The sequence below is a fragment of the Mus musculus genome, chromosome 10, assembly GCF_000001635.26.
Source record: "Mus musculus strain C57BL/6J chromosome 10, GRCm38.p6 C57BL/6J".
Classification (NCBI taxonomy): domain Eukaryota; kingdom Metazoa; phylum Chordata; class Mammalia; order Rodentia; family Muridae; genus Mus; species Mus musculus.
Window position 1 is genome coordinate 107270998 of NC_000076.6, and position 488567 is coordinate 107759564.

The following is a 488567-nucleotide window of genomic DNA, read 5'->3' on the forward strand; positions in this document are numbered from 1 at the left end:
AGAAAGAAAACAAAAGTGAATCCCCAGGTTAAGATGTAGCAAATGGCACCAAACATCCGTGGCTCAACTCTTGTCATGCATGCTAATTAATAAATAGCACCTCTGAATACAAGTTTCTTCCAGATTAACAGGAGAGGGTCCCTGATAAATACTGTTCACTGACAGCAACTCGTTTTTTATTTCAGAACCTTTTAAGGAAGTTTGCTTGTAAAGGCAAGTCATTTTCCTAGGCAATGTACCCAGGTCCTAAACGAACACTGACTTAACAGAACCCTGCCTGGCCCTCAGTCGGTTACCTTGTGCTGTTGAGAGTGGACGTTCTAAACAAAAAGCTTCAACAGAAATTAACAGCAACTACAATGATATAGCAACATCTCCCACGGCTAGTGGCGTTTCCTCTGGAAAGGGATGTGGAAAGGGAGGTTGAAATTTTTTCTTAATCTGAAAAGAATTCTGTCCCCCCACCTCTCTACCCCTGTCTGTCTCTCTCCCGTTTCTGAGTCCTCTTCTTCTGGGTTCGAGTGCATTCTGACCATTATGCTTAGGTGGAAAGTTGAAAGACAGCAAACCTGCTACAGCCACCCAGAGCTACTGACGGGTGGGCGAGCAAAGTTCTAGGGCTGAGCGTTCCTTTCTCAGCTCCTTGGCCAGGCAGGCGCTCGCGGCTACCTGCCCTGCTTGGCGCCGCACTGAAGATTCGCCGCGGCGGAACAGTTGAGTCTCCATCTGGCTACCAACCCACCCGAGCTTTCTTCTCCTCCATCACCACCTTCCTGCCTCCCCCTCCTCCCCCTCCTTTCCGTCTTCCCTCTCCACCCCCGCCCCCAATCTCCTCCTCTTTTTCTCACTACAAGCGGTTGCTGATGCTGAAGCCGAGCGTCACTTCGGCTCCCACGGCAGACATGGCGACATTGACAGTGGTCCAGCCGCTTACTCTGGACAGAGGTAAGGGAGCGGCTGGTCCGTCAGGCCACACAGTCCGCACCGCTTCGCCCTCCGCCCTGCCCAGTCCCACAGGGAAGGCAGGATGCGCTCGGGCAGGGGCAGCTGGGGGAGGAGGATCAGCCCAGGAGGGTTTCGCGCCCGGAGCAGGACACTTTCTTCCCCTCTCTCCTCTCCTGGTCCCCGCTGCCCCTTCTTGCTGCGCTCTCCGGGGCGTAGGTGCTTGCCAGGGCTCGAATGTTTCAGCTGACAGTCTCGGTCCCTCGCCGGGTCGCCTCCGGGCCCCGGCTTTGTTGGAGAGGATGCGCCGGGACCGCTGAGCGCTGGTGACTGGAGGTTGAAGAGGGGCAGAGAAAGCTCTCCCAGCCAGAGCTTGCTAAGGGACCAGTGGGGAAGCTAGCTGCCAACTGCCGGCGCGGGGACCCGAAGGGAGGAAGTTTGTCCCCGCGCTGGAGATGAGGGGTCTGTGCAGCTGTTGTGACTGGGAGATCGCCCCAGGGCGGCAGGGCGCTTGGCTGGGAAGCTGGGTGCAAAGCCGCGGGACTGCCTGGCTAGGGCGCTGCCCTCGGGCGAAAGGGCAGAGCAGAGCTCGGGCAACCTTCGCTGGCTCAGGGACACCGCATCCGGAGCCGAGCCGGCTTGGCTCCAGCTTCCCGCTCGGAGCTGCGGCTCTGGTCTTGGTACTCCCTCAGCCTGCAGTTCCAGGGAGGTAGCAACTCCTGTCTCCTGCTCCAGCAAACCTTGTTCTTCACCAGTCAAGTGTACCTCAGTGCCTGGGCTGCAGAAGGCGCGGAGACAAAGCGCAGGCTGGGTAACTGTTTAACTTCTAGCCTGTGACCTGTGCGTCCTACTCTTTGGCTGAAACGGAAAGAGCTTTTGCTCAAACCTTTCCAAACCTTTCCAAACCTTTCTCTAGGATCGGGCCCTGCTGAGTGCACCCGAGTAGTACCTGGCGGTGGATGGGAGTTTCCTTTCTGCCTCACCAGGTCCAGTTAGTTATTAGGGCTCCAGAGTCCCCAGCTCTGCAGAGAGAGGGCACCTCTAGCTCTGGGTCCGCAGCGGCGGGGCTTAGGACCCGGTGCAGTCATTTGAAAATGCTGTGCTCAGAAGAAAATGATTTAGTCCTTGTCCCTCTAAAATTTCTCTTTCTGGAGGATTAAACTAGCGGCCCAGCAAAGCAAAAAGAGCATCGTACAGCGAGCACAGTGGCAAAGCTGGTAAACTGTATTTGAGGTTCTTAATGTGGAGAGATCTCTGGTGACTTTAACTCAATCTGTTGGTGCCAGAACGGATATTATGCGGTGCCCATAGCAACCTTACTTAGGGTAAGAGTTGAAAAATAATTGATTTTTATGTTGGGAAATGTTCGTTTACAGATTAATAAGAGTAAAGAGCTCAGAAGTCCGTCGTATAATCTATGATTTTAGTCCCAATATCATCTGTACTAAGCAGGATAAATCCATTGCTGGTAAGAGCCAAACAGATGGCAGGCTATTAAAAACGATGGGTTTCCCAAGTTATTTCTGTTTTAATGTGATGAGCTCTTCTATTGTCCCATTACTGAATTACAGTCATTAAACACCCCAAGTTTAACTATATTAAACAACCCAAGTTCTAACTATGTTAGATGCAAACACTCCAAGAAGACAACATACTCAAGCAAATTTACATCCCACCACTACTATTAGCAATGCAACTAGTCCACTTTGGGGAAGTTTATCTTAGCCCTTGGACACCCCAGTCAGCTATCTAGAGAAGACCAAGATTTAAAGTGTGTTCTTGTTTATATTCAGAGGGTACCTGTCCTTCTGTGATTAGATCTGTAGAGTAAGTAACAAAGGAAGCCCAGTCAGGTTATCTATGGGAACATCTGAATTATTGAACCACTGGCTTTAAGTGCTCTGTGTGTAAGAAGTCCGTGAAGTTATCTTCCCTCTAATTCACTATGATAGTACACCAAGTTAAGTAATTTTATTAGGTTGATGGAATATGTGATTCTAAGCTTTGTCCTGGTTTGGTTGGGCATTAGGACATGAAGGTCTGATAATTGTGAAGATGTGCAGTGTTAGCAGCCTGTAATTCGGTTAACCCAACTTAGGGCTCAGCGTTTGGCCACCTACTGGCGATTTTGGGTCACTCCAAGTTTCCAGAGTGCCATTTGATACGTTGGTGGCCCATGTTATACACTCTAAATTTGCTCACTCAAAAGCTTTTGGCTCCATCAAAGCCTTTATAATTTACAATCCTTCTTTCCTTTAGTCTCCCCCAATGTGTAAAGCTCCTTGAGGGACGAAGCCATTTCTTAACCCATCTTTGAATTTCTCATCATCCCTGACTTGTGATGGAGTATAAAGTCAATGTAGACTAGTGATAGTGAACTGAAGCTGGAGTAAATGGAGAACTGTTTGTTATACAGATTTCATACGGAACTGGGGTACAGTTATGAGGTTATGGCCCTGCAGAGCTAGCAAGGATGCTAGAAAGGAGCACGTAAGGCGGTGGCTATGAACCGTTCCCAGATTCACTTGGTGGATCTCTACCAGCCACACCTGTTTAGCAAGACTGGGTTTCTTTATGTAGTCCTTGCTGTCCTGGGACTTGCTTTGTAGACCAGGCTGGCCTTGAACTCAGAGATCTGCCTGCCTTTGCCTCCTGAGTGCTGGGATTAAAGGGAATGTGGCATCTCGGGCCTAAGGAGGATTGTAACTAGTGGGCAACAGGAAAGAAGGAAATGGGATTTGTGTCAGGAACTACCAAGTGCATCTTCTGCAATCAGAGGAGGTATGGTTAGGACTCCTGGTTCTTTTCTAGGATTTTCATTTACAGAAAAGAAACATTAATATTCTTAAGGCTATGCTACCTCTAAGTAGGCGATTTGGTTCTCAATTGGTGTCCTTTGGAATCAAGGATGTAGAGTCCATTTGGACAGTATCACAGCTGGGGGGGGGTGTCAATATGAACATCATAGTATCCATAGGAGTAGAAAAAAAAATCCATATATATGCCATAGAGTGTGTCAAATGGAACTCCAGAAGCTTGCAGTGACCTAAAGTCTCCAGTAGGTGGCCGAACGATGAGACCCAAGTCAGAACACCTGAATTTCAGACTGTTAAAGCTGCACAGCTTCACAATTATCAGACCCAAATTCCTTTTTTTAAAAAAAAATATTTTTATTAGGTATTTTCCTCATTTACATTTCCAATGCTATCCCAAAAGTCCCCCATACCCTCCCCCCCACTCCCCTACCTACCCACTCCCACTTTTTGGTCCTGGCGTTCCCCTCTACTGGGGCATATAAAGTTTGCATGACCAATGGGCCTCTCTTTCCAGTGATGGCCGACTAGGTCATCTTTTGATACATATGCAGCTAGAGACAAGAGCTCCTGGGTACTGGTTAGTTCATATTGTTGTTCCACCTATAGGGTTGCAGTTCCCTTTAGCTCCTTGGGTACTTTCTCTAGCTCCTCCATTGGGGGCCCTGTGATCCATCCAATAGCTGACTGTGAGCATCCACTTCTGTGTTTGCTAGGCCCCGCCATAGTCTCACAAAAGACAGCTATATCAGAGACCCAAATTCCTAATGCCCAAGTTTTTAAGGAAACAAGTCAAAGCTACAGGGTTGAAATTAAGACTTACTTGCCTCAAATTCCTATAGGATAACTTAAAATAAGACTCTTAGAAGTCACACCCATCTTGATTTTCTGTCTGGGAAACAAGACTTGAAGATCCAGGATAGCCCTAAGGAATAAAAAGAGTGCCTGGAGTGTTTTCACATATCTGTCTCTATACCAAAACTGTTAAACTGCCATCATGACATTGGACCAGCCAGCATTGCAGACCACAGGGTAGCTGTGGACAGAGTAGACTCCTTTTTTTTTTTAACTGTTTCTTGATATTATTCATTTACTTATTGAGACCGTAATATAAGTCACACTTTATTTTGGGACCAGTGTCTATTGAGAAGCTAGACAAATGAAAATTCTAATTTCTGTCACAAGAGCTGCTAGGAAAGTTTGTTTGTTTGTTTACTTGCTTGTTTGGGGCATACAAACAAGTCACTCATCTGTTCATTTAAAATACATTTCTTGCCTGTTACATACTACAGATTATGTTAAAATACATTTCTTGCCTGTTACATACTACAGATTATGTTAAAATACATTTTTTACCTCTTACATACTACAGATTATGGCAGCAATTTTCAACCTGTGGGCCACAACCCAAACAACCCTTTCACAAGGGTTGCATGTCAGATATTTTCATTATGAGTCATAACAGTAGCAAAACTACAGTCATAAAGTAACAACAAAAATAGTTTTATGGCTGGCACGGGGTGGGGTTGGAGGTCACCACACATGAGGAATTATACTGAAGGGCCATAGTGTTGGGAAAGTTAAGAACCTCTGTGCTACAGGACCACAAGAAGAAAGGTTTCCCATTTCTATGAATCCTAAGCATCTATTAGGGAAGACAAATGGTAAGGGACTGATTGACTAAAAAATATTGAGTGTCGGCCTCATTCCAAACACTTCTTTAAGCACTGTGATGGTACCATAGGTAAAATCTAATGGCATTGGCATGCTTATGAGAGAGATACAATGTACAGAAATGAGGCTGCTGGAGAAAAACTAAAACTGAACAAAAGAAAAAAAAACAAAACACCGTCATAGATATATTAGTCAAGGAAAGACCCCTTGAGCTTGTGACATTTGAGAGGAGCACCAGATAAAGGGAGGAAACAAATTATTGATATTTGGGGGTGAATAGGCTCAGGATGAAGAACTGCCAGCCTCCAGGCACATCACAGTAGCTACTTTGAAAGGCAAGCAAAAGAGGAGCCTTAGAAGAGGGATATCTGAAGATGGTGGCCAGGGGCCAGATGCTGTGACTCATGATAATGATGTTAGATTATATGAGGCTTTGCAATGCTTGGTTGCAAACAATCAGAGAAGAGACTAGGCGGGGAGAGAGCTACTTGGATACTGTAGCTCAAGGAAGGCTCACTGAGAAAGGAAAACTTACAGTTGTCGTCATCTAATAAAACAACCCTGAGGAAAATCCATCCTAGTGAAGGAAGCATGCATAACTGTGGTTCCAGATTTCCTACCTGCTTTTCATCTGGTTAATGCACTGACAGGAAAACAGTAAAAAAAAAAAAAAAAAAGATTGAGACAACTGAAGAACTAATTATGACATAAAGGTACAGCTTAGGTTTAAAAACTTGGTTGCATTATCCTAGGAAGTCTACAGATGAGCTTTGCATCAGGTTTGATTGCCAGGCTAATATAGCATAGATGACTATTTTCAAAGATACACTGTCATTCTCATAGAGCTGCACATGAATCTCCGTCTTGAACCCAGGTGATCTTTCCTATTACGGGATGGCTAGTGATCAGGATAGACAGCAGTGTAGACAGAAGGACCTGGAATTTACCCTTGAGCCTAAGGAAGATTCTGATGAGAGGAGCGTGAAATTTGTCTCTTCTCAGCTTTAAAATGTTCTCAGACCCTCTTCCAATTCCCAGGGACTGGCTTGGCCAGATTTTAATCTCTTAAACTAGGTGTGACCTTCAGCTAAATTCAGGGCAACCAAGCAGAGTGCGGCCTCTGATACTGCATCCCGTCATCTTTATAGAAAACAGAAATGTTTCACTGCATTAAGCATTGAGTCCTTCTGGGGACTTTCCTTGGGTACAGTAGCTTCAACTCTCCTTCAAGTTCCATTCCAAGGTCAGAAAGGAAAATATGAAAAAACCCTTTAGATGCTCACCTTTGCTTATGAACTTTCCCCCCTTAAATTGAAACCAAATTGCTTAAAAACAAAACTATGACTTATAATGTGATAATATAAAACCTACTGTGGATTAAACATGAATCATTAATATTTTCCTAAGGAGCCAGACAGATAACTCTGCAGTTAAGAGTAACTACTGATCCCAGGAACCAAATGTGTTTCCCTGTACCCATTTCCATTGACTCATAATACCTGTTACACCAGCTCCAGATGACCCAATGCCTCTGGTTTTATCTGGACCTTGCTCATGTGAACATATCTCCACATGTTAAGACAAACACATCTGTGCACAATTAAAAAAAAACAAATATTTTAAATACATTTCTAGGAGTTAATTAAAATTACACAATTTAAAGTTCTTTGGTGTTTGGTGACGCGATCAATAGCTGACCATCTATTTTAGTTCATACACAAGGTAAATGTTGTAGCCCCCATTATCTACTTTCTCTGTGACTCGACTTCAATTTGGATAAGTTGCAAAGATACAAATGGAAATCGTTAATTCTTGGCTTCTCTCAGTCATAATTTAAATTATTGATTAAACTAGTCTTAAGTGTATTTCCTCATTTTAACAGATCAAACTTTTTGTCCTTTAAAGTTTCCACTGGGAAACCAAGAACTTTTATATTATGGATCTCAATATTAAGGGGGGGGGTGTCATGTGGACAAAAATTGGATGTCAGTGAGAATCCCATCTTCTTCATAGCAGTTGTGATGCGTCAACACGTTTTCTTTCCTTCTCACTTTTCAAGGCACACACAGCCTGTTACTTTATATATCTTCCGATTAGAGCTCTGGGCAGCCTACAGATTTTCTAATCAAACGACATTCTCTAGTTTATATGAAATCTGTATTTATCTGAAAATTGTTTTTGCTCACAGTCCAAAGAAGTCCAGTCTCATGCACTTCAGTTTTCAGTTTTTGTTTTTATTCTGAAGGATTTTTATGACAGAAAACTAAGGACTATGATTTTGACTACTGTTTCAAAGGTGCATGCCTGATTACCTTGACAGAGATAAGCTATATCCCATCCCAAGGCTTCGCCAACAGCTGCAGCCTGATACAGTTTAGCTCATCAACATTATGTGGTTGATCACTGTGAGAAATTATTTTCTGCAGCGCCCAAAAACATTTTACACACTATTTTTGTTGAATGTCTACTTTGGCGTGGTCCTGCCATTCATGATACTAATGTTTTTGTTTTGCTGGTACATTTTTAAATCACTGTAAGGTACTAGCTATGCAATAGGGCCTGAGGAATATTTATTAATACCAACCTAAAATAATTCACAAGCAATGGCTTCCTTAAGTTGTCACTTTGCTAGTGTGTGTGTGTATATGTGTGTGTGTGTGTGTGTGTGTGTGTGTGTGTGTGTGTGTGTGTGTGTCTGTCTGTCTGTCTGTTTTTTGCTGGTGTCTCTCTCTGTCTATCTGTGTCTGTGCATTTTCCACCATGTGACTGGAAATAATGAGAGTCACTGCAGTTGATAGTCATAGTCCCATCTACACTTCCTGCATGGATCCTACTGTTTTAGTTGGTGACTGAACCAAATATTTAGTCCCATAATCAGACCATGAGTTGTTAATAATTTTTTAAAGACTAATTTGCATGTGCGTGTGCTTTGGTTGGTGGTGTGCCTTGCAAGAGTGCTAGATGCTCTGAAACTGGAGTTACTGAGAGTTGTGAGCTAATAATCTGTTGGTGCTAGGACCTGAACTTGGGTCCTCTGGGAGAGCAGTTAGTGCTCTTAACTACTGAGCATCTCTCCAGCCTCATGAAGACATTTTTAGTGTCAAGTGGGGCTGCAGAACAACCTGCCCCAGCTCAGTATACATACATAAGCTACTCAGTGGTTTTGCTTTTCATAACCAACAATTAACAAATAGTAGAGCATGGCAAAGAAGTCAAGATAGACTTATTCTGTAAGCACTCTCCGTTGACAAAAAAAAATAATAAGTCTTAAAAAGTCATAATGATCCCACCAATTCATTATCTCTAGTCAATTAGATGGCGAGAAGTTTTTGAGATTGAGTTTTGCTGAGTCATGTGCTCGCTGTACTTGAAGACTTACAGAAGCAAATACGTCCAAAACCACTTAAAAGCCACGTGGGACTGACATTTCTTTTGAAGTTGTACTCAGACATCTGTAGGTGTTACCCAGAAAGCACAGAGCTCCTGGTTTAAACGAATCACCATGTCTAGAAACACTGGAGCTATTTCAAGTCCACCTGGTTTTTGCTCTTTTTGTTTACTTGCTCACTGTTGCCATAGTAACAATAATCCTGCACAAGGTCTTCTAGCAAAGAATTGCCATTATGAGAAAAGGGTAGATTAATGGAAGTCACAGAATGTTCATGGGATTTTAAACCTCCATGGTAAGTGTGGGGTCGTGGGGGAGTAAAGAAGTGAGCATCACGTAGTAGCTGGGTCTGTTGAACAGCCATGGGATACTGGACAATGAGGCCATGAGACTACTGAAAGTGATTATTTAGGAAAATTAGACAGCATGAGGTTCAACAGAGAGCCTGGTTTTGAGAAAATCTACATGTTTTAAGGAATAACAGACCAAACTATCTGATGCTGCCTCCCAGCAGAGCATAAACCATCTTATTAAAATAATAAAACATTGACCATTAGAAAAAGAAAGCAAGAGTTTGAGTCGAGGAGAATGGGTAGGTTGAATTTCCTAAGCACAGCACAGCTGTGTTCCACACTCAGGATGCTATTAGCTGTGCAAGAGGTCTTGTTGAAAACACAGAGTGACGTGAAGTGGGCTTCTAGCGGTTGAATGCTGCTCTGTGAATGAATGCATCTCAGTCCTCTGCATCATTCCTGAGACTCCAGCTGAGTACCATGAATTATATTTTAATCAAATTTATCGGTGACGTATGGTTTGGGAAAATAAGAAATAATCGCACCAACAATATCAGTATTCTAAGATTGTATCTAGCTAAAATGGCAGGTTACAATGAAACAGATAGAATCCAATGGAGGGGAACCTGACATATAGCTCTCATTCATTAGCTGGAATCAAGTTAGTATGTGATTAAATTCATATCGATGGCATTGGTATATGACAGGGACAATCTTATTTAAGAGTGGTAGATTTGGAAAATATTGATTCCTTTATTTAATAAAGTCAAAACAAGCTGTGATTAAATCATCAAAAATATTAAAAATCAATCTCTTCAAAATTAAAGGTAAAACATGTACCAATACTGCAATAAAACACTACTACTCCATAATCTATGGGGAATTGTTCTCAAACTCTGGAATCCCTCTATGTTGGTGATTTCTGATGTTAGTGATGTTTTCAAGCACAATGAAAATTATCCCAGCTCAGAAAAGTTACTCAACTGAGATACGGTGCTCAACAGCAGACCTAACATCATATCATGTAGATAGTATAGTATCTAGAATTCTCAAGGCCTGCATAAAAGTCGCCATCACCCATCATTGTGTTAACTAAAAGAAACAGAGGTAAATATCTAGATTCCCCCTGGGGAGGAACTATTACCCCACTTAGCTGTGAACCACAGAATTTCTAGAAAGTGGGGTGGTTCAATGTTAGAAACTATTTTACTCCAATGCCTTACACATATAATAGAATTTAAGCTTAATATGTGATTTCAACACACACAGCCTTTAGTGACCTGTAGAAGGATTTTCTTCAATATGATATGGATTAGCTATCAGATGCAATGTTGAATGCTGTATTTAAATACTCAGGATGAAACTATATTTAAGCTCTAGAAAAATACAGGGAAAAAAGATTTAACCAATGCTATAAAATAAATAAATGTAAGCAAAAAAAACCCCAAACAAACATATGAATACTGAGCTGTCAAAATGGCCTCTTTTCAGAGTGTTTGATTGTCAATTGAAAAGCTATTAGAAGGCATAATTGAATTTCCCAGAGATAATCATTAATGCCACAAATCAGTGCTCACATATCCAAATAGTGCTTAAAATAGTAATCTCGCATTTAAATAACAAGTTTTAAAAAGTCAATGAAAAGATAAAGTGCAATTACAAAATACAATAAACAAGGCAGGACTAAAAGATGATACAGTTTGACTGCCCACTGTGTCACATACCTGCTATGTACTTGAGAATAGGGAATACAGAGGAAAAAAGGCTGACAAGGTCACTCTCAGTGATGTGCTTGCTTTGCAGTTAGGGTAGAAAAGACAAAAGATTTAAATCGGTGAGAAAACAGTGGGACTCCATAGAACAATACCTACAGAGAATAGGACATAGGGAAACAGGAGCAAAAGCCACTTACACAGTGAGTTCTGGAAGGCCACATGAGGGCATGACATCAGAGCAGAAGGAGGCATTGTGCTAAGAGGGATATGTGAGTGCAAAGATTATCATTTCAATGAGTAAAAGCAAAGGAAAGGAGAATTCAGGGCACAGTAAAAAAGGAGAGGAATAGATCAGAAAGGATGTGGAGTGGTCGGTAGCAATACCTGTCTTAAGGATGCAAGGAATGACAGATAGCCAACACCATGTAGACTGTAAATGGGCACCGCAATACTATTTTCCTTCCATTCCTTTGTCTTCTCCATCATTTCAAAAGTACTATGTTGCTCTAGGAAGCAACAGGATGCTGGTCAGAGATGTACTGCCTACATTTAATTGCTAGCTTTTCTGCTTTCTGTAACATTCACAGAAGTTTCTTAACTGTTTTGAGTTCCAGTTTTCCAATCTGTAAAGTACAAGTTATAAAACCAGCATAATATCAAAGATGTAGATTTGTTGATTTTCATATCCTAACATGTATAAAGTGCTCAGACTAGGTCTGACATATAGTAATCATTCAATGGCTGTCATTGTTTCTTTCCTGAGCCCTGCATGTAGTATGATCCCAATGCACAGGGCAAGAATAGAGAATACTTCCTTTATTGTGTTACATGAAGAGGCTGGAACCACACTTAGATTTCGGATTCAAAAGATGAGGAAGTTGTTGAAAATGCTTAGTAACTCAAAGTGTTTTCTGTGTATGTAACTTGTTGTGTACATACATGCTCCCTAAGTTGTCCACTTGGTGATAAGTCAAGCACACATATGCCATGGTGCTGATATGAAGGACAGAAGACAAGCTTGGGTGTCAGTCTTTGCCTTCGGCCTAGTTTGAGACAGTCTCCTTCTGTTCTGGCTGCTGACTTTCACTCATGTGCATTCGCAGCTACTTGGCCCACACGTTTCTGAGGGAGTCTTCTGTTTCTGCCCTCCATTTCACCACAGGAGTACTGAATTCATACGTTTCTAATACGTACCATTGTATGCTTTGTGGTATCATAGTAATACAAATATAAGTTCCCTGATATTTGCTGAATGAATTATTATTTTGGCCTGCATAGTTTCATGGTAGTACAAACAAGCAAAAAAAAAAATGAAGAGAGTGGTAGATTTTTATTAAAGAGAAATATTCCCATATTTGTGTCCTTCAAAATTAGAATTGGTCTCTCCTAAAATTATTGAGTATTTTGTTTGTGCACATTGTCCAGAGAAAAGATGATTAACAAACCTCAATTATTTTTCAAGACAGACTTAAATATTCAATAATTGCTTTGAGTGTTTGCCCAGTGGTGTTTTCCTATATACAAGTTAACCATACACAGATATAAAACAACAACAAAAGGAATGTACTAGGTAGTTGAGAAGTAAAGTGAAAGAGTGATTTTGGCTTTCCTTTTCTTAGAGCTATTTAATTTTAAATCATAGTATGATTCTCAGAAGCAGAAGGTTGGGGAAGGAGGTATGGATCTAGATTGCTGAATGCCAGTTCGGTATCTTCCTTTCCAGTAGCAGCCACATACCTTCCCCTTGTTTTTTTCCATCCATGAACGCTAGTTAGATTTTTTCAACTTGACACAAGCCAGAGTTGCCTAGAAAGAGGATATGTCAGTTGAGGAATTGTCTTCTAGATTGGCTGTGGACCTGTCTTGGGGCATTTTCTTTATTGACAATTGGTATAGAAAGGTCTAGACCACTTACAGACAGTGAGGCCTCTAGGTGCGAAATCCTGGATTGTATCATTAGAAATAAAAGTGAGCAAACCATGAAGAGCAAGTCAGAAACAGTGCTTCTCTATAGTCTCTGCTTCAGGTCCTGCCTCCAGGTTTCTTTAATGAATTAACTGTAAGCTGTAGGTTGAAGTTTGGTCAGTTGCTATGTATTGTAATGCCAAATGAGAGCCCCCAGAATCCAAATTGGCAGTTAGAAAGACCCAAGGGACAGACACTATGTGACTTTGCCCCAGGTTATTTCTGATTGGTGAATAAAAATACCTACAGCCTATAGCTGGGCAGAATTGAGGTAAGCAGGGCTTGGTGTTCCTGGGAGACCAAGAGGAGGGAAAGAATTTGGTGAGTGGAGAAAGATGCCATGAGTTAGGAGTCAAGAAAGCATGTCCCTAATGGATGGCCAATTAGAGTTAAGATCAGCCCAGATAAAACATAGTAGGTAATAACTTAGGATTATCTATAGGAAATGGGTTTTAATAGCATAGAGGGTAGATATCTGCCTTCAGGGCTCTGCTTTCTTGACTACTAACCCATGGAATCTTTTTCCTCTCTCCCCCTTCTTTCTTCCTCCTCTTAGTCTCTTCTCACTCTGAAGCCTGGGAACACCCAGCTCTGCCTTCCTCAATTCTGCCCAGCTATAGAGTGTTGACATTTTTACTCACCAATCAGAAATAACTTGGGGGAAAAATCACATAGCTTCATTCGGGTCTACCTGCAAACTCTCTAGTCTCTGGGATAATCAGGCTTTACCTCCCCAAACCACCACCCCGAACCCCCACACTTAGCACAACAATACATAGCAACAGACAAACTTCAACAGCTATAAAATGAAATAAATCCTTACCTTTTGAGTCATGGTGTTTATTACAACAGTAGAAAGAAAACTGTAGCACTACATATCTTTGGTCTGTTTTGTTGGGATCCTTTTTCTTTTCCTCTGTAAAACTGATAATAATGAGTTTCCATCTCATTAAGTTGGGGAAAAGGTTAGCTGAGAAGACACACACAAACAGACGTACACATAGACGTGCTCAAACATCATCCTGATAGGCTAGGAAATGCTCATTATCGAGGGCTAATCCCCACCTCTGCCTTTTCAGGTCATGCTTACCTTCCCAGTGCAGGAAGGGAAAAGCACAATGACTTCAGCCTTAGATAGGTATGCATTCGGCTGATACCTCTGCCACATGCTGTGCACTGGAGCTTGGAACAGTGTTTACATTCTGCTTGTTTTAGGTCCTTCTATCAAAAGCAATAACACCTACTTTGCATGGTCGTACATTTCTTTGGTTCTTTTTTCGTTCACATAATCATTCAGGAAAAATGGAAGCCTCCAATCTGCCAGTTGCCAAGGCAAGAGTTCTGTATAGCCGTCTAGGGAGAAGAGTCTCTTGACAGATAACATTTGAGGACATTCTTTGAGTCATAACGGCCATAGCTAGAACACATGATCACTGATTGCATGCCAGGCATTGTTCTTAACTCTTTACATAATTAATGAAATATTTCATTTCACTTAACAGTCAAAAAAAGAATCCTGTGAGGTAAGTGTAATTGTTATTTTGAAGAGCTCGTAATTGAGGCACAAAAAGAATTTTTGCACAGGTGGATTGATTCTTAACCCCTGGGCTTAATGGCTTTGCTACATTGTCAAGAACAAGTTCAGAGGTCCCTAACATGCACTGAGGAACATGAACTTGTAAGGAAAAATAGAAGCAACAGTGCTTGCAAGAGCTTCAAAGGGAAGCCAGGTCAGAGAATCCAAGGCGAGCAAAGAGCAGCCAAGAGATTTCATCTGTGCTTATGAAAATATATTTACTACACTGAGATTGATTTAAATTGTGTATTTTAAAATTGTAACGTATGCCCTTGAAAGTAGCTGGTGGTTATACGTGGCTGTGCCCATTGTTTGTAATGGTTATTCTTAGGGTGAAAAAGGATTTACCAAGGGGATTATAGGAATATACCAGCAATATCATGTGTCTTTTTGGGGGGCTATAGCAAGGAAGCAAGAGATAGTGACTGTGGCCTTTTAGATGACCTTTCAGTCATCTTTATTGCACAGACAAAACTTTATGCTTTGGAATTTTGACAGGTTCTCAAAAGGGTAATAGGGCCCCAGGTTCTCTTTTTTTGCAGCCATTACCTCCAAACAGGAAAAGCCAAGGGGATTGAGGGCCTGAATAGCATGCATACGAAGAAAATCCAAGTATCTATTTTCCCCCATCTTCAAGAGTAGTTCTGGATATCCTGAGTGTATAAACAAACTCAGCTTACCCATCCTTAAACTCTGGGGTTCAGTACAAACTCCATTGGCTCAAGTACGACACTAGGACAAGCATTAGGTGTAGAAGAGGCATTTTAAGTAATGTTTAAAAGAAACTTAAAAGTCTTCTCTCTTGTTTCATTTCTATTGGTTGCTTGCTTTTTCTTGGGTCTCCTGAGACAGGGTCTTACTCTGTCGTCCCAGCTTCCCCTGACTCTCACTGTATACACCAGTCTGGTTTCAAACGTGTAACAATCAGTTCCCCGGAACTGAGGTCACCTGTTGTATGAGCTGCCATGCCCAGGTTTTCTTTGAGCTAAATGTTTCTATTCATCATTTTTATACAACACTTGTTGATTGGCATAGTTTTCTTCTGCACTGTGGCATTTCACTTTCTAACAAATTGACTAAGTGAATACAGGAACAGCCAAGCTGAATGTACAACTCAGAAGGAACTGAGTTATCTTGGAAGTTCTGCATTTCTCCAGCTTCATCTTATTTTAGTGAGTTAAGGTTGACAGACATGCTATGGACGAACGTTGTATTCTGTGTCCACTCAGATATCAATTTCTTCTATCGATAGACATCCAACTCTTGCCACATAGACATACCTATGATTGTCACCCACTGGGGTGTGTGTGTGTTACAATCATAGACTCTTACTGACTGAATGGCTTTTGTTCCTGAAGATGTACATATTAATGTTATACTCTCCCATGTGAAAGCCATTGTGGTGGAGCTTGAGGGAGATTATTTGGTTTAGATTATGTCAGGAAGGTGGGGCTCCCATTACTAGAAAACTGTGTCTGTAACAAGATGGCGAAGATGGAGAGTCCTCCTAGCTCTGCCCCCCCCCTCTCTCCTACATACACACACACACTCTCTCTCTCTCCCTCTCTCTCTTGCCTCCTTTCCTCTTTTTTTTTCTTCACCTTCTCTTTATCTCTCCCTCCTTCTACTTCCCCAACCTCTTTATCTCCTCCATAGGGACTCAACCATGTGAAAACAGACCCAGAGCCCCGCTGTGTAAATTGACAGGGCTAATCCTGGGTCAAACCTGTCCACAAAAGGGATCCAGGTTCTACGGAGAATTTTTAAGGACTGCCTGTGCTGGCCGATTATGATAGCCTGCTTTGCCTCATTCAAGGGGCTGTGACACAATGCCACAAACTAGTTACTTTACAAACTGTATAAACAACCAATATGAAGTTTGGAGACATAGAAGTACTAGTTCATATCCTGGCATGGCTAGATCTAAGATAATGCTCTTATCTTTCTGTGACAATGAACCCAGTAATAATCTTTGCCATGGAGCCAATTTTAGCTATGACAAGACAACTTTACAGGTATACACATTAAAATATAAACCTTGCCTTCACAGCCCCCTTCTGGGTTTAGAAATACCCCCATGCCCACTCCAGAACGTTTAGAAAGTTGCTTCTCTTGAGCCACTCTCTGTTATTTTCAGAGCATTAAAGGAAAATACACTTAAAAACTCTTCTTAGACATTGTCCTGGGGAGTGGGGGTATAGCTCAGTTGGCAGAGCATTTGCCTAGTGGGTGCTTGGCTCTGCATTCAAGCCCCTGAGTACCATTGAGATAGAAGAGGAAAGAAAGGCTTTATATGACTGTGTTTTGAGATGAATTCTTTTTGTTTGTTTGTTTGATTATTTGTTTGTTTTGTAAGTGGGCAAATTGTTCAGATGTAAAGTTGTTTTCATGATGGATTTTCATACATGAATGGCATTTTACTGATTTAATACAGTCTCCTTGTGGTTTACTTTTTACCCTCTCTATTGCTATGCCTGGGGTCTAGAGTTTATAGTATAAATTTATCTAACTTTTTCCTTAAAATAATATTATTTGTGTATATTGTACTTCCAATAGCCCCTTCCCACAAATGACCGCTCTAGATCACAGATATTTGTGACTTATAAATGCTGTCTACATTTTTAATGGTCACCAAACTCGAGACTATTTCACAACAAATGACCATGGATGAAGTTCCCAGTTCATTGTCTATCTTTAAAGCCTTATTGGAAACCCCTGCTGTGCTTCTCCATTCATGTCTGTCTGTGGCTGACTTCACACTAGAGCTGCCCTGTTGACTCGTTGATACAGAGAGGTTAGACTCTGTAAACCTAAACTGTCCACTGCATGGTAGTATGCATCGTGTTCTCCGGCCCTTGCTGTTAAGGCTATAAGAGAACAGTGATGATGTATTTTATATTTACATTCAATTTAGGTGTTTGTGGAGCTTTATCCTCAGCCTTCGTATTCCGCATGCACCTTTCACGAAGGCCCCTGTCTTCCCGCCCTCTAGCTGTGTGCAGGAGCAGACCACTGTTGCTAGTCGATTGACCCTTACTAGCCTTACCTAGTCTTGGCAAGGCTCTATACTTTGGGTGTCACTCTTGGAACTTCCTTATCTCTGCCTCTGTGGCTGCTCAGATTCAATTCACCTTTGAGCTGCAGAGGGTTTGGAACTGCAGAGGGCAAACACGATGCCTACCATACAGTGAACAGTTTAGGTTTACAGAGTCTATCATCTCTGTACCAACTAGTCAACAGAGCAGCTCTAGCATGCAATCCTTCCTCCTGGCAGGAGACTTTTTAGCATTGGCATGGGATCTGTGCAGTAGGGCAGTATTCTGCTCCCTTCCTCCCATCTCCCCATCTCCCCACACTCCACCCCTGGGACCAAGCGTTTATCTCTCTCCTGGTTGCAGGGCACACTCATTGCTCATTGGTAGCTTTCTACTGATGCACCTTTCTCCCTCTGGATGGAGTTCATGGTAAAGAGTCTTTGAGGCCTTGCACTTTCAGAGGTGAGATGCTATGCTATCAGCTGGCTCTCATTATGATCTCTTTCATTTTGTTTGTTACTTTGTTTTTGTTTTGTTTAAGATGCTGAGGTTTGGTTTTGTTGTTGTTGTTGTTTTGTTTTTGTTTTTGTTTGTTTGTTTGTTTGTTGCCTAATTTGTATGGCCCTTATTCTCCCATATTCTGCCGTGGTCTCACACTCAGTTCCCACATCCACAAGGAAGGGGTTGTTGTAGTCTGTAGTACTACCATTTTGAAAACTTAGCCCACCCTCTGTAAGCCATGATTTATCCACAAGCTGCAGTGTTAAAACATGTGCTCCTAGCTGAGAAGACAGACTCATAGCATTTTTGATCGTGGGTCTTTGTTTCCTCATCTGAGCCACTCTTTTGATATGCAGTCTGTGTCATTTCTCATTGTTTCTCATTCCCATGCTAGGGAAGAAAGGAAGGGCTAGCTACCCTTAAGGTCTACTTAGGTACTGTGGTTTCTGGCACATATGCCCTACAACTTGGCTTCATTAAAAATGGTCTCCCAGCTAAAGTATCTATACACACAAGGTGGACAGAGAACACTTAAGGAGAGGCAGTGCCTGGGAAAACAACATACGGATGAGCCTGTGTCACAGACAGAAGCAACAGAAGTTCACAGCAAAGACTGCTGAAAAATGCAAAGTCAGAGACATAAATATACGTATGACTAAAAATACGCACTATCAAAAATAGAAGGTATAAAGTAAGTTCACCAAATTGAAGCAGTAACAGATGAACACACATGTTGACACACATGTGCTCTCAAGCACGCCAACATGTGTACACTACACACATACACGTGCACACACAGTAAAAGAAAGCTAGGGGACTTTTTAGATATGAAATTAAATTTTCTGTTGAACCTTTAGAAACTTCAAACGGTCTACGGATGACCCTGTTTCTCAGTCCCCTCCCCTAGCTAGCAAGGCCTTCTTTACCAGAGCCAAGCACACCTAAGTAAGGCTATACTTTAGCCAAATTTTTGTAATGACTTGATGTTAAACAGAAGCTAATGTGACTTGAGTTTCGAAACTGTGAGTTGAGGTCAGCTTTCGTTTTTCTGGGACAGAGGCCTGTTCATGACATCAGAACCTTCAGTGTCCTCCCAAAATCCACCATTCTTGACATAGCCATCCTGTGTCTTTTCCCTACAGCTGGGTTGGTAGCTTCTTCCACAGCATCCCTTGTTCTCAGTTGTCTCCACCAGCATTTTCAGTTACTTTCACTTCCATATTCTTCTCTCTACGAATTTGCTATTGTCTTGCTTAGAACATCTTTTCTTCTGCAGAAGCCTCGTCCTGATGTTCATTCTGTCTATCCTGAGACATCATCTCTCCAAAAGTTGATTCTATCTATCATGTGTAAAGCTGTCTCCTCTGCATCATCCTTACTGCCTATTACAGATTAATTTGTTTCTTAAAATATTTACTAATTAATTATAGGAGTTTTTCTCCCAACTTTGTGACAGTATACCTGTCAAAAGCAACTTTAGGGAGGAAAAGTTTATTTTGACTCCATCTTTGTGGTGAATTTGTATTAATTGGTAGGAGCATGAGACAGCTGAGGATGGTGGGTCTGCAATCAGCCAGCAAAAAGTAAGGAATGTTTCAGGTCAGCTCATTTTATCTTTTCCACTTAGGCCCACAGTTTGAACAACTCTTCACACCTCATGTAACATATTCAAGATAATCCCTCAGCAATGCCTAGAGGCTCACCTAATTTAGAAGAGCCCTTTGAGGTATGCCCATAAGCTCATTTTCTAGTTGATTCTAGATCTTGTCAAGTTGACAATCATTAATGATTACATTTTATTCACATCTAGTCTTTGTTCTCTATTACTGTTATCACAAATGACAAGACAACCATTTGGTATACTGAGGATGGTTAATAAATATTTATTGAACTAATAAACATGATCTGAGCATTGTAGTGTTTGTTTAAGGGAAGGGTCCCTCTCTATTCCCCCTTCTCATCTTCTTTGCTATTTGTAGAAAATTCCAACCTGTCTCCTTAGCATTTAGGTCTCAGACTTATCAAAAATCAAAACATTCTGATCCATGCCTCTCCTGCTACTGTATGTACCGTCTAATACACTCTTGTGAATACATTCAATCACCATTCAAGAAATAATGAGATTCCATCTTACAGAACTGCTTGTTCTGGACTATAGCACTGTAGCAGTAAACGCAGTAAGGGCAGTCTTGACTCCTGAACCTGTTTCTTAGTGGGGTGTAGTGAGAGACTGACAGCAATGAATCACATATCCATACACCATACTGAAGTTTATGACTGGCCTAAGAGAGAGATTAGAGATGAAGAAAAGGAGAGAGAGAGAGAGAGAGAGAGAGAGAGAGAGAGAGAGAGTAAAGTAGTAGCTGCTTGGAAGGCTTTGCCTTCTCCTCTTAGATACGGAACCATGAAATGGATTTTGGGGATGACGTACATGATGCAACTGATACTTGTATAAGCTCACTCTTGTGTTGGGGACATTAGGTCAAGCCTAGGAAAGAAGAAAGTTTGGAGAATTGTGCAGTGTTAGTTGGTTAGTTAGTTAGTAACTTGATTAGCAAGTTAACTAGTTAGTTAGTAAGTGTTAGTTACTTCGTAATGGGACCAAGGTAGTAGTAGAAAATTAGTTAAATTCAGATTCAATTCAGAAGACTAACCTAGCATGATTTAAAGGAAGAAAACATGTAGAATGTAGAAAACAAGATAGTCCCTGGTGCCTTAGGTATCTGGCCCGAGAAACTAAAAGAATGAAAACAAAACTTACAGACTGGAAATAATGTGGGTGGGGAGTGGTTACAGCATTGACCAACATAACGTTTTGGACATGCTGAGACATCTATACAATATCAAATGAAGAGTTTATCTTAGCTTATCTACCCAGAATTCTGGAACCTGGAGAGACTGTCCAGAATGAAGATGTAAATATGGGAATTATCATCATGTAGATGACATTTAAAACCATCTGGAGAATGAGAAGATATAAAATTTGAGAGTTTGTTTCTGAGCAGTTTGAATGTGTTTAAGTTGAGAAGACTGGCCTGTGGGAAAACCAAAAGAAATGAAACACTTGTGTGTTTCAAAGAGGTGGGAAAAATCATGTGTATACAATACTAATGGGTAAGGAATGATGTCAACCGAGAATTGCCCATTGATCTAGCAAGGTTATTGATGGGCCTGACATTTAGTTATGTAGTTGAAACAGCATATAGGGACGTCACTGGTGTGAGCTACCAAGAGTTGGAAACACACACACACACACACACACACACACACACAAACGGAAGGAATAAGCAACTTATTAGAACATGCCCTTTACGAAGATCAGAAAACAAAGCCAGCAGCTAGATGAGAAATAATGCTCAACTAGTTTGATATTCCTAACTATAGTACTGGTAAGAACTATGTCATGGGTTAACAGCTATGACTGCCTTCTTGACTGTTTTGTAACTAGTACAACACTTGCCCCAAAGTGGAAACTCAATTACATAAGCATGGAGAAATGAATGTCACTTCAATTAAAATTATGACAGAATGATTACCCATGAGATAGTTTCCTTTACATTTTTCTTTACAGATAAAAATGGATATACATACATATATATGCATATATAGTTTTAATAGACCATAATATTTTTTTCTGTAGTTATCAGTTTTCCATCTGATCCAGTTATATAAATCCTATACACCATCATTATTTTAGAAAAACACACAATATGAAAAATTAATTCAGTAAAGATATTCAAAAAACTAGCTATTGAATTCTTAAAAATCATAGATAAGGAAAAAGAACATGTTTCCCTTTGGCAGAGTAGGATTTGATGCAAATCTTCACAGCATCTCAACCTGTTCATTAAAACAGCTTGCCCAGAGTTCATAGCTATGTGGACAAAGGTTCCCCATTACTGGGTGGGGTGTACATTGACCTAAGGTACATATACCCATTTATATGGTATGATCCTGGGAAGTTGTAGTGTAATGCTAAGCATGAGCTCTGGGGAGCTATAGACATGACTGAAATAAGGACAGACATGGTGAAACATGGTTTGACAGTACATGTGTGTGATTCATTTTCTTTGACGGAAATTAGGTGCTGCCACATATTGAGCAGGGAGTGACATAATCAGAGGTACATACTTACTAGCTAATTTGAACATTACTTGCAGATTAAATTGTACGCAGACGATTGATGTTTTACAAAAATTACTCTGGGAGATGTTGTTGAAGCAACGTCATCGAGCAAAATACCTTTAATAAGAATAATTATAAAATAGTTGTTTTCCTTAAGTCAATAGACATATCTTTACCTGATGATATACTTTTTAGATTTACAGATCGTATTAAATATGCAGACAGTGCAATAGTTTGTCTAATAAATTCAATTTTTTTGAATTATCAGTGATTTAGTCCATATTTCTGTGCTATCTGGATGATTTGGTCAGACTCTGAGAAGTTACAAGAATCAGACAGAAAGATGACCTGTTAATGGGATGAGAGACTGACTAATGGTGAAAATCAGGACAGGGAAATGTCAAAAGAAACATGTTGGTCCATGAAGTTAAGGAGATTAGCGTGGTACTCAGTGAGAAAGCTGGCCATCAATTGTTGGACTTTTTGCGTAGCAAAAGTTATTAAAGACTGAAATAAAAGGTTAGAAGCATACCTAGAACATAGTATGTGTCAATGGAGAAAAATACCAATATAAAGCTTACCTTGGGGATCTTGGGAAGCAATAGCTCTATATTCTTTAAATACCTATGTAAGTACTTTGGGTCTTCTGAGCATCATTTTCAGTACTCAGGTCAATCTATATCTATATCTATATCTATATCTATATCTATATCTATATCTATATCTATATATCTATATCTATATCTATATATCTATCTATACCTGTACCTGTACCTATACCTATACCTATACCTATACCTATACCTATACCTATACCTATACCTATCTATCTATCTATCTATCTATCTATTAAATGCTAAGTAAAGAATGTTTTTCTGTGGAGAAAATCATTGTGCCTCTGCAGCCAACTGGAATACCTCCCCCTAAACTTGTGGCATACTGAGAGTACATGCATAGTCAGTGTACAGGACATCTCCCCGTTTTACCTTCCTCTCCCATCCTGTGCTAATTACAAGGCAATCCTCTGTGTAAACACCTGAATTACAATTCTAACTCCCCATCTCTCCCCCTCTTCTACATTCTCAGGGCTCACTCTCTGCCCCGCCCATCTCAAAGCAGTGTGGGTTTCTCAGAGCAGTACTTGTCAGCAACTGCAGGTGTGGGCAAGTGAAGGGTTTGTAGAGTGGCTGAAAGGCTGACATGCAATCATCAGAAATTAAATTCTTTTAAAATTCAAAAAAAAAACCCACCTGAGATTAAATAAAACGCTCCACACAATGTCCTTTGTTGTGTTTAAATCCACTGCATAATTATGCCTACCTGCATCTACATTCAGAAAACACATGTAGCAAACCATGCAGACGCATTTTCAAGGTCAGAGTGTGGAGTTTGGAAGAGAAATATGGAGCCAGACGGTAAGCTCATAGGAAAATTAAGTCAGCCAGCTTTCCCCAGATGGTCACCTTTATACTGGGTTTTGTAGCTTATGAATTAGGCACCTGTGTTTTCTTCAATGCACTCGCTGCCAGGTGAATCCTTGCATTTGTCATTATAATTGCAAATAAAAACAATAAATCCTGGTGCTTCTTTTTCTCCAAGACACCTCCCCCCCCTACAAAACACTCCGGTGTTTTGTTGTTTTTGCTTGGGATGAAATTAATATTTTAGAGTTCCTTAAATGGTTGTTTACATTTTCCAGTTTATTAGCTGATTGAATCAAGGCACAGACAGAGTGAGTCAATCTACATCAATTGTTTCATTTTGCCCTTTTTAAGGACTGGCTTGAGTAACCTCAGACATTCATAATTTTAAGTGTGCTGTTTATTTTATTTAGAACAGATCTTTTTAAAGGGTCTATTAACAATAATACGAATAGCTAGGTGGACTTCAGATCTAACAGGTTTAAAGTTTCTTTGAATGCAGTCATCCAAACATTGCACTGGGTGGTTCTCCCTTCCTCCATCTTTATACATGAGAACACACTGCCTTTTATATAAACAATGTGGTAAGCAGTGTGCATTTCTTAGTCTGTGCTTTCAAGATCTTCTGGCATTTGAGTTGGCATTCCATTATTGAAATGTCAGGTAAAGACAGGAAGCCACCCCTCCCATGAGGGTTTAATAAACCAGCACAATGACTTCCTCTTTCTTTTGCATTATGTGAATTAATAAGTACTGACACATGACGCATGTAGGAAAGAAGATATTCCTAAGGGAGGCATAGCCCATTCTTCCTTATCTATTAGAGTTACGCTTAATAAACATAGCAGGATGATCAATGCACTCATGACGTGTGATGGAGCATGTGTACCCAAGTGTAGATATTCACTATGTGTTCCATTAAAGATAAGAAGAGTAAATTACAACAGGAATTATTTATGTTAATGTCACTTAAAAACAAATGTCTTCCAAATGAAATTTATTTATATATGAGTAATTTGTCTTGTATTTTTAAAATGAGCTAAGTACTGGGATCTTCATTATCTTGTTCAAAAGATTGAAAAAAGCCAAGCCAGTTTTAATCTTCTCCCAGATGCAATAAAACCAAGCTATTTATTATAAGTTCAAAACTTCATTGAATGAACCACTGTTAGTCCATTGCACTGGCCTCTTTCTTTTGAGTGAATTAGAACCAAATGGCTCATAAATTTGAAAAGGTGCAAATGTAATTTTAATGGCAACTAGTGGTTCATAAGTTGAGCTTTTCATCATCAGCTAAAAAAAAAAAACATGAAATTATTTTACAGTAGAATAGGAGGCACCTGTTTTTACATCTAAATACTTTGCTTATAACATGTAAAATCAACTCCTCAATCTTGTTGTCTTCCTAACTTCCAACAGTGAATCTCCTGACACTTAAAATTCTATTTATAAATTCTTCCACTCCATTTTCATGGATACCTAGATTGAATTATTATTACAGAGTCACAGAAGAAAAATATTGAACTGCACATGGTGATTAGTACCAGATGAGAAAAACACTCAAAATATTGCTTTCATTCTCTGAACAGGTCTTTTCTTTTTTTAAATCAGTTTTTATAATGTCTTGAAGCTAAGTCATAAAGAAAATTAAAGTACTCTCCGAGTTATTGTTCTCTCGGAGTTTAATATCTAAAAGATGGTTATTCATCAAATAATCACGACTGCAAATGTTAAATTACAACAATGATAGTATGTGAAAGCAAAGATAAAATGTATTAGAAGAGAACCATGCACTCAATGCATTGAACGCATTACACATTCACTGGTAGATTGCTAATATTAATTGGCTGGATTTATAAAAGTACAACCTAATCATAGAGATAACATGGGGAATTAGCCCAACGAAAGACCTGGGAAATGTGATATCTTTCTCAAGATCTGAAGTATAAGCGATTATTCCATGGTTATAAAAAAAAGCATCGGAAAGAATGTTTAAGACAAAATTAAAAATAAAATTATGATCAGATAGTAAAGACAAAGACCATGTTGTAAGCTCTTAAAGAAGCTCATGATGCCAGAAGTTGAAGCGGCAGAGAATGTCTAAAAAGGATTTACTTTAAACTTTAAAAATAGTTTAGCCTCATTCCAAAATGGAAATAATAATGGGGGAAATAATGTTCATAAGAAGAGTATTTTTGTATTGAAGAAAGATTCTCATATGAGCAAAATGAAAAAAAATGTCAGAAAACTCAATAATACAGGCAAGTGAGAAGGAGTAAGAAAGAAACAATGAGGAAGATAAATAGGGATTGGTGGGTTGACAAACATCCCATACAATGGTAAAATTTATAAGGATGTGATCTGGGTAGGAGCAGTCCATGAAGATACACCTTGCTTTTCTGGTTTCCATATATAGCTCCTTAGACAGGTTATGCTTCAAGAGATAAATCTGAAGGTTAAACCAACCAACCAACCAAACAAACAAACAAAAACAAAACAAAACAAAACCCACCACTGCCAACAACAAAAACCTAGAGAAAGAGTGTGTTCAAGTCTTAAAAATTAAATTTTGTTGTAGGTGAAAATATATATATAAACTGAGTTTAGACATGCAGTGATCAATAGTTCTCTATATTTTGAACATTTTGTGAATTTCTATAATGAGCTCCATCTTCAGCAAAAAGGAAGTAGCTTTGATGAGAGTTCAAAGCTATGCTTATCAGTGGAAATAAAGACAATAATGTAGTTGAGAATTATACTGGTTTAGGGAAGTGGGAAAATGTGGCCAATAGACCCCACCCCCAGCTAACACAGATGGTGAGATGTGCAGTACCAGGCATGGGTCCCACCCTAGTGATCTGACCAGGAGTCAATTAGATGAATATTGGTTGCCCCAACATACAACTGCCACTATTACATATTTGGGGATATATTGTCATGCTGATCATTGCTGTGGTTCATAGGACAGAAACCCCAAATATAAGGCTCAGGGATGATCATGGATGAGGAATAGGAAAGATTAAGAGCCAGAGGACCAAGATACCTGCTACCACATACCATCGTTTGTATATTACATGAAGCTGCATGCTTGATAACTCAATAGTATGGTGACCTAAACAAAAGCAGCACAATAATGCCACAAGTTGACATGCGAATGTTGGTAGGGAAAACTCACAAGGCTTCACTCTTAAATGAAGAGGTGCAGGTAACTAATAGCTACTAAGAGGTAGAATTAGCCCCCTGATAAATTATCCACTCCCAAGTGATCAGCCCATGTACATATGAGCAAGACTAAATTGACTCAGCATTTTGTATTTGATACAGACAGAAAAACAGACACACAGACAGACACACAAACAGACAGATACACACAGTCATATGTGCATGTGTGCGCGCGCGTGCGCGCGCACACACACACACACACACACACACACAGAATATTGAGAGGGAAAGGAGAGGTCATAATTGGGAATGGGAGAAGTTGAGGAGGGAAATAGATGGTTGAAGTAATAAAAATTCAATATGTATAAAATTCTCAAAAAGTATAACTTAAAAGTTGAATTTTAAGTGCAGTTAATGGTTGAAGAACTCTTCCATAGTTTGCTATAGTGTTTACAATCCAGTAGTTATGATATACACAACTTAAAAACATTAGCTATAAAACAAACCTTCTATAAAACTTAACCTCAGATGACAGGTAATGGTCTTTGTACAAAGCAGAGTGCATCCCAGAGAACAGCTTTTGAGGCAATAGAGAAAACCTGGGCAGAGTAGTAACAATTAAATGTGATTGAGGATAATTAGATAGACAGGTATGAGAAGGTAGAACGATCTACCATCACTGGAGATTCTGAAGACAGGTTTATACTGACTTATCTTATACATTTACCTATATTGTTCTTATGTGAGTCAGCTCTCTGTTCCTTTAGAAAAATAATTGAGCTGATAAATCTATAAGCAAAGTTTATTTGGCTCACAGTTTAGAAAGTTTCAGTCATGAATAGTTTTTCCACAATATTTTGAAGTTATGTCAGGGAAACATCAGAACAGAGGAGCAGCGCTAGGGGCAGTCCATCCACAGAGAAAAAAAAAGGGACAGAGGAAGAGACTGAATTCAACCATCTCTTTGAAGATATTTTTCTGTAAGTGATCTGTCACCTGTTACTAAGACCCATGTCTTAAAGATTCTACCTCCTCTTAACACTATTAACTAGGGACAGAGTAGTTAACACATGGCCTTCGGGGGGTATTTAACAATGATATTGCTTTCGTGAAACAAATATTCATTAAATTATTAAAAGTATGATCCTAAAATAACAATATGTATTGCTAAACTCTACAGCAGAAACTTAAGAGATAGGAAAAATTAAGTTACCCACAAAGGAATGAAGGAGGAAGCATAAAATTATAACAGGGGTCATTTGAACAAACTTTTGAAAATAATGTTATTTATAGCTGATTTGATGGACACAGAAATGAGGTTATTCAAAGAATAGAATATTTTTTTTTACTTTCAAAAACTGATTGATCTTTATTTTAAACCATTCACCTCTATACACACAAATGTGTTACTGATTGATGGAGAATTAGCAAATTCTATTAAATATGTAAATAGAAAATATTATCAAGTCAACAAAAAAGTCTACCTAGAATACCTCAAGATTCTTCCAACACTTTAATAGTAGAGAATTACCCTGAGTCTGAAACCAGACAAAAATAATATAAAAAAGAAATCAAACTAAATACTTCCTGTGGATATAAATATACAAATGCTTAACAAACTGTTATCACAGAAAATTCAGCAAAAGAGACATATACATCTGTGAATAGAAGGTAATATATATTATATGAGCCAATCCTAGAAAATCAGACATGGCTTATCATTTGTCCGTCCATTCAAATAACTCACTAACAAAAATATGTGTCAAAAAAAAAAAGATTTACCAGTGCTGGAAAGAATGTATGATAGGACCCATGGATATTCTTCTAGGAGACTGGGGTTAAAGTCCCAGCACCCACATGGCAACTCATCGCCATCTATAATTCAAGTTCCAGGGTATATAACACCATCTTCTGGCCTCGATTAGGGTCATATGTGTGTGATGCACAGACATTCATGTAGACAAACCATGCATACACATAAATGAATAATATATTTTTTAAAGATTAGTAGAAAGCATTTGCCGAAATCCCTCAACCATTCATGGTACAGACACTTAGCAAATTAAGAATGAGTCTCCGTCAAATTAATAAGAGACCTTTATATAAAACTATACCAGATGCTTTACTTAATAGGAAAGGGCTGAATTCCTCCCTCTTGTGCACAAGTAAAACATATGTGCTCTCATTACATTGATTCAGCATTTCCCAAGAAGTCCTCATCAATGTGGCAAGATATAAACATATCTATCTATCTATCTATCTATCTATCTATCTATCTATCTATCTATCTATCTATCTATCTGTGTTCAGCCCAATTGTCATCGGAGAAGCTTCATCCAGCAACTGCTAGAAACACATACAGAGAGCCACAGCCAAACATTAGGCAGAGTCCAGAATATCCTGTGGAAGACAGGAAGGAAAAAAGAAACCAGAGGGATCAAGTACACAACAAGACAAACCACAGCATCAGCTAACCTGGGCTCACAGGGGCTCAAAGAGACTGAACTGAACTTGTCTCTCATAGGGAGCTGCATTTACGTGTCACACCAACATGACTGCCTAAACGTGAACTGAACCAGGAAACACCAACAGGCATGCTAATGAGGACTAGGGGACACTCCTGAGTACTCTCTTCTACACAAAGAACTAAATACTAAAGGCTGTAGAAATAGTCTTTCCCAGGGAAGAGTATACCAATTGATTATTTAATACCAATACTAGAAGAAAAATAAACATACAAATAGCATTATGCAGAGTAGGCCAATTTATGCATTTAGGAATATCTTTTTACACCCACATACACTGAAAATTAATGAAAAAGGAGCCCATGAATTTGAAAAAGAGTAAGAAGGGATATATGAAAACATTGGGACGGAAGGAAAGGGGAGAGGGGAAATGATTTACTTATGATACAATCTCAAAAAGTAAGAGAAATAATTTGAAAAAAATTAACCCACTTAAAAAAAATAATAGAGCTATGGAGATGAGTCAGTGGGCAAAGTGCTTGCCATGAATCCTGGATAGTTTTATGTCAATTTGACACAAACTATAGTCATCAAAGAAGAGGGAGCCTCAATGGAGAAAACTGTTTCCATAAGCTTGGGCAGAAGGCAAACCTGTAGGATATTTTCTTAGTTAATGATTGACAGCAGAGGGGCCAGCCCACTGTGAATGGGCTGATTTTATAAGAGGGCCTTATTGTAAAAGCAGGTTGAGCAAGCCATGAGGAAAAAGTCAGTAAACAGCACTCCTCCATGGCTACCAGGTTTCCCCTGCCTCAGCTCCAGTTTTGACTTTATCTAAAGATGAACAGCAACACAGAAGCGTAAACCAAGTGAACCCTTTCCTCTCCAATTTGCATTTCATACCAAAGAGGTATGCATGTGTGAGAACCTGAGTTTACATGTCCCAGAGTCTATGTAATGGTGAACAGGCTAGTGTAGTCTGTTGTTTCCAGAGTACTTTGACAAGCAAGGAGTTAGAGACAGGAGAAGCCCTGTAAGCTAGCCTGGTGTGCCAGAGCCAATCACCATGAGGCACTATTGCAAAGTGAACACCAACGTTCTCAGATTCTTCTGTCTCCTACACTCATATGGTGGCTTGCACATGTCCAAAATCAAGCCCATGCACACACATGCATGCATGAACACACACACACACAAACACACATGTGGGGGTCGGGGGGGAGGGTGGAGAGTGGAAAGAAAAGACTATGAAAAATGTTTCCAAAACACATCTGATAAGAGATTTCTAATATGAACATAGAAATAATTCTTAAAGTTCAGTAATAGAAGAAACTAATCCAGTCTTGAAGCTGAACCAAGATTTGAGTAGGCACTCTGATTTAAAAAAAAAATGCACATGGATTAAGCATATGAGATGTTCAACCATTAGTGTTCAGGGAGAAAGCAAATTAAAATGGCACCTAGATGTTCCTATTCAAATTTTAAAGGCCTCATTTATATGTATGAGCTAAGGAGGTAAACTTCACATTATTACTCTCATGAGTGTAATATAAAAATGACTCATCTCTCATGATTGAGCATTATTTCTCATCCCAATGCCTGAAGTCTTCTCTCTTGAGTAATTGTTTTTCATTCATAATCAATGTTGATGTTCCCCTAAATATCTCTGAGTTCAGAACCTCAGGTAAATTACATTTCATCCTTTGACATTAGATTTTTAGATGTAAAATGTGAGGCTGGAATGGGTAAGAAATATCAGAGCTTTCTCACACTAGCTCATTCCTTGAAAAATTGATTGATTCTTTGTTATTGGTTATTTTTTTATTTACATTTCAAATGTTATCCCCCTTCCCAGTTTCCTCTCCACAAATCCCCTATCCCATACCCCTCCCCCCTGCTTCTATAAGGGTGCTCCCCATCCACCCACCCACCCCCACCTCAGCACCCTAGCATTCACCTATGCCAGGTCATCGAGCCTCCACAGAACCAAGGGGCTCCCCTCCCACTGATGCTATATAAGGCCATCCTCTGCTACATATGCAGCTGGAGCCATGGGTCCCTCCATGAGTTGGGGGTTTAGTCCCTGGGGGTTTTGGGAGTCTGGTTGGTTGTCAATATTGTTGTTCCTATGGAGTTTCAAACCCCTTCATCTCCTTCAGTCCTTCCCCTAATTCCTCCATTGGGGTCCCCATGCTCATTCCAATGGTTGGCTGTGAGAATCCACATCTGTATTGTCAGGCTCTGGCACAGCCTCTCAGGGGACAGCTATACCAGACTCCTATCAGCAAGCACTTCTTGGCATCAGCAATGGTGTCTGGGTTTGGTGTCTACAGATGGGATGGATCCATAGGCAGGGCAGTCTCTGGATGGCCTTTCCTTCAGACTCTGCTCCACTTTTTATCTCTGCATTTCCTTTTGACAGGAGCAATTCTGGATTAATATTTTTGAGATGGGTGGGTGGCCCCATCCATCAATCTGGGGCCATGTCTATCCACCGGATATGGTATCTACAGGTTCTCTCTCCCGTTTGTTGGGTATTTTGGATAATGTCATCCCTGTTGGGTCGTGGGAACCTTCTGGGTCCCTGATAGTTTTTAATAAAAGTAACATCTTTCATTTACATTTGATCCATGAATTAATAAAACCAGATAGATGTGTAAATATCTCATAGGATGCATTCCTTATTAAGTTTTGTACTCTAAAAATAGAATTCTGTGGGACAAGATGGCTTAGTGTTTCAGTGGTCGGTAATCTGCATCCATGAGAAGAAAGCACTCAGAATAGACCCTGTTCTCACACACAGAAATATTCACAGCTCAAGGGCTCATGAGTTGCTTGGTTGGTAGCAAATTCACACAGCCTGTTCAGTATCCTGAGGTTTAAAACTGACCATTAGTTGGGCAATGTCTGTTTCAAATACAGCCCTAAAGCACAGGCAGCAGAAGCAACTGCAAACAAATGTGAACACTTCAAAGGGAAAAGCCTCTGCATAGCAAAGGAAACAAACAACAGAGTGAAGAAAAAAACACACTGTGTGGAAAGAACATATTCACATGCTCTGTGTCTGATGAGTTAGTAACCAAAATAACTCAGAACTCACTTGGTGAAAGTCAATTCAGTTTAAAAACAAAGTACTGGGATAGGGGACATATCCAAAGAAGTTGAATGGATGGATATTCCTTCAGAGAAAATAAATATGACCAATTCAAATGTGGATGTTTGGAGCCGACCATCAGACTCAGATCAGGGATCCTGGATGGGAAGCTGGTGGAAGGGCTGGAGGAGCTGAGGGAAATTGCAAATGCATAGGAAAAAGAACATCTGATGGCTGGACCACCCAGTGCTCCCAGGGACTAGACCACCAACCAAGGAGTGTACAAGGAGTGTATGGATCCAGATACATATGTAGCAGAGGATGGCCTTGTCTGATAGCAATGGGAGGGAGGCCTTTAGTCCTGTGGAGGTTTCATGCCCCAGTGTAGGGGGATGCTGGAGGGCTGGGGTGGGAGAGAGTGGGTGGGTGAGTGGGGGAGTACCATCATAGAGGCAAAGGGGAGAAAGGAGAGGGAGGTTGTGGGATGGGAGGGCTTGTGGAGGGATAACTGAGATGTAAACAAATGGAATGATTAATAAAAATATTTTAAAAATAAACTTATAATGACTTGGAAAAAAAGACAAAGAAATGGCCAAAGAGGATATGAAAAAAATGCCCCTATTTCTCCAGTAATCTGGAAAGTGCGTACTGAATCCAGATGATGCATCCACAGGTACAACTAAACTCAGATGATGTACCAACTAGTACAACTGAACCCAGGTGATATATCATCTAGAATGGCTGTTATGTGAAATATGAATGATAGTGGGTATTGGGAAAATATGGAGGTTAGGGAAACACTTGTAGACTATTAGGGGGAAATGTCAATTAATATATCAATTGCAGGAAATGATATGCAGAGTTCCCAGAAGGTTAAAAACAGAGCTACAATATGTTCCAGCAATCCCTCCACTGTGCTTACCACTGGAAATCCACTGGAAATGGCATTGGTGTGTTGAAGACAGATCTACACACTTGTGCTCACTCTAGCACTAATCACTGTTACTAAAATGTGGACTCAATCTAACTGCCCATAAGATTAATGAATAAAGGAAATAGACTCTCTGTATAGTGTAACACTGCTCAGCCTTTAAGAAAGAAGGAACACCTTTCATCTCTCTAACATGGATAAACATTATATTATACAAAATGAAACAGGCACAGAAAGACAGTACTGTATAAAATCACCGACTTGTCAAAACCAGAAGAAATTGAGCATACATATAGAAAGAGAGAATAGAATGATTGTTTCCAGAGGGGTTGAGGATGTGTATGTATTTCACACATAGTGGTCAGAGGGTGCAAAATATCAGAAGAGAAGTGTAACAAACTCGAGACCGATTGTGCAAAAAAAAATTAAGATTTCATTTAAACGTTCTAATCACAAAATTAGCATTTTACTAGGCCTATGCTGACAGGCTTTGTGAACAGGCCCATACTAAGCAGAGGTATCAAATCTTGTGTTGATTATGAAAAATGTGAGCAAATATTTTGTATATAAAAAGTGAATAGGGACTGGGGTAATGGGTTAGTGTTTGAATCTACACACACCAAAAAAACTGGGCATGGCCATATATGTCTATAACAGAGCACAGCAGGGCAGAGCATTGGGGGCAGGGGGTGGGGAACAAGCAGATTTTCGAGGTTCTCTAGTATCTATCCTACCTAAAGTGATGAGCTTCCAGTTTAGTGAACAATATTGTCTCAAAGTAACAAGGCACAAAGCATCAGAGGAAGATATCTAATTCCTTCTGCCCTCTCCATGCATACACATGAGACATGAGTGTGTGGGTGTACACATACATACACTGTGCATGTAGAATACACACATACGTGAAGAATATGGATAAAGGGGCTGTAGAGAAGGCTCAGTGACTAAGACCAGTTGCTCATTTTATAGAAAGCTTGGTTCAGTGCCCAGCAACCACATAGCTAACAAACATCTGTAGTTCCAATTCCAGGAGATCTTTTTGACATTCCTGGGCTCCACAACAACTAGGCACTGTGGCATCTGTGAACACACACACACACACACACACACACACACACAGACACACACACACATATACATATGTACGTGTGTGTGTGTATAGTCAAAACACTCATTCATATACAATGAAAACAGATCTTTAAAACATTAGTAGGAATAAACGGACTAAGAATATAGCTCAGAGAAATAGTACTTGCCTAGCATATGAAAGGTTCTTTAACATGAAGCTAAAATTATTCAATTAAATTATTATGAACTATGCCAGAAGCTTTCAATTTGTTAAAGGGGGGGTGATTGATAGTGATAGCAACATAGACAAAAGAAACTGAAAGATGTTTTTAAGTCTAGAGAAATATCTCAAGCATAAAACCAGGCTTTGTGTTTATAAAAATCCCAGATGTTAGTCTCTATTATAATTAGAAAATAAAGTATTTAAAATACTCCAGTGAATTTTATACTGTTTACAATTTATCTAATATTTTGTATAACTAAGCTTATGGTTAAATACCATTTCATTAGCTATTCGTTATCCAAATGTGGAAGATTCCAAGGCAATTGCTTTTCTTCCTTCTTTATTCCTAATGTTTGACTTACATGAGATTACACCAACCATTAGTCTGAGGAAGCAGCTTCAGGGAATCTAGAATAATGGGGTGGGGGGAATCTCATTATTTTGTGATATTTTTACTCAGAAGTTTAAAATCTTTCTTAAGCTGCCTGATAATACCCAAGTACTCAACAAAATACCTACGCCCTTTGCAATAACTACAGCAACCACCCAGCTTTCCTTTGCCCTCAAATCATCATTTAAAGATGTAGATTGCACCACACTAACCTCACTACACAGTTCCCAAAGCAGCTAAGAGGTGGGGAGACATTATGATAGAGTAGTGATAAGGTAAAAAAGGAAGAATATTATTAAGTAGCTTGATAGCAGAATAATATATCAAACTGTCAGTTTGGATAAAAATATTCATCCGTTTTCTGGTATCGGATGTACTCGAGGACAAGAAACATTGACCTTTTTTTTAATTTTTTTTTTATAACAACCTTTCAGAAAATAGCCAACTTGATTGCTCATTTCTCCAGCAACTTCATGATTGTATTTCTCTTCCAATTTCTGCAGCTCAATGAAAGGGGAATTGGAATTTACTGATAATCACACAGATATACACATGTGCATGCGTGCGTGCAAGCAACACACAAACACACACACACACACACACACACACACACACACACACACACACATACACACACTCACTCCATGAACATGCTCAGGTGGAATCACTGGGCCACAGAAAGCATCCAGTTGAGTATTTACTAAACTTTGGAAATAACACAACTGATTCACTGTAGTACCCAGTATCTTAAGGTGCCAGCTAATAATCTAATTGTTACCAAGAGATACTTGAATACATAAGTCACAGAAGAAAAGGTAAAGATGCAGATATCACTTACACCTAAGTTTAAAGTTAAGATTCAGAGATTTCACTTAAGGCCCATGGAGAGTGTTCTGTTCTTTCACAGAGATGCATAAAATCAGCTGACGTCATTATGTAGGTACTGAAAATAATAAGGAGAATGGACAGCCAACCAAGGAAGCTGGTTGTGCATTGCTGATATCTCATATTATCAATGGACACATGTTGGTTTGATACTTTCTCATGTACAACACATGCCACTTAATTAGTGGATAGATTCACACTGTGTTCATTTATTTATTTTTAATTTAATTTTATTTATTTCACGTATTCTCTTTACAATCCACTCACTGACCCATGCACAACATAGTTCAATTAATTAGTGAATAAATCCATAGTATATTCATTTACTTATTGTTTTAATTTAATTTTATTTATTTATTCACTTAGCATTCCACTTACTGTCCCCTTGGTCACTCCCTCCCACAATTATTTTCCCATGCACCCTCCCCTTCTCTTATTAGTGGGTACCCTCCCCCAGGTATCTCCTCTACCTTGGCACTTCAAGTCTCTTGGAGGCTAGGTATTTCCTGTCCCACTGAGGCCAGACAAGGCAGCCCAGCTAGCACATATCCCAGGTACTGGCAATAGATTTGGGGATAGACCACATTCCAGTTTTTCAGGACCTACATGAAGGTAAAACTTTACATCTGCTACAAATGTGGAGAGAGGGTTATGGGGAAAAGCCTAGGCCAATCCTGTGTATGTTCTTTGGTTGATGGGTCAGACTCTGAGCGTCCCAAAGGCCCAGGTTAGTTGACTTTTGGCCTTCTGTGGAGTTCCTATCTCCTTTGGGGTCCACAATCCTTCCTCCTATTCTTTCATAAGAGTTCCCAAGCTCCATCTACTGTTTAGTTGTGGATGTCTGTGTCTGTCTGAGTCAGCTTGTGGGTAGAGCCTCTCAGAGGACATGTTCCCGCCTGCAAGCATAACTGAACATCATGAATAGTGTTAGGGATGGGTGTTTTCCCTTGGGATGAGTCTCAAGTTGGGCTGGTTATTGGTTGGCCAGTCCCTCAGTCTCTGTTCCATCCCCCATGCCTACCTTTCTTGTAGACAGGATAAATTTTGGGTTTGAAAGTTTAGTGGGTGGATTGGTGTCTCTATTGCTCCATTGGGTTTCCTATCTGGCTAAAGAAGGTGACCTCTTCAGGTTCCATGTCTACAGTGTAGTGAATCACAGCTAAGGCTACCCATACCGATTCTTGGGTGCCCCCCTTATTCCAGGTCTCTGTCTTGTCCTTGAGATGCTCCCCACCTCCTCACCCCTTCAGTTGCAAATTTCCATGAATTTTCATGGCCATCTATCCATCTCTCCTCTTCTTCCCATCATTTGATCCTGAAACTATCCATGGCCCTATCCATTCTCCCTTCTCTCTTAGTTCCCTCCTTATCTCTATCTACCTCTTGTGACTATTTTATTCCTCCTTCTAAGTGAGATTCAAACTTCTTCACTTCTACCATCCTTCTTGTTTGACTTCTTTGGGTCTGTGGATTGTAACAAGGATATCCTATATTTTATGACTAATATACACTTATCAGTGAGTACATATAGTGCATGCCCTGTTGGGACTGAGTTACCTCAGGATGGATTTTCTCATTCCATCCATTTGCTTGCACAATTCATGATGACCTGGTTTTTAAATAACTGAATAGTAACCCATTTGTAGATGTATCATACTACATTTATCCATTCTTCAGTTAAGATACATCTAGGTGGTTTCCAGTTTCTGGCTATTACAAATGAAGCTGCTATGAACATAATTGGGCAAGTGTCTTTGTGGGATGGTGGAACATCTTTTGGGTATATGCCCAGTAGTGGTATAGCTAGGTCTTGAGATAGAACTATTCCTAGTTTCCTGAGAAAATGCCAAATTGGTTTCCAAAGAGTTTGTATGAGTTTACACTCCCACCAGTAATGAAGTATTCTCCTTGCTCCACATCTTCACCAGCATATGACATCTCTTGAGTTTTTGTTCTTAGACAGTCTGAAGGGTGTAAGATGGAACCTCAGAGTTGTTTTGATTTGCATTTCCCTAATGATTAAGGACTTTGAACATTTCTTTAAGTGTTTCTTGGCCATTTGAGATTCCTCTGTTGAGCATTTCTCTTTACTTCCTCTACCCCATTTTTAATTGGGTTATTTGGGTTGTTGGTATCCAACTTTTTTTTTTTTTTTTGGATATTAGTCCTCTGTCAGATTTAGGGTTTTTTTTTTTTAAAGTTTTTGAGATTATAATCTGAATTTCCAAGCAAAATATCTACTTACAAAATGTTTTATTTTAGACTGTGCAGTCTTCATTCACTATTCAACAGAGCTTAAACAAAAGGATGGACCATCTAGAGACTACCATATCCAGGGATCCATCCCATAATCAGCCGCCAAACGCAGACACCATTGCATACACTAGCAAGATTTTGCTGAAAGGACCCTGATATAGCTGTCTCTTGTGAGACTATGCCGGGGCCTAGCAAACACAGAAGTGGATGATCACAGTCAGCTATTGGATGGATCACCGGGCCTCTGATGGAGGAGCTAGAGAAAGTACCCAAGGAGCTGAAGGGGTCTGCAACCCTATAGGTGGAACAACAATATGAACAAACAGTACCCCCTGGAGCTCATGTCTCTAGCTGCATATGTATCAGAAGATGGCCTAGCTGGCCATCAGTGGAAAGAGAGGCCCATTGGTTGTGTAAACTTTATATGCCTCAGTACAGGGGAATGCCAGGGCCAAAAAGTGGAAGTGGGGTGGGAGGTGGGGGGGGGGGGCATGTAGGGGACTTTTGGGATAGCATTGGAAATGTAAATGAGGAAAATACCTAATAAAAAATAAAATTAAAAAAAAAAGAAAAGAAAACTGAATTCCCTAAGTATTTCCATGAGTGCTAAAAGGAACTGTGGTCTAAACTCATCGATGCTTTAATTTGTAGATTAAATTGGATCACTAATGATTCCAGACCCTTAAATCTTATTTTATTTACAATTTATATTCTGTAATCTAAATCTTGTCAAATATAACTTGACACAATGACATTGCTAATAATAAGTGAGCAAAAGTTTTTATATGATATAAAAATATATATTTGGGCTGGAGAGATGGTTCAGTGGTTAAGAGCACTGACTGCTATTCTAGACATCCTGAGTTCAACGCTCAGCAACCAAATGGTGGCTCCCAACTATCTGTAATGGGATCCGATGCCCTCTTCTGCTATGTCTGAAGACAGTTTCACTGTACTCATATAAATAAAATAAATAGATCTTTCATATATACACATATATTATCTTTTCAATTTAACAGTGTTAAGTGTCTTCAACTGCCATGGTACAGCATTATATTCAAATGCAAATACAAACGTTAAGTTTAAAAAAACATGTTCTACTGCTTTGAGGATAGGAAAATGACTCATTGGTTACGTGCTTTCTGTCAAGCGTCAGGAAACAAATTTGAATTCTCAGAATCCAATAAATGTCAGGTGAGTATAGCAACCTTCCTATGATTACTGCTTTGGAAGGTAAAGACAGAAGACTGATTCCCCAGAGCAACAGGACTAGAATCTAATCAAATTTGGTAGCTCTAAGTTTGATTAGCGACATTTCTATAAAATGCAAAAGCTATGACGGATGCTAGCCAACACCAACCTTAGAATCTACATGCATGCATGTGTGCTCATGTGCATGTGCACCCACCCACACACATACAAATATGCATACACATTAATACCATTTCCCTACACTCATGAAAACAGAAAAGGAAAAGAAGAAAGAAAGAAGCAGGTATTCTAGTGCTTAGCATTAAAGGAAAACAGTAATTTGTACGACTTCTTTTTGACAAATTAAGACAAATTACCTTTTGGCCAAATCAGTGCTCAGAGCTCTGAGAATACAATCAAGATAGGTATGCCTTTCTGTGGATTCTCTCAAGGTCAGGAAGCAGAAGCCTGAGATGAACTGATTTCACTCTGATTAAGAATAAGACTGCACAGTGAAGGGCTGTAATCATGTGAAGACATGGGTGCAGGATAACTAGGTAAGTGAGGGGGGGAAATAGAGAAGTAAAGGAAAGATGAAATGAAATGAGAAAGAAAAATGTATGCAGAAGACTTTCAGCATCCTGGATCCCCAGGGGATGGTGAGCAAACCAAGCTACAACTTTATCTTATTGAAAAAGAAAACTGGGTGATTTTTGTTAAGTAAAGAAAAAGACAAAATGCTGAATATAGCAACCCAGAGAAAATGGGAACACATTACTCATTCCGACTACATAACAGCAATTGTTTAACAAAGAGCGCTTTATCTTAAGCTTTGTGTACCTAAAGATTTGTTTATTGGGAAAATAATCACTTTCAAATGAAATAGATACCTTCCATGGCAGAGAATCTCTTAGCAACTACAGCTTTTCATTTTGTAGCAAAAATTGTTCTCTTGGATGCGGTGGGCTTGGCAAACAGTTTTGAGCAGCTCCAGCCAAGACTGTCATTATATAAATTCATGATTTAAATGCTCATTGTTGTCAGACTTCTCTGTGTGTGATGCAGCCCAGTGTTGATTCAAATCCCATGTAGAAGAGATCACCCAGTGTTCGACAGTAACTACGAAGTGGAATAGTTTCAACAGCTCAATGAGGAAATATTTTTGTTTAATTTAAGCCAGTTCTTCCAGAGGTGAACCAATTAGTCTGCATTTAACAAACATAGCAAGTTGTTGGCAAATCAGAGTAGCGACAGTGTCAAATGAGGAGGACACACTAATTGTCATTTCTCATTAGTAACTTGCAAGTTGGCAGGATTTCCTTTCATATCACAGCGGAGGTACAAAGCACTGTGGACCACTGATTTTTATCATGTTGGTACACTTGCTCTGCTTCAATAAGTACCTGGTAGGAAATGCTGGCTTAGGGCTACGTATAGCTATGCATGGTGGTTGCACTCAAACGTTGGTTGGTCAAGCATAGGAATATGTCTTTTAAAACAAGACACCTAGTCACTTCATTGGAAGGACTTCTAATTCCAAGAACTTCATTCTCTAATTTTACATTTCTTCATTTGTTGCCAATAACAAAACAGAAAGTGAAGACTCATAGTAATCAAAGCAAATGAGGAAAATAAGAAGCATTTTTTAAATGTAGGTGATATTTCAGATACTTATATTAAATATAAAAACTTAAATATATTTAATTCTCATTTAGACCTGACAAAAACCATATGAAGTGGGCACTACCAAGTTATAACTTTGGTTTTACATTTTTAATGGTATCCTTCAGCTGATTCATACAGTGATGAAATATTTGAGAGGATCCCTTACTGATTTGACTTGAAGCATCTTCAAAGAGGATAACAAGAGCATGTCATCTTGGTATTACTTACTTTAAAAACAATTTAGTTTGCATGCTTCTGTCTTTCCCTTCTTGATTCTTGTAAAATTTGTTGATTACCATTTGCCTATCCAGAATAATTAATATATATCCAGATATTAAAAAATCCAGAATAACTCAAGTAGCACTGATAACACAGTTTACTGGCACCAATACACCCATTTCTGCCTGACAGGCATTCTGTGGAGACTTTGTCAGACAGCAGTGGCAAACATCAGAACACTGATTCTTTTCATACCTACCTGTATCTTATCTCCATGTCTTGCTGTTCTCACTGCCACCTGCTCAGATATGCCTCTTCTTTTTCTCACAGGGCTGCTAGAATACCAGTCTTCCTGACTAACATCCTGTATACACTCTTGGTCCATTAAAACGAATCCTGCTGCAGATAGCATCCATAAGAATGGTTATGGAGTGTGAACCAGATTGCCTTGTTCTTAGGCCAAATGATCTCTAATAATTTTATCTAGCAATGATACAACAACAACAAAAATAACAAAAGCCACTTATAAAATCTTTGAACAAAATCTGACTGCTTGCTTATTTCTCAGACACTGACCCTTATCCAGTAGGGTGCCAGATCTATTGCTTCTTGGTTTGTGAGACACCATCATTAAATATTTATGAATTTGCAAGACAGTGATACCATATCAGGAGCTTCAAGTAGGACATGATGGGAAAATTTATACAACAGAACTCAATGAGTGCTGTAAGTCAAGGCTGTTTTGGATTTTGCGTGTTTGTTCTGGAGAGTCGGTTGTTAATCATCAACCATCACACAGCTGTTGCTGCATGATGACAGCGGTGCTCTCTGACTCAACTGCCAATTTCTACTGAAGCTGGGTTTGCCTGGCTGTGCTGGTTAGTTTTCATCAGCTTGACACATATCAAGACATACCTAGGATTAAGGGCTCTCAATTATGGAGTTGCCTCAATAAGATTATCCTGTGCACGTGTCTTCATTACTGATAGATGTGGAAGGGCCCAGTTCACTGTGGGTGGTACCATCTCTAGTCAGGTGGTCACAGGTAGTTTAAGAATCCAGGCTGAAGAAACCTTTGGGAGCTAGCCAGTAAGTAGGATTCCTCTATGGTCTCTGCTTTAGTTCCTGCCTTCAGGTTCCTGCCTTGGCACTGCCTTAGTCAGAGTTTGTAATACTGCACAATATATCATGACCAAGAAGCAAGTTGGGAAGGAAAGGGTTTATTCAGCTTACACTTCCACATTGCTGTCCATCACCAAAGGAAGTCAGGACAGGAACTCACAGGGGCAGAAACTTGGAGGCAGGAGCTGATGCAGAGGCCATGGAGGGATGTCACTTACTGCATTACTTCCCCTGCCTTGCTCACCTTGATTTCTTATAGAACCCAGGACTACCAGCCAAGGGATGGCACCACAATGGGACCTCCCACCCTTGATCACTAATTGAGAAGATACCTTACAGCTGGATCTCATGGAGGCCTTTCCTCAAGGGAGGCTCCTTTCTCCGTGGTAACTCCGGCTTGTGTCAACTTGACACACAAAACAAGCCAGTATGGCTTCTGTCAATAAAGAAGTGTAATCTGAAACCGTAGTAAAGCCTTTGCTCCCCTGTGTTAGCTTAGGTCACTATTCTATCCCAGCCACCAAGAGCAAGTAGGATGCTGACCTTTTAGTATGTATGCTTTGCTCCTGCCACTTCAGGACCTTTACTCATGTTTTTTGTTTGTTTGCTTGTTTGTTTTGTTTTTGGGGTTTGTTTGTTTGTTTGTTTTTGGCATTCTCCTTTAACTGCTGTCACTGTCTCCTCCTCACCCTAAACAAGATTTTCCTAAAGAAACGTTCCATGCCTACTGGGTTCAAAGGGACTACTATGTAACATGCAACTGTTTTCTGTATGACTTCAACTCTGCATATTAGAACCATGCCACCAAGTTCACATTCTTCTTCTCTATGCAGCTTGCATTTGAAGGTAAACCTCAGATAAACAAACCGTAAAGCATACTCTTGTCTCATTATCAAGAATCACAAGGTCAGACAGCTAGAAGTACAACATCTGGGTAAAGACATCAAGAGCTAGAGCCTGTCCTGCTTCTAAATCCCTGGGACCCCAGAAGCCATATTTAATATGACGTAATGCTTGTTTCCATTCTCTGCACATTAACGAATTTAGCTGTGTGAAGGAAGAAAAGAACATAGATCAAACTTCTGAAAGTGTACATATGCTGTATGTCCATCTTGAAGGCCTCTTTGGACGTTGTACTTATAACAACTTGCTCAAAATTAAGATAGATGTTGGAGGCCGAGAGATCTTCTCATGGTCTGCATTCTGGAGTGGACAGTAGCAAGGATAAGAAACTTTGGAGTAAATACTTCATATTATCTGCCATAGTACTTAATATATTTTTGCTGCCTGCCCTAGTACAAAATACCTTTACATGGTCAAGTTCCGACTTCAGATGAATTGTGGACCAAATTCTACATGCCAATCACGTTAGTCAAAAGTCATCATTGAAGACTGAAAAGATGACTCCATGATTATTTCAGATCACTGGAAGCTTGTTCCACTTGAGGTCCACCATTTCTTAAACTAGCTATTTTTTGAAACTGCAATTTTATTTACAGCACTCCTTTATTTTTTAATGAAGTGTTATCAATTTTTCCTATTACTATTTTCAGTACTCTCTAGGTAGAGTCTTGACCATTTCTCTACAATCCAGCATGATTATGAACAAATGCATCCTGAGACAATCTTATGCATGTCTGATCCAGCTCAGGATGCTGTGTGTTGTTATATTTAAATGATAATTTGTATGAAACTTGCTTTTTTTTTCTTTCATCAATCTATTTTAAGTATCAGGTTAGAGGGATAAATAAATAAGTACATAGGCAACTAACTACTACTGTCTTTTGTTTTTAAGACTGCCTTTCCCATCTATTGGTTGTGTAGCTTGGGGCCAGACAGTTCATATATCTAAGCCTTATTTTGTTTTTGCAATGCCTGTATGATAGAAATAACAGTAATCTCTCTGTATGCATGTGAAGGTTTTTCTAAGCACTGTTGGCTCTCAATGAATGATAGCCATTAACTCACACTGATTCAGAAAAATATCTCCACCCATCATAGCTCACAAGTCTGTAAATGCTCAAATCTTTTATAGAAAAAGAGCATAAGTATATCTTCATACGTATGTTCTATCATCTCAAAATTATTCATTATACCTAAATTATTGCATAAATAAAATGTCATGTAAATCACTGTTATATTCTACCCTATCATGGAATAATGACAAAAAGATCTGCACATATTTGGAACAGACTCATTCATCAATCCTAATTCTATTTTGGACCTAATTTTAGTTACAGATGTGGAGTAGAACCTCAAGATACAAACATCTGTCTGTGTATGCTTTGTTAAGCAACATTTCAAATGTTGCCTGGATTCTAGAACACTATTGCTTCATTCAAATTTCAACTCTTCCTTATCAGCTCTTTTCCTAGAGAACAAACTTTTTTATCTGGATCTGAGTTTCCTCTTTTATACAATGAATATAATTGTAATTAAAATGGCAAGGACACACTGAAAATCCATGCCAATGAGTCTCAACATAACTTTACATTATTATTGCTGGAATACTTTCAGGATTCTGATGCTTATGATGTCCAGGTCAAACACAAGCTCAATTTAATCAGAAATATATGTGAGTAGGATCTAGGCATCTTTGACTTTTTTTTTCTTCAGTACTCTCAGGTAATTTCAGTGGGCTGCCTAGGCTAATAACCATTCTATTCTGTCATTTGAAAGCTCCCCAGATGATCCTGTTGATCAATAACTCCCTCCTGAGAGAGGTACACTGGTAAATGCATAAGGGTTAATCTTTATTGAAAGAGGAAAAATTAAGAGCTCGGCGTCTGACCAAGAAAGCCTGCAGGACACAAAGCTGTTGTGAAAGTACAGATCGTAGAAGAAGAAAAGCTGATGAAAGTAAAGTCGTAGTGGAAAGGGGAATTAAAGGCTCCGGGTTCAACATCACTCAGTCCCAGATCCCACTAAATCCTCCATTTGTGAGTGAGTTATTTAAACCCTGCATAATCATAATGAGAACATTTGTAACACAAGAGATATTTACCCCATGTACAATCGTGTGTGAAGATAAAGTAAGTTCAAACTTAGTAAGACATTCACATGCAATGGCCTTAAATTGTAGTTTTAGTGTCTCCTCACCATCTTTGTGCTGAGTGAGTTGCAATCAGTTAAATGTTAATCAGTAAAAGCCTTGGCAGGTGATTAGGTAAGCAGTGACCTATGCCCAGTATGGATCCATGCTATTAATGAGAGAGTAGGCTAAGTATTTTTTAAGCATGAGTTCTGACTGGTGTGTGCCTGCTTGCCTTTCTCCCATGTTACTATGCACAAGTTGTTCCTTGCTGTCAGTACAATGCCCATGGATCCACCATCCGTTTGATCTGAAATAGATGTATTTACTTTATAAGTGACCCAGTCTGTGAGTTTGTGTTATAGACACAGAGAACAGACTGACACAAACTGGTATCCAGATGATGAGCGATAGCAAAAACCAGAAAGGCTCAGAAACAACCAGAAAGCAGAGAGGCTCAGAGAGATTGGCAGAGGTTAGCAACAGGCTGTCGCTGTGAATAGAGTAGAGTACTAAGGATGATTCTAATTAGAGATAAGAAGTAGAAAAGAATAGAAAAAGTTTATAATGTCTTAGAATTATTTACTGAAGCCATGGTAAGAATGTTGACAGAAATATAGTCAGTAAAGTACATGAGGTTTCTGACCAAAATGAGTAATAAGACACTGGAGATTCAAGGAAAGGGTCACTCTTGCTATATAGTAGCAAAGAAGTTGGTAGAATTATGCCCATGTCTTAAGGCTTTATGAAATAGAGAACATCCCTGTGATGGACTGAAATATCAAGCCCCGGAAAGATATCTAAGCAGCAAGCACTTGGGCAGCTACATGGCAACATTTAACTGTATACACTGTGAGATAGCAGATGAGTTACTTAAAGATAGAAAATAGAATTAAAGGAAATTGAAAATCAGATAAAGATTTGAACCATTTGAATTTTGTATGGGTAAAAGAAAAAAATCTCATTTGGAAAAGAATACAAATGGAATAACCATGCAACTATTTGCTGAAATGATTAATATGCAGAGAAAGTGACCAAGACAATGAGAGAGAGTCAGGGAGATCATGAATCTGCAGACATCAGATTCTTATTTGTATACACCTATGTCCATCTTGGAAGATCCAAAATTAAATTAATTTTCCAGTTTTAAGACTTGCTGTGATTTTTGTTATCGCATTTCAGCCTTATTTGTACTTTGTCCTAATTATAAAACTTGTTTCCAAATTATCTGTTTCGCCTATTTCTATTTATGTTTTTAGAGTGCTAGAGTCTGTCTCATGTTGGTCTTATCGCTGTATTTTGAGAGTAGATTAAATTTTGATTTCATAGTCTCCCAGATAAGGGAAATTGTTTCAGCTTGAGTTGTGAATTGCATGTGACTTACATCTGATTTAGATGAAAGTTTGAACTTTAAACGTCAGGGTTGTTGCTGGAATAAATGCAGGCATTTGGAAATCCTGGAGATGGGAGGGATGCATTGTGTATATCAGAAGAATCTAAGTGGGAGGGAGGCACAGGAGCATGCTGTGGTTTGAATAGCTCTGTCAAATCAATGGTGACATTTAATTGCCATTGTAGCAATACCAACCAGGACATTTTGAGAGGGATGAGTCACCGGAGCTATACCTTTGTGGATGGGTTAATTATCAGTGTATTCCATTATTGTAGATGCCGTTTGGTTCCCTTGAGAGTGGCTCTGTTCTAGGAGATAGCTCTGTTTTCTGTACTTCCCACATGATAGCTTCTGTGGTATCGTGACTCAGTAAGAAATCCCTCACCAGGTTGCAAACCTTCAATCTTGACCTCCTCAGCCTCAAAACCCTCTATGAGAAATAAACTGTTCTTTCTAAATTAGCCAGTCTGTAGCATTCTCTAGAGCATCTGAAAATGGACTAAGATTCCCAAATCACAGATGAACAATCAGAGGTTGCCATTGGTTTTAAGAGGAGGGTAACTACAACTGAAGTTATAAAGGTGGGTGGGTATACACATATGGTTCCCAAGGGTTCTCTTTTTCATGGTGGGGTGGCAGTGGTCAGAGTCAGTAACTAAGATGAACTTTCAGAAAGAAAAGCCATTTGGGGATCTTGTTTCCCTGTGGCTGCTTAGCAGGCTTCCATCCCTATCTAGTGTCCATCCTAAACTAAGACACCCATAGAATGGAGCTTTTATGTTAGCAACCAGTTTGGGTTTCATAAAATAAATGCAGGGAAATTCTGAACAAGAACCACAAGATTGTTCTAGTAAGTAAGCCGCAAGCTTCACTGTAGTACTTGTAACTATTGAGCTGTCTCAAAAGTTTGTCTACCTTCCAGGATCCTGGTCTTGGGCTTTTTGTTTTGTGTGTGTTTGTGTGTTTGTGTGTGTGTGTGTGTGTGTGTGTGTGTGTGTGTGTGTGTGTTGTACAGAAGCAGAGTTCTGTGTACAGGTCCAGGTCTCACGTCCAGTTCTCAGTCACTTCCCTTTTGTTTCCAGCACTGGCCAGGATTGTGGTGGAGGGCCCATTGTTTTCCTCCTGTTGGCTTTCAGGGTCCATTTATCTTTCATCACCTTCTGGGTTTCCCTGGCTTCATGTTAATGGACTTAAATGGACCAATATCAGCAAGAAGGCTCAGGACCCAAGTGCCATTTCTGCCTAAACCCTCTTGGCCTGCCCAGATAGATATAGAAGGCAGGCTGATGACAATCCCCACCCCCTATGAAGCAAAGGAAGGCATGTTAATCCTCTCAGAGCTTCCACTCTCTAAAGTTGCTCCTCTGAGACCTTCCTCCCTTAGCTAATGGAGCAGACGCAAATGTTATGTGATTCTGTCCAAAATTAGTAAAAAAAAAAAAAAAATGTCCTTAGAAATATTCTATCTTTACCCAGCTACCCCATATAAGGAATGTGAATGACGTAATGGTGCAATATAATTAAGTTGCTTTAACTTTCAGTAAGTCATACTGAAACAGTATCTGGTTTTTGTTCTGTTTTTCTTGGACAGTGTTTTTCTCATCCCTTCATGGTCATAGAAATCGCCTGGAAACAAAAGCCCCAGAAGAGTGGATATTACTCAGAGATTTGGGGTTCATCAGTCAGGGTTCAAATGTCATTTTTTTAAAAAGGAAGCATTAAAATGCAATGGTACTCAACCATAGTCACTTTTATCAGTAATTCTCAGATGCCTTGAAGAATCCAACTTAGCATCCTTTCGATTCACTATCTCAACAAATAATAGAATGCAAGGTTTCACATTCATTACTTATGAATCAGTACCTCTATTTACACTCTCACTTTGAGCAGTTCTTTTAAACAAGATATTCAGGCCTTATTTTCATGCCTTCTCAACCAGCATCTCTCAAACAGGGGTGAGGGCTGAGAGCCTGTATATCAGTCAGCAATCCTTAGTGAGCTGAAAAACAATTATGTTTGGAGCCATTAATCTGCGACAGATTTTTAAAGGCCTTAGATGCAGAATATAATCCCACAGGAACTTTAAACCATTCATGCCCTCTAGAGCACTGGTATCAACCCTGGATGTCTTTCAGCCTCATGTCCAGCTACATGTGCCAGTCACATTGGAATCCCATGCATGTGCCTGATTCTGCATTTGTGTTTTTAAAGCTCCCTGAGTGGTTATAATATTCAGCTGTGATGGTTAATCTTCACTACCAACCTGACAAGATATAGAGTCATCACAGGAATGTGCGTGAGTGTGTGTGAGGGTACTATTTCCAGATGGTTGCAAAGGAAGAAAGGAAATGCCTTCTGCATGTGATTGGAACCATCAGTGGAGGCTTCCTGGAGTGAATAAAAAGAAGAAGGCGAGCTAAATACCCACAGTGCCCTCTCTACTTCCTGACTGCCAGTGAGTGTGGCCAGCCATCTTGTACTCCTCCATGCCAGCACACACATAGATACACATATGAACACACACATATACCATGAATCATGAGAACACATATATAAAAAATGCATAAAAGTCCCATGGATAGAGGAAGAAGATGGGTGTGCAAACTGAGACAGCACAAGAGTAATAGCTGTTGTAACCGATGAGGGAACAAAGATCCATGGGAACATGATGTCAGTGAAGACATTGCTGAAGATAGCTTATTTGGTACAGGGACTAAAGCATCCTGCATGATATTCCTTCTCTCTGCCTCAACCCCTTGTACATTCTCTCTTGTTTCTTTTACCCTATTGAGCTCCTTTCTGTATTTTTAAAATTTATTTACATTTCAAATGTTATCACCCTTCCCAGTTTCCCCTCCACAACCCCTCTATTCCATTCTCCCCCCTGCTTCTATGAGGGTGCTCTCCAACCCACCCACCCACTTCTACCTCACAACAAAGCCATCCTCTACTACATATGCAGTTGGAGCCATGAATCCCTCCCCGTGTACTCTTCAGTTGGTGGTTTAGCCCCTGGGAGCTCTTGGGAGTCTGGTTGGTTGATAATGTTGTTCTTCCTATGGCTTTGCAAACCCCATCAGCTCCTACAGTCCTTCCCCTAACTCCTCTATTGGGGTCTCTGTGCTCAGTCTGATGGTTGGCTTTGAGCATCACTATCTGTATTGGTCAAACTCTGGCAGAGCCTCGCAGGAGACTGTAAATGACCCACACTTCCTTAATCAAGCCTTCCATCTTCGCTGACTATGTCTCCATGAAACATTCTTCATTCGCCCTTTTCCTGGTCTCATCGCCTACCTAGGAGCCTGCCTAGAGTCCATCCTCTCTGGCCTCCCACAGGATGAAATATGGCTTTATTAGACATGCCTAGACCTCCTGTAGCTCATTGCTTTAAGCATATGCATCTTTGTGGCGTATCTGTGACCCAAGTCAGTGCATCCCATAAAAGCAAGAGAAGGGATTATCTCCTCTGCCAACATGTCTCTATTCAAAAATCAAAGGTAGCTTTACTAAAAGAATGTATAGGTTCCACACCAATGGAAATCTGCTATAAAGGTGTGGCACTTTGTGGCTTGCTTGAGAAAGGGGAAAAGAGAAACAAACAAACAACTTCAAAACAACAAAAACAAACAGGTTTCCAAACTACAGCAGGAGCAGGAGGTAAAATTCAGTAATTCAGGAAGCAAGTTCAATTGCTAAAGCCTTCAATAAACTCCCAAATGACCTGAATTTTATTTACTAGGTAGTGGGGTATCCGTGAAGTTTTATGTACAAGGGTGTAAGAATGAGATCTCTCATTCTGGATAGTTACTCTAGAAGCAATACGATGGCTGGTCTGAAAAAGGAAAAGACTCGTTTAAAAAAGGAGATTAATTAGGGAGGTTGTGTTCCAGTAGCACAGGTGAGAGACAATGAAGGCATCCCTGAAATAATGAAATAGAGAATTCCATTCAGAGGGCGCTGTTCAGATGGGATCTATAGAGCTTGCTGAGTAAGGGCAGGAGGGAGTGGGCGTGAGACATGATGCCACAGTCAAGCTTAGGAGTCAGGCTGCTTGGGGTCCTATTAATGGAAATACAGAATGTAGGAAGAGAAGAGCTAGTTTTCAAGAAAAAAAATAATGAGCTCGGTTTTAAACATACTGAGTTCTTTGTACCCATGGGGTATCTGGGTAGAGTATTTTATGCGCTGGAAAGGCATAACATCTCAGCTGGTGCATCAGTAATTGTAGGATGTGCCTGGTATTGTCGAATTGACTGTGTCGTCTTCCAGTTTATGTACTAGAAGTCAGACTTCAGAAACTGACGGGGTAGCATTGATTTCATGATTTGTTTTACTTTGGGCTACAATTGGCAATAAAAATAACTGCCCCGGGGGGGAGATTCTAAAGTCCCTCCCTGGTAATTTGCTTCAGTTAGATACACATACCCATGCTAAGCTTGCCCAAATTCAGAAGTGTAACAATTTTTCCCCATAGGCAACTGTGCTGTTATATCTTTTATCAGTAGATTGGGAATTCCATGATTTCAGAAAAAAATATTATTTCTGATAAGCTTTGTACTACATATAACAGAACCTGAAATTGATAGATGTATGCATGGATGGATGAATTTATAATCTTACTGCAGTGACATGTAATATTTCCAATGGCTGGTTGCCTAGGAATTGAAAGCTTAATATCCTACTGTTTAATGCCTAAGTGGCTTTTTTGGTTGGGGTGCTGACTACAGCAAATGTGTGGGAAGGAATCACTATAAATATTTTTAAATAGGCTTTCATTACGTGATTTTCTTTTGGCAATGTGAAATAATCCAAAGATTTCAGCTTTCTTTGCTGGCTATAAAAGATAACATAATTCCTGCTACATTAACCTCTGACTTTAATATTTAAAAAAACTCTCTCAATATTATTAATTCTAAAGGCTGGTCAATGGGGATATGACCAGATCTCTGTTTTGGAAAGGTAGCATTGTAGAGTATACAAAGACATTAGAATGGATCCCCAGGTGGTGCAGTCTCTGGATGGTCCTTCCTTCAGTCTCTGCTCCAAACTTTGTCTCTGTAACTCTTTCCATGGGTATTTTGTCCCCCCTTCTAAGAAGGAACAAAGTATTCACACAGTGGTCTTTCTTCTTCTTTAGTTTCATGTGTTTTACAAATTGTACCTTGGGTATTCTGAGATTCTGGGCTAATATCCACTTATCAGCGAGTGCATGACATGTGTGTTCTTTTGTGATGGGGTTACCTCACTCAGGATGATATCCTCCAGATCCATCCATTTGTCTAAGAATTTCATAAATTCATTCGAGGATGGCCTAGTCAGTTATTAATGGGAGGACAGGCCCTTGGTCTTGTGAAGGTTCTATGCCCCTGTATAGGGGAATTCCAGGGCCAGGAAGCAGGAGTGGATGAGTTGGGGAGCAAGGAAAGGGGATACGGGATTTTTGGAGAGGAAACTAGGAAAGGAGATAACATTTGAAATGTAAATAAAGAAAATATCTAATAAAAAATAAATAAAATAGCAAAATTTTATTTTATTACCAAAAAAAAAAAAAAAGACATTGGAGAATACGTTATTTCCACTGTGCAGAGGCAGAAGATGAGGAGATTGTGGAACAAGGTCCTCCCCCACACACACACACCCCACAGTGACACACTTCCTTTGACAAGGCCACACCTTCTAATAGTACCACTCCCTAGGCCAAGTGTGTTCAAACCACCATACTACTTATTGGACCTGGAACAAGTGGTGAGATGGAAAGAGTTAGTCAAATCATTTTCTCCATAAAACACTTACTCTTCATATCATATCAGACTATGGGAGCATAGGCAAACAAACTAGTAAAAGTTCTTCCTGTAGAGTTTATAGACAAAGGAAGGAACTTCATAACAACCAAATCATAGTAGCAATCATTGTAACATTGCATCTACGATGTTAAAATATATAAATATGTTATATTTATAAAATATAAATATACAATACATTGCATCTATGATAAATATTAAAAGAAAAAGAAAGACAAACTCAAAAAAAAAAAAAACCCAAAAAACAGTCCTGGCAGTTGTGGTGGGCACACTTCAGTATTTTAAGAGGCTGAAGTAGAAAGATCTTGAGTCTGGAATACTTAGTGCACTTAGTGCTAAGAAACACCATCAAAGATAGAAGTAGAAAAGTAAAAGCTTACTTTTGATAAGTTAAATGGCCTTTGACCAGAAGATGAAATCCATAAGCTCCAAGTTATAAATTCCGATTTTACAATGAATCCCACATGATCAAGTGAAATGACTTCACCGCTCACTCGAAGCTATGGCGCTCTGCCGACGCGATAGTCTATTCTCTGTCTTCATGTTCATGTTTTTCCCCCCCACTCAGATGTTGCAAGAGCAATCGAACTACTGGAAAAGCTACAAGAATCTGGAGAAGTACCAGTGCACAAGCTCCAGTCTCTCAAAAAGGTGCTTCAGAGTGAGTTTTGTACAGCAATCCGAGAGGTAGGACGCCGAGAATGTAACAACTGCCTTTGGCCATATGTCTTCTGAGTAGAAAACACATTTTGCCATATAAACAGTTGAAATTGTTAAGCTTGGAACCACATCTTTGCTTTCTGCTTTTAGTTCCTTGGACAGATGATAAAATATAATTTAGTCAGCTAAACTCTTAAATTAGACCCAGGCAGAAATTATACATTTATATAAAACCGAACATTGATTTTATGATACCGGCGAAGGACCTGCTTCAGCAAGTGACTGTAGTGTGCATTCTAATATACTGGGCAGTCACACGAAGCCACATGGAAATTCAAATAGAAATAATCATAATTAATGAGGTGGTTTCTTAGGGGTACACTTGAGTACATTTTTCATAGTTAAGTCTTAGAGAGTAATTTCCTACCAATTGAAGTTATGCTTACTCAAATATTAATGCCTAGTGTGATAATGGAAATATTTCCAAATAGACTGCCATGCCTTTGTAGCAAATCCGCAAAATTCTTCTTGGCTAATCATTGTTTTTGCTAAGTGAGGTAAAACACATTGTGTTAATATGACAATTTAAATTTCATAAATTGGATCTTGGTGGAATTAACTTACTCAACTGATTAATTTAATTGGTCACAAGAAAATCTCCTTGAGAAACATAAGCTATCTCATTTATTTATTAACCTATTATTCCTCATCCATCACTCACTAGAAACCCATTAATCAGAAACTGTAGCCTATAAATCCAGCTTAGGAGTCACAGCTGATGGATCTTCTGCTGGTCTCCTCCTGAAGGCCACATAAAGCCACTCAAGACCAGAAAGAGTTTGTTTTAGCACAGAGCACATGTCTCTGAAGGACATATGCATCAGGCTTCTATCATCCTTTGGAACTCTGAGTGGAGGCTGGGTAGGGGTTTGGCTTATACTATGTTTGTGTTCAGTTTTTTTTTTTTTCCTCCCATGAAGCTGATCACTATTTGCTCTTTGTTGGTACTGAGCATAGTCTAAATAAATAACTATAATGACATTACTGAGTTTTCAACCTGTAAGTTAATCAAAGGCTGGAAGGAAATTTCTCAAGATCTGCTAGTTTTATGGCAAGTCACCTTAATACCAAATGTACACAGTGCCCAGAAACTGGTGGATTCCTCTCAGATAACCTCCTGTGAACTCTGTAGAAGTTACACCTGACTTCTCCAGAATCTATTTCTCCGTCTTTGAATTTGCAATCCCTTGAGGTTTTGTAGCAAAAGACTTCCTTTTTCAGAGATTCTATCATCTCTTCTGTGTCACAACATTCTGGTTTCTGTGACTGAAGGACAGGGAACATAAAATATCTCTCCTCACTAACTGTATGGCTCATGATCAATTTAAAGGCTCCACATCCACAAAACTTGCACTCTTTGTGAAAGAAAATGGTGTCAAGGAACTGGACAATAGCAAATGAGAGACCAGTGATACCATAAACAGGAGAAAATCAGAATCAGAGATGATGGAGTTCGATTTGATCAATTTAAGGTCAGAAAAATAGAATAATTGAAATATTGAGAAAAGTCACATGCATCCCAAGGAGGATAGTGTCTCGCGCACAGCAAATCACAAATGCAAAACCTCAAAGACAATAGTGGTCTCAATGCATGAGTAGACGAGTCCAAAAGGCAGCATAACTTCATGCAATGAGCAAAGTACATTCCCTAGAAGCAGCCTGAGAACAGGTTACATAAAGCTTCATAGGTCATATAAAAACACTGGACTTTATTTCCTGCGAGGCATTCTGGGAGAGCTTTGACCTGATTTGACTTGTTCTGGGAAAGGCAATGAACGATAATGAAAAAACACAAATACTGGTACAAAAGTAAAAACAAGAGATCAGAAACAAAGGACTAAGGACATCAAGTAAGAGATGGGATGGTGGCAGACAGGCAAAAGCAGAAAGCTATCAATTTTTTCCTATATTTCTGAGATGAAAATGAACTGTGATTAATGGGGAATTAAGTATCTAACATCTAAGAGACAGAATTATCAGCAGGTTCTTAGTTTGTGGTTTGAAAACTGGATAGACATGCAAAAAATGTTACAATGAAGCACATTATTTAATATAATCAGTACATGCTAACAGGTAAGAATCTAAAAAAATTCACTGAAAAAAAAGAGAGTATAAACAACATAATTACCTAACACTGTGCACAATTGAACTGGTACAAGTGATTTTAGGTCCACACTAATGTTGACAGTCATAAGTTTGTTCTTAGAGTCAATACTTATGGAATCATTTTGCCTGGAATCTGTACTACTGGTGTAGAACTAGCTATGAAGGTACAGTCTGCAGTTATCTTCATTATTATTTCTGCCTTGCATTCATATTTGCTGTGGGAAGCAATAGAAACATTGTAACACAACAACTTTAAATGGTATTTTTAATGAAAACACCTTCATGATGATACGTCAAAGAATATGAGTATATGTTGCAAGATAGGTGAATCAAAAGCCAATAAAGGAAGTGACTCAAGGAAGTCTGGCAACAGATACCTAAATGTTAAATAAGCTTGGGCCAAGAAAATTTCATTCCTGGTCTCTATATGGCAGGCATGAAATCTCTGAAAATTTTGATGTTCACTTAAGTAATCTTTGGATTTTTTTTTCCATTTTTTATTAGGTATTTAACTCATTTACATTTCCAATGCTATACCAAAAGTCCCCCATCTCCACCCACCCCTACTCCCCTGCCCACCCACTCCCCCTTTTTGGCCCTGGTATTCCCCTGTACTGGGGCATATAAAGTTTGCAAGTCCAATGGGCCTCTCTTTCCAGTGATGGCCGACTAGGCCATCTTTTGATATATATGCAGCTAGAGTCAAGAGCTCCGGGGTACTGGTTAGCTCATAATGTTGTTCCACCTATAGGGTTGCAGATCCCTTTAGCTCCTTGGCTACTTTCTCTAGCTCCTCCATTGGGAGCCCTATGATCCATCCATTAGCTGACTGTGAGCATCCACTTCTGTGTTTGCTGGGCCCCGGCATAGTCTCACAAGAGACAGCTACATCTGCGTCCTTTCAATAAAATCTTGCTAGTGTATGCAATGGTGTCAGCGTTTGGATGCTGATTATGGGGTGGATCCCTGGCTATGGCAGTCTCTACATGGTCCATCCTTTCATCTCAGCTCCAAACTCCGTCTCTGTAACTCCTTCCATGGGTGTTTTGTTCCCAAATCTAAGGAGGGGCATAGTGTCCACACTTCAGTCTTCATTCTCCTTGAGTTTCATGTGTTTAGCAAATTATATCTTATATCTTGGGTATCCTAGGTTTGGGGCTAATATCCACTTATCAGTGAATACATATTGTGTGAGTTTCTTTGTGAATGTGTTACCTCACTCAGGATGATGCCCTCCAGGTCCATCCATTTGGCTAGGAATTTCATAAATTCATTCTTTTTAATAGCTGAGTAGTACTCCATTGTGTAGATGTACCACATTTTCTGTATCCATTCCTCTGTTGAGGGGCATCTAGGTTCTTTCCAGCTTCTGGCTATTATAAATAAGGCTGCTATGAACATAGTGGAGCATGTGTCCTTCTTACCTGTTGGGGCATCTTCTGGATATATGCCCAGGAGAGGTATTGCTGGATCCTCCGGTAGTACTATGTCCAGTTTTCTGAGGAACCGCCAGACTGATTTCCAGAGTGGTTGTACAAGCCTGCACTCCCACCAACAATGGAGGAGTGTTCCTCTTTCTCCACATCCTCGCCAGCATCTGCTGTCACCTGAATTTTTGATCTTAGCCATTCTGACTGGTGTGAGGTGGAATCTCAGGGTTGTTTTGATTTGCATTTCCCTGATGATTAAGGATGTTGAACATTTTTTCAAGTGCTTCTCTGCCATTCGGTATTCCTCAGGTGAGAATTCTTTGTTCAGTTCTGAGCCCCATTTTTTAATGGGGTTATTTGATTTTCTGAAGTCCACCTTCTAGAGTTCTTTATATATGTTGGATATTAGTCCCCTATCTGATTTAGGATAGGTAAAGATCCTTTCCCAATCTGTTGGTGGTCTTTTTGTCTTATTGACGGTGTCTTTTGCCTTGCAGAAACTTTGGAGTTTCATTAGGTCCCATTTGTCGATTCTCGATCTTACAGCACAAGCCATTGCTGTTCTGTTCAGGAATTTTTCCCCTGTGCCCATATCTTCAAGGCTTTTCCCCACTTTCTCCTCTATAAGTTTCAGTGTCTCTGGTTTTATGTGAAGTTCCTTGATCCACTTAGATTTGACCTTAGTACAAGGAGATAAGTATGGATCGATTCGCATTCTTCTACACGATAACAACCAGTTGTGCCAGCACCAATTGTTGAAAATGCTGTTTTTCTTCCACTGGATGGTTTTAGCTCCCTTGTCGAAGATCAAGTGACCATAGGTGTGTGGGTTCATTTCTGGATCTTCAATTCTATTCCATTGGTCTACTTGTCTGTCTCTATACCAGTACCATGCAGTTTTTATCACAATTGCTCTGTAGTAAAGCTTTAGGTCTGGCATGGTGATTCCGCCAGAAGTTCTTTTATCCTTGAGAAGACTTTTTGCTATCCTAGGTTTTTTGTTATTCCAGACAAATTTGCAAATTGCTCCTTCCAATTCGTTGAAGAATTGAGTTGGAATTTTGATGGGGATTGCATTGAATCTGTAGATTGCTTTTGGCAAGATAGCCATTTTTACAATGTTGATCCTGCCAATCCATGAGCATGGGAGATCTTTCCATCTTCTGAGATCTTCTTTAATTTCTTTCTTCAGAGATTTGAAGTTTTTATCATACAGATCTTTCACCTCCTTAGTTAGAGTCACGCCAAGATATTTTATATTATTTGTGACTATTGAGAAGGGTGTTGTTTCCCTAATTTCTTTCTCAGCCTGTTTATTCTTTGTATAGAGAAAGGCCATTGACTTGTTTGAGTTTATTTTATATCCAGCTACTTCACCGAAGCTGTTTATCAGGTTTAGGAGTTCTCTGGTAGAATTTTTAGGGTCACTTATATATACTATCATATCATCTGCAAAAAGTGATATTTTGACTTCCTCTTTTCCAATTTGTATCCCCTTGATCTCCTTTTGTTGTCGAATTGCTCTGGCTAATACTTCAAGTACTATGTTGAAAAGGTAGGGAGAAAGTGGGCAGCCTTGTCTAGTCCCTGATTTTAGTGGGATTGCTTCCAGCTTCTCTCCATTTACTTTGATGTTGGCTACTGGTTTGCTGTAGATTGCTTTTATCATGTTTAGGTATGGGCCTTGAATTCCTGATCTTTCCAAAACTTTTATCATGAATGGGTGTTGGATCTTGTCAAATGCTTTTTCTGCATCTAACGAGATGATCATGTGGTTTTTGTCTTTGAGTTTGTTTATATAATGGATTACATTGATGGATTTTCGTATATTAAACCATCCCTGCATCCCTGGAATAAAACCTACTTGGTCAGGATGGATGATTGCTTTAATGTGTTCTTGGATTCGGTTAGCGAGAATTTTATTGAGGATTTTTGCATCGATATTCATAAGAGAAATTGGTCTTAAGTTCTCTATCTTTGTTGGATCTTTCTGTGGTTTAGGTATCAGAGTAATAGTGGCTTCATAAAATGAGTTGGGTAGAGTACCTTCTACTTCTATTTTGTGAAATAGTTTGTGCAGAATTGGAATTAGATCTTCTTTGAAGGTCTGATAGAACTCTGCACTAAACCCATCTGGTCCTGGGCTTTTTTTGGTTGGGAGACTATTAATAACTGCTTCTATTTCTTTAGGTGATATGGGACTGTTTAGATGGTCAACTTGATCCTGATTCAACTTTGGTACCTGGTATCTGTCCAGAAATTTGTCCATTTCGTCCAGGTTTTCCAGTTTTGTTGAGTATAGCCTTTTGTAGAAGGATCTGATGGTGTTTTGGATTTCTTCAGGATCTGTTGTTATGTCTCCCTTTTCATTTCTGATTTTGTTAATTAGGATTTTGTCCCTGTGCCCTTTAGTGAGTCTAGCTAAGGGTTTATCTATCTTGTTGATTTTCTCAAAGAACCAACTCCTCGTTTGGTTAATTCTTTGAATAGTTCTTCTTGTTTCCACTTGGTTGATTTCACCCCTGAGTTTGATTATTTCCTGCCGTCTACTCCTCTTGGGTGAATTTGCTTCCTTTTTTTCTAGGGCTTTTAGATGTGTTGTCAAGCTGCTAGTATGTGCTGTCTCCCGTTTCTTCTTGGAGGCACTCAGCGCTATGAGTTTCCCTCTTAGAAATGCTTTCATTGTGTCCCATAGGTTTGGGTACGTTGTGGCTTCATTTTCATTAAACTCTAAAAAGTCTTTAATTTCTTTCTTTATTCCTTCCTTGACCAAGGTATCATTGAGAAGAGTGTTATTCAGTTTCCACGTGAATGTTGGCTTTCCATTATTTATGTTGTTATTGAAGATCAGTCTTAGGCCATGGTGGTCTGATAGGATACATGGGACAATTTCAATATTTTTGTATCTATTGAGGCCTGTTTTGTGACCAATTATATGGTCAATTTTGGAGAAGGTCCCGTGAGGTGCTGAGAAGAAGGTATATCCTTTTGTTTTAGGATAAAATGTTCTGTAGATATCTGTCAGGTCCATTTGTTTCATAACTTCTGTTAGTTTCACTGTGTCCCTGTTTAGTTTCTGTTTCCACGATCTGTCCTTTGAAGAAAGTGGTGTGTTGAAGTCTCCCACTATTATTGTGTGAGGTGCAATGTATGCTTTGAGCTTTACTAAAGTGTCTCTAATGAATGTGGCTGCCCTTGCATTTGGTGCGTAGATATTCAGAATTGAGAGTTCCTCTTGGAGGATTTTACCTTTGATGAGTATGAAGTGTCCCTCCTTGTCTTTTTTGATAACTTTGGGTTGGAAGTCGATTTTATCCGATATTAAAATGGCTACTCCAGCTTGTTTCTTCAGTCCATTTGCTTGGAAAATTGTTTTCCAGCCTTTCACTCTGAGGTAGTGTCTGTCTTTTTCCCTGAGATGGGTTTCCTGTAAGCAGCAGAATGTTGGGTCCTGTTTGTGTAGCCAGTCTGTTAGTCTATGTCTTTTTATTGGGGAATTGAGTCCATTGATATTAAGAGATATTAAGGAAAAGTAATTGTTGTTCCCTTTTACTTTTGTTGTTAGAGTTGGCATTCTGTTCTTGTGGCTGTCTTCTTTTTGGTTTGTTGAATGATTACTTTCTTGGTTGTTCTAGGGCGTGATTTCCGTCCTTGTATTGCTTCTTTTCTGTTATTATCCTTTGAAGGGCTGGATTCGTGGAAAGATATTGTGTGAACTTGGTTTTGTCGTGGAATACTTTGGTTTCTCCATCTATGGTAATTGAGAGTTTGGCCGGGTATAGTAGCCTGGGCTGGCATTTGTGTTCTCTTAGTGTCTGTATAACATCTATCCAGGCTCTTCTGGCTTTCATAGTCTCTGGTGAAAAGTCTGGTGTAATTCTGATAGGCCTTCCTTTATATGTTACTTGACCTTTCTCCCTTACTGCTTTTAATATTCTATCTTTATTTAGTGCATTTGTTGTTCTGATTATTATGTGTCGGGAGGAATTTCTTTTCTGGTCCAGTCTATTTGGAGTTCTGTATGCTTCTTGTATGATCATGGGCATCTCTTTTTTTATGTTTGGGAAGTTTTCTTCTATTATTTTGTTGAAGATATTAGCTGGCCCTTTAAGTTGAAAATCTTCATTCTCATCAATTCCTATTATCCGTAGGTTTGGTCTTCTCATTGTGTCCTGGATTACCTGGATGTTTTGAGTTAGGATCCTTTTGCATTTTGTATTTTCTTTGACTGTTGTGTCGATGTTCTCTATGGAATCTTCTGCACCTGAGATTCTCTCTTCCATTTCTTGTATTCTGTTGCTGATGCTCGCATCTATGGTTCCAGATCTCTTTCCTAGGGTTTCTATCTCCAGCGTTGCCTCGCTTTGGGTTTTCTTTATTGTGTCTACTTCCCCTTTTAGTTCTAGTATGGTTTTGTTCATTTCCATCACCTGTTTGGCTGTGTTTTCCTGCTTTTCTTTAAGAGCCTGTAACTCTTTAGCAGTGCTCTCCTGTAAATCTTTAAGTGACTTATGAAAGTCCTTCTTGATGTCCTCTATCATCATCATGAGAAATGTTTTTAAATCTGGGTCTAGATTTTCGGTTGTGTTGGGGTGCCCAGGACTAGGTGGGGTGGGAGTGCTGCGTTCTGATGATGGTGAGCGGTCTTGATTTCTGTTAGTAGGATTCTTACATTTGCCTTTCGCCATCTGGTAATCTCTGAAGCTAGCTGTTTTAGTTGTCACTGTTAAGAGCTTGTTCTTCAGGTGACTCTGTTAGCCTCTATGAGCAGACCTGGAGGGTAGCACTCTCCTTAGTTTCAGTGGGCAGAGTATTCTCTGCAGGCAAGCTCTCTTCTTGCAAGGCAGGTACCCAGATATCTGGTGTTCGAACCAGACTCCTGGCAGAAGTTGTGTTCCACTCACTAGAGGTCTTAGGATCACGTGTGGAATCCTGTGTGGGCCCTTGCGGGTGTCAGGCGACTCAGCTGGCAAGGTAGCCGGGGCTCGAGTGGAGTGGAAGGGGTTTGTGCCCCAGATCAAGCCCGGGTAGCCTGCTTCCCTATGTACCGCAGTCTCAAGTTCCACGCGATTGGATTGGGGCAGGCACTGTGTTCCACTCACCAGAGGTCTTAGGGTCCCGTGGGGAGTCCCGTGTGGGCCCTTGCGGGTGTTGGGCAAGACTCTGCTGTCAAGGTAGCCCGGGGCTCGAGTCTCGAGTCGAGCAGAAGGGACTTGTGCCCCAGATCAGGCCCGGGTAGCCTGCTTCCCTATGTACCGCAGTCTCAAGTTCCGCGCGATTGGATTGGGGCAGGCACTGTGATCCACTCACCAGAGGTCTTAGGGTCCCGTGGGGAGTCCCGTGTGGACCCTTGCGGGTGTTGGGCAAGACTCTGCTGGCAAGGTAGCCCGGGGCTCGAGTCACGAGTCGAGCGGAAGGGACTTGTGCCCCAGATCAGGCCCGGGTAGCCTGCTTCCCTATGTACCGCAGTCTCAAGTTCCGCGCGATTGGATTGGGGCAGGCACTGTGATCCACTCACCAGAGGTCTTAGGGTCCCGTGGGGAGTCCCGTGTGGACCCTTGCGGGTGTTGGGCAAGACTCTGCTGGCAAGGTGGATTTTTTTAATTGTTAACTTACCTGGGTTTTTTGTTTGTTTGTCTTTTACAAAAATATCTGCTACCTAAAATTTAAACTGCATTATTGGCTATAAGTAAGAAAGCAAAACTAGGTACAGGTCATACAATTGCCAATAACATCTGTTAAAAACAAGAAGGTAGAGTTAGCCCTTGTCAAGACTGCCTAATATAAATGTAACAATTGTTGTTAACACAGCAAAACAAGATACAGATCATACAACTGCCAAAAACACGCTCAGAATTAGAAGGCAAGGTTAGCTTTTATAAAGAATGCCTTATATAAATGCAACAATGATTATCCTTGTATTATGAGGTAATTTTCTACTTTGCTATACCAGTAGGGTGAGCCTACTGAGTCAACTCTTGGCATATGCACAATGATTTTTAAGAGAAGAGTTGAATGAGATTTTATGCTTTATGCAAAAAATGAATGCTCAGGAAGTATTAAAAGTCTTCTTATTTTTTTTAGTAGCATGTGCTACTAAAGTCTGAAAACATGCATATTGAGATCAGTATTGAGAGGAGGATCATCAACATACACACATGACAGAGGTCTTGCTCTATTAGTAGAGAGGTGCTACACAGTAATATGCCAAGTTACACGCAGCATCAAACTCAGCACACAGACAGAGGTTGACAGATTTTTATTTCTTTGGTTGTGCTTGATTGTTGACAGATCTTCAAAGAACTCAATCAGTGATCAAACTGCTCCCATTCTGTGAATAACCTCAGAGTGCATGACCAAGAAATAGAGTAGTATGCGATACTACAATTCTATACAGAGATATATCTATACAATCAGATGAGAGAATATTCACACAAGAGTTGGATGACGGACAAAATAAGGATTGTACCACACTGGCCATTTTTTTTTTGTAATTTTTTTTAAAGTAAATTCAACACACTTTAGCTCTACACTGAATAGATAGCTATAACAGTCTAAATTTTAAAGTTGAGGTACAAATTTAATGATTTCAAAATGGCGATATTTGATTTCATAAGAGCAATTTAGCAGCAGGGTAGTTGCCAAGACAGGATTTCCCCCATAGTATTTCATGCTCTGTGTGTCAGATAAAGAAAGATGTGTATAAATGACAATATTTAAGAGACTAAACATTCCTAGTTCTGGGAGGTGCTATACATGCTAGTGTAGAAGACAAGTAATGAGTCTCACACGGCTACAACTCTGCAAGTTGCACTAATGATTTATCTGCAAGATATGCAGGCTGGAACAATGGTGATATGGATGCTAGGAGAGCAGGGGACCACTTTTCTACTGAATTAAATACCTGCCATGAGCTGGAACTCATCATACCTTATACAGTTAATGAGGTCAAACCCTGAGTTAAGACAGATCACAGGACCTAGGAGGAAATACACTACTATTATTCTGCTAAATGGACACAGCGATAAAATGACTCTTAATGAACATATTTGGATGAAGTGCCCTTGCAGAATGATAGGGTAGCTTTTGGGTATATACCCAGGATATAGTGGTATAGCTGGGCCTTGGGGTAGAGCTATTCCCAATTCTCTGAGAAACAACCAAATTGATTTCCAAAGTGACTGTACAAGTTTGCACTCCCATCAGCAATGGATGAGTGTTCCCTTTGCTCCACATCCTCACCAGCACCTGCTGTCACTTAGGGTTTTGACATCAGGCATTCTAGTGGGTGTAAGAAGGAACCTCAGCATCGTTTTGATTTGCATCACCCTGATGACTAAGGATGTTGAACATTTCTTTATGTGTAGCAGATGTGCCAACTGGTCTCTATGGGGCCCCTAATGAGTAAAGCAGGGGTTGATCCTGACTCTGTTGCCTGCTTTTGAAGCCCTTCTCTCTAGCTGGGCTGCCTTGTCTGGCCTCAGTGGGAGAGGGTGCACCTGGTCTTGCTGTGAGTTGTTGGGCCTGGGCAGGGTGGGTGGGTACCCATGGGGAGGGGGCTTCCCTTCTCAGAGGAGAAGAGGGAGGATGGGGAGGGACTTAAAGGGGAACTGGGAGGAGAGAGGGGCTGCAATCTGGATGTAAAGTGGATAAATAAATAAAGGGGAGGGGGAAAGAGACAAAATAATCTCCTAATGTCTTATGGCTGTTCTCATAGCTCAATGTATCCCACAACCCTGAGCAAATAAACTTGTTCTTGCAGTAGATGGAACTTATTGCAGAGACCCATAACCCTTTAAGAGCAAGAGACTTTGGAGTGCTCAGCCATAAATGTGTTTTTCATACCCTCCCCCTCCAAGGCTCAGGGATCCATGCAGACAAAAAAAAAAGCAGAAAGATTGTAAGAGCCAAGGAGAGTAGACAACGTTAAGGAAACAACATTTTTGATACTCATAGCTGATGCACATAGTAACTCATAGAAGCCCTGAAGGCACTCAGGAGACTGATACAAGTCAAGCCAGGCAGAATCCCAGTAGGGAGGAGGGGAGGCGAACACAAGGGCCACCCCTAGTCAAGAAGCTATTCACATATGGTAGCTGCTGGGACTTGAAAAGGATCAGTTTTCTTCAATGGAGTAACACTGGGTGTACTAATCACCCTTGGGGTGGCCCAATGCCCAGGAGTAGATGGCTTACATAAATTGAACTCCATGAATATTCAGGGATTTTTCTTTTGGTTTTTTGTTTGTTTGTTTGTTTTAAGAGAAAGCACATGAAATTGGGTGAAGGTAATCTTGGAGGAACTGGGGGACAGGAAGGAAGATGATAAAATATACTGTATTAAATTCTCAAATAAAAAATAAAAATAACAAAAACTAAACCATTACCAGAGAGAGAGAGATTTCATTTGATTTTAGCAACTGAATATAAATTATTTTCATAGCCAATGCAATCAAAACAATTTATTAGTAATTTGGTTACTCTGACCATCTTCCAGACTGTAAAGCATTTGAGCTTCCAACTCTCCAGGATCCTGTGCTCCAGTCTTAAGTGAGATAAACTGCCAAGAATGCTTCCTGGAGAGGAAGACCTCCAGCCTTTATTATTGTACTATGCATGCTTGAACCAAAAGTATAGAACAAAGTTATATAGTCACCCAAATTACTTTCCTTGGCCAATGGGGGTTGGGGGATGGGGATATCCTCATGGGATGGAGGGGGGGAGGCTGGAGGAGGTATGGGATGTGAAACAGTCAGAGGGTGGATCCAGAGGGGATAAAATATGGGGTAAAAAATGAATACATACATACATACACATATAAATACATACATAAATAAAAGATTTTAAAATTTTTCTAATGTAGTAAAATGTGAGAAAATATACCACCTACACATGCGTATTATGTTGTCATAGTCTGTGAGGTTGTACCAAAATATACTAATTCTCATCTATTACTTACCACACTCTAGAATTGGATTTTTCCATCATCATTAAAGGTACACATGGTTATCCCAACTGATTATCCAGTGGTTTGTGAATAGAAACCTTACTGTGCTCCGAATTCCTCTGGAAGCCATTGAGTTAGTGCACGGCTTTCTTTTGCTTCCCTAGGTAGTTTGTAGTATGACGTTATCAGACTGCTAGGACTTCAGAGAGAGAAATAGATGGCCTAGTCAACCTTAATGAACATATACACAAAGCAAGAAGTTAATGCTTCTTACCCCCAGTCCTCAAGGCTTTAAGAATATTGTTCCATAACAGAATCAAGGGTATCTTGACTGAACAAATCTCACAACCAAACACAATTTATTTTGACAAAAGGCTGAAATCAGTACCTTTAATTGATGCCTTACACATACTCCCTGTCTCCCTCCCCCATTTTTAAAATTAAAAATGACCTGGGATGGTTGCTTAATTATATTTTCCTAACATCCACAAGGCCTTATTTGGACCCCGGTATCAAAAACAATAAACTAAAGTAAAAGTAAAGTAAAATAAATGAATGAATAAATGCATGTGAAAATTAATAGTCAATACAAGTCCCGATATGTACTTTATAACTCTTTGAGGAATGTGAGTCATAATGTTTCTCTATTTCTTCCTTTTGTTCATGGGGATAGAATTCATTAGTCCTCCATTGGTAAACTATTCCCCATGTAAATCTTATACTATTTCTCTATATAAAGTTTCCATACCACAGACTTAAAGGTATAAACAAATATAAAGGTATAAAAGAAAAGAATACGATGTCATCAGACTAATGTTTAGTAAGACATGTTTTTCCCCAGGGAACATGTTTCCCAACATGTGTTGGGGTGAGCACATGTAACAAAAGTCGTAGGATGCATAAGCTGATGGTGTTCTATACTGCTCAGTCTACCATGTGAACCAAAATGTAGGTATTAGCTTCATGAGAGATTATTCTGAAGCTATGGTTATTTAGAAGATAGAGCATAGAAGCTGAATTTCCCAGAGAAAAATGTACTAGGATCAGAGGTAAGAAGAGATTACACAAAGACAACAGAGGAAAAAGAACTGGAAAGAAGAGACAGAAGAGAATCGGGAAGAATAGGAGTGAGGGCTGAGTGTCGGTGGAGAGAATGAAAGGACACAGGCAAGTAAGCAGTATTGTGGACTGATACAGTAAATAGACAAATGTGCAAAAATTATAGACAATGCTTGCAGACAAACCTAGGTCCACTCCCTTGCTAGTTACTTAATTATATCATCTTTGTATTTCTTAAATTCTGCAATCTTGATTGTGTCTTCTATTTGAAAAATAACATAAGACAAGAAGTCCATGGGAAGACTAAATAAAATGAAATAAAATATTAAATATCTTCACAAACAGAATGCCAAGCTAAGAGTAATTGCTCAGTAAATGGCAAAAAAAAATTGTAGGAAAGATTTCCTGAGTCTTGTGATAATAATTAAAATGTTTGATATGTTTTAGTAGAAACATTAGTTGGGACAAAATAAAAAGTATCCTTGCAGTTTCTTTTTTAAATCATGGGAGCAAATGATGAAGTCTTTAATAAGAGGCATACTATATTATATATTTTACAAATAATATATATTTTATATAATAAAAGGCATGTTAAGAGAGATGTTGACACATGGTTTTGCTTTTTGAATATCTCACCCAACATAGAAAGAGACACGGATACCCGGCCATATGATGACCAGGCAAGGATAGTGATGATGTCATAGGAGAGAAATCGTGTGCAACATGTTATTTGTTAGCCAATTTGATTGGATAAGGGTAATGACATTTACCCTTTTATCATTTGATTGTATAAGGTTAATGACATATTACCATTCCACAGCACCACATAAAAAATATTAAGAACATAGATAACCCAAGCATATATGAGACTATCCATTGGTGGCTTTGCTAGAAACGTGTCTCCTGATAGCAGTAACAAAGGTTATAGCCTATATTTCACAGAGAGATTTTCATTTTTTTCTTTGAATGGTGTGATTTGATGTCTGATACACATTTTGATTGTATATCAGCTAAATCACTGTCGTAAGCATCACCTACTGTTGTGATGATCCCAACGCTTCTATCTAGCTATTTTGAAATGTAAAATACCTTGTGGTTAACAGTGATCTCCCTTCTGTGTACAGCAGAACACCAGAACTTATTTCTGCTGATTGTGATAACCCTCTCCCACCACTCCCCTTTCGTCTTCCAGATGTTGCTTTTCTTCACTCCCTCTAATGAGCTGCTTTTAGAGTTCACATCTGAGTGAGATTATGCAGTGTTTGTTGTACCACTTGGCTTTTTACTTTCTCTAACAAAATACCTGAAAGAAGCAACTTAAGAGAAGAAAGAAATTTTGGCTCACAATTTAACAAGGCATGGGGTCCAAACAAGGTGGCTAAGAAGGGAGCGGATTGCTTTGCATTCTCTCCCAGGACACAGATGAGTGCTGGAGCAACCCCGGTTGTCTTGTTCTGTTGTGCATGTGTGTGAATGTGCATGCATGCATGTGTTTTCCTGTGTGTGTGTTTAAATTTTTATTCAATCTGGCATCTAAATTAACAGTATAGTACCTCCCACTTTCAAGATGGTCACCGTTTTCTTAGATAACTGTGGATGGATGGAACCTCCCTCACATATTCCCTGAGGAGTGTCTGCTAATTAAATTCAAATCCAATTGAAGTGACCACTTTAATTAACCATTGTATTTGATCTTCTGTACATAGCTTCTTTCCCACAATGCCCTGAAAGTTCATCCATTTCTGCCTCAAATAATAGGATTTTGTCCCTTTTTAAATGGTTGGATACTCTTCCTCTTTGTATGTGTACCACATCTTCGCTATGTATTCATCCTGTGTTAGAGATTTAGGTTTGTTTCAATACTTTAAAAACAGCTACATTTATTTATTTGTTTGCAAGGAGGGCCATACCATGGCACTAGTGTGGAGGCCAGAAGACAAACATCAGGAGTGGGTTCCCTCCTTCCAACATGTAGGTTCCAGGAATTGAATTCAGGCTTCGAGGCGAGCATCTTTACCCACTGAGCTTGCTTACGAACTTTGTTTTAATTCTTAGTTCTTGTAAGGAGTCCTTCAACAAACATAGAAGCACAGATCTCTCTTTCACTCTCCAATTTAATTTCCTTTGGGTATATTCCCAGACTGGGAATGCTGATTCATACATTGGTTCTATTTTTAATTTTCTGAGGAACTTCTTGTGACATTTTTCAAAGTAGTTTTAGAAATGAGCATTTAGGTATCAAGAGTGTTCAGTGTCCCCTTCTCTCTTCACTCTGAACAAATTCTGGTTATCTTTTTCTCTGCTTGACAATAGTCAGCCAACTAGAATGAGGTGGTATCTAGTCGTGGTTTTATTTGTATTTCCCCAGTGATAATGGACTTTTGTATGCTTTAAGAAATGCATAGTAAAATATTTCATCCATTGTTTCTACATTAAATAACACTCCCCCCCCAATTTAATCTTAAGTCCCTTCAAGACTCTAGACATTAGCTCCTCATTAGAGGAAGAGTTTGCTAATGCATTGTGCCCTACGGGGGCTTCTACAACAGGAAATCCTAAACTGAAGATTATTTATAAACACAGTAAAGTAAGAGGCAACATATAGAAGTATATGTATATATAGGACACTTTTGGGTTTTTTCTGAGACAGGGTTTCTCTGTGTAGCTCTGGCTGTCCTGGAACTCACTCTGTAGACTAGGCTGGCCTCGAACTCAGAAATCAGCCTGCCTCTACCTCCCAAGTGCTGGGATTAAAGGCATGTGCCACCTCACCTGGATACATGACACTTTTAATTTAAGTTTTGTTATGTTAAGTTCCTTCCTTTATCCTGCCAAAGCTACAGTTATTTATGGCAAAATGTGCGGGGTTGGTTATGCAGATTTTGTTTTGCTTTGCTTTTACTGTTTTAATAAGTTTTTTTTAATGCTTTTTCTTTGTGTAGGGTAGAGTCACATAGGCTCTTCATGTACAACTATCATCCTTGTGGGAACATATCCAGGGTACTACCACATTCAACAGTATTAAAGAAAATGTATCTGCTTTAAGGTTATGCATATCTCTTTCTCTTCACATTAAACTAAACTGGAAAATGTCAAAGAAAAGGAAGTTGATGGCCTTTACATTTCCTTTGATTTTATTTGCATTGCCAAACAGTGTGGACACAAAAGCCAGACTGTTCTGTGCTAAGTTTCCTACCAATAAGCATACACAATCAGGAAAGTTAATTTCTACATTTCTAGAAACTGCATGATTTTTTTTTTCATTTATATTTTCACTATAGAAATACCACAAACTTTAAAAGGAAGCATATTACTAAACTTATATTTGCCCCATCATGAAAGTCTTGACACTTTTCAATGAAATAAAAAAAAAAAAGAAAAGAAAAAAAAAACCCTAAGTAATCAGAGAGAGCTTCATCAACTTAAGCGAGCTAGAAATGCTCAGCCTGGTGGGCAGATCAAAAACGAAGAAAACTCAAGTAGGCCCTCTGTTCACTTGGTATAACCTCCTCCTGAACTCTGACATTTTGCTAATATTTTGAAGCCAATTGTGGTAAAAATAACAGCTGTGTCATTCCCATTTTGTGTGCAACTGGGCGAAAACTGTCATTGTTTCTGGGTTTTATGTAGCATGTGAAGGCTAATGAGCCATGGTGCATATGAGTGATGCTTCCTGGATCACTTTAAAGGCCAAGTGCTTCCAATAGTGAACTGTTTTTTGTTTTTGGTTTTGGTTTTTTGGTTTTTTTAATGAGGCAAAAGTCCTAATGGAAGAAAAGTCTTGGCAGAGCCTCTACATGCGGAGTACATGTGCGTCCTCTCCGTCCAAAATCTAGTCCATGCAGTGTGGTAAAGCCAGAGGCACTTAGTGCTTTTGCCATCAGTATGCATTAGTGTCAAAAGCCTTGCTTTTCCCTAAACAGATGCCTTTCCTAGGCCCTTGAAAGTGTCCTAGTAATTTCAGAGCCGTATCTTTGGAAGTATTGTCTCTAAAGGTTTTATTTAGAATTTGAACTAAGTTCATTGTTTTAGCTACCAGAGGAAAACTGTTCATGTATATAGCTGAACTAGAGTCAGAAGTTTCAGTGTGTGTGTGTGTGTGCGTGTGTGTGTGTGTGTGTGTGTGTGTGTGTTTGTGTGTGTGTGTGTGTGTGCTTGTGTGCTTGTGTCTGTGTCTGTGTGTGTGTCTGTGTCTGTGTCTGTGTCTGTGGTTATGTGTACAGGAGAAAAAAAATCCTAGAACAATTTGACAAGAGAATTTTATCTCGGTGACAAGACTTTGTTGTAAATGTGCGGCTTAAAGTTGTGGTCTAGCAATTCCATATTCTTGCAATTACAGTTTTTCTGTTGGTAGGAAACTCTGAATGCCTGCTGTTTTAGAGCAAAAAGGTAGAGCTGAAAAGATGAGAGCCTTCCCTGCTACAAAGGAGAGGTCAAAGAAGTTAAAAGTAAGATACCGACTGCCAGGGATGCCCAAGAAGCTCTACAAACACCGACTCTTGTAAAGGTCACTTCTGCTTAGAACATTCTCATTTGAAAGACGGCTTTAAAATGCTTTTCCTTGCTAACAAAAGTTGTTGATGACAACTTTTCAGGACGATTTTATTTCCCTTGAATACAAAGACTGTGGAAAGCTTGAATTCAACTGAAGCATCTTACAGAAATCTCAAGTGTTCCAATGAGAGCCATTCTGCCGTGCTGGGTATTTGATCCTCTTTTTGATTAAAAGTCATAGAAGCTGCAACTTGGAGTGCTCTCTGCTATTCAAATGGGCACAAAGGTGATTGAATACTAAGAATAACATTAAAAAAAAAATCCTCCAAATTTTAATGTCTGACTAAGCCAATGAAGGGTACTACTCATTGAAATTTATTACAAACAAAAATAAATCATTTTAATTAAGCCATTTGGCTTCATTGATCTCCAGGAAGTAGCCTTCTACTTTTATCAAAAAAATTAATCCTTTGAAGTATATTACATAAACCAAGGATAAATGCAAGGGGTGGGAATGAAGAGCAGTTAAATATATTTTAGTCCATGTTTTTGTTGTTACGAAAAAGAAGGAAAGGAGGGAAGGAAGGAAGGAAGGAAGGAAGGAAGGAAGGAAGGAAGGAAGGAAGGAAAAAGGGAAAGGAAGGGAAGGGAAGGGAAGGGAAGGGAAGGGAAGGGAAGGGAAGGGAAGGGAAGGGAAGGGAGAAGGGAAGGGAAGGGAGAAGGGAAGGGAGAAGGGAAGGGAAGGGGGAAGGGAAGGGAAGGGAGAAGGGAAGGGAGAAGGGAAGGGAAGGGAGAAGGGAAGGGAAGGGAGAAGGGAAGGGAAGGGAGAAGGGAAGGGAAGGGAGAAGGGAAGGGAAGGGAGAAGGGAAGGGAAGGGAAGGGAAGGGAAGGGAAGGGAAGGGAAGGGAAGGGAAGGGAAGGGAAGGGAAGGGAAGGGAAGGGAAGGGAGAAGGGAAGGGAAGGGAGAAGGGAAGGGAAGGGAGAAGGGAGGAAGGGAGGAAGGAAGGAAGGGAGGAAGGAAGGAAGGAAGGGAAGGAAGGGAGGAAGGAGGGAGGGAAGGAAGGGAGGAAGGAAGGAAGGAGGGAGGGAGGGAGGGAGGGAGGGAGGGAGGGAGGAAGGAAGGAAGGAAGGAAGGAAGGAAGAAGAGAGGGAGGGAGGGAGGGAGGGAGGAAGGAAGGAAGGGAATAAGGAAGGAAAGAAATGAGAGAAAAGTCTGAGACTGTGCATAGATTATAAAGAACAGATACTAGAAAGCCTGAGATCAAGGTGGTATCATCTAGGCCTGTCACGTCTTCTTGCTTCATACCCATATGGCAAAAGGTAGGAGGACAAACTCAGAATCTAGCTTAGCCACTGAATGAAGCCTCCTCTGTAAAGACTTACCCTCATGAACAAATAAACAGCTTTTATGGCTTACATGTATAAAGTCCTTATTCCATGACACTATCACAATGACAGCACTTGATTTCTGACAAGGACACATTCAAGCCATTGCAACCCACAGCGGTGGATTTCATTACATCAGATTCTGAAAAACATCCATCACATACTTTCCCATTATTCACCCTCAAAAAAAGACTATTCCCCAATAAGAGATTAGGAGACCAACATGAAACGCTGTACTAGTCTGTTCTCTATAATCTTACCAATTCTGTCTATCTGTAGTTACACAGCCGATATTGTCTTCAGGTGGGCTGTATATCGTCTGCATGGAAATATGGCATCATATATGGATAATATTATTGTAGAAGCATGTGAAGATTATGTATGTGAGGGTGGAATAGGAAGAGGAGGTGCGATGGGGTATTTAAATGTATGCGAGACATTTAAATAGTACACACCAAATGAAAGTGGAGGCATTTGAATATCTACCAGTGAAGTGGTAGCTCACTGTAGTCAGAATTTGTATTTATTTGATCATTAAATTACTGAACATCCTTTCTTATAATTACTGGCCATATGTGCTTCCTTTTCCCTTTTTGCATAAATGCTACACATATTAAAATAATAACTTTAATAACAACAAAGAATAGATGTACTCACTGCAATTGCTTTTGAGGATATGGTTCATAATTTCATCTGGGAAATTGCAGCAGTAGAATGATTACAGCATTCATTAGGAAAAGAATTTTTAAAATGCAATTGTAGTTTCTCTTTCTGCAGTATTATCTAAGTAGATACTTTTTTTTTTTATGATGAATGAAGTGTTTCCAACATGTCACTTTCTGGTAGCAAGAAGAGGGTCTGTGTGGCAGGAACCTTCTTAGACTGTAATTGCTCTAATGGGTCATTGATCTTAAAGTAATCTAAACAGACCCTCACAGTGGTGTGCAATGCCACAGGAGGCCGTTAACGTCACTGTTGGGTAAATACTCGGCTCAAGCATTCATTTGCTATTACAAATGATAAAATAAACAGTACATATTTCAAGAACCTTGTAATTACATGTACTTACACAGTAGTTCAAAATAATACACTCCTGGGAGAAGCTGTGCTTTATATCAGTCAAACGAAGTGAACATGATGTCTTGGGTTGCAATCATGGGAGTGGAAATCAGAACGTCTATTTTGGGCACCATAGATGACAACTGAATTCCCCCCTGCTGAAGAAGTCACTTAACCTTTTCTTGCTTTAGTACTCCTAGCGTAGATAAAGACAAGTCTATTTATAAAATCCTGTTGAAGTTGTTAGCTTACAGATTGGTATTTCTTCATCCAGCTGTCTGTTATTTCAAACAATGATTCATATGTATCAAGAGAAATAAAATTGCTATCAAATATAATCGCAATATATGTAAGACACCTAATAGCCTTTATGTTTTTTTTTCCTCTACTCTACCTTCCTATACTTTTCTATCAAAAGGACTATTCCAGATTTAAAGACTTAAAGACATACATGTCAAACATACTAATGTATTAAATATGCTTGTTCCAAATATATTTATTGAAAATGTAATGAAAAGTTAATGGTAATGAAGTCATCCATTTTTCTTAATAACAGTTTTAAGATTTAGTCACATTTTTGTGTTGTGATTCATTTGTTTTGACTGCTGCATAAAATTACATTGTGAACAATAATACACATCATTAATATACTCTTCCTTTGTTGGTCATTTAATTCATTTCTATGTCTTTACTATGAGGAATGATATACATATGTCTCATCATAGAGGACCACAGACTCTCATGGATACATACAGAGAAATGGACTAAAAGGTCCAAGAGGAATTAATATTAAAGATAACGAGGCCATAGAGATGTCACAGTCAGCATGACTCTTGGCATATAGGCATAAGGATCTGAGTTAGAATTCCTAGAGCCCACAACAAGCCAATGCTCCTCCAGCAAGACCTTACCTGGAGACAGAATTCCTGGGCACTCATTGCCCTGCTAGCCTGGAATATTAAAAGATAAAACAAGAGACTCTGTCTTAAACAAGGTTAAAGGGAATGACCAACGATCTGCTTCCAGTTACATATAAGGTATTCACACACACACACACACACACACACACACACACACACAGACAATGGCAGGTGTTTTTGTTGTTGTTGACTTGTTTTACATGTGCTATTTATGTAAATAAATAGAATTCTTAGTTTTACATATTCACTTCTTAAAATAATCTATACTCTTTGGAAGCCTTATATTATTTCCGCACTATGTAGACCAGGTTGGCCTCGAACTCACAGAGAGAACTTGCTACCTCTGCCTCCCTTCTTGAAACTGTCATTAAAATGCAGTGCAACAGTGCCCAGATCAACTGGTCTCTTTACATAAAATCACGAGGTCTCTCTAACCTGTTTATGTCAACAGGTTATGATGACATAGGGACAACAGTGCCACACATGTTTTTACAGAATCTCAAGCTAACTTCTGAGGAATGTCAATCAAAAACTTGGCAAAGAGAGCAAGTTTCCCATCGATCATTGATTTCTTATTTGAGAAAATATTTATTTTCTATTGAAATTTCTCTAATGGTATTCAGTTCCCTTACTTATGAGAAAGGACTTATTCCTGGTACAAGATAGTGCTTAACCAACAACCATAACTCACCAAGAGAACTTGAATGCTGGAGATTAAGAAATGAACTTACTTAAACAAGCTAGAAAATCTTTCCTACCTACAATATAATAAAGATATTCAAATTATTTACCAGTTCAAATGTCGAGAAAAAGCAAGACTGGAAGAAATCCAAAAGATGTAGAAAATTATGGACAGTTGAACTTGTCGATAATAAATATTTAAAATATTTTAGGATAGTCCAAGGAGTAGACTATAATTTATTAATTATTGTGGTTGAAATATTGTAATTATGAGTGCAATTTAAATCACTATGCTGACATTTCAGACAAAATACCTTGTCAAGCAAAGGCAATTATTTAAACAGTAGTGAAGAGGAAGAGAGCTATTTACATCGTTCATTTACCTTAATTAATTTGGGTATATTATGACAGGCAAGAAAAGTATTTTTCAAGATCTTTATGGCACTACGACTTCAAGTAATACAATAACTGAATCATACTTAGAATTTAAATTTAATGCAAATAAAGATAAACTTTGATAATAAAGAATCTCCTTAATATATCAACTTAATCACAATGACATAATAATAAAAACATGATTTATTTGAGTTATGGCTTTATAGTTTTCCAAGTGCTGTCAAAATTCAGTGGCAAAAACTGAAGTTTTCACTATTTGATCCTGTAACTATGCAGTTGTCCCTAACTTAAATTTCCATAGAGTAAATGTTGGCCTCTGTTAAATTATAGCTTTAACGAAAATTTTAGAGCATTTATCCCACCTTTAGGTTCATTACATAAATAATCATAGTGAGCAGTCAAAAGATTTTTTGCTATCAATTATTATGCTTATGTTTTAGAAGACATCATTTAATAAAAGAATTTGAACTCATTTTCCCTTTACTCTGTATTCAATGATGAAAAGTTTACATTGTATTATAAAATGCTAAAACCAGTTGAAATTAGTTTTAAATGTTATTTTACAATGCGTACTTCCTCAAACATGAGTCTACAAGCAAAAATGTGAATAATTCAGCCATTTATATATCAGAATATTTTGATTATTCAATGAAAAATTTCTACACATATAGAATTATTGATTTCCTTCTATAGTGATTAGAAAAGTATTTATTAAATTCTATGACAATGTACTATTAACAAATAGTATGAATAATACTATTATTATTGTTATATATCATTGAATATATCAATGTTCCTATTAACAAAAAAAACCAAAGTTTCTGATTACAATGACTAATTTAAATATACAAAACTATGTCATTGCACTTGATAGCAGCTGCATAATAGCCATTCTTATTTTGCTTTGAAACTAGAGAAATAACCTCTTAAAGATACTATTTCAGATATTGATTTTTAATACAATATTTTCAGTTTAATGCCACAGGTCATTTAGGAAATAGAGACACCAAAAGGTTTGATACTAGTTCCAGGGGACAATTTCTGTTCCTTTCTTTTCTCCATTGATACCCCCTTTGCCATGGCCTCTAAAAACTAAGAAATCAAGGGAAGACCTGGCTGGCTACCTTAACTTTGTCTTCTGCTTCATACTGTAGCTTTTACTGATAATTTTAACATGGTTTAGATTCAGTATCAGATTTGTATCCTCCTTACATGTCAAGTGCAGGGCATTTTGAGATGTAGTATGCCTGCATTCTGACACTATATACTAGTCTCTGTGCTATGTTTTCTCCAAAGATGGAACTGAGTTTAACAATGTCTCACAGGAGCTTTTCTGAGAAATGTACGCCAAGGAAAATTCTGCTCTCTAATAACCATATTGAAAGGTTATATATTTCCAATTTGTTAATTAACGCTAAGCAATGATCTCTGATGTACAGCTGGGCAGGTGGCATCTCTGGTCTCTTGGGCAGAGACTGTTAGATAGAAAACAGGAGTCACTCTCAGATTAGTGTACTAATTAATTCCAGAGAACTCCTACTTAGACTATATCAAAAGACAAGTGACGCATATACCAGAAATGTGGAAACCCCTGTGGTTTCTTTCATCTCTTACCAGCAGGAAAAAAAAATCTCTCTTCATCCTTGCATATGCAAATACTGACATGTTGGAAGACCTTTATAAATGATTACCTTGGTGCTAGGTAGGTGGTCTCTGATAATTACTGTTACACTCTTGTGGGTGGTGACTGATGCTTTATCAAAGAAAAGAAATGTTGCCAAAATCAAATCAAGTTATCTTTTAATGCAAGGAGTTGAAGACATCTGTTTCTCGTTTGCAATTTGTTTAGCTCTAAGTATACACTTAAGGGGTAGATAGTATATGTATAGTAATCCTAAAATATTCTTCAATGAAATCTGAAGTGCTATCCTGTTAAACTGGCAGCATGAAACACATGCCGTGGATTTTTTTTTTCTTACATGTTTGTAGGTAGGGAGGAGATGGCTGGCAAATTACACCAAGTGTGAATGAAAAGGAGTTGATATTTTGTGACACTGAGTTCTTACACGACATAAGGAAGGGAGAAAAGGAATGAAGTTTAGTGCAAAAACCTGCCCCCCCCACCAAGAAAATTGTGGTTTTCAATAAATAGTTGTGGTTTTCAACTGCTATTGCTCCAAGCCTAGGTATCTTCATGCTTTCTCCTTCATACAGAGCACAAGTCTATATAAAAAGAGTAGAAGAAAACTCAACAGAATTCTTGCATGAGGGGAAATCTATCCAAGTATGTATCAGGTTGTGTAATTGAATGTGGACCACACACACATAACACTTATAGTACCAGCTTCACAGTGAGTCCAGCCCTAACTCTTCTCCACAGTCAGGTACTTGCACTGAACCCTTAATCAGCATGTCTCAGAAAGCAAGGAGGCTCACCCTTCCTAAGGGAACCTGAGACTGGAATCTTGGTCTTATTCTCCTTGTTAAGCATTGGGCTGCAAGTACTGACTCAATGTGCTGCGTACAGAAGTTCAAGGGTGAGTGTCAGTGGTACTTAGTCGGGTTTTTGAGACAATGGCAGTTTTAGGACAATTGTTAAAACAAGTCTCTAAGCAAAGGCAGCCTTCTAGAACCTCTTGGAGTAAAAACCTGGGACTTTGCTGGAAAGATGAAAATCCTTAAATGATAACACAGATTCACTTTATCCTGAACTGTCTTGTTATTATTAGCATTTCTTAGTGCTTTATCCACAGGTTCTTGCCTGCTCACAACGAGAATCACCTAGAAAGCATTCAGATATCCTTGATCTAGCTCTTACCTCAATTCAGTTGGGTCAGTATTTGGTGGTGGGAGCCAGATGGACTCCAAGATGTTTTAAGGGTCTCCAGGTGTTTTGATTATGCAGCAACATTAGGGAAAACATCTGCCTTGAGCCATTCCACATTAAAACGTTCATTTCTGAGTTCTCCTGAACCCAAACAAGAAACTTTAAACTAAATTAAAACACATGGAAAGAAAAGACTGTTATATGTATGAGTAGCTAAAATGGGTAAAATAAAGAAGCTGTGTTTTAAAAAGCCATATTGAAGAAGGAAAAAACTACTGAGAGTATTTTAAAGGGATTCTTAGCTACTCAGCAGTCAAACTGAATAATATTCAAATGTAATCAAGGACCTGTTATCTTGATAGACTAGTCTCACTGATTATTTCCTTTCATAAAACCTTATGTCTATCAAATAACCTTTAATTTATGTAAAAATTATTAAAAGTGAGAGACTTCCTTTCTTTATTAATGTTGGTCTTTGAAGAATATGTTCATTGAATGGAGATAAATACTTGTTGCTATTATTTACAGTTTCAAAATGGAAGAGGAGTTATACTTCTCATTTGTAACAAACTCCCCCAAGACAGATCACATGCACAAACACACACACAAACACTCACATACACATACCCTCTCATACACACACATATACTCACACACATACACACATAAATACACACACATTCACACACTCACACACATACACACACTCAAATACATACACATACATTCTCTCACACACACCTAAAAACACATTCACACATATACACACACATATAAACACACACTCATACACATATAAACACACACACACACTCACACACTTACACACACATAAATACATACATACACACAAATACACACACATACACACACACACACACACACACACACACACATACACTCTTTAATCACTGATACACTTTATGTTGGGTTGCTCTAACATTTTTCTCCTTGCCTAGTCCACAAATTCCCATTTAAGAACCCATCTCTGAAAGGGCCCATAGTGGCTTACACGCCAACTGGAATGATACAGTAAAAACTACTCCCACGAGTCAGTATGAATCCTGCCAGCACTTCTGAGACCCAGCCAACTTGAAGAAGAAACCCTTTGAACTCCTTGGAAGGGCGTGCTTCCTCTGATCTTGAGGAAAGAGATTTCTTACCATTCTCCCCAGTAAATATCACATGCTTTTAATTCTCAACTCTTCTTTATTCCGTATCCAGTTGCCTGTTCATCCTCACATTCGTAAGACATTAGAGCCAAGACCTAGGTGAGAGTTTCTGTATTAATAAAGATTAGATACTTGTGGTACTTTCATAACCCTATTGCATGACTTTCAGTGATGAGACATGAACAAATACCTGCTCACTCCAGATAGGGCACTGATCAAGGGGATGATGGTACTAATCTAGTTGAGTGAGCTTGTTGGAATTACTTACAGGATCATCATTGAGAAGACTTACTTATAGGAACATGTACTACTTAAAAGAATTTGCATCAGTGGTAGGTCTATTTGAGGATAGACAATAACTCACGATACCTGCATACCTAGAGCTTCCTACCAAACTCGCAGGCAGCTATGACAGATATTTTCCACTCCCCACAAAAAGAAAAAAGAAAAGAAGAGAAAAGAAAGGAAAGGGAGGGGGAAAGGAGGGGAGAGGGGAGGGGAGGGGAGGGCAGAGGGGAGGGGAGGGCAGAGGGGAGGGGAGGGGAGGGGAGGGGAGGGCAGAGGGGAGGGGAGAAGAGAAAAGAAATCAGAGCAGGCTTTATCAATCCTACAGCTTTCCAAGATTTCTGAACCTTGTAACTTTCTTAAGCTTTCTGGATTTCTTTGAGAAGAAATCTCGAAGAGAATGTTTCAATTTGTAGGAGGCAGCTATACAACTCACATTCTGTCCATGTTTGTGATCACATATCTAATTAGCCATCCTATGTAAATTTGACAGCTGCCAGAGAAAAATCTCTAATTTTATAGCTTCCTTGAATATTTTCTTGTGTTGTTGATGTCATTACTTTTCTCCATTGATCAATCATGGGACCCAGTCTTTCCCTTCCTTTGTCTACAAATAATAATACAAGTTATAAAACCTACAGGTTATAAAGCCTACAGGTTATAAAAGCTACAGATTATAAGTGAGTGTGCATTTTCGGTTTTATCACAAAGCAAGACAGACCAGTCAGTTTGAAAATACAGACCTTGAATTTCATATCTCTCAGCTACATCAACACAGAATTTCTTTAATTTTATAATAGGTGATTTGCCTCATAGATAATAAAACAATAAAATGGATTAAATGAACTTATCCATCTAAATACCAGGCTTTAAAATGTACATTCAGGTGGGCAGTGAGAACATAAAAAGGGAACCGTAGACTGTGAAATAGCTGTATAATCCAAGGATTGTTTCCACTTAACACTGAATTATGCTAACAATTATCTCAGATAAAAATGAATGGGCAACGTGACAGGAATCACCAGTGCCTGAAAGAGACTGTGTGTCCATCCCGAATTGGTAACACCCATGGGAAAAGATGACAATGAAACACTTTGACCCAGTTAGAGCTTCCTGAGCTTATGTGCCCCCCGCCTTTTCCAAAATACCTCTTTTTTAAAAAAATATGATTTAATCCAAGAGATATGAAAATACAAAGGCAGATCCTTGTCATCCCCAAAGGCAGGTTAATAATGCATTCAGCATCAAATCATCACTCACATTGATAAAACTGACCCAGTTTTCATCTCTCAGAGAGAAAATGTCCTATGAGTTTCTTTTTTTTTTTTTCTTATAGAAATGTTGCCTTTTTGTGCCTTTCTTCTTTCATACTATAATTAAAGCTGGCATATCACTTCAAAATGTTAAATGAAATTTGGTTCATTTTCAGGCCTGGGCTTTGTTAATGAGTTAGCATCTCTGCTGACTGAGGCGAGCCTGTTCACTGCTTTGCATGCCAGGGAATCTTTCTGACAGTTGTGATCATGATGCAGATGTTTAGCTTCATGGGGATTTTCCAACAATATCCCTAATGAAAATGCGTGCCTACTTCCTGGCAAATACATTTTTTTTCTTTCTAAACAAAATTTTCCAATGCCTTCACCCTATCATAACAAATGTAAACAATGATTGCTGTCCCCCACATCATTTTTTGCTGAGTTCTGTTGCATCAATAAAGTGATTTACTTTTTTTCTTTTATTCTTCCCTCCCCCCTTTTCTTTTGATACAAAAAAAATTTTTTAACAAACATAAAAGAGGTTTTATTAGTTTCTTTTTTAAATTTCTCTTCTTTTCTTTTTTTTTTTAACTTATTCACTTTACATCCCACTCACTGCCCCCTTCTCAGGTGCCCCCTCCCACAATCCTTTCCCCCAACCATGCCCTTCTCCTCTGACCAGGGTTCCCCCGGGTATCCCCCCTATCCTGGTATATCAAGTCTCTGCTAGGCTGGGTACATCCTCTTTCACTGAGGCCAGACAAGGCAGCCCAGCTAGAAGAACATATCCCATGATAGGCAGTGAAAGGCAAAGGACATTGTCAATAAGACAAAATGGCAGCCTATAAATTGGAAAAGGATATTTTCCAATCTTACCTCTGATAGAGGACTGATATCCAAAATTTATAAAGAACTCAAGAAGTTAGACACCAACAACACAAACTACCCAATTTAAAAATGGGGTACAGGGCTACACAAAGAATTCTCAACAGAGGAATCTCGAATGGCTGAGAAGCTGTTTACAAAATCTTAAGCAGGTAGAGAATGGAGTGGGAAGTAATCATAGTTACAAGTGTTTGGGTCCAAGTTGTCTCCTTGAAGTGATCTGCCATATCATCTTAATCCTTATGCCTTGGACAACTGTTCCACTTTCAACACCAACACAGACATAAACAGAGGTGCTCCAAGGTACACTACTCTTGGAGTTATGGATAGGAATATCTTTTATAATTTAGTAGAATACATGGAAATAATGAAAGGAGATCTGAGTAAACTGTTTTAACAAATGTTTTTTAAAAATAAAAATCTATAAAATCCAACTGAAATTTGGAAAAAGAAAATTCAAGATAAGATTTAAGGTATAAGTGGTACAATCTCATAGCGCATCTTGTTCCACATCCTCCTAAATGAGTAAGCATAATGCTATTGTGCATCGTGTAAAGATTATCCTTGTATTAGCCAAATGCTGATTTCTGTGCCCCCATCTCTGATTACAACCCTTATTCTGAGAATCTCCTATCTCAATGTTGTGTAAACATTGCTTCCCAGTTATTACTTTATGGGTCAATAAAACTAGCTGAGCAGGGGAGGGAATAGGGCTGAACTTCCTCCCAGCCAGGAGAGGGGGAGAGAGCCAAAGCAGGGATTAGCCACTGGGAGAGAGTCCAGTGGACACCATGAGAAAACATCTGGAGCCCAGAGAGCCAGATCAGTAGTAAAATGCAAATGTCACGGGGATTTCGAATAGGAGATAGCCAGATTAATTTAGAAGATTAAAATAAAGTAACATTGCTCAGTTGTTGTACCCTTAAAGATTGATGAATAAATAAATAAATAAATAAATAGTCTCTATTAGTTTGGAGCTAGCTGGGTTAAGAAAAAATATGTCCAACACTTCTTTAAAATAACACTAACAACTTAGGTACAAGAGTTGTATTGTAGATGTATCTATTGGAAGTGGATTCTATAACTGCATTTTGATCGGTTATGGATAGTACTACTGTAAAAGATGTTACCCAGATGAGGACTAAAGTGATCTGAATATAATGACAAATAATTACAATGTGGTTAGAGATTAAGCTGATTCAGTAAACTAGTTGTTGTAGGCTTTTGTCCAAGATTCATGACTTCACTAGCCCTGGGTAGTTGGCCTGGTTTCCAGTACAATGCATGATTTCCTTCTTTAGTTGAGTTCATGAGCTCATCTAAAATCCAATTAGAGAGCTGTTGGTTACTGCTGAGGTATGTGTGCCACTACTGCACCCTTAGGGTTATGGTGCCATGCTGGTGTTATTGGTTCATAGTAATTAAAACTGGATAGCACTTTGGGTTGCTTCCCTTCTTTGGAGGCGTGCATGGAGTCTTCTGGTACCATGAACCAGTTCTCAGGGAGGATGTTTTCAAATCTATTCCAGATCAGAGGCCTCTGGGACCTCTGTGCGAAGTACGTGGAGTCTTCCTCAGTAAGAACTTACCTTCCATGTCAAAAGGTCATCTAGGTGCAGTGGCAATAACCTGTATGCTTGGGGAGCCTCTTGGACAACCCTGACCAACAACTCAAAAGGGCAACATCTCATGCCTGATGTTGGGATTGTGTTAAATGATCTTTGACTCTTGGAGGAAGAAACATGAGCCAATATTGGAAATTTCTATTTAAACTGCATGTGTGTATTTGGTATGTTATAGGTTTTTTTAGGGAAATTCTTAAGAGTACAATTACTAATGACCTTTGTAGATGCCCTTCCTCCTCCTCCTCCTCCTCCTTTTTCTTCTTCTCCTCTGCCTCCTCCTCCTCTTCCATGTCTATCTCTTCTCTACTTCTTAGCTAGAACTACTTCCACTTCATATTTTGCATCAGACCACGTATGCCCTACTACTCTGTTGCTTCCCTACCCTCCACCCCAGCAATGGAGTCATTTTACTTTTCTGGTTTCTGCTATTACTCCTCAACACATAGTCACATCTGAAGAATTGGAATTAGGAGCCTCAAACGAGAGAAAACATTCATGAAATGGCTAGAGGGAGATATAGACAATACTGTACATGATATAGGTGTAGGAAAGGACTTTCTGAATATTATTCCACTTGTCCAAGAAATAAGGCCAACAATTGACAAGTAGGGCTTCATAAAATTAAATTTTCTGCACAGCTAAAGAAACAATGAAATGTTTGAAGAGGAATCACACAGTTATATATTTATATATTTGCCAGTTATATATTTGACATATTTGTGTATACATATACATACATATATGACAGATACAAGAAATGATGGATGGACAGGAAATGGAACCCTCCTTCACTGTTGGTGGTTTTTCAAACTCACATAGCCACTCTGAAAATCAGCATAGAGCAGTAGTTCTTGACCTGTTGGTCATAACCCCTTTGGGAGTTGCAAACCAGGCACTCTGCATATCAGATATTTACTTTACAATTTATAACCATTACAAAATTAGAGTTGTGAAGAGAAAACAAAATAATTTTATGTTTGGGGGGTCACTATAAAATGAGGAACTGTATTAAAGGAACTCAAGTATTTAGGAAGGTTGATAATTATTGACACTGAGATTTTTCAAAAAGCTAAAAATAAGTCTACCATCTGATCAGGCTATACCACTCCTTAGCATATGCCCTGAATGTAAACATCATACTCTATAGGTACTTCTCAGCCACCTTCATTGCTGTTCTATTCAGAATAGTTAGGAAATAGAAACAACCTTTACCTGATGAATGTGCAATGAAAATTTGGTGCAAATATACTATGGAATTCTACGCAACTAGAAAGAAAAATGAAATCCTAAACTTTGCAGGTAAAGGATAGAACTGGCAAAGATCATATTGAATGAAGTGCAAGTATTGTTTGCTATGTTTATGTTTAATTGTTAGAGGATTTATCATGAGTACCCTCTTAGGTGACTGAACCATCATCATTAGGGCATATGATTAAAGAACTCAACAGAACAGCAGGAGGGAGCACGGGCAGTCTGCACAGGTCAAGCCAAATCAAATCTACACCAATAGCATCTTGGGGAGGTTTCTGTGTCCACTTGGAAGCTGATTACAGCCCTTTATTGAGGGAATGCAACAACCACTTTGCTGTAAAACAAACCTTGAACTTACAGATTTTAAAAAACAAAAGAAAAATGTTGGGTTGCACTCATATCCTTGATTTACTTCAGTTTCCCATTTTAATCTGCAACAAAATGGAAAACAGAGTCATTTTTAGGGAGTGTATATTTTTCCCGATAAATGAATGAGCTGGAAGTAGAGAACCTTAATGATGTCGGCTGCAAATTCTCATCCATTTTTCTTTCCTCATCCATTTTTAAACTAGCCGATTTTCTTCCTTTATTTTTTTCAAGGCTGCATATATTTGAGCCCGAGCTCCTTTTTAGTAACAGCTTAGGACCTGGTGATTGTTTTATAAGACTGTTATTCACCTTCTGAGACTAATAACAGATAACAAGCACATGCTTAGAATGTGTGCAGTAGAAAATGGGAGGATGGTTAGAATTTTTTTGGCAGAAAGCTTCTTTCTGTAAAGAGTGTAGTCTGGTATTGCAGTAGTGATAAATCAGGGTGGTACGAACAAAGACAAGAGCCCAATCCAGAATTCTTCATTCTGTCGTTTCCTTTCCTTTAAAAAGAAAAAAAATCTGATTAACCCACTGCTCAGACTGCAGTTCCCAGCCCAGGGTGAACAAGGAGAAGTATTCACCCTCCTTTCAGCTCTCGTGCTCATAAGAAGCGTGAGTCTTGCCCTCTTTGTTGCATCCTTGTGATTTTGAGGGAGATTTTGCTGTTTAAAGTGATCCAAGCTGAAGGTCTATCAGTGTGCTGGAGCACTAGGAGTCTGCTACGTGTCCTGAAGAGAAGAGGCTTATTTCAAAATACATTTTGCTCAGGCATGCTGTGTTACTGGCCTTGAACTCGCTGATGATGATTCACTACTATGTTTGAAAAAAATTTAAAAAGTTTAAACATTAACAGAGACATGAAAATGTAATGAGAAACTCACAGGATCCTATTGGTGTAACTGTCTCTGCAAGCAGTACTTCAATGTTGGCTAGTCCATGCTTGCAGAAGTTTCCTGGACCATCATGGTTTGCAACAGGAATCAATGGTAGTTAGTCCTTATGTTCAAATGATCGATTTAAGAAGTGAGATCAGGTCTAGGTGATATGTTCACATCATATAAAGGAACACAGTTTATAAACATGCAGAATGAACTATTTTACAAGGTTTAGAGATTGATAAATTGTGCTTCATCCACGGTAGCATTCGTAAAAGTTGACTTGGTCATAGTTAGCACAATTATAACCTCAGTTGTTGGATGATTTCATTGGAAAAGGATGGAACTTGGAGATGGCTCAGTCAGTAAAGTGTTTGCCTTCCAAGGTTGAACATTGATTCCTGTATTCCACAGAGTAAGACTATGTGTGTTGGAACACATTTGTAATCCCAGAACTGGAGAAGTAGAAACAGATGGAGACTGGTGGTTTGCAAGCCAAGGAGAGGCCATGTCTCAAAAAACAAGAGGAGTAGTTCCTAAGGAATAGCATCAAAGGATGTCTGCTGGCCTCTGTATGCACATACATACCTTGCTGTAAAACAAACCTTGAATGTATAGGTTTTGCTTTTATTTTAAAAGCAAAAGAACAACTGAACTTGTCCAAAACCAGCGTGTACATACAAAGAAAAGAGGAAGAATTAGAAAGGAAGGAGGGGAGGAAGGGAGGGAGGGAGGGAGGTAGGGAGGGAGGGAGGGAGGGAGGGAGGGGAGGGAGGGAGGGAGGGAGGGAGGGAAGGAAGGAAGGAAGGAAGGAAGGAAGGAAGGAAGGAAGGAAGGAAGGAAGGAAGGAAGGAGAAAAAGAACCAAATCCTCCATTTCCCTATGTTGAGATCTATTTTGAAAGTTACTGTTATCCAATCAGCCTTTAGTGAACCTAAAGCGATTTCAACATATGAATTTTCTAAAAGAGTACTAACAGCTCAGACCATGGCAGTTACTAAAACAAACAGTGGCTTTTCATTTTTCAGTTATCTTTTCATATATACATTATGATACATTTATAACATTAAATATGGCATTACCTTGAAAATAATTTAGACAACATTAAATTTATGGGAAACATTTTCCAAAACATTTAAAACATAAAATAAGACTATATACATCATCTAGACAAATTCATAAACAATTCTTGTGCATACACTTATAGACCTATCACATAACTATCTCCTCTGGGCACCTTTGGATTACCACTGCTTTCTGACCGAAAGAACTGCTTCCTTGGATCGATTTCCTTGTTTTTCAGAAGTAACTTGTTGCCTAGTGGACAAATAACTCCAGGTTGTACGTGGAGCTCCTTCGGGCAACATCCTCTCAAACTGAGGAACCAGGGCCACAAGAAATTCAGCTGTTCGATTTAAAAAGGCAATAATAACACAGCAGTAGAGTGAGATCCAAGGATGGGTTTACTTCTTACCGCAGAGCAGCCTGAGCTTACCCTCCTGGAAGGAAACCTACCTTAGACCAGACCTTCACTTACAGCCCAGTGGCCAGCTGGCAGTTCTGGTCGGACTCCAGGCAAAAGCAATCTATCCCATCTGCCTAGGTTTCCTGAGTGAATGCATCATCATCAACTAGGAGCACAACTTCTGTCATTCTTTGAACCGACATTTATAGATACATAGAACAGCTTATCTTCCTTGTTTGGTATCATGAGTGCCAGGAAGGGCACTTCAATCAGAGCATCACACTGAACAGGATGACAGAATGGTCAAAGTTCACCACATTATCAAGAGCAAAAAATAAGGAATAGTATAACTAATGGGATTATGCAAGAGCACAATCAGATCTTCATCTCTTCTACGAAGTGGACCACAGCCACTACAAATCATTCTCTGGAGCATACAGAACACAGTGTAAGGAGCACAAACTTTAGAAGTCAGAAGTACTGTGGAGAACCAGATACAGAAATTATCCGAAGACTTTGAGTTCTGGAATTTGTTTCCAGGCATGAGAAGACTCAGTTCTTTCAAGGTTAGCTGATGAAGACTAGAAAGATTGAAAGCAAATCAGTGGAGACACAGCAGCCTTTTCTATCTGTACTGCCATACTCAAAGGTCTACTGAGGAAGAAGGAAGAAGAGAGTTTAAAGTTTTCTGTCTGTTTTGCAATCTCTGATGGGTGTCAAGAAGACCCAAGATAGGTATCAGTTTTGTATTAATCCCAATTAAGGAAGGGTGTTAGCTTCCTCCACAACATCTGCTCTGCCACAATCATTTCCAAATTTCAAGATGTGGTTCTGGACCTCCAAACAGCACATCCTAATCTACCTCTTTCAAAGGATAAAATATGCATGCTATTTGTGAAGAATAAGCCAATTAGTTCATCCAAATACAAAGATATTTATAGCTTATTCAGCTGTTCTGGTTTCTGAAGGAATCAGTCCCTGCCAACATTTCTGGGAATGGACCATTCACAAACTTAAATGTACCCAGAGGATTTGTAAAAACTCTTTGAGGACTGGAAAGCAAATCCCATCAGGACAAAACAGCCACCAGACAATTCAACTGCAGAATGGTGATTGTGTTGTTTAAGATGTTGTTCCAGCAATTATTTTACTAAAGAAAAAGCCCAGAGATTAGTATGAACCTGGAGTATGAATTGGACAGATTTTGTTTTACAATTTGAAGAACATTACTTGCATTCATGCTTTGAATGATAAGTTTTCTGAAAGAGCCTCATTTCTATATTGAATATTATTCTAAACCTCTTACAATCTGAAAAGTAATAATTTTTAATGGTGAACTGTGACATTGCTTAATTTTCCTCATTTAAAGTAAGGACAGCCTGTGAATCTAGCACTAAATTCTGATAAATGATTTTTTTAACAAATTAATCATAAATAAATTATATAATGTTTGTTCTTTCTCTCTCCAATTTCTTTCACTCAGAATAAAGACAATAAGTACTGTTGCATGAATCGAGGATTCATCCTTACATTATGTTAAGTAGTAATTAATTTTAGAGTTATACATCTCTTATTGATTCACCCATTGATAGACATATAGATCATCTCATCAGAAGTCGGGTTGCTTTTAGGGCCATCTGGAGATGAAGCAGACTAGATTCTTCTAATGCTGTTTGCAGTTTGCAAATCTTTACAGAAGAGGCAATATATCAGTATCAATCAGTGTTGGGAATGCATGTAACTTAGACTCAGACATCCACCCAAATAACTTTTCATAAATACATAGTTTGATATTTGTAAAATGCAAGCTTCTCTGTCTTAGGTAAGATGGGAACATCAAATATTCTTCATTTGGATTGACCCAATGGATTGTGGCACATCTCTATTAGAGTGACATGGAGCCTTAAGTAGAAAAGGCATTAATATGTACCAAGATGCCATAATTTCTATGATCATGCTAAAAGATAAAACCATCTATAAAAGAAAATAATGACAGGTGATGTTTGTAATTGTTAAGTGAGAGAGATAAGGAATCAATACAAAAACTCTTTTGGCAGTTGTTCTTTCAAAGAAAATTACAGACGACTTCAATTCCTTACTTGTATAGTTTTATATTTTGCTGAGTAAACTACTTTTACTCTCAATGTCTCTTCTTAAAGCTTTGCTTCTTTGTACCTTCTCCTGGGATATAATCGACTTGAAAATGAGCGTGTATAAGTTATTCCAATTTTAAAAAAAAAAGCACTAACTTGCTTGCTTTGATAGTACCAACACAGAATGACAACTAGGATTATAAATTTAAAAGAAGGAAGATGCTTAATTTGACTCAGTCTCCTGCTGTATTTTTCTCTGATAGGATCACACAGACACAGAGGTTTGTAAGACATTTAATACAAGGCTGGCAAATTGTATTTTAGAACCTACAGTTTTTTCCTCTGGGTACCACACCTACATATTTAGCTATCACCTAAAACATCTCTTAAAGATTAGACATCAGAGGCCAGGTGTCAAATATAATCTCCTTCTCCCACGTTCTCCATCCTTACTCCACTGATTCTCTCTCCACCTTCTCTTTCCTAGAGCCAAACATAAGCTAAGTCTACTGTTTGCTCCTTAATGGCATGACTAACACCATCCTGATAGTGTGTGTGTGTGTGGTGTGTGTGTGTGTGTGTATTACATAACATGAACTAGAATTTTTATCATTTATCTAACATTCCAATTTAACTGAGTATCCAGAATTTACGGCATTATTGGCTATAATTTTAATCTAGTCAACTGAGTTACCAAGTTGATTCTGAGTAACTGAGTTGGTTTTCCTCCCTCCGTCCTCATTTATCAGCTGGTGTGGCTCCTGTAACAATGGCATTACACACCTAAAGGTTCCAAAATACTTGATAGGTTCTGCTGACAATGCTGTATTTTAAGTGGAATTGAATTTACAACTCTTACAAACTTTTTCTGGCAAAAGGTAAAACTGTTGAGCCAAGAAGATCTTAGTACCTTCGAGTCTTTTCAATGAAAACAGACAAACAATGTTCTTAAGCTAAAGCATTTTTTAGCTTCGCTCAAAATAAGTGAGTGGAAATAATCCGCAGGCTTTGAACACTGTTACACTAATTGGAGATGACATGTTCCCAAAATTTTGCTCAGGCATTTCCTGTCACTGGAGAGTCTGGCTGTGTGACAGGGACAGGACAGGAATATCTGCCTCAAGGGAATGATGTTTGAACTACAAGGGAAGATATTTCTCCCTGGTGGCTTGGCCACCTGCCATATGGACCCTGAGGAAATTGGCTGTTATTTGTGTTCTCCATTTCCTCCTCAACGTTACTAACTTACCCATACCAGTTAATGTGTGCTACCTTATGAAGGTTATATGTCTTAAGTATCCATTGGAATTGTAAACCAATTAGAAAATATCAGCACTAAAATAAAGGTTAATGTTACAGTTTCTGAAAATTAGCGTCATTCTTCAGTTTTATAGTTGCACAACTAATTATTTTGCTTCTCTATAACAGAATAATTAGTTGTGAAGCCATAAAACTGAACAAAGTAGTTTCTGTTCCTTTGGGAAAATTAAGTGTATTGCCTAGTCATTTTAATTCACTTAAAACAAGTGCTATAAATAACTTCCAGCAATTTCCAAATTGGTAGAGATTTTAAGGGATGGGTTATGTAACGCACCTGCAGCTCTCCTACCTACTTCTGTGTTTTCACACTAAAACCAAGGGAAAAACCATTTGCTGTCTGCATAGATGGAACATTTAATCTTTTTTTTTCACTTGTAAATACCATTGCAAAGAAGCCTCGTATCTCTTCCATATGATTTAGGTGGTATGACACAAGAGAAGTGTGTTAATGTGTCCTTCTTGATAATCTTTATCTGTAAATAATAATCCAGAAAAGAGCCTTCATTTCTTTTTAACCTGAGTAGACAAATGATCATATATTTAAAAAGTGTCATTTTGCCCCCAAATTTTCCTAATCTACATCCAAATCCTGGCATTGGGGATCACTTGAAATTTAATACTACATTTTCCTTCAGTCTGGTGACACCATTTCACATAAATTCACTTCAAAACCTAAGATTGGTCACAAATTATGGACAATTTCCATTCGGCTGCAGTCCCGTTAATGTCCTTGAAAGTAAATCGTAAGTGGAATGGATCTCTTTGCGGCGAAGTACAGGAGTTGCATAGCTGAGCTTGGAAATACGCACGTGGTCTGTGAGAACCAGGCTTGAGGTTTCCATATTTTTTCAGAGGAGAGTGTAGCCCAGGAATCGGGGAGAGATTGCAAGTTCCTCTGTGTTTTCGTTCTTCTTTCTGACCCTGCCAGCCCAAGGAGGTGAGTGGGGAGCGCCACAGGAAATGAAAGCTAGGGTACCACTTTGTCAGATCTTCTCTAATACACCTCTTTCTGGAAAAATGCAGATAAGAGAATGCCACTTGGGCCCAGACACCTGAGTCAAACTACTCTTCTCTTCCGTTCTGAATCAAACCTGCCAGGTTTGGCCTGACCTGATGGTAGAATATAAAACAAAAGGACTCCCTACACCAGCTCCAGAGCAGGAAGCTTATCTCTGACTCGTGTTGCTGTTTGTTACCTTTTAGGGACAATATCACTAGCACCAGTTAAACCATTGACTAATACAGTTACTGACTGCAGAACACTCACATGAGCGACGGTCCTTCCGGTCCTTCCGGTCCTTCCGGTCCTTCTGGTCCTTCCATAGCAGGTGCCACAGCAGCAATTAAAGAGCCCACTAAAGCTAAAATGCGTGAATTGGATCAGAAGGTTTCTGTCCCAGTGCATGGTGCTTTTCTTCAGTCTTTAAGTACAGAGTATCTGATTTTGTCTTTAATTGTAAGTGATAGTATTCTACTGGTGAGTTGTCTGTCTCAAGAGGTGACATGTGTCTAACAACATTAACGACCTTATAGAAATACTTAAAAGTATACTCTGGAATTTTATTGCCGTTACAAACTCCTGACACGCCTAATTAAAAGCTGTACATCTACCAAGTGATAATGCACACTACGGTGTGCCGAACTTTGGACCACATCACTGTGCATGTGACCCTTCACTTCTTCCCCTTTTGTTCCTATTATCCTGAATGCACGTCGCTTTCTACACCTGTTCATGACTTAACTGAGTCTACTGTCATTTTCAGGTCTCGCAAAGTTGCTGAAAGCTATTCTGATGGTTTCCAGTTTAAGTCGATTACAAACAAAGATGCTATTTGGCACCCATATCTCATTTCTCCATGAACACAACTTTTATTTGTCTTGAACAAATAGGTAGGAGTAGATAAATAGATTTCTAGAGTACACGTGGGTTTAGCTTTGTAGAAAGCTGTTATCTTGTTTCCTCAAGTGGCTGCACCATTTTATATTCCCACTAGCAACAGCTGAAAGTTTCCATTGTTCGATGTTCTTGCCTACATTTTATGCTGTTTCTTTTTTAATTTCACATTCTAGTAGGTTTTTGCATTAACCTAGTTATTATCATAATTTGATTTCCCTCATGACTGTCTTTTCACATTTTCCACACATGCATATGTATCTTCCTTGATGACATACCTCTCCAAGTATTTTAGTGATTTTTTTTAATGTTTCTTCTTTGTACTATCCACCTCAAGAGGTCTTTACACATTCTTGATAGGAGGGCTTTGTCTGATAAGCTAGTGTCGTGCAAGCAGTTTCTTCCGGTCACATTTTTTCCCTTCTTTCACCGCATATTTAATGAGTTCACTTCTCCTTCTTTAACATTGTTTTAGTTTGTCCTCCATTTCCTGTCCCTTATGTTAGCAAATTCTAATTTTTAATGAAACAAAAAAACATAACTTCCAGCACTGGAGGAAATATAAGAAAAGCAACTAAAGATAGAATGAGTCTATAAAAAAAAAATTACTGGAAGAATATAGCAAGTGTAAGAAAAAAAATCTTACTTTGCTGGCTTGACTTAAAAATACTATTTTTAAATTGTAGTTTTATATATGGGTGTTTTGCCTACACATATATCTATGTACCAACTGTGTGCCTGGTGCCTGTGGAGGCCAGGAGGGGATGTCAGATCCCCTGGAACTGGGGTCTTGAATAGTCATGAGCTGACATGCAGATAATGAGTAGCAAACCTTGGTCCTTTTAAAGAGCAACCGGTGCTCTTGACAACTGAGCTATTACCTGGTCCTCTAGAAATACCATTTTTCATTATCACAACAAGCAGAGAAGTTAGTAGCTATCTATCCCGTAGACTTGGGCCCCTCATTAATAACATCAGATATGTATACACTTCTATGCCTTTTCTCTGGACGATGAAGGCTGCAACCACACACACACTGGTAAAGAAAGAGAGGAAAGAAAAGTCCTTTCCTAGACACATCTCGCTTAATTCTGATTAATTTGTCCCTGAATACAACTGTGTCCAGATAAAACTGTGATGGGGAGATGAAATGCTGATTATATCCGGAGAGCATAGAAATATTTAAATAACATCAAAATTAAAAAGACAATGAAACTATTTTATTATAATAGACAGAAAAAAATCAAAGTCTACCTTTAAATGCAAAGAATAAAAAAATACACCAGCTAAACATCTACATGTTAAAGACTTCAATTTTAAAGATCTTATTTATGTAGAGAATAGTAATACTAGAAATAAAAGCTGCTTTAACTACTATAATTAGAGCATAATAAGGATAATAGGCTATGCCTACAAAATCATGAGCCTTACCTTCCTTTGATTGCCTGCTTGACATGCAGTAGAAAATAAAGTTCACGGATGGTAAACTGCTAAAGTCTCCTAGAAAAGGAATTCAGGGTGAGAAATTTATAGCCAAATCCTCACAATTCTTTCCTACCACTATATGTTGTTGAGGATTTTCAAGATTGAAAAGTGTACATTAAAAACTTCTATTGTGGTGTTTAGCTTCTGAAAGTTCGAAGCAAAAAGTCTTCTATAGAACCTCAGCTGTTTAGTTTCACTCTAAAGGACAATGCTCTTGAGACCTTAGTTCATAAACTGGAGTCAAAGTGAAGGTTCCGTTTCATGTGTTCTAGCTAGTCTCCCATTGATAAAATTCTATTAAAAAATAAAAAAGTCGATTTGCTTTTCAGTATAAAGAAAAAGAAAATGTAAAGTATTTATTAATATTTTAAACAACTGACAGTACCACCAGCCTTCCAGGAGGCCCATACTAACCCTTCTAACCTGGAACACAAAGGTGAGACCTCCTACCCCAGTCTCCCACCTGCTGAGATCCCAGCAATCCCAGCAGTCATGGGCTCTTCCCCGTCCTATCAGAGCTCCATCTTCCTTCTCATCCACACCTTCACCTGCAGTCTTTGATTGCACACCACGCCCCTCCCCACAGTTCTGCCTTCCTCCCCTGAGGCCTGGTCTAATATGGGACACAGCCTCACCTGCTTCCCTGAATAGCTGTTCCAACTCGAGACACCCAGGCTAGCTAACACCAGAGACAACCCAGAGGGCAAAAGGCAAGTGCAAGAACACAGACAGCAGAAGCCAATGCAACAGAGCACTAGCAGAAACCAGCTCTGCTACTGTAGCATGCCTTGGATATGCTAGCACACCTAAAGAGCAAGTCAGTGACCTTACATCCCTTCTCATGAAGATGTTAGAGGCCTTTAAAGAGGATATAAATAATTCCCTTAAAGAAATACAGGAAGACACAATCAAGTAGGTAGAAGCACTTAAAGAAGAAACAAATAAATCCCTTAAAGAAATACAGGAAAATACAATCAAACAAGTGAAGGTAATGAATAAAACAGTCCACGACCTAAAAATGGAAATAGATGCAATAAAGAAAACACAAATGGAGACAACCCTGAAATGTAAAACCTAGGAAAGAGAACAGGAACTTCAGGCACAAGCATCCCCAACAGAATACAAAAAATGGGGGCGAGAGTCGCAGAGCTTCTGGGCGGCGCCATCTTCAGCTCCAGACAGCCGGCCACCTTCCTGGTGAGAGCACGGGGGTCTGCCCGGCCTGAGAGGTTTGTGGCACAGGTGCCGGCGGGAGCCTTCTTGGCTCCGGGACTCTGCGGAGGGCAGGCTGCACGGGTGACCGTGTGGAATACAGAGTGCCAGCCGTTTCTGGGACGGGCGAGAGTCGCAGAGCTTCTGGGCGGCGCCATCTTCAGCTCCAGATAGCCGGCCACCTTCCTGGTGAGAGCACGGGGGTCTGCCCGGCCTGAGAGGTTTGTGGCACAGGCGCCGGCGGGAGCCTTCTTGGCTCCGGGACTCCGCGGAGGGCAGGCTGCACGGGTGACCGTGTGGAATACAGAGTGCCAGCCGTTTCTGGGACAGGCGAGAGTCGCAGAGCTTCTGGGTGGCGCCATCTTCAGCTCCAGACAACCAGCCACCTTCCCGGCAAGAGCCACAGAGCTTCTGAGGCAGCGCCATCCTCAGCTCCAGACGGCCGGCCTCCTTCCAGACAAGAGCCACAGAGCTTCTCAGGCGGCGACATCTTCGACTCCAGACAACTGGCCACCTTCCTGGCCAAAGCAAAACAGCTTCTGGGAAAGGTCCTGTTTTGGGCCTTCACCTTCAGCCAGGAGGAGGTCCAAACACCAGATAACTGTACACCTTCCCTGAAAGAGGAGAGCTTGCCTACAGAGACTGCTCTGACCACTGAAACTCAGAGAAGAGAGCTTGTCTCCCACGCCTGCTGAAAGAGGGTAACAAAATCAACAGAGGAACAATCTCTTAACAAAGACAACTATAACAACTAACTCCAGAGATTGCCAGATGGCGAAAGGTAAACGTAAGAATCCTACTAACAGAAGCCAGGACCACTCACCATCATCAGAACCCAGAACGCCCACTTCGCCCAATCCAGGACACCCTAACACACCTGAAAAGGTAGACCTGGATTTAAAAGCATATCTCATGATGATGGTAGAGGACATAAAGAAGGAATTCAATAACTCACTTAAAGAAATACAGGAGAACACTGCTAAAGAGTTACAAGTCCTTAAAGAAAAACAGGAAAACACTGCTAAAGAGTTACAAGTCCTTAAAGAAAAACAGGAAAACACATCCAAACAGGTGATGGAAATGAACAAAACCATACTAGACCTAAAAAGGGAAGTAGACACAATAAAGAAAACCCAAAGTGAGGCGACGCTGGAGATAGAAACCCTAGGAAAGAAATCTGGAACCATAGATGCCAGCATCAGCAACAGAATACAAGAGATGGAAGAGAGAATCTCAGGTGCAGAAGACTCCATAGAGAACATCGGCACAACAATCAAAGAAAATGGAAAATGCAAAAAGATCCTAACTCAAAACATCCAGGAAATCCAGGACACAATGAGAAGACCAAACCTACGGATAATAGGAGTGGATGAGAATGAAGATTTTCAACTCAAAGGACCAGCAAACATCTTCAACAAAATTATTGAAGAAAACTTCCCAAATCTAAAGAAAGAGATGCCCATGAACATACAAGAAGCCTACAGAACTCCAAATAGACTGGACCAGAAAAGAAATTCCTCCCGACACATAATAATCAGAACACCAAATGCACTAAATAAAGATAGAATACTAAAAGCAGTAAGGGAAAAAGGTCAAGTAACATATAAAGGCAAGCCTATCAGAATTACACCAGATTTTTCACCAGAGACTATGAAAGCCAGAAGAGCCTGGACAGATGTTATACAGACACTAAGAGAACACAAATGCCAGCCCAGGCTACTATACCCAGCCAAACTCTCAATTACCATAGATGGAGAAACCAAAGTATTCCACGACAAAACTAAATTCACCCATTATCTCTCCACGAATCCAGCCCTTCAAAGGATAATAACAGAAAAAAACCAATACAAGGACGGGAACCACGCCCTAGAAAAAACAAGAAGATAATCCCTCAACAAACCTAAAAGAAGACAGCCACAAGAACAGAATGCCAACTTTAACAACAAAAATAACAGGAAGCAACAATTACCTTTCCTTAATATCTCTTAATATCAATGGACTCAATTCCCCAATAAAAAGACATAGACTAACAGACTGGCTATACAAACAGGACCCAACATTCTGCTGCTTACAGGAAACCCATCTCAGGGAAAAAGACAGACACTACCTCAGAGTGAAAGGCTGGAAAACAATTTTCCAAGCAAATGGTCTGAAGAAACAGGCTGGAGTAGCCATTCTAATATCGGATAAAATCGACTTCCAACCCAAAGTTATCAAAAAAGACAAGGAGGGACACTTCATACTCATCAAAGGTAAAATCCTCCAAGAGAAACTCTCAATTCTGAATATCTACGCTCCAAATGCAAGGGCAGCCACATTCATTAAAGACACTTTAGTAAAGCTCAAAGCACACATTGCACCTCACACAATAATAGTGGGAGACCTCAACACACCACTTTCATCAATGGACAGATCGTGGAAACAGAAACTAAACAGGGACACAGTGAAACTAACAGAAGTTATGAAACAAATGGACCTGACAGATATCTACAGAATATTTAATCCTAAAACAAAAGGATATACCTTCTTCTCAGCACCTCACGGGACCTTCTCCAAAATTGACCATATAATTGGTGACAAAATAGGCCTCAACAGATACAAAAATATTGAAATTGTTCCATGTATCCTATCAGACCACCATGGCCTAAGACTGATCTTCAATAACAACATTAAGAATGGAAAGCCAACATTCACGTGGAAACTGAACAACACTCTTCTCAATGATACCTTGGTCAAGGAAGGAATAAAGAAAGAAATTAAAGACTTTTTAGAGTTTAATGAAAATGAAGCCACAACGTACCCAAACCTTTGGGACACAATGAAAGCATTTCTAAGAGGGAAACTCATAGCTCTGAGTACCTCCAAGAAGAAACGGGAGAGAGCACATACTAGCAGCTTGACAACACATCTAAAAGCTCTAGAAAAAAAGGAAGCAAATTCACCCAAGAGGAGTAGACGGCAGGAAATAATCAAACTCAGGGGTGAAATTAACCAAGTGGAAACAAGAAGAACTATTCAAAGAATTAACCAAACGAGGAGTTGGTTCTTTGAGAAAATCAACAAGATAGATAAGCCCTTAGCTAGACTCACTAGAGGGCAAAGGGACAAAATCCTAATCAACAAAATCAGAAATGAAAAGGGAGACATAACAACAGATCCTGAAGAAATCCAAAACACCATCAGATCCTTCTACAAAAGTTTATACTCAACAAAACTGGAAAACCTGGACGAAATGGACAAATTTCTGGACAGATACCAGGTACCAAAGTTGAATCAGGATCAAGTTGACCTTCTAAACAGTCCCATATCCCCTAAAGAAATAGAAGCAGTTATTAATAGTCTCCCAGCCAAAAAAAGCCCAGGACCAGATGGGTTTAGTGCAGAGTTCTATCAGACCTTCAAAGAAGATCTAATTCCAGTTCTGCACAAACTATTTCACAAGATAGAAGTAGAAAGTACTCTACCCAACTCATTTTATGAAGCCACTATTACTCTGATACCTAAACCACAGAAAGATCCAACAAAGATAGAGAACTTCAGACCAATTTCTCTTATGAATATCGATGCAAAAATCCTTAATAAAATTCTCGCTAACCGAATCCAAGAACACATTAAAGAAATCATCCATCCTGACCAAGTAGGTTTTATTCCAGGGATGCAGGGATGGTTTAATATACGAAAATCCATCAATGTAATCCATTATATAAACAAACTCAAAGACAAAAACCACATGATCATCTCGTTAGATGCAGAAAAAGCATTTGACAAGATCCAACACCCATTCATGATAAAAGTTTTGGAAAGATCAGGAATTCAAGGCCCATACCTAAACATAATAAAAGCAATCTACAGCAAACCAGTAGCCAACATCAAAGTAAATGGAGAGAAGCTGGAAGCAATCCCACTAAAATCAGGGACTAGACAAGGTTGCCCACTTTCTCCCTACCTTTTCAACATAGTACTTGAAGTATTAGCCAGAGCAATTCGACAACAAAAGGAGATCAAGGGGATACAAATTGGAAAAGAGGAAGTCAAAATATCACTTTTTGCAGATGATATGATAGTATATATAAGTGACCCTAAAAATTCCACCAGAGAACTCCTAAACCTGATAAACAGCTTTGGTGAATTAGCTGGATATAAAATTAACTCAAACAAGTCAATGGCCTTTCTCTACACAAAGAATAAACAGGCTGAGAAAGAAATTAGGGAAACAACACCCTTCTCAATAGTCACAAATAATATAAAATATCTCGGCGTGACTCTAACTAAGGAAGTAAAAGATCTGTATGATAAAAACTTCAAGTCTCTGAAGAAAGAAATTAAAGAAGATCTCAGAAGATGGAAAGATCTCCCATGCTCATGGATTGGCAGGATCAACATTGTAAAAATGGCTATCTTGCCAAAAGCAATCTACAGATTCAATGCAATCCCCATCAAAATTCCAACTCAATTCTTCAACGAATTAGAAGGAGCAATTTGCAAATTCATCTGGAATAACAAAAAACCTAGGATAGCAAAAACTCTTCTCAAGGATAAAAGAACCTCTGGTGGAATCACCATGCCTGACCTAAAGCTTTACTACAGGGCAATTGTGATAAAAACTGCATGGTACTGGTATAGAGACAGACAAGTAGACCAATGGAATAGAATTGAAGACCCAGAAATGAACCCACACACCTATGGTCACTTGATCTTCGACAAGGGAGCTAAAACCATCCAGTGGAAGAAAGACAGCATTTTCAACAATTGGTGCTGGCACAACTGGTTGTTATCATGTAGAAGAATGCGAATCGATCCATACTTATCTCCTTGTACTAAGGTCAAATCTAAGTGGATCAAGGAACTTCACATAAAACCAGAGACACTGAAACTTATAGAGGAGAAAGTGGGGAAAACCCTTGAAGATATGGGTACAGGGGAAAAATTCCTGAACAGAACAGCAATGGCTTGCTCTGTAAGATCGAGAATTGACAAATGGGACCTAATGAAACTCCAAAGTTTCTGCAAGGCAAAAGACACCGTCAATAAGACAAAAAGACCACCAACAGATTGGGAAAGGATCTTTACCTATCCTAAATCAGATAGGGGACTAATATCCAACATATATAAAGAACTCAAGAAGGTGGACTTCAGAAAATCAAATAACCCCATTAAAAAATGGGGCTCAGAACTGAACAAAGAATTCTCACCTGAGGAATACCGAATGGCAGAGAAGCACCTGAAAAAATGCTCAACATCCTTAATCATCAGGGAAATGCAAATCAAAACAACCCTGAGATTCCACCTCACACCAGTCAGAATGGCTAAGATCAAAAATTCAGGTGACAGCAGATGCTGGCGTGGATGTGGAGAAAGAGGAACACTCCTCCATTGTTGGTGGGATTGCAGGCTTGTACAACCACTATGGAAATCAGTCTGGCGGTTCCTCAGAAAACTGGATATAGTACTACCGGAGGATCCAGCAATACCTCTCCTGGGCATATATCCAGAAGATGCCCCAACTGGTAAGAAGGACACATGCTCCACTATGTTCATAGCAGCCTTATTTATAATAGCCAGAAGCTGGAAGGAACCCAGATGCCCCTCAACAGAGGAATGGATACAGAAAATGTGGTACATCTACACAATGGAGTACTACTCAGCTATTAAAAAGAATGAATTTATGAAATTCCTAGCCAAATGGATGGACCTGGAGGGCATCATCCTGAGTGAGGTAACACATTCACAAAGGAACTCACACAATATGTACTCACTGATAAGTGGATATTAGCCCAAAACCTAAGATACCCAAGATATAAGATACAATTTCCTAAACACATGAAACTCAAGAGAAATGAAGACTGAAGTGTGAACACTATGCACCTCCTTAGAAGTGGGAACAAAACACCCTTGGAAGGAGTTATAGAGACAAAGTTTGGAGCTGAGATAAAAGGATGGACCATGTAGACACTAGCATATCCGGGGATCCATCCCATAATCAGCTTCCAAATGCTGACACCATTGCATACACTAGCAAGATTATGCTGAAAGGACCCTGATATAGCTGTCTCTTGTCAGAGTATGCCTGGGCCTAGCAAACATAGAAGTGGATGCTCACAGTCGGCTATTGGATGGATCACATGGCCCCCAATGAAGGAGCTAGAGAAAGTACCAAAGAAGCTAAAGGGATCTGCAACCCTATAGGTGGAACAACATTATGAACTAACCAGTATCCCGGAGCTCTTGACTCTAGCTGCATATGCATCAAAAGATGGCCTAGTCGGCCATCACTGGAAAGAGAGGCCCATTGGACACGCAAACTTTATATGCCCCAGTACAGGGGAACGCCAGGGCCATAAAAGGGGAGTGGGTGGGTAGGGGAGAGGGGGTGGGTGGCTATGGGGGACTTTTGGTATAGCATTGCAAATGTAAATGAGCGAAATACCTAATAAAAAATGGAAAAAAAAAAAAAGAATACAAAAAATGGAAGAGAGACTCTTCTCCAGGCATAGAAGATAGCAGAGAAGAAATTGATACATTAGTTAAAGAAAATGCCAAATATAAAAAGTTCCTAACTTAAACCATCCAGGAAATTTGGAACACAAATAAAATACCAAACCAAAAAATAATAGTAATAGAAGAGGGTGAACATTCCCAGTTCAAAGGGCCAGAAAACATCTTCAACAAAATCTTGGAAGAAAACCTTCCTAACCTAAAGAAAGAGATGGCTATAAACATGCAGGAAGCCTACAGAACACCAAATAGATTGGACCAGAAAAGAAAATCCTCTCACCACATAATAATCAAAGCACTAAATATACAGAACAAAGAATATTAAAAGCTGGAAGGGAAAAGGCCACATAATATATAAAGACAAACCTATCAGAATTATATATGCCTTCTGAACAGAGACTCTAAAATCCAAAAGATCCTGCACAAATGTCTTTAAAACCCAAAGAAATCACAGACACCAGCTCAGACAACTATACCCAGCAAAACTGTCATTCACCATACACAAAGAAACCAAGGTATTCCATGATCAAACCAAGTTTAAAAAATATCTTTCCACTAATCCAGCCCTATAGAGGATACTACAAAGAAAACTCCAACACAAGGAAGGTAACTACATCCAAGAAAACACAAGAAATTAATAACCTCACAGCAAAACCAAAGGGACAGAATCACACATACAGAGAGAGAGAGAGAGAGAGAGAGAGAGAGAGAGAGAGAGAAGGAAAGAAAGAGAGAACCACCTCCAGCAACAAAATAACAGGAACTAACAACCTAACAACCATTGGTCATTAATATCTTTCAACATCTATGGATTCAATTCACCAACAAAATGGCAAAGCCTAGCTGACTGGATATATAAACCGGACCCATCATTCTGCTACAAATAACAAATACACTTCAGCAACAAAGATAGACACAACCTCAGAGTAAAGGGCTGGAAAATTTTTTTCCAAGCAAATGAACCCAAGAAACAAGCTGCAGTAGCCATTCTAAAATCTAATAAAATAGATTTTTAACAAAAAGTTATCAAAAGAGATGTGGAAGGACACTTCATTCTCATCAAAGGAAAAAAATCTACCAAGATGATGCCTCAATTCTGAACATCTATTCCTCAAGTGGAAGGGCACCCACATTCATAAAAGATTTTTTACTAAACACGAATCACATATGTAACTCCACAAAATAATAGTGGGAGACTTCAAGATCCCACTCTTGCCAATATACAAGTAGGTCATCAAAACAGAAACTAAACAGAGAAACAAACTAACAGATGTTGTGAAACAAATGGATTTAACAGATATCTACAGAACCTTTCACCTAAAAACAAAAGAATATACCTTCTTCTCAGCACCTCATGGAACCTTCTCTAAAGTCAACCATGTAGTGTGTCACCAAGCAAGCCAGATACAAGAAGATTGAAATAACCCCTTGCATTCTTTCTCAAAATGGCTGAGAAGCCCTTCAAGAAATATTCAACATCCTTAGTCACCAGGGAAAAGCAAATCAAAACAAGCCTGAGATCCCATCTTACACTGCTCAGAATGGGTAAGAAAAGAAACTCAAGCAACATCACACGTTTGTGGGGATGTGGAGCAGGCAGACCACTCCTCCATTGCTGCTGGCATTTCAAATTTGTACTACCAGTCTGAAAATAAATCTGGTAGTTCTTCAGAAAATTAGAAATAGTTCTGACTGAAGACCCAGCTATACTGCTCTTGAGCAAACATTCAAAAGATGCTCCATCATACCACCAGGACATGTGCTTCAATGTGTTCCTAGCAAGCAACAATCCCTCATACAATTAATGATACTCTGTTATGTTTGCAGACAGAAGTCTATCATGGCTGTCTTCTGAGAGGCTCTACCCAGAAGCTGACTCAGAGTGATGCACATACCACAGCTAAACAGTGGAGGGAGCTTGGAGACTCTTGTGTAAAAGTAGGGGAAAGGATTGTATTCCCAAAGGGGAAAGGAACTCTACAGGAAGAACAACAGAGCCAACTAATCTGGACCCTTGGGGCTCTCAGAGACTGAACCACCAACCAAAGAAAAAGCATGAACTGAACCTCGGCCTACCCCCTCCCCTACACACATATGTAGCAGATGTGGATCCCAAACAACTGGAATGGAAGCTATTCCTAAAGGTGTTGCACATCTGTGGAATACATTCTTCTAGCTAGGTACCCTTGTTTGGCCTCAGCAGTAGAGGAAGCACCTAACCCCACAGAGACTTGATGTGCCAGAGTGGGTGGATATCAAAGGGCCTCCACCCTCTCAAAGAAGAAGAGGAGTGGGATGGAGGGAGGAACTGTGGAAGGGGACATCGATCAGGACATAAAATGAATAAGTAAGTAAAAATAGGAAAGGAAAATTATCAAATAGCCAATTTGTGATGAAAATCATGTTTTTGGTTTTGTTTTCAGTTTTGGAAGAGGACTGTAATCTTTTTTAAATATTTTTTATTACATATTTTCCTCAATTACATTTCCAATGCTATCCGCAAAGTCCCCCATACCCTCCCCCCCACTTCCCTACCCACCCATTCCCATTTTTTTCGCCCTGGCTTTCCCCTGTACTGGGGCATATACAGTTTGCATGTCCAATGGGCCTCTCTTTCCAGTGATGGCCGACTAGGCCATCTTTTGATACATATGCAGCTAGAATCAAGAGCTCCGGGGTACTGGTTAGTTCATAATGTTGTTACACCTATAGGGTTGCAGATCCCTTTAGCTCCTTGGGTACTTTCTCTAGCTCTTCCATTGGGAGCCCTGTGATCCATCCAATAGCTGACTGTGAGCATCCACTTATGTGTTTGCTAGGCCCCGGCATAGTCTCACAAGAGACAGCTATGTCTGGGTCCTGTCAACAAAATCTTGCTAGTGTATGCAATGATGTCAGCTTTTGGAAGCTGATTATGGGGTGGATCCCTGGATATGGCAGTCTCTAGATGGTCCATCTTTTGTCTCAGCTCCAAACTTTGTCTCTGTAACTCCTAGGACCTCATGAAACTCCAAAGCTTCTGCAAGGCAAAAGACACCGTCAATAAGACAAAAAGACCACCAACAGATTGGGAAAGGATCTTTACCTATCCTAAATCAGATAGGGGACTAATATCCAACATATATAAAGAACTCAAGAAGGTGGACTTCAGAAAATCAAATAACCCCATTAAAAAATGGGGCTCAGAACTGAACAAAGAATTCTCACCTGAGGAATACCGAATGGCAGAGAAGCACCTGAAAAAATGTTCAACATCCTTAATCATCAGGGAGGACTGTTATCTTTAATGATTTAACACAGTTGGCTAACACTAAATAACTTTGAAAGGAGTGTTAGATGAACATGTTTCAATGCACTTTTTGAACCAACATACCGCTATTGTTTTGTCTGTATTGAATCAACTAACCTCTCTAAATGTTTAGCATCTTAGAAAAAGTTCTAAATGTTCAAAATTTCCTGGGATCTCGGAGTATTTCAAAGTTAAGAAATCACTAATGTTGAAATAGAAGGTAAAAGGGCACTAGACCTTCTAACAATCTCACTGGCCTAGTCATGAGGCCTACACCGCCCAATGGAATTTGCCTACAAATGACATAGCTCAAAGTTATCAAACATCTGAGACATGGGATTCAGAGGATAATACCCCACTTTTCTTTGTTGAAGCACAAACAACTATCATGAAGAACCCTTTCTGGGTATCCGGCAAAATAAGTGTCTTTCCCTAACAACTTTCTTCAAAATAGACAAAGGTATTTATAGTTGTCCTTGACAGGAAAGGCATGCAAGGATGCTTTTTTTTCCCTTAGGGAATGAGAATCACAGGAGGTTTGTTAGATGATCAAACTGACTGAATATCTCAAAGATTTGATCTGACTGGATCGTCAGACTCTGTTCCTTATTTCACTTTTGAAGACCAAGCGTTCCTAATCTACTGTGCTTTTTAGAAATAAAAAGTTAGACAATAATACTGTATTGAGTTCACTTAGTATGCTAGCATTATAGAAAATTTAAAATGCTATCTTCCTCACTTTTGGTTTGAGTTGTGGATTTTTTGGGGGGAGGGCTGGGGATACAGAACCCCCCCAAAATTGGTGCCTTGTACATTTGCAGCTACCACTTGCTTAAAGGCAGCAGACTTTGTCAAGTATCTCCAGAGAACACATTGGTCCCCTGTTGAGAGCTACAGCTGTTCATATACTGTTTATCCTGGGAGACTTTTCCCTGAAGATCCCAGGGTCAAACAAGATGAGCAACGTCATGACAGCAGTGCTATTAGCAAACGTTCAGTTATCTAACTACATATGGCAAACAGTTATGTTTCTTATCCAGTCCTCATAAAAGACTTACCATTTTAAGCCCCATTTTCCAATAGAGAACATTGTGCCCCAGGGAAATCAAGCACTTAGCTGACCAGCATCATGCAATTGGAAAGCTGGACAGTCAGGGATTGTTTCCAAGCAATCTTCAGAGCCTGTGCAATTATCTAGGCAGTTCTGCCCTTTTGGAATCCCAGTTTTTAATTGAAAATTCAAATTTGAATATTGAGGATAATTATTTTTAATTTGCAATAGTTATTAAGTATTTACATTTTCTACCAAACAAAAAATGACCTTTTGTTGTAATCAGTTGATGACAATCTTTTAATTATTTGCCAAGTGATGGTCTCTATAAACATCCATGAATGCAAACAAAGACGTCACTAATCAGCATGACCCCCAACAAGTTCAGAAGGTCAGGGACTCTATGAGGGATATGGGAAACATCTGACAAGGGAGATAAATCTTGAATTAAGTCTTTGAACATCCTCATAAACTCTGGTAAACAAACGCCTGCCAGGTAGAGAGATAATTTTGTCAAAGTTATAGAGCTGTACAAAGACCTAGAGGGTTCACTATGGAACTTGCAAGAGCTAGGAGCACAGGAGAGGTTAAAAATGAAGACGAGGTTTGGTTCTTCACAGTGATTCCTGGACTAGTTTGTTAATTGAAGGCAGAAGATAGTCAAAATCACAAGAGACCTATGGTCAGGTAGGTACTTGACCAGGCTGCTGGAATGAAGGGTGTCTCATAATTATGAGACTATGTGCATGATCAGGGAACATTAAGCAAGATGTATTGAGTTGGGGATGGACAAACTTGTGACATGAGAGAGTTTATTAACAAGAGAAGCTAGGCAGGGGAGAAGTGGTTCCTCCTCTTAATCAGCTATGAAAATAAATAACTAGAATATATTTGCAGAAGAACTATCATGGAAGCAAAATAATGTACTTCCAGGGATGATGGTTTGGCAGCCATTTTAGGAACCTGCAGAATTATGGAATAATACACTTCTGATTCTTCCTACCATATGTAGATTTCCCATAGAAACTGAACATCCGAATGATTTGGTCAGGGTTCAAAGCTACAAGATAGGTTCTTACTTGCCTGTCTACCTCTCTGAGCTAGGGCGTTGCATTAGTTTACCTCTGGGAACATCCGCTGGTTATTTTGAGTTAGTAGAGGTGGAGGCTCGATCCAATGTCTTTGAGAAAAGGTGGGCCAGGTAAATGCGTCGAGAGACACTGGTCCCAAATCTTAGTAATTGGTTGTTGAATGGTGAATTAATCAAAGTTTGTGTCCTTTTAAAGAAGCTTTGACACATGTATGTAAAATATGAATAATGAAAAGAAAGTAATACTCTTTTAGACCTTTAGTGGCAGTTTTTCTACTTGATTCTTTCAGAAAATAATTAATAGTTCACCCCTCTCCCCCCCAAAAAAAATTCTCCAGCATGATTACAGATGGGCTTTTTAATCTCTATGCAGTACATGATCTTATAACTTCATTACATAATTTCAAAATAAGCATACAGTCCAGCATTTTGAACCGTTTTTTTTCCTTTTGGTCAAGCATCTTCCTCAAAGTATAACACTAAAAACCACTCCCCATATATTAGTTTTTGTAAGATGAAGCAATTTTTTGTTTTTAATCATCAAAATAAAGATTTTTATGATCTTCTCGCTAGACTTTTGTGAAGAAATATTTTATTGACTATGTTTTAACAATGGCTTCTATTGTTGTGTCTAAAACACTAATTGGTTGTGTTATGTGCTGTTTAAGGAGTGCCGTTAATAGGCCAGATCCCTTGAAAGTTTTATTTCAAAAACAGAAGGGAGGGAGGGAGGGAGGGAGGGAGGGAGGGAGGGAGGGAGGGAGGGAGGGAAGAAAAAAAACATACTTTGTTAACATTTCTTACCCATTTTCTAGATTGGTAGAAAGATGGAAAATGTTGTCAGACAGCCTTTTGGTTCCTCAGGGTGCCAGCTTCAGTCCATTAGACAGAAAAATTAACGGGTCTCCAAGATCACAGCATCCTTTCTGTTTCACCTTAAATTTATTAATGTCACATGGAAACTGATACATTAATTTTTATAAACCTCTTACCTGACTTGTTTCTCTAGAATACAATTTTTTTGCCTCTGTGCTTACAGGACTATTTGAGTATCTTGTTTGCTCACAAAAACGTTTAGCTCTGAACGTTCAAAATTATAAATGTGTATCATTAATAACACACCTCCCAGCATGTTAAAGTTCAAGCCAATGTAAAAATACTATTATCTTAGTTTTGTGGGATATCAATTTTGAAAATTATATGTAAAATTTTACCAAATTCAAGCAGTAACTATTCATGTAACTTAATAGCATATTTTATATATAGAAATAAATATATATACACATATACAAAAGTATTAAAATTATTGATAGAGTCTTATAGAATCAGAAATAAAAGGGCTGTTGTAGTCCATAAATATGGACAGATTAAAAATTTCTAAATAACTTCAATTGCCTTCCCTGTCCCCATATATACACACAAAATAGGAGTTATATTTGGTCCAAATCATCAGGATGAATGATCATCCTTGATCAACCTGTTGTGATAGAAAGCATCCATCCTAAAATGAAAATTTGTCCTCCTATCTGTACTGGAAGAATTGATGTTCTTATGATATTCTTACATATTCTTTCTTTTTCACATGACTATTTTAGGTGTATCAATACATGCATGAAACGATTACTGTTAATGGCTGCCCTGAATTCCGTGCGAGGGCCACAGCAAAGGTAAGACTTGAGTCACTTTAAAAGAACTCTCGACCCCAGTGATGTAGTAATTGACTGTGCGCGTGTGTGTTTCAGGTATTCTCGTGTGTACACTGTAAGAGAATTTAGACCTCAGTGGCAGCCCAGAGTCTAGAACCAGTACTACTCACCAGGTAAAAATCCTAATGGAAAAACTGATCTTTTCTGCTGCTTCTGTAGCTTAAGGAAGGAGAATGATTTCATTAAAATCACTAAATGTCCATTTGGCACAAGCAAATCTGCTGCTCCACTGTATCGAGTTCTACATGGTTTCTGGTACATCCTGTGGATGCAAAGGAACCCATAGCCTATGTAGCGCATGGAAACTCATTTGCATAGGCCGAACGGAAGCCCTGATGTAAGTCAAACATGGCAAGGCTTTCACCCGACATCCCTGAGCCAGTGACCTTCTTTTTCCTCAGCTGGGCCATGGGTAAACTTGCTGACAGTGGCAGTGACCCAACGGAAGGCCTGGCACCTTTGTGGCAGTCACCCCTTTAGTTCCTTAAAGGCTCAAACCCAGAAACTACAAAGGTCCCATTGGAACGGATACAGAAAGAGGATCGTAAGAGCATCTTTCCGGAAGATGGACCACTAGGAAACAATAGTGGTAATCTAAAGTCACACACACAGCTTGTATTTTACAAATACAGAAATGTTTTAACAGAACCCTACTTTCCTCATAAAGGGCTTGTAACTTTGTAATAACGCCAAGAAGTGAGAACCACTGAGAATAACCAGAAATGTTCACTCAACTCCTTTATCACCTATTGTTTGATTTCTCCCCTGATATACTCAGTTTTCACTCTGTAACTAAACACTGTTGACTTGCAAGTTTCTTCCTTCTTCTCTCTCTTCTTCCTCTTCCCCTACCCCTCCTCCTGCTCTTCTTCTCTCCCCCCTTCTTCCTCCCCCTTCTTCCTCCTCCTTCTTCTGCCTTCTTCCTCTTCCTCTCTTTCTTTTTCTTAATTCCTTTCTGACCCCAGCAAATAGAGGGTATGATTACCATTACATCATGCTTTGCTTGTTCTGAAGTGGAACACACAGAGAAAAAAAATGATCCCTACACGGTTTAATTAAGGGGAAAGTGAATTATGTAGTGTTTTGCCATTCTCATTTCTTATTCATGTAGAACAGCAGGATAGCAGCATAATGTTGCAATAGCACAATAATTTTTTTCTGGTTGTTTCTGGGCTGTCTGCATTGCATCCATGTCAGCCATTAAAACCCCTGCATGACAACAGGGTTTGCATGAGCAAATGCATGTAGCTAAAACCAAGCCATTATTTCCATGTCATCCACTATCTCTCATTAAACGCAGGCAGTAGCATAATGCTAAATTGATGTGATAATGCGGTGTGTGGATAAGGAACGGACAGTAGTTGGAAATCAATATTTTCACAGTGTTGAGAGTAAATCACTTTATACTAGACATCTAATCAACTGTGGTTAAGGCAAGCTAATGGAAGTGGAATACAAGAAGCAGGCAGAGAATCTTTGCTTGATTGAAACTACTATTTTATTCCTGTTGGGTGGGAACTGATGATGGTAAGTTGATTTCCTGAAGCTAATGTGTTAATTTTAAAATGAAACTAGGACAATATTAAATAAAATTTTGTATGTCTAGGTATAATTCCCCAAGCCATTCATTTCGTTCATATCAATGTACTAGCTGACATGTTAGTGTAGAATTAAGAGAGAAAATGACCCAATAAGATACCACTCATAGTAATATAAAATATGGGTATCAGATAACAATAACATCTTTTAATCTATCACTTCATTTTAATTTTTATTTTCATCTAGGCATCCTGGATTTAAAAAATAAAAATATTTATATTTACTAAACAAGTGGCTCAGCAATAGCAAGATGTTCCCATGACCATATGGATACAAACTTGCTCATTAGTCTATTGAATAAGTATTGATGAATATGTATGTTCAAGTAAGAATTTAGACTGTATACCATAGCAAAAGTATGAAAAAGTATGCCCCTGCTTCAGGATCAATATGCATTCAATAATTGTACTAGGTGGTATTATACAAATATTTGGAGTCATTGATCAGGATTTACATGTAACTGATGGAACTCTGAAAGTAGTTATTGTTTTTGGTTTTATTTTTCGTAGGAGATAAGCCTTACAAAGGTAGAAATATCTAGGTGAGGCTTTACTGAAGAAAAGAGTCATATACCACATCTAAAAGAAGACATTCTGTGTCCTTCCTTCAACAGGACAATGCTAGAGAGATGTCTAAGACACTGTTTTCTGAAGATCATATACTTAGCCTTATTTCCCATGTTTTATTACCAAAAGAACATCTTTTTTTTTTCAGGCAACAGTTGCAGCTTTTGCAGCCAGCGAAGGCCACTCCCACCCTCGGGTAGTTGAACTGCCAAAGACTGATGAAGGCCTGGGTTTTAATGTGATGGGAGGGAAGGAACAGAATTCCCCGATTTACATCTCCCGCATCATCCCTGGAGGGGTGGCTGAAAGACATGGAGGCCTCAAAAGAGGGGACCAGCTGCTATCAGTGAACGGAGTGGTATGTTGATAAAATACCCAGAGATTTTTCTCCCTAAGTACATTCCCACTCCCCCACCCCCAACCCATTACTAAAGCCAGTGTTGAGATTACAGTACAGACAGCAATTTTATATCCATCTCCACAGGGCTTCCAGGACTTGGATGGATAGAAACCTATAAAGGCAGTAATTTCATATCTTTATATCTCATTTCATCGTGCACAAGTATGATAAATATCAACAGTTATGAAATAAGGAAGTCATGCCAAGAAATTATCACATAGAACTTCCTTCTCAGAATACTGCTATTAAGTGGGTGTTTGGAAGAATATGATTTTGATGCCATGTTCACCCAAGTTCCTATAACTGGTTGAGTTTGAGGTTTTGTTTCGTTTTAGTTAGTTAACTATTTAATCAGTTAGCTCACTTGTTCATTTGTCTCAGTGCTAGGAATTGAACCCAGAGCCATGTGTATGCTAGGTAAATACTATACCACCAACACAGATACCACCCCAAGAAATAAGCAAATTAAGTATTTCCCTTGGTTCTTACTTGTGTCAAACATAACAAATCTAAGGTCACAAATTTCAGAAATATAAACAGGAATTTGTCAAAATATACTTACCCCTTGGTCTAAAAATAGGAACAAGATTTAGTATGTAAGCTAGATTTGAGTTCTTTGTAGCAGCATTGATTCATGTTCAAGACAAAATATCTAACATATCATATCTGAAAAACTATACCTGATTGATAACCATGGTATGAATTTTCGGTTGAATTCTTTGATCTTATTTGCATTTGCTCATATTTAAAAAGAAGCAGTTTTATATTCACAAAAGCTATCCACTGCACTCTGCTGTTCTCTAATGAACATCAAAACAAGCAGTCCATGAATATTTTATATCATCACTCCGATCCCCAAATCACCATTATCTCTACTTTTTCTAGAAGATAATGCTTTGAGATAAGCATTTTATTGACCTTTCAATAACTATTACTTTTCAAGGCTTGTACCAAATGAAAATTGTAGAGCCCAGCTTTCTGCTAGAGGATCCCAAGCAGGGTCAAACATTATGATTCACAGTGAGCTATGCCTTGGGTTATTAATTTATGATTTCTCTGAGTACACTTTGCATATCTAAAGAGTAATGGGTTTAAAAATAGGAAGAAGAGTAGCAAAAAAAATTCACTCAAATGTGTGCATAGTCATTATAGTTGCACAAAGCAACCATAGCCATGTATGACATCATCAATCTAATAGGTAAATTGGCTTTGAACTATCTATCAAGGGAGCAAACAGCCTCTGCTTAACCCACACATCTGCAGGCAGCAGAGCTCTAAGCATTTCACAATCAGGCATCCATTCCTGCAGTGACCTTGTGATGAACCTGGGAAGCAGCAGGGAGCAATGTAACAATGAAATCAAACAGACCTGGTTTTACTGCTCAGTATCTATATTGTCACAGACTAATTGTGCCTAACTGCAGCTCCACTTTCTAAAAGGTAGGCAGGCTGGCAGAAAAGTTACTACTTATAAGGGCATTGGTGAAAATTAGTGAAGCAACCTGCCTACCAAGATCGACCCAATCACTTGGTCATATGTACCTTTGATAGGTAATTGTGATTACTAAAGAAGAGTGAAGTATATACTAGCAAGATTTTATCGAAAGGACCCAGATGTAGCTGTCTCTTGTGAGACTATGCCGGGGCCTAGCAAACACAGAAGTGGATGCTCACAGTCAGCTAATGGATGGATCACAGGGCTCCCAATGGAGGAGCTAGAGAAAGTACCCAAGGAGCTAAAGGGATCTTCAACCCTATAGGTGGAACAACATTATGAACTAACCAGTACCCCTGAGCTCTTGACTCTAGCTGCATATGTATCAAAAGATGGCCTAGTCGGCCATCACTGGAAAGAGAGGCCCATTGGACACGCAGACTTTGTGTGCCCCGGTACAGGGGAACGCCAGGGCCAAAGGGGGGGAGTGGGTGGGTAGGGGAGTGGGGGTGGGTGGGTAAGGGGGACTTTTGGTATAGCATTGGAAATGTAAATGAGCTAAATACCTAATAAAAAATGGAAAAAAAAATAAAATAAAATAAAACTATCCAGCAAATCTGAAAAAAAAAAAAAAAAAAAAGAAGAGTGAAGTAAGATTTCTAAACTGCCAGGGATATTGCTTTTATTAAACCTTAAAGAAAACTCTGCTGTACACATACTTTATGCAAACTAGCAAATACTTATTAATAAGAAAGTAGCAATCCCCACCCTTCTGTGAAGCTGGTAGGCTCCATCTCTGTCCATCCAGTGTTCCAAACAAACAAACAAAACAAAACAAAACAAAACAAACAAGACAAAACAAAACAAAACAAAACAAAACAAAACAAAAACGTAGAAAATCCACTTAAGTCAGGTGAGAATATTCCTGGGTCAAAATTCTATGGAGCATCCATTTATCCTATGGCCACATTCTTACTAACCCCTTGTATAGGATTTTTATACTGTTTATGTTTCCAAAGACTCTAGAGTTCATATCTACTTAAAAGCTACCATTTACCAGTTGTTTCCGTTTAAAAACCATATCATGTTAATTAACAAGGCACTAATTTCAACCAGGTCAATTTCCAACGTAGTTTGGTAAAGAGAAAAACATCATTTGTTCATTAGGTCAGTCTAACAAATGCCCACCCTTAGCTAGGGTGTTACTTCAGACATAGTTCTTGATTACTGCCTGCACCCTAACCTGGTTTATTAAACTACAAGAGTAACAATTATCTATTTTAAAGTGTTTAAGAGTAAATCATATATGCACATGTATCTGTGGAGCAACAATTAGTGAAAGGGGGAGGGGTGTGCATTTGAAAAAGAGGTAGAGGGAGGATTTCAGGGAGAGAAAATGGGAGGAGAAAGAGTGGTCAGGTGGGGGAGCACCCTCATAGAAGCATGGAGAGATAGGATAGGATAGGATAGGATAGGATAGGGGGGTTCTGGAGGGGAAACCACGAAAGGGGATGACATTTAAAATATAAATAAATAAAATATCCAAGAAAAAAGAAAAAAGATTAATCTAAGAAATTAAAAATATGTACTTTTAAGTAAATCAAAAGGAAAGTTGTCTCTGTTTTATCAGGTGCTCATCTCAAGGCATTTTGATATGAGAAACTACATGGCTCACTGCCCTGCCCATAGCCACAGAAATCATAGTTAATGCAATCTGAGAATCCTGGGCTTTAACTCCTAGGTAGAGAGGTCCTTTCACTAGAAACAATCTCACACAAACTGTGGTATTTACTACAAATAAATATTTTATAATAAAATGGGGTTGAAGGCCCTGTAGTTGAATGAACAGAAACAAACCAAAGAAAAGGTTAGCAAATGATTGTGTGACTGCTATGTAGGCTTCGAAACAAGGTGCCATTTGCAAAGATTCATGTGGAAGGTGTCCAGAACATACTTTTTCTAAACTGAAAGTCTTAGAAAGAAGTAGTCCAAAGGGCGTGGCTACCTTATGTTACCAGGCATTCTGAGAACAATGAGCTACTGACATAGTTAAAGATTAAATTATCTTATGAACACAAGAATCTTCAATATCTAATATATATTAGATATACATATTATATACATTGGTTATATTTATATATATGTATATATATTGGTTATATTTAGAAAGGAAATGTCATGATAGCTGCCAAAATTTATCATTTTAACACATAACTAGTAAGTTGAAATACAAGACAATAAAGGGAGAGAGGAGGGGGGATCAATACCTAGAAATAAAGAAAAGATACAGCAATTGAGCAATTGATTTTTTCTTCTTGTTCTTCTTATAAGTCAAAACAGAAGGAAACTCATAACAGCTTAGCTCTCATGGAAGGATTTTTTTTTTTTTATCATTTATGGCTTGAAAAGAAATTTCCCATGGGGTTCTTACGAATGAGACATTGAATCACCTTATATAGCCTCATTGAAAAACAGAGTCCTTTTGTGTGTGGCTACTTCTTATGTCAAGCCTTGGCGAAATACCTAATAGCTGAATTAAAATTTAACATTAATAGGAGGTCAAAGTGTTGCAGTATGATTCTATAGCTGTCTAATGGTCTCCTTTTCACCTCTTTTATGTGCAAGGGTGCTCTCAAGGACCATTTCTAAGGATTGCAGCCAGTGTGGATCCAACAGGGACAGTAAATATACTTAGTGATAGAGTCAAGATGTTTAAAAAACCCAATCGTTGTCACAATAGGCTTCACTTAATAAGGTTCTTCATGAAGTCCCGCTGAGATGCCAGGGGCTATATCTATACAGAATAAAGGAGGCATGACTAAATATCAAAGCTGCAATGAAACAGAGTGTTTGTTCCACCTGTTGACTGTGGTATGTAGTGGTCATGGCTGAAGTCTGATCTAGTGAATGTAGCCATAGCTCAGCATGCTTCCCTAGGGTGCTCTCTATTAAAGGATTTAAGTCATTTGATGCAGAGAAGAGAAAGTTCAGGAGAATAATAAGATCTCCAGGCAACTTCCCGTTGTGCCAGGTCCCAAATAACAGAGCCAGGCCCAGTGCATGGAGGTTTCAGGAGAGGCAGAGTCCAGTTTTCATAATAAAGGCCCTGTATACACATAAAGCTGTCTAAATAGAAGGAGAGTCACCCATAAAGGATATATACCTATTGTCTGGTGCTTTCATCAAAGATTAGAAGACCATCTGCCATTCAGTATTTCAAAATGCAGGTGCTGTGTGCATAGTGCATCAGGCTCGAAGGTCCCTGCCACATCTGTGCCGCCCCCTGGGAGTCTATCAATTGGGATGATATTTTTGCTGAGTCTCACAGTGAACACTAGTGGTCCAACACAGACCACCCTATATCCTGGAGCTGAATATTAGTACAACCTATAGTCTCTGGGTTCTATTCTTTCCTTAAATGAGACAATTAAAAGTTGGCGACTCTGTACTTCATTGTATTTAGTCCCTTATAGTTTTTAAGCATATTTTCATATTATTTTCCCATCTGTTGCTCAATACAGTCTCAGAAAATGGGGAAGACATTTATGGGCGCATGCACACACACACGCACACACAAGTGATTGCACTCAGATAAACTCTGAGACCTACAATAAACACATGAAGTAAACTTCAATCTTTACTGTGATGTTATTTGATTATCAAGTGTAAAATGTGATGGTTTGAAAAATCAGTCCCACTTAAATCTGAATGAGCTCGTTGGCTACATCAGCATGAATTTCCTGGGGTTTATGTTATTTTATAGTCTTATAAGATGTCAGCGTGCTGCAAAGCTGGGTAAAAGGTACAAGAGAGGTCCCTATATATTTCCTTGCCCTTTTTTTATAAAGCTACAATTATTTTGTAATTTTTTAAAGGAGAAACTCCCAAACATTCATCCTCGATAGCCGACTAGTACTGTGGGGACAAGAGAAAGGTAGGAGCAAGGAAGCAAAGGACAGAAAGAAAGACCAAACAGAAGCATGAGAACCTCAGTCGTATGCCCTATTGAGAAGAGGTGTGTCTAGTTTCTGAAATCCAATCATCCTTCCAGAGCCCCCTGGCAGGACAACTGTAATAACATTTGCCTCTCTCCATAGTCAAACCTCAATCAAGTTGTTGGTGCACTGTATGCACATCGCTAATTACTTTTTGAGCATAACAGATGAATGAATAACGATGTGGGAAAGGAAGGGAAATAGTCATCTTGGTACCTGGCCTTTTTCCCATTTTATAAATGCCTATGCCAAGTTAAGGGTGAGAGTCGTAGCTCAAAGTAGCTAGGCAGAGCGCTGTCAGGTGTACTGTGAAGACTAATGAAGAATTAGACCTGTGGTTAAAGTTGTAGCTCAGTGCTGAAGTATTTGCCCAGTATGTTCAAGGCCCCCCGAGTTTGGTACCCAGCACACACACAAAAAAAAGTTATAGCTTCCCAACAAAGAAACTTAAAGTCAAATCGTATTCATTTGCTCTTTGCATAAACTTTCTAAAATAATCAAAGGGGGTTTTAATTCCTGTGAAATATATCACAAGATATTTCTGCAAGTTTAAGTCCTACAAAAAAAAAGCCTTTCACCATGGACAGCAATAATTTTTCTCTATTGCTTCATGTCCAGTCAAAGAACAGGCCCCCTACATAGTTCAGTGATGCTCCATAAATATTTTTTGGATGCCAGGCACCACGGTAAGGACGTTACATAATGAGTGGATTATTTTCCTCATAATGATGTTTTGTGGCCAGTGCTGTTAATATCATTTCCATTTTACAAATGAGGAAAATGGAGAACCCTAGCACCCTTTCCAAGCTCCTAACAACTATCGAATGGCAGAGCTGGAGGCTCTGACTCGGGCCACCTTTACCATTTAAAAGCAAATAAATATTCTAGTCATAAATAACGCGTGCATGTGATAGAAAAGGACGAAGACTTCTTAACCTTTACGGGCTTACACTTGCCGTGAGGAGAAGGTGAAGTGTTCTCATTGCTACTCTTGACCTTTCGAAAGTTTAGAGCCACAAGAAAGGTCGTAATATTTTGAAAGAGAAGTGCCCTTTCATTTAAATGTCTCGGAGTACTGAGGAGTGAGGAACAAACATTCAGCCTGATTGTGTCTAAAATTGTATCATACCTTCCTGGTCCATCACTGCACCTTTTTTTTTTAACTGGGTACCTCAGTGAAGCTTGAACAGCCTTCCCTCAGGAAGGTGAGCAACCACTGCAAACCCATCTGAGTCTTAGAAGGGTTGGCCATTGGCTTGGGGCACTTGGACCCTCTGTTCCCCTATGGGCTCAGTGTGAGCATCCCCAACTTAGTTCTTGGATTTCAGGTCTGGAATAAAGCTATTCTCACATCCTCTCTCTGCATGTGAGCCATTTGCAGGTTGCTAACCACTCTTGACAGCCAAGCGTGGGAGATTGCTTGGGCTAGAATTAAACAGGAGAGCAAACTGGAATCTCAGTTATGTGTGGAATATTTCTGTTCTCGGGGATGACATCATGGGATCGCTCCCATTGGTGAAGGAGCCAAGAGATGTGCAGTTCTGCCTTATGGCAGTCACCTTCTGAATGACACAGCCATAGCTAGGCTTGCGACCTGGAGCTGGCCTTACACTGCCCCCATCTGTCCAAGTCACCTCATGACAGAGATCTTCAGTTTATAAAAACAGAAGGAAATACTGTACCATCATGCTACAAATGGCTGTATGGGTCACAGGCTAGACGTGGGTTTGATTATTCGATTTAGTGCCTGGTGTAGTCCTTTCCATAGTTGTTTCTACCATTTACTGTTTGGGTTTGTCCTCACTAATGTTCCCTAAACAGTGCTTTTCACCCATTCAGTTATTTGTAGAGCAAATATTATGTACCAGCTGCCAAACTAAATCCTGCATACAGATCAGTGAGCAAACCAAACGTCTTGCAGCTCCCTGTAACTTTGTCTAACAGATTGTAAGAAGGCAGTGTTGATGATAGCAAATATAGTGCATACAAACGTATATGTAAGTAACCATGATGAGCTACGTCAGTATTTTCTCAACCTAAGGAAAGTTGCCCCAAAGATTCTGTCCAGCTCCACATTGGTTAGAATGATCTGATTTTCCCTTTAGGAGGGTATTACAATTATATATGTATTCCTTAGAGCACCTGTAACAAATGGCCACATACTTGGTGGTTTAAATGACAGGAATTGACTCTATTGTCACAGTTCTGAGAGCCAGAAGTCCCAAATAATTTTTGCTGACCCCAAGCCAACCAGCCAACAGATCTGTGCCCCACCTGATCTCAAGGAAATAATCTGATTCTTGGCTTTTCCAGTCTTTGTGGGCTGTCTGTGTTCTTCCAATTGTAGCTTACCCATTCCGGTCTTCTTCTCTGTGGTAACATTGCCTCCTTTCCTATACCAAATCCCCCTCTACTTCCACAGTAATGGGACACTTAATGACTGCAGTTGGCAACCACTGAGATAATATGGCACAATCTCAAGATTAATTTTCTCAAGATCTTGAACATTTGTAGTTTTCTAAGATGGTATGTTTTCTGTTCTTATCTATTCTTCTCTGTTTCATGTAAACATCACAAACCCAGAAATGCCTTCCCCGGCTAAGAATTGAGACCAGTTTTCTACGATCCATGGCAACATTGGTTTTCCCATTCTCAGGCAGCATGTATGCCTTCTTTTCCACTATTCCCTGGGCAAGTTCTCACTTTCCTTCCCAGTTCGAGTCCTCTGCTATTTTTTCTTCTTGCAGTAGGCACCATCCAATGATAACCATAAGTCTCTCTTCCACTTTATGGTTGCAATGTGATATGGAATATGTATTTGAAAAGATGAAGCTCTTATTTGACTGTGTAGTTGAATGCTTTAGGTATTTGGGGTCCTTTGTCCTTCCTAGGCACCGGGTGATAGCATGTGAAGAACCCAAGGTGATACTTAAGGGTGTAGCACGGCATCATCATCAAACCCTGACTGATGTAGAGGAAAGGAAAACAAAAGAAAACAACCAAAGCGCTCTGAGACATAACAATGAAAGCTGCTTTCAACACTTTAGGAATGACCTGTTTAATAACATGTAGGCTATGATTAGGGACTTAATGAACACATAATTTATTACTGGAGTATGGGGAGAGATTAAATGACATTACCAAGGTAAGAAAGCACATGCTCCCCAGATTTTTTTCCCATGTAACTCAAAGGAGATCAGGATGACGTAGACACAGTCTGTGAACTAAAATAAGGCAGAAAGACTGATCAAGATCCAACCACCAGACCCTTACCAGCTGTACGCCAAAGCTTTCGTTTTGTTTTTGACAGAACAAGAATCTCAACTCGGTATATCGACTCTGAAGTTCTGTGATGTGCTAAGAGTTTCTGGTAGTTCCTGAAGCTGTTCACTACGAAATTAGTTCCATTAGTTTTTATCTCTATTCAATTTTTTCTTAATAAAAATTCTTCCTATGCATCATTAAATCACTTGACAAGAAGCTAATATCTGATAGTTGCAGTGTAACACTAATTTTTGTTGTTACAAATAATGGAAATTACATGGCTTTTTTTATACTTAACTCGTATCTTCAATGTTTTTGAAAGGACTGGTTGACTTTTTAAAGATATTTATTATTTATTTATTTATTTATTTATTTAACACTCCAGGTTTTATTCCTGTCCCCCAGTATACCCTCTGACTGTTCCACATCCCATACCTCCTCCCCACCCCCTGTCTCCACGAGGATGTCCCCAATACCCACCACCCACCCAACCAGACCTCCCCACTCCCTGGGGCCTCCAGTCCCTTGAGGGTTAGGTTGATCTTCTCTGACTGAACCCAGACCCAGCAGTCCTCTGCTGTATGTGTGTTAACCTTTTATTAAAGGTCCTTAAAGTCTCTTGGAAGTTTTAGAATATTCCAGCCGCAGTAAAATCATTTATATTCTGACTCTGATTTATTGCCCATAAAGCGAAAGTAGCAACACCTTTTAGGTAAAAGTAATCTTCAGGTTAAGTGAGAGACAATATATTAGTCTGGCATTATGCTGGATACCTTTGATATACCCAGTGACTGCTCCTGTCTTAGAATTTTGTCTTTATAAGGAGTTAATTTCTAGCCCAGTTTAAATCCTTCATTATTCATTTTGTCTGACAGGAAACAATAAAAATAGCTCATCAAAAGCAATTGGATAGTAGTTACTGGTCAGGTTATCAGAAAGTCACTAGAATGTCCTGTGACTGTATACCTTCAGGACCAATGTAACAATAGTGCCCTATGTTTCTCTGCTGATGACAATCAAGATAAAAAAAAGCATTGAAAGTATATGCCATAATGCCTCTCCAAAGACAGCATCCCTGCTGTTATTAAATTATACAGGAACCTTCTCACCAAGATCCCAGATAAGTTCGTCCATGTTTCCTATCATAACGAAGTCTTGATTTGTAGATGTAAGCATTGTAAACACAATAATGATCTTTCTGCTATAGACAAGAAACATATAGTTCACCTCAAAGGAATATAGTCTTGCTCTTCATATTCTGCCTGGAGAAGTTTGTCATCATCCATTTGTTAACTCACATTTCTTTAACCATTCGTAAGCTTTAAGATTTAAGCATTCACGGAGTATCAGAGTGATAAGGTTAATAGTGTGTCATACATTGGAAAGTATCATAGCACGAAGTCTATAGCTCAAGTAGGATTGGAAGGATTTACAATAAAGCCCTATAAATCCTGTTTGGGAGCTTGCATTTATCAATTAAAGTAGAAAATTTGACCCAAAATGACTTTATTTATACTTAGGTTACTCTGGCAAGAATTTTATGAAGAAAGCATGGAATTTGGACTAGGAAACTCTTAAGATTTTAAAGAGATTGAAATCTTAAGTAATGGGAGAATACAGATTAAAATCCGCAGTGGGAGAATACTGACTAGGATGAAAAGAAAAGATTTGAAAATTTTTTTGGACAGCATGATACCAAGAATAGGACCGGCAGTTGATTGAATATGATAAACAAAGGACAAGAACTGGGCAATGACGGGTTTCCCCAAACCTGTATTTTGCCTTGTTGTTGTTGTTGGTGGTGGTGGTAGGGATAATGGTGGTGATGGTGTTGCAAGAAAAGGTGGTGGTAAAGGGAAGGAGACAAGTAACTGGCTACTCAGCTGTGTGTAGTGTCTGTAGGCTAATCTATGTGAAATGGTATGGGGATAGAGTAGTAATTTAATATTAGCATTTGTATGAGCAAAAAAAAATATTGATTGAGTTCCACCAAACTAACAGCAATTGAATGTAAAAATCTTTGTTATTATGCCGGGCGTGGTGGCACACGCCTTTAATCCCAGCACTCGGGAGGCAGAGGCAAGTGGACTTCTGAGTTTGAGGTCAGCCTGGTCTACAGAGTGAGTTCCAGGACAGCCAGGGCTACACAGAGAAACCCTGTCTCGAAAAGCAAAAGAAAAAAATCTTTATTATTACTATTATTATTGCATATTATTATTATTATGTTTTTTACAATTTTGACTATAAAAGCCTGCAGTGAATTGCATGTATAATAATAAGAATGTCTTACCCTTCAAATATTTTGTATTTTGAACTGGATAAATATTTGTTGGTGATGCTATTCTACATATTGGAGGATGTTCACCTCAGTGACATAGCTCCCCAGCTCTCTAGACCTGCTAATTAGAAAGTTGCCTCAGTATTTACAGTAGATGCTGTGCAACCAGGATCTGGGTTCAAAGCCCCATATAAAAGCTTGGTGCAACCCTGGGAATTTATGTGCCTAACACTGAGAGGATGGAAATAGGAGAATCCTGTGTCCCATCAGGCAGCCAATCTAGCCAGTTGATAAATTCTTACATACACACGCACACACACACACGCACACGCGTGTACACACGCACACATACACACAGAGATACACACTACACACTGACATTCTATCCCATTTGCACACGCAAATAAGAAGTGCCTTCAGAGTTGCCCACTCTGAGATGCAAAAAGTATGCCTGTTTGAGAGCCATGATCTTCAACTAAATCAGCAAATTTCAGAAAAACTGATACAAACCAAAGAGCAAACTGGCTTACTAAGATCTAATTGCACAGATTATATATCACATGGTATATGAGAATAGAAAGGCTAAAGGCACAGTAGCTCACAGCTCACGATGATTGGACTGGCCATAGGCTTCATCTCTAGGGGAAAACAATTTTGTGAGACTATCACTTTAAAGCTCCCAATAAGACTTCCAAAACGAATTATCAGCCTTGCCCCACATGCCTGATGCTGGGGAAAAGAACATTTCAAAGAAAACACAGCCCAAAGGAGCTTGTCTTAACTGAGAGTCCTAGGAGCATCGAGTTTCTTTGTTTTGGTTTAGTTTGGGTTTTTTAGCCTTGTTTTTCATGAGTAGAACTGGCTGCACTACTTCTAACTGGATTTACCTTCAACTTCAGATGATTTGTAGAAATGTTGTGCCAACACATCACAGAAAGAAATACAACAAACGTTTTGCCGCTTTGCTCTTCTGCTCAAGTCTAGAAAATTCAATAGAAGTCTATAACTAAACTCCACAGGGAACCTCTCGGCTCTCCAGGTGTAAGATGGGTCTAAAAAGAGATCAGCATTTGGCTACAGGGCCAGCCGCTGTACCTGCTGATCCTGAAGTTCCCCTTGTTTTTGTTTCCAGGTTCTTTAAAGATTTTTTTTTTGGGGGGGGGGGGGGGGTGAAGGTGGGCAGGGTGTCCATATTTAATCTAAATCCTCCCACACCTTAAGTAGTCTTCAAATTTCACTTCCTAACACAGAGTCATAAAGCTATGCAAACACGTGTGGTTTTAGAAGCTCTATGAAAATCGCAGTTTCAAAAGGAAACCCAGAGCCATCGAGGCACCTGACTCTGAAAAGAGCTCAGGCTTCTCATGGGGGATAGGGGGGTGCGGGGGATTTGGAAGGCCAGAGCCAGAGGACCCGGTTCCAGGCTACACTACCCCATGCAGAGTGACCTAGAGCTCATTTCCAACCTCAGCCTGCTTATCCCTTCTACTCTGACCTGTCTTCTGAGTTCTGGCTCAGTGGGAAGGATCGGTGGGGCAAATTATAAATGTTGCTTGCTGGCTTTGTTCTTGCTCCTGCAGAATGGAGACAGATTCCAGAGAAAAGCAGAGTGGCTCAGCTCAATCAGGTTCTACTAACTATGGCCCCTGTGAGAAGCAGGCTCCTTTTAGGCTTCCAAAGTCCAAGTCGAATGATAATTGTTCTCTTTGCTGGTTGCTCTTAAACAATGTGATGATGCCTTCCCAAAATGCTGCCCATGGTAAGGTGATGGAGTTGTAGCTGGTTACCCGAGACTAATTTTTTTATTGGATATTTTCTTCATTTACATTTCAAATGTTTTCCCTTTTCCAGGTCTCCCTTTCAGAAACCACCTACCCGTTACCCCCTCCTGCTGCCTCTATGAGGGTGATTCCCCCCACCCACTCACACACTCCCATTATCCCGCCCTGGCATTCCCCTACACTGGGATATCGAACACCCTCAGGCCCAAGGGTCACACCTCCCACTGATGACCAACAAGGCCATTCTTTGCCACATATGTGGCCAGCGCCATGGGTTGCTCCATGTGTATTCTTTAGTTGGTGGTCCAGTCCCCGGGAGCTCCGGGGGGGGGGTGTCTGGCCTATGGACAGTGTTGTTCTCTCGATGGGGCTGCAAATACCCTCAGCTCCTTCAGTCCCTTCTCCAACTCCTCCATCAGAGACCCCCTAGCTCAGTCCAATGGTTGGCTGCGAGCATCTTCTAGATATATGTCCAGGAGTGGTATAGCTGGGTCCTCAGATAGTACTATGTCCAATTTTCTGAGGAACCACCAAACTGATTTCCAGAGTGGTTGTACCAGCTTGCAATGCCCCTTCTGTATTTGTCAGGCTCTGGCAGAAACTCTCAGGAGACAGCCATATCAGGCTTCTGTCAGCAAGCACTTCCTGGCATCCACAATAGCGTCTGGGTTTGGTAACTGTCTAAGGGATGGATCCCCAGGTGGGGCAGTCTCTGGATGGACTTTTCTTCAGTCTCTGCTCCACACTTTGTCTCCACTTTTCCTCCTGTGAGTATTTTATTCACCCTTCTAAAAAGCATTGAAGTATCCACATTTTGGTCTTCCTTCTTCTTAGGCTTCATGTAGTCTGTGAATTGAATCTTGCGTATTCCAAACTTTTGGGCTAATATCCACTAATCAGTAAGCGCATGCCGTGTTTGTTCCTTTGTGACTGAGTCACCTCACTCAGGATGATATTCTCAAGTTCCATCCATTTGCCTGTGAATTTCATGAAGTCATTGCTTTTAATAGCTGAGTAATAATCCATTGTGTAAATGTACCACATTTTCTGTATCCATTCCTCTGTTGAGGGACATCTGAGTTTTTTCTAGCTTCTGACTGTTATAAATAAGGCTGCTATGAACATAAAGGAGAATGTGTCCTTATTACATATTGGAGCATCTTCTGGGTATATGCCCAAGCGTAGAATAGCTGGGTCCTCAGATAATACTATGTCCAGTTTTCTGAGGAACCGCCAAACTGATTTCCAGAGTGGTTGTATCAGCTTGCAATGCCACCAGCAATGAGGGAGTGTTTTTCTTTCTCCACATCCTCACTAGCATCTGCTGTCCCCTGAATTTTTGATCGTAGCCATTCTGACTGGTGTGAGATGAAATCTCAGGGTTATTTTGATTTGCATTTCCCTGATGACTATGGATGTTGAACATTTCTTTAGGTGTTTCTCAGCCCTTCAAGTTTCCTCAGTTGAGAATTCTCTGTTTAGCTCTGTTCTCCATTTTTTAATAGGGTTATTTGGTTCTCTGGAGTCTAACTTTTTGAGTTCTTTGTATATATTGGATATTAGCCCTCTATCAGATGTAGGGTTGGTGAAGATCTTTTCCCAATCTGCTGGTTTCCATTTTGCTCTATTGACAGTGTCCTTTGTCTTATAGAAGCTATGCAATTTTATGACTTCTCATTTGTCAATTCTTGATCTTAGAGCATAAGCCATTGGTGTTCTGTTAGAAACTTTTCCCCTGTGCTTGAGACTTTTCCCCACTTTCTCTTCTATTAGATTCACACCACCCTGAACGTACCTGATCTCATCTGAGACTATTTATACACATTCCATTTTTACATGGCTTCTGTCACATTAGGCAACAGTGATGCGTGAGATGCTGCACTCTGAATGATGTTGACTGTCAATCACATATCGTCTTATGTCATCAATGTTGAAAATATATTTTCTTTCAGGTTTTTTGGATATATTTTTGCACATAGTTTGTGTATTCCACAAACAAGTCAATTTCATTCTTATTTCCTTCGTTTATGTTTTTAATATGTATGTATTGTGTGGACATGTTATGTGTACTGGGTATGCATCCATGCATATGTGCATGTGAGTGGTTGTGCATATGGAGGACAGAGAAACAAATGGATATCTTCCTTTATCACTTTCTACCGTAGTCTCTGAAAGGGTCTCTCACTGAACCTAGAGTTCAATGCTTTGCAGATCCACTGTCTGGCCAACAAGCCACAGTAGTCTGTCCCTGTATGTCCCTACCCATAACATTGTGGTTCCAGGTATGCACAAGTGAGCCAGCTTTTGCCATGGGGGCTAGAGATCTGAGCTAAGGTATTCCTGCTTATGCTGCAAGCACTCTTACCCACTGAGCCATTTATCCAACTCTTTAATTCTCTTTTTTAACATAATAATACAAGAATTTGGGTATGTGAAAATTTTACTTTGTGTGTTCAATTATTCTAAGACTAGAATGGCTCAGAAGGAGTCATACAATTTCTTTTTTATGACTTTTCAGTTATTTATAGGAATGTCATACCTTCAGCAAAATATTTATCATTATCTATGATTTGCCACTCTCCCTAGAAGCGAGTGCATTCATCTGCCTAAGAGATTCTCTGCTCCGTTATTCCACCATCTCTTTAGTTTGGGAAATGTTAGATAGAACCAGCAGTGAATAAAATGAATATGTACTGACTCTCAGAGTTCCTATCATTGCTAATGTGTCCCATCTTCTATTCTGCCTTTTGTCCTAGGCTATAGGATCTTTATTTTTAACAAGCAGAGGTGCCTTAGGCAGGCAAGGAAGGACAGAGACACATCTTCACACATTGCATATAAACATTATACCTATAGTTGGGGTCACCACAACATGAGGAAGGGTTGCATCCTAGGGAAGGTTGAGAAACACTGGTGTAGAGACTCAAGGATTAGCATCCAGTGTACAAAATACAAGTACAGGCACATCAAGAAAGGTAAGTTACTAGGCTGAAGATTTGGGGTTTAGCAATACTAGAACACTGAGCAATTTAAACCAAGAATAACATATAATCATATTTGAATTTTTGAGTCATTTCTGAGATTGCAGGGTTTAGGCAGTAGCCTTGAAGGATACAGAATTGGAGGAAAGGCAACCTGGTTGAGATTTAATTTGATGTGAAGAGAACTATATCTCAGTATGAGTCTGTCATGGAGAAAATAAATAATAGTGTTTCTTTGTTACAAAGGAATGCTATCTGGGGGTGGGGAAGAAGAAAGGCTCAATATTAGTTGTACCAAAAGAGAAATACAAAGCTGACTCATTTCACTCTCAGAAAAAAATCCCTAGGTCGATTGATTTGTAACTCCCTCTGCAGTCTCTCATCTGTCAAGATTGAAAAAGTGCTACAGTTTTTCATCTCAGGAGCCATTAAGTGAAAAGCAAAAATTAAACATGAAGTATTTTGCAATCCTTCCCCACCATTTCCCAGTCAAACAGTATTCTGTAAAAATGTGGATTGATAGCCAATAGACACAACTATGAATTATTTGCCAGCCATGTAACTGACACACAGGCAACAAAAATAAATAAACCAGGGAGAGGAAGTAGGGGAAAGAAAAACACTCACATTCCAGCTCAGGACAGATACAAGGAGGAAACAGACCTGGTTGTGACTGATCAATGGGTCCATGCTTCAGAGGTTCAGGCCATGGAAATACCCCCCAGACCACACTTCTGTACTCATGACTACTGATGGGACTCAGCTGAAATCTTTTCCTTCTCAGCTGAAATCTTTTCCTTTCCCCTAAATTGCTGAGGCAATCACAGTAGTAATTTTTTTTCTTTGTACGCAAATTAGGTAAAAACAATGCCTCAAAGCACCCCTTAAGGAGCATTATCATTTCTTCTACCTTCTTTGGCTTATTATGGGATGCTATAGAATGTCCTACTACACACACACACACACACACACACACACACACACATGCATGCAAAGACCAAAATCAGACAAAAATAAAACTCTTTACTATTTTCTTATTCTATTCCCTCTTCTCCCAAGGAAATATCTTCACGATGGATTTTTTTTTCTTCTTGAAGTAGAAACCCAGGCATGCTTGCACATGCACACACACTTTCTCTCTTTCTTTCTTTCTTTCTTTCTTTCTTTCTTTTTCTTTTTTTAGTCTCCCATTTTAAAGAGTAGACCATGAGAAGTTACTGAAACGTCAGGCTCTAGCAGTAGACATGTTATTCATTAAAGGTGTGGCCCTAGAAAGTTTTATAACCCCTACACAATCCCAATTTTATTTATAAAATGGAGTTGCTAAGATTCTTTGAAAAGTTCCTGATCATAAAAATTTAACAAATGTTGAGTCATAGTATTAAGTGGTTTTTAAATGGATAGCTTCATGCACATCTGTATTATTCTTTAATTGGATTACTTGATCAGAAATATGTCTTAGAGAGCTTTTCTTGTCAGCACATAGACTTTTGTCCTAATCTCGCATATATTATTCTGTGATACATGGGTTCCATGATTAATACAGCCTTCCTCTATTGCTGGATATTTATTACTCAGTTGCATTTTGTTTGCTTGTTTGTTTCCATTAAAAAAAAAAAAACGGGGCTTTAGCAGGGCAGTGGTGAGCACTGGTTTTAGGATAGGGACACCATATTTATTGCTATATTCATTAGGCTTAAACTTCAAAACTAGCACACTCGACATTAGGCAGGCAAATGCTAGGGCAGTACTATATGCTATGATTGGTCTAGGGGGAGGTTAGCAATGTGTCTATACTCCTCTAATTGGGGACAGAGTCTGCCAGAGCCCTGTATGTTACTACTTACCAATAGATTTTAAACAGAAGCATGCAAAAACAAGATGACTCAGTTCTGAGTCTGGAAGACATAAGAAATAAAGAGCAGACTCTTTCTCCCTCCCTCTCTCACCATTACTTAGTTACTTGTAGTTCTTTGTGTAGGTTTTTGTGACCTCCTAGGTCTTTCCCCATTCTCACCGATTAGCATGTCTGTTGCTCTTGTCCTTGTTCAGCTAAAGTTTAATCAGCTCAAGTCTTGGTATGACTTCATGGGTGTGCTCCTGCATCCCTAGGAGACACAATCTCACAGCAAATCCCTGAATCTTCTGTCTCTTTCAACCTTTCCACCCTCTTTTCCCAAATGATCCCGGAGCCTGAGGTGCAGGAGGTACGATGTAGATGTATCCTGGTCAGTCCTGAAAATGTACATACAAGTATAATGATATAGACTAAGTAGATTCAGTCTATATATCTAGGAAGTATACATATATACATATATACCTACATCTATGTATGTAACAAAAATTAATGAAAAAATTGTACATATTGGTAGATATTTGGACATGGATTGAGGAAGTAGTTAAGGATGCCTCTATAGTCTATAGTCCTGGCTAGCCACATGATCAGTTTAGTAGGAGGCATTCCAAAGTGAGCTAGAAAGTTAGAAAGTCTGACCAAGTTTTGAAACACCTGAAAATTCTTTGTATTAATCAGTGATAACAAATGCAAGAGATCATCTGCAACTGTGCAACTAATCGGAAAAGCCTTTGTATGTAGAGCCAAGAGATATTGGTCAGTGCTCTTGATATGTCCTCTAAATTTTTATTTCTGCAAGAAGGCAGCTGCAACATTGAAGCCCTGCAATTAGACTAGATGTTATAACATTTGATTATTCATGCAATACAGAAGCAACAATGCCCATCCATTATATACACTTGACCAGGAATACATTTGACAGCCCCAGGCTAAGAGAACAGGTGCAGAGACACACTTCCCCTTAATTGTCTGGACATCTTGAATTCCAAATCAGTTAGATATTAAAACGGATCTTTTGAAGAGCATGGTTAGAATAGTGCAGCCATGTATTGTTTCTAAGATACCCTTTAGAAAACTGTAAGCTCAATGAGATTGCTAAAGTAGGAGGCTAATAGAAAAGGAAATCCTTCTTGAATGAATACTAGAGGTCGTTGCTACATAATGGTTGCTGTCATCTGGGAGAGGGGACAGTATGACCTACGTACTGTTTAGGATAGCAGGATTTCCCCCAAAATGGCTTAAAGGCTTAACCCTCTTTTCTAACTTGTGGAATATCCCACGGAACCTTACAGCTTTAGACCTGTACCCATTATAGTGGCAAACCACTCCCCATTGAAATTATCAGTGAAGATGAAACCCTAAATCTTTTAACTTAGCCTTGAGGTTGTCAGATAGTATATGGTACACAGAACTACTTCATAGAATTCCAAAGCCCCCACTTGCCTGGATCAAGGTGCAGACAAAGGAGAAAATGCCTCTTAATACTCCAGCTGCCTTTGTTGCCTTGGCAGAATCCCGGAGAGAGCAAAAAGGACTTAAGTGTGCTTGGAGCTACTCTTTCCAATCCCACCACACACACACACACACACACACACACACACACACATACACCTTAGGTCTAGCCTTCTCTTTTCTTCATGCAGCCCTATTGTGTCCAATGGTGATTCTGACCTACCCAATTGCTTGCCTTCTTCTCTGGAAATTCCAGCTCCTTAAGGGTTGGTAATTATGTTATTCAAATTGGTGAATGAATGCTAGGTATATGTGCATTGCTCCAATTCTGGGACATCTTCCCAGTTCTTAACGAGTGATCAATTATTTCTGCTTCCCTGGAATGAGAGTCTTCTTTGGATCCTTCAGTAATAAAAGCAGGACAGCAGGAACCTGGGAATCAAGGTGGAGGGAAGATCAGGTTCTAAAGGTCACAGTTAATCCGCCATTTCTTCACAACTTGAAGCCCATCCTGGTGCCAATTTCTAGTCTTTCTGTCCCCTCACACAGGTGCTGTTCCATCCTTGCGATCTCATTGAGGAATGACACTAAAGTTTGTCTCTAAATGTATTTGGTTTTTTATCTAGGGCTATAGTAATGTTGAGTATTAGGAAATAGTTTTTGGATGAATGTGGAAAGAGGTCCCACATTGCTGCAACTATTCCCTCTTAAATATGATGGAGGAGAAGGGTTTTTTTTATAGATATGTGAGAGAACATAGCCAGAGGCAGACACGTCTGGAAGAGCCCATAGTGGTCATGACCCTGAGCTATATGAAGAGACAAGACAGGGGAAGGGGAAAGGAGCAAGGAGGGGGATCAGGTGCAACAGTCAAAAAATAAAGGTCCAAAATGGTTGGATTTTATAGGGAAGAGCAACTCAGGGCTCTGGACTGGAACGTTCAGGGTAGAGTTCTGGGTTGCTGTATGCAAGCCAGGAGGGCCCTGAAACATGTAGAGACTGAGATTATACTGGGAGAACTTGGTGGCCAGTGATATTTGACATAGGCATCCCAGTACGGAGAAAATGAACACTCCTCAATGCTCCTCCAGACTTACAATTCAAAGTAGAGAATCAGGACACTGTAGGGTCTTTGGTGGGGACAAGGGCTATTGGTTGCTTTTGTTTTGTTTGTTTTCATTTTTTGGAGAGAGACATAGACAGAGGAAGTTGGGTGGGTAAGGAGATGGTGTCTGAGTGGCACACACCTAGAGAGCATAGATGGCTGTAAACTGTATCTCAGAAGCACAGATCCACTGTGCAACCCCATTGCAAATTTGTCCCTAGAATCTCAAGATTAATAGAGTGGCAAAAAATCACTTGGAGCAGGGAAGGTTTTTCTAATTCAAGAAACCTGGTAAATCTAGAAAAGGGGGGCTGGGAGGTGGTCAAAAAGTTTCCTATTCTGGAATGATATTAGCCATTACTGGGAATACTCAGGGTTCAATGAGTAAAAGAGCATCAGGTGATTGATAAGCATCTCTCAGGGCCAGCCTTTCGTGAGTGTTGATAGAACATAGAGGCCAAAACTATAGACAAAGGGGAGATCTAGTTCTATGGCGAGATCTAGTTCTAGAAATCAAATTACTGTAGTTTCGGGAATTTTCACAGTTCAACCAAAATAAAGGAATGTTAGGAAATGGTGGGGTGCTGACTTCTCACTCCTACAATTCAGTGTCAGGGTCTCTCTCTGTCTCTGTCTCTCTCTCTCTGTCTCTCTGTCTCTGTGTGTGTGTGTGTCTGTGTCTGTGTGTGTGTGTGTGTGTGTGTGTGTCTGTCTGTGTCTGTGTCTGTGTGTGTGTCTGTGTCTGTGTGTGTGTCTGTGTCTGTGTGTGTGTCTGTGTGTGTGTCTGTGTCTGTGTCTGTGTCTGTGTCTGTGTCTGTGTCTGTGTCTGTGTCTGTGTCTGTGTCTGTGTCTGTGTCTGTGTCAGTACAGATACATGAATGTGTGAGGGAGAGGGTTGGGTTCTGTCTTCAACCCAACTACTACTGAGGATTTTCCCCTCCTCTGTGAATGCTAGCACAAGGGTTAAGTAAAGTTAGTTCAGAGCATCACAATGGAGATGCCCTGGAGTTGCTATGATATAGTACTACATGGAGGATGTAGGGTCATTATGAAGTATTACCACTGTGACACAGTAGCAGCACTACTGGAGTGCAGCAGAGTTACTATGAAGTGTGACTGCTGAGACACCATAAAGTCACTACGACGCATCACTACTGAGGTGCACTGACAATGAAGCATTGCTACTGAGATGTCATAGAATTACTATGTAGTATCACTACTGAGGTGAAGTTACAAAGCATTGCTGCTGAGATGCCGTAGAGTTACTGTGTAGCATCACTACCGAGGTGCAGTTACTACAAAGCAGTACTACTAAGAAGCACCTGAATACATTTCCAATTTTAGTCCCCAGATCTGAAAGACAGTCTGAGATGAAATAAATGTTAGATTTATGAATCTCTTATTTCTGGCAGGATTTTTTTTTTCTGAATCACTTATTCAATTTAGGTTCCCCCCACCCCGTGACTTAGTGCTACTATACTGCATTTCCCCTTTCATGATTCAAAACTTCCTCTATTTGTAACTACTCTCCTAAGATGAAAATATGTACAATTACACACACTTTTCTCCATTAACCTCCAAGGTTTTTTCTAGTATTCAATTACTTGATGATCTTCCTCTCAAGATTCCTCACAATATAAATGCCCCTACCCAGTAAATGTCTCACATAATAGTCTTGTCCTTGGCTAAGAATGATACTGAGGAGGAACAATGAGAGATGGGTTTTTTGTTTTGGTTTAGTTTTTGGGTTTTTTGTTTGTTTGTTTTGTTTTGTTTTTTTGTAGTTGTTGCAGTTGTCGTTTTAGAATAATTATCACCTGTAATTAGCATATCAGTGTATGTATGTATGTATGTATGTATGTATGTATGAATGGATGGATGGATGGATGGATGGAAATGATGTAGCTAAATTGTGTGAGGGTAAGTAAAGCTGTACACTCATATAGTTCCAAGCACATTTCCCACAGTCTATAAATTTATGCAGTAAACCTTTACTTTCCAGAATATATAAAGCAGACTTCTATTTTATTGTGCAACTACATTTTTTTTCAGTTATTCTTAAGCATCCATCCAGGAAGACTGACAAATAAATAACAAGAAATCATGGAGTTAATATTAGCTGGACCCTTGTAAATGCCAGGCATTCTTTCAAATGTTAGTGATGATTTTACATAGTAGGTATTCTATACTCAGTTTTCAAATAAGGAAAATGGAGTCCAGAGATATAAAGCAGCTCCTCTCAGTTCACAGATCTGATAACTGAAAAAACTCAAACTCAGACTAAAGAAGGCTGGTTCTTTAGTTTAGTAGAATATAGACAGGGATAGAGATGATAGATAGATAGATAGATAGATAGATAGATAGATAGATAGATAGATAGATATGGATGATCGATAGATACATGAATATAGATACATGGATAATAGATAGCTAAATTAAATATATGGTAGATTAAAGAAAAAGAGACTGAATGAGTAAATAGATTTATTTACTGCTTACTTATTGGGCCAATAACAGAAGCTGGCTCAGAGATTGCTAAACAAGGCTCATCTCTCCGTGTAGACTCTAGTAGCAGAGAATGATTGTGAACTGACAAATTATAGTACTCGGAGATGGATATTAGCGTGTAGGCAGGAACAAAAGTACTCAGAGGGAACATTAGCATATTGTTTCCAAGGAATAAATGTGACACTTTTCATACACTTGCCACGTTTCTTAAGCAGAAGATAATACTGTTAGAAAGGGGAAATTAGCATATTTGAGAAAAGAGAAGGATCAAAGAATCATAGAGTTCTTTCCTGAACATATCTTCAAATGTTCAAAAATATTCCTAATTAAATACCAACTCAGCAGAGCTCCACACCAAGCTAAAGATGATTAGATTTCCCACATCTGGCCACGCTGAAATAACATCATAAAAAGCACCCTTCAGACAGCATTGGCTTTTCTGGGTTTGCCACAGTTTAGAACATGACATACAAATGTAAGCTGTATATCAATACTGGCTAGCTGGGTCCGAGTTTTATACATAGTCAAATGCTTAGGTCAAGGTGCTGTGCCTCTTGACATAACACACCATGGAATCACCAAGCCATCTGTCTTAGGGTTTTACTAAGCTGTGAACAGATACCATGATCAAGGCAAATCTTATAAAAAACAACATTTACTTTGGGCTGGCTTACATGTTCAGAGGTTCAGTCCATTATCATCAAGGCAGGAGCATGGCAGTATCCAGGCAGCCATGACACAGGCAGAGCTGAGAGTTCTATGTCTTCATCCAAAGGCTGCTAGTGGAAGACTGACTTCCAGGCAACTAGGGTGAGGGTCTTAAACCCACACCCACAGTGACACACTTACTCCAACCAGATCACACCTATCCCAACAAGGCCACACCTCCAAATGGTGCCATTTCCTGGTCCAAGATTATACAAACCATCACACCATCTCTATTCACAAAGTTCTTCAGCCATGACTTAGAAACCACTCGTCAAAAATATGGCACTCTACACAAAAGAAAACCCCATTCCCATATTTGCTTTTTATTATTTTGTTTTAGACTCTATTCACAGGGAAGCACTCCATTTCTCAGAAGAGCTAGATGTCGGTTTGTGACGGCATTTTTCTTACTACCAGAAATATGATGAACTTTTTAAAACTTTTCCAAGATCTGTGAGACGTATATCTAATGCACACAATAAAGAAAGAAAATAACCCTTGCACTAAGTAGGTATACTATAATATACATATTTATGCATATATATATTCATATACATAGATGTCGACATTCAAATGTAATAAGATTAAGGCAACAGAAGTGCATAAAGCCATCATAAGAATAAAGGGATCCATTCTCATCGCAACAATACAGTTTCATGCTCTTAAAAAGAACTTAGTTTTCCATTATTGTGGTGAAATTGTCCAAGGGTTTGAATTATGATGATGCTTGCAAATATCTCATCTTATGTTTCCTTTATTCTCAGGATTATACAGCCATGTTTAGTATGTGCAAATAAACAGCATGTCACTCTGCCACACTCAAGGGCTTTCCTGTCTCCGGCAAGTGTGCAGCTTACACTTTGAAAGACAGCTGGGTGCACACTACTTAGAGTCAGCACTTTATCAATTTTAATATATTCCTGTAAAGTGATGAGCAGAAAAATAGAAAAATAGTCGCAATCATCTCTGTGCAGGAAAAGACTTGGTTTCTGTGTGACTACATGGGGCCTTTTCAAAGCTAAGAACCGTAACTCAAGACAGGGAACCCGTCAGTCATTTCCCACTGCTCCAGCATTAGCCAGCTCACAGTTAGCTGGGGGTTGACAGATCTTTTTGCTACCATTAGTTCCTGTCCTTTCACCCAGAGAAAAACAGACCATCCATGTGTCTCATTTCTGGATTAGTTAGAAAAGTAGGGTGGGATCATTTTAAAAGCACTCATCAGTAATGAGGCCTGAAACAAATAGCTTTTTTGTGGTGAGCTAGGTCCTAGTTGATTGAATCCCAATTTCTTTATTTTGGAAAAAAAAATGGATAAATGGGAATTTTCCTAACGGTCTTTTCTGAGACAACACTCCGAGCTATTTAATTTTACTAAAGTATCGTAACTTCATAGCTTCCCTAGCCTTTACTCCTTGATAAGATCCCCTGGCTCCCAACGCAAATGAGTGTGTCACTTAGAAACCTGGGCGTGCCATGGACAACCCATGAAGCATGCTACCTCTTGGTTGGCTTCAAGATGCTACTCAGCAGCAAACTCAGTCAAGTTAAGGCCAATATGATCTCCATAAGAAATGCCTAGTTGGTGGAACAAAGGGAAGGAGAAAGCAATGAAATTTTAATTAATTTCATAGAAGAAAAGCCTGGAAAAACATTAGTTCACGCTAATAGTGCATACATACAGTGTGTAAAATTCTTTCCTAGACCAGGTGGCTCTTCTAGCTGATGGTCTGGCAAGAGAAAAATGCAACTATGTCACAAAGGGAGGCACACATTGTGAGCCAATTCATGTAGGCAGTACAATCCAAATTCCTTTTTTAGAGGGATTCTCAATCACCCCGAAAATAGATCGTACTAGAAATAGCATTTTGATATCTCTCTGTGTGACATAGCTAAGGTATTCAAATCTCAGAAGGTACCAGAGTTTAAAGGTTGGTTCACTAAGCAGCCACGATTTTGCTATGTTTCCAATAAATCAGCCAACTTAAAGTGTCCTAGTACTTACTACTGCACGAGACTGCTAACACAACAAACAAACGTACAGTGAATTAGTTGTTGAGCTCATTTCTTTTCCAGGTTCCTGAATGGAAACATGCACGTATGCATGTATCTTTTTTAAAAATATTTTTATTACGTATTTTCCTCATTTACATTTCCAATGCTATCCCAAAAGTCCCCCATACCCTCCCACCAACCCCCCTACCCACCCACTCCCACTTTTTGGCCCTGGCGTTCCCCTGTACTGGGGCATATAAAGTATGCAAGTCCAATGGGCCTCTCTTTCCATTGATGGCCGACTAGGCCATCTTACAGGAAACACAGCTCTTATAGTGTTTCATAAGAATTGCAAAAGAAATAATAAATTGTTTGATTTTTATATTGATTTCAATAAGTATTAAATATCTTAAGTCAGACAGATGTAAATGTTTGCATAACTGGGGCGTCCATTCTTCTCATAGACTTAATGCACTCCCATGCACGTTCACAGTACCCTCTGAATGACCGCCACAATGCTTAAAGGTGAATAATGAGCCACTCCAAGTCTGTCCTAAAGTCTTTCACCTCATTAAATAAAACCAAATTCTATGAAATATAAAACCAAGTTCTTGAGACTGACCAGCTGGCCTCAGAGGTTGGTGAACCAACTACTAAACAGGAAAATTTGGTGGGATGGCACACACCTTTGATCCTGCCACTTGGAAGTAGAAACTGCAGGACCAAAGGCAGCAGTTATCCTCTGTCTTTCTATAGTATAGGGCGTTCTAGACCAGCCCGTGATCCATAAGACCTCTACAAAACCAAACAACAACAAGAGCCCATAGAAGTTTTAATGTGGAAAAATAAAGAAGTGTTTGGATAAACAAATCACACTTTCATTTGAAAGCAACAGTCCACGTTGTAATACATCATTTTGGGAGGCATTGCAAAGTAATTACCAACAAATAAAAAGGAGGTTTCTGTGGTCAGTATGTTCGCTTGTCTTTTATTTACTTGAAAATTGTGTTAGCTATACACACTAAGATATATGCTTAATACCATTCAGATTAGTGACTCTCAGTGATTGGGTGAATAACAAAAAGAATGTACTAATCAGGGAAACACGTTTGTTTTCTTGGGCTTTAGCCAGAGATTAAAATTTCTCTCTGCACAAAGGCTGTGTAAACTCTTTCCCTTTAATCCTCTTTTTCTTTTTAATCCAGACTTAGGGATATAGCTATATAAATTGTCTTTCTGGCTCACTCTGGCCATTTTGTAAACCTGTCTTATCTGTTTGGGACTCACACAAACTGTGTCCTCACAGGCAGGCAGCAAATGACAACTGACCAAATTGATAAATTGAAACTTTTTTCCCTCAGCCCATACCCGCCTACTGAAGGCAAGGGATTGACTTAAACACACCGTCTAAAGTGTCCGAAGCTGTGTATCAGTAATCATGAATCTCAAGCTTAACCGATGTCCTCCTGAGGTCTGATAGATGTGCCCCCTTTTATAGATCATATTGGTGCATCTTGAGTTCTTATTACCCTTGTGCTGTGAAAAGAAATCTTACCCCAGGAGGAAGGAGGCTTTTCTTCACCACTCTAGATGTTCTGATAATATTTGAGCTTCACCTAGGTACTATTTATATCTTCTGTCATTTTCCCCTCCCCTCAGCACTTAATACAAATAACTAGGCAAAAAGCCACTGCACTTAAATCTTGGAAAATGGGGTCGTACGGTCTGTGCCTCAGTGTCACCTTAAAGGGCAGTGTCCTTTAAAAGGTTCTATGACATCTAACTGCAACATTCTTCGAGTTAACAGCTCCCTTCTTCCAGCCTAGAGAATCCCTACAGGGCTTGTCTTCAGCAGCTCTTGGTTCATTTGAAACAATGATAGTGTTCCCAGTCACTTGTCCATGTTGTGATGTTCAAAAGACCAATTTGAATCTCAAAAGCTCAAACTCTAATTGATTTCTGTGTATTCTATTTACATACTTGCAGGTACATATCTTATATGTCACATTTGCAGGTATATATCTAGTGTTATGGTTAGTAAAAAACACTCATTATAGCTGGGCAGTGGAGATGCATGCCTTTAATCCCAGCACTTTGGGAGGCAGAGGCAGGCAGATCTCTGAGTTCAAGGCCAGCCTGGTCTACAGAGTGAGTTATAGGATAGCCAGGGCTACATAGAGAAACCCTGTCTGGACAAAAACAAACAAACAAACAAACAAACAAACAAAAAACCCATTCATTATAATAGACTATTTTTTTTTCAGTTAGTCATAAGAGCACCCTCCAGAAAACATGTGCTAGGTCAAAGATCATTTCCCCACATCCTTGTCCATACAACATATGCAAATTACCATTCTTAATTTTAAAATAAAGCATGTTGATCTATACTTCTTTGATTATACGAAGGAGAGATCATTTCTCTTCCTGTGCATGGAGATAGGGGACATTTGTGTTTTGTAATTTACGGACATTTATCACTGGTTCACTCTGCTGATGGACTTTTAAAGAGAGCCTGTGAAAGACTAGACAAATCCACGGATGCACTGTGGACATTCTCCAGATTGCTTCCTTTTCTTGTGCAGTGTTTGAAATACAGAAACTTAAACTCTGGACATCTGCTCTGAGATCCCACTCCTCTCTGACTTTCATTGATGAATCCCCTTGCCACCTCAAGATGGCAAACATCCCTCTAAGCCTTTGAAAGTCAAAGCCTTAAGCTTTTTTTGTTTAGTTTTGTTTGTTTTTAATTTTTCAAGACAGGGTTTCTCTGTATAGCCCTGGCTGTCCTGGAACTCACTTTGTAAACCAGGCTGACCTCGAACTCAGAAATTCGCCTGCCTCTGCCTCCCGAGTGCTGGGATTAAAGGCGTGCGCCACCATGCCCAGCAAGCCTTAAGCTTTTGAATGAAAACACTGAATGTAGTTTAGAGAGTTCAGAGTTATCAATTAGCTTTGATTATTTATTTGTTTCAGCATCATTTCCCTAATGATCTATTCCTTGTGTCTAAATTTCAGGATTTGAATCACTGTTGACTTAGTAGGGGTTATTCTCAGGGAGAGAAAGCTTCTCTTTATTGTGATTTTTAACTTTCTTGTTTTCATTTTTTTTTAAGTAATATATTTACTCTTTCAGGTGAAATTTAGAAATTCCATTTTTATTATTTAATTTAATATTAGGTCTTTGCCATCTTTAAACCCCCCTAACTCAAGCCATCTAATCCCCCCTGTGTCCTAATATGGCCTAACCACCCTGAAGTTCAGTTATGAACATAAATAATAATGATGATGATATTGTCTTATTTACCATGTCTTCTAGAAGTTGCAGACTTTGGATTCTTCATCTGTAGTTTATAGAGTTTAGTTGTTGGAAGGGATTTCTGGTTATTTCTATGATGATGATGATGATGATGATGTTTGAGACACAATCTCCCGTATCCTAGGTTGACCTTGAACTTGCTATATAGCCATATATATGACTTAAGCACCTTATGTTCCTGCCTCATGATTAGCATCTGCCACCAAGGTTGCATGTGGTATTGAACACAGAACCTAGGGCAGCTTTCATGTTAGGCAAGCACCCTACAAACTGGCATACAACACCAGACCCTTGATTTTGACTTTTTTTTTTAAATACAGTTTTCACATCGTATGTTAGGCTGACCTGAAGCCTACAGTGCACCCCAGGCTGACTTCGAACTCTCAGCCACTCTCCTATTTCAGTCTTATAAGTATTGGAATTTATGGACAAAAGCGTCAGAGGTTTGGGTTTTTACTAGGATAACAATCCTAGATTAGTCCCTGGAGGAAACAAATGAGTGAACTCTCTCCATGTCTTCTCAGAGTGTGGAAGGGGAGCACCATGAGAAAGCTGTGGAACTTCTCAAGGCTGCTAAGGACAGTGTGAAGCTGGTGGTCAGATACACCCCAAAAGTCCTGGAAGAGATGGAGGCTCGTTTCGAGAAGCTGCGGACAGCTCGGCGTCGACAGCAGCAGCAGTTGCTCATTCAGCAGCAGCAACAGCAGCAGCAACAACAACCACAACAAAACCACATGTCATAGGTGAGACTCACCCTCCTCCTCCCCGTGTACACGCTCCTGACATCCTAACGGTCGCCCTAGTCAGCCAACATAAAATTGCCAAGCATAGTAAACACCCAAGGACAATTAACCGAAAGAAAGATGATGATATTCGAAAAAGTAAACAGGTTGTCCTGTTTCCATGAGTCATTCAGCTACAGTCTCCGCATATGGAAGATAATTTTGGAAAATATAATGCTATGGGAGAGGTACCTGCTAACTCCAGGATGCCTGTTTATAAACTATGATAATGCTATTTTTTTTTTGCCAGATCTATACATGAATGGCAAGGTGATTCTAGTCCCCACTCATCCCCTTAGCTAGTCGTCACTTTCACGGAGTATACAAACTGCGCTACTCTATGGTGCTATTCCTGGCTACTTTAGATTAGAAAGATGCAGTGGATTAAGAAGTTGTTGCACATGAAGAGTGCGATGGCAAAGCAAACAGTTAACACAGCGTGAGACACTGAAGGGTTGGAATTCTATCTGACTCTCCTACCTTCTCCCAAATCCCACTGCACAACACAGTGACATACATATCCAGTTTTGTGGATATTTTCAAGAAAACTGAAGAAAAATGTGTTAATATCAAAAGTCCCCCCCCCCCCGAAGTGCCTACTATGTGTCAGTGACACCCTCATCACATAACGCTTCATCCTCTGAAGAACGTTTCAAGAAATTTACCATTAAAGACACATCTCTGGGATGAGCAGTCTAAAGCTTCCTTCAGCCACCATTGACATGTGGCTTGGAATCAGGGTTCTCCTCCTGCCACTCTCAGATCCTCTGAAGTCATTTTTATATGTTTGCCAAACTATTCATTGGAAAAGATCAATTCGATCAGAATGCATTTGTGTACCAGGATGTCTTTAAGTGTGTCTTGGGAAGGACATTCACACGTTCTTGGGAAAGTGGCAACAGATGTTGGGTGGTTTTCAGTTTTCCTTACTGAAAACTTACTGTTTGCTTAGCAGAAATAGTGATCATGACATGAGACATGCTTCTTTTTTAATGACACTTGTGGAAAAAGAAAAGCTATATAGTGCGTGTTTTTGGTTGTTGGTCTTTCTTTTGTTTTTATGTATATTTGGGGACTGGAGAGATGGCTCAGTAGGTAAGAGCACTTAATGCTTTTCCAGTGGACCTGGGTTTGGTTCCCAAAACTCACACCAGAGAGCTCACAACCACCTGTAATTCTAACTCCAGGAGTTATGATGCCCTCTTCTGGCTTTTGTTGGTACATCACACACATAGTACACATGAGCATTAGACACATGTAGATGTACACACACTCACACAACACACACAATACATAGGAAGATAGATAGGTAAGAGAGAGAGAGAGAGAGAGAGAGAGAGAGAGAGAGAGAGAGAGAATGAGAAAATACATATACATACATATATTTTTTTTAATTATATTCCGTCCCCAAAAGTATATTAACCCAACATCAGATGTCTTTGTCCTTTGGCAGAGCTGCATCCAGGTACTGTCCAGGAGCTCCAGGGGTAACCTTCTCTTCATGAGGCTACATTCTGCTAGGAGGGGATAATTAATAAATAAGCAAGAAAATAAGCCAACGGCCTTTTGAGAGCAGGACTTTAAAAAATTAAAACAAGGCTGTTTGAATGGAGACTACCTTAGACACAGTTGTCGGTGAACACCCCTCTCAAAGGACATAGCATCTGAGAGGAAGCCGAGTAGGAGAAGCACCCAAAGAAATAATAAGAGAAAATAGCCAGTATGGTAGCATATGAGCTCTTTGATATTTGAACAACTAACAGATAGCCTAGAGAGCTGAGAATAATGAGTAATAATGATAGTGGTGGATTATGAAGTCAAAAGGACAAGTAGGGACTGGGTACAGAAAGCCTAGCAACACTAAGAGAAATTAATGTTTTTGTAATGGAGGACAAGATTTTTAAGCCAAAGGGTGGCATGATTTGATTTATGTGCCATTAAGATAATTTGGCTTCCTGTTTTTGTGACCCTTGTCTTCCTACTGGATTCCATGTCCAGTTTCAACACAAGTGGTAGTTTGGGGGAGGGGGATCATTGCCTAATCTTACTGCAGCTTAATTTGCCATGTTTAGTTGATATCCCTGGGAGGCCTGTCATTTTCTGAGGGGGAAAAGGAGAAAGAACAGATTGGGAAAAGAGATGGGGGTGATAGAGGAGGTGGGAGGACAGATGAAGGGAGGGGGACTGTGGTCAGGACATAATATATGAGAGAATAAATTAAATTAAAAGAATAATTTGGCTTCTGTGACAATGGAGAATTACAGGGTCATAAATGAAATAGAGAGAGATGGAATGGCTTAGAATAGAATGATGAGGTTGGGACAGACACCATTAATAGATACCATTAATAGGCAAGTCATTTAGCCTAAAGCCTTCTCCTTAGTTACCTATTCTGTACCACAAGCATCCTAACAAAAGTCCTCTGGATAATAGGGGAAATCTCTGATGTATCCCTAATATTCTTTCTGCTAGTACTATTGTTTATTCCATCCCTGGTAATGCAAGCTATTCATCCCTCTTCTCCAGAATTATTTATGACATTAGCCCTGAGTAAATGTGCTCAGGGGTAGTTTGAAAGCAACAGGTTGATCTCTTAGACCTCACTGAAAACTGCCATGTTTTACTCCTCCCATTATCTTTGGAAATACACAATTTGGTCATATGTAGCCTTTTGTATTTCTATTCCCTGTTCAGTCTTCATTAAGTCACCTCAGGATTTCCTATGGCCCATTACCAAGACTTACATATTTAATCAGAAAAAAAACCTGTCCTATCTTGTTGTGTACGTAGGATGTGGTAGAGTTATGTTCGCTTGAACATGACCTTTGTATCTATGCCCATCAAGAGAGCTACTGTACAGCACAGTGCCTACCCCCTTGAGATTAAATGGTAATGATCATGTGAAGAACAATCAAGACTTACCAAAGGCATGTCACCCATGGATTTTATGGTGAATTCAGTCAAAAGGACCTACATTAGCTCTTGCTTAATTTTTTATTAACTTGATCTTTAGAGGGTCAAAAAAGACTTACAACACTTAATAATTTATACTAGTTGGTTTTTTATATTTTTTTCAGGCTTACCAAATCTATTCAACTGGAAACAAATCTTGAATTTTTTTTGGTCTACATTCAAAGACCACATAATCAAAATACTTGTCAGAAGACCATCTCACTATGTATCAAATGAAATAGAACATGTAATGCTTTCAAAATAAGAAGTAGTATGTGCTGAGAATATAGATATTATGAAGTCACTACAAGCGGGAAGCAGATAAAAAAGAAAACCATATTGAATGTAAGCCATACAGGAGAGAATTGTCTTTTTATACCTTCTTGAGTTTTAAATTCTGCTGAACTAAAATCTGTTTTTCATTCTCACTTCTGTGTTTGTTAAGTGAGAAGACTAGATTGCATTTCCAAAAATGCAAAAACAGGAATATTCTGCCATTACATTAAAGAAATCCAAACAGAAAATATGATTATAGGGCTGGCCATCACATAGCATGCTTTTTGAGAAAGTGCTATGTTTATTTGGTTTATATGGATTTGTTTAGTTTTAAGACATGACTTCATGTATGCATTTGGATTTTCACTCTGATTTTCAAGGATTAAAAAAAAAAAGAGGAACACTAACACTTTTCAGACATTAATTTTCCAAAAAAACATCCTGAGACCAACGCCTGATCCTGCCCTCCACTGTGGGGCAAGGAGAGGATGAAGAACTCATCAGCTATGAAGCCACCACAAAAGAACACGGTGTCCGGCATTTGTCAGCTGCCTCACTGACCCTTCCCCTGCCCTGTAGACCTCTGTTTCTTTTACTTTGTCACTTCTGAAATCTTTCTCTACCTCCTGTTAGTAGCAAGGAATTGTTGCCAAAAACACTGACCTAGACACTGAGAACAGTAGATCCCAAAACACTGACCTAGACACTGAGAACAGTAGATCACATAGGTCAACCTAAGAAAAGTTACCATAAGTAATCAAGAGCCCCTCAAGCAGAAAACCGGAGCAGATGCAAGGAGAATGCTAAAGATTATGACACAACTAATACCAGTGAGAACTCTCCTGAATGATTCACAAGTTAAACAACTTTCCCAATAACCCCATGATGGCTGGATCCATTTTCATTGTATTCTAAGTTACAAGAGAGAGACATAATATATATATATATATTTATATATATATATATATATATACACACACACACACACACACACACACAAATATATATATGTAGCATCCCACAACTGGCAGATGATAGGGCAATATGCAGACAAAAATTATGGACTTCAACACCCGTTCATCCTCACTACATTGAAACATGATGTCACTGCTCATTGTACCAAATGTTTGCTGATTCTACCTTGTATTCGGGAACTTCCTGGAGACTCGATTTCACACTGCTTAGAGTTAGCTATGTCCAATCCACCCTCACCAATCACCTCCAAAGCAGGACACCATCCTCGCTCATTACAAGAATAATTGCTAGTTTTTCATTTTCTGTCACAAAAATTTACTCTAAAGTTAGTTCTTGTAAGTAACACAATCTTAAGAGCATATGATCCTGTAGGATTCAATGCAATTGCTGTAAAATGCCAATGACATTTTTGACATTATAAACAATAATCTTAAACTTTTCAAGCCATCACACCCTGAAGTTGCTCAAACAAACTCTAGAGTAAAAACAAACAAACAAACAAACAAACTAAAATCACCATACTTCGCACCTTCAAAATGTATAGCCAGCGTAAACCAAACAGCATGGCTGGCGTAGGAGGAGCCACTATAGTGCTGTCACACAATGACAGTCCTAAACCATAAATAATGTACCCACCAACATTGGTCTCCCTTTTCTCGGCACTGTTTAGCCTTTCTAACCTTTTAAATAGCCATTTGAGGAGCCAAGAGATCTCTTTTTGGTTTACAACTTCACTTTCCCAATAGTTCATGATAATGAGCTTATTTAGTTATCTATCTATCTATCTATCTATCTATCTATCTACTATCTGTCTGTCTGCCTGTCTGTCTGTCTGTCTATCATCACTCTCTCTTGGCTACTTATCTTAGTTTAAGAAATAATCATCTACGTGCTTTGGCTGCCTTTTGATTAACTGTTGATAGCTTGCTATAGAATAGCTTGATTTCTTCAACACATTTTTGATCTTAGCCCTTCATCAGATGCGTGATTTCGAGTATTTTCTCCCAGTTTCTGGTTGCCTCCTTACTTCATGGTTTCCTTTGCAGTGAAGAAGCTTTTGTGTTTCAAACAAGTCCATTTGCCTATTTTTTCCTGCTCATGTTGTATATGTCATGTATGCATAACCCAGGTTCCTCACATGAGAGAAAACCTGTCGTGTGTCTCTCTATGCCTGGTTCACTTGCCTTTCACTGACTATCAAACCCTCACTTCACTTACAATCCAAGTTACCCACCAATATGTGTTCCAGCATATCCACTGATCCTACAAGATAGAAGATACCAATATCAAAGCACGGATCAGGAGACTGATTCTAAGGAGCACAATTGCCCCTCTGAGAGCTGACAAAGGAATCTGCTCGACAAAATCCATGCTAAAATAAAAATGAAGTTTGTACATGGAAAAGTAAGATAGAGGCACGAGTCACAATACCCTGCTGGTTTTCAGTCTCACACTTTTAACCACTGAATTATTTTCACCATGTGTAAGCCTGCAGGCATGAGTTTGACTTCTAGAACCCACAAGGAGATGGAGGAAGAAAGCCAAGCCCAAAATGTTGACCTCTAAAACATAATGTGCTCTCTCTCTCTCTCTCTCTCTCTCTCTCTCTCTCTCTCTCTCTCCCTAAGTAAATCCACTTAAAATGAATCATGTATCCTCTGAGTAAATGATGCGATCATGCCTCCCAGGAGTTACCCTGACCCTTATATTATTTGTCTGCTACCCTCTAGCTACTGGTATATTTCTTAGCCCCATTCACCTTCAGGGTATATGAGAACCTCTAAGACTCTGAAGATGAAAACTGCTTTTGGATCCCCATTCCTTTATGACCTGCGACTATGTGATAATTTGGCTACTTAAAAAAAAATCAGTCTCTAGCTCTGTCACTATAGGAAGCCATCAATCTAAAATTCCGTAAAAGGTCCTCGTGAGGAGATTAAGAAAGAGAGAGAAAATAAATTCCAACTCACTAACACATGTCCGTTTGCGACCGTCTCATAATACATTTCCGTCACGACACCGCTGCTACTGTTGCAGTGGTTAGAACGTTAGATGCAACCGGGCTTCCCACCAGTGTAGGTAGGCGCCTTGATATGAGCCACAGCAGCGTCTCACGTGTCTGCTGTCTACTCTCTACCCCTGAGCTGCTGGCACATCACTAGAAGATGTACAGCCAGAGAGTGGGTGCAAAGTAGGCAGAACAATTTTTCTAAAACCTGCTTTGCATATTTTGGGGGGCATTAATTGAAATAAAAATAGCATGTTTAAAAAAACCAAAGATCGGGAGAAGTGACTCTGCACTAGTGGATGAGTGACAGTTCTGAGGGAGGTGTCTGGGCGAGCAGCATCCCCAGATGGGATCCGAAGAAGGACACTGCCTGTTGTATCAGGCTGGCTTGGGAGGGGGGGGGAGGGCCTTGATTTCTTCTTCACAGAAGTGACATTGGTGCTCCCACCTGGTGAGTGACAGGCTTTGCAGGTTCCTATCTCAGCAAAGGCATCACTAAATGCACTTATAATAATTATAGCTACACTATAAATGGCATTTGTTTTTTTTTGTTTGTTTGTTTTGTTTGTTTGTTTGTTTGTTTGTTTTGCCTTCCTGGAGTGAATTAGAATAATCTAGAACTGATAGGAGAAATGTTAAATATTCCTTATTTCATTTTGTGGAAATGCTGTGGTTTCACCTAACTTCTTCATCTATTACTTCCTCCATAACATCCCCCCCCCCATGGGTGGAAGCTGAGTATGAATGATGACATTGCAAATAACCCCAGCCATCCTCACTGTGGGTGTGAATGAGAATGGCTCCCTCTCTGCCTTAAGGGTTACTTACCACTGTTGTGATGAAAATTCATAACCGAAAGCATCTTGGGCAGGAAAGGGATTATTTGACTTACATATCCTGAATCATAATCCACTGAGGGAAGCCAAGGCAAGAAATCAGACCGGGAAGGAGCCTAGAGGCAGGAGCGCATTCAGAGGCTGTGGAGGAATGCTGTTTGGTGGCCTGCTTTTCATGGCTTCCTCAGTCTTGCTTTCTTATAGCACCCAGGGCCACTAGCCCAGGGATGGTAACACCCACAGCAGTCTGGGCCCTCCCCCACCAGCCTTACAGCCTACTCTACAACCTGATCTTTTAGAAGCATTTTCTCTGTTGAGGTTCTCTCCTCTCAAATGACTCTAGCCTGTGTGAAACTGGTGTAAAACTAGACAGCACACCCACCCCATTATACGTTTGAATGCTTGGTTCCCATTTGTCTCCCCACTACCACCCTCCTGTGACCTGTTTGTGGATAAAATGAAAACTCTGAGCTAACTGCTCCAGCTTCGTACTTGCCTGCCTGCTGCAATACTCTCTTCAAAGTTGGTCAATGCTCCCCAGTTACTCTCCTCTATAAGGTGCTCTGGTCATGGTGTCTCTTCACTGCAATGGAACAGTAGTAACTAAGACACTCACACAGTGCGTGCTCTTGATAGTTGTGATTGACAATTTAAAAATGAATACTAATCACTGAATTCTCTCCACTCTCTTCCCACCCCACCCTACCCTACCCGACTCCATCCCATTTCAGGCGCTCGAAGGAAAGCTAGCAGGTCAATCATCCGCCAGTCACAAATTTGGAACCCGTGCTCCGGAATCCCAGCACACAGAAAAAGGGAAAGAAAACACCAGTAATGACACCCGTCACAAAGCTGTGAACACATGGTGTATCCATTCGTTACCAAGGCAATTCAGTATCTTCCTCCTCTGGGCACCAGCCCCCCATTCATTGCTTTTTTACCTACTCAGACCTTTTCCATCCATGTCAGTGGAAACTCGCAGTGTATTGAGGGAGTGAAGTATTCCAGTCTGCAGACTGAAACAGTGTAAGAATAAAGTCCGTGACTTTTGAACAAATCACCTGGGCTAGGATTAAGTGAATCTTTGGTCTAAGGCTCCTCCGGAGATTAGCAAACCCTTCATTAGGCTATCGTTCAAACTGCATCAGTTCAAGGTTGTGGCCACGTGAAAGGAACCTACACATTGACCTCTGCCCTCACCCCTTCCACAGTCTATGTTGCAGAGCTGTCTGAATTGGAATTTGATTTAGCTACAACCTCCATTCTTCTGAAAATGCCGAGTTCTTATCCTACTTAATCTGTTCTGAACTTGGAAACAGTTGGCTTTTTAATTTTTTTCATTTCTACCAATGTCCAAACACATCAGCTGAAGGTTTTTTGTTTTTTGTTTTTTTTATTTTAGGATGTTTTAGGCAAACTTTTAATTTATTAGCAGTGAAGGTTGGAACTTGATGCTATCCTTTTTTAAAAGTCAGGTATTGCCTGTATTGAATATTAGTTCAGACAGAATATAATGTGTATTTGTTCCACAAAATATATAAGACCGGAGTACACGTGTTATAACTTGGCTCTTTGTTTATCAAGGGTCACTACTCTGGTAAGCGACTCTCTTGGTTTTATGAATTCCTCCTCACTTGATATATGTAACCTGCCCTCAATACTTTCTTGTTAAATTTTATTTACTCATTTCCATTGATGAACTTTGGAGAAGTCTAAGCCCATTCTGCACACACTAATGTGCTTTCATAGAAATCAAGTTGATATTTTAAATCTTGGAGATTTATAAAACTGAATTATAATATGTGCACATAGATATTCTCCAAAGGGATATATCACACAAAGTTTAGATGGGCAACCGTAAATACCAATTTTATATTTTTGACAGTCTAAGATCAAAGGTACTGGCCCTCTTCCGTTGAGGTATGTAGTACCCACTGATACCAGTATTGTAAATGACAGACACTGCTTTCTCTGAGGGGAAGTCTGTTTCATTTTTGCACATTCCCATTTGTAAATAAACAGTCAGACTTTTTTAGCTATCACAAAGATCTATTAGAACCTCCTGTACACACAATATTTTTTTTTATTTAGGGTACATCTAGACATCTAATTTGGTTTTCCATAATGCAATGAATAGACATTTAAACACCATAAGCACAAAAATGTACACACACACACACATACACACACACACACACACACACACATACACACACCAAAAAAAACAAAAAACAAACAAACAAAAAAAACGAAAAACAAAAAATGCAAGCAGATGGATGGATCATCAAAACAGAGTCCAATATTTTAATATGTCCATTTTTTTTCAAAAGCAGAAAATGGTTCCCACAAGATACAAAGAATTTGATATTTCAGATAATCCTCTAGCATAGAAATTTGTGAAGCTCAGCTCACAAGCCATCCTCCTGAAACTAAACAAAACCAATTAGATGTACCCAGCATGTTCTGTCTCACACCATCGGGTGGTACTCTTGTCAATAGCCATTTCTTACTGCTTTAGATAGTGCATCGCCCGCCGGGTGACAAACAGCCAGAAAACCAAGAGCTACACCAATTTATTTCAACACTATCTTATTGTGGTAACAGAGTCCCATCCTCAAAAACATATCATTGGTTTTTTTTTTTCCTAGAGAGAGATTGGGGGAGGGGTCAGCGAGGACCCAGAATGTTATATAAAATAGGTCAATAAAAGGGACAAGCATGACAAAAAAAATTAAGTGCAGACTATATGAGTATTATTCAGTTTGAAAGATAGTTCTCATTTTTATAAAAAAAATTGTAATAAACCTATATTTTAGTTATCATTCAACAAAGATATTAAAGCTATTCAGGAGATGCCACCAAACTCTCATAAAAGGAAACCATCTCACCCTTACAATGAGAAAATGGTCATTTCAATGAGTTTCAGTACATTGTATACATTTGGAGTTTAAGATGAATATATTTTTCCCTTAGCTGTTAAGTGTTTAGTTAATACCAAACTTAATATATGATTTCACATCAGTACAAGTGTTGTCAGAAGCAACCATGAAATAATCAGATACTTCATGCTGGTGTTTTTTAGAAGTCTTTGAATTTTTTGCTTCATTTGTACAACATGTACTGCTGATGAATGTTTGCCAGGTTGTTTGTCAAAATGAAGCAATCCATCATACGCACAGAAGCCAAGGGATAGGTTATATGTCTCCATGGTCTTACATACAAATGGCTGGTTCTCTTTAGTGAAATTTAGCTCATTGAAATGTAAGTATTTCTCTAGAATTTTAATCAAAAGGGACACACACACACCCCTCCAAAGACTTACAGAAACCCCCAGCGCATCTCTGACATTTCCCTGAAGCAAGATGGAAAGGGAAGAACAAATTCAACCATGATTTTTACTGAACTTCTCTATTCCCAAGAGTCACATACAGAGTCTCCGACATGTCTGATGTCATTCATTTAAAGAAAAGACTGTGCTTCCATGCAGTTCAACATAGATACGATAAGTGGGGTGTTAAAAGTTAGGGAAAAGTGGTTGTAATTTTTCAACAAGGACCCAATGAAGTAAATTTCAGTTTCTTCCTTTGATCAAGGTAATAGACAGTGCAAGCAGACTCTGTTCCTTGTCCCAGCTGTGATTCTAAGGCAAGCACAAAAGGTAAAAGAATTCCTGAGTCTTTTCACTGGAGCATTTACATTTCGATTCTGTAGCCATTCGCAACAGAACATCTGCAGGAAGATAATGAGCTTAAATTACAATTGACTTTGGAAGAATAACAGACTCTCCTGTTCCTCAATCATGTAATCAATAGGGAATTCTCCAGCAATGAGAGCCACAGCCATCTTTCAAGACAATGTTAAGATCTAAATAAAAAAAAAAATTCTAGCATTCAGGGCCTTGTTAAGAAGGAAGTTTTTCTCTAAAGAACTTGGCTAGAGACAAATCACACCCATTTACAAATGCGGTTCTCAAACGTGACATCAAGCCAATCTTGTTTCCTTTTACAGGGCTGTACATTCAGGATTCCAAAGATGGCACACCTCTTTCAACATCTAGTACTATTTGTGGGTGTGTGAATAAGTCCCCAGGTTTCTCACCTTTCAGCTGGGTTTTGCTTGTAAGCACTTCTAACCCAGACTTAAGCTTCAAACAAGATGGAGATACAGATACCGAGCATTCTCTGGGGATTCAGGGACCCCCTTGAGTAAGACTTTCCATAGCATCCTATCCTTCCTCAGACCCCAGACTCCATCAGACCAAGTCATGTGACTGTGGTCCTGCAAATGTGCTGGTGCACTCTGGGCACTCAATGAGGATTTGTTGAATGGGTGAATTATTGAAGAGGAGGCTAAATTAATTATTTTTGACTTCTGACTAACATATATTAATGGGCATTATAATTTTGCATGCCATAGCCAAAGCCAGAATTTCTTCCAAGATACATCCTGGAATCAAATTAAACATCTCAAAGGTTCAAGGACCTTTAAGTCAGAAGCAATGATTGAGAATTCATATATATATATGAAATCTCTCTAGTTCTTTACAAAAATACATGGATAATTTGGCATGGAGGCTTCAAAAGTAGAACTTTATTTGTAAAGTTTACAGAACACAATGCATTAGGTTTTTTTTAAGCTGTGACATCATATTAGATTACCTTACAATACAAAGGACCCACAAGTCATTGAAAGCACCATTTCTAAACGTCGGCTTTCAAATGCCTCTTCTTTCATCTTTGACTCCTAGAATATACCCGAGATAAAAATTACTCACACGACATCTCCCTCCCGAACATCTACATGTATTTATTTATTTAACAGATATGTCTGTTTTCCCGGTACGTGCTAGATTCTAGAAATGCAATGGGAAACAAGTTAACTGCAATCCCATCCTAAGGTTTGCTATGAGGGACTCTTATTCTGGCTAACTAGTTTATCATCCCCTGGGTCCTCCTCATACATGCTAGAGTAACAACAGCAACAAGAGCTAGCCTTCCCTGCATGGCAACCAGTCAATACTTCCTGCATAGATTTATGTGAGCTCGCCTTTCTGAACACAAACACTCATACTTGCCCCATAGTTTAGCCATAAAGCAGAGTTACAACCCAGGGAGGTTGGCAATTTTAAGGGTCTTAAAATTTCATCAGTCTCGACCAGATTACAGCTTCAAAGCTCCTCCCTCCAAAACTGTGTTCACTGGGCTCCATTCACACACAGGAAAACTGAAGCACTGATGCATGCCTTTGCCAAGGTTACCTGATTAGCTGGTAGAGTTGGGGGTTTGAACCCACAAAGTCCAACACAGTGGTCCATGTGCCTAAGCACTATCTGTAGGCTTTGGGGGTGGGGGGACACTCCTACATTAAAATGAATGAATCATTGTATATAGAAATATCTTGAGTTTGTAAGGTAGTAACTAAAAGATATTAGTACATTATAACTCATTGTAGCCTACAAATTACATCAGAAACAAGAACAGGATTAGAACTGCATCTTATGTGATAGCATACTCTCATGAACTACAATACATCAAGCCAGGGACAGGCATACAAGTTCAGATCCAGAAAATTTCTACTTGGGAAAATGTTTCAATGACTTCAGAATTATTCATTGTCAGCCACTGTGTCTATTTGGTGCTACAAAAAAAAATGGAAAGAACAAATACCCCTGATTGAAGGGCTTATAAATACACAGTGTGGAGATGAACCAAGGGCATTTCATATTTATAGAAAGGATTGGCCAATTGTACCGTTTCTCACCATTGCATGTACATTGTCTCTCCAATTGTTTTTGCATTGTTTTTATGAAAGAACTGCAAAATTGTGCAGTGGTTCAACCTGACCAAAGTGGTATTACGCTGCTGGGAAGTAAATGTATTAGATACCAGACTGGAAGTATTGTTTTTATTATCAAGGGGCAGGGATGTGGGAAGGGGTCATCAATTGCTGAGATGTGCTCACAAGAGAAGTCTCAAATGTTTTCCTATTCATCACACATAGTAAAATATTTTTGTGTGGGAATGAGGTTCTGTAAAAAAGAGAGCACACGTTTTTCTTTCCTCTTTTGCATTCCACATAAGAAATTCTGAGGGTAGATTTGGGTGGCATTGAAGGCATTCTACAGCGGACACCAATTTGGTTCTTGAAATCTCATCTTAGACGTTATTCACCATACCTCTCTAAGTTTTCCTACAGAAAAGTTATTCTGACCTTCAGAATTCTTCAAAATCTAACAAAAATAATTGTTTACATAAAATAATCGCTTACATAATAACTGTCAGACTATTAAGATTCTCTAAGCATGAACATTAATATGGTATTATAAAAGGAGGGCTCTTATCCACAAATATGAAAGTCATAGATCATGAAACACAATAAGAATAAAATTTGCCACATGAGTTATGATGCAGACGCTAGAGTACCATAGCTGAGAAATGGCATGACATTTTCTTCAACACAGGGTTAAATAACCTACCACTATATCAGACTATGAATCAATTCTAAACTAGTTCCTTGAAATAAGAAGCTTGTGTGTGTGTGTGTGTGTGTGTGTGTGTCTGCCTGTCTGTCTCTGTGTGTCTGTGTGTCTGTGTGTCTCTCTCTGTGTGTCTGTCTCTGAGTTTATTTGTGTCTGTATGTCTTTTTGTGTTTGTGTATGTTTTTGAATGTGTGTGTGTGTGTGTGTCTAGAAGGTTCACTATTATTCTAGGAACACTTAGTTTTTTGTATTTAGGCCCAGACTTCATCTGAATTAAAAACTCAGCTCTATAAAGTTTTAAAGAGGACTTAAATATTGAATAGTTTAATTGAAGAATATAAAGATAAAAGTGGTAGTCTTTATCTTTATCTTCATTTGAAATGTGTGTGAATGATAGTGTGTATATGTATAAATGTATGTGTGTGTGCAGGTGTGTGTGGAGGGATGTGTGTATAGGTGTGTGTGGAAGTGTGTGTGTGTGTGTGTGTGTGTGTGTGTGTGTGTGTGTGTGTGTGATCCAGAGGAGAACAGCATCAGGGATTTGCACTATCTTTTCTTAATACTTTGAAACAGTGTTTCTCGGTGAACTTAGAGCTGGATTGCTGGGTGACAAATTCCAGTAGTCTTCCTGTCTTCATAGTGCTCAGGTCTAGGCACACTCAACCACACCTGGCTTTTGTTTCATTTTGTCTTGCTTTGATTTTGTTTTGTTTTGTTTTGTTTTGTTCTGTTCTGTTCTGTTTTCTTTTCTTTTCTTTTCTTTTCTTTTCTTTTGTTTGACATGAATGCTGGGCATCTGAACTTGAGGTCCATTTGCTTATACAGCACTCTAACCTCGGGGTCCCCAGACCCAACCTTATCTCTTACTCACTCAACCTTCCTGACCTGAGTTTTATCCTCTGAGTGTGGAGGCTTTTGTAAATATCTTTCATGACACTATCTCCTATCTCCATCTCCCATTTCCCCCACACATTATTCCATGGGAGAAATTATAAGGAACAGAAGTGGGCTTCAAGTCATCAGCTCAGCTACAGGATGCCCCTCCCAACCTGCTCCAATTGTGATATTCATGGATACTTGGTTGTTGAGGTGAATAAAAGTTACTAATAAAGTGCAAAAGGTTTAGTTATTCTTAACTTTTCTCTTATCTTGTCAACATTAAGTTTTATCTGAGATTAACATTTATACTCTAGTATAATTTAGACAAGTGTCCCACAGGGGACCAAGTGGAAAAGCAAAATGACAGCACGGCCTACTGGGAGATGTCAACGCTTAGTGGAAGCTGTCAGAGTTCCCTTGGAAGTGGGTAGTGGACCCTGTCAGAGGCTTGATGTGCCATGGTGGGGTGCCCCCTGTCAGAGGATAAGGGGGGATGAGGAGAAGGTCTCTGTGAGGGCAGACTAAGAAGGGAGCAGCATTTGATGTAAATAAATTAATTTTAAAAATGCGTACAGCTCCTCTAGAGGATCCAAGATAAATTCCCAACGTCCACTGGATGGCTTACAGTCCATTGTATTTGTAAGCTCCAAGGAATCCAACTTCCTCCTCTGGCCTGCATGGATGGATACCTGTACTCACGTGCACATACTCACACGTACATGTAATTAAAAATTAAATCAAACCTTAATGTTTGGAGAAATGGAGATTCTCATTCTCTCTTAATTGTGCATGTTGTATATATACATATTAGATGACCATAGTTTACACCATTTGCTCTATGGACACTCAAAAAAAAAGATGTCTTGAAATGAGAGAGAGAGACAGAGAGACAGAGAGAGAGAAAGGCTAGTGGGTCTCCATCCCCCTTTCTCTTTCACACTTCAGCCATGCCCACACCAATAGTTAATGGGATTGTTTCCCCTTACCTACCACAATGCTGCTTCACCACAGGTCCAAACCAACAGGGCCAATAGTCACCAACAAATACCTCCTAAACTGTAAGGAAAGCAAAGTTTCCTTTATGGATACTGGTTTCTGCCTGGTATTCATTCATAACGAGGACAAAGTTGATGCGTATACAGATTGCTCCACATTGAGTCTACACAAACTGCTATTTGGTCCTTTTGTTTACTGTAGGGAAGAAAACCTACAAAACCCTGAAGCCAACACTCATACATGGGAATGTAACCTATATTTTTTTCGTTAAGTTAGATTGTAGAAAGAAGGAGAAATGCATCACACAAGTATTAAAGAATTTCAGTGCTACCTAGAAACTTCCTGTTAGTGTCTATTAACTGCACCTCAGTATTTAAAACATAGGAAAAGGGCTTCTACAAGCGAGAGGCAGACTGGCCACCACAGAGAAGGAGACACAAGGAAGGCTGCTCACGGATGTGCTCTGTAACACAGTGGTCCATAGTCTAGTCCTCACCATTGCAGATCTAAGATCATGTATTGTCTCTGAGAAACCTAGAAAGAGAGTTCCACTTAAAACGTATATCACTTAAAATGTATATTTTAGATCAGTGTTAATGGTTCCCTTCATTTCACAGAAGTGTCTCCTTGCAGAGAACACAGTGTGTGTTCAACCCCTGCAGGGAAGAGAATAGTGTGCCCACGGTTCAGCTTAACTTCCTTCAATCCACAACACGACTTGAAGAGACTCTCTTTTCCTCTCCCGAGTAACCAAGACCAAATGTTGAACCCAAGTTCTAAAGAGAGAAAGCAAATCGACTCCAGTGCACACCACATCCAAGCCTTAATGATAAAACCCTTGTTTCTTCTCCTTCCCTCCTCCCTGCATCTCCGTGTCTCTCCTCTTTCTGTTTTCTTTTCACCAGTTGTTTCCTTTCCCTTGTAAGTCACTCTCCTCTAGCCTAGAAACACCGGGCCTATAACCTCATAGCTAATAATCCACAAGCAAAATGCGGAACTCAGCCTCTGCACAGCAGCTGCGTGGAAACCGGAATGGGAGAAACATCATGGCTCCAGTGTAAAGCATGCCAGACTGCCCAAGAATACACACATCTCACGGCAGATTGGGTTATTTGATAACGTTGGTTGTTGAGATAACAACCAACCTTACCTGAAAAAATTAGAAATATCTTCTTGGGACAGAAACCATACAAAGGATGCAAACTAAATGGGACCCTCTGCTTAGGAAAGAAGGCTGGATTAGCACTTACAACCAGAAAGGTAACCTACTTCAGCTGGCATCACCTGGAGAGTTATTCTGGATTTAAGTTGCCAATCTCTGTGTTTCTATAGCTTCTAAAGAGCTCGGCAGCTAACTGACCAATAAGAGAGCAATTGATCGAGGATCACCAGGAAGCTTTTAGATAATGCAGATGTCAGAATGCAATGTAGCAGCTGAGGAAGTGAGGAAGGTAATGAACTAAAAAGTATATCAAAAAGAGACAAGCTTGTTAGCATGTCATTGCAATGTAAAACTGAAAAGCACTTCAAGAGTGTTTACTAAGTATCAAGCACCTTGCAAAACTTTCACATCTCCTAATTGTCAAGTACCAAAGGAATCAGGGACAAGTCTCATTTGTAGCACTTTTCATTGCCCACCCCTATCTCTCCCTTCCTCCCAGAGGCTGGGCTTCCTTTCCCTATATAACCTCAACTGTTTTGGCTATGTGGTCTCTTGCTTTCTCTTTGCTCCTGGCTACCTCTGCTCCTGGGTCTGTCTTGGACCACTTGCCCGGTCCCTTTCCTCTCTCTCTCTTCCTCTTTTCTCTTCCCTCTCATGGCCTGGTTCATCTGCTGGCCATGTTAAGTCAGGCTGGACCCTTCCAGATGCCTCTGGTCACACTCGCCCTCATATCTGGTCACACTCGCCCTCATATCTATAATCAACTTTCTCCTCAACCATACCTAGGAGCAGTCATGTCCTCATTCATTCATTCATTCATTCATTCATCTGGTGCTGAAACCATGGGAGGAGCATATATGAGCTCCCTTCCGAGGGACTCTTCCTCTTCATACCAAGCCGCTAATTTGACTCTCCTAAGGTATCTATGGATCGCTTGTTTCTACTGGCTTCTGCCACCCACCAAATTCAACTCCAAATACTTAGAGTCTGCATCTTCAGTTGCTTCTTCATTTCACCTGCTCCAACATATCTGCATCTCCTAGTCAGGAAGTGGCCTCTCTCTTGCTTGTAGAGGCTCTACGCCCTTCTGAGCACTTACCATATGGACATCTCAAGCTTATTATGCCCTCTGAGGGGATGGGGGCAAGCACTTGGGCAACTCTTTACTTATTAAGACACTTGCTCCTTTGCCTCTACTGGAACCCACCCTTTCGCCAAAGCCCCTCCCCTCTTCTCCTCTATTGAATAAGGGTCACCCTAGAGATGCCTGCTTTGTGTATCATCACTACAAAAGTCATACCAGTGTCTGGTGCTTGTCTGGCCCTACTGGGCCCCTGTCACATGGAAAGGAAAGCCTCTCTTCTGTGATTTGAGACGTTTCTCTTGGTCAAGTCTCTCCTTCCCTCCCTCGGTTCTAAGCTCCTTCCTGGAGTTTTCTATCAATGGGCAAAAATTAGCACACTAGATTTTCAATTTCTCCCAAATTGTAACAAGTTCTGCCACTGCACAAATGACCCCAAAATCTCTTATATATAAACATTCTCTGCTCTACACTTCCAAAAGTCTTCCATCTGTGGTTATTCAAGCTCTGCCTCAAGAAATCTGCTAGGGCTATTAGGTAAACACTATCTCAGGATTTGAAAGTTCATTGGGTGTGGCTTAAAAAAATCTGTAAACTCTCTAACAAAAACTTAGCTTAAAACATTTAACAAAAAACTGATAATTACAAATCTATACATAGGCAATTCTTAATTTGCTAGAACATGTTATATGCAATTTAATTCTTCTTTAGCATTGGGGGGACATGTGTCACTTGGATTTAACTCATTTTAAAGTAGATCTACTAGGAAAATAGATATTTCTAAACAACAACTATGTGACTTCTCTCTATCTTAGTTGATTACCTCATTAGGATGAAAGCAAACATATGTCTGGCCCCCATCTTACTATAGCTAAAGAGTAAATTCCATGTGACTTCACCACCATACTGAGCAAAGTGATCATATATAGTAAGCAACTAAAGCAACAATTAGGAAACTTCTTAGAGTTAGGGTTCAGAAGCCGCCCCAGAAACCACACAAATACTGATATTTGTCAGATAGGGATAATTTATTGAATGCATACCCCCAAAGTGATGGATCAGGGATATATGCCAGACTTCTGGAGCTGAATCTATGACTCTGAACATTTCTCAGGGCCAACTTATAAAGGCTAAAACTGCAAAAAAAAAAACAACAGTGAGCTCATATGTGAGTGCCGGAAGGGCTGCCCAGTGGTTGGCCCTGACTCAAACTGTTTTAGACATAACCATTCACATTGACCTTTAATTTGATAGGTCCTAATTAAAGCTTATGATAGTAGAATTTCTTAAGATTAACAGATCTCATAACATACAGAACATAACAGGTTATGTGGTCAGCGTAACCCTGTTCTGAGTTAAATTATTTTTCTGCATCAGTGACTGGCAAGCATGTTACAGCAACAATAAGAAATAGCTGAAAGGCATGGAACAAAATGGCTATAGCTATGCTAGGGGGGGCATAGCTTAGTCCTTCTCAACACTTAGTCCTGCTGAGATCTCTGGTTATCATTGTATCTCCTTTTTTAAACTAAGGAGGCAACATCAGGTCTCCAAAATATTTCAGATTAAGAAGGACATCTATATGATGATAATTTCTTAAGGTTATAAGGTACAATCAGGTTAACAAATCCTGACTTAGAGATGGATGCCTAGCCACTTTCGTCTTTGCTGTATTCAACATCAAGCTTCTAGAAAAGTTTAGATGAGTAACAACATATGTTTAATAAAAAATATATTTGATAATTACGGTTTATAAATACCTAATGTTTTCTCAGATTAACAGTACCTGACTTGAAAGTAATGCTCTGTCATGGTGCCCTAGAAAAGGGATCAAAAAAGTAAGGCTCCCAAACTCTCTATGAACTGTAATTATTGTCTAGTAAAGCTCCCCCTTTCTCTATGTACTGCATTTAAAGTTTTATTTTGATGCAAAAGATCTTCAATGATTATCTTCAACTCAATTTTTTAAGTGTCAAACTTAACAGGGATGAAGCTGTGAAATGCTAATCATATAAAAGTTAATAACTTGTTACAAATAAACAAGTTATTAATAACTTGATTTGATAAATAAGACATGCAAATTACTGCTGTCACATCATAAATGATCAAATTCTTTAATGTGCTTAAAGTGCAATCCATTCATTGACTGAAAAGAGCTTTATTTAGCCTGCTGTATACATTTTTCAAAGGTTAAGTCTAAAGCTAGTAACTCAAAACAAGTAAATTTTGTTTAAAATCATGTATGCATAATAGATAACAGAAGTCAAGCTCTTCAGAGATTGGATGAATATGGCATTTAAAATGTTCAACTAATGCCGGGTGTGGTGGAGGACGCCTTTAATCCCAGCATTTGGGAGGCAGAGGCAGGCAGATTTCTGAGTTCGAGGCCAGCCTGGTCTACAAAATGAGTTCCAGGACAGCCAGGGCTATACAGAGAAACCTTGTCTCGAAAAACAGACAAAAACAAAAAACAAAAACAAAAACAAAAACAAACAAACCAAAAAAAAAGCAAAAAACAAACAAACAAAAAACATGGGCTTGGAATTTTCAAATATGCAATCAAGATAAATAAACATTTTTCCCTTAAACTCCTTAACTCTGCCTTCTGTCCCTAGTCTATATCTCTCCCAGCAGATCAACTATAGACTGCAAACTGCTCTGAACTGAGCCAGCCTGAGATGCTTCTACTGGAATTTCATCCAGTTTGGGCCTCTGGATCCCAAATGGTTCCAAAGCAGCCTGCATTTACCCAGCCCCAGGCTGCAAAGCTGCCTGCACTTCCCCAGCCCCAGGTAGTCCTGCCACAGAATCTGGGAAACTAGCAACTAGAGAAACAGATGTTCTACAGTCTACACTTCTGCCTTGGCATTTTTCAACCATCATTCCAGTCTTCCTGGGCCCTCACAAAACCAGCCAAATTTCAGCAGGCAGTATTTATGAAAGAGATTACATTGCCCTTGTATCATCAAAGAAAAAAGCTGCAATGCCTGGTCCCAAAGAAACCTGGGAAAAGTCTAACACTGGAGCTGTAGCTCCTCCCAGCCCTTCTTACCTTTCCCTTTCCTTAAACCTGTCCCTCCCAAGGGCTGGGCTTCGGCTTCCTCTTCCCTTCTCCCAGCTTCTCATCCTATATAACTCAACCATTTTGGACATGTGCTTTCTTGTCCTCTTGCTGTCTTTATTCCTAGCCAGCTCTCCTTCTGGATCTTACTTGGTCCACTTGCCCTCTCCTCTTCCTCCCTCTTGTTCCCTCTCCCACTTCCTCTCTTGGCCAGTTTCAGACTGTTAGTCATGTTCCAGATGCCTCTAGCATTTAAGAATTTAGAGTTCATCTATTTTATTTTATTTTATTTTATTTTATTTTATTTTATTTTATTTTGTTTTGTTTTAGAGAACGTCTCACACTGTGGTGCAGGCAGGTTTAGAATGTACCGTGTATCCCAGATGGCTTTAAACTTACAGCAATCTTCCTGTTTCAGCCTCCCAAATGCTTGGGTATCAAGAAGAGGCCTTCATATATATCAGCTAGGAGACTTTATCTTGATGCCCCTTCATTCATCTGGCTTGGGCTGGGTCTTTTTTGTGTCATGCTTGATGGCAGAGGCTGAAGTAGAGGGCGTCAAGGAGACCCCTCATTGAGGGTGTAGTCCACTTAGAGTATGAAAATATGTAGTGCACTTGATTTCAATTTGGTTTCTTAGCTGTAATTCTGAGCTAATGAAAAAAAAAAAAAAAGAATTCCCTTCAGCATTATAGCGTAATTGTTTTTCTAGATTGCTATTAGTTTAGGAGCGGAAAGATGTTAAATCATTCTAGTAACTGTGGCTATTAATGTACACAGTTGCAAACCCAAGCAGTGACTTTGCAAAGGACCCTGATGTCTGATAAAGAATAAGAGCTCAAAAGGCAAGGAATTTTTTATCTTGAACTTGACTGTGTTTCTTTTACTAATAGATTCCATCTAGACTGTCCTTGTGATGTGTTTCTCTAAAATTAAGAATGTTGAAATCGCTAAAACATATAAGGATATGACTGTTCCAAGGTGCGGCAGAGGAGACAGTTTATTATAGATGTGAGGGAGAGTGCAGTCTGTCCTGAACATGGCCAGCAGACTGAAACAGGCCAAGAGGTGGGAGGGAGTGGGGAACAAATAGACCAAGAGAGATCCAAGAGCAGATCCCACTAGGAACAGAGAGAGCAACTATGTAGTTAAAATGGCTGAGTTTATAAAGGAAAGAGAAGCTTGGGGAAGAGAGAAGCCCAGCCCCTGGGAGGGAGAGGTTAGAGCAGGGACTGGGGTGAAGTTGCTGGGAGGAGCTACAGATGGGTAGGGAGACAAATAACTTTATATAGACTGAGCTGATTTTATATTTTATTACAATATAGTGTTTATATCCACATAACAGCAATTTATGGAAAAGGCTGCGAGTTTGAATGAGAGCAAATAGTGGTATTTGGGAGGGACGCTTGGACAAATGGAAGGGAAGGAGAAAAGGATGTAATTATATCACAATCTCTAAAAAACAATTCTACTTCTAAGAAACGCACCTCCTCCGGGTTAGACCTGTGCAGGCCCTGTGCATGCTATAATAGTCTCTGTGAGTTTGCATGTATATCAGTCTTCTGTGTTTAGGTCTTGTTTGCTTAGGGTCCTCCATCCCCTCTGGCTCTTAGAATCTTTCTGCTTCCTCTTCCACGGAGCTCCTTTAGCCCTCAGAGGAGGGACTTGATGGAGACTTCCCTTTTAGGGTCTGATATCCCAAGGTGTCTGACTCTACACACTGTCCTGCTGTGGGTCTCTGCATTTGTTCCCATCTTTTGCAAGACGAAGTTTCTCTGATGACGGCTGAACAAGGCACTGGGGTCTCCATTGAGGAGAATAGACACAAACTTCAGTCTCTAACACAAAAGCTATTTCCAATTAATAACTGCTCACAAAGGAAGAATTAGTTTTTTCTAGTGGTGTCTTACTGGATAGAAAAACCACATGTAAGGGTAGGTCCCATGCCCACAACATATAGATGTAGATGACAACATAGTACAAACTCGATGGCATTTTTGTCGGTGTTTTGTCTCATAATGCTTTTTTATGGGAATTTTTAGATGTATCATCATCATCATCATCATTTTACCTTACAGATATTTTATATAATTGGTTTCCGATATAGTTTTTGTGAGTTTTCTGCATGTGTGAATGTGTGTCTCAGTGTCTGTATTTTTTATTTTCTATTTGTTTGCTTTTGTCCTATTCTATCTTATTTTTAAATATTATTATTGTTATTATTATTATTATTATTATTATTATTATAGATACATGTTTGTATCACCATGAGAAAGAAAGAAAAGGTTTCAATTTGGGGAAGTGGGAAGGATCTGGAAGGAATTGGGGGAAGTGAAAATGTAATCAGAATATATCATATCAATAGAAAAATAAAGAAAAGAAACTCACCTCTAGCTAGATAATGCTGAACTGCAATAATCTGTAGTTTCACAGTGTCCAGTCTTCCATAGCTGAATGAGGTCAGAAGGTTCTTGGACTGTTTTGAGATGACTCCCAGGTTAGGGCCGATTTGAATGGAAATAAAGACACTGAGTAGGTCTGTGCCAAGCTGAATGAGGTGTCTTAGAAAACAAGAGCCTCCTCCACTGCCCTCAACCCCATCCCTTGCCCCATACCATTCTCTTTGTCTTTCACGGTTCTTATGAAAGGGTCTCAACAGCTCCACTCCATCTCTGTGATAGAGCACTGAAGTTACAGGACTGGTTTAGGGAGTTGGGATGCTATAGAAGCTTTAATGATAGCCAGGTATAGTGATACCTGCTTTCCATCTCAGCACCTAGGAGGGAAAGGCAGGCAAAGCTCTGTGAGTTCAAAGACCACCTTGATCTTCCCAAAGAGTTATAGGTCAGCCAAGGCTAATAATGAGACCCTGCCTCAAAACAACACACAGGAAAATATTTAATTGCATACAAATTCCCAAATGTTTATAGTAGGAACTTAGTTTCTAACAAACTAGAAACTAGAATTCCTGCACCAAAAGAGCCCGTGGGCCACACTTTGAGGAACACTGTGTCGAAGTTTTATTCTCTGTTGCAGATACACTAATAAAATCACTGATAATAGGCAGCATAGGGAAGAGAGGGTTTATTTCAGCACACAGGTTTGGTCTATGTTTAAGGAAAACCAAGAAGGAAGCTCAAGATCGGAGCCTGGGGCAGGAACAGAAACAGAGAATGGGAAACACTGCTTACTGGCTTGCTTCCAGGCTCACAGTCATTTATCTTTCTTCCATCTCCTACAACCACCTCCCCAGGATGCTCCACAGAGTGCCAGACTCTTCTACATCAGTTAGTAATCAAGGAGATGCACACCACAGTCTTGCCCACAGGCCAATCTCACCAAGGCAATTCCTCAGTTGAGATACCCTCTTCCTAAATATGTCTAGGTTTTTGTCAAGATACAAAACAAAACAAAACAAAACAAAAACAAAAATGCCACTACAATTACAAAGCATATCTACTTTTGGATGGAAAGGATGCTATATCAAATAAAGAGTTAGCAATTTAAAATAAAATTGGTTTTAATCTCTGTAAACACTAAGAGCCAGGAAGTTGCAGACTCGGCCTGTGGTACCACTTAAAGGATGTGCAAGGAGGAATTGCAGAAATCGTTTTTTAAAAATAATGTCAGGAAATGGAAAAAGAAAAGAAAGAACAGAAGCATTTTTAAACTCTAAGGCGCAGGGAGCCTCAAATAAACCCATTCCATTGAGCAACTGTAATATAGTCTCATTATCTTACCATGATGCAGAGACTTGTATTTGAATAAAATCAGGCCAGAGCAATGGACTTGCCTGCTCTAGCATTTAATCAAGTGCAGTAACAGGTTTACTTATTATATACTTTGGCAGGCACATAATAGGAAAGCAGGAAAAAAAAATACAGTATTTTCCCCCAGAATGTATAGCCCCTTTCTCTATTAGCAGAACCGTCAGGGTTTCTTTAGTCCATAATAGTTATTTAAAAATCTAATGGAATTCAGAATCCTGCCAAAATGGTAAAATAGAGTAGCCTGCTAGGTTTGAACATCTCCTTCCTTAGAATAGCCACCTAGAGAAGAGAATTTGGAAAATAATACTGCAATAATCCTTGTGAGAAAGAAAGCTCTCCTGAGCTAATCAGTTGAAGAAAGGTGAAGGCTAGCCTGGGGCAAAACGAAAGGAGGGGCCCTATGAAAGATTACTCGGGAGATTAGCCGTTTATACTCAGCTACTTCTTGCTTTTTCAACACCCTAACAGTGCCTGAGGGCTGCCTCCTAAATGCTGATCTCTGCAGAAAAGCTCAGGCCTTATTGTGTATCCAGAATGAAATTAGGTGAGCTGGAGGCCAGCCCAGCCTGGGCTCTCACTTCACATTACCACCTTTTCCAGGCCAAACCTGAGGACTGGGAAATCCGGTGGATGGTGTCTCTTGCACTCTAAGCCTATTCTCTCGGCCAGTGAAATGGTTGCCCGCTCTGGAGAAACAAATGGGGAGAGACTACGCCTGTTTTGGTGCTTGCCTGGGGCTCTTCCCTTTCCCCTCAGTTTAGATCAGCTACTGGGGTATCTAACTTAGAAAAGGATCTGGCTTTCAGCCTGCTGAGGTTCATTCGCAATGCACACACTTTCCTCTAGTTAAAGCAGATGCAGAATTTATAAAGGAGAACTTATAAAGGGGTGTTTCTCAGACCCCTAAACTTCTGAAAAACAGACAAGATCATCACATCAGTTTCTTCTATATTCACACCGTCCTGTCCAGTGTGCCTACTCTGTTCACTTCTTTGCTTGGTGTGTGTGTGTGTGTCTGTTGTTCTGTCTGTCTGTCTGTCTGTCTGTCTGTCTGACTCTGTGTATGTCTGTGTATCTGTCTGTCTGACTTTGTGGGTGTCTCTGTGTGTGTCTGTGTGTATGTGTGTCTGTGTGTGTATGTGTGTCTGTATCTGTGTATATGTCTGTATGTTTATGTGTGTGTGCGCCTGTGTGTATGTGTGTGTGTATGTGTGTATGTCTGTGTGTCTGTGTGGGTTTGTCTGTGTGTATGTCTGTGTATCTGTGTGTGTATGTGTGTATGTGTGTCTGTATATCTGTGTGTGTACGTGTGTGTGTGTATATATGTGTGTATGTCTGTGTGTCTGTGTCTGTATGTGTGTGTATGTGTGTCTGTGTCTGTCTGTGTGTATATGTATGTGTATGTCTGTGTGTCTTTGTCTGTGTGTATGTCTGTGTGTGTATGTATGTGTGTGTCTGTGTGCCTGTGTGGGTTTGTGTGTGTATATGTCTGTGTACCTGTGTGTGTCTGTGTGTGTGTGTGTGTGTCTGTGTGTGTGTAAGGTATGCATTGAGGATGCCACCCCCACAGAGTTTGGCAAGCTCATGATTTCTCTAGGTACTTACCGCTATGTTTCTAGGAAACATATCTTAGCTCCAGAACCATTGATCTATGGTCATGAAGACCTGGCTACATAGTTCATTACAGCTGTTATGGGTGGGGGATAACAGACAACAAAATGAGTGGATTTATTGGGAGCCTTGTAGACAGAGCTCTAAAAAGAGTTTAGTATTTAACTGAAGATTTAGAAAAATCTGAATAACTCTCCAGGACTAAGTATTGTTTTGGCAAATGTATTTTATCTCAATTCAGTCAGTTTGGACTGGTGGTGAGGGCTTCAATCTTTATTAGCTTAAAAAACTGTTTGGATTTTCAGCTATTTCATCACTTATTTAACTAAAGAGAATAATTCATCTGTACAAGACTGAGATTTGGGATTGTTTTGTTGTTGTTGTTGATAGAAACAAAACAAAAAACAAACAAACAAAAGCTATAATTGATCTACATGAGTTAGTCCCTCTGGGCAAGACTAAGACCACTACCGCAATTTTTGAGCCAACTTTGAAGCAAGCTTGCTGTTTATCGTGGTTCACTTAAGAGCTGGCCAAGGACTGCCTTCCACGTCAGGTGGAGAGCAGTCCTGAGTTCATTTCTAGGGCCCTTTAAAAGAGGAGTATCACTAGTAGTTTCAAAGCAGGTTTACAGAAAGAAGACAGTGGAATGGTAAGGAAGAACAGAAAAATCTAAACAAACAAACAAAAGCAACAAAAACCAAGCTATCACCAGTGCTCTCTAGGTGATCAGGGAGGGTTATAGAGATTAGAGAGGGTCTAGGTATTTTCAAAAACAAGTCAAGGCCATTGGTTGGGGCAGGGTAGGCCACAGGAAACAAACTTAAAGCAGAAACTCGGCTTGTCCAGTAACTGGAAATGTATTTTTAACAATACAGCAAAATGGTTCTTGCCTTGAAAATGGAGTAAGGCATGTTCCTCAGGTGAAGGCATCTTCTGTTGTTGTTGCTTTTGGTTTTGCTTTGTGTTGTTTGAAGGAGGGTTCCCATATGAAATAGAAGGACAGCGGGCAAGGTGTACCTGCCAAGCCCATGCCAAGGAGCACCCTTAAAAAAATCAAACCATGCTATAGATACAGAATAAAGAAGGTTTATTTAGAACCCCTTAAAGGATAAGGGGATGGAGTGAGGGCCTGGAGAAGGGGTGGGGCAGAGCCGGGAGGGCAGAGAAGGGGGACAGAATTATTATACACTGTCTGGGTACCTTCACTTGGAGACAGTGCAAAAGATGATGTAAGCTATTGCTAGGTCCTTGGGAAGAGCCTAGCAAATCACCTGTAAGCCAACAGTTTCCCTATGTCCTGGCTGCTCTGGCCTAGCTTTGTAACCAGGCTGGTCTTGAACTCACAGAGGTTTGACTGCTTCTGCCTCCCAAGTGCTGGGATCAATGGTGTGTGCCACTATGCCCGGCCAGACACACTTAATGAACACCAAGTGCTGAGTGAATTGAATCTCTAGTCTCTAAAATATGAAACTCTCTTCTTCAGAGTTTGAAATAAACTCTTTATCTCTGATTTTTTTTTTTTTTTTTTTTTTTTTTTTTTTTTTTTTTTTTTTTTTTTTTTTTTTGCTGTATTTGGAAAGACTCCACGTCCCTTCCCCTTCCAGTTCCACAGGATGGCTACAGAGTCCTAAATCAATCCAGCAGTTCACACTGGCTCACAAGTGTGGTCAGAAGTCTTGACTAATTCAGAATCTCTAAGATTGATTTTTAGCAACTCAATATATGATTCTTGGTGAGTTATTAATGAAATCTCGGGTCTTAAAGCAATTACATTATTTTGGACAAATCATTTCATCTTGCTTGTTAGCCGAAAGACTGAAAAATCAAAGATTGAACCTACAGGTAAATTCTAATCAATTCAGGACAAATTAATAGTGCCTGATTGCTGCTTAAGGTTCATAAGCATAAGAATCTAAAATGTTTCTTTTTGTAACCATCCCTACATTTCTTAACCTAAGGAGCCGAGTTATTAGAAAATGGGAACAAAAGATTCCATACAAAACCCAATTTCTAAGGAAGTTAGGAGACTGAATAAGTCTGTCCTACACATTTGAATTTCGTTTTCCTGCAATAACAGTACCAAATCTTAGGTCATTTGTGTGTATGTCATTAAGCATTGATACAGCCAATATGCTAATCCATCTCATTGCCTCTGCAAAGAACAGATTACTCAATAGTGTGGTCTATTGCTATAATCCATACAAGTACAAATCTCAAGTGCAGCGCATTCAACACATAGACGTTCATGTAGGATGCCCCGTGTCTAAGATGGAATCTCTGGTCAGCCCTCTTAGGACTCTGCTGTAACTCCTTGGCGTAGACATCTTATGTCACTTAGATGAGTTTTCAGCGCAGATCATATGGATTCCAAGTGAGAGAAGGTGTCCAGGCTGCTCAAGAAATAGGATGGGCCAGGGGCTAGAGGGGAGACCCGATGACACAGAAAACTACTGAACTAGACCGTTTTGTGGGCAGAAAGATATAGTGGGGATCCAGTTGACAAGACCCTCTCTGGGTAGGAGGTGTGAAGTTGGACCTGCCAAAATGTATCTGTTACATTGACATATGCTTTTGGAGGGACCCTTAGTGTTTCTTTGAGAATGATCTGTTTATTGTAGGTTTAACCAAAGCTGAATTTCATTTTCCTATTGGATGAAAATATATCACAGCATTCCCATGTCATTTCCATTTCAGGGAACTACTGAACAAAAAGATATAACACAAATATTTCATGTCTCACTGCTAATATGGCATGGGAAAGTCTGATAGTGGTACTTTTGTCTTTTATTAGACAGCATTGCTAATAATAATAACATATATATGCATGTAATATATATATGCATGTATATGTATATATATCTTTGTTTAACTATATGTTTTATATACATATCCATAGGCTAGACCAGTGCCTGGCAAATACAGAAGTCGATGCTCACAGTCATCTATAGGATGGAACACAGGGCCCCCCCAATGGAGGAGCTAGAGAAAGTACTGAAGGAGCTGAAGGGATCTGCAACCCTATAGGTGGAACAACAATATGAACTAACCAGTACCCCCAGAGCTCATGTCTCTAGCTGCATATGTAGCAGAAGATGGCCTAGTCGGCCATCACTGGGAAGAGAGGCCCCTTGGTCTTGCAAATTTATATGCCCCAGTACAGGGGAATGCCAAGGCCAAGAAGTGGGAGTGGGTGTAGGGGAACAGGGTGGGGGGAGGGTATAGGGAACTTTCGGGATAACATTTGAAATGTAAATAAAGAAAATATCTAATAAAAAAGTGCAAAAAATAAATAAATAAAATGAAACAGAATAACCAAACCAAACAGAGTGCTAAGAAGCGAAATGCAAATGACGTAAAGCACTTAAAGTAGTTTAGACTTTGTTATGTCTGTTCCATGATGGCTAAATACCTAAGATGAAGCAAGCTTTAAAGGCATAAGTAAGTATCTTCTACTAGGGACATAGGCCTCTCAGCAGCATAGGGAATGTAAAAGCTTATGTGGTTATTGAAATGCAAAACCCCTTCCATTAGTCTTTACTTGAGAAAACTGAGTTTCCTTTGGGAGAAGGGAGAGAAGTTATTGAGGACACTTAAAATCTGATCCCTTAGCTCATTTCTAATAAACAAAGTGTTATGAACTCCCTTCTTGGGTTCCATGGTGTGGCAGTATGAGAATGAATAGTGACTTCAATGAATTCATTAAAATGCCTTACACTTTGCAAACTGTGTGGAAATGTAAGATGATGTGAAAGCCCAATGTGGACCCTGTAGGCAACCCGGAGGAAGCAGATGGAGGGTAGACATTGTCTCATCAGGAATCCTATCCCGCTGCTCCTGGGGTAAAGGTTTCAGTAACTTGCTGTTGCCTTGGAAAATAGTGGGTTTCTAAATTGATGACTGTGTTCAAGGAACAAAAACACAGCAGACAAGAAGAAGACAGAAGTTGAAGAGATAGCTTTCCAAATAGTGGTTAAACCCTGAACAGTACCCATTCCGCTTAGAAACTGAGCATTAAAATAGAGACTAGGGGGCCAGAGAAATATGGCTGGGGACACAAAGGCTCTCACTGTCAAGCCTGGCCACTTGAGTTCAGGTCCCAGGATGTATGTAGAGGAAGGAAGGAGCAGACTCTGGCAAGCTGTCTTCTGATATCCACATTCATTCCTTGACATAAGCCAACATGTGCATGTACACACACACTCACATATGCATAGTATATAAATCAATGGAACAAATTTTATGTGGAAAAATTAGAGAATGTTACCAGTCGTTGCAGAAGGAGGCCCATTGCTTCCTTGTGGTACATGTGCTTATCCAGTGGGTGCACAAAAATAAGAACAAACAAAAGCCAGAAAATCTTGCCCTTATAAATACAAACATTGGCAAAGTATCCTTACAGATCCAGAAATAAATATTAAATTTCCTTTTCTACTGCATTATTTCTTAACAATTAGATCAATTGTTTAGATCATACTAGAAATTATGTGAATAGAAATGGTTCTGTATAAGATATTATCAGAGCGACACTTAGAGAGTATCAACAGAATAAATAGAATAATGGTTTAATTTATGGTAAGACATGCTCTCTAAAAAAATTTGAAGGAATGCATGCTGAATGTGAATTTAAAATCATTTTAGTGGAGCCTTGAACGGTGAGCTTTAGGGTGCAATATTTTCTCTAACCACCAGGGAGCAGACGAGTGCCTTGAAAGAAAGGCTCGTCAATCATTACTAAATGACAGGAAAAATAATAAATAGTAGGCATGGATAACCCAATGTCTCTTTCATTTAGAAAGAAAGATTCTCCTTGACAAAGTCTAACATCCCCTCACAATAAAAGTCCTGGATAGATTAGGGATACAATGTACATTCCTTAATATAATAAACACAGCTACAGCAAGCCTATACTCAACACCAACTTAAGGAGAAAAACACAAAGTATTTATACTAAAATCAGGACCAAAATAAGGTTGCCCCCTCTCTGTACCTAATGACAATATAGCATCTGATGTATAACCTAGATCAGGAAAAGAACTGAAGGAGATTAAGTGAGTACAATTGTTAAGAGAACTCAAATGTCTTTATGCACAGATGGTATGATAGTATACATAAGTGACACTAAAATTTTCACTGGGAACCTTCTACAGCTCATGAACCTTACTAGCAAAGTGGCTGGGGAAAGAATAATTCACAAAAATCAGTAATGTTACTATCTACAAATGAGGAATGAACTAAGAAAGAAATCAGAGAAACAATACCTTTTGCAATAACCTCAAGTGAAAGACTTGTATGATTAAAAACTTAAACACATTGAAAAAAGACATTGAAGAAGATAACAGAGGATGGAAAGATTTCCCATGCTCAAAGTTAATAAAATTAAAATAGTAAAAATGTCCATCCAACCAAAAGTGATCTACAGATTCAATGCAATTCTTATCAAAATTCCAATACAATTCTTCATAGATCTTGAAAGGACAATTTCTGCTTTACATGGAAACAACAACAACAACAAAACAGGACAGCTAATGAAATAATCCTGCTGGAGATCATCACCACCCTAATCTCAAATTATACTATAGATCTATAGTAACTATAGTAACAAAATCTGCATGATGTTGGTACAAAGACAGACAAGTCGGTCAATGGAACTGAGCTGAAGACCCAGAAATAAGTCCCCACACCTATGGTCATCTGATTTTGGATGAAGAATCCAGAAATGCATGCTGAAAAAGGACAGCATCTTGTCCAAATGGTGCTGGTCAAACTGGGTGGTTTCATGTAGAAGAGCGCACATAGAGATAAACTTATCATCAATCATACTTTATCAAACACAACCTCAATGTATCAAAGACCTTAACATAAGACCAGATACATTTCATCTGATAGAAGAGAAAATCAGAAATAGCTTTGAACCCATTGGCACAGGAAAATAATTTCTAAACAAAATACCTTTAGCACAGACATTTAGATAAATAATAAATGAAACCTCATGAAACCATGAAGATTCTGCATGGCAAAGGACACCATTATTAGACAAAGCTGCAGCCTACAGAATGGAAAAACATTTTTCCAACTACACATCTTATACAGGACTAAAGAACCAACCAACTCACCAAACAAACAAACAAACAAAAAACCTGGTCATCAAGAAAACAAATAACCCAATTAAAAGTGGGGTACAGATATAAACAGAAATATCAAAAGATAATACAAGAATGAATGAGAACCCCAAATGTTCAACATTGTTAGTCATCAGGGAAATGCAAATCAAAAACTATGTTGAGATTTCATTTTACCTACGTCAGAATGGCCATGATCAGTAAAACAAATAAGATTAGATTGGCAAGGATGTAGAGTAAGGGGAGCACACATCCATTGCTAGTAGAAGTGTAGACTTGTATAGTTGCTATGGAAATCAGCATGGCAGTTCCTCAGGAAGATGGGAATTAATCTACCTCATTGTACAGCTTAACCCAAAAGGACATATACCCAAGGGACATTTCCTTCAACTACAGAGCCACTTATACAAACATGTTTATTGGTGTTTGTATAAGTCATGATGTCCAGAAATTGTAAGCCATCTAAACAACCATCAATGGATAAATGGATTAAAAAGTATGGTACATTTATACAAATGAATATTATTTATCTATGAAAAAATTACGAATTAAATTAAAATTACAAATCTCACAGGTAAATGGATAGAGCTTGAAAAAAAAATCATCCTGAATGAGGTAACCCAGATCCAGAAAGGCAAATACGGTATGTATTCACTCATCTGTTGATGTTATCTGTTAAGAAATCTATAATCCATAAAGCCAAAGAGAGTATGTACAGAGTAAGGGATTAGAAGGAAGAGATTTCCCTTGGAAGATGAATAGATAGTTCATAGATAGTTATAGATGGATAGGAAGGGGTGCTGGAACAAGATGGTCAAATTGGGGGGAGGGGAGAGAGAGGAAGACAAGGAGGGACAACTTAATTGTGAGCCATTTGAGGGGTTGTTTGGAAACCCATTACAGTTGAAGCTTCGAAATACATAAGAAAGACAATCCAATTGACATGTTGAAATGATGAGGGAGACAGCTTCTCATCTCCAAATAAAGCATCAATACCCAAGATTAGAAATCTTTTCAAGTTCGCCTCCATTTTGGAGAACCTGACCTAAGTGCTCAGGTAAACTAACAGGCTGGTACCTAACACTAGCTTCCAAGTTGACCCCCAACAAAACCCGAGCCCAGTTCTAGTCTCCAGGTTAAATCCCCAACAAGACTGGTATCTCTAGGTTACACCCTCAACAAGACCAGCATCTCCTGGTTATTCCCCCTAACAAACCAACACCCCCAGGTTACAAGCCCACCCCCTGCCAAATGATAACCAATGCAGAGGGGAGCAGAAGTTAAGTTTATGATGACTCCCAGCACTAGACCTTTATGTTAAAGGCCACAGTAGTTTTCCAACTAAATGCTTGTACACGTACTCCCTCCTGCTAATACTATAAAATCTAGCCCCATAGACATTCGGGCTTACCCCAACAACAAAACTGCCCTATGTGACAGTGTGCTGTGGGTAGAGGTTGTGCTGGCAGAGCTAGCTCAAAGAGAATAAAGACCCTACTGTAAGTTGCATCAGATTGGCTCCTGTCTGGTTTTGGGGGGACCAACCACTAACATTTCCCTGGCACTACATACCAAGAATGGGTTAAATCTAATTGAGTGGTTGATCAGAGGTGGTCCCATGGGAATTCTCCCAAACAACGCAGCCTGTTGCCAGGACCTATAGGTTACTCTCCATAAACTGATTACAAGCCCCCATTGCTGACTACAACATCTACAGAACTCACTGAATATGAAGAGGTTGAGCTGGCACCTACCTAGAGCCTTCATCCCTATCAGCTAGTGTTCTTAGTACCAGAAGGTATTCCGAATGCTACCAAAGCAGTAACATATACATCAACCTAGCTATAAACCCTGTGACCCACAGGGGTGTGTCACCTACAAGATATGCTTGTGTGGTGGGAGCACAAAGCTTGTGGCAGTGACCAACCACTATCTGACTTGAATTAAGGGCCTATTCCATGAGATGGACCCTACACTGGATACTATTTGGGTGATCACATACCTGTGACTACCTAGTGCATGAATGTATTGAAAAGCCGAATACTACTGTTCTACTAAAGAAGTATAGCAATAAAATGACTCCTAATGACATTGTGCCTTGCTCAGCCATCATCAGAGAAGCTTCCTCTTTCAGCAGATGGGAACAAACAGGAAGACACAGAGCCAAGTATCATGCAGGAAGTAAGAGAGCTTGGAACACTCAGGTTTAAATGGAATGTCTCCATCAAATTCCTCCACCCAGGATTCAAGGAAGCCTGCAGAAAAAGAGTCAGAAAGAACATAAGAGCTGGAGGGGGGTGGAGGACACTGACCTCTAAACATCAGAACTGACACTGTGGGGAGCGGGTGTGGCGGCAGTCCCAAAGGCGCCAGGGACTGCAGCTAAGTCATATGACTTCACCTGACTTCCTCATATAAGACACAAACATCTTGAGTGCTGCGCAGGTGTACCAGGATACAGGTGAATCCAATTTGGTGGAGATTTGCCCCTGCTGCCCTGATTAGCTGAAGCCTCGTGACTGGCAAGGGGGCGTGGCCTGCGGTGCGTGGATGAGAGAGAGTATAAAAGGAGTGAGAGGCCCAGGGTTCGGGGGAGATATAAACAAGAAGAATCAGGACTGAATAAACTGCTGTTAGAAGGACTGGTGGTCGCGTCGTTCTTGCTGGTCGAGAGCAGGCGCGACATGACACACGTATGAACTCACAGACATGGAGGCAGCATGCACAGGGCCTGCGTGAGTCTCTACCAGGTGGGGTCCAAGAGCTGAAAGGAGAAGTGGGCACCTGCCTCCATTCCTAAACCAGAAGCTGTCTCCAGTTGATAACCATTGACAAATGCAATAGTTAGTTTTCTACTAGGCAATCACACTGTGAAACAAACAACTCTAAAGGGTAGGTCCCAGGTCCAGCAATAGATGACCAACAGAAACAAACAAACAAACAAACAAACAAAACCCCCCAAAACTCAAGGGTATTCTTGGAGTCTCTTTGTCTCATCAGCTATGTCCAGGGCCTTTTTTTTTCTTTTCTTTCTGTTTTTCTTTTTCTCTCTTTCTTTTTCTTTTCTTTCTTTCTTTTACCTCACAGAGTCCTTTGTATATATATTATGACTTCCTAGGTTATGTTTTTATGGGAATCCTGCAAGTGCAAATGTGTGTGTCTCTGCACCTATATGTTTTTCTTGAGTTCTTACTTTTGGCAATTTTCCTTTGTTGTTTTCTCCTATTCAAATTAGTTTGTTTTGTTTTATCTTTTACGTTATACTTATTATATTATACTAGTATGTTATATTAAACTATATTGATTATACTATTATCATCCCTTAGATGTCTGTTTGCTTTCTAAGGAGAGGCAGAAAGAGATGGATCCTAATATGAGGGGAGGTGGGGAGGAACTGGAAGGAGTTGGAGGAAAGGAAGCCATAATTAAAATATATTGGATGAAAAAAATCTATTTTCAATAAAATAAAACTTAATTTAAAAAGACAAAAATCCAGAGATCTATTTTAAAACAAAAATCAATCTATCTCAGTATTTGGAAAGATTTTATCAACTGTATTTTTACAGGAAACATTTCCCTCTTTCTCTCTTAAGGTGGGTGAGCATTTATTAAAGGGCAAACGTTTGCATGTGCTATGCCTAGTTCCTGAAATGGCCTGATGCATCTGAAGAAAACGCTATAGACTATTGTAGGATTTCTATTGAGACAAAGTTCCTTTACAGGTGTGCTTTAGCCAGGCGTGATGGTGCACACTTTTAATCCCAGCACTCGGGAGGCAGAGGCAGGTGGATTTCTGAGTTAGAGGCCAGCTTGGTCTATAAAGTGAGTTCCAGGACAGCCAGGACTGCACAGAGAAACCCTGTCTTGAAACAAACAAACAAACAAACAAAAAAAAAAACAGGTGTCCTTTAATTCTCACAGAGCCTTCTGGGGTAAGAAAAGAAAATAATCAGTATATGACTTAGTGCAGAAAGGTCAGGCTCAGTTTATTCTCCGGTCAGTTTTCAGTTAAACTTGTCTGTTAATAATCAAAATCAACAAACTTGAAGCAAAACATTTACTGAAGACAAAATTAAACTATTCTTAGATATATGTGCCCACCATATTCTGGGCCTTTCATTTATAGTCAATCACTGAATGTATAAAAATCCTCCCCAGGTCTTGCTTAGTAGTCCTTCCTCGGAGGATAGTTACTGTCTTATAAAGAGTTCAGCTGGAAAGCAGATCTTTGGACCTGTCCATTGGACCTGCCTAGTCCCTTAGCATTCACACACTCCAATTGCCCCATCCTCTGTCTGTCATGTGCTGGCTTCTCCCTCCTTCCCTCACCTGTTACAACTGTCATGGAAGATATAATGACCAGCCAGTGGCTGAGAGCTTTTAGACACATTAGGGTTTTTATCCAATTTTGAGTTGACTTTTGTTCACAGAAAGAGACAGGTGTCTAGCTTCACAAGGGAGGATTTTAATGCCACTTGCTCTGGAAGCTTTTCCCCCTTAAATATGCTAGAAGAGTCTGAAGGTGGAATGGGTTAGGAGCCAGAGTCTAGTTTGAAAGGGCATTCATTCATATTGACTATTGTCCTATTAAGTGTAGCCTTGTGCAATGAATTGAATTGTTTCTACAGATGAATTCCTTAGTTTGCATTCAACATGATATTGATTAGAGAGAATAATACCGTGTTTGCTGTGGGTTAAAGCTCTTTCTCTGCTAGGCCATTAATGCATAGGAGTACATATTAAACACTCAAATCCTAGAACCTCTGAACTAAATCCCTGACCCAGACTCAGCATTTCAGACTTTGCACATTATGTTTTTTTTTTTTCTGATTTTGGAAATTTTGCTTCTGCATAATAATATCTTCTTTTTAAGGCTAGGACTCAAGTTGCAAGTGCAAATAGAAAATTTTACATTTTATAATCATGAAGATAATAAAAACAAAAGCAAATACCTGTACACTTTAGTATTTATTTATTTATTTAGCCTCCTCTGTGCTGGGACTAAAGGAGCATGCTCCTATACCAGCCCCTTAGGAATTTATATTGTAGTGGTAAAATAAATAAAATGTAAAGTAACATTTCAATGATGTTAGATGTTCCTAGTGAGAAGAGTAAAAGAACAAGACAGAGATGCAGAAAGAGTAGAGGAGTCAGAGATGATCGAGAAGCATGCCTGTGCTCTGAGAAAGTGATATTTTTACCAAACAAGGGGACTGGCTGGAGAGATGGTTCCCTGGTTAAGAACACTAGCTGCCCTTTCATAAGGCCCAGGTTTGATGCCCGGAACAGACACAACAACCCACAACCATCTGTAACTGCAGTTCCAGAGGATCCTCTGGCCTTTCTCAGCTCCTGTGGACCCCAGACACACAATTGGCACACAGTTGTACATCCAGGCAAAACCAATACACATCAAATAAATGATAAGCAAAATTAAAAAACAAAAACAAAAACACCAACCAAAAGGCAAGCATAAGGTGGATCTAGCCTCCTCATTCACATGCAGCAGATGAGCAGCTTGGCCTTCATGTGGGTTCCCCAACAACTGGAGCCAGGTGGGGGATGGGGCTGTCATGGTCTATGTGGCCTGCCTGTAGATCCAGCTCCCCATAACATGCCTTGTCTGACCTCAGTGGGAGAGGATGCACCTAACCCTGTAGAGATTTGATGTGTCAGGGTAGGGTGATACCTAGGAGGGCCTCCACATTCTCAGACGTGAAGGTGAAGGGCAAGAGGAGGGGCTGTGCAAAGGTGAGTGCGGGAAGAAATGGGGGCTGTAGTCAGGGTGTAACATGAATAAATAAATTAATGAACAGGAAGAAAGAAGTGAAATGGAAGTGTGGGTCATTATTGGTGTTTTGTAATTTCAGAAAAGATAAACTCAAGACAGAAGAAGCCGTTGGGAAGGCCAATAAAGCTTGCATAGATTAGAAATGTGAACAGGAGTCCATCTTGGCTTTTGTCTGTCACTTAAAGAAATGCAACTCTTATGTTGACTTGGATGAGAAAGCATCAAAGTGTTGGAGCAGAGACAGAGTGCAGTTAGATGTGTGTTTCACATTAGTGGTACTCCCAATTAGCATGCTGAATGTTGTCTGCAAGGTATACAGCATGCGAAAGAAGAACAGTTAAGAACCATTAATGAGTACAATCTTTCAGTAAAGCAGCACCTAGAACCAGTGTACCCTGCAAGCGACACAAAGCTACAACATCTGAGATACATTCAGAAAGGGAAAGAGAGCGACCTACTTTGATAAATCATAACAGTTTGAAACAAAGTCCAGCTATGCTCAGTTGCCCAAAGAACTCTCGAAAATCTCAGGTTCACTTATTCCTTTCTCAGTGAAAAATTTCTGATTTTAACAGCCTATACCAGGGCCCTCTTACATTCATACAAAATACCGTGTGACCATCATATCATTTGCAAGTTTCTCTTCATATTACTAATTTTTAATTAGAAAGTAGATTATATTGTATCCCAACAATATTACTGTAGTGGTTGATGGTATCAGTTTGATAGGATGTAGAATGGCATAAGCAAGCCTAAGGGGGATTACCTTGAATTCGTTAGTTGATATGAGAAGCCACGTGTTAACTGTGGGTGTGACCATTCCCTAGGCAGGTAGTTCTGGACTGTATACAATGGAGAGGGCAAACCTAGTACTAGCATTCATTCATTGTTTCTTGACTGTGAATGTTGTTTTAACCAGGCGCTTCAAGCTCCTGCTGCCTTGACTTACCCATCCTGATGGACGGGAACTTGATCTGTGAGCTAAAATAAGCCCATTCACCCCAAGGCTGCTTTTGAAAAGAGCATTTTATCAGAGCAGCAGGAAAAGAAGCTAACATAGATGTAGTGTAGGTTTTTGTTTACCTATGCTGAATACATTCACACAAAGAAAGGACTTGTCATTGAGGACTGCTGGAAGGGCACAGCTTCCTTAACATCAGTATTTGTTATTTTAAAAACAAACAAACAGAAAGCACGTAAGAAGCACTCAGTTATTTTGAGTAGTTCCACTTATAATTCAGGCATCTTAAATTTACTATGGAAGTGGGAGAGTTTTAGCATTAGTGATGCAGAAGTTAGAATAATGGACGTCATAATTCATATTTAGTGATGTTTTAGACAAAAGATATGACTTGCTATCAGCCCAAATAACTAAAACCTAATGCAATAGAAATGGCAGAGTACAGCTAACTAAGCAGTAAATTAAGTGGAAGTCAGTTTATTAAGCATATAGTTACAATAAACTTGGGAGTCTTTACTCCCATAGAAAATATCCACAATGTCTCTGGTACAATTCCCATAATGCTTGAATTGAACCAGAGGCCACACATATTAAAAAAAAAAAAAAAAAAAAAAGAACTTTGCTATCTTTATCAACTCATCAGTATTTCCTAGAAATTTTGGACTAAATGTGTATTCTGGGTTGAGGACCATTCCAACTTTTAGATTATTAGTTAAGCAGAGCTACCGGAGGATTTTTAAACACGAGATTCATCTTTGTCTGGGCAAAATTTATTTCATGCATGTACAGAAAGTTCAGCGAAATGCAGTTGTTCCGCCATATCTTTCCCACCTAACCCTAGCCCTTTGTGCTTGCTGGTCTCTCATCCCCAATATGATGGTTGGTCTTTATCTTCACCCTGAGAGGATTTATGATGAGCATGGAAACACATCTCTGGGCACACCTGTGAGGGGGTTTATAAATTAGATTAATTTAGGTTAAGGTCCTGGGTTAAATAAAGAGGAGAAAATGAGCAATGTAGCAACATTAATTTCTCTCTGCTTCTTGACTATGGGCACAGCATGGCCAGCTGCCTCCTGCTACTTCCACTGTGCTTTCCTTCCCTGAAATGATAAACTGAAAACCCGAAAATGATGATAAGCAAAGATAAAAAAACAAAAACAAAACAAAACAAAAACCCTGACGTTTTGTCCCTTAAGTTGTTTTCCTCAGATATTTTTGTCACAGCAATGATAAAATTAACAAATAAACCTACAACACACTTCTTAATTAAGCCCAATCAGAACACACCCTTTTGTTCTTTGTGTCTTTGAATAACCACTGGATCACTTGATTAAGGAAAACAGAACATACAAGTGCTTCCTAAGAAATTTCGGCTAACATAAGAAATGCTTTGCTAAGTATGAAAGGAAAGTCCGAAAAAGGGAGAAGAAACAGCCCCAAAATACTAAGGAGATTATCAAACCAGACTGATGGGATGTTTCTAAGACAGCTTCAAGTAGGCAAAAAGCAGGAAATCTTAATTATAAATTGTGAATAATAGCCTTTCGGTTTAGCTCATTCCTGGAAACAAGTGAGTTCATTTCAGTTCTCCCTCATGCCCTTCTATACGATATCATTTTATTTTAGCCCCAGTACTAATCGTCACCATGAATGCATGTTTGCACATGTGCGTTACACAGATAGGTGTGTAAACTCTTTAGTGCCCCAGCCCCTTGTGCTCATCTGTAAGCTCTGGGAACAGGGTGATTTTCATTGGACACGAGTGTTACTTATTAGAAAGTATGTGGCCCTGATAGGACATTCAAGAAATCTTTCTCCTACACGAGCTAAAGGATGTCTACAGTTTGAATCAATATTTGTATCTATTCTGAAAATATGTTCTTAGCACCTGCAGGTAAAGTGAGCCTCACTGTCCATGTCCTCTATCCTAGATTTTATCTTATTATTTTCCACTCACCTACAATCGCACCTAACCATTCATCCACAATCTATTTTGTGGTTCATTCTCCCATTTATTCATTCAACTATTCAAATGTTTATACAAACATGTGTAGTATGCTAAGAATAAATTACATTCTGCTCATGTTAATCTAGTGAGGAGAAAAGACACCCAAGGCTATGCCAGAGGTAAAAGGTCTTTAATGAGACTAAATAGGAAATCTCTTAATCCAGCCTTGTTTTATAAAGAAAGGAATCCTATAAAATAGGACTCAATGTAAGAACAGGATAAAAATCATGTTTCAAAAAGAAAGAAAAAAATCATAATTCCAGGCTGCAAGGCTAAAACAGCATGCTATAAGTGTAAAACCTCTTTATCTATCTAGCAAACCCCAACTGGTAGACAATAATAAGAACCTGCAAATGTTGAATATTTAATAAATACTTGCTCTAATATTTGCAAGTTCTTCATTGATAAATATGGCTATTATCCACAAAAAATTACTGTGACTTCCAGAGAAATGGAGATTTTTTCCTTTTGTTTTATCAATACAAAGCTAAAATAGCATCAATTCTATTTTTTGTAGGATTGTTGTATTTTAAGCATCTTAAAAGATAAAAGTTTAGTTTTCTCTCCAGTACCATGAGTACATACACTTCTGACTTGAATGGTACATGGAAGTTGCTAAGAGGGCCAGAGAATTCAAATTCACCAGTTTCTCCTGCACGTTATGAGAGAATGAAGACTACTATCTATCTCTATCAGAAGAGAAAGAAAGCAGGCACTTATAATCTATCAAAAAATATCAAAAAGTTTTCACTATTCTTTGAAGAAAACAATAAACTTCATTATTTCAACATTCTAGGCGCTTGTATATTCCATGCTACTTAACATAGAATATCGTTGGAGGATTTCTTAGCCATTGTAATTCATGGTTGATCTCTCTCTGTTCCTTATAATGTCTGGCCAACTCCCATCTGTTGTTTTGTTTCAGAACAAGGCTGTCACTAAAGAGATTCACTGCCCGTCAAAGGGATAGACCTCAAGCTGCAGAAAAGTTCACATCTCAGTCTGTAAATGCGGTGCCAATGCCCAGGTGTGCTTGTGAAGCCTATGAGACCCAGAGACTGGGCCACTTACTGAGATAATGAGATGATAGAGATAGACAGAGAGAGAGAGAGAGAGAGAGAGAGAGAGAGAGAGAGAGAGAGAGAGAGAGAGAGAGGGAGACATGGACAGATAGATGATATAGATAAGTAGAGATAGAGATAGAGATAGAGATAGAGATAGAGATAGAGATAGAGATAGAGATAGAGATAGAGATAGAGATAGAGATAGAGATAGAAACCTCTTGAATTGATGATGAAACAAATTAAACAAAAACCAATGTGGACCTGCTAAGGAGAGGGGATGCTAGGGCAAGAGCACAGGCAAAGGCTCAAGATACTCAACCCCAAAGCCATCTACCGTTATCCTATTCTGCTTCTCTTTTATTTCATTATCATTTTTCTCATAACACATGTACAAAATTAGAGGTTTTAAGTAGGACCATTTCACATAAACCCTGACATTCTTAGTTTATCTTGGAGCAACTGAACCATTTGATGGTTATGCCCAGGACTAACAGTCCACATGTTCTAAATTGTCTTGACTTGATGGCTGCAATTCTCATTAACTTGTTTCACCCATACAGCCTCTCATCTCATTTCTGTTACCATCCAGTTTCTATCAAGGATTGGTTTTATTTCTATGATTTTTTCTTCTTCCCTTGTGTATATCAGTTTGCTATTCAAATTAGAATCTTGAAAGCCTTTTCCTATATTTAGCTATTATCTGCAGAACAAGTTTGACTATTTATGTTTGAATTTCTAGAGTTTATAATGGATGATGGGTAGGTACAATGAAAGAATGTTATAAGGTATGTAAAAAAGACTCTGAGCAGGGACGATATTGACGTAGGTAGGAAACAGCATACTGGGCTATGCAAGCCTCATTCTACTTCCAGGGCTTCACCTGCTATGTTTCTAAAAAATGAACTAGTCTGAATGATTCCAATTTTCTTTTCATTTTACAATTCCATGACTCTAGAGTTCTCTGAATTGGACTGTTCGCAATTTCTACAAGTTCGCCAGCTGGGTCATGAGATTCCCCACCTTCTTCTCCACCGCATGTGAGTGGGAAGTCATTCTAATTATAATTTTCAAAAGGCAGTCAGGAAAGGATGTCAAGTAATATGATACTTGGCATATTGTGAATGAGATTTCAAACCAAATATTTTTAGACTCTGTTCTTCCTTTGATGTGCTGTTATCTACATCCTTCTTGCTGGGCTCCCATTTCAGATGTGATTTACAGATATGGTAAGAGTCAAGCAACTCTGTCTTTCCCTTTATGCTAGAAAAAAAAAGGGGGGAGAAAACATGTGTCAAGGAACTCATGGGAAAGAATTTGAAGAGTCACGTGTTCTTCTATACTTGGCAGAGCAGAGAATTTCTGAGACCACATGGTAGATAAATAATAACAATTGTAATATGTACCTTTCTAGTCGCAACAGGGCTCTCAGAATCTGATAGTACAGTTTGTAGTAGTCTCATGTGGAACATACATTTCCTGCTGTGTTTGGGAAGCTCTTGAATAGTTTCATAATATACCTTTTCTTTCCCTTGAATTAGGTTGAAGTCTTAAGTAAGGGATTTTCTTCTTAAAATGTACCAAGAAAGAAACACTAATTACCCAGGAACTGTTACCATGTGAGCACAAAAGCAAGCATCTGGGTTACACTCATCTAAAATGATGATCATGGACCACTGCTCTCCACGAGTCACACACACACAAAACATTTGAAGAGGCATTTGCCATTCTTCCCTGAACCATCTCTCCCTTTTTGGCCTTTGCTCTAACAACACTACAGCACATCATTAGTATGTTATTTTGATGAGATGCTAAATCTAGGGTTAGAGAGAAATACTAGTCTTCACCCATGCCTTTGTATGAGCTACAATTTAATTTGTTTTTAATCAAAAGTAGCTACTTCTCTCATATAATACATCCCAGCCATATTTCCCCTCCCTTCCACTCCTCCCAGTTCCCCCAGATTCAACAATCCTCTGTCTCTCCTTCAGAAAAGAGTAGGCCTCCAAGAAACAATGTCCACATGTGACAAGAAGATACACTATGACAAGGCAAAAGCCCTCATGTCTAGGCTGGACTCCGAAACCCAGGAGAAGGAAAGGAGTCCCAAGAGCAAGCAAAAGAGTAGGAGACACCTTCTGCTACACTTAGGAGTCACACAAAACACCACCAAGCTAACAGCCATAATGGATATGCAGAAAACCTCGTGCCGGCCCATGCAGATCCCATGCTTGTAGTTTCAGTGTGTGTGAGCCCATGCAAACCCTGCTTAGTTGATTTCATGGGCCATGTTAACATCAGTGGTACTCGGGCTGGAGAGATGGCTCAGTGGTTAAGAGCACTGACTGCTCTTTTGAAGGTCCTGAGTTCAAATCCCAGCAACCACATGGTGGCTCACAACCACCCATAATGAGATCTGACCCCTTCTTCTGAGGTTCCTGAAGACAGCTAGAGTGTACTTACATATAATAATAAATAAATCTAAATAAAAAAGAGAAAAAAGAAAAAAAAACAGTGGTACTCAAGCCACATCCTTGTCATTCTTTGATGGACATTTGGCAACATTCCTATAATTTGCCCACTAGAGGCCAGTAACACCCCTTCAGTTATGACAACCTCAAATTTCTCTATAAATTGTCACATGCCTCTAAGTTGGGAGACATAACCATTTTCATTGAAATCTAGTAGAACCATCTGACTGCCTGGTAATAAAATTCCATGTGTGGTTTCAGAAAGCGGCAGAAACTGAACATTTAAGGCTCAGTGACTACTGGACTCCCTTGGGAATTTGTTTCCTCCCGAAAATACATTATGCTTTATTCACACACATCTGGGAATAGTTTTTCATAAGTGCTCATTTTTGCAAGAACCCAATTACAGTCAAAACTATACTGTGTGACATACTTATCGGGTATACATTCGCTTACTTGGTTTTTATCTGGCAGCATTTATATAGATAGCTTTAGAAGTTGAAATTTTGAGGAGCACAATTTGGCATGTCATCACTTTTAGGATGGCTCCATTCTCAGGCAGTTGATTCTATCTTAGCAAATAAAAATGTTCTACAAGGGACTGGGCAGATATAAGTTTCTTGGAGTCTGGAGTTCAAATTCCAGTAGTTTGATAGTAAACTGTATTTCATCTTGGCACCACAAAGAGGATGAAACAATGTATTTCTCCTGTAGAACACTGTTAGAGAGGGAAGTACTGGATTCTTATGTTTATCAGCCAGGCTTCTCAGACTGAGTCTTTGTACGACACAAAGTGTTGAGCTCTGCGTCGATTTCACCAGAGAATTTTAACTTTAAAATACTAGCTCCAGGCCCAAGCAGAAAGTATTAGATCCTCTGCCTGAAGTTCTCTCTTTCCTTCTTTCTGATATCTTGAAGAACTTCATTCTTGGGAAAATAATACCTTGACTGCATCGCTGTGCCTATTCCTCCCCTACCTCTACTGTATGGTTGCAAAAATGGTTGCAGTCTTGGTTATTGCACAAGTTCTGGTTTAAGTTTCATGAACTCATTCTGTAATGTTACTCAGAAGCTTGATTTTGTTACAGTGTGTACAGACATGTGTGTGTACACATTATATGTATGTATAAGTATGCATGTATGTGTGTATATGTGTATGATGTGTGTATTTGTATATACACATTGGGTGTATGTGTGTGTGTATGTATGTGTGGTTTACCTATATGTCTCTATGTATATATGTACATATATTGTATGTATGTATATGTAGTTAGTGCCATGTGTAACCTTATAGTTTTCTATCTGGCGTCTTTGTGCACTGAAATATTGACTCTGCAACTTCTTATATATGAATAAATGTCTAGGACAGTAGTTTGGGCCTGTTCCCAGAATGGCCCATAACATAATATCCCATATATTCTATTCTATGAATGTCACATGCATAGTTACCTCACTTCAGCTTCATACAACTATCTACATCAGAGTTCTGCAGCAAATTTTCCCCCAAGCCTGACTCTCTTCCTATCAGAACTCCCACCTCTTGTTTCCTACATCAGCTAATAGGCCATCATTTTGTTTGTTTGTTTTGTTTTTGTTTTTTTTTATTGACAGGTTAAGCATGCATAAAGTGCCTAAGAGATTCCCACTACATGTGTATGTATGAATGTGTATGTGTGTATCTATGTGTGTGTTTGTCAGTTATGTGTGTGTGTAGGTATGTATTGTGTGTATGTATACGTATGTATGCATGTGTGTGTGCATATGTGTGTAACTCTGTATGCATCTGCATGTGTGTATATGTGTATGCATATGCATGTGTGGAGTAATTTTAATCCAGCAACATAGCTACTCTGATAAGGGATCACATTCAAAGACCTTCTAGGTCTATCTGATCTGGTTGGAATGCATACATGCCCTTAGTATAGACTATTAAGGTAAAGTTAGTTTGGGGTTAGTTAGATGCCCCAGTGTAGGAGAATACCAGGGTGGAAAGGTAGGAGTGGGTGGGTGGGTGAGCACCCTCATAGAGGCAGAGGGAGGAGGGATGGGATAGGGGGGTGCCCAAGGGGAGACCTGGTAAGGGGATAACATTTGAAATATAAATAAAGAAAATATCCAATAAAAGTAAAAAGAAAAGAAGAAAGGAAGAAAGAAAGGAGAGAGAAAGAGAGAGAGAGAGAGAGAGAGAGAGAGAGAGAGAGAGAGAGAGAGAAGCAGCCATGTTTGAAAGTGACATCCAGTTGAGGGAAAAACTGATGAAATCATAAAAAGGTTTGGCAGAATGTGTCAGAGATAGGACATACACAATTCGTGAGAACAGGCCAGAAAAGAGAGGCCATTCCAGAGCAGTGCAGGGAGAGAGTCACTGAGTTGGGGGTCAGTGCAAGGAGCGCAGTGCAGTGGAGCTGAGTTCTTCTGTGAGTGCATGCAGTTTGTAGAGTTCAGAGGCAGTTTCGACTAAGACGGTTTTTATAAACAGGTTGTATAGGAAGATGAATGAGAAGGAGCCAGAAGATTAGAACACATTGCCAGAATTAGTTTCAGGTCAAGCAGAGCAAGTCAGTCAGAAGCCAAGCAAAGCCAATTTGTATCAAGTCAGCTTAAAGTGGAGTTAAGAGTCAGAACAGCTGAATTGAACCAGCCAGCCAGAGTTCAGAAAGAACCAGAAAGGGTTCAGCAGTAAGTCTCAGAGATGATAATTACACCTGGCAAATCAAAGTTCCATTTACATGTCTGTGTAAGTATATACATATGTATATATGTATCTGTGTATGAGTGTACATGTGTACACGTGTGTTTGTGTGTGTGTGTATGCCAGCTGTTGTGAGTTAGTGTGTGTATGATTGCACGGTGTACGTGTATGTGTGCATGGTAAATGCATGCATATATATGTGTTTGCATGTATATGCATGTGTGTTTGTATGTATGTATGTATGTACGTGTAGGTCTGTGTGTATATCTGTATATGCATGTATGTGTGCTGTCTGTGTATATGTGTATATGCATGTGTGGCTCTGTGTGTGTGTGTGTGTGTATATATATGTATATATATCTATATATATGTGTGTGTGTGTGTGTGTGTATACATATATATATATGTATATATATATGTGTGTGTATATATATATGTGTGTGTGTGTGTGACTATGTCTATGTATGTCTATATACATGTGTATTGATGTGTGTGTATGTGTTTATACGTGTGTGCATGTGTGTATATGCATAGGTGAATGTGTATATCTATGAGTATATATGTGTATTCATGTATAATATGAAGAAGATAGACTAATTTTTTATCTAGAGGTAAAAGAACAAAGACAAATGAAGAAAAACAAAAAAAAATTTTTTTGAACAAAATTTTGCAAAAAATTTAATGATCAAGGAAAATAGTGTTCTGTGCTTGAAAAGTACTTGTCGTTGACTCAGTATTCCTAAAACAATTAAAAACCACTTTACCACAACATGTTTGGGCAATGTCTTAGCTAGGGTTTCCATGCTGTAAAGAGACACTATGACTAAGGCAACTCTTATAAAGGACAATATTTAATTGGGGCTGGCTTATAGGTTCAGAGGTTCAGTCCATTATCATCAAGGCAGAAATCATGGCAGCATCTAGGCAGACATGGAGCAGGAGGAGCTTAGAGTTCTACATCTTTATGCAAAGGAAGCCAGGAGCAGACTGACACTTCTGCACTGGGCAGACCTTCAAAGCCCACTCCCACAGTGACACACTTCCTCTCACAAGGCCACACTTTCTAAAAGTACCACTCCCTCTATGGGCCAAGTGTATTCAAACTACCACAGGCAATATACCAGACAGGAGCAAAGAAATAACAAAAGCAAAAGAAAATAAGTAATTAAAATTGATGAAGATGAAAGGTATTTCATTTTCAAATCATAGAAGAAACTTCAATATGAAATGAAAATTATTTAGAATTTTCAGAACACACTGTCTGGATGTGGAACAAAGCAAACCCAATGCCTCCGGTCTTCTTTCTTTTAAGTTGGCATATAAAATAGAGGAATTGCATCAGTTCATACAAGATATCTAGAGTTTAATGATTTCTAATAGTGGAAAAGAACAAAGATCTTGAAGAAGATAAAATGATTCTTCAGCAAAGGGAAGAAATTACTGCCCTTGAACCTCTCAGTTGTAGTTCAAGTACAATGTGTACAGAGTCAAGGTGAGCATCCTTGGAAAACTGCTTGAAGCCCAGAACAGCTAGAGATAACTTTTCTAATGGAAGAATTGGTATAAGACAAAGATAGTAGGACAATGAGTAAAAATTATATGAAAAACCTCAAGAATCTCTTGGTGAATTGTTGACGTGAATGTGGTAGATACCAGGTATACACACACATACACATACATGACATAAACCTTAAAGGATTCATGCTCCAGGGAGAGTTAGCATGGGTGGATACAGGGAACGTGAGGGCTATTGACATACAAAGGCATCTGGGGAGAACGATTGCACAAGCCCACCTGATCTATGTGTTTTCTTGATAGAAGACTATCTTCTGCATGTGACTGTCTGACCTAGGGAAATAGAGGTATGCAAAGCTCTATGAGTATCACAACCTTTTAGAGATATTCCAAATCTTCTACTTACATATGTGACACAAAACAAGACCTAGAGGAATAAACTTTGAGCCCATAAAGACAAAAATAATAAGCACTCCAATCCGGTAAAACCTCCAGAGCATTACCTATATTAGTAGAGAAGGGAACAATTTCAGAATCAACTAAAATGATAACACTGAACTTAGATTTTTCCCAAAGGAGCAGGGAGAAGTCAAGTGGAAATTAGAATATAGCAAACAGGAAGCAATGGAAGTCTCCGGGATGACGATAGCTTAGGGCATGGGGGTATGTATGAGTCTTTCATTATAGCAAGCTCCAGCACATTTTTCAATATTCCAAATGTAGGATGAATCAGACTGACTGAGGTGAGTCTTCAGCTGAATAAATGCAGATGAAGTGAAACTTTCCTTAGCAAATTAACTTCCAGAAGCCTGCAAGAATAATAAACCCAAGCCAGTGACAGAAGCCATGATGTTTGTGCCCATGAGAAAATAGTGACATTCCCAATTGGTGCAGAAACAGAGTGGAGTGAATTTTTGGACGAGGCGGGTGTGTGTGGAACAAAGGAGCTTGAGTCTGTTGAATAACAAATAATGAATTTCAGTGGGGACTCTGCGTCGCAAACATTAAACATTGCAAGGAAATAGCAATAGTATAACGAGACAGGAAGTTTATTCCAGTGAGAAAGAAGAATTATATCTCCAAGACTAAAAGGCCTAGGACAGATGTCACATAGGAGATGGCAATTAAGGATAGAATGGGGTGATAGTCAGGGATGAAGCCAGAGAGTACATCTTTTATATTAACTGCTAAATCCATAGTCAACGTTAAGTTCATATTCGAAGAGAGTATGAAACCAAACAAATAGGAAGAGAAATTGTACACAGAGTTTTATAAACTGTTAGTTTTTAATATGATCTGGACAGCCACCCAATAATCAAGGGAGAATCCTGTGGATTATTTTAAAATCAGCTCTAGCACCATTATGGGGAATTACCTCTAAGTCTGTATTTCTAACTATTACTCACGTACTTGCTGTTTGAATCACACCCAGATTACTTTTGCTCCAGAAGTCTGCTCTACGTGGACATTTTACTTGGACACATGTTCCTGGTCCATCACATCAATGGAAATATCCTATTCTCTCCATCTTCTCCCTCCTTCGTTCTGCTCCATCCTTCTCCCTACCTCAGATCCCCCACCCAGTAACTCAAACCCCGCCTCCTTCTCTTCTTCCCAGTAATTGGCTGTGGCCAGTTTTATTTAACCAATAGTTTAATTGACAAGCAAGGCTTACACAACAAAGGCTGGTGTATGAGGGAATTCACTCAACTTGGGACAGCCATATCTTGGGGTACAGAATTTAGTATTTGAATACATAGCAACACCAGACCAACCCCCCCCCAACAGATTTGACGATGGACATATTTAATGCCTATTGTCAGCAGCTAGCAACATTTGTGGTAAGATTGTCTAAACTAGTCTGAGGAAGAAAGGGATGTATACGACTGAAAGAGGCAAACATTATTTATTCATGCATGTGCCTCAAAATTTTTAGTATTGTAGCAGTTTAACTTGCTGAATTCTGCAGGTTGGATGGGATTTTCTATTGGCTCATGTGTGCCCTGTGTGAAGACTGTTTTCAGCTATTCGCTTGCCAGGGTTCAGCTGGGCTGCTGAAGTTGCACTGTTTTCTCTTCATAGTCTTTCATACTCAGCAAACCCTGATTAAATATCTTTCCAGCACAATAGCCTCAGGGGTTCCAAGTAGGAAAACATGACAAGTGTTAGACCTTTGAGTCCCAGATACAGAAACTCACAGCACATTGTCTTGAGCAATGCAAACCGCAGTGAACTCTGATACTTCATGAGGAGCAAAGATTGACCACACAAATCTGAAGGAAGACCCGTCTATAGGGTCTCTCTGATCGCTTTTGTTGTATGGCTCTACAAATTCTATCCTTGATCATCATGAGACAAATTGGATTATTTTCCTTCCCTGGATAAGTTTTGCTTTGTTTTTGTTGAATGAATGATAGTTTTGTTTTCTTGGTTGAGATCTAATTCACTCTCAACTCTCCCGTGTTTTATTCATCTCTGTGATTACATTTAGGATCAGAGGTTCTTCAGCTCTTCTTCCTGAAGCTACCCTTGGTAGCAATTTCTGACTGGGTCCATCCTTGGTAGGTGAACATCCACAGCCTTTTCCTGTGACTGATGTCCTTTGTCAAGACTCTTCCTTCTTGTTCTTTGTGGACATTTCTCAACAGTAAAGAACATCCTCTGATAACAGAAGGTAATAGTTTTTAAAATCATGTAAAACATTAAACATTGGCCTCATTTTTAAAATCATGTAAAACATTAAACATTGGTCTCATTCTACTCATATAATTAATTGAAAGTCTAGGCACATAGTAGCAATTTTCACGTAGAATCAAGGAAGTGTGTTTCCCCTCCTCCCCCTGTTCTTAAGATGACTGATTCCTGATCGCTGTTCATGTCGGGGACTTACACAAGCCCGTTTATTTGTAAGGGGTGGTGTTTACTTATCACCTAAGACATTCAATAGATCAAATCAGCTTGAAATCGTCTGTCTTCTTTATTTATAAGACTTATACTGTTATTTTAACAAAGTTTTCTAGTTACAACAGGACGGACACACATATGAACTTACAGAGAATTTGGCAGTATGCACAGAGCTGGCTTAGGTCTAAGCCACATGGGGTTTCAGAACTGAACTGAGAAGCAGACATGAGCTCCCATCCCTAACAATTGAGAACCTCTCATAAAAGAAAAAATAATTTTCTCCCACAAAGTGTCACTGAGTATACAAACTACACTCACGACCAGGCCCCATGCCTACCAATAGATGTCCAACACAAAATGAACTCAGTGGTATTTGGGAGGATTTTGTGTGTGTGTGTGTGTGTGTTATAATGCTTTATCAGGACTTTTAAAAAAATCTTAAAGACCTTTTGCTTATATATTATGGTTCTCAATTTTATTTCTTGGGTTTTCTGTGTACAAATGTGTGCGTGTGTCAGTGGCTGTGTGTGTTTCTTGTACATTTTTTTAACTTTGGCTTTCTTCTGTGTGTTTTGTCCTATTTTCGATTTTATGTACTCATTCACTTATTATTAGTAGTAGTATTAGTATTATTGTTGTTGTTGTTGCTGTTGTTTTAGATGCCAGTTTATATGTTAATGAGAAAGAAGGAAATGGGGTGGATTTGGGTGGGTTAAGGAAGTGGGAAGGATCTCAGAAGATCTGGGAGAAGGAAAACTATAATCAATTTTCAATTAAAAAAAAAAAAAGGACATGCAGAAAGTCAACCAAAGTAAGAACAGTAGAATGCTGGGACAAGAGCACTAGTCCAAGTATTAATAGCATTTACTTTCTTCCAGAATGGACCCCAGTTTGGCTTCCAGAACCGATGTCAGGTAGCTGATGACCTCCTATCAGTCCAGTTTCAGTGTGCACATATGTATGTACATGCCTATAGACAAACACACACACACACACACACACACACACACACACACACACGACTCACAAACACACAGATAGACTATACACATATAAACATGCATGCATGCACAAATAAAAAGTAAAAATAAATACTTAAACCCATTATTTTAATATTTTCATTATTGTTTTCTGTCTTTAGTCTGTTCTTTTTGAGCATTTCTGCGGCCTTACCTAGCCAGTGAAAACTTGGAAACTGAGTCTATTTGATTTCAGTTTTGTAGGCTGTAGTTTAAACTTCATTATTCAACTCTTATTTTAAGGATTTCCTTATTATCATATCTTTTTATCATGGAATCTTCCTGTGTAACCAAATATTGTTTTTCTTAGATTTTTTTTTTTTTTTGAATTTGTGCTGCAATCATTCTCCTGCATCGCAAGACAGCTTTTGACCTGATCTTGCTAAAGTGTTAGTTCCTGGTAAGCCTCAGATTTCTTTAAATGAAACTGATGATATTTTATTCGTTTTTATGAGTGTCTTTCTTTTTCTCTATAGACTGTACTCTCTCCCCACTTAAAATTTTTTTTTCATTTTGGCTCTGTTTTTTTGATTATATAACTGTTATCTCCTGCTTATAGAGGTGATTTAAAGCTCAGCTAACAGAGGTAGAACTTGTCAGAGATGGGCTGCTTATGTGGGAGTAGCCAAGTGGAGTTTAGAATAGTCAATCCTAGTTTTTTTCCCATATTATTGCTTAGTTTTGCCATCTAAATGTATTCAAAGAAAGATCCAAATATTCATTTTCATTATAGTATTCACAGTAAATAATCTGTTTGTCAACCAATGTGAGATGTCTACACAGGCAAAGCATGGAATCTATATTGTAGTGTTTTGTAAAAGCAGAAAGGAAGCTTAAATAGACTCACACAGACAAAAATCTGAACTTCCTTTTAATTAAGATACAAGGCAAGGATCTGGAGAGATGGCTGAGAGGTTTAGAGCATGAAGGAAGGGTTCTTCCAGAAGACCCTGGTTCAGTATCCAGCACCCACATGGTAGCTCACAATTGTAACTTCAGTTCCAGGGGATCTAACACCCTTAACCCAGACATACATTTAACCAAAACACCAATGCATATGTTAAAAGGGGGAGGGGAGCTACTAACAGCCGATACCCAGAACATGAGTAGCCCAGTTTGTTTAAAATAATAATAGTAATAGTAATAGTAATAATAATAATAATAACCTATATAGGACAATAATAAAGTGTCTGATGCTATATTCCCAGAAACATAACATCCTCTTCTACAAGCAAAGCTTGGATTATTATGGAGAAAACAGTTTCTACTCCTTCAATAATTTAATTTGATTATTTTTTTTCCCATTTAACAAAAATCCATGGCAGTAGAAATATTCTCTTGTCTTCCTTGTAACATTCAAAGCATATTTTAAGCTATTTAATTATACATTGCTATATTCAGCTACTCGTGTTCTTATAGGCGCTTTGCACATATCAACTTGGCTTGCACCCCACATTTTAGGTGCATCGACTGAGAAACCTGATGATTAGCGGAAGTTGCATAGGCTCACCAATGACTTTTAGTAGTAGTAAGGCCAAAATACTTGAAAAGGGCACCTTAAGGAATAAAGAGTTTGCTTGGCTTGATAGTCTGAGGAGATACCATCTATCACGATGGAAAGGCACGGCAGGACCATGAAGCAGTTGCTCACATTACATGACCAGAGGTGAGTCTTAGATTTCCCCTTTCTACAAAAATCCCGTCTTCCATCGAGAACCTTGGCCCATGAAATGGTGCCTCTTATATAGTAAACAGGTCCGGTCTTAGTCAGGGTTTGTATTCCTTCCCAAAATATCATGGTCAAGAATCAAGTTGGGGAGGAAATGGTTTATTCAGCTTACACTTCCACATTGCTGTTCATCACCAAAGGAAGTCAGTTTAAGAATATACATAGGGCAGGTACTTGGAGGCACAAACTGATACAGAGGCCATGCAAGGGTGCTGGCTTCCTTCCTGTGGCTTGCTCAGCTTGTTTTCTTATAGAACCCAGGACTACCAGCCCAAGGATGGCCCCATCCACATTGAGCCCTTCCACCCTCATCACTAATTGAGAAAATGCCTTTCAGGTAGATCTCATGGAGGCCTTTCCACAACGGAGGCTCCTTTCTCCGTGATAACTCCAGCTTGTGTTAACTCGATACACAAAACCAGCCAGTAAGTACAAAGTCCTTTCTCTTGTGCAAAACCTCTTTGGAAATCCTTCAGAGACATCCCAGTGGTATATCTCTTTTGTGATTCTAAATCATCCAATTAACAATATAATTTAGTCATTCCTAGAAAAGACCTAACATCTACAAAATCTGTCTCCAGAAGCTGTGCTTCAACTAGTGTGCCATCCTACTTAACAGTGAGTTTTCTGCTGCTTTCATGAAAAATAAGATTGGGAAGACCAGCTTTTATTACTAATATTATAGTTAGCCATTCTCATAAAAAAGGAGCCCCCCAGCTTCTCAGTCAAACTTCTATTTATTCCAATGTGTATTCCTCACAACTTTTAAAATTAATTGTAACTCTTTTTGGTATTTCAGTTTTATACCTGGATTCCTAGACCTGATGTTGACAAAGCCCAGAAATATTGATACTCAGACACTGTTTCTGGAAGTCTTTTCTTCAGTAAACCGGGAGAATCTAAGCATGGGGTTCTTTGACTTGAGAAATACATCTGTCTGAAGACCTTTCGGTGACCTCCAGAGCAAGCCAAATAGGTCCTTAACTTAAAGCTTATAAAGTAAAGTGTAATTAAATCATATCCATTTAATACTACTAGCATGCCAAAGTTACTTTATTTCTATGTCAGTAAAGAAATTGAAGTAAACTAGAATAATAAAATCCTAAACACTTTAACTCCTATATTGGGTCTCATGTTTAAAAAATTATTTTATTGGCAGGTGTTTATAATTTTTAGCTTTCCAGGAGGAGCTGGAAAGATGGCTAAGTCGGTCAACTGCTTGGCCTGTAAGTGTAAGAATGTGAATTCAGATATCTAACAGCCACTTCGTCTCTCTCTCACACACACACACACACACACACACACACACACACACACACACACACACACACACATCTGCAAACACTTGTGATGCCAATTTCCCCCTGGTTACTTTCCTGTATGTCTCTGTACTTGATCAAGCCTCTCCAAATCATTGTTTGCTAACCTCACTGCAAAGCCTATGAGTCACCACAATGTCCAGTGCGGGAAGATAGCCTAAGAGTGCAGTAGTGGCACTTATGTCTTTGAAATAACTAACAGCTACTTAGTTAGACTTAAGGCCCGCTTGACAGGCGGGAATTCACGTGGCACTGTAAACATAGCTCACTACTTGTAGCTATGGTCATCGATCATAAAAGAGAAACCTCTACTGCGTTTTCCTAAGTACAATTACCAGTTGCTTGTGTTCACTGCTTGGTGTAGTTTCTATCCCTTATCAAAGAAGCCTCCTTAACAGTAGACAGAAACAAAAAACTTACCACTGGGTCAAAATTCAAACAATTGACCATGGCATACCCATCGGTTGGTACATCTAGAACACAACCACTATAGGTTGTGCCCAGGGAACATCATGGAAGAGGGGGCAAAAGTTTGTAAGAGGTAGAGGAGAGTACTTATGTGTTAAATTCTCAAAAAAAGAGAGAAAATTAAAATGGAGAAGACAGTTTTAAATTTTATTATTATTATTAGTAGTAGTAGTATTCGTTGTATATTTGAGTGTGTGTATTGTTTGAGAGGCAGAAAGCAATACAGAGAGAGACACAAAGTAAGAGACTGATAGGTGGAAAACCAAACTCAGGTCATCAGGCTGGGCTCCAAGCGCCTTTAGGTACGGAGAGCCACCTTGCAGGCTCTGAGAAAAGCATTTAAATAATAGCAGCACTGATATTCTGCTGCCCACAACACAAAACCCGTCCACGTGAACTGTGCTACCATTTCCCGGGTCTGGACGGATTCTCTCTACTCAGAGCTAAGCTGACCTTAGCCAGACCCAGTTGTCCCGGAAGTGCAGAGCAAGAAGTTTCTGGAAGGTCACAGCTCTCACGCAGGCTCTCGTTCACTAACTTGATGATCAAATGCAAAAGTCAGTTCCTTTGCCTTAGTAAGGACAGATTCAGATCTACAATTCATATTATGGAGCTGTCTGTGGGATCAGACTGACACGGGAGCTCTGTCTGCAATTACATGATTGCTCGTCCAAATCTATTGACCCTGGAACCAGGTTTCCATGGGAACACTTCTTTAATAAACAGCTTCTACACAAATCTCCTTCCGGATTCTACCTGGAGGACTGGCGAATTCTTAATCTAAGAAATGAAGGGTGGGATGTTTACCACTTGTGTGGAGCACGAATCTTGATCTTTCCCTCCTATCTGTGCTTTTTGTATGGGCTGGTCTTTTGTGATTAGTGGGTTTAATCTTGTCTATAATTAGATTCACACAGCTGTGATGCCTCTATGCATTATCTTTACCTGTTTTCTGGGTCATATATAATTTGCTTTCCCTACCTAGCTTCTACAGATAGAATATCAAGTCCGGCTATTAACAAAAGCAGGGACCACAAATGAGGTTCTATTGTAATATAGCATGGAAGGCCTGTACTGTTTGACTATTAAATTAGATGTTTGTTCTTAAGAGTTTATGCACATGACTATCAGGATAATATCAGGGCTTTTTACTCTGCTTTAATATTTTTATTTTATTATAAGTGAATATCAATAGTGTAAAGTGGTTTTCTGTGTCTATTATAAAATGGTGATTTGAGGTTTTCCTCTTTAATCACAAAGCATTCACATTTCCAAAACGTAACAATATAGCTTTTTTGAAATAAACTCGACTAACATTTAGTTTGATAATACATATTTATGGCTCATCTCTATATTCATAAATGGAAATAATCTATATTTTTTTCTTTTCTGATACTACTATTGTCTCTCAACTAGTGAAACACTTTGTGCCATTATATGGAAGCATATGTGACACTCTAAGTTTGATAATTTGTCATTTGATACTTACTGAGTGCGATGTCTTTCTCTTTGGAAGAGTTGTAATTACAGATTTAGTTTTGTTGAAAAGACGCTATTTTCTATTTTTCATCTCTTTAGAGAAATCATGCTCTAGGATGTCATCTATGCTGTGCACTACATTTGCTGGAACTCGTTTCTGAACAGTAAACTCTAAAATTTAGTGTCATCTGAAATCCACCCTCATCTCAAAGGCTCGTGACATCTTCCATTGCATTGCAATTAGTAAACAACTATTTATTATGTAATTCTATTTTATCATTTGGCATTAAATTAGAGGTTGAATTTTGAGGGTTTGAAGTCTTTCTATTCTTTTATAATTTCTTAATTCGTATAAGTAACTAAGTAAATTTCTTTCTAATATGGCATTTTGATATTTAATGTGTCCCACAAGTTTAGTATCATATTTAAGGTTCAGCTACAGCATTTCCCCACATCTGTTTTAACTTTTCCTTTACCTTTCAATTATTTAAAAGTATAGTTATGGAATCCTGCAATATGTGATTTTATAAATGTATATTATTTATTTAAAATCTAAATAAATTGCAGTATGGTCAAACAACATGATCTGTTACTATTTCTTTTAAAACCTGCCAAAATTCCTTAATTTATCTTAGCCTTTATTTCAATATCTGTAAAATAATGCATACAAGGGCCCATTAGTGACCATATGAAAATAAATAATTATCTCTAAGATAAAGCACTGCTGGTGAAGCCCTAGCTGTGGGTATATAAACATATTTGAGAACTAAAGGGCAACACATCTTTGACTAACATTTTAGAGCAGTGGTTCTGAACCTGTGGGTCACAGTTCTCACAGGGATTACATATCAGGTATCCTGCATACCAGAAATTAACATGATGATCCATAACAGTAGCAAAATTACAGTTAGAAAGTAGCAACAAAATAATTTTATGGCTGAGGTCACCACAACCTATGGAACTGTATTAAAATGTCACATCATTAGCATGGATGAGAACCACAGGTTTAAAGGGACAGTTTAGAGTTGATTCAAATCTGATACCTTCTCTGAGGTGAATATCTCTTTAACATTTCCTTACTGACTTCTTAAAGGGGTGAAGCACTTCTTGCACTATTCTGGATGCAGAATCCAAGAATAAGTTAAAGAAATGAACGTGTTTTTCAGTGGTGGCCAGGACTTTCTCACCAGGTGGTCACATCCTGAGCTTTTTATTTCCTGAACACTCTGCAGATTTAATCTCTATCGTCTACTAAAAAGAGAAAAACAAACACCCAAATTCAAACACCCCAAAACAACTGTTTTGAGGGTCTCCTGCTCCAGATGTACATAGTAGACATGGCAACTGTGGAATGCATCACTCTAAAATGATGTACCAGTCAACATCATTTATGGGAAGTAGTTATACTTTGAGGTAATTCGTATTGCCCTAAGAATATTAATATTTTCTCCTTGGAAAATATCATACAGCATATAAATGTATTCAGAAAGAGTGGGAGAAGGAAAGAGTGATGGAAAGAGGAAAGATGTCATAGGATGTAATTTGCTCACTATCTTTCTTGATTTAGCCAGTAGATTATTCCTTTTTCTACAAAAACTCGAGTTCCTCAAGGACAGTCTGCTTTCCTTGATTTTATTGTCCTTCTGTGTGATTTCCTGGAAAGTTCTATGCCCATTGATGACTCAATAAAGGCATGACAAGTAGTTGTATTTTAAATCCGTATATTCCAGAGGGACGCATAAACAGATGAACTCTGACTAAACCTAGTGCGGGCTCCTATAAAGGAATGTTTAAGAACATATTTGTTAAAGAACACTCAGGAGTACTTCTTTCTAAAAGGGCACAGGAAAACCCCTGAAGCCAATGGCGTATCAGAAATAGCATCCATTAATCTTTTGCCAAGCAGCATGAAGTAAAGACTCCTTTGAAAGGAATTGCCCTTAGAATGGAGTCATGGTTTAATGTGCTTTGTTTGGAAAACCTTCTTTTTAGGAACCAGCACCTGCCTCCAACTGACAATCTCTGCTTCTGGGCACGGAGTAGAACGGATAATGATACCGATGACATTTATGGTCCAATGTTTTAAGAATTAATTTACAATGGAGGTGGCTCTTTGTGCAGTGAATACATCACTACTGTGAAAGGTTGTCGCCTACTTTATCAGCTTTAAACCATGCAGGCTAGCTTAAGCCCTTCAGAAGGCAAGCACTGTAGACTGCAGACATTACTCAACACCGAGTCTGTAACTCAATAATTCACTGGGAAGATACTTGAAATATGGAAGTTATGTCACATTAGTGAAAGCAAGGGCAAAATCCTACATAGGAATTGTGTGTGTGTGTGTGTGTGTGTGTGTGTGTGTGTGTGTGTGAGAGAGAGAGAGAGAGAGAGAGAGAGAGAGAGAGAGAGAGAGACGGAGACAGAGACGGAGACGGAGACAGAGAATGGAAGATGCTCTTGGTCTCTTCCTCCCCTGGCCACACTTGGTATTATTTTTGATATTTCCATATATTCTACTTGAGCTACAATGCACCAAAGGAGTTTTAGTCATTCATTGACTTTCTCTTCATCATAACTTATAGCCAGGCCATCTATTTTATTATAAAGCAAATCTTTCTGAAAATCTTATTAGAAAAATTTACTTGAAATATATCTTCATATTCTTATCAATGTTTTTAAGATATGGCTGACCACTTCTTGTTAGACAAATAATGAATAATCTCTTCATTTCAACTTCTGAAATATTCACTAAATGATTCTAAGAGTCTATTCTTTATGGAGAAGTTGGTTTCCACTCTAAAGTTATTGAAATATGCTGTCAAAAAACTAGGTGTAAGTATTGATCATATATTTGAAGATATGAAAGAAATATCATTGTAAAATTAATGACTGACCAGAAAAATAACTAAAGTAAATAAACTGAAGTGAGTGGCCATATTACAGTAAGTGAAAACTAGTCATTGAAAGGCTGGCTAGTGGGAAACTGAGGACTTTTGTCAAAAGTACCAGTACCTATTTTTAGTTATGAAACAGACTGGGGATAAATTCCTTGATTGAAATTAATATTTCTGTATATTTAAATTAGTATTTCTTCCAGATTACCTGAATATAATCAATATGTAGGTGGAAGAGGTTATCTGAATGAGGAGCAACGTCAAAATAGATTTACTATAATTAGCTTTACAGGCCTTTTATTAGGGGTTCCATGGAGCTTAATGGGTTTTTAGTAAGCCTGGTAAGTAAAGTGTCCATTTACATATACATCTCCTCTCTCACAATGTAGACTTCATCCTCAGGGTAAACATAAAGACATTTCATATATCCACCTGCAGTAAGTATTAGATCCACTTTGGGGAATTAACTACCTGATAGAGAAATTTCACATGGACAGTGCTGCGATCGGATGTGCTAATATGAGTTGCTTCCCACTATCTAGTGTTGTTCTGTTGCTGCCTCTGTTTAGAGACGTTTTTCTAAGTGGCCCAGGTTGGCCTTGAACTCACAGTCCTCCGGTCTCAGCCTCCCAACTGCTGGAGTTACAGTAGTGTGCCAGTGCAGCTGCTTTGTTTACATTATTTCATTGTTCATTTAAAATACACGTGGAAAAAAAATTAAATATCAACGGGTAATTATATCCATCGTTTCCTCATCCAAATAGACTAAGTACCATGTGTTAAGATTTGATGATGCTTCAGGGAATATCATTATCTTTTACTGATGTTTTAGTAGAAACTAATATAGCAGATCATTGGAAAATATTACAGAACTACTGGGGAGATATCTCAGCAGTCTTGATCATGTACTGCTCTCGGAGGAGACCAGGATTTGCTTCCTAATACCCATACCAGGCAGTTCATCACCACCTCTCCAACTCCAGCCTCACGGGATCAGATGCCCTCCACTGGCTGCTGAGATTATTGCACACATGTAATGCAAACCTGGAAGTTCTAGAGTTCCCCAGACAGTTTTAAACTACTCAGTTTTGAATTTTGGTCACAGATGTATTGCTGACAGAAACAAGGAAGGGGAGACATTGGTATTCTATGTTCCTCTCTATCTACCCAATGTCTGGCTACAGTATTTCTCATTATTGCTCAACCATCTAAAAAACGCATTATCTCTTGAGCCATCAACTTAACAGATTTCTAGGTGAAGAATATTCTATTGGATTGGTAATATTTCTCTGAGCCTTCTCTCATAGGCCTTAGTATGAAATCATCTGGCTATACATATTGTCTCCATCTAAGTAATTCTTCTGGATATTTATATGTGCAACATATTGTCTCCTTCTACATTATTCTTCTGTCTATTTCTACATATAACTTGTTTAGTCTCCACCTACATTATGAATACCTAGGAACTAGTTTTGGAGCCCAAAATACATGATAATTAATCCCCAATTGAGGTTGTAAATATTGAAACCCAGCTGTTAGGGTCGAGGAAGACTGCATGCAAAGGAGGAAGTAACTTGATTAAGGGACCTAGTAACTTGACCAGGGTCACTCTGACTTCAAAGTTGATCCCATTATCTGTTATATCCAGTGCTTCCCACATTATCTAAGTTGGCTTAGAAGACCACAAAGCTCCCAGTGTGATAGGATGAAAGTCTCAAGTTGGCAATGTTAACATGAAACTTATTCTTATCAGGGATTCGAGGAATGGAGACTATTTAAGTTTTGTCCTGTCCAGGACTTTAGTTTGAATAGTTTTACTTTGAGGCTCTATTTTTGAATAGTTAAGCCAGTCATCCTGTTTGGCACAGTTGTGCAGTGTTGCTATGCTTGCTTTAACCACCTGTCACATTCCAACACAGAGGTGGGTGAAATGATTCTTATTTATATGTAATTCTAAAAGGATTCTTAGATGCTTTGAGTTGGCAAGGTATCAACTCAAGATATTTCTCTCTCAAACACAGACAGCATGAAAGACTGAAATTCTTTATCTGACTTTATAGAAAACTCTTTCCATCCCTCACCTGTTCATTGACTATTTTTATGTAACTATTTCTAACTCCATGATTGTAAAATGATGGCTCTGTAGTAGACCTTTTTTTCATGATGAGTAGATTCTAAATTTATATTAGACTATTGATATAGTATATCCTGTCTTTCTGAAAGAGGTTATATCATTTCAAGCAGGATGGATTTTTGATCTGTAATCAGACTGGATCAACTTAAAGAAATTACCATTTTAAGATTTATTTTTATTATTGAAGATTTTTGTATGCATGTAATAAATCACCCCATTACTTCCCTATAATTTCTGCCAAAGTTGCTCATTATGTGTCCCCTATTTCTGTCTCTCTGTCTCTGTCTCTGTCTCTTTCTCTTTCTTTCTTTCTTTCTCTTTCTCTTTCTCTTTCTCTTTCTTTCTCTTTCTCTCTGTCCCTCTTCCTTTTAATAATCCACTAAGTACAATTAGTGCTGCATATGTGGCCTTCCACTGGAACATAAGAAAGCTATGAATTATCTTTAATCATAAATTATCATATTTTCAAGCTTTATTTATAGATTTTTCCCTCAAAGGAAAATATATTTACATCACTGCTAGTGTTTAATTTTAATAACATGGTTTTGTTGAATCGAGAAATTTTATAACGTACTGTTATTTTGGTTACTTTGGAAGATGACACATTCAATGAGGGGCAGGCGGGCGTACAGTGCTTTGTTTTCATATCACATTTTAACTGAGTACACAACATGTTAACCAAAGGAAAGTGTTAACATTTAATTATCTGTGAAATATTTTCAGAGTTAGCTTTGATGTGAAAAGAAAAATAATACTCTGAGAACTGTAAGCCTATAAGCTTGAGGCACAAATCCAACCAACGGAAACTCTTTGAATTAGAAGGCAACAAGCTATAATAACTAATCTTTAAAACAACACTTTGATGATATTAATTTTTCACTTTCATTATTTAGTGGATCACTTATTTTGGTATTGGTCTGTCTGCTGTACCCCCTATGCTTTTCCTAGTGATTGTTAGCAACAGCAACTTGGTTAAGCATTCACTAGGAATAGGCAAAGGATTGTATTGGGTACTGGCTTGAGTGTAAAACAATGTAGTCATCTGGATGGAGAGTAAAAGGATAATCCCTGAATTTGACCTTTCTAAAGGTTTGATGGAGGCATGTCATGTAACTGTGAGAGCTGAATGTCACCCTCTATTTCCAGATGTCCAGAATCACGCAGAAGCAACTTCAGTGGCCTAATAAACAAGTTTCAATGAGGAACACTCAGTGAGGATTAAAAGACAATGTCACCTCATGTATGGGTTATTACAAAACCCCCTCCCATATACCCATTCCTCTGGCATCAGAATACTGAAATACCATTTGCAAAGTCTCACTTACTTGACTGTAGTACTTAGCCTTGCCTCAGGCTTCCACTGAGCACTCATTGCTGAATAACACTATAGTAGAAGGATTTAAAATGTATTCACTTGCAAACTAATCATATTACATACATTCGAAGTCCTCCCTCAGCAAGAGGTAGTACCCAATTGAGTAACTGTAGTTACAAAAAGTAAAATCAAAGAGTATTACCCAAGTCTTTGAGCAATTTTCATTCTTACCTGCATGTAATGTATATTAGACCTCATAATAGTTCCATGGAATCTTGGAGCATAAGACAAAAGAATTTTTTAAAAAGGGTAATAGTAATAGCTCCATGAATAAAAATAATTATTATTTGCTGCTATATCAATCAATATACATAAACTATGCTTCCTAGTGAAAAGAGTGTTTAATAAAAAATGCATATCCATTGCTTTGGTACCTTCTATCCTTCTATCCTACAAACTCCCACTGACTGTAGGATGTCCAAATTGAAGAAAACAAAAACAAAAACAAAATCCATTTCAGCAAAACAGAAATGCTACTCCATAATATGAACAAACAGGAAAACTCTCAGGGTGATTCTTAGGATGATTTCATGTATGAAGCCTGCTGATCGAGGAATGGTGGTTCTTTAATCCCAGCAGAGGACGCAGAGACAGAGGCAGGTAGATCTCAGATCTGTGTGATTTCAAGGTCAACCTGGTCTATATAGTTAGGTTCAGGACAGCTAGCGCTACATAGTGAGGTCGTGTGTGTGTGTGTGTGCGTGTGTGTGTGTGTGTGTGTGTGTGTGTGTGTGTGTGTGTGTGAGAGAGGGGGGGAGGGAGAGGGAGAGGGAGGGAGGGGGAGGGAGAGGGAGAGAGGGAGAGAGGGAAAGATTTGCTAAGGATAGGTACTATTGATTTTATTGCCACTACTGCTCTTATTTTATGTTTCTTTTTTCTTATTCTCTAAATTAAGTTAACTGCCTCAAACAAACTGGGAAATAAAAATCAACTCCAATTGTTCTCAGCTCTACCCTTCTTGTGATCCTATTTTCACCTGCAACTACATATTTCTCTTCCAATGGTGAATGATTTAATGAAGAAAAACAGGTAGATCAGCATTTGGAAGATGTCAAACATGACTTGACTCAGTGTGGATCTTCTGGGAGCCAGATCATATGCAGGATTTGAAGATCAAGCCCTGGATCCATGGTCTAAAGGGCTCTGTATATACACCAAGAAAAAGGGACCAGGAGACCAGAGCCTTCCCTGTGCTCGATGTCTAAGCTAAGTGATGTGGTGCACATCTACAATCCTAGTTACACTAGATAGACAGGATAATTACTTGAGTAATTCTCAAGACCTCTGGGCCATAGAGCACCTACCCTAAATTTAGCATTCATGTGGGGATCTCCAGAAGAAGAAGACAATGAAGTTGCTTTAAGAGGTCTGGCCCAAGTCAGAGAGGAGTCATCCAGAACTGACACTTGAGCTGAGAGCTCGAAGAGTCTATATTGTACAGGAGAAGTGGAAAATGTGCAGAGCTTACAAACAGGAGAAGGGGTGAAGAATAATGTTGTCTGAGAAAAGCCGCTGCAGTTACAGGAGTGGGAGTAACAGAGAAGCGGCAAGGAAGCAGTAACTCATGAAAGGTAGACAGAAGAGCAAAGTAAACATTCTGTAGCTTCTGCTACCAAATTTGCTTTGTTCTTAACCTATGTGCATTGAGCTAGGGAAGAAATTTAAACAATATGTTTGGGTGATTGTTCTGAGACACATGCTAAGAGTATTCAGACAATGGGATTATATAAAACTATGGGAAAGAGCAGATTGAGACATTTTAGGACCTGTTTTGCCCAATGATCATTTTCAGGAAGGTAGCTACTACGTGGGCTTTATCATTAGGCAGGAGCTGCTCTCGTGGGTGTGAGAAGACAGATGCCTGCTTTGAAGAAAATCAAAATTTCATATATTACTACTCCAGCAGAAAGAGAATTCTTTTTCCTTGTGATCCCAACAAGGGTGAAAGCTTGGATGCTCACAGCCATCCGTTGGACAGAGCACAGGGTCCCCAATGAAGGAGCTAGAGAAAGTACCCAAGGAGTGGAAGAGGTCTGCAACCCTATAGGTAGAACAACAGTATGAACTAACCAGTACCCCCAGAGCTCCCACCAACCAAAGAAAACACAAAGGTGGGACTTACGGCTCTAACTGCAAATGTAGCAGAGGATGGCCTAGTTGGTCATCAGTGGGAGAAGAGGCCCTTGGTCCTCTGAAGGTACTGTGCCCCAGTATAGGGAAAAGCCAGGGACAGGAAGCAGGGAGTGAGTGGGTTGGGGATCAGGGGGAGGGCATAGTGGGTTTTCAGAGGGGAAACCAGGAAAGGGGATAACATTTGAAATGTAAATAAGCAAAATATGTAATAAAAATATAAAGAAAGAAAAGGAAAGGAAAGGAGAGGAGAGGAGAGGAGAGGAGAGGAGAGGAGAGGAGAGGAGAGAAGAGAAGAGAAGAGAAGAGAAGAGAAGAGAAGAGAAGAGAAGAGAAGAGAAGAGAAGAGAAGAGAAGAGAAGAGAAGAGAAGAGAAAAGAAAAGAAAAGAAAAGCTATAGCTCAGCAGAAGAGTATTTGCTTAACATATATGATGCCCTAGGCTCTATCCACAATATTGTCAGCAGAAAAAAAATGAGAGGAAAGAAGGGAAAGAGGGAGGGATGGAAGGGAGGGAGATATGGAGGAAGAGAGACCCCCCAAAGCTGGCATTAGTTGAGCAACTTGGATCCCATGTCCATCTATAAAATAAACACTGTTGCCGCAGAAGAAGGTAAACACATGGGCAGAGCTGAATGGCTTGCTCACTTTGGCAGCAGATAGTGTCAATCCCATAAACGTCATGACCTGAGAAGAGGAAATATCAAGTCACAAGTAGATAACCACAGAAGGCTGACAAGGTTCCATAACAACTTTGGAGAGAAAGAGTCATAGTATGGGGGTAGATTTGCAGAGTATGTAAGAAAGGAAACTTAGAGCATTGTCTAATGACTGAGACACAAGTGTAAGAGGAAAGGACACAGAAATAGCAGAAGTAGCCTATGGTGCCATTTATTGTGTGAGTCATTATTGGAAGCTAAGTTTGGAAATATGGAGTGTCATCTTGGTGCACCTCATGAATCCTGTGTATAATCTGGCTCCCAGAGCAGTGCAGTGAGCTGAGTTACATTTGTTGATAAGCCTAATTTGGAATATGCCAAGTTAGAGAGATTTACATAGAGGTTACCTGCCAGAGCAGGATAACATTGACCATGACATAGTTCAAGACTGCTAAGTGTCATGGGTCATGCTAGAAACACAAGTCAGGAAATGAATTGAGTTCAAAGTAAGGAATGGAGAATTCCAGTCACTGTGATAAGTTACACAGAGATAAAAACTCCTGACTAGTCCCATCACCAAAAGAAGTGGGTTAACTTCCTCTTTCTCACTCTTGCCTGGCTTTATAACCTGTTTTACTGAGAGAATTATAGTTTGGATGTACAAAGGCCCCCACAATCTCATATGTTGGAACACTAGTATTTCAGAAGGTGGTGCCACTAGTTGGGAAGATCATGGGCTCTTTAAGGGGTGAGGCTTCCTGGAGGAAGTGTGCTACCAGAGGCGGGCCTTGTGCTTTGGAATCTAGTCCGATTTCCTGCTCATTCTTAGCTTCCAGAGAATCAATGAGAACAGCTACCTTCTTCTCTTGCTACCGTGCTGATCCATCCATGATAAAGTATAAACCAAAATAAACACTTCCTTTCTCACTTTCCTTCTTGTTCAATATTTTTGTTGTTGTTGGTACAGCAGTAAGACGAGTAACTAGTTCAGAAAATACAGCAGAAATATTGTTTTTTTTTTTTATAGTCAAGTTATAAGAAGCCTTACAAATGTCTGCCTGAGTCTTCTAAAACACGGGATGTAAAGCAATTCTGTTAGGTATGTGATCTCAGGAATTCTTGCTCTTTGTGATTTTCATCTCTTATTTGTACAATAAATATTCAATATTTGTTAGTCATTGCTTTCTATTACTTCCTGCATAATCTATAATGATGTGTGTTAACTAGTATGTAGTTAGGATTTGTCTTACTTTCTGCTTTGCAGATGATAACTTTTTTAAGACTTTATGAGTGTAATAACTATTCTGGTCAAATTTTATAATATTATTACAAAGTAAACCACTAACCAACTAAAATGCCCACAATTGTAATTCTTTAAGTAAATACATTTGATATTGTGTACCATGTAGGCAATGTGGGAACATTCGGTGCTAATATTTTTAGAAGTCCTTTGTTATTCAAGCATGGCTTTTCTGGGGTTACAAGTAGTTGTACATTAATATTATTCCCAGAAACACCATCTCTACATAGGACATAGAATTAAATGTCCTCTTTAATCTAACAACTATTATAACATTCTCTCCAAAGGGAGAATTCCAGGAAATACCACTCTCAGATTAAATAATAATAAGGAAGCCATTCTAAGCAGGGATGTATGGGTACTGAATAGCCACGAATTTCATCTTGCTCACATCTTTCAAATGGATGGAAACTGAAGACACTATAGAGCTTGAGTATAGCAATTTGTTTCCATATGGTGACTGCCAATCTCCAGTCTCCTAGACTACATTTTCATACTTGTCTCAATGAACTTGCATTGTGCACATGAGAAAAGGGAGCTCTCCGGCCTCTTTCCTAGGAAACTACTCTCTAGCAGGTTTTAGTTTAAGAAACAATGCTGTTGTCTCTGTTACTTCTAGAAATTTGTCCCTCAGCTGAGGTGAAGTGGTTTAATGTCAACTCAGAGGCAGCCTAATGAGGCATTCACTGCCTGAGAGTTACAGATGACAAAGACCTTTACTGCTTGCTTCTCCGTTATGCTGCCTTGCCTGCCCTACAGTTTCCTTTGGAATAAAGAAGTCTTCTCTTGGTCTCAATCATTAGGGGACCAGTTTCCAAAGGGGAAAGATGACTTCTTTTTGCAAGAAGAAATTGATGGACTGCAGATAATGTGTTATGGTAGGCTATTGGGTAAACAGACCCCCAGCCTTCCAAATAATGTTAGAAATGTGATTCATTGAACAATCTGACATTAAGAGTTTTGTTCCTAATAACCATTTGAGTTAAGTCTAGATCAGATCACTGGGGTAGCTCTAAATACTCTGAATACTTTATGAAAGAATACGTATGTTAATTAAAGAAATACTTCTTATTACTCATTGAACATATCAAGTGCATTGTGCACTTGTAAAATTAGATTTCATAGAGTCAGTGTTATTACTTTTAAATGAAAGCTTCATTACATTTTCGACACCATCTTATTTTAGTTTTGTAGGGAATTATAAAACTGTATCTGCCTAGAGTTTTAAATATTTAATATTAAGATTATTACTATATGTTTAGTATTATTTTAATATTTAATATTTTATTATAATAAAATCATACCACTTTTATCCTTTCTTTCTTTCCCAAGCCTTTCCATATATTTCCCTCCTTTCTCTTTTTCAAATTCGTGGCCTTTAAAAAATTATATATAAGCATTTTTATATAGAGAAATATATGCATAACTTTTATATATAGGAATATATATTCCTAAATACATGAATACAATCTTCTCAGTCTATATAACGCTACTTGTGTGTATATACTTACCATCAGTATTAGATAACTAGTAGGTGTGCTCTCCCATAAGAAAGCAACTAAATTAATGGAACAGATGTGGTTGCATTTAAAACCTGACCTTAAAACCAGCATTTGAGTAAGTTTGTCCTTCCATACTTTACTAAGAACCATGAACCTTTGCATTTTCTGTAGAAACAGCAAGTAAAGAAATTTGCATAGTACAAGTTAATAAGTCAAATTTATGTCAAACCTCAAAGAAATCTTTATCTTGCAGCTTAGAGCCTCTTCATGTAGAATCGTTATGATCCCTTTTCAGGGAAAAGAAAGACTTTCTGTGTAGAAGCAACCATCCATTCTATAGTATCACCATGCTAACCTGGTCACAGTGGCCACATTTGGCTCTGAACTCAGGCCTTCTCCCTCCTTTACGTAATGGCTTATATTCCTTTGAGCCTCATGCGTGAACACACACACACACACACACACACACACACACACAACCAATCAGATATAGTTAGGCCTTCTGGAGAATAGGTGTGCTACCAACCTACAGTAGTGTCTACATGCAAAACCTTAAGCAATTTTACACAAATAGTCAAAGTTAGAGATTGAGTTAGAGTGCCCACTGTAATCCCAGCAGTTGAGAGGCACAGGCAGGGTGACCACAGCAGGCTCACAGCTAGCCTGTGCATTTGAGGCCAGCAAGGACTACACAGCAAAACCTGTGTCAAAAAATAAAATAAAACAAGCACCTTAGAGGCTGAGGGCATGCTGTATAATTGCACCTTATTAACATCTCCTCTCAGTACCTCCCAGGTGGCTTCTTTGTGTCCCTCTCAGGTGGAATACTCACCAAAAAAATGTCTGGATGATTATTTCAATTTAATTTTCTGTTTATTCATCCAGCTTTTCTCTCAATTTCTTCAGATGAGCTTCTAGGGAATAATAAAAAGTTCCCATCCATCTCACAGATGCATATGTACACACATTCATAATGCGGATAACAAAACTTCTAAAAGACTATAAAACTGAGGGATCGTTTCGCAATATAGTTTTGAAGATTTCTCATGCTGGTTTTCTAATAATAGGAAAAATATCCACCTCCTTTAAATATTTTATTGATAATAATAGTACATTTATTTATCAAGTTATTTTAAGGCATATACAAATAGTTAATAAAACCTGGCTCATGATTGGCAAAGTACTGTATATAGTAAAATGACATAATACTTTTTAAGCTTTTTTGCTTAAACAAATGATATTATCCTATAAAATTTTACAATCCTTTTTTTTTATATACAACTGGACATTGTATGAAATAACAACAAAGAAAAGGGGGCTTCATTTACCAGGCATTCTTGAAATGTGCTTACAATGGAAATGTAATATTTTTACAAGTGACATCAACAAATCTAAAAGAAATTCATAAATTATTTCAATACATATCTACAAGGCTAACTGTGTGATCATATTTAACCCATTCTTAAATGTTTCGTGTTCATGGTTTGCTAATTTCATTGGGGATGTTATTTTTAAAGGCCAAGAAACAAATTAGTTATTTCAATGTTATTTATGGGGAAATTTACATTTTTAATAGTTTGAAATTGCCCTCAATGTATTATTTATAGCTTACATTGAAAGAAGTATTTCTTATAAGAAAAGATGTAAGATTATACGATTAAAAGATTTTAAGAAAGTATATACCATTAGGCACAACTGTTATATTTTCATTTGATGATACACTATTAACAAAAGATTAAAGAGAAAAGCAAAAGTTAAATATATTTTTAATTCCCTGTAATGGATTCCAAGCTGTTAAAATGTTATTTTGAAGAAAAATATAGAGCTCTAAATACCAAAGTTATTTTGATGTGCAATATTTACAATATATATGTATAAGTTAAGAATTACTCTAAGTAACTGTCAATTAATTGCCTCCAACAGAAAAATATTTCTGGAATCATGTATCTAAAGCAATTGGAAGCTAAAAAAAAAAAAAAAAAAAAAACCGAAAGCAAAAAGAACAGGCAGAGGAGAATCCATTATTGCAAATGTGACTTTCAGTTAAATCTATTTTCTCATAAAGTGGCAAGACAGTATTTACAACCGAAAAGCACGTATTCTGCCCAGCTTGTCTTTCCTTCAGCTTCAGGGCTTCTTTTCCTCCATGAAGGACGCCCTCCTAGCAGGAGTGATCATCGGGAGAGAGTTCATAATACGTGATAGATAAGTCTGGAGCTGGAGGGTCCCGGGGTAGCAGGCTGTGAGTTGGCGCTGGTCGCTGGAGAGAGGGAAGCTGTGTCCTGAAGAGCCAGCTCGGATGGCTCTGTAGACGTGATCCGATCCACAATGCTGGACAAGCAATCCAAGCTGGACACGGAGCTTTTATCTGCAGCACATGCTAACAGCCCAAGGAGAAAAGTGCTTTCAGAAAACCATCCCCACGCAGACAGGCTTGCTTGTGGTGCCCTTTAAACCCGGGGTCAGCACCTTTGACCGCATAGGTCAGGTGATCACAGAGGGACTGATGTAAAACTTTGCAGTAAATATCTAGCAATTCCCCAGGGTAGAGGTGTGGAAGACCCCTGGTAATATTTCAAGCAAAAGTGAGTGTGTGTGTGTGGGGGGGGGGGGGATGCATGCACGTGCATGCGTGTATGCTGGTCTGTCTGTCTGTCTGTCAGGGTAATCTGGAGCACAAAACGGTCCTTAGCCTCCCCCACAACAGCCATCGTTTATATACCTGTTCTAAATACTACTTTGAAGGACAGACTGCCATGACTGAATTACGAGACTGAACAGATCTTTAAAGGTGTCTGAAGTTATCAGTTCTTACCATTTGATACATCAGGACAGTAGATGCTGTCAAAGCTGCTGTTCTTTCGGGACCAGACAGGGCTGTTACATTCAGGCTGTTAACACAAAACGCACAGAAATATATTTTTAAGCCTTGGCCAAAAAGACGCACAGACCTAGGGTGAGATCATACCAGCCCCCTAACTCAGGAAACCGAACGGTCTTAGTTCCCTCCCCGGCAGCACTGATCTAGGAAGGGGCTGATGTCTCCAAATCTCCAGGGCACCAAGGTCAGTCTCGGGGCTGGGAGAAGAGGAAAACAGAAGCAAAGAGAAAACAAGTCAGAGAAACCCCGCAGCAATGCGCCCTGGGTTAACCATGCAAAATGGATTGCGGTAGAAGGAAGCCACACTAATTCGGGGAGAGAATGCTTTCCCAGGGCAAAAACACATTAGAAACCTGCCAACACCACAGCCCTCTGAAAACAGTGTATCAACATTGCCTTCCAGCCTGGCCTCAGAGCAGGAATTGGAATGAAGTTGGGATGCTTTCTAATTAGTTACTGAGCTATATACACTGGGTGGCTGCTCTAAGTAAGAAATAACAGAGAAAATACTTTGTTAGTCACTTAAAGGCAAGCCAAGCTTTTACTGCCATCTCCATGCATCTGCAAACAGCTAGGAAATCAAACTAAAATCCTGTAGGACAGTTTTCGTTTTTGTTTTTTAAATCTTTCTGTGAACACGGCTCTTAAAGCAATGGTCCCACTGGTTTAGAAGAGGTACCAGGACTTTTCACAAAGACTATGGTAAAAGCGAGGCTTACCATGCCGTCAGAGCAGTTGGAGGTGGGGCTGGTGGGCTCAGAGCAGCTCTGTCCCGGCAGGCTGTAATAGTTCTCCACCTGTTCCCTCAGCAGCTCCTGGAGGCTCTCAATGTAGCGGATGGCATTCCTGAGGATCTCCACCTTGGGGAGTCTCTGGTTAGGGTTGGTGGTGGTGCACCTCTTGAGCGTCTCGAAAGCTTGGTTGACCTTCTTCAGGCGTCTACGCTCGCGCATGGTGGCGGCCTTGCGCCGATCCATGGTAGTGGACTTCCTCTTGCAAGCTTTGCAGGCCCACATGAGGCAGTGGCCAGCCTGGTGGTGGCCGGTAGGTGCACGCACGTGCTCCTCATCGTCTGAGCCCTGCAGCTCAGCTTTGTGTGCTCCGAAGGCTGCTACTCTTGGCTCAAACTGGTCCCCAAACTCATCCTCTGGTGAGGGGATACAGGAGCCTTCATAGAAGTACTCAGAAGGGGAGAACTGGCAGCCGTCCGTCATGTCCATCCTTCAGAGAAGCAGGTGGGAATACCTGGATTCAGCAGAGAGGGAGACACGCCAGTCCCTGGCTGCTGCAGGCCAGCAAATCCAGGCGGAGCTCCCGGAGTTTGGGACTGTCTCTCTGTAATTAACAAGGACAGATGCCTGTTGGCCAGGGTCGGTCAGTGGCTGAGGTTGGGGCTCTTTATATATTCCTGGGGGATGGGAAGGGAGGTTGGTCCCTGTAGCTGGGCGTTATTAGCATATCCCACCACAACCCCCCACAGGGGCTGTCTGGGCAAGCCTCTTGTCTTTCTTCTAGAGACACTTTGCAGTTTACTGGTCCCTTTGACGCTAATGATTTTACTGCAGCCTAACCTGCTCGGTGGCCTTCTGGATAAACTAAACCTAGGGATCACTTAAAGGGGTTGGGGTTGGCTTCTTGAAATTGATCACACTTTAACATAATCAGCAGCAGCAGCACGGTAGCAAGACATTAAAGTTCCGTATTTCCGTCTAACACCAAAGGGAACCTAGCTTCTGGATTCTTAACGCACGGATCTCCGGTGCTTGCTTCTCATTTTCATGAACTTTACCAAAAGATTGAGTCAGTTTGTGTACTGGTAACAGTTGGTAAAATAGTGAGGTGGCATTTTCATGGATGGCATGAACCTAGAGAGCTTGGTGTTTCAAAACCTGTTTGACAAAGACCAAAGAAGTAAAGTTCTGATGAGAGAGATGGTCATCTCATGGGGATGACAGTAGCTGAGCTTCCTTTCTGAGGTCTGGCTCTGTCAGAGGGTCACACGTTTCTTCTGCTGCCCTGAAAAGGAAGTGGACCAGGTGACCTTCCCCCGCATCCTTCCCCTCCGAGCTTCCATCCTTCCCAGCACACGTGTCTGTTGCCTCTTCCTCTGCATCAGACCTAGGCTAATACCTGCACTGGGAGATTCCCACGCCTGAGGAGGACGGTCACCGGCAGCGGTCCAGTTTCTCACAGAAAGCTCCCCGTCCAGCTTGGGGTTTCTTTTCTCCAGAGTCTGCTGCTCCGCCCTACCGTGTCTACAGACTAAACAGCCAGCCAAGGCTTCTCGGGGTCGCTAATTTTCTGCTTTTCAGGCCAGCTAACACCGTTACAGATGGGTCCCAGCTGCCAGCTAAGAGAGATCCTGGGCTAGTGTAAAATTTCCAACTCCTCTTAAAAGAGTGGCTTCACACACTTTGGTGACAAAAGCCTTTCAGAAATGCCATTTGCAGACAGGTCTTTGAAACTTTTGTCAACTGAAGACAAAGGGGAAAACTGCCATTCATTCATATATATATATATATATATATATATATATATATATATATATATATATATATTCAGCCTATTCCTCAGCTTTTATGATTTCTTCTCCACTGTTGATCCGCTTTCAGATCACGTGAGAGGGGAGATGTTATTCATATCCAAGAAACACCATTACTTACGGTCAACACAAATTCTCTGAGAGCTTTAAACCTCTTTTTTGTAGCCCCGTTGTAAAAATGGACTGTTCACACTTGGGAGTGTCATCCAATTAAGTAAGTGTTGTGGATTCAAAGTGACCCTTTGTATGTGTGTGTATATGTGTGTGTGTGTGTGTGTGTGTGTGTGTGTGTGTGTGTATGTGTGTGTGTGTATGTGTTACACTGCCTTTTAGTGGTGATGATGATGATGGTGATGACGACGACGATGACTCAGAGTGACTTTTCTAAAGCAGCCAAGTCTGACAGATCTGGTATCTATCGGGGCCAGATACATTATAACTGTCTGTGAAGGCAAGGACTTTAAGGAAGGGACCAGAAGGTGCCAATCACTGCACTTGCTAGCTGTGTCTGTCTCTGTTCCCTCTACCCTGTCCTGTAATCTTGAAGACAGATTTCTTCTGTAAATCAGGTCTGGTGGGTCTCACACTGAGGGGCTATTTAATCAATTGGCCAATGAAAAATCCAACTGTACCCCTATTGGGACCGGATTAAAAATGTCTGCCTTTGAAATGAATACAATATTGGGACAACACTAGATTTAAACACACACACACACACACACACACACACACACACACACACACACACACACGCGTACTCCTGAAGACAAGGCTCCCGTGGATGCATCTGATTGAGCAAATAGCACACATGGAACCTCTGTGACGCTGTTTTGGAGAGGTAGATATTCTCAGCCTCAGATTCACAGCAAAATTCATAGAGAGGATATGGTCAGCAACTTCTCTACATAAAACCATAGTCTTCCTCTTGCTCCTTCTCTCTTTGTTTCTCCTCTCCTTCCTTCTCCACCTCTCCATCCCTTTCTTTTTTCCCCCTTCCCTTCCTCCTTCCCATCTTTCCTCTTCACCTTCCTTACCTCTGTCTCATATTTGGGGTAACTAAAACAGACCAGTGATGGAGATGCAAACGTGGTCCTTAAGGTGGAAGTGGAAGCAGTTCCATGCTGCCGAGTGACCTTCCGACTGTTTCCCAGTCAGCCTCTTACTGTTGTGTGTACCTAATAGCTACTGCCTCGAATCTGCCCTGCACGGTTGATTTATTGTTCCTCACCATCTTCACAGAGTAACTTGGTACTTGAAAGGATTCCATTTTGTTTGTTTGTTTGTTTGTTTGTTTTAGGTAAACTTTAACGCTAGGGCTGAGTAATTTACCCTTGTCCACACAGGATTTGAAGTAATCTCCCTGTTTTTAGAAATGGCTCGGAGCCCCTGGAAGTGATCCTGCTTGCTTCATACTCAGTGTTCAGGGGTGGGATGAGGGCTTCCTTGACTCACCAAACAGAAAAGCTTACAAACTGGTGTCTTTTCTCTGGGCTCTTGCACTGGGAAGCTGCTGTCACTCAGGGGGCCCCTTGTCAGTAGCAGGAGTGCTCAGAGGTTAGGGCTGTCTTTGGTAAGGTGATCTCAAAACAAATTTACCAGAGAGCAGCAGGCTGAGTGGAACTAAAGACGCAGGGAAAACACAAGCGCGGGCCGCTTAATGAGCACGGCTGAAGGGGTCCGTGTGGAGGGCCCTTTGGGACGCAAGTGCTGAAAATCGGGTCTCAGACCACAAGAATAAAAAATGAGACAAGTTTTAAGCCATTGCCACAGCTAAAAAAACGAGAGGGGTGGGGGGGGGGTAAAAAACCTGAGGTAGACTGGAAAAAGGGAAGTAAACTGGCTCTTGAGATGAGAAAGGCTCACACGCATATTCGCATATTCGAATACACAGTGGAATCCTTTCTCTTCACTTCTGCCCCTACCTGCAGAACTCTGCTTCTCTGTGTTGTAGAGGATATCCCAATGTGCTAAACAATTTTAAATTGTTATCAGCTCTGGAAGCTGGGCACACCTATGTAAACACATTAGTACCTGCCAGAGCAGTGAGAAGAATTTGTGGACCAGACAGCTGAGGAAGACATTGGCCTCCTCTAGAATCCGAAGACTCCCAAGAGAGATCAAAGGACTATGTAAGGACATTTAGCAGCCTGGAGAGGAGGAGAGAAGTAGCCTGTGTCTTCCACCCTACCTTTGTAGGGACCTCTCATCCTACAGAATGACTCAGAGTTAGGTTTGCAAAACACTTTCTTTCTGCAGACAGAACCCACCAGGACCAAGGATCATCTTTGAAAGTATTTCATTAGTGTGTGGAAGTAACTGGTGGCTTCTGTGGACAGAAATATCATGGTGTAAGTGTTTACTCATGATCAGACAATGAAATTAATATAATGTTTAAAATTAAGTGCTTTTGGAATCTCTATGTGGTGATATGAGAACCAAATGAAAAAAAGCAGTTAAATGTTTCCAAAGGAAGAATATAAATGGTAGAGGGATGTCTTTATAATTTTAAAAGTGACTGTGTGACTGTCATCTTCCTGATTTTTCCTGCCCTCCTAAGAGTTGTTAAGAGTCCCTGAATTTCTGTCCTACTCTCTCTCTCTCTCTCTCTCTCTCTCTCTCTCTCTCTCTCTCTCTCTCTCTCTCTCTCTTAAAATGTTGCTCTTAAAAAGTTGACAGAGAATTGAGATCACTTGATAAAAGCAAATTTTCCCAATGTCTGTGGTCCTGCTATGGTGATGAAAGTTAGCTTTAGAAGGCTTATTGATATTTGATATCTATGAATTATTTCAGTAATAGCATAGCAGAAAACCACTCATTATTTAATATGTGACATTATATGAATCTCTAAAAGGAGATCTAAGTTCAATCCCAAAGTCCTTATCTTTAATAAGTTATTATATCTTAATTTTCTGCTTCCATAGTCTTGTTTATTTTGGCTTTGACCTTGGTTAAAGATTATCATCATTAATATCAAACAAAAACAGTTCAAATCACAAACACACCAAGGATTTCATTGGAAATCCTAACATGTCAGCTATATCACCAAAGGTCATATGAACTCTTTGGAAAATATTTTCTCTATTTAATGAAGAGTCTTTCATAGGCAACCTCACTCCAAACAATTTCTCAAGTTACCCAGCTAAGAAGATTTGATTTGCAAAGACTGAATAAAATCCATCAACAAGGAAAGACCAGGAGTTGACAAAAGCATTCTGATACAAAGTAGTTCAACTATAAGTCTTCTTATAAATAATCTAAGATGAATATATTTACTTGATGAGTTGTGACATATCAATTGCACACAGAATCTGGTCTTTAAAAATAACGGTACAGAAGTACATTTTAGGGCAAATCCTTTGGATGACAAAATATTCAGAGATATAGAATGTGTACGGTTAGTAAAGATGGAGACCACCCAGACTGAGTTACGTATATTTTGGTTGGGTAATTTGACTAGGGAATGCTCTGGCATTTCGTTTTCAAAGTCAGGCTGTAATCTGGAGTTTACTAGTTCACTGCACTTGGAGAAAGAGGTTTGCAGGAACGATTGTCCATGAGAGCCAAATAATTCTATGGACCATAGATGTTTGTATCTTTCTGGATGCATAGTAAGTAGCTGAGGGTATAGTTGACTTATGGCCAAGTAAAAAAGTGTAGTTCTCACTGGTTATAGTTGGATTGCATTAATACAAGACTAAGAATGGCTTATCCTCTTGCTCAGTATGATTACTGTTCCTGGCTGGAGTCAGCAAGGACAAGAAGCTACAGTTTGGGGTGACATGCCTGTTGATGGTCAATTGGGATTTGCTAATAATATAAAATAAAAAGAATTGATCTTAGTGTCAGTTTGTGTCTTCATGGGCTATCTGTGAATTGTCACAGGCCCTTGAGAAAGGGCCTCACTCCCGTTGTCTTATAAACAAGAAATCAGGACTCACCGGGAGAGGGATTGGCTCAGGCTGTATAGTCTAGATTTAGTTAGGTAAAGAGGCCTCACAGAGACTCAGGCAGTTTCCTAGGCCACACAGCCACCTGTGTCTCTCAAACATTTTAAAAAGGAATTATATGTTAATACCTGTATTCTTAACCAAACACTCTGACCTTTTCATATGATCAGAAAATAAGTTAGTTACAGGTAAGGCAGTCACAATCACAGTACAGCAACTCTAAAATTCTCCAAGACCCACCCAACCCACCCTTTCTACCGTCCACCGCCACTCCCACTGACAATTCATGCTCAGAAAGTTTTAGGTATTGGTTGGATTTCTGGATTAGAGAGATTGAACCTCAACATTTACACAAATATCCCAAACTCGGGAAAACCTTGGATTTGGAAATATTTCCAACACCTATACATTTTGGATAAGGGATTCTCAACATGTCCTAGCTCCAAGAAAAGTTTTTAAAGGGTGGCAAAATAGAGCTGCCTGTCTGCAGAGTGCAGTGTCTGTGGTGCTCTCTGGAACTTGTGCGTTACTCAACACAGGGAGGGTTAGGACATGGATCCCGGCTGGCAAATGTTTGGTTCCCTTTGACTTTTACATGAGAGCTACAGAGAGACAGTGGAGTTCTTTCTGGGGTGGTAAGCGAGAGTACTGGTCACAGAAAGGTAGATGGAAGGCAGGGGTTAGCAGACCTGGCGTGCTTTGCTCTGCTTTCTTCCCCACTGTGTTTCTTGGTGGTCGTTTTTTCCCCCTGAGGTTACAGGAAAAACAGAAGCGGCACACGTTGTAAAATCTTCACCGAGTAGAGCTCCTGGGGCTTCCGGCTCTCTCTGGGGCTTTGCTGTTTGGTCCAGTTAAGAGGTTTCATGTGTGTTGTTGTTGTCTTTTGCTACCAAGCATTTAACCCTTCTATCTATTGAAGCAGTCCCCCCCCCCCCCCCGCACACACACTTTCAAGGATGTTCACTCTTCTCCAAGAGACAGATTGCACTTCCCTTTTATCTTTCTGTTTGGAAAATAAACTCAAACCAAAGAGCACTTGAAGATATTCCAGTCTGCTGGGGGCTAGTCTAGTTCAAGAAAAACGGCTATCAGGTAGGTCCTGGCTACTTTAGATCTACACTAGGAAACAGTCTGGAACACCAAGGAGCGAAAAATAAATAAATGGGGCCAATTAATTGGATATATTTTAGGGAAATGAACAAAGAATTCTTTTGGGGAGATTTGAAAGATTTTCGTATATTTATAATTAAATTTCAGAGGAAGGAAATCCCACCCTGATCACAAACCATAGAACAGTGTGGGGGATAGAAAGAAAGAAAGAAAGAAAGAAAGAAAGAAAGAAAGAAAGAAACAAAGAAAGAAACAAAGAAAGAAACAAAGAAAGAGAGGGGAAAAGCCACAGAAAGGAGAGAAGAGACATTTTCTGGATACTCCCTTCTACTAACGAGAAGTGAGGAGTCTACATGGAATATTAAAGTGCCCAGTTTAATTGTAATTACGGCTCCCAAATTCATTTTCCTCCCTACAAATTAGGCTGAAAGAAGAGGCCCAAATAAGTGGTCACATGTGGTATCTAAGTTAAAATATGGCTATTCGTTTTTGTACACGTCCTTATAGTCTTTACAGTTAAATCAAATTAAGGCCACCTTTGTACATGTAGAAACGTATTAATATTTTAATATTACAATATCAGGATCTTCACACATTTTATATACAATGTTAAATCCACGTTTAAAATATATTCTTTAGGTTTACATAGAAACGAAAGTTCTAAGACTATTTACAAAAAGTACATTATATACTATTAGGATTAAACGTTCTCTCTTTGATTTAGACAGGAATGAACTTCGTTTGCAACTGACAAAAAAGGGTCACGTGATCATAGTAAAAGTTAATATGTTATTAAAACCAACCAAACTAAAAACAAAATCAGGGTTCTAGAGCTAAGCTACTAGCCGTTCCGATATAATAATAAGTATCATAATAAAAGCCCCAAGGCGAAGGACTTTCACTTGAGGTGGTGAGAAGTTTCTTTTTAAATACTAAATCTCTCGCCTTTCATAAAAGCTGGCATCTGTGAGCCCTAATCTAAATGATTAGGTGGAAAGGGGGGTCTTCCTGCTGGGTGAAGAATGTTCCAAATGCTGGCTGAGTTACTTCTCCACCACCTCCTCCACGCTGGGGAGTTTGCGTTCCTCTGAAGAAATACTGTCCACGATGGAAGAAAGGCGCTGAAGACTGCTGGAGGCTGAGGCATCCACGTTTGCTCCTCCTGCGCACAGAGAACAAACACAAACCGCGCCTGTAGCATTCCTCTGTGTGCCCCACAGAAGGCTACCAAGGCCACGCAGGAGGATTGCATCCCTGAGAGAAAAAAAAAAAAAAAAAAGCGCCCGGATTTGGCTGTTGCTAGCTTTGAGCTCTTTGTGCTCAGCCAGAGCACTCCTGTGCTATGCTGTGCTGTGCTGTGCTGTGCTGTGCTGTGCTGTGCTGTGCTGTGCTGTGCTGTGCTGTGCTGTGCTGTGCTGTGCTGTGCTGTGCTGTGCTGTGCTGTGCTGTGCTGAGCCTAGATGCTTCCAGTACAGCCCAGTGCCCTTTCTTTTAAGTTACCTTCCTTAGCAGTTATCACGAGGCCCCTGGAATGATCCGAAACACTTGGCCACTGGGGGCTGCAGGTGCGCAGGAAATCCGCACCCTCAAGCTGGAAGGAAAACCAAAGCAGCAGATTAGAAAAGAAACAAATACGCAGGGGGGAGAGGAGGGGTGGGAGGTGGAGGCTTGGGGGTGTCTCCCCTGCTTTCTTGGGCCAGACTGCATTTCCTGCTTAGGACAGGGGCTCTATCTTCTAGGGTCACTGGAGGTTCATTAGAGAGGCTAGGGGCGGGCAAGAAAGGGGGTAGGCACCAAGCAGGTGGAGGATACAGTCTCAGGAAGACTTTTAATAGGCCTTTTACATTTCCCTGCCCTGGTCGCATATGGGCTTACAATTTCTTGCTTGGGTTTGTAGCTGTAGGGGTCCACGCCCAGCTCCTGCATCTTCTCTTGCTGATCCAGCCGGTGCAGCAGGTCCTGTAGACGCTCAATGTAGCTGATGGCACTCCGCAGAATCTCCACCTTGGGCAGTCTCTGGTTGGGGTTGGCCACAGTCCGACGCTTCAGGGCCTCAAAGGCTTCGTTGATTTTCTTTAGTCTCCTCCTTTCGCGCAGGGTAGCTGCTTTCCGACGATCTGTGGGGGCAGATTTTCTCTTGCAAGTCTTGCAAGCCCAGATCAGACACTGGCCAGGGCAGTGGGGAGGCTGCAGGCCTGGGGGAGCCAGAACGTGTTCCTCTCCACTGCTGTCGCTCCCGGCTTCCTGGGGCATTTGGTCCTGGCAAGGGGATAGGGTACCATCACTCCCTGGATACAAAGGAGAGCCCTCTGCCACTTCTAATGGCTGAAGAGTCACATTTTCTCCATCTAAGTAGAAGAAATAGGAGCCAGTTTCAAAAAGGTCCATCATCATGTTCTCCTCCTTGGCCTCTGACTGATCTGATCTGGGTGATGGACTCAAAAACCCAGAGGAGCCACCCAGATGGCATTTAATTAGTGCGGTGACATAAGTCGACCCAGCTTTATATATAGTAGCTACTGAAACTCAATCCAACTTCTAGCTGTCATGGAGCATCAGTCTCCCAAAGTGATTACAGCGAGCGCTCCCTAGAACATCTAGTTTGAAAGAAAACGGAGAAATATCACCTCTGAGAGTGAATGTGACCGTCCATAAGACAAACAGGTTAAAAACAAAAATACACACAGATAGTCACAGTGCCGAAAGCATTCGGTGCTTCCATTTTGGACAGTTCCGACACTAACCTGCTAACCAGGCAACTTCAAAAACAACTGGGGATTAACACTGCTCTGCTCCCCTCCCTCCAGAGTTCAACTGAATTCTAAGTATAGACTCATGATGAGAGATTTCATAGGCAATAGCCATTGCTCCAAAATAGCCTCATTAATATTTCCAGTGAGGTTCGGCTCCTTACTCTGTTCTGCCTGTCAAAAAGATGCTATCCCTGTGATTAAAACCATTACCAGTCCTTCAAAGGTTACATATGACTTTCAGGCCTCAGCTTCAATAGAAGCAGGTAAATAATCTCTTTCCTCTCTTTTACTACATCTGTAAGATGAGGTGGGAGTTGGGGAGTGGGTGAAGGGTGCTCACATCCCATGCTATTGTATGAAGTGACTCAGGATTCTTTCACAGTGACCTTCCTTGGCTACCTGTTATTTTAGATAGTGCAATTAAAATATGAATTCTGCTTCCTTTTCCAGTTGGAGCAATAGCATATAAAGGGAGGACTGAGACACAGAAGGAAAATAAACATGGAATAAAACCCTAAAATAGTTGCGGTTAAAAACAAGAAACACAGCAGTTGATTGATAGTTCAAATGTATCTTGAAATAACAAAAGGTTCTGTACCAAGTTTTATTCACATTCTCGCTATCCATTGACTCCACCAAAGTTGGTTGCTTAGGATTCAGATGAGAAAGTAAGAAGATAAGGCACATGTGATGAAACAAATGTTTTTTTATTGTATAGTGCCCATAGTCCAACACATTAGCATGTCGTTCCTAATGCAAAAAATGAAGTATAGAGAGCTCTCAGATTTCAAAGAACTCTCTTTCAGTCCTAGCTGTGTTGACTTCTATTTCTGTGTCTATAGATAAGTACTCTTTGAAATACTTCAAGATGATAGTGGTTGTCTTACAGAGTTTGGGTAAGCGTTCAATAAAATATTATCGCACATGACTCATGTGCATGTAGCCATGCAGTAAACATTAGTTCACTAATGTTTAACATAAACCATAATATAACATAAAAATGTTGGGACTAAGCATTTCAAGGCAAATAAACTACAGCTGGTGTTGCCCCCTCTCTCTGGCTATTCTCTCCTCCCCTAAATGTTTGTTCCTCTTTCTTTGATTTTCAATCCTTCTTGAGAATTCTGGAGAGAGTACTTCCACTACCAGTAAGCAGCTTTGGAGATAAAAGTCTCACTTTTTAGTAGATACCCCAAAAAGTGAATGGAAAGTATAAGAACTTATTCTACCTCAAGCATTGGTTGGGTTGTGTTCCCTCTGGCTTCCTTTTTGAAAAACTAAACTAAATTATTAAAACAGTAAAATCCGTGCAAAAATCACTTTCATATCATTTAGGAATAAGTTAAAATTTTAACCCAAGACACTTTATTTAGTTCTTCTCAACCTCCATTGAGAGCTCATCTTTGAGTGTTAACTATAAGCTGTTTGGGCCAGTTTTGTGTATTTGTTCTTGTGTAGCTGTGAGTTCCTTATCAAGACAGAGAGTCATCATTACACTCTGGGGTGGTAGAAAGCACTAGAAAGAGGAAGAAGAATGCAATACTTATTATGTTATTTCCTCTAGCTGCCTGGTCACCAAGATTAAGGCTGTAGACTGAATGCTTCGGCAACTCAGAGTCCAATCTAGCTTTTCTTATAGAGCATGAACTTCTGTTATTAGCTACATGTTATGCTGTCTCATACATAGAAAACAATTTGAAAAGTTAACCTTTGAAGAAAGGAATCATATAGCATTGTTACTCAAATAATTAAAATGGTCTCCTGCTCTGTCTTCTCATAATTCTGATAATTTTATCTCTTCTTAGGGGATTTATATCCAGAATAATTAATTAGTTTGACAAAGGGATGGAAGCAGAAGAAAGAAGGCAAAAAGGGGGGGGGGGCTGGAATTGGAGTGTGTTGGGGGGGTGGCGGGAGGGTAAAGGGAGGGGAACCTGAAAGACATTTGTCCATACATAACATCTAAATTTCTCATAGCCTCTCCTTAGGTTTGTATAAGGGCAGAAAAAAAATGGCTGTATTTTTGGTTTGTTATAAAAAAATTACAACTTTAAAAATTGTGAAATCACTTTTAAAATGCAGCAATATTGAGTAGGATAAGTGAAAAGCTTGACCAGCAGGCACTGAATTAAAAGTGTCCTGAGCCCTCTTCTCATAACTCTAATAATTTTATGTCTTCTTGTGCAATTTAAATCCAGAAAGTTAATTACTTTGACAAAGGGACAAGAAGGCCTGGTATGCAACCGCATTAACTGGGGACCATAGAAAACAATGAGTCTAGAAGGGTCTAGAGAGCCAGGTAGAAGGGTCTAGAGACAGGTCAGAGGGGAAACTGCCCCTTGTGTGAAATGAAGACTTGAGTTCTATGTAAAATGCTGAGCAGGGTGGTACATTCCTGTAGGTAAACCTGGCACTGAAGAAGATGGAGACAAGAGGTTCTGTGAGGATTGGTGACCCGCCAGTGGAAGCAGGAAAAGGGAAGACATCAGTGGTCTCTAGTATCAAGAGTGGGGTTTTGTCTCACAAAACAAACAAACAAAGGAGGGGAATGAAGAAATAAAGTATCAGAAGTTGGCTTTATCCTACATATACATGCACCCAAATGCACACAGTAGAAGACATTAAGAGTTTTCAACATGAAGAAATGTTGAATGTTTAGGAGGCCAGTTTAAACTTTATTAGAATATTATAGAATGTAGATTTAGACCAAAATACATCACATCACACATTTGCTCTCAAAATAAAAATATAGCATGGCATATAAAGTACCAGGAATTACAGGAATTAGTAGAAAAACAGGACGAAAACTAGATAGAGTCCCAGGTAAGGAATTTCAAAGCTTGGTCTGCAGAAGGCCTCACCGAGGTAAAGGCATTTATAGAATCCGCTACCTCTAAGATGTGTGAACTGGATGTTTCACAAGCCTCCAAAAGACTGAGGAAGCTCTCACTTTCTTCTTTGTTTTTTTTTTCTTTTTTCTTTTTTTTAAACAGTCAGTATAAATATAGGGGGAAAAGTTTCTAAGTTATAAATAGAAAAGATTCAGGAAGCCGGTGAATGGGTGCAAACTAAGACTTTTCTTACTGAATTATTCTCTACTAAATTGTAAAACCGTCTTCCCACCATGTTAGGAAACGTTTGCTGTACAGTCAAATAGTATCAGTGTTCTCCTGGACATAAAGAGATTTCTACTTTCACTTCGTACTTTATTCACTAATATTTGTTTGTTCATTTGTTTGTTGTTTTGGAAGTTGTAGACTAGAAAGGGGACATAAGAAAAGAAAATCCTAGCATGAGCAACAACTGTCCCTTCAGATTAGCTTAGTGGGAAAATATGCACCCATTCCAAACAACTAAGTAGTGTTCAGAACTCAAACTCTTTACAAAATGTGAGAGGCTTGTAATTGCGATTATATTACTTCTCCATGAACATGAGGGAGATACAGATTTTAGCAACTAGATAGGTTGGTGTAAATTCAAAGTATCCCACTTTAAATAGCTAAACTATGTCTTTTTTAAAAAATTGGAGCACATAAATAGTAATAAGAATATATGTTATTAGCAACCACCTCAAAAAAAAAAAAAACCAAAAAAACAAAACAAACAAAAAAAAAACCTGAGTTCATTCATCATAAAAACTTCTACTAGGTAATTGGTAGAATGTTTCTAATAGTTTATCCTATCATTTGCCATTCAAGATTATTTTCAAATGCATTAGAATGTGTCTAATTCTTGTCTAAGAAAAGGAGAAGGAGGAAAAGGTCTCGGGATAATGTGGTAAGCAGCAGATTTTAACTATGTGCCTTTAAGAAAGTCGAGTATCGTGTTGGCAGGGATCAGAATCTTTGGAGCAAGACACTCTTAGGACTTCCAAGCCTTCGTTTTTGTTGTTGTTGTTGTTGTTGTTGTTGTTGTTTTGTTTTGTTTTCCTTTTAGAGACTTAGTGGTATACTGGATGCATAGCTCATAAGTCTAGTGTTAGTATTTGACATTAAATATCATATCGTACTCATGTTGCATGTGTAACGTACACTGCTTACTCCGGAACTATCAATTTTAGTCCCAATTCTTGAGGCTTTACTTGAACTAATCATGCTTACCTTACCAAATAAAACCTTGCACAGAACACTTTTTAGATGGGTTTTGAGGTTTGTTTTAAAGATATCAAAGCGAAAGTATTGCAAGTAGTAAATTTCAATTTACTGGGAATAGTGACAGTGGCCAAAACACACAAAAGTGAATGGCTGAGAACTCTGAAGGAGAATACAATCCTTTCAGGGTGTGCAGCAGTGAAGAGTCTCAGAGTAGGACATCTGAAGAGGAGTGATTTAGGGACAGAGTTTTTAAATTTGAAGTTGATATTTCTGGGAAGAGAAGTTGAGGTTTTTGGAAAACTGTGTTTTGGGATGGCTGTGAATGTAGGGAGTTCAAAGAAGAGACTACCAGAGAGAATGGATGAAGAGTTTGTTAACGAAGTTCTTGTGGGCGATCACTTGGGTTTGGGGCTACATTATTATATAACTGGATCAAAAGAAACTACTAGCTGAGAGGGTAGAGCTCAGGGCTAGCGATGAAATGAAAGGAAAGGAAAGTTGGGTAGAAGAGAGCAGAAAAGTGGACAAAATGTAAGAGTAGTCTGCAGATACTTGGATGAGTGACCCTGGTGAAGAAAGAGAAGAGAGCAGGCTATGAGTATAAGGCAAGCCTCGGAAAGCAGTCTTGCCTCAAACTTGTGGACACTGAGAAACATGAATCCTGGGCACCCGGAGCTTACTTAAGCTGCCAGCAATGTGTGCTCAGAGATTCCCAAACACGATGGTAAAAATAGCGTTGCACTTACGCTGAGAGAACATTTGAGTCACTTCTGGGGACATGGGGGAAGGGCCTCAACCAAGCAGCGGAAAGGAAAGATGTAAAAATTCAATGCTCTATGTTCCCAAAGTTATGCAAAGAAATGGGGTAGCACCTAGACAGGGGGCACGAGAGTCATGAAGCCCAGAGGAAGGGACCCCGGAAGCTGTTCTCTATGTCTTTCATGAAACACTTCACTCCTTGCTCTCACCCTTCACCCTTCATGAACACAGGCTCCTATAAGCAAGTGTTCAGTTTATACACCAACCCTCATGCTGCTGCCTGTCTCTCTTTTAGAGGCATGGTTTTCAGGAAGATGATAGTGACTTATGTCCGAGAAGCACTCATTCTCCTGCACCTGTATTTCTGGATTGAAGATTTAAAAATCTGAGAACCATCAGAGTTCTCAGAACCAGGCTAAGCATTGCTTTTGTGTGAGTGATGGATCAACATAGGTTGGCTTAGCTCTGAGCAGGTGCTTAAGATTCCTGATGGAGATCTCCATAACTGGGACCATCTTGGAGTTATCAGAAGAAACTTGTATGTCCACGAAACCACTATAGATGTTTCCACGTGTCTGTTCATTTAGGAGAATAACATATACTGTGCACAATACACAAAGAAAGGTTGTCCTTTAAGAATTACTCTGGATTGCAAATGTAAAATTTGGTATTAAAGGGGAAGTTTTAGGGCCTTCATTTGACCTTGAACAAGCAAGATAATTTCTCTAAGTTTCAATTAGCTCGATCTTACTTAAGACTACTTCAAAGAATAAAAGAATTTCATCAAAACAGCCATACAGTCTCAAGCACATATTAAGTTCATTATAATTGGTGTTGCATTATGTAGCCTCCAGTTAGAAAGGACAAAATAAATCTATCATCCAAATAAATCCTATGAACAGAATTTTGTTTACTTTTAGGTGCAAATTTTACGCTACATCATTTTTATTTAACTACATAGCCTTCTTAAAGTATTACATAAATACTTTTGCACATGGTTGCTTGCGGTTAATAATTAAAATGCATAAGATGTATAGAGTTTCTACAATGATTTCATGTTTTAAATACATGAATTATGATATTTACAATATCCAGATTACAGAGATGCCTGGAGTTACTGTCTGCTAAGATAAGCAGATGTCTCTGGTATAGAATGGTTATCCAAGGATTTTGTTACTGCCCCCCAACTGGCTCCTTATGACATATTGCCCAATTTGGTTGGTGCTTGAATGCCGGTGTCAGAGCCTACTGTGACAAATAGTCACCACTGTACAAACACACTATTCCATAAAGTTTCACTACCAGTTCAAGAAATAGTTGCTTAATCATTTACTCATATCTGCATATCCCACTCATTGCTTTGAGAAAGCAAGATCGTTCAGGGAATGGTTACTATATATTAGTTTTTAGGTATATGATTTTAAAAATACTAATGCATATAAAAAGTTTAATTGCATATAATCTGGAAATTTGTGTAGACATCAAATGGTCAGCACATCACACTCATCACAAAGTGACAAGATCTCTGACTCCATGATTAGTGCTAGATATTTAGGTGTTAGGAAAGTTTTGCTGTATACGTTCACAATATAAGAATAAGATTTTGTTACATTGTTGAAACACTTCTGTTGATGTGTTGATTTTCTTGTTATTAAGTATAAGCTTATCTTTGGACTTAAAGAACTTAGATAATAGTGCAAGCTTTGAGCGTTGCTGCTTTTAAAGTTAGTAGAATGAAAAGCAATGATATATGCACGTACTTACATCTTGTCAAGTAGCTATTATTTAACTCTGAAGACTTATGGTCACAGAACTTGTATTGAAATATTTTCAGCAATGGTCTCGAAGCATGTTTATTCCATTGCTTCTAAGTCTACTCAAAATACAATGTTTTAAAACAGTGTCAATCGGAAAGGGCAGAGATGGAAAAGTACAGCACATTGAAGATGGAGGGGAATGTGATTGATGTCAGGGGACAGTGTTGTTCAAGTCCTGAGTCACGGGGCGTGCGCCTATGTTCTCTTCCTCATCACTCAGGCCTACTTCTAGAAACCATAAGGACAGGTCTGTAGATGAGTAGTGTATCCTGATAGATAGGAAGTGTATGGATCCAAATCCAAAGATCCTCTGAGCATCTGATCAACAGCTACAGAACACCTAGAGGGACATCTTTCTTAATTGAGTATAGCATGCTTTCAGGATGTCACTATCCTTTCCAATTATTGAGATGTCAAAATTCAAATGTGGTCAATGGCTATAAAGAAGGTAGAAAATAGAGGAAAATTCCAAACAGCAAGTCCATGCAATACCCATCATGTCTAGAGATTCTGCTCGTCACACTCTGCATGATTCTGCAAGAAGGTTGTCTATGATCTTTCCATGGAGCAAGTTTAACTTTTAAAAGGTACCCATAGCTACGGTAAACTCAAAGAATGTTAACTGCGGTCTGATCACATGCACATATTTGGTTTATGAGCGTGATTCCACTGAGTTAAACAAAGCACGTCATGTGAGTCAATCATAAGAAACTTACCGACAAATTCCTTTCATATCTTCCCTTTCAGACAGTACCTTCTGCTTCATACGTTGTCTTTCAAAAATGACATGGAATGTATTTCAAAGTTTCAGCTAGCCTTAGTCACTCTTCAATCAGATTTAATAATCAGGAAAAAAGAGAGAGAAAACTGTTTTAAATTTGGATTGCTATTTTTCTGGAGTTGACAGAATAGAGAGAGTTAATTCCACATATCACTCTTTTAAGAGGCTATAAAACCTAAAACACATGAGCCCTAACTATTTCTAGGTCACACAAAAATAGTATAGTTTAGGTCTTCATATAAGGTAGGTGTATTGCTCTAAAGCAATGTAGCCTGAGGGCAGAAGCAACAACACCAACAACAAACCAAGATATTGGTGTGCTCATAACAAACTGTTTTTTTTCTATGTAAATCAGAATAGACAGTGAGGAGCAGAATTGCTAGATATGATGGATGGTCAGTAAAACAAGGTGTGTTTCATATGACCAGGGATCCTCCCACCGTGATTACATCAACGCTTTCAAATTCACATTGACATTTATCAAAAATTTCCTTTCAATGAGACTATTCTCTTCTCTCAGCTGTTGAGGCAATTTAAGATTGTACAAACTTTCCATAGGGTTCTTTATTGAAGAGTCTTTTGCTTCAGGGGACTATGTGCAGCAGAGTATGTCAAAGAAACATTAGTAAAGTTTACCTTTAGTTCCACCCCACACTCTACTAATGGGAAATTTGGATTGACCTCTTAAAAGGTGAACAGAGCAAACTCAGCTATTTCTCTAGATGAGAAGTCATCACTTATGAGAACAGTAGATCCATGCAAGAGGTTCATTTCTTCATTTTCCTGTGGCCATCTGCATGCCTGACACAAGTGCATCCAAGAGATCTCTGATTACAGTTTGTTCCTAGATTTGATTACTTCATTTGGAAGCACAAGTCTGTGCAAGTGAGATCTTTTCACGGCAATGACTGGGAGCACAAACAGATCCCAGGCAGGAGGCTAATGATCTTATTCCTTGTCAAAGATGGCTAGTGTCCTGAGGTGTTATTTGAAATCAGAAAATCCTCTCACTTTTAAGAATAATAAGTATTTAATAACGGCTGCAGTTGCAATACAGTGTTTGGAAATGAAATGAAGTTGCATCATCAAGTAGCTGGCCTTTCCCATGACACAACAAGCATTTGTCTCCTCAGTTTTTTGTTTTCAGTTACTGAGACTCATTACTTCACGTAGAAGGAATGCAAAAATAAAGGGTTGCTTTGCACTTTATCAATTTGTCCTGCTATTCCTGGAAAAGTTTACGTTTCAGCGTTGCCAAAAAGCAGCAATTATTTTATGGTTGGTATAATAAAAAGTGGATGCCATTATGATGTATGACATTCTTTTACCATTTGGTTCAGATCAATTAATGTAGCTTAGTAGTTCAGAATATCAGCTATGATAGAATAGCACCAAGAAAATATTCGGTCTTAAAAAGGAGCTCCAGTCTTTCCAGATATTAAATGTTTAATCTTACATATATAATTCTAAAATAACTAGACTTCTCACATTTCCAAACTTTATTTTTACCTCTTTGAGGATTTAGCATTTTTAATATTTTTCTAAAACTTTACTAACAGGTTTTTTTTCTTGTGTCTGATCCATGTCCATTCACCAAAATGCTTGTTTTTGTTATTGTTCCTTACTAAAGAAAACCCCAGGTTTCTTCAATGGAATAAGTAACTTTTGAAGATTAAAATCATGATTAGAATCATCATGAGGGTATGTGTCATTGCTCCTAGGCTATTTTCAGCAGGGTGTGTTAGCGAAAGCATTTTACAGCTTATAAATACGTCTTCATAATAGGAATTAACCTGAAGAAAAGTGAAGTGTCCTTGTAGAAGATTTTATGAGGTTAGCATGACATTGTGTGAGGAAGCACCAATTTAAATCTAGCTTCAGAAGTGGGCGGCAGGACTGCATTGGGATTATATGATCTATTAGAGTAAAAACAATAATACAGCCAGCAATGAAGAAAGTGAGGAAGAGGGAAAGGAGAGGCTAGAAAGGGCAGAGTGGAGCTGTGAAGTCATTTTGATTCCATAATTGGCAGTTAGGCTACTACCAAGATCAACCCTTTAAACAAAAACGGACTTCAAAAATCCATACATAATTCACAACTGTCTTGATTATTCACTATATCTGCCTTAACAGAAAACTGCTTCAGGATAAACTATCTATCATCTATTTATCCAACTCTCTATCTATCTATCTATCTATCTATCTATCTATCTATCTATCTATAATCTATCTACTATCCACCATCTGTTTGTCTGTTTGTCTGCCTATCCATCTATCATTGTTATGAAGATTAAATCTAATGCCTCTAGTATTGAGGAAAATTGGCAGTAGAAAAGTTCTTTCAGATGGCTTGCCTGAACCAAATTTGGTGAAAGAGTGAATCATAGAAAGCTGGAATATACTTGTTTGTGCCTACTCTAGAGTACTCGTAAGGAAACACAAGGGGACTACTACAGGAGTGTGGATTATCACAGCTTACTCCGTTGTCTTCACTGTCTTCTCACAGGGTGCATACCAGTAACATTTTCTGGGTCTATGGATATTTATATTTTACCTCTAACCCTTCACCATTCAATGCTTATTTGTTCACATTACCTATATAGGATAAGGTGCACAGAATCATTCATTTAGATTGAAAGACTATTCCATCTCAAATTTACACAGCACAATCTTTGCAAGGAAATGGATGAGGATATTTCTCAAAATTGTATTTTCTCCAAGAAGTATCAATATCACCTATTAAATAGTTATTTCTATTTTGTATTTGTTTCAATTGTGTTGGCAGTTTGTCTTCAAAATTCATATCTAATCAGTGGAACAAGTAATGCTTATTTATGGTCTTTGAAAAAATCTATAGTGTGTTTTTCAGTAAAACATCTTGTAACTTTATGCAATCTTTGTAAATTACCTACTGAAAAGATTTTATAATAAGACTTCTCTTTTGTTGCTTAAAAACAAAGCTTTTGACAGAAGTGCGGCTGTTAAGGCTCAATGGCAGAATACCAGTTAGAAGTCAACAGAGGGTTTATCAACTGTTTGTTCTAAAACACAGTGGGTTTTTTTCCCCTTTCTCTCTCTCTTCTTCCTCTTCCTTCTTCTACTCCTCCTCCTTCCTGCTCCCTCCTCTTTTTTTTTGTTTTTTGTTTGTTTGGTTCTTGTTGTTTTGTTTTGTTTTGTTTTTGAGATAGGCTTAATGGGTTTCAATATTTCTATTCACAAGGTTCTGGATTTATAGCCACACAATATTTTAATAAACCTTAAAACAATTCAAAATTGCTTTAATGGGCAAATTTATTCTATGAAATAATAAAGGAAGAAATGTGTTCTACAAAATTATTATATAATTGTAAAATTGTTTCAGTTACTTAAAGTATTTTTAAAATTTCTCCAATTTGCAATTTTTTCAGAAATTATTGGTAAGTTTAACCTCTTGTCTTTTATATTTTGGGAATTGTCAATAAATTAACTTTTCTCTTTTTGATAGATGGCCACTCACAGTCAGAATATATTTATTTTGCTGCCTGAATTACTTACACAGTTTTACAGTTTATTTATTCTTATCTTCTAGGTATATAATATTTTCATAGTCACTACTAGCAATTTTGCCTCCTGTAGTTTGTTTATTATTGTATTGATTAGCTTAGCCATAAACCTAAATCTCTCAAGTACTCTAAGTCTCTCGAGTAGACTTTAATATCTAAGCTTTTTTATACATTCACTCTCTCACATTTATTTGATGCTCAGTCACCGTGAAGGATATGTATATGTATCTATGTGCAAATATGTAAATGTATAAGGATGCAGAAGGTGAGCAGATGTTGAACTCTGCTGGGCTTCTGTTCTGTGTGTACTGAGAAAAGAATTACCCCGTGTCTAGTTGGTGGGCAGAGTCCTGCTCCCTGCTGATCCACTTCTGTGTCCCTGATTTTACTTGGATCAGTGTAGTGCCAGTTCTCTGACTCTTTTTAGCCTTGCTTCACCTGTCTGTTATGATACACTACCTCTTACCAAGAGCCTCTCAAGTGACCTGCTACCCTGGTTTGCCACCTGTTGCTCATTACTGTAATCTCTGGACCTGGTGTCAGCCTCTACGCATGTGCACACTGGCAGCTCATTCCAGACCTGTCTCTACATCTCCTGCACCTGTCTAGCAAGCAGGGATATCTTGTTTGGAGATAATTTGACACTGCCTCATCCTGGTTTTGAGTCAAGTTAGTTTTGACAAGACCTTTTTGAAAAGAAGATGCGAAATCCCTGCTTATTTCTGTCTCTTTAAGATTTAAAGATAATGGGATTAAAAGAGAAAATGCCTTTAGGCCACAGAGGAATAATCTATCTATCTTATCCAGCTGTTAATGGTAATGAAATTTGAGTATTTTATAACACTTTAGATTTTAGCTGTTGGGACTATAGAGGTAGCTAAGCAGTTAAAAAGCACTGGGTGCTGTTGCAAAGGGCCCTGGTTTCACTCTCAGTTGCACATGGCAACTGACAACCATATTGAAGTTCAGTCCTAGGGGATCCAAACTCTTTGGGCCTCTGCAGCTACTATCCACATGTGGTGCTCAGCGATGCATGGAAGCAAAATACACATAAATAAATGCATAGCTAAAATATTTTCAAGAATATAGTTCTTGGTTTTGATGCATCTACAATTTTGTCAAACAGAAAGTCACTTTTTGGACATAAAACCAACATCAAAACAACTCAGATCACTATGGTACTATAAATCGCCCAATCCTTTTCGTCAACTTCTTTTAATGAAGGTTTTGGAGAGTTTCAAGTTCCTGTTTCTTTTTTCTTTTCTTTCTTTTTTTCTCTGTTTTTAAATGCTACATTTGTTTGTTTGCTTATTTTGGTTTTTCGAGACAGGGTTTCTCTGTGTAGCCCTGGCTGACCTGGAACTCACTCTGTAGACCAGGCTGGCCTCGAACTCAGAAATCTGCCTGCCTCTTCCTCCCAAGTGCTGGGATTAAAGGCATGTGCCACCACTGCCCGGTTAAGTTCCTGTTTCTTAATATGAACAATGGATGTCAGTTTCCCAGCCTCCCCACCCTTGTTTCTCATTGATCCAGAAATGTTTTTTTTCTCTGACCAAAAAGATACTTATTTGAACATTCAAGTGTTGCTACAAAAGTGTGTGAGCACTCAGGCAAGTTATTTCACTTCTGCAAGAGTGAATTCTCAGCAGTTTGTGTTTACACTCCTCTTTCATATGTAATTATGTTGAATGGGACACAGGTAAAACTACAAGAAGCTTTTAGTTTATGATTACAAGAAGCAAACAGATGGAGAATAGCAAATGAATAATTCCATCAGAGAAGATCATGGGAAAATTGCCTCAAAGATACTGGGAAACATGAGAAATCCAATGGATGCCTGGAGTGAGAATGTGAAGGGTATAGTTTAGCAAGCAACAGAAGACCAGGGCTCGTTGCTCTAATCTAATTGTAACTTTGTAACTAACCTCTGTACTTTTCTATTCATAAACAAATTTGACTTAAGTCTACACCAGTGGTTCTAAGTCTGGGGGTCAAATAACCCTTCCACAGGGGTCACCTAGGATCATTTGAAAACACGGATATTTACTTTACAATTCATAACAGTAGCCAAATCATAGTTATGGAGAAGCAACAGAAACAATTTTATGGTTGGAGGAATCACTACAACATGAAGACATGCATTAAAGGGCCATAGCATTACAGAGATTGAGAAGCAGTAGGAAAGCAGAGGTAATACTGCAGGAAAGGTAATTTTTAATGCATTATTTAGTTCAGTGGGTAATGAAGAGTTACCGAAGAGATCAGTGAAGTTATCAGAGCTGTGAATAAGTTGTATAATTATGGCAACAAACTGTAGAAAATTTACATAGAAAATAATATGGCTTGGTTAGGACCAAACATATTTTGGAAGAGGCAGCAAACAATAGAAAGACTAATGAACAAGTTATCTTAATGCAATGACTGTACAAGCATTGACTGTGTGATACCATCTAACTACATAGATTATAGAAAATGAACTAGATACCTGAATACAAAGGCTGTACTAACATTGGCCATGTGATGCAATCTAACTACATAGATTACCACAGACTGCTGAAGAGATTTTTAATTCCAATCCAGGGTTTTTAGCCCACCTTGATCTTTCAGTTCCCAGATAAAAGACACAGACAACCTGTTTATTTACAAAAAGCCTTAGAACTAGAGCTGGGCAGATATCTTCCAAAATCTACTTTCCTATTAATAAACCCAATTATTACTTACTATGTTTTATCTGAGCTGCTTATTAACTCCAATTGGCTGGCCTTCAGGGCCACGTTTTCATGACTCACCTAATCCATAGCAGCTTCTCCTGCTTCCCTGTTTCTCCTTCATTTCCTCATGGTCACCTTCTGACCCCAAACCCAGGAATCTTAAACCCCACCAATGTCTCTTCTGCCCTGCTATTGGCTGTTGGCATCTTTATTTACCGACCAGAAATAACTTAGGGGCAGGGTCACATAGCATCATTGATGTGTATGTACATACTCCAGGTCTTGGGGGCCCACACTTAGCGTTACAATAGACAGCAAGACCAAACCTCAACAACAGACAATACCCAGAAGCATCTATTTTAAGCATGGGTTTAGTGTTCATTTGTATGTACTAAGTCCAAGCTGATAAGAGCAGAGATGTGCTCATCTACATGGTGGTCCCAATGTAATACAGCAGGATATGGTGGAAAACGTGGCTGCCTGTGTCAATGAGGCTCTGTGAGCCTGTAAAAGCTAAATAACAGAATTTCATCATAAGAACTGTCACAAGATGAGTAAATTCTGATACATGTTTCAGAAAATTTCCTAGACTTGGTAGTGGTTCTGTAAGATTACTTATAGCAAATAAAACCATAACAGCCTGTTTTAAGTACAAATTCATCTCACCATTTAAGTATATTCTTTAAAAGTGTGCAGCTTCTCTTTTAATAGACTAGGGCATCAATACTAATCTTCTATTTTTTATATTTTTTTATTATTTATTTATTATATGTAAGTGCACTGTAGCTGTCCTCAGACACTCCAGTCAGATCTCATTATGGATGGTTGTGAGCCACCATGTGGTTGCTGGGATTTGAACTCCTGACCTTCGGAAGAGCAGTCGGGTGCTCTTACCCACTGAGCCATCTCACCAGCCCAATACTAATCTTCTTATTGTCAATTAACTTTATGAGCAAACTATACTCTGATGAATGTGTTTGTGGGAATCCAGTGAGTAAACGCACCATCTCTGCTATGGAAACTTAGATGTTACAAATATTCTGCAGCCATCAAATGCTCTCTCTGAAAAGTACTTGGACTATGTCAAGTATTATGTTTAACTTATCAGATGTTTAACAGAAATACATACAGGGATGGAATAAGTAACAAATGTAAATTAATCATTTCCTCCGCATTTAACTTGTGCAATCAGGCTAGCATGTAACTATGATAGGCCTGTGAAAAAATCCACAGACACTCCATATGATTCATTCCAATAAGCCAGTAGTGTATAAAGTCTATTCACTTATGATGATTATTAAATATTTTTCTTATTTAACAATTTCTAAAATGATATCTTTATTAATTATAAAATAAAATTTTATGCACTTGCCATGTACCGAATGATCCAGAATACATGTACACTGTGGAATAATTAAATCCAATTAATTACCAACTATGGTACCTTACACAATGAGACACTTTTGGGATGATGATAGAAAACACCCACTGTCTGTATTTCGCATGAATCTGATACATTATTAATTAGAGTCACTATGCTATTCTCTTAAATTTAATTGTGCACCTTTGAAGGAAACATATCCCTCTCCCTTTACCCCATGAACCACCCCATCCGCTGAGAACCACTTTCCACATCTTCTCTGAGATTAGCAACCTTGGTTCTGGATAAATTATCATATGTTTATGCACATTAGGAAATATTTTAAATAAAAAAATAGACCTATAGAGAATGGACTACTTTACTTGTAACTTAAGTCATCAAACCCAATAATGTAGCCAAATGTGCTTCACACTGAGAGAGTGAGGTGGTGGAAGGGGGAGAGGGAGAGAATTAGGGATGACTTGGAAATCCTCATATAGTTTCCTTATTACATCCTATGCAATCTCCTGACCTCTACTCCTCCCTTACAATGGAAGTTATAACGTTTTCCACTCAAGAATTTATGTTTTCTTTAGGATGGCATGTTCATAAATAAAATAGGACCTACTGTATCTCAAGTTGTTATATAAGTGACAAACTTTATATATCTTGTAAATATTTCATTAATCCCCTGTTTATTTAATGAAGTCTCTTGTATTTATTTATATAGTTTATATGAAGTAAAATGCACTGGTTTGGTGCCTATAGTTTAGTGCATTTTGCACATGGATCTGCACATAAACACCATTCTATCCAAAGAGAAACTGTTTCATCACCCTTCATATTTCCATGTTGGTCCATTTAGTCTTGACATTACTCAATTCACATAAACATTTATTTTTCATACTATAGATTAGTTTGACTTATCCCCCAAACTGCATACAAATCATATGTAAGTATTCTTACTTATCTATTTTGTTCCCTGGGCATGTTTTTGGAAATTCTCTATTCTTGAAGATATCAGTATTTCATTAGTATTTTACTAAAAAGTTACATTTCATTGCCCAAATAAATCATGATTCATTTGTCAATTGCCAGGGGTGAGCACTCTATTTCTTTCTTTTTTATTATTAATTATAAATAAAGCTACCAAGATCAGTTAACTGAGTCCTTTCTTGTAAGTATAGTTTAATTTCTTTTTGATAAATCATAGGATTTGGGATGTGTGTGTTCCCGTCTTTATTCCTGAGGTCTCATAGAGTATCTTGAACCTATAAATACGTATTTTGTATTATGTAAGGTATATTTGTACATTATGTTTTAAAATGTATTTTCTGACTTGCTTCTGAATTCTGTAATTTTGATTATTGTGTTGTGCTGTTTGATATGATGTCTTAGGTAACTGAGGACCACTGGCTTTTCCAAATATTTGTTTTTACTTTTTTCTTGAGAATTTCCATTTTAGCAAATTTTATGAACATTTCTTCTGTTCTGCAATGTGTAATGTGGTCTTAATTTTATGAATCCCAAACATTGGATATTATGGTTTTCATTATTAAAAGCTTCGTTATTCTTCTCCTTCTCTTCTCCTCCAAGTGTGTGTGTGTGTGTGTGTGTGTGTGTGTGTGTGAGATCTACTGAGTTTTTCCAGGACCTTCGTTTTGTGACAAATGGTTCATAACTATCCACTGAAGCCAGCCCATTGGCTCACCAATTGGTACTCAAGTAAAGGCAAAGACTGCCTCCCCCACAAGAATCCATTGGTAGCCAATGATTCAGCAGGAAGTGCTTTGGGCCAATAGCTTTTCCAAAATCCAGGAATGACTTAATAGACTTGGTGCAGGCCAAGTGCAGGCAACCAACCACACCTGATACAATATTGTGATTACAATGGGTAGATCATACCTTACCTGTAAGAAGAAGGCAGGGACAAGAGGAGTGATAAGGAGTGGGAAGGCAAGTGTAGGCAGAATTTACTCTATACAGGTATAAATCAACAAAGATCAAATTAAATCAATTTAAGAGGGGGAAAATACCAATTTAACAAATACACTTTCTTTATATCTTATTTTCCCAGTAAAACTTATGTTCACTGTCCTTTATTATCACATTTAGACAGCTTATATTAAAATATTTTTATTATTTATTGTGTGTATCCATCTTTTGGTGGTTAACATGATCAGCTTTACAGGATCTCAAAAAACCCTAAGGACAAGCCTCTGGCTATATTTTCAGGTACTATCTATATAGGTTGATTGAGATGGGAAGATTCACCCTAAAGTGTGGGCAGCATGGTCCTCTGAAGTTGGGCCGTGGAGTGAATACAAAGGAGAAAGCTAGCCTAGCACCATCATCCACCATTCTTTGCTTTCTGTGGATGCATTGTGACCAGCTGCCTTCTCGGGTTCCTGCTGCCATAGCCTTAGCCCTCCAAGGTGGACTGTACCCTCAAACTGTGAGCTAAAGTAGCTCTTTGTCCTTTATACTGTGGGCCATGGCACTTCATCACAGCAAGAGGAAAGGTAAATAACAAAGTACCTGGACTTTATGATTTTTTAAAATTATTTTTATGGTGTGTGTGTGTGCATATTTGCCTGCCCGTGTATGTGTACACATGAGTGCATATGCCCACAGAGGCCAGAAGTGTTGGATTCCTGTAGCTGGAGATATAGCAGGTTCTGAGTCTTCTAATATGGGCTCTGGGAATCAAACTCAGGTCCTCTGCAAGACCAGCAAGCATTCTTATTAAGAACATTCAGCCCTATAGTATGTTTTATTAATGTGTCATGACTGTAATTACTGATCACATGCATTTTCCTATGTTTGGTAATTCATTGTTAGATGTTTTGTGTTGTAAAGGAGATTATTTTAAAGTGTGCTTTATTGGCTTCTTAATTTTAAAAAAAAAAAAGGCCTCGGGGGTTTTCCGGTGTCACATGTCTTATTTTGATATTTCAAACCTTAGAGTTTTGTTGGGGAAGTCTAGTTTTACTAAGGGCGCTGAAGATTTCTATTCAAGTCTTGGGTAATTTCTACTCTTTCATTCAAGAAACAGACATAGAGTTTTGAACTTAGAAAGCAATTTTAATAATTTACAAACTAATTTTGAAAGAATTGATATATTGCAAATATAGTCTTGTCTCCTAGAATGTGGTGTAAATTTTCGTTGATGTGGATATTCTGTTTTATCCCAGAGTGATACACACACTTTCTAGGAAAAAAAAGTGCCTCCTGGCCACAATTATCCTTGTGTTGTCTTATTGATTTACAGAAAGTCTCTGTTTAGCTAATTGGAAATTGAGAGACCACATGATTATGGTTTTCCTTCCTAATGAACATTTCACATCATTCAAGGGATACCTTGTGACTTAACGGGATACCTGCAGAGCAATAGGGTATTTTCAACTCTGAGAGGATCTTCGGTTTTAAATTTAAATTTATATGTGATTTAAGGCGCAACCATTAATATTTTATTATCTTTAACTACTATGTAGGACCTAGAAAAGCTTAAATTATCTAGAAAGGATTAAATAGAATGATGATATAAATATTGTGAAAAGCTCTATAAACCACTCAGATGACTTGTCAATCTACAAATAACTTCGGAGAATATGAAATTAAATTAAATTAGGATGTGACTTTGCAAAAATAATCTTACAAACAGAGGACAATAATATGGTTGGAGACTTTGTACTACATTCATTTCATTTTCAGAGGACAATATTTTAGGCATTTTTCAGCATGTCAGGTTGAGTCATCTAAAGTAAAATTTTCTCAACTTGTTTTCCAAATCACAATTTTACACTGTGTATGTGTCTATATATTTATTTAAACACATTCCTTTAGCTTGATTTTTGGTCACTCATTCATACAAATATCCATGGTGTTACTTAGCAGAAATCAATACATCTGTTAGCATTTTCTGTTCGATTTGTCCATGTGAAACATATAAAATATATGAAATCATAATCATAAAATTCAATATAATCCTTAAATTGGATGTTTAGCTTTATTAATTATATTTGTACTTTCAATTAATGGATAATTTTTCTAGTTTTGCATCATAAACTTATCACATATCCAACATTTTGTAGTTCTATATTGGATATTCTTAATGTGATATTGTTAAAGTTTTTCTTGGCTTAATAATTAAAATAAATATTGAAAGTTTTATTTTCTTCATTGTAATGTGGTTTATTTTTATATTACAGATAAGCCAGCCTGAAAAGAAGACCTTTCTAACCATATAAAGTTTATTTTATTTTTCAAAACCTTTCATGTATGTAATCATAAGTGTTATTTAGATTATCTCCACAAGTAGATATACTAGACAATATTCTACCTGGAAACTGTCCATATTGAATAAATCATTTATCCTGAAATATTCTCCATTTTAAGAAGATAGGCATTTTGTTGAGTTAATATTTAACAACGTTCAAGTTTCAATGATTAGCATCATTTAGTTGAGTAATTCAAGTCACTTTGTGTTCCAATTCTCTTAAAAATACGACTGAATTTTCTGAAGGACCTTGTAAACAGACTTGGTTATCTTAATGACTGTAAACATGAGCTTACAGAACCCTCTGCTGAACACCAATTCCATTTTAAAATTCAAGGGTTTGGTATAGTTTTCCGGAATGCGGTTCGTTCTTTTATGTCGAGGTCAAAGTTTAATTAGTATTTTTGCAAAAGACTTATTATGTACATTTCCTTATACAGTAACAGAAAAAAAATAAAGTATGCATTTAAGTGCAGCATGAAAGGAGAGGCACTACCCGCAGCTGCTCTGGTCTCTGGCGAACCATTCAGAGAGGCTCCAGTTTCACTTGATTCCTATGAAACACATGTTGACCATTTATAGTACAAATGCTTCAATGAACTTTGACAAATTGGAGCTAAAAAAGCTACAGGTGTTCTTCATTTTAATTTGCACTTAGTAGCCACCTGTAGAACTACAATTTACATGGGTCCTTTCACTATATAATTAGGAAACCGTTTATCTATCCATCTACTCTCAGTTAAAAATCTCTCAATGTATCACTAAGCTGTGCAGATATAACAACCTACATATTGTTTTCAGTAAAGTATTCAAATCCTTTTGAAAGTTATCTTTACTAATTTTTGGGAGATCTAAAATTATTCTAATCCCAATGTCTTCTATAGATTCACAATTATTTAGAATATGGTTTGATATCAAACAGTGATATACTTGGAGTATAAGTAAAAAGTGATTCTCAGGGCTCTATTATTTTCACCGAAGAAACCCTTTCATTTTAAAATAATCTGCAGGTGACTTAATAAAAAGCTACAGCTCAGTTAGAGCTATTTTAGAAGAAAGCTAATATTATTCAGTGCTTTATGGATATTCACACGTGAACACTCTGGGCAACCCAGAAAAAACTATTCTCATGAATCCATTTTGCAGATATCATAGACAATGATCTAGCCTTTGAATCAAACTATATATTTTATTTATTGTGATCATCATCATCATCATTATTATTTACTATATTTAAAAGTAAATCCAGTCAGTACTTTTCATAGACTTTCTGTCTCCATGAACACAAAAACCCTGCTGGTTGCCATACATTTTTCAATAGAGAGTGTTTAGCTGAAAGTTGAAACTTTTAGACTTCTCCTCAATTGTTATTGCTTTTTGTAACTTTCAATAATAGCACAAACATGTTCGTTGGAGTTGTAGTTACTATTCATTTGTATATGCTTTTTGTAAAAAAAAATAGTATGCAAATCTTGAACTTTTTGGTACTGCTTTTTAGAATAACATATTTAATTGCTTGGATACTGCATTTCCATATCAATATTAATTTTTAAGGATGCCTTTAGAAATAATTTTATGTGAATTACATATAAATTGCAATTATGTTGTACTAATATAGAAAAGATTTTATGTTACTATGTAATAACTATAATTAATATAATTGCTGATGTCTTCATATATACATATAGTTTAATTAATATTTCAAATCATGCTTCAAGGTAACCCAATTCATTAATATTCACTTTCATTAGCTCTCAAGTTTTCTGTCTGTAGAGCTTGATAAAGTGCAAGGTATGGTTCTTATCACAGAATTAGGATGATGAATGCTATTTTGTTATTATGATTTTGACTCTGTGACAAAACAATTTCATACACTTTTATACAGAGAAAAGAAAGCTAAAATGAGTTTATTTTTGTAATGTCTTATTTGTTCCAGCCTTGTTAATTTCTTTAAGTTATACTGAGTGTTCTTCTGTATACTCAGCCCTCGGGTACGAAGTCAGGCTATTCAGTGGTGTCATCTACAGGGAAGTTCCTGTTGGCGCCACAGAAGCATGGCGTTCATCAGCTTACACACGTGCAACACAATGTATGGCTTTATTGCCGTTTTTATACATTGCTATCCAGAAACTCTTCAAAACTATTAGTGTTGAATGTACATCAAGCTGACAAATACTCTGATTCACTTGTCTATGTTTTTCGAGACCATAGTGGGTGCAACCTGTGCCTGTACCAGTGTAGGCAGCTGAGAAAGATGCTCTATAACTTCATAGGTGAGGATGTACTTTGAAATTTTCTTTTCACTTTTTGCAAACTGAAGATCACAGTACAATTTAAATAGCCTTGCGTTGTCTCCGAGAGCTACTGAGCATGGAATAAAGGCTGAGCACTCTCTGCAGTGTCACGAGGTTACTGCTCAGCTGTTCGGGATCAGTAGATGATATCTTGACACTCATAAAACAGAGGATTCAAAAGCCAGGGGCATGCGTGGAAGTGCAGATCATTATGACAGTCTTGGAAGTCGTCCATAAGAAACATCAGCACCACCCCGGAGGCCAAAATAACACTACCAAATGAACATCTACAGCTTTTCTTTAAAATGAAATCCAATACAAAGGGAAAGTGTATTCTGAAACAGGTATGCTAGAATAATAATAATAATTTTATATTTGGCTTACTTCAAAAAGAATTAAGGACCTCAAAAAACTTGCATGATGTATTTTCTTAGACATTTTAAAATACATAATATTTAATTCTATATAAAACAAATAACTATCTTATAGGACTGTTTTCCTACAACCATCTGTCCATAAACCGATCAACCCAGTTAGTGAGGCACCATCTAGGAAGCATGAAGATTTCCTTTGCCCAGTTCATTTCAGAAGCAAGAGGGATGATTTTGGCTCCTGGGATCTGAAAATTCTGTCTTCTATTTGTAACTTTGGTCCAAATTTTACATGGTAGTTTCTTCCCATTCAAGTTCCACATCACCTATACAGTAAGATAGTAAGATATCAAAGACAGTATTGTGACTAACAGTTCAAAGGTGTGAATTCTTTTTTATTTTTGAGGTTATACTTATATTATTTCTGCCTTCCCTCTCCTCCCTCAGCAACCCCCACCCCCACATACTTCTTTTGCTCTTTTTCAAATTCATGGCCTCTTTATGCCCACCATGAATTGCTATTGAATTTTTTAATGGTAAAACATGATCAAGACTGCAAAGGCTATTATCTCAATTTAGGTAATAAAGAAATGAAAAACATGACACAGGCACTCAACTAGCTTCTCCAGTATTTTAGTAATTGTAAGTTATGGTGAAGTTAATAGTCCTGCAGTAGACAGTAAGCCAGTGAATTGCGTGTGCTCTGTGTCTGCGCACCTTCCATGGCATCCAGAGAGTCCATCTTCTGAAGTGTGGAGTAGTTAACAAAACAGACCGGCTGATGTCCTCCTTTATTTGATAAAAGATCCAGAATGCACTGGTGTAAGAAGATATACTGTGCCTGGACAACAAGGAACAAACACTGAGATCAATGCCAGGGTATCAATGTTTCTTCTAAAGTGGGTTATACAGATACCATGGAAGATGAACTGAATCTGACACAGGCGAAAGTTAGAAACAGAGTTATAGCTTACAAATTATGTTCTATTTCCATCATAAGATTTGCTAAAATTCATGTGGCTTCTTATTGGCTCAAGAGGTTTTTTTTTTTTTTAATTAGGTATTTGCCACTAACTACCAAGTGTTAATATATTCTGTCTTGCTGGATTGAAGAAGTAGCTGTGTGCTTTATGAAAAACCTCCATGTGAGCTTTCTTTCTCCCAAAGATCATAATTTAGTAATTTCTGTGTATTTAAAATGCCTTTCTTTTAAAGACATAGATGTTATATTTATTTGTGAATTTTATGAGTGAGTATTTTCATATACTGAATAGCACTTTTAAAATATACTTGGTAATTCTGTGAATTACTGTGACATTTGACTGGCCCAATGCAAAAAGACTGTTTCTCAATTTGTGAATACAAGCTAGTTGGCTATTGAAGTATCTTAACACAGAAGCACCGGGCAAAGACTTCTAATATTCCAACTGCATGTCAAAATTGAACCCATTGGCATCTACAATGGTTACTGTTATTGCCAACCTGTTAGCACTGCTGGAACATTGTTCAGACTATGAAAGTGCATATTTTAAACCATACTTACTCTTCCCAACAGAATATGTCTGGTGTTAAAAGAATATCATCAAACATCTTACTAAATATATAAAACTGATTTTGAGAAAACACTTAAGAATGATAATTTTAAATGGTTATAGTCGTATCAGCTAACATAATGCTTTGGCACGCTTTTGGGAGGTTTTCAGTTGTGGTCCTTTGCTGGAGTTGTTTACCACTAACAGCAATATTTATTTCTTCGTGGACTCCAAAACCTTTCCAGTAAATCTTCACCACTAGAAGGGCATCTCTATGAGAACTCTTTGATATTCAGTGCTAAATTCCAATTGGCCATAACAGTTCCTGGAACATAGGAATTGTGTAATAAATATTTGTTTATTTCAACTCATTTAATTTGTGTATCTACCCAATCTTTCCCATTTGAGGGCAGATGTAATTTAGAGAACATGAAAAAGTCATTAGAAATCAAGTTTTGTACTCACAGATGATCAAATTACAGCGTTTGATTTTGTTAAGACATGAAGTCTAGTCAAGAAGTAACAATTCTACTGAAATTTTCAATATGTTCCTTGTCACAAGAACAACGTCCCTCAAATTGACAGCATGCAGTGAATACCATTATTAATAGAAACCGACACAACAGAATTATTTTAAAGAATAATTTATGCTCGTGAACTTTGGTATCTTTCAAAAGCACATTTGAACTTGAAGTCACATTTGATATTTGAGGCTTTGAGCTGTCAGGAACTCATCTTCTCTGCTGGAAAGAATGATGACTGTAAACTGCCAGGAGAGCAAGCCAAGCTGTGAGATAGTCCTGTGGGCTTCAAGAACCTTCTGGCATCGTGTGTTGTTGCCAAGAAGCAGTGGAATGTCATGAAAATTGCTATTTCTACCTTTAACAACCATACTATACTACCTTAAGAATTCATTTTCCCCCTGATGCTCAATCCCCCTGGTCCCAGAAATCACAAAACCTGCGTGGGGAGATTTAAAGGACATAACATACATAAAATATGTAGCAAACGTATGATTAGTTATTTTTTCTTCTACTGCATAAGTTTATGCCAGCTAACCTCCAGGAGAACCCAAAGCAGGAAAGAAACTAATCCACGTCAACCATTAATCAAGGCAGCAACAGCCCTTCAGGATGTAATAATGCTTCAGAGCCTCCTCTCAGAATGGCCATTTGGATGTCTCTTTCTCTTAGTGATGATCTGTGTCCCTTCGGTGACTTTCAGTGGCAGGAAGTTGCTGGGCTTCCTGTCTTCCCACTCCTGTATTCACTTACTGTAGTGCATGCTGAGATGGGAACATCCCTCATAGGAACTGAAATCACTCCTCAGTTTAACAGGAGAAAATAAGCCGTGGCTCTTCAGCAAGGCAACACCATTTTATAAGGACTGGAGACAGGTTATAGTCATTTTTTTCCTGTTTTTTTATTACGGAGAAAAGCTAGATAGGGCATAACTTCAGGTAACTAAGACAGATGAGAGCTTCAGAGCTCTGATTTCCCACAAGGAGAGGATGCCGGGAAATCTCCTAGGACAGGTACTGCATCCCGGACATGCTACTTGGTGCTTTAGATATTTGTTTTTACTCAGTGAGGATAGCATGCTTGAATAAATGATAAAGCTCGATAAAGAAAAACCACTCAAAGTCTCAGAGCCAAAAAAAAAAAAAAAATCATCAGAGCTCAATTCTGAACTCAGTTCTGACTTTGAAACATCCTACTTAAATGACTGGGAAACTTTGAACGTTCTATTCCCCGATCCAACCCGAGTTTACTCCAGCTGGCTAACAAATATGATCCAAGAAGTTCATAACATATATCAAGTACTGAACTGGGAATATTTTAATTGGTGTTCTTCATTAAACACTCTTCACAAAGGTCACTTCCACAAAGTTGCAAAGGCTGGCAAGGGATTCAGTTCTTACTGTTTGAAGATGGACTCCAGCAAACAAGCAGTTCCACTCTGTCCGAGACAAGAGAGCCAACTACTGAGTCTCTCAATGCTGTTGGATGCCAGTGTTTACCCGTAAGGATTTGAGAAGAAAATGTTAGTTTTTCTTTCTATCCTTACTTCTATTTTTAACTAAAATAAAGTGGGAAATTGAGTTTTTATCATGGCTAAGAGTTTGGGTTGATATTGGAGTCCTTATAAGACCCCAAGATAAGAAGCAACCATCTGATTTGTAGGGCCTACTATAAAATGCATATGCTGTCTTTTACCATACCTATATTGATGGGGAAAAGGCCCTACTACTAGTTGACAAGCTACAGGCAGTCAATGGCTGCAGAGGGAAAGAGAGCCAGTTTCCTTAACATTGGCAAAGTTTAGTTTAATTGGTTACCCTAACCCGATGTTCACACAGGCAAACTAGTGAACTCCGAAGTGGTGTGTGTGTGTGTGTGTATGTGTGTGTGTGTGTGTGCGTGCGTGTGTGTGCATGTGAATAATAATTATAGAAAACGAGGATGGCATTCTAGAATTACAGAATTTCGAATTATAGAAAATAAATCCAAGCCGGGCGATGGTGGTGTATGCCTTTAATCCCAGCACTTGGGAGGCAGAGGCAGGTGGATTTCTGAGTTCGAGGCCAGCCTGGTCTATAAAGTGAGTTCCAGGTCAGCCAGGGCTATACAGAGAAATTCTGTCTCAAAAAAAAAAAAAAAAAAAAAAAAAAAAAAAAAAAAAGAAAAGGAAAAGAAAAGAAAAGAAATCCATGAGCAGGATATGGTAGTGGGAATTTTGTGTCTATAATGTGTTAAATATTGCACATATACATACTGAAAATAAAACATTGTAATAATAGTGACTTTAGATTAAACTTGTCAAAAGTTGTTCCATCCAAATTAATCAGTGGTGTAAAAATTAAACCAAATGAATGGAGCTTTTGAGTTTGGGGATCTCTAGACTACCTAGGTAGGATACTCATGTAGGCAGCCCGCGTCACATGTCATTTTCTGCTTCTGAAGCAGTTTGAGGGATGAATGACACTTCACCTGCTTGTCCCCTGTCAGCACAGGAGGGGACAGGCTTGGGCGTGATCTAGTTTTAGCTAGCTAATCCTTCCAGAATTGGAGTGTCGGTGAATGAGTCCTACAGAAGCACTGGAGGTTAAAATGTATAGTTTATATGCAAGCTCCAGTGAACGAGAAGAAATATGCTTGGATGCTTGGCGCTCTTCATGCTTCTAAAGCAATGCTGTGCCGTATCACAAGGTAGAAATAACAGCACCACAAACACTAATGCTATAATAAGGCATGCAAAAGAACCTCATCACTCCTTTTTTTTTTAAAAAAAACCCTTTATTTATTTGATGTGTATGGATGTTTCCTGTCTGTATGTCTGTACACCAGGTGTGTGCAGTGCTAGAGGAATCCATAGAAGGTGTTGGCTTCTCTGGGACTTGAGTTACAGAAGGCTGGTGCTTAGAATTGAGTCCACTCCTCTAGAAGAGCTGCCAGTGCTCTTAACTGCTGGTCCATCTCCTTTTAAAAAATTGTAACTACTTGAAGTATGCTTAAGGAATTTTTTCCATATAGGTTCTCTTAAGAAACCATGAACTTATATGAAACCCAAATCATTAGCATCGGCTTTAGAGAAGTGTTTCCTCCCTACTTGATCTTCCACGTCTTACAACTTCTTACAACTTCCTTACACTGTTTAATTTACAGAGATGTACAATTTATTTGTGAAAAAGAAATAATTTGTGTTGGATTTAAAAATAAATAAATAAATAAATAAATAAATAGTTAAACATTGTCCCAAATCAACACTGGGCATCTAAAGCCTATGGCATCAGCTCCCCAAAACAGGGACTGTTTCATGGGGTAGCATCTCAGCTCTGCAGGCCAAAAATATTGAGAGGCACCCCAAGTGTGAGAAATGTTGCAAAAAACCCTGAAACTTCCTTTGGTATTGTCAATGCACAGTCGCCTAAGGACCCTAAGACACTCCATTTCAGAAGCCGGGTCCTTTCTCACATGTAGCACCAGCTCTGCTTTCTCAGATTTCAGTAAGTTTGGTAACACTTGTATTTCACTTCAGCCTGTACGTTGGAAAACATTGATTCGACAGACCTTTGCACTGACTGGTAGAAAAATCTATGAATTTATGCAGCGTACAAAGTCAAGTGAAAAGAAATAGACAGGAACAACTTGTAGGTTTTAGTTAAAGAGATGGAAGTTTGAATCTTGGTTTTAACTGCCTGAAGTATCACTTCCCTTCTGGGAACATCTGCTTCCTTGCATATAAAGTAGAGCTAGTAAAACCTAGACTGATACCTGGTTTTCTGCCCCAATCTACTGATAAGGATTATATGGAGATTAAATAAAACAGTTTATGCAAAGGATCTGATATGTTACTAGGAACACAAGAGGCATTGGTCTCATTTCCATTATGCTGTGTACTTCATTAATGACAAAAGTAATCTGTATTATAGATATCCAAAGTAATAATTAAAAATCCCTACTTATTCAGCTGATAACACACTGCAATAACCATTAACACTAATATACAACAGACATAAATTCATACAAATGAAATACACATAAACTCATTAAAGTCAATATTTTAGTCACTTTTTTCCTACTCCAGCCTTTAGCGCATTTTGAAGAAATCCCTCTGAGGTTCTTTTCTACACTTTTCAAAGTCACTAAGTGTTAAATACTAAGCCGTGTTGTAAGTTGTTTTCTACACACCCACCAATTCGGATGTACAGTCAGTGAAAGTACCCAGGCATATCTTTAGTTCTCCTATATTCTTTGCCCTCTTCCCCTCGCTCTAATGTTTATACTAGAGGAGAAGAGTTTGTTGTGATGGATGCAGGCTGGGTCAGGAAGATGCTCCCATGTACAAAGGAGAGAGGTGGCAACCATGAATTGATCGTCAGCTAAGGTATCTTACCAGGTTCTGCACCATGCACATTCTCTCACTCCTCAGTTCAGCTACTAGTCCATATATGTCCACAAAGTCATGGTCATGTATGTGCTGTGTTAAGTGGTCCAGAGCAATGAAAACTCCCGTCCTTCCAACCCCAGCGCTGCAAGGAGAACAAGATTGCGGGGATCATTGGTCAGCAAAGGCTGAGTCATGTTGATGGTGTAGATAGACGATAGTGACACGTCTGATACAGACACATCCTGAGAAGTTTACTTTCTTATCTGGAGGTTAGGTTATTATTTGGAGATTCTCTGGTTATTGATTTTTATCAAAACTAGGTTTACATAAAGGAAGATGCTCTGTTCTTTTGCTTTTTTTTTTTTTATCAGAAATACACAAACATGACAGTGATGGGCTGAGATTTTTTTTAAATGATTTGGAAACCTCTGAGAAACATAATCTAGCGCTAGACTTATAAAATAAACTCTGTGCTGATAGAGATTTAACTTTGCTTTGTGACACATGAACCAGTCATTCCTCTTTGAGCATTTGGATTTTTAAGTAAGCTACCGTCTGGTATATCCTAGCCAATGAAATGCTTGGAAACTATCAGGTGAGATGAATCGAAATCCATCTTCTATAAGAAAAGGAAATAGCATCATGATATAACAAGGCCTCATCAGATTGTAGAGCACTTCAAGCAGTTGGTGAGTTCTATAGCATCTTACTTACCTGCAATGCACAACCATAGGGGTAGCGTCGTGTGCTCTGCTTGTTCGTACCAACTTCACAAAGTGAATTAGAGGGGTGGTGTTTTCAGGAACCCCATGCTCAGGCCAACCCGTGAAGTTACACTGCCTGACAGTCATGCAGTCTCCATGCTAGACAAGTTGGCAGATTAACGGATGATAACATGAGTTAAAAGGATCGGCCGGACAAAGGTAACCAATGTCTTAGCATTCATTCATTCATGGGGTACTTCATAAAGGTGACCTTTTACTAACCAAGATAAATTCTGCTCACAGAATTTCTAATGAAATCTTTTACTGGTATAATGAACAGGATTGAGGCTGTCTATAGCTCAGTAGCAGAATTTTTGCTTAGCACGCAGAAGACTCTGGGTTCAATTCCCAGTGTAAAACGGAAGAAGAAAATGGGGAAATTGTGTGTTATATATGCATATACATTTATGTGTGAATGGTATTGGTAAAAGAACTTCAAAAAGATTTGGATGTAGATCATAAAATATACTGAAATGTAGCAAGAAATTCTGCAGGGCTTAGATTTGAAACAATTCTTACATTAAAACGAGTCCATAAATACATTATCTATATAAAACAATTGAGTATTTAGTATGTCAGAAAAGGAAAGACCTTATGAAAAGAGTTAATTATATAATAAGACAGTTGTTGCTGGTACTGTCTCTTCTCTTGTTGTTCTGGATTAAAAGAAAACAAAGAGGCTGGGAGGTGACAGCCATGAGAACATGGGAAACAAGCTTTCAGATCCCCAGCATCCATATGAATAGCCAGGCATGGTGACATATTTCTGTAAACCCAATGCTGTGGCAGTGGGCAGGCAGTGTCAGACACAAATGGACCACTGAAACTCATTGGTCACCCAGCCTAAACAAGTTGATATGCTTCAGGTTCAGTGTGAGCCTCTGGAAATACAAATGTGACAACCAATCAAACATTGACCGCTGGCCATTTGTATACGAAAGCCTGTGTACCTACATGTACAGGCTGAACCAGGGCACATAGTGCATGTAAATCTGTACATAAGTACATGAACCACACATAACATACACAAAGACACACACATAGACACACACACACTCACACACACCCTCAAGTCTTTAGGACTCAGAGACGAATGACATGAAAAACTGCTATCTTAAATAATATAGTTTCTTCCCATAAAGGAAACCCAGTATTCTAGTAATTTCTTCCTTTTAGTACTTATGTTTCAACCTATGAGTTTGATGTTAATTGTTTGATACAAACTGTAATCACATGATTCAATATGAGACATTTACATGTATACTGCAGGACATACATCAAATCGAGACATTTATAAAGCAATGAAAAAGCATGGTCAAATACATATCTGTATGAATAAGGGATAATTCAAGTATTAATTTCACGTTATACATTTAAGTCAGTCATATTTTATATCATATTCCCCTTTCTCCTTTTCTTTTAATTTTATTTTTACCCTTTCAATTTTCAGATCCCTGATGGTCCAGTCGATCTGAATGTCCTCCATAAGCTTTGTAATCAGTATGTCTCCAAAGACTGTCACTGGCTTGTTGTCCTCGGGCCAATACTGATGGCATCTGATCTGCACACAGAGAAAATCGGCAGTCATGAGCCACTGTGACACTCTTCTTTACAATCATCAAGGCTACTAAGTTGAGGCTGCATAATACACAGTTTTAGTTGATGACCTATACACAGCACTAGTGGGAATATTCACAAATAATAACATAATTGTAAAACAGCACATGGTTGAAGATATGTCATAGAACTCACCCGTCCTTTCTCAAAACACTGTGTGAGCATTACCAATGTTTTCGCTCTGGTTTCCCACACCATTCTCCAAAAGTCTCCAACTGTTCCCGGTAATGGGCCTTGGGTGGCAATAAACTCATTGGGACATAAGTATCCCTAGAAGGATGCAATTCCACACAAAGCATCATTATTTACATTCAAGTAACGTATTTTTACTTTTGAGTAATACTAGGAATATGTTAGTTGTAAAATGATGTGATTACTTAAAAATATTATCTACCATTGAATGGTGAATAATCTTAGATTCTCCAACATTTGAATATGAGCTAGAACCACAACCAATTTAATGTAGTGCTAGTGCTTTGATAATAGACTGTGTATAGGGCATTAGATAAACAGGTGAACTGAATAATGTCTCCAGAGGAAGGAGAGGAAGACTTACAGAGAAGGGAATGCATATGGAATACCAGTCATTCGAATTGACTCTATTAAATTTGAATTATTAGATATTCCAGTTGGAATGTTATACAACTAGGCATCTGCAGTTGGATTTTAGGAAGAAGTTCTAAGTGGAAGATAGTATGATATAAAGTCATCAGAATGGATGAGAACATCAGGAAGGCAAGTTTAAGAGGAGATGGTAAATTCAAGGATTGCAAACTCCATCCTTTCCATTCCAAGAGCTGGAGGTCAAGCTGCCGGGAGATGATCAGTGTGCAATAGATGAGAGTCAAAACTTCCCACAGACTTAATGAAAGGGCAAATGAGCTGATATTAGGTGCAAGTTTCCTGAGTACTTAGCCGGTGATCTCACAAACAGCGGGGGTTTGTTTGTTTGTTTGTTTGTTTGAGCCTCTTTGGCATCGAGCATGATTAGAATAGTCTGAATAGCTACGGAAGAAGAAGAACGGGAGTGAGCACAGAATGGAAGACTGTAGTGTGAATGGGGCACAGCTCTACAGGGAAAAGTATAATGGTGTAGGTGTGTAACCCCAGCACTGGAGGTGTGGAGGCAGGAGGATCAGGAGTCACCTCTGTTACCCAGTGAGTTCCAGGCCATCCTATTGCACAGGAAGCCTTGCCTCAAAAACAAATGAGGTGGGAATGGAGGCTGGAGAGACGTCTCAACGGTTAAGAGAGCTTTTTAATCGTCCAGAGGGTTTTGTTTCTAACACCCACCTCATTTGTAATACTCACAAGCACCTATAACTCAAGCTCCAAGGTATTCAAGGCCTCTTCTGGCCACCATGAGCAGCCACCCCAACACAGGCATGCATATAAATACATATGGACATAAAACTAAAAAGTTAAAAAATATCTTTAAGAGAAGTCGAAGGCTACAACGGAATGAATATGGAAATAGTTAGAAAGCTATGATATAATATTATATTTCTTTTTTGAGGTGAAGGAAATCACAATATGGTTGCTTAGTGTCTCAAAGGATAACACTAATGGTTCAAAAGAGAGAAAGACAATTCTCAGCCCATGATCTTAAAGAAGGGATGGGCGAATTATAGACCTGGGTGGTTTATCTTGGCCACCACAAAGAGTAAGTCTATAGATGCAGAGGAAGAACTGCAGAAAGTTTTTTTTTTTTTTATTGTGCCCATTGTATCATGGAAATAGTACTGTCATCAGATTTAGATGGACACCTGGGACAAGCCTTGGAGCTGAGTAAAAGAATGAAATAATCCTGAGAGTGGGGACTTGAATGGATTAGGGAACTGTGGCATGATTGAAAACCTCTGGTTAAAGTGGGCGTGGTAATGAATATTTCTCCAATCCTGTCTAGTGGAACTGAAAATTCACAGAGTTTTCTATACACATGATGGGAAAATCATCAAGACTGAGAGAAGAAGAGAACTCATTGAAGACATAGAAGACAGAAGGAACAAAATAATGGAATCTGAAGTATAAACATCAGAAGAAGGTGAAGTATTGGTTGGAATGGAAAAGGCTGAAATTCCCAGTAAGATTTATGGGTTAGAGGTTACAGTAGAGGGAGGGGGGAGCTGTCAAGTGTCAGTGAGGTAGGAAGAAAGATTTGGAAGACTGTGGAGCGGCTGCACTACAGGGCAAGAACGGGTCTGCGCTGTGAACATTGCGATGATGTCAACTTAGAGGGCAAGCCACTGGGAGAGATCGTGACAGTAAATCAACACTCGAAATGGATTTTACCATCACCAGGAGTTAGAGGAGTGGTAGTGTTGGGAGAGCATCCATAGCCCTGGATTTAAATCTAAGAATCATTGAGGTACCAGTTTTAAAAAAAAGAAGCAGATATGTTACGGGTGATTTTAAAAATGCACACTAGCTCCAGCTAGGCTCTAGAATCAGTAGTGGCCCTTTCCTCCTTGCGGGATGCCGAAAACGGCCATCTGGCCCTGGTTCCTGCAGCTGGCTTGCTAAGCTACACAAATTTGTCCTTCCCGAAAATACCTGGAGCTAGAGCTGGAATGACCACGCCCCGGGGTGGGCTACATTGACCACCAATGTGGATTGCCCTGGTGCTGCTTGTATTTTGATGCTAATTCGCCCTCTCTTGCCCACCTAAATTGTCACAAATTGAAAACACCAGACAGCCTTAATATTTAATACCAGCCAGATTCGTATTGGTAAATCTCCAACCCCGATATGCCCGTGCAAAGAACATACAACTCAGGTATAATATTTATAACCTGCATGCCTAGGTTGCGCAGATCTACCACTACACTACTCTATTCCCCAGCTATGAGGTCCCTTGCTGCTTGCTGCTCCTCCAGGACACATGGGTCTGCTCCATCTTCCACCTCCTCTACCTCCATCTTCCCCTCCCTCCTCCCCTCTGTCTCTATCCTTCCTCTCTCCTTCTCTAAAACATGCAGCCCCGCCTTTCCCTTCCATTGCCCAATCACAGGCTATAGCCTTTATTTAACCAGTTAAAATGGGAAGAAGGCTCACATGGAATCACCTGAGTACAAGATCTGCCCCTCTTCAGGAAGCAGAATTAGCATCAAAATACAAGCAGCACCAGGGCAATCCACATCACAGATACTGTGGTGTCTTGTACTTGATTTCACAGACTCAAGGTGGTAGATTCAGTGAGGAGGAGGAGACACAGGCAGCAAAGAATGGGGCAGCTTAGTCCTTTATGTTTAGTGACCCTGGGTGAGGACATAGTGAGCTAGGTTTGGAAGGGGGCATCCTTAAAAAAGGAACTAGGTTGGATACTAATTAATATCACACACTATGAACTATACTCCATTCTGCAAAAGGTCAAACATAAATACATAAAAATATTATTATTCCTTTAAAAGTTTTAGCAAGTGTTTACAAAACACACACACACACACACACACACACACACACACACATACTAAATCACCCACATTTTCCTGGATGGTCAGCATGCTTTTTTATACCATTATGTTTGCTGTCAGGCTTTCTTTTTCTTTTGCTGTTTCTTTTCTTTTTTGTCAAAGAGTACATTTCATTAATTTTTTTTTAAAATGTGTTAGAGAATGCAAAGGTCTGTGATGGGTGGTCTATGAAGGTGGCCTGTGTTCTAGTCGCCTCTTTCACTCCGTGGGAGTTTTAAATGTATAAATCTTAATCTTTAATTCTTTCTTAATACACCATATATACAGCCCCACTTGCTCCTTGCTTTTCATAAAGAGGACACGTAGATCTAAGCCTTTTTTGTTTCTGGTTGAGGCAGCTCAATGAATGCTGAGGAGATGGGGAAAGCTGTTGCCCCGTGGGAAATGCTGGAGACACTTCTCATCACATCTTATTGCGGAAGCTCACTGCTTCTTTCTACTACTTTAGCTGCTTGTTTTACATAATGGCGTATAAAATCCACTTCCTCTAAGAAGAGACCTATTAGCTAGAAAGCTTTCCCCGAATTGGAATATACCGTTTAACTGGTTTTAATGATGTGTAATAAAGTCTGGGCTGGGGAGATGGCTCAGCGGTTAAGAGCACTGGCTGCTTGCTCTTCTAGAGGTCCTGAGTTCAATCCCCAGCACCCACATGGTGGCTCACAACCATCTGTGATGGCCTCTCATGCCCTCAACAGTGTACTCATAAATGAAAAAAAAATCTTTTAAAAAAAGGAAGAAATAAAGTCTAAGTCTTATTGTGCAGTTCAGGGCTCATCATCATCATTGTACATGGCAGGTTTTATGGCTGCCCTTAAGTTGATTTCTAAGATTTGTCTGGGGTTACTAGTCAAGAACTATAATGTGGACTGTAAGTAAATACCCACTACAATCAAAGTAATATGCATTCATTAGGTGCTTCTTATGTGATTAGTTCCATGCACACATTAACTTCTTTATGCCTGCAGCAGCCTTTAGGAAAGTGTTTTAGTGTTTTTCAAAATTAACTATTGTATTTATTTACATCCCTAATGTTGCCCCCTGCCCTCCCGATCCCCCTTCCCCAGAGTTCTTTCCCCATACCCCCTCCCCTTCGCCTCTGAGAGAGTGCATCCCCCTCCAGACCCGGGCATCCTACTTCTCTGGGGCATCAAGTCTCTACCAGATTAGGCATACCCTCTCCCACTGAGACCAGACCAGGCAGTCCTCAGTTACATATGTGCCTGGATCCAAGGACCAGCCAGTGTATGCTCTTTGGTTAGTGGCTCAGTCTCTAGAAGCTCCCAGGGGTCCAGGTTAGTTGACACTGTGGGTCTTCCTATGGGGTTGCCATTTTTGTTCCTCATTTATAGATACAGAATTTTGGAGTGCCTAGGGTCACAGACATAGAAGGATAGAGAAAGAAGGCTCACCCATGTTCTGAAGAACATGTACAATACTCTCACCTACTTCATTAGACGTGCCCACATTAGTGAATCTATTTGCTCACTGTGGGTTAAGTCCCAGGCATTGTAGAACATGTCAAAAAGGTAATTTAGCTATTACCTCCAAAGCCATATTTTATCAATTTAAAATACATAATTATTTAATCCCTCTTAGTAGCTCCACATAAAACATGTTATTCTTAATAATACACACACATGCAAATGTGGGTTAAAAGCTGCTGATGGAGAAGTCTTGGTTTCCAAGATTGGCAGCAGATCCTTCCTATTGTCCATAAGATCTCATTTTACCATTGGTCCCATGGAACTCTTTCTAGTTATATTGGTACAATTAGCTGCCTGTGAGGCTGCAGTCTCTCATCTCCTTCCTTTCTCACAGTACAGTCTTTATCAAAACTTTATGAACTGTCACTAAGTCCTTGAGAAAGAAACACAATTCCCCAGCCTGGACCAGGACAGAGGAACTTGGGTGTGTACTGTCACTTGAGTCCAGTGATAGATCCTGGTTTTAAGTAACTCCTAAATGTCACCTGCTCCTCCCTTTCCTTTCCTGGAGCCTGCTTTCCTTCACACAGACAAATTATTTCGCTACATTTAGTCCTCTTCCCTTGGCTCCCAGATCCAAGGAAATGACATTTAAGACCATTCTGGCCTCTGTCTCTTGCTCTTCGGGATGCTTCATCAAATTTAAAGCGTAAAAAAAAGAACTGAAGTGTCACATGTTTTCTGAGACAAAGGAAGCCCCAGTTTGGAGGTAGAGATGTGAGGAATATTATGGTATTATTCATGGCTATGTATTTGTCCTTGTTCTTGGTATCTCCAGTAAAGGATATTTTCCTGGAAAGTATTAGCAATGCAATACAGTTGCACAATGCACATACAAACCTGCTTTCACACGAAGTTCCTTCACCTGTTCCTGCTTGCTATGTAAGTCACAGGAATTTTTTTTTTTACGGGATTTCATATATTTTAACGTAACCTTATTATAACAGAATATAGGTTACAATAAACTAGGCTTCCTAGTTAAGCAAAAGATTGCTTAAACCATCTTTTCTTTAAAATATATGTCTTTCTTTAAAATATATAGTATATATGTTTTGTGTATGTAAATACTTTGAGTATATGCACATTGTGTCCTCCAATCCCAGAGGAGACTGTCAGATTGTTGTGAGCCACCAAGTGGGTGCTGGGACAGAGCCTGAGTCTTCGGTAAGAACCACAGGAGCTCTTAACTACTGAGTCATCTCCCCAGTCCATACCTAAACCATCTTATCACTTGCTAATACTTGTCTATTGACAACTATAATATTTAGAGAGAACACTAGCATTTCATAAATATTGCTTTGTTATATCATCTGTATACTTCTGTCATACTTACTAGAACTCCCTAGTTTTCTTTCTTTTTTGATTTTTTTATTAGATATTTTCTTCATTTACAATTCAAATGCTATCCTAAAAGTCCCTTATGTCCTCCCCTACCCTGCTCTACAACCCACCTACTCCTGCTTCCTGGCCCTGGTATTCTCCTGTATTGGGACATATAATCTTTGCAAGACCAAGGGCCTCTCCTCCTAATGATGGCCGATTAGGCCATCTTCTGCTACATATGCAGCTAGAGACACGAGCTCAGGAGGTACTGGTTAGCTCATATTGCTGTTCCTCCTATAGGGTTACAGCTCCTTGGGTACTTTCTCTAGCTCCTCCATTGGGGGCCATGTGTTCCATCCAATAGATAACTGTGAGCATCCACTTCTGTATTTGCCAGGCACTGGCATAGCCTCACAAGAGTCAGATATATTAGGGTCCTATCGGCAAAATCTTGCTGGCATATGCAATTGTGTCTGCATTTGGTGATATGTACTCACTGTTAAGTGGATATTAGCTCAGAAACTTAGAATACCCAAGATACAATTTGCAAAACACATGAAACTCAAGAAGGAAGACCAAAGGGTGGATACTTTGTCCCTCCTTAGAATGGGGAACAAAATACCTATGTAAGGTGTTACAGAGACAAAGTTTGGAGATGAGACGGAAGGAAGGACCATGCAGAGACTGCCCCATCCAGGGATCCATACTATTTTTTTCTTTTAAATTCAAATTAGATTCTTCTCTCACACAAGGCATCACAAATAGTCTTTCCTCCCTCTACTCCTCGCAGCTCCACCCCCTGGGACTTCTTGCTCTCCAGAACCACTCCTCCTCCACTTGGGAAAGGAGCAGACCTCCAAGAGACAACAACCAAATATGTCAAAAGAAGATACAAGAATACAAAGCAAAAGCCCTCGTATAGAGGCTATACAAGGCAACCCAAGAAGAGGAAAAGATTCCTAAGAATGTGCAAAAGAGTCAGAGACATACCTGTTCCCATTGTTAGGAGTTCCACAAAAATGTCAAGCTAACAGCTATAAGATGACCAGGGGTATAAGGCCTAGTCTACAGTTAAAATTAGTAAGCATAAAACTTCAGTATACTATTTAGAGAAGAATTTCATATCATAAGGACTCAGTTATTTGATAAATGAACAAAACCTTGCAATAGTATATTCACATGGTCATTTGAATAGAGACCTAAAGATCTCACATCAAAATTGAATGAAATCCATACCCTCTCTAGACGCTCTCTTAAATGCTATGCAGAGAAGTCTTCACTTCTTCATTGTTCAGTCCCTTGCTAGTAGGACCCAATATGTGATTGTAATGTTAGAGTTACTATCGACTAGTAAGGAATTACTATATAATATACACATACACAACTTCACAAAAGCTTACAAATGATAAATACAGTATGGTATGTAAGGAAAAGGATAGAGTATTGTAGAATAACCTCAAATAAGTTGGAATAAATTGAAGGATGTGACAATTGTTCAGTGAGTAGGAAAATATCTAAGAATAGTAAAACTGGAAAGTGCAAAGCAGAGGAAATCTTCCAGTATCTGTAGGCTCATAAGACAATGATGATTAAGCCATTTCCTACTGAAGCCAGTAGGAAAAAACAAAGAGACTACCCTGAAATCACATAATAGAGTTGTTTAGAGATGGAGTCATCTCCTTTGGGAGAAAATTAATGAATTGAACCTGGAGACACTAACAATTAACTTCCAATGGTATTTAAAAAACGTTCCTAGGTGAATGTCTCATTAAAGGACCAAATGTGCTCTTCCCACTCTCAAAATGTAAGAAGGTGTCAGCCAAGCTGAGGTCCTTGATGAAATAGAGATTTCTGAGTACCCAGCATGGTGAAGACTATTGACGACTATTGACCGTAAGGGGGAAAAATGTGAAAAAGAGACACTGAGGACAAATTGGCTTCATTCTGTTTTCAGTCTGGCTTAGTAAGAATTTATCACCTCTGCTATGCAAGAGACTACACTGAGTATATGACAATTGTCTCCATGTTGATCCATTCATGTTTACCATGTGTCTACATGGAGTATACATATTACATCATGATCATTCCTTTGATAAACCTCATATCTCACAGGGGAAGGTATATAGCAAGTTTTTACATTCCATGAGCATGACTGTTCGTTTGACTGATGTTTCACTGACAGAGAGATTAGCTGACCTTGTGTTCAGAGGATATGTTAACCAAGCATGGAAAATGGTGCAAAGATCAGGTATGGTAAGAGGAAGAAATTTTCTGTCTGCATGGAACTAGTGTAATACATGATTAATCAAAAGCCTGTCTATCCCCGTCTCTGAAATAATATGTGCCTCAGGTTGCTCCTGGGAAAACATCGTTTTTCCATGCCATGGTGTTTAAATGAATTTGCTGTCTTAAAGATCTGAAATTTTGAGTATTCATCCTCTATCAAAACATATTATCTATGAAAATTGTAACTCACAGAAACATAGCTGGCATTAATGTAATCTGATCCCGGGATGCTTACATCAGCTATCAGCTTCACTCTGTTATTATTGTCTGAGAAAGAAAAAAAACATAAAAAACCATAATTGGATTTTTAAATTCCCAAGACCTTTATACCGTGAACATAATATAAAAGTTCACAATCTAATAATCCAACTCATATATGAGTATGACATTTTAAAAAATACTCCCTCGTGTCCTAATATTTTTACTACACAAAAATATCAATTAACAAGATCTCGGATATACTTATAAAATTCCCACACATGTTATTATAAAATTAACTACAAATGCTATGTGCCACATTCTCTATTCTGAAACTTATTTTTATTTACTTAATCTTTCTACATAATCATAAATATATTTAGTTTGTGTTCTTAAGATGACATACAGTCTTTTTAATATAGCATACATATTTAATTAGGGCTTAAACTGATCCAAATTGTTATTCAAAATGCTGGAAAACATAACAAAGCTGATAACATGGCTGAAAAACTGCATTTGTACAACATATTGCCAGGAACAAAATCCCCAGATCCATAGGTACACCTTTTATATCTTCATAGTTTTCCTTTGCAACTTGTACTCTAAGGCTATAAGCAGATTTTTGTCATTGACATAATAGTCCATTAAATATTTATTGCATTATAACCAAATTATGATTTTTTTTAAATTAGGCTTTCTGGATTACTTGTTATTTATTTCTGGTGTTCATTATACTAATATTCATATTTTTTACAAGTTCATCCATAGACACTCCTGAAACTTGAATGAATTTTTCTAATTTACATTTCAGTATTTTTGTGTTTCTTGTACTTGAATTTCTTGTTTTTAGGAAGGGAAAGAATAGGCCTACCTTTTATTATTTATTATTATCTGGAACACAATATAGTCCCATTTAACAATATTCCATTCATTTCTCTTTGATTTAAAATATTATATCATACACTAGATTATATATTTAGGTCTAGTTTTAAACCATTTCTCTCCCATAATTTGCCTACTCTTTCTTTCATATATTATTTCTAGTTATTCTTCTTCAGACTATTTTAAAGAAATGTCATCAATATGTAGTTATTCTGTGCCCAGTGATGCTTTTCAAAAGGAATACCAGAAATTTTCCTGGGGATTTCTACCAGGTTAATTTTATACCTGTAAAGTCTACTGATAACTTCAAACACAGGAATCTCAAAATATCCTTGACTGAATGTTTCAGGGGTTTGGCTGGGTTGTGCAGCTAAGGGACCAGTACATACTTAGTCTTTGCCAGACTCTGGGGGTATAAGAAAGGAATTAGGGCTTTGTTGTCTTCACGGAGGAAAGCTAAGAAGAGGATTGAGTGTGTAGTCATACAGCGACTTGAGTGAACCACTTAGTTTCTCTGGTTGTTACTGGCCTCAACTGTTCTATGCAGTTATAATACTTATTTCGTTTAACTCTCTTGAAGAAATGTGAAGGCTTACAGAAAATATTTTGGAATTTCTCAAGTTCTCCAAGTTAAAGCATATGCCAGTAGGTACCATTATTAATTATTTAAAATGTTTTAGTTATATTATGAGAAGTTATGACCAATGCATTTAAATTTAGAGACTCCTAATGTTTAAATACATTTCTGCAAATTATCTGTGTGTCAGTGTGACTGAGCTTTTATGATTAGCTTTGTCCGTCATGAAAGGAAGCCATTGGGTTGCTATCCACTTAATACAATTGCTTATAATGAACTGAGTTCATAGCATGCTAAACTTTTTTCTCATGGTATTTGGAGATTAAGGTCATAGTGTCCTGTCAGACAGAGATTTGGAAATCATGTCTGCAAGTATTTGCTGCTAATTCTAGTATCCCAAAGCCCTGTAAACTAATATCTTCCAAAAGGCACTGTGATATTTGAAATTCTCCTTTTGACATTACTCAGGGGAAAAACAACAGTACCCAAAGCTGGCTCAAGCAAAACTCCAGACTCTCTTGCAATATATTCATTCAGTGCAAGGAAAGACACAGTCATCCAGTTTTATGTTTTGCATGTAAGCCCAATGGCAACACATAACCACGAGTCTTGTTTGTGTAACTGTCTCTGAGTGGGCTTGTGTGTGAAAATATGCTGTCCTTCCTTCAGACATGGCTGTGGCATTACAAATGGACTTCTAGCTCTAGTGAGGGATGGAGAATTGCTGTCTTCAGAATTCAGTGCCCCAGGAGGTATCACAGCCCTATCCACTCAGAAAGTTATCAGCATTTAAAAGAAAATGATCTATTGATTACACACCACAAAGGCTGAATTCTTTATGTGTTCTAGTAGTGGATAAGGTGATTTAAGTGGTGATTCTTCTGAATCTTCTAATGGTCTTAGGAGGATCAGACAGACAAATGGTTTGTTGGTGGTCACAAAGAGACACAGCCACAAAAGAGAATTACTTCCCAGGAAGTTTTATTATTTTTATCTTAACCCCAGGACGGAGGCTTGAGGCATTTAGGATCCTTGTTGTTTTGAGGTTGAACATTTATAACCATCAGATACTCTTGGCCTGTCTCATCATAAAAGTAATATGGGTATGGATTGAATTTTCTTTCTGATAGAATGAGGATAATTACCCAAGACCTCATTCCAAATGGATGAAACAATAGCACCCAAGAACTCAAATTTTCATACTTTAAGTTCAAAATGCCTTAGACTTATTTGAGTTACTTTACACATGTTGACACATTGCAAATCAGTCCCTCATAATGCAACTAGACATCAACATTCGTGAACTCATGGTAGTGGCCTTTGGATAGGAATATAATATTTATTTACAAAGAGTGTTACCCCGATAAGCATGCTGCAAGCAGTCTCAAAGAAATGTAGTGGAAACACATCTAGCAACATGGGCATGCCCACTTAAACTTAAGGTGTGCCCAACACAAGTGAATGTTCTTAAAGTTAGAATAGAAAGCATGCTGAGAAAGGTCATGACTTCAGACATTTAGAGACTATCAGTCATATACGGTACTTGTCATCCCACGGGTTTCTCCTCTTGCTGCTGAAGTCATTTCCTTATGATTTATTTTGTTGCAGAAAGAATCTCCAGGAGTTAATGCTATTTGTTCTTCTTTCTATTCTGCTTCCTGGACACTGCAAGGTTGTGTGGGTCATAGCCTCTGATATCGCAGTCCTCTAAATCTGGTTGCCTTTCTGAATAATTTATCCTTTAGTATCACCCTGTGGTTTTTTGTTTTGTTTTGTTGGTTTTTTTTTGTTTTGTTTTGTTTTCCTGTTTAAATTACTTATGGGATTATAGTCTCCTCTAAATTAGCATTTCTCAAGACCTGTAGAAATTTCTTTAATATGTTTATTCATTTGTGCAGTTGTTTGTTTGTTTTTATTGGAGCACTAGGTGTATGCATGTTTTGAAACCTTCTATCAATGAACTACTGTCCCAGTTCTTTTTAAGACCATTTTAGAAATCAAGGTAGGGTCTGAGTAAGTTGCTTGAGTTTCTCTTGAATTCCTTAGGTAGAGAAGACTATTCTTGAGCTTTCAGTCTTCATTCTCAAGCCTTCCAGTCACTTGAGATTACAAGGCTATATCACCTTGTGTCCCAGTGTATATTGGAACAAGTTCCAGAGCATCAAAATTCTTAATTTCTTAATCTAAAATGCATTGGATTGGAATACCATCAAGTGGTGGGACATTCATTGATAGACCACAACAGATATATTAGTAATACAGAGATATCAAACCTCCCTCTATAAGCCATTATTAATTCTTAAAAACAAAAAAACAAAAAAACAAAATGCTGTTTGTTTACTTGAATTGAAAAGTAGAGTGGTCCTACAGCAAGGTACACCTCTGCCTCTCTGCAGAAAAGAATTCCAGTCAACAGACGTTGACTCTGATCACCAACTCGCATTTTGCAAGGCATTTTTATGTTCCAGAAAACTACTATTCTCCTTAGGAAAGCTAATACACAAAGCTAAGTGTTAATTTCCCTTCTGTTTGAGCCATGCTCTATAGGAAGATGTTAAAGGGGTTAAATTACAAAGCTGGAAAGCAGGTTGATCTACAGTTTCTGGCACCTGCATAAATGAAACTTGGGTGAACAAACTGGAAACCATGTAAATTAAGTTTAGTAATTAAGAACAAAGCAAATGTGATACAGCTTGAAAGTCACCATCAATGAAGTATATTATTGTAATTCAATGAAATGTGTAAGAAAACATTAAATAAACGTAAACCATTAAGATGGTGGCCACTTTTGAATACTTCATAGTCAGGCTATAAATGAGAATTACACCTACATGGTTTTATGTTGGGAAAGCGATTTTTTGCTCTGTTCCAAGGGAGATCAGCATCAGTTGAGGAGAGATCTTGAAGAAATTTTGGTAATTCCTATGGAAAAAAAAATCGCAAAGTTTAAACTTGGTAAATATAAAATTCTGCCCACTAAAACCCAATTTCTTTTTTTCTGAACACTTCAGTTGTTTAACGTGTATGTATGTATATGTGCCTGTGTGTGTGTGCATGTTTGTGTATTCATATGTGTGTGCTCATCTACATATTACAGGATAGAGGACAACCTTGGTGTCATTTTTCAGGTGCCATAGACCATTTTTTTTTTAATTAAAATTCTCTTCGGACTGAAACTTGCCAAGACTGAGGCTAGTCTGACCAGCTAGCCTTGGGGACCTATCTCTGCTCATCTTCCCAAGGTCTGGGATTATAAATGCCTGCCACCATGGGCAACTTTTTACATAAGTTCTAGGTATCCAATTCAGGTTTTGATGTTTGCAAGGATAGTCTACTGATCTATCATTTCAGCCATAGATTTTTTAAATTTATTTTTAATTTTGTGTATTTGGTACTGGGCATTGAATCCTGGTGTGCAATCTCTATTGAAAAGCTAGTCTTCCAGGACGCATTTTTAATTTTTTAATTAAAAACTCCTATCATAGATATAGGAACAAGGTCAAATGAATAGTAAAGATTTTCCCTAAATGTCACCATTACTATTCTGAGTAATTTTCATCAGTTAAACTATGACTCTCCCTTGAGATAATTTAATTGAACTCTGGAGGGCACTAAGTTGCCATACGCTACCCATGGCTTCATCAGGTGCACACAACTGTTCTTTAATATGTTAATACCCCTTTAGAGGGAAGAAGGGAGTTGAATGATTTATTTTTTGTTTTTTCTCCCCAGACAGTGTGATTTCATGCCTATTAATTGGCGCAACCCTGGCCAGTTTGAGACAATGTCAAAGGTCAATACTGCACTCAGTTGGCCTTGTTAAATTGATAATGGAATGTAAAGGTGAGATTTAGAATGATCAGACCCAGATGAAGGGTCAGGGAGACCTACTGTTGACATTTGAGAGAAAAATGCTGCACTCTATCTTGCTCTTTCTCATACAAGCATCTTTAAGGAGGCTGGTGTGAGAACTTGTGTGGATTATTTTGTTGGGCAGATGATGGCTACTCATGAGACTATTTCAGGTGATGTAAAGAAATTAAAGTACGTTTTTCCATTTGAATGAAATTATAGATTATTTTTTATTCAAGAATTCTCCTTTCTCTATTCTTCTGACAATAAGAGAGAGAGAGAGAGAGAGGGAGAGAGAGAGAGAGGGAGAGAGAGAGAGGGAGAGAGAGAGAGAGAGGGAGAGAGAGAGAGAGAGAGAGAGAGAGAGAGAGAGAGAGAGAGAGAGAGAGAGAGAGAGAGAGAGGAGAGCCTGACAGTTGTTTTTACATGCGTAAATATCATGGGTGAGGTAGGATATAAGCAACAATGCTCTTACAAAGGCAACAGGAGGCCCCAAGTATCTTCCCTGTGTCAAGATTTTAGAAGCACTGAAAGAGGAAAGGCAGAGAAAGACCGTGTTTGAAATTGACTTGAAAATGATACAGCTTGGAATTATTCCACATACAAGTTCCTATTTATAGTTTGACTCTGACTTTGATAGCCAACAGCCAGTTACCAGGCTGCTAGTTTGAACAGCATTCTAAGACTAGGTGGTCTTGTTCTGATTAGGACATAGAGCCTTGGTGAGTTCCCCTAGGTTGCTCTTTCCGCTCCTGTTTGATGTCTTCTCATGGGAACAAAATGAGCTGATAGCTTGGTCTCCCCACGCTTTTCATTTATTCTCTCTCCCTGGAATCCTTCCCCTTTATCTTCTCATTAGAATTCGGCTCAGGCTGCTGTTCATCTTAGACATCACAATTTTCATTAGTCTTTCCTAACGAGCATTTAGCGTTGATCCCCACATCTTTATGCACGTCTCAATCATGATACAGTTGTCCTGTCTAAAACACGTCTCCCTCCTACAGTTCTTACTCTCATCTGAATTTATACCTGGTAGAGATTACCAACACAGTAACTGATGTTTGTACCAAGCGCTCTTCACCCATAGTCATTTTACTATTCTCAATTCACCCATAGTCATTTTAATATTCTCAATTCAGTGAGGCGGATACTATCTTTTCACAAATGAAGACACTGAGGTGCAGAGAGATTAGGTAATCTGCCTAAAGTCACTTAGCATGTAAATGCTAAACTGGTAAATACCAACGTATGAAGCATTGTTTGCAATAGTATAAACCAATAAATAACTAAAAGAAAATAGAACATGTGCTAAAAGATTAGTCAACTTTAGGCATCCAATATATATGTTTATTATGATATGATAATTTTGATTAAAAATTTAATAAAGCATTAGGATAAGAATGATTTGTTATTTTTTTAATGTTTGCTTGCTTGTTTGTTTTTACAGAAGAACACTATGGCTTTCCAAAAAAGTCAAGCTAGAATTTTTCTTAATATATGAAAATATATTGGCTAATACAACTATCCATGTACTTGGGCATAAATAATCTGACTATGTTTGATCCTAGGCTGGAAAAATTACACTTTTCCTGGTGCAACATTGAAATCTCTTTCTGTGGAAAAGCTAAGGGCACCTCATGGTTGCCTCGGCTTTGCGAAGTCCAGTCCAGCATTACTTAAGAAGTATAACCAGCTAGCAGCAGAACATCCATTCATCTTCTCACAGTTGTTATTACTCCCTGAGAAACTGGAATTTTATAATCCTGAATTATTTAAGCCAATTGTCTTGTTTGTTTGTTTGTTTGTTTGTTTGTTTGTTTCAGGAGTTCACACACTAAGAAATTTATGGAAAAAAAAGTAGAAATAGACTTCTGGATACAATATAAAATATACTTTGCTTTCACAATGTAAAATAACCAGGTTATCTAGATAAGGTAGATAGGAGCCTCAAAATAGATTGCAGAGCTAAAGTTTATGTCTCTATATAATTTCAATTTTAGTGATATGAAATACTCAAGTAATCAATAAGATATGCCAAAAGAAACATAATAAAATTAACAGGTAAAAATATTTTCAACTTTAAAATAATTGAATCAATGAGGTCTTAGTTTTCCATATTTCCATGTGGGATCAAGCATTTGTTTCATAATAACTTAGAAACAGACGTTATTGAAGGCAGACACTACTTATCTGTATTGTGATGGGATCAGAAGTAGCAGTAATGTTTGCAGTGCCTGCAAAGTTTACACCACGAATGCACACTCACTAGCACTCATTCTATTCAATAGTCAACGTGCTTATATGAAATCATCAAGTGCCTAAACCTAACATGATTGTTTAAATAGGTAAAACTACATTTACAGCACAATCTAAAGCCCGTCCACAAATGCACACTAATGAACCCATCACTCGGGATTTGTACCTCCATCAGAATGGGTGAGCAAGGAACTGGGGCCAGGCTGCCATTCGACAGGGGCCTGAAGACCACCTTCTCCTAACACAGTAGGTGAATACTCTGATCAGGTTGCAGCAAAGGCCACCCAGGGTAACATTACTATCTAAACAATCAACCTGGTAATTGGGTATTGATTATCAAGGCCAGAATCCTTCATGGCCTCGCATGCTTAAAATGGACATGAAATGTGACACAGGAAACTACCGGAGGTCTTGCAATGTTGTGACAACTGCTGGCAACATACCGAAAATTCCTCTTGAAACTTTAGGTTGTTGTTTGTGCAAAGCTCTTCAACATGTTGCAGGAAGGATTTCTTGCTTACCGGCCTCCAAGTAAAGAAAAGCATTAAACAGAACCTCGTTAGCTTGTATTCTTTCTCTTAAGAGAGAGCTTGGGCACCGTCTACACAGTTAACACTTAAGCAACTGTAAAACCCCAGTTTCACAATCCTTTAAAGTCACTCGTCCTGTTTACAAAAGGAGTTCTCTCTCTTTAAGTTCACGTTCTTTACATCCGTGGTACAAAATTCTTTTAATTTTTTTTTCAGTGACTTTAAAGGAAAGATTTAGCGTTTTAATGAACAAAAGTTTTCAAGTAAATGTGAGGGCATAAAGTTATCACTGACTCCTAAAAGCACATGAATACTTCTTTGTCACACTGAAGAATGTTACACATTACAAGGTTTTAGAAGATATAAAATATTGCAGTGACTTCATTCTCATAATGATATGGCTTTTAAGCCCCAAGGAGTTTAAATGTCCCCATATTACTTCCCAAGCTAAAATACAGACATGCAGGCTTCACCCCAGAGAGAGAGAAAGCATTTCTCCAGTTACCATGCAATTAGTCATGCCTTTATGATTTATATCCAGCTTAAAGGCCTTTCCAACAAACATACGGAGAGAGAGCCACACAGTAAGAGGCACAGAGTCAGTGAATCTAAAGTTGATATTCAAAGGAAGGAGAAAAAGTTCACAAACTTACTTGATGGATTTTCTATAACTAAGTAACCTGCAACAGAGACCACGTTAGATGTATGGTGTGTGAGAGTAGATGGCTCCTTGTGAAAGAGTTCTAGATTCAAATCAGAAAATTACAGCAAAATCAACAATGTATAAGTACATTGTGGTTTCAACTAGCATGCACTTGCTAATTTCATTTTTCATTAGTTTGACAATTTTAGCTTCTCTTCCCAGTTAGAAAGGTAACATTACAATTTAAGACACTGCGTTAAAGGCAGGCTACCTCTTAATATATTGCATAGAATAAAGAGTTAATATAGACTTAAGAAACATTTTCTTTATTTATAAAGAATGTAGAATGGGAAATAGAAGTTGTTCAAAATGACATTATATTGCTCGAGCCCTGTTTCATGACTGAGTTGGAGTTAAAATACAGCCATAACAAATTACATTTATTTCAGCTACTTTATGTACATTTTTGTGATATGAACACATTGTGTAATTTACATAATTGACAACGTTATACTCTGAAACATGAAATATTTTAACACATAAATAGATAATGCACCACACACATAGAAATATCATGCACAACAAATTTGCACAGCACAAAATCACAAAAAGGCACAAAAATATAAACAAACAAAATGCACAACAGGGTCTTTACAAGGTTTTACATTTTTGATAATATTACAAGTTATTTATGATAATCCTCAAGTAAAAAATATTTCTTGGAATATGTACTTTTGAAATCATGGATGCATGAAACAAGATAATCAGACGGAAGAACAATCAAGGCATGATGAATGTTTTGAGAATGATCATAAAGATGTATGTCAAATGGAGAACACTTGAACCAACAGTATGTATCTTATGGCAAAAAAAAAAAAAAAAGATTTAATGGCACTTGTGGGGATGAAGAAGCAGGTATTATGAAGCTGGGTACTAGAATTCGAAGTCGGTGGTGGGTGTGTCAAAGAGGAAATAGCCTCCTACTTTCTCAGGGTGTAAGCTGGTAGAGCATCCTAGCGTTATCCTAGCATCAGATGTGGTAGACACCAAGCTACAAACACTGAGCAGAGGCTTGCTGGCTAAACTGAAGAGTTTATCACAAACAGCCTAAAGTGATCTCAAGAAGGCAACAGAGAACTTCTTACCATAACTTCATGGATCCAGAAGTGGCTGAGTGGGTTGTTAAGTCAGAAAAGCTTTGATTGGGGGGATGAGAAACAGAAGATCTGAAAACGTGAGGCACCGGAGGTCAGAGACATTGTAACATATGTAATAGAGACAGGTGGAGTAACCAGTCCTGTTGGAGACGATTGCCCTCACTCAGCAAGGACCAGCAAGAGAAACAGACCATGACAAGCATGCATCAGACCACCTACACCCCTAGATTATGACTGGCAAAACCTTTCATGCTGCCCTGTTTTTTAAAAGATCACGAAAGGAAAATGTGTTAGTCTAGGGAAATCTTGATTACCAACATTTGAGGAATGATTAGCATCTTTGCATTTGAGAAATTCATTTCCATGCTACTGCATGAAAATGAGAATCGTGACGTTAGTGTTGATGATGGATTCTTGACCGGGAAGAGCCAAGATTATTAGGGCTGTACTAGAGAAATTTATTTCTCTTGAAGAATTGAATTCTGAGGTGGATGCTAGTTTTTTAGGAAATCATAAACAAGGCATTTAGGAAGTCAGTGCACGTTTGTGGGATTCCTAAGAGATATGAAATATCAATAATCAGAAATAATATATAAGCGAGCCCTAGCAAAAAAAAATGTAGTATTATTCACATGCTTGCTCTTTCATTAAGAAGCTCTACCCTTGACTTACAACATATAAATAAGGAAAATGTTATTTTTCTAAGGCAATTTTTTCTCAGTGAAAAATTAGAAATTTGTTCTAATTTTACTCTTTATTTTGCATGAAATATTCTTCTGTATATTCTAATTTTAAATGTCAACCACCTAACTATTAAATTGGATAGACGTTTGTGCATTCTTGCCTCATTATAAAATATGATGGCCTTACTGAATTTAAATATTGCTCCATCACCAGCTATGCACTTTTGAGCAGTTTCTTTATTTTCTTTTTCTTTCTTTCTCCCCCTCCTCCTTCATCTCCCCTCCCCCTTACCCATTCCTCTCCCTCCTCCTTCTTTTTGATTTTTTTTTTTTTTTTTTTTTTGAGACAGAGTTTCTGGGTCTAGCCCTGGCTGTCCTGGAACTAACTCTGTAGACCAGGCTCCCCTCGACCGCAGAGCCTGCCTCTGCCACCCCAGTGCTAATATTACGGGCTTGTGCCACTGCCATGGAGTGAGTAGTTTTCTTAATATTTTGGTGCTTTTGACCATGACCACAGATCCTCGTCACAAGCCGTTTCTCTGCTCCTCATTTTTTTCTGAGCATGATTTATCTTTTTTTTAAATGGGTATTTTATTTATTTACAATTCAAATGATGACCCCTTTCCTGGTTTCCTCTCTGGAAGCTCCCTGTCCCATCCCCCCTCCCCCTGCTTCTGTGATGGTGTTCGTCCACCTACCCACCCACTCCCACCTAACCAACTTGGCATTCCCCTACACTGGGGCACTGAGCCTTCACAGGACCAAGGGCCTCTCCTCCCTTTGATGCCTGACAAGGCCAACCTCTGCTACATATGAGGCTGGAGCCAAGAGTCCCTCCATGCGTACTCTTTGGTTGGTGATTTAGTCCCTGGGAGCTCTGGGGCGTCTGGCTGTTTGATATTGTTATTCTTCCTGTGGGGTTACAAATCCCTTTGGTGCCTTCAGTTTCTCTAACTCCTCCATTGGGGATCCACTTGTTTCTTAATATCCTACTCAATAGTTAAATCCCAGTAGACCTCAGTTAAGGGCACAGACTAGAAAATAGTGTCTTGTTTATGTGCAATCTGATTTTTAAGAACAAATAACCTTGTATTGTGTGTTATAGCTATTTCAGTTCATGAACAAAGCATGCATGCATTTATAGTCATATGTACTTGACAGTTCAGACAAGACTAACACTCAGCTTACTTTATAACCTTTAGAGCCTTATTTATAACAATAGTGAGGAACCCAATATTAGATATAAAAATAAGAGAGACTTCAGCCACACTCAAAGCAAGTTAGAAAGGTTCTAGTTATCATCCGATGATACCAGAATTGGATGGATTTTCTCATTCAGGTCTTAGGAAACTGAATTTTTAGGAGGGCATAAACCAACACTTGAAATAAGTGTAATTATTAAATTTACCAATAACAGGTAGTTGGTTCTGAATAAAGCCCCTATCTTTTTATATTCAGTCTCCTAACATTAAAATCTAGCAATTGCCAGACTCATAGAAAGTTAGGACTAGAACAACAAAATTGTGTTTGCCTTCTCAAGTGGAAAGAGAAGCAGCATCACACACCTGTCATAGCTGAGGCAGGAGGATTGCTGGTGTCCTTCTACAGCCCCACACACTTGTCATAGCTGAGGCAGGAGGATTGCTGGTATCCTACAGCCCCACACACCTGTCATAGCTGAGGCAGGAGGATTGCTGGTGTCCTTCTACAGCCCCCCACACCCATCATAGCTGAGGCAGGAGGATTGCTGGTGTCCTTCTACAGCCCCACATACCCATCATAGCTGAGGCAGGAGGATTGCTGGTATCTTTCTATAGCCCCAAAAGTAGAAGGAAAGTGGGGGTGTGTGTGTGTGTCAGAAGATAGTAGGCAAAAAAAAAAAAAAAAAAAAAAAAAAAGAAGATAGTAGGCTCTGGTCTGGCTTTAGATTATTTTCTATCATTCACTTGATCTAAGCTTAATAAACTTTTCATAACTTTTTTTTTCACAATTATCTTGATGTAACATAAGAAGCCAGGCTTCTATATGTCTAATTTTGCAGGGAGGAGGTAATGTTTAGTCTAAGCTTATGCCACAATTATGTATAAATCAAAAAAAAATGAAATCTTCATATAAACAACTGAAATAGAGAAGATAGTTTAGAATATGTAGCCCAGCTATCTCTTTAAAGAATCTGGTTTTCCCTCCTGGTTCTGTGTATTCTGTCCACACAAGTACTATTTCATTCTTGGGTGCTGTATGGCCATATTTCTACTTTAGGTACTATTTGTACCTACAATAAAAATTTTCTTTATTGTCAAGATCCTGAATGTTCATTTTTACTAGAAAATATTAATTTGGAAAATGTATGGTTAGAAACAAAGGAAGAGTGGTTGTATAGTCCTTAAAAAGCTCAGATTATGTGTTTTCTTTTTTTAATCATATATATTATATATGTATATAATATATATATATATATATATAAAGACAAGAATGCACAAATTCCAACAATATTAATTCAGAAGTAACACTTTCAAATACAGTGATCTGAGGACGCATCTGCATTCAAGTAGAAATTTTCTTTTAATTGAAAATTTTAAAACTTAAAAAAAATTGAACTAATTTTTACATTGGGACAGTACTCATATTCACTTCTGGTAGCAAAGGTTACTGCCAAATTATATTCAGTTTCTTAGTGGATAAATCAAGCTTGGAATTGGCCTGATTTTTGTAAGATTACTGGCCATTTTTCAATATAAAGGGCTAAATACTTTTATTACGTAAATCTTTTCATTACATGAATTCTATCTGTTGTAAATCCGATGTCTTTTGGTAGAAAGAGTATTATTTCACAGCTCAGCTCATTTCTTGAAAGTCTATCAAAAACTTAAATTCTGCTCAGATTACTGAACGGACCCAGGGAGGAACCATTTATTTATGTTGGCAGTGGTGATGAAAGACTGTATTGTCAGAGACTCAGCTTTCCCTCAAGGCCAATTAGTTGAAATCTACAGGGCATCAAAAATATAGTCTTTATAGAGATAAGTACACAATGGGACTAGAGAAACAGCTCAAATCAGCATTCCCAGTGGTACAGGAAAAATTGAGGAACTTCTGTGTACAGTTAAAATTTTTAAAAAAATAATAATAAATTATTGCTTTGACATAATATAATGATTGTACAACAAAACATGTTCTAGCTATTCAAATAATGAATCTGAATAACCTCTCTGGGAAAATATATGAATTAAAATTTCTAAGGTTTGGAAATTGCCAAGTTCTTTTGAAATCTCTCTCTCTCTCTCTCTCTCTCTCTCTCTCTCTCTCTCTCTCTCTCTAATAAATGTTTCTACTTCATGTATTTTACCACTCTAGTTAATTCCAGGGTTTTATCGGCCTCTCTGACTAAATTCTGTCACTTGTCCAAAGTATCATCAGTCATACTTTTAGATATTATTTAATTTCTACCTATGCTAGTGCTGCTAATCTGTTTTAGGCTTTAAAATAGTGCTCCAGTGTTCTTCCAAATCCCCTTTCACCCGTTTGTCTAATCAACCAGTAATTGTTCTGTGGGCCTCAATGTAAATCAAAAATATCTTAAGCACTGGCTGTTGTTGTAGCATCACATGGAAGGGAAACACAGCCTCAATCAGGGAGCAATCGATGCCAGGTTGCTATCCCTCCTTTAGGCTTCTAGAGGAGATAAGAAGGCTGCATTCACAGAGCTGCTAGCCAGAGGAGGTGAAACTCCCTGTGTGGCAGGCATCACATTTTCCTTGTCACAAGGCCTCTCCACATTAGCACATTTGAAAACAAATTCTTGACAGATGTTCTATTTCACTAACTATGGGCACAGGTTATTTATCTCAAGAGTAACTAGACAGAAGCAGAGGGTGGCGAGGAGGACTGTGGACAGCTGTGTGAAGAGGTAGGTGAGTGCCCCCCATGCAGATGTAAGAGAAGGATGCAGGAGGCCTCACAGGCTGTACAGGAAATTGTCCAGCCTGAGCTATCTGCAAGGGTTGCAGGTGAGCAATGGAAGTGTCCTGTGAGACCTTAGGAAGCACTGTAGAGATCATGTGTAGATCAGATCTGCCAGCGTCGTATATGGATGGAAAGGAGTTGTGTGTAAACAGATTCACTCAAAATCTAAAGTTCAGCTCTTCCCAGAGCAGGCCTCAGTCTTCTGTTCTGGGGGGGTGGGACACTTGAGGTACTGACTGCATGAAGGGGAGGCTGCAATCAATTTATCTATTTTAAGACGATGGCAACCAATACACAATCTACAATTCCCAAAGGTCAACTCTTAATGCTGGCTGGAAATGGATATTTTATGTGTGTCCATTGAAATCATTGGCCTGACAGCATCCTACACTACAGACGTTATACCATTAGGGCAAGTCTCTGAAAATAGAATATTTCATAAAACTTCTAATTCTATCCATGTTAAATAGATCCCTAAAGCTAAAAATAAAAGAAGGTTAGTTATGATTCCAAAACTTCAAGAGTGCCTAGAGTTGAAAAGACCTACCCCCACTTCTGCTTTAAGCATAGTGTATATTATATATTGTCAAGTAGAGTTATAGGCATACTGGCCTCACCTTGCCTTATGGTTTATGGAAACTAACACCTCTTTAATGGGTTATGATTTGGAAATCAATTGCCTTGCATACTGATTCCATCCAAACTCTTCACTTTAGGTATTTATTATATCTAGACCTCTATGGGCTATCTCTGTAATTATTAATAATATTATCAATAACTTCATGATGATATATTTGTGCCAGGATACAGAAGGGATTACCAAGCATTAGGGGAGTTCTTGGAAGTGAATGTGGTTGGTTATCTACTGGTCAGGACAGAAATCAAAGTTTCATAAACTGTAGTCAGAGAAGGAAGGAGAGAAAAAGCCATTGTCTTGGTCCTTACAGATTGACACCTCCACTTGGGGACATCTCCATCATCAGATGGGAAGTTCTACACTCGTGTCACAGAGATATGAGAATACAATAGGAAGCCATGAAGAAATCTAAATGTAAACCCAATTTAACATCAAAACTATCCCAACATAAGAATACAACACATTCACATGACATGCACATTGTTAGCCAATGTGCATTTGGATAAGAGCTTTACCATAGCAACAGCATGCAGTCTTAGAACACAACAAAAGAAGAAAATCTTTTCTTTTTGGCCTGGAAAGAATGGCATATTAAGCAGCAAAATGCTCAATATCACGTTTTTTTTTTTTAAATATGCAGCACACCACCTGGCAAAATGAAAATAATCACAGCAGAACTCCGCATCACCACACAACTTACTGGATGACAAAAATCTCCTTGCGTCTAAAGAAAAATGAGGAGTATCTGGAAGTAAAGATCCATTATTCATTTAGTAAATAATACCGCATTGTTTTTATTTGCCACTATGCAAACACAGGCATTGTTTATTTTACAGTTCCTTCTAGTTGCAAGGTATTGTATTATAGAATCAGATATTTTTGCCACTGTTTAGGAAGAACTCTTAAATTTAGAGAGAAATAAAGTGAATTATCAGAGTGTTATTCTATCTAAATAATGGTAATTTACAAGAAAACTCTTTTGCATCTTGTGTCAATTACTTTTAGTATTATTCAGAAACAATGTTTTACCATGTAGCTCTGACTTCACCTGGAATGCACTATGTAGACCAGATTGGCTTCTGATTCAAAAATCTGTCTGCCCTTGCCTTTCTGGTCTGGTCCTAGGATTAAAAGCTTGCATCACAACGCCCAGCAGATACTTAATTCAGAATAAAAACTGCATTTCTTAGAGTTTTCTAGTTTCTGCAAGTTTTCCCCACACTAAAATGTTTGTTATAAAAACAATAGCTATTATGTTATTAACTTCTATGTATGAATGCAGAGTAGAATACTTTATAGTTTCACAAATACGAATACAGCAACAATACCAAGTGCACTTGATGCATAGCTTATAAAACATATTCATAAAATTATAACATTTATTAAATTAAATTAATTTTCCAGCAATGGAGTTAAATCTATATTTTCAGATACATAGATAAGCCATGATCTATTCAATCATCTATTTTTCCAAAACTCTTTTCTTTCTTTCTTCCTCCCTCCCTCCCTCCCTCCTTCCCTCCCTCCTTTCCTCCCTCTCCTCCCCTTCCCTCCCTTTCTTACTGTTGTTTAGAGACAAGATCTCAGTAAGTAAGCTGACCAAGCTGGCCTTGAATTCTAAGTATACAAAATCATCTTTTTTTATCATATCACATATCACATAGAATCAACAAGTACTAATTCATAGTTTTTACTTTCTTTAAGGAAAAAAATAGCCTGGTAAGGTGGAAGAATGGATCCTCAAACTCTTTGTTACACAGAGTGGAAAAAAATTAAATAATGAATGTTTATATAATAAGATTGGTTTTAAGACATAAGTATAGAGTAAAGTGCATAAGTGTTAAGTAATTTCATAATATAAAGCTGCAAGTCTTCTGTATGATGCAGTTCTTTTTTTGTTATTGTTATTCTTTTTTTTTAATTAGGTATTTTCCTCGTTTACATTTTCAATGCTATCCCAAAGGTCCCCCATACCTACCCCCCCAATCCCCTACCCACCCACTGCCCCTTTTTGGCACTGGTGTTCCCCTGTACTGGGGCATATAAAGTTTGCAAGTCCAATGGGCCTCTCTTTGCAGTGATAACCGACTAGGCCATCTTTTGATACATATGCAGCTAAAGACAAGAGCTCCTGGGTACTGGTTAGTTCATATTGTTGTTCCACCTATAGGGTGGCAGTTCCCTTTAGCTCCTTGGGTAATTTCTCTAGCTCTTCCATAAGGGGCCGTGTGACCCATCCAATAGCTGACTGTGAGCATCCACTTCTGTGTTTGCTAGGCCCCGGCATAGACTCACAAGAGAGAGCTATATCTGGGTCCTTTCAGCAAAATCTTGCTAGTATATGCAATGGTGTCAGCATTTGGAAGCTGATTATGGGATGGATCCCTGCATATGGCAATCACTAGATGGTCCATCCTTTTGTCACAGCTCCAAATTTTGTCTCTGTAACTCCTTCTATGGGTGTTTTGTTCCCATTTCTAAGAAAGGGTAGAGTGTCCACACTTTGGTCTTTGTTCTTCTTGAATTTCATGCATTTGGCAAGTTGTATCTTATATCTTGGGTATCCTAAGTTTCTGGGCTAATATCCACTTATCAGTGAGTACATATTGTGCGAGTTCCTTTGTGATTGGGTTACTTCACTCAGGATTATACCCTCCAGGTCCATCCATTTGCCTAGGAATTTCATAAATTCATTTTTTAAATAGCGGAGTAGTATTCCATTGTGTAAATGTACTACATTTTCTGTATCCATTCCTCTGTTGAGGGGCATCTGGGTTCTTTCCAGCTTCTGGCTATTATAAACAAGGCTGCTATGAACATAGTGGAGCATGTGTTCTTCTTACCGGTTGGGACATCTTCTGGATATATGCCCAGGAGAGGTATTGCGGGATCCTCCAGTAGTACTATGCCCAATTTTCTGAGGAACCGCCAGACTGATTTCCAGAGTGGTTGTACAAGCTTGCAATCCCACCAACAATGGAGGAGTGTTCCCCTTTCCCCACATCCTTGCCAGCATCTGCTGTCACCTGAGTTTTTGATCTTAGCCATTCTGACTGGAGTGAAGTGTTGTTTTGATTTGCATTTCCCTGATGATTAAGGATGTTGAACATTTTTTTCAGGTGCTTCTCTGCCATTCGGTATTCCTCAGGTGAGAATTCTTTGTTCAGCTCTGAGCCCCATTTTTTAATGGGGTTATTTGATTTTCTGGAGTCCACCTTCTTGAGTTCTTTACATATATTGGATATTAGTCCCCTATCCGATTTGGGATAGGTAAAGATCCTTTCCCAATCTGTTGGTGGCCTTTTTGTCTTATAGATGGTGTCCTTTGCTTTGCAGAAGCTTTGCAATTTTATGAGGTCCCATTTATCGATTCTTGATCTTACAGCACAAGCCATTGCTGTTCTATTCAGGAATTTTTCCCCTGTACCCATATCTTCAAGGCTTTTCCCTACTTTCTCCTCTATAAGTTTCAGTGTCTCTGGTTTTATGTGGAGTTCCTTAATCCACTTAGATTTGACCTTAGTACAAGGAGATAGAAATGGATCAATTCGCATTCTTCTACGTGATAACCGCCAGTTGTGCCAGCACCATTTGTTGAAAATGCTGTCTTTTTTCCACTGGATGGTATGATGCAGTTCTAAGCCCCTTGACCTGGGTTTTGTCAACTAAGTAACTCTCAAAGTTAATACTTGTCATTATTGACGGCAGAGTCCATAATGTTTTCTCTTTTGTTGGTGAAGTGATAGAGCATTGAAAATAGTTGTAAGCTCACTTTAATATGACAGTTTTGGCATTTTGGATGGATACACCCATGTCCTGGGTAAGAAACACATGTGAACTGGGTAAATTTCTAAGAAGCTGAGCTTCTTCCTACAGATAGTAAAACTTTGGACAAAGTACCCAGCAATTTAGAGAGAAAACCCAACCTCGTTGACTTTTCCCTCCTAGAATTAAACTTTCCTTTCTAACTTGGGAAGTTCTCAGATTGTGAGGTACATCAAAGACTATGAAGGCTTCCCTTGTGACCAGCCCCCATTCAGATGTGTCTAATGCACTAATAGTTTTAGGTTTTTCTTCTACCCTTGATTCATGTATTAGTGACTTTACTAACAGAAAAAAAAATGAATGATTTTTTTTTTCTGAATCGAATCCAGCAAATTGGACATATTATACACCATTGATATCTACAAGTCTTGTTTCGTGTTGCTTTCAGGAAGGATGGAGATCAACTCCAGGAGTGGATAAAAGAGTACACAATGCCAGCAAGATTTTGCTGAAGGGACCCTGATATAGCTGTCTCGAGTGAGACTATGCCAGTGCCTGGCAAATACAGAAGTGGATGCTCACAGTCATCTATAGGATGGAACACAGGGCCCCCAATGGAGGAGCTACAGAAAATACTCAAGAAGCTGAAGGGGTCTGCAACCCTATAGGTGGAACAACAATATGAACTAACCAGTATCCCCTGAGCTCATGTCTCTAGCTGCATATGTATCAGAAGATGGCCTAGTCGGGCCATCATTGGGAAGAGAGGCCCCTAGGTCTTGCTAAGGGGAATGCCAGGGCCAAGAAGTGGGAGTGGGTGGGTAGGGGAGCAGGGCGGGGGGGGGGGGAATAGGGGACTTTCGGATAGCATTTGAAATGTAAATAAAGAAAATATCTAATAATAATTTTAAAAAAAGAGTACAGAAGAAGAGGAAGAAAGCTCCAGAAGGTACCCTGGCTCATAAGGGAAGATTTTTTTTTCCATTTTTTATTATGTATTTAGCTCATTTACATTTCCAATGCTATACCAAAAGTCCCCCTGACCCACCCACCCCCACTCCCCTACCCACCCACTCCCCCCCTTTGGCCCTGGCGTTCCCCTGTACCGGGGCACACAAAGTCTGCGTGTCCAATGGGCCTCTCTTTCCAGTGATGGCCGACTAGGCCATCTTTTGATACATATGCAGCTAGAGTCAAGAGCTCAGGGGTACTGGTTAGTTCATAATGTTGTTCCACCTATGGGGTTGCAGATCCCTTTAGCTCCTTGGGTACTTTCTCTAGCTCCTCCATTGGGAGCCCTGTGATCCATCCATTAGCTGACTGTGAGCATCCACTTCTGTGTTTGCTAGGCCCCGGCATAGTCTCACAAGAGACAGCTACATCTGGGTCCTTTCAGTAAAATCTTGCTAGTGTATGCAATGGTGTCAGCATTTGGAAGCTGATTATGGGGTGGATCCCTGGATATGGCAGTCTCTACATGGTCCATCCTTTCATCTCAGCTCCATACTTTGTTTCTGTAACTCCTTCCATGGGTGTTTTGTTCCCACTTCTAAGGAGGGGCATAGTGTCCACACTTCAGTCTTCATTTTTCTTGAGTTTCATGTGTTTAGGAAATTGTATCTTATATCGTGGGTATCCTAGGTTTTGGGCTAGTATCCACTTATCAGTGAGTACATATTGTGTGAGTTCCTTTGTGATTGTGTTACCTCACTCAGGATGATGCTCTCCAGGTCCATCCATTTGGCTAGGAATTTCATAAATTCATTCTTTTTAATAGCTGAGTAGTACTCCATTGTGTAGATGTACCACATTTTCTGTATCCATTCCTCTGTTGAGGGGCATCTGGGTTCTTTCCAGTTTCTGGCTATTATAAATAAGGCTGCTATGAACATAGTGGAGCATGTGTCCTTCTTACCAGTTGGGGCTTCTTCTGGATATATGCTCAGGAGAGGTATTGCTGGATCCTCCGGTAGTACTATGTCCAATTTTCTGAGGAACCGCCAGACTGATTTCCAGAGTGGTTGTACAAGCCTGCAATCCCACCAACAATGGAGGAGTGTTCCTCTTTCTCCACATCCTCGCCAGCATCTGCTGTCACCTGAATTTTTGATCTTAGCCATTCTCACTGGTGTGAGGTGGAATCTCAGGGTTGTTTTGATTTGCATTTCCCTGATGATTAAGGATGTTGAACATTTTTTCAGGTGCTTCTCTGCCATTCGGTATTCCTCAGGTGAGAATTCTTTGTTCAGTTCTGAGCCCCATTTTTTAGGGGGTTATTTGATTTTCTGAGGTCCACCTTCTTGAGTTCTTTATATATGTTGGATATTAGTCCCCTATCTGATTTAGGATAGGTAAAGATCCTTTCCCAATCTGTTGGTGGTCTTTTTGTCTTATAGACAGTGTCTTTTGCCTTGCAGAAACTTTGGAGTTTCATTAGGTCCCATTTGTCAATTCTCGATCTTACAGCACAAGCCATTGCTGTTCTGTTCAGGAATTTTTCCCCTGTGCCCATATCTTCAAGGCTTTTCCCCACTTTCTCCTCTATAAGTTTCAGTGTCTCTGGTTTTATGTGAAGTTCCTTGATCCACTTAGATTTGACCTTAGTACAAGGAGATAAGTATGGATCGATTCGCATTCTTCTACATGATAACAACCAGTTGTGCCAGCACCAATTGTTGAAAATGCTGTCTTTCTTCCACTGGATGGTTTTGGCTCCCTTGTCGAAGATCAAGTGACCATAGGTGTGTGGGTTCATTTCTGGGTCTTCAATTCTATTCCATTGGTCCACTTGTCTGTCTCTATACCAGTACCATGCAGTTTTTATCACAATTGCTCTGTAGTAAAGCTTTAGGTCAGGCATGGTGATTCCACCAGAGGTTCTTTTATCCTTGAGAAGAGTTTTTGCTATCCTAGGTTTTTTGTTATTCCAGATGAATTTGCAAATTGCTCCTTCTAATTCGTTGAAGAATTGAGTTGGAATTTTAATGGGGATTGCATTGAATCTGTAGATTGCTTTTGGCAAGATAGCCATTTTTACAATGTTGGTCCTGCCAATCCATGAGCATGGGAGATCTTTCCATCTTCTGAGATCTTCTTTAATTTCTTTCTTCAGGGACTTGAAGTTTTTATCATACAGATCTTTCACTTCCTTCGTTAGAGTCACGCCGAGATATTTTATATTATTTGTGGCTATTGAGAAGGGTGTTGTTTCCCTAATTTCTTTCTCAGCCTGTTTATTCTTTGTGTAGAGAAAGGCCATTGACTTGTTTGAGTTAATTTTATATCCAGCTACTTCACCGAAGCTGTTTATCAGGTTTAGGAGTTCTCTGTTGGAATTTTTAGGGTCACTTATATATACTATCATATCATCTGCAAAAAGTGATATTTTGACTTCCTCTTTTCCAATTTGTATCCCCTTGATCTCCTTTTGTTGTCGAATTGCTCTGGCTAATACTTCAAGTACTATGTTGAAAAGGTAGGGAGAAAGTGGGCAGCCTTGTCTAGTCCCTGATTTTAGTGGGATTGCTTCCAGCTTCTCTCCATTTACTTTGATGTTGGCTACTGGTTTGCTGTAGATTGCTTTTATCATGTTTAGGTATTGGCCTTGAATTCCTGATCTTTCCAGAACTTTTATCATGAATGGGTGTTGGATCTTGTCAAATGCTTTTTCTGCATCTAACGAGATGATCATGTGGTTTTTGTCTTTGAGTTTGTTTATATAATGGATTACATTGATGGATTTTCGTATATTAAACCATCCCTGCATCCCTGGAATAAAACCTACTTGGTCAGGATGGATGATTGCTTTAATGTGTTCTTGGATTCGGTTAGCGAGAATTTTATTAAGGATTTTTGCATCGATGTTCATAAGAGAAATTGGTCTGAAGTTCTCTATCTTTGTTGGATCTTTCTGTGGTTTAGGTATCAGAGTAATAGTGGCTTCATAAAATGAGTTGGGTAGAATACCTTCTACTTCTATCTTGTGAAAAAGTTTGTGCAGAACTGGAGTTAGATCTTCTTTGAAGGTCTGATAGAACTCTGCACTAAACCCATCTGGTCCTGGGCTTTTTTTGGCTGGGAGACTATTAATAACTGCTTCTATTTCTTTAGGGGATATGGGACTGTTTAGAAGGTCAACTTGATCCTGATTCAACTTTGGTACCTGGTATCTGTCCAGAAATTTGTCCATTTCGTCCAGGTTTTCCAGTTTTGTTGAGTATAGCCTTTTGTAGAAGGATCTGATGGTGTTTTGGATTTCTTCAGGATCTGTTGTTATGTCTCCCTTTTCATTTCTGATTTTGTTAATTAGGATTTTGTCCCTGTGCCCTTTAGTGAGTCTAGCTAAGGGTTTATCTATCTTGTTGATTTTCTCAAAGAACCAACTCCTCGTTTGGTTAATTCTTTGAATAGTTCTTCTTGTTTCCACTTGGTTGATTTCACCCCTGAGTTTGATTATTTCCTGCCGTCTACTGCTCTTGGGTGAATTTGCTTCCTTTTTTTCTAGAGCTTTTAGATGTGTTGTCAAGCTGCTAGTATGTGCTCTCTCCCGTTTTTTCTTGAAGGCACTCATAGCTATGAGTTTCCCTCTTAGAAATGCTTTCATTGTGTCCCAAAGGTTTGGGTACGTTGTGGCTTCATTTTCATTAAACTCTAAAAAGTCTTTAATTTCTTTCTTTATTCCTTCCTTGACCAAGGTATCATTGAGAAGAGTGTTGTTCAGTTTCCATGTGAATGTTGGCTTTCTGATATTTATTTTGTTATTGAAGATCAGCCTTAGTGCATGGTGATCTGATAGGATACATGGGACAATTTCAATATTTTTGAATCTGTTGAGGCCTGATTTGTGACCTATTATGTGGTCAATTTTGGAGAAGGTACCATGAGGTGCTGAGAAGAAGGTATATCCTTTTGTTTTAGGATAAAATGTTCTGTAGATATCTGTCAGATCCATTTGTTTCATCACTTCTGTTAGTTTCAGTGTGTCCCTGTTTAGTTTCTGTTTCCATGATCTGTCCATTGGTGAAAGTGGTGTGTTGAAGTCTCCCACTATTATTGTGTGAGGCGCAATGTGTGCTTTGAGCTTTACTAAAGTTTCTTTAGTGAATGTGGCTGCTCTTGTATTTGGAGCATAGATATTCAGAATTGAGAGTTCCTCTTGGAGGATTTTACCTTTGATGAGAATGAAGTGTCCCTCCTTGTCTTTTTTGATGACTTTGGGTTGGAAGTCAATCTTATCAGATATTAGGATGGCTACTCCTGCTTGTTTCTTCATACCATTTGCTTGGAAAATTGTTTTCCAGCCTTTCATTCTGAGGTAGTGTCTATCTTTTTCTCTGAGATGAGTTTCCTGTAAGCAGCAAAATGTTGGGTCTTGTTTGTGTAGCCAGTTTGTTAGTCTATGTCTTTTTATTGGCGAGTTGAGACCATTGATGTTAAGAGATATTAAGGAAAAGTAATTGTTGCTTCCTGTTATTTTAGTTGTTAAAGGTGGCATTGTGTTCTTGTGGCTGTCTTCTTTTAGGTTTGTTGAGGGATTACCTTCTTGTTTTTTCTAGGGTGTTGTTCCCGTTCTTGTATTGGTTTTTTTCTGTTATTATCCTTTGAAGGGCTGGATTCGTGGAGAGATAATGCGTGAATTTGGTTTTGTCGTGGAATACTTTGGTTTCTCCCTCTATGATAATTGAGAGTTTGGCTGGGTATAGTAGCCTGGGCTGCAGTTTGTGTTCTCTTAGTGTCTGTATAACATCTGTCCAGGCTCTTCTGGCTTTCATAGTCTCTGGTGAAAAATCTGGTGTAATTCTGATAGGCTTGCCTTTATATGTTACTTGACCTTTTTCCCTTACTGCTTTTAGTATTCTATCTTTATTTAGTGCATTTGATGTTCTGATTATTATGTGTCGGGAGGAATTTCTTTTCTGGTCCAGTCTATTTGGAGTTCTGTAGGCTTCTTGTATGTTCATATGCATCTCATTCTTTAGATTTGGGAAGTTTTCTTCAATAATTTTGTTGAAGATGTTTGCTGGACCTTTGAGTTGAAAATCTTCATTCTCATCCACTCCTATTATCCGTACGTTTGGTCTTCTTATTGTGTCCTGGATTTCCTGGATATTTTGAGTTAGGATCTTTTTGCATTTTCCATTTTCTTTGATTGTTGTGCCGATGTTCTCTATGGAATCTTCTGCACCTGAGATTCTCTCTTCCATCTCTTGTATTCTGTTGCTGATGCTCAAATCTATGGTTCCAGATTTCTTTCCTAGGGTTTCTATCTCTAGTGTTGCCTCGCTTTGAGTTTTCTTTATTGTGTCTACTTCCCTTTTTAGGTCTAGTATGGTTTTGTTCATTTCCATCACCTGTTTGTATGTTTTTTCCTCTTTTTCTGTAAGGACTTCTACCTGTTTGATTGTGTTTTCCTGTTTTTCTTTAAGGACTTGTAACTCTTTAGCAGTGTTCTCCTGTATTTCTTTAAGTGATTTATTAAAGTCCTTCTTGATGTCCTCTACCATCATCATGAGATATGCTTTTAAATCTAGGTCTAGGTTCTCAGGTGTGTTGGGGTTCCCTGGACTGGGCGAAGTGGGTGTGCTGGGTTCTGGTGATGGTGAGTGGTCTTGGTTCCTGTTAGTAAGATTCCTCCGTTTACCTTTCGCCATCTGGTAATCTCTGGAGTTAGTAGTTATAGTTGACTCTGTTTAGAGATTGTTCTTCTGGTGATTCTGTTACCGTCTATCAGCAGACCTGGGAGACAGATTCTCTCCTCTGAGTTTCAGTGCTCAGAGCACTCTCTGCTGGCAAGCTCTCTTACAGGGAAGGTGCTCAGATATCTTGTATTTGGACCTCCTCCTGGCCGAAGAAGAAGGCCCAAAACAGGACCTTTCTCAGACACTGTGTTGCTTTGGCAGTTCCCAGGTGGTACAGACTCTCACCTAAGCAGACTAAATTCCTAAGTTCCTTGGAGTCCCGGGACCAAGATGGCGACCGCTGCTGCTGTGGCTTAGGCAGCCTCCCCAGCCGGGTGGGCACCTGTCCTCCGGTCCGGAAGGTGGCCGGCTGTCCCCGGCCCACACAGGGTGCTGCCTCAGCGCCTCTGTGCTTCTGCCTGTTCCAGAAGCTGTCAGGTTCTCTGGCGCACCCTCTCACCTGTTCAGACTAATTTCCTAAGTTCGGCGGGTCTCGGACCAAGATGGCGACCGCTGCTGCTGTGCATAAGGGAAGATTTTATAACATAAACTCTAGAGTTTACACACAAATGGGAAAGTAAAAAGAATGGAAATTAATATTTTTAATTCCATTACTATTAGAACAATGATTTTCTGTGATATAGAAATAAAATATATCTGAAATATGATTTTGCTCTTACAGGTGTTAATGGATAATGTGATATATAGATAAAATGGCATGAAGCAGGAAAATCAGTGAAAAGTCACAGCCAAAGATGGCCACCCTTGAATTATAAGTACTCAGTAATACAGATCTGGTAGAGACTTGGCTCAAATTTCTATGACTCAAAACCTCTCTGTAGCTGCCAAGATAGTCATTCCCAGAATAAAAAGTCAAAAGAAAAACCATAGTTTTCTGGGTATGTTGGATGTAAAGAAGAAAATGGTTATGGTCTGAGAAGACACCTTTTAGGAAAGCATCATCAGCACAGAGGTTCAAGGTCAGTAAAGTGACCTCAGTAATGTTTTCTCTGTGGTTAACATTTTTTTTTCTGATTTACTGTATTAACTTCTAAAGATCTGTTTACTGCGGATTTTTGAGGGTCAACAAAGATGCTTCAAAACAAAACAAAATGAAAAAAAAATGGTCATAAAGAATTCTTGTGAACGTCTTGCAATTCACATCAGGAAGGCAGAAGAATTCCACTACGTTTTTCCAGCAGTTCAAATTGATGTCACTGAGATATTTGCTATTCCCTCATAAACATTGAGAAAGAGTATGGCTGGCCTGTCCTTGTGGAAGAGACAAAGGATCAAAAGAAAAGAATACAGAAAGGAAGAGCCAACCACTGAAATTCAGGTAGTCTGTAGGGGAAGAGAAGACCTACCTTCCTTCCTTCCTTCCTTCCCTCCCTCCCTCCTTCCCTCCCTCCCTCCCTCCCTCCCTCCCTCCCTCCCTCCCTCCCTCCCTTTCTTTCTCTTTTTAGATTTAATTTTATTTATATGAGTACACTGTAGCTGTCTTCAGACACACCAGAAGAGGGCATCAGATTCCATTAAGATGGTCATGAGCCAGCACATGTGGTTGCTGAAAGTTGAACTCAGGACCTTTGGAAGAGCAGTCAGAGCTCTTAACCACTAAGCCTTCTCTAGAGCATGAGCCCTAGAGGCCCAGGAGGTGAACTGAGATGTTGAGGCTGTAGTGTTCGCCTGATAGGTTTTACAGTGGAGGCTGTTTTGGGAATCTATTGTTCTCTTACATACAGTGTTGCTTATGTAAAATAAAGAAAAAACAGCCCAACTGTGTTCTAGATATTATAAAATTCTACATATAAGCTTCTAAAGTTTCATCCTTTGTAAATGAAAAGAGATTACATTAGAATATAAACAACAATCAATATCTAAAAGTTAAGAAGTTATCTCACAAAGCAAATGTCCTTACATTTAATATTGAATAATTTTTATTTCCCTAGGGTTTTGGAGACCCTCCCTAGGCAGCACATCTTCTAGACAGGTGAACAATAAGGCTTACAACGCAGATCTATTAGGTAAAGGCCAACTTTGATAGGTAGTAACCACAAATTATGTTTGATGTTCAAGATTTTAATGTCATCTTGTAAAAATTAATTACAACTTTTAAAATGTCAACAGGGTTTTGGCAGGACCTTGCAACAACAACATGACAGCCTTTATTAAGAATTTGGGGAATTATATTAAACAAGTTTTTAAAATATGCTAGTACCGTGAACAGTGTAGATTTAAAAAAAAATGTGTAGACTTATTGTTTAAAAAGCACTTAAAAAGTTAGGTACTTTGATATAATTCAGCACACACATTGATAGTTCTCTTTCTAAAGGTGATATGCTTTTATTTTGCATAGTCTCTTAAGTCTGAATAGGTTTAAACATGTAAATCCCCTATACAGTTTTGAAATTTATGTAATTTTATGCTGAAATAAGAAACTGTGAACAAAACTCTCACAAATGATAAAAACAAAAGCAAATTTGTAGAAGTATAATCAAATTAGACAACCAATAACTATTTGTGGACACTTCGAAAAAAACAAGTTGGAGAAAGTATTCTATGAGAATTATGAAACAAAATGTTGAAGGTTTAATGAGGTAAACTAATTCATCTCAGGAAAATAAAGAAGTCTCCTTTGAGTGTCATAGTCCGAGCTCGGTTCATACTGAACCCAAAATGCTAGGAAGATTAAGGGAGTCTGTGTGAGCAGCGAGAAGTGTGTAGAAGACGGAGGTTAGCCTTTGAAAGAAGATCTCTGTGACCTGTGTAAACTGGAGCCCCGCAAACACTTCCAACAAGCATGGGGTCAGAAGAGGGTCATGGCTCCGGGCCCTCTGAACCTCTGCTGGCTCAGGGGAGTGTGCTCACCGCGTTAATCTCTCGTCCTTCAGCTCCAAGTCTGCCACCGTGATGAGCTGATCCAGCTTGAATTTAGTGTCAATAATCTCTGCGTCCCGAGGAGAGTACGTACCACCTTCCTTCTGCTTCTGTCTGATTCTGAAACCAGAGAGCCGCACAGTGAGTGCAGGCACTACCGTGAAAGCGCCTGGTAGATGGGGTTGGCATCTTTTCTTTTGTTAAAGTAAAGCCATTCAGACAAATATTTCTTTCCTTGGATGTGACCTGCCCCTACTCCCTTTAGCTGCTTCCTCATTTAATCACAAAAAGGAAAAAGGAAATGGAAATAGCTGAGGAAAATGAATATCGGTGTTCGAAATCAATGCGTCATTGTTTCTTATAATGGAAAACTTTACGTGTAACAAATATGGAAATTGGTTTTTTAAATTATCTTATTTAATTTTTATGGATATAGGAGGAATAAAATACTATCTCTAATTTATGATCAGAAAAGTCAGGGTTCGGTTCAAAATTGGTTAATTCAATCCTGAAAACCTAACAATTTTTTTATTAATTATTAAGACAGCTCCTTTTATAGTTCTGGCTGGTCTGGAACTCTCTAGTTAAACCTGGCTGACTTTGAACTCATAGAAACTCTCTTGTCTCTGCCTCCAGAATAATGGGATTAAAGGAATGAGCTATTAAACCTGGCCCCAATGAGTTTTTTTATTTAAGGCCCCTATCTACTCACTTCTCCAAGGTGTAGTATAACATATAGCAAGGCACTATTTTGGCTCTGCATCAATCATTAATACTTTACATGTGTTATCTATGATAAACATCGATGTCTAGCATGATTTTGAGAACATAAAATGTGACGCCGTCCTCCAAAATACTACACAGTTGAGTATGTCCAAAATGCATATAAAACACAGAAAAGTATTGAAGCTAAACTCAGGAGGCAGTCCTTGATTCCTTGGTGAAGCATTTTAAGGGATTACAGTTATTAGCATTCAGAGGGCAAGCCCACTTTGACTTAGGTGCTCTGCAGCCAGATGGGGAGAGAGCACATATAGACAGACTGATTCAAAGCAAGGTGTCAGAAATCATAAGGCTTGATATTCACCTGAGAACAGATCCCCTTTGGCTGGATAAAGATACTGACTGGGAGGCAGTGCTGAACAAGGAGAGCCCTTCCATTCCCTACAGGGCTCACCAGAAAACAAATGCCAGAAGTCAAACGTGCACTTAGAGCAAACAATGATTTGAACACTGAACATGCGCACTTCTGATTGCTAAGACCCATATATCATACAATACTCTTTCTGCATTTTCCTGTTGGTAGAGGCCACCGCTTTGCGCTGAGGTCATTCTGATTATTTACCAAAACGCTTACTAAAATGTAAGTTCTTTTTAATTGTCTAGAATAGTGACTTTCTCCAGCTATCTTCTGGCAGAATCTGAAAACAGTATGGGACACAGGGAAGATGTCTTCTAAGAGATACTTTCAGATCATACACTCAAAGGCTGACCTAAGAGACTCAAGATAAAAAGGATGGAGCATGGTGTCTAAACTACAGGGATCGCCTTAGAGCTATTTAGAAAACTAGTAGAAAAAAAATATATATTTATAGTGACTCTGAGTAGGTTTACTTTGTTGTCTCTAAATTTGTCCTCTGTGATAACTGAATGGTCCCTAATTTCATTTCTTCTTTGTCACCCACTGGAATGCTAGGCTTTGTCCATAGGAGCACTATAGTAGAGTGACATCAGGGAGTTGCTGTCTTTCTGGGCTCTGGTAGTGTTTTGTTTAAATCTATCTATCTATCTATCTATCTATCTATCTATCTATCTATCTATCTATCTATCTATCTATCTATCTACCTATCTATCTATCTATCTATCTATCTATCTATCTATCTATCTATCTATCTATCTATCTATCTATCTATCTACTTACCTACCTACCTAGACAGGGTCTCATGTTATAACCCTGTCTGACCTAGAATTCACTATGTAGATCAGGTAGGCCTTGAACTCATGGAGATCCACCCGCTTCTCCCTCCAGATTAAAGGAGTGCATCCACATATCTGACTGGTACTGACACTCTAATATTACATGTGGGTCCTCCAGCAACACACCTAAGGAGTTCTTATTGCCTCTCTGCCCATTTCCTTAGCCAAAAATTACACAAAATCCCAATCTTCCCAAACCATTCTGTATAAATGAGATGTATCTACAAGCAAATGTAACCTCCTACCCTCCAATAAGGATGGGTGACTTCTGCAAACAGTGGCTTTCTCTCTGTCATGCCTCGCTTGACAGTGAGAGGTTGTATGTGCCTGTAATAGCCATTCCATGACTATGTTGGGAGATTTCCTTGGCTCTTAGCTCTCTTACTGTCTCCTCTTTCTAATCTAATGATACTGGTTACTTGGATGCATCCTTGGCTCTGATCCCTTTAAGTTCTCCTTTATTCCTGTTCTCCTCAGCATTTATATCAAAACTTTTCCTATCAAAATATCAGGATTGACTTCTTTAAGGCTAGATCAGTTCAATTCCGAATGTATGTATACTGTGAAACATCAGAGTATGTATTCTAGATAGGTTGGAGTATTCCACAAATTGAAGAAAAACAAAACAAAAGCATTTCCCACTGTTGTAACTGTGTTGCTGTTTCTTGATTGGTCTATGAGAGATGTAAAGCACCCAGAGCATTCTGGGACATCTCTTACCTTGCAAATGCAAAAATAGCTGTTCCAAGGAGGATGATTGAGAGGATACACAAAGTGACTGACAGTATGATCTCCACGGTTCTTTCTGAAAGTCCTTCACCTGAGAATGAGTGAAACATGATCACTAACAGGGCCCTGGGGTTCCATCTTGCATCTCAAACCACAGACACTATGTCTTGGCATATCACCTAAGAGACCCAGCATAACAAATTAAATTTGCCTCCTTCTCCTGTTCCCACTCCTCCTCCTCTTCCTCCTTCCTTTCCTCTTCCTTTTAGTTTGGGTGTTCGGTCCTTACGTTTTCCCCATATAAACTTTATTCCCCTCTGAGCTCATTCAGCCTTGTCCTTTAAGTTTCCACTTATATGATAAATGACTTATTTTATATGATAAATGATTTTATATGATAAATAACTTATTTTATTTTTACTAGTAAACTTCAGTCTTCTCTGTGTAATTACCTGCCAGATATTTTTTTACTTGGAATTATGGGTATAATTTAAAATGTGTATGTCCAAAATGTGATATTTTCTATTTTCTACTGATTCCTACTCTCAGTTGAGGAAAACTCCATTACTCTAGTTGTGCTGGTCAAACAGAAACCTTAGAGTCACATTTTGAATCTCTCTTTGCTAGGTTACTGCCCATTGGTACTAGCCTTAATATATTATGCATAAATATATATTATGTATATACAGATGATCTTTACTAAGTGAAACCACAATCTCTTATAGATGCAAGAATTTCAATGTGAGAAAAGAACAAAATGTTTAAAGAACAAACTAAGTTCCAAGTATAGTTGGAATGGAATGACAGCCTTATATGAGTGCTAGGCACTTAGCTCTTCTCCTCTACAGTGTAGCAAGGCACTTTTTAAGCCACTAAACCTTTTCTATGGCCCCTGATCATCTCATATCTTGCAAGGGATTGCTCAACCATCTCTGAATGAATTATTGTAAAATAAATGCATTTGTCTCTTTAACTCATATAGAAAAGTTCACACTCATAGACGTTATTTGGGGAAAATTTTAACTCATGTGACTATAAATAGTCTCAGTTCTATGTCTGAAATATAGGCAAAGATTAAAGCTTTATCTTTTTCTGCTAGATTGTTGATTATACAATGTTATCAGGTTTCTGCAGCTATTGATTTTCATGGTCTAGCTGAGTGAATACTGAGTTTTAAATAGTCATCAGAGTTTCACAGTCTTTAGTATACCCAGCTTCATTTAAAGGATGCTAGAAGACCAAGTATCCCATTGGATACTAAGTACACCTTCTTATTTCCTAAAATATCAGTGTTTTGGTTTATAATTTTAAGATGATACATGTAATATTCTTGCCAAAGGAAGACAGAAGAGGAATCTTGTTGATCAGGTGATAGTGAGACACAGCCTTAGAACTCAGTTTTCCTAGACCACAAAGTGAAATTTCAGACTAGATTACCATTTCAAAGCACTGACCCAAGTGAGGAAATGACATATAATATATTAATAAACAACATGTCATCCTGTGAGTGCATGTATTGCAAAAGTGCCCTCAGGAGGGGACACAGTGTACCATGATAGTCGGGTATGCTTTCTGAATCACTTCTGTTCATGAGTGAGGTCATTTCTCCAAACTCTGTCATACAAAGTGACATTCTTTTACATGACTTCCCTCATGATACTCACAGGCCACTTCTTCACTAGACTTACTGTCTGCTAATTACAGTATCTTGTTTGTCTGGTATATTCCAGTACTGTAATTTAGAAAAGTACAATAAAAAGCACTCATTTTTCCCAACTATTACCTTCTGACTGGAATTATTCTGTCTAAGCTCCTAGAGCTAATATATGTCCTTTGTTTCTTATTAAACTACTAGTCTTTTGGGATATTAAAAAACAGTATGAGGAGTTAACTGAAAGTTAACTTTATTACATTATTATTTTTAAAGTGCCTTGGTGTGTATGTGTATGTGAGTATGTGTATGTGTGTGTGTATATGTGTGTGTGTGTGTGTGTGTGTGTGTGTGTGTGTGTGTGTACACACGAGTATGTGAAGGCAAGCTAGTGGAAGTAGAACAACTTCTGGGATTTGGCCCTTTCCTTTGAGTATGAGTTGTGAATCACATTCAGGCAGCCAGGCTGGGACAGTAAGCTATTACACTCAGACTTATTTTGCCAACATTAATTTAAATGTACATACAGTGGCATTATTATAAAGCTCAAAATAGGTACTGCCCTAATGGTCAGCCATTTCATTTAAAAATAAGCATGTCTTGAAATGATCTACAAGACCATTTCCCTCCAGGAGATAAACAGTGCTTACTAGACTATGAGAAAGGGATGGGGGAGGATTTATTCATTGTTAAAATAATTAAAAGCCAGTGTCAAAACATACCTCCACAACATGTTTATTAATGAGATGGTGACCTTAAAACTCAAGACAAGATGGTAAGAAGAGAGAAAAGCTAGAAATAACTTTAAACATTCAGAAGAGAAGGTGGCCCAGGGCCACAAGTAGAGGCATCCAACCACATTGAAATTGGAGGCAGCTTCAGGACATAGTGATGTTTTCCAATAGTGTAGGACAGTGGTTAACAGGACACCGCCCAGAGTCATGCTGCCTGGATCTGAAAGCTGATCCTGCCATGTCTTCACTGCGTAAAACCCACTGCACTAGGTTTCTCACTGATGAGTTAGTATTACCTGTAGGAATGCAAGCTATGAAATGGACACAGGGCTTCATTTCTAAAGCTACCTCCCAGTTTTGAATTTGTGTGGCAGTGACAGGTGTCTTTGTTAGTAATCATTTCATATTCGTACACTCGTTTCCTAATCCGAACTAATCTCCCAGTTGATTTATGAAGTACGTTTTAGCACTGTCACTGTAGAAATAGGATTTTTAGAAATTAAATACGCTGGGCATTTTCACAGCTATCGAGGTTATCTAAATTCAGCACATACTAAAAGCATCTGAAATATTTCAGTCTGACGGTACAGTTTGTGGGGTTCACCCCATATTAATACTGTCTTACTAACTAGATAAACGTCCCCTTTACTTCACCACTATCTTGGAAGAATGTGATAAGTCATAGTAACACATATTCTCTCTCCCTCTCCTTCTCCCTCCTCCTCTCCCCTTTCCTGTCCCTGTCCTTCTCCCTGTCCCTGGTCCCTCCCTCCTCTCTCTTTCACACACACACACACACACACACACACATACACACACACACACACACACACCTACATCCATCACTTCCCTTTTCTCTTTCTCAGCCTGATTACAATGGGGACATTCTTTCCATAGTAATTAAATGAGAAGTGTTACAACAAAAATAAAACCATCAGAGATTGCCTTTGCTGTGCAGTTTGGCATCTCATCTTACACTGCTTTAACAAGGCCTCTGAAAGGTAACTGCTTTAACAAGGCCTCTGAAAGGTACAGACAGGGACGTCTGGTTTTCAAGTTACAGAAACCTTCTGCAATTAAACCTCCCCCCCAAAATACAGTCTACAAGCAGTGTCCACGAACTCGTGTGTCTTAGGAAGGCTTAAAAGGCCTGAAAGCTCATGCCCCCCATGAGAATGGGGGTGGTGGTGCTAATGTTCAATCTAAAGTAAAAACAAAAATCAAATAACTGTAATTAAAGTGACATACGTCGTTTCCCATTTACCAGTGCAGGCCATAAAGATCCTCTTCAAGGTCAGCTTTTCACTAAATTATAACCACTTCTAGTTAGTTGGTACAAGATGCACTTTATCTTGCTCCTTTAAATCCTATATGCTAACCCATGAAGGGTCCAACTGCTACCAGCATGAACTGCCAAAGCACCATGATTGGATAAACTGGATGGGACTATGCCCTCATTCCACTGAAGCCCAGGATTGCATTCACGCATATGCCTTCGGCAGGCTTGTCAACAGTGTTGAGTTCCACTAGTGTGCTGCGATGATGTCATCTGTCCTGATGCATGGCATCACTGAGACAAAAAATGACTCAGTCTCCCTTTGTCATTATCTGGTTACACAAAGGCATTATTGCGAGTACATGTCTCTTCGTTTGCCCCAAGTTGCACAGTGATGAGTTCCATCTGTGGGCCTCTTCTCATTACTGAAACAATCAATATTATTTCTTTTTTGAGTCCTTCTACTTTATCATCTTTGCCATGCTCTTTTGCCAAGAGTACTTTATTTCATTCCATGGCCTCTACTAATATCTTCTCTTTCATCTGTCCCTATTTTAATAGATACTTAAACATTATGGGGCAAACGCCAATTATAAAACCACTGCGCATCAGGAGGAAGCCCCTAAAAGGTTAGTCTAAGAGAGAGTCCCCAAAGGCTGTCTTTACATCACTGATATAGGAATATCACATTGCACTTTGAGAATTTAGTTAATAGGACCATGGAAGCCTCTTCGTTTATTAGCAGCCCATTGGTTCTCTGTTTGCTTTGTTCAGCCTATGTCCGGCTGGCCCCTTCTTCTGTGGCCTTTATGGCAGCCTGACCTTCTTTCATTCCACACCATTCACATGCCACAGGCCTCCTCCATCTACAGAGCATGTAGCCGTTAGTGTCTGGAGGATTTGGTGGTAGCTGTCATGTCTCCAGTAGACAAAAAAATCAGTATGGGTTTCTGAAAGTGGTGCTTACAGCTCCCTCGCTTGGTTGTAAATAGAGGGAATTAAAAGAAAGCCATTGTTGAAAAGTACCTTGAAACTGTGTTCTAGATGATGCTCGCTCTGGAAAAGTGTGAGTAGCCACGTTCTCAGACTATGTGGCTCCTGGTTTCTGACTATCTCCCTTCTTAGGGCAGTTCTCATCTTGTCACTCTGATGTCCTAACTTTCCCTCTCACTCAAATGATTGAGCCTGGTCTTCAATTGATAATCTACACAAACCCATCTGTCTAGTAACAGGCTAGGTACATGACACCCAGACAGCAACCATTTCTCCTCCCCGCTCTTCTCTATAAAATATTATCTCCTGAAGGTACTTGAGTTCTTTCTGTCTTTTATCTTCCATTAGGAAATATACCAGAACAAGCACTACTTAACGGCAGGAATTGCTGACAAATTCTGATCATCTTGCTGACAACAGAACACATATTTTGCTATCAGCAGTTAAATGAGGAAATATTTCACAATTACAAAACCACAAGTCAAATCAGCCTGTCTCAAAATTACATTTATTGGGTACAATTAGCCAAGACAATTATTTTAGGTCAATGCTTTAACATAAGAGATTTGTTATTCAAACAAACCTGTATGTAACACACCTTTGGACTCTATTCTTAAGTATGTATTTTTTTCCTATGTAGACATGACAGCGGCTGGTTCTTTACCCAGCTAATACCTCCACAGTCTGATGAGACCCTCTGAAAGTGGTGGGAAAATCCACTGCTCTGTCCCTACAGTTCTCACTGAATTATGCTGTAGCTCATGATGTACTGATGGATCACCAAGATCAGTGCCCTACATTAACTTCGTACATGTTCAAGTAATATTCCAGAGATGTACCCACCTTAGTGTTTTGTTAGGTAGCTTAGAAGTTTTGAATCCCTACCACAAATAATTTTTTAAAAAAATCTGTGATTCTTTGAGTGAAACTGTAGGAAGTCAATAAAGTAAAAATCCCTCTAAAGTCTTTGATTATAACCCATCAAAAGAAGCTATTGGGGGCTAGAGACATGATTCGGTGGTGAAGAGCACTTTTTATTGCAGAGAACCCAAGATTGGTTCTGAGTACTCCCATAATGGTCACAATCATCTGTAACTCCAGTTCCATGGAGCCTGATACCCTCTTCTGACCTCTGTGGTCACCAAAGATGCATATGATACACACACACACACACACACACACACACACACACACACACACACCACTCCTACCCATAAAATAAATAAATCTAAAACTTTAAAAGTCATTAAACATTGAACAATATAAGCATTAAAAGTTTGAATCTTTACACATCATTTTATTTAAGGTTTCAAAAAAGCTTTAAAATAATATATTTTTAAGTTTCTAAAAGGAATACATACTTATAGGAATTAAATTATTATTCCTATCACAGAGATAAGATTAAAATCCAGGTCTTAAACCTTCTTTTGTAGCACAGTAGTTATAGAATCGTGGGCTAAAATGTTGGCATCCTAGCTAAACAATGATTTAAACAGTGTGGGTCTGGGTTCCCTCATTTGTAATTTGGAGTAAAAATTATCACTCAACCTAGTGTCTCCCATTCCTGGCATGACTGACATTGTGTCAACATCGTAAGGATGTGACTGAAAAGCTGAAGAGAGTAGAAGAAAAGAAAAGAAAAGAAAAGAAAGGAAAGGAAAGGAAAGGAAAGGAAAGGAAAGGAAAGGAAAGGAAAGGAAAGGAAAGGAGAGGAGAGGAGAGAGAAAAAAGTAGTTTTGAAAATTTTTCTAGTGAAAATTATCAGATGATTTCTCTGTTATGAAGACCTTGTATTGTATTTATTATATACATTAACTATGTTAATTATATTATAACATATGAGACATATATATATTTAAAGCACCAAATACCTTTTTACTTAGAATATCATCAAGGAACCAACACTTTAACCAGGCTTATAGCCAGATGTGAACAGTGGAAGAAATAATCTTTTCAAAGAATATTGAAGACATCATTTTCCTTTAAAAAGTTGGTTAACTTTAAAAAAGACTCATACTAAAGACTATCAATCCATGATTTAATGTCTTTACTGAACATTTAATAACTGTTACCATCAAAGAAACACACTGAGATCATAGGTGAAGGCTGGAGAGACAGTTTGGTGGTTAGTGTCTGACTTGCATGCACAAGAACCAAATTTTGGATCGCCAGAGTCCATGTTAAAAGAGTAGCCTGTATGATGATAGCCTCTAATCCCAATGCAAGACCTGTGGAGGAAACTTCAATAGGCAAAGTCTGCCGGCTCTAAACTCAGCAAGAGACCCTAGCACAATAAATGGAGTAGATGTTCCACCCTCCATATGCACCTGGACACAAGTGCACCCTCACCTGTATAACTACGCACCTCACACAGGTAAACATGCATATACAAATGCACAGATGCCGCACACACATACATAGGAAAAATAGAAATTAGAGATAAACTATGAAATCTTACCTAAAGTTTTAATAGGGTCAGAGTACTCAGAGTCAGTAAATTGTCCCATGACATTTGTGGCTCTAAATTTAAACCTATAAAAAAATAAATAAAGATTCATTCTAAGGTATTTTGTAGGCAACAGTGAGCAGCATTGTTTCCTGATTTCTTTATGAACAGGTAGCTGCTTGTGCTTAGAAAAGCTACTGATATTTTGGGTGCCGATTTTAGTACCCTGAGAGTTTGATTATTTTTGTTTTCCACACACAACTTTTTATTGGATATTTTATTTATTTACATTTCCAATGTTATCCTCTTTTCTGGTTTCCCCTCTGCAACCCCCCATTCCATCCCCCTTCCCTTGTTTCTATGAGCCCCCCCCCCCCACGTACTCCCACCTCACCTCCGTGGCATTCCCCTACACTGGGGCATCAAGCCTGATGATGTTTTTGAAGGTTTTTATCAGTTATAGGAGTTTTCTTATGACATGTTAAAGGGCATAATCATATTATATAAAAACTAGGATACTTTGATTTTTTTTCCTTTTTTATTTGTATCCCTGTTATCTTATTCACTTGTCTTTTTTTTTTTTTTTATCCTATTCACTGCCCTGTTCAGGTCACCTCCTTCTAGAATCCTTCCCCATACCTGTCCCCTCTATTGCTCTAGTTAAGACTTCAAATATTAGAATATTAGGTTGAATAGCTATGGAGAGAGTGGACAACCTGTCATGTTGCCAAAATTAGTGGAAATGCATGGAGGTTTTATTTTATTTTTGGCTACGTGCTCCCTGTATATTGCTTTTATTATGTTGAAGTATGGCTCTTGTATACCTACTTTCACCGGGGTTTTATCATGAGTGGCTTCTTGATTTTTTCAAAGCCCCCCCCCCTTTTTTTTTTCTGTAACCGAGGAAGAGGTAATGTGGTTTCTGTGCTTGAGTCTTTTTGTGTGATAAGCTACATTTATTGTTTACATATGTTGAACTATCCCTATATCTCTGAGATGAAGCTTAATTGATCAGGGAGAATAATTTTTTGATGTGTTCTTGAACTCTTTTTGAAAGAATTTTATTGAGAATATCTGTGTCAATATTTTTCAAAGTAATTGGCCTATAATTATAAAAGAAAAACAATTTTCATGGCCCATTATCTTTTTCCAAATATTTTATCAAGTAGTTATGAAAGAGTAATAATTTATTCTAGGAAAATAAATTTACAAAACAAGAATTTAGGACTATGGTAGCATGAGGAAAAATCAATCATCTATATCTAGTGAGTAATATCTTGCTCCCTTTTGACGAAAATCATGAACCAACACTATTTGAAAAACATTAAGCATATAATTTAACTCAGCGATTTATGTAGATAAAGTCATTTAGTATTAGCAATTTGTGGATACTGTACTTAATTTAAAGCATAGTCGCTTCTGTAGCTTAGTTTTAGAAATACTACAGAATCAAATGACAAAGATTATATAAAATTGTCTTGTTCACATATACACAAGTTAAGAACATTGCTTCTTATTTTCATTATGTACCAAGTTGTATGTAGTCATTTTTACAAGTTTAGAACAGAAAAAGTACAGAAGACAGTCCTGGAAGACAACTGAAATTACCTAACTGAAACTAAACTGCAAAAGCCATTTAAATGTGTACAACAAATAAATTTCAGTATATGATTTATGGTCTGACATTATCAAACTCTTACAATAATGTATTTTGTGAAAAGAATACATTTAGAAAACAAATATGTGCCGGACAGTGGTGGCACATGCCTTTAATCCCAGGCCTTGTGATGCAGAGGCAGGCAGATTTCTGAGTTTGAGGCCAGCCTGGTCTGTGGAGTGAGTTCCAGGACAGCGAGGACTACACAGAGGAACCCTGTTTTGAAAAAAAAAGAAAGAAAGAAAACAAATATGCAAAAGAAACAATGAATAAGAGTAAGTATAAACTGTTATCATCAGAAAAAATATGTTTATTTAAAATAATCAAAATTTAAACTCATTACCTTGAAAATAAATGATGGGACATTATTTTTCAATTGTCCAATTTCTCTAAATGGTCTAATTATACCTCAGCCTACAACATTCATAAGGAATTTAATAATATTTTTAACTAGCATGCTGAAAGGTGAACACCTGCTGTTTTAAAAATTAGTAATTATAAGATTTTGAAGAATCAAGGTTAAAATAATTTTCTTCTAAATTGTAGCCTTATTTTATGGCATTATTTTAACAATTAAATAGAAAAAAAACAATGAGTTCAATAAAATTTAATAAAGCACTCATTCAGATGTTTGATGGAATAAAGACAGAGTTACTGCTATTAGCATCTTAAAAGGAAATCTCAATTAACTGATAGACGATGAGACTGTTTCTGAAAGCCTGTATATCCTCATCTATAGTAAAAAAGAAAAAGCAAAATACTGAGTTCCAACATGTCAGCCACAATGTTCATTACATGAATAACTAAGTTCTCCCACCTTTTATCTTCTCCAGTGCCATACCTTTCATGCTACCTTTAAACAACTTATCACATCAACTCACACTTTCTTTCAAGGCTGTATGTTTGTGACAATGAATGGTGCTTTCTCTATCTCGCCTTTTTAAAATTAATTAATTAATTTATTTATTTATTTATTTGATGTAAGTAACTGTAGCTGACTTCAGACACACCAGAAGAGGGCATCAGATCTCATTGTGAGCCACCATGTGGTTGCTGGGATTTGAACTCAGGACCTTCGGAAGAGCAGTCAGTGCTCTTACCTGCTGAGCCATCTCGCCAGCCCCCTGTCTATCTCTTCATTTCCAATGTTTAAACAACCAGGCCCTCTATCCATAGGACATATCATTTGCTCACCAGAAAGATGCAAGGGTATATGGATGGATGGGTGGTATATACTAACAAACTTGTACTGTAGTACATGGTTGACATAAAACATACTTACAAATACTGCTTTTTGGGTTTCAGAGGTCCATTGCAAATTTTCTCCTCATTTCCAGGGATCATGCAGGCATTATCAGCACCTATCACATAGATTTCTTCATTACCGCTGAACTTAGTCTTTCCCTCTATACACGGGGGATTAGGGAATCCTTCGTTTGTAAAATATGGCCTTGCTTTGTTAAAATATGCATCATACCACTTTGTCACATTTCCGTCTTGCTGAGCTAGTAGGAGAAATGAACACCTATCACAAATCACACCGAAGGTTTCTTCACATCAATGCAGCACTTAGGGATTCATTCCATCAAGGAATTCTAGACACATCAAGAGTCCTGCTTTGAACCACAAGAAGAATTCAGCATTTGAAACTGGACACAGGTATTTGTGTTGTGGGGGCTGATGTATTAGGTCGACCAGCAGTTCTTAACTTTTGGGTTGTGACTCATTTGCAGGGGTCACATATCAGATACCCTGCATTTCAGATGTTTACATTATAATTCATAATAGTAGCAAAATCACTTTTATGAAGGAAGTAGCAATAAAATAATTTTATAATTGGGGGGAAGCTCACCACAACAGGAGGAACCTGTATTAAAAGGTCGCAGAATTAGGAAGGTTGAGAACCACTGAGATGGACAAGAAGCGTCCTTCAGTCAGATGTCATTAAAGTTCATATGTGTAAAGAAGCTATCAAGACTCTCTTCCCCAAATCAAACCAATTCAAACAGTATCTACAATAAACAGATCACATATCTTGATAGGCCTTTCTTCACTTGACTATAATAATTTTGGCATCGCTTATTACTATAATTACTGATAATATTAATATTCTTTGGGTAATCTTAAATTGTCTTAAAATCATGTGTTAACTTTACATGCTAATTTTGAGTAAAACTTTCTTAGCATTCAGAAATTCACATTTCATAATCTACCAATGCAGAGTGAAACCTGAGGTACCTCCTGCTTCTGCCACAAGGACTTGCACATTTCTGATTGGCCCGTGGTCATCATTGTAGTAGCAGATTGGCATTCTGATTGTAATTGTTGTTGACGTCACAAGCAGTTTTCCTGTGGCATCATGAATAGGAATTGGCTTGGTTTTTGGTCGTGCTGGAGCTATGAACAGTAAAATATGAGTATATTTTTTTTTCTGAGCAGAAAAATTAAAGTTCAGAGTCATATTTCATGTGGGTAACAGATAAAATGATGGCACATGCAAATATCAAACCAAATGATTGTGTTTGGGTACAGCAGATATATAATGATTATGTCATAATTATTATCTCAGGAAGGTATAATTATGTATTTAAGACTCGCCTGAGAAATTGAAGCCCAGGTGCATCTTTTACACATGTGACTCTTCTCCATGTGTTAAAAATACTTGATTTATTAAGGCTCTTGCAAATAATTTTCAAAAATTGTTTACATCTCACTAACATTTTTCTATGATTTATTTATTAATGTCTTTTATGTATATTAGGGCTCTGTCTTCAGGCCCACCAAAAGAAGGAATCAGTTCCCATTACAGATGGTTGTAAGCCACCATGTGGGTGCTGGGAATTGAACTCAGGACCCCTGAAGAGCAAGCAAGTACTTTTAACGGTTAAGCCATTTCTCTAGCATACTATCATTTTTTTTCTTGTGTTATTTCATGAGCCATTTGGTTAACTACTATCCTAGTCATAGCAGCAACATCCTCCCTGTCCACCCATGTCAACCACCTGGGTAATAGTCTCCCATATTTTTGTTAATGTTTACATCATAAGGTAGAGTTTCATAGATCCATATATAGCAGACTTCTTACTGCTGAGTCTCCTAATATTGATACACCATGCATTAGAATTACCCCATTTATTGGTTTCTTGTGTGAGTCTTCCTTGGTCAGAGGTACAATGCTAACCCATGCTTCTTAATGACTATGGTATGTGATACAGCTGCATAATATTTCTTCAGCTACCTGTCCAAACATGAGAATTTATGTTCCTTATAGTTTTCAGCATTCTTCTGTAGCAATTAACCTCAGTTAACTGTTTTTGTTTGCCTGTTAATTTCCATAGAAGAGATCCCAAAGCTGTAGAATTTAAAGAGTGTGCATTTTATGTGGACATGGAGGTGGTGTATGTGTGATAACAGATGTATGCAGGTACACACGTGTGCAGGTGTGTATGCACTCATGTGTGCATTCATGAGCAGCCTGAACTTGATGTTGCATGTCTTCCTTGACTATTCTTCACTTTATTTCACTCCAAACATAAAGAATCTAGAGAATCTAGTTAGTCAACTTGTTCCAGAGATCCTCTGCCTCTACCCCCAGAGTGCTGGATTATAGGCAACCTCTATACCTGTTTGAGTTTTACATGGGATTTGGGAGTTTGACCTCCAGTCATCACACTTGTGAGGCAAAGAATTTATCCACCAATCCATTCCTCCATTCCATCAGATATATATTTTTAACATTAGAAGGTATTTTGGGAATCATTTCTAAGATGCCATTTATTTCACATTTTACCATAAACAAACACAAAACATCCCCTAGCCAATATCTTTAGGGCTTCTGCTGGTTTCCTTTCTTCTTAGAGCTGTTTGCATGTGTGCATACATACACATACGTATGTATTTTTCGTTTGAAAGCTACTTATCCAAACTTCAGCCTTAGAATACAAAGAATCCTTCCGCACTGCCACAAACTTTGCAACACTGTTTCCTTTCAATGGAGGGGAAATAGGGCAACAGGGATAAAAGGTGAATATCAGAGTTTGAACCCTTTTGACTCCAGTAACAATTCTCAGGTACTGTATAAAGGAGTTTTCAAAGATGTTCATTTTTAGTCCTTATAATTAATAATCTGTGAGGTAGGAGATAACAGTGCCTACATTTTCTAGACATATGCATATTGAGCAGGTTTTCCGAAGTTAAAAGGCCAAAGCTAGGACTCAGATTCAAGAGTTACCCAAAGAGCCTGAAAGGCTCTGGTGCCAGTCACTGTTCTCTATTGTCCCCTCCTAAGAAAGGAGGACCCAGCTATACCACTCCTGGGAATATATTCAAAAGTTGAATCAACACATAACAAGGACACATGCTTCACTATGTTCATAGCAGCCTTATTTATAATGGCTAGGAGCTGGAAAGAACCCAGATGTCCCTCAACAGAGGAGTGGATACAGAAAATGTGGTCCATTTACACAATGGAGTACTACACAGCTATTAAAAACAATGACCTCATGAAACTCTCAGGCAAATGGATGGATCTAGAAAATATCATCCTGAGTGAGGTCACCCATTCACAAAAGAGAACACATAGTATGTACTCACTGATAAGTGGATATTAGGCAAAAAGCTCAGAATACCCAAAATACAACTCATAGACCATATGGAGCTCAAGAAGGAAGAACTAAGTATGGACATTTCGGTCCATCTTACAAGGAGAAAGAAAATATGAATGGGAAGAAATATGGAGACAAAGAGTGGAGCAGAGACTGAAGAAAAGGCCACCCAGAGACTGCCCCACCTGGGGATTCATCCCATATACAGTCACCAAACCCAGACACTATTGTGGACGCCAAGAAGTGCATGCTGACAGGAGACTGAAATAGCTGTTTCCTGTGAGGCTCTACCAGAGTCTGACAAATAAAGAGGCAAATGCTCGCAGCCAACCATTGGGCTGAGCATGGGATTCTCAATGAAGGAGTTAGAGAAAGGACTGAAGGAGCTGAAGGCATTTGCAACCCTAAAGGAAGAACAACAGTATCATCCAACCAGACTCCCCAGAGCTCCCCGGGACTAAACCACCAAGCAATGAGCACACATGGAGGGACCCATAGCTCCAGCTGCATATGTAGCAGAGGATGGCCTTGTCCGTCATCAAAGTGAGGAAAGGCCCTTGGCCCTGTGAAGGCTCAGTGCCCCAGTGTAGGGGAATGTCAGTGCAGGAAGTCAGGAGTGGGTAGGTGGTGGGGGGAATACCCTCATAGAAGCAGGGGAAGGAGGTGAGAATGGGAGTTCCAGAAGAGAAACTGGGAAAGGGGATAACATTTGAAGTGTAAATAAATAAAATATTCAATAATAAAAAATACTCTCTTTCCAATAAAAAATAAGTTTAGGTGACAACCCTTAGGTCAGTTATCTTCTTCAACAATAATTCAAGTAATCATTGAGATGTTTAAACTATACTTTTAATATGCACATATTATTCCTTAATGTGTGCATATCACATGCATAAACACCAAGTAAAGGTTAGCCTCCTGCACATGATTCAGATTACAATCACCATCTGGTTAAGGGAACAACAATTTAATGGAAGGCAGCTCATTTATACCTTTAATATCCATGGTTATTCGCATCTGCACTTTTGGGCCGGCGCCAGCACTGTTGATAGCATAAACCTGGAACAAAGACAGCTTTTATCACAACTCTGAGCTTCCTATCTACAAATGTGTAAGTGAACATAGTTATAAACAACTTTTAAAATGATCCCTCTTTTACAAACAATTATATGCTGCCTATTAATTATATTCTTCCAAACCAATTTAATACCATTGAGATTAGAAGAACATTAATAATCAAGAATTTCTTATAACTGATATTCTGGCACGTAGTCCTGAGACTAAATGCGAATGGACCCGAAAGTCCCCATCATCATGACCAGGAAGACTCTGCTGTCATTTGAATACACAGGAGGAACAGAGAAGAAAACCACCAGTCCTTACACCACCTCTCCCTCTACTCTAACATCTGTTACTTCTCTCTGTCGCTAGCACATTTCGCCCTCCTTTAAATCCATATTCAAGATCGTCTTCTTGCTTCTTACATGAAACCCAATTCCTCCCGCCTCCCCATTTTCCTGTATTAAATCATCCTCCTGAAAGTTGGCCTTTATGCCCTTCTTCACCCCTGCCCCATAGCATCTGATGCATAGCCTGCATAATGCAGCATATACACATAAAACATTTCTGTTTGTGTACACGGAGGGTGATTTACACAAATGTGAATTCTTTCAATTAGCTTTGTGTTCGGGAAGCTGAAGACCCAGGGTCCTTGCCTTCACCTCATCCTAGCTGAATAAAGCAAAGGCCACGTTCCTGGCCCGACTTCCCTCCACTTAGTAAACACAATTTTCCATGTGTAACATATTCTTTAGAATATTTTCTATATTACTGGACCATTTCTTCATTATGTTAATAATTTGGAAATGTTTCTTTGTTGAATTAAACTATAATAATGTATGGTATATGATTGATATATTGAATAGAGCAATCCCATAAGATGCAGTTAAAATAACTGAAAGCAAAATGTGGTGTCTTTTGTCGCTTTTTAAAAGGGACTATTCAAATTAAGTGATGATTTTTTCTTTTTAATGACACAACTTTAAATTTAACAGTGCTGGTGAGTAAAAAAGGAAAAAAAAGGACAATACTTTTTAAAATAGTGAGATACATGGAAGTTACTTGAAATGCTTTTTAAATATAAATATTCTTGATAAATTTCAATATCCTGAGATGTATATATTGTAATCTACAAGCAGTTATATTTTTCTTTATAAATAGCTGTATTTTGTTTTATTTCTTACTTTCTCTTATCCTCAAAAGCCAAATTGATGGAGTGTTTCTCTCTACACCATCACTCCAAATACATATTCCCCACAAAATGTTTTTCAAGACATTAGCAATCCTGTCTGCTACTTTTCACTTGCAAAAGCTGAGTCACACACTTGTAGAAAGTTTCCAGATGGACACAGAAGGTAGGATTTGAACTCAGGTTCAAATTCCCATTCATCTGCTAATAGATACTTCATAAAACTGGTCTGCTCAACTGGAATTGCATCACGAACCTTACCCAGTAAGATACAAAATAAAAGCAAATAATATACTTGCATATTGCTAACAATATTTTTATAACTAAGTTGATAATTACGAATAATTGCTTAGTTGGGAAGCTATTCTAGGCATTGTTAAATTAAATGCTGCTAGTTTGGTTTTTTGTTTTTGTTTTTGTTTTTCTAGAACCAAAACAATTTTGTTTATAATTCCTAAGGTGTGACCAATGTAAGTATAGGATAAAATAATGTGGTTATCTGTTCATGCATGTGAACTTGCACACATTTTTTGTACATTTTACATCCTTTGTATAATTAACATGAACACATCAACAGAAGGAAAGGACTCAAAGGAACAAAATGGCCTCATCCTGCCATTTTCTTCAAAATGAGCTTTCACAGGTTTCAATTATAGTTTGCTTTCAGGCAGCTGCAGCTCTGCGCATCACTGCTCTTTTGTCCATTTTCTCTCTTCTTTATTCCCATGTGCCTGTTATTTTTTTCCCCATGGTGCTTAGTTAATAGCACTTGCTAGATTTTAGTAGGGAACAGACAGGGATGTGGCATGCAATGGGCTGTGTTTTGGAGGGCTGACGTCATAGACTGACTTGGGCCCTTAGCAAACAGTTACAAGCTGTGGCTGCTTACGCTGATGTTGTATGTATGTCCACCCTTCAGGCCTTCGAGCATTGCAATGACGGACGTGTCTGTCTTCTGGATAATGCTGAGGTTATGAATCTGGACGGCAGTAGGATCGTCTTCTCGGTAAACCAATGCTTGATACACTTGGATATTGCCGTTGGGCTGAGAAGGCGGGAGGAATGATAACTGAAACTTGGTTACTTCATCCGGTATCTTCTGAAATGTCATATTATTAGGTGGATCCTTGGGCACTGAAATAAAATTGTTGGCAATTATAATCTTAAATGTAACATTTTTTCTCAATATAAAAACGTTTTTCCTTCAAACTTGTGTTTTAAAAGACTAATGACACAAGCTATATAAATCATGTATTATGGACATTAGAAAAATGGTCAGGCATTGACTGTATTTCCCAGAAATTGCCGTGATACCGCAGTTTGTCTATGTGCCTTGTGTATGTGCTCTGTGCTTAGCACCGGGCATTGGACTGAGCCCCTCCCATTGCATCGCAGCATCTTCCACTGAATTACACAGAATGCTCTTCCTCGGCTTCTCCATCATTTTATTAAAAAATAACACAGATTCAGAGGAAGTCATCCCAAGAGAATCAGAGCCCCACAAAACCTTCATGGAGTTCCCAATGGTGACACAGCTTATGGCGTTATTCAGTGTCAAGCCAGAGAGCAGGCATCGAGCTGATACTGTTTGCAAGATAACAGGCCGTATTCTGATTTCATCACCTTTTCATGGCTTTGTGTGTGATTTACTTTTATGTAATCATAAGACATGTATAGAATCCCGTAAACACCAACATGGAAGAGATAACACCAGCCCATCACGTAAAGAGGCTCTTTCCTTCTATGACTTTGTATTTCATCACATGCCTCTCTAGAAATGCAATTGGCCCTTATCTCTGTTGTCTTGTCAGTTTCAGCAAAAGAAAAGTGCCATATATTTGAGATTCACTAGGATTTATATGTATCAATACTTCACCATCTTCAAAAAATTCTCTCTCTGTCTCTCTCTGTATCTCTGTCTCTTTCTGTCTCTCTCCCCCTCTCTCTGTCTCTCCATCTCTGTCTCTGTCTCTCTCCCTCCCTCTGTCGATTGGGGATCATGTAGGTGTCATGATGAGCAGAAGGCAGAGAAAAGTTTGCAGGATTTTTGTCTTGGCCTTCCAACCCATAGTTCCCTGGGATGGAATTCTGGTCATGTGTCTTGGTGAAAAGTGTCTACATCCTCTGAGTCATCTTCATAAATGCAAAGTCGCCAGCCAGAAGAGAAAGGAACAGCAGCCCCGTTTGTCGCCAAGAAGTGTTTCATTTTGTAGCTTAACAGGAATTGTTTAACATGGAAAGACATCTGTGCAGCTTACAGTTTATTTTTATTGCCAATAAGGCTGACATTACTATCCGTGTGTATATAAACATAAGGTTTTGATTCTTTAATGTCATTGTTGACAATTAATTGCCTGACCATATGAGAAGTACATGTTTCATTTTACAAGAGACTGGGAAAATATTTTTTTCTGTGTGTCTACACTACTTAATATTCCCAACTGGCAAGTGTCAGAGCTCATTTTATATCTTTGCCACTATTTGGTATTACCACTGCTTTTAAAATTATTGTGTAATTCTGTTTCAGTAGATGAATGGTTGCATGATAATGGGGATTTAATTTGCATTTACCTAGGGCTAATAGTCTTGAAAATTTATCATACTGTGTGTTTATTTGCTAACCATACCTCCTGATGGATGGAATGTCTTTTTATGTCTTTTGATGATTTTCTAATTGGACATTTTAATTGCTGAAATGTCTAACATTCTAGTTCTTTTTTTTTTTTTTTACCAAAATAAAAACACAGCAGGACATTTGCACACGTGGACTTATGCTAGTTGTGGTAGCATGTAAACACCTGTGAAAGCCCAAGTCAGACCAAAGTACAACACGAAGAGGAGAGCTGGGCACGAAGTTCTACCCCTATCCAAGGAGCTATTGGCAACAGTTAGCTTCTGGCAAGAAGGTCAGTTTTTTTCTTAAATTGTGGGTCATGATAAGTTGAGTGCAATGCAGTAGAAGGTCACACACCCAATAATACTTGGGCAACACAAATTGTCCTTGATAGGATGGAGGTAGAAAACTGTGGTAAGAAGGGAACGGGGTATACATAAGAAGAGCTGGGGCACTGGAGGTAAAGAAGATCAAAACTCATTGTATGGAATTCTTAAGGAAGGAAAAGTATTTTTTTCTTTTAGAAGACTATTTAAGAAAAGAGGGCAATCTGGAAGGTGGCGTTAAAGAAGTTGCCTATGATCAGAGTATGTGCACGTGGGCAATTGTCACAATGAAATTATTCTTCTGTACAATGAATTAATACTCTGTGCTGACAAAATATTCCCTTATTAAAACAAAACAGACCACCCACTTTGTGTGTCACTAGTTGTAGCAAATTATAAAATAAAATGATCTATGAGAAAACATCATTTGGAGGGCATAGAGTTACTGTTCTTTACATCACACCATGAAATGAATTTGTACATTCTTGTGATCAGAATGATATGGGAAAGTTCCCTTTTCAATCAAAATTTTCAGTGAGGAAAACTTGAGATGCGGCCTCATGGTGCAGACTCTCAAGCTTTGTTAACTTCACCCTTCTTGGCAGATAGAATCTCAGAGCACCTCTTAAATTTGGATATATAATTGTGAGTTTATATATATATATGACAAGCAGACAATTACAGCATTTTGCAAAACACCCCATGTTAAGTAGAAAGTTTTATAAGTAAAATAAAGCTTAGTTTGGGTTAAACATTTTTTCCACTTGCTTTTACACATTTACATTACTTAAGAACTTTATCCTTTTATTTGTAGAATGTGTTTCTGTAAATTGTGGATTAGGCTTAAAGCTGGATAAGGCAAGGAATTCTCTCAATGTTGGCAACAATTTTCTATCCCTAAATTACCAACAGCTTTACATAATGAATTCAATTGACAGAGAGGTTGGTTTTATTTTTTCCCCTCTCTTTTTAATAGTGCTGTTAATTACCTCCTAAGGCAGCGGTTCTCAATCTTTCTGATACCGCTACCTTTAATACAATTCCTCATGTTGTGCTGACCCACAACCATAAAACTATTTCATTTGTACTTCATAACTGTCATTTTGCTACTATTATGAATTGTAAAGATCTGATGTGCTAGATTTCTAATATGTGACCCTTGTGAATGGGGTCATGCCCCACAGGTTGAGAGCCACTGTCCTAGGGCAAGATGACACAAATATGATTTGACCAGCCATGTTCTGTGGTGGACACATGAGTTTATTCACCATGCCATTCTTCACAGAGAAGCGTGAGGAAAAAAAAAAGTGAAAAGTGAAATCAAAATATAGAAGATCCCTTCGCTCGTTAGTAGTACAGGAGAAACGAATGGAATCTCGGAATATGAGAAGAAAAGGTACCTTGAAAATTTGAGTTAACACTTTGCAGTAAATATTGGAAAACATAGAATAAGAAAGAGATCCACTGAAAAGAATACCTTTCCCTCCTCTATATACCTTAGAGATAGCAACAGATCATAGCAGCACACCCCCACCCTTCCCCCACCCCACTGTTATTTTCCGTGAAATATCTAGTGCCAAAGAATATCAAGATTCTGAAGAAAGTAGGCAAGCAGGTCCTGGGACATCTCCACATCTACTCCCTGCTCCTTTCGCAGTGCTTTGCTTCCTTCAGACTGTTCCTAGACTAGAGGACGTCTGCATGGAGTCTGATATTCATCAAATAATCACATAATTTGGTGTGCCACTTGAATGAGAAAACAATTATAATATATGTGAACCGGTTTTTAAATACCAAATTACTTAATATTATTAGTCAATCTCCACGAGAAATCAGGACAGAAATCATCAAAATGAAAGACTGGATGAAATACTGTTAGCTGAAGACATTTAGAAAATTTTTTTAAAAAATTTATTAAGCACAGTAATTCAATTTTGAAAACAGAGCTGATAAGTACAAAAAAAAGTGCAGTGTGGTACATTTAATTAGTTTCCATTATTTATAAGGACTAAATATTCTACACATTGCCCCAAAAGTATAAACCACCTTTATTTTGTCAATTGCACTGTCATTGCATTTGTTTATTTTTTTAAATGTTCTATCGCTATTCAGAGCACACATCCTTTCTTGAGAAGAGTGTGAGGAGGTGTAAGAAAAACCGACAGCCAAGTCACAGCTGATTGTTAGGCATGGTGAGATAAGTTCCTTACCTGATTCTAAAGTCGTAATGATCACTTCTGCACTTGACTTCCCATCTGTGTATGCCCCACTAACATTTCCAACAAAAGCGGTGATCACCACAGAATACCTTGTGAATACTTCTAAGTCATTAATCTCTGTGGTTTTGTTTTCTTCATTTGACTTCACGAAGGAAATATTAAAGTTATCATTATCTACCTATGGAGGAAAAGTAGTGAGCGATTAAGGAAGGTGGCAATCCAAAGCTAAGCCATACTACTCTGGCCAATATTTAGTCATTGACTTTGGAGTCAGATTGCTCTGAGAAATCCAAAATACTATAACAATTAATTCAATTGTAATTAATTTAATAGTTGAAAGTCAGAGAATGTAACCAACTCATCATGATCAACCAACCTATGAAATGAATAAGCAAAAGTCACTTTTGGAATCAATGGCACTGTTTTCTACTTCAACAGTTGATAGAAGAAAGCATAGATTTGAGTGCCCAGTCACCCAACATTCAAATTCCAAACTGGTCAATAAATTCCACTTGACAAGCTACTTATGTTGTCTTACTTTCTCCTAGGGTGATAATATTTAGTTATACTGCCTTCTTAATAAGTTATAAGGAGGGGCTGGAGAGATGGCTCTGCGGTTAGGAGTCAGAGATGGCTCACTGACTGTTCTTCCGAAGGTCCTGAGTTCAAATCCCAGCAACAACATGGTAGCTCACAACCATCTGTAACAAGATCTGACAGTCATCTTCCAGAGTGTCTGAAGACAGCTACAGTGTACTTACATATAATAAGTAAATCTTTTCTAAAAAAAAGGATTTTATAAGGAATAAGTCTGAAGTAGTTTGTGTGGAAATTTTGATATATTTTTTAACTAACTCTAAAAATTATGCTTTGTAACACAATTCAGAAGATATTGATATTTAAATTATATGTATGTACTTTCTAACTAAATCATAATTTTGAGGGGACAACTTTGTTTTGAAATGTACACTGATATATTCTGCTCTTTTAATTTTTCTTTTTCTAATTTTTATTTAATATTTTTTAATCTTTGAGATTATAATATAATTACAAAAGTTCTCCCTGGCCTTCCTTTCCCCCAAACCCTTCCAAATACTCCAGATTCCCCACTCTCCAAATTCATTTTTCTTCAGTCTCTTTTGTCACTAATTCTTATTGCATGCATAGTCACTCAAAACTTCTGGCTATAATTACAGATCAAAAAGCTTCTAACCTACCACTGTTAGGTATAACAGTGGTGATGGGCACAACTCACTATAAATATAGTCAAAACTCATGCAAAAATGAGTATCTTTAGGTATATTAAATGTGGCTGTATGTTTTATTCAAATATAGTTTGTCTTAGGGGGAAATTTTCCCCATCATTCTAGACATTTAACATGACTTAAGGTTTAAGTGTTAAACAGAAGGATAGAAGGCACAGTATATAAGTGCTCGTTATCCAGGCATGGAAACCTTAGGATCGCTAGCATCTATATAAAAGTCAGGGAGGACAGGCCACATCTGTTGTCCTAGCACAAGGGAAAGAGAACAAAAGAGTGCAGGTCTCTACAGTCCCTCTGGCAACCACTCAGAAAGCTGCAACTTACAGGTTCAGTGAGAGATCCTGTCTCAAATCATAAAGCGGAGAGTGACTAAAGACACCAATGTTGACCTATGACCTCCACAAGTGTGTACACGTGTGTGCATGCACTCAAACACACACACACACACACACACACACACACACACACACACTCACTCACACACCATGTACACATATAACAAGTTTAAAAAGGGGTTTTCCTGACACAGACACAAGAAGACTTGTAACCCTTCAAGACATATTAGTTACAGGTGACTGTACTGAGTATTACAGGCATTGTATATGGTTAGCATTATGAAGATGGTTTTTAACTTGCCCATCCTTTGAAACACTGAGAAATGATTTTAGAGTTACTCACTTGTTTCTTTAAATTTTGGTTTGTAGGGACTTTTAACTTAAAGTAGATGTTGCCTTGAGAAATCCACCAAATGGCTAATAAATAACCAGAATTGAAGTAAAAAAAAAAAAACTCATTCGTTACACAAAGCATTGGAGAGAGGTGGCCCACTTCTCTAAAATGGTAGACAAACTTCTCAGCATACAAATTCTATTCATTGAGCACAATACCTTTGGTACAAAATATAGGCGTACCTAATTAGTTATCAAAACCTAAATTCCTATAAAATATGGTTTTTGAGTTTTTCCTTGTGATTAGGCTCGTATTCATGCTGCATAACAACTACCTAGGGATAACGAGCAGTCAATCCCTGTGAGGGATGATGAGCATCCCCGTCATCTCTCTTGGCTTCTGCTTCCTGTTGCTTCCCTGATCACTGCAGAGGGAATTGTACTAACATGAGGTAGATTTTTCAGAGCTTAGGTGACTCCCTCAAGTTCCAGAGCTGCCTGGAAACTGAGATAAGATTGGGTTAGATGGCTGTAACGACGAGATCACAAAATCATCCTAAAACCTTTTTAATTTTCTTTTCTTTAATCATAGCCAAATTCCAAGGGTAATTTCTTTCTTTCTTGAAGAATCACTCATAATTATCTTTCTGTCATTTGCATTAAATACATATTCCCAGGACATTTGTGTTATTTATCTTTATCTGCTAAGGCGCTAAGATCTTCACAACTATACTCTGAAAAATAAGAAAGAACTGAAGAATATATGGGAGAAGGCATTAAAATCTCATTTGCGTTTTAATGATAGCAGGGCTTTTGAGACAGAAGCAGCTCCTTTAAAGAATTAATATATTTTCCCGTCCCACAGTTAGTCTCATCTGGCCTTAGAATATATGCTATTTTATTATAAGTAACAATGCCGTTTCTCCTGTGAGCTCTACACGTGCATGCAGTCCTGCTAAAGCAGTTGCATGGGCAGATTCACGCTCAGGCTTCTCACACTCATCTCTGCATTGGACTCCTTGCTTCCCTTCTCTGATCTATTCTTCCTTGCGGCTTTCCAAGTAGTACATCTTACAATCCTCCTGATCCATCTTCACACTCACCACCATGCACGCTAGGGGAGTTTTCAACGATTTTAATTGTAAATAATGTAAGTTATTTTATTTATTAATAGATAAATCATGAATTTAGTAAATTAACAGACTTAAATTACTTCTCATCTGGATCATTTGCTATATTTCCTCACTTCTTTCTCTCCCACCATGCCCTCCTCTCTCCCCATTTATTCTTACAGTTTCCTGATGTAGATGTAGACTGAATCCTGCATACACAGTACAAACTATCTCACCAAGCAACTAACCCGCCAGTATGATTAAAAATCTTACCACACCACCACCATTTCAGTTATTCAAGTGGCACTATGATCATAAAACTCACTGTCCATGGGTCTAGCCATGTCTCAGTACACCAAATTTTTAATGCCATGACATGCGGTGGTTGTATTATTTGTTTTGAAAAAAAAAAAAAAGACAGTTTGGATGAAGCCTTTAGTGTTTAATAGCCATTTAGTTATATCCGTTGTTTGCAAGAGAAGGGTTACATGAACCATTTAATAAAGTTTACCTATTGGACATAATTCCTTAGTAAGAAATGCAAAGGGAGAAGGAATGTATTAACTGTGAGTTTCAAACTTTAAGACATATAAATTTCTTCAACAGAACCATCCTTAGCAGTTGCTGAACTACAAGGATTGCCTTATATAAGATTCGTGTATATTTTACAGTGTCTGAAATCAGAAGGTTCCTGAAAAGTGGGGAGAGAAAGAGCAGCCTTCTTATTTATAGCACTTGGCATATATTGAAATGTTTCACTGTGTAGTGATCCTATGGGATTAGTGTTAAAAAACAAAAAGAAAAGGAAAGGAAAGGAAAGGAAAGGAAAGGAAAGGAAAGGAAAGGAAAGGAAAAGAAAAGAAAAGAAAAGAAAAGATCACTATTCTTTGATATTTCTCTTCTCATTTCCCCGTCACGCTCTCTGAAAATTTTTCGAAATTTGACTCTTTTGACCTTATCTGGGATACTTCTTCCTGGATGCCTCTTCTTTCTCATTCTATGCTAAAAGACCCTTCTACTGTAATTTTAATCAAATGTGTCAGCTTTCCAATATACATGTCACCTTTGGCCCCAGAATAAATGCAGCAAGCACTGGATTAAGGATACTGTTGTCGAGAAGTTAGTAAGGATATGGTCAACAGCCCAAGCTGAACAATCTATCTAAGGTCTAAGAATCAGGCTATAAAATTAGAGTCTGTGTAAATAATCGGAATCAGGAACTGTGATTTACAGTGTGATTTATGCTATACTTCAGAGTAGGTAAGGCATGCCTTACCGATTTGACATCAATCAGGTAGAAGGTTGGTCCAGTTATGATGGCAGGTTCATTCCAGCTGATATTGATACCAAAGGGGGATGTCGCAACCACGCGAACATTTTCAGGAGGACCGTCGGGAGCTACAACAATAAGAAATCAATTACTCTGCCACATTAGTACTCAATACAGTATAAAAGGAAGGACCATGAAATATGGATAGTCACATGAATTAATTTTTCATTCATTTACAGATCATAAACGCACTGAAAGTTAATCTTAAGACTGGATTTAAAAAAAAAAAAAACTAGTTGCTATACCCAAATGACTTCCACATACAATTAATTAATTAAAATCATAACACATGATATTTAAATTTGACCTAACATTTCTAAAATAAAGCATTATCACAATTATATCATTTGCCTAAATAACTGTCTTATTTTAAAGTAAATCACTTGACACAGCTGCTTTAAGAAGAATCTTACAGGGACAGTTAACCATTGAAAGAGGCAAAAATCATAGATGGTAACTATTATAAAATGCTAACGTTGTTTAAAATCTCGCCATGGGAATGCAAACTGCATTCATTTTGTGTTTTCATCGAGAGGTAGAATGAGATACAGGTATGCAGTCACTCTGGTCTTTACTAGACACATGAACCTCTGTTATATTCATGAGCCATCCTAATTTAGAAAATGTATTGAAATGAGTCCTGAGTGTGTTCAGTTTGTGAAACAACTGGAATCAGAAGGGTGAGAAGAATACTGAGGAGCCTTTGGCATGGGATGAATGTAGCATTACTGCCAGACCCAGAGATTCGGGTCAATTGTCCCAATTTAAATGTTTAAATCCAAAATAGCAATCATTACTGACCGTGTCCTACCATATCCACTCTGAGAAGATATAAAATGAGCATGAGACATCACTTTCCTTAAATAATTTCTAATCTATGGAGAGTGTCTTAGTCAGGGTTTCTATTTCTGCACAAACATCGTGACCAAGAAGCAAGTTGAGGAGGAAAGGGTTTATTAGGCTTATACTTCCATACTGCTGTTCATCACCAAAGGAGGTCAGGACTGGAACTCAAGCAGGTCAGAAAGCAGGAGCTGATGCAGAAGCCATGGAGGGATGCTCTTTACTGGCTTCCCCTGGCTTGCTCAGCCTGCTCTCTTATAGTACCAAGACTACCAGCCCAGAGATGGTCCCACCCACAAGGGGCCTTTCCCCCTTGATCACTAAATTGAGAAAATGCCTTACAGTTGGATCTCATGGAGGCATTTCCACAACTGAAGCACCTTTCTCTGTGATAACTCCAGCTGTGTCAAGTTGACACAAATCTAGCCAGTACAGAGAGTGACAATGTGGGACTGTGAAAGGCAGCTTATTTTGTTTGGGCTTGTCTTGCTCTGGAGCCCCAGTAGAAAACACTACAAGGGACGGAACATTGAGCCACGTTACCAGAGACAGGTGGTGCCTGACACCACAGAGCTCCCAACTCCATAATTCTGTGACTATAAGTTACACAGACAACACTCCAAGCTCCTGGCATTCTAGCTAGACTCCACCCCCATAGTTACCTTACAATAGCCAGGTATGCTCCTCCCCACAGCTACCTGCCAACATCAAGGTAGCCCAGCCCACTATAAACAGAGCTGCTTGGTTCCTCCTCGCTCTCTTAAGCTCTCACCTTTCTTACTCTCATCTCTAGCTCTCCTCTCCCTCTCTTCCCCACCCCCCCCCCCACCCCCTCCATGTAGCCATGGCCGGCTCTCTGCCTTTCTACAATAAAGCGATAAAACCATAGACTGTCTCTGCTCATCAAAGTCCACCATGCTTGCCATGGAATAGGCTTTCCCTAAAGAGCTGTGTCTAACCTCCCTCCGGAAGGCCTTCCTGTGCTCCAGCCACGCAGGAACCACCCAGCGCCCCTTTCCCCTGCCTTCTCCCTTCCACCTGAGGCTGGCCAAGCCGCCCAAAGGGTCCTCACTTTGATCGCAGCTCTTCCTCAACATACAGTGACTTCTGGGATGTCTGAGACTGAGAACCTGTTATCTCTGGCCTTCGTGAGGCCCAGAGACCTCGGACTGCCCCCTGTGCAACACCCCCCCCCCCCGTCCCCAAGGACTGGGTCTGTAGCTTCACACAGCCAGACACCCACTCGGGGCCACATGGAGAGCCCTCCGCAGTCCTCCGTGTCCACCTGCCTAGAGCACCAGAACTCTGGTAATACCAAACACAGGTTTTCTCCTTATTCCCCCATGCCCGCTGTCCAACATAACAAGCTGTACAATCTTGTTTGAATGGTGATGCATTTGACTTCGGTTTCACAAAAATGCCTATACTTGATAGCATTTTGTGTGTGTGTGTGTGTGTGTGTGTGTGTGTGTGTGTGTGTGTTCTAGGGGCTGATACTATGGTGTCGATTAGTGAGATGTGATGAAGAACAGAGTTGATGCCAAGGTTAACTAGAAAATACAAACCCTCTAGCAGGAGGGAGCAAAGGTAAAGTTGGTAATGTAAGTGGAACTAGCAGCTGAGGTAAAGCTTCATAGAAGGTAGGGCCACAGCTAGGCCATGGGTGATAAGGAGGGTTTAAACTCAGAAGGACACGGTTAGTGAGACTTCTATGTTCAGGAGCCATAACCAAGCAACAATGGACACAAATAAGTCTATAGAAACAGAATTGGATTTCTATATGAACGTGCTTAACTTCCTATGTGTTATTTTATGCATCCCTTTTCACTGTTAAATGTCTTAGGGTTTCTTTTTTTTTTTTTAAGATATTTTCTTTATATTCATTTCAAATGCTATCCCGAAAGTTCCCTATACCCTCCCCCCGCCCTGCTCCCCTACTGACCCACTCCCACTTCTTGGCCCTGGCATTCCCCTATACTGGGGCACATAAAGTTTGCAATAACAAGGGGCCTCTCTTCCCAGTGATGGCTGACTAGGCCATCTTCTGCTACATATGCAGCTAGAGATACGAGCTCTGGGGGTACTGGTTAGTTCATATTGTTGTTCCACCTATAGGGTTGCAGACCCCTTCAGCTCCTTGGGTGCTTTCTCTAGCTCCTCCATTGGGGGCCCTGTGTTCCATCTTATAGATGACTATGAGCATCCACTTCTGTCTTAGGGTTTTTATCTCTGTGTTGAAATACATGACCAAAGTAGCTTAGGGAGGAAATAACTTATTTGGCTTCCACTTCGATATTGCTGTTTGTTATTGTAGGAAGTCAGGACAGGAGTTCAAACAAGCCAGGGACCTGGAAGAAGGAGCTGATGCAAAGGCCATGGAGGGGTGCTGCTTACTGGATTGCTCCACAAAGCTTACTCTGCTTGATTTCTTACAGAACCCAGGACCACCGGTGCAGAGATGACAGCACCAATGATTAATTTAGAAAATGTTCTACAGTAGTAACTTATGGAGGCATCTTCTTAATTAAGATTCCATCCTCTCAGATTACTTCAGCCTGTATCAAGCTGACATAAAACTAGCCAGCACGTTAAATATGATTTACTGTTCTTCTCATTCATGTATATCAAAACACCAAGGTACTGCTGGTTAGGATTTCTCTGCAAAGGCTACAGATATATCACACTGGAAATGAGCCCTTAATGCCTGCTGGGCTGCCAGGGAACCGTGCAGTACAGAAAGGATCCGGAATCTCTAAATTCAGGAAATGGAACTGCCACAGGAAGAGCAGTATTCATGAAATTAAATAGCAGAAATAATTCCTGAAGAGAAACTTTGAGGTCTACTTATAGAGTACTTGATCCCTACACGGAAGAATTTGAGTTCAATGTTTTAAATAACAGGATGGTACAACTGAGGGGAGGAGCATTTGTTCAGCAAACTCAGGTCTCTGAGAGAGAAGCAAATGCTCTCTATGAATCAACTCAAGCCACTATTAACACAATAAAATTGGCTGGTGCCATGATGTTGGATTTCACAGGCTCTGGGACAATGACTTCAACAATTAGATACCTCCTGATACACCGAGATACCATCAATAAGGCAGGTGTGTGGGATACAAGTGAATAGCATGCTATGAAGAGACCCAGATAGGTACATATGGCATTGCTATGTTATTGAGTGTGCTCCTTTAAAAATTTCGATTTCAAAACATCGCCAAGTTATGGTACTAAGAAGCATAGCATTTAAGAGATGATGTGAGGTCATGAGAGATCCTCATATCATGAGTGGGTTTAAGGATCATATACAAGAAACTTCACAGAGCATTCAATTAATCTGCCCTTCAGCCTTCCATCTTGTGAAGATGGAACGTTTCTCCTCTCCAGGGAATGCAGCCCTCAACAGATGACCAAACATTTCATCCTCTTTCACTTTTCATCCTCTAGAACAATTTGGAGTAAATAAATATGTAATCTTTATTAGTTTTTTAACCTAGGCATAACAGTAAGAGACATATGGTGAATTTTGGGTGGAAAATTTAGTCCATGAATATACTGACGCACTTTAATAATAGCATCGAAATGCAAAATATAACCTGATTATACATTGAAAGTGAATGAGGAAATGTGGGCCTGAAGATTCAGAGTCTTCAAGGGTACTACTCGAATCTTTTGAGAATCTCCTGGGCAAAAATCCAAACATCATAGATTATTATCATGAAGTAGAAGAGGGCACTGTAGACTATGGCTCCTGATACCTACTTCATACTTGAACTGTTATGTCCTTATATTCTAGACAGCACAGGGACAAGCTAGTAGACAAATTCTCTGAGGTGTCTTTTACAGGGACCTTAATCCCACTCATGGAGAGAGGAGGCTTTGAGTCCTATTTACCCCATGAAACAATTAGAGCAAAAGAAAAGGACAATCTCTAAAACCTAGATGATTTGTCTCTATGATATGTCCAAGCCCAGAGCTGCTGAGAGACACTTTAAAACAGGTGTCCCATCAGACAAGGTCTTCACCTTACTATTGCTCTGACATTATAAGCAATTATTACAAACTTTTCTAACTGAAAGATGATAATTTAGGGTATGTTTATATACTGGTGTTAGTTTGACTTTGGAAATATTTTCAAGAAAATACATCTATATCTTCTTGGTCTACAGTGTGCCTCTTTAAGTCTCAGCTAAAGTTGGATCCAGAGCCTGCTCCGAGAAAGACCTGGACTCACCAGTCCATCTGTGAGCCTGTTCAGAAGGGAGCAAAAGGCCTGGTTTTGATTTTTTAATCTCTTACTGTAAAATGTCAATTCTGAAGCCATTCCTTTAATGAAAGCAATCAAAGAACTCTCCAGGGAGTGGCAGCTACCCCAAGCAGAGCAGAGAGAAGCATGACATTCAGAAATCACTCATCACACATCTGCCCACCCAGGCAACTGAATACTTTATGTGCTGTACACTGATCAAACATATTTTTAAAGCAATCTATCCAGCCCCTTGGAGATCTGTGCTGAAATGTCATTTCTTGAACTCTCTAAAGTTGTTGTTCTTTCGTAGGTTTATCCTTTCAAGAAATAATCATTATTATAAACAAATTATAAATAATCATTTTAAACTACACTTGCTTTTTCAGTAAGTTGTATGACAAAATTGTCTGCTTTATACAAAAGTAACCTGTGTCAACTACTTCTGTGAAAAAATGTATATTTCATCAACTAGAGCTATAAAAGATTAGAATTCTTAAATTAAAGCCATTAAATGAAATTAAATATATATATATATATATATATATATATATATATATATATAAACAAATACTGGAGTATAGTATTTATTGATAATAATGTATATTATGCTGGAGAAATGAAAAAAATAATTATTTAATTTATAAAAAATTTGAAAGAAATATATAAAATGTGGAAAGATCAGTCTTTATAATACTGATCACAGTCAATTTAATTACTTTATTATTTTTTAAACTATATAAGTACTCAAATATCCCACAGGCTTTTAGGTAATTTTCTTATGGAATTTATCAAAATGTCAACAATATCTAATAAAGTATGCCAGCATTATTTTCTTCTTCCGCTACAGTGTGTGATAAGTTATTACTGTAGTCACATAAAAAGAAAATCCAAAATAACCATTAGGAATGCTAAACACTAAAATAAAGGGAGCCAAGGATGGTAAAGCTATGAAGAGCTCAAACAAGACCAGTTTGAAAGCTCAGTAAGTTATAAGCATCCTTGGGAGACGTGGTTCGTCTCCCCGTAAACTGTCACATTCTGATTTAGGATTGTTTGTGAAATGAATCTAGTCACTAATGGGCCAAGATATCACTATAGCCTTTGTCTTATAAATCACAGCAATTTACTCAGTAGGCATGATCTATCCTTAGTCTCATCCCACATAATCCAATCACTTCCTCTCATAAGCACTTTGCCCCTGGTTTTCACAATAATGCATTTTCTGTAACTAACAACCATCATTTCCTGATTGTCATGCTTCTATCCTTGCACAGGAATGCGGGCCTTATGTGGGTCAGGGTCATCTTTCCCATCCATCTGTGTCTCCGTGCTAAGTGTGTTAGCTGAAAGGTGAGTCTGGCTAGACCATCATTTTGCCTAGCCAATATAAAAGTTTGACTTCCCCCCAAGCCTGAACCACCTTAAGAACCAATACGTTTTGGTGTGTTTGATAGCAAGCTATCTGTTGTGTCTCATTCAAAGACTTGTACAGCATGTTGCCTTCAACTAATGTTAAAACCATTATAGTAAGTGCTCAATTGTTGTTTTAAGTTCATCACTGTATGCATGAATTTCCTAAAAGTATAGGTATTAAATAAAAATAAGATGTGACAGCAGCTCACAAGGTAGAAAATCTGGAACTCTGTGCAATATAATTTAGATTTTCTATATGCGCATTTTCATTCAAGTTCAGTTTAAACTTTATTTAAAAATGTCTCCTAGGCAGTTTGTGCTAGTTTAGAATCTGATATGCTGGATCATCCTAACACACACTCTCTCTAAATGACAAGATCTACGGCTTTTCTGTTGCAAAGGTATTAACGACCTCTAACATCGTTAGGGAAGAATTAGATTTGTGCTTCAGGTGTCTCTAAAGTAGTGGTCTTAAACCCACAGGGGTCATATATAAGGTATCCTATACATCAGCTATTTACATTACAGTTCATAACAGCAAAATTACAGTTATACGGTAGCAGTACAATGATTTTATGATTGGGGGTCACCACAACATGAGGAACTGTATTGAGGCGTCTCAGTATGAGGAATGTTGAGAACTGCTGCTCTACAGACTAGAGAAAATCTAGTTGGCTGTGTAGTCTTTGCATTTTAAAGGATCTGAGGTGTCAAAAGAAGCATAGCACACTATTGCAATGTAATGCCCAGTAAGAATATCTCACTACATGCCTCTTTCCAGTGGTCCCATGTGTATGATAACTCATTGCCTTTCCATTGAGCCCAGGATTTCCTTGGTCAGAATAGGATAACACTGTTAGTATAGAGAATATTCCACACCATTTTCCAGACCTTAATTCTGCTGTCTAGTTATTCACAATAAGGCAGCACCATGAAGAGTGGGCACTGTGAACCCAAGAATCTGTCAAATCACACCATAGAGTAAGTGCAGTAGACATGATTAATGGATGTTCACACTTTTAGGCTTTATCATATAATTACCTCATTTAATTCTTAAAAGGGTTATCTGTGATCATTTCAGACCCATTAACAAAAAAAATGATGTGACAGAAATGCAAACTACAAACAGACCCTATTCTAATGCTAGCTTTGCCAGGTGAATGAAAAAAATTCCGGTATTGTACTAACGATTTAGAACAATACATCTTTTTCTAGAATTGTATCTATTTACAAAATTACTGTGCAAAATACTGGCTCTAGACTAGCACCATCTATACAACCAATGATAGTCCTAAAGCAAATAGCCACTGATGCCACCCTTTAAACTAAATGAATTGAGAACCCTGGGGTAGGGTGCCATTCATGAATGCGTACCCAGGACAGTTATTTGTTGTAAAATGTTTAATTAGCATTGCTTTCCAGTGTCAACATACCTTTGGTAATATAGTAACAGTGATGGGAATGTGGCTTGATTAGCTCTTTTCCACTGCTGGGAAGGCTGGGGTGAGAGCTGTGCAGGAGCTGGGAGTTAGTGATCCACTTAGAGATTCATGCCTCTGAGCCAGCCGTCACTCCAAAGAGTGCTCTACATCACAGTCTACCTATCTTAGTTATGGATAAACTATGAAGCAATCTTACTGACATCATTGCTTCCTCCTGTCTCATGTTCCATGAAAGCATAAGGAATTGTACCCGATTTCATTCTGTCTTGGAAAGAGACAGATCAGCAATGCCAAACGATTCAAATAAGACCGTAAGCAGACTAGAACATGAGCGCTAAAATTAACATGGCTCTTTTGCTTCATTCATTCACAGGCATAATTTGGGTAATATAATCATTTGGGTATCATCAAAGAAAATCTTTAAAACAAGGGCTTAAAACACTTCCAAGGTATAATTTGAGGTTATGTGTGTTAAGAAAAGCCCCATTCTTTCATTGGAGATGCCTGGATTATTTGTTTAAAATGTGGATAAATATATTCAGATCTTTCTACATGGGAACATTTCTCATAATTTCATGTCACTTTTATTTTTAATGTTGTAGAGACAGGTGGGCAATTTGCTCGTGCATATGAGATTTTCTTAAAATATTTTTATTTATATTCTGAAAACATTGTTTAATAATCCGTAAAGATCTTTTGTTTCTGACAGTATATTTGAATGTTTTGTAGTAGATTAATTTTATAACCTAGCTGGTATTTCTTTTCCATTATTATTTTGGCAGGTGCTCTCTGTAATAATAATTAGCATTATTCTACTCTTGATTATTTCTATACTGTTACTGTGCCACCTTTCTCCCCCACCCCCTTCCGTTTTGAGAAAATGTCTCCCTGTGTATTTCAGGCTTCTTTTGAAATCCAGATGGAGACTGAGGTCAAACTCATTATCTCCTGCCTTTACTACTCAAGTGCTGAAATTTCATGTGTACAGGCTATTGTTTGTCTACTGGTACTTTTGCTTCACCCAGTTGCTTTTTCCAGTCCCATAAAGGTAGGAGACTGCAGGCTCAGTGCTACAGATGAACAGGGTACATGGGTGTACAGGTCTGCAGTCTTTACGGCTGTGTCAGTACATTACATGACCACGGCCATGCCTTAAGATCCTGATTGCTGTTTTTGTTCTGAACAATAAGGGAACATATAGCTTTCATTTCAGTTACCCAGCTATCCTAAGAAAAATAATATATCACCCAGCTATAAACCCTGCAGCTTATAACATAGACTAGCCCATAAGATATACTGATACAATAATTGCTCAAATGTTCTATAAGTAACCAATCATGTCTTCATTTTATTTAAGGCCCAGTCCATAAGATGGAACCCATGCAGGACACTGCTAAAGTGGTAAAGAACCTGAGACTATCTAACTCAGGGGTGCTAAAGGAAAATCACTATTATTCAGCCAAAGGATCATAGCGATAAAATGACTTTTAGCAGCATAATACTATATCCATAGATCAGGGCACCACTCAACTCTAACTAGAGAACCTTCTTGCCATAGACAGGAGTTAGCACATACCTACAAGTGGACAGTGTGCAGAGATTGAGAGACTCTGGGGGACTCAGTCCCAAGTGAGACCAAACCCTTCACCTCAAAGCTCAGAGGAACCCAAAAGATTTTAAGAGTCAGAGGTGGATGCTGTTCTGTCTAGACACAAGAGGGTCAATGCACATATGGACTCAGTCTGGGAGAGAATGCACGTCTTGTTCACGTGCACATGTTCAAACCACAAAAGCGTCTCAGCAAGGGGAAGGGGGAGTTTATACAAAGTCCCACCCTTAACCAAGAAGCTATTTACAGTTTATACTTGCTAGAAGGAAAATCGGTTTTCTCTAATGGAGTCTTACTGGTATACCAAGTATACTCCAGGGCAGGCGCTATTCCCGGAAGTACTTGGCCAGCACAAAATGTGCCTTTTGTTTTTAAGCATCTGTTTGTTTTGAATTCTTATTCTTTGTTTTTTGTTTGTTTTGTTGTGTTTACAGAGAGAGGAGGGAGGGAAGGAGAGAGGGCATAAAACTGAGGGGCATGAAGCATGAATGGTACTGTAATTATTGAAAGATAAGTTTTACAGATAGGCAAATAAGTTTTACATATAGGCAAACAAAACTATTTTGGCATCGAAGTGGTGTGGTTAAAATTAGAAAACAGGTCAGACATTCAAGTGTCTTTTGTACTGATCTAGAAGAGGGATATGAAGAATGTTCTTAGAGGCTTCACTAAAGAAATTTAAATACAAAGACAAGAAAGATTTAAGCAAGAAAGTCCACTGGTCTCAGTAATGACACACAGAGAATGAGGCTAGCCAAAAATGTGAATTGAGAAAGACTCCTAGGTTGCTGTGTGCAGCAACTAGATAATTAGTTGTTGAATATGTTGAAGCAGGAAACAAAAAGGAGGAAAAGATTAGTAGTGGGACATTGTGTCTTCCTACTTGTGTTGCCATAACATGGCTTGCAAGTATATTTTACAACTTAGCTTCAGGAAAGTAAATGCACGCCACGCCATTCACAATTTGTTTCCACCACGTGAAGGTGTGCTCCACCCTCTCCTTGTCTTCTCTTCTTCTGAGTTTGTAAAGTTACATTCCTTAGAAACTTCTTTGATGAGGCATGTTTTGTTGAATTGTTTTAACCTCACAGATGTTTGGGTAGTTAAAATTCCTCATGAGTATGGTATCCTGTGGTTTTCACAACCTAAGCGCTACCCCAGGAATTTTCCGTCCTTACAGTCTCTCTGTCCTGGTGGTCTATAGGAGATACACATTATGCGATTCCCGTTTTCAATCCATACTGATTTCACACCCACACTTCTTTAACGTTGAATATTTCCTTAATATAACGAATGCCTATTGAAGAGCACAAAGATTTAACATATTTGTATGCTATATTCTCTCGTTCCACAACTCAAATTTAGGATAGGGATAATTAAGAGGAGAAAAGGGACAGATAGAATAAACTACAAGCTAATGTTTAAAGCTAAATATCTCTGCCTTGTAATTGTGTGCTTTGTGCGTATATATGCACAGGATGAAATAGAGATGTTATTACTGTAGAGATGGTTTAAGGAAAAAACATGTTTGCTTCGATTAGGGATCTAGGTACAAGGGAGAGAGAAACCTTAGGTTGAATTGGCTGGGTATGGTTTCCTTGGTTCACGCTGGTTTAGATTTGTAGATTCCCATTCAGAAAGTAAGATAGTTTAGCTCTCAACTTGCATTCTAACTCAGCTCCAGAGAGCTTCTGCCCTGTTCTTCTTTATGAGCCCAGAGAGAGTCAATAATAACATTTTCTTATGATATGAACAAGCTTCACACTTGCGATGAATATTTTGACATTTTTTGTTATTCAGATTCTGAACGATATAATTTCAGACTAACCACCGAGCACTAACTCTTTCTCCAGACCTCCAAGTGTTAGTGAGATGTTGGATCAATAGCTACCACAGTTAGTCAGAACAAAACACACCCATTTGAAACATTGATTTTTATATTGTTACTTGGGGGTTCTTTTCCTTGAATTCAGTTAAATATTTTTTCCAAGTTATACCATAAAGCAGCAAAACACTTGGTCTTAAGCTATGTCATGAAACAGCATACCATACTTTGCAATTGTAGATAATATAAAATGTTAATTATTTTTATCCAGGTTATTTTTTAATAAAATGTTTATTAGTTTTTGATATATAGAAATCTAAGTATTATTTAAGTACTGAAAACTTTACTACTGTAAAGGAATTTTTTGTTTGGCCATTATAATTTGATTTTATTGTTTGTTTTTTTTCTGGTTTCCTGGGTCTCGGTATAACTGCTTGTCCTGGAGTTTACTATGTAGAAAGGCTACACTTAGACTCACAGAGGAGATCCACCTGCCTTTGCATCTCATGTTCTAGGATTAAAGGTTTGTACCACTATGTCTACCTCAAATTCCTTTTCATTTTAAATATTATTTCACTATGCAAACATACATGTAGTACCTGTACACATATATTAATTATACCGAATATTCATATGCAATGATATATGTAGCATCTTTTAGTCTTTTAAAATAAAATCAAATCAAGTTCTTCTTGGCTTTATACAATTTATAAATTTTATTTTACTGTACATATATATAATTCAGAAATTAAAATATATTAATCATTAAAACTGTTTCTTCTATTAGATCAAAAGTTGTCATATTCCTTAGAATAAGGTGGTGCACGCCTTTATTCCCAGCACTCGGGAGGCAGAAGCAGGCGGATTTCTGAGTTTGAGGCCAGCCTGGTCTACAGAGTGAGTTCCAGGACAGCCAGGGTTATACAGAGAAACCCTGTCTCAAAAAACCAAAAAAAAAAAAAATTATTATTCCCATTCACAAAGGATGCCTCATTTTAAAGGGTATAGATTTTATGAGTGCTAAGAGCATAATATATTTTCACAAAGCTGAAATACACATACATATATAACTTTTGGTATATAAATGATAATAGACAAAATTTATCTATTCCCAAACTTGATTTAATTCACTACTTAAAATATAACTATTCCTTAAGATTTTTATCCGACTGTGCTAATGTTTTTTATTTTTATGTTATTTCATGTATATATGATACATGTAACAAAGATGTATATGTGCTAAAAATATAATGCATGGTATGGTTTTGTTTTCTATACTATATATGATATATATCATATACATGTGTGATATTATACACACACACACACATATGTGTGTGTGTGTGTGTGTGTGTACATATATATATATATATACACACCCTTACTCAAACTGAATGTTATTTTTTGGATATGGTTCTGCAAACTTAATATGGTGATAAAGTCTTAACAGGTAGGAGTGACAATAAGTGGTATGAGGAATAATAGTTAACAGGTAGGAGTGACAATAAGTGGTATGAGGAATAATAGTTAACAGGTGGGAGTGACAATAAGTGGTATAAGGAATAATAGCATTCATCTAGAAACTCATAAGCAGAAGGAATGTTAAGAATCCAACTTTCTAGTGCTATTTCTCACATTCCGAATTGATGTGATATATTTTCTGTTCTAATTAAATAAATTCTACAGCCCCCCCCCAAGTGCCTCTGAGAGATTCAGTACATTTGGGAGGTCTACTTCCTGACCCTGTGAGCAGGTAGAAGCAGGCATTTCATGAGCAAGTTGCTCACAGGATGCAGGATGCAACCCTTCATAGCAGAAGACAGTCAGAGACAGGCATATTCTAACCCAAAGTTGCCACTGACCAGGCCAGATATGACGTGTTTGGGATACACAACCAAATGACATATATTAAGTTCTAAAAATTAGCTGTAGGTAAAAGCCTATGCATTCTCACTTAAAATGATTGAACTTGGCTGTTTTAACCAAACATCAGAGGACCTAGTAGCTGCGCCAGAGGAAACTTAGCTGCTTTAGATAATGCATATCCTCTGCTAATTTTCCACTATTCCTATCATTCAGCTATCTTGTATCAGCCAACTTGAATCGTTGTAGTACTCTTTCCAATAACATACAGTTTCTGGGTTTTTAAGTTGATTTTTGAGTTGAATGCCCCATTTTCTATCAAAACATAATTGGTGAGCTTTCCTACTCCTATCAGCTGAAGCACCTTACATACAGAGCTTCACCTTTTATAACTATATGTCAATTTTTTTATGCTTTTAGTTTTACTCTGATGGATCAGAGACCTGAGAGGAAAACCTACTCTTGCCATTTTTTTTAAACCAAAAGAATTCCTAACAGTATTCTGGATACCTCTTCTTATATCTGCTTCTCCTCTCAGCCAAGAAGTTTCTTTTTGCAGCAGATGGAGATTACTACAAGAGCCACAACTGGCCAAAATGCCAAGAATATGTAACCCACCTCACTTAGTTAAATTTATAATGCAAGCCTATACCTAAGGATCAGGGAACAACATATGAGAGCATTTGGATAGATTGTAAGAACAAGAGGACCAAGATTCTTCCATGAAATAGTCTTGTAGATATGATAGGAAAGCTAGAGCAATAAAATTTCTTATGGTTTCCTAAGAAAGACTTCCATAAAGACAACCAGTTGGTATGCCAACGAAGACAGGGAAATTTCTTTAGATGTCACCTCTAAATGAAGAGCTATAGGCAATTAATGGCTGCTCGAAGAGAAAGAGAAAATCAGTCTTCTCCAGAGATAAGCTTTTTAGTAGGATATCTAATCCCAAGTGATCAACCCTGAACACATATACGTAATAACAGTAAACAGAGTCAGTGTGTGTGTGTGTGTGTGTGTGTGTGTGTGTATGTATTAGTACTGTGTATGTAAAAATAATTATGGAAGGAGAGGTCATGAATTTGAACGGCAGTCAGACAGGACCCTCGAGGAGTTGGAGAGAGAAGGAAAGGTAGAAATGATGTAAATAGCGTGCTGATGTAAAAAAAAATCTCAAAAAAATTAAATAAAAAATAATAGGAATTTGTTCTCAAATCACAGAATTTAAAATAATTATTATTGTTGACTTATTGTTAACTGGATCTAATTTATTGCCATGTTTCTCATTATCTTTTGAGTGTGTGTTTTAGCTCTGGCATACTATGGCCTGCATTGGAAAATAACTCCTTTTCTTTATAGTTTATTCAGTCAACTTTCATTTAGTTGGGAAATGCCTATAAAGTGTCTGCTGTTATCAGAAATCATCCCAGAAATATAAAGATATAGGATGAATCAACAAGTGATAGTTTTAAAATAACTAGCTAATTTTTATTCACTGTAATATGGTGCTATAAAAATCTACACAGCAGCTTTTAGTTGAGTTGTACTAAATAATTCTATACAGAAATCATTAGGCCAAAGGCTAATATAAGTATTTCTTTCTGTTCATGCTACAAAAGGCAAAGTATAGCATTTCATCCTAAAAGAACAGGGAGGATTAGCAGTAAAAATACTATACTATGAGTGGGAAGGAACGGTAAGGAAGAGTGGTTACAAGTCACCTATGTTAAGATTAAATAGTCGGTCACATAGCGCAAGAGGTCAGTCAAGTTAATGCTCTTAGTTGAAATTAATTACAGGCAGTTGTCAGGAGAAAAGAACACTATCTGGATTTTCATTTTCTGCTAGCAAATCAATAATGGTATATTCTAAGGTAAGAAAGAAGAGTATGGGGAGATTGGTGTTTTGATTATACTTATTGGGAGAGCTTTATCACACATACTGGCCTAATGCAATCAGTGGTGTAAATATACTGATCTGTAGAACCTGGGAGCTTTTGGGACTCTAAATAGAGGTTTGAAGATAATCAATATGTAAGTTAAAGCCATAGGACATAAGAAGGCAAAGCTAAGAGCTTCTGGAAACTATGTCATATTAAAGAAAAAAAAGTATGAATTTCTGGGTATTACAACATTTAGAATTAATAAAACAGCATAAAAAATAAGCAAGAGAGACTAAGAAAGGATGGACAGAAAGGTCAGGAAAAAAATAAAAAACTTAAAGTGGAAAATCTTCCAGAAACAGAAGCCAAAGGACTTGGATAAGCAATGTGCTGAAAGCTGAGTTTGGGGATTCTACGTCAAGTGTAGAGTTACACTAAACAGCATTTGTTAATCACTATGACAAAAAATGACGCCAGGCACACCAGGGAACTGTAACAAGAGATACATTCAGGAGCTCGGACAAAGACTCTAGATAAAAGCTTATTCTATTATCTGTAAAGGCCTGCAACTGAATCTACTTGTTACTAAAAGTCGTGTGTGTGTGTGTGTGTGTGTGTGTGTGTGTGTGTTTCTGTCTGTCTACCTGCCTGCCTGCTAATAACAAAATTCCTTCAGGAAAATTTCATTTTAATTTGAAAGGCATCTTTGAGTAAGAGCCTAAATCAAGAAGGAAGATAACACTATAAATTCTGTATTCAGAGGGTGTTGTGTTTTAATATAAAATGTTCCTGAGAGGTTCATGTTTGAATATGTCAGTTCAGCGGCTGGTACTTAAGAAGGTTGTGGAACCTTTGTTAGAAGGAGGTTTTCGGGGGATGGGGGAAGTACATCATTGGAGGACCAGTCTTGAGGTTTTATAGCCTGGCCTACATCCAGTTCCTGCTCTGCCTCATGACTGAGACTACAATGTCCAGTTATTGGTGGACACCAATGTCTGCCACCATGCCTTCCCCCTGATATTGAGTATATCTCTCTGGAACCATAAACAAAAATAAGTCTCTTTTTCCTTAAGTTGCTTTGATCAGGAATTTTGTTATTGTGTATAAAGTAATTAAGACAAAAGGCAAATTTCATTGAGTAGTGTTGGTTCAGGCAGCTACATCTACTCTAAAGTGCTGGGAGTGGGACAAAGATGGCTTTTCAGAGAACATCTCTGTAAATCTGGCATTCAGAATTTGACTTGTAAATCATACATTTCATATATTTCATAGAAATCTACACATTTCTATGAAGATAGGATTCATGATAAATAATGAAAAAATTATTTACTTAAGTATGGCCAGGTATTTTAAAATATGAAACTTAAGTTCATGGAGCAATATTTATGTATACCCAACAATTAAAAAATAGCATTTTAAGAACTTTTCCCTGAGTATAAAAGTCCTGAAATATAATTCTTGTGAGAGATTATGCTTCTCTGTATTCTTATATTTACTTTTCCATATCTTAAGGTAGGTATCAGACACTTTATGGTTATTTTCCCCTGAAACCCAGATCCATTAGGGTTATCATAAAGACAGTGTACATATTATGTATGTTTGTGTGTGGCTGAACATAATAAATAATTTTGAAAATTCTACTTAAAAACAAAAAGGCCAATATCTGTGAAGTGAATGTGTGTGTGTACATAAATTGAGGGGAATGTATATCTAGCAATATAGCTTAATTGTATTCCACAAGAGAGTGTCCCCATAATTCTTTGTTGCTATCTAAGACTCTAAGATGTAGACAGAGTTCTTGGAGTTACAAAAAAAATCCCTAATAATCACTGAAATTTACATTTCCATCCATTTTTATTTAAGTAAAAAATACAGGTGTTATTGCCTAAGTTCATTTTCATACTAACTTATTTTCACCTTTGCTAATTTTGTACACAGTGGAATAAATAGAAATGGCTGACATGGAGATAGCCTAACAGAAAGCAGTGTGAATAGATGTCAGGACAATACTCACGGCCAGGCAGCGTTTGTGTGGAAATCCAGCTGGAGGCATTGCCGTACCCAGCGTTGGTGCTAGCAGCCACTTGGAATCTGTACCATTGAAACTTCTTTAATCCACGCACGGTGTCTTCTGTTTGGTTTGCTTCATAGAGGTATTGAACTTCCTGATGTTCAACACATTCCTCAGGCTCCCATTCTCTGCACTTCTGAGCACGAAGCTGAGTAGTTATCTTGTAATTTTGGAAGTATCCAAGGATAGTATCAGGTTTTATCCATCTTAGTGTTACACTAGTTGACTGGACATTAGAAAATGCTGTATTCGTGGGAACACTGGGAACTAAAAAGTAAAGGGAAAGATTACAGACATTACAATGCAAGCTATGGCGTTCAGTCATGTGATGACCAGTCCCGTGAGGACAGCACTGAGATCATTGTCTTCATGGTTAACAGCCGGATCTCAGGTTGATGCTTTGGGGTCCATTATTTCAAAAAGGAAAAGGACAAGTATTTTGATTAAATTTCATTTCTAACTCGACTTGCCAACCCACTCTGAAATGGTTTATAGGAAAGTACTCTAGCTTTGCATAGAAAATTTTTACTGATACAACGACAATCATGTGCTCACATCATTCTTAGAATTTCCCTAGATATGGCCTCTATTTTATATTTATGGTTCAGTTCCTAAGAAAGATTATGTATTTATTTACTTAAGTATCTAGAAAGCAATAAGCACATTCTTTATAGTGTAAGCTTTAATGAGAAACTGTTTTGAATAGACAGGCTTACATAATGAATTTATATAATTAATTGAACGTGATTTATATCACGTACTGACACTTTCTGTAATGCTATCCAACACAGTGGCATTAATGTATGGAGTAAAGTAGCAATAGATTGTCACAACTGTGTGTTCTTACTAAGAGCCCTTACAACCCTTTAGTTTCCTAACTGGGAACAATCAGTCTCTAAACCCACTGTGAGGGAATCATGTTTTTAAGGAAATTTATTGGAAAGTAATAAGAGCAAATTATAGTTAAAACTATGAAAGATCAATATGTTGAATAGTCCTGGAATTGTTCTCAAGTGTGCCTGCCCATGTATAACCTCAGTACCTTTATAAAGAGGACATAAAAAGATTGATAATGATATTTCAAAATTGCATGGCTCATGAACATTATGACACTATTCAACTTAAAAGTAAAGTTCAAAAATGTTCAAGCAACCTGCTCATTACTAAATATGTTAAATTAGTAAAATATTTGATTAATATGTAAAGACCACTACTACTTTGGATCATATGTCAGGTACCAAAACTAATAAACAGACTTAGATCTTTTCTCAGTGCAATTTACATTAAAGAAAAGTATTTACAATAAAGATACTAATATGGTGGGGGCTGGAGAGAAGACCCCATGCTTAAAAGAACATGCTATACCCATGGAAGTCCCTGACTTTCTTCCCAGCACCCCACAGGGCTGCTTACTACTTTCTTTGCATTCAGTTCCAGGAGACATGGCACCCTCTCCTGGTCTTCACATGCACAAGGGACACAAGCAGTGCACATTCATACACACACACACACACACACACACACATACACCTACACACACACACACATACACACACACACACATACACACACACATATACACACACATACACACCTACACACACACACACACCTACACACACACACACATACACACACACATACACACACACATACACACACATATACACACACACACACACCTACACACACACACACACCTACACACACACACACACCTACACACACACACACACATACACACACACATACACACACACACACATACACACACACACACACATTTTGTGCAAGCAAAATGGAAGGCAACCATTGATGTAGGAAAAAGTAAGTAAGGGAGGGATGAAAGAAGGTGTCATAGATAATAACATATCAAATGAAAAGATATTCAGTTCCTGATAAAGGGAAGAGAAGGAGCTGTGAAAACATTTCAAGAAGGAATAGCTCTGATGGAGCAAACATTGTTTAAAGTGCCTCTGATGAAATGGTGCTTCCTCTCTTTGTAAATTAACAAGGAGCAAGGAGTGGCCAGCAGGAGGGAAACTCTGAGAGCTGCTGGTCAGATTGTGCGCATGATTGCAGAGTATTGTTGTGGCTTTCACATGACCTGAAGAAAGTCAGGCTCCTGCTGGTTCCCACATAACCACTACATAGGCTAAGGGGAGACAAGGTGGGGAGGGGGGAAGTAATGAGCAGGCTTTATAAGATGGATGCAAAAGGTGCCAGTGGCCTGGACTCAGATGTGAGCAGAAGGTGTCAGATCCCGAATATGTCTTGAACAGGAGATGACAGGATTACATCATGAGAGATTTGGAAAGTGTGAGAAAAGGAAGGAGAAATGAATGTTCCTAGGCCTTGCGACTGAGCAAGTTAAAAGATGAGAACAAATCGAAAGATGGGAGCTCTGGGCAAGGAGAAATGTTTGAACGAAAGAAGGAGCATTTTTAAAATTTATTTTTACTTTACTTTATTTTATTGGTTATTTTATTTATTTACATTTCAAACGTTATCCCCCCACCCCCAGTTAAACTCTTTATCCTCTCCATTGTCCCTGCTTCTATGAGGGCTCACCCCTATTTGTTTACATTTCAAATGCTACCTCTCTCCCAGGTTTCACCTCCAGGAATCCCCCACTCCCTCCCTGTCCCCTTTGCCTCTAAGAGGGTACTCCCCAACCCACCCACCCACTCCCCCCTCACTCCTCCAGCATCCCCCTTCTCTCAGGCATTAAGCCTCCACAGGACCAACACCTCCCCTCCCACTGATGCTAGATGAGGCTGCCTTCTGCTATATATGTAGCAAGTCCCTGGGAGCTCTGAGGCCTCAGTTAGTTGATACTGTTGTTCTTCCTTTGGGGTTGCAAACCCCTTCAGCTCCTTCCGCCCTTCCCCTAACTCTGCCATTGGGGGCCACAGGCTCAGTCCTATGCAGAAACTCACAGCTGACTACTAGACTGAGTCCAGGGACCTAAGAACAAGCTTTTATGTTTTAGTAGGGTAACTCTGAAATTCCTCTCAGATGCTCAACACAAAAGGGAAATGACAGACAGATATTCACGTGTGGACTTCTGTAGAACAGCATAGATGCTGTATGTCTTAATGTTTTGAATTATTCATAACATGTGTCACTGAAAGCCAATGCAAATTTTTTATTTGATTCTTAAATTTTTACTAAATCATCTTCAGGTAAGTTACTGTCTAAGTATTGGTACTAAAATGTCGATAAGTGAGGATATGTATTATTGGAAAAGCATTATCACATTATTTAAAGTTACAGAATCTGCTTCAATTAATTTCAAATATTAATACTTAACACCCAATCTTATTGCTTGAGTATATTACTCTAAAAATAGTGTATGCTCAGTAAAATATTTGTTATGCTACTTATAACCCACAATGTTTAATCTTTACATATTATGAACAACAAGCAATCAGAGAAAATATTCTGAAGAAATATATTTTGGGTGGAGCAGTGTTTTAGAATTGGTTGGGAAGTTAGCAATTCCATGGCTTATTCAAATCTTTCAGTGACTAATTTTAAACTGAGAATACTATGGTTTTTTTTTAAACTTCTAACATAAAGCAGAGAAGTATAAATGTCTTAAGGGCTCAGGAGAAGTTTCCAGAGAAGAGCCAGCATGTGGGACAGAATTTCTTCGGTTGTGACAATGGAGATATCACCATTGTTAAGTCAAGATTGATCTAATTTTAACAACAGCAAAACAAAAGAATTGCACAAGGGCTCGGGGAGTTTTTCGAGGGGCTCACAAATAGCTTGTGCTGCAATGAAAAGCTACCAAAGAGTCACAGTGAGCTACTCAGAAAGTATACTTTAACAAGTGTAGTCCTGTACTTATCCCTGAGAAGACAAAAATTCATGTAACACTTGATTTGTCAAGGAAAGAAGTTAGAAGTCCATTGCAGGAGTGAGCTCTGATCTTTTTTATTAACAATTTATTTCTTTACTTAACTTCCCCTCCCTCCTCTCCTCTAGTCCTGCCCTCTTTCCTCCCATCCACCCTATCCCCTTTCCCTTTCTCTTTAGAGAAGGGGAGGCCTCCTTGGGGGTGGATGGAGGGAGATAACTGAGTGGGAGAAGGGTTGGGAGGGGAACAGGAGGAAGACTAAGGGAGAGAGAATTGGGAGAGAGAACTGTAATGAGGGCAACAAGTGGGAGGAGCATCTCTGGGATGAGCTAGAAACTCAGGGCAGTGGAAACCCTCAGGAATCTATAAGGGTGTTCCTATCCAAGACTCTTAGCAATAGGAGTTCTGGACCTGAAATGACCACCTCCTATAACCAGAAAAGACTTCCAAAGGAGGGTTGGGGACACCAACCCACCCACAAAGCCTTTGATTCACATTTGTTCTGTCTCCAAGATATGCAGGGATAAAGAGGGAGCAGAAATTGAGGGAATGGCCAACCAATAACTGGTTCACCTTGAGACCCAAGCCATGAGAGCTCACCCCTAATACTATTCATGATGCTTTGTTACACTTGCAGATAGGAGCCCAATATAACTATCATCAGAGAGACTTCACCCAGCAGCTGATGGATGCAGATACAGAGTCCCATAGCCAAATATTAGGCAGACTCAGAGAATGTTGTGGAAGAAGGGGGGGAAGGATTGAAGGAGCCAGAGGTATCAAGGACACTACAAGAAAACCTGCAGAATCAACTCATCTGGGTCCATGGGGCCTCACAGAGACTGAACCACCAAGCAGAGAGCATGCATGGGACAGACTTAGCCTCCCCCACCCACACACACACATATGTAACAAATGTGCAGTTTGGTCTCCATATGGGTCCCCTAACAAGTAGAGCAGGGGCTGTCTATGAATCTGTTGCCTACCTTTGGATCCTTTGCTCCTAACTGGACTCCATTGTCTAGCCTTAATACACACCTAGTTCTACTGCAACTTGATACATCCAGGCAGGTTGATATCTATAGGAGTTCTGATTTCTATCTCATTGTTGCTTAAATCCATAAGAGAGGGAAATGAATGGCAGAATGATTGACTTTTAGAATTAGAAGGAAGCTTAGAGATCAGTGATCTTGGTCAACTTGTCTTGTTATATATAAAGGTGTCTGCAAGACTGCTTACACATATGGCTTCTTGTTTTTCCAAACACCGATCCTGGGAAAAAAGGGGAGTAACACTGATGCTTTAATTAAGAGTCCACATCCATGAATTTTAAAATAAAAAGATACCCAGTAGACCCGACCATGAGTTCTTGAAAAGTAGAACAATTTCTTTGGTTGTTACAGACTAGTAAAGAAGAGAACTGAAGTAAGAGATAGATTCAGTGTTTAAACAGAAACACTAAAACAAAACACCTCTGCTCCTGGCCCCCTAGGAAGGGAGCCTCATAATAAACCGCATGATTCACCTCTCAGATCTGAAACCTGATCAACCAAAAAACAGGTAACTCAGGACCTCAAGGAACTGAATCCTGCCACAACTATGATAACTTAGAAGAGGACTCTGAATTCCGTTTGAAAATGTAGTTAATTGTCAATTTGAATTGAACTACAGAAATTAAGCAGAGAATCAGACACAAAACGCCTGGATTTCTGATCCCAGCATTTTAAATTAACAGTCTGCTTTGATTTAAGTCACCGTGATTGTGATCATTTGCTATATAACAATGGAAATTCAACACCATTTTCTTCTACAAAATGATTATTCATCACTTGGGCAGCACCTGATTCAAACAGCGGAACAAAGAGAAACTCAAAATCTAAAGTAGGTCCTTATTTTATAGTGATCCTAGAAAGAACTCTATTGGTTTGTATGGCCTTAATTATTCAGATCTGATTTATACTTTCTCATAAACCTTCATTCAAGTCTACATTAAACACGTACTCTGTCTAGTCTATTTTCCTAACAGTTTAACACTAATAGTCTGTATATAAGACCCAGAAAATAGAAAAGCCCATGAGGTCTCAGCCCTACACCAAGATCTACAAGCAGTTGAGGAATGTGAAGTATGGGAGAAATAGCCTTCTCTGGGGAAGAGTATACTGATTGGTTATCCAGTACTAAATGGTCCACCCTGAAATTATACATGTCAGTAACATTATACAGACTGAGAAGGTTATATGTAGGAATGTATATTTATATAATCTATCTATCTATATCTATATGGATGCATATAATAGCAATTAATTTTTTCATTAATGAAAAAAGAGGCCATGAATTTGACAAAGAGCAAGGAAGAGTATATGGAAGGGTTTGGAGGGGGTAAGTGGAGAGAGAAATCATGAAATTATATTATAATCTCAAAGCTAAAAAAATCTAGAAAAATTGCATCTGTACATATATCAATAAAATATTAAATAATAATAAAATATGACAAGCGACCATACACATAGAATATCACTGTAGATATTGGCTCATATCTACCATGAACTAGGCTAGTCATTTAGTAAATATTTTTGAATACACAACTAAATGAATACATACTATATGATAAAGTTTTATTTAGATGGCTTGAATAAGCTCTATTGATGAGAGATGAGTTGGTAAGAGAGTAGGAAATGAGAAGTAGCATGTTGTATGAATAACATCAGGTCAGAGTAAGACTCAAAGGGAAAACAGATCTTGGCATACTGAAAACATTGGGTGCCCAAGAAGAAGAATGGAAAGAGAGACAACTGGACATCTAGGCAGACATCTGTGAAGCTTTCTAGACTGAAAAAGGTGTTAGTTTGAGACTAAGTACTATAAAGAGATGATACTTGAAAAAAAATTTTATTACAATTTCCATTGCCCTTTGTCAAATTCATTGTCTATTTTCCTTGAGAGCCTAGTACATTCAGATATTAGGAAATGAGTCTTCAATAACAAAATTTGATGCAGAATAAATATTTCAGTAAATTACTGGTTCATAGAATCAAGTATTCCAGAGAAAGACATTTTAAATGGAGCCATACTTTTTCTGACAAAGAAACAAAGCCCAGATATTGGGTTTTCTTACTTTGGTTGGGGGAACGCATGCTCATATGCTGAATCCTGTTCTGTGGCAAACCATCAGACAGCCGCATAGACTCAACCCTGGGCAGTATAGGTACTCAGCATGTATTTGTGAAAATAAATTATAACTTATTAAAATGGTCCTTTAATTTTGACATGGCATCAAATATAGCACACATTTCTTTTTCTATTAAATGTAGAACTAGGAATGACGGACTAGAAATGATCAGACCCCAAATAGATGCTGCTCTGCACAGATAATGCATCCCAGGACAACTTCACAAATACTCATCAGTGACCAGCAGTAACCCTCCTTTATACCCAGGATCTTCACTTTTGATGAACTGTGTATGGAACTGAACCATTTCAAGGCAACCGCCCTATTGAATTACAGATACAAAGAGGATTACACTCACTTTAGCATGGAGAATCAGATTTCCATTCCTTAAGAATGACGAAAAACCTCAAACTCTTTCTATCCACAGATGGTACTAATTTGAACACATCATGCCATGGTTCCTGGAGTAATCACACAGCTTGCTTAGATTGTCTAAATATGACTGAACTGTGATGAAGCAATCAACATTAATGGCAAAGGTATTTAGGAAATTACAGTTTTATTCATAAATTGTTTGTATCAGTAAAAACATGTTCATCACACTTGAATTGAAGAGTCTGTATAACTACATAAAACTTGATACAGATTTAAATATTCCCCAGCCTTCAAGGACTAAATTACATTTTCTTCTGAGAGGTTGAATGTACATATAAAATTTAATTATTGTGTTAATTTATGAATGTCACTTTTTAGAAACCAGCCTCTTCTGCAGGATTCTGGTAGTAGTTTTGTTTAATTTCTCATCACCTGGTTAGGTACACTAGTGGGCAAAACCAAATTTTAAAACTTCCTTATTTTTAACTATGTATTTTAGAGCTTTATGCATCTATGTATGTCTACACTATCTGATAATTTTTATTTATTAAGTGTATCTATGAAAAATAAAAATCAACATAATTTTCAGAGTTGGTTAAGAAATGTTTAGTCTCTAAAACTTTTATGGGATCTATATTAAACGATGAGTTACAGAAGTATAACCACACATAAATATCAGTGAGCTAAAACTAACTTATATGGCTCAATACTAAAATTAAAATTTTATAAATTTTTCACTGACTTGAATTTAATCAATACCCTTCATTATATATTTATCATGGATTTTGTAGTTTACAAGTCTAAATGCATGGGTTATTTTTATATTCAATATATATTTTTTATATTTATTACATACAATAACTCATTTTAAAGAACCCACACTAAAAGGTCTATGAAAACAGGCAAAAGTATTCCAGCAGGTTGAATATGGATAGCCACATATAAGTGGCAATAAAATGTGTTCTACAGGCTGGTAATCATGTTAGGTAGAAGAAAGATAGTCATCACAAGGTTATATTAAAAACAATACCATAAGGTGTGGTATTACTATTGAAAGGCATATATATATATATATATATATACACACACACACACACACACACACACACACACACACACATGTATGTGCATGATGTGTCTGCAGAGTCCAGAAGAATGCATAGGATATCTTAGAACTGGGGTTATAAGTGGTTGTGACTTGCTAGGTGCATGCTCAGAACTGAACCTGGATCTTCTACAAAACTAGCAAGTGCTCTTATTAGTTGAGGCATCTCTTTAGCTCACAAAATGTAAGTTTTGAAGAAACAAGTTACACATTATAATATAATACAGATCATGATGATAAAGAATAATTATAAATAGCACCAAAAGGAAATACAAAGTTTGTGATGATATATTTCGTAGAGAGAAAATTGAAATGCAGTGAATTAAATGAACCCAGTATTAGATTAGTGGCCAACATGGATATTGCAGAAATAAACCATGAAATTGACTCTAATACAAAAATAATACAAAGATAAAATCAAGATCATAAATCTTTATAACCATAAAGATAAAATAAGTGAACAAAATTGCAATCATCTCTGGCACTAAATTATAATTCATTTACATACATACACACACACACATATATGTATATGTATATGTATATATATATATATATATATATATATATATATATATATATATATCTTCCACAGGATGATATAAAGAAGGTACTGTGTAATGAACAATGTCTTAACAAGAGCTTTATAGAGTAAATAGCATATTTAATTTGGCTTTTATTATGTTTCTCAGTGTAGGCAGATGCAAAATATTTCCATTTAATAAACATATTGCTTTCACTACTCGTCATACTATAGTACAAATTCACTTCACTATTCTTGTCTGCTTAATTTTGAGATATTGAGATAATCAGCACACATTTAACAAAATCTGCTACACAAACATGGTCTAGATAATACTACATAGTGATAATAAAGACTCAGAACAGTAAGCCAAATTGAATCATTTTCAACAGTTTATTAAAACAGTGGGAAAGAGAACTGATAAAGTATTCACAATGAGAATAGACTCACTAAAAACTTTGCAGTATCTCTTTTAGTACGTGCACTGATAGATGGTCAAATTATGGTCCAGGTTTCCATGTCATTTGGCTACAATACCTTTAGTCTTTAAGCCAAGTATTGTTGAACATGTGGCTACATTAAAATATATTAATAAAACTTCTGAGAAGAAAGTCAGTTTTTGGAAAATAATAGAATAAAATGTCATTTAAAATATCCAGTGTGGATGTAAAATAAATAGTATTGCTTGTAGAGTTGTTAGCTTTTACAGTTCTATAATAAGCCATGATAGTATCTATTAAAATGGTAAGTTTTGATACAAATTGTTTTAGTCAAATAGTCATCTCTTAAGTTCATGCCTATAGTACCTATATATCAAGTTTAACTGTAACCTCCCCCTGCCCCCAGCCTGAAACCTATTTGTTCAGGTTTCACTGTTAGCAAGAAGAGAGCATCGGGGTGGAGCCTGTCGCCCTATCGTTCTGCCACTCCCACTGCTGCTGCCTGCCGCCTAGCTGTTCCGGAGCCAAACACGTGGTCACCTGAAACTGGACTCCAGCATGATTTGGCGGGAATGGGCCCCTTTCCCCTTCTTCATAACCCAGTGCACTAAATAGTAAAATTGAGCTTTGATCAGAACTTGGTTGTCTTATCTCCGTTCTTTCTTTCTTTCTTTCGTCTTTCTAGTTCTTTGCTTTCAGCTCAAGTCTGCCATCTCAGCCGTACCCGTTCCTCACAAGCCACTGGACGGCATGCAGCAGTTTGGCACCCGAACAGGGACCTGAAGAATGGCAAAAGGACGCTGAGAGAACACTGTCCATGTGGAGCTCCACGGGAAAAGCTAATGGTCTTCGTATCAGGCACTGGAGCAACAAACAGGTACACATGCTAGCGCTAGCTTAAAATTTCATTTTTAAAGTGTTGCTGAGGATGCAGTAAGATACGAACTAAGCTTAAATCGGCGCTAACCCAACTCTGGTTCAGCTTTGGTCAACAGCGTATTAATCGGAACTAGAAACTGAAATTAGGCAGTTGTCCCCAGCTTTTAGGAGCTGTTTCAGGCGAGAGAAGGTAAGCTTTAAAGTTATGGATCAGGCAGTCATCCGTAGTTTTCAGGAGCTGTTTCAGGCCAGAGGAGTAGGGCTTAAAGTACAATTGGTAAGAAATTTTTTGATAGGATATATAGCTGTTGCCCATGGTTAAAGGAAGAAGAAACTGTAGATTACAGAACCTGGGAGAAAGTTGGTGAGGCCTTGAAAATCACTCAGGCAGATAATTTCACCTTAGGCCTCTGGGCGCTCATAAATGATGCTATCTAAGATGCTACCTCTCTGGGGTCGAATTGTACCCAGGCAGAGCTTGTAGAATCTCAGGAAGAGCGCCTATCAGAGAGGGCCTTCTCAGAAAAGGGTCCTCAACTCTAAATTTAATAAATGTGGAAACTCTGATGATGAACTAAATTCAAACAAAAATCACTCAGATAGAAGAGCTGCCCATTATTTTGATGAGAATTGGCCTTCTTGTGAGTCTCCCGCTCCACCTATGGTCCCCACCTCGGGAGGTGCTACTCATAGGGACACGCGACTAAGCAAATTAGAGTTTGAAACTAGGCTTCAGAAGTTGACTAATGAGCTTCAGGAGCTAAAAAGGATGTCAGAAGTGGGAAAGAGTAACTCTTCTGAAGTTCACCAGGTGCCGCTAGAAAGAGCTGTGAGTCAGGCTCGTGGGAGAAGACAGGATACGTCTAATACGCTAGCCTTTCCTGTGGTCGAGGTAGTTGATCAGCAAGATACTAGAGTCAGACATTACCAGACTTTGGATTTCAAGTTGATAAAGGAGTTAAAAATGGCTGTTGTGCAATATGGCCCTTCAGCCCCATTGTTAAGATCATAGGTATAAGTCACATATATATGTTTATGTATATGTGTGTGTATGTATATATATATATATATATACATATATGCAAAAAAATTTTGAAAGACCTCAAACTAATAAGAATATATTCTAGTCTCTATGCTGGATGACTTTAGAAAACTCTGATCTGACCATTGTTTTATCAAGCTTATTCACCTGCAGATGAGATGTTTGAGTTATCTTAACTAAGGGATATGTAAAAGTAGACACTTACTATTGTTTAAACCTATTAAAATATAATTTAAAAGAAGTTTGAATGGAAACCCCATGCATGCGCAGATAATGCTTCTCACAGAAGTCATAGGTTATGAAATAAAAATTCTAGTACCAGGCTGGAGAGATAGATTAGTGGTTAAGAATACTGTTTGCTCTTCCAGAGGACCCAGGTTCAATTCCCAGCACCCACATAGTGGTTCACAACTGCTTATGACTCCAGTTCCAGGGGATCTGATGCTCTTTTCTGCTCTACAGCATTCTAAGTTCATGTGAGACAGAGAAGCTCACATAAAGGAGGAAAAACTCCTAGTACCAAGAACCCGATACCTTCCCATGAGCTGTTTGTCAGAAAAGCTACAGAGGTCTTCAAACAATACAGAATATGCCCATTGTTCTTAATTGACCACCAAAACTAGATGTTAAGACCCTGTTCATGAAAATACTGCAAGCTTTGGTTGCCAGAAAAAGAGAAGTCATGCTAGAATTGAACTGGAAGCGTTCTTCATTCTGGCTAGCACTGGTACTGCTAGAAGGTGATTTGAAGACTGACAGAGGAGCAAGTTGTTAATGGCCCAAGCGGTAGACATGAACTACACTAGGACATGATGATTATACAGTAACAAAGGTGTTTTGTTTTGTTTTTGTTTTTATTTTGATTTGCTAAATACCCTCACATAAGTCGATATGTGCCTGATACTGTATGTCCAGTCAGAAACACCATGAGTTGGGACATCATGGACTCTAGGTGGCCCTATTTGCTGCAGTTTAGCAAAATTAATATAGCAAAAAAGTACATTATAAAATTTTATATTAATATTCATAGACAAATACCACTCTCATCACTAATCACAGAAGGGTCACTTTATAGTGAACACAGAGACACATGGCTGTTGAAAACAAATACAATAAATGAAAGTTTAGTGCTCAGCCCTCCATGGGACATTTATACTAATCTTTATTAGGCTCGGGGAACACTGAAGAAAAGAAAAAAAAGAAAATGAAATAGCCAAAAGATAGGGAGAAGAGATAATAAAAAATGCTAGCTTCAGGGTATTAGGTAGCCATTGTAAACTTGATTTTATAACAGTTATGGCTGCCTGAACTGGGCCAGAATAAGATTGATCCTGTTAACAGACCACCACGGATCAGGGAGGAGCTCATAAGTCCAAGTTTTCCCTGCTGCACTGTTGACAACTGATGGGTTCTGTAAAACAGACTGTCATTGCCTTCAGTTGTGTACCAAGTAGGCTGAGTTCACCAGGTTCCAAACCATGGTTACCAGGTTATCCTTATTGAAAGCTTTAGATCAAATGAAGTTATGCCACTTGGAGGAGCAATGATTATCTGAAGAGTCCTAAACTATCTTAAAAAAAAAAATCCTCACTGGGCATAGGAATCCTCCTTTATTGTTCTGGTCAAGGAAAACTAAGACGCCTCTTTTTTTATTATTCGGTATTTTCTTCATTTACATTTCAAGTCCCTATACACCCCCCCCCCCACTACCCTACCCACCCACTCCCACTTCTTGGCCCTGGCCTTCCCCTGTACTGGGGCATATAAAGTTTGCATGACCAAGTGGCCTTTCTTCCCACTGATGGCCAACTAGGCCATCTTCTGATACATATGCGGCTAGAGACATGAGCTCCAGGGGGTACTGGTTAGTTCATATTGTTGTTCCACCTATAGGGTTGCAGGTCACTTTAGCTCCTTGGGTACTTTCTCTAGCTCCTCCACTGTGGCCCTGTGATCCATCCAATAGCTGACTGTGAGCATCCACTTCTGTGTTTGCTAGGCCCCGGAATAGTCTCACAAGAGACAGCTATATCAGGGTCCTTTCAGCAAAATCTTACTATTGTATGCAATGGTGTCAGCGTTTGGAAGCTGACCTCTTTATCAATATAAACTACTATCACTGTCCATGGCTGCTACCTAGAACATAAGGATAAGACTATTGCTGAATAAGTTATACAAATCTATGTTGTGTTATCATTAGAGAAAAATATATACAGCTATACGTGGTTGTTAATTAGGAAGTACTAATGGTGAAAATCATGTTCTATACTTTATCCTAAGCAAGCAGCTAAAGTAAATTAACTCCATTAAATTGATAATGAAGAAAATCAAAGAGACTACAATAAAGCACAAAACAGACTAATAAAGGAAACATTAAGTCAGAGTAGGATTATTTGAAGAAAAACACATAAGCTCATAAACTACTGACATATATGAAAAGGAAACAAATAGCTAACGTCATAAGTGAAAGCAGGGCTAGCATTATTTATGCCCAAAATCAATAAGTAAATTAATATGATACCTCAGAATGAACCGGCTCAATTTCTTGAAAAGGCAACTAACAAAAATTGATGAGGAAGACATAAATAGTCCTACCCAACTATGGTGCATACGAATCACAACAACAACCAGCATAACACAATAACCCTTAAGGGACAGGAGTGGCTGTAACCAACAGCTCTCAGATTGAATTTACAACCTGCTTAACAAGAGAGAAATCAGAAACTAGGTATTCTGAGACTGGATACCTAGTCAACTCTGTAGAGCTAGTTAAGTTTGTGATGGATCTTGGCAGAGAACCTCTAACTACCACATGACTAAACCAGCACAGTCTATACCTAACATTCTAAATATTTATTCTTATACCCGCCTTTTCAAGGAAGCTGCTCATTTTTAACAAAGACTACAAGAAAAACCACAACTGATCAAAATGCAGAGTTTCAGAGCTCAGTCCCAACAAATCCATCTACAACACAACTCTTGCTCCTAAGGGAAAAGAAAGGGGGAGGGGAAAGAAAGCAAAGAGAGTAGTACATTGGAGGTATTCAAAGGGAGGTAAAATGATACATTATAACCACACCAAACCATCAAAGAAAGTCAGCCTATTGTGTGGGAAGTAATATTCGTTGACTATACATCCTGGCTTGGACCTTAAATGCTCTCTAAAAGCTCCATATGCTGAGAACGTGGTCTCCAGCTTGTAGTGCTACAGAAAGGTGACAATAAGCCATTGCAGATATGCCCTTGAGGTAGACATTGGGACTCAACCTTTAGCTTTCTGTCTTTGCATTCTGTTAGCCATGAGGTAAGTGGCAGACTCCCTTCTTTGATCTTCTTCATCGCTATGGGCCAAAAACAATGTGTCCATGTACTGATGGGCTGAAACCCCTGAAAACATGAGGCAAAATAAATTCCTATTCTTTTAAGTTGTTCAGTTTGGGTATTTGCCCCAGCGACAAATAGCTGACTAGCAAAAAGACTTATATCCAGCATATGCAAGGATCTCCTGGAACTTCATATTTAAAACATTAAGCACTTGAAGTTAAATAACATTTATTAATGACTTGAATAGAAACATTCACAAATGAGATAAGGTAGCATTCCCATTACCTCTTCCAGTATGGTTGAATTTTTGTTGCTACAGTTTAGTTAGTTTCCCTCCATGGCTGCATTCAATTTTCTTGCAATGATATGGTAATAGTGAATAATTACATAAAATAAACATGCACCTGTTTGTCCTCTCATCATGAAATCATTACTTAAATAACAGCTCAATGAGAAATTCAGTAACCAATCATATTCCTTTATATCATTTATTGTTCATTATGTATTTTTTTTTTAGTTCAGACATAGGCAAAGAATTACAACTTCCTTGTCTCATCATAATAAGTTCCTGTGGCATACAAAGTCAACCAGCATGGTGGCAAAGCATGTAGGGATAATGCTGAAGTAAATGAGAATCAATGATAAGTGGAGTTTTTGAAGAAATGGTTGACTAAGCAATGTTTACAATGCTGCTCCACAGGAACTTTAGATGGGCAATCACAACAACCATGCAAACTGGACATACATGAGGGCAATGGTTGTACTGAAGAATATATAGGATGGTGACCTATAGGAAATAATACCCAAAAAAGCCTTACAGTTAAGGAGACATTTCAACAAAAGTTCAAAGGAAAAAATGCTATAAGGTAATCCAAACTTAGAAAACAATGTAATAGTTAACCAGAACACAGAAAATATCCTCTTTACATATCTATAAAAATGGGGGGAAAGCCACTCTTGATAAGCTTTTGCAAAGAAACAAGAGAGAAACTCATGCCAGGTTTGATATGGACTTAATCTCAGGACTGGGAAGACTGGGCCAGAGGTGTCATGAATAGACAGTTGCCTGACTGCAAACTGAGGTTCTGTCTCAGACACAACTGGAAAATGTGAATAAGTAAAATACTAATTTTTTTATGTGATAACCATTATTTTTAGAAAGGCTATAAATAATTTATATATATTTATAACTGGTAGTGGGGTGGTTTAAATAACGGTCCTTCATAGTTTCAAGTATTTGAACACTTGGTCCCACGTGGCAGTGGTGTTCAGGGAGGTTGGAGAGGTGTGGTCTTACTGAAATAAGTGTGCCACTGAAAGTAGGATTTGAGAACTTAAAGCTTTCTCCACTTCAGGTTCATTCTCTCCGTTTAATGCTCACATATGCAGATATGTGTACTCAGCTTCCTGTCGTCGTGGTTCTCCCTGCATGAGTGACTCATCTCTCTGTCATCGGAAGCTCAAATGGATTCTTTCTTCTCTAAGTTGTCTTGGCTGTGTATCACAGTAACAGTTAAGAGTATTTTATCAAACACACTGAAGATCAAAGGTCAATTATAGTTTGTCCCTTTTACTACTAAGGTTGCTTTATTGGAGGCCAGGCTTATCTTTAATCCTAGTACTCTGAAGCAGAGGAAAGTGGATCTCTGTGAAGTCAAGGCTAGCTTAGTCTACATAGTAAATTCAAACTAAGCCACAGTTATATAGTATAGTATAGTATAGTATACTATAGTATAGTATAGTATATACATATATATGTGTGTATATATATATATATATATATATAGTAAGACCCTGCTTTATTTTAAAGACTATTATGAGCTCAGAGTAGCTTGCAAACACTGACTTCTCATATATAAATATAATGAATCCATGAAAAGTACAGAAATTTATTCATGACACTAAGTTCAGAACAACTTGAGTGTCCACCAAAAAAGAATGACTCATGGATAATGGGATGTTTCTATGATAGAAAAGAATTTAAGAACTAAAAATGTTACTGAGATCATAACAATATGAATCTCTAATTAGCATTGAAAGGACTAGGTAGACATGAAAGAGTACTCATAGCTTAAGAACAAGTAGAGCTAGTCTCTATAGATGGCCATGAGGACAGGGATTATCCTGAGGTATAGGTATGCAGGAGGAATTTCCATGGAAGAAGGACTTAGGTTACATGTTGACTGGAAGTAGTGAAGTAGGTGGGTATTTGAAACTTTCAAAACTCACTGACCTTTTGCAACTAAACATTGTGTATTCAACTCTATGTAAGCTGCACATAACCATAAAGTTGTATAAAACCAAAAAAAGCTCTGCTATAAAAGTTCAGTAAAAATATCCTAAATACGTTTACTTTCTACATTTGATAGACACCAAAAATAATAGGTGTTGATGCCTCTGGATATTTTATGAATATAGACTTTAGAAGGAAAAAAGAACATGAGCTGTAAGATAAATCTAATATATCCACACCAATGGAAACCTGAGACTACATTAAGTATATCATGGACAACTTGGGCCATCATTATTTATGCTTAATTTGCAGGGGAAGTACATAAACTGCTTTGACAATAATTCACAAGACAGCTCTTAGGCATCATGGCTTATACATTTAATTAGTAACAACATAACATCTTAAAGATAAACTTTGTATTAAATTTTGAGTCCATACCTTAAAAATGTTAAACTCCTACATAAAAATTTTACTAATGTACTAATTTTACTAATATACTAATATATACAGATAGTATAAAAATGAAGGTAGGCCAGGCAGTGATGGTGCACGCCTTAAATCCCAGCACTTGGGAGGCAGAAGCAGGCAAATTTCTGAGTTCGAGGCCAGCCTGGCCTACAGAGTGAGTTCTAGGACAGCCAGGGATACATAGAGAAACCCTGTCTCAAAAAACCAAAATAAGTAAGTAAGTAAGTAAGTAAATAAATAAATAAATAAATAAATAAATAAAAGAAGGTTGGCTTGCTGGCTCCTGCCTGTCATTACAGCCTTCTGAACAGAGGCAGGAGGATTGTTACAAGTTTGAGGACAGCCTGGTATAAGTAGCAAGCTCCAGACCAGCCAGGACTATAGCAACTCTGGTTCAGAGACACAATTATGTAAAGTTAAGATAAAGATTAGAAAGAAAAACATGCATAATAGAATTAATATAATTAGTAACAAACGACCAAATTAACCACTAATTTTAATGCATCCTTTAAATGGCATAGATTTAATTAAGTCATGTAGATTTTTAGTACCTCTACTACTGCAAATTTTAAGGTAGTGACTCTTCATAATAAGGTTTCTAATCACAGAACCAATACAAGCTTTACTTGATATTGTAGTAAACATGGTGAAATTAAAATTACAGTTCTAATGCACTGATGTAATAAGAAATGGAGCTTTTGTTCCACTTGAATTCCAAAAGAATCTTATTGTGGATAATATGAATTGTCATACACTAAAAATCTAGAACCTTCCTCAAATTTGTATTACTGATAACAAAGAAACTTTAGTATTAGAAATTTAATAATAAGCTGTAATTGCCAATGTTTGTATGGCTTATATGTTCAAATGATTCATATTGCATTGATTTTAAGTCCAAAATAGCATATTCCTTTTGAAATATTCCTGTGTTCAATTCATGTTTTTGAACACATGAGGGATATTTATACCACTGTTAAATGTCATTTGTGCAGCCCATAATCTCATAAAAACAGTAGATCGATTCTGAAAGCTTCAAGTACTATATTAACTAGAAAGGAATAACACACACACACACACACACACACACACACACACACAAAACTAACTTAAAACTGGAAGTAAAAAAGAACAAGAAAAGAAATGAGGGAGGAGGTTCATATGCCAAGGCTGTTAAGAAGAGTATTAGGAATGGAAAATAAAGTAATAAGATATGTCCCCGTTCCTAAATAAGTCTTAAAAGAACAGCTGGCTTTAGCTGGAGCTCAGAGGAAGCCAAGAATGGCTGCCTGGAGTTCACTTAATGAAAGATCTTCCAGTAACAAGGAGGTTGAGGGGAATTATACAGAATAACCCAAATTCACCTTTTAAAAATCATGTTTAAAAGAACTTTTAAATTTAGAACTTGATACCTAAGACTATTTGAAAAATATCAAATATTGCCCCTTTGGAACTGATCCAAGGTAAAAAAAAAATGTGGCAAAAGTCTAGAAACATTAAAACATTTCCCAGAATGCCATAGTGTTTTTATAGCTATCCTTATATCAAGTGGTAGTGCTTTTTGGCTTTTTGTTTTATAGATCAAGCACAGATTAGAAAATACAAATTGTTGTTCTAAGTTTGTAAACCATATTTGAACAAAATTGTATTCATCCTCATCTGTTATGACTGTTACTCTACATTTTTAACGAGAAAATTCTCAGGATGGACCCAAAGTCTTCTATTTTACCTTGTGAAATAGTGGTGGGGGCAGCAATTCCAATAAACACGGGTAATATTTGAAATTTCTACGTCAGGAACACTCATGAGGCAGGAGGGGTGTTCTAGACCCAAGCTGGAGTCAGCCATAGAAACCAGTGCAGAATGAAGCCCATTTCTTTGGCTTCCTTCCTCTTGCTTACAAAGCAAAATTGCTGAAGTTATTTTCTAAATCTACTGAAGATCAAACATTGTATCATTAAAAAAATATAAAGCACAATAGACATATTTGCTTTTTCATTCTTCTCTAAAGGCCCTCAGACAGTACACTAAGTCCATCAAGTCAAGTCTACTGGCATGGGTACAGAGACCTACACAAATGAATTTCAAAAGATACCCTTGGATGGACTTGGAAGATGGCAGATTTGTGCTTTGCAAATTTCCCACTGCCTACACACAGTAAGGAAGGAGAAAGAGAGCTGACATAAGGACAGATGGAGCAAGCAGTTTAGGGTGTGTTACAACAGGAAACCAAGGGGCAGGGTAAAAGACATTGTAGGAGTCTAAAAGGCGATTTTTGAAATAAAATGCCATAATGATATTGAATGCCTTATAGGCTACTTTAAAACCTCAACATAAAGGTGCCCTGTCAAAGCAGGGTGCTCTTGAAATCATAGTGCTGAGGGGTAGAGACAGGAGGATGGACACAGCAGACAGCTAACCTGGCTTACAGGGGAAGTTCCATGCTAGTAAGTAACCAAGCCTCATAGGACAAAGTGGACTCACCGGCTAAGTGACACCTAAGATTGTCTTCTCACTCTGAATTGTCCACTTACACTCACACGTGTGTGTTTATGTACACACAGACAGTGGGGAGAGGAAGGGAAGGACAGAGGGAGGGATGGAGGGAAAGAGAGAAAGCCCTGGAAAGAATGTCTGTCAGGGTCTAACACCAAGCAGTAAAAGAGTGAGCCAAATTTGGTTTCTTCTTATGTCAGGAATAACGGCAGAGTCTGGGACTCAGAGCTAGCTGTCCACTGTGACTAATTTCCCACCATAAATTAAAAGCTTGCAACAGCTATAAAACTGCTTCCATCTGAACAATGAGTTCCTAGCACTTACAAACATCTCATCAACAAGCAGTTCATGTGAGTCCTGATAAAAAATTAGATACCTAACGAGGACAGTAATCATAAATATAATTATGTACTAGATTCAACATCTAATTTCAAAGATGAAAAAGTACTTTTGAAGCAGAAATTAATATTTCATCTGAATGATTCTTCTTAATTACAAGAAATTTTACATTTGACTGGAAGAAAACAGCTCTACTTTTGTCTCATAGGTATGGCATGTGGAAATAATATACAGCAGTAGAGGAGAAGTTACCAGAACAATGCAAATCATTTCTTTCTCCTACAATCATGAAAGTGCCCGAATGTCAAAATCCTTCAGCTGAGATTTTTGATTAAACAAAACCAAAACTCCATGATCTAGGTAAAGAGTGAAAAGCAGAATTAAGTGTATTATTAACAATGTTACGTGTTTAAGTGAGCAAAATTGGTGCTAATATAAAAATTCTGACTTTGGAAATATGGAGCAATGTTTCATGGCTAGTCATTCTGACCCAGGGGTCAAAAGAACAAACTCTCATAATGGGAGTACAAGAAACCAATGACCAACTACATCTTTATTTCCTACCCTTCTAGGTGGACTTCCAAAACTGAATTAAGATCTATTCAAAGTTTTGAATAAAATAATGTGACAAACATCTGGACTCTGAAGCAAGATAGCTGTGTATCTAATATATATATAAAATAACTGTACCTAATAGCGGTATATCTAATAATATACATAATAATACATATATATATAATAACTGTACCTAATAGCTGTATATCTAATAATATACATAATAGCTGTATATCTAATAGCTATATATACATAATAGCTGTATATCTAATAGCTATATATCTAATGTACAGCAAGTTTTACCTGTACCTCTGCTCTATTAACTGAATATCTATTTTTTTTTCTTGAGTGGCTTTAGTTCATAACTCAACTATACATGATGTAAAAACTAGCACTCTGGTTTTTTTGACAGTCTGAACTTCTCATTTATTTTAAAATTATTATACTTCCTCCTTATTTTCTCATTCTCTAAGACATGTCTCTAGTCCAGACTGCTAAAGAAATTTTTTTAACCTGCTGTTTCCTGATAAAGAACACCTATGTGGACATGAAAATATTTTTTCTTCTAGCAATAATCTGCTTTCCTCCCACTGTGAAATTTTTGTCACCCCCTTATTGGACATGTATGAAGCTGTTCATCTGTTCTCAGACATACACATATACTCTAGCCCACCACTTCAACAAATTTAAAGTGGTGGCAATGCCTGTGGTATGCTCAGATGTATGGAGTCAGATACGTTAGCACTTGAGGTTTTGATGCAACAAGACAGGAATCTGGAACACCAAAGCTTGGGAAGTTAATAAAAGTTTTACTAAAGATGCCACATTTGAGCTGAACTTTACTACTCTGTAGTAGGTGCTTAGCTAATGTTTCCTAAAATTACTAGATGAAGTCTATTGTACTAAATAAAGTTGTATTAGTCATATCAACTATATGGGAAGAGATGCTGAAGGTATGTAAGAACATAGAGGTAGAGAAAGACAAATTCTAACTGGTAATAAGTTATAGATAATATTATAAAATATCTTGCTGTGACTCTAACCAAGCAACTGAAAGATCTGTACAACAAGAACTTCAAGTCTCTGAAGAAAGACATTGAAGAAGATTTCAGAAAATGGAAGGATCTCCCATGCTCATACATTGGCAAGATTAACATAGTAAAAATGGCAATCTTACCAAAAGCAATTTACAGATTCAATGCAATCCCCATCAAAGTTACAACTCAATTCTTCACAGAGGTAAAAAGAACCATTCTCTGTATATATAGGATATCAGCCCTCTATCCGATGTAGGATTGGTAAAGATCTTTTTCCAATCTGTTGGTTGTCATTTTGTCTTATGGACAGTTTCCTTAGCCTTGCAGAAGTTTTGCAAATGTATGAGGTCCCATTTGTTAATTCTTGATCTTAGAGCATAAGCTATTGATGTTCTGTTTGGGACATTTCCCCCTGTGCCTGTGTGCTCAAGGCTCTTCCCTACTTTCTTTTTGATTCGCTTCAGTGTATCTGGTTTTATGTAGAGGTCCTTGATCCATTTGTACTTGAGCTTTTTTTTTTAAAGGAGATAAGAACAGAACTCAAGAAGTTAGACTCCAAAGAACCAAATAGCCCCTTTGAAAAATCTGATATAGAGTTAAACAAAGAATTTTCAACTGAAGAATATCAAATGGCTGAGAAACACCTAAAGAAATGTTCAACATACTTAGTCATGAGGGAAAAATCAAATCAAAACAATACTGAGATTCCACTTCACACTAGTCAAAATGGCTAAGACCAAAAACTCAGGTGAGAGCAGATGCTGGTGAGGATGTGGAGAAAGAGGAACACTCCTCCATGGCTGGTGGGATTGCAAGCTGGTACAACCACTCTGGAAATTTGCCTGGTGTTTCCATAGAAAATTGGACCTGAGGACCCAGCTATACCACTCCTGGACATATACCTAGAAGATGTTCCAACATGTAATATGCTCCACTGTGTTCATAGCAGCCTTATTTATAATAGCCAGAAGCTGGTAAGATCCCAGATATCCTTCAACAGAAGAATGGATACAAAAATGTGGTACATTTACACAATGGAGTAATACTAAGCTATTAAAAACAATGAATTTATGAAATTCTTGGATAAATGGATGGAACTAGAAAATATCACCCTAAGTGAGGTAACCCAATCACAAAAGAACACACATGGTATGCACTCACTGACAAATGGATATTATCCCAGAAGCTTGGAATACCCAAGATACAATTCACAGACTACATGAAGCTCAAGAAAAAGGAATACCAATGTGTGGCTACTTTGTTCCTTCTTAGAAGGGGGAACAAAATATTCATGGAAGGAGATACAGAGACAAAGTGTGGAGCAGAGACTGAAGGAAAGGCAATCCAGAGACTGCCCCACCTGCAGATTCATCCCATATATAGTTACCAACCCCAGACATTATTGTAGATGCCAAGAAGTGCTTGCTGACAGTGCATGACAAATACAGAGGTGGATGCTTTCAGCCAACCATTGGATTGAGCACAAGGTCCCCCCAATGGAGGAGTTAGAGAAAGGACCCAAAAAGCTGAAGGGGTTTGAAATCCCATAGGAGGAACAACATGTTCCAGTTGTTATGAACCAACCAGTACCCCCAGAGCTCCCAGGGACTAAACTACCAATCAAAGAGTACACATGTAAGGGACCCATGGCTCCACCCGCATATGTAGCAAAGGTTGGCCTTGTCAGACATAAATAGGAGGAGAGGCCTTTGGTCCTATGAAGGCTCAATACCCTAGTGTAGGGGAATGCTATGACAGGGAAGCGGGAGTGGGTGGGTTGATGAGCAGGGGGAGGGTGAAAAGGATGGGGGTTTTTGGAGGGGAAATGGGGAAAGGAGATAACATTTGTAATGTGAATAAAGAAAATATCTAATTTTTAAGAAAGAAAGAAAGAAAGAAAGAAAGAAAGAAAGAAAGAAAGAAAGAGAGAGAGAGAGAGAGAGAGAGAGAGAGAGAGAGAGGGAGGGAGGGAGGGAGGGAGGGAGGGAGGGAGGGAGGGAGGGAAGGAGGGAGGGAGGGAGGGAGAGAGAGAGAGAGAGAGAGAGAGAGAGAGAAAGAAAGAAAGAAAGAAAGAAAGAAAGAAAGAAAGAAAGAAAGAAAGCAAGCAAGCAATTCTCAAATTCATTTGGAACAACAAAAAATCTAGGATAGAAAAACTATTCTCAACTGTTATAGATAGCCCTGTGGTTGCTTGTATTTTGATGCTTAGTCTGCTCTTCTGGGAGGGGCTGCAAATGAGGAATGAGTCAGAACTCAGGTGATTTCTTGTGAACCATCCCCTAATGAACCTAATGAATAAAAGAGCCAATCACTGGGTGAGTAGGCGGGACTTCCAGGTTGGAGAGAGAGAGAGAGAGAGAGAGAGAGAGAGAGAGAGAGAGAGAGAGAGAGAGAGAGAGAGAGTGGGTCTTTTTGGTTGAGGGTTTCAATGGTGGATCCATCAGGATTTGTCACCAGAGGACTTAGATTTAATAAGGCTTACAAGATTAGGATTCTAGTTGTTGCACTCAGTGATTGAGTTGCCATTGTTTCTGAACTAAGTTTGTGTTGAGCTTTTCCTTCACACAGCAGCTTGTCTTTGTTCAAGAGAGAAAGGTACAGCAGCAAAGCTAGGGTTTGCTTTATGTACACCACAAAGGCCTTGTGGGTTTTGAAGCATGGGAACTTAGTGAGCTGTGTGGAGAGATTTTGGAGCTCTGAGTCAGAGTCTCCACGAGATAAGAACAGGCCCACAAGACCTCCTGGGCTGAGAGTAACTGGGTGTAGCTCAGGAACCATGCTGTTTCTTTTTATTATTTCCTGCAACACTCAACAACAAGAAAAATTCTGGGGGAATCACATTCCAGATCTCAAGCTATACTACAGAGCAATAGTAATAAAAAACGCATGGTACAGAGACAGACAGGCAGATCAATGGAATAGAAATCAAAGACCCACAATTGAACCCACACATCTATGGTCAACTGATCTTTACAAAGAAGCCAAAACCATCCAGTAGGGGGGGGGGTGTATTCAACAAATGGTGCTGGCTCAAGTGGTGGTCAGCACTTGAGCACTTGATCCATTCTTATCTCCTTGTACAAAGCTCAAGTCCAAGTGGATCAGGGACCTGCACATAAAACCAGATACACTGAATCTAATAGAAGAGAAAGTGGGAAAGAACACAACAGCACAGGGGAAATTTTCCTGAAAAGAACATCAACAGCCCAGCCTATAGATCAACTATAGACAAATGGGTTCTCATAAAATTGAAGGCAAAGGACACTGTCAATAAGAAAAAATGGCAACCTACAGATTGGGAAAAAAAACTTTATCAGTCTTACATCTGATAGAGGGATAATATCCAATATAAACAAAGATCTCAAGAAGTTAGACTTCAGTGAACCAAATAACAATTAAAAATGGGCTACAGAGCATTCTCAACCAAGGAATCTTGAATGGTCAAGAAGCACCTAAAGAAAAGTTCAACATCCTTATCCATCAGGGAAATGCAAATCAAAACGACCTTTAGATTCTACCTCACACTAGTCAGAATTATATGGAACCTAAAAAGCAAGAGATGTGATTTTAATACAACCATTTAAACCTTCAAAGGAAGGGTACTGAAGGAAGGTGAGTTGAAACTGAATAGATACTGACACCAGAGAGAAGGGATGGCCTTTTAAAGTTTGGAGGTTTGTATCCTTAAGGATAGAAATGTGGAGTTGAACTAGGTGATGTGGCTTTCACTGGGGCAGGGGTTCATAAGGAGTTTCCATGATGAAGTGCATGTGAAGTAGTAAATGGTTACGAAGATACGCCACAGCTCTCATTAGGGCCGACAACCAGAGAAATACTGTGACAAAGGAGGAGTCCAGCTTTTTACTTATGTAATAGGTAGAATATGGGAGAAGCTAAAAAGACAAATCTTACAACATGCAGAAGCATGGCTGAGAAATTGTGACAGTTTTGTCCTGGAAACTAGAGTAAAGCGACAGTTTTCTTTTTCTCCGATAACCTGAAAGATAGATCTGAGGACTTAGAAAAGGAAGTGGATGCCAGCAAACCTGGTGCTGCAAGCCTTGCGAGTCCACGGAAACACCAAGAATGTAAAGAAAAAAAAATTATCAAGAAGATATATGCTGGAAAGTTTGTGTGTTAATTCCTTCATTTAAGGAATAATAAAACACGCTCAGTATGTTAGTGGGTTTTATATTTGTGCAATTGTCTGTTTCCTCCTTTCAGCCACCCATCAAGGTGAAGAAGGTTAAATATATGCTCAGTTGGTACTGAGAGATCACAGGGGTAGGCTAAGAAAATATATGCTGTGCTTTTTTTTTAACAATAATTTTAAATCTTCACATAAATGTGGTTTTATAACTTCATAAAAATGGCTGGTAAGGTGGGCTCAGTATTAAACAAACTCATTGTCAAGATAGAAGGTCCAAGTCTTGATCTGCAGAACCTCCATGCAGTCTGGGTGAGCATGGTGGCCTACTGTAATTCTAGAGTTTGGAAGGAGGAAGGGACATGGGATCCCTAGAGCATGCTGGTTAGTTACAGTGGCCACTCTAAAGAGCTCTGTGTTCAATTGAGAGACGATAACTCAATACAGAAGGTGTACAGGGATCAAGCAATAGTCTCAATATCCGCTTCAGGTATACATAGGCACACACAAGTCTGCATGTAAGTGTATGAACCCACGCACGCATCACCAGACACATATGAACACACATAAACATCGATAGGCATACCTACCACATAGACATATTAATAAAAATAAGTCCTGTAAATGCTGTTGGCAAATCTATGCTATTATTGATGAATAGCTAAAAGTTTCAAATTAGGGACTTGTTTCATACTATTTCCTGTTAGACCTAACAGGCTAGTTACTTGTTTGAGGTTTCCAGTTTCTTACTGATAAACTGTTCAGGCTAGTTACCCATTTATTTTACTAGTTACATATTTCAGCTTAGATAACTGTTTTAGCTACCCTTTTTATATAAGTTGCTTGTTAAAAAACTAGTAATGTCTCATATTACCAGTGGTTATCCATTCCATGTAATTGATCACTCCATGCTAGTTACCTGTTTACCTGTTAGTCACCTACTTCAAGTCTGTTAATTGCTTGTGGTTAGTTGCTCCTTTCATATGGCTATTAATTACCCACTTTAGCCTAGTTAATTATTTCACACCGGTTACCTGTTTCAGGTTAGTTAAATGCTCCATACCAGTTACCTGTCTCAGGGAGTGTGCTGACATTACATTGGCTTTCATTGCCTTCACCAGCTGAGGTTGACGCTCTTACTTCAAAGATGTATGATGTATTGGCAAGAAGTTTTGTGAAAGTGTACATGGGGTCTCTGGGGGAGACTTTGGTAGAATTCCCTTCAACTGTTATCATATAGTGAATAATTATTCCATTTGCTTTTCTTGGTGGGTCCCACATCACTGATACTGACTGCCAGTCACGTGCCACACATGCAATATTCTGTACAGCATCTGGAACTGAAACAAAAAACATTTGCTCAAAGTCAAAATTTATACACACATAGTAAATTATTCAACTATGCAGGCAAGAGGTAAGATGAGATTTCATGAACAAAGAAAAACTATAAATCTAATATGTCATCTTTTCCAGTGTATGTCTAACAAGTTCTTACCATAAATGACTGATGGACCACATTCTCTACTATATTACTAATGCTTACAATGTTGAGCATTTAATGGAATGCTTTCCCAGGTCCAAGCAGCCAATACATTCTCATAATCTCAAAAACACATTGGCCTCAAACCTAGACAATCACAGATGCTAGCTTCCTTCTTCATTTTTTTAATTGGATATTTTATTTATTTAAATTTCAAATGTTATCCCCTTTCCCAGTTTCCCCTCCAGAAACCCCCTATCCCTTCCTGCCTTGCCCTGCTTCTATGAGGGTACTCACCCACCCATCCATGCACTCCTGCCTCCCGGCCCTCACATTCCCCTACTCTGGGACATCAAGCCTTCCCAGGACCAAGGGCCTCTCCTCCCATTAATGTCCAATAAGGCCATCTTCTGCTACATATGCAGCTGGAGCCATGGGTCCCTCCATGTGTACTCTTTGGTTGGTAGTTTAGTTCCTGGAAGCTCTGGGGCGGGGGCGGGGTGTGTGTGTCTGGTTGGTTGATATTGTTCTTCCTATGGGTTGTGAATCCCTTCAGCTCCTTCAGTCCTTTCTCTAACTCCTCCATTGGGGACCCTGTGCTCAGTCCAATGGTTGGTGGAGAGCATCCATCTCTGTATATGTCATGCACTGACAGAGCCTCTTAGGAGAGAGCTAAATCAGGCTCCTGTCAGCAAGTACTTCTTGGCATCCACAATAGTGTCTGGGTTTGGTGTCTGTATATGGGATGAATCCTGAGGTGGGGCAGTCTCTCAAAACATCTGTGAGATTCTACTTCACACTAATTAGAATGGCTAAGATCAAAAACTCAGGTGACAGCAGATACTGGTGAGGATGTAGAAAAAGAGGAACACTCTTAATTGCTGGTGGGATTGCAAGCTGGTACAAGCACACTGGAGTTCAGTTTGGCAGTTCCTCAGAAAATTGGACATAATACTACCTGAAAGCCCAGCTATACCACTCCTGGGCATATACCCAAAAGATGCTCCAACATAAAACAAAAACACATGTTCCACTATGTTCATAGAAGTCTTATTTATAATAGCCATCTGGTAAGAACCCAGATGTCCTTCAACAGAGGAATGTATAGGGATGCCAGCTTCCTTAGTCATGACTGTGCAGCATTCTCAATACTTATTACTGAACATTTTTCAACAGAAATGATCAACCATCGCTATTCCAGGCTCAACAGTGGTGTTAGAAAGCAAAGCAGGTATGTTTTATTGGAATTCTTTGAAAGAACACAGACTATTTTAGAAGCCATTGGAAGGATTGTTTAAAGCTTCTCAGGTTTTTCTACTAGAACAAATGAATGAAGAGCAATATGCCATCCATGAACATGATTATACATCAGAGACACTGGCCACTTTCCAAGGCAATACCCAATAATGTCCTTTGGTTTTAATATTAGTAGCATAACATTATTGTTATGGTAAAATGAGGATGGAAAGGAACAACAACAAAATCTAGTTAATTCACAGATCACAAACTGTCCAAAGCAGAACAAAGGGATGTTCCTGTCATACAAATGTGATTTAAAGAAGACTCAAGAAATCCATTGCTTCCCAACAATATTTCTCTGGACCTGAGTGTATCTCTCTCTTTATAAACCTTTCTTCTGTCGGATAAATACATCAATGCAGAAAGGCAGTTCTAAGATGTGTCTGACATATGCAAATCAAAGGTTTAGGAAATGTCAACTTAACTGACTCTATGAATCCACCAGACAAATAATAAAACAATTAATATATGAACATGAAATTTTTCTATTACTTATCTATCCCAAGCATTATGTTTTGTGGTATAATTTTATGTTATTGCTAGAAATATTAGTTTATGCTGTAGTTTATATATGATAATCCTCAACTCTTATTAATTTTGTGTGAATAATATTAAATATTTTATAGGTTCAAAATGATTAAATATTTTCATTCAGGATGACGCAAACTCCCTTTAGTCACCGCCACCAGCTCCTACCAACAACAAAGATGGTGTTCCAGTTGGGTTGCTTACTAAGTTTTGAAGGCACACTCTACCTATTATGCCTGGATCATGGCTCCTTCAGGCAAATAAGGGGATATTTTTAATAATATTTACACAGAATTAACAGCACATAAAATGCTCTAATAAGTAAAATCTAATGGATCTTTTCAAATATTTTGGACCATTCCTGCAATGGATGTAGCTAATGTGTGTTTCTTTTCAGTTGAAGGTAGAAAGCTCAGAGGAGTCCTGAGTCCTTGTCAAGGTCACACAACCTAGGAGCCATGGAGCTCAGATTCTAATTCAGACACTGATTGCACAGCCTGAACCTCGTCCACTGTAATCCTAGGGATTTGATTTGTCTGTGAGCATGCTGTGAGACAGACTCTCAAGTGTCTGTAAGTTCATGGGAAAATTACTGACTTAGCATCATGAGCATCCTGTCTCAGTGTGGATTTTCATTAATAAAAGTATATTCAGAGCTGCTATGAACTGACAAGAAAAGGAATTTGTCAGCCATTCAGTAATCATCATTAAAAAGATGAAAAGGAAGAAGGATATCTTTAAATATATGACCTAGTTAGTAAAACAAAAGGGCCATGTTTAACCCACCATTAAGTAATTCATAAATGAGAACTAGTCATGGCCTACACAAAGACTAGGTGTGGCCCACACAATTGTGCTGCAATAGTTCAGTTGCTGCAAAAGCAACTAGCTGGTGGCCTTATTAGTGTTTCACATTACAAGAGGATTCTATGAAGTACAAGAGGCAACACTGACTCCTGCCTTTCATATCTTCCAGTTCACCTCCTAAAGAAACAAAAATCATTTTCACAATTCGTAAAAATTTAAATGGTCGCATTAAAAGTGACCTATAGGCCATTTCCTTCTCTTCAAAGCCCCATAAAATGAAGTCCCACCTTGTCACTTTCTTTAAAAACTACCCTTTAATTTTGTCCTTCTCAGTTCTAAAGGAAATGTAATAATAAATGTATGTGTATCTATACATATATATGATTTCAGATATACCCCAGCCTAACCTTCCGCACTGGAATTCAATTTCCCTGTGAGCTGAATTCTAGCAGCATTTTATTAAATGGAGAGGGATGGTGAAAGTCTTAAATATGAGAATAAACATTGCTGAGGCAGAAATTGTGACTAACCAGACTCCTGGGTTGTAAATTTCACCACATTACTGAACTGATTGCCATTTCCAACTTTGGTAAAGGCAGACACACTAATTGAGTAGGTGCTCACAGGCTCCAGTCCAGCAAGTTTGGCATCAGTCTGAAAACCTGAAATATTCTGAAAAGGAAAAAAATCCTTAGTCATAAGGCCTCTCCAAATACTTGTTTGTAATTAACAGGTCTATTTGAATATCCTGCATTCATTCCTTTTACATTTAACCTAGGAATTGATGACTATGTATAATTAAAATAATTATTAATATTTTGTACTTGGGGATATGATGAGCTTATGATACAAGGAAGAAGTAGGTAGCAGTTTGGTCTTGAATATCATAATTTTTGTTTTTGAAGTGTTTTTATATTTTAGAACAATGTGTTTATTAATTCCCCTTCAACTTGCTAAGTTAAAGTTTCAAATTTAAATACAAATTATGAACGATCAATATTATTCATTTTTTCCAAATCCACATTCTTCTATTTCCTAGTGTCTACCACCATATCCGTATATGTTTACTTATCTATCAGCTCCAGTATTATAGCCAGGGGAAAGAAAGCCACAGACGAAACACAATCTCTACTCCATTGAACATAAGTTGGAGATGCCAAACAACTCCTAAATTTCTATTCTGACAAAATATTTAGAAAAATGAGGGGGGGGAAAGAGTAAGGGATGATAGTTGACCAAAAAAAGAATATGCTTTCTTTTAGACAAATTTTCCATGAATAATAAGAAATGTGATGTGAAAATAAATGTATCCTAATAAAACTGAGAGGTCATGCTAACTCACTCACTCATGTGGAGTTTGTAATAGCCATGGAAGGTCAAAGGTCACCTTGTGAGCATTTGCCTTCTCCTCTCACCAACTGGTTTTGGGAATTAGACTCACATGGCCAGGCTTGGCAGCAAGAACTTTTACTAGCTGGGCCATTGAGCCATCCAAAGTCCTAAGTTACCCACACTGATATTAACTCTAGAGACCCATTTTCAAATCATCTCCATGGAAAGCAGGTATATTTAGGAATATATGTTTACATACAAAGGCAGATATGTATGCAATAATAATTAATGAGAAAGGAATTTATGAATTTGGAAGAGAGTGTAAGGCTATATCGGAGGGTTTGGAGGAAGGAACAGGCAGGTAGGAATGTTGTGATTATAATCTCAAATTTATTTTTAAAAAGAAAATAATCCCCGGGAAGTCCCTAAATCTAGCAGGACATGTTCTCCCACCTCTTCGTATTTCACACTTACTATTTACAAATCATGACAGATGACCTGCAGATTATAAGAACTAGTAAACCATGGTCCTTGTCAGCAAGAAAATGTTGTATTAAGTACTAAAAGTCTACAAAAATGTGTTTCTAATAAGAAATTAGGCCCAGCACAAATTCATTTTGATATTGATCCAGAAGAGTACTAGGGCAGGGAAATAGCTGAACTTGAGAGTTCAATTATTCAATGTAATAAATTAGTTTATTGGCTGTTGGGTACATTTACACACAAAAAAAAAGTCTTTTAAAAGCTTTTTACTGAATAAATGACTTCTTGAAGCACATCAGAGTGACCCAATTTTCCAACCGATGTCAATGTCCCAGTGTGGGCTGATGAGGCTTCAGTGCCACTGAGGTGGCTCTAATGCTATTCTGTCTTCAGGCCATTGAGGACAGAAACAGAAAGAAGCAACAGGACAAAAGAATGAAGTGGGACATAAAGTGATCCTCACAGGGAAAGTTGATAAAACCATAAACACGGTATCAGGGAAAGCCAGACAAAGGGAAAACAGCCAACACTGTAAACTTAGGGATGGGGGATGGGGGGTGACTCGAGAGCAGATTGAAAGGAACTTGAAGGAAAATATAATCATCTAAAAAGATTGGAAAATAATGGCAAACAGAAGTAATCAAATGTAGTAGATTTTAAAGATTAAAACCCTTGCTCTATACAAGGACCGGTCTGAGGCTCCCTGGCAGGTATGCAATAGAGGTCTGGCCTCAGTGTGAGAGAATGACACAGGGGACAGGGGGCAAGGACAACCCTCTCAGAGGTAAAAGGGTGGAGGGATGGAGGAGGAGAACTCTGGGAGGGGTACCAGGATGGGGAGCAACATTTGGGATGTTAATAAATAAAATAATTAATTAAAAACAAAACACAAAGCACTTGGTCTAAAACTATATACTTAATATAAACTGGCATAAAACTGTAGATTTGATAGTAATAAAATATTAACAGAAAACACATAATAGAAAAAGAATGTTTAAAGATATTAAAATCATATTCAGGCAACAGTATATTACTCTTTCGTGTTCAAAGCTATCATGACATTACAGGGAATTTTTGTTTTTTTCTTATTCTGTGCAATGATTGCTAATGAGCTTATTATATGTCTGGAATTGTTCAAACTGTTTTATGTGAATATACCCTTATAATCTTCATTAATATATGAAGATTTTTTTAATTCTAATTCTTCATTTGAAGGAAATAATCTTAAGAGGATAAGAAACTTCTAGAAAGCATCACTGTAAATCTCCATGGAAAGATTCAAACCAGGTCATTTGATGTCAGCTTTATCTTTACTGTTCTATTTAAAGTGTTTATATTAAAGATCATTGCTGGGCAGTAGTGGCACACGCCTTTGATCCCAGCACTTGGGAAGTAGAGGCAGGCGGATTTCTGAGTTCGAGACCAGCCTGGTCTACAGAGTGAGTTCCAGGACAGCCAGGGCTACACAGAGAAACCCTGTCTGAAAAACCAAAATAAATAAATAAATAAATAAATAAATAAATAAATAAATATCATCATTCTATGAAAATTAGACCATATATATATATATATATATATATATATATATATATACATACATACATACAATCCAATGAACATGCAAGATAATCTTGAGGGTGAGATCACTCTAAGGAAATTATTTCTCCCCTGTGAATATTTTCTGCAGTTCATACAGGCAATCCAAAAAATATGAGGAAACTGAGCTTAAACTTTGACTGGATAATAAGGGCTACATGCTTGCATCATTAGTACAGGCTTTACAGGTCTGGGAATAGGTCCACATTTAGGAAGTTACATAATGCATACATAACCTTTCTGATTGTAAAATGCTATATTAAGTTCCAGGTAGGGAGACACTGTTCCTGATGACAGTAATAAGTAAATGAGCTATAATTGTTGTTCTTGATATTCTGCTCTTTGCTTTGTAAGCTGCACATTCTAGAATGCTGATGTACCATAAAAAATAAATTACGAGGTCTACAGTGTTTAATGTTTACTCTGAACTTTGCATTCTTCTTGCAAATAAAATATCCCAGGACTTCATTTGGTGTCATAAAAGAAAGGCAACTTTCTTAAATAAATACTGATGGTAACAAACTTTGACAATCAAATGCTAGTACTCAAACGCCTACGTTTTAGATACATTGTTCTATTGGATCTTTGCACGTTTATCACTGACTCTACATCCAAAAAAAAAAAAAAAAAAGGTGGAAAAACAAAGAGATACTGAGGATTACAAAAGGATTACCACGGAAAGTCAGAGAATAAAAATTTGTTATAAAATACCAGGTGGTATAGTAAGTAACACATACCATCTAGAAAGATTACCACGAGACCAGTGTAAATGTTTTTATGAAAAAGTTAAAAAGATTCATTTGATACTTATTTTTTCCAATAAAAAGAAGTATATCATGTAGTAGGTTTTGAAAAACCCACACAACAAGCCAAACAGTGCAATTAGTTCCTAAAGTATTCTAGAAGTGTTCAGTTTTTACATCTGACAAAACCTCCCTATATTTTCCAGAAACAGCCCATATTTCAGGAAAAGGGATTTTTAAATAAATATTAACATTGTTCAATTAGTTATTGCAGCACGTGGGGTCAAATCCAGCGCTTTGTACACAAGAGGCAAATCCCCCACCAGTGAGCTATTTCTCTAAACTCTCCCCTTGATTAAAACTGCAGCTCATTTATTTTTTTTTCCTGCAGCTAAAAACATTTTAATTCAGTCTCCGAGTCTCTGAAATAAATATATGCTTTTATAAGCAACCTACCTTATAAAATACAGTATCAGTCTCATGCTCATGAATTTTAAAACTATACACTTTAACAATACCGCCCGGAAGAGGGCTTGGACTCCACGTCAGCCATACGAAATCTGAAGTGTAGTTGATTAAAGTCAAATTCTGGGGAGGTGCTAAAGGCGCTGCAGGGGAAACACATTATAAAACACGTGTTCATAAAGTGCGTGGTACAGAAATACTATCTTGATTCTAGTTGCTCGAAGAAACAAATTCAGAAAGAACTATAAAAATAATGATAGGTGGTAATTCTAGAAACAAATACCATAAGTAATACTGCCCTGATATCTACAAGCCCATGTTTCAAAATAGCTTTAAACAGAACAGGTAATTCTGAAGCTTCAACTGGAGAAAAAGAAGAAGGAAAATGGTCCGCAAAGCAGGCGAATGACTGTACGTTGGCCACAAACAAAAGATCTAATGGTCTTCATTGTTCAGGCTGTTCCTTAGAAACAAAGAGCGCAGGCAGAATAGAGAAATCACGGGAAGCAGCATGGTTTTTGGCTTACCTGACTCATCTGTGTAAAAGAAAAGAATACTGGAAGGACCAAGTCCTTTCATAGTTCTTGCCGCAGCCAAAAAACTATATAAAGTAAATGGCGAGAGTTCTTCCAGTACTATGTGGTTACCGGAAGTGACGAAAGTGCGGTTGGCGTGGGTTCCTTGTAAAGTTAAATGGTAACTTAGGATTGCACCGTTTGGCTTTAATGGGGGATCCCACGATAAGAGAATGGAGGTAGAAGAAAGATTTTTAAAAGTGTTGATTATTGGTGGAGTGTCTGGAACTATAAAAAGAAAAACAGAATATTAATGAGACAAAAAAAAAAAAACCCAAATCTTCATTAGTAAAGAAGACACTTCCACTTCGAATATAATTGGACTTAATTTTACTAATAGACTGTTTTAATTTTAAGTCACTGAAAAGATAATTACTTGAGAAAATAATTATAAGTACTGTTCTTTTAAAAGCAACATAAACAAAGAACAATAATAATCTACTTAATAAGCCAGAGTGGAGTCTTTCCTACCATCTTCTTCAGTTTTGATGTGTAGCTGGGCAGTATAGGTCTCAGAGAATCCCTTTTCTGTTGATGGAGTGATTTTAAATATATAGTCAGTATATTTTTCCAGATTATCAAAATATATGCTGTTTTCATATGTAGTCAGCGGTGGTCTCCTGTGCCGCGGGGGGCTCTGCTGTAAATTCAGGGAAACGTAGTAGAAGACGAGGCCATTTGGTTGAGATGGTGGCGTCCAGCTCACGTTTATTGCAGTTGATGAAAGGGACTCGTAAGTCAGGTTTCCAACACCACCTTCAGGTACTGAGGTAGGCAGCGATCAGAAGACAAAAGCCATCAGCCATCCCAGATATTCCCATGTACAAATTGAATGTAAGTACTGAAACACCATCACTAGCTCACACTGGTACATTACTTAAATGAAGATAAACAAGATGTCCGCATGCGTAGACAGTCATTCCAAATAATTGTCATTCTTAACCCATGCAAAAATTATGTTGCTGTCACATTCTCCTGACTTTCCTTTCTTACCACATGGGCATTACATGTGTTTACACGCAGCATGTATTTCTAAACAGAATCAATAGTTTAGTGATTATCTAAATAATGTGTTCACTTTCCTCATTCCAAAGATTATCTTTACTGAATATACAGAGAATAATGCTCAGACTACATAAGAGACTTGCTCAGAGTCATGTTTGTAGTAGAATATTGAATGCTAAGCTTTGCTGATTTCCAGTAACTAGACGTCTCTAGTCAACAAAACACCAACCCACATTTGTATTTTAAGAAATTATTCCACTTATGAAATTTTAATTTTTCAGAGATCAAACTAGTCTGGATATAAAACTTGAAAGTCCCAAAAGATGCAACGAAAAGTAAATCGTTATTACTTTAATTATAATTGTATACTATTACGGGTTGAAGCGGTCTTGGGGGAGATCTATAATTAAAGAGTGTCTAAAATGATATTAACTGCATTATGCTAAAAGTTTTTGTTAAACATTAATCAGCTGCATAGTTTCACATGATAATTATATTCTGTGGGTGAACCTGCCCACTATTCAAGTTATTCTTGCCAAGAACAAGCAAGTTTTTTTCATGTATATATTGGTAAATTAATGATTTTTTTCAAACAGTAAACATTGTGATTTAATTCAGTAGAAGTTAAGTCACAGTCATTTCTCAATAAGATGGCTCATTGTGTCTCTAGCTGCATATGAATCAGAAGATGGCCTAGTCGGCCATCAGTGGAAAGAGAGGCCCATTGGTCATGCAAACTTTATATGCCTCAGTACAGGGGAACGCCAGGGCCAAGAAGTGGGAGTGGGAGAGTGAGGGAGTGGGTGGGGGAGCCTGTGGGGGACCTTTGGGATAGTATTGGAAATGTAAATGAAATAAATACCCAATTAAAAAAATAAGATGGCTCAGCAGTTAAGAGCACTTGCTGCTCTTCCAGAGGACCTGGGTTCAGTTCCCTGGAACCATATGATGGCTCACAAACTTCTGCAACTCTTGTGGGGAGGGGGTGGGGGTTCCATGTCCTTTTCTGGCCTCAACTTCAATCACCCAATGCAGTGACATACATGCAGGCAAAACCCCCATAGGCAAAAGAAATAAATCTTTAATATTAAACAAAAGAGAAGCAGAAGCCACGTGGGAAATGGGCAGCAATCCACTTTCCATTGCATTCCAAAAACTGAAACTGAAATAAACAACAACAAAAAAATTGTATCAAGTGTTTGAATAGACATCATAGTTTTTTGAACGTTCAGCATGAACAGGATTCTGAAGAAGCTGTCTACAAAACGCTCTTTTAATTAAAAACAGATATTTTGTTATGTTTGACACAAAGACAATTGAAAATTCATTCATGAATTCCTGTGTGTACTTAAAGTCTGAAAAGAAAATTAGATATTGGAGATTCTTTTAAGCAACTTCAGAGACAAATGAGCAGGCATGTGACACAGGTCATCCAGGCTTGTGGGAGTATTGTTCCCTGTTCATTCCAGATGACTGTAACATCTCTCAGAGCAACAGAATCAAAAAGATTTTAATGAATAGGTAGTATGAAAGCCAGTGTTGAGCCTGTCCATTATTCAAAAGTTATTTTTTTTTTGCCAAGGACAAGTAAAATATTCTATTGTCATGCTTGTATTAGCCAATTTATGACTTTCTTCTAGCTACACGTGTTTAAATGTTACTGTAAGGTATGATGGGCAGAAAATGTGTTACTTCTTCTATAGGGTGCTGTAACAGAACAAAATGGTGAATTGAGATTTAATGTACGTTAGTTGTGAAGTGATAGAAAAAGCAGTGGACCTCGAAGCTCTTATGGAGAACCCTCCAGTAAAAAACTCTCTGCTCACAGCACAATGTTAAGATTTATCACCGTCAGCCCTGTGAAAATAATATCATAGTGGAAAAAAGTAGAATAAACTGTAATAGTTATGAGTTTAAACACATTTTAAGCTCCTGGGAGAAGTAGTTAAATATGCCAAACAGATTTCAATATCAGTGCACACAAATAGAGAAAAGTTCCTGACATAACCATCAGATTTTCATTTTTTTTCTGATTAAAGATAAAGATGTGTTCATTTACATACTGTCTTGGTCTGTGTAGACATGAATTACATCACTGCTTTTATTCCCATTTCCAACTAAAGTACTTGCTGTTAGCCAAAATGTATAGTAGCTGAATACTGCCAGTTTATAGATTCTTGCAGACACTGTCACATTGCCAGGCTCCTGGGTTACTTCGAGAAGTGTAAAATTCTGGAAGATAAACACATTATTTTAATAATTCGGAGTGTGTTTTAGCATGCGTGGATGTTGCAAAAATAATTATTGACCAGAATCTGCTATCATTTTAATATTTTAATTCTTAGGAGAAACAACACAAACTGATGCTCTCATTAAAACTAAACCGGAATTAGGTTAGTTTTAAAAGTGGAATAGATGGTAGAACTTTTTCTTACCAGATCAATACATAAAATATTAAAGAGTACAAGCCTTGAGCTTTGCACAGCAGAAATGTCAAGTGGCCAAGAGAGAACTCCATGACTATGCTGACCGAGCTTGAATTTCCCTTTGAAACTTTCAGATAGTTTTTTGATGCATTGGATATATTCCAACAGATTTGAAAAAAACAAAACAGCTTTATACTTTCTTTTTCCAATTAATAATAACAAAGGTGAGAAAGTATTTGCTTTTTCTACAAACTCAAACCATTACTATTATTCATCTCCAGTGACTCTTTATAGGTGAAGAAAAAGCAGTTACTACACTCTTACATGAAGAGCGAGAATAAAATTAATTAAAATTAATTATGTTTTTTCAGGATTTAAAGAATATGTGTCACAGTTTCCTTTCTGGACAACATTTTTTTAAATTTTTTTATCTGATATATTTTTCATTTACATTTCAAATGTTATTCCCAAAGTCCCCTATACCCTCCCCCTGCCCAACCCACCCACTCCTGTTTCCTGGCCTTGGCATTCCCTGTATTAGGGCATATAAAGTTTGCAAGACCAAGGGGCCTCTCTTCCCAGTGATGGCTGACTCGGCCATTCTCTGTTACATATGCAACTAGAGTCTGTGGGGTACTGGTTAGTTCATATTGTTGATCCTCCTATAGGGTTGCAGACCCCTTTAACTCCTTGGTTACTTTCTCTAGCTCCTTCTTTGGGGGCCCTGTGTTCCATCCAATAGCTGACTGTGAGCATCTACTTCTGTATTTGCCAGGCACTGGCATAGCCTCACAAGAGAGAGCTATATCAGGGTCCTGTCAGCAAAATCTTGCTGGCATATGCAATAGTGTCTGGGTTTGGTGGGATAAATCCGCAAGTGGGCCAGTTTCTGGATGGTCCTTTCTACTGTCTCAGCTCCGAACTTTGTCTGGACAACATTTAAAATAATATACATATTCAACCAGAAAGAATTCTAAAATAAAGAAAAATAAATTTAAATAAAAACACAAAGTTTGCTAAGAATGGCATGCAGCTGACTGTGAACTACTTTATGGGTTCTTCTTTCTTCCCCCCTTCTCCATCCTTTTCTTCCTTTCTTTCCCCCTCCCAACACTACATAAGACAGAAAACATGATCAAGAGGAATGGAGAGAGATCCCTGAATAAAGTGAAGGGGCAGAAATCAGGCCACATAATCATTAGTTCCTGCTGATTTAGGCAAGTCTGTTTCTTGGAGCAAGTCTGATCTTTACCAACAGGTTATATAATTACTTCTTATTGTTTCTTCTTTGCTCATGACTACTTAACAAACCAGGACAAATCGCAACCAACAAAAACCCACCTCTGGGAAGCCCCCTAGCATTTTATATCTCCTCTAAAAAGTCCCCAGAATTTCAAATGTCACACAATCACAGAAACTATCTGCAGCTTGCAAAATCAAGACCCTGCCAGAGCCAGAGCCAAACCTTAGTCAGCTGCTATGGACAAGCTGAAGAAGCCCCACATCTCACACCTGGGATTAAAACAAAAACACATCTTATAACATATCTCTGGTTTTAAAAGAAACCAAAACGCCAAGATTCTTACTACAGTGGTGCATCTAGTAATGTCAGCACCTGGAGGATTGAATAAAGGGGAATTCCTAGTTCAAGGTCCACTACATAGTGACTTTCAAGAAGCCGGAGCTATGTGAGACCCTGTCTCAATACTTTTATAAGAATGCTTGTATACAATGAGAAAATGCACCATGCAACATACACAAATCACTTTAAATCTTATATGCTTGACTGGGCCAATATCTAATCTCAAAGGTTGACAATAAAATAGGAATAACTTTATAGAGAGTTCTTGAGAATTAGTCTCCAACGATACACATAAATTAGTACTGTGCTTAATCACAATAAAATCAAGAATAATTTGCTTAAACAATTAACTCTGTTTGATTAAGGTTTTTCTCAGCATGATTCTACACTTTGTTAATTTAAAATTCAGTAAGTTTTTGAGTTTTATTTTTTAACATTATCTGTCAGTATAATCAAAGATTTGCTTTGATTTTGTGGTGTCTTTTTTGAGAATAGACTTGTTAAAGCCATGTAACAATTTCTCATTTTTTTAAAAAATGTGATATATGAGTTTGGATGCCTTCCAATACCTCAACTTTACAGATAGCATAGCTGGCTTATATAAGCACTACTCACAAGTATTAATTACTGGTAGGTTATTTGGATGGATTTTAGAGGGGTTTTTGGGGAATAGAATGTATTCTAATTATCTAAAAGCATCACAAATAACTAATTATTTTGAATCATCAAAAGTTCACTCCTGTTGGGTGTATGACTGAGCATGCATAGACACAAAACAAAGTCATAAAATCTTAGACCTTATCCAGGTGAATGCTCCATTTATTTCCTTATCTCACATTTTTAATTTTGGCTTATAATGTCTTTTGGCTCCAATTATCAAATAAAACCTTAATACTTTATTCATGAGAACATGGCCAAAAGGCACCTTACAGATGCTTTCAAACTTTATTATCAGGAAAACTTATTTTAGCACTTTTAAACACATATGGCATTCTGTCAGACATATTATAAAAATGTGACACATGTTAGTGGGAACTGAATAAGAGGTAATTTTCCATACTAAATATGATACTGATGTCTGAAGGAATTAAGAGGATGATTGGACAATAGCAACGTGCTTAAAGTCCTCAAGAAAGCACAGAAAGGAGGCTTCAGCCCATGCTCAAATGCTTCGGAAATCCACCTAAGTCCTGAAAATCTTGGTCCATGGCAAAAATTTTATATTATTTCAATTAAAATATTTATTGACCATCAAATCTATGCATGAAAGCATCCTGGGAACATAGAGAAGATATAAATGTTATATGTCCCACATTTTCAAGATGTTTGCTATAACAGAAGGATCCTAAGACTAGGACCAGATGTCTAGATAGGAGGCAAATAAAACATGCGAAGTGTGGGGGTGTTTCCACAAAGTTCCATGGGGAGGAGAAAGCAGAAGATAAAAGATATAGACATAATCTTCTACATGATTTTCCATTCCAAGTAATTTTTTTCTATCAACTTAGAAAACAACAGATAGAGAAGATATGCTACTTTGAACATTAATTTTAGGAGTGCACTAAAGCCTGAGCGAATGTGAAGCAACATGAGACTGTACTTCTGAAGTGTTTTAACATCATTAGCCTGGACCCCCCCTGCAGCTGTCCCACTTAAAAGCATCCTGAAGATTACGTAATAGGAGATAACCTGTTCTAAGGCAGGTGAGTTGAAAAATGGGATCATGCCATATACTCAGGTCTGAATACATAGGTTTACAAGATCATGCTGACACCAAAGGTGGATGTTCAGAAATAAGGTGCCGTTATAGACAGTGAGAACCAAAGCGTCATTGTGCCCCAGTGGCCAGTAAATCAGGCAAAAGCAACACCATTGTAAGATTTCAAACTACACTATCTTGTGATGCTTTTTTAAAATGAATAAAAGTGGAAGATCTTCAAGTTCAACATCTTTCATGGTAAAGAGAGATGATGTTATGTCTGTGAGGGACTCTGTGGTAAGAAATGATTGTCTTGCTTTCAGAAGAAGACAGAAGATCTGCTTGATGTACAGAGAAAAGACAGAGCTTTCTTTTGGTCTTTCTTCTTAAGGCATTTGTTTAAAATATCTGAGACTATAACTACATATGTATCTGAATTTAAATATCTTTTACAAAGTAGTATTCTTATTAGGTGCAAAGTTCTATCATTCCATTTAGAGGACAGAATGTGAATATGAACCTGGTCTCTGGACATTGGGTTCTGATGCCTTTGGCTAAGATGGTTTGCAAAGCTCTGCCCTTGCCCTGGTCCTCAGTAGTCCATACTCAGCTACAGATGAACTCAGCAAGGCATACTATAGCCTAGTCCAAGAGACTGTCAATCAGAAGTCCCAACTCTGATTAAGCTAAACATCCTAAACAAATGGAACTGGGTCATTCCAAAATATCTGCCATCTTCTTTTAATTAGAATGACACGTAGAAATAAGAATTGACAGTCACAATCAATTCAGCAAGGCACTTCTCCCAGTAAAAACTGTATTTTTGTAAATTACAGCATTTCCTTTAAATTCCTGTTTCCAGATGGTATTTCAACTCCCTGCCTGTGACTGGATCTCACTACTCTTCTTTTCTTTTTTGTATATTAAAATATGAAAAAATTTAATCTAGACAAATAATATAACAATTTTGGGCAAAATTGAAAACATCTCTCTAATTTAAATTACTCCTGGATTTTTCATTACTTCTATGTTCATATCCCTGATAATTCCTCTTTGCAGACTGCAGTCCCATGACCTACATTCTTCAGACTGATAATGATATGTTCTCTGTATCTTTTATATCTGATGGTAAGCATTAATAATGGCATTGTGGCTATAAAATCTCTCTCCTCAACAATAAAAATACTTCATTTGAAGAAAAAATACTATATTCTAAATATTTGTCTTTATAACCACAAATACAAATAAATGTAGTCCTGAGTCCTTGTTAATGTAAGTTCATTTTCAATAAATACCCTTACAGATAAGCACAATCAACCAAAATGCACAGTTGTGGATGCCAGACTCAATGGATACAGCAAAAATGAGTGAAGATTGTAAGAGCTAGAAAGTCACATGATTTTGCTGTAAGATTTTGTCTTTTAGTAATGTCAGAAGATATATCCTCAGAGTCGCTTCCACGTGACTGCCAAAATGTGAGCTGGACAAAGACAATACATACAGACATGCTGAAGTGGATGAGGAAAGTCTGTGAGGCCCCAACCCTATGCAGGCAATGACGGGAAACTAAGCAATGCAGAACATGGGAGAAATAGTCTTATCTAGGGAAGAGGACACCAATTAGTTATCCAAATCAAGTAATCGGTCCTGAAAATGTACATACAAGTAACATTATACAGACTGAATAGGTTATATTTATGTATTAGGAATATATACATATAACTCAGATAGATAGATAGATAGATAGATAGATAGATACATACATACATACATACATACATACATAAATACATACATAAATACATACATATAGATAGATACATAGAAAGAGTGATGGATAGATTAATGAAAATAGAGCTCATGGATTTTAAAGACAGTAAGAAAGAATATATGGGAGGCTTTGGAAAGAAGAAAGGAAAGGAGAAAGAAGATGATGTAATTATAATCTCAAAAATTAAAAGAAACCATTAAAACATGCAAGAATATTTAACCACGGAAACCATTCATATTGTATACAAACAAAATTAAAATGTTTTTTTCAGCTAAGCAATAGATCAGAGTAAATGAAACCATTGTTATTTAAAGAAAAAAGTTATTGCAGAAAATAGAATTGAATTTTCTTTGTATGGAGCTGCTAAGAGACATAAAAATGATGAGAGGGAGAGACAGAGAGAAAGACAGAGACAGAGAGAGACAGAGAGACATAGAAAGAGACAGAGACACAGAGAGAGAGTGACAGAGAAACAGACACAGGGTGGTCAGGAAGAAAATTTAGGAGTACCTGACATTTCATCATGATTTGAGACAATTATCTACACACAATTATCAATACAAAGAGTCCACAACATTAACAATATTGAGATCATGAGAAGAAATCCACAGCTCTTACCTGCACAAAAGTACTTGAAGTATTTTGGTAATAAACAGAATAATATTGTATGATTCCATTAGGTTTTACAGGAGGAGTCCAAAAGAGAATTATCGATGAAGAACTGAGGTTCACATAGTGGACATCTTTGGGAGGATCACTGGGCTCTATAAAACAAGCAATTCAGAAATGTATCAGTCATGGCCAGAAGTTGTGTTGAAGTATCGTAAGTTTTCGAGCAGTTGATAAATTGAAAATGGGCATAATCAGTTTTTTTAAAACCTTAAATTAGGAATACTATCTATGTGAGTGTCAGAAATGAAATCATAGCCTACACCAGGGTGTCCTTCTACCCTTTTACTGTATGACATTACAGAGAGTGGGTTCCTCCTTGTAAAGGCTCTACAAGATAACCACTGTCCTTGATTTGCAGATAACATCATAGCCAATTTCTATGACAAAGCACATGACTATAAAATCCTACTTTATTGGACAGTCTTGAAATAATAAAAGCTAAAAGCAAACAGAAAGTCAATGTCACGTATTTGATTTTGCTACATTTAACCTGCAGGTAAGATGTTGCTCGTGTGTTAAGTCCTCTGCTGAATTCATCCCTGGATGCTTACTCCTTACGCCTCATAAGAACCCAGTGATGTCCTATACTGTTGCCACTTTAACAAATGGAAACTTGAAGCATAGACAGATGACTTCCGTCTCCCAACAGCGCACACATAGGAAGTAGACACAATTTTGCATCCAGCTAACGGTGGGTTTTAGGCTTAATAACACACTTTTGATTTATGATGTATTTTGAGCTGAATACTCATCAAGTTGATTGAGACCCTAAGAACTCACCTCCCTCTGGTGTTCGGAAGTTAATGACGCTGCTTCTTGTTTTCCCATCACCAAATCTAGTGCTAGCTGTTACATAGGCGCTATAGTCAGCATGATAGTCTAAGTCGGATAACTCCAGTGATACTTCAGTTGCATTAATAGTTTTTAATGATACTTTATCCCTAGGAGAGACAGAAGAAAAGTAAAATTTTCATTCAGAATAAATTCTCCTGCCTACTTTTGAGGACTAGTACATCAAAAATATGTAGCAATACAGCAAAAATACAGCAATTTCTTGGCTTAACTTCATAAAGATGCCACTTATTCTGAAATTTTGAAATTAGTAAATTTCAGACTACTTCAATAGATTAACTTCATTAGCTTCCAAGTATATTTAGTAGTTGAATCAAATGTTTATAATGACAAGTATCTTGGACCAATTTTAGTGGCTCCTGGGAGAGCTCAACTCTATTAGATTGAGAAGCACCTAGGAAATGTATGCCTCTGGGTATGTCTGACAGGATATCCTCAGAGAGGATTAACTATCGAGGAAAGATAACATGAACGTGGGGTACAGTACCCCAAAGGTAGTTCTTAGCAATCTCTCCAGCCCCTTTCCTCAGGTATCTTTCCAAGTAACAGAAGACTAAGCCAGGCATCTAAAAACCTAGGTAGAAAAACTGTAGAAAAGAGAATATCTACATATTATATAGATCTCTCTTCTACCTGGCAGCCATGGGGTAAGATGCTCCTTCAAAACCATGTACCATGCTGTGATTGACTGGAACTCCTGAAACTGGGAGCTGTGAGTCAAATACTACTACTACTAATAGTTGTAGTAGTACTTAGTAGTAGTAATAGTAATAATAGTAATAGTAATAATAATAATAACAGTAATAGAATCTTCCCTTTCTTAATTTGTTTTGCTCATGTGTTAATTTCATTTATAATTATGTGTAAGCATGTGTATGGGGGGTCTGTACATGTGATGAGAGGTACATGGTGGGGGTCTATAGAGATGAGAGGTATCGGGTCCTCTAGAGTTGGAGTTGCTGGTAGTTGTGAGCTGCCTAGCATGGGTGCTGAGACCTGATCTCCGGTCATGTACAATAGCACTCACTTTAGTTCTTAGCAATCTCTCCAGCCCCTTTCCTCAGGTATCTTTCCAAGTAACAGAAGACTAAGCCAGGCATCTAAAAACACAGTGTATTCAAAGTTACTTTAGCACATTTTGCACACCAATGCCTTCATTGCTCACATATTTTGTTCTTTCTGATGTTGGCAAGATCATTCTTACATTATTATTTTGTCAGGTAAACCCCTTTCTCATGTGTTGCATAATGGTGAGTTTTACTTCTATGCCAATTCAAATAAGTAAATAAACAATAGTGAGCAAAAATATCTCTTTGTGTTTGGTTTGGTTGGAGGCAGGGTCTTATGTAGCCCATGCTTCAAACTCATGGTGTCTGTAAACCCCTGCTGCTCAACCGCTGAGATTACTGATCTAACCCTGAAAGGGAATTTGATAGTATGTATGCATGTATGTATGTATGTATGTATGTATGTATGCATGCATACAATTCTTTACTAGAAATGCCACCTAAAGCAAGTTGTGCAATTTAGAGAGAGAGAGAGAGAGAGAGAGAAGAAACCAGAAGAAATGGCACCAATTATTTAGTTAAAATCTTTAAGGTACTTAAAAATGCTGCTTCTGACAAGGAAATAAACTAAATCAATATAGACGCCGAGCTTTCTAAGTAAGTGTAGAAATCTAGCAAGGAAAACTAATTTTTAAAAAGTGTTAAAATATTGCAAAAGTGTAGCAATGTAATTATTTTTTTTTAGTCACACTAACTTCGCTCGCATAGTTTTGAACTTAGTCTTAATTAGTATTTAAATCCAAGAATAAATGCTTATGTAGTGGTCCTAAAATGTCTGTTTACAAACAAATGTGCATTCTAAGAACAATAAAATTATTAAAAAATTTATATAAGGGAAGAGAGTAGTATCAGAAAAATTAATGCCTCCTGCCATTTCATATTTTTCTTCTTTGGAAACGGAAATGTAAGTAGATTTCCCCTGTGAATAGATATTTCTTCTTTTCTAGTAAAACAGTTGAACCCTCAAGTTTTAAAGAGACTAACAAAATCTGTGTGAAGAAGTGGTATCTGCAGAGATACATTTCAGTCTGCTTTTGCTGTTACAGAAGCATCAATTTAATTCAAATGTAAGCACTGGTGTCTGAGAAGTAATTGGATAATTTATGACAGTGGGAAACATTCTGAGTTCAGGGTGTGTGACTAGAAACAAACAGTACTATTCGATACACTCTTCCAGATAGTGTTATAGTATTTTAAGAAGTTAGGTAGAAAATAAATGAACATAAATACATTTATAGAGTTCACAATTTCACTGGAGTGATTTAATCATAAAGCTGAACAATGGTGAAGTAAAAGGAGAGGGGAGTGGAGTGTCACCGAGGACGAGCCTGGCTCCTCAACTCTTACCAGCTGCTATTAGTTTGTGAGTAGCACACAAATCTCTGGGCCAAGTGCAACATCTCTGTCTCCAAGGAGCCATCAGTGGGCAAATCTGTAGCCTGGCAGATTCACTCCTCTAAGATTTGACACCATTGTAATTGTGACTATAACTCTTGTATTAGCTGGGTTAGATTTTATTTTCATGTTCTGTACTTATTGGTTTAATATCTAATAGAATTTCTACATATTTGTTCTTGTATATATTATGTTACTTCTCTTGTCTCATATGTTAGTAATAAATATTTGATATCTTCCTACAGGGTAACTACCTAATATAGCATACCATAAATACTTAGCTATTGTTGTCTTAATTAATCCTCAACAATCCCCTTTCCCCTTCCTTAGCTATTACTAGTGATAAAACTGTGGGGATTCCTCAACAGATATCTCTTTTCTATGGTCATTTTATTTCTGCAGTTTAAACTTTATGACCATTGAGTCAAGTGAGTTTGATGCTTGTCTTAGTGACTGTTGTTTCTCAATGATTACCATTCTGATTTTTTAAATTATTGCAAGAGCCACATCAAGAATATCTGAGAGTATGTGTTGGGAAAACTCTCATTGTTGATCTGGATACTGTTAATTTCTCAACTTCTACAAATCTAATTGGGAAAACTTCTCTAATTTTTGTTTGCATGTTTTTGACCACACGTGATATGGTGTGCATGCTCACCTGTTTAAACATGACACAGTCCACTTTTAAAATAAGCTATTCACACATCTTACACATCTACTATTACAGTTTTCAGGTAGACAGTGTGTGCCTTTAAACTGTATTCCAAACAAATGTAGATTATATTGCCAATTTAGAGATGATTATATAAAAAAAATATTCAAAAGAATTTACCCAGACTTATTGAACATCTACAATGTATAAGAAACTATCATAGACATCAAATATAATAAGAAACAGATTTTATCCTCCAATCAGAGAAAAAGCAACAATTTCAATATAATACAATTCATTAGGAACAATGTGATTTCTCTAAGAACAGGAGAGTAACTTTTTATTTTCCCACAGACATTAAAAGAGAAAATTTAAAGTGATGAATAATTAATTTAACCACCAAAACCTAGGAAAGGAAGATATGATAAATCCAAAGATGTAGGAAATGTTAACTTGAAAAATTATCTGCACCATCTTTGTGTAGAACAAGGAGTTAAGGATCACATGGAAAGGAACGGATCAAGAAGGAATCTCAGCCTTATATATCCAAAGTCATGAGCACGTCATATTTAAAGGTATGAGTGTTACTCAATACTGAATCTCTAAAAGAGATATTTTACATCATTCAACACTAAAACTGTGAACAAATGTAAAGGTAGCCATCTGTAATTGTTTTAATAAGTTTAATTCTAAGTTTGGCAGAATATTTTAAAATGTTTTTTGGTTTTTCTATTTCAAAATAAATTTAATTTGCTTTGGAATAATTCTGAAAAATGCTGTATACTTTTATTATTTTCATTCATGAGCTGCATGAAGAAAATGTCTTGAATTAGCATCATTATAGCATTAAAGATAAAGTTACTTACTGGTTCTATATGTAAATTATCTGTCTGCTTTCTAGCACCGAGGTTAAAGTTCATTCTAGAGCAGTGCTTTTCAACCTTCCTAAGACTGTGATATTTTAATATAATTCCTGTGGGGAGCGGGTGTGGCGGCAGTCCCAAAGGCGCCAGGGACTGCAGCTAAGTCATATGACTTGCACCTGACTTCCTCATATAAGACACAAACATCTTGAGTGCTGCGCAGGTGTACCAGGATACAGGTGAATCCAATTTGGTGGAGATTTGCCCCTGCTGCCCTGATTAGCTGAAGCCTCGTGACTGGCGAGGGGGCGTGGCCTGCGGTGCGTGGATGAGAGAGAGTATAAAAGGAGTGAGAGGCCCAGGGTTCAGGGGAGATATAAACAAGAAGAATCAGGACTGAATAAACTGCTGTTAGAAGGACTGGTGGTCGCGTCGTTCTTGCTGGTCGAGAGCGGGCGCGACAAATTCCTCGCGTGGTGGTGTTCCCCAATCATAAAATTATTTTTGTTCCTATGTCTTAAATGAATTTTCTATTATTATAAGCCATAATGCAAGTATATGATATATATAGGATTTCTGATAGTTGACCCATAAAAGGGTTGTTCCACTCACAAAGGGGTCATGACCCATAGGTTGAGAAATACTATTCTAAATCATTAAACCAATTCTTCTTTACCAACTTCCTTGCTTCTGACAACATGAGTCCATGCCAAATGATAATTTCCAACAAAAGAAACAAATGAACATCTATAATACCAAAATTACTTGGCTAGCCCTGAACAGATTTTCTCATCATTGAAAATACATATAGGTAGACATACTTTCCTAATCAAGGTTGGAACTTAATAAAAGGTGAATCTTCATTCTCATCTTCATCATTTGATATTTCATTTCATGTTGGTCTACATATCTAGTTTATTAACTATTTTCGGTTTTTAATTATTCTAAGCTTGTACAGGAAGTTTAACCCAGCAACATGATTGCACTGGCAAAGGATTACATTCATAGTCCTAGTCTATGTGATTCGGCTGAAATACAAACACAACATACAACTTTAATTCCTCTGGATAGAATACAGACATGCCCTAATACATACCATTAATATCTAACAATGCAGGTCAGGTTAGTTTGTAGAAGGAAGCAGTCATGGTTGAGGGGCAAACAAAGTGATGAATCAGAGAAAAATCTGACAAAATGGTCACAGATAGGATATGCCCAACTCTCATCAGAATAGCACAAGAAAGAAAAGCTATTTAAGAGCAGTGCACAGACAGACAGACAGCAGACAGACAGACAGTTGGGAGTCAGTTGAGTTGAGTTGTGTTTTGGTAAGTCAATTGCAGGCAGTGCAGTGGAGTTGAGTTTGTTAGTGAGTTCATGCAATGCAGAGCAGGTCAGCAGAGGCAGCTGAAGTAAGAAAATAAGAAGGAGCCAGATGATTCCAACAAATTGCCACAGTTAGTGTGAAGCCAAGTGGAGCAATTCAGTAAGACACTGAGGGAAGCCAGATTGGATTAGTCAGGTGGGAGAGGAGCCTGAGCCAGAACATCTGATTTGAACCAGCCAGCCAGAGTTCAGAAAGAAAGGATGAGCTTATTCACCAGTAAGCCTCTGAAATGACAATTACATCAGGTGAATAAAAGAAACTTTTACATAGGCTCATCCCTCTTCTCGCTAAGTACTGATAACCCAAGTAGTGTGAATATTCTTTAATTTTACTATTTATGAAATCACTTCCTAATTAATTTTTCACTTGTTGGAATCTTACTAGAGCTCTTGTTTGATCTTGCACTTGAATCTGCTTAAGTTTGTTTCTTTCATTCTCTCAGCAAACCACAGAAGAACATGCCGTGATGCTGCCCTCCAACCTCTAATGAGTCATGGTGACTTCATTCTTCATAAGCTGCCTCCACTGTGATACTCTCTGACTTATTAAGATACCAGGAGAGGGGGAATGATAGGGGATTTTTGGAGAGGAAACTAAGAAAGGGGATAACATTTGAAATGTAAATAAAGAAAATATCTAATTTAAATAAATAAATGAATGAATGAATGAATGAATGAATCTTTTCTGCCTACATTGCAAAATGAGAATCCCAGTCAAGAAATATCCCATTCTCTGTGCTGGTCTATATGAAATGCTTTAAACTTCAGGTAATTTTTTTAAATATGGTGTAACTATGCACCTTAGGCTGACATTGAACTCATGGTTCTCCTGCCTCAACAGCCCAAGTACTGGTGTTACTTGTATTATTATGTTGTCATTTTCAATAGGATGAACATCTTGTAAAAACACAAAATGGGGCTATGAATAATTTATATCATACAAAAGTCATGTATAAAACTTGTATTTTACCTATTACATGGACCCATCCATTTAATAAAGAACTGTAATAAAATTATTTTAAAACCCCAAACAAAGACTTTCAGAAAATCCTTTTAAGCAATTTTATATTGGTATATGATTATATATTAAATATGTCTACAATCACTTTGGGGTTCTACACATTTTTTTATTTCTACATGTGTGCTAATATACATCTCTCAAATGGTGACTTAGTATCGTTCCTCATAGTGTTTAAGAAACAAAACATGTTCAAGGTAAGACATATATAAGCTAGAGTAATAGCGTTGCTTTTCTCCATAGCCTTTTACCTATACCTTGTAGGATATTGCCTTGGCAATTTTGGAGAAAACTAACTCTCAGTTTTCCTGACACATACAGAGGCAAAACTGTTAAACAAATCCAAGATGAATTCAAGAATATATCAAATAAATTAGCTTTGTATGGCTTTACAAGAACATTGTGTATCAATTACAAGTTCATTGAACGGATATATGTATAGTGTTCTAATAAAACTGTTTCATTAATATATTTGCCCATAGCAAAGGCTGTGCATCATTGAGAACACATAATTAGTTGACATAATAAGGGAAAATATTACCTTATCATATTGACATAATGAGTACTGTTTCATGATGAAGATTTTAGAGGAACAAATTATTTAAGTTGTAAAAGATTAATAAAGATTTCTGAATAATTCATCTACAAACTGTGACTAGCATGGTAGTTGGAACAAAATGAATACACATCAGCCCTTATGAGGATTTTTGTAGAGAAACCTTTATGACAAGGAAATAGTCATCCAGAATGAATGGAATCCTTCTCAAAAACACACTAAAAGAAAAAAACTATCCAAATGGGTAGCATAATGACAATTTGCAAATATTACAACTGGGCTGAAGGAATCTGAGAGTCACGGGAGGTGGAGGAATTCTTGATTAGAGATATGGCTCCATGTAGCAGACAGCATTTTTGAAGACTTTAAGGCAGCAGTTTTCAACCTGTGAGTAGTGGCATCTTGTGGGTCAAATGACCCTTTTACAGGGGTCATATATAAGATGACCTGCATTTCATAGATTTGCATTATGATTAATAACTGTTTCAACATTACAGTTATGAAGTAGCAATAAAAATAATTTCATGATTAGGGAGAGTGGTCACCACAACATAAGAAACTGTAGTGCCAAGTAGTGGTGGCGCACACCTTTAATCCCAGCACTTGGGAGGCAGAGGCAGGTGGATTTCTGAGTTCGAGGCCAGCCTGGTCTACAGAGTCAGTTCCAGGACAGCCAGGGCTACACAGAGAAACCCTGTCTCAAAAAACAAAAAAGAAAGAAAGGAAGAAAGAAAGAAAGAAAGAAAGAAGGAAGGAAGGAAGGAAGGAAGGAAGGAAGAAAGAAAGAAAGAAAAAAAGAAAGAAAGAAAGAAAGAAAGAAAGAAAGAAAGAAAGAAAGAAAGAAAGAAAGAAAGAAAGAAAGAAAGAAAGAGGGAGGGAGGGAGGGAGGGAGGGAGGGAGGAAGGAAGGAAGGAAGGAAGGAAGGAAGGAAGGAAGGAAGGAAGAAAGAAAGAAAGAGGGAGGGAGGGAGGGAGGGAGGGAGGGAGGGAGGGAGGAAGGAAGGAAGGAAGGAAGGAAGGAAGGAAGGAAGGAAGAAAGAAAGAAAGAGGGAGGGAGGGAGGGAGGGAGGGAGGGAGGGAGGAAGGAAGGAAGGAAGGAAGGAAGGAAGGAAGGAAGGAAGGAAGAAAGAAAGAAAGAAAGAAAGAAAGAAAGAAAGAAAGAAAGAAAGAAAGAAAGAAAGAAAGAAAGAAAGAAGGAGGGAGGGAGGGAGGGAGGGAGGAAGGAAGGAAGGAAGGAAGGAAGGAAGGAAGAAAGAAAGAAAGAAAGAAAGAAAGAAAGAAAGAAAGAAAGAAAGAAAGAAATCAAGGAAACAACATAAAGGTTTGAGAAAGACAACCCTTCATCTTCTCCAGTCTGCGTATGCACATCACACAGGAACAAATACATGTATGCACTGCATATATGTGCATCTCACACACACACACACACACACACACACACACACACATACACACACTTATTTTATTTTTTAAGTGTTCCTTGCCATGTGTCAAGAAAATGGAAATTCACTTTCATCATGATAAAAAAAAATTAATTGAAATTAACTTGAAAATAGTTGTGCAAAGTATTTGTTTTAAAATTTTCAAATAGCCAGGCACGGTGGCTCACATATGTAGTCCCAGCTACTAGAGAAGTTGAGACAGAAGAATCACTTGAGTCCAGGAATTCTACGCTATGCCAATCGATCTGATGTTTGCACTAAGTTCAGCAATAATACAGTGACCACCTGGGAGTGGGGACCACCAGGGTACCTAAGGAGAGGTGAACCAGTCCAGGTTGGAAATGGAGCAGGTCAAAAGACTATCAAATATTTTAAATCATACATTTGTAATCATGTAAATTTATCCTCCAGACCCTAAAGAGTATACATTTGGTATAGCTTTAAAAAACATACTTTTTTTAAAAAAATTTTAGTTGCAAAGATTTTTATTCCCTGACCAACTGCATAATATGATGAAAACCTGTTTCTTAATAAAAATGCATTTTATCCCACCTATTAATAATCAGAGCTCTAATGCAGCCTCACATCCCGAGATAAACACTACATTCCTATTATATTACAAATTAATATTTGTTCTCAGAACTGCTTCCAAAAAATCCTTACCAGACATAAACTGTGTAATAGAGGATAATTCCATTTGGCTCCAAGGGTGGTTGCCATGACAACATCACGGTGACACCAGACAACTGTTTCACGGAGAAGTTCTGAGGAGGAGAGTCAGGAGCTGAAAATTTTTAACAAAGAATGACACATTTCATTAGATAAATATGTAAAATGTAAAAATATAAGTGTACAGAATTTTTTTTCTGATAAACTCTGTGTTAAATGAATCATGTTCAGCACTTCTCTCCATAGACATAAGAACCTGATTGCTTATGTTCAGATAAAATGATGAAAGGAGATTTTCATGGTACTGTTAGAACATCTGCTCCTGTGAGTCAATGGAAAAAAGTATTTCATGAGAAAATACAACATGGGTCAGTCGCAGTGACTCATTGACTGTTTAAGAACATTTGGGCAAATTGTCATTCTCTAATAAAAGCAAATGTTTTATTGGTGAGAATAAATGTCCCCAATAGTAAAAGATCACCCGAGATAATGAAGAGTTGGGAGAAAAAGATGTTATACATTCAAAGAATGATAAGCATAAATTTTGAAGGAACTGAGAGTGACTGACCTCATCCGGACAAATGGTATTCCTCAACCCCCAGGATGTGTCAGAAATCACTAGAGTAAGATCAAAATCTAGTCCATGAGTCTTTTATAATTGCATGGGTTTCACAGGAAACTCCATTATAGAAGGGTAGTATGCTAGCAGAAAAATGGTTAGAATCACTCTCGGTTTCCTCAACTTTCTTATACTAGAGAATAGCTCGTTTCATGAAATGAGTTCACTGAAGTGGTGACAACTATAGTTGCCACTTCTGATTTGTTTGGTTCTGCTTTGTTTTCCCCCCAATGGCGCCTCACTGGAAAATGCTGCTGAGTAGTGACATCACATGAGTCTGTGTATTGTTTAGAGACATGTGTTTCCTGGGCTAAGAATCACTTCCAATTCACCTATCAAAGTAAACCCAATAAATACTCACTTAGCATACTTATAAAGTATAATTTATGTTGACTTTTAGAAAAAAGAATGTCGCCGGGCAGTGTTGGCACATACCTTTAACCCCAGCACTTGGGAGGCAGAGGCAGGTGGGCTTCTGAGTTCAAGGCCACCCTGGTCTATGAAGTGAGTTCCAGGACAGCCAGGGCTACACAGAGAAATCCTGTCTCAAAAAACAAAAAACAAACAAAAAAAAACAGAAAGAAAGAAAGAGAGAGAGAGAGAGAGAGAGAGAGAAGGAAAGAAAGAGAAAGAAAGAAAGGAAGGAAGGAAGGAAGGAAGGAAGGAAGGAAGGAAGGAAGGGAGGAAGGAAGGAAGGAAGGAAGGAAGGAAGGAAGGAAGGAAGGAAGAAGAAAGAAAGAAAGAAAGAAAGAAAGAAAGAAAGAAAGAAAGAAAGAGGAAAGAAAAAAGAAAGGAAAAGAAAAGAAAAGAAAAGAAAAGAAAAGAAAAGAAAAAAAAAGAAAAGAAAAGAAAAAAGAATGTCATTTAAAAACTGGAAGTAATATGGATACAAACATCCAGTGACTCCACATTTTTATTCTATAATAAGCATTAAAATTCTTGGGAAGAACACATGAATGTGTGTGTGTGTGTGTGTATGTGTGTATGTATGTGTGTATATGTGAATAATATATATGTGAATGAAATACACACACACACACCACAGTAAAAACTAAAAATAAATGGATTTTTTAAATTAAAATCATTTTCAGCATAATTAATTCAGCATATTATAGCATCAGGACACTTGAAAGATCTTCTGCTGGCACGCTCTCTTCTCACTCCCTCTTCATCTGCCTTCCTTCGGGTCACAGCACAGACAAAAGGTTCAGCTCTACTTTCTCTGATGCTCTAGAGAAACCTCACTTCCTCATTAGGCTTAGTTAATAATTTTCGGAAACACTTCTACTAGTAATTACAATTATATAAATTACTTGTTTACACATTTGTCAAACATAGGCCAGCCATATCTACACTGAAAGCTTCCTGAGTCAAGGCATATAACTCATAAAATCCAGCTTCCTCGGGCTAGTCTCCATTTGGTGAAATTGTTGAAGAAGAGTCAGAAGGAATGTTTGTTCTTCGGTATATGCAATGTGGCCATGAATTCAGGTGAACATTTGCCTGTCAGCCTATTTTTAATAACTTGTACGATTCAACTGCAGAACTCAAATAGAGAGTATGCATTCATGCAGTAAAAACATCCTACTCAGCATAAATATCCACTGGCTTTGATTAAGTCATAATGGATTTTGAATTGTCATGATTGGGACTTTTTGATTAGGTAAAAACTTTAGATGAGAACACTCTACCCCACAAAATAACTAAATGCTAAAATGATTTCTAAATAAGCAAGGTTAATCTATGGGGTAAAAAAGAGATGAAAATACAGAAAAGGTTCAATATGCACCAATCATCATGCATAAAAGCAATGATGAGATAGTCTTGACCCATGACCCAAAGCCTTCAGAGACTTTGACAAGCCAGTGTGCATGGCCAGGATGCTTCAGCGTAGAAAACACAAGAAAATTGTATAGGAGAGGAGAGGTAAAATGGAATTTATTATTGTAAGCAAAAGTGGGGATGGTGCAGAGAAAACACCCTGTCCCTTTAATAGTGTCCACGTAACATTCTCAGTAATGAGTTATTCATGATCCTGAGCACCCACAGGATACAATCTTCTGGCATCTTGAGAGAAAAAAAAAGAGGTGGGGGGGGGGGGAACATACCATAAACATGTATGCTACCTCCAGGCTGACCTAACATGAGAATAAGGATTCCTTCTACATAAAAAGCCAATTGTTTCAAAAATACCTAACATGTAAAACATAAACTCTAAATACTCTTCTAAAGCAGGTCTCTCGGAGTCACTTCCTAGCGCAATGTACACCTGTGGTTTGCTCAGGTGTCAATACAGAATGGTCCCAGAAGGGGTGATTTTATTCAGCTTCTGGGGAAAAAAAATGTATGAGAAAACACAGGACTCAGAGGGGACGGAGGACGCCAGGAGAACATGGTCCACTAATCAACTAAGCAGGGCACACATGCGCTCACAGACCGAAGCAGCAAGCAGAGGGCCTACATGAATCTGCACCAAGTTCTCTTGTGTATTTAGTATGGATGCTAGCTTGGTGGTTTTGTATTTGTGGAACTTGTAACAGTGGAGTTTGTGTGTAGGACTCTTTTGCCTGTGCTTAGGACTTTTTTCCTCCATTCGGTTGCCTTGTCCAGTCTTGATAAGAAGGCTTTTGCTTTGTCTTATTGTATGGTGTTTTGTCTTGTTTTGTTGTTGTTTATTGGAAGTTTTCTCTTCTCTGACAGGAAACAGAGGGAGAGTAGATTTGGGGGAGAGTAGGGACAAGCTGGGAAGAGTGGATGGAGGGGAAACTGTAGTCAGGACTTATTGTATAAGAGAAAAATTATTTTCAATTTTTAAAACAGAAAATTAACATTCAAGGGAAGCTCTGTAGTTAATAACTAGATAAAACTAAAAATATAAAGTGAATTGATTATCTAATCCTAATAACATAAGACATGTTGAAAGTTATTTAGACTCTACTCCAAAACTTCTGTAAATGCCAGAAAATGATGAACACTGTTGGGACACATATGATAATCACATTTTCAAACTTGATCCTTAAAAGTCTCCCATAAAATTGTACTTATAGTACAGTTGGCTTCAAAGGCAAAAAAAAAAAAAAAATAGTGTGTCTATCTGATTTTACACAATGTAAATGTATCTTTCATACCTGCTCTTAAATCATAACAATGAAATCTTTATATAGTACTGGTGTTCTGTATAGCTTACAGTTTAGGTGGGAAAAAAAATGTTGCACTAGCTTCCATTCTGCATATGTCTCCAATCTATAGACTAGGTACCACAAACATCCCATATTATCTCTATATTCCTTGAAATACTAAAAATGCATGTATTTCAGAATGCACTATATAGCCTTACCGTCTTCCTCAGTCAGTATGCTTATTGGCATACTCCGAACTCCTTCACCTTTCAGTGTACTGGCAGACACCTCAATCACATAATGGGTATACTTCTTCAGTCCTAAACAGAAGTAAAATAAATAAATTAACACAAAGAATAGATCCGTTAATAATATGCAAGAGGTGAATAATGGAATGTCTCTCAATTCAACACTCTGCCAAAAGTAAAAGCTAAATAAACTAGGATTGATTATCAGACTTAAAATCCTACAAAAGGGGCTGAGGGGATAGCTCAGTGGGTAAACATGCAATATTGGAAACCTTAGTTAAAATCCCTAGATGATACATAAAGCCAAGGACAGTACTGTGTAACTGTAACCCCAGTGTCGCCGCAGTAAGATGAGAGATATTGACAGGGTCATCGTCATCGGCAGAAGCTCAGAGGCCATCTAACAGGGCACATGCAGTCTGGGGGCAAACAACAAAAAGACGCTACCTCCAGTGAGGAGAAAATGAACACAGTCAATACTGTCTTCTAACCTTCACAGGAATGCAATCTCACACACTCACTCACACACACACACACACACACACACACACACACACACACACAGAGACAAATATACACACAGAAAACACCCCTTCTCGTATGAGTATAAGATATAAGACATTGCACAAAATACCACACCTAGAATATATTCACATATGACTACCATAAATTCACACATTATTTTGTTAAAAAGTTCTTACTCCCAGTAATATAAATAATCATGATTAAGTTATCTTACCATATTGGGTTACTATTTTGTGGTCATGCTGTCCATAAAATGGTAAATATCAAACAGTAGAATTGTATTTTACCTCCGATAGTGAGAGTGAGAGAGGTTGTTTCTATAGTTCTCGCCTCGTGGCTATTACTTCTCTTGAGGTAAATCGTGTACTTTTGTATGATGCCATTGGGACTCCTTGGAGGAAGGAAGAAAATCTCAATCTCTTCCGAGGAAATGTTTTTGTAAGTAATATTTTCTGGCGCACTATCAGGTACTAGAGAGAAAAAAATTGAAGATGTAATTTCATAAAACAGCCTGGATAAAAGTTTTGCACAATTGCAAAAAGGTAGGTAAATGCAAACATTACACAAAGAATGACAGTGTGCTATGCATCTTTACAGTGTGGTGTAAAGAAACCATAGCAACTACCAACTGTAGAGGGTGAAAGGTCATCTCAAATGAAACTACAAGCTATGATTTCTCAGAGAAACTTTATATAATTTTGGAGGAATTTCAAATTGATATTTTTATTTTCACACAGTGAATACACTATTGAGTCCCAAGTAATGTATGAAAAATAACTTGAGTCATTTTAACATAAGAGATTGGATTGGTAGCAGAGTCCACTCAAAGAACTGACAAGAACAAAACACCAAAACCCAACAGATACAATGCACATATCTTAAATATTAAAGATATAGTAAACATATCTTAAATACTCTAAATTATAATAAATTATAAACAAGATAGTGTGGGTTCATTTTGTGTGTATGTAAATATTTTTGAGGTGATGAAAAGGGGAAATGATGTCTATTATAATTTCAAAAAATACTTATATTTACAGTTACACATATCATATGCATGTGTGTTTCTAAATATGTATATAAATATACACTGCTTAGTCTTTATGATGTTATGTGTATGTATATGATCTCAGGGCAGCCTTAACTATATTCTAGTTATTTGTCTTTATACCCATAGGTAAGTGTTTTTCTTACCCTTAGCAAAAGAAAAATTTCTTTGCAACAAATGGATATATTTTTAAAAGAATGTATGTCTGTATCAGAGAGCAATACTCACGGTTGCAACAACAGTGGTTTAAAAGTTCCTCCAGACAGCAGTAACAATAATAGCAATTCAAGGGAGCAATTAAACAACACAAACTAAATATCTGAACCTTATTGCATTTTATGGTTTTATTATAAGACTTTTCTTCTCTCTGAAGAAAGGAATTTAACCTTTTATTATTGGTATTGTAAATATAATAGACATGAAATTACTACTTATAAATGAGTAATAAAATGCAGAAACCCCTGAGAGCGTAGATAGTGTCCTCTCAGTGTGTTCCAGTTATGGGGGTCATTATAGCTGAGGCACTTAAAGAAAAGCTGATGCAAGAGTGTAAAAGCTTCTAAAACTTTGATAAAAAAATTAACATTTAATAGGTAGATATCAGTAACAATGACTGGCAATATAATCCTATCATCTCTTCCTAAGAATTCTAAATCTTTAGTTCTACCTAAAACCAATCTGCAGTAATGACCAAAATCTTCACCAAGCACCTTAACTCCTCCCATCGTCTTGTGTATCTAAGTAAAAGTTTGAATCTACTGAGGACATGGGCACCAAGGATTATCAGATAGTGGATTTGCTTTTCTTTCATAACCTCAATAGCACTAGGGTCTAGGACTCGAGAGACTGTGGTTGTGATTCCTCTTTCTGAGTACAGCTATTTTCTACTTCCTTCTTTCTAAAGAACCACTGATCCTTTACAATCCGATTCCATCAGGCATCACTGAGGCACTTCCCTAAGTCTCATTACTTTAACAGGTTGTATCATTATCTAAGATAGTCTCTTGACACCATCCCTTCGGAAATCTTGAGTTTTATCACTCAAGGAAACTAGCTTTTTCTCTGCCACCTCTACAGGTGTCAACACCTGCACAAACAGTATGTTCAATCCCCCAAACTCTGTATCCTTTGATCTCTTTAACTCTAATACTGTTTCCTTCTACTTCAGCTTCAACTTGGTTTACATGGCAATGTCTAAGACTTTGTGATTCAATGGTTGTCAGTCTTTCCCCATTTGTCTGCTCCCTCCTACCTTTACATCTGCTGACTCCTGCACTCCTGATCGAAACCTCTGCTTTTTACCCAGTTTTCATTGCTCATTGTCTTTAATGTGTTCTTATTTGCCTACTCTCAGGCTAATTCCCAGCATCTCCTTTAATAAGTTCACAGCCTTCTTTACCAACTCCAGCTTCTGACTTTTCTGTGTGACCCAATTTGATCATGCATGCACATTCCAAGTGGAACAGCTGAAAACTCCCACATGAAATATCTCCCCCTTGGAACAGGCACTTTTGAATTTTTAAGCCTGAAATTATAAGTAGATATTTTTCACTACTTGTTGCCTTTATTTCTTTTAGATACTTCAATCTTTTACTTTATTACATGCATTTCACCCTCCCTCATCACTCCCCAAAAGCCAATAAATTCTCCCTTCCTTATTATAATCTGATAAGCTTGTATCCCATCTCACTGATAGAAAAGAAAGGAAGAAGAAGAAGAAAGAAGAAGAAGAAGGAGGAGAAGGAGGAGGAGGAGGAGGAGGAGGAGAAGGAGAAGGAGAAGGAGAAGGAGAAGGAGAAGGAGAAGGAGAAGGAGAAGGAGAAGGAGAAGGAGAAGGAGAAGGAGAAGGAGAAGGAGAAGGAGAAGGAGAAGGAGAAGGAGAGAAGAAGAAGAAGAAGAAGAAGAAGAAGAAGAAGAAGAAGAAGAAGAAGAAGAAGAAGAAGAAGAAGAAGAAGAAGAAGAGTTATTTCTACCATAAATCTGTATAAATTTCATACCCTCCTTACTACTTACCAAAGCCTTTCTTTTTTCCTTCTTCTAGATTATATTCCCCTGTCAATTCAGACTTTACACTTAAAATGACCTAGAAATGCATGTGAATGCACATGCACTGTAATACATATCATGGTAAAAATAAAGTCAGCCTCTGTATATACTTACCCCCTCAAATATAGTTCCATTCTATCCTTCACTTAATATCTATATTTCTTGAAATTCTACCCTCTCTTACATACCATAATCTCTAAATCACAATTTCAGTTGGTATTTCCCCTAAAAATTATACCCTATTTCAGTCACTAATAACATCCCCTATTAGCACAGCATAAGATGCATGGTGCTATCTCTCTTCAATCATGCAGAGCTTTTGACTTTGTAAATAAGTGGCTTCTACACATCAAAGCAATCATCCATCATGATCAAGTAGGCTTCATCCCAGGGATGCAGGGATGGTTCAATGTATGGAAATCCATCAACATAATCCACTATATAAACAAACTCAAGGACAAAAACCATATGATCATCTCATTAGATGTTGAGAAAGCATTTAACAAAATCCAACACCCATTCATGATAAAAGTCTTGGAATGATCAGGAATTCAAGGCCCCATACCTAAACATAGTAAAAGTGATACACACAAAACCAGTAGCCAAAATCAAACTAAATGGAGAGAAACTTGAAGCAATCCCACTAAAACGAGGGACTAGACAAGGCTGCCCTATCCCTTCTCTTCCTACCTATTCAATATAGTACTTGAAGTCATAGCCAGAGCCATTAGACAATAAAAGGAGATCAAAGGGGTATATATTGGAAAGGAAGAAGTCAAAATATCACTATTTGCAGATGATATGATAGTATACATAAGTGACCCCAAAGATTCCATCAGAGAACTCCTAAACCTAATAAACAACTTCAGTGAAGTAACTGGATATAACATTAACTCAAACAAATCAGTGACCTTTCTCTCACAAAGAATAAACAGGCTGAGAAGGAAATTAGGGAAACAACACCCTTCACAATAGTCACAAATAATATAAAGTACCTTGTTGTGATTCTAAGCAAGTTAAAGATCTGTATGATAAGAACTTCAAGTCTCTGAAGAAAGAAACTGAAGAAGATCTCAGAAGATGGAAAGATCACCCATGCTCATGGATTGTCAGGATCAATATAGTAAAAATGGCTATCCTGCTGAAAGCAATCTATAGATTCAATGCAATCCCCATCAAAATTCCAACTCAATTCTTCACAGAGTTAGAAAGGGCAATTTGCAAATTCATAGGAATAACAAAAAACCTAGGATAGCAAAAACTCTTCTCAACAATAAAAGAACCTCTGGTGGAATCACCATGTCTGACCTAAAGCTGTACTACAGAGCAATTGTGATAAAAACTGCATAGTACTGGTACAATGACAGACAGGTAGATCAATGGAAAACAATTGAAGACGCAGAAATGAACCAACACACCTGTGGTCACTTGATCTTTGACAAGGGAGCTAAAACCACCCAGTGGAAAGAAGAAAGCATTTTCAACAAATGGTGCTGGCTCAACTGTTGGCTAGCATGTAGAAGAATGCAAATTGATCTATTCTTATTTCCTTGTACAAAGCTCAAGTCTAAGTGGATCAAGGAACTCCACATAAAACCAGAGACACTGAAACTTATAGAGTAGAAAGTGAGAAAAGGCCTTGAAGATATGGGCACAGGGGGAAAATTCCTGAATAGAACACCAATGGCTTGTACTGTAAAATCAAGAATCGACAAATGGGACCTCATAAAATTGCAAAGCTTCTGTAAAGCAAAGGACACTATCAATAAGACAAAAAGGCAACCAACAGATTGGGAAAAGAACTTTACCAATCCTAAAGTTGATAGGGGGCTAATATCCAATAAATAAAATGATCTCAAGAAGTTAGATTTCAGAAAACCAAATAACCCCATTAAAAAGTGGGGTACAGAGCTAAACAAAGAAATCTCAACTGAGGAATACTGAATGGCTGAGAAGCACCTTAAAAAAAATGTTCAATATCCTTAATCATCAGGGAAATGCAAGTCAAAACATTCCTGATATTCTACCTCATGCTGGTCAGAATGGCTAAGATCAAAAATTCAGGTGACCGCAGATGCTGGCAAGGTTGTGGAGAAAGAGGAACATTCCTCCCTTGATGGTGGGACTGCAAGTTGATAAAACTACTCTGGAAATCAGTTTATCAGTTCCTCAGAAATTTGGACATAGTACTACCAGAAGATCCAGCAATACAACTCTTGAGCATATACCCGGAAGATGTTCCAACTTATAATAAGGACACATGCTCCACTAAGTTCTTACAGCCTTATTTGTAATAGCCAGAAGCTAGAAAGAACCCAGATGTCCCTCAACAGAGGGGTGGATACAGAAATGTGGTACATTTACACAATGGAGTACTACTCAGCTATTAAAAACAATGAATTTATGAAATTCCTAGGCAAATGGATGTATCTGGAGGATATCATCCAAGTGAAGTAACCTAATCACAAAATAACACACATGATATGTACTCACTGATAAGTGGATATTAGCCCAGAAGCTCAGAATACCCAAGACACAATTTGCAAAATACATGAAGCTCAAGAAGGAAGACCAAAGTGTGGATACTTCAATTCTTCTTAGAAGGGGAAACAAAATACCCATGGAAGGAGTTACAGAGGCAAAGTTCAGAGCAGATATTGAAGGAACGACCATCCAGAGACTGCCCCACCTGAGGATCCATCCGATAAACAACCTCCAAACCCAGACATTATTGCAGATGCCAACAAGAGCTTGCTGACAAGAGCCTGATAAAGCTGTCTCCTGAGAAGCTCTGCCAGTGCCTGAGAAATACAAAAGTGATGCTGACAGCCATACATTAGACGGAGCACAGGGTCCCCAATGAAAAGCTAGAGAAAGCATCCAAGGAGCTGAATGGGTTTGCAGCCCCATAGGAGAAACAACAATATGATCTAACCAGTACCCTCAGAGCTCCCTGAGACTAAACCATTAATCAAAGAAATCACGTGGTGGGACTCATGACTCCAGCTCCATATGTAGCAGAAGATGGCCTAGCAGTCATCAATGGGAGAAGAGACCCTTGGTCCTGTGAAGGTTCTATGCCCCAGTATAGGGGAATACCAGGGACAGGAAGCAAGAGTGAGTAGGTTGAGGAGCAGGGGGAGGGGGAGGGTATGGGATTTTCAGAGGGGAAACTAGGAAAGGGGATAATATTTGAAAGGTAAGTAAAGAAAATATTTAATATAAAAATAAATTTTAAAAAGTAAGTGGCTTCTAGGTGCAAATAGAGGAGTTTTCCCCAAGTTTTTCACCCACCTATGGGTGACTATTGCTTAGTCTTCACTGATTCCTCCTTGATGCCCCAATATCTAATCCACAGTATTTTATGCTTCTTGCCCTATTTCGCTCTCCTCATCCTCAAGAGACTTCCTTTCCTTTGGCTTTGTATATCCGTGATACAGCAATATCTGCCAACTTATGGGTTCTTTGAGATTTAAACATATTTGTTTACTGGCCCTAAAAGAAAACTGAATATTCTGTAAACTGACTTCTTCCTTGAATTTCTCCATCACAATAAAAGGCACGATCTTCCATTCAGATCCTCAGATAAACAATCCTTGGTAATTGTATATGATTTACTTTGTTCCCACATATACTGAATTCAGCAGAAACCTTCCAAAAGTTTAATCCTATCAAGTGCAGTAGTTTCTCCTTAGCAAGAATTATGGGACTTCCTAGATTGGCACCAAGGAAACAGCTCTTCCTATTTCTGCCCACCTCTATTTACACCTGAGTGAATAGCCTACTTCCTACCAGCAACAAGAAAATTACAAGGGTTTTGTTCTTTAAACACAGAACATTTCTTTCTACCTCAAAATTTGGCAATTTCTCCTTCTATAGTACATTTTGTCTTTATTTTTCCTCATTTATATCATTATAATGTCTCTCGGTAAATAAAGCCTCCCTAGTGAGACTTGTTCTCTGCCTCACTTTTAAATGATCTTATAATTTTTCTTTTCATTTGGGTGTATGCATGAGTGTGTGCATGTTAGCATGCATGGGTGTGTATGTACGCTTGTGTGTGAATGTATGTGTGTATGTGAATAGGTGAGTGTCCATGCGTGTGTGTGTGTGTGTGTGTGTGTGTGTGTGTGTGTGTGTACACGCACGTGTGCATGTGCACGCACGCATGTGTGAGTGTGTATGCATAGGTGAATGTTCATGCATGGGTATGGGTGTATGCTTAAGTGTATGTGTGTGTGTGTGTGTGTGTATGCATGGGTGTGTTTCTGTGTGTGTGTTTTCATTTCTCCCTAGAAAGTATTAGTATTCCAAGTCCCAGTGGATTTAACTGGTGATTTTCAGTGACTTTTCTACAGTGTCAAATCTAAGAAAGCCAGACAGAACCCCCAGTGGCAGTATGGGCACACCAACCCACCTACAAAACTTTTGACACAAAATTGATCCTGTCTGAAAGAAATGCAGGGACAAAGATGGAGCAGAGAGTAAAGGAATGGCCAACCAGTGACAAGCTGATTTTTATACTCATTCCATAGGCAGGCACCAATCCCTCACACTATTAATAATGCTATGTTTTACTTGCAGACAAGAACCTAGAATAGCAGCTCCTCAGAGACTACTCAGCAGCTGACTGAGACAGATGAAGATACCCACAGACAAACATTGTAAGGAGGTCGGGGACACCTATGGAAAAGTTAGAGGAAGGATTGATGGCCCTCAAGGAGATGGCAACCCTACAGGAAGACCAACAGTGTCAACTAACCTGGACCCCTGGGAGCTAATAGAGACCAAACCACCAACCAAAGAGCACACACTCCTGGTCCGAGGCTACTGACACATATGTAGCAGATTGCTGCCTTGTCTGGTCAGTGGGAAAGGATGTGTCTGATCTTGAAGAGACTTGATGTACCAGCATAAAGAGATACAGGGGAGGAGGGAAGCTGTTGTCTCAGAGGCCAAAGGGGAGGAGGGATCAGGGAGGAATTCTGCCAGGAGGGGATAGAATAAGGGGCACTTTTGGAGATGTAATTAATTAATTATAACAATTTAGAAAAATATATTTCTTTTCATTTTATAAATGCAGCCCCTTCAAAGACAATAGCACACAATACAGAATCCATAAAAATCTATTTAATGGGTGACTTAATACCACTCTCAATTTAGAAAACAGGAATTTCACATTTGCACCCAGTGAGGGAAACAGAGCAGCCTAAGTGCTGATTTTCTTCACTCCCTCCTCTCCTTCCATGTCCATTCCCCCCACTTCTAAGTCCAGCTCTGTAGCAGACCTCCTACTGTAGCCTCCGAATCCCCTCTACCCCTAACCCCAGCAGATCACAGGACCTTCATCCAGGATCTTCCCATGCCCCAGGTTCATCCCATGATCCCAGCACTCAATTCTAACATTCATCCCTCGGGAACTCACAGGCTACTCAGGCCAGAGAAGCAGCAGATCTTCACCCCTCCCTCCTTTTTTCTAAATCCAATCCTCTGGTCTCACCCCTAATTCTGTAACAAACTGCCTGCTACGATATCACTCTTGTCTTTGCCCCATCTCCAGTGGATCATTCAGATCTTCTTCTCTAATCTTCATCTCTATTCAGTCTGTTATCCCAGTCCCCAACCCCAGCAGACTTTCCCAGGGTACCCTCCAGCCAAGCATGACAGAGAAGCGAGTAGGCCAGCAAGCCAGGTAGGCAAGCTTCAGATTTTCAGTCCCACCACCTATTCTTATTGGGAACGCTGTAGCAGATAACCTGCTGGGGTCTTTTCTCACACGCTACCCCCATTCACAGGGAACTAAGCAGATCCTGCTGGAATACCCTCATTTCTTTCCTCCTATGGATCCTTTCAATCATCCCTCCTTTCCCACCCCAATTCCTAATTGTCATCACCTACAATGCTCATAACCTGGAAAAACATAGTACCTGAGATCTCCAGTGGTAAAACCTGGCAAGATCCTAGAAGAATCCCAACTAGACAATATACAGCCACCATGCCTTCCTAAGAAAAAGAAAGGGAAGGGAAAACAAGGGGGAGGGGAGTCCACCCAACAAAATCAAGACCAGATGTCAGCACTTAGAATTAAAATCTTCTCAAACCCAGATGCCTAGAAGCTAGCATAAAAACACAGTCAATAACATAAGGACAAATGTCTCCACTAGAGCCCAGCAACCTAACCACAGTAGGTCCCCGAGTATTGCAATGCAGCTTAGGCATGAGGCAAAAACTTTAAATACCTGTTATGAATGTGATAAATGTCCTTAAAGAATAATTAGATAAATCTCTTCAAGAAATCCATGAAAGCAAAAAAACAAACAGTGGAAGTAAATGAATAGAACAGATCAAGCTCTGAAGGCAGAAGTAGAATCAATAAAAACTCAAACTGAGGAAAATCTAAAAATGAAAAATTTAGGAATTTGAATGGGAAGCTTAGAGGCAGGCTTCACCAACAGAGTATAAGAGAAGGAAGAGAAAATCTCAGGCATTAACGATACAATACAATAGAAGAAATAAATACCTAATCAAAAACGACGTTAAATCTAAAAAAAAAAAAAAAATCCTTCAACCAAACACCCAAAAGATTTGTAACAGTATGAAAAGACCAAATCTAAGAATACTAAAAATAGAGGAAGGAGAGAAAACTGGGGTTGAAAACATTTTCAACATAATCACTGAAGAAAACTTCCCTAACCTAAAAGACAATAAGTCTGTCAAGGTACAAGAAGCATACAGAGCACTAAATGGACTGGGCTAAAAAAAGAAATTCACATTGACACATAATAATAAAAACATTGAACATACAGAACAAAGAAAGAATGTTAAAAGCTGCATAAGAAAAAGACAAGTAGCGTATAAAGGTAGACCAACTACAATTACACCTGACTTCACAATGGATTCTCTAAAAGCCAAAGGGCCTTAAAAAATGTCCTAAGACCCTAAGAAGCCACAGATTCCAGCTGACAAGTATACACAACAAAACTTTAAATCACAATAAATGGAAAAATAAGATAATCAATGTTAAAGCCAAATTTAAGCAATATCTATTTACAAATCCAACCTTACAGAAAGTGCTAGAAAGAAAACTCCCATCTAAAAAGGTTAACTTCACCCAGAAAAACACAAGAAATAAATAACCCAGGATCAGCAAGTCAAAGGAGGAGAAACACCCTGAACGCACACATGTGGGCATGTACACAGACACACATTAGAAAATTACAAGAATCAGCAAGCATTGCAAATTGATATTTCTGAACATCAACAGTCTCAAGTCCCCAATAAAAAGACAGAATAACAGAATGGATGTGATAAAAGGATCCACAATTCAGCTGCATCCAAAAAAAAAAAACATACTTCAGCAGCGAGGATAGACATCACTCCAGGGTAACAAGGTAGGAAAAAGTTATTCCAAACAAATACTGTTAAGAATCAAGCTGATGGAACCATGCTAATATCTGACAAAGTAGAATTGAAGTCAGGACTAGTTAGACAATATAGGGAAGGACATGCCTATTCATCAAAGGAAATGTCCTCCAACAGGACATTGCAATACTTTTCCCTTCTTAATTGAAAGGAAATTTATTCTCATACAATATATTCTAAATACAAACAGTCCTATAACCCCTATTGAAGCAGAAGTCATAACTAAAGTTTCCCGACCCTAAGCCCCAGTGCCAGATGCATTTAGCACAGAATTTTACCAGACTTTCAAAGAATAGTTAATAGCAAAACTTCTCAAATTATTTTTCAAAACTGAAACAGAAGAAACATTGCCCAATTTATTGTATGAGGCCACAGTTACCTTGATACCTAAACCACAGAAAGAGTCAACAAAGAAACAGAACTCATGAACATAGATGCAAACATTCTCAATAAAACACTTGCAAACCAAATTCAAAAGCACATGGAAAAGATCATCTACTATGATTAAATAGGCTTCACCCCAGAGATGCAGGGATGTTTCAATACACAAAAATAACTAAATGTAATCCATCATATAAAAAACAGAAAGAAAATAAAAACCTACAAACCTACATTATCATCTCAGTAGATGCAAAAACAAAAAACAAAAAACAAAAAAACAAAACAAAACTTTGGCAAAATCCAGCACCCTTTCTTGATAAAAGTCCTGGAGATATTAGATATCCAAGGGACATAATGTAACATAACAACGGCAGTTTACAGCAAGACCACAGCCAATGCCAAAGTAAAAGGAGAGTAACTCAAAGCGATTCCACTAAAATCAAGAACAAGACAAGGTTGCCCACTCTCTTACTTACTCAATACAGGAGTTGAAGTCTTAGCTAGATAATAAGACATTTAAAGAGATGAAGAAGATGCAAATTGGGGCTGGAGAGATGGCTTAGTGGTTAAGAGCACTGACTGCTCTTCCAAAGGTACTGAGTTCAAATCCCAGCAACCACATGATGGCTTACACCATCCATAACCAGATCTGACTCCCTCTTCTCGAGTGTCTGAGGACAGCTACAGTGTACTTACATATAATGAATAAATAAATCTTTAAAAAAAAAGAAGATGCAAATTGGAAATGAAGAAGTTAAAGTATCATTATTTTCAGATGCTATGATAGGATATATAAATGACCCTTAAAAGGGGGAGTGGGTGGGTAGGGGATTGGGGGGTGGGTATGGGGGACTTTTGGGATAGCATTGAAAATGTAAATGAGGAAAATACCTAATAAAAAAAATCCCACCAGGGACTATTTAACAATTAATGACTGCGGAGAGAGAGAAAATTGGTCTTCTTTAGGCATAGGTATCCTAATTCATTATCCAACATCAAGTGGTCATCCGTGAAATCATATATGTACAAGCAGCACTAAACAGACTCAACAGGTTAATATATATATGTATATATATATATATATATATATATATATATGTATATATATATATATATATATATATATATACATATATATATTTATTTGTATGTGTGTGTGTGTGCGCACGCAAAACAATAAAATAATAATGAAAGGGCAAAAGGCTATGAATTTTAGGAGAGTAACGAGGGAATCCGTGGTTGGAGTAGGAGGGAGGTGAAATGGGACTCTTTCCAGGCAGTAAAGGAAAGGGGAGAAGTGATGAAATTACACACTTTTCTTTTTTAGATTATAACTTAATTACAGCATTTCTCCCTTCCTTTTCCTCCTTCTTAGCACTCCCACAAATCCCCTCCCACTCTCTTTCAAATCCATGGCCTCTTTTCTCACTATTATCTCATGAATATGTAGAGGTATGTGTGTATATGTACATATAAATATCATAGATCAGCAAAATTAGACATATATTAACAAAATCAGAAATGTAAGAGGTAATATAAACAGACATTAAGAAAATCCACAGAATCAAAAGAAGGTATCTTTAAAATGGTACTCCACTGAAATTTTAAAATTTTTTTTAAAAAATGGATATTTTTCTTCACATGATAGATAGGTAGAAAAGAAAGAAAGAAAGAAAGAAAGAAAGAAAGAAAGAAAGAAAGAAAGAAAGAAAGAAAGAAAGAAAGAAAAAAAGGAAGGAAGGAAGGAAGGAAGAAAGAAAGGAAGAAAGGAAGAAAGAGATAGATAGATAGATAGATAGATAGATAGATAGATAGATAGATAGATAGATAGATAGAGATAGGGAGATAGAGATATGTATCCTGTTCAGTTCATATAATGTTACATGTACCTGTGTTTTAAGGGATGACGATTTTACACTAGACAACCAATTGGTGTTCTTTTCCCTACAGAAGACCACCTTTCCTGCTCCCATCTTTCGCCTCTTTTCTGTAGTTCTTTAGGTAGGCTTGAGGCTTTCTCCATTAATACCTCATGAGCTTTCTCTATCCAGCTTGGCACTTTGATTGGTATAATTTTTGTCAACTCATGTTTGGCCAGTCATGCTGGTGAGACTTTACAGATGTAATTTCTAGTATTACCAAGAGATACAATCTCACAGCAAACTCCCTGGTCCTCCGGTTCTTAAAATATTTCTGCCTACTCTTAAACAATATTCTCTGAGCCTTAGGTATGGGAATGTCTTGTAGATGTATGCATTAAGACTGGGCCCCAGAAGCTACAATGCAATGGTAAGAAGCAACTAAGAGTCCTACCTAATTATGATGCACATGAACTAGATCAACAACCATCCTGGCACAATAACCCTGCAGGTACAGAAGTGTCACAAATATCTTGGTGGTAATCAACAGGTCCCTAAACAGACTTAAGACCTGTTCAACTGGAAGGACATCCATGCCTGGTAGTAGAAACCTAACAAACTACTCTGTGCTAGAAAATTATGCCATAAGAGGAGAGTCTACAACCACCAATTTTCTAAACAAGTATAATCCCTACTAATAATGTATAAACATCTTCCTCCTACTTTAAAATATTTTTATTAATTTATTCTCTCATATATTACATTCTGATTACAGTTTCCCCTTCCTCTTCTCCTCCCAGTCCTTTCCTGTCCCTCACCTCCTCATGACCCCAACCTCCTTTTCATCCATCCACTCTATTTCCCTTAAAGTGTGTGGGGGGGCAGTCTTCCCAGAGATATCAAGTAAACATGGCATATCAAGTGGTAATAATACTAGACACATCCCCTCAAATTAAGGCTGGATGAGGCAGCTCAATAGGACAAGGGTCCCCAAACCAGGCAATGATATCAGAATCAGTCCCTGCTCTCTCTATTAAGAGTTCAACAAAAATACCAAGCTATACAATGTGTGTGTGTGTTTGTGTGTGTGTGTGTGTGTGTGTGTGTGTGTGTGTGCTTGTGCAATCTAGCTATCATTAATCTATCATCTATATCAATCATCTATTTACTATTTATCTAAAATATCTATCATATCTATTTATTTATCATCTGCATCTATCTATATCTATATATCATATCTGTCTACCTATCTCTATCTCATTCACTCTATCTATCTACCTATGTACCTATGTACCTATCTACCTATCTATCTATCTATCTATCTATCTATCTATCTATCTATCTATCATCTATCTATCTCTATACACAAACATTCAATAACAGCTAGTAAGAAAAGAGGCCATGAATTTCAAGGAGAGGCAGGAGGCTTATGGGAGGGATTTTAGGGAGGAAAGAGAGGGGAGTAGTGATATTAAATTACAGTCTCAGAAAATTAAAAGATGAGACCATGCTTGGTACTTGAAAACTATTCAGAGCTCCTAAAGTCATGGTTTTTGGAGAAGGACCTAAAATAAGTAATTAAGTAAGTAAGTAAACAAACAAACAAACAAACAAAGAAGTAACTGAATAAAACAAAAAACTCATTTATTAAACCAACATTATCTGTCCCTAACTAAAATCTATAAACATTTGTCCTTAACCCACGGATAAGTGTAATCTTGAACATTCAACAAAGGGACGTCTCTTCGAAACAGATAGAAACTACTACAGAAAACTACAACCAATCAATAACCATATTTGTTGAACTTATGTAATTTTATTTTAACTAAAATATCACTCTTTTAAAGTATTAATTTTAATTATAATATAATTATATCACTCTCCCCTTCCATTTTAAGAAAGAAAAATCCTCTAATTATAAGGGGTAGGGAAAGTTATTTAAGATGTGGTAGAAATAAAATTTTAATGAAGTTTAACTTGAGACTTTGAAAGACACTTTACAAAGGTGGCCCTCCAGCATTCCTTGCCCACCATCAGTAACCAGGACAAAAAATGTATCCCTGAACTCAGCATAGCAGTCTTCATATTTTATTCATTTATCCTTAGGAGATAACCAGAGCTGAGACCACAGACAGAGAGGTGACTCGCTGATTTCTGAGAGTGGAGACAGACACACTGAGAATTTCTCCTCTAGCATTCAGACTACTCCCACTGACAATAACAGCACAATGATATTTGCCAGTTGAAATAATCTAACAACAAGAGATACAATTTGGTTTATGATTACAATAAAGAGTGTTGTAACAAAAATCCCCTACGACAATTGGTATATAAAATTGGGAAGTACATAGACAATTTTAAAGGATTTATTCATTCATCCATAAAAATTCATAGTATTCCGTTCAGAATTTGGTATAAATCTGTGTCATATTCATTAGTGTGATTTAACGAAGTCAGAAAAGTTTAAAATATTTACTTCAAGGCTTACCCCAAAGAAAGATATGTGGTAAGGAGGAAAGAGAATCTGTCTATGCCATCAAAGGATTTGACTTTTATTGATTTTCTTATGTTGGTAATTACTGTATACTAAACATAAGAAAACTAACCTCATTTGTAAACTGCATATTCTGTAATAAAAGCAAACCTACATACATCCACACTCATTCCTGCATGCACACCAAATCTGCTAGTATTGATCGTCCCTGTTTGAATTCCACATATTACTTCCAAGAGTAAGCTCTAATGATGTAAATTCGACAAGGTCCTTGAATAGATTATTAATTCCCTTATTTGTAATTATCAGCATCATTACACCAATGAGTTATCATAACAACAACAATATGCAAACCCTAAGTGAAGGATGGGTGTTTTGTGAGAAAAATTATTTTAATAATATTATTAAACTCTAAGAATAGAAAGAGCTATTTTGAGATCATTCTTCCTCAGATGATATCCTAGAATTCTTTTGAGACTCTTCTTATTCTGTCACGGGAGGTAGAGCTAGTAGCTCTCTTCAGGAGCTAGGGAATCTTTCTGGTATCCCACTGTCTTCTATACAGGAGACAAATGTGCAGGAGATATGAAAACTACTCCTTCAAGGGAGTGAGCCTCTAGGGCGTTGAACACAATCCTCCATGAGCTGACCTCCACCTTATTAGAAGGCTGTCAAGCCATCTCTGTGTGACCCACTAGAACAGGTGGGCCCGGAAGCTCAGGGGTAGGTTTTCCCATTCACATAGTTATTTCATAGCTAGATCAGGAGTCTAATAAATGAACCCTGAAATGGGGCTCAAGAGACCTACCGACAAGCCTTGGCTTTACATTATCCACTGTGATTTATTGGTTATTTTATTAAAAGAGTCATACTTTGCCTTGTGTATAGAAAGTTCAACATGTTTTTTTTTCTTTTTAAATATTTTTCTAGAATGAAAATACTCAGTTTAAACTACATCTCAAGTAAAATTCTTGTATTTACTTATCCCTGCCTTACAATTAAAGTCATAAGACAGATAATGGAATGAAAACTCATGTACTTTTTCTAATATGAAGTAAAATACCACATGCCTGCAATTTTCAGAAAACATTTTTTTTGTAATTCATCATTAACATGTGCTATCACTGATACGATAATCACTTAAGAAGTAAAATATCTTATAAGCATATTGCTTCTTCAAAAATCACATTAGAGTGAAATGATAATTTTCTTCCTCATGCTATGCAGAGCTTAGATAGCTGACCACCACCATGAACTGCGAGATTGTCACTACATTTTGGTAATTTTTCAGTATGTGCTTTGAGAGCCACGTGGGCATTCTATGACTAGTGGGCTTGGTTGCAGCTTTATCACTAGCCAGCTGGCTAGCCTTAAGCAATTAAATTCCCACCAATTACTGCGAACTTTAGAGGAAACGGAAGCCATTTCCTCCCATACTGCTATATGTAAGGATATTGGAGCATTGTAAGTGTTTGCTGAATGAGTGACCCTCTCCGAGCCTCGGTTATTCATGATGGAAAACAATAACTTAGTGCTGTACTCTACTCCACAATTAAAGCCATAACTTACGTGGAAGCTATGAACAGAAACACACCACAGCCATTCAAAAACAAACCAGAACAACAACAACAACAACGGCACCAAAAAAAAAAAAAAAAAAAAAAAAAAGGCCCAATGTAAAATAAAACCAAGTCACAAAAGAACAATTATCCTCTACCAGAAATCTGCATTAAGGTTTAATATTCATAAAAGCAGCCTTGCATGGCAGTATGTGATCTGACATCAATTAAGTTTAGTTCAAGGGTGTAAGAGCCCTTGATGCTGTAACGTACTCCTTTAGCCATTCTTCATACTGCAGCTGTAATTATGACCATCATTCTGTATCCGAAATGTTGTGACAATCTCATTTTATTAAATCTGTGGAAAATCTCACATTACTCCCAGTGGTAGTAAACTATCTTGCAAGATTTCTAGATTCTCCAGGGTCAAGGACAGAAAACTTCACAATTGTATCTGGATAGCTAAATGGGGTTGCCAATATTTGAGTATTTGTGACCTCCAAATTGAGAGCACTATGGAATTTAGACAGAAGCTAATCAGTCTAAGTGTATTCACTTAAATGTGTAGACGAAACAGTAACTTTACAATTACATCTTACTTAGCATACACTGCAGATTTGACCTAATGGTAACAACTGCTCCAATCACAACACAAATGATAAACCAAGATTATCAGACAAAATGTTTGTCTTGTGCTAATTGTTCAATCACAACTGAGACTGAGATACAAATTATTTTTTTTGCTTGTGTTATTTCTATTAGTTGAGGTATTCCTCCACCACACCTCTACCCATCTATTCAACAAGCTCTAGAGAATCCTCCTGCCCACTCGAGGTTCATCAAGACTCAGGCTGAACTAGTCTTCTGAATGTTGCTCTGCTAAAGTCTGCAGACACATTGGATGAGTCTTTGGTACTTTTTAATGGTTTTTCATTTGAACAACTCACTGAGTTTTATTAAAAGATCCTTTATATAGGAAATTAGTTCTTAATTTTTTAAACACCTGAGCCTATTCCTTATGTATTTTTCCTAGAAAATTTGAATAAATTTCTTTTACATCAAAAATAACAATGAAGGCTTTTCTTTGTCTTATAAAAATGCAAACAGCAAGGAAATTGTCAGCTAGGTTTACTACATAATTAAGAATTATTAAGCAAATGAACAGTAAACCTTACCAGTCTCTGAAGTCCTTACAGAAAGTAATGAGGATGACTGATTGCCATGACCAAGTCTGGTGTATGACTGGATAGAAATATTATAGAGTGTGTAAGGTTTCAGGTCACTTAAAGTTATGTTCGTGGTGGAGGTGTTCTTTACAAACAAGGCATCTGCATTTTGGTAAAACACCTCGTAGGCAATAATGATCCCATTAGGTTTCTCAGGTGGGGACCAGGTCAAGCTCAGTTCACTTGGAGACACATCAGTTACTTTGACATCTTGAGGTGATGATTCTGGCTCTGGGAAGAATAGAACACAACTTAAAACATGTGTTTCTTCAGGTTTGTTGTTTTAGACACTGAAGCAGCCATGAGGTAGAGTCAGTAAGAGAATGATACCCCTTCTTTCTTTCCCTTCTTTTCTTTCATTCTTTCTTTTCATCCCTTCCCTCTTTCCTTCCTTCCTTCCTTCCTTCCTTCCTTTTTAAATTATAAATATACTTTTTATTCTTACCATCTTCTGGAGTTCTCACAAAGAGGTCATTTTCTTCTGACAGAGAACTTTCCCCAACATGAGTTGAGGCAGCAACCCTCATTTTATATCTTGTATATTTCTTCAACCCTAAATGACAAGAGAACTATTGTTTAAAATCTTCAAAAAAAATAACATTCTTAGATTAGTGCCATTTACCATAGGGCCCATGGAAATACTTTATTAAAAGGACTGGCTCTCTAGGTCAGGTCTCATATACTCCTATTCTCCCAAATTCCTTGGGCATTAAGGTTTTCCATACAGATGGTATCAGTGATCTTTCCTGTAATGTTAAGGCAGTAACCTAAAGCTGGAAAAAAGGTTTTGGCACACAGCAAGGAGAATTGGCACACACACCCTGTCAATTGAATTGTCTCAGCTGATTTTCAAGTGGGCTCATTCATTCAAGTCCTCAATAATACAATATTTCCTAGGTTAGGTGTATGTCTGTAAAAGCTTTGATAATATCCTTTTAAATTTGTGTGAATAGATATAAAGAAACATGTGTTGTTATTTCCATAAACATTTCTAAGATATCCATATAACACACATCAACAAAATCCGGAATATGTTCTGTAGAGTTAAAGGTGTATAGAGTGCACATTGTCCATTAGAAGAGTAGGTGTGCAAAAAGAAACACAACTTTTCCTTCTACCTGTGATGAGAAAGCTGTTATCTACAGTAGTCATCTGGAAGGCTCTGTTTGTATCCAGTTCCATTGCATAGATTGTATAATGAGTGATTTTCCCATTGGGATATTCTGGAGGATCCCAATATAGCAAAATAGATGAAGAACTAATATTTTTATAGTTTATAATTTGGATGGAGCTTGGCACTTGAAGAGAAGAATGAACAATTAATAGGAATAACAAAGCCAAAGTATTAATCTCATACATAATATTTTCAAGCAATTGTTTCAAAGGAAATGTGTTTGTACCTTGCTCACGTGTCCTAACAGTGAGAACTGTTGGTGGTCCTTCGCCCATGACAGTGAAAGCAGATACGCTAATCGTGTGCTCAGTGAAGGGTACAAGCCGCCTGATAACATAAGACAGGTGTTCAGCAGCAATGTCAGTCATATACTGATTCCTGGTGGCCACTACTGGAAATCAACAAGAGAAAAAGGGGTATTTGGTTCTACCATCAAAATTATTTTTTCTCGATGCAACCTAGCAATTAATATCTTCATACAGTTTCACATAGAAAATAGCAGATATATGACTCCTAATATATATGAACGTTTTATGAATTCTAGGTTCCCCCATACCTATAAACATTTTGTTCTCATAATATCATTTTGTAAGTTCTCATACAATGTTTTGGAACATGATAGCACTGTTTTGAGAAAAAAAAAAAAACATATCGACAAAGACAGGCTGAGGGTTCTTGTTGTTGCTTTGTGTTTTCTGGAAGCAAACACTAGGCAACAATATAAGAAAGGAACATTACGAGTCAACACTAAATTTTAATTGCACACTTCAAGAAATAAGCATTTTACTTAGACTCAAAATTTATTATACATTCGCTAGTCCCAGTGATTGCTTAAAGCAAGCATTCTTGCTTAGCACTTAACTGACACATGTGTGTCCTTACAAAAAAAAAAGTCTGAGATATTTAGTTTATTTATAAATTTTGCCTGTGAAATTTTAATAAGGATCTAAGCTAAATTTAAAATATACAGAAGAGCAGCTGTGGGTCTTCTAGGTTTTAGTGCTGCCCCTGTTGGCTTTGCAGAAGAGAAGTAAAGATGTCTTGACTGAAATGTAATTTTCTTTTATTAATTCTACCATGAATGGAAGAGCATAACATTTTTATTTGGGAATGAGGCAATGAAGTACATATTATTCCTATCTAACACTTTATAGAAACCAAAGAAACACCGTATCACCTGTGTGCCTTCTATTTGCCTTCTATTACGCTCTCCTTTTAGAAACAATAAGATTCACTGACCCCGAAGAGCAAGTGTGTGCACTAATGACATCACCACATACCAGGGACACCTACACCTGTTTATTGCACCGTGCACTAGAGTTGTAACTTTCTGACCTATTTACCTTTAGTGACATTTGAAAACCTATTCGTCAAAGGCAGCAGAGACTGTGAGGCCTGTAAATGATTTGAAGATATGTTAATCCCTCCCCATCACACCTGCTCTGGCAACTGTAATAACTGATTGTCTCTGCAGCTCGGCTAGAGACTCTAGGGTGCTACTTTCTCTAGGAAGAAGGTCAAATGGGTTAGAAAGGGCCAGCCACTGCTTGTGTGGCATTTCCATTTGTTTCATGGGGGTAGTTCAGTTAAAAAGAAATATCTGACTCTAGGCCGTGGACCATTAATAACCTGGTTGAACTCTCAGCTTGGGTTCATACCTCGACTAGACACTGGTTTCAATGCACTTAGGAGAGAGTTAATTTTTCTATTAGGTATTTATTTCATTTACATTTCCAATGCTATCCCAAAAGTCCCCCACACCCTCCCACACCCACTCCCACCTCTTGGCCCCTGGTGGTCCCCTGTACTGAGGCACATAAAGCCTGCACAACCAATGGGCCTCTCTTTCCACTGATGGCCGACCAGGCCATCTTCTCATACATATGCAGCTAGAGACACGAGCTCTGGGGGGGTACTGGTTAGTTCATATTGTTGTTCCACCTATAGGCTTGCAGATCCCCCCAGCTCCCTGGGTACTTCCTCCAGCTCCTCCATTGGGGGCCCTGTGATCCATTCAATAGCTTACTGTGAGCATCCACTTCTGTGTTTGCTAGGCCCGGGCACATACCAACTGGTGATCTTTGGTCTTCAACTCTTGTCCTGGCAGGAAAGTCGTGTGGATGGCTGTTGTATATGAACGAAGCCAGGGAGTGCAGGTCTGAAGACATCTCTCCTGAGCCCTCATAGAATCCTATCATTGGGTCTACTAGGTTCATTATTTCTGGAGTCATGGGGTTGTTTATATACTGTAATTAGAAGACAAAGAATGAAAATAAATCAGTGCTTCACGACTTAAAAACCTGTCACTTTGGAATTATGCATTTTAAAAGAAAATAATATTTCTATAACTATTGTGTTCTTTACTTTCCAAGATTTTATTCTCAACAAAAACCCTGCACCATGGTAACATAATATGATCACTCTAGTGCTTATTAGATTGATAGCTTTATTTTGGAGGGGAAAAAAGGAAGGTATTGTTTTCAGATGTGTATTACTTTTTTCGTGGTGTAATTAGATATTTCCATGCAAAGCCTTCATAACTGAAATACTTCAAGTTCACATTCCACAAATAATCTGAGGATATTATTAAAACGAGTTCTGTTTCCTTCTCTAAACATCCTCACTTTATACACTTCATGAGTGCCTGCATTTCTGTTTACTGTTAATAGCAGTGGTATTATAATTTATCTTTAATCAAATGAATTACAGACAAAAAGGAGCTTTCAAGGTAAGAGGTTTGCAAGCAGGGTTTCCAGTACACCTGTCCATGGTTCTAAGGTATATGGTAGGTAGCTGTCCTTTTTTTAACCCACACAATGGAATGCACATATGCCAAATCCACCATGGGAACAGAAACTGAACTGATAATAACCAGCACAGATTGGAGATGTATGTCATAAAGATGGGGGCAGAGATAGCTTGATGTCACTTTCCTTTGTGGATTGCAACCCAGTATAGCTTTCTCAGTGGGCACTGGGTTCATTTCAAAGCTCCTACCTCAATACACAAGGTGGATCGAGACTGAAGGGAGCCTACCATCAACCTTGGGTCCCAACAAGCTTGTGAACATAAAGATGCTCCCATACACGTGTGAGCATGCATTCACACACGCACACGCAGAGCAAAAAACACTACTAGGGAGACAGGTGGGCGCACTACATTCACTGATCAGCCAGCAGTCCTGGTTCAGGGAGAGACGCAGTCTCAAAACTAAGGTGATGGCTCTCTCTCAAGGAGAAAGGCATTCAGCTATAGACCTCTGATATCAGCCTCTAAACGAGCATAGATTTGAAGATTCACCCATAGCAGGTAAACACACACACACACACACACACACACACACACACACACACACCACTACTACCACCACCACTCCACCATCATCATTATCATCATCATCTTTTCCTTTAATCTTAGCCACAAAAAAAATTGTTTGGGGGAAAGTAGGAAACACCCATAGGACACTCATATTAGTTAAAGAACCTAGGGAAGAGAACATGGAGCCTGACAAAGTAAAGATTTTTCTATCTTCTTACAGCTCATGTGAGCGCTGACTCCACAAGGACGTGGAAGAGGACATGACTCACAACATGTAATTCAGAAAAATGCTGGTATCCCAGCCAATAGGCTATGTTGGCACCACACAGCCACGCCCACTCACAGTCACGTGCCCTTTGAAAATCCACGGGTTACAAATCTCTCAATAGTTTGTACCACATGTCAAATAAATTATGGCGGGGCAACCCTAACATTCCATCAATGAGCCGAGATGAGCCTACCTGCTGACAAACTGTCATTTTGATGTAAGAGTTGGCTTGCATGCATTTGACTCTGCATCTCACCCCAATTCTAATTTTCACTGGAAATCCTATGTAATGAATTGAACTCTGGTTTCTTATCAGCTGGAAATGTTGTAGATTATCATTAATTATTCCATACTCAAAACAGTTCTCACAGGTTGGCTCTTTCAAACTGGCATTAGGTTATATGTTGAGTTTTTCTAGAGAGAAGTGACTGAGCAAAAGTGACTAGATGGAATTAGACTTAAAGAAGAAAAAGAATGTAAAAGGAGAGAAGGATGAAAAGCAGAAATAAGAGGACAAGAGTGGAAAAATAAAGTCCATTGCAGCACTTACAAGTTTGATGCCTACTGAGTGCAAATGACTGGACTTAGAAGTACTTTGTTAGGTAATTTTGTTACAAGCCTTACTCTTTACATAACATGGATGTTTAGCAGCATCCCTGGCCCTTGCCCACTAAAAGTATATTCCCAGTTGTTGCAAAGACAATGTCTTCAGAGTCACCCTGCGTTTAAAATAAAAAAAAGTGAAGTTGTCTCTAGTGGGGAACAACCAAGCTAGGCAATGTCACTATCCATCAACATGAAAGGGCTAGCACATGTTAGGGAGGAATCCTTGGAATTTATGTGAAAGAACTGGAGAGTCTGCAGAGTTCAATTCCCAATCCACCTGAATAAACCAACTTGATTTTACATGTAATAAGCTCCATTGCAGCAAGTGGGATTTCTATCAACTTAGAGCCACTGGAGTTCTGCTGAATTGAATTAATGGATTGCTCCGACTTATTCTTAAGAGATTCTACTTCACTATATCCTCTGTGTTGCTACTGAAAGAAGGAGTAAAAGGAGAGTTATAGTTAACATGTTTGAAGACATCCTAAAGGATGCTGATTGTAGACATTACTTTGGTGAACAAATACTTGAGGCTTTAATCGGGTTTTCCTCCATCTGTGCTCAATCTTGCTAAGATAGTCCTAGTTATGCCACCTCCTCTGAACCAACTAACTGGGCTCTCAACTCTGGTTCACCAGGTAAAACGGTTGATATACTTGAGAAAGCTGTAGGGTGAAAATAAAATCATCAGAATTAATCTTTGAAATCTGTGATGCTACCAACCAACCGAGGAAAAAATGCCTCAGGCTTTACCAAAGTATGATATTCAAGTAAGCACCACTTCATGGAGGGCTGAGTTTAGAGGGCTTCAGACCAGTCCTATAAGAATATGATATATAAAGTAATTAATTTTAATCTTTGTTTTAAAAGGTCAACATTGACACTAATGGAGAAATCACTTCTGCTTGGTGTGTTCCTAGTTTCACTCAATAGAGAACACTGCTCAGTTTGGTGAAAGGCTCATTGCCACACCATGAAATAAACACAGGAGAGGGACTAGGCAACGATGATCTGGAAATCAGAACTAGTGAGAAGGGGAAGCTATTGCTTAAGAAAACTGTGCCCATCCATAATAAAAAGTTAAATCTTCATGTATTGTTTCAGTACTATACAGGAGAGTATGTTATATAGCATGTTAAGATACCATGTGCCAGTTGAGATGCTGAACACTTGTGCCTGGGAGATATCACTTGATCACACGGATCAAATTTTAGCTCTCTTCTCTTGTCATTTGACTAAGCTAATGAAACTGGTGATGGCAGTGGGTTAGACTGGATTTTCCTGGTTTCTAATCCCCAAGAAGCACAATAATAAGTATTATTGCTCAGGGAGGAGGGCAGGACTGACCAGTAAACGTCATCGAGCAAATACGTCAGTCCAAAACAGAAAAGAAAAGCTTCTTATTCATCTATATATGTTTTGTGTTTTTCAGAATACATAGAGCCTCATAGTTGCTAAAAACAAACAAACAAAATCGGTATGCCTGTAGTGAACAATATTCAACGTGTTAGAGTGTATTGGCTAGCAGCTGCTTCTGTGGTGCTAATTCCCCATCACCACAGTTGCTGAAGTATTTAACAGAGGCCAGAGTTCCAATTGTTGGCTAAAAATATTATAGATGGAATTCAAATACACATTGAGAGGCTGAAATAAACCTTCTCCAGCTCTGGCACTTAATTTTCAAAGATACTTTTCTAATGTTTGCTTAAATACCAAAGCTAGTATCCTCAAGATATTTCATAGTATGTTAATAATCCATTTGTATAAGAAACAAGAAAATCACAAAGGGACAGTAGAAAAACATTCAAGTGACAGTGATGATCCAGAGTCAGAATGCACAATATGTTAGTTTTGTTTCTTTATAATTTTTACCATCATGATATGTGCCCCACAATCTGCAGGAAAAATAAAAGGTGGGGAGAAAGTAATGATAAAAGATTATAGTGAATATCAATGCTCTGTTCCTGCCTTGCCTTCTCCAGACCTCATTGCTAAGCACTTTAAGCACTTGTGGTTTGAGTTCTACATTTATTTCTAAAACTCACTAAATAAAGTGCCTATATTCTGTGTTAGACTCCTTTGCCTATGATAGGGAGGGTCTAGATAACTTAGATACATACGCATCTTCCTCATCACTTCTCAAATCTCCTATATTTGTGTTTGTAAACTCAGTAATACTCTGAGCACCAGAGCATACATGAATCTGCAGTGAACATCCTCTCAGCTGGCCCCTCATCATCTACCCCCTGCTGTCATGCTTTGTATAATTTCTTCCCAATCCTGTTGGTGAGATGGAACCTGTTACTGCTACAAAGATGATGGGATGTAAACACCTGACATTATACAGATCTCCCTTTGCTTGTCAGATGAAGTAAAAGGCCAGACTGAACAGGACCTAGGCAAGAAACTATGGTATATTGTAGAAATAAAAGGTGACACCAGTCAGTCTCCAGATAAGACCACACCCCAGCAAAGCCGTTGACTGAAGCATTAGGAGACCCTAAGCATAAACCTTTTTTTTAATTTTATTGGATATTTTCTTTATTTACATTTCAAATGTTATCCTATTTCCCAACCCCTCTGAAACTTCCTATCCCATCCCCCTTCTCCTGTTTCTATGAGGGTGTTCACCTACCCACCCATCCACTTCTGCCTCCCACCCTCGAATTTCCCACACTAGGGCATCTAGCCTTCCCAGGACCAAGGACCTCTCCTCTCATTGATGCCCAAAGGCCATCTTCTGCTACATATACAGCTGGAGCCATGGGTCTCTCCATGTGTACTCCATGGTTGGGTGTTTAGTCCCTGGTAGATCTCTAGTTGCATATGTAGCAGAGGACAGCCTAGTAGGCCATCAGTGGGAGGAGAGGCCTTTGGTCTTGGAAAGAGTATATGCCCCAGTACAGGGGAATGCCAGGGCCAGGAATCAGGAGTGGGTGGGTTGGGGAGCCGGGTGGGGGTATATAGGGGACTTTCAGGATAGCATTTGAAATGTAAATGAAGAAAATATTTAATAAAAATTTTTTGGAAAAAAAATAGAAGTGAATGCTGACAGGAGCCTGACAGAGCTGTCTCCTGAGAGGCTCTGCCAGTGCCTGACAAATACAGAGGTGGATGTTCAAAGCCAACCTTTGGACTGAGCATGAGGTCGCCAATGGTGTTCCCTGGGGAGGAGTTAGGAAAAGGACTGACACAAATAATATAAATATAAAATACCTTAGTGTGACTCTATCTAAGGAAGTGAAAGATCTGTATAAGAACGTCAAGTCTCTGAAGAAAGAAATTGAAGAAGATCTCAGAAGATGAAAAGATCTCCCATGCTCATGGATTGACATGATTAATATAGTAAAAAATGGTTATCCTGCTTAAAGCCATCTACAGATTCAATGCAATCCCCATCAAAATTCCAACTTAGTTCTTCACTGAGATAGAAAGGGCAATTTGCAAATTCATCTGGAAAAATAAAAAACCTAGGATAGCAAAAACTATTCTCAACAATAAAATAACCTCTGGTGGAATCACCATGCCTGACATTAAGCTGTACTACAGAACAATTGTGATTAAAAGCTGCATGGTACTGGTATAGTGACAGACAAGTAGATCAATGGAATAGAATTGAAGACCCAGAAATGAATTTACACACCTATGGTCGGTCACTTGATCTTTGACAAGGGAGCTAAAACCATCCAGTGGAAAAAAGACAGCATTTTCAACAAATGATGCTGGCACAACTGGCGGTTATCATGTAGAAGAATGCAAATTGATCCATTCTTATCTCCTTGTACAAAACTCAAGTCTAACTGGATCAAAGACCTCCACATAAGATCAGAGACACTGAAATTAATAGAGGAGAAAGTAGGGAAAAGCCTTGAAGATATGGGCACAGGGGAAAAATTCTTTAAAAGAACAGCAATGGCTTGTGCTGTAAAATCAAAAATTGACAAATGGGACCTCATAAAATTGCAAATCTTCTGTAAGGCAAAAGATACTGGCAATAAGACAAAAAGGCCACCAACAGATTGGGAAAGGATTTTTACCAATCCTAAATCTGATAGGGGACTAATATCCAATATATACAAAGAGCTCAAGAAGCTGGACTCCAGAAATTCAAATAACCCCATTGAAAAGTGAGCTCAGAGCTAAACAAAGAATTCTCAACTGAGGAATACCGAATGGCTGAGAAGCACCTGAAAAAATGTTCAACATCCTTAATCATCAGGGAAATGCAAATCAAAACAACCTTGAGGTTCCACCTCACACCAGTCAGAATGGCTAAGATCAAAAATTCAGGTGAGAGCAGATGCTGGCGAAAATGTGGAGAAAGAGGAACACTCCTCCAATTCTGGTGGGATTGCAAGCTTGTCCAACCACTCTGGAAGTCAGTCTGGAGGTTCCTCAGAAAATTGGACATAATACTACCAGAAGATCCAGCAATACCTCTCATGGGCATATACACAGAAGAAGTTCCAACTGGTAATAAGAACACATGCTCCACTATGTTCATAGCAGTCTTTATAATAGCCAGAAGCTGGAAAGAACCCAGATGTTCCTCAACAGAGGAATGGATACAAAATATGTGGTACATTTACACAATTCAGCTATTAAAAACAATGGATTTACGAAATTCTTGGACAAATGGATGTATCTGGAGGACATCATCCTGAGTGAGATAACCCAATCACAAAAGAAGTCACTTGATATGCACTCACTTATAAGTGGATATTAGCCCAGAAACCTAGAATATCCAAGATACAATTTGCAAAACACAAGATAATCAAGAAGAAGGAAGACCAATGGGTGAATACTTCATTCCTCCTTAGAATAGGGAACAAAATACCCATGAAAGGAGTTACAGAGACAAAGTTTGGAGCTAAGACAAAAGGATGGACTATCCAGAGACTACCCCACCTGGGGATCCATCCCATTATCAGCCACCAAACCCAGACACTATTGCATATGCCAGAAAGATTTTGCTGAAGGGACCCTGTTATATCTGTCTCATATGAGGCTATACCAGTGCCTGACAAATACAGACGTGAATGCTCACAGTCATCTATAAGATGGAACACAGGCCCCCAATGAAGCTAGAGAAAGCACCCAAGGAGCTGAAGTGGTCTGTAACCCTATAGGTGGAACAACAATATGAACTAACCAGTATCCACAGAGCTAATATCTCTAGCTGCATATGTAGCAGAAGATGGCCTAGTCAGTCATCACAGGAAAGTGAAGCCCCTTGGCATTGCAAACTTTATATGCCCCAGTACAGGGGAATGCCAGGGCCAAGAAGTGGGAGTGGGTGGGTAGGGGAGAAGGGCAGAGGGAGGGTATAGGGAACTTTCGGGATAGCATTTGAAATGTATATAAAGAAAATATCTAATAAAAATAGATAAACAAATAAATTTTTAAAAGATTTAAAAATTTAAAAAAAAAAGGGGAAAAGGACTGAAGGAGCTGAAGGCGTTTGCAACCCCAAAGAAAGAACAATAATATCAACCAACCAGACCCTGTCAGATCTAAGCATAAATCTTGAGTAATCTGTTCTGCACTCTGTCTGTCAGGAACTGTGATCTAACAGGAATGCCTTGTTTGAAGCTTCTGAGTTTGTGAGTGACTATGCAACAGTGGGAAACCAGCATAATGAGACATCAATGGAGAATCAGGAAAGGGTCTGCAATATTGAACGAAGGTGGGGACCCAGGACTCAGACAGAGATGCTCAACTGTTACTCTCTGAAGGTGAAAACAGCTGGCTATGTGACTATTGAACATTAACGAGAACGAAGCTGAAGAAGACCCCAGGATTTCAAGCTTTCATGAGAGGAGGACAATAGTGCAATTCTTGACATTTTATCCTAAAAGAAAAATCAGCCACATATGACACAAATGCTCATTTTAAAGTCTTCTGAATCTCTCCTCTTAAAAAAACAATTTTCAAAACAAAAATCAGCTCAAGAGATGAAGTAATTCTCAGCCCATAGCTTGGTGCTTAATCAAGCTAGGTCAGCCTCTCTTTAGACAGCATCTTTGTCACTTGAAAACTATTAATTGTCCTAGCCAACATTCTTCTGGGTAACCTATGGAGCCAGGATCATTTCAGTCCCATGTCTCTACTTCTAGGATCCCAATTTAATCTCTTGCTTCCTGTCTTTCTATTATTCACTGGGAGAAAAAGGGCTGTTTCATTTGGTTTTGTTATTTTGTTTTAAGGCAGTGGAATTTAGACACACTTGACCCCTGGTAGAATCATGCTAGGTAAAAATTCACAATGTCAGAAGTAAAAGGTAGGAAACACATAACCAATGATTACCAATGAGTGGTTGGTTACCAAGAGGAACCAATGATTGGAAGTGTGAGATCAGTTTTAACAGGGGCTATATTCAGTGTCCATGGTGAGTCATACCAAGTAACTTGGAGACCTGATATCAACGAAAGAAATAAACAAACCAACAACATAGGAAAGTGCTATGAGATGTAAGAACTGGAAAAAGAGTCCCCGAATGTCTCTATAAATACATTAGTAAATAGAAAGGAGAGCTGTTAGCATCGCTAACCACTTTAATCATTTAAACCTCACACACTGCAAAGTTGCAGTATACAAAAGTAGATGAAGAATTAAACAACAAGTGGTATTAAAAGCTGTACAGTAACAGATAGGAGGGTGAATTTTTTGGAAAGAACATATATTCATTTTAGGAAGAAATGTGTTAATATCTTGAGAACTGTTAACAGTATTCATCCCCTGTATTCGACACTGAGGTCACATGTGACTCCTAACCAGATTCTAAAAACGTAAAGTGCTCTTGAGACAGACATGGAGGTGAATGGGAAGAGAGAATACCTAATCTGAGAGCTACCACGACAAGTAAACAAGATAATCAACAAGATTATTAAGCCAGGGGTTTTATCTGCTGTGCTCTACTGCTGCCCCTGTAAGACATGTGTGGGAGCATTATAAAATGGGGAAGCGTGAGTTTGTGAGATGACTCAGCTGGTAAAGCAACTGTCTGAAAAGCCAGAGGGCCAGAGTTCAGATCCTCAGAACCTACTTAAAAACTGACTATGATGATGTGAACCAGTGGTTCCAGTGGTAGGGAGAAAGAGGCAGATGTATTCGGATCCCTGGAAGCTCTTGGGGCAGCCATCCTTGCTCTTGCAAGAAGACTGTGGACCAGTTAAACACCCTGCTTCAAACAAAAAGTAGAAGTCACTAAAGCACTTCTATGTGAGTGCACTGTACATGTATACATTTAACCACACATACACCCCACGTGTAAACAAACTCAGGCATGTACACACACACACACACACACACACACTTTAAAAAAATCAAAGTAAAATTCTTTATAAGTTGACTTGTCTGAGGTCGCAGTTATAAAGCACAGCAGAGTGAAAGTAAAAACCCAAGGCCCCTTGGTTTAGACCTGATGTATCCACCATCCCTCATCAACATTTTAAAGTGGAATAATAACCAACCACATGAGGAAGTAGAGGACCTGAAATGGATCTGATATAACAAGAACTGATTCCCCCACGCCGTGCAGATATGAGAATAGAATGGCTCTTCTTACTCTTCTTATTAAGAGAGTTTAGGAGTTGAATGTTGAGTAGACTGAAAGGTGGAATGCCAAGGTTATTTCCATCAAGTCACAAGTATTAGCACCGAACTTAATACATGTCAGCTAACAGTGCTGCTCTCTTTATACATATCACCCATTAAACATCCATCATTGACCCTTGGTTATAAGAACTTCTGTAATTCCTAAGTCTCAAGTTCAAGAGAGTCAGGCCACCTTCTCCAAGATTAAGCCATCAATAATGGCAGAACTAGGCACTAAGCTTTAACCATTTGTCTTCTGTACCTACATTTTTAACCATTTCATCCTCTAATAGCCAGGACCATAATTAAATATAGATTGAATGGCTCTAATTATCAAGTTCTTTCCGCTATGTTATAGGACCGCCAACTGGCCTTTCCAGAACCTTTTAACTTCTAGAGAAAAACAGGTGTGTCTGGCTAGTCAACAAATGGCATTAGCAAATTTGGGAAACCTGTCACCTAAGTATCTATTTTAAGATGTTCTCTGCAGGGACAAATGCTTAAGCTCCTGCTCTTTGATGAGATGCCAGCTAGAATATCAGAAAACCTACAACTCAACATCCATTACACAGAAGAATGGACACAAGATAGGACTGAAGTTTAACCTGTGGATGAGAGGTCCTAAATCACTACATAGCACTGAGTACTATGATGGAATCAATGCCAGAGGTAAGGGAAGTCTGGTACCAGAAACAGAGGGACTGGAGAGAGGGCAGATATCCCTGGTACAAAGAATAGCAATTCTGAACTGAACACAGCAGAAGCAAATTTCTTAATAAGCATCACATATGTTTCTAATGGCCCACTTATTGCTACTCTGGTCCTAAGTACACAACCTTAGCATGCCTAGGGACGTCAAGGGTCCTCACTGGTGAGTGGCTGGCTTGGCCAGGGTAGTACCTTAGAAGCACATCAGCTCCCTACATTCCCTAACAGAGACAAGAGGAGAAAATAAGGTAGCCACTGTGCTTAAATGCAGTGTATTAACAAAGACCAAGTCCTCTCATGTTAAACGAAACACTTGAACTTCTTTATATTTAGTTACATGCTTTCAATAAGAAAAGGCAGTGTTGAGGCCATTAGGTTCTGGAGTTCGAATAGGACAAAATTATTTGTAGACAGCAGTCTTTTGGGGGAACTGTTCTTAATTCTAAGCCTTTGAGACAACATTTAATTCATAATCATAGTCTGCAAATAACATAGTAACTGGATGAGAATAATAAAAGCCACATATATATAGAAGTACATTTAGTCCCGTGGGATGGTTCAATAGACATTTTTTCATATGAAAGAGAATAGTTAACACTTAACTAACAAGGCCTAAAATAAACTGTGATCTACTTAACCTGTCAACATACCTCAATTTATTTTACTTCCTTTGTATCAAACTTGTCAAGACTTAATGTAGAAATTTGACAAACTGGCCAAGTTACCAGTGACCAGAGCCAACAGAACAGGCTCAGCAAAACAGGAATTAAGAAGTGCAATACCTCATCTTGTCCTGTGAGCAGAGTGTTTTCCAAAATGACTCCTGACTCTAGGACTGACACTTTTACACGGTACTGGCTGATGATTCCATTTGGTTGTCGAGGTTTCCTCCAAGAAACTCTTATTTCTGTGGCTTCTACCTCCACGATCTGTAAATCAAACACTGCTCCTGGAACTGAAGAAGTATTTTAAAACAGAATTAGAAAGAGTAAATACATTTTCAAGTGCAAAGTACTCCCTAAATCCTTAGCCCATGATATTAGATGTATAAATAGCTCTGGGAAAACTGACTAGAATAATTACTAACATATTAAAAATTAACTGTGGCAAAAAGATTCCTCAAATGCACGGATATTTAAACCTAATTGTATGTGCATTCTTCTCAAAGTATGAGGAATGGGATAACATGGAATTATCTTCCCCAAAGAAAAAGCAGTCATACTGTTCAATCCGACCACATTGCTGAAATAATTTCTGGACTTGAGGGATGCTAAGGGAGAAGGGCACAGCGGGGGCTGGGGGTTGGAGGCGAGTTAAAATCACTTGCCTTCAAGCCTGACAACCTGAGCTTGAGCATCCCAGCTCAATCCACAGAACTCATGATGAAAGGAAAGAAAGAATAGACTCCCAAGTGTTGTTCCCTACCGTCTACAATCACAGCATGACATGTTCACACAAAACAACAACGACAACAACAATCTTCCCCAAGATGATCTTTATAAATAATTAATGCCTAGTCAAAGCCTTGAAGTCTTTACAAAAATTATAGCATACCCAAAACCAATATCAGGCATGCTCAGGATACAATGAAATGCAGTTCACATGTGCAACTGGCTGCCTCTTAATTCAGTATATGAACTTGTGTGAAGACTCAATTGAAGTGTGTCTGCTGAGTTTACAAATTAGCCATGGGAGACCAACTTTTAGTTGTCTTCATTTTTTGCCAGTGGGGGGGGGGGGGAATAGGAAAAGCAAACAACTGTTTGTGAAAAGCACAGAATAGTCAAAACAAGACTTACATATAAAGTGGTCAACAGTGAGAGCTAGACAACCTAGTGTCTTGAAGACAAGAAACGAAGGATAAACAAAGCTGGGAATTTCATCATGTTTGACAGCCTCCCCGCCGACCCCACCACCACCACCACCGCTTCCTCACCTATAGGATACATGATTTTTATCTTTCCCTCACGTCCCATAAGGTTACTGTAAGGATTCCAAAATCAAAAGAACATCTAAGCTACATGTTCAAGAATGGGAAAATATGATATAAAAACATCTCCCTTTATGGTCAAGATAGAATAGGACACTAATCTCATTTCCTTTAGCCATTGTACAGTGGGCTAGAGCTAGCAAATTTCAGTTAGAGGAAAGCCATACTACTGCAGGAAGAAACAGAGAAGCACTTTCTAAACTAATAGATAGGAGTTGAAAATAATAACTCCCAAAGTATTATTATTATCAGAGAATAAATTCATAGCTAATTCAAACACATAGTATGCTAAAACTACGTAGACTTTGCTCCCAATAGATTGTTTTTCTTTGTCTCCATAACGTTATCAGTACAGAAATCACCTAGAAGATGTAAAAATATAAATATTTCTAGTTACCTATTAACTACTTTATGACTGAGTTCTGGTGGTTGGGATTCTAGTATCTAGCATGGACAAAATCTGTAATCTAAAGTGGGAGGGAAACGCAAGGTCATTTGCTACAATTTTGAGTCTGTAATGGAGGATAGCTCTTCAGACTCCTTTCCCCATCAATGTTCAGATCTCAGGAAAGTATAAAATTTGGTCTATGAAAGATGTTAGGGAAATAGTTCTGGGGTAGGACCTCATGCTCTATGAGTCACTCAACACTCCTGAATGCTCTTGTTATTAGTCCAAGTACCTGAAAACAAAAGGAAGAAAGAGAAAGATAACCCTCTCCTCCAACAGTTTACCTCTCATAAAAGTTGTATCTTACTAAAGTTATTGTTTCTAGCACTTTTGTTGCTACCAATGTGTTTATCTCTGTGCATTATCCAAGGACAGAAAAACTATAAACAGAGCAATAGACTCAGCAAAACCTCTCTTTACCTTCTTCTATGCATTATTTTGGCATTGCTGTGTAGCAAGGACCTTAGACAGCATTGTGTGATATAAATCACAGAAGAGACCAGGCATTTTTACATTAATTTAAATTAACACATAATTCATAACTAAACTTTTTATTTAACCAGACCATATGTCTTCTACTTGAAATAGAATTGTCTCTTCTACTTTTTAAAAGCATACTAGGAACACATTAAATCTATCAGTGCCATAGAAAAATATGAAAGGATTATTACTGTCTCTTAATATGTGAGCCACATTCATGAATAAGAGCAGGCAATTTTATGTATATTCATCAACAAAATTTAAAAACTATATCATGACACCAATGCATCCTATTGTAATTCAAGTAAAGATTAAGGGACTACTTCTTTTTTTCAGACTACAAAAATCATAGTGGATGAAGGAAGTGGAACAGACAACCCCTTCTTTTCTCTTTAGAGAGATACTTATCTTGTATCCCACACACTCTTACAGAGAAACCAGAGACGTCTGGATTAGGTTGATCCTTTTAAGATCAATACAAAATTAAAGAAAACTAAGCACGCAGGGCAATTATTCACAGTGCAGAATCAATTCTGAAGGAGTTAGCAGCAGAGACTGAGTCATCAGACAATGTATTTGTAAGTTTCATGGACAAACAAGAAAGAGAACAGACACAAAATTAATATAGGTAAATTCTGGATCATGTGAAGGTCTTAGAAGAAAAGCTATTAGAAGTGAAATGGGATGATCATATTGTAGCAAAGAAAACACATAATTAAATCCATAATTAGATCTACTCTAAAAAAAAATAAAGTTCTATTTAAAAAAAAAAACTTGGAGGGAAACTTAAAATTAAAGCCCACTAAGATTCATGAGAAAAAGAAAAAGTGACGAACTCTTCACGTTTTGCCAAAAATTATATAATGTTTGGAACATTGGCTGATACTAAATTGCCATTTCCCAGCCATAATCTCTCTTCTTTGCCTAAGTAGATAAACACTCAGTAAAATCGAAGTGATGTGTGTATAAAAACCTTATGTATAGACCCTGTAGAACTAATACAGTAATAGCATTTTTTTTTCTGATAACCAAATCGACTATGGATCTTCAGAGTCTGCATTAATGAAATCAACCACACTGAGATGTGATAGATACACCATTCTCTGTAAGAGGTAAACCAAGCATTTATCTATGAATACTTGAACATTGTTAAGAACCACAGTTACTTTTAAAGGTGATAATTTAGGAGGAATAAGCTAGTTCTAATTATTTTAAAACAGAACATTAGAAACATTTAAGACATGAGGCAGAGGATAAGTAATGTTAATTAAAATACAACACACCTTTTAATAATAGTAAATGATAAAGAACAAAATTCAGATATTAAGTTTTACTTGACTGTAGGTAATGCAATGAGCTATTTCATTGTCTCATGTAGTTTCAGGATTTTCTTTCCCTTGGTTTTCCTCTGAATAACAACCCTGGATGTCCTAGAACTTGCTCTGAAGAACAGGCTGGCCTTGAACTCACAAAGATCTACCTACCTCTGTCTCCTGAGTGCTGGAATTAAAGGCAAGCATCATCATGCCTGGCTAGTTTCAGTACTCTTTTATGGTACAATTTTAGTTATTGGGAGCAGGATAGCTAATATCAGAAGGTGAAACAGTCTGCAGTTGCTAAAGCAATTCATGAAAGCCCTTCCTTCAGCTGAAAGAATGGTCACTGATCCCCATGAAGGAAAGTGGACTTGAGCAGGTAAGACTCTTGCCTTTCCAATCTTTGGTGGGGCTCCCTGTGCCCCACCAAATGGCTACCCTCTCACAGCCTCCAGAATGCAGTCTCTGAGATAAGCAGTTGACAGAGACAGTAGGATAAAATGCAGGACAAATTGCTTTTCATATTCAACAAAAAGAGTCATCTATTCAAGAAAATTTGGTATGCAACACAGCTCATTTGAAAAATCTACAAGAGAGTGCTTAGGAATCTATTCATTTGGTGAATAAAAAGTGACTAAATGAAGGGAAATACATTTTAAGGGACAACCAATCCAAGCAAGATAGCAATGTTGATTTCAACATGTCATTGAACTCTTTATCTTAGTCAAATGCTGGAGAGCAAGATCAATAATAAGAAACAAGATTTTTTTAAAAATTTGCTTTGCTTTATTTCCACGCTGAAGATTGAACCTAGTGCCTAACACATGATAAGCATGCACTTTGACCTATATTCCTGTCCAGACAAATATCTAAAATTATAGATTTTATAAAATGACTACTCTAAAGTGATAGTTTTAAAGGCCCCAAGACAGACTTGAAAGCAGGCAGAAAGATTGAAATGCATTGGATTGTATAATAAGACTAGAAAATAGGGTTGGCGAGATGGCTCGGGGTGTATAAGCACGTGCCCATACGCAGGATCAGCTGAGACCTATCCCAGATCAAAGGCAAAAAGAAAGAACCAGAGCCCATACAATGAAAGTTGTTCTCTGATCATCTCCACATTTGTTCCTTGGCACAGAGGCATGCAACACACACACACACACACACATGCACACACAAACACACAGCACACACATACACACACACACACACACATACACACATGCATGCATGCACAAACACACAGCACACACATACACACAGATAGCAAATAAATAAATGTTTAAAAACAAGAGTAGAGGAGTTCTTTGAGGAAAGCTCTGCTGTGTTTTGTAGCCATCCAAAAATACACTTAGCTTTGTGGAAAATGCTCAAGAGCACTTTTTGGATTAAATTGGAGAAAACTTTATGAAATCACACAAAGCAAAAACTCTTTGGATGGGGCAAGACGTTAAAATCTCAACATCAAAAATGAAATCCTTTTCCTCATGTGTGTGTACATATATATATGTATATATATGTACATACACAGATTTTTCACTTAAAATAGATAAACTTAATGGTTTTGACAGTCATTAAGTATTGAGGTTTCATTTTTTTTTTCTTTAAAGGGACAGATGGATAAAATTTCCTGATGGTTGCTGCCCTCTAATGGTCTAATTTACAAGTGATACTCTAAGGAATGAATGCCCAACTGAATTGGGTAGTAGGTGTATGCACGTATTTGTTCATATACATTCTCAGTTATTGTATGTTAGCTACCACACAAACTCGGGAAACTTTGTCTAGTGTTAGTTTATTCTGAAACATGGTGGCTTTCATGCCAGTTATTATATCTAAACAGCAAGAAAGCCATTGAGCAAGTTGAGAATGAATGAGAAGAATGTAAATCACACTTTAGCAATAGATCTCACCCAAAATATTGGTGCTTAATAAACATACTCCTTATAATTTCTTGAGATATATTAGTTTTAAATGTTCTGAAAGTTCTGAGAACTTTGTACTTTGTTCATTATTAGCTCAGAAAATGCCTCATCAAAATACATTGTTCTGGGTGGTAGAAATATAGGGATTTCTCTGGAAGTGAATTATGTGAGAAAACACATTCATTGTCTGCTTAATTCTGCAGGCGAGCTATTCCCTGTCTGCTGAATACTATCATTAAGCATAATTAAATGTGTGTTATTAATTTAAGACTTCTTGGTGTTTTGCTAAAAATCTACCATGACTCTCTGCCACAGTGAGCAGAGGTTTAAGTCCTCCATGCTCTTGGGCCCCTTCCTTTATGAAGCATGCTGCAGGTTTGATATTCTAGAGAACACAGGTTCAGAATAAAGTAGGTGGAACTTAACAAGGAAAATAATGGGATTTAAGTACACAGAAGCCAAATTCCTCCTTAAATTTACATTTTACCAACTCAATAACATTCACAAGCATTTCAAAATTATCACATCTGCTTTATAAAGGAGAAAGTTCTTACCATCTGGGGGAGTGAATACTGAAAGATTTGACTTGGGTCCAACCCCAGCACTGGTTTCTGCAGCAACATAGACATCATACATTGTGAATGGCGTGAGATGCGTAAACACAAACCGGAGGTCTTTTGTACTATTATCCAAAATCCTTCCTACACAAAGCAGAACAGACCCATAGGTTTTATGGATATTTTATGAAATATATAATCATTTCATATCATGTGTAGAAGCAAGGACAATAACCAAATTGTTAAACAAAAAAATTTGTTATTACACATGAATATATTTGAAATATTTGCTTTAGTTTGATACAGATTTAAAACAGTAGAAACAACATGGAGATCTTCAGGTGCTTAAAATAACTTTTCTTATGTTAAAGAGTCCTGGTGAGTTGCTATTTTATTTTTAATATACTTAAATGGGAAACAGAGGTCAGATATATAGTTTATTTGGGATACTGTTTGCCTAACACACAATGCCATGGGTTAGATCCCTAGTATATAATGATGATGAGGATGAAGGTGTGTATATAATTCGAGATCTCAGAGCTTGGAGGTGCACACAGCGGGGGTCAGAGAGCACTGTTTTCCTGACTCCTTATATAAAGTCCTCAGTCTTAGAGCTCATGCCCTCCAGCCTCCAGCTACTCCCTTTCATTCTGCATATGGTGTAGCTCTAAACACTACCATTTGAGTGTGTGGTAATTTTATTAGCCTCACAGATAAAGATTAAATTATAAAAACTTGCTAAGTAATTTTCTGACATTAATATAATCATTACCAATAACTACCAAAAAAAAAAAAACTGTATTATCTGACTTTCACACATCTACTGCCACGTGTTTCTATCTGAACTCCAGTTACTCTCAGACCTGAGGCGACGTTACTTTCACTAGACCCACCTATCAAAGGGTCTTACTGCTGGCTGTGCTTTTCACCACTGATGCCCACTCTTTATCTACTCAATGCCATTGCCAGGAGCAATTGCCTCACATAAACCTTCAATGTTCTAACAGGGCTCTTGCTGATGGAGGAAATAAAACCCATGGCTTCCAACGTCCATGACATTGACCCTGACCACATTCAAACTAAGACCTAAAACTGGTGCCTTCCATTTTCTTGGCTTCTATAGGCAAGTGGACTTGCCTTCTCAATGACTAACTTAACCCTTTCTCTTCAGACTTTCAAAATCTTCTGTCCCCTCCTCAGCCTTAGGTAATGGTCTTGTTTCCTGCTACATTGAAATACTTGGATCAGTAAGAAATTGTCTGCCTGAACACTCCCTCTAGCAGGACGCTGCCTTAAAATAGACAAGTTATATTTGTTGGTTAATCCAGTCCCTGTATTTAGGAAAAAGACCTGACCTCTACCACCAGAAGCAACTTTTCAACAAAGCTTATATCTGTTTTTCTTCTGTTTCTAATTTTTTAGAAACCTACTTCCTACCCTAATTCCCTCTTATTTGCATTCCAAAAAAATATTCAAGCTTCTGGTTGAAAGAAGTTATGTTATTTAAGAGCTGAAAAATAACATCTAATAGAAAAGATGTGTGTGAGTGTGTGGTCATGGTGTGTGTGTGTGTGTGTGTGTGTGTGTGTGTGTGTGTGTGTGAGAGAGAGAGAGAGAGAGAGAGAGAGAGAGAGAGAGAGAGAGAGAGAGAGAGAGGTGTTTGCACTGGAGCGTAGGAGGTGAACAATCTTTTACTTTTAGAACCTGCCATTCTTCAGATTTTTAGAAGCAATGATACCACCCATAGACATTTCACATAGAAAGGATTTACAACTTTTAAGTTTTTTTTTTTTTGGTGCTTTCAAATAAACAACAATAGGAGAATTTATGTTAGTTGATCATTACTTGAATTAAACTTTGACATTAACTATGGAATATCATATTCAGTAAAAGCAAACTTAGAATACCCAAGGTACAAGATACAATTTGCAAAACACATGAAACTCAATAAGAACGAAGACCAAAGTGTGGACACTTTGCCCCTTCTTAGAATTGAGAACAAAACACCCATGGAAGGAGTTACTGAGACAAAGTTTGGAGCTGAGACAAAAGGATGGACCATCTAGAGACTGTCATACCCGGGGATCCATCCCATAATCAGCCTTCAAACGCTGACACCATTACATACACCAGCAAGATTTTGCTGAAAGGACCCTGATATAGCTGTCTCTTGTGAGACTATGCCGGGGCCTAGCAAACACAGAAGTGGATGCTCACAGTCAGCTATTGGATGGATCACAGGGCCCCCAATGGAGGAGATAGAGAAAGTACCCAAGGAGCTAAAGGAATCTGCAACCCTATAGGTGGAACAACATTATGAACTAACCAGTACTCCCCAGAGCTCCTGTATCTAGCTGCATATGTATCAGAAGATGGCCTAGTCGCCATCATTAGAAAGAGAGGCCCATTGGTCTTGCAAACTTTATATGCCTCAGTACAGGGGAATGCCAGGGCCAAGAACTGGGAGTGGGTGGGTAGGGGAGTGGGTGGGGGGGGTATGGGGGACTTTTGGGATAGCATTGGAAATGTAAATGAAGAAAATACCTAATAAAAAATAAAAATAATAAAAAAGCAAACTGAAACATAAAACAACAAAAACTGATAATTTACTTCCTGAAGGATATCATAATTCCTCTAGTTACCTCTGACAAGAGGGTGCTCAAGTCTGCTTGTTTATTCATTGGAGAACTTGTTACCATTTAAGGCCACCAACAGCATTTCAAATAACTTTTTCACAGCAGATTCAGGCTCACAATAACCTTGCACAGAGTATAGGCAGTGTATCCAGAGAGCACTGCTGATTATAAGTTGATGGTTTGATCTAAATGGAAACCTGATCTGTCACAATCTGAACTTAATGCTCTCTTGGCTATTATTTTATCTGCATGTGAGTCATAGATGAATGGCAATGGAAAAGCTATGCCTCTGATGTCTGCTCTGAATTAAAGCCCTCTGAAGAATAGCGCTCAACATCCTTATCATTTGTGGTTTAAAACAGAAGATCTAAAGAACTTGATTTCCTCATTAATCTATTATTTATATCAATTCAGGGTCTTCTCAGGAAATCATTTCTTTTCAGAGTTAGAAATTATCCATTTATTTAATAGATTTCTTCTAAAAAGTAAAAGCAAAATTAACTGAGTCTTACCTGTTGGCCCATATAATTCAACTCTGTAACTAAACTTTCCTGTGACAATTGCTGGTGGGTCCCATGAAATTGAAAACGCCTTTCCTGTGACATTGCCTGTTATACAGTTCTGGGGTGGTCCTTCAGGCACTGAAATTATTATAGAGGAAATGAATATATAATACATGTTAAGATAAAAGAGATAACCTGCTAAAAACAAGTAATATAATCTGAAGCATAAAAAAAACACGCAAAATACAAAGGATGTTTATCGTGAAAAAAAAACAGAATAGTCTAGAACTAAACAATTTGAATAAAACATATGAAAAGAACAGATTAATCTCTTTTGACAGTTTTCTAAGGTACTAGTACTATATCTGATGGTACAGTTGTCTTTATTCTACAAATTATTATAATTCTTGCCAATGTCATATTGTCCTAATGCAGCTATTTGCATATTACTTATATATAGTAATATATAATATATAATACACATACTGAGTATATATATATTTTTCAATGAATGTGGATATTGAGCTTGAGAAACACTTTTTCTCGGGTTGACATACAGGTGGAAAGGCCAAACTTTTATGTTTTCACATTAGTATTTATCTTTGTTCTAAGAAGAAGTATATAATATACAGATAGAAGATTTTAATATAACACTGGGAAGATAAAAACTAATAACATTTAAATTAAAACATGTAAAATATGTTTGTACATATTAGTTTGTTTTATGAAATAAGTTGCACTGAATATTTACTCAAAGTTCTTATCCAATAAGTTTCATTTTATATAATTTCCATGAAATGATTTTGTATTGAATAGGAGATGAAAATATCATTACAAAGATTAAGATATAGTTATTTAAATCAAGAAAATAATAGTTTCATACTAACATGTGAAAGAAAATAATAGAACCTGACATACATGCCTTTGGGCAAAAAGATAATGCTCTTTAGTAAAACTACCTTACATATAACATTCATAACATATATAATATATGGTATTATTATGTATACTGAAATATCAGATGCATACAAAGTTCATAATATCAATACTAATCTGTCACATTATATGTTGGTAGCCACATAAACACATGTATAAATAAATTACTGTTAGAAATGTGATCTCCTGGGGGTGGAGAGATGACTCAGTGGTTAAGAGCACTGACTGCTCTTCCTGAGTTCCTGAGTTCAATTCCCAGCAACCACATGGTGACTCACAACCATCTGTAATGTAATCCTATGCGCTTTTCTGGCATGCAGGTGTACATGAAGGTAGAGCTCTTTATACACATAAAATAAACAAATAAATCTCTAGAAATATGACCTCTTAAAAGTTAATGATAATAATGATGTATAACTGCAGGCCTTCAGTACTAAAATGCTAACGCATAGAAGGTCATTTAACTGCCTATATTTCTAAATATAGTTTATTTTATATATGTATTTATGTGAATGCTAACATAATGTGACAGATTAGTATTAATATTATGAACTTAGGATGCACCTGATATTTCAAGGAAGAAAAATTAATCAATATTAGCTCTGCTCTTTCAGGTAGTACCTTGTAGCTCTGGTAATAACAATGCCAGTGAGGAAGACTATAGATAACTAAATTTTGTTAGAAAAGCATAGACAATTAGAAGAATTATAGAGATCATGAACTGATAAATGTCATTCATACTATATGAAGAATTCCCTCTCTCAAATGTCTTTTTCTTCTAGATGTTTAGTTTAGCACTGAAGACATTCCCAGTGGATACCCACTATCTATTATGGGAGAAAGAATTACTTAAAGGAAAGGAAAGTTAACCACAACAAAATACTCTATGAACAGAATTATAGATTATTCTATAAATAAATTCATGTCATTTTCTCTTTTTCTTAAAAAAAAAAAGTCAAGCCACACCTGATTCTGGTGTCCTAACAATGGTACTGTCAATATACCCTGCTTCCGTCGTAACGGCTGAAACTTCAAAGAGATACGTTGTGTATGGTCTCAAGTGAGTCACCACAAAGCTGATGGGCTCTTTCCACACAGAGCTGATCTTATTCCGTGCCAATGTGTTGGATAAATGTGTAGTACGAAGTGGAGGTGTGGCTCTACTGAGGGTTGGAGAGGGGCTGGTGGTACTCCACAGAAAAGAGTCACTGTTCTCCTAGTGAGGGAAAGAAAACACAATGGGAGAACTCACACACTATCTGGAGGTAAACATAAGAACACTACCCATTTACTTTTTTATAATATAAATATTATTTCTTAATGTGTGGAATATTTTAACAAATTAATTTTCATAAGAAATTGATAGATTTTTTTTAATGTCTATAACATCAGGACAGAGGCTAATGTCTATTATATTAGGACAGAATGTACCTATTGTATTCATTATACTTCAATCTTGAAATCCTACATAGAGTTAAAATTAAGATAAAGTGGAGATAAAACAGCAGCTAAATCATCAATAGGAATTTTTTAAAAATTTATGTTAACCCAATAGAGCAAAAACCCTAAGATAATTTCAATCTGTGTTCTTAACTCTTTCTATCACTTTTAAATCATAAGTACTTAAGTAAAACAAAACAAAAACAAAAAAGTTACCTTCCCAGATATTAGGGTGTATATGCATGTGTATGTATGTGTATTCAAATGGATCTTAACTGGAAGCAGAAGATTTTTAGGCGTCACTAAACTATTTAAAATAAAATAACATCGTTTGGCTGTTTCTCCATCAGTAATAACATGATTAAAAAATATCCCAAGGGTAACTTGGGAAAGTAGGGTGCGAAGATACCATAGTATCTCTGAAGGTTTCTCTTCAATGACAAAATGGCAACATTTTCACAAAGATATGCCATCAAGCAGTCCTCCAGTTTAATATAGTGTTGACTATATAATCCTTTACAGATACTTTCCTCTATGGCACATGGGCTTATAGCCTCCATGCCAGTAGGGATGACACATTCACACCTTGGCGACTTAGAAAATGTCCTCCCAATTGGAACACCCAACCTACCGCACTCTATTTTCACTTCTCCTTCCTCTACTGCTAAACCTGTGCTGCCCCATTAATGAAGTCTTTTGCAATATGCCCTAGAGATATTCTCTTCCCCTCTGTAATTAGCACCCCTGAAATACAGTCATCTGCACATAGCACAATGCTATAGCCCAAGAGTATAACTTTTCAAGATATGAAAACTTGAAGATGTAAACATAATAAAAATTTTGACGTATGACATGTGTCACACATGTGACACACACTCACATTACATTCAGGTAATTTCCCAGATAAAAGGTCCTCTACTTTGATGGAGACATCCTTCACTACTATACCGCTTCTGGCGTGTTTGACACTGATCTTGAAGCTGGTGATTTTACCATTTGGTTGCCGAGGTAAATACCAAATCAAGTTTACTGCAGAATAGTTGAGGGCCTCCACTGTGAGGTTAACCACTTTCCCTGGAGCTGGAAGTAGGAAAGAGTTGGAGGAAAGGGGAAACTGTTATTAAAATTTAAAATGCTGCTTATGTTCTTCAGGGATTTTAAATTTCCACCTGTTGCGAAATGAACTATGCAATATCTTGAATAAAATCAAGCTTCTAGCCAACTATGTATATATATATATATGTGTGTGTGTGTTTTGTGAGTGTGTTTATTTGCTTCACCTTAAAATGTTTTACAAAATGTGTTGAACCATGTGTACATATTTCAGAACTATTGGTCCATCACATCTATTCATTTAATGAGCATTTAAAAAAACATGAAACTATTAGATCAATCCATTTTATGAAACTCACATTGTAGACCAAGCTGGCCTCAAACTCAGAAATCCCCCTGCCTCTGCCTCCCAAGTGCTGGGATTAAAGGCATGCACCACCACGCCCAGCTATGAGCTGAAATTTTACCTCCCTAAATACTTTGGAATTATATAGGCACTGTAGAAGTTGGAAAACTAATAAATTCAAAATAGTAGCCAAAATACACAAAATTCATAACAAAAAAATTTCATAAATATCTAGAGGCTAACATCAAGTAGATAGATAACCAATTAATAGTTCGTGATTTTTGTATGTTGTTTTATATACCGTTTCCCCAAATTTCATACTATCAATTATTATCTATAAGATAATCTCTTTGTTTAGTTTCCATGACAACCATATTACATCAAAATGAAAGGAAGTTGTGCACATAAAATAGGTATGCAAATAAATAATAAATATCTTTCAGATTGTAGAATAAAACAAAAATGCTTGTGGTAAGACTACATCTAAGAATAATAATAAGAATTAAGATTTTAAAAGGTTAGAATTTTCATTGTGTCTAAACACACCAAAATCTGTTTTCTAAAAGAACTATTCAAGATTTTAGGTACTGAGAAGAAAGATTCAATACAAGTTAGACAATGAGAATGAAGAAATTATAAGCCAAATGCATTTTAATGGCAAAAGTAAGTTACTACAGTTACTGAGAATGGTTATTAATAGACAAAATAATAAGTGGAAAATGTTCTTAAGAAGAATTGATGAAATGGAGTTGAAGAATTTGTTCAACATTTAATATGTAATTTATTTAGGGTATATTAAATATAAGAAAACAAAGGGACTAAGATTGTTAGAAACATTATACTGTGCAACTGTAAAATTATTTCTTTTCATGAATATTATTTTTAAATTTTTCTCATTTTTATGATATGAGTATTCTTTAATATTCATATACCAATGACAGATTACACACAGACACATTTCCAGCTGAACCTTAAAGAGCAGGGGCAGGGGTCTCTCCTTTAATCCCAGCACTCAGGAGGCAGAGGCAGACAAATCTCTGATTCCAGGTCAACTTGATTATAGAGTGAATTCCATGACAACTAGTGCTACACAGAGAATTCTTGTCTCCAAAAATCAACAGATAGGTAGATAGATAGATAGATAGATAGATAGATAGATAGATAGATAGATAGATAGATGATAGATAGATAGAGAGAGAGATACATAGATAAAGATAGATACATAGATAGATAGATACATAGATAGATAGAGAGATAGAGAGATAGATACATAGATAGATAGATAGATAGATAGATAGATAGATAGATAGAGAGATACATAGATAGAGAGATAGATACATAGATAGAGAGATAGATACATAGATAGATAGATAGATAGATAGATAGATAGATAGATACATAGATAGATAGAGAGATAGAGAGATAGATACATAGATAGATAGATAGATAGATAGATAGATAGATAGATAGAGAGATAGATACATAGATAGATAGATGATAGATAGATAGATAGATAGATAGATAGATAGATAGATACATACATACATACATACATAGAGAGATAGAGAGATAGAGAGATAGATACATAGAGAGATAGATACATAGATAGATAGATAGATAGATAGATAGATAGATAGATAGATAGAGAGTTAGAGAGATAGAGAGATAGATACATAGATAGATACGTAGATAGATAGATAGATAGATAGATAGATAGATAGATAGATAGATAGATGATAGATAGATAGATAGATAGATAGATAGATAGATAATAGATAGATAGATAGAGTTGTAAAGAAATGATTAAATTGAAAGAATTTATAAGGTAATTTATAGGGTAACCCCCTTTTTGTTACATTCTGGAGTCTGGTTTCCAAAACAGAAAGCCATAAGCATTAATCAAATAACAAAATGTTAAATCTTTATGACTTCCTTTATTTAAATCTTCTTCTTAATTGTATATATCAGCATGTCATTATTTGTAGATTATCTATACAGAGAATTCATACACTTTGATCCAACTATACGGTTACTATAAAGTACCAAAAGTCTTACATATCAAGATTTGTTTCACCCATATACACACAGTTTTTGTTTTTGTTTTTGTTTTTAGTGGTTGGCTCCTTGGTTGGTTTGGGTGGTGGTAGTGTTTTGAGTGTTTGTTTTGTTTTGTTTTGTTTTGTTTTGTTTGCTTCATTCCTTTAGACATTGAGATATAAGTTGTCACGTTAATATTTAAATCTGAAATAAATTACATATTTACATGAAAAAAAGAAAGTTCCCTAGGGAGTTAAGCACTGGGCTTTTAATGTTGGTGGGCAGAATATTTTTCATTCAGCTCAGTTTCGCTGGTTAATTTCTATGTATTTCTCTTAAGACTACTTTTTTCCCAGCATAAAACAAATTTCTTCTCATTTGATAATTACACATTCAATGTGTAGAATTTAACATATCTTAAACCAGTAGTTTAATTGCTGGATCTACTACAGTTGTTTTGCTATACTGACTATTGTATCCTCTTGACATACCAGGACCCATGACAATTACACTGAGAAATTGGGAGAATTTTACTTGGACACATATAACATAACATTCATAATGGGAAAAAAAGCATAGACATCATTATATAGTCTTATAATATACCTGACATATTAATTCACAACTTCATTTATCTTATCCCATTAGAATATAAGATCCATGGTAAATATTTATTAATTAGAGAAACTATTGTCTAATTAACTATTTCTCTTTATATTCATTTGATCCTAATTGGGTTACAAGGTATTTCTGTCATCTAAAGAGGAAAAGAAAATGCATCGAGCAGCAAGATTTGCAGAGTGGGTTAGGACCCTGGATACATTTCACAACAATACTGGCAGGAGATGCTGGTAGACTTAGACATGACTTGTAGGAAAGAACTAAAGGAGCTGAAGATGACATCAAAGTTCCTCTCAGGAACAGGAGGAAGGGAAATGCATCAACTGGTTTGATGATGGCTGAGTCTTACAAACTGATAGGCTGATCACCGAAGTCGGCATTTTCATCACAAAATGCTTATGGTGAAAGAGATGTAAGCTTACATGGAAAAGGCTGATCTACATCTCTAGATGATCACAGGAACATATATGCATGGAAAGAAATATGAATGAGTCATCAGTGTACCCAAATATCCACAGAGGAGTCTTATAAGTTGGCCATGATGGCAAGCAGTCAGGACACCTATGAGGAAGGTCCTAAGTCTAAGGCCAACCTGGATGGCATAGTGACTTTAAGGCTAGCCTAAGCTGCAGAGAAAGAGCTTTCCTTAAAATAAATACGTTAAATTAAAATAGAGTGGTTTGCCTGAAGTAATAATAGATGCTTTTTCATCCTATTTGTGTGTGCGCGCACATGTGTGTGTATGTGCATGTATGCGTATGCATGCATGTCTGTGTGTGTGTACCTGTGCATATGAGTATATATGCATGTATGTGTGTGGGGGGGGGCTTTCTAATGTTCTGCCCCTAAGATGATGCTTAGACAGAAATTTTTTTTCAGAGTACTTTTGCGGTCTCAAATAACTAAAAGGAATTCAAAGGCCATTCTCAATAATTTTATACATCTTACATCATATTTTCATTACATTCCAATTTTTCAAATGATAAGCACTTGTGATTAAATTAATTTAGAATTAATTATTTATGAAAATTACCACTTTCTGCGGTTTGAAAAAGAAATGGGTCACTAAACACTCCAATGCCAGCGCTGTTTTCGGCAGCAACCTGAAACAGACCAGGGAATTTATGTTCAATTTTTTTGCTTTCTAAATACACAGAATCTTCAAAAATACAATGTTCACTTTACCACAAGGAAAGTTCTAAAACGATTTTCCTGTAATTCTTACAATATTCCCTAACTGGACAGCAACATGGGGGGGGGGGCATTTCATGTAATCAAACTAGAATGTAGTATGGCCAATATCCTTTAGATGGTGAAGAAAAGAACTGGATGAGAGAGAAGTCAGTAGGCACGGCCACTTTCATATAAGAAATAATAATACACCATGAGTTCAGTTGAAATACATGTTCCAAAACTCAGTCTATACCAAGTGTATGTACTATTCATAAGACAGGCTATCCAGATGACATCAGTCCTTATGGTCACACTCTATATAACTGGGCAAATGAGTACTCAGAATAAGTGTAAGTGAAAAATGAATATGTTTGACTAACAACATAGAGGAGGAAAGTCAAAATTTAAGGGGCACACAAACAACTTTTTATTTGCATGATTTATGGATACAGCTCAACAGGCAGGGAAGACACTGTGAGTGGCTTTGAACCTCCTAAGCTTTTACAAAATGCATGAGTGGAACCCTACAATCTTGTAGTTCTTCCACAGATGGAAAACTTTAGGCAACTTGCTTAATTCTTCTAAGGCACATGTTTTTCCCATATTTGACTGAGAATAATAATTTACCTGTGTCACAGGGTGTTTTCCAAAACTAACTGAAATAATATACATAGACCACTTAACAGGCTTTCCCCATAGGTGTTAGTTATACTGAAGATATCAAATGTACCATGCCAAATTCCCCCTTGGAATTCATCAATGGTGAGCATTTATTTGAGGAGAGCAAATGTCACAACATGATTTATGAAGTGTGAGATGAAACATAGGCTAGAGGTTTCTTAATAAGCCTGAAATAAGAGAATTCAGAGAAATAAAATGCAAACTCATAAAATAAAAAGAGATCTAAGCAGAACTAGTCTGGGCAAACTGACATTCTCTCAACCATCATTTCTTACATCACATTAACCTTAGTACTTATTTATTATGCCTAGGTATATATTTTATGATACCAGTTAACTTAAATATGCATATGATTGTAGAAAATAAGTTTTGGAGTTTTTAGATGTCAAAATCCTTCTTGCAAAATCTCTCCTATGGTGTCTTATCATTTAGGAAAGGCAACCACAGTTCATAAGGCCACAAATCAGCTTTTACAAGTTTTTTTTTCTTTTTTCTCTATGGTCACCCATTTTCAAGACTCAAAGAAAAGATGCATGTGTTAGGGCTGGCGAGATGGCTCAGAAGGTAAGGTGTTTGCCCCAAGCCTGACAACTCGAGTCAGAGTTCTAGAACCCTTGAGGTGGAAAGAAACTTCAACTGCCATAAATTGTCTTTTGACCTCAACACATGGACACTTGTACCATGACATGCATGTCCCCAGCACAGTAAACAAACAAACAAAGAAACAAACATTTCCTAAAGAGAAAAGATGTGGGTTTTTTTTTAAGTTGGTAAATAGCAAGGAGCCAGGAGACAGCTCTGTTCTTTACTTTTTCATCTGTAAATGTCATAGCTATTCCCTATTTGCAAACTTTTCTATTTAATCCAACACAGTATTGCTTTGTGTGAGTTCATTTTTATTTGGTATGCAAATAAGCATTAAATCATGAATACTTAATGTGGTAACATATCATACACTTTTAGAAACACAAAAGAGTGAGGGTTCTGTGAATCTATATTGACTGAAACAGAATTGCATTTATTTTTAGTAAAACTGCTGCTTCAAAGTTTTTAATCCATTATCCAAAAGTTAAGTGATGTACATCCAACTGCAACAGAGTTAGAAAAATAAAATACCAAGGCTTAGTTTAAGTCTGAATAAAAAGACCAGTATTTTAGTCTGGGATGTTGATTAGTGTTTGAGCATTCGCCTAACGTGCAGGAGGCTCTGGGTTCTTCTATCTTGCACAGCAAATCATTTAAAATAATAAATAAATGGCATGTAATATTTTCATTTTGAAACCTAAAATAGTTACTTTAAGCTCAATTTGCTTTCCATGGAAGATATTAAACTAAAGGGTTTTTTTTAATAGATAAAATGTAAATATTTATCTATTTAGAGAGAAGAAAAAGATTACAGTACTTCACCAGGCTTTGCATATGTGTTTGAATGTTGAACACATGATAGCTTGTCACTCCTCAGTGGCTCAGTTCCTTCAACTAGCTGACTTACAAGGTGGGTGAAACTCCCACTGTCCTCATGGATTTACTATTTCAATACTCAGTATCCACTCACAAAATCTTTACCTTAATCTCGTATGTTGTTCCAGGGTTAAGGTTAGTGAGAAGGACCTCCAGACTGTCGGGCTTCGCTCTCACTCGGGTATACGCTGTCTGCATCCATGGACACACTTCCTTGTATTTAACAACATACGATATGATTCTTCCATTTGGGTTAGGAGGGGTATTCCATGAAAGGAGAATCCCGGCAGAGCCAACTCTCTCCCCGGCTAGGAAGACTGGAGGCCCCGGTTCTATTTTTAAAAACTCGTGTTATTAAATGATCAAATAATTATTTTATTTCTACCAAAAAAGTAATTAAAAAAAAGTATTTATATATGTGAACTATTGAAGTTCCCAGAAATCAGCATGAATTTATTCTCCCTACATGTTTGAAAAAACAACAACAACTAAGTAATAAATTCTTTTCAGGAACAGCACAAACATTCTTTTCTAAGATTGTAAAAAAATGGAATGCTATAAAACACTACATGCCAAACATACTTTTGATGCCAAGTCATTTTTTTATTTTTATTTTTGAAAGGCTTTCTTAATGCAGGGCTTACCTGCAAGAAGTAAGAAAACAAGAAACAGCCTTACAAACTGAATAGATTTATTTTTTCCTTAAGGAGTATAGTGAGCTTGTTTTCTTGACTCCAATAATCCAAATGTCACACCATTAACAGACTCTCTAATCCACTTCACAAACAAAAAATAATTACCTTTTTTTTCTTTGAAAGTAAGGGAAACAAACAAGATTGCCAGCAGAAGACAAATTGTAAACATTTTCTTAACTTTCCATTTCACGTTAATTACTCTGTAGTGATTTCACACATGCAAAGCAAACTCGGCCAATGTAAATATTTCTATCCACCAGAGTTACTAAATACATTTTAATGAAAAGTCAGTTAAAACAGGGACTCACTTGACACATTTGTTGCCAGTGTTCTACTCACGGGTGAGCTGTAGGTTGTGGCAGAAATTGAAGACAGCGTGATATCATACACAGTGTCATCAAAAGAACCAGAAACATCAACCTGGAATGCCAAAGTTACACACCACATTATTTCTGAAAAGCGAGTTAAAATAAGAAATCTAGCACCATTTCCAAAGTGAACACTTTTCTACATAAACTGCTCTGTACAAAATAGCAAAAACAAAGTTGCATATCACTATAAAATATGAATTTGTTATATAAGATAACTGTTCACTAACCTAAAATAAGATGAGAGCTTACCAAAAATCCTGAGTTATCAGACTCTAAATCAATATTTCTACCGATGCCAGCTCTTTGTCAACATGGAAACACTAATATCTTCAAAACATCTACAGCCTACGACTGTAGTCTCTTATGTTTAAGAGAACATATACATTACCTGTGACTCTGAAGTTCCAATGAGAGAGAAAAGAAAAAAGAAAAGAAAATCCATCGTTATTACATTTTTTCTAGCAGTACAATCACATTGATGGCTCTAGAGAGAAATGTTGCCTGCATTAATGATTTAAAGTCAGATCCTCCTGGCAAGTACACAATTAATGAGCCTGGATTACTCAATAGCTCTGCCCTTTCTTTGTTAAACTATTCATGAACTCTTGGATGGATGGCTGTAGGTTCAGTGCACACACACACACACTGAAAGAGAGAGAGAGAGAGAGAGAGAGAGAGAGAGAGAGAGAGAGAGAGAGAGAGAACCCCTGGGTGCTGAAATTTATACTCATGAATTTGACATTGATATGCTTTTGTCTATTTCTGCTTTTAAAAACCTCTCAAGGAAAAAATCTTCATAGTTTAGGAGTTTCGTGCAGGAATTTCCTGCCAGGACCAAATATAAATACATGCAGGCCAGCCAAGTGCAAGAATGAAAACTATACCCGATACTCTCCACCTCCAAGATCTGTGATAGTAAGAAAGCCACAGCCGGGAATAAGATCCACTCAAAGCCTCTCCCCACGGCTCATGGCAGGCTCCAGGGCAGAGAAAAGCGTCTTGGAGACATAGCGAAGCCTTTATGGTTTTCAGGGTTTTCCAGGTCTGACATTGAAAATTAGAGGTTCAAATATAAATATTTTCTTAAAAGGCCCAAAAGACTTTGAAATTCAAGAGCCTACAGTTGCATTTCTTTCTTTTCTTTTCTTTTCTTTTTTTTTTTTTCTTTCTTTTTTTTTTTTGAGACAGGGTTTCTCTGTGTAGTCCAGGCTGGCCTGGAACTCACTCTGTAGACCAGGCTAGCCTTGAACTCAGAAATCCACCTGCCTCTGCCTTCCAAGTGCTGGGATTAAAGGCGTGTGCCACCATGCCCAGCCTAGAGTTGCATTTCTAAGTAATCAAATTGTTAGAAAACTGTGACTTCCAAGTGACCTTTATACACAGATGTTGAGAAAATGTATCTTTGATGACATTTACTTTCTTAATTTTTAAATATAAGAGCTAACATATGAATTTATTTTTTGTTCCTAGATTATTTCTAAGTTTATATAACTTGTAGGTTAATTTGCTTGTTTTTATTTTTAGAGTTTATCTTCTATACGAATAATAAAATCATTTTAAAATTCAACATAAACTACCGGATTGACTAGATAGTTTCCCACAGAAGAAAAGTGGGCAAAATGTGACAGGCATTAATACATTTCAGATTAATATTTATGTACTTCTTAAAAGTTAGTTTGCATACCGGGAATGAAATTAGTTTTTAACTGATAAGTACCAATTGTATTCCTGATTGCAATCACATTATTCTACCTTTGCTAACTCATGTTTCTGCTGCCTGTAATCGTTAACCAGAACTTCCATACATAGTGTGTTGCCAAAGTGTTGTGTTTGTGCTCTGTCTTACCATTAGAGCAGATTTCAAAAACTATTGCCAGAGCAAGATAGATGATAAAGCAAAGTTTGTCAAAACACACTTTATACAGACCCAATTCAACACCAAAAGGATGGGTTCTGGAAGGAATCTCTAAATTCCATTTATCATTTTAAAACTCTACCCCTATAGATGATTTGACAATCATCTATAATTAAAAATGCAGACTTAACAAAAAGTGTTATGCAATCACATATATTTGAAAGTATCATAATACAACTTTTAATATTCTTCCCATTATTTATTTAGAGTGAGTGTGTGTATAGTGATTTGACTAAAAGTGTTCCCCATCAATTCAGATATTTGAATATTTGGTCCCCAACTGATGGCACTATGTGGAAAAATCTTAGGAGCTGTGGCTTTGTGGGAGAAAGCATGTCACTTGAGGAGAGTTTTGAGAATTTGGGAACTTGCCATTCCTGGTGCACACTGTGTGCTTTCGGCTTGGGGTAATAGATGTGAGCTCTCCATTGATGTTGTGCCAGCTTCCGGTTTCCAGGATTCCCTGCCACAATGGGATCTCATCCCTCTGAAACTGTAGGCCTAAATAAACTCTCCCTTTTGTAAGATGCTTTAGTCCTGGTGTTTCCACATAGCACACATGTGGCGGTCACACGATAACTTTTGAGAGTCAGCACTTTCCTTCTACCAAGTTGGTTCTAGGAATCACATTCCGGTCATCAGGCTTGACATCAGAAACCTTTATCCAGTGAACTAAATTTTAAGCATGGTAAGATTTTTAAAGGTTTATCTGCTCTACAGTACCTTCATCTGATAACACTTTCATTTTTTGTTGGACACACTTTCTCAATAGTTCAAAAATTCTCTGGGCATCCATTTAATGAGACCTACTACTTACAAATATTCTAAACAGATTTTTTTAAAAAAAATCAGAGAAAAAACAACCGGTGATTAAATTATTTTGTTGTGATCATCTACTGGATCTCTTCTAGGTCATTCTGTTTATAAACCCAACCTAAGTCCTCTATATTCTCAATTATAGAGAAAAGTGGCAATTAAGATAATGTATGCAAGAGATTCCTACACTTGAGAGGCTGTACTAGTTTCATTCTGTTGCTGTGACAAAAGCTCTGACGAAAAGTGATTTGAGGAAGAAAAAGTTTATCTGAAAAGGAAAATGCAAAAGGCTGCTAATCCAAAACATCCAGGAAATCCAGGACACAATGAAAAGAAGAAACCTAAGAATAATACATATAGAAGAAAATGAAAATTCCCAACTCAAAGGGACAGTTATCATCTTCAACAAAATTATAGAAGGAAACTTTCCTAACCTAAAGAAAGAGATGACCATAAACATACAAGGAGCCTACAAAACACAAAATAGATTATACCCAAAAATAAATTCTTCCCAACACATCATAATCAAAACACCAAATGCGCAGAACAAAGAAAGAATATTAAAAGCAGTAAGGGAAAAAGGTCAAGTAACATAAAAAGGCAGACCTATCAGAATTACACCAGACTTCTCAACGGAGATTCTAAAATCCAGAAGATCCTGGGCTGATGTCATACAGACCCTAAGAGAACAAGACTGCCATGCTAGGCTACTATATCCAGCAAAACTTTCAATTACCATAGATGGAAAAACCAATATATTCCATGACAAAACCAAATTTAAACAATATCTTGCCACAAATCCAGCTCTACAAAGGATAATTGATGGAAAATTCCAACACAAGGAGGAAAACTACACCCAAGCAAAAGCAAGAAAATAATCTTCTTATAAACTTATAATTCCACCTCTAACAACAAAAATAACAGGAAGCAATAATCATTGGCCCTTAATATCTCTTAACATCAATGGACTCAATTCTTCAATAAAAATAACCTTTTAGAACAAATAAAATACAAAATGGAAGTGCACAGCACCATTGCCAGGGCCTTGGTAATCTCACTTCCAAAGAATACAAAGTAGGAGGGGTGATGGCACTCAAGAATGCAACCAATATTCACACAGATCAAAACATACTAAAAAATGAGAGACTATCAAGTTCCATTTATACTTCTTATGTAGCAAAACTATCGGATAAACTTTAGATAACAACTTTAAATATTTTTGTGGTTCAACCATAGGTTGGGTATAATATACTCTATGTCTGATAGCTAATGTAACGAAGCTTAAGAAATGCAAAACAAAACAAAAGGAACTCTTTAAAAGCTTATGACTTAGTGAACTTACACTTGAAACAGACCAAGAATCAGTAGCAACGAATACTATTATTTCCACATAAAATGATAAATGAAGTTAGGAATTTTATCCAAATCTCATATGAATAGGTAAGTAACAGAGCCAAAATTTAGACCCAATGTAATGTTTTCATGTGTTTAATAATGTCTTCAAGCTTTAATCAACGTCACAGTTATCCTTTCTAATTTTCATAGTTGTTAACAAATAGCAGCACACCTCTATCCCCTCCAAAAACTCTTGAACAATGACATAGTTAGCACATTTAGGGGAGAATTTAGCACCAAAGAGGATGATCTATCTTTCTCCTTTCAAGTTTAGGGTCCTCAATTAAGCTTAAGGGACTCAATCTGAATATGTCTTATAACAAGCTGTCATATATTTATCAAGTTCCTTCAATACCCACAGGGCTTGGACTTGAATTATCTTATCAATTCCCTCCTCAGAAGACTTGCCATAAAACCCCAACCACACAAAGGAGTTGATCATGATAATGTAAGAAAAAGGTAGCAAGAGGTAATAAAGGTGAAGCTAAAACTGGACGGCTCTGAAAGAACAGAAAGTAGAAAGGACAGTGGGAACAATGACCCACAGGGCCCCCCAGCTAATCCACACACGTTCCTAAGGAGAGAGCCACATATGGACATTATTAAACACATGCCGCTCAAACCAGTCTCCATGTCATAACCATATTAAAGCCCAACAACAGAGAGTTGCAAAAATGCACAGCTAGAACACAAAAGACACCACACGTATTGTGAAGAGAGTCAATGAATGATAAGTGATACACTCCAGCTTAGTCTATCTTTCACATAACCTGGGCTAGGTCATGAAATTGTTCATTAAAACTTTGAAGCTCTCCATTGATTTTAGCTATTTTCCAGTTCTGTAATCTGAGAGATTCCCAAAACCTGGATTATTTTTTTTAACAAGTCATCAAAGGCTAATTATCACTGTCTTTATTCTTCTTTACTCCATGCTTCTAAGTCAAAACAAAAAGAATTATATTAATTTTATAAACTTAGACATTATTTGCTTTGATAAATAAGCAGTTGTGTTTAAGGAGTAAAATGGGTTTCCTGGGCAGCCATGTTCATCCATCTTCTGGGAAGAGAACTGAATTACTGAAGAGGGAGAAAGCATGAAATCTGTGTGCAGTTCAGTGCTTACTGACTCATAGGCATCCCTGATAACATTCCTTGCTTGTCTGGCATGGGAAGATAAAGGAAATGAGGAAAATGTGAGGAACTTGAGGCATGAGACGGATAGGAGCAGAAAGTAGCACACAAATACACGTGGATGTTATTATCTTAATGGGGTGCTGCATCGAGACACAGCAAGTCATATTAACACATTAATGAATAGTAGAAGGAAAAGAATTTTATGTGATCTAAGCATAAAATCATGCAACCTTTTAATAAAATAAAAAAAAAAACAGTGTTCTTATTTCTTTAAAAAGCATTTAAAGAATGTGCACCCGTCAGAACGAAATTGAAGAAAACATAATTTGTGCCTTATTTGAACTTTCAAAGGGTGTTTGGAGACCTGGGATGATAAATTTTATATGAAGAGAGAAACGATCCCAATTATACAAGTGCACTTCACTGAGTAACTGGGATATTGTTGCCCAATTCATTAAACTTTAATAAATAATCTCATTGATTGCAAATGACTCAGGTAACCATGAGTAGCATAGTGTTGTCCATAACAACAATATGAATTCTAAATATCAATATGCTTCTAAAAACTGTCTTTACCTAATAACAGATGCATGTCTTTTCTTTCTCTGAAGAACATAGAGTGAGAAACCATTGTGTGTTTATAAATTCCATCTAACAATGAATAATTTTAACTGGTCTCCATGTCATACATGAAAAGATCATTCCATACGCCATTTGATTTAAAATGTAACATTTAGAACAGATAGGTATACAGGTTAAGAAATGAGAATCCTTTAAAATTGACATGAAAAAACTTTTGACTGTTTACATCAGAATACCTGTACTGAATACAAAAAGAAATTGTATCATTGTAGAAAGGGTGAAATCTTTAGCGAACGATCTATTATTCAGGATGTCTCTATCTCAAATGACATTTAGAAATGACAAATAGAATGCCCACTCCTGACTTTCTGACCTTGCTAACATAGAACATCCTGTCCTCGTTTCTATGAGTCTGATGCTGCCGGTTAGTGAAAGGTCATCTCAAGTTCAACACCTCTCTGACAATGTCACTCAGAATTAATATCTGCTTTTCATAAGCACACCAGACACATGTGGAAATGACTGTGTATGTGGCGTTTACTTGCCCAGCAAATACTTATTGAGCACATGCCAAAAGTGCATCGTGATTCCAGGAACAATGCTGTTTTGACAAAATGAAAAGGCTTGCGTTGGAACTTCCAGTGTTGGCGCCCGCTGACAAATGACTATGTAAATAAACAAATAAGATAATCAAATCAGAGATGCACTAGAAAGGTTTTATCTAAATTTGACAGCCAGGGAGGAAGATAAAATTATATTTGAACAGAGAGGGCAATGATAGGGGAAAAGTTAATCAAATCCGGGTATGGAATGCCCAAGCAAAGTGAACAGGCTTTTTTTTTTTTTTTTTTCTTACAGAGGATGTGGTTGGATATTTGAGGAACAAAGAGTTATAAACAGCTACTACATAGTAACTCGGTGGGCTGGAACACTAAATAAAGATCAGTCAGGAGAGGTCCCCGAGACCACAGCTCAGCTTGTATTTGAAAAGCAAGGGGACAATTTTAAACCAATGCTCTATGAATAGCAAGGAAGTCCAAAATGGTACTCAACTGTTCGAAGGGAGCTTCGTGCCACCTACATTGTTGGTCTTGGCAAGGAAAGAAAGAATGGGGAGAAATAGATGACCTCAACGTCTGCTTTAGAGGTTAAGATGACTTCCACGCTTTTGAAACTAAGACTAAAAAAAAATTTTTTTCAAATACTAGTGTTGTGCCAGAAAGTGCTCGTGAACACCAAAAGACCACCATGGAGCCAATTCTGATGTAATTGCACTACAGTCTCTTTATTGAAACCCAAGCTTGGGCCACATCACCATCTCTGACACAGGAGAACAGGAGGGGGCACCCTGAGCCTAGAGGCAAAAAGGGGTTATCTAGCCAGGCAGTGGTGGCTCCCCTTTACTCCCAGCACTTGGGAGGCAGAGGCAGGTGGGTTTCTGAGTTCCAAGTCTACAGAGTGAGTTCCAGGACAACCAGGGCTATACATACATAACCTGTCTCGAATCTTCCCCGCACCCCTCGCAAAGAAGAGGTTATCTAGCCTGGTACAATTCTGATTGGGGTAGGGGGGCTGTTATGGCCTTTAACTTAATTAGCTGGTGCTGGGAGCCAAACCCCAAAGGGAACTTCTGCTTTCCTCCTGATTGGTGGTTGTTAGGAAGTGAAGTGTCAGGGCTGGAAGTGCAGATTTGTTGGGGAGTAACCTGGAAACTGGTGCTAGGTGCCAGTTTGTTAGCTACCTTGAGTTCAACCCTAGGTCAAGTTCTCTAAGATGGAGTCTAGACACAGAATATCTGGTCTCTCACTAGGAAAAAAATATCTGGTCTCTCTCAGTTCTCAGTTCTCTCTCTAAAATATGTAGTGAGAATTTTGGTTTCTTTAAAATCATAGAAATGTTAAAGGGAATTTGTTTTTGTTTTAACCCCAGGCTGCTTCAGATTGTCCACAAAAGCAGACTATGATTTGCTTCATGCTCTGGCAGGGCACGATTTTGCCAGCTGCAGAAAATTTATGGAAGTATATGATGTTTGCAATTCCCCAGACCTTTTAAAAAAATAGTATAGACATTTTTTTATAAATTGGATATTTTCTTTATTGACATTTCAAATATTATTCTCTTTCCCAGTTTTCTCTCCCGAATTGCCTTATCCCATCCTCCCTCTCCCTGCTTCTATAACAGTGTTCCCCCATCCACCCACCAACTCCCACCTCCCCACCCTCACATTCCCCTACACTGGGGCATCAAGCCTTCACAAGGCCAAGGGCCTCTCCTCCCATTGATGCCAGACAAGGCCATCCTCTGCTACATATGCAGCTGGAGCCATGGGTCCCTCCATGTGTATTCTTTGGTTGGTGGTTTAGTTCCTGGGAGCTCTGGGAGGTCTGGTTGGCTGATATTGCTGTTCTTCCTATGGGTTGCAAACCCTTTCAGTTCCTTCAGTCCTTTCTCTAACTTCTCCATTGGTGACCCCTTGTTCAGTCCAATGGTTGGCAGAGAGCATCCGCCTCTGTATATGTCAGACTCTGGCAGAGCCTCTCAGGAGACAAATATATCAGGCTCCTGTCAGCAAGCACTTCTTGGCATCCACAATAGTGTCTGGGTTTGGTGACTGTATATGGGATGGATCCTAGGTGGGGCAGTCTCTAGGTGACCTTTCCTTCAGTCTCTGCTCCACACTTTGTCTCTGTATCTCTTACCATGGGTATCTTGTTCTCCTTTCTAAGAAGGACTGAAGCACCCACACTTCAGTCTTTCTTCTTCTTGAGCTTCATGTGGTCTGTGGAGTGTGGTAGCCACTGCTCTTCTTGCTGCTGCTCCTGCTGATGATGGTGGCTGCCATTGCTGCTTCTTGGTTACTGGTTGTTGACTGGAGATGTCAAAATGGCCCCCAAAGAACTCAATGCTCCTAATCAGCAGAAAGTAGTTTGATGAGATCAATGCCCCCTTTTTTCTCTAGCCTTCTTTCTCTCCTATCTCATGTTAGCGGATAGGAGGGGATAAGGGTGGAAAGGCTGATACAAATAGGAAACCATAAAGCAGCCAAAAGACAAGTAACCAAAATATTCTTTCTCTTGTACATAGCCACAGTTCTCAGTTAATCAAACAAACAATGATAAAAGCAGAAGGAATTCCAGCCTGGAATCTGCAAACTTTGCATTGGCCGAGTATCTTCTCACTGAATTTTCTCAACCAGTCTATAAAACCCTTTCTCAGGTGGGGAACTAGGATCAAAGAATAACTAGTAACTAGTTATACGTAACTAATTAAGTCCAAGGTTTTGCATTGCACATGAAATCAGAATTCAAAATGTAGAATCCCTGGCCCTTCCACAGTCTATCCCATCTTGTAAAATCACATATAGACTGTCCAGAGATTAGCATATCGAAATTTCACCAATGGATGTTTTGTAGATATCACATGGAGTCTTCAAAGAGGAAGCTTTGGAAAAAATAAATCACTGTTTTCTTCAATATACAACTCTGGGGCTCTATCGCTAAACACTTTAGTAACCTCAAGAAAACAACGTGAGGTTGTTAGCACTTAAGCATCTATAGTAGCAAAAGACATGCTCATTTACAGGTTCAGTGGTTCAGTCTATTATCATCAAGGCAGGAACATGGTAGCATCCAGGCAGGCATGGTGCAGGGGGAGCTGAGTGTGCTACATCATCTAAAGGCTGTTAGCAGAATACTGGCTTCCAGGCAGCTAGGATGAGGGTCTTAAAGCCCAAGCCCACAGTGACACACCTATTCCAACAAGGTCACACCTACCCCAACAAGGTCACACCTACTCCAACAAGGCCACACCTACTCCAACAAGGCCACACCTCCAAATAGTGCCACTCCCTGGTCTAAGCATATATAAACAATCACAAATGTTGATCTTAAAGCTTTTATCTGACCCTCCTAATGATAAAGATACTGGGAGATATGGCCTCACTTCCTCCTATCTTTCTTGAGTTGTTATCTTAGTAAACATCTTTTCCCCATATTTGCAGTTCTGCCAGGGTATAACTACCATAAAAACAGGAATGTACTTTTAGGAAAAGACCTCTTCTAATATCACATAATGAATCTGTTGAGTGATTGAACTCTGTCCCAAAGGCCATTCTATAGATCAGTCTAAATGCACACATAAAAATCTCATTTTCCCTTTCTTCTACACTTCAAACTACAGTTAACTAAATCATTAAGACAGAGGCCAATTACATGTTTTGTCTTAGTGGGTCAAGATTGGGCTACATCAGTCTAGAATAGTCATATTCTATTCCTTAGAGATTTAGGTAGAAAATGCTGTTGTGACTGGTCATATACCATCTATGCCTGTAAGGTGAGTAGAGCCATCTTTTATCTAGCATTCAGGCTAAGAACATAGAAATTCCATCTTCATGAAAATGAGTTAAAGAAAAACAACAAAAAAATAATTGATATTTTACTCAATTTGATAATTTACTCAAATGAGCAAAAAGAAGGAGAAATACACAAAGAATTTGTATAGATTCTCAATGATCTTTTAGCTAATTCTGCCTGGGACTCTGTGTTAAAATAAGAATTTCCTCTATGGATACAACTTCCCAGGTTGTTGTAGGTTATTTGCAACTAACTCTTTAGGACAAGACTCTTGTGCAGTGCCCAGCTTAGCCTCTGCTATCTCTAGGCTAGCCTACACTCAGTGCTACCATGCTCAGCTACCTTGTACTCTCCACAATCCACAATTCACTTTTTCTGTTTATCTTGGCTTCTTGAAAGTTGGGTAAAAGCTTCCACTTACATTTGAATATCAACCAAAGCAACATTTTATTTTTATTTATTTATTTTTCTTTTTGTGAAAAGATCTAAATATATGTAGTTCAGGCTTGTCTCAAATCCCCTAGGTAATGGAGTTATGGAAGATGACCTTCAGCTTCTGGAGAAAGAGACAGAGAGAAGACAAGAGGGGACCAAAATGTCTGGATTATACAGGGAAGGGCAGCACAGCCCTTGGGCTGGAAAGTTCAGAGTTGGGAGAAGGTTATGCCACATAGGGACTGTGGAATGCTGGGAGAACCTGGAGGGCAGGTTTATAAAATGCGCAACTCAGTTTCTTGTCCTGGGATCCAAAACCAAACATCCCAGCTTTTCGTTGATTGTTTGTTTGTTTGTTTGTTTTATTAGATATTTTGTTTTTTTTTATTTTTTTAATTAGGTATTTTCTTCATTTACATTTCCAATGCTATCCCAAAAGTCCCCCATGCCCTCCCCCACCCACTCCCCTACACACCCACTCCCACTTCTTGGCCCTGGAGTTCCCCTGTACTGAGGCATATAAAGTTTGTAAGACCAATGGGCCTCTCTTTCCACTGATGGCCTACTAGACCATCTTCTGATACATATGCAGCTAGAGACATGAGCTCCGGGGGTTACTGGTTAGTTCATAATGTTGTTCCACCTATAGGGTTGCAGATCCCTTTAGCTCCTTGGGTACTTTCTCTAGCTCCTCCATTGGAGGCCCTGTGATCCATCCAATAGCTGACTGTGAGCATTAGATATTTTCTTTATATACATTTCAAATGCTATCCCAAAAGTTCCCTATGCCCTCCCTCCTCCCCCCCCCCGCCCTGCTGCCCTACCCACCCACTCCCACTTCTTGGCCCTGGTGTTCACCTGTACTGGGGCATATAAAGTTTGCAATACCAAGGGGCCTCTCTTCCCAGTGATGGCCTACTAGACAGACCATCTTCTCCTACATATGCAGCTAGAGACACGAGCTCTGCGGGTACTGGTTAGTTCATATTGTTGTTCCACCTATAGGGTTGCCAACCCCTTTAGCTCCTTCTGTACTCTCTCTAGCTCCTTCATTAGGGGCCCTGTGTTCTGTCCAATAGATGACTGTGAGCATCCACTTCTGTATTTGCCAGGCACTGGCATAGCCTCACAAGAGATAGCTATATCAGGGTCTCTTCAGCAAAATCTTCCTGGCATATGCAATAGTGTCTGGGTTTGGTGGCTGAGGACGATGCAGTTGTCTATGGCTACTTCCTACTGACATGAACTCTGTCATGCAGTGGGAGGCAAAAATCTGGAATGTTTGCCCAGTCCGGGAAGAGTTGGTTGTTTCCCTGCTGTCCAGGTTGTGGAATGATCTTTGGGTAGGAGTGTGTAGGCCCAGTTGAAGCAGTCTGTAAGGCTGGGCCTGAGACCCTGTGGGCAACTGTTTTGGAGCTTTCCTGGATGTAGGCTTTGAGCGAACATCTGGATTAGAGAGAGAAAAAGTTAGGGAGAAAAACGTTTTGGGGGGTATACATTTGAAACTCTTAGGCCCATTATCTTGGTAGTTGGAGGAGGGTTGGGGAGGGGCATCTCAGAGCCAGGGAATGGGAAATAGATCCCACCAGCAGGAATAGGCAGGTGGGGAGGGAAACAGGCTGTTAGTTGGCAGTCCTTATCTTGAGTTTATTTGATTGTGGGACGTGGATTCGAGTAGATTGCCTTGAGCTTATAAGAATATTTTTAAGTTTACAAAGAGATGAAGTCTTCATAACTTGCACTTACAAACCTCAAAACACCTTCCTAAATTTTTAAACACTTTCATAGAGACTTTTAATACATATATATGTATATATGTTAGAATATTGTATATATACATATATATGTATATATGTTAGAATATATATATATATATATATATATATATCCCTTTATTGTTTCTTTGATTTGTGTTTTTTCTATCTGAAATAAATTTTTATTCTCATAATATATTTCAGTTCCATTTATTTATTTAGTTAGTTATATCTCCCTACTTCTAAGCACATTTGAGGGATCACAAGGAAAGAAAGATTTAAAAAGACAAAACTATTAAAATATTGTGGAAGACAAAACACTCACCTCAAAATGAGGCAGACAGAAGCTAAAGTTTCACACCCACCTTAAAGTTAGAAACTAGATTAAAATTGCACCGTGTAATGAGGTCTGAGCCACTCTGAGCCTAAACCTGCACTTGGGACATGCACATATTCAGTGTAGCCACCTAGATACACAATTCCATGCTGGTGTATAATAAGTGCCCAAACTGTTTAGTTTCCACGTGGTGATGCAGCTATCTATGGTTGCATTTTTAAGCCTTCTCCCTCGAGACACGTCAGGTTCTTAGCAGAAGTCTTCTATCATAACTAACCAAGTATCTGCACTTGAACGGACTTTACTGTGACCAGGATACCCCACAACTTAAAGGGATATTTTATTTGATTGTATATGTTTGGATCAGGAGTCTATGCCAATGATGCTTAAATGTTGGAAAAGGCTAATTGAATCCAAATACTACAATTCAAAGACAATGTCTTCTAGTTTTCACATGCAGGGACTTTTTCTTAAAATACTAACTGGTATTTTATCAAAAAAAAAAAAAAAAAAAAAGAACATTCAGAAAATAGTGGGTATTTTATCATAATACTGCCTTGGGTTCTGAGTACTTTTCATATTCCCTAATATTTTCACACTTGATTTTTAATAAGGCTTCCTTACCTTCTTAAGAATAATTGTCCTTATTTTCCAACTGGGCAATTAACCCAGGCTTGCCTAACCAACATGTGACCAAGCCTGGAATATTACTGATACACTGTTCATGCAAACCGGTGCTCCTTCTCAAAGCTGTCAGCATCCATGTTTAAGTCCTTCATCTCTAATGAGATTTTTGGCTCTAAACATAGCTATTTCCTTTCTTTTTAATCCTGTAGATTTTAATTAACTCTAAAGTGAATTTACCAGTGCTGACCGTGATGATGGTCAGCAGCCTCCTTTTCGTTTCTCTTAGTCATAACACTAATTAAAAAAGCCATCCCTGGAGAAACGCTACTAGATTGGAATGTTCTCCGGGTTAATGAAAAGCTACTTATTACAACATTTATTTCAGAAACATTTGGAAAACTGTTCTCCCACACCATCTGCAGAAATAGCTTTATTCATGCTCTCTGGGTTCTTTATTTGTTGTCTATTATGAAACTATTTTTTGGTTAAGAAATGGTGCTAAAACTATACTTCCTTCATTGAGAAATTGCATTTAAATAAAAACTTTGTATTATCTGTATGAGCAGGCATATGCCTTGAATTATTAGTTATTTACAGTGTTAAAACTGCTGTGTGCCAGTATTAGATGTTCTGATTTCTTATAATAAAAATACCTTGAAATTTGTTCTAGCATTTTTTATTTAAATATACTGACATAGCATTCACATACCTGTTCACACATATAATGCTGATATTGTACTCTAAGTAAGCTAATACAATTATTATTCAATATTAGCATATCTTTTAGTGGAAAGCAAAATATTTTCTTTCATTTAGCGTTCACAGGATGTTGAACTATTGGCTTCATCCAGAATTCCACCTGAAAGCCAGTTAATAGTTCCTATTTTCAGTTTCTATTACAGTTCATAAACTCAACCTCACTTGGGGCTACAACATTTAAGACACAAATAATAAAATCCAATGCCTTTAGCAAAGTACCTGCTTTAAAACAGCCCCCAAACACTCTCATCTTTTGTGCTGACCCTCTAAGATATTTCTTTTGCTCTGCCTAGCAGATATGAGAAGTTGAAAGTTGACAGAGGAAAAATCTCAGAAAGATAATTCTAAACTCTGAAGTAAAGGTGGTATGTGTCTGAGTAATGTTATATCCAAACATCCCAGACTTCTAAAGCACAGGGAATACATTACATCCTGGTTTTGTGCAAACAACCTCAGAAACATGAAATTATTAGTACATATCTTAGATAGATTCCAAACTGTGACAAAGTTAGTCATCAAGAAAAGTAATTGAATTTTTTAAAAAATGCCACTCTTCCTTTATAAAAAACTAACATAATGCATATTGCATATCTTTTTGCCTCCTTAATACTTTTCTGCATAATAAAGGACCCAAATTATCAATACACTCTTCTAGATCTTGTTTTGAATACAGGAAAAGACACCAGTCATGGCAAGCTCTAAGTCCATAAATCCCACAAAGTCAGAGTCAATGGGCACTAAAATAGTTGTTTTCGTCGATATTAACAGTTGATAATTTTAGTTCACTGGATACATGGCAACTTATAAATTCTGCATGTTTTTTGGGTTCACCTTTATTTCCTGTGAGTGCCACAGTGAAAACTGCCATCTGCTGCTGTGAGGCATATGCCTTATGAGAATAGTGACCCATTGTCAGCTTAATAGAACAACAGAGAAATTAAAATACAAATGGAGAATCTGGCAGACAACAGGCAGTTAGCATCTCCATTGTCTGGCTGCTCACTGCCCATAAAGAATGCAAAGAATGTGGAAATCCATATGGGGAAGAACTGCAAAGGAATCACAGGCAATGCCCACAATATAAAACTGAGAATAGTCTAATGAATCATTCTTAAAGAGACAGAGAAGTATTTGAATATTGAAGCATGTAATATGCTTACAGTCTTTGTACCTGTGTGTATTTCTTGAGTGTTTGGAGGACTGTCATTAAAGCAGTTTCAACCCTAATAAAAAACAGTGTGCAGGTGCCTAGACACAGGACAGAGAACTGGGCTGTTTCCTGAATGTATTTCTGGACCTTTCCATTCAAAGAATCAGTTAGTTAGGGTTCACTTTAAGAAATGGACCATCTAGAGACGGCCATATCCAGGGATCCATCCCATAATCAGCCTCCAAACGCTGACACCATTGCATACACTAGCAAGATTTTGCTGAAAGGACCCTAATATAGCTGTCTCTTGTGAGACTATGCGGGGGCCTAGCAAACACAGAAGTGGATGCTCACAGTCAGCTATTGGATGGATCACAGGGCTCCCAATGGAGGAGCTAGAGAAAGTAGCCAAGGAGCTAAAGGGATCTGCAACCCTATAGGTGGAACAACATTATGAACTAACCAGTACCCGGGAGCTCTTGACTTTAGCTGCATATGTATCAAAAGATGACCTAGTCAGCCATCACTGCAAAGAGAGGCCCACTGGACAGGCAAACTCTATATGCCCCAGTACAGGGGAACGCCAGGGCCAAAATGTGGGAGTGGGTGGGTAGGCGAGTTGGGGGGAGGGTATGGGGGACTTTTGGGATAGCATTGGAAATGTAAGTGAGGAACATACCTAATAAAAATATTTTAAAAAATAGGCCAATAATATGTTATCTTGTAGGGTTTTGTAACACTTTTTGTTCACTAGAAGACCAGAATCAACAGAATGAGTATACGTTAAAGGGGTCTATTAGATTGGCAAAAAAAAAAAAAAAAAGAAGGACTTCACAGCTTACATGAGCAAAATAGCTCAGGCATATTTAGTTTCATTCCCGTCTGATGTCAGAATGCAGCAATATTGGTTTCAGCATGAACAAATCTAATTTAATTCCACCCAGCGCCCTTAATAATGTACCATGAAAGCGGAAGCATAGTCTATGCACGTGATTTCATAATGCTGAAAACTTCCACCAGCTACTTCCAGACAACGTCTGGGAAGAGTTAGTCACTCTGCCTTGACAGATGCTCACTGGGACTCCAGTCCTAGTCAAAGATAAACCGCACAAATAACAAATTATTCTTGGATGTGTTCTAGCTGTTGTTGTTCTTCTTTTATCTTGTAAAAAAAAAAATGAAATGAACAGCAAAGAAAAGATAATAAAGTTTGTCGATTAATCTATCCCTACAGCCAAACTGAAAATATTTGTTTATATATTCAGTATCAGTTTCTGAAATGAGTTCTAATTAATGTGAGCCCCTTTGAATGCCATTGCAAACATCTAATAAGGGAATAAATATAATACTCAAAGGATAAGTGTTAGCATTCTGTGTAAACTCCACCTCCACAGTTACCTGGCAATAGCCAGGTATACTCCTCCCCAGAGTTACCTGGCAACAGCCCACTATAAAAGGTACTGCTTGCCCCCTCCTCTCTCTCTGACTCTTGCTTCCCTTTCCCTTCTTTTGTGCCCTCTTGTCTTTTGATCTCTTGCTCCCTCTCTGCTCCCCCTCCCTTCCCCCTCTCTCCACCTCTCTCCATGTAGTCATGGCTCTCTCTCTCTCTCTGCCTTTCCCTGCCTCTACTACCCTCATAACTCCCCTTCCCAGGCTCTAAATAAACTCTATTCTATGCCATACTACCCTGTGGCTGGTCCCTCAAGGGGAAGGGATGCCTTGATATGGGCCCGCTAAGACATACCCCCATAGAACATATCTTAATATTCTTAGCATAGAACATATCTCAATATTTATCTTTTTATAATCACAAAAGTAAGAACTAGATTACAGTTTATGAGGGTATGAGCATAGGCTAAAACATTGGTTTCCAACCTGTGGGTTGTGACCCCTTTGGGGACTAAACAACTCTTTCACAGGGGCTGCCTAAGACCATCAGAAACACAGATAAAATTTGCATTATTATTCATAACAGTAACAAAATCAGTTATGAAGTAGCATCAAAACTAATTGTATGGTTGGGGGTCACCACAATGTAAGAAACTGTATAAGATGGTAGAAACATTAGAAAGGGTGAGAATCACTGGGCTAAATAAAAGGACAGAAGCATGGGTGGAAAAAAAAAAAGAATCCCCCCTGTATTCAATATTCACCAAAGAAGAACAACTTTTATCTGGTATAATATAGTGTGATTTTTCACCACTTTGAAGATCTTATCTATCTTTTTAAAAAATCAGATTTAGGAAAATGTCAAACACTAGAATATCATCTTATATAATTATTTTGCCAATTTAGAACACCTATTGATGTGTACATAATCAAGACTTACATATTTTGAGAGGAAGGATGTTATGCAAAATGATTTATGATATGAAGAAGGGAAATGGAGAGTTCTAATATTAAAAGGGCATACAATTTGTAAGCAACAGTTTATGAATATATATATGTATATGTATATATATGTATGTATGTATATATATATATATGTGTATATATATATATATATATATATATATATATATATTCTGAGGGGGCCCAGGAAGATGCCTCAGTTGATAAATGTGCTTGCCATCAAAGCTGATGATCTGAGTTCTATCCCTGGAACTGTCATGAGAAAAGAAGAAGAAAACCTGAAATTTGTCTTCTGACACATGCTGTGATATTCCTGCTTGCACACACTTACACAATAAATAAAAATAAACATAAATCCAAATTTAAATGAAATGAGATGACAATAACTATACTAAAATACACAATAATGAGGTTTGATGGCATCAAATTCGTGTTATATTATAGCAAAGCAGTTTAAATAGAGCCAGAAAGGGTCATGGTTTTGAGAGGGTGACAAAATGACATGTGGAGAGGGAAAATTTTACAATGTACTATTTTCAGATTTACGTTTCATGGACATTGTGGGATTTTGCTGTGGCATTTATTATTCTTTACCCCTCATATGTACAACTACTTTGAATGGCTATTTTATATAAATTTTGTATACCTCAAATCCACAAAACTAACATTTGTAAAAATTTAAGTGAGTTAAAGAGAAAGAAAGCCAATATGATTCTCAAAATGCAATTACTTGGTATGTAAAAACCATTGCGACTTAACAAATACTAATTTCAAAATTTCAAAAGACTAACAAAACTGTGTACCAGTTCTTTATGGTCAAATGGTGTCATGGAAAGCGAGCACAGACTTAGACTACGTGAAGTGCAGTCACGACTGCAGATTTTATAGTTGTATAAGATGCTAAAAAGCGGCCCTGAACACAAGAACACAGTCTACTTTTTATAATCTGCTTAAAATTAGTTGCCTTTCTCACGCTGGGATTGAGAAAGTCACTGAAAAAGGTGTTAAAATGCAAAGTGTGCTTTGTTAATGGACAGATAAAAATTCTTCACTTTGGTAGTGGAGGAGTTCTGCTTGCATATTGGGACCCATGGAAGTTCCTGCACTAAAGAGAAACACTTACAATGACTGTGGAAAAAAATCTTGAGCATGACTGCCTTACAGCATGGAGAAACTACTCATTTGATAGTTTGCGCAAACTAAAATCAAGAAAATGTTTGGGTATAGTGGCATACACCTGTAATCCCAGCAGTCAAGATGATGAGGCAGGGGAACCCTTGTGAGTTCAAAACCAAGGGTTATACAGTGAAACAGAATTTCCAAGAAAGCTTGTGCAAGTCATAAAGTGTATATTTTTACTCTAGTTACATAATACATATTCTTTAACTTAGCTCCATTGATGACGGGAAAATTTGTATTCTGTTTCTGTTTTATAAACACAACTATCTTTGACCCTCCTTCAGTTGTTAAAAGGCATCAAATAGTCTAGCTCTGGGCATTTGAACAGAGAAGATTACAGAGTTACCACAACTTTACAGGGAATGACAATCTGAAGATAGTTGGGATCTGAAAGATTCAAAGGAGCCATTTATGATGAGCATTTTCCAAGAATATTCCTGTGTCTTTTGTCCAGCTGATTCTAAAATTTGTGAGACTGTCAAGTATCTGTACATTATACTTTTCTTTTTTTTTAATTTGTGTATTCGTTTGTTTTTTTCCTTTCCATTTTTATTAGGTATTTAGCTCATTTACATTTCCAATGCTATACCAAAAGTCCCCCATAGCTACATTATACTTTTCTATCAAGATATGAGAAATAACATTCTCAGAGATTATATGTGCAGTGTGCATCATCCATTTTCTTGTTTCTGAATAGTATTCTCACCAAATAAGATTCTATAATTTCTCCACTTTTTTAATCTTCCTAATTATTATACAAATGAGTGCTCAAATGAGTAAGTAAAGCCTGGCTTCTAATCTCAGAAAAGAGATCGCTAACTAGAATCCGAAATGCTAGAGCTGAGCTAGAGGCATCCTAAACAATTAGCTCAGAGCAGAGATAAAAATCACCAGGTTTATTATTAGTCAAAGATTCCCAGAGTCAAAGGTATTTTGTTTGGATCCTTCAAGAGACTTCCTGCTTCCCAGATGACTATGTGTGAAGATGAAATTCCAGGTAAAGACAAAAACATAAAGAAACCCAAAGTGGGCACCATGTGTGTTGCAGTTCCAAATTCTTTCAACTCTTTAGTTTCTCTCTGCTCTGGATTTCTCATCCTTAAATACATAGGTAGTGTCTACACTGACAAGCTAAATAAAATGAATTCACAAACAGTATGCTCAGAGCAGTCAGTGCCCATGATGTGGCAGGCAATCAAGGTAGTTAAAACATGGGGTGTGCAGGAGAAATAAATAGTTCTGGGCATGGAATTGCTATGTCTAGAACAAGTGTCTGTGAAAAGCTCTGCACGCTAGGCCAATGAGGTCAGACTATATCCCAAAGGCAACAGAGGTTTTGCATAGGCATATCATTTCACATTTAGAAACTTGGTCCTGGCAACCATTTTAGGGAAGAATTTGTTTATATGTCCACTCTCTCTGACTTCTGATAAAGAGCTTTAACTCTCTGTTGTGCTCTTTAGAACAGACTTGAAACTTTAGATGATTTCAGTGTATTTTATTTTTCTTCAGGACACTCTGTATTTCTATTCTATCTGTGGATCGGTGGGATACAGTATTCAGGGCTTTCCTTAAGTCTGTCTTTCTTATTTAGCAGATACCTTCTTTTTAAATACACATTTTTGAAAAGCATTCTCTCCCTCCAGAGCATAGTACTGTTTTTTTTTTTTTCAGTTCTCTTTGTAACATCTGGTTTAATACAGTGGAAATTATTCTAAGTTGTTAAGTAGCCGCTAATGCTGCTCACCACTTTACACAGGGCGCATACTGTGTGGACAAATTTCCACACCGTCTATAATTAGCATTCTAAGACCTGAAATCTACGCAGTATCTCCATCCGTTCATCCAGCTGTAACTTGGAACCTTCTTGCCTTTTCCATCCTGGGTGGTAATGAGGAAGTAAGTGGTCAATAAACTTCCCATAACAGATTCCATATGGTACCTACTGGATTTCAAGGTGCATTTACCAGACTTTCTCCTTGCCAATTATATTTTTTTTCCATCATCACATGTCGGTAGGTTTTTCTCTTTAAATTCCATACAACCCTCCTCAGTTACAAAGACTTACAGTAACTAAGGCTTTTTCAAGGCTGGCATCCAGAGACAACTAATCCATCTGGACTTCTAGACAATGTTCTGTGAAAGCTCCTAAATGTATCATGAGCAGGGATTAAGGGACCCTGGCATAGAAAATGAGTGGCCAAGGTAGCCATGGGACCAATTGCTGTCTATATTCCGAGTATTAAAGAATTTTTCTAAAAGAAAAAAGAAGTGGGCATAGTCTAAGGTCAGTGTTAAAAATACCTGAAGTGAGTCCCTCTGCCTCTCACCTCTGCCTCCCCCTCCGCCTCCGCCTCCGCCTCCCCCTCTCTCTTACCCTAGTAGATGAACATAGGGCTTTCCACTTTTCCTGGGAAAGGGACAGCCTGAAAAACAACCAAATGGAAACAAAGCTCTGACTTGCCTTCAAAATACCTGGTACATCATGGAGCAGGAATTCTAACCCAGGCCATCTAGCTTCAAAGTATCTGCTTATCAGCACGTCCTCTCAAGAACACATTTTAAAGTGTGCATAATCATAGCTGGAGATCCAGTTGTGTTGTTTACTTTCAAGACAAATTCGAGATACAAGTGGGCAAGTGTGTTCCAATGGGAGAGAAATGTACAACACAGAAATATGAAAGCTGGACTTTTCTTTTTTTTAAGATTTATTTATTATTATAAGTAGGTTCATTGTTGCTGTCTTCAGACACACCAGAAAAAGGCATCAGATCTCATTACAGATGGTTGTGAGCCACCATGTGGTTGCTGGGATTTGAACTCAGGACCTTCGGAAAAGCAGTTAGTGCTCTAACCCACTGAGCCATCTCAGCAGCCCCAAAACTGGACTTTTCTTTGTATGACTTTTCCAGTTCACTAAAAGAAAAGGCATTCCTTTCCACACTTGCCTGCTTAAAAATGTATGGAAGAAAAGGAAATACAGTCCTAACGAAGAGACGGTTGGATGTTACTTTTTGAAGGACTACAAGGAAAATATTTAACTTCTTAACTTAGACCTATGCAGTGTGGGACAGAGTCATATTTTCTTTAAAAATTTAAATAAAGGAAGTAAATGTGATTATTAAAAAATATTCAATACTGAAAGTGATTATTAAGCTTAAGGACAACAACAACTACTACTACTACTACCCAATATCAGTGTTAGACATATTGGGATGCCCAAAGGATATAGAGAAATTTCCACATAGGAGCAACAATCAAGGACACCTCGTGGGTGTCTGAACATTCAACAGGCTCTCTGAATGAACCATGGAGGAGGATGGTTCTGCAGTGCTCATGAAAGGAAGCTCGGGTCCGTGACGTGAGCAATGATAAAAATGGATCATTAAAGTCCCAAATAATCAAAACGACACTTAGAATGATATATCAGATGAGAAAATGGGCAAATATCTGCTCTAAATTCTACTGGTAGTGGGCATGGTGGTGTAAGCCTTTAATTCCAGCACTCAGAAGGCAGAGACAGGTAGATCTTTATGAGTTCAAGGCTAGTCTGATCTATATAAGCCAATTCAGGACAGCCAAGGCTACACAGAAAGAGCATTTCTCAAAAAAAAAAATCTACTAATGAAAATGTCATTATAAATGCCATTACAAAAACTAATAAGTAAGTGTTAATCTATTCCAGGTCCATAGGTTGAAAGTTAAGTCTTTTCCTAGAAAAATTTCAGAATACTCATCTTAAGAAAAATGTCAAAAATCTTATATTTCAGACAGAGATGATCTAAAACATTTTACCTGGGATCCTCAAGTTAGTGAACTGCATGACATTTTGTCAGGAACAGTATTTTAAACTAATGGCCTCAATGTCTTAAATGTTTTCAGAGAGAAGTCGGAGAAGATGAGCATCCTCTAACCTCACACTGCCAATAAGTGAAAGACTCCAAAAGCCAAGTCTTTTCACCTCTGCTCTGCTTGCCCATGAGCATTTATTTAGTGTACTGTTGTATAGGCATGGGATAATTCTTTATGATAACATATAGTTTGCAATTGTTTTCTCTTTTACAACTAAAATAGTTTTTCTTAAAAATCCACAGGGGAAAGTGTGTCAGTGCATAGCCTAAATCTGGTTTCAGTAGTAGGCAGTAAAATGGAACACACTATTGGCTATTATTCATTTGCATACCCAGATTCTTGGATCCATTCTTTCTTTTTAATTGGTCCATCAAGCTCTTCCTAAGCATCACTAACATTTACCCAATTACTCAGTCTAAAACCCAGGTCTCTTGCTTCTTTCAGAACAAGCAATGTAGAGTTTAGCCCTTGTATTTGACAAACTGGAAAATGAATGGATTTTCCTTCTATACTGTGCATACCTTTGCTTACCATGTCTTTTTGCCTGGATTTCTGAAATATCTTTCTTGACAGGTTTTCTGCTTGCAGCTTCCCCACCCCCCACCCCCCCACCCCCCACCCCCCCACACACACAGAGGGAATATTATGAAACAAAAGTCAAGTCAAATTGTACAAGACCGTCAATGGTTTCCCCATCTCTAAGGAAATTCCCCCAAAGCATTGGCAGTCACAGACTTCGGATCTGACTCCTGGATACCTCTGTACAATTACCAGTTCTCCTGCCTTTCTTCCTCCTATAGATACTCTACTCAAAGACTCCAATTGTTTGATGCTGTTTTTCTAGATCACAGTCTTTATTCTTGCGTTCATGCCCAGAATATTTTTCTATCATGTTCCATGCTGGTACCATTTTGTCCTTTAAGCTTATATTCAAATGTCTCTTCTTTCATTTACAGCCTATTGATGGTACATCCTTGGTATATCCTTATCTCTCTTTGTATTAGTTAGGTTTTTACTGCTGTGAACAGACACCATGACCAAGACAAGTCTCATAAAAACAACATTTAATTTGGGGCTGGCTTACAGGTTCAGAGGTTCAGTCCATTATCATAAAGGTGGGAGCATGGCAGTATCCAGGCAGGCATGGTGTGGGCAGAGCTGAGAGTTCTACATCTTCCTCCAAAGGCTGATAGTGGAAGACTGACTTCTAGGCAACTGGGGTGAGAGTCTTAAGCCCACACCCACAGTGACACACCTACTCCAACCAGGTCACACCTATTCCAACAAGGCCACACCTCCAAATGGTGCCACTACCTGGTCCAAGAATATACAAACCATCACACTCTTCAATTTTCCATTACACATTGTTTTCTTTCTTATCTCCTCCTTAAATTTACAAAAATCACAACCTACAAATGTTTAAAAAATCAGTGATTTTTTTTTATTGGACACATTAATCATAAGTCAGAAAACATGAACATTTTTGTTATTCCCAAACATTTTACATTGTCAATATAATAAAATATATGCTATTATCTTCCCTGGTTTTGTATAAGCATGTTGAATATATTGCTCAGAGTTACTCAAATGGTAAAACTGAGATACAAATCCAGGCAAGACATTTCTACTTTGAAATATTATGGGACATTTTCAGGGAAGAAAATTTACAAAATAAAAAATAAAAAGCAAATTGTTCCAAGTTCCAAGTTAGTGAGCAGCCTTAGTTAAGCCACACCAAAAATATACGTGAACACATGTAACCTGCCATTGTACGAGAGCGTCAAGGAATAATTAGAGTACTTTCCACTTAATAAATATCTCATAAGTATGGAAAGCATCGGAGCCTCATCTAGAGTGCATTAGTCAGTTACCAGCTCACTCTGCCCGCCATGAATCGCCGTTGTTATTCCAATAGTAGACACCACTCTAAGGAAGAAATCATCAATCCTGAATCTATCTACTTTCTTTACAAAATGCTTTATGACATGACATGAATCTGACACAGACTGGATTTTAGTGTGGGTCTCATGGGTATCTTCTAAAGGTTTCCATTGAAAACAGACTCTTTCTCCCAGGTTTCCAGGTTTGGCAAAATCCTTTTGAGGTAGAGTAATCCCTTACAGAAACAGATGAAAAAAAATTAATCCATCCTGGTTTTTTGCCGTTTTTCAAGGTGTTGAACAAAAATATCCCAATTCAACATTAATTGACATTTAAAGTAAACTTAACAAATCCTTATATGGATATATCTTGAAAAGACTTTGGAGTTGGACTTGTGTGCTGTGTATTCAGATGCTGAATTCTGTACCTCAAGACCAGGTTGCAGCCTAGACATGAGCATTGTATTGATCAATGTGCTGTGAATTATGTTCCCCAATAATCTCTGTTTGGCTAATAAAAGGCTAGAGCCTGTGACTGGGCAGGAAACAGAGGAAGGCAGGACTTGTGATAGAGTAGGGGGCCTCAGGTAGGGACAAGGAGAAGAAAAAAGGGGGTAGAAGAAGGAGGTCACCGTGAGGCAGGATGAACCATGAGCGTGTATCCAAGAGGAAATTGCCTCAAGGACACATGTGGAGCAGAGCAAACAGAGCAGAATTCAGTTGACAAGCAACATGGGGCTCATGGCTCGAAGGTAGGCTAGAATAGCTCAGAACTCCAATTTAGGCTTATGGTTTGTTAATAAAAATGCCAAGTTTCTCTGTCTTATTCAGAAGCTATATGGGCTAGAGCAGGGTAGAACCACACCCCAATAAAATTACTTCAGTAAAGACTCAAATTAAGAGAAAAAAATCTTATTATGTGGCACATTTATTAGCAAGACTAAATATAAGCATCATTATTTCAAGAGGGCTAGACTATAAATCCTCAAGTCTTGGCGAATTCATCAGCCTTGTGAAGACTATCATCAAAGCAAAGTTCCCATTGTTTGAAATGTTCTTTTTTTTTTTTAATTATGTGTGTGCACACTCTCTTCAGCCATCACTCTTCCACACTGGTAAAATGCATCTACAAAATAATACTTCTATCTGAGACATTTATATTCTAATGTGTGGAAACTGGCAAAAAATAATGCATAAAATAAAGAGTACATTATATAGTACTTTATGCACAAGTCCTAAAGAAAAAAGGTGAGACAGAATAACGGAGTTCAGAGGGAGTAAGCCATCTTATTAAGTAGAGATTTGAAGACAAGGGTTCATGGAAAAAAGAAATAGAGTTTTTAAGCAAAGTGTGTAGGGAGGTAAGAGAGCCAGGCACACATGAGGTTCTGGAAGAGGACCATGAGAACTAAAGAAATACATGTACAAAGGCTTAAAGTTGAAGGTTACCTAAGGCAGTGGCTCTTAATCTGGGGTCGTGGCCCCTTTGGGAGGTCAAAAATGACCTCCTTTTATGAAGAGGGTCACACTTTAGATACATGGCATATCAGATATGTACAGTTCATAACAACAGCCAAATTACAGGTATGAAGCAGAACAAAAGTGATTTTATGGTGGGGGTCTCCACAGCATGAGGGACAGCATTATAGGGTCACAGCATAGGGAGGCTGAGAAACTCAGTTTCCTATTTATTAAAAAGAAAGTTCCAACTTTACATGATTTCTCTGATTTTCAAAGTTATGAAACATTTAGAAAGAGGTAAGAAATCAGGGGGTTATGTATCATTCAGGAAGAGTAACATTGGGGAGTCTTCTTTGTATTTTATCATAAAAACTGAAGAGGGTAGTTCAACCTATTCCCTTATCCAGTTTATCCAAATAGTTAGTCTTGTGGGTTTTGTGACCACAAAATTCCCATAAAATTGATAATATCTTTTTTATAGTTCTGTTGCCTCCTTCCATATTCTTCTGGGCTTTCTCTCATTCTCAGACAAAACAATAAATCATCAGCTCCTATGTATAAGAGCTGTAATATGATTTTTAAATTGTTCATTGTTTTTCTTTAAGTAACCTTCAAAGAATTGATTGTGCTTCTAATAATCACTTAGTTTCACAAAAATGATACTGCATCTATATTGATGTTAGTTCGTTGCTTTAGCAATATAAACAACAGAGTTGCCAGGTATGTAGGTATGCACGCAGGTAGGATTTTCTGAAGGAGGCAGATGCAGGAGGATTATGAGTTTGAGGACAGCCTAGGCTACACAATTAAACTTCTCAAGAAACTGTGGTTCAAAGCAGGATGCCTAGTCTGCAACCCCTTCACATCACAACGTCACCTTTATACCCAATGTTTAAAGAATATCAGGGTAAACCAATTACAAAATGTATCCAACAAAATTCCTGGAATGAAATAACTTCAGATCTTTATTTTTATGAAGGTGACTTTTGAAAACATATGTAAACATTTACTTTAAAGTAAAGCTTATCAGACATAACACTGAATCTCACATACACAGAGATCGAGGAAGATCCCGAAAATAAATGGGTCACAGAGTTTGCACGGAGTTTTAGGACAAGGAGTTGAATCTTTCTAAGGTCTCAAAAACTCCATGACACTTTACAGTAAAGTTTTAGTGAATAAAATGTACTCTCTGAGGCATTTTATGTTCTTTGCTTAGCTTCATGTTTCTAGGCTCTGCCTGCACACTGACCTAGATGCTGCCTCTGCGTGTTCCCACACCAGTGTCTTATGAAGCCTTCCCCACCTTCCCTCTCTGACTTCTTGATGCCCTTTTCTGTTTACAGCACCCTTCTCCCTTTCTGTCTCCACCTCGTGGCTATCTCCTTCTCTTTCATTGTAATCCTGCATGCCCGTCTTCAAGGATACCCCTGGCCCCTGCCACTGGGTTAGTTGCAGTTTCTCTGTGCTCCCAAGTATCCAGGGTGAAAACCACGTGACAGAGTTTCTCACGCAGCATTAGCACTACGTGGAGTTGCTCTGTGTCGCTGAAGTTCCGTCTCGGGAGCCTATCACAGTCCCGGATGCTGTAAAACAACTCACTGTGTGAATGATAAATGATACAAGATGTTCCCCACCCCCCAAACCTTAAGAGCATAAAGCAGCAATGGATTCCTAATTCTTGGACACAACTCCTGTTTATCAGATTACAGCCAATACACAGAGAACCCAAAAATTAAGCACACAGGCCGGTCCTCACGCGTTTCTCTTTGTTCTATGTTAATCAAACTATTACATACCTGGGAATATTGCCTTCCAGTGCACCTGCCACCTGAAGAGAAAGCACCTTCCAAAAACATGTAACCAGCCTTTTGGCAATTGAAGGGTGTTTTATCAAAATCCTAAAAAGATAAAATATACACTATCTAGTACCCAGCTAGGCAAATATTTTCCTTTGTGAAACTTGGCTTTTGTTTTTGATAAACATTAACCAGACTTGCTGTTATTTACAAAGAACATCAAATATTCCCAGTGAATATAGGATGTGCACTATGATATGCACAGAAAGGGTTTTGATCCCTCCTAGCTCAGCTTTAGAGTGGATATATGTTATATGGTGAAATTCTGTTATTAATAAGGTTATCTACATAGAGTGTATTGAGTATGGATGCACACTACTGTTAGGATTCGTGCTTTTCCTGAAAAATGTATGTTTTACATTCTATGAATACAGTGTTATATTAAAGTGTATAAAGATAAAGATTAATTACATGATAGATTCACAATTGTGATCTACACAAGATTCAAAACAACCCCGGGTAATGTACTGAAGTGAATTTTCCGAAACGCCTATGATGAGACTGCCCCCTAGAGGTCAACTCACCACATTGAGTGAGAAATTAAACAACTGATTTAAAATGTGCCAACTTATTCTTCAGATCTAATGTTACTCCAAGGACCTGAATGAAGTCATGTTTATATCGTCATCCACCTATCCTCTTCCACACATGCTCACCTGTGACAACCACAACAGGTTTCTCTGAAGAACTTAGTTTCTCTGTTACACGGGGGTGATCCTCTGACGGAAAACAGGGTGTTAGAAAAGGTGATGATCATGAAGAGTAGAGCTGACTGGCTTTGGTGCTAGGGGTTGGGTTTTTCAGCAAACCACTGACCAGATGAGAGTTTGTGAGACACTCCACACTTTTAGAAAACTGAAGAAAATGCCACACACGAGCCTCACTTCACTGATGCTAAACAAAACCTTCAGCTCTTTCAATGTCTTTTCATAAAACTAGCATCAGAACTTTAGGTGTATGGAGTAGAAAGAGTGAGAGAGAACAAATGTCCACGTTGGGTTATATTTCTATATTTGTAGGAAAGGAGACAATTGCAGAAAGTGGAATAAGGTTGAGGGGAGGAACATTACGCACTCAGCTCGACAACGCTGACGCATCTGTGGGAAAGACCAACCATTTATTAGGAATATAATGAGCACTTCTGAAGCTCACAGGAGAAAACTGCGTTAGTAATGATTTGAGTTGGATAAGGCTGTAAGTCGTGAAAATGATCTCATGCATATCAATCCTGGACTGATCAAGGGAAGACCACAATTAAAACACTATCGGCCCAAGAATCCGATGCCTACCGAAGTGGTTGACAAAAATAGTCTACAGAAATATAAGCTATGTCTAGTATGTATATGTAATAATAAAGAAACATTTGTTGAACTAATAAAGTCAGGGCTAACAGACACATGAATGAACATAGACAAAAGTTTCATTTAACACAATAGCTCTTTACTGACATACACATCGTTAAGAGCAGTCCATGTTGATTCTTTGACCTAAGATATGAAGATACAAATATTCTTTCCTCTTCGTTTTTAAAATAATATCTTCAAGGTTTGAAAAACTTGAGACTGTTACAGTGTGACTGGGGTATCTTTCCAGACATACTGACACTGGTAATTTTACAATGGTTACTTTTCCTTGTGAAGATGAACCTACCTAATTGTGTCATGTCAGAGATCAATACATCAATATAATGTCACATAACTCTCCTTACTAAGCTATGTAATTTTAACAATGCAACCCCTAACTTTCTGTTTATTTTACTCTTAACATCTCCCAAACCAATAAAAATGTTAATGCTTTTATTAATCAAGTAGGGAATGAATTGTAACCAATTAGAACTGTTGTAAAGTAGCTTCTGGAATTACGTGTGCAGAATTAGTGTGCAATTATAACTCCATTAGAGCAAGACCCAGATGTTTTCCTGTCTAAAGGAGACCCAACTTTAGAATTATTTTTCTTACATTTTTAAATACAAGACAATCATGTAAATAATTATATTCTAGTTCTTCTGGTTTCAAAAAAATGTTCTCCTTCTAGAAAAAAAGGTAGGAATAACTGCTTAATTTTAATTTTAATTTTTATTTCTGTGTGATGTGTAGTAAAAAAGAGTAGAGACAGCATCCAGTTTGGAGGAGATGTGTGCATTAGTTCATGTTGGTACTTACTTCAGTGTTGCCTCAACCCTACATCTCAGGAGTTCTTGAAAACATTCTTGTTTATTGTTTATGGTAAGGAGATGGATGAGAGGGAAAAGATATTTTTCATTACTAAAAATAACTCACAAGATACCATAAAAATATACCAGTTAGTTATTCTTTATTCTTTTTGAAAGTAGAGGGATATAGCTGGTTACTTACTGGTTTTGTTTAATTTGCTTTTGATTGATGCATAAAGACACAAGGGTTATACCTATCTATGAGATATTCTTCATATCATTACATGTGTCTGTTGCATAAGGTTAAACATGCCTGCCTCAAACATTTGTTACTTCTCATGGGTGAAAAACTTTAAAGTCCTGTGTTGAGTCTTTTTGAGAATGCAGTGTAGAAACACTGTCTGTGGACACTTTCCTATATGGAAGACACGACTTGATTGCAACTTGGTACCCATCAGTAAATCTCTCCCCATCTCTCCCTCTTCTCTGCTCACCTTCTGCAAAGCAATCTTTGACTTCCAATACCTATGAAAGCAACCACAGATGAGTCACATAATGTGACATTTGGGTGCAAAATGGCTGACTTTGAGTCATTTTCAGTCTTCAGTTTATTTCAATAAACTAGAGAATTCGACATGACATAGTGTCTTAAATTACAAAAAAAAAAAAAAAAAAAAGATAAAAAGATTTCAGTTTCAAGAGACTGACACTCAGTCAGCCCTCTAGATCCCTAGGTTCCATATTTGTGGGCCCAATAAGTCTCAGATCAAAAGTATTTGGGAAAAGTTGTTTTGTTCCTTAAGCAATGCAGTACTGTGTAACATTTATACTGTATTAGATATTCTAAATATCTAGACCTAATTTAAAGTATATAACAGTATACATACAGGGTATATGCAAATTCCACGTTATTTTTTATATTAGTAACTTGAGCATCAAAGACTTGAGAAGCAAGTCTCACAGCATTGTTGGGTTGAGTCTCCACAGACACAAACCCCTATTTATCACAGTCCAACAACCAACCTTGAAATGCTTCATCTGCTATGCCCTTTACCAAATTATGATCTCTTCCCTGCTTACAAATCCCATACTAGTAAGGAGTGGAGACATGTGCCATTTACATGCTCACATAGGTGTGATACCTAACACAGGAAACCATTCTTATGAATTCACCCTGATATTACTATTCCCCTTTAGTGCATCCCCTGTTTTCCCAAATGATAGACTCAAGTCAATTGCATCTTGACTGTTAGTTAATTACTGTCACAGAGACACACTACAAAATGTCTCATCCTTGATAACAGAGTGTCACCAGAGCAGTATGATAATTGATTCACTACCTGGAAAGTCAAGTATGCTTAGTTTAATCAAACACGCATATATTTAGCTTTGAAACTAAAGTATTTGACATCTTTAACCTGTGTGTGCGTGCATGAGAGAGAGAGAGTGTGTCAGAGAGAGAGAGAGAGAGAGAGAGAGAGAGAGAGAGTGTGTTAGTTCAATATTCTGTCTTTTCCATTTAGATAGATTGCTCATCCAGGAGAATGTGGAGACATTAATAAGTACCCGATACATAATGCTCTCTATCTAATAAAATTGGAAGCTTCAGTACTTTCCAACAAATAGGAAAATAATTTGCTTCTAGAAATCATTTTAATTGAATATGAAGAAAGTGTTAGAAATAAAATGAATTACCAGGCAAGTACACAAAATTACATCTCATTGTGCAAAACTATTTAACCTCACTAGATGAACGATGAGAACACCTACACACTGCTCCTGCATTGGAGGTGATCCCTCACATTTTAAAGTGACACCATCATTATGAAAAATATTTCAAATGCTGTTGATAAAATTGAAATTTAGGTAGAAAAAACATGTAAGGATAATTTCAACTCAATTTACTCTAAAAATATTTTCATCCAAGAGCTTGTGTGGCAAGCGATCTTTCATGTTAGATGCTCTTTTTAAAAAAATGTCCACCTGAACTATCAGCTGTAAAATAAGACCCTGTGTCAAAGTCAAAAGAAAGAAAGAAAGAAAGGAAGAAAGAAAGAAAGAAAGAAAGAAAGAAAGAGGGAAAGGGAAGAAAGAAGAAGAAGAAGAAGAAGAAGAAGAAGAAGAAGAAGAAGAAGAAGAAGAAGAAGAAGAAGAAGAAGAAGAAGAAGAAGAAGAAGAAAAGAAGAAGAAGAAGAAGAAGAAGAAGAAGAAGAAGAAGAAGAAGAAGAAGAAGAAGAAGAAGAAGAAGAAGAAGAAAGAGGGGGAGGGAGGGAGGGAGGGAGGGAGGGAGGGAGGGAGGGAGAGAGAGAGAGAGAGAGAGAGAGAGAGAGAGAGAGAGAGAGAGAGAGGCTGAGCTTCACATTCTTATTTCTCAAATTGCAAATGCCCTTTGGTTAAAAACAGGTCCACAGAATCCATTCAAATCAGCACCCTAAAGCAAGTTTCTTCCTACAAAATCCTCTTTGGTTACTATGAAGCAGGTGTTTGCCTTAGAGAAAACACACAGCCAGTTAAAAAGAAACAGCTAACCATCAAATCCTCAAGCCCTTCCACAAAACCGCAAAGCTTTCACACGTCTCACTTAACTGGCCAACTGATGTAAGAGTTTTGTTCTCTGCTTATCCGTCCCCAAGTCTCTGTGTAAATTAGAATGTTCACTACATATGCTACAAGTTGTGGAACGCTGGAGTGCAAACAGCTTGCTGTCCCTTACGGTGCACACTCTGATTATCTGTAAGTCACAGTGTTTACCCCTCTAGTGGATAGAGACAGACTGGTTCTTTTCAAGTACAGTTTTTCTAAATGTCCTGAGTGGAAGGCAAACGGTGAGATGACTAGGAATTTCCATGTATTGATGCCAAGGTGGACAGGAACCCTTCAAGCAGGAAGGAAAGGGCTGAAGGATTAGCTAGTCAAAGCACAAGGCTTGCACACCTGAAATGCTTGCAGCCTTGAGACCCCTCGTCTACCCTGACCCTGACCCTGTGCAGAGGAAGTTCCAGGTCTGCACCATGCACAAAGCACAATCCAGGTCCCACCTACCCGCCACCCCACCCCCCCCCCCAACCCTCCTGCCCCTTCCTCCTGCTCTCAGAGCTCTGGCTCTTCCCTAGTTATTATGCTTTCCCCGCCCACAACGCTGTCTCCCGTTTGAGTGAAAAGTCTCCATGGAGACAAGAAACTGCTGGGGGAGGAGTGGGAGGCAAGTCCCCAAACATCCCAGTGGAATTGTGTTCAGTACTCACAAGGGGAGGGAAGCGGAGGCGATGAAGGACATTACAAGTGAGAGCCTGTCATCTTATAGAAGTTGAAAAAAGAAACAGATCGCGTAGCCTAGCTTACAGTTAATTTTATACAGGTGGCTTTGTAGGTGTAAGCAAGGGAGCAGTAAAATCACCGAATCAGACAGCCCCATGAGTGGAAAGAAAGTTATTTGGGGCAATTCAAAACTGCCATGCTACCTCCCCGGCAAGAATGGTGGGAGAATCTTGGCAGTTGTTAGGGGCTATGTTGCCACGAGAGGAAGGAGAGGAAGAGGGCGTAGTGTGGGCCTTTGATTGGTTGCAAGTTTGTTTGAGTTAGTAGAGAACTAGACGCCCTTTGCAGAGATAGTGGGCATAGGGCAGATATAAAGGCAATTGCTTTCCCTGGCAAACAGAAACCCATTTTACAAGGTTTCTTAGGAATGCCAAGTTAAGTTTATCGGGTCAGAGTCCATCCACCCTGAGCTGGTCCCAACCTGTCATCTGCAATAATGTCAGCTCTGTTGCCATTTGGGGTTTGGGACCTAACAGTATGGAGCCATTGTCTTTTTTTAGCATGGTTGAGAAGTGGCATGCACACGTGTTTTCCCCTACAGCATTTTGGCAAGATTTTAACAACTACTTTTTTCTTCTTCTTCTTCTTCTTCTTCTTCTTCTTCTTCTTCTTCTTCTTCTTCTTCTTCTTCTTCTTCTTCTTCTTCTTCTTCTTCTTTTCTTCTTCTTCTTCTTCTTCTTCTTCTTCTTCTTCTTCTTCTTCTTCTTCTTCTTCTTCTTCTTTTCTTCTTCTTCTTCCTTCTTCCTTCTTCCTTCCTTCTTCCTTCTTCCTTCCTTCTTCCTTCTCCTCCTCCTCCTCCTCCTCCTCCTGTTACCTGCCTTGATTTCAATTTCCCCAATTTTCATCGCAATCACTGCTCAACTTCAATCTTCTATAGTGGAGCCCTGACACGTCACTCACTAAGGGTAACAGACCACCAACTTCTGAACTTCTGCTTTCTAGAACATTGTTCTGCGGTAGGGTAAATGCTGACCTTTTTATTTGTTTATGTCTGTACCTAGACTGGGAGCCCTGAGACAGCAAAAATGATCTGAAATCAGGCAGCTTTACAAAAGAGCCATACTCAGGTTGCTTCATTCCTGGCTGGACAGAGGGTGCTCTGCACCCTTTTCAGTCTTCAAAAAAGCAAATGGTGTTAAAGTCCCATGCTATGAGAACACTTCATTGCTATCAAATTGGTATTTTGGTTCTGATGGCTATAAGCAAATTTGGACGCCGTCAAGTGATCTAAGTAACGTTTCCTATTTATTCTTTAGAATTTCACACATGTACACCGTGTTTTGATCACCTGCACACTCCTGTTCTCCATTCTTTTTTGTATCCATTTGTTCAGCAAATTGTAACATTTTCAATAAGTGATCATTATCATGCTGAAACGAGTCAGTGGCTTTGCTAATCAACAGGCAAAAGTCTTCAATATTCCCTTGCACTTTAGAGAAGCAATAACCATCAAACATAGCAGTCAAAGTGCATAGCCCTTGACAGTGACAGTTGTCTTAGGATATTAACATGTGTGTGAATCTATTCCAGTCATTGACACTTACTCAATATTTACACAGTTATTGAATCTGCATATCATAACCACAAATCATTTCGAAGTATTTTTTGATGATACCTAGGCTTCAAAGCTTTACTGCTATTCTCTGTGTAATGTGAATATCTTAAGGCTTTGCATGATAATTTTCCACAAAGACTCAAAAGCCTTTTAACTTCTATTAAGAGCTTCTTTTCTCCTGCTGGGAACTACAGCCCCAAGATACTGAAACAGTCTTTTCTCCTTTTCAGTGTAAACAAATTGAATAAATCAGTAATTAATTTGAATTCATCTATTAAAATAAACATGTTTACCAGACTGTTTTAATTTAAAAAAAAAAAAAGAGCCTTAAAGATTAAAAATGAGACAGGTATTAAGTTAATGTTTCCCAGGCTGTATCTCTATAGGACGCTATGGAATTACCATGTGAGAAAATAAAGAAAATTAGACAAAAGAAAATTAAAGTGAACCCATAACCAGGTTGAGTTCACTGGCAAACTTGGATCTCTTATGCCACTATAAACAGATATCTTTTGTTTATCATGTGAATTAGCTTATCTGCTCCTGCCTAATAGGAGCACAGGGAGGTGATGAAGGATGAAGGAAACAAACTCTTAAACAGTGTTTGTTGAGAAAAGCTTTGATTTAAACGTAGTACGTGGAAGGCAAATGGTGAGATGACCAGGAGCATCCATGAGTTGGTGCCAACTGAGTCTTTAATTCCACTTCACCCTTAAGGACTTTAAGAGGGAAACCAATAGAAATGTATCTCTCAAGACGTGGGTTAAATATATTAGGATATTCATTTCTAACAGAATGCTGTGGTGGTTTGAATGGGAAATGTCCCCATAGTCTCATGTATCTAAATAATGGCCCTCGGTGGATGGTGCTGCTTGGGGAACCTCAGGTGGTACAACCTTGTTGAATGTCCTGTGTCACTGGGGGCAGATTTCATGGGTTTCTCACCACACCCCACTTCCAGTCTCTTCTCTGTCTGTCCTGTGTTTGTGGTTGAGGAAGTGATCGCTCAGGTTCCTGCTCCTGCCTCCATCCCTACCACTTGCTGCCGAGAGCTTTCTATCCATAATGGACTCTACTGCCCTGAAACCAGATGCCAAAGTAAAGCAATTCTTCCAGGAGTCAAAATAAAGGACTTCTTCCATAAGTCACTTTGGGTCATGGTGTTATAGCAACATAAAAGCAGCCAATACAAATACCATATGGCAAGTATATTTCAGCTCTTGTGAAAATACATGAGCAGGACCACAATGGAGGAGTTAGGGGAAGGACTGAAGGAGCTGAAGGGGTTTGCAATCCCATAGGAAGAATGACAATATCAACCAACTAGACCCTCCCCCCTCCAAAGCTTCCAGTGACTTACACCAACCAAAGGGTACACATGTAGGGACCCGTGGCTCCAGCTGCATATGTAGCAGAGGATTACCTTATCTGGCATCAATGGGAGAGGAGCCTCATGGTCCTGTGGAAGCTTGATGACCCAGGGTAGGAGAATGCTAGGGCAGGGCGCTAAGGCAGGAGTGGGTGGGTGGGTGGGGGAGCACCCTCATAGAACTAGGGGGAGGAGAGAGGAGATGGGAGTTTGTGGGAACTGGGAAGTAAGGGGATAACATTTGAAATGTAAATAAATAAAATAACCAATTTTTCAAAAAGAACGAAAAAATTTAATGGGAGAAAAAAGAAAAATACCAGAAGTTGTTTGAGATAAGGTTCCTGTCTGTAACTCAATCTGGTCTAAAATTCACAATCCTACCTCAACCTCTCATGGACCACCATGGCTGAAAATTTTAAGGGTGAGTGTGTGTGTGTGTGTGTGTGTGTGTGTGTGTGTGTGTGTGTGTGTGGTGTGTGTGTGTGTGTGTGTGTGTGTGTTGTGGTTGTTGTTTGGATCAAACTCTTGGCCCTTGCATGCTAACCAATCATCCTGTCACTGAGGTTTACACACAGACCATGGTTTCTTAAGATTGGCTTCTCACCAGATAGTTCAGGCTGACCGTGAGCCTATTATGTAGCCCTGGTCATGATCCTCCTGTCCTTGGCTTCCCCACTGTGCACCACTACAGACCCAAAAATAGGTTTCTAAGAATTTCAACAACATTTTTTTTAAAAACAAAACCTTTGTCAAGATGAGATAAGACAGGGAGAAAGGAAGGAAAAACATAAACAAAAGACAAAAATGTGTAATTTATGGGAAGAGTACATGAGGATTTGATTTTTGTTCTTCTTCCCAAAATGGCACAGGAAATAGTTTAAAAAATCTTTTTTGATTTAATTTTCTAAAAAAATTGTATCTTACCATAATTCTTTGAACATCAGGAAATAATGTATAAGATATATGTGTATACACTGAATGGAAGAGACTGGAAGGAACTGGTTTGATAGAAGTAAGGTGAAGCAGGTGAGATATAAACTAAGCAAGAGTCATTGCTGGGTACCGAGACACACCCACCATTGGAAGCCTTGCTCCTTAGAAGTGCGCATGGGCAGAAGCAGAGAGTTTTCCTGCTGCTTCTTCACCTGTCAGGCACAGCTCACCTTACAGGAAGTGAAATCTCCTTCTTTGTCAGATTCTTTACCAATGCTCTGGGCCACACATGATGGGCTGTGCTGCTATGGAGGTGAACAAAAATATCAAAAAGTAAGGACTCCAGAGCTGCTGGTAGGTCCAGAGGAGAAAAGGAGACCATCTTCTTGCAATAAACAAGCAAAGGCCACAAAAAGTCTTGGTGCTTTCAAACAGGTGAGAAACCAAAGCCTGGGCCTAGGTACACCATGCTGAGGAACTCCAGTTCCTCGCATTCTCTGGATTTCTGTGACCTCCCCATTACTATTCCAGCTTTAGCCCCTCGCCATTCTTTCTCAGCCTCCTTCCTCAGCTGTTTTTATATGACATTTAAGTGACAGAGGTCTTTCTACTTAATTGGGGGGTCTTGTTTTCTTTTCTGTATATGCTTTCCCTTACTAACTTTTTAAAAAACATTTATTTATCTATTCCCTTTATGTCCCAATCTCAGCCCCCTTCTGCTCCTAAACCTCCTCACATAGAACCTCCCCACACCCCACCCTTCTCCTCTAAAGGGGGAACAACTCTAGGTAACACCCCCCAGCTCCCCACCCTACCCCACTCCTGGTCCATCAAGTCACTGCAGGAGTGGGCGCGTCGTCTCTTTCTCAAACCAGACAAGAAAGGTCCAGTTAGGGGAACAGGATCCATGGGCAGGTAACAGATTCACAGACAGCTCCCGCTCCAGTTGTTGGGGGATCCACACGAAGACCAAGCTGCACATCTGCTACTTATGTGCGGGGGGCGGGTAGGGGGGCTAGCTAGGTCCAGCCCATGCTAGCTCTTTGGTTAATGGTTCAGTCTCTGAGAGCCCCCAAGGATCTAGGTTTGTTGAGTGTTGGTTTTCCTGTGGAGTCCATGTCCTCTTTGGGTTCTTCAATCCTTCCTCCAACTCTTCCACAAGACTCCCCAAGCTCCATCTAATGTTTGGCTATGACTCACTCCATCTCTTTCCATTAGATGCTGGGCAGAGCCTCTCAGAGGACAGCCATGCTAGGCTCCTGTCTCTAAGCATAGCGGACTGTCATTAATAGTTGCAGAGTGCTTTTGGACAAACACCTCCTAAGAAGAATCTCTCTTCTTGACAGTAGGCCAATGGATATGAGCACACATGAATAATTTCACTCAGTCATTTCATAGACCAGGAAGCAGGGTGGAAACTGAATTCTAAGCATCTTCCTTACCTACCCAGCAAATTCCTTTAAACCATCTACCTATTTAATCATCTGTTGGAGAGAAATCTTCACAACTCTGTACCATAGAGATAACCACATCATTTAGACTTTATCTCCAAGACATACCTTATACAGTACAATGTTCTCTGTGCACCCTTTACCATTTTCCACCTAATCTATAATAATTGTATTTTACCAAACCCTATTTATCCGGCATCCCAGCCTATTTAACCGGCCACACCGTATACCATCAACATCCTCAAAGTGCACAAAAAAGAACATTTGTATAGATTAGATGCCCAGATTTGTTCACGCCTCACCAAGGTCTTTGGCACACTGCACACATTGTTTAGAAACATTTGATCACTTGATGCCTGCCTCAGCCTAGGCTCTCAGTCTGTGTGTCTCAGATACTTCCCTTTACTTTCCATCCAATCCAAGTTAGATTCTGCTGTGCGTTTATCATCACACCATCCTGCTTCCCTTTATAGCACTTATCAACATAGAATTCATCATCCTAGTCAATTAAATGATGTAGGAAATAAAGATCAGTACCACACACTGTCACTCATCTTTGGAAACAAAATCACTGATCCTGCGGAAGGAGGGAGGGTGAAAAGGTGATGCTAGAAGCTCAGAAGGATAGATGGGAAAGAGGATGGAGAGACTAACAACAAGCACCTGACTTCAGCTGAACAGGAGAGGGTACCCTTGTGTTCTACAGCACAGCAGGTTAACAATGCTGTACAACACCTAATAATATATTTCAAAGTAACTATACAGTTGGAAAGTTCTTTACAGAAATAAATGACAAACATTCTAGAAGAATGGCCTTGATTTTATCATTTTATCACTTTATCCATATATTAAATTATCATACTATATTCCATAAATATGTAAGTCAATGTATTTTAATAAGAATTCAAAAATGAAATATAAAGACTACCTTCAGTGGAAGAAATGGTTCTGTGAGGGAAGTGTTTTCCACACAACCATGAGGTCCTGAGTTTGGATTCCTATAACCCAGCTAGAGATCAGTCCACATGAATATATACATCTCTGTTTTATCCACAGTCACAATATTACAACCTGCTTATTCCATTCTTACTGGTGTGATTACAAAGTGTTCTAATTACAATTGCTAGCCTTGGGCAAATGCCATTTGTGTCTGTATGGATGTGTTGTCTAGGATGCATGTCCCATGTAGGATGGTCAAATCAAACAGGCCTCTAATACTGATTTATGTTGCTAATCTTCCTTATTATATATATATATATATATATATATATATATATATATATATATATATATATATATATGGTTTCTTTCGAGACAGAGTTTCTCTGTGTAGCCCTGGCTGTCCTAGAACTCACTCTGTAGACCAGGCTGGCCTCGAACTAGAAATCCACCTGTCTCTGCCTCCCAAGTGCTGGGATTAAAGGCATGTGCAACCACTGCCCAGCGATTTTTATAATTTTAAATCAACAGTGATAAGAGAAATTTGTCTTCTCATACTTATTTTTTTCCTTTTACAA

At 38.4% G+C, this 488567-nt stretch overlaps 4 protein-coding genes and 1 long non-coding RNA gene across 13 annotated transcripts; 2 read left to right on the forward strand and 3 right to left on the reverse strand.

The window, feature by feature from the left end:
* The first annotated feature begins 551 nt into the window (after window positions 1–551).
* Window positions 552–154149, forward strand: Lin7a (lin-7 homolog A (C. elegans)). 5 transcript variants are annotated; one of them, XM_006513031.4, is made up of 6 exons: window positions 552–945; window positions 52914–52996; window positions 109083–109154; window positions 111507–111716; window positions 140956–141174; window positions 148992–154149. In XM_006513031.4, the coding sequence occupies exons 1-5, from the start codon at window positions 864–866 to the stop codon at window positions 141172–141174; spliced, it is 666 nt and encodes a 221-aa protein (XP_006513094.1). In that variant the 5' UTR covers window positions 552–863; the 3' UTR covers window positions 148992–154149. The 5 variants fall into 5 exon arrangements, with proteins under 5 accessions (XP_006513094.1, XP_006513095.1, NP_001034443.1 ...); NM_001039354.1 differs by having other exon boundaries at window positions 834–945; window positions 52914–53032; window positions 148992–154146; NM_001033223.2 differs by lacking the exon at window positions 52914–52996 and adding an exon at window positions 109230–109306 and having other exon boundaries at window positions 834–945; window positions 148992–154146.
* Window positions 154150–211910: 57761 nt separating this feature from the next.
* Myf5 (myogenic factor 5) lies at window positions 211911–215930 on the reverse strand. 2 transcript variants are annotated; one of them, XM_006513319.2, is made up of 4 exons: window positions 215845–215930; window positions 214434–215730; window positions 213649–213724; window positions 211914–213213 (listed from the first exon to the last, which is right to left on the reverse strand). In XM_006513319.2, the coding sequence occupies exons 2-4, from the start codon at window positions 214932–214934 to the stop codon at window positions 213023–213025; spliced, it is 768 nt and encodes a 255-aa protein (XP_006513382.1). In that variant the 5' UTR covers window positions 214935–215730; window positions 215845–215930; the 3' UTR covers window positions 211914–213022. The 2 variants fall into 2 exon arrangements, with proteins under 2 accessions (NP_032682.1, XP_006513382.1); NM_008656.5 differs by lacking the exon at window positions 215845–215930 and having other exon boundaries at window positions 211911–213213; window positions 214434–215137.
* A 5920-nt stretch (window positions 215931–221850) lies between these two features.
* Window positions 221851–223726, reverse strand: Myf6 (myogenic factor 6). The gene is made up of 3 exons (NM_008657.3): window positions 223189–223726; window positions 222814–222904; window positions 221851–222475 (listed from the first exon to the last, which is right to left on the reverse strand). Exons 1-3 carry the CDS (start codon window positions 223705–223707, stop codon window positions 222357–222359), a joined length of 729 nt encoding a protein of 242 aa, NP_032683.1. The 5' UTR covers window positions 223708–223726; the 3' UTR covers window positions 221851–222356.
* A 544-nt stretch (window positions 223727–224270) lies between these two features.
* On the forward strand, window positions 224271–388406 carry Gm36177. The gene is made up of 6 exons (XR_872011.1): window positions 224271–224329; window positions 311381–311467; window positions 313209–313367; window positions 344651–344762; window positions 347352–347543; window positions 388305–388406. It is a non-coding gene; the product is annotated as a predicted gene, 36177 (long non-coding RNA).
* Window positions 243366–449101, reverse strand: Ptprq (protein tyrosine phosphatase, receptor type, Q). Of its 4 annotated transcripts, none has more exons than NM_001081432.2 (45): window positions 448822–448944; window positions 448371–448482; window positions 447473–447699; window positions 445086–445155; window positions 440876–441075; window positions 439522–439771; window positions 437629–437757; window positions 434478–434624; window positions 428544–428716; window positions 417334–417511; window positions 415492–415653; window positions 415210–415389; window positions 414537–414644; window positions 414041–414322; window positions 396344–396526; window positions 395502–395603; window positions 391540–391660; window positions 382427–382587; window positions 381593–381738; window positions 375560–375728; window positions 372963–373256; window positions 372444–372719; window positions 371908–372059; window positions 367828–367969; window positions 364254–364523; window positions 337133–337456; window positions 319942–320063; window positions 315612–315798; window positions 311351–311595; window positions 309206–309272; window positions 305848–306006; window positions 304892–305114; window positions 301965–302038; window positions 294844–294943; window positions 292138–292266; window positions 272395–272421; window positions 271655–271736; window positions 267935–268025; window positions 263637–263713; window positions 255013–255147; window positions 254696–254821; window positions 253211–253359; window positions 252503–252638; window positions 246792–246915; window positions 243366–246400 (listed from the first exon to the last, which is right to left on the reverse strand). In NM_001081432.2, exons 1-45 carry the CDS (start codon window positions 448873–448875, stop codon window positions 246363–246365), a joined length of 6903 nt encoding a protein of 2300 aa, NP_001074901.1. In that variant the 5' UTR covers window positions 448876–448944; the 3' UTR covers window positions 243366–246362. The 4 variants fall into 4 exon arrangements, with proteins under 4 accessions (NP_001074901.1, NP_001357916.1, XP_006513698.1 ...); NM_001370987.1 differs by having other exon boundaries at window positions 415492–415656; XM_006513635.2 differs by lacking the exons at window positions 243366–246400; window positions 246792–246915; window positions 252503–252638; ... (3 more) ...; window positions 271655–271736; window positions 272395–272421 and having other exon boundaries at window positions 263641–263713; window positions 415492–415656; window positions 448822–449101.
* Between the last annotated feature and the right edge of the window lie 39466 nt (window positions 449102–488567).

Bases quoted from the DNA above. Each gene is read 5' to 3' on its own strand.
- Lin7a (NM_001039354.1), top strand. From the start codon at position 864: ATGCTGAAGCCGAGCGTCACTTCGGCTCCCACGGCAGACATGGCGACA. The intron at 53,033-109,082 runs GTAGGACGCCGA...TGACTATTTTAG, and splicing joins TTTGTACAGCAATCCGAGAG to GTGTATCAATACATGCATGA. The intron at 109,155-111,506 runs GTAAGACTTGAG...TTTTTTTTTCAG, and splicing joins GTGCGAGGGCCACAGCAAAG to GCAACAGTTGCAGCTTTTGC.
- Myf5 (NM_008656.5), bottom strand. From the start codon at position 214,934: ATGGACATGACGGACGGCTGCCAGTTCTCCCCTTCTGAGTACTTCTAT. The intron at 213,725-214,433 runs GTAAGCCTCGCT...TTGTGTTAACAG, and splicing joins CCAACTGCTCTGACGGCATG to CCTGAATGTAACAGCCCTGT. The intron at 213,214-213,648 runs GTAAGAACTGAT...TTGGGCTGTTAG, and splicing joins CTGTCCTGATGTATCAAATG to CATGTGCTGCAGATAAAAGC.
- Myf6 (NM_008657.3), bottom strand. From the start codon at position 223,707: ATGATGATGGACCTTTTTGAAACTGGCTCCTATTTCTTCTACTTAGAT. The intron at 222,905-223,188 runs GTAAGCCCATAT...TTTTCCTTCCAG, and splicing joins ACAAACCCAAGCAAGAAATT to CTTGAGGGTGCGGATTTCCT. The intron at 222,476-222,813 runs GTAACTTAAAAG...CTCTGTGCGCAG, and splicing joins CGTGATAACTGCTAAGGAAG to GAGGAGCAAACGTGGATGCC.
- Ptprq (NM_001370987.1), bottom strand. From the start codon at position 448,875: ATGGATTTTCTTTTCTTTTTTCTTTTCTCTCTCATTGGAACTTCAGAG. The intron at 439,772-440,875 runs GTGAGTGTGTGT...TTCCCTCACTAG, and splicing joins GGAAATTACCTGAATGTAAT to GAGAACAGTGACTCTTTTCT. The intron at 415,657-417,333 runs GTATGTGCCCGG...GTTGATTTCCAG, and splicing joins AGACCAAAGATCACCAGTTG to TAGTGGCCACCAGGAATCAG.